General features: G+C 42.1%; 1 protein-coding gene and 1 non-coding gene across 5 annotated transcripts; one reads left to right on the top strand and one right to left on the bottom strand.

Moving 5' to 3' along the window:
• The first annotated feature begins 93041 nt into the window (after nucleotides 1–93041).
• LOC126184856 (pancreatic triacylglycerol lipase-like) lies at nucleotides 93042–545736 on the top strand. 4 transcript variants are annotated; one of them, XM_049927464.1, is made up of 13 exons: nucleotides 93042–93093; nucleotides 223286–223358; nucleotides 431615–431749; nucleotides 434382–434462; nucleotides 448919–449073; nucleotides 450290–450409; nucleotides 474637–474783; nucleotides 486774–486999; nucleotides 488461–488705; nucleotides 490817–490955; nucleotides 503011–503137; nucleotides 532803–533006; nucleotides 544435–545736. In XM_049927464.1, exons 3-13 carry the CDS (start codon nucleotides 431629–431631, stop codon nucleotides 544547–544549), a joined length of 1680 nt encoding a protein of 559 aa, XP_049783421.1. In that variant the 5' UTR covers nucleotides 93042–93093; nucleotides 223286–223358; nucleotides 431615–431628; the 3' UTR covers nucleotides 544550–545736. The 4 variants fall into 4 exon arrangements, with proteins under 4 accessions (XP_049783421.1, XP_049783424.1, XP_049783423.1 ...); XM_049927466.1 differs by lacking the exon at nucleotides 93042–93093 and adding an exon at nucleotides 163292–163565; XM_049927467.1 differs by lacking the exon at nucleotides 434382–434462.
• On the bottom strand, nucleotides 358742–358814 carry Trnak-cuu (transfer RNA lysine (anticodon CUU)). Its single transcript has one exon. It is a non-coding gene; the product is annotated as a tRNA-Lys (tRNA).
• Nucleotides 545737–576716: the final 30980 nt, after the last annotated feature.

Below are 576716 nucleotides of genomic sequence, written 5' to 3'. Positions count from 1 at the left end.
AGAAGTCCTCGGGAACTTAAATCGAAATACTTGGAAGAAATAAGACGTAGTTCTCGAGATACTCTGTTGGATAAATTTAGAGAATCTATATTCGAATAAGACTGTGCGACTATTATGCAGCATCTCACGTAGGGATCATGAGAATAAGTTAAGATAGCGTAAGACGTGTACAGAGGCTTACGGACAGTCATTTTTCTCTCACATAATACGTGAATCGAATAGGACAGAAAATTTGCTATATTGGTACGAAGTACGCTTGGTCATGCACTGTTCAGTGGCTTGCTGAGTAAGTATGCAGATGTAGATGGAGTACTACTCCGTGTAAATGCTGATTTGCTGTTTGATTGTTTTACGCTGTTGTTCACACTTTATAAAGGTGTGGCACGACTCGTTTGTTTATAAATGGTTTCTTAAAATCAACACAGCAACTAAATTACAACTACTACTTCAAATGTGGCACTTTTATCATAAACATAGTGTCATACATTTTCGTATCTTCAGTTCAGCGTGAGCACTAGCTTTTCTGTTATGCATGTTCTGCTTAGATGTGCCACCCGCACTAGATAACAGTTATACGACGTTCTCATATCGCAATTTATTCTGTTATGAGCGAATTCGATCATGGGCATTAACCTAAGAGTGCAACATCCCGCGAGAATCGGTTACTTTGAATGAAAACCTTCAGGATATGAGCGTGAAATGCGTAGTTTAAGGAAACGTGTATTACCCAACATATGTGACTCATAGATGTCATTCCAATACAGTTCATAGCTCCGTCCGGATTTTACAGCAAATATTATCTGAAAACTGTTGGAAGACAATCTGACTAGTTCGACCGAAATAGTTCCGGACAATTTTTTCAGGCAATACCGTATCTACCTCGCACGCTGAAATGTGTTTCACGTATCTCTGATGCGAGAGGAATTATTGTCCAAAAAACCGAATGTTGTTTGTGTTTGTGTTTGTGCGACATAGTTTGTGCGTCACAAACTGAACAGCACGCTGCAGCCATAAAATGCAAGTAATTTTTCACAACCGACTTGTACATTAACCCTTTCGCGGGCAAATATATTGAGCAGTTTTCTTTTAATGAATGGAGAGCAGATAGTAGTTAACAGATAGGTATATTTATCATACAGAATATTAAATTTGCTCCAGTTGTGAAAGTGAGGTCACACAACAACGTGGGAAGCATTCTTCCCACTGCCCTTCCTCGGAGTTAAATGACAAAAACAACTTTTTCAATATATGTCATATTTATTTGATAAATTTACTTCTCTTGTTACAATGATTGTTCACAATTACTTGCCATGAAATTTTCTGAAACATGGGTCTATGCAAAGTGGTATTTGACAATATGTACAAACACAGCGAGTGCTCTTTTCCGCAGCTTTGGTACTACAATGACGGCACGTCCAGTAGGTTTCTTATAAACTGGGTTGATGCTCCCCTACAGTCACATGACGAAAATCTTCAGGTAATTTACCCCTTTTTGCCAGAAAGACAGGTTTTTGTCCACGCCTTTTTTGGGATAAGAAGCCAGCGATCAATTGTCTGGCTAGATGGATCCTGTATGTGAGCTGATCATGCTGTTCACTTTCTCTTTTACTTATTTTCCACAGGATAAAACTGTCCACTGCAGCAACGTCCACCAGGAAATAAAATATTCTGTGCCACCATTTTACAGAACGTCTGCCAATAGCATACCTTTCTCTTCATTAATCAAACTTATCGACACCACCCAGTATTTTGTTGTATTCTGCCACAACTTCAAATGGTTCAAATGGCTCTGAGCACTATGGGACTCAACTGCTGTGGTCATAAGTCCCCTAGAACTTAGAACTACTTAAACCTAACTAACCTAAGGACAGCACACAACACCCAGCCATCACGAGGCAGAGAAAATCCCTGACCCCGCCGGGAATCGAACCCGGGAACCCGGGCGTGGGAAGCGAGAACGCCACCGCACGACCACGAGATGCGGGCGCCACAACTTCAGGACAAGAAATCTCTCTAGTAGTACCATCCTTGTTTTTCCTTTTCACTGTGGTTGTTTCTCATGGGTCATGAATTGAGGACAGGAAAGTGACTGGACGGTTATCCATCTATTTTACTGCAGAAATGGCTCCTTTTGTTTCAAACTGGAATTTCCTTCGTTCGAATTTTACGTTTTCCTTCATAAATTTGGGTAAATCGAAAGTATTTACCTTGTACTATAGCTTTGAGGAAAAAATCACAAAATGTCACGCATGTTTCCCACGGCTCACGAAAGGGTTAAAGCATACACACGACGAGAGAGGTAAATGGGCATCACCATCACCATTAAGTAAAATACTGTTTATCAGTGAAAATTAAAAACAGATACACGAAATGTTACCATACGAAGGCGTTGCACTGATTTGTACCGATCGATTAACTCTGTAATAATTTCCTTGGGATAATAATGTATGCTCGAAATAATTAAATATATACAACAATTGTGGCGATGCCACCGATTGAAATCGTAGATGGCATCATGTTTATACCACAGACTTCACCATGCAGAGTGAATTTCCGTAGTCACAATCTTCACAAGCCGCGTTTTTCTGGTTTGAACGACATACAGCCTTCCAATACACGCTAAACATTCTCTGTCACACAGGCAAGTACGTAAAACACGTGACTGTGGGCAGTTCTTTATCCACACTGAAGAGCCAAAGAAACTGGTACACCTGCCTAATATCATACAGGGCCCCGGCGAGCACGGAGAAGTTTCGCAACACAACGTTGCATGGGCTCGACTAATGTCTGAAGTAGCGCTGGAGGGAGCTGACACCATGAATCCTGCAGGGCTGTCCGTAAATCCGCAAGAGTACGAGGGACTGAAGGTCTCTTCTGAACAGCACTTTGCAAGACATCCCACATATGTTCAATAATGTTCATGTCTGGGGAGTTTGGGGGCCTGCGGAAGTGTTTAAACTCAGAAGAGTGTTCCTGAAGCCACTCTGTAGCAAATCTGGACGAGTGGGTTGTCGCATTGTCCTGCTGGAATTGACCAAATCCGTCGGAAAGCACAATGGATATGCAGGTGATCAAACACGATGCTTACGTAAGTGTCACCTGTCAGAGTCGTATCTAGACGTATCAGGGGTCCCATAAGACTCCAACTGCACACGTCCCACACCATTACAGAGCCTCCACCATCCTGAACAGTCCCCTGCTGACATATCCGTACCCGTACACGTCCATCCGCTCAATACAATTTGAAACGAGACTCATTCGACCAGGCAACATTTTTACAGTGATCAGCAGTCCAATGTTGGTGTTGACGGGCCCAGGCGAGGCGTAAGGCTTTGTGTCGTGCAGTTATCAAGGATACACGAGTGGGCCATCGGCTCCGAAAGCCCATATCGATTATGTTTCATTGAACGGTCCGCACCCTGTCACTTCTTGATGGCCGAGCACTGAAATCTGTAGCAATTTGCGGAAGGGTTGTACTTCTGTCACGTTGCACGATTCTCTTCAGTCGTCGTTGGTCCCGTTCTTGCAGGACCTTTTTCCGGCCGTAGAGATGTCGGAGATTTGATGTTTTATGGGATTCCGGATATTCACGGTTCACTCATGAAATGGTCGTACGGGAAAATTCCCACTACATCGCTAGCTCGGAGATATTGTGTCCCATCGATTGTGCGCTGACTATAACACCACGTTCAGACTCAATTCAATCTTGATAACTTGCCATTGTAGCAGCAGAAACCGATCTAGCAACTGCGCCAGACACTTGTTGTCTTATATAGGCGACGCCGACCGCAGCGCCGTATTCTGCCAGTTTACATTACTCTGTATTTGAATACGAATGTCTATACCAGTTTCTTTGGCGCTTCAATGTAAATCCTTACACTGTTCGTCTAAAAAGCTCCGACACTGGTATTATTCCTGACGTTTAAGCAACGTCAGCGCAGTAGCTACGGTAGCAGCTTGAACTAACAACTGTAAACAACAGACATGCATTCGACCTATCAGTTGTGAGCAGGTGGTGTTCAGCAGTGGACGTGCGAACACAGCGTGTCAATTTTGTTTTGTCACAATTCGTAATGGAACAACATCTATAATCAGTTGTTTAAGACATACTTCTCAACGTTTTGAAGAAGAGAAAAGTTTGTGCATAGTTTGTCCGCACACATCGACTCCCGAACAAAAGTAACGACGTATGAATGCCTTTCGTGAATGCAAAACGCGGATATTTCTTTCTGGAAAAAATCCTCTCACGTGAACAGATTTGTTGTTATCAATACAAACGTAACATAAAACGACATTGTGTAGAAATTTACATGAAGCGTCAACGCTTTGACGACATAACCAACATTCAAGTCAGTGTGACGCCCGAGTTGAACAACATTCCAAAGGAGGACTTTTCTGACATTTTGACATGGTTGTATCAACGTTCTATGCGTTTCACCCAACTGGAGGCAGGCTATGTAAAACACCTGAAGTACTGAAACCATCATGTTAACTTTTTTCTCTGTTTTTCATTAATCCGGCCTCGAAACGTTTGGGACTGACGGGATACGTCTTGTGTTTGCTGCTACTTTTCTTCCTGGATAGAGGACTTACCGAGGCTTCAAAATCCGCTAGCAGTCACCAGTCTGACACCTGGCATCATTAACTTTTATTATACGTACAACACAATGAAACCTCCATTTACCCAGATAACTAGACACAAACTATTCTTCGTAAAGGTAATATCTACTCTGAGCCGAAACGCAGGGAATGATAACAATTGAGAGAGGCGACTACATGCTTGACGCGATGATGCACCCCTAGCACGCTTGTTTACGGGTCGGATGATTAGTTTCTTTGCTACGCAATGCAAAGTTCTAACATTCTGCGTGGTGTCTGTTGTTCTATATCGTGTCTCCCTAAAACTTTCGCGCAACGACGCTCTGAGCGTGTTTTTTAGGGAATTGACTAGTTTGAACCTGGGACCTGTTGCTGGTAAGGAGACGTCAGACCACACATGAGATGTAGAGTTCAGAAGAGTTCAGTGAGACTAGCGATGATATAACCAAATACTTAATGATTTCAGCGTCAGCTCCACTGCACTCCCTGTAAAAGAATCTTAATACTAAGTAAATTTAGTGGAAGGGGTTCAAGGCTTTCCTATTTTTAGTTAGCTGGTAAAATAACGTCGAAAAAGCAGTTAAGTTTACCATTGGAAATTTTATTATACTCACAAAACATTGTTTATAAATTGCACTATTGATAAAAGGAAATGTTTTAATACAGGATGGTAAAAACCAACTGCGTTCAACAAAAATGTGAACGAATATTCCCTGAATGGGTTTCCAAGTTCTACAATGGATCGAAGGATGACCTATGCCATATCACATCTGTAATCTAGGTTTAAAAAAAGTTTCACAAAAGAGAAAACTATCAAAATGGTCTACAGTGACTCTCAATTATCTTTAATTACTTATCTAACTTGTCGTAAATTACAGTCGCTGATGTGGCTTCTCAATAACTATATAACAAAAAAATAATCGCGTTTCAGATTTTTACTTCAAGTGGCAAATGTGAACACCATGAGCTTTAATTGACGATCGACACTAGTATTACGCAAAAAGGGGGTGTAAAAGATGAGGCTTCTGCAGTTCTGAGTGAAGCTTTATGCGCTGTTATGCGGCATCACGTGCGTTCATTACCTTGTCGGTGTTCGTCAGGGGGCCGCGGGCAGCACAGCTCCGCTCACCCCGCCATCTCGGAAGCAACTCTCCTCTAACTTCTCCTTACTACAATTTACCGAAGTTGGTTTAAAAAAACTATCTGGCTGTGTTTTCATCTGACCAATCAGGGTCTCAATGTTAACCTTAAGCTCCGCCTACAAAAATTCTATCTAATGAGAAACGTTATACTTTTCGTGGTGGGGCAATGTTTTTAAAGTTTGCAACGTAACAGAGATGCGAAAAAGTCTCACGCTAAAACTTGCAGCTGGTGTGGTCCTTTTAGTGTTATCGTAAGATCTATACTGTTCTTCTGGAGGGCTCTATCTTTTAACATGGGCTGGGGGTGGTCCTGACGTAACAGAGACGCGAAAAAGTCTCACGCTAATACTTGCGGCTGGGGTAGCCCTTTTTGTGTTATCGTCAGATCTATACGGTTCTTCTGGAGGGCTGTGGCTTTTAACATGGGCTCGGGGTGGTCCTAGCGGTTAGCTGGCGACATGGGTGTCCGTCCCTTATCGTAGGGCCTTCTAACTTAACACGGTTCTGTTCTCGGCTTCTGTTCTCGTTTCTCCCCTCGGAACTGCGTCTGTCTCACGGTGGCATTCTTGTGTTAGTCTGTGGTATTCCATTTGTTCACTCGTTACTCGTATTACTTTGGTTAATTTAATGTCACGATTTATTCGGAGCTATGTGACATACTACTGGATTTGCTTATCATGTCAGGGTTTTCATGGAAGGTGTTGGATTTGCCTGACACCTTACAAAGTTTCCATATTATGCCGTAGTATTACTCCAGGACAATTAAACGAAGCTAAAGGCTGCATAAGCTTACCACCAGTTATTTAGTTGTATATAATCTGGTTACTTCTCTTGTTTGTGCGCACTTATCCACATTTAATTGCCATACTACATAGCAAGTGGATGTACTGTTTTACATCATTCGTCGTTCTGAGGCTTATCGACAAATAGTAAAGTGGAATATTGGACAAAAATAAGCAAACATTAAAAAGTAACCCATATTTATCACAAAACATACAGTAATATGTTTCTTCAAAATATATGTGCAATATATGTACTTCCTATAGAACAGATGGGAAAAGTTTTGTAGCAAATCAGACTTAAAGCTCAAAGTTGTTGTGCATGGTGCCTTCAGGGTACGAGTCTATCCAAGGATCATGAGGCAATGCGTACTGCTTGCCAACAGGGTACCTTTTGGGCTGCTGAAGGAATTATTCTCGTGTGGGAAAGGCTTATTGTTGTTGTGATCTTCATTCAGCAAACTGGTTTGATGCAACTCTCCATGCAAGTCTATCCTCTAAAAATTTCTCTACATAACTTCTGCAACCTCCATCCATTTGAACCTGTTTACTTTACTCACTACTTAGTCTCAATCTACAACTTTTACTGCTCTCATTTGATTTGGATGAAATGGGTCCTCTGAGATGTTCGTCATCGTCTGTGTGTTGTCATCGTCATCGTCAGTGAATGACACCAGAAGCTGTAGGCTGATCGTATGCAGTACTAAGTAGGCGATTTGCAATGTCCTCAAGGCAATGCACCACCCTGTCGCACCAGAACTGTCTAAGCATAGTTTGAATAACATTGAATAACAGTCTAAGGACACGAGAGCGCTTGTGCGGCTCACCAGTTCAGCTGACGACGGGCGTGCGGGGCGCCAACCCGCTACGTGGCCTTTTGTTGGACCAGGTTTCCTTGAGTTGTGGGCGGCTATTGAGGAGTTATGGACCATAATAGCTCTGTAATTGGTTTGGCTTCCCGTGATACTCATTTAATCACACCTCGTCGCCTTAATCAGGTCGAAAGAGGGTGCTATGTACTAGTTCCTAAGGATCTCTAATTCAATTGCTTGGGAGTCTTTTGTCTTTAAGTCCTTCAAAAATGTGTTCTAGAGGCATTTGAGATTCTCTGCAGAGAGGCTCCTTCACCTTTACGAGAGCTTGTTCCACTGCTGAAGTTCAGATGCTAATAAATATACAAAGGTTACGAAAGATCTGTCTAAGCAGATCATTCTGATTAATTTGATATTATTTGTGGGTGACATGGCATTGGAGGCTTGATTTTAAGATCCTGACAAGCAAGTTGGTCCGTTGACTTCTTCGGAAAACCTATATTTAGTCTGTCTATAAGATTCCATCAGGTAGTACGCGAAAACGAAGTTTCATGGAATACGGCTTCTGGCAAATTACTGAAAGTATGTCTGGATAAGTCATTAACTAACCTTACTTCCTTCAAAGTGATCTTTAATGGAAGTACCACGTAGGAGTAACAGTTACTTCCACTTTTACTTGCTTGTCATTTAACCATTGACACTGCAAACAGTGTTAATGTCGTCACTCTTACCACTAGTCACCAGGTATCGTATCCACTGAGCACAGAGGCTCCACGCATTGCAACAGAGTGAGAGGGGTTGTCTGAGCAGCAGGCGTTAGGTGGAGGCACAACTTCGCGGTTCCTGTCGAGCGTACAGAGGCAGCTGCCTTTGACCTACTGTTTTGCAGCGCCTAACACGTGGATAAAATCAGATTGTAGTTGAGTGTCTTTCCGAACGCCGGGTATTAAGGAAGCCTCGTGACCAGACGACAGCAGAGCAAAGTGATGGCTGCGCCCAGCAGATGATCGCTTCGTGAATGGAACTACTTGGAAGTGTAACATGATTAGAACTTTGATACAAAGCGATTACTAGTCGGTGCTCTTCATACAACAGTTAAGCACTGTATATACGCTGAGGTGACGACAGTCATGAGATAATATCGTGCGGGACTTCCTTTTAACCAGCGCAGGGCAACAACCCAACGTGGCATGGACTCAACAAGTCGTTGTAACTTCCCTGCATAAATATTGAGCCATGCTGTCTCTATAGTTGACCATAATAGCGAAAGTGTTGCAGGTGCAGAATTTCGTGCACGAACTGTCCTCTCGATTATGTCACTTAAATGTTCGATAGGATCCATGTCGGACGATTTGGGTGGCCAAATCATTCGCTCGAACTGTCCAGAATGTTCTTGAAACGAATCACGAACAATTGTGGCCCGGTGGCATGGCGCAATGTCATCCATGAAACTTCCATCGTTGGTTGGGGACATGAAATCCATGAAAGGCTGCAAATGTTCTCCACGTAGCCGAATATAAACATTTTCAGTCAATTATAGGTTCAGGTGGACCAGAGAAACCATTCCATGTAAACACGGACTACACCATTATGGAGCCACCACTAGCTTGCATAGTGCCTTGTTGAAAACTTGGGTCCATGGCTTCATGGGGTCTGCACCACATTCGAACCCTCCAGTCAGCTCTTACCAACTGGGATCGGGACTCACGGGACCAGATCATGGTTTTCCTATCGTCTGTGGTCCAACCGACATGAGCACGAGCCAAGGAGAGGCGCCGCAGGCGATATCGTGCTGTTAACAAAGACACTCAAGTCGGTCTATTGTCGCCATAGCTCATTAACGCCGAATTTCCCCGCATAGTTCTGACTGATACGTTCGTCGTAGGTCCTACGTTGACTGCTGCGGTTATTTTATGCAGCGTTGTTCTGTGTTAAGACTGACAAATCAACGCAAACGCCGCTGTTCTCGGTCGTTCAGTGGAGGCCGTCGGCCACTGGTTGTCCGTGGTGAGAGGTAACACTTGAAATCTGGTATTATGGGCACACTCTTGACGCTGTGGGTCTTAGAAAATTGAATTCCCTAACGATTTCCGAAATGGAATGTCGCAAGCGTCTAGCTCCAATTACCATTCTGCGTTCAAAGTCTGTGAATTCCCGTCGTGCTGCCAAAATCAAGTCGGAAACAGTTTCACATGAATCACCTGAGTACAAATGACAGCTCCGCCAGTGCACTGCCCTTTTACACCTTGTGTACGCGATACTACCGCCATCTGTACGTGTGCATATCACTATCCAACGACTTTTGTCACTTCAATGTACTTTATTCAGTAACGTGAAGTTGTACTCAGGACAGTTACTCAGTAGCTATATTAGCCACCTTCATAGAACTCATATTATTCTATGCATGCCTAAGACAGCGAAGAGGATTATTAGAAACAAGTGATATGCATTTGCATAAGTTCTTCGTTACATAGTAAAGTGCATTTTTGTAAACGTATCAACTGCAACAACAACTGGTATCTGCGCAATTTTTATTTAATGTTATAATAGTGAACACTTAACCTTTCATCGAGGAAACTCCGCTGGTGGATGTCTCGACACAACTTGCTGGAAAATATGCAACAGACGCACGAGCTTTTGCTGATAAAGTTGACAAACTCGTAAAAAGGAGCAGCACAGAAATGAAGTTGCTGCGACCTCTGTTCCAGAGTTTCGGTAATAAATTCGAGCCGTGGCTTGACAACATCTCCAGGTTGTAACAGCAATTTGTTGTCTATAGAATAACAGGTGACACGCAGCCAAAAATTATCTAATTGCCCATACTGGCGTAGGCGTTATATGCTTACCCAGAAACTTAATCCAGAAGTACACACTTGTAAATTAGCCTACGTACAGTTAAGTGAGAAGGTGGAGGAACATTAAGACTCGCAAAGTCATGTGGTCGATGCAAGACATAAATTTTCTAATAATTCTGTTTTTCGGGCGTCCGCAGCCGCAGTTATATACCTACAAAAGAACGCCGCTTACAGCTGTATAATACTCTTTAATGGAACACGTCCGGTTTCATGGCCCATAGCCATATCCTTAAGTGTACATCTAAAGAGAAAACAATAAAAAGCTAAGTGACAATTCATATACTCCAAGGGACATAAAAAAGTCGAAAATGGCATTTCTGAAGATGTCAAAAATGTTTAATGTACATTTTTTAAATCTTCGGAAATGTCATTTTCGACTTTGTTATGTTGATTTGAAAATTAGTATCAGCCCTAAACCAGTCATCCAATGAAAAATAGAATATTTGTGGCTTGGATTGGTTTTTCGTCCTATTAATTAACAGAAGTTGCTGACCGAAGCTACTCCAGCATGTGGAGAGTTCGTACTGTGGCGTCGCAACTAGTGGGCGATCGCCCATTTGTCTATTGAAAGCTTTACTTCAGAATGTATGTGGGCTGCAATGTAAGCTGGTAGAGTATTATACGGTCAGTAACGGACGAGTTGTGTCCTGCAGACTGACGTCACGACCACTGTTGCAGCTGCGCGTGTGGAAGCAGTGGAGTAGTGCCGGCAGGCCACTTACATTATACGAAACTAAAAATATTAATAACTAATAAAGGAATAACCTGAGGAACGTCATATTTGATGTACATCCTTCTGTTGTGAAAACAAACAATATGTCAAAGTCTGAGATCAAAAATAGTTGTATTTTGGAAGTTAGAAAAATTCCATAAAAAAACGTAATTTTCCGACAGTCAAGAATTTAAATAGATACAGTGATGTAATAGTTCACCTTCAGTGACTATGTACGATGATCTGATAACACTTTCAGTGTTCATATATAAATCCTTGGGTAACAGAAGAAATATTGAATTTAATTGATGAAAGGAGAAAATATAAAAATGCAGTAAATGAAGCAGGCAAAAAGGAATACAAACGTCTCAAAAATGAGATCGACAGGAAGTGCAAAATGGCTAAGCAGGGATGGCTAGAGGACAAATGTAAGGATGTAGAGGCTTATCTCACTAGGGGTAAGATAGATACTGCCTACAGGAAAATTGAAGAGACCTTTGGAGAAAAGAGAACCACTTGTATGAACATCAAGAGCTCAGATGGAAACCCAGTTCTAAGCAAAGAAGGGAAAGCAGAAAGGTGGAAGGAGTATATAGAGGGTCTATACAAGGGCGATGTACTTGAGGACAGTATTATGGAAATGGAAGAGGATATAGATGAAGATGAAATGGGAGATACGATACTGCGTGAAGAGTTTGACAGAGCACTGAAAGACCTGAGTCGAAACAAGGCCCCCGGAGTAGACAACATTCCATTGGAACTACTGACGGCCTTGGGAGAGCCAGTCCTGACAAAACTCTACCATCTGGTGAGCAAGATGTATGAAACAGGTGAAATACCCTCAGTCTTCAAGAAGAATATAATAATTCCAATCCCAAAGAAAGCAGGTGCTGACAGATGTGAAAATTACCGAACAATCAGTTTAATAAGCCACAGCTGCAAAATACTAACACGAATTCTTTACAGACGAATGGAAAAACTAGTAGAAGCTGACCTCGGGGAAGATCAGTTTGGATTCCGTAGAAATACTGGAACACGTGAGGCAATACTGACCTTACGACTTATCTTAGAAGAAAGATTAAGGAAAGGCAAACCTACGTTTCTAGCATTTGTAGACTTAGAGAAAGCTTTTGACAATGCTGACTGGAATACTCTCTTTCAAATTCTAAAGGTGGCAGGGGTAAAATACAGGGAGCGAAAGGCTATTTACAATTTGTACAGAAACCAGATGGCAGTTATAAGAGTCGAGGGACATGAAAGGGAAGCAGCGGTTGGGAAGGGAGTAAGATAGGGTTGTAGCCTCTCCCCGATGTTATTCAATCTGTATATTGAGCAAGCAGTAAAGGAAACAAAAGAAAAATTTGGAGTAGGTATTAAAATCCATGGAGAAGAAATAAAAACATTGAGGTTCGCCGATGACATTGTAATTCTGTCAGAGACAGCAAAGGACTTGGAAGAGCAGTTGAACGGAATGGATGGTATCTTGAAGGGAGGATATAGGATGAACATCAACAAAAGCAAAACGAGGATAATGTAATGTAGTCGAATTAAGTCGGGTGATGCTGAGGGAATTAGATTAGGAAATGAGACACTTAAAGTAGTAAAGGAGTTTTGCTATTTGGGGAGCAAAATAACTGATGATGGTCGAAGTAGAGAGGATATCAAATGTAGACTGGCAATGGCAAGGAAAGCGTTTCTGAAGAAGAGAAATTTGCTAACATCGACTATAGATTTAAGTGTCAGGAAGTCATTTCTGAAAGTATTTGTATGGAGTGTAGCCATGTATGGAAGTGAAACATGGACGGTAAATAGTTTGGACAAGAAGAGAATAGAAGGTTTTGAAATGTGGTGCTACAGAAGAATGCTGAAGATTAGATGGGTAGATCACATAACTAATGAGGAAGTATTGAATAGGATTGGGGAGAAGAGAAGTTTGTGGCACAACTTGACCAGAAGAAGGGATCGGTTCGTAGGACATGTCCTGAGGTATCAAGGGATCACCAATTTAGTATTGGAGGGCAGCGTGGAGGGTAAAAATCGTAGGGGGAGACCAAGAGATGAATACACTAAGCAGATTCTGAAGGATGTAGGTTGCAGTAGGTACTGGGAGATGAAGAAGCTTGCACAGGATAGAGTAGCATGGAGAGCTGCATCAAACCAGTCTCAGGACTGAAGACTACAACAACAACAACATATAAATTTGGAAAGATTTTAGTTTCAGAAAACCTCTGTGACTTTTCTATAATAATAATTTCAAGAATTCTAAGTAAATATGTGTATTGTGTGTTAGGGTGCATGTGAATGAGAATGCGTGCGTGAGAGTATGTGGGACGTTCGGCATTAATAAAAATCATCTATGTAATTCTCTACAGGAACTGGCAAATGTTCCAACTCTGTAACGTGGGAACGAATCCACTATTGGTTCCCCTACTAGTGAATGTCGGATGTCCAAGAATGTATGCTTTTGTATAAGACAGCCAGAACATTCGCGACTACATAATAAATTTCCAGATGTAGAGTAAAGCTTATAGTTCATTTTGTTTTGTTTATTTAATTAGAGAGTTTTGTGTTACTTAATTTGATGGCGTCAATGAGCCTAGAGAAATGGTTGGTGCTTGCTAGATTTTGGTGCGAGCCGCGCCCTAGAAGTGAGTTCTCATTGGTCATAAGTGCTGACAGCCAATGAGAAGCGAGACGGTTGGCCGCCTAGCGAGTAGATATAGTTTTGAGTGGGGGAGAGTGAGGGGGAGTCGCGAGCTAGCTTTGATTGGAGGCGGTTATGCTGAATGTGACTTTTCGCATTATGTGTAAGATGAAGTCTTGGGATGACTTCCGCGTATGGTCCAGTGTTAATGGTATCTGGTAGTGGCCAGAAACTGTTTATGAAAACTTTAGAGTGTTGTGATAATTCGTTCCGACGAAAATCGCGAGTGAACTTTGAATTATATAGCGTGGCGGTACTGAGTATATTCTTACTAAGTTTTTTATGGCGAGCATAAACTTTTACTAATGACAACCACTGAACATCGTGTGCAGAAGTAATTGGCCGATCACTGACTGTGTTACAAGTAATTGGTTTCGGAATTTGGGAAGGTAAAAGTTCTGGCTGTTTTAGATATGGTGATAACTGTGAGCAGAAACTTTAGTAATTTTTGTAAATATGGGCTGATGATCTTGCTTAACGGCAATAAAGATCTATTGAAGATTTAAATCTGAACTTCATGTTTAAAGTACGAGTGACATCCCATTACCGAATCATTTCTTTAAAGTACATAGAAAATTTTCAGCAAATTTTACTTATAGCGGCCTCCGGCGTGTAGCTATGAAGTTACAGTTTCCTCAACACTGCTTTTCTGTGATCTCATAAGTACCTGCAGTCAGGAGTTTTACGTGCGAAGATCTACCGCTGTAAAGAGGTAGGTGAACAAAAATTATAAGAGAAATTGCATTGCAGCAGCAACGTATAATCCGTCGCAATTGGTGTATCGCATCGCACGCACGTAAAATCCGTCTAATACTAACAATTACTAAGCATATGCTACTTTTAATCATTAAAAACATCAACGTACAACAGAAGGAAGACCAAAGGTTTGCGGGAAATATTCACGAAATGCAGATGATTATTTAAAAAGAGGGAGGGGCGAACAGTGCACACCAACAACCGAAATAAAATATAAGAAAATGGAATAGAGGGACCTTGGAAAATAGCCCGTACCAAACCAACAGTTTTAATGCTCAAAAATTATACGGATCATCTTAGTGGCAACCCTCGCGCACTGTGACAACGCAACATCCACACTGAGCGTGCAGGAGGCATAGGCACTCACTTCACAGCACTTGCGTTGCGGACGACGTTGAGCGTGCCATCGCGAGGCGAGACGAGCCGTACATTAACCATGCCCCGCGTTTGAGAAGCGATTATGATATACAACTCTGTCTGTATACTCTTGACTTTTATTGCGAATCTTTATTCTTTATTATTAGACATTTTTCATCCTCTTACAGTACTATTGGCATGTGCATATATGACACTGTAGATAACGGTTTTTATCGAATATGTATAAGCTTTGACCTTATTATTAGTTGTGGCTGAAGTTTTTTGTGATCTGTAACACGAGACCTAGGTATACGCAAAGTTATTCTTGCCCCTTTGACTTGATTTAAACGTCTGAATTGTTTATTCCTGTCTATGATTATTTTCTTCGCTTTCTTCACATTTCATATAAATATTCAACCACACACGACGTTTTGTTACAGATTGGTTAAGTTTATGTCGTCTGTAACCCAAGGTTTAGGTCATCTGTAGCCCAGGTCTATGTTACATTTATGTCACCTGTAGCCTGAGACATAAATTTGTTGCATTCATGTTTTTTTATTGACCATTAACTGTATGTCAATATTGGATGCAGTAGCTTCATACGTATTTTTATTTTTTATTTTATTTTTTTGCGTGATTAGCTGAAACGGAAAAGGTTTTGATCTAATTCTTATAATCAGTAAACCGGAGGTTGATGTCAACTGTAGCCTGAGGCACAAGTTCTATTACAATCACATTTTACTGTTGACTAGTACTATATGTCGGTATCTTATATAATTCCATGCTATGTTTTCATTGTATTTGTACTTGTATCAAAATTTTTGGTGCATATACCAGGCGTATTCGGGAAATAACGTCCGATTAGGCGCGAAATGGAAACCACTGTGAAAATCCGATGGAACTTTGTACAAATGTGTTGGAGTGTGTTTAGTGTGCCTGTCGATAGCTTCTCGTCGCTCTTTTCAGTTCAGAGCACAAAGTGATCACGTAGAAATGCCAAAGCAACAGTGTATTCCGCCAAGTATGGGGATCTGGTGAGAGATTTCGCCTGAAGCTATGCAGCCCATATAACACAAATGTCATGCGTTTCTTTATTCAAGATAATTTCCAGCCGCATTCTGCTGGGGCAATGAAGACGCTCTGCAGCGTTTTCGATAGGAAGTGTTTGATCACCCACAATACAGCCCTTAATTGGCTCCCTCCATTGTTCATCTCTGTTCACATGAACCGCTGGCTACGAAGACAACATTTTGGGACAAACAATGAAAGGCACACCAGCGTAGAGAATTGGTGGAAAGCACAGGCGGCTGCTTTCTGTGACGAGGGAACTGTAAAGTTTGTACAACGTCACGACAAATGTCTAAGTCGGAGCGACGACTGTTTAGAGAGGTAGCTGGAAGGTGTGGCTAACTGTTACGAATAAAATTTTTTTTATTTTTCACTATGGTTTTCATTTTGCGACCAGTACCTTACATTCCGAACAGCCCCCGTATAAAGTGTTTTACGTCACTGTCTCCTGCATATGTTAAAGAGAGTGGAACGGTAGAGAGACAGCTTGAAGGTGGTTCATTGAACCTTCTGCCAGGCAATTCATTGTGAATAGCAGAATAATCACTTAGATTTGGACGTAGACGTATTATGTATGTCCGTTTATTCTCGACCAATGTATAGGTCTACACCATTTACTTCAGTTTGCTATACAGGTCATTACTGGTCATAATTTTTATTTAATGACTACGTTACATACTGCTATAATAACAAATTTCATTTAGATGTGATTTGACGGCACAACTCATTGTAATTTTTTTTGTGGAAAGAATGGCACTTTATATCTCATCACACATATGGAGTTATGTCATTACGTAACTTGGATGACAAGTTCTTTTATTGTAATTACTAACTACAGATGGGTTTTTATAAACTGTTACTCTTAAGCAAAAAAAAATTTAGTTTAGAAGACATCAATTTTATGACATACGATTTATTGGATTGCCATGTTCTACGAAGTAACGTCATTTAGGTTAGTTCTCCTTATGCTCTACCCTATATAGTTCGATTGCTTATAGTAAAAGCAGCATGTTGCCAACATTGATATAGTCTTGTATTAATTGTACTCGCTGACTTCTTCCATTGACAATAGTAGAGATTGTAATATATTTTAATCTTTGGTATCATACTCTTTGATGATCTTAGATTATCTGTGTCTTTGATGACCTTTACTTATTTACTATCAACAGTCTTTACGCAACCTGTTATATAGTGGATTGTAACCTGCTTCTGTGATTTATGACATTAGCCAAGTAAGGTGTATTTTACATCCACTATTGAACGTCGTCGTATTTGCTACGCTGATGATTCATTTATGGATAGAAGGAACTTTTGATCCAACGGATGTGCTGCTTTTGTAAGTACTGATTATGATTTTGACGGACGTAAGTATAATTCTCAGACTTTTCCTTCTTTTTGTTTGTTTACACCACGTATGTTCGTATGCGGATTGTTGTTTAGTCCCATTGATGATAGTTGTAAGAAAAAAAAGGTTAAGAATAAAGTTGAATGAATGCAATTAATGGCTATAAAAATGTTCTTCTTCAAATATTTAACGGCGATTGGAAGTTACACGTGTAAATTAAATCTGAAAATGCTATAAATGTATGTTTGCTCCCTTTATTACTACATTCCTCTGGAACACAATCTGATCTTCCCCGAGGTCAGGTTCTATCAGTTCTTTCTAGTCTTCTGTGAATAATTCCTATCAATATTTTGCAACCATGACTTATTAAACTGACAGTTCGGTAATATTCACATCTGTCAGCGCTTGCCTTCTTTGGAACTGGAATTATTCCGTTTTCCTTGAAGTCTGACCGTATTTCGCTTGTCTTATAATCTTGCACAGCAGCTGATTACCTCTCACAAGGATCTCATTACCTCTGTGTGATGCAGTGTATTCCAGGGACCTTGATTCCACATTGGTCAGTCGGTGTCTGTCAAATCCTTCTCTCAGTATCATATCTCCCATCTCATCTTCCCTTTCTCTAATATAGTCTTCATGTTCATTTTGATTGTAGAGCTCCTTTATATGTTCCTTTCTCTTCTTTGCTAAGTACTGGCATACCATCCTAGCTCTTGATATTCATACAGCTGCTTCTCTTTTCTCCAAAGGTCTCTTTGATTTTCCTATAGGCGGCACCTATTTTTCCCTAGAAATGTATTTCCTACTGCCTTGCATTTTTTTCTCTGGGCATTCCTGATTAACCAGTTCACATTTTCTATCAGTTTCTTTTTTTAGACACCTGTATTCCCTTTCGGCAGCTTCATTTGCTGAATATCTATATTTTGTCCTTTCGTCAACTAAATTTGATATCTCCTGTACTATACAAAGGTTTCTTATTCATTATCAGACCCACTCCTGCATTACCACTATCTGATTTCGTGTTTCAAACCCTGTGATCGCCATACCATAGGACCTGTTCTTCCTGCCACCGCACTTCACTAATTTCTACCATATCTAACTTCAGCCTATTCATTTCCCTTTTTAAATTCTCTAATCTACTAGCCGATTAAGGGATCTAACATTCCACTCTACAACCAGCAGAATGTCGTTATATTTTTACATGCCATCAATTACTACGAAATATAATGAAAGCATTTCATGTTGATCCAGGAAAGGGTTGGCAACGTTGCGCTGCTGCAGACATGGCTGGGCTTGTAGCATTAAGAAAAATAATTCAATTTTAATGGCACCTATTAATCGATTCTTTATACACGAATAATGGAATTATAAGTTGACAATTCTGTTGGTGTGATTTCATTTTGCGTCTGCTTGCACGAGTGCCTTCTAAAACTGTTGTGACCGCGAGACACGTGATCCCAATTCCACTGCGCGTTAGCCTTCCAGCTAGCAAGATACGTTGCACGGAGTTGCCTATGTACCAGGCGGAGAGAGACCGCTACCAATTCGAGCGGCCTGCCACGGAGGTCCTCCCCCCCATGAAGCATGGACTTTCGGTAGGTAATGAGGCTTGCGTGTCTCAGCGATACATATGGCCGTGCCATAGGTGCAACCACAACGGACGGGTATCTGCTGAGAGGCCAGACAAAAGTGTCGTTCCTAAAGAGAGGCGGCAGACTTTTTCAGTAGTTGGAGGGGCGACAGTCTCGATGATTGACTCATCTAGCTTTGTAACATCAACCAAACCTACCTTGTTGTACTGGTACTGCTAACAACTGAAAGCAAGGGGAATCGACAGTAGTAACTCTTGCCGAGGGCAAGCAGCTCTACTGCGTGGTTAAATGATAGTGGCAGCCTCTTCGGTAAAACATTCCGGAGGTAAAATAGCCATGCATTAGGATCTCAGGGCAGGGTCTAATCAGGAGAACGTCGTTATCAGGAGAAATAAAACTGGCACTCTACGGATCGAAGCGTTGAATGTCAGAGCTCTTAATCGGGCAGGTGGATTACAAAATATAAAAAGGGAAATGTGTAGGTTAAAGTTAGATGTAGTGGGAATTAGTGAAGTTCGGTGGCAGAGAAAGAGGACTTCTGGTCAGACGAAAAAAGAGTTATAAATATAAATCAAATAGGCGTAATGCAGGAGGAGGTTTAATAATGAGTAAAAAAGCAGGGACGCGGATAAACTACTATGAACAGTATAGTGAACGCATAATTGTAGTCAAGAGAGAGACGAAGCCCACACCCACCACAGTAGCACAAGTTAATATGCCAACTAGCTCCGCTGAAGAGGAGGAGATTGAGGAAATGTGTGATGAGATAAAAGAAATTATTCAGATAGATAAGGGAGCCGAAAATTTAATAGTCATGTGGGACTGAAATTCGATAGTAGGAGAAGGAAGAGAAGGAAAAGTAGTAAATGAATATGGACGGGGGAAAGGAATGAAACAGGAAGCCACCTGGTAGAATATTGCACAGAGCATTGTTTAATCATAGATAATACTTGGTTTAAGAATCACGAGAGAAAGCTGTATACGTGGAAGAGGCCTGAGGGCCCGAAGGTTTCAGATTGATTAAATAATGGTTAGACAGAGATTTAGGAACCAGATATTAAATTTTAAGATATTTCAAGGGCAAGATGTGGACTCTGGCCACAATTTATTGGTTATGAACTGCAGATTAAAATCGAAGAAATAACAAAAAGGCAGGACTTTAAAGAGATGAGACCTGGACAAACTGAAAGAACCAGAGGTTGTTGAGAGTTTCAGATGGAGCATTAGGGAACGATTGACAAGAGCGGGGGAAAGGAATACAGTAGAATAAGAATGGGTAGCTTTGATAGATTAAATAGTGAAGGCAGCAGAGGATCAAGTTTGTAAAATAGCTAGGGCTAGTAGAAATCCTTGGGTAACAGGAGAGATATTGAATTTAATCGATGAAAGGAGAAAATATAAAAATGCAATAAATAAAGCAGGTGAAAGAGAATACAAACGTCTAGAATATGAGATGGACGGAAGTGCAAACTGGCTAAGCAGGAATGACTAGAGGACGAATGTAAAGATGCAGAAGCATGTATCACTAAGGATACGACAGATACTACTTATAGGAAAATTAAAGAGACCTTTGGTGGAAAGAGACCCACCTGTATGAATATCAAGAGCTCAGACAGAAAATCAGTCCTAACCAAACAAAGGAAAGCAGAAAGGTGGAAGGAGTGTATAGAGGCTCTATACAAGGCAGATGTACTTTAGGGTAATATTATGGAAATAGAAGAGGACGTGGAGGAAGATGAGAGGGAGATATGATAGTGCGTAAAGAATTTGCCAGAGCACTAAAATACTTGAGTCGAAACAAGGCCCCGGTAGTAGACAACATTCCGTTAGAGCTATTGATAACCTTGGGAGAGAAAGCCATGATAAAATTCTTCCATCTGGTGAGCAAGATGTATGAGACAGGCGAAATAGCCTCAGACTTCAAGAATAATATAATAATTCCAATTCCAAAGAAATCAGGTGCTGATAGCTGTGAAAATTACCAAACTACTAGTTTAATACGTCACGGCTGCAAAAAATTACCACGAATCCTTTACAGAAGAATGGAAAAACTTGCAGAAGGCGACCTCGGGGAAAATCAGTTTGGATTCAGAAGAAATATAGGAATACGCTATTCGTCCACGAGACTCAGGCAGCCATAGACACGGGTTCCCAGGTAGATGCCGTGTTTCTTGACTTCCGCAAAGCGTTCGATACAGTTCCCCACAGTCGTTTAATGAACAAAGTAAGAGCATATGGACTATCAGACCAATTGTGTGATCGGATTGAGGAGTTCCTAGATAACAGGACGCAGCATGTAATTCTCAATGGAGAGAAGTCTTCCGAAGTAAGAGTGATTTCAGGTGTGCCGCGGGGGAGTGTCGTAGGACCGTTGCTATTCACAATATACATAAATGACCTTGTGGATGACATCGGAAGTTCACTCAGACTTTTTGCAGATGATGCTGTGGTGTATAGAGAGAGACGTTGTAACAATGGAAAGTAGTACTGAAATGCAGGAGGATCTGCAGCGAATTGACGCATGGTGCAGGGAATGGCAATTTAATCTCAATGTAGACAAGTGTAAGGTGCTGCGAATACATAGAAAGATAGATCCCTTATCATTTAGCTACAAAATAGCAGGTCAGCAACTGGAAGCAGTTAATTCCATAAATTATCTGGGAGTAGGCATTAGGAGTGATTTAAAATGGAATGATCATTTAAAATTGATCGTCGGTAAAGCAGATACCAGACTGAGATTCATTGGAAGAATCCTAAGGAAATGCAATCCGAAAACAGAGGAAATAGGTTATAGTACGCTTGTTCGCCCACTGCTTGAATACTGCTCAGCAGTGTGGAATCCGTACCAGATGGAGTTGATAGAAGAGATAGAGAAGATCCAACGGAGAGCAGCGCGCTTCGTTACAGGATCATTTAGTAATCGCGAAAGCGTTACGGAGATGACAGATAAACTCCAGTGGAAGACTCTGCAGGAGAGACGCTCACTAGCTCGGTACCGACTTTTGTTAAAGTTTCGAGAACATACCTTCACCGAAGAGTCAAGCAGTATATTGCTCCCTCCTACGTATATCTCCCGAAGAGACCATGAGGATAAAATGAGAGAGATTAGAGCCCACACAGAAGCATACCGACAATCCTTCTTTCCACGAACAATACGAGACTGGAATAGAAGGGAGAACCGATAGAGGTACTCGAGATACCCTCCGGCACACACCGTCAGGTGGCTTGCGGAGTATGGGTGTAGATGTAGATGTAGATGCAATACTTACCCTACGACTTCTCATAGACGATAGGTTAAGGAATGGCAAATCTACATTTATAGAATTTGTGGAATTAGAGAAAGCTTTTGGCAGTATTGACTGGAATACTCTCTTTCAAATTCTAAAGGTGGCAGGAGTAAAATACACGAAGCGAAAGGCTATTTACAATTCATACATAAACCAGATGGTAGTTATAAGAGTCGAGAGGTGCGAAAGGGAAGCAGTGGTTGACAAGGGAGTGAGACAGGATTGTAGCCTATCAGGGATGTTATTCAATCCGTATACTGAGCAAGCAGTAAAGAAACAAAAGAAAAATTTGAAGTTGGAGTTTTAAAGTCGTGGGAGAACAAATAAAAATTTTGAGGTTTTCCCATGACACTGTAATTCTGTCAGAGACAGCAAAGGACTTGGAAGATCTGGAACCGCACGACCGCTACGGTCGCAGGTTCGAATCCTGCCTCGGGCATGGATGTGTGTGATGTCCTTAGGTTAGTTAGGTTTAAGTAGTTCTAAGTTCTAGGGGACTTATGACCACAGCAGTTGAGTCCCATAGTGCTCAGAGCCATTTTTGACTTGGAAGAGCAGTTGAAGGGAATTGACAGTGTCTTGAAAGGAGGATATAAGATGCACATCTACAAAAGCAAAACGAAGGTAATGGAATGAAGTCGAATTACATCAGGTGATGCTGAGGAATTAGGTTATGAAATGAGACACTTATAGTAAATGAGTGTTGTTATTTAGGAAGTAAAATAACTTATTTTGCTCAAGTAGGGAGGATATAAAATGTGGACTAGCAATGGCAAGCAAAGCGTTTCTGAAGAAGAGAAATTTGTTGTCATCGAGTATAGATTTAAGTTTCAGGAAGTCCTTTCTGAATAGTTGTATGGAGTGTAGCCATGTATGGAAGTGAAACATGGACACGATAAACAGTTTATACAAGCAGAAAACAAAAGTTTTTGAAATGTGGTGCAACAGAACAATGTTGAAGATTATATGGGCTGATCACGTAACTAATGTGGAGGTACTGAACAGAATTGGGGAGAAGAGAAATTTGTGGTAGAACCTGACTAAAGGAAGGATTCGGTTGGTAGGACACATTCAGAGGCATTAAGGGAACAGCAGTTTAGTACTGGAGTGAAGTGTGGCGGGTAAAAATCGTAGGGGGAGGCCAAGAGATGAATACAGTAAGCAGATTCAGAGGGATGTAGGTAGCAGTAGTTAATCGGAGATGAAGAGGCTTGCACAGGCTAGATTAGCATGGAAAGCTGCATCAAACCAGTCTTTGGACTGAAGACCACAACAACAACACAACTACGGAGGTCGCCAGCGTAAGAAGAACTATGGTGGATCTCAGCAAAAAAATTAATTTTTCAAATGGCTCTAAGCACTATGGGACTCAACACCTGAGGTCATCAGTCCCCTAGACTTAGAACTACTTAAACCTAACTAACCTAAGGACATGACACACATCCATGCCCGAGGCAGGATTCAAACCTGCGACCGCAGCAGCGGCGCTGTTCCGGACTGAAGCGCCTAGAACCGCTCGCCACAACCACCGGCCGGATCTCAGGACTTGTGTGAAATAATTTGTACCTAGTTTCATATCACTGTGCAAACCATGAAATAACTTAACGGGGCTTAACGGCTTAACGGGGAGCTCTAGTTTCACCGAGCTCAGCACATACATCGCAGCTCACCTGCCGGAGAGCATCGAACTGTTCGCAGAATGAATTACCACGCCCGCAGTGGACGACGAGCCTAACGGGCAGTCAGTAACCCAGCAACAACGCGAGACATCTCTGCGGAGCCGCGTCTGTGCTGGGAGGAAGATAACCCTGCTCAGCAATAGCAATATGGACTTAGTCTCTGAACAGGAAATTGAGAGAGGATAGGATAAGATTATTTGTACAAGGATCACATGAAAGCTGAGTATTTGTATTGCTAAACAAATCAGAGTTATGTACATAGACTTTTTAGTTACTTAAATAATTATAATACACTAGTGTGAAAAACGTAAGGGCGAAAGTCACTGCCAAGTAACATTGCTCGATGGAACTTGGACCATGCATAGAAAGAAATCTTACAGTATACTACAGTAGTAACTAAAATACGAGGGTTGGAACTTTAATAGTGGGAACTATTTATTTACAGATCGTACAAAATACACTCCTGGAAATTGAAATAAGAACACCGTGAATTCATTGTCCCAGGAAGGGGAAACTTTATTGACACATTCCTGGGGTCAGATACATCACATGATCACACTGACAGAACCACAGGCACATAGACACAGGCAACAGAGCATGCACAATGTCGGCACTAGTACAGTGTATATCCACCTTTCGCAGCAATGCAGGCTGCTATTCTCCCATGGAGACGATCGTAGAGATGCTGGATGTAGTCCTGTGGAACGGCTTGCCATGCCATTTCCACCTGGCGCCTCAGTTGGACCAGTGTTCGTGCTGGACGTGCAGACCGCGTGAGACGACGCTTCATCCAGTCCCAAACATGCTCAATGGGGGACAGATCCGGAGATCTTGCTGGCCAGGGTAGTTGACTTACACCTTCTAGAGCACGTTGGGTGGCACGGGATACATGCGGACGTGCATTGTCCTGTTGGAACAGCAAGTTCCCTTGCCGGTCTAGGAATGGTAGAACGATGGGTTCGATGACGGTTTGGATGTACCGTGCACTATTCAGTGTCCCCTCGACGATCACCAGTGGTGTACGGCCAGTGTAGGAGATCGCTCCCGACACCATGATGCCAGGTGTTGGCCCTGTGTGCCTCGGTCGTATGCAGTCCTGATTGTGGCGCTCACCTGCACGGCGCCAAACACGCATACGACCATCATTGGCACCAAGGCAGAAGCGACTCTCATCGCTGAAGACGACACGTCTCCATTCGTCCCTCCATTCACGCCTGTCGCGACACCACTGGAGGCGGGCTGCACGATGTTGGGGCGTGAGCGGAAGACGGCCTAACGGTGTGCAGGACCGTAGCCCAGCTTCATGGAGACGGTTGCGAATGGTCCTCGCCGATACCCCAGGAGCAACAGTGTCCCTAATTTGCTGGGAAGTGGCGGTGTGGTCCCCTACGGCACTGCGTAGGATCCTACGGTCTTGGCGTGCATCCGTGCGTCGCTGCGGTCCGGTCCCAGGTCGACGGGCACGTGCACCTTCCGCCGACCACTGGCGACAACATCGATGTACTGTGGAGACCTCACGCCCCACGTGTTGAGCAATTCGGCGGTACGTCCACCCGGCCTCCCGCATGCCCACTATACGCCCTCGCTCAAAGTCCGTCAACTGCACATACGGTTCACGTCCACGCTGTCGCGGCATGCTACCAGTGTTAAAGACTGCGATGGAGCTCCGTATGCCACGGCAAACTGGCTGACACTGACGGCGGCGGTGCACAAATGCTGCGCAGCTAGCGCCATTCGACGGCCAACACCGCGGTTCCTGGTGTGTCCGCTGTGCCGTGCGTGTGATCATTGCTTGTACTGCCCTCTCGCAGTGTCCGGAGCAAGTATGGTGGGTCTGACACACCGGTGTCAATGTGTTCTTTTTTCCATTTCCAGGAGTGTAGATACGTGTTTCAAAGTTTTACTGACCTTCAAAGTAGTCACCAGCGTTGTGTATAACCCGTTGCCAGCGATGTGGAAGTCATAGGGCACTCTTAGCAGTGCCAGTTGTGTTGACAGTTCGAGCTGCGAGGTCTTTTGCCCGACCAGTTTGTAGCAGTTCTGAAGCGAATGCCGTGAAGTGTTTCCTTCAGTTTAGAAATCGAATTGAACTTACCAGGGCTTAAGTCAGGGGAGTGCAGTAGGTGGTATAGCACTTAGCAGCCCCATCAGTCAAACAAATCAGTAACAGCTTGCACTGTACGCGCTTGAGCATTGTCCTGCAAAATGATGGTCAGGTCCTGCAGAAAGTGTCATCACTTCTGTCTCCATGCTATTCATTTCTGGAACACAACCTACGACCAGCTTAGAGACAGAAGTGATGACACTTTTTGAAGGACCTGATCATCATTTTGCAGGACAATGCTCAAGCACGTACAGTGCAAGCTGTTACTGATTTGATTGACTGATGGGGCTGCTAAGTGCTATACCACCTACTGCACTCCCCTGACTTAAGCCCTGGTGAGTTCAGCTCGATTGCTAAACTGAAGGAAACACTTCACGGCATTCGCTTCAGAACTGCTACAAATTCGGCGGCCAACAGACCGCGCCGCTCGAACTGTCAACACAACAGGCACTGCAAAGAGTATCCTACGACTTCCACATCGCTGGCAACGGATTATATACAATGCTGGCGACTACTCTGAAGGTCAGTAAAACTTCGAAACACGAATCTATTTTGTACGAGCTGTAAGTAAATAGTTGCCACAGTTAAAGTTGCAACCCTCGTAAATACCTAATGAGACGAAGATAAATGATACTTTTATTCGACGGCAATAATAACACAGAAGTCAACGCGATTTATGATGGTCCCCGGTACGTTACAAAAGGCGGGACGTGGTTCTTAATATAGTATATGGTCACCACAGAGAGTATGCATGCCCTGTAGCGTGCTCATATGCTAGCCCCAAGGTTGGTGAGGGCTTCTTGTGGTAGAGCTTCCACTCACACACCAGAGCGTTTGGCAACTGCTGGATGGCCGTTGGTGCATGTAGACGTGCTGCCGTGAATCTCCCGAACGCAACCGACATGAGGTTTAAGTCAGCGGAACGGGCAAACCAGTCCATATCTTGAATATTCTCTCATTCCCACCGGCCTATGAAGGTACGTAATGCACCCAGAAAGATTGTCGAACACGATCGTTTTGTTTGTCCAGGTGGTATCGTGTAGGAAGGCATAATGCATGATCGTACAGACCTGTCCACAGCTCGTGGTCTCGTGGTAGCGTTCTCGCTTCTCGAACACGGGGTCCCGGGTTCGATTCCCGGAGGGGTCAGGGATTTTCATCTGTGTTGTCATCATCATTCATGAAAGTGGACTGTTTAGACTGAGCAAAGGTTGGGAATTTGTCCGGGCGCTGATAACCGCCCAGTTGAGCACCCCAAAAACCAATCATCATCATCATCGTACTGTCCTCCACTTCTTTGAACACGAGAGACTCACCGGTCAGAGTAGGCCTGACAATGTACTCTTTCCACATGTACGTCTTTTCAGGCGAGCATTAGGCTCTGACTTCATTTTTATGGATGAAAAAGCGCGACTACATCGCACTGAGCAGAGGATATTCGGCGAAGCACTGGCCTGCCCGTTTACCTGACTTGAATCTCATCGAGCACGTGTGGGTTGCGTAGGGGATTCGTGTAACAGCTCGTCCACGTGCACCAACAACCATCCAGCGCTGGTGCAGGAATGGGACGACATACCACGAAAACTCCTTACCGAACTTGTGGGCAGGATGGGAGCACGTTGCACAGCATGTACTGCTGTCCTTGATGACCACACACCCTATTAAGAACCATGTCCTGCCCTTTTCAATGTCCAAGGGGCTATCATAAATCACACTGACTTCAGTGTAATTATTGCCGTTCAATAAAAGTGTTATTTCTGTTTGTCCCTATCCGTATTTCTTTTTACTTTCCGTACTACACTGTACCACATATGGTCCTAGTTTCACCGAGATATGTTACTTCGGCATGACACATCATGTGAAAGTAACTTTCGCCCTGAAGTTTCGCACACGACTATATTTATAAGTGTGATACCTGATACCGTTTGATTGAGCATTGCTCCTGTTCGTACAGGCATGTCAGTGACACCTCTTAGTTTATTGTCAACGTATAGAAGTCACACTAGTCACACAGTAGTATTTCTACGGTCACTATGCCGCACTTCGAACTTAACTCACCTTGAAAATTTCAAGAGGGCTACGAACTCCATAGGTCTACTACCCATGACGTCATGAGTCTCCTTATCAATTATGTCATCATCATCACATGACAGCCTCGTATCTGGGAACAATGGCACCGAATTAGGTGATGCAGTGATTAGCACTCTGGACTCGCTTCAGGGACAATAAATGTTCATGCGCATATTGGACCATCCAGTTTTAGGTTTTCTATGATTTTCTTAAATCACTGAAAGGAAATGCTGCCATGATTCCATTGAAAGGGCACGGCAGATTTTCTTCTTCACCCTTAAAAAATCCGAGCTTGTGCTTCTTCTCTAATGACTTTTTTTGTAGACGTGACGTTAAACACTAATCTTCCTTCTTCCTTGCAATGGTAGTGGCCATTAAAACGGAGCAGCCAATCACATCGCCGTACTTCACAGGCCGTTAACATGAAGTGGCCAGTCACAATGTAGTCCCAGGGCAGCTTTGTCTTGTTCAGAAATATCCGAACAATCTGAATTTTTTGCTGCTTATTCAGAAGTATTTGCCTAAAATATTATCTAAATGGTGGAACTTGCAGTGTTTCCGCATGCAAAATGCGTCAGCAAAACACACAAATACACACACACACACACACACACACACACACACACACACACACACACAATGTTGATGCCATGATGATGATGGTGTTGTTGATGATGATTATTAGTGCTTTGGGGCATTGAACGGCGAGGCCACCAATGCCCTTGCATGTACCAAATAGAGAAGAGTGAGGTGAAAATCTATAAGGGAAATAACAGCACATTTTAAAACCACTCTGCATAAACAAACAAGAATTCAAAATACAACGCTGACATCTTGAGAGTCATAAAAGACCAACTATAAAATGAAGATAAAACACGGTAGAACAACAAGATAAGATAGACAATTAAATACCAGTGCGTATATACTAAAAATATCGCAGATTATTTTGGTTGGGTGACTACTTAGAATAATGGGTGACCAAATAACTTAGTGTCACATTTAAATCTCGCACCCAGTATGAGGGAAGGAGTCCTGAAATCACACAGAACCTTAAACCACGAACCACACTCGTCTTATAGAGAGCAGGTCCTGTGTGAATCGCAAGCCTGCCCTTAGGTTGTCATATAAAACACACTCAATTAAAATATGCAACAGTATCGATGGCTATGTTCCTCATTTGGAACACAATGGTGGCATCCCGTGACGTAAGAAAAACCCATGTGTTAACGGGCAATGTCCCATTCTAAGCACTGTAAGGGCTATTTCTTCGGGTCGTCGTAGTCGAAAGGAGGTAAGTTGGTACAACTGAAAGTTTCACTGACCGCAGCTTATTACTCCTCACTTCCAGCCACTTAGACTCCCGCAATACATGGCCTTCCGGGTCACGTATGTGGTAACAGTCTGCAGGGGGACTGAACAGTGGGAATATGGAAAGGAGCAAGCCTCCTTGGCAGCCGCACGAGTTCATTTCCGTGGATCCCTGTGTGTCCTGGAACCCAGCAGAAAGTTATTTCCTTTTCCTGCCTTTGCAAGAGAAGGAGACAGACCCAGGATTTTAATGCAATCCTATCCGCTAGGTACGTTTGACCAATAGCATAAAGTGCACTTTGGGAATGAGTATATGAGAAATTTCTTGCCACGATACCGCCTCATCTGCTCCAGGAACCTCAGAACCTCAGGAAAGCAAACAGTTTCGCATAGTAAACGGGAAAGTGCTCTCTGAGCCATATTCAATGGACATGTTCGGGGAACATGACGGAGCAGCCGATGAAGTTTCCCTGCTTAGATCCATCAGCGTAAACACTAAAAAAAATCCAGATGGCGATTTAAACGCTTATAAATTTTGGTTTTAAAAATATAATATGAGGTGCGATTCCTCCTGTACCCATTTACTTCAAAAATTAGCCTGGGTCTCTCTAGTAGCGAGCGGGACCCCCTAATCCACTCCTGGCTTTGGACCTAAATGTCTTCCACATGTAATAACTCAAGGCTCTCTCTTGCACAAGTTCCGAACTGCCCACGGACGGTTACAGAATAGACGTTCCAGTTGCGGCTGCGCAACGGAGAGGGAGGCTGGCGATTTAGGAACAGACAGTGTGCTTGGCTTACCATGAGGAGAGGGCGTCGACCAGACAGTGGAGGCCCACAATACTCTGCACACAAGTTAGCAACTGTACTCGTGCGATAAGTTCCTGTGGGAAGCCTAATATCCTCGTGGCAAATCGCATCTAGCGCTTTGAGGTAAGAAGGTCTTGCTGTTTTACTTTTTGTTATTTTACCTGGCCTCCGGAATTTTTACTTTGTTTATACAGAAGGCCTTGCTGAACCATAAACCTGGCATCTGTTCAAGCTGTGGTCGCATGAAAGCCTTATAAGATTGAAGCAGACGTACCTCGTCGGCTCCCTAAGTCCTATGACTGACGCATATGATGATGCTATAAGCCTCGAGGTATCGTAATTTCAGTTCTTTAAGGTGTGGCGGCCATGTCAATCGTTCTTCAAAAGCGAGGCTCAGACCTTTCACCTTTTCCTTAAAAGTAAGAACAAGATTCCCTGGTTTTAAAAAAAATGAAAATTAAAAAGCGAGCCGGAGCAATGAAACCTATGATGTTTGTCCATTTCTCTAACCACCTGGTGGTCAGTTGCAATTTTCGTAGCTATTTCAAACTTAGAGAACGTGCAGAAGACGGAGAAGATGTCCGCGAACGAAGAACTCTTCGAGGGACTCATTATCGTGGACGTAACACTGTTTATTGCAATGGCGAACGCAATAATACTTAAAACACTCTCTTAAGAAACGCCATTCTGCTGCTTAAAACGGTCAGACAGGTCGTTCCCACCCCGCATCTAAAATACCTTTCTCCGAGAAAGGACTGCAGGAAAGTGGGTAGACGTCCACAAAAACCCTACTCGTAGAGATTAAAAAAGTATTCCGCCTCAAATTAGTATCGTAGGCATTTTCCAATCACCGACACGCTGTTGCCTACGTAGGAAAACTTGTTGAGTCGCACCTTCTAGCAGAATCAGTCTATCGATTGTCGAGCGATACCTCCTGAACCCACACTGAGAGCAACGAAATAGTGTCAAGGTTCGAGAGACCACACTAGGCACTGGTTTACCATATGCTCCAGTGTCTTATCTATGCAGCTACTACCGAGACTATCGCTGCGATAACAGCTGGGTATGGTACGATTCTTCCTTGGTTTTAAAATCATTATTAAAACAGTTTCCTTCCGTGAGGTAGGAAATACTCCTGTCACCCAAACTTCATTAAAAAGCTGAAGAAGTATTGTGTCCCACGATAACGACGGAAAGCTATAATCGGCAGTAATGGTCTTATAAGATGGAGCTAATGTCCGAGCGATGTCTCCCGGAGACGTTAGGGGGCACCCTTGTTCTCTTATAGCTGCTACTGGCGGTCTATTGGTTTCCCGTACTTTACTTTACGGAGCTACTGATGGACTTCAGGAACTTTTGCCGAGTTATTTTCCTCGCTTGTGGTCTCGCCACCCGTAAGGTTCCAAGATTCTCATCCGTAAGGCACTGATTGAACCTTCGTATAGTCTCCCTCTTTCCCTTGATTATAGGACGACACTCATCATTCCAACAAGGTACAGACTGCCTCTGAGATGTTCCTGATGACATGGGGATGGCTGCATCAGCAGCTTGGTGAATTACGTCTGTAATGTGATCCACTCAGTTCTGGACGAATTCATACTGCTCAGCAACAGCTAACTGGCTCTAAAGCATCTAGTTGTCACCTCTGAACAGTCATCTCGGCGGTCTCGTTTCAGGGTCAGCTCCATCTGACGGTTGGACCAAGATTGGGTTGTGATCTCTACGGTAACGGTCGTTATCCACTTCTCACTGAGCAGTGTCTGCAAGTGCAGGTCTGTAAAAGGAGACGTCTATGGATGTAGAAGAACCAGTAGCAGTGCTAAAATGAGTAGCTTGATCCACGTTAATCAGTACGATGTTTTCAGTTTGTATGATATCCTCAATTACGTCATGAACTTACAGATTAAGCTGCACTTGTGAACTTCCAAAATTCGATCTCTGTACATTGCTTGGTGTGAAGCACAACGGACCCTCAAATTAAATACATTGTTCTGTGTTATTTGCCAAGTGTCACAATCTTCTTTCCAACTCTGAAATGTTTGAAAAAATTCAACAGCAACACAAAAATGCGAAGTTTATGTCAATGTTATTTTCACACACACACACACACACACAGAAACAAACACACACATATCCGTTGGAGTTGGTACAGAAAACATCTCTGTGGACTCTCAAATGAAGAGCCCTAGTGTCATTTTCACTTTTAAATTGTTACAGAGAACATGTGACTAAGAAATAACGTCCTAAGTAGGAAATTTTTAGACCAACACCCGGGCAAACTGCTTTCAAGTGTACGAAAATACTCATAATAGATGTACCAGTACAAATTGTAGACAGATGGATGACGACGTATGAAAGTTTAGGTCTGACGTGGGTCGTCGGCGGATAGCTAAATGACAGTCGGCCTTTGGCAGTGGAACGGTGCGGAAGTCCCGGCCGCTGTGTTTCGCGTTTACGGGTCTGTTGTTTACCGCGCCACCTCGCTGGTATCGAGTGTCATAGCTACGTTCCTGACATCCGATGGCTCTTTCGCATCGAAAATCTACGATAAAGCTGCAGCTTGAAGCAATGTACTCCAGACCCAAGGCCCACGAAGTAGGGAGATTTTTACGAGATGTGATACACATTCATGCGAGAGAGGTGCTGGGAATGCACTTGTCTATCGTCTCCAGTACTGTATCTCTCAAGTTCAGTGACGATGAGTCTGTGATGAACTTCTCAGCCGCTCGATGCAAGGTTACCAAGTCTGCCATTCTGACGGAAACGTGGGTGTGGTAACACTTGGACGTGCTGGACTGGGAATACAAAATGTGCGCGTGTTTGAGCTGCCATTTCATTTGGTCACCCTTACTCTTCGACCCCATGGCACACTCCTCGGTCATACGACGGAAAAATGGAAGACCTTCGAAACTTACGCCGTCCTTAACGGAGTGCGATAGGTCCGTATTGAACTGCGCTGCCATATACCTTCACATCTCACGATGTGCGGGCATAATTAGTTACGACTGTCCACCAAGGTCCTCTCCGGATGTGGACATGTAGGCCATGTACATACGGAATGCTTGCAAAGCCGTCGCGTGCCGAGGCGCTCTGAAGATCGGCTTCGACCGTCGATAGTGACCTCTATGACGGTTATATATGTTTCGGCGGCGAGACGCGAGACGCCAGCTGTCTACGACGACCCTTCTGTATTGGTACAAGCCTTGGAGGCCCCTGCAACAGCTCCTGCGGAGTCCCAGCGTCTTCTCACGCTGATGCCTCTGTTGTCTGGCTCAGGCGGCACGCATGCCCCGCTACAACGACAACACGACGTTGCGGTGGAAGTTGAAGACCAGGATGCCGCATTCACCCCCTGCCCTGTGCCGTGCATGGAGGCAGGACAGCGTAAACTGAAATCGCCGAAGCGACACAAGAAACAGCGCATAACGACCCAGGCAGTAGAACTGCCCGAGGAGTCAACGACGGCTGATGTGCGTCAGCCGATACACCGGTGCGACACGACAGATCCTAACGAACCACTAGATTCCATGTCTTCCCCAACTACCAGCGAGACGTGTGTTGAGGGGATGTGGAAGATCACCAAACCCCAACCCCGGGGATGTAACAGTAGAATAATTTTGTATGTTCTGGCTCACTAACTCAATGTTAAAATAAATTCTATATTTTATAAGTAAAACAACCGATTTTTTTAAAAATTTTAAAAGTTCAGTATATTTACTTAAATAAACCGATTTTAAAACATTAACTAAATAGCTATTTTTAAAATAACAATATTATTTATAATAACCAATTGATTTATTTAATTTAAAACACAATTTGTAGGACAATAACACGTATTAGTGAAAAAAGTAGCTTATTTTTAAACAATTTAAACTGAGAACATAAGTAAATTACTTTAAAATGTATTAGTTAAAAAAGTACATTATTTTTAGAAAATCACATTCTGAAGATAAGAAAATAATTAAATTGTATTAGTTAAAACAAAAATACATTATTTTTAAAAAATCACATTGTGAAGATAAGTAAATTAATTAAAATGTATTAGTTAACAAAAGTACATTATTTTAAACAATCACATTGTGAATGTAAGTAAATTAATAAACTAATTAGATAACAAAAGCAAATTATATTCAAATTTTCAGTTTTTACTTCTTCTATCTCTTTTAAAATGCTTCAGAAATGTATATAAGCATGAAGTTAACACTTTTATAATTTTTTTAAAGTCTTCATTCATTTATATAGACCCAAATATTAATAATTAATAATTAACAATTAAAAATTTTCAGTAAGTAATCTATTTTGTGCATTGTTAATGTGATTTTTCTTTCCATACATAATTATATAAGCAAGCGTATCATTTGGAATTTTATCATTAAAAGTAGCACAAAGTTTCATATTAGTTTTTTGTATAATTAATAACATTTTCTCTACATGTCATATTTATTACATAAATTGGATAATTAGTCACAAAACTAAAAGGATTAATATCAATATCTGATTTTAGTAAAGTAATTCTTTTAAAATCAAGAACGCCATTAGAAAATTATTTGGTGGATAAATATTCCAGATTTCTAGAGGAAAAACTTGATTTTTAATATTTTCTAAATATATATTCTGTAATTTAACATTATCAAATAATGATGAATCAATTAATTGATTATTTTTACGATTTGTCTGAAATACAACAAAAACAAAATATGGCATATCAAATTCTATAGTTATAGTAATTTGTTATATCTATTTCAAAACTGTTTTTACCAGACAATCCAGAAACTTCTTCTGTTTGAAGTTCATAAACAGAAATAGCAATTTTAGGATTTTTAAATATTTACAAGTTGTTCAAGTTCATAATCTGGTTTATATTTAACAACAGGTACATGAATTCTCATAGATTCTATAATAATTTTATCTTTGTTAGGACGAGTATCTTTTATTTCAACACCAGCATCATTTTTATCAATACAACGTTAAATTGCATCTCCAGAACTTGAACTACAAGTAAAAACTACAGTTAAGTTTCCTTCAAACATAATTTCTTTATAATCTTTAAAAAAATCCACCAAGCAATGATAATGGGTAAAGTACTTCATTTTTTCCTGTATTAAGATTATGTCCTTGTAAACTTATTTTAGCAGTAACAGATGAAGTTGGATGTTGTAAAACTGTTGATGAAATAAAAGGATGTTCAATTCTAGATAATATATTATTTCCTTTTCTAATTTGTTTTAAAGTCAAACAATTTAGTTACATAATTAATTTTTTGTTTCATTTTCCATCATAAGTTGGATAATCTATACGATCATTTTAAATAATACTAAAATTAATGTATAATTGTGCATGATTTGTATGAAGCCAACAATCGCAAATATTTATTTCAATTTCTGTAACTTTGTTAGGAACATTTAAATTATTTTTAGTTTTTATTAACAGAAAATAAACAAAACTGATAACTTACAATTTTTCATTATTGTTTTAGCAATAACTTATTTATAAAGGAAAAAATTTATTATGATATTTTTTTAAATAACTGTTACAGTATCACCATATAAGTCAATTAAATTATCATTTTCATCACTTATAGTGACTACTAAACCTTGAATTGTATAAAAAGTACGAACATTTATAGGATAATTTGGTTAATAAATTCTTGCTACACCAAACTCTGCATCATGTTTAAATGAAGCAATAACATTAGTTTCTTTATGCAAATGATCATTATGTTTTACATACATTCCATCGACAAGATTAAAATTTATATTGATTAATTCAAAAGTAATTATTTTAGGAACATTTTTAGCTATAGTTTTTTCATTAGCTTGAACAATTTGATTATTAAAACCAAGTAAACTTCCAATACTATCTTCTATGTCCATATACAATTTTACATCACTTTCAATAACAATTCTGTTTAAAATTTCATCTGTTTTAATGTGTATATTGGATTTTTTCAAATGTATAATTTTTTTTAAGTTCTTAAACTACATTGTTCTACAGGAATTTCTGTTGTTTATCCATCACAATAAAGTATATTATTTTCGTTATAATATTTAGTGTTAAAAAGTTGAATAAAAACCAACTAATGAAACATTAGTATAATTATCATGTATTGGAACAGTTAATTGTTTCCTAAGTAAAAAAGTTTTATCACTAAGTTGAAATAACCTACTCACTCACTACTGAAAAATTATTAATAAATGTAAAATTATTAATAAATGAAATAATTATTAATAATTGAACAAAACAGATTGGGAACCTAAAGTAAGAATTCCAGAAAACAAGTTAAAAAAACAAGCATGGTGAACTTCTACCAAATTCTATAAGATGTGCAATAATTGGACCAAGTGGTTGTAGTAAAGAAACATTAATCATTGATAATGATATTTTAGCTACAGGATGGTTAAACTGGAATAAAACGAAATATTTGAATGTTTATTCAAAAAGCTTTGAACAACCTACAAGAATTTATAAAACAATGTAAAAAATTGAAGATAAAATTATATACAAATTGTTAGTTTTATTGAAAATAATGAAGAAATTATTTCACTAGAGGAATGTGAAGATAATTCGATTATTGTATTCGATGGTTTTATTCTAGAAAATTAAGACATTGTTATAAATTGTTTTACCAGAGGAAGACATAAAGGTATAGATTGCCTTTATTTAGTTCAATCATATTCAAAAACACTTAGTTAAAGACAATTTAAATATTTTAAAAAAATTTATGCAAGATTATACAAATGTAAACTATATTCATCATGAATTTGTTGGTGGAGATTTAAAGTTAGGTAATTTTAAGGAATTGTGTAGTAAATGTTGGAATGATGAATTTGGTTTTTTAAGAACACATTTGTCTAGAAAACCAAATGAAGGTAAGTTTAGAAATGAAATACAACATTCTTAACAACACAAACATAATTTTAAATGTAAAAATAAACATAAACATAAACATAGCCATAAAACATAAATTGAAAACATAAACATTAACATTAAACATAAACATAATTAATGTTTTTTCTTCATTAATAAATGTTTGAGAAGTATGATGAAAAAGCTGATAAAAAAGCTAAGCCAAATATGAAGAAAGCTGAAGAACTAAAAGAAAAATTTAAGCTTCGGATATAGCAACCAAGAACAGAATATGAGAAATATGAAAAGGAAGCTCAGCCTGTTATTGATGCTGTTGAAAAAGTAAAACAAGGTACTGAAGGTTTAAGTGATAAATGCAATAGAAGGCATTAGAGAAGCTCAAAAACAAATGTTTCCATATCATAATATAGAAAATTTTGTAGATTTATCACCAATTAAAAAATTAACAGATTGGTCTGACGATATTCCTGGAAAATATGATTATACATTAAGTGAAACAGAAGTTCAAGATGTATGAAATAAATACCAAGAAGAAAATGAAACTAAAAAGATAAATGTTAGAGAAAGAATGTTTAAGTATATAAATCATAGTGAGGGTAAAGTATTTGGTTTAAAACCTGTTGGTTTGTTTAAATCTGTTGGTAATTTACCTGTAGAATTTAATGGTGATAAATTTACAATTGGTAAAAAAACATATGAAAGTATAGATGGATTATTAGGACTTTTAAGTGAAAAACAAATTTAAATGAAACGTTTAATGGTGAAGATTTATCAAATTATGCAGATATATTATTAAATTCAGGAGCATTTTATTCTGATAATAATCCAAATAAAATGAAATCAAGTAGAGGTAATAATTATAAATATTTAATAAAACCAATTGTTGATTATTATATTTCGAACTTAAGAAGAACTGTAGATGATTCAGATACTAGTTCTCCAGAATAACCAAAAATTGGTGAAGGTTTGCTTAAAAAACTTTCAGATAAAAAAATTAAATATGTTTGGTTAAATGATGTAAGACAATTAATTCACAGATTAGCAGTTATTCATGGAGAAGAATTAGCTGGAAATAAAAATTATCAAGAAACTTCCTGGCAGATTATAACTGTGTGCCCGACCGAGACTCGAACTCGGGACCTTTGCCGTTCGCAGGCAAGTGCTCTACCAACTGAGCTACCGAAGCACGACTCACGCCCGGTACTCACACCTTTACTTCTGCCAGTACCTAGTCTCCTACCTTCCAAACTTTACAGAAGCTCTCCTGCGAACCTCTGGAAAAATTATCATAATGAAAAAGTTAGTATAGCACAAATTTTAAAAATAAATTTAGTGATTTTATAATTGATAATTGTATTATGGCACATTATAATAAAGAAGTATACAACATGAAATATAGTCCCCTTAATGCATTAGTTACAATGGATTCAGTAGAGAGTTACATTCAATCATTATAATCTCAAATTAATAAAAGCTTCAACAAAAATGTAAGTTTAGATTTAGAAGTATTGAAATCATTAGATTGATTTTGATTTTATTAATTATTTAATCCATATAAATTTTTAATCTATACAAATTCTTTATCAATATAATTAATATAAATTTAGTTCTTAAAGTCGATCGTATTTATTGTTTGAATTGTAAAAAATTTTTTCAGAAACACATAATACACATAGAATAACAACTAGAAATGGAAGACAAAGAAATGACAGTAGTTTTACAATTTGCAAATCTAAAAGAAGCAAATACATTAAAAAATTGTAGATGAACGAAGTTCTAAGACTGCTGAAACAGTCGTTGGTGAAAGTTTAAATTATAATATACATTTAAAATATAATTAATGAATTACATAAACCAAATAGAAAGATTTTTAAAAGAAGAAATGTTATTTCATTTGGTATAGATGATTTATCTCAAGCTGATCTAGTTGAAAAGGATTCATGTAATTTAAAAGGAATTCCAAAAATAGATAAAGGTTATAAACATTTATTAACAATAATTGATGTTTTTCAGAATATGCATTTGCTGTTCCTGTTAAAGATAAAAAGCTAAAAATTTAGTTAATGCTTTTCCGAAAAATTTTAAGTTATAAAACCAAACAATTGACAAATAGGTAATAGAAAAGAATAGTATAACAAAGAATTTAAACATTTAATGAAGAAATATTACAATGATCATTATTCACATTTTTCAGAACTAAAAGCATCTGTTGTTGAACGATTTGACAAACACTTAAAGAAAAGAAGTGGAAAAAAATGTTTTACGAGTAAATTATTAATGGTTAAATATTGTTAAAAATCTAATTCATGAATATAATAATACAAAACATTCTACAATAAAAATGAAAGCAATGGAAATAAGAGAAAAAACTTTTAAATAAGTAACATATTAAATAGAGAAAATCCTAAATTTTAAAAAGATAATAAAGTTGGAATTTTAAAAACCTTTTGAAAAAGTTTATACGCTAATTGTTCATCAGAAATATTTGAAATGAAAGATGTTATTTATTCTAATCCTATTACTTATACATTAGAAGTAATAGAACGAAATTTTTATGAACAAGAACTACAGAAAACAAAATATCCAGAGGTATACTTAGTTAAAAAGTTTTAAGAAAGAAAGATAATCAAGTGTATGTTAAATGGTTAGGTTTTCAAAATTAACATAACAGTGGGATAAATAATGATAAAGTAACCGCAGAGTAAAGTCTGATTCAGCAGACGCTAATTTTATAAAGAATTAGTTTACTATTTAGTTTAACAATCAATTCGTTTTAAAATTAATTATGTAAATAAATGGGTACAAAATCAGGTGGTTTTAGTTTTCGATTACTTTTATTGCATAATATATTTTCCATCAAATTTTGATTCATACATTTTGTACTTTAATTTTTTCATCTTTTACTTTAATTCTTTAATCTTTTACTTTAATACTTTAATCTTTCATTTTGATTCTATCATCTTTATTTTTATTATTTAATTGTTTAAATTTATTCAATGTTTGTAGTTTATGAATACAAAATAGTTTGTGTTTTATTAGGTCTTTGTAGTGTTTTATTTGTTCTTTGTAAAAAGTTTTCATTTATATATAAATTTTTTATAATTAAAAAATCATATTAATTTCATAAAGAAAGAAGTTTATTAATTTTATATACAAGTTATTTTATTTATTTTATTAGATTTTTACTAACTTATAATGACCATATAGTGATGTATCTATTTTATTTTCCAATATGTATCTTTTATTATCATTAGGACTTAGTTCCTTTTTGTTTACTTAAATTGTAAATATTTCATGTTTTTCACTTTTAATTAAATTAATTATTCTGTATTATTCTATATTGATAAACAAACACTCTTTATAATCTTTTAAACATACTTTCTTTTTAATTACACATTTCTTAATTCCTTTAGATTTCTTTCCTATTTTACCATCAACTTTATAAGCATACATTTTTGTTCTTAAACCTCAAAATTGTTCAGTTACTTTTTCACTATATTCATCTTTAATTTTTCCCACAACTTTCATTTTATTTGTGGAATATATAATATATTATCCGTTAGATAATCATGTCTATCAAAATAATCAATAATTGATTTTATGTCTTCAGTTATAATAATATAAATATAGCTGTATATATCTGTATCTTGATAGCCTAATTCAATATTTTCTCTATATTTAGGTTTCATAACTCTATAGTGAAAATCATACATTAATTCTTTTGATAGAACACATATACTTCAGCCATCATAAAAAGGTTTATGTAATGAGATTTTAGTTTTATACATATGAATACCAGCAAGATTTTCATTAAGTATAGTTCTACATATGAAGTTAGGTTTAACTACAGGTTTATCACATAATTTATTATTTGAAAGTAATTTTACATCTTGTCTATTTCTTATATTCTCCATTGTTTTTCCAAACACAGAATTATTCATTACTTTGCAGAAATAATTTTCAAAATAATTTGTAGCTTTAGTTCTTAACCGTGTGTTTATATCTATACACTTCTTTAACCAATTAGTTTGTTTAAATTTTTGAATTATGTATTTTTGTAAGTTGCATTCCTAGAGATAAATATTGTTTAAGATTTCTATAATGTACTATATTATTATGTTTTTAATCTAAAGTAATTATTAAGTTTCTTTCATATGTACCTGGAACAATATTTGATTCAGGAGCTAATGGTAAATCTATATACAAATCATGAATTTTAGTTTTTGGATATTCTAAGTTTATTTCAAATATATATCCATCTTCACAAATGTTTGAAATGTCACTTATTTTTGTCCATTGAAAATTATTTGGCTCATCCCATTTAAGTACACCATATGGTAAATATTAATTCATAGCATTATCATATAAGTAAGTTATTTGCATCTAAATATGTTACATATTTGATATTTCTTTATTATTGAAATCATTTAAGTATTTATTATTTTCTTTTACATATATGTTACATTATTGTGAAATTCCTCCACTTATTCGTTTTTCAACCATTAAAAGTATATCATAATCATACAATATTTCAAGTTTTTGTTCCATAATTTTTAACATTGCATCTCAAGATGAACCTGGTCCTGTATAATAACAAGAAGGATCTAGATTATATGCTTCCATACATGTTTGCCTAAAATTTCTCTTACATCAACTAATAATAATACACCAGTTTTATATACAAATCATGATATTCACCAAGATTTTTTATACTGAATTTTTCCCAAACTAATTTTGCATGTTCATAATCTTCATCAGATATATCACAACCATTTAGTTAACTGTGCAGTTTTTCGTTTTTTATTGATTGCGATTATTCCAGGAATCCATATAATCATATGGATAAACACCTTTTCTAATTGCTTAATTAAATACTCTGGACAAAAATACTTTCTAATATTTTTAATTGATTTTTCTTTAAATTTGATGAAAGGTTATCAAGTGAAGAGGCCATAAGTTTAAATGTATCAACAAATCTCATTTTTAAATTTTTTCTACATTTACCAAATCTAATATATTTATTTTCAATATAAGGAATTAGTTCTATTTCATTATTTTCGTAACAAGTTCTTTTACAAAAAGATGAGAATCATAACCAGATAAATTACATAAATAAATAGGTACAAAATCAGGTTGTTTTAGTTTTAAATTACAATTATTGCATAATGGAGCAATATACTTTCCAGTTAGATGATCATGATTAGGAACTTTTTCACTATTTTTTGTAGAAAAACATTCAAAAATGTACAAAATTTAAAATTAGAATTAGAATTATGTATTTTGTTTTCTTCAAATGTACGTGGTTTGATTTCTTCAATTTCAGAATAAATTTTTTCCAATTTCTTCAACTTCTTCTTTTATATGTTCAATACAATTTTTATGACACGTTGACACACTATAAACAACAGGCTCCTTAAAATTTCCATACATGTCCTTTATATATTAACAAAATTCACTTGGTTCATCTTTTTGATAATATGATTTTTCTGGAGTTGCTTCACAAGTATCAATTTTTTTAAAAAAAAACTTTCAAAATCAGTATAAATAATAAATGGAACTTTTTGAATGTATTGATAATTTTTTAAATAAAGATATTCTCTTTCACTTGGCAGTCCAAAATTTAATGGTTTTCTAGTTAAACAAGGGGTGTATGTTTCTCTAATTTTTCTTTTCTATTAAAATGTAGTATGTTTGATCATTCGACTTGATAAAATTCTGGATAAATCTTTTAAGTAACAATATTGTGAATTATTATCTTTCTTGAAATAATGTAGATTTATGTGTTTCCTTTAAAGATTTTTTTAATTTTTAATGGATACACTTCATCTTTTTCATCAACAAATAAATAAACATTAACAGATACATTCTTAGTTTTTCTATTTTAGGAATATGATCAATTAAGACAGGAAATTTCAATATTTTCATGTTTTTTTAACAAGATCAACATCAACATTTTTTTAGTTTGTTATTTTATCAGCATTTTTATCTACAGGAAACCAAGCTGATTTTAAAGCTCACACAAAACATTTTTGATCATCATTTTCTTCATTCATACAAGCTTTCTTGTTTCTTATTTCTTCAGGTCAATCAATATCAGATGATCCTTTTAGTGGAATATATTTATTAATTGGCAGTTGTAAACTAATAGTTCCATTTAGTGTCCATCCTGAGCTTTGTGGTTGAAAATTATTTATTTTTTCTAAAAGATCTCTTTTATGAGGTTTAAATTTTTATTAAAATTTTTTTCTGTCAAAATATAAGTTTCGTTTTTGTTGTCAAATTCTTGAACTTTTCCATTTATTTCGATTGTTTGTAGTTATATTCACATTATAAATTAAAATTTATGTTTAAACCATTATGTACTTTCAAATAGGTTTAATAATTTTAAAAATTTTTGTTTCTATTGCAGATAAAAAATTATTAGGATTAACAACATCTATACTGTTTTCAAAATTTACAATTCGTATTCTGTTTTCAATGCTTTTTCAACTAAGTAATCTTTAATTATTTTTCTATCTGTTAGTTTCAGTTTTATAAATATATTTACAGAAAATGGAATTAGTTTTTAAATGGTTTATCTTCTTTAGTTAGAAAAACTTTTTCCAAAAATTATCACTTACTTCAGATGTATGATTTTCACTTACTTCAGGTATACAAATTTGCTCAATACTTGTCTAATTTTTACTTATATCACTTATACAATTATTAACAATATTTTTAATATTTTCACTTACTTCAGATATATTATTTTTAACATTATTTGTATTATTGTCACTTACTTCAGATGTATTATTTTTGACAATATTTGTATTATTTTCAATTACTTCAGATTTATTATTTTTAACAATATTTGTATTATTTTCACTCACTTCAGCACCAACTGTAGCAGTCTTAGGCCTGCTTTCAGGTGTATTATTTCTAAAAACAATTGGTTGATTTCTAATAATAATTAGACGATTTCTAATAATGAAATTAAATCGGCTTTTCGTAAATTTGAGTATCCTCGTACTTCAGTAGGAATGTATGTTTCTATTTTGCTCTTTTATTTATTACAAAAAATTCATTAGCCATTAAAAAAATTTTTTTAACAAAATAATAATTATTTTACAGATAGATAAAGATTATTATTTAATAGATAATTAATCAAAATAGAGAATTCGTTTATTATTTAGTTTAACAATCAATTAGTTTATTATTTAGTATAACTATCAATTAGTTTTTATAATTTATTTAATTAAACAGAAAGGATTATTATTTAATAAATAATAAATCATAAAGTTAGGGTTTCTGACTCTTCATATAATCGAAAATACACTTCCTACATTTATTATTATGTTTATCATTGTGTGAAGGATTTATATAAAAACAATTTAAATCTTTAATTTCTTGACAACTTTTAGATTTCTTTGTAGATGTAGATGTTTCTTCAGTTACAACATCTTCATTATCCATTGTAGATGTAGAGTTTTCTTCATTATTTATTGTTAATAATATTTTTGAATGTTCTTCTTTCGGTTTTTGCCGTAAATGTTCCTTAATATAAGATTTAGCAACACTTTTTCCACATACACAAGGAATTACCTTATTTTTGCATTTTTTTACATTATATTTATTTATACATGGTCTAGGTACAGTTCTATAACCATCTTTTTTATATTTCTGTAAAGTAAAATTATCAATTGATTTCGCAGTATTACAATATTTTCAAAATTTAGAATTCACAGAAGACTTTTGTTGAACTTGATCCACTTACATATAAAAATTTTTATTAAAATTGTGAAAAAGTAAATTTTTCTAATTTTGATAATTTTTTAATTTAAATATTTAATTAATCAGAATCACAATAATAAAATGCTGATTCACCAAAAAATCATGCTATATCTTGAGCATCAAAGATAGCATTAATATCAGTTATTTCAATTTTTCCTGTATCTTTATTTTTAATAATAGTTCTATAAAAAGGACAATTTTCTTTCTCCTATAACCATTCATCACCACACTTTTTATGAAAAATATGATCGTGACTTGTTTTAATAAATTGATTATTATCTTCATTACTTAAACAAAAAGGACACTCAATATCTTCAGATTGCTCATTTATTTCATAACTGTGTTTTCCTTTAGCTTGCATTTCTTTTTTGTTCTCCATTTATAAGATATAATTCTTATTAGATTTATAAAAAAAATATTTTTCAATAAATCATTTATCTTTAAGTTCAAAATTACAATTTTTTAAAAATATGTTGACTACAAACTATTAATTTATTTTTATAAAACAAAAAAATTTTTTCTACATAAATAGAAACTAATCATGAAGCTCAACAATGTAAGAATTTCCAATGAAATTAAAAAAGTGAATGAGCATGAGATAAATGTTTTATATAATATTATGAACTGTGAATATTTAAATACTAGATATGGAGAACAACTTTGTCTAGAACTCAATAATAATTTTAAAGTTATTTTACCAGATAGATATTCTGAATTAATTGATGATTTCGATTTTGAAATAATTAAAGAAGGACAAATGAAATTGAAATGTAAAAGAATAAAGAGACTTAAAAATAGAAACAATGAATTTCATGACATAGAATTCACAATGTAAAATTTTTGAAGTAATTTACTTTTGTTTTAACTAATACATTTTAGTATCCTAACTCACATTGTAAAATTTTTATAATTTACTTTTGTTAAATAAGACAATTTCATTAATTTACTGATCTTCACAATGTGGTATTTTTAAAATAATGTCGTTTTTTCACTAACACGTTTTAATTAATTTACTTATCTTCACAATGTGATTTTTAAAAAATAATGTACTGTTTTAACTAATATATTTTAATTAATTTACTTATGTTCTCAGTTTAAAATTTTTAAAAATAACTCACTTTTTTTAACTAATACATGTCATTGTTCCACAAATCGTGTTGTAAATTAAATGAATCGATTGGTTATTATAATTAACTGTATTATAAAAAAAGAGGTATTTAGTTAATGTCATTTAATTAAATATACAGATTCTTTTAAAAAATTTAAAAATCGATTCTTTTACTTGTAAAATATAGAAGTTATTTTAACAGTTAGTGAGCCAGAACATAAAAAATTAGTCTACATGTAACCATGACTACGCCTCTCAAGATCCAGTGTTATCGACCTCCCTGGGAGACTGGACGCTGCAGATGGAGATGCAGGATGCGTTTCAGGTCCCTGACGATACACCATTGTCGTTGGTCGAGTCCAAGCTAACGGTGACAGGCGCATACACTGGCATGACCAACACCCGCCACTTCCTATCTCTTCACCCTAAAGACACTCCACACTGCAAAAACACCCATCTGTAATACTGTAACGTCCCCTCAGAAAAATTATAAATTACTGTGCTGTTAAACTTCTATGTTATTTGATACAGAGACAGCTGAGTAACACTGAACATACTCAGACATTTCTCTCTTAATCTATTCTGATCATCAATAAACTGGCACACAATACTTTTAGCGCAACGCAATCTGACTTTCAATTATCCCTACAAAAGAATGGCCCTGACTATCAATAACCTATACCTTTCATGAATCACTCAGGTCAAAAAAATCTTCTTTGCTCAAACTACTGCAATACAGTGAGTGCCAATACTGACAGCTAAATAAAATATTCTTACTACAGAAGGGACTAACTACTGATAGGTATAGTTAGCAAAATGAAAGATTCTGATAGAGAACAAACAATGTATTTACCTTAATAATGTTCAAAAGTCATCATATATATATATCAGTTCATGATATCCAGTCTTACAAATTTCCTCTTTTTGACGGACACAAGTCCATATCGTCCACTCTCAGAACTCTGGCATCCACCACTGCTAGCGGCTCACCTCCAACTGTGCAACGCTATGCGCTGTTCACATCCAACTGCCCAACATTACAATAGAGAATATTCCAAAAATGCCAGTCAGCCACAGGCTGCATACAGCACAGTCAGTGATTTTCATACAGAGCGCTACATGGCGTTACCAACATAAAAACCTAAACAGCCTACTTACGATACCAAGGACAGCCCCAGCGACTTGATGGAACAGGCTTACTGCCTCGCCACAATCAATGTCAACGGCATTACTTCTGCTCTCAGAACCAGTTTGCCTCAGGATACATGATAAGCTGCAGATCTGGATGTGTTCTCTTTCAAGAAGTCCTACCAGGACTCTGTCTCGATACCTACGGATATGATGCCTACGCCCTGCCTTCGGATGTAGGTGGAGGAGGTTGGTTGGTTGGTTGTTTCGGGGAAGGAGACCAGACAGCGAGGTCATCGGTCTCATCGGATTAGGGAAGGTCGGGGAAGGAAGTCGGCCGTGCCCTTTGAAAGGAACCATCCCGGCATTTGCCTCGAGCGATTTAGGGACATCACGTAAAACCTAAATCAGGATGACCGGACGCGGGATTGAACCGTCGTCCTCCCGAATGCGAGTCCAGTGTCTAACCACTGCGCCACCTCGCTCGGTAGGTGGAGGAGGTACGGCTGTTCTGCTCAAGGAAGGGAATATAGCAACTGATGTATCCTACTTACCGTCGGCCCGTGGGGTCGCACCACGGTTGGTACAGTTCGTCTAATGAAACTGTACACTCCTCTCGGAGGCGAGAGACACAGAGAACACCGCAACTTTTATGCCGAAGACATAGCAATACTCTTCCAGGGCAATGCCGACCACTTGGTAGTATGTAGGGATTTCAGTTGCATCCTTCGACCATCCGATCAGATTCCGCACTTTACCAACTGCCCGACACTTCAGGCGCTTGTAATGGACTTGGCTTTGCTGGACACATGGGTCACACAACACGGAATTCAACTACTTTGCCAGCCATCCCGCGAGACGTTTGGATAGTGTGTACGTCATACGCGATCTGCGATCGGCAGTTGTCGACACTGTGATGTAGCCAGCAGCGTTCACGGACCACCTAGCGTATGCATGTACTCTCACCCTCCCCCGTCAACGTGTCCGACGCAATAGGGCTCCGTTGCAGCTCATTATGGCCCTTCTTGATGAGTTAAATTGAAGACCCGAAGTTGAGTATGTGGAGAGGATGCCAACAGCGTTTAACCGCCTACGTTTCCACACTTCAGTGGTGGTTACGGTGTGTCAAATCCGTCTTGTGTCGAACATTAGTCAGCTATGGACGTGATAGAGCGCTCTGGTATACCCGACCAGTGATTTCTACTACAAAGCGCTCTGTAAATTGGTTGTGCAACGGCCGTCGACGGGACAACAATCTGCAGAACAGCACGCCAAGGCACAATTGCTACGTATCATCGCAGTACGACTTGCGGGTGGGTGGGTGCGGGTGAGAACGACTGATGACATCAGTGAAGAACGACCTTCCCTCCACCATATCACTCAAGTCAGGTGACAACGTAAGAGGCAGCTAATTACAAGGGTAGAGACGGATGGTGGGCGACGAGCCGAAACACAAATGGATATCGCCCGAACGTTCACACAGTCATATACACTTCTCTGTGAGCGAGATTACAACATGGATGCTGAAGTCAGGGAAGTTCTATCCGATCTACCACTCTCTTGGAATCCACAAGATGATGCTACGCTCTTGTCGGCGGTGACTCTGGAAGCACTACGAGAGGCTATGTTGCGCGGTGCCACCAACAAGACGCTCAGTCCTGACGGACTCCCTCTTGATTTTTACGAACAGTTTTTTGATCTTACGAGCCCAACGCGGGTCAGGATTTACCGAGAACACCTGCACCGCCTTTCCAAATACGTAAGAATTCACCGCGGGCCTTGATTCCGGTACCCAAACACGGCGGAGGCTGTCGCCCGCCCGGCCGCTGTGGGCGAGCGGTTCTAGGCACTTCAGTCCGGAACCGCGCTGCTGCAGCGGTCGCAGGTTCGAATCCTGCTTCGGGCATGGATATGAGTCATGTCCTTGGGTTAGTTAGGTTCAAGTAGTTCTAAGTCTAGGGGACTCATGACCTCAGATGTTAAGTCCCATAGTGCTTACAGCCATTTGAACCATTTTTGAGCTGTCGCCCGTTTGATTTTCGTCCATTGACAATGCCAAACACAGACTACAAACTGTTGACACGCATCCTCCGAGAGAAGCTCAAACCTACGGTAATGGCGACCATTCCCAATGATCAAACCAGCCTCGGAGGCAACACTAATGTGTTTACGACTTTGATCACCTATAGAGATGTAGTGGCGGTGATGCAAAAAAAGCCGTCCCCACGGCGCTCTTGTTACGCTGGATTTTTGCCATGTTTTCGATCGCGTCGATCATGGATTCTTGGGTGCAGTTATGGAACACATCGGTATCCCCCGCGTGACGACATCTGTTGTGCTTCGTTTGAACCATGATGCGTTCACAAGGATTATGATAAACCGCTATCGGTCAACAGGTCCGTCAGACTAGGCTGTCCTTTTTCTGCCATGTTATTTGCCATTGCCCTCGAACCAGCTCTTCATGGACTGAGGCGACACTTGGAAGGACTTAATCTCCTCTCCGCGACCTTTCGATGTTCTTAGCATGGACTGGTAACGAAATACGTACGGCTCTTTCCTGGCTCGAACAGTATGTGGCGGTGGCAGGCAATGTGATCAACTTACGGAAATCACTCTACATGGAGGTAGGACACGGCATGCCTGTAGAACTGATGTACCCCTGGAAAGGCCCAAGTGCTCAAATGTTTATGGATATCTTTCCATCGACAAATATAACGTACGGCGGTCTTTACGTGTTGTAAGGTCTTACAACGACTCCGAACACAGGCTTACCTAGACAAATTTAGGTCGTTGGACATTATGCAACGAGCTCGGTACGTCAATGTGTAAATGGCTTCTCAACTTAACCATTACACACCCACGTGTTACAGATGACAGACACGATGGCTTCCAGGATACAAGCAGTGATCGGACACGTGGTGAACGCTGGTGCAGTTTTTAACACCTGTTGTTTTACTTTACCCTTCCACAAAGGAGGTGTTGGACTCACTGACGTCACGCACAGAGCACTGGCGCTGTACCTCCGCTCAATGCGGCGACTCTGGCTTTCATCAACAGACAATCTTACTGCCACTCTGATTGCAGAGGTGATCCCACACACGTTGTGCACGCCAGCACTTGTTGGACATTTGTCGCCCACGCTATCTCATATTAGGACAGTTTCCGTGGAACACAGCTGTATGTTGGGAGTTACACCGGAGACACGGAATCCGACAGTAAATATTTATTATAGTGTTCTCCAATGCTGGAATCCGGCTAATGACATTGTACGACGCCACCCCACGGTCGACTGGACGCGGGTTTGACGAGCCATCCATGCGTCCTTCCTGTCCGCGTTAGTGCGGTCAACGTGGTATGTGGTCACTAACGAGAAATTTCCGACCCGACGGAGGCTCCATGCCATTCACCAAACAGACGATCCCATGTACCATCGTTGCGCGACGGTGGACACGGACAAACGCGGATTGAACTGTGGCCCCGCACGCGAGTTCTGGACACTGATCCGCCAGATACTGGCTTTCCTCCTACGCCGCCCCTTTTCTTCGATTGTGCACATGGACTTCTTTCATCCCGACGCCGTCTACTTCCCAATGGTTCAAAATGGTTCAAATGGCTCTGAGCACTATGGGACTTAATATCTATGGTCATCAGTCCCCTAGAACTCAGAACTACTTAAACTTAACTAATCTAAGGACATCACACAACACCCAGTCATCAAGAGGCAGAGAAAATCCCTGACCCCGCCGGGAATCGAACCCGGGAACCCGGGCGCGGGGCCGGCCGAAGTGGCCGTGCGGTTAAAGGCGCTGCAGTCTGGAACCGCAAGACCGCTACGGTCGCATGTTCGAATCCTGCCTCGGGCATGGATGTTTGTGATGTCCTTAGGTTAGTTAGGTTTAACTAGTTCTTCTAGGGGACTAATGACCTCAGCAGTTGAGTCCCATAGTGCTCAGAGCCATTTGAGCCCGGGCGCGGGAAGCGAGAACGCTACCACACGACCAATTCCCAATGACTCGGATGAATGCGGTCAATTACATGTATCGCGATGGTGAAGAGGATGTCCTCGATCTGCTGCAATACATGATGGACGAGTTCATGGTCGTAACGAACAGATCGCAATACCGGAACTTTTTTGCTAACATCTGGGGGTCGTCGTTCATGGACCCACCGCCCAGCTGGGGTTTGCCGTGTGTGACAAAAAGTTGAATTGCAAATCCCCATATGGTAACAGAAACAGTAACAGAAACGGTAAGGTGGTCTCAGCAGGCAGGATGGCTCTTTTTAGTTCACATGATGTCATAATTTTGGGTGTATGGCTCAATTGTACTATTGATTTTTAATTACTAAAATAAAAAAGAAACACTGTAACGGCACCTCGGTGGTGGGAGGAGGGAAGCCATCGTGGCCTGTCCTCGAAATTCGACCCCTGCTCGCCTTACCTACTCCAGCCTGCCACTGAATGCGTTCCGTAGTACGAAAAGATAAATAAATAGAAATGATAGGCTGTGGCGTTCGTGGAGTATCGACACCGCACGTGGCCAGCTCCAGAAGGGTTTCTTTTTCTTTGTGTTTGTTTCTTCTTTCCGCGCTCAGTAAAAGAAAGAATAAGAAAGATCAATAAGAAATGTCTGCATGTCGGAGAAAACAAAGGCCAACATGCACGACTATAGTGCGTGAGGCTAAGGGTTCGAATCGTGCTTGTGGTAGGAGGTATTTTTTTTCATTGGGTTAGACAGTTATGTGTTAACATTGAGGTAATATTTATTATTTCATTTACTGGTCTCGCGGTCCCCGTTGGTTTAATGCAAAGTGCAGTACAACAAAAAAACTGGTATATTGCCTCACAAGTAAATGAGCATAAATTTCCAAATTGCGTCGTTACCAGTAAATGACCTACGTTTTCTTTACCAAATAAAGTCTATAAACATGAAAAAGGAGAGACAAAAGGAAAGAAACACAAAATAAGTATAGCTTTTGCTTTATTACAGTGAGGACCATGATCTATAAAAATAAGGAAAGTGGTAAGACGACCGCTTAGGATAATCAGGAGACCCGGGCTCGAATCCCTATCTGGCACAAATTTTCATTGTCGTCATTCCATTATGCACCTGATGGTTGTCCTTATTCACAACTGTGAATACATTTCATGTATATAAAGACTGTTGCCAGTTCGATCTGGAGCAACATTGTTAGTAGCTCATAGAATGAACTGTCATCATTTGGCACCTTTACAAGTTTTTCGGTTATGTTTCACCTTAGCAAGCACCAGTTTAGAGTGGGAAGATAATGTATCATATTCAACACTAGAAAAGTATAACTGATGATACTGATTGGCAATTACTACTTTTTATTACAAATGATACCTTTTTGAATGTTATGTACAAACACAAAATTTGAGGATGGCTGCAAGATTTAACGACTGAAATTACACTCCTGGAAATGGAAAAAAGAACACATTGACACCGGTGTCTCAGACCCACCATACTTGCTCCGGACACTGCGAGAGGGCTGTACAAGCAATGATCACACGCACGGCACAGCGGACACACCAGGAACCGCGGTGTTGGCCGTCGAATGGCGCTAGCTGCGCAGCATTTGTGCACCGCCGCCGTCAGTGTCAGCCAGTTTGCCGTGGCATACGGAGCTCCATCGCAGTCTTTAACACTGGTAGCATGCCGCGACAGCGTGGACGTGAGCCGTATGTGCAGTTGACGGACTTTGAGCGAGGGCGTATAGTGGGCATGCGGGAGGCCGGGTGGACGTACCGCCGAATTGCTCAACACGTGGGGCGTGAGGTCTCCACAGTACATCGATGTTGTCGCCAGTGGTCGGCGGAAGGTGCACGTGCCCGTCGACCTTGGACCGGACCGCAGCGACGCACGGATGCACGCCAAGACCGTAGGATCCTACACAGTGCCGTAGGGGACCGCACCGCCACTTCCCAGCAAATTAGGGACACTGTTGCTCCTGGGGTATCGGCGAGGACCATTCGCAACCGTCTCCATGAAGCTGGGCTACGGTCCCGCACACCGTTAGGCCGTCTTCCGCTCACGCCCCAACATCGTGCAGCCCGCCTCCAGTGGTGTCGCGACAGGCGTGAATGGAGGGACGAATGGAGACGTGTCGTCTTCAGCGATGAGAGTCGCTTCTGCCTTGGTGCCAATGATGGTCGTATGCGTGTTTGGCGCCGTGCAGGTGAGCGCCACAATCAGGACTGCATACGACCGAGGCACACAGGGCCAACACCCGGCATCATGGTGTGGGGAGCGATCTCCTACACTGGCCGTACACCGCTGGTGATCGTCGAGGGGACACTGAATAGTGCACGGTACATCCAAACCGTCATCGAACCCATCGTTCTACCATTCCTAGACCGGCAAGGGAACTTGCTGTTCCAACAGGACAATGCACGTCCGCATGTATCCCGTGCCACCCAACGTGCTCTAGAAGGTGTAAGTCAACTACCCTGGCCAGCAAGATCTCCGGATCTGTCCCCCATTGAGCATGTTTGGGACTGGATGAAGCGTCGTCTCACGCGGTCTGCACGTCCAGCACGAACGCTGGTCCAACTGAGGCGCCAGGTGGAAATGGCATGGCAAGCCGTTCCACAGGACTACATCCAGCATCTCTACCATCGTCTCCATGGGAAAATAGCAGCCTGCATTGCTGCGAAAGGTGGATATACACTGTACTAGTGCCGACATTGTGCATGCTCTGTTGTCTGTGTCTATGTGCCTGTGGTTCTGTCAGTGTGATCATGTGATGTATCTGACCCCAGGAATGTGTCAATAAAGTTTCCCCTTCCTGGGACAATGAATTCACGGTGTTCTTATTTCAATTTCCAGGAGTGTATGGTGCCAAGGCTCTCTACTACGTTCACAGACTCGATTTCCCGTAATCAGTTACTAATTACTAAAAAAAATTCTATTCGTAACACTAAAATTACGACATGTAAAAACACGCAAAAGAGCCACAGACAAACTAATTAATCAAGGACCATTTCAGGATGGGGAGAAGGTGTTTCAACGAGATCTTTATTGCGATTTATCACTTAAACGCATATTTTCGTAACACGCAAGGAGAATTTCATGAACAGAAATATTTACATATAACACAACATAGACAAAAACAGTTGTGGGGCCCCTGGTACAGAGCCGAGTGGAGGGTCTGAATCAGAGGCTCAGACGGTTCTACGACCGTGTAGGCTGCAGAGTCCTCGACTTCCGCCACAGGGTGGATGGGCTTCGAGCTCCGCTTAATACGTCAGGGGTCCACTACACGCAGGAGGCGGCTACACGGGTAGCAGGGGCTGTGTGGCGTAGACTGGGCGATTTTTTAGGTTAGAAGGCCTCGGTGAAACACAAAAAGACTTAAGTCTCAAAAGGTGCTGGTCGAACACAAGAAGAACGTACATACAGGAACCATAGGTATGACGGTTGTAAATTGTCGTAGCTGTGTTGGTTAAGTGCCAGAGCTCCAAGCGCTAATAGAAAGCACCGCTGCTCAAATCATTATAGGCACTGAAAGCTGGCTAAAGCCAGAGATAAGTTCAACTGAAATATTGCGAAGAACCTAGCGGTGTTCCGAAAGGGTAAGCTAAACACAGATGGCGGCGGCGTGTTTGTAGCTCTTAGATGTAGTTTATCTTGTAGCAAAATTGATAGTTCCTGTGAGTCAGTATTGGCATAGATCGTTCTTGGCAACCGGAATAAGATAATAATTGGATCCTTTTACCGACCTCCAAACTCAGATGATACAATTGCTTAACGTTTCAAAGAAAACTTGAGTTTAATTTCAAACATGTATCCGACTCATACAATTATAGTTGGTGGTGATTTTAATTTACCCTCAATATGTTAGCGAAAATACATGCTTAAATCCGGAGGTACGCATAAAAGATCATCCGAAACTGTGCTAAACGCATTCTCGAGAAATTATTTCGAGCAGTTAGGTCACGAGTCCATGCGAATAGTAAACAGTGTGGAAACACACTTGATCTCTTAGCAATAAATAATCCTGAGCTAATAACGAGCAGCAGAACGGATGCAGGGATTAGTGAACACAGGGCTGTCGTGGTGAAATTGAATACTGTAACCCCCAAATCTTCCAAAAATAGACGAAAAGTATACCTATTCAAAAAATCACATAAAAATTCGCTGGATGTCTAGCGATAATCTCCATTCCTTCCAAATAACAATTTAAGTATCGACCAGACGTGGCTTGAGTTCAAAGAACTAGGATCGATAGCAATTGAGAGATTTATACCAAATAAGTTAACAAGCGATAGAGCTGATCCTCCTTGTTAAACAAACGGTTCAGAACACTGTTACAGAAACAAAAAACACAGCATGCCAAATTTAAACGAAAAGAAAATCCCCAAAAGTGGCGATCGTTCACAGAAGCTCGATATTTAGTGCGGACTTCAGTGCGAGATGCTTATAACAATCTCCACAACGAAACCTGGTAGAAAAATCCAAAGAGAGTCTGGTCTTACGTAAAGTATGCTAGCGGCAAGACACAATCAATACCTTCTCTGCGTGATAGCAATGGAAATACTATCGATGACAGTGCCGCTAAAGGAGTGTCACTAAACACAGCCTTCCGAGATTCCGTCACCGAAGATGGCGAAGTAAACATTCCACATTTCGAATCAAGAACAGCTGTCAACACGACTAACTTACGTAGAAGCAAATATCCTAGCAATAGTGAACCAACTTAAATCACCTAATAAAAGCAAGTCTTCCAGTCCAGACTGTATACCAATTAGGTTCCTTAAGAGTATGCTGATGCAGTACCTCCATACAACCGCTCGCCCGCCGAAAGAACTGGAAAGTTGTCCAGGTCACAGCAGTATTCTAGAAAGTCAGTAGGAGGAATCCACTAAATTACAGGCCCATATCACTAACGTCAAGGGATTTTAAATTGACTCCGTCTTTCTAGGTTTCCGGAGGGCTTTTGACATTGCACCACACAAGCGGCTTGTAGTGACATTGCTTGCTTATGGAACATCGTCTCAGTTATGTGACTGGATTCGTAACTTCGTATCAGGAAAGTCACAGTTAGTAGTAGTTGACGGAAAGTCTTCGAGTAAAACAGGAGTGATTTCTGGAGTTTCTTAAGGTAGTGTTATAGGCCCTCTGCTGTTCCTTTTTATATAAGTGATTTAGGAGACAATCTGAGCAGCCGTCTTAGGTTGTTTGCAGATGATGCTGCCGTTTATCGTCTAGTAAAGTCATTAGAAGATCAAAACAAATTGCAAAAATATTTTGAAAAGATATCTGTATGGCGCGAAAATTGGCAATAACCCTAAATAATGAAAAGTAAGAGGTCATCCGTATGGGTGCTAAAGGGAATCCCTTAAACTTCGGTTACACGATAAACCAGTCAATTCTAAGGGCCGTAAATACAACTAAATACCTGGGAATTAGAATTACGAACAACTTAAATTGGAAAGAACACACAGAAAAGTCGAAGGGAAGGCAAACCAAAGACTGCGTTTTATTTTCAGAACACTTAGAAAATGCAACAGATATACTAAAGACACTGCCTACACTACGTTTGTCCGTCCTCGTTTGGGATCCTTACCAGATAGGATTAACGGAGTACATCGAGAAAGTTGAAAGAAACGCAGCACGTTTTATATTATCGCTATAAAGGGGAGAGAGTGTCACTAACATGATGCAGGAGTTTTTCGTTGCTGTGGAAACTTCTCGCGAAATTTTAATCGCCAGCTTTCTCCTCCGATTTCGCAATTGTTTTGTTGACGCCGACCTACATAGGGAGAAACGATCATCATAATGAAATAAGGGAAATCAGAGCTCGAACGGAAGGATAGGTCTTCGTTTTTTCCGATTGCTGTTCGAAACTGAAATAATAGAGAACTATTGTGATGGTGGTTCGATGAACCCTCTGCCAGGCACTTAAGTGTAATTTTCAGAGTATCCATGTCGATGTAGATGAAGACAAAGATGAAATATGACCAGTTCAACGGTCAGACAAGACAGAGATGAAAGGTCGATAACCGAGCGAGGAGGCGCAATCCACGTCCGACCAGCCAGATTTAGGTTGTGATTCTTCAAGCTACAACGGATATGTTGTAAATAGCCTTCACGGGTTTGCCGTCGGATGGCGTTGTGCAGATTCCACAACATTTCCTCGGAGCAACTGTTTCCGCTGGATGAACCTTGCTGGTGGCTAGGTACGACTGACGGTACCCGCAAGTCAACGCTCCGTATATAGAACACGCGCGCGAAGAACGTGCTGGCGTAGAAATCACGCATGCGCAGTGATTTGCAGATGGATGACGCCGTACTCAAACGCCCTCTGCCGAAAATCGCAGAGCGGCCCACCTGCGCGTGCGCTGTACTCTGTGCTTACTAACAGTGTGGCCAGACGTTACTCACTAAGAAACCGTACTAGACCAATATTATAACATGTCTGTTATCGAAAAATCTTGATTTTCTCGTCGTGATTTAATAGCAGCCAATGCAGGATTCCAGGCTATGCTCAATTGAAATCCAGCATCCCTGCTGATGAGATTATCAGCTGCTTCCTTAATGACGCAGTCCCAGAAAGATGATGCCGAGGATAAAACTTCCGTCTTTTCATAAATAGTGCGATGTGCTGTATACAGACAGTGTTCTGCATTGCCAACTTCTCTGGTTGGCGTAGGTGTGTATAACGCTGATATTCATCGCAGCGCTCTTGTACGGTGCGACATGTCTGGCCTATTTATGCCGCCCGAAATTGACAAGAAATCTTTAAGGATGCTACCGAAGAGATTGGGCGTGCCACATGCCGCACCTTGACTCGAGATCCACCTAAGAGGTCGAACTTCAACATCACCTCAGCCGAAAGAAATGCTCTACGAGAATTGAGAGGAGACCAAGAGATCGTCATCTTACCTGCTGACAAAGGAAATGCTACTGTGCTTCTCTGACGCACAGAATATAATTGCAAGATACACAAACTGTTCGACGATCCTACATACAGTAAATTAAAAAGTAATCCGACAGGCAGCATTGAGAGAAAGACTTTGGAACTCGTCAGGAAGAGCTCGATTCCAGCGCAAGTCACCAAGGGTTTGCGCCAACAGGTTGCAGTTCCTCCTAGACTCTATGACCTACCTAAGATCCATAAGAATGGGGTGCCTCTCCGGCCCATTCTAAGCAACATAGGAACACCTACTATTTTGTTGCTAGGTATCTGCCATCACTATTGGGACTTCTCATAGGCAAGTGCAACCATCATATTCGAAACTCCGAAGATTTCTTAGATCGCCTGAAAACTCTTAGATTGCAATCGTCGGATCTCTTAGTAAGTTTTGATGTTGTGTCTTTATTTACAAAGGCAGGACTTTTTAGAACTCATTAGCAAAACGTCTGAGAAGGACGTAGCGGCATTATTTAAACACTTGCTTACTTCAACATACTTCTTATTTCATGCCCAATATTTTGAACAAGTGGACGGTATCGCCATGGGAAGCCCTCTGTCTCCTGTGGTGGCCAATTATTTTATTGAGGACTTCGAAGACAATGTGGAATGGCCACATTGACTTGATACTCTACCTACGTTTCTTCAGCGTTTAAATTCGCTCCATCCGAAATAAACTTCACAATGGAAGTAGACAAAGATGGTACTTTACTTTTTCTTGATGTTTTGGTACGAAGGAACGCAGATGGAACCTTGGGACACAGCGCGTACCGCAAGGCAGCACATAAAAATCTATATTTTCAGGCTGCAAGCTGCAATCACCCTGCACAATGCGGTAGTGCATTACGTACTTTAGTTCATAGAGCGCGTGTGGTATCTGATCCTGAAAGTCTGTCGGGTAAGATACAACATTTGAAGGCAGTGTTTCGACAAAAGGGTAATTCTGAGAGAGAGATACGTAATGCGGTGCCATGTCGTCAAGAATCGGAAGATTCCTCGGAAGATATGACATTAAGTGTGTTTTTCGACCATCTACAAAACTGAGGAACGTATGGGTCCGGTTAAGGATGATCTTCGCCTGAGAAAACGTGGTGTATATAAGATTGGTTGTCAATATAGTGCGGCATACATAGTCCAGACTTGTCGCACAGTACAAGAAAGCTGCGATAAACATCAGCGTCATACATGCCTACGCCAACTGGAGAAGTCGACAATGCAGAACATTGTCTGAATACAGGACATAGCATGATTTATGCCCCACATCAACTTTCTGGGATTGCGTCATTAAGGAAGCAATACATATCCGTACAACTGATAATCTCATCAGCAGGGATGCTGAATTTCAACTGAGCACAGCCTGAAACCCTGTATTGGCTGCTATTAAACCACGACGAGAAAATCAAGATTTTTCGATGACAGACCCATCATAACATTGGTCTAGTACGGTTTCTTAGCGAGTAGCGTCTGGCCACACTGTTAGTAAACATAGCATACAGCACATGGGCAGGAGGGCCACTGCGATTTTCGGCAGAGGGCGTTTGAGTACAGCACCAACTATCTGCAAATCATTGTGCATGAGTGATTTCCGCGCTTGTGCGTTCTTTGTACGCTTGTTCTATATAGAAGGCGTCGACGTGAGGATACGGTTTCCTTCGTATCAACCCCTCCAAATCCCAAGCAATCATCATAGGCTGCATCACCTGCTCCTTCCGTCTCCACGATTTCTACCTCACCATTTATGGTCGTCCCATCCAGCTCAACCCCACCCTGAGATACCTTGGCCTCACCCTCGACCGTCACCTCACCTGGACACCTCATCTTCTGACCATCCAGCAGAAAACCCATTCCCACCTCTGCCTCCTGAAATTCCTGTCTGGCTGGACATGGGGATTGCATCCTTCCACCATCCTCCACACCTACAAATTCCTCATCCATCCTATCCTCTGTTGTGCCAGCATTGCCTGGATCTCTGCCCTCTCCCTCCCCCTCGCTTTTATAAGGTCCTTCAAATCCTAGAACGCCACGTGCTGTGTCTTGCCTTTTGTATCCACCTTCCTTCCACCACACGAGTCCTGTATGACCTCATTCCCCTCCCCCATCTCCTCCTTTTCCTCCAACATCTCCACATCCTTTACACTGTCGTAGGCTTGATTCCACCCACCCCCTGGTTTCCTCTTTCCTCTCCACCCCCCACCCATTGCCGCACCTCTATAGCTGAATCCCTCCCTCTCACCACCTCCCCACCCTCCATCTCCTTCATCAGGGCAATTTCCAGCACCTCCCCCTCCAGGCTGTTGAACTTCGCCATGACATCTAATCTGCCTTCCAACTGAATCAGTAATTGTAAAAACAACATTAGTCCAAAAAAGTAAATTTTCCAGGAGAAGCAAAAAACTGTATACAGGCTAAATAATGGACAGTAGGATAAATCCATTAATTTTAATATTGACTGTGTATGTTAGGTAAGCTTTAACAGTAAAACAAAGCACTTTAAATGAAATAACTTTGCACGAACGATTTTTTTTAATTTTACGGACTTATGTTGTTATTGCAGGATGAACATTTTGGACAGACGTTTTAACATCAACATTTGTTTATGTTATCAAAAATTACTTTATTGTATAAATTTAATATACAATATTACTTGTACATTGCCTAATATTGTTTTACAGAGAAATAGAAAAATATTGTTAATGTATGCACACACTGTATGGAAAGACTGAAGATATGACGATGTAAATTGTGACATCAAGAATTAAATTTCTTATTTCACCTAACAGGACAATGAAGGATAAACACTACACTATACAGGCTATTTTACACCAAAAATTTATTATGAATCATCTTCAGGAGTGTCCACAGTAGGCCGCTCAGTCAATTCCAGATAAAAGGCATTGTGCTCATCAGGAATATGTTGCATTAATTGTCCCACATCTTTCAATTTTTTGACATTGATTGCAACTTTGTTATTATATGCAATTTCTGCAGGCAACTTTGGTTCTGTCTGTAATGAATGTCGCAATGAAAAGCGGTGTTTTACGAGACCATCAATATGATAGTAACTATCAACTTTACCTGGAAACATTTCACTGTGATGGAAGCTCATAAATGAGGACACTGTGAATTTCACTTTACTGCTTTTGTCCACATTCGTCCTATAACTGTCGGCAGACAAACAGGATCGCTTATAAAATTTGGGCCACCATTTTTTGTAACCCAAAATCTCTTCCATGGTAACAAGCTTTACATTAATATTATGTTTTTTGGATGATGTCACCATACATTGAACATACTCATACAAAGAATACATTCTGTCTTTTCTTCTTATCACCCGCTTTATGGAAGCAACTGTACGATCCCATGATAAAAATGAATGGCCACGCACAGGAAAATGCTGGAGTACATCTTTGAATCTGCCAGAACTTACAAGGCAGTTCATTACCCTAACCACTGTGTTCTTATTTTTCGCAGGGCACCCATCTGAGAACAGGTGTAATTCAGTAACACTATCAAGTATCTCTGTGTTGATGTAATCAACCAAAAACGAGCATACTTTCTTTAGGTCCTTTGTGGGCAGTACCTTCGTGGTACAGATATACCTTGGGTTTGTTGCTCTTTAGGTCTGTAATACAGAATGCATTAACGTTAATTTGCCGTAAATAAAAAGCTTCCTGTACTGGGAGCTTAGGCAACTGCAGATTTTGCATACTACCACATGCTCATTTTCTGCACACTTTTCCTTAACAGCATCCGTCTTTAAACAGAATTTTTTGCTTCTTCTTTCATGTACCATGATTTTCGCTACAGCCACACGCTTTGCAGTATCGTACAATGATGGACTCTTAATCTTCACTGAAAGTGACTCACAAGAGCAGCAAGTATCGATTTGCGGCCGCCCAAAGCGTAAGTTAAAACGCTCATTGAAAACCCTTAAATAAATTCCATGACACTCTGGTATGAGGATATAACTTCATGAACAGTTCGTACATACTTTTTACAGATAATTCAGGATTTGAGTAATACATTTCTTTGCTTGAATAATGTGAGATTTTCGTAGGGAATGTTTTAATGTGCTCCTCAATTATCGATAGGACTTCCTGTGGTGTTGCATTGGTTGAAGCAGTACATCCTCTACTGTCACATGGGCGAACATTATTTTTCACACAGTTACAAATTCGTCACACACGTTCATTTGTAATGCCAAAAAGGCTACAAAATGCCTTTTTGCACACTTCCACCCGGCCAGCATCTCTAGTTACCACGTGATATCGATAATTTAGTGCTCTTGGCTTAGGCTGGCCATCACTTTTCCGGGGTCTTCTGCGTACCATGTCTTCTTTTTCGATCAGCCCTGCAAGGTAACCATCTTGTGTGTTCTTACTCTCAAAATCGTGAAATTTAGTGAATATATCTATCTGTTCATGTTCAGAGATCCCCTTGAAACACAGTTTCTTACATCTGAAACATATTAATACACGAATACCAATGTCAGGAAATGTAAAAGAGTTGCAAAAAAATTATTTGCTAAAAATCAATTATTTTTTATTGATAGAGTAAATTATCCATATGATATTTACGTACCATAAAACATAGAACAGATAGGAACCTCCAAGAAGTAAAAAATACACAGACAAGAGATTAATTCACATAGCCTTTGAACTTACCACAATAAGGTCCTATTTTTACAGCATTAATTTCTCTTCCACTGTGATTCACGTAACCAATTCCCTTCGTTCTGGCAGCTTTTATGACATTTCTTTTATATAGTTCCGGTTGCGCACCTCTCTTCTTCGACATTGTGCATATATAATCCAAAGAAACGAGTTCTATAAACAAAACTAAACAACAATGTATACGCAGCTGCTACAACAATGCACACAGGTAACAAGATCACAGGCGTCAGATGTGCTGCCATCTGGCACGCATTCTATTCACTACATGAAACAAGATTCGAGTATGTTCGTTTGGTGCTGCCATCTGCCATTTCTTGCAATAATAACATAAGGCCTGGACTCATGTTGTTACTGCAAAGAACACGAAAAACTGTATGCCTGTAAAAGCATTAATATGTGTAGGACAAGTGTGATTTTTGCATAGATGCTGCATCTAAGTATCCTGAAGGCTTCTCTGCATATATCTAATTTTTGCCAAAAAGTGGACATGTGTTGTTTTTACAATTACCGATTCAACTGTAACCTGACCTTGTTTCCCCCCTCCGCAGGGCCACCCTTTTCCTCTCCCATCCTTCTCCCAAAGCATATTTTCCTCCCTCCTTCCCTGAGTCCCTGCATCCCCTCTTCAACTGTCTCCCTCAAAAGTCCTTCCCTCCCCGGCCACCTTCGGCGCGCCTCCCCCCCTCTCCCCTCTCCCTTCTTTCTTCCCTACTCCCTCGTCTCCATGCTCCTGGCAGATCCTCTGTTTGCTCATTGTCAGCAGGGTGCTACATCATTCTTGTGTTTGGTGCTGTTCCCCCATGTGTTAAGAGCTGTGATTTTAATTGTGTGCTGGACTTGTACATAGTGTTACTGTCAGTGATTATTATGTGCTACGCCGTCCATCGATCCTTTTATGCTCCGGCCATACTTCGCCTTGCGTTCTTTAATTGTCCCAGTGTGTGGGTTTTTCTTTGTGCGCTACTTTTTTACTGTTTTAACTCCATTTTATAGTCACCCCCCTTTTTGTCTGTTCTATTCCGTACTGTTCCCCCTTTTTGTATCTATGTACGCCATATTTTCTCCTTTCTGTTATTTTAAATGTCTTCTTTTGTATAATTACTGTCTTTCGGCTGAAGAGCAGCGCATATGCTGCTGCCAGCCCGCCCCACATAGGGCATTGAAATACAATAAAGGAAAAAAGAAAAAAGTGGATACCGTCAGTCGTACCTATCCACCAGCAAGGTTCAACCAGCAGAATCACTTGCTCCAAGGAAATATTGTGGAATTTGCACATCATACGGCGTCAAACCTGTGAATACTATTTACAATAGATTTAGGTTTTCTTTGATTTTCATAAATCACTCCATGCAAATCAGGGATAGTTCCTTTCAAAGGGCACAACCAATTTCCTTCCCTATCTTTGAAACCTTCCGGGCTTGCACTCCGTCTCTAATGACCTCGATGTCGATGGGAAGTTAAACTCTTAACGTTTCTCCTTCCATGAAAGGTCGATATCTCGAAAATAGAATCTTTGCATCGGAATAAAATTATTCATCAAATTATGGAACGATGAAGAGCACAAAAACACTCACAGAGGCTGTTCATTGCAATATGCAAGATTCCTGGCCGTAAATCCAAATATATGTACCAAAATGAAATTATTTCTCAAAATATATAAGACTTCGATCACAAAAAAGAGTGGAACTACCTTTGTAACTTATTTCATGTACAAGATTTAAAATAAATAGATATGGCTTGCGTATCGGCACTACGGATAAAACTTATAGGTTAGGCAGCACTTGTTGACTACGCCTGTTCAAAAATGGTTCAAATGGCTCTGAGCACTATGAGACTTAACAGCTGTGGTCATCAGTCCCCTAGAACTTAGAACTACTTAAACCTAACTAACCTAAGGACATCACACACATCCATGCCCGAGGCAGGATTCGAACCTGCGACCGTAGCAGTCGCGCGGTTCCGGACTGCGCGCCTAGAACCGCGAGACCACCGCGGCCGGCGACTACGTCTGTAAAACACTTTACAGGCACAGTAGATCCTCAAGTTAAATATTTCGATATCTAAATTGTCTGTATCACTCGTCGAAATAAACAAGTCTCACTTGCTGATACTACTGAAATATGTTTTAGGTTAGTTTATGTGTATTGTTCAAGCTTTGTACGTTTTATCAAATTCATCAAAGTAAATAATAATTCTTTCTGAAACTTTGCAAAACGCAAGTGGACACTACTACTACTCTAACTTAACTCTTAAAGTGCACTCTCGGTTCAAAAGAGAACACGCGAATGACGGCAGGTGAAAGTTAATAGAAATTCGCGCGTTTGTAAGAAGATCGATGGGCGAAGCTTAAGATAACTACCATCGTCATACCTTAGCAACATATCTTGCTGAGAACCCGAGAAAATTCTGTCCCACGCAAAATCGCTAAGTGGGTCTAAGACTTCTACCCAGTCACTCTTTGACCAATGTGGTGTGGCAGTTGAAAATAGCAAAAGTAAAGCCGAAGTTTTAAATTTCGAATTTAAGAAATCGTTCACGCAGGATGGTTCAAATGGTTCAAATGACTCTGAGCACTATGGGACTTAACTTCTGAGGTCATCAGTCCCCTAGAACTTAGAACTACTTAAATCTAACTAACCTAAGGACGTCACACACATCCATGCCCGAGGCAGGATTCGAACCTACGACCGTAGCGGTCGCGCGGTTCCAGACTGTAGCGCTTAGAACCACTCGGCCACCCCGGCCGGCATTCACGCAGGAGAATCGTACAAACATACTGTCGTTTGACCATCGCACAGACTCGCGTATGGAGGACGTGGTAATAAGCATATCTGGTGTAGAGAAACAGCTGAAAGATTTTAAAGCAATTAAGTCGCCAAAGCATCGCTCGTGTGACACTCAACTTGCACTTTCCTCACATGAGATCCTGCGAACCATGGATGAAAGGCAACAGGTGGATTCCATTTTCCTAGATTTCCTTAAAGCATTTGACACGGTGGCACAATGCCGACGGTTAACGAAGGTACAAGCATACGGAATAGTTGCCCAGGTATGTGAGTGGCTTGAAGACTTCTTAAGGTACAGAACCCAGTATGTTGTTCCCGATGGCGAGTGTTCAGAGACAGGGGTATCATCAGGAGTGCCCCACGGAAGTATGATAGGACACCTGTTTTTTCTACATGCATAAATGACCTGGCGGACAGGGTAAGCATCAGTCTGTGGCTGTTTGCTGACGATGCTGTAATGTATGGGAAGGTGTCGTCGTTGAGTGTCTGTAGGAGGGTGCAAGATGAGTTAGACAAAATTTGTAGTTGTTGTGATGAATGGTATGTGGTGTCACCGCCAGACACCACACTTGCTAGGTGGTAGCCTTTAAATCGGCCGCGGTCCGTTAGTATACCTCGGACCCGCGTGTCGCCACTGTCAGTGATTGCAGACCGAGCGCCGCCACACGGCAGGTCTAGAGCGTCTTCCTAGCACTCGCCCCAGTTGTACAGCCGACTTTGCTAGAGATGGTTCACTGACAAATTACGCTCTCATTTGCCGAGACGATAGTTAGCATAGCCTTCAGCTACGTCATTTGCTACGACCTAGCAAGGCGCCATTATCATTTGCTATTAATCTTGTGATGCAAGTACCGTCAGACCGATGTTCACCAATTATGGATTAAAGTTAAGTATTCCCGAAGCTACGTACTTTTCTTCCTACTATAAACTCCTATAACTGTTCCAGACCTCACGCCAGCCTGCGTGAGCTTAGACGCGTGCCTTTCGGCTACCAAATATAGTGGCTTGGCTGTCTTGCCAAGTCACAACATGCTAGATAGCTCTAAATGTAGAGAAATGTAAGTTAATGCAGCTGAGTAGGAAAAACAAACCCATAACGTTTGAGTACAACTTTAATATCGTGCTGCTAGTTGCAGTCACGTCGTTTAAATATCTAGGCGTAACGTTGCAAAGGAATATGAAGTGAATTGAGCATGTAAAGACTGTATTAGAGAAGGCGAATGGACGCTTCGGTTTCTTGGGAGAACTTTAGGAAGATATGGTTCATCCGTAAAGAAGAACACATTTATGATATTAGTGCGACCCACTGTTGAGAACTGTTCGATTGTTTCGGATCCGCACCAGAAAGAATTAAAGGAAGACATCGAAGCCGCTCAGAGGTGGACTGCTGGATCTAATACCAGTAGGTTCGAACAACACACAAGTAAGTATTATGGAGATCCTTTGGGAACTGAAATGGGAATCACTTGAGCGAAAGCGACGTTGTTTTCTAGGAGCAATATTGAGAAAATTTAGGGAACAGGCATTTGAGGCTGACTGCAGAAAGATAGTACTGTCATCAACGTAAATTTCACGTAAGGACCACAAAGATAAGATTAGAGAGATGATGACTCGTACGGAGGCATAGAGAATCGTTTTTCTCTCGCTCTGTTTGCGAATGGAACAGGAAAGGAAATGACGAGTAGTGGTACAGGGTACCCTCTGCCACGCACCATACGGTATTTTGCAGAGTATGTATGTAGATGTAGATGTAGACAGTTACCAGAGCTATTCCCATGAAACTGGTATTAACATCTTATGCTCGCAATTATCAGTTTCAGCTAGTTTACCATTCATCCATATATATGTTTGGTGTCTGTCCTTTCTGACATGTCCGAAAGGAAAGACACCACGAATTCGGGTTCGAACCTAATCATGCACAAATTTTCATCTGCCACCGTAGCTGTATTTTAACGCTCTGTGACAGCCTGGACGTCTGTCCTTCGATGTTTAAGTGATTAACAAGGCTGTCTGTTTCGATTCGTAATGTCTGTTCTTTCCGACACGTCCGAAAGAACAGACAGCACATACACGCGAGCGCACACACACACACACACACACACACACACACACACACACACACACACACACACACACATTTCTTTCTTAAGTGCTATTCGGAGAATGTTTGGCAACTCAGTGATAGTGATGGACTGGAGCTGCATTAACCTAATCATTTCACCAGATTTAGTTGTAATTTTCTGAACAATTCATGTTTAATAAGTGACAGCGATTTGGAAAATTTACGTTTGAGAGATGGTTACTTCATGCGTTAATTACAGTGTCCCTTATAGTTTACTTTGTGGGAAACCTGCTTCTTTCTGCCCCAGCCTATACTACAGCTATGAGTGAATGCTCGCATTCTTGATACCTAACATACATAATGCGACTTTTGTTTTCTGCCGACATATTTTTCGTTGTTGTGAATACATAATTTTATCTATGAACTGCCATATTTTCATAATACTTGAGTGTGATACAGGGTATGATGTAAAGACAGACCGTTTCGAAGTCAAGAGTCGGTAATATGCTACTAATTCGCGTTAAAACAGGCACAATGGTCTTACAGACACTTCATGCTTTATTAAGTTACACTGCCGTCGTGATGTTTCTGGAATAAGTTGAATTTAACTTGTATTAGTACACTGAATATTTTAGTTGTGTTTTCCATTAGTTTATTGAACACAGCTGTAATCATCAAAGAGAAATTAATCTGCAACAGTATATTCTCTCACAATATCTAAAACAATCTGACAGTGCTAAAGTAATTTACAAATTCTACGCCTGTAGAAACCTACTGGCTCTAACGATGACATTAAAACAGTGTAGTTTCACGAGCATTTTCGTCCAGAAATGAATTGCCTTGACGGTTGGTCGATGAAGAGTGGGAGAGGTAAAATTTTACGAGCATACGCTCAGAGGGACAAGTGCCTGAGAGATGGCTTCCCTATCAATACAAGTGCTAAGAGATGACTTCCCTGTCAATCTCTTGGATAGTTTTGTTTGTCAAATCAACAAAGTGCGTTATCATGCAGTAACACACGTGATGTAGTTTTGTCGGTCAGTTTTCTTACACTGTGCCCGAAAGGTGTCTCAATTGTTGGCAACAAATTCTAGCTGTGATGGACACACCCTTAGGTAAGAATTCGTAGTGCAAAACACACGTTTGGAGCTATCAGATGGAAAATATTATGTTCACACTATTCTTTGCTCGAGTTCACGTCTTTTGGTAGGGCCCAGCCTTTTATTTCTTCTTAGTAAATTAATGATAAAGGCCTCATAACTCGTCACCAGTAACGGTATTGCAAAGGAATGCTCAATGAGCGACCTGATGACATTCAAGCAACACTACAATAATAGTCACTCTGTTGATATTTGTTGTTTCGAATTAGAGCATGCAGTACTTATACACCAGACTTATGAACCTTGCCTGTTGAATGAAAATGCCGCATGATGGTTAAATGGTAATCCATCACTTATATCAGTAGTCGAGACTTCCTTAATGTAGAAAATCAGTCATGCCAGAACAATCTTTGTTGAAACCAGAATATCGTTTTCTGACGTTTTTTCCCAAAAGCACTCCCTCCACATACAGTTCAAATCAATCGAGGTGCCTCCTCGGCATTCACCCATCTATTATATCAAAAATAAGTATTGTATTGCGTATGTGACAACTTTTTCCACTTGCAACCCAATTTTACAACGCTTAACCGTAGTTCATGATTTTACAATGCTTAACTGCAAGATGATAACTAGAACTTCAAATTCGAAAATGACAGTTGATACATACACTGACAGCGTAGCGCCGCGTTCACCTGGGCGGCGCCCGATTTCAGGCGGCGGGTGGCGTCAGGCCGGTGGCCGGTAATCGCTCCAACGCGAGGAAACGCTCGAGCGTACGCTGTTCTGATCGCGACGCCGCCACGAGCTGTTCTGCGGAATTGTTTGTGGAAGTATTTGTTATTACTGGTGGGTAGAATGTGAAGCCATTTATCATCGATGTTCAGTCAGATCCATAACTTTAGACGAGGGCCGAAATGCCGTAAAAAAAAAAGGTGTTTTAAATTCAAACTGTGTTGTTTGAAGGCAATAATGAGGTATGCGTTATCCCTCGCCAATTGTTTTGGGATTCTGGAATATGTCTAGCTGAAATAAAAAACACGTGAACTCTGGTACAAAGACCAAGACAGAAATATCGTAGAGTTTGATCCTGGTTTCCACAACCACGTCATCAAATATGAACACGGTGTTTGGCTTTACTTTTCTGGTGGAGGTATTTCACTGGTTTGACTGAATGCTGTGTAATATCTTCTGCAGCAACTGGCCCTTGCGCTGAAGCAGAGTTTTTGAGAACATGCATACATGCAAATAATCGGTCTCCATCCGGGGACTGTTAGTAGTGACATGAGAACATTTTTCTTGCCGCAGATGGATGGACCCACAGTTATCATCCATGTGTTGTTGGGGAAAGAGTACCACTCTTCTTCTTCTTCTGGTATTCTGTCGCTTCATCACAGGACCAGTCACTTACAACAAAGTTCTGATGCCTCCCTCTCCCTGCTATGATACTGACTACATCAGGTATTGACATGCAATGCGTTTTTATAGAAAATATATTTACACCTGAAAGTGTTGTCTGTCGTTCAGTTTAACAATGATGACATAATTCAGACAGACTGCTGTTACTGCAGTATTCTAGACATTGCATTGAAAGCACTGAGAACAGTAACATTATTATCAGAGATATAGAAAAAAATGAAACACTGTTTGCTGTAGTATACATATTGTTTTTATTCAATAGTCATTTACAGGACGCGTAACATCAACTGATTCAACTGGTTCTTTCTTCACCCAATTACAGAATTTGATAAATAAAGCTTTCTTCTCTGCACAGAATTCAGCGTGTATTTCCCTCAAAGTGATGGGTATTCCTTTAGCTTCCTCTTTCAGCAGGATGTTGATGTAGTGTTCTAAATCATCTGCATGCACACTATATGTGTGGAGGTAGTTCACAATGTCATTATATATAGTTTGAACATACAGCAAGCATCTGTTCTGTCTTTCCAGCATAACAGATAGCACCATCCATAGACCAAAAAAGTTTGTAAAGGTGGACTGCTTTAAACAGATGGACCAACCACCCGATATCAGCATGAGTGCAGCATGCCGTACAGGCCATACAGTGATGTTATAGATATCCCAGAAAACGAATGTCTGAGAAAAAACGGGATGGACTGTACTCTGTGGTCATATGCTGATTGATACAGGGCTCTACATTACACACTTCATCCCTTTCCAACTCCATAAACCGCATTTCAACACCTCTCAGTGCAGTTTCCACCTCTAAGACAACACGCCAGACACTGTTCACTGATGCTTCAATACCAGTATTTAAACGTTTTGAACCGCTATCTGTTGAATTATAACTTGAATTGAATAGCATTGGAGCACTGGGAGGAATTGGCAGCTTCTCACCCACCACATCTACTCCCTGTCCTTAAAGTAACACTGCAATGTTCTGAGGTGGCGTGTAAGTCAGAGACCAGTACTGACCTGCACCATGTCGTGTTGGACCCCTGGCACACTTCTTCAGCGTCCGCAGCTCGTGGTCTCACGGTCGCGTTCTCGCTTCCCGGGCACGGGGTCCCGGGTTCGATTCCCGGCGGGGTCAGGGATTTTCACCTACCTCGAGACGACTGGGTGTTTGTGTTGTCCTCATCATTTCATCATCACTCATGAAAGTGGCGGGATTGGACTGAGCAAAGGTTGGAAATTTGTACGGACGCTGATAACTGCGCAGTTGAGTGCCTGACAAACCAAACATCATCATCATCATCACTTCTTCAGAGATTCAGGGAAAGGGTGGGTGTCTAAATCGATAAGTGGGATGGATAACAGCAATTCGTTGTCCTGCTCCAATACACTGGCCAAGTGCACTACTGGGTCCCACAGTGCTACAGATCCGGACAGGTAGGAGATTGCTGCAGGTCCCGACACACTGGAGGTCGCTGCCAGTTCACGCGCACTGGAGCTCACTGTTTGTCAGGACACACAGGATCCCAGTGAGCAAAGAAGAGCCGGCCGCGGTGGTCTAGCGGTTCTGGTGCTGCAGTCCGGAACCGTGGGACTGCTACGGTCGCAGGTTCGAGTCCTGCCTCGGGCATGGGTGTGTGTGATGTCCTTAGGTTAGTTAGGTTTAAGTAGTTCTAAGTTCTAGGGGACTTATGACCTAAGATGTTGAGTCCCATAGTGCTCAGAGCCATTTTTGAGCAAAGAAGAAGAAGAAACAGTAAGCATACACAGACAAAGACATGGAGTTGAACAAAGAAGTGTTACTTGACAAAGAACCGCTACATGTAGTGAAAGGGTACAGTACCGCCCGACATTGATAATAGGTACAACATACTTCATTATTCTTGTCAGTACAACATATTTTTTTTAATAATAACTCAATTTCAATTAATACAGCGAAGCCGGATACCAGTGTGGGAAAGAATGACAATTTATTTATTTAATTGATCACATGTGCACTCCCACAAAATAAATCCCTACATCCAGTTTGGTGAGATCTGTGAAATGAATGAATGTATGGTCGTCTGCTACCCGCAGATAGTGAATGTGAATATATGATCATCTTTGAGACGTTCTTTCGGTCACCTTTGGTGGAACCAAAGAGATGAAACTTACCGGAGCTTTGAGCGCCTGAAATGTGGCTGACCAATACGGTAGCAAGGTGCTCCCCCACTTCGGCAGAGGTGCGAGAGGACCTGAAGAACGGCCATGTTTCAGCACTCTGCCGCTGGATCTAGTGTTGGTAAAACCTGTCTTAGGTGTGCTCCGTAAAGACAAAAGAGTGGAGACATGGTATGCATGTGAAATACTTAAGAGTAGTTTGGAATAATAATTTATCTATTTCAGGAACTTTTGTGGGGAGAATTAAATGTCAGGCAGGTAATATTAAGGGGATCGTAGTAATCTTCGGAAGTGACCAACGGTCACAATGAAACCACGTGTAGCAATAAGTTGAAATACTTCCGAGTGCTTAAGTTAAGCTGAATTACTAGTGTGTGTACTATAAGTTGGAAATATTTAAGAAATGGCGTGTGCAGGACTTGAAATTAGAGACGAGTACTTCCACGTGGTGAGTACTGTGTGAGTCTCAATCTGTGTATGAGACAAAGGATAAAGAGAAGTACTCGTCCATGGTATCAGTTGAGGACTCCCGTGTGTGATGAATATTTTCTTAATATTACTTTGCTCGTTATGTTTCCGTGTAACGCTTGATTCAAACTATAATACTCTGAGAGAGAAGCAAGGTGAGTCAGCCGTCTATCCAGCAACGCCACTTGGCTTGCATTGCACAGGAAGACGTGCATATATCCTCCAGAGTTCATAGTAGGAAAGAAAAATTACGAAGTGGGGCAGTGTCATGTGAAACTGGGATAAATACTAATTGAAGTGTGAAAGCTGAAAGTGATGTGATTATAATGTTGTCACTATTCCTTGTGTTGTATTCCATGTTGCAGTGTGGTCATGTAATTTAAGTATGTGTAGTTTGCATGGGAGAGTAGCAAGGTAGTTTCAGAGGTAGTGGGTTATGCATGTTCCTTTTGTACCGCTCGGTCTGGAGGAAAGTTTCGTGATGATGGTTGTGAGAGTCGAAATGTGAGATATAGCAAAAGATCCACCATCCTATCCAGAAAGTGTACTGTAGCGTTAAATAATTACGAGACCATAAGATAGAGAATCTCCAATGTAAAGCCATGCCCACTGGGCGGAATTTCTCATGTGTTATTGTTGTAGGTTATAGAATTTGTGTGTTTAGGTTATAGAATTTATCGGAATAAATAAGATAGTGAATGGTGGCCCTTTCTTTCGAATAGTGTGTTGCCATGATACCCATAATTTATAATGTGTGCGCCATTCATATTCAGTGCGATGGCCACGTGTTGATCAAAGCCGTTAAATAAGAAAGAAAATGTGGTATTGCCAGTGCGTAGTGAACAGTCAGAGTTGTGTAAATTACTAATAGTCAGATGTGCGTTTCCGTACCCGTTGCGTAATATTCAAACAGGAGAATAACTTGTAACTTAATTGTGAGTACTAGAGTTCGTGTTACTCGATAAATAAGAATGAGTCCACTCGCTTGGCAGACCACTCATCTTGCAGGCCTGACTCCTTGATGCCACAGTATGAGCAAGGCATGTGGGTGCCTCTCAGTAGTAATAGTGGCAAAGATGTGTAATGAGTACTTACTCTTCCACTTCTTACCGTTCTGCTGCTGGGAGGGGCTGGACGATATGGGCTGTTGCTGCTGCTGTTAATGCTTCATGACTACTACCCCACTGACTGAGACTGGTGGGTTACCACATTTGCCTTATATCACACATATCGTCACGACCCCGTGGCCTGTTGTAGCAATCCTGCATCCCTATTGGTCTCCACCAATTTTAGGGGGGAGGAACGCAGCATTCCTATTGGTTCCTGGGGGAAGGGATTGGGGAGCAAATCCCACTTCGAGCATCCTCTGTGACAGTTTTGTGAACTAGCTCAGTCGATCTGGGATTGATAGTGAAGACCACACATTTGTCTCTTAGATATATTGATGGTGCATTTCGAGAAAGGTAGACAGTTCCAGCACAGGTAGCCATCTGTATGAGTTGCGAAATGCATCTTCAACTCATCATCATGCATCACCATTATCTGCAGAAAAGTATTCTTCTTACGCCCATCCATTACCTTTGCTTCCCAGTCCTCGTGTTGGGAGCTATGGACACAGTCCTCAGCTGTGTGCTTACATGTAGTACACTTATTAAAATACTCCCTGCTCATCATAAGCATCTCCTCAACTGAACACATTCTGAACAAGATAACTACACCGTAGTGGATGAACATCTCTCCTCTTTCGCTTTGGAACATTGAGTGAACTTTTCATGATAGGTCGACTGTTCCAGCACAAGCACCTATCAGCATGAGTTGAGAAATGTAACTTCAGCACATCCCACTGCATCGTCATTACTTGATGAAACGTTCATTCAGTATCTGCATTTTCCAAACATCACGCAGGGAGCCATGGATGAATTCCTCAGCTGCATGATTACAGCTAATATAGCTGTTAAATTCCACCTTGTCTGACACCAACATCTCATCCACTGAACACATCACATGTATAGTAAAGTAAAGACTTACATCTGCCCATACCAGCTGAGCAGCATGGACAGAGTCTTTTGCCTGCCAATTCACAAGTGGGGAAGTGGAAGAAGGGTGGGGGCAGGAAGTGGGAGAGAGGAGAGTCTGACAGCGCCTTCTGGCAGTGGTATTGTGAACTAGGGATGCAAAATTTGAAAGAAATTCCCACCATTTGAATTTCCTGTCATTTTTAAAATTCCCACCATTTTTTGAATTTCCTGCCAGTTTAAAATAAATTAATTTTAATAATTAATTTAATTAATTTGTATAATTGTGAAATTACTTTACCTAATTAATTTGATAAATTTGTATAATTATTTCATTACATAGCCTAATTAATTTAATTAATTTACATATCGATTTAATCGCGATATTGCCTTATCTACATCCCAGGAAGAGGAGGTAGGGGACCAGACAAAAAGAGCCACCATCTTGGATAAATTTGGCAATAATGGAAAGCCGACCGGGTTGAACGTTGTTCCTCTACTAATTGCTGCACTGATGTCCGCATCCCCCCTCCCCCTCCCAACAACGCTTTGTATACCCACAGCTGATAATGCCGCCACCTGCCGTTTGTGATTGGGTATTGCACATTGACGTCAATCATAGGAGATGATCACATTAATATTACTGGGTCATGTAGCAGGTAGTGCTATCAGTTTGTAAGTGTTCTACATCAGCAATCACATGACTACTCTGCAATTCATCGTTAAGTACCTGGAAGAGGAGTCATCATACCACCTTAAGACTATTTCTCTACCTTCGTACTCTCTAAGAACATGCAGGAGAAACTAATGTTTACATCTTCCTGTGCGAGCTCTGATATATATTTTATTGCTCTGATCACTTCTCACTATGTAGGTGGGTGTCAATAAAATATTTTCGCATTCATGGGAGAAAGCTGCTAATTGGACTTTCGTGAAATATCTCCCAGCAACGAAAAACAACCTTGTTTTAATGATTGCCACCCCATCTCGGGTATCATACCCGTGACAGTCTCTCCCCTGTTTCACTATAATGCAAAATGAGTTGCCTTCTCTTAACTTTTTCGATGTGCTCTGTCAATCGTATCTGGTAAGGATCCCATACCACGCAGCAGTACTCCAGAAGAGGACGGACGGACGGACTTGCATTTTATGCTTGTTCTGCCACTAAAACGCAGTATGTAGTTCACCTTCCTCACAACATTATCTATATCCTCCTTCCAACTAAAGTTGTTCGTTTTTGTGAACCTCATGTATTTAGTTGAATTTACAGTCTTTGTACGAGGGTGTACCCAAAAAAACCGGAATTGTTTTTTAACAGCTATTTATTTTCAAATTGTTTACAAAACAACATATCGCCTTCAAAATATTCTCCAACACAACATTTGCTCCACTGGTGCTTCCAGTGTTCGGAACATTTTTTTTATAGTCATCTTTAAAAATGGCTGACAGATCCTCCTCGTTTTTTTCTTGACATCTTCATTGTTGTCAAATTGGCGTCCATTCACGCCACTTTCCATGTGTGGAAATAAGAAAAAGTCGCATGGAGCCAAGTCAGGTGAGTAAGGTGCGTGAGGCAGCAGAACCATGCCATTTTTAGCCAAAAACTATCTAACAGCGATGGCTGTGTGTGTATGTAGGTGCGTTGTCGTGGTGGAAGAACCAGTTTCCTGTCGGCCTTAAATCAGGTCTTTTTTGTTGAACACTGTTGATCAATCTTCTTAAAACTTCTAAATAAAAAGTTTCATTGAAAGGCTGACCTGGTGGTTCAAATGGCTCTGAGCACTATGGGAATCAACTGCTGAGGTCATTAGCCCCTAGAACTTAGAACTAGTTAAACCTAACTAACCTAAGGACATCACAAACATCCATGCCCGAGGCAGGATTCGAACCTGCGACCGTAGCGGTCTTGCGGTTCTAGACTGCAGCGCCTTTAACTGCACGGCCACTTCGACCGGCTGACCTGGTGGAACATACTCTGAATGAACTACGCCCTTGGCATCAAAAAAGCGAATCAGCATTGTTTTGGTGTTTGATTTGACTTGACAACATTTTTTTGGATAGGGTGACGATAATGTCTTCCACTGCCTTGACTGTTGCATTTTTTTATGGACTATGACCATAGCAGCATGACTCATAACCAATAATGACCTTTGACAAAAAATATGGATCAGTTTCAAGGTGTTGTTTCAAAGCGCGACATGTTTCAGGTAGATGTTCCTTTTGATTGTCAGTCAGAATCCGAGGAACAAATTTGACATCAACCCAATTCATTCCTAAAACTTCCATTAAAATTTGCTCAATGGAGCTCCAAGATAACCCTATAATCTCTGACAGTTGGTCAGTTGTCTGTCGACCGTCTGTGGGCAAAAACTCTAGGATTTTTTCAATATTTTTGTCGATTCGGGCAGTTGATGGATATCCAAAACGAAGTTTGTTATCTGTTGACATGTCGCCGTTTTTAAATCAAGCAAACCACTCGTACACTTGGGTTTAACTAATAGCGTCATCTTGGTAAGCTGTTTTCAACAGTAAAACAGTTTCAGCCGCATTTTTACCGAGTATAAAACAAAATTTCACAGCTGCAGGATGCTAACTTAAACTTGCCGTCATAAAGAGAGAAAGAAGAACTAAACAGCGGTGGCAAAAACAATCACTGCAGATGAACAGAACAAGCCATGTCGACAACACAGACGGCACTGAACTGGCAATGAGTTGCGCTATACACGCCTAGCGGCAGGCATGTGTTCTACACCAGCAACGTTATTCTGGTTTCTTTTTTTTTGGGGGGGGGGGAGGGGGAGGAGGTACCCCTCGTATTTGTGTGATTTATCTTGTAAATGAAATATAACACATTCCTTTTAGTACTCGCATGGATGACCCCACAGGTAACTCACTCAAATGGTGCATTCAAGAACATGGCTATACCCGCAACTTGGTAGGGTAACAAAAAAATTTTTATGTTTAATGGCTACATCATTAATGACGTTCATTAACGAAAGGCCCACTGGAATATCCCGGCCTGAAATTTGTGAAAAAATCATCAAGGGCTGTCCAGAGGTCTCAGATTTTGTCGTACAGACTTCTGGGTTGCTGGCATAGAGGCACTACTGAATCAGCTTCACAATATGACATGCACTGAGGCTGTATTGTCTACTTCTAATTACAGTATCTGTCAAAAGGGCTAAATCGCATATAAACTGTAGGGAAGTTATTGAAACACTTATCAATTTATGCGAAGAAAATAATTTAACGATACTAGCACGTAAAACAGTTCATATGTTACTAAAAGGACTATTAACAAGATGGAGAAAGCCCACAAGCAGGATTAATTATCAGCCTATGAAGAGGAAAGAAACGACGACAAACACCGAAACTTTTATGCACACGTGGAAATAGTTCGCTGAAAAAAAGAAACAGTATGCATTTCCCAAAGAAGGTTTCAGCTACCTCTAAGTGCAATAACAACTTACCACAATTCGCTCTTAATTGCTATTGTGGGCTACAGGTCGAGCGTATGAATTCATAGAGCCAGAAATACAAAGACCGCATACGCTCTTCGGCGAGCACAGAAAAGTGTATTCCTGCGACTGACGGGCATATGTAGAACAACACTGCCTGAGGCGCTGCTGGTGATACTGGCCTTACTATCTCTGGACCTAGGTGCACAATATTGACTAAAAAAGGAAGGATAAAACAAGGTGAAGTTAATACTGAGCGCCAGAACCACATTGAAAAACGTAATAAAGGCATGCATTGATAGAAAATGGCAAGAAATTTGGGACAGGACATAAACAGGGAGAAGAACCTACCAGTTCCTTCTTAGCATTTGTAACGGATACTTTGTTACAGGTATGTGTCTCGAAAAAGCTGAACACATGCACTACAAAATTTAGTCGTTACTTTTAATGTTTGTAACGTACCCTTAGAAAAGTTTATGAATTACTGCGTTGATAAACCTCGTACATTATTTGATTTTCAAACAGCTGAGCAGAACTGAACGTACTCAGACATTTCGCTCTTTCCCTATTCTGATCAACACTAAACTGACACACAATATTTTTAGCGCAACGCAATCTGACTTTTAATAATCCCTACAAAAGAATGGCCCTGACTAACAATAACCTATACATTTCACAAATCACTTACCTCACAAAAATCTTCGTTACTCACACTACTGCAATACAGCAAACGCCAATACTGCCAGCTAAATAAAAGATTCAAACTACTGAAGGCACTAAATACTGATAGGCATAGTTAGCAAATGAACGATTTTGATAGAGAACAAACAATGTATTTAGCTTAATAGTGTTCAAAAGTCATAATATCTATATCAGTCCATGATATCCAATATTACAAATTTACTGTCTCTGTCCACATCATCCGCTCTCAAAACTCCACCATCTCACTCCCCACATCCCCCACTGCTGGCGGCTCACCTCCAACTGCGCAACGCTACACGCTGTTAACAGCCAACTGCCCAACACTACAATAGCAAATTCCAACAACAATGCAAACCAGCCACAGACTGCACACAGCACAGCCAGTGATTTTCATACAGAGCGCTAGGTGGCGGTGGCGTTACCAGTATAAGAACCTAAACAGCCTACATACATAGCCCCCATGCTCCCCACAAAAAATTTTACAAATTGTTTTGGGCACTGGCCAATACATATTTGTTAAAATTTTTTCACAATTACAATAACAAAGTAATCAAATGCACGCACGTATTGATACAATGTTGGTCAAAAGCTAAAATTTTCTCACCGTCCATAAAGACAGTCCTGGTCATTCATCACAGTAAAATTTCAGTGTTTTTCTCAAAGTCTGAGCAGTAAAAGAAAATGCACACGGAAGTAGTGGATTTCCATGCAGTCTTGAAGAAGTAGTGTTGTCCTTCCAACGGAAAGACAGTGCTGGCTCTTGGAATGCAGTCAGGTAATGGGCCACAACAGAGCAAACCCACAGCAGAGTCAGTCGAAGTTTTGAAGAATATTGGTAGGTAGGTCATCACAGAGCAGACCCACTGTAGTCCTGGTAGAGATTATGGTATTGGTGGGCCACCAGAGGTGCAGACCCACTGCAGTCCTTGTGTAAATAATGATATTGGTGGGCCATCGAAGGTGCAGACCCACTTCAATCCTTGTAGAGACGGCCAGCATCCATCTGTTGCGACTGTGCAGGTGCACAGTCACCATCGAAGAGTCTTGTACTATATAGCAAGTTCATAAACCACCACTGGTGCACTCACAAAGTTTTTGGAATTGTCCTTAGAACCAGCAATGCTGTTAACCAGTCCCTTGCTGAATTATCAACACACGTGCAAACACCATCAGTCCCAACTTCTCACATATTGTGCATATACTATGACCAACAGAAATGTGTGCTCTGAAATGAATGCTTACAAGTTACTTAATTTGCTGAACTGGTGTCCATTACAATTTTATAACATGAGAATACAATTACAAAGATACAGAAAACATCATTAAAAACATAATAATACAGATAACATTTGTAGTAATACAGGCTTTACAAAAGAATAGAAATAAACATATACATCAGTGTTACAGGAATTATGACATAAGTAAATATATAAAATAATGAGAATAGTTTTCGAAACATTAATTTCACATATGAGCATTGAAACAGAACAGAATAAATAATGTCTAAACATCTCTACAAAGTAAATAAGATATCATTAGAAAAATTCTACAACACAACTCTTATTGGCTAAACACATAAAGACAGGAAAAACACAAATACACAATGGTACACAAACACATAGGGGGATAACACAAAAAGAAAGGACAGGGTTCGTTTTCAGTGGAACATTTGGTACTGCAGTATTTTGCAAACAAAAATTTTTTTCTTGGAGATCTCCCTTCGTTCATCATTATTCCCAAAAAGTCCTATCTATACCTTCTTTCAGTACTTTTTTCGTATAACTTCTCAATGCATTTCTTCCAATTCATCGCAACTCATTCTCTTATATAGTCTACCCCCTCTTAAGCTAACTTAAATCTACTGAGCTCAGATGCATAAACTAAGGGACAAGGCGATGCAGCAACATATAACATATTAACACAAACAGCAATGACAAAAAATGCAAATTGGCAAAGCAAGCAGCAGTATATCTAAATTAGCAAAGCAAATGCAATATTACAACTAATATAAGGCAATGTGCAGCAACAAGAAAAATAAATCAGTAGTAAAACTGGCTTAACAGAGTAATACAAAGTGAAATTTAGTAGCACTATGCCTGGCGAACAGCAGCCGCAAATGCAATAACTTATATCTAAACATGACAAAGCTCAAGCAGAAAAAATATTACAGTAAAAATGGCCATATTTAATACCTATGTCACATCTTAACACTAGAGTGATGCATCACTATAACTTACTCTAGCAGACAAGTTACCAAGTCACTGACAAAAATTATGTATGCAATTCCTGTGAAATGGAAATGTCTTTTTGTGCTCCCTCGTTTTTTTGGAAGTAGATCATAAAATTATTATTTACTGGATCTGTAGGCATAAAATATCTATATTTGTACATCTATTAAATTTTATTTTAACCAATGCTGCAGTGCAGCTAGAAACTAGATATTAAACGAAATGAAAATATATACAAAGCAATGTGTGAAACGCCATTCACTAGGCAAATGGCTTCTCCAAAGACAGTAAAAATCTCTGAACTAGAAAGACCATAGATTTAAAAATGTTTCTCATCATTTCATTAGGCAATTTAGTAAATATCATAAATTAAGAGCTCCACAGTGTAATCATATGTTTTCAAGTTTGGGCGTGTCGTATTTGTGATGCTTTCTACAAAGAAATGTCAATAGCAAGGATAATGGCCTCTTTTTTTTCTCCACCTGTGCCTCTGAAAGGCACACACTAATCACTTTTTTCCAGGCGACTGCCGCGCAGCTGGGTGCTTACAGTGACCTACCTTCCTTACCGAAATATTTACAACATCAGTTTCCGCTACAGTGACAGTTTGATACAAATAAAATTTCACAGGTCGAAATGTTTGCGTTACAAATCTGTAGAAACAAAATCCTATAAATATAACAGTGTCCAAAAAATTTTCGCCGGCATTGTGATACATTCACGCATTTACACACATTTCATAACTCTTAAAGTACTATTCTTGGTTTTCAACATCCTTTTTCACAAGTCAGAGTCCCTAACCACTACTCATTATTCCTTACCTTATAACACATATACATATTCGTCAACACTTCTTCAATATTTCATCATAATAAATACGTAGCATAATCAAATCCCTCATATAGGATCAGCTTATTGATCATAAACATACCTCAACAGCATAATACACATCGTCATTGTAATAATAACACCATAACACCTCAGCCAAATCTCAAAAACGTCGTAGCTTTCTGCAATAATTTCAAAACCTAAAAAAAATTCTCTGCTCATTTCAATAGTGTCATCTACCTCAAACGTACTTTAAAATCATGATCCCACACCAAACACATCATTCAAAGCTCTCATAGTATCACAATGGTTCCGAAAAAATATGAACAGTTCACAAAGTACAGACAAAATACAATTTCATAAGTGTGAAGTTATCCAACTGTGTAATTACGTAAATATCTGTCACTGACGTAGGAAAAAAAAATGTTTGTTTCTCTGTTAAATAATCAGATAGCTGTGTAATTCTGTGTTAGAGAAATATGGTACCGATGTGTAAAGTTGTATAAGCAAATACCATATTAGCTAGGGCTCCTAGCGCTCGCTACATGCTTAGCACACAAAGTAGGCGTGTACCCCCTTGAGGATTAATGTAATTATACCCTCAGGTGTTACAAATTACAGCAATCGAATGAAATGTATCACCAAAAACTTTCTTTGTATCTTTGTGATTCAAAAATCTTTAAAAATAAATGTTTTAAGTACAAAATTAATCACTCAAATGCGTGTCCTGTAACGCTAAATGTGCGTCTCACTGTAAGATAATTCTGTGGAAGTGTCGTAGTTATCGTTCTCTGTAAGCAAAGTTCTGCTGAAGTCAATATACTCACCTCATCATAAACAAAAGTGAAATGCTTTGCGTACAGATATCTTATTTATTAGGCTTATTGCCGTGATGAAGAAAGTACTGTGCTGTAACATATTGTTGTGCTGCGGAAAAAGCTGTCTCATTGTAGCTATACCACAAAGTTATTACTAAAACATGTTTTACTTTCCAGAATAATACAGAAAAACTGTGCAGATATAAAACAGATACACCGCAAAAGCAACCATGTAAATTGTGTCACATATTAGTAGCATCATGATATAACCGTGTAGCTATCAAAGAAACCAAATGCTAAGTCATCTTTAATCTCACAGAAAGTACTTTAAACCCAGAATGTATTCTCAAGTAAACCAAAATGTTGCATTAAAATCTCGTCAGCAGTACTGGTATATGCTCTAAGTATGTGAGCCTTATAGTCGTTACATAATCATAAAACTAACAAGCAAGAATGTACACACACAATAACACTGTGTCATCTGTTCACTATAACAATGCATTCGTAATTACTGTCTGAATATGTTCCCCAGGTTCTAGACTGGATATTTAACTTTAAAACATAGTTGCATGTTAACAGTTTCTAAGTGTGACAAAGAGTACTAGTAACGTGAAGTGAAAAATTTTATGGCAAAGACTAAGTTAAAAAAACAGATTATCTCTCAATAAACGGTTTTACATGTGAAATGTGGTTGAATCGTTTACTCTTCATAGTACTCAGAGTTTCAACTTGAACGCAATTATCATGTGGTATACGTCGGTAAAGAATACTGGAATTTTTTTCAAGGTTAGTGTCTATGTTATTGTTCTCTGAGCCAGCCAGCGCACGTGGCTGCCTGCGGTGTGAGTCATTGTCTGTCTCTTTGTTGGCGCACGTCGTTATTAGGATTAGGAGACCTAACTTCTACAAATTCACCTTGACGAGAAGGCCCTGCCTTGTTTGAATCTCGCCAGTTCTGATGAAATTCAGGTCTGTCGTTATGATTATATCGTCTGTCGTCACGTCGGTAATTTCTGTAATTAATTTCTTGTCGGTCACATGGTGGAGAACTTCTCCCTGAGTCGTAACTGCACGGAGGACCGTTGTGTCTGAAGTTATTCTGTCTCCCTTGATAATAACTGTTTTGGTTCCCATATTGTCTGTTTCTATGGTTGTCTCTGTCACATTCATTACTATTGAACTGTGATCTTTCTCTGTAATTATTACTACTTTGCCATCGGTTGTCATAAGGGTGGTGTCTGTTTTGGTCACGATTTGCGTTGTAAGAATAGCCTTGTCGTGTCCAGTTATTATTTCTGTCATCGCGGAATTGTGACGGATGTGACCTGTAACTGCTGTGCTCCTGTTTTCACGTTCCGCAATTATCAGTATCAATTTCCAATTCTTGTAAGAGTCCCTGAAAAGCTTCAATGTCGTCTTTGCAACGTCCTGCCAAAATAATATGTCGTAAATGTTCAGGCAATTTGATTAAGCAAATGCGGATGAGTTCTGAGGGGCTGTATAGGTTTGAAAGATACTGATTCTTATGTAACATGTCTTCGAAATATTTGACAAGACTGGAAAATTCAGATTGTTCGAAATGTTTCATCATTATGATGCTATGTTTTACTCGGTCTTGTGTAGCTTGAGACCAATATGCTGAGAGGAAAGCATGATAAAATTCTCCTTCGCTGTGGCAATCGTCAATGACCGATCGCATTCTTACAGCTGGTTCATTCTCTAAATAGCCACACATAAATTCTAATCTGTGCTCTAATGACCAGTTGGGAGGAAAACAATGAGAGAATTGATGAAGCCACGCTTGTGGATGAATGTCGTTGCCAGAATTCTTAAATGTTTTGAATTGACGTGTAGTAATAAACAGCTTATAGTCAAAATCATTATGTCGGCGAGTCGCATATCGGTCATTGTTACTTCGTTTCGGCGGTTCCATCTCAAAATTCGGTGTACCTTGCCAATTTCTTTCATAATTTCCGAAGTACCCCGTGTTATTATTTTGTGGCTGTTACGTATTTCTGTGTCCCTCTTCCCGTATTGGAGCATGAGTGTCCTCTGAAATACCTAATTCTTGTATTACCTGTGTCAGCTGATCTTGTACTTCTCAGATTTCTCTTTGGTGTTGCGTATTAATTTGATTCTGATTTTGTTTGAATTTCCTAATTTGTTCGCACTCTTCTGTGTCATTAAAGACTACCGGTTTTGTTTCATTCAGATTATCATCTACCTTCGTAGATAAATTATTTAGCTGATCCGAAAGTTCAACTACTTTCTCTGATAATGAACTAATTTCCACCATGTGTCTTTCTGAACCAATTTTCAGAGTATCTGCTGTGTCCTTTAAGTTTTCCTGAGGTTTTGCAAGTTGCGTAACCGAATCGGTAGATGCAACTGAGTCAATTTTAGCTTGCAAGGTCTCATGATTTTCATGAACAATAGTTTGCAGTTCTTTTATGGCTGCTTCGTGATTCTGTAATGCATTTTCATGCCGCGAAAAAATAGGTTGAAAATGCTCACAAATTTGTGTTTTTACGTCATTACAGACTTTTTGACATTTCGATTCAATGTTATGTAACTCAGTAGTTAAATCTTCACGTGTCTGTTCAAGCGTGGTGTCTAACTTCCAAAAATTTTGTTCGATTGTGTCTAACTTTTGAAGCTTTTGCTGTGTTTGTCTCTGATTTTGTTCCATTGTGTCTAACTTTTGAAGCTTTTGCTGTGTTTGTCTCTGATTTTGTTCCATTGTGTCTAACTTTTGAAGATTTTTTCCCATTTGTTTCTGATTTTGTTCAAGCGTTGTGTCTAACTTTTGTAGCCTTTGTCCCATTTGTTGCATTAATTGTAATAACAATGCACTGATGTCTGAAACATGTTCCTCAGTGCTATTCGGCAGTGCATTTGAACCGGCAATATTCGCATTTTGAAAAGCCAGAAAATGTGTCTTGACTTATTTGAGAAAACGGTGAGGACCCAAAACCTGAATCTACAGTATTTGCGAGATTGTGTCCTGTCATTTCGGACTCCTGAGGCGAGCTGTTGCCTACCGATCGATCGATAACGCTTCCCTGTTCACTAATTGTTTCACTGTCTACACCATAATTTGCAGCCTGCTCCATTTCCCTATGCACAATTGCCAAATTACTACTTTGAACTTTAGTTACTTCATTACACGGTGGCGCTGACGCACTGCTTTCGTCTTTACTGTCATTTCTCAGTTTACTTTGGAGCCTAGTATTACGTTTTTCACACTCCATTATTGTCACAATATTTCACACGATAACACAGAAAAGCACAATTTGAAGAGCAAACTAAGAAAACACATTAATATAGCATTGAAAATAAATCTAGCTGGTTGCAAGCGCAGCTGCGAAATACTTGGTGCAAATCTACATCCATGCCACAACTGTTTTACTGTACAACAATGAAAGACTGCAACTACAAAGGAGATTCTCTCTACAATTACGCGCTAGCAATAAACAAAAGCTACAATAATTACACAAACTACAAGAAAAAATCAGAAGATTCCAGTGAGGTATCCTCGGCTAAGGGTCGACATATGAAACGTCCCCTTAGAAAAGTTTATGAATTACTGTGCTGATAAACCTCTTACATTATTTGATTTTCAAACAGCTGAGCAGAACTGAACGTACTCAGACATTTCGCTCTTTCCCTATTCTGATCAACACTAAACTGACACACAATATTTTTAGCGCAACGCAATCTGACTTTTAATAATCCCTAAAAAAGAATGGCCCTGACTAACAATAACCTATACCTTTCACAAATCACTTACCTCACAAAAATCTTCGTTACTCACACTACTGCAATACAGCAAACGCCAATACTGCCAGCTAAATAAAAGATTCAAACTACTGAAGGCACTAATTACTGATAGGCATAGTTAGCAAATGAACGATTTTGATAGAGAACAAACAATGTATTTAGCTTAATAGTGTTCAAAAGTCATAATATCTATATCAGTCCATGATATCCAATATTACAAATTTACTGTCTCTGTCCACATCATCCGCTCTCAAAACTCCGCCATCTCACTCCCCACATCCCCCACTGCTGGCGGCTCACCTCCAACTGCGCAACGCTACGCGCTGTTAACAGCCAATTACCCAACACTACAATAGCAAATTCCAACAACAACGCAAACCAGCCACAGACTGCACACAGCACAGCCAGTGATTTTCATACATAGCGCTAGGTGGCGGTGGCGTTACCAATATAAAAACCTAAACAGCCTACTTAGAAGTTATTCATCAGGCTTATTCTTTTGTTTGCGGTTTCCTTGAATCTAAGCTCATACACGTTCGAGAATAAGCAGGAAGTGAAATCGTGAAATAAGGAAACTTTTTTTTAATGTTAAACAGTGTTCATTTTCCATATAACCTACATGGAATCTTTGTTTGTTGTTGTTTCAGGTAAATCATCATGGACGATCAACTGGACCCCCGCTACGTTTCTGTGCAGTAGTCAAATTGCTTTACGAACCCAGTTCAGTGACATCGATTCACAGTAATTTTATGTCGGTCTGTAGACAAAAAACAATCAATCAAAGTAATATGTTTCGATGGCTGCAGAGGGATCGACAGAATAAATGCAGACTACAAACGGTGACAAGTGCTAGTAATTTATAAATTCATCCAAAATGTGACGTGCATCGTCAAGAGAAAAGACGTGAAGCATACAGATATGGCAGAAAGATTTACATTATATCCAGTTGAGTGATAAGGACCGAAAAAAGTAAATTCTCGCTTAGTGTCATGGTTTTTGGCATCGTTACATGACGCCACTCAGGAAGAACGTGTGTAATGATGTTTAGAAATTTTTAACACAGATTGTCCACGATGTTTTCACGGAGTCACCAAGTGTGAGCATAATAAAAAAATAATTTTGCATCGTTTAATACGTCTCACCTTCAGTGAATAATTAAATCAACTGTAAATAACGAAAACTGCGAGGTCATTCATACGAGTACTAAAAGGAATCCGTTAAATTTCGGTTGCACGATAAATCACACAAATCTAAATGTTGTCAATTCAACGAAAAGCCTGGGGATTACCACTAAGAACAAATTAAATTGGAACGATCATATAGATTAATGTTGTGAGGAAGGCGAACTCAAGATTGCGTTTTGTTTGGTAGAACACGCAGAAAATGCAACAAGTCTGCTAAAGAGACGGCCTACACTACGCTTATCCCTCCTCTTCTGATATACTGCTGCGTGGTATAGGATCCTTACCACATAGGATTGACGTAGAACATCGAAAAAATTCAGAGAAGGGCAACTCATTTTGTATTATCGCGAAACCGGGGAGAGAGCATCACGGATGTGATACGTGAATCGGAGTGGCCATCGTTAAAACAAGGCGGTTTTTCGTTGCTGCGAGATCTTTTCTCGGAATTTGAGTTGCCAGCTCTCTCTCCCGAATGTGAAACTATTTTGGTGACACACACCTACATAATGAGAAATGATAAACGTAATAAAATAAGAAATTATTAGATGTCGCTCCGAAAGGTTTAAGTACGATCTTTATTGCAATTCTAGCCTTGGATCACAATGTTTGTTTGTAATCAGATTATTAATTTCGGTCGGTAATGACCATATTCAGACCTGAATGAAAACGTGTTGCTTTACTCATGTCACGCCATTACATTTTATTGTGCAGTCAAGCCTTTTCGGCTTCTTCAAACAAGTAAAACTATGGTATGTAAAGAGCACCATTGAGGCACAGATGAAGAAAGACTCAGTATTCGTTTTTCCCGCACGTTGTTAGAGAGTGGAAAGGTAGAGAAACAGTCTGAAGGTGGTACAATGAACCCTCTGCCTGGTACTTAACTGTGAATTGCAGGATAGACATGTAGCTGTAGGTGTAGAACGCTTACAAATCGATAGCACTACCAACTACACAGTTACTTTAATGGGACCATCACCTATGTTCGACGTCAACGTGCAATAACCACTCATAGGAGGCAGGTGCCCACCTGGTTTTCCTCAGCAGGCACGTGGTTCAAGCACCCAAGCTGACTGCTGTTTGCTGGCCTCTGTGACCGAGCGGTTCTAGGCGCTTCGGTCTGGAACCGCGCTACCGCTACGGTCACAGGTTCGAATCCTGCCTCGGGCATGGATGTGTGTGATGTCCTTAGGTTAGTTAGGTTTAAGAGGTTCTAAGTTTTAGGGGACTGATGACCTCAGATGGAAAATGGAAATGAGCGTTTGGCGTCATTGGCCGGGAGGCCCCTCGCGGGGCAGGTCCGGCCGCCTTGGCGCAGGTCTTATTACATTCGGCGCCACATTGGGCGACCTGCACGCCGGATGGGTATGAAATGATGATGAACACAACACAACACCCAGTCCCTGAGCGGAGAAAATCTCCGACCCAGCCGGGAATCGAACCCGGGCCCGGAGGACGGCAATCCGTCACGCTGACCACTCAGCTACTGGGGCGGACACCTCAGATGTTAAGTCCCATAGTGCTCGGAGCCATTTGAACCATTTTTGACTGCTGTTTATCGGCGACGAAGGCTGCAATTGGCATGCCGTTTCCGTAACTAGGCGTCCACTGAGTTGCGACAGGTGACCTTTGCAGATGAAACACGTTTCATGCTGCATCGGATAGATGGCTGTCAGATAGGAAACACTCTGCAACAATCGTCAGAAACTTCCAGCCGGGAGAGGGGAGTGTATGGTCTGGAGAAGGTTTTCGTGGCATTCCCTTGGTGATATCGTCATTTTGGAAGGCATAATAGATCAACATAAGTACGCATCTATCCTCTGGGACCATGTCCACCTCTACATGCAGTTTGTTTTCCCTCGCCACGATGGCGTGTACCAACGTGTCACACAGCTCGCAGTGTAAGTGCGTCCCTTGATGATTACCAGGGTGAATTTGCCGTATTCCCTGCCCACCAAACTCCCTGAATTAAAGCCAATCGAGAATCCTTGGGATCATCTCGATCGGGATGTTCGCGGCATGGATCCTGAACCGAGAAACTTAGCACAGCTAGCCAAGGCTCTAGAGTCGACATGGCTCCACATCCCTACCGGTATACTCCAGAACCTCACTGGCTTTCTTCCTGCACGTCTCGCAGGTGCCCACGTTGCAAAAGGTTGTTATTCAAGCCTTTGACGAGTGGTAACATTAATGTGACTTTATAGTGTATGTTACATGGATTATGATCTTGCGGAACCACGTGTAAACGAAACGTGAAAATGTTCTATACACTTCAAAACAAAAGTCTTACACGAATATTAAGAGCACCCCTTAGTTCATAATAGCAGACATATAATTTATGCTGAAGTAAACACGAAATGCATAATGAGCATATAAAATACCATAAATAAACATATTTACGAAACTAGACAATTAAAAACAGGACAACTAAAAAACATGGGTACAGCCCGCCTAAAGAGATATCATCAGATAAAAGCACGTTGAAGCAGACTGGAAGGACCACAGCAGAATCGCTCCCGTCTGGTTAGGCACAAGGCCATGCTAAACAAACGATTAATGGAGTTCAGCACTCGTGCAAAACGAAAAATAAATGAGATGTAAAATGAAGACAACTGAACAAACAGGAAGATAAAGACGATAAATTTTTGTGGTCGCAACACAGCATGGGGTCCGCTAAAGTTTGTGGCAACGGGTGGGGGAAGGGCAATAGAGGAACAGGAAGAGGACTGTTTTCAATTTTTAATGAGATTATAATACTAAAATAGGCCAGATCCATGTAGACGTGGTAAAGTCTACTTTGAAAATGGTAATATTATGTGACGTGCATGACATTTTACTTCGTGAAAAACACTCGTAAGGTTGGAATTTTGAAGAACTACTATTTTTGTGCATCGATACGGGAGATAAAAATTCTTGCAAAATGGTTCAAATGGCTCTGAGCACTATGGGACTTAACATCTGTGGTCATCAGTCCCCTAGAACTTAGAACTACTTAAACCTAACTAACCTAATGACACCACACACATCCATGCCCGAGGCAGGATTCGAACCTGCGACCGTAGCAAAATTTCTTGCATACCACATAAAAACACGCTCATGAAAATCTAAACATGCTTCTCACACAGTATAAAACAGTGTCATAAACGGTTTTTGGGTCTGTAATCCAGGAAGAAACTGTAAAAAGAGGCCAATGAAAAGAGGAAGTGTCGTCATTATTAGCTGATGAGGCTGCTGACATTTCTCCCTTAGCATAAGATACCTTAAATAAAATCCTGGTGTTGGCTGTACGACGAAAGAAGAATTCATTAGTTCTACTGTGTTTGATGAACTGTTATACTACAGATACCTATTCTGGAATTCACAGAAAAATTATGATAAGAAAATACTAAGATTACTGGCTACGAGTTTTGACAAATGCTCCATGGCTGATGGGACAGTTGATAGTGTTCAACAATAGATGAGAGACAAATTTCGAAAAGCCATGTATTTTCAGTGTGCTACACAGCGGTTGAAACTAGTGGCCATTGATCTCAAGGCTGTGCTATAAGACAGAAACACACTAGGAACGGTACAGTAAGCGATCAAATTTCTTAGGGAGAGCTCTTTTGGAAGGAAGAAAGTTGCAGACATTCCGGATCTGTTTGAAATAAGATGATCTGAAAAATATAAGTCTGTATGATAATTTTCCCATCATTTCATAGCCATCAAGGAAGCACCTAGCAGTATTGCTATTGATCATAAGGCGAATCCAGAAACACGCTCACGAGCCTTCCAGTTAGAAGCTGCGACATTGTCTGTAATGTTTACTGTGAGCCTCAAAATCATATAAAGGAACTGCTCACACCTCTAGCCAGTTGTTAATAAATTACCGTCTGTGAACCTGTACGCCAGTGTCTAAGAAAGGAATGTTTGAAAATTTTTCGGAAGCCCAAAACCGAATCGAAAGATACATTTACTGATATTTGCACTTGAATTTGAGAAAATTGACATGCAAATGCCTACATCTTCTACCAAAAAAAAAAAAAAAAAAAAAAAAAATCATCATGTAAATATTCCTGTGTCCGACCTGCTTTATTACTACAAAGTAGCTCTTAACATTACCTACTTATTCCTTATTACAGAAGAGCATCTTTGAAGTCTGTATGTATTAATTGTTCGCAGATCGTAAACAACCGAGATAAACATGACTCAGCCACAGATAAGTTTTCTAAAAGCAAGTAAAATCTTCACATTACTTTTTGTGGGCGGTAATAGATATCATTATCCATTTATACGACTGTAATGTAGCGGTTGTTGATTAAACCATTTTAGCTTAGTAGCATTCAACGCACTTTACAGCAGTGTTCACATAGTACAATTGTAGTGTTTTTTGTATGCTAATAAGCTGTAAATATTGAAACTAGATGTCTTGGTGTAATTATAGTCTCCCATCGCAAAGTTCTCCAAAACTTGGGTAGCATTCAACGGTTAACACTTAATTTCAATTGCAGTTTTTATTATCAGCTATGCTATTTGTTCTTTGTTGTATTTTAAATGAAGAAATATAACAGTGGGAATTTCAATTTTTGAAGAATATTTCACACTATGAAAAAGGGTTCCATTAAAAAGTTACAAATTACCGAGCATTATCCACTATGTTTTGCAAACTGCAGCATTTTATACATTGTAGCATTGAGCGGATTAAAGAGTTTCCTTAGCCTCATATGAGAGCCCATGCAACACAGCAAAAAAACAAAAACGGAAAAAACCGCTTCTGATGCAGTCTGCCTCTTTCAGTTACACCCTAAGAGTCAAAGGCGTCCGATGGAATGGGATGGATATTTGCGTCGAAGGAAACCGCAACTTGGCGGCCGGTGTCGCCGAGCGGTTCTAGGCGCTAGTCTGGAACCGCGTGACCGCTACGATCGCAGGTTCGAATCCTGCCTCGGCCATGGATGTGTGTGCTGTCCTTAGGTTAGTTAGGTTTAAGTCGTTCTAAGTTCTAGGGGACTGATGACCTCAGTAGTTAAGTCCCATAGTGCTCAGAGCAATTTGAACCATTTTTGAAACCGCAACTTATCAGGTCGCGGAAGAAACTGACAGCGTAATTCTTCGCAGTCAATGAGGAATGGTTTTTATACACTTTCCCATTACGATATCTTTTTTTCTTTGACAAGCTGCAGCGTGTCTTACTGAAGAAGAGGACAGTACTACACGCAAGTGACATCCAATTGCACAACGTTGACGAAAGACCACATAATGCACGGTGGACAGAAGAAACTTTGGCTGCTGCAGTAAACAATAAACATTCATACAGTCCCAACCGAGCGCCATCGGAAACCTTATGCTTGAAGCACTAGAGACTATCCGTGTGCGAAACAGATTCGATCAAATGGTGAGATCCACACAGAGGGTTTACTTGGCACACGCCCGGGAACGCAGCTCCAGCGTGTCGTCAGCGAGGGCACTCGCTCCTAGGAGTGGAATGTAAGCGATGCAGGCCTCCCTCCAGCTAGCGGCCAGGTTGGCGCCGGCTGCCGCGCGCGGCGCTGCCAGCGCGGGACGCAGCTGCTAGCCGCAACAGGTGCGTCGCGGCACCAGTCGACTATCGGCTGCGAGCGAATCCGAGCGCGCTAACGCCGACGCCGGTCAGTCGCCAAGGTAATGTCGCCTGCGCTTTCACCAGCTAGCCAAATCAACATTTGTAAATATGACTGCCCTGTATACCAACGGCTGTCTTAGCAGCGTTGCTCAGAGGTAGATTAATTTCGCAATCAATTCCATTGTCGCAGAAAGCATCGTTTTCATACTTCGATTTTAATACATCGTTACCGAACTCATTGTTCGTTCATCTGTTTCTGGTCGTTGTTGAAGTGATTGTTGTTCACAGTATAATAACTTCATAGGAACATCAGAAGAACTTCTCTTTTTTCCAATTTCGGAAAATGCTTCGTTATTGTACAATAATCTAAATATCCAGAGACATAAAAGATGCATCAGTACACACACACACACACACACACACACACACACACCAAAAGACAGAGTAAGAGAAAAGAACTAATTGTTAAAGTAATTTTTTAAAATAATTCCACAGTTCTATTACGTCATAACCGCATTTATAGAGAATATACAGTGCTGCTGCTGTGGGCAAATAAGATGACTGCACCACCACGAATAACGACAAAACGTTCTTATTGCTACCACCGTGGACGTGGCAGTGTATTCGCTGTCAGCGGGTCGCATCGAACTGCGGTTTCAAAACCAGCGCCTTCTTCCCACACGTGACGTAGATAGCCACTCAGAGGCAAGCAGCTGAGCAATACACGAGCGACATCTTGCCGATCGTCAGCTGATGATAGTATCTGTAGCAGACGACACGAGAACTCGTTACATGTGACATCGATGTGTTCTGAAACTCCTGGAAGTATGAAATGCCAACTCTTTTCTCTGTTCTCATTCGTATAAGCCAAGTGAAAATATGTGACTTCATAGTTGCTACCTGTAAAAGTATAATTAGATGCTTGTTTTTGTAATGCAATATGTGTTTTTCGGTTGAAATGTTTCATAACCTGACGAAGCTGCTATGTTATTTAGCAGTGACGGAAGCACTGTGACGTGCTGTGTTTTGGAGGGAAAAGTGATATTTGTGAAATACAATTTTAACTGTTTCTTTATTTCTTCGTAATTGTTGATACTTTCCATTTGCGCTCGTTACATGGACGAATAGTGAGAGTTGCTGAAATACAGAGTTAGGAACTTTAATTTAGACAACATTCGTAGCACACGTTAAAATAAATTACCTCCGAAAGCATTCAGAAAACGGGTCGGGTTCAAAGTGTGCTCTTTGTTGTCTGTCTGAACCTTCGTGACAGCAGCGTCAGCAAAAGAAAGTCTGCATATAGATAGACGCATACGATAAAAATATTGTCACATGACTCCCAGCTTGTGTGCAATTATTTTGATTTGACGCTGTTTCGGAGACTTGCAAGTCAATTTCGCTACTTATATTAGTAACTTGTACTTCGGCAGCTAGCAAGGCTAACAAGTAGACTATAGAGGTAACCTATTTATTTTAACTAGGAATTAACAACCTTTTTAATATATGCGATTAGCGATTCAGTATTTCCACTTAAAATTATGCAGAGTAGCAATATAAAATTTTCTATGAGAAATGCCACTTGAAGATAAGTCGAGAGTATTATTCCGTGACTTAAAGGAAAATGAAAGGTCGTATTGAGGCGTCAGAGAACAGTGCATTAGCCATTGCCATGAAGATTTGAGATGACTTTCACAGTTTCATGCGATCAGTGTCAGTTATGATGCAAAGCTCATTGTTCTGTGAGTGGTAGCTCTGTAATGACGTATTACTCGGCCAACGTCATCATCTTTCTTGGATAACGCCAAACTGCTACAAATAAAAAATATTCGTCTCTCAGTATCTACAGTTTTTCTACAGAGGTTCGTAAATTGTTTCAGTCTAAAACTGAAAATAATAAGATCAGATATGACTCTATTTTAACCCCGAACATGACCGCACTCGATTATGAAGTCAAATACCTTTCCACTTAACCACCAGTCCTTCATGTTTTGCTATAGCGTGTTAAAGCATTTCATAGATATCCATTTTCAGTAATGATGTGAATAAACTCAGACCAAACAAAAGAATGACTTTTGTTTGGCAACAATATCGTTCGATTACATGCACCCGGTACTTGGGAGCTTCAGATCGTCTCATGTGAGGCAGAACAGCCTCTGATTTCAGAACCTACCCATAGTACGGCTCGGAGGCAGATTGGATACGTGTCAGGTTACAAAACAAAAGGTTTGAATTTCGATCTTAATTTAATAATAAGTCTTTTAGTTATTTATCGCTGCCTGCGTCACTTATGCTGCACAGTAAAACATCGCTAACTAATGGTCGCTAGAACCTGATTTACATTTCACTTAGCGGTGGAGACCGGAAACCTAACAATGCGACTTCTGGCGGGGCCACACTGGCGTATCTGAATGGTTTAAACTTTGCGGAAATGCGTTCGTACGTGTTAGACAAACTAACTGTAAATGCAAACTGGCTGTTGAATTAGTGAATTATTATTAACACGTACTGTTTCACTTAGTAGATTACGTCTTTTGATGCAGGGGTATATCATCAGTTGATTTTCAGACGAGCTTTGGTAACAATATAAAGCAATCACTGTCGACAAATTTGTAATATTTTAAATTAAACTACAGTGCCAATTAAAAATGGTTCAAATGGCTCTGAGCACTATGGGACTTAACATCTGAGGTCACCAGTCCCCTAGAACTTAGAACTACTTAAACCTAACTAACCTAAGGACATCACACACATCCATTCCCGAGGCAGGATTCGAACCTGCGACCGTAGCGGTCGCGCGGTTCCAGACTGAAGCCCCTAGAACCGCTCGGCCACACCGGCCAAAGATAGAAAAACAAGCTGCCGATGTCCTGAAAGCCGATGATGGTAGAACTGGCAATGGAATAAAATAGCCGGCCAGTGTGGCCGAGGGTTCTAGGCGCTTCAGTCTGGAACCGCGCGACCGCTACGGTCGCAGGTTCGAATCCTGCCTCGGGCATGGATGTGTGTGATGTCCTTCGGTTGGTTAGGTTCAAGTAGTTCTAAGTTCTAGGGGACTGATGACCTCAGATGTTAAGTCCAATAGTGCTGAGAGCCATTTGAACCATTTGAATTAAATATGTTGTTGCCTAGGAGAAGGTGTGCTTTTACAAGAATAGAAATTTGTTTCTGTGTTCTCAGGGTAACTGCCATCTAAAGCAGAAGTCCCCCCTCAGGCTGTTAAGCAACTACCATGAAAAAATCTGGGCGCAGATTGTTCATTGTGAAATCTATACTCTGTGGACCGAGTACGCTACTTGCAACTCCACGAAGTGCATTAGTTCGACGTGAATTGGAAGTCGGCAGACCAGAGTCACCTGAAAAATATCCCATTTTACGATAGTAAATCTATGGCACACTTTGTTTGTGAGGCCATCTCTGTTACATCTGTGAATTTTACGTCGGAATTATTAGAGAGAATTTTATCTGCTGTCGCCAATAAAACTCTAACACTTCGTTAACGCGGTTAGGTATTTGGTTCCCTGGCACTACATAAACATATATAATCCGCAAGACACTTTACAGTGTGTGGAGAAGAGAATTTCGTGTACCTGTACCGTTTACCTTCCTCGCCTACTCCAGTCATGACCTTCGGTGACTCAACGTATGAACTCGAATGTGTCTGATTTGTCTGTCATTGTCAATTCTCGATATGCTCGTGGGATAATGTAATATGTTGCTTGACTCTCCTTAGAATACACGCCTCGCAATGCACATTCCTCTTGCAGTGTATACCAGTGGAATTGGAGGACCAGTTTCATGATGCTCGTGCGTTTACTAAATGATTCCATGACTAAACCCACGGTTCTTCTTTTGATATTCTCTATTTTCCCTATTAATGAAATCTATTACGGTCTCTAAACTGAAGAGCAACACTGAAGAATCTGTCGAATAACAGTTTTCCAAACTGTGTTCCTCGCAGATGAATTACATTTCCTGAAGGTTCATCAAATCCATCTCAGTCTATAAGATTCCTTTCCTACAACTATTTTTTATGTGATCGTTCCACTCTGAATCTCTTCTAACGCATACTTACTATATATTTTACGAGTGTGCCTATTTCAAGTGATGGAACGTCAGTCGACGCTAGTAGTGTAATCGGCCGCGTGTTTACGCACAATTTGTTACAAATATTTACAGTTAGGGCCAACTGTCAGTCCTTTCACCAAGCTTCGATCCTCTGCAAATCTTCCTTTCCGCTACAGTTTTCTAGCGTTGTGACATCGCTCTATGCACAATCAGCCTCACACCACACTTCCCCACCAGAGTCTTGTGTAATCTCGCCGCTGCCCTACCATTAGATTTATCAATGATATGATCTGTATGTACACTTTTTGTTTGCTATCCTATCGAAATGAGATTTCGACATTGGCCAGCGGGGTCAACGGTTCTGATGGCGCCAAGAGCTTGAGCTGAAACGTCGCCACCAGTAAACACATCCAATCAATGTTCCAGCATAGCACACTGAATCACGCAAATCCGTCACTAGGGCGCCACGACGCCACACAGTGTGACTGGACCGTTTGATTGGGCAGTCGGCTGAAAGGCTTCCTTCCTCATCAGCTGCCTCTAGATGTTTACTTGTTTTCTTCAACAGTATCGATTCCGACTGTCCCAGTTTCGCCCCCGCATCAACCATACCATCGTCTTGACCCACATCATTTCAACAGGAACTGTTTCATGTATTCTATTTCTAATATTTACCAAAATTTCAAAACTTAAGAGACATGCGCACAAACTACAGTTGAATGCAACTAGAAGAAATGAAGTAATCTTTCAAACAAACAATTCCTATTTTTTTTCCATCCTTGAGGCATCTGCCTTTAGCCAAATAATTACGTGAAATTAGCAGGAAAGGCTACTGGAGCCCAGAGGCATATGACGTGAGCATCGTAGAGGCGGAACTACTCTTATTCTAGATGTGAAGAAACGATAGAATTTGTGGTAATGACTATGGGACCAAACAGCTGTCATCGGTCCCTAGGCTTACAAACTACTTAATCTAACTTAAACTTACGCTAAGGACAACACACACACACACACACACACACACACACACACACACACACACACACCAGATGCCCGAGGGAGTACTCGAACCTCCGACGGGGGGAGCCGCGCGAACCGTGGCAAGGCGCCTGAGACCGCACGGCTACCCCGCGCAGCTCAGAAGCGATCGCCATCAGTTATTTCACAGGTTGACATTTCCACCTTATAGACTTACGGGATATCTGAATAAGAAGGATGTTAAGAATACTAACAACTCCGTAGAATAAACGGGATTCAAAATTGGTTATGGCGAATGAGGCTGCCATAGGAAGCGAAGGAAGAAGAGCGGAATCGTCAAAGACTATAATCTCTGAGAAAGGAACGCCAGGAAATATGGATCCTTGAAACAGTGAAATCTATTCCCCAAATCAACTTTAAAATGTACAGTTGCATAAAATCAATACCTCCAATTGGAAGTCATTATTAGAACGTAAACTTAAGAATATTAAAATTTAGTTTTTTTCAGAATTTTTCTTTTATATGAAATGAAAATGCTCATCAAGAAGCGTTAATGAATATAAGTTCACAATTTGGAGTGATAGAGACTTTTTTCATTTTAAGCTCGGCAAGACTTCTCTGCCGCTAGGGACTTTGCCTGTTACCTCAATCTTTTCACCTCCAGTAAGTACACTACTGCACAAAACTTAAGGACGAAAGTAACTATCGCATTATGTGTCACTGCTAAGAAACGAAACTCGATGAAACTTAACCACACACAGAAAGCAGCAAGGTCTGCTACCAGTATAGCACAGTAAGGAGCTACATGAAATTATCAGTGAGAAGAAGAGAAATGACACTTTTATTCACAGACAATAAATACACAGAAGTCACTGCGATGTAAGATGGTACCCACGACACAGGGGCGTGGTTCGTAACGTACGTGATCACCACGGACGGCACTGCATGCTCTGCAACGAGCTCCCATGCTGGCCACAAGGTTGATACGGAGTTCTCGTGGTAGGGCGTACCATTTCCTCCACCAGTGCGCTTGACAACTGCTGGATGGTCACTGGTGCATGTGAACGTGCTGCAATAACTCTCCCTAACGCATTGCACACTTGCGCGATAGGATTTAACGAGGGAACGGGCAGGCTAGTCCATTCGCCGAATATCCTCTCCTTCCAAGAGCACCTCCACCTGCGCAGTTCGTTGCGGTCGCGCATTGTAACCCATAAGAATGAAGTTAGAGCCGAATGCATCTGTGAAGTATGGGTAAGGAGTACAGCGTCCCAATAACGTTTACTGGTGAGCGCACCGTGTTCAATGATTTGGAGGTCTGTACGCCCATGCAACAATATGCCTCCCCACACCAGAACACCTGGACCCCCGAAACAATCATCTACGATAGTTTTACTGGCTGCATTACGTGTTCACACAATCGCCATCTGAGAGTACGTAAACCCCGCCTTTTGTAAGGTTCATTGGACTATCATAAATCGCGGTGACTTCAGTGTGATTACTGTCTTTGAATAAAAGTGTAATTTCTGTTTGTCTCATTGCGGATTTCTTTCAGTTACCTTCTGTGCAGTACTTTACTTTAGCAGTTAGTTCTTTCTGTGTTTCATCAAGCTATGTTACTTGGCAGTGAGACATTATGCGAAAGTTGCTTTCGTTCTTTAAGTCTCGCACACCAGTGCAGACGGTAACAAGAAATTTACATATACGAGAACGGACGTGGAACATTGCCAGTAACTCTCACTACCTCTCGAACAAATGTCACAGTTTCCCTCGCTTCTGTGACTCATACGGCTCGGATTTGCACGGTTAGCTTGTGATACTGTAGTTGAACTTCGGTCCAGAATAAACTCTTGTAATACAGGAACCAATCTCATAAATTTACTGTGCGCTGAAAGTACATGTAAAGAATTGCACAACTAAGCCCTTCTACAGACGTATGTAACCAATGCTATTGATGCGCTATTACTGCATGATATGGAGTGTCACACAATTTATCATTTGATTCCAGATAATGCAACGTTACGTGTAGAAATTAAACTCTCTGGCCATGTACTTCAGATTCTCGCTCTACATATCATGTGGCGTGACCGAAAGAACAATTTGAGACGAAGAACCAACTTCAAAAACCTCAACCAATGTCCCTACAGTGTTTCCCAAACATTGACTTGAGCACTTAGCTCTCCTGATCCAAACCGACTGGTTTCATTTATCTGAGGGCGTTTGCCTAATGTGGTTTATCGAAATCCTAATAGATTCAGTTGGGAGAATACGTGGGCCGCGTGAACATGTTCGCACTAGCATCGAGCGAAGGCGTCAGGGGCCAGAAGTGCCCCAGTGCTGCAGCACGAAACCTTCATCACTTTCTATGGTTTAGTTCGTTTCCTGTCGCCATTACCTTGAATTATAATGCCTACTTTTTAAATGGTTTTTGTGTTCTTCCGACCACAATCGGTAATTTTTACTTCCTGTTTTATGTTTTCTTTCCATTACATGAGACATTTCTTCAAAACTGCCGTTACGTATGGACCTCAAATGATTTCCGGAATGTCGAGGGCCGAAAATTCCGGTAAGTGTTCCTCGGGTGGTGTTGGTCTCAATATTTTAGACGCTACGAACACGCAGCTTCGTTACAGTACCTCGTAGTTTTACGGCGTTATTTGGTAACACACCGAATATTAGCTGACAAGAAAGGGAGACAATTAACTGTTACATTCGACGTTTTTCTTACTAACTAAATTGTCACAGAGCCTCTCGCCAAACCTTTGCCATTAGCCACATAGCTTCTCTTAAAAGTTGCGGTAGTCCACATCTGACCGAAAGAGGTGGCGCAGACGTTGAGGCACTGGAGTTTCTTCGTGAGGAAGAGCTTTCACATCCCTGCCTGCCCATCCAGATTGAGATTTTTCTATGGTTTCACTAAATCACTCAGTGCTGGTATGGTGCCCGTCGTCAATGGGACGTTAAGTCGTAATCATTATTTAACACTTGAACCAACCCCCACCTTTTTTTCAGTAAACGTGACATTCGCCTCTGACAACGTTTTGTGTATGTGTAAAAATTCAAACTGTACTCTGGTTCTCATTCCTCGTAAACTGTATGTTCCGCTGTAGAAAATTGCTTGGTTTTGTTCCGAATTAGAAGGCAATCAATGACACACAAATTGAAATGCCCAGAAAAATACCTTTTTGTTGAAGCCAACCTTCGGACTGGGGAAATCTCTTCTTCTGACCGCCAATTATATGAACCATCCAGGACTCACAAAGTCCCTCTTAAGGTGTCCCTTCGTGGACCAGAATTACAAGTAATGCCAGTTCTCAGGAAGAAATGTTTACTAAGACCGGCTGTATCACCACCAGCTCCGTTCGCGGCGGTATAAATTAGCTTGTCATGTACTTGTAGTGATTCGCTCTCGCAGGTGACGTCTCTGTGACTGGGAAAAACCACAGAAGGCCTCAGTCATAAGCGTCAGCTGTCACTGCCTGCCACGATGAAAGAGAGCGCAGCAGTTCAGAGTACGTGACACGACAGTTAATATTTATTTGGTCCCGACAATGCTAAAGAAGCAAGCTAACGATCTCTTGTACTTCGTGTAACTTCAGCATTCACACCTCTGTAGCTTAGTAAAACCTGCTTGTCGTTTAGTCATTTGTTTCAATAAATGTAAAATTTCTTCATTGCACTGAAGATTTCTCTCTTAGCAGTGACGTCTCAAGGATAACAGACAATATTCTTTCAGATATTGTAAAGCCATTGCCTCGTTTATGCTATTTGGATAGCGGAACACTGTGAGGGCTACCGATTGATGTCAGCTAAAGGAGATTAAAGTTGCCACATGTGTCTGTGTGAATGTTCGCTGGTTTTTCTCTCTCGGTGCAGGTACTCTCGTTATAAGCACGTAAGGACGATCCCAAGACTATTCGATTAACTAATAGGAGGGCATGCTCTTTGCTGCTTCTTCGTAAACCGAGAACGTGACAGCAGCGTTAGTGCCCCACATATTACGACCTCGATTTATGATTGGGTAACTATATCCACCCCTCCTAATCAAATCTCATCACATATTCGACCAAAAACTGAAAAAAACTGAGATACAAATGTTAGTAGATTATCGAAATATATGGTTGATATTGAGGATACGGAATTGGAAGTTACGGAATTGGAAGTTATGTTCACCTGCTTCAATGTTGCTCCTTGCAAGATGGGCTCCACGTTGTCACCAGTCACGAAAATTTCATTGTCATTGGCCAAAGTAGAGTGCTCATCACATCCTATAGTGTACAGTACCCTTCACGAACAAGCGATTTACTAACTTTCAAGTAAGCAGTAGCGCATCTGTTAAACATCGCAGTTCCATTCCTCATACTAGAAGATGTGTGTTTTGCGATCTCTTGAGCATGTAATCATAGTACGCGTACACAGCGGTTACTTTTAACGTCTAACATCCGTGGTTGACTTCGAGCAGTTCGTATGGTTCAAATGCGTACAGCGTCTGCCAGATTACAAAATAAACATCCCCCGGGCAAATTGGCGGCTAGCCTGAGGGAGTTTCTACGCTGGTTCCCACAGCCGTTTTGCATAATGTCGGCCTGACTTCATTTTCGCATCACATTAACAGTAAGGTGTGAAACCACATGGAACAAAAATTACACAATTCACGGACTTTTGATATGCACAACACATGTCCCTTTATCTTGTCGATATCTGCAACCGTTTTTCCTCAGTTGTTATTTCAGTGTCGTTTACATTGTAGAGAAGAATAACTATTCCTCAAGTTCTGTAACTAAATTTTATTTTTGTTTCAAAACCTAGAATGTTTCACCTCTTTTTTTATCTTCAGTAGTTTTTATAAATCAAATATTTTTGTGTGTCTATTGGCTGATCTGCTAGCATTTCTGGACTCAAACTTCCCAGTATAAAAGTTTAATCTGGAGTCACCAATAAATACATGAAATGTATTCGCAATTGCGAATGCGAACAACCATCACATGTGTAAGGGAATGACAACAGTGAAAATTTGCGACGGACCGGGACCCGAACTCGGATTTCCCGATGTACGCGAGGGATCACGTTAATCGTTTGGCTATCCGTGCACCACTCACGGGCACACCCAAACTTCCATATGTCGTCGTCGCCGTTCCTGAGTGACAACCTGTACCCGTACACGCCGCAATATCATATCGCACCAATAAATAGTTAATTTGATAACAGATGGAAGTGTAGAGGGTAAAGGTCATGTAGAGAGATCGGGGTTTGTCCACAGTAAACAGTTTCAAGTGGATGCAGGCTGCAGATGCTATGTAGGGATAAAGAGACTCCCACTGGATGGACTACATTGGGGAACTGCATCAAATCCATTTCTGGACTGCATGTGTTGTTATTTTCTGACTGCATAACTCCGCATTACTGCAGCCTTCATCCGTTTGAACGTGCTTACTGTTCTCAAGCTTTGATGCCCTCTACAGTTTTATAAGCACGAGGATTAATTGTCGCATCTCCTCGTGCCATCAGTTCTCAATGTTATTGAGGTCTTTATGGTCTAGTTTGGAGGTAAGGATGATCGTTTTCCACCTCCATCATCGCTACCTGATCTTGCCACTGTTTTGCAGAAAGAATAGTGTAAGAATCGCTTGAAAACCTTACAGTATCTGTATTTGTTCCGAGACGATTGGAAACTGTTTTTAAAGCAAACGGTTTTCCTACACTGTACTGGGCATGGTAATGCGTGTATGTGGTGTTTCCATGTTTTTGTCCACCCTGTGTAACTGCTCATGCAGAACTGGCCAGCAAGAGCGATGTGTACGTCTTCAGCAGCTCCAATCCTGCACATTGGAACTGGATCGTCTTCCACTCATCACAAAAGTCACTCCTGCATATCTAGCGTGGGTTGTGTGCGAGGCCTTCCTTAATTCCTTGCCCTCCTTGCGAATGATCTCGTGTTTGCAAGTCGCAGTAAGAAAAAGCTATTTTTTTTTTTCAGTTGGAATGCGGCAGATGTCGTTCGGTATACATGACACATCCCTGTCTATAATTCAGTTGACTAAACCGTAGCAGAATACTTTGCGACTTTCGTGTGGAATAATACGAATCCGTTTTATTGTTTACTTTGTCCACACTCCGCGGAATCACCAACCTTGTTCTGACGCCATCTGGAATTTCTGATATTGGGGGACAGATGTCTGACAGCAGCAGCACAGTCGTAGGACTAAGTACTGACAACCTAGCTAGGGTGGCAGCAATGTAGTGTTTGTTCCCAAGAAACAATGAGGGTAGGTAGTAATAGCGTACACTCCAATATTCTCACAAGAGGAGCGCTGTCACATGCCACACATCTACACGGCAGCGCCCTGTCAATATTTCTCGCACTCTTTGGCAACATTTATTCACAGGACAGCGTGTATGAATCCACGTTCCATGTGAATAAACCACTAGCTGTTTTAATTCTGCTGCTTCATCTTCTCCTAAAAATTTAATTTTTTGCAACTGTCATCTCTTTCGCGTACGTGACGGCTCATTTATTCTGTTACCTTTTAAAACCGAATCCCATAGACAAAATAATTGTTATCAGAGTTTCTTTGCTAGCTTTGATGTCGAGTTCTGAGCGACATTCTGTGAAGTTTTCTCAGATTTGGTGTTTCTTTGTACTGGTGATGATGTCTCAGGAGTTTATGCCTAAATATACATCAATCCAAAACGTCAATGGGATATTTATTGTGCCTACTTCGCTTCTTTTCTTTGGGATAGATAATTTCCTGTGTGCCTCCTGCCATAATTTGCACGCCACAGACTTACTCAACTTTAACACTTTGCTTGCACGTTTCCTCACCTCTCCTTCAACGCTGCCACTTCCTTCTCATCGACAGTGCATTTAATGATGTACGAGCAAGCCATCGTGGCTGATCGCGAAGACACAGCCGCGATTACCAGCCATGCTTGTGCTGCAAGTTAACAACATGCACTACTTTGAAGTCGAACATGACTGTACCTAGTCATATGACCAAGGTGTTTCCCGCTGCAGCTGGGTCTATGATTTGTTTTGGCGAAGACAAACACGACGACAAAGAAAAGAAAAATTAACATTAACAGAAAGTCGACCAACAGAGATTACCGACAGTCCTCAACATCTTCAGCTACGTCTGCGTTTACATCTGCACTCTGAAAGCAGCAATGTGGTGTATGGCAGATGATATTCTAGTGTACTTCTGCCACTTCACCTCCTTCCTAATCAAGTCGCGAATGCTGCGCTGAGGGAGGATTGTTAGTAGACCTCTGTGTGAGCTCTGATCTTTCTAAATCTATCTCCATGTTTTTTTCACGAGATATACGGTACGTAGGAGGAAGCAAAATACTAATTGGTTCTGGTAGAAGCGGAGGTTCTTGGAATTTTAGTAATAAATCACACCGTGATGCTCAATGTCACTCTTGTAACGTCTGCCATTGCTATTTGGATTATCATTTCCGTGACGCTTTCGAATCTGTGTTGAAACGCGCTGCAAGTAAAATGACCCATATCTCAACAAGTATTAGTTTCCAAACATATGCTTGCAGGAATTTTTCTCTGGGTTTGGTCAAGGCCCCACAATCCGGTTACTGGTCTACTGCGGACAGCGGACAATTTAAACTGCTCCTCGGCGGACTCTGTCACAGTAAACTTAGGCGCCTTTGATTATAACGCACCTTCCCTTGAGTTATTTCACAAACATAATGTCTCATGTAACTATGTAACTACAAGATAACAATTTAATTTTTGAAGAAAGGCAACTAGCCACTGGTTACCCTTTTTTTTTTACGTACTGCATGAAATCTGCCATAACTACTTGTTCACCAGCTTATTACGTTAGTATGAGCACGAATTGTAACATTTCGCTCTTTAGTGTTCCAAATTTTTGAAGTGAGATGTATTTAGCATCACATGACTCTTCCGTCATCTGGTGGACTTCATTATTATCCTTTCGTGCCATATGCAGTGTGCTGGTGAATCCTGATAACGAACCGTGTGGTGTTTCAGCAATATCTGAGCTATTTTACAACACCACAAAATGAAACGTTTCGAGTCCTGTGTTTACGAGTACTGTCGAAAATACCTGCTACAGTTAAAAAAGTAAACTCACTGATGTATTACTTCTGAAAATGTAAGCGCTATTACTGAAAGTCCTTAATATAGAACATCTAAACATATCTACGTACCTTTGAAAGGTAATTTGTTTCCTTTCCCAAATTTATTTGTACAGGCGAACGCATCACAACTCTTCACCATTTTTCTTCACGTATAGTGGAGTGTGTAAACAGTACAAATGACAAATGATTCAAATGGCTTTGAGCACTATGGGACTTAACATCTGAGGTCATCAGTCCCCTAGAACTTAGAACTACTTAAACCTAACTAACCTAAGGACATCACACACATCCATGCCCGAGGCAGGATTCGAACCTGCGACCGTAGCGGTCGAGCGGTTCCAGACTGTAGCGCCTAGAACCGCTCGGCCACACCGGCCTGTTAAACAGTACAGTTACGGCTAACAAATACTGTAAGTGTTCATCAGTAAATATATAATGTTCGAGCTGTGTCCTTAACAAGCCACAGTACACTTCAGCTTAAGCGACTCTCACAATGCCATCCAGCCAAAGGTTCAAAATATCATCCGCCTGCAGTGGCTTTGTGGATTCTGCTTACTGTTACAAGATCTTTGGGTTTGACCGGTAATATCTCGTGTGAGAATACGAGAGGCTTCTTTTAACCAACATGTATAGACCAAACGAGAATTTTAATAGAAAAGCAGGTGTATTTCAGTGATTGGTTGCTCGCCAGACCAGATCTGCATTCGACCCTTTCCAATAGTTTGGTACCATTGGCGTGTGCCGTTACGTCACGCTAGCGTGTGTAGCGCTGGCGTGACGCAGCGCATGCCGGCGAGAACCGGCCGTGGCACCTTGGCCGTGGCCGCAGCGCCCGGCGCCCGGGACAGGGAAACCTAGTCCCGCAGCGCCGCTAACCCAATCCTTTCTCCCCTTCAAACCGGACTCGATCTTCCGAACACAAGACATGTTGGCGCACGTGTCGGCGTACAATGCCGCTCTCTCAGTGACTCGTTTCTCTTCGTGGGATTATACTCGCGCATTAGCTTTGATAGAATCAAGTCTGCACTATCCTCGTAAGTGGCCTGCGCTCTGTTGACAGTGCAGTTGGAAGATAGTTTTGTTTTGAAAAGTGGACACTCGTTGTTAAAGTGGCAGCGTTATGTTGAAGTAACGCTTCAACGAGAGCCTGTTGCACGTGATTTCTCATGGCTATTGAGACGCAGTCTCTTCAAGGGTATATCTTCATTGTCTTCTCACGAGCTATACGTACTAGTGGAGGCAGAAGAACCTCATTTGGTGTGGTTGGAGCAATTACGTTAATCTTAACTCCTTCTTCTTCCCAGCGTTGTTCCGTAGTCACGAGTTTCGCTTTGTGGGTCAGCATTCGCCACTTGTTTTGATCAGCTGCTTGTTTTGGAGGTACGTTTCCAATACGTATATCTTATCTAAATTGTGTGTATCTGTCCACCGTCTTCTTTTTTTTGCGTCTTCCTCGTCGTCTTCGTCTATCCACTTTGAGCTTTTAGACAGCAGTATCACTCTGCCTGGTGTTATTTTCTGTACCCGTCTACACCACGGAGGGCGTTCATTCAGTGACAGGCTCAACGCTGACCAGCTGCTTGATAGTGCTGTTTCTTAAGCTTTTTGTCAAAGTCATTCCAGTATCCGCAGCAGCATCCACATTTCCGTGCCATGGAGGCATCGCGCAGCGGTTTTCGGCGTTGGACAACATCTGTGCCATACACGGCAGCAGTTCGTACCATCGTCCTATACACTTGGACTTTAAATTGAAATGAAATTTCTCCATCTCATAGAATTCGTAGCGCTATACACCATTTACGACGTCCATGATGCTTGGTTATGACACGTACGCTATATTTGTGCCATCATCATTACACCGGTACAAACGGCATTCTAAATACCACACCATATCCTAATTCCTCTAGTAACCGAGCGAGGTGGCGCAGTGGTTAGCACACTGGACTCGCATTCGGGAGGACGACGGTTCAAACCCACGTCTGGCCATTCTTATTTAGGTTTTCCGTGTTTTCCCTAAATAGCTTCAGGCAAATGCCTGGATGGTTCCTTTGAAAGAGCACGGCCGATTTCCTTCTCTAATCCGATGAGACCTATGACCTCGCTGTTTGGTCTCCTCCTCCCTCAAATCAATCAACCAACCAACCATCCTCTAGTACAGAGGTTCCCAAACTTTTGTTTGTCACGCCCCCCTTCTGCCGAAAAAAAAACTTCCGTGCCCCCCGCCCCCCGCCCCCCCCCCTAAAAAAATATAGGTTTTTATTAATTATCAAGAAACTATTGAAAAATTTTTGATGGTGACGTCATGTAACATGGTGGGCTGTTAATGTATCGAGTCGCTGTTATTACGTCACCAGTCTAGTCTACTGATTATAAGCCACTCCTAAAGCAAAGAAAGTTCTTGGTAAACAAGGAAAAATGTTTGCGACCTTTGCTGATTAGTGGATGCGGGCCATTATTTTAAGTTGAGTGTAGCTTATTACTTTCACTCATTATCAAAAATAGTCACTCAGCCACGGTGTTAACGAACATCAATAATTTGTACGCCTATAGCGTTCCCCATTGTCATCTCGCATAGGTTGGCATTTATGTCAACGACGACATTTACCGAACAGCGACAAAGACCCAGTTCCCAGAACCAGAAAAAAATAAAAAATAAGTCTTACGAAATAATTTTGCAGACTACACAGAACTTTAAAAAATATGAATAAAACAACTTCCTTACCTTGATTACATTTCCTTTCTGCACACCATTTCTTCACCAGTATACGATTTTAGGACTACACTTCGCTTGCCATATCTAGGATAAACTTTGGCTGTGTCTTCATCCAGAAGAAATACTATTATTAGTTGAAATAACATACCACACCTAACATCAGAATCCATAAGGATCACACGCAGTATTTATATTTAAATCAGATTCACTATGTTTATTTTATATTGTTTCTTCGAAATAGTTTTTTGTAATTTTACAGTATTGCCTACATGTAAGGATAGTTAGGAGGAAAATAACAAGTTCTCTTATAATGTGACGTATTTATTATAAAAATATTATTTCCACACACATATGGCAAGAAACAGACAAATAAATCAATATGAAGAATGAGCTTGCATATTTTTTACAAGATTTTGAATTCTTGGCTGAATAGTAGAAACTGCGCAACGTAAATCATTGGCAATACTGAGTTTGCTTCTAAGCTTATTTTTTATCGCCACTACCGCTGAAAATGCTCTTTCGCACAAATAAGGGCTTGAAAATGGTAAATACAGTTTCAGTGCTTGTTCTGCTGTGCTGGGATACACCGTTAGATGTTTCACCCAAAATAAAGGCTTATCCATCTTCTCAAAGTCATACTTCGCTGCAGAATCATTTTTAATTTCTAAGACTTCCTCTTGTAGTCTGTCTGGCAACACATCCACGTCAACGTGAAATGGATCCGTCGCTAACCTATAATAAATTTTATCATCACGACTGTTGGGGAAGTATCGTTCGAATTCATCAATGAGGTGCTGAAAATGGTTCGATATTTTACTCTTAGTATCAGTATCCTTAAAATCGTTTTGAAATCGGGCTTCTTGCAGGATTACAAACAATCTGGGAAAGCAGGAATAATTGCAGGCTAAAATTTTACGTTTCCATAGTTACAACTTATAAGTAAACGCTTTGATGGCATCCCGATGAAAAATTATGTTTGACTCTCCACCTTGTTATTTCAAATTCAATGTGTTTAAAGATTCGAAAATATCTGACAGATAAGCCAATGCAACATGAACAAGGGGCTTTCTAAATTCCATATACAATTCAGTTTGTTGTTTTCCAAAAACTGCATTACTTTGTCTCGAAGTTCAAATAATCTTCCTAGCATATTTCCTTTTGAGAGCCAGCGTACTTCTGTATGAAATAAGTGTTTTATACTCTGCTCTCAAGTCTTCACAAAGAGCCGTAAATAACCTGGAATTTAATGCACTCTTTTTTAATATATTCATGATTTTGATGCACAGTTTCAAGACATCATTGAGTTCCTTTGGAAGTGTATTAGCTGCTAATGCTTGACGGTGTATTACACAGTGGATAGCAATAACACTAGGGTTTTTTTCTCTGACCATCTGCACGAATCCTGAGCGACATCCAAGCATTGATGGGGCGCCGTCTGTGCATACGCCTATCACTTTCTGCCATGATAACTCATTTTTACAAAAGAATTCAGAGACGGCTGCCATTATATGAATTGCTTTTGAAGTTGACTTTAACTCTGTAGAAAACAGCAACTCTTCTTTAATTGTTTAATTTTCTATATAGCGAACGAAAGCTAGCAGTTGGCAACAATTCGCAACATCGGTACTCTCGTCTAACTGTATTGCGAAAAACTGCGATTGATTGACGACCGTAACTAATTGATTTTGTATGTCTTCGGCCATATCATCAATCCGGCGTTTCACAGTATTGTCAGAAAGCGGTATCTGTGAAAGTTTTTGTTTACTTTCTGACCAAAGAACAATATCAGCAGCTTTCAACAAACAGGGTTTGACTAGTGTCTCTCCGATAATATGACTTTTCTTGGTCCTTGAAATAAGTAGCAATAACTCATGCGAGGCTTCCAGTACCTTTTCCGATGTCTGAGCGAAGGATCCAGCAGTGTCCAACTTCATTCGTTTCAAATTATCACATTTTGCAACAAAAAATTCCTTCAGCTTCTCTTTCAAGCACCATGCTTTGCCCACAAATGGCGTTCCAGACGAGGTGGTCTCATGGTATCATTGCTCAATACCTCGTAGCAACACTTTGCGGCTGGTCAACACCATTTTTTTGTATAGAAGCAAAACCGTATTCGATATAATCATCATTATATTTACGTTTTTTCACGATACTCATGGTGAAGTAAAAAGAAAACAAGAAGTTAACAGTATAATTTCGTACTAACACTGATTTTTACTGAGGCACAACTGTGAAAGATTTCAGCAAAATCCAATACATCAGATGTGTCAACAACTGCAAGCAACCAACTGAAATAAAGGAAAGCTACTGTCGTCTGTCGGCACCTCAGATGACTGCCTGTGAGGAGTGGGGCCAAGAACGGGGAAGCCCAGCCGCAGCGCAGGTAGTCAGTGCACTGTCTTGTCTGCGACCTGTTGGCCGAGCAGGGCTCTTGCTGGTCAGAAACGGGCTTTTCCCGGATTAGGGCGGAAACAGCCTACAGGCACCTTAACAATTTGCTACCTGTAGTGCGGTGCTGTTCTGAGCAGTGCAGCCTGGGGTTTTATGCGAAAATCGTTTTCGTGCCCCCTATCTTTTGTTACTTATAAATGAAAAGTTATAAGTTTTGAGATAACATCAATGAATTGGTTGTCAATTTTCACAGTAATTAAGTAAGGTCATGGATACTCCTCATACATCGCTTGAAACTGAGCGCAGTGCCAAGCAGTTATCTCTGTACTCGTGCCAAAAGACGACATTGTCACAGCAAGGAACATACACTGATTTCAAACGAAATTATGCCGTATTTCAAAATGCCAGAAAAAATTAACTGTTTTATGAGATACGTAATCTGAATGAAAGAGCAGTTGTAAAAAAAAAAAAAAAAAATAGCCTCACTAATGGACTTCATTGTCTACCTAGCTGGGTTATGTTTCATTGTTAGCAGCCACGACAATACAGCGCGAAGTACTCTGCTCAGAACGAACACTTGTATTAGTTTCGCATTCACGTCGTGCACATTTTTCTGGTGACGAAGGGCATAACCCTAGCGTCCAAATTACCAACCCGCCAGTTCATTTGAAGCGTATACAGTCTATTAAAGTCACTGTAATCGCATTACATTGGGATCCGCGGGTTGGCAGGATAATAAAATGGCATTTTTGCAGTTACGCAGTATAAGTGATTATTACACTGATGAACATAGCCTACTACGGCTAAAAGTTATACGATGATTACGTTCAGTTCATGTGTAAAAATGTACGGAATAGTTAATACCCGACTTTTCTGTTTTCCAATTGTCAGAAGTAAGTTGTTTACAAATCTGATATATTAGAATAAAAGCATATCGCCTTCGTAATTTTGAGAGTTTATGTGTGTTACATTCTAAACGTGATCTTCAAAAGCTGTATGTTCTAGCATAGGTTATTGAGATAGGATTGCGGGAACTGGGACGCCAAACGATTGCATTTAGCACCATAATCTATCATTAATACCTGCACATTCATTTTTATTAAAATATCTATATTAAAAAGAAATATTAGGTTTATACTGCTAATTCCACCCGCGCCCCCCTTGCAACATCATCACGCCTCCCCCCTCCCAGGGGGGCGCCCCCCCCCCCCCCCCCCCCCCAGTTTGGGAACCCATGCTCTAGTATGATACCACTTAATGTAATGAAATCTGAGGTCTGCGTTATTTCCAAGTATTTGGACTTGTGGGCGTTTATACAAAGTGATATTGTTGGATTCGATGATGAGGGTTTTTAGTTGATGTAGGTTTTTGGTTATGGCAGCAAGTGTGACATCATCAGGATACACCACAATCAATGGGACTTCCTCCTGCAGGTATACCGAGCGAGGTGCCACAGCTAATTTCCTTTCCTCATCCCTCTCCAACCTCAGCATGTTAGAGCCGAATCTCCATTTCTTCCTTCTGTAGATCTTTTGTGATGGTGTCCACAATAACAAAAAATGGTTCAAATGGCTCTGAGCACTATGGGACTTAACTTCTGAGGTCATCAGTCCCCTAGAACTTAGAACTACTTAAACCTAACTAACCTGAGGACATCACACACATCCATGCCCGAGGCAGGATTCTAACCTGCGACCGTAGCGGTCACGCGGTTCCAGACTGAAGCGCCTAGAACCGCATGGCAACACCGGCCGGCCCACGATAACAATAAACTGCAAAGGTGACAGGGCAGATCCCTTATGTGCGTCCACAGTCACGAGGACGTTTTCCGATAGTCACTTCCTGCTACACTCCTGGAAATGGAAAAAAGAACACATTTACACCGGTGTGTCAGACCCACCATACTTGCTCCGGACACTGCGAGAGGGCTGTACAAGCAATGATCACACGCACGGCACAGCGGACACACCAGGAACCGCGGTGTTGGCCGTCGAATGGCGCTAGCTGCGCAGCATTTGTGCACCGCCGCCGTCAGTGTCAGCCAGTTTGCCGTGGCATACGGAGCTCCATCGCAGTCTTTAACACTGGTAGCATGCCGCGACAGCGTGGACGTGAACCGTATGTGCAGTTGACGGACTTTGAGCGAGGGCGTATAGTGGGCATGCGGGAGGCCGGGTGGACGTACCGCCGAATTGCTCAACACGTGGGGCGTGAGGTCTCCACAGTACATCGATGTTGTCGCCAGTGGTCGGCGGAAGGTGTACGTGCCCGTCGACCTGGGACCGGACCGCAGCGACGCACGGATGCACGCCAAGACCGTAGGATCCTACGCAGTGCCGTAGGGGACCGCACCGCCACTTCCCAGCAAATTAGGGACACTGTTGCTCCTGGGGTATCGGCGAGGACCATTCGCAACCGTCTCCATGAAGCTGGGCTACGGTCCCGCACACCGTTAGGCCGTCTTCCACTCACGCCCCAACATCGTGCAGCCCGCCTCCAGTGGTGTCGCGACAGGCGTGAATGGAGGGACGAATGGAGACGTGTCGTCTTCAGCGATGAGAGTCGCTTCTGCCTTGGTGCCAATGATGGTCGTATGCGTGTTTGGCGCCGTGCAGGTGAGCGCCACAATCAGGACTGCATACGACCGAGGCACACAGGGCCAACACCCGGCATCATGGTGTGGGGAGCGATCTCCTAGACTGGCCGTACACCACTGGTGATCGTCGAGGGGACACTGAATAGTGCACGGTACATCCAAACCGTCATCGAACCCATCGTTCTACCATTCCTAGACCGGCAAGGGAACTTGCTGTTCCAACAGGACAATGCACGTCCGCATGTATCCCGTGCCACCCAACGTGCTCTAGAAGGTGTAAGTCAACTACCCTGGCCAGCAAGATCTCCGGATCTGTCCCCCATTGAGCATGTTTGGGACTGGATGAAGCGTCGTCTCACGCGGTCTGCACGTCCAGCACGAACGCTGGTCCAACTGAGGCGCCAGGTGGAAATGGCATGGCAAGCCGTTCCACAGGACTACATCCAGCATCTCTACGATCGTCTCCATGGGAGAATAGCAGCCTGCATTGCTGCGAAAGGTGGATATACACTGTACTAGTGCCGACATTGTGCATGCTCTGTTGCCTGTGTCTATGTGCCTGTGGTTCAGTCAGTGTGATCATGTGATGTATCTGACCCCAGGAATGTGTCAATAAAGTTTCCCCTTCCTGGGACAATGAATTCACGGTGTTCTTATTTCAATTTCCAGGAGTGTAGTTATCTCACTCGGCAATTAGTCTCTTTTCGTAACATTTTCACACTGCCTCTAGAACACGACGATCGCGGAGGGCATACTATGTCAGTCGGTGGAACACGCGATCGAGGGCCTTTTCAAATCGCAGAAAGCCAATTGCAGAGGATTCTCTTTCTCCCTGTGTTTGCTGTTAGCTATTGAACTGAAAACAGCTAGTACCATACCCTTTGATAAAGACAGACTGATGAACTTGAAGTTAAAGCTTCTTAGGTTTTGGTACCGTATCATTTTTTCCAGACACTTCGGCTCCGATGTTTTGACCTTCATGCTAGACCTTTCTACTGGAGACCGGCAACACACTGAGTGGATTCTGGGGAAAAAATCACCCTGCACGGGAACACGAGATCTCATCGATAAGGGCCGCGAAAGCCAAAGTTCTTACGTGACACATTGATTAACTCACACCTCAACAATGTGTCGGGGTCGACATTGCATAATAAGTGCAATAATCTTAGCCGAATATAGTGATAGCTATAACAGTCATCTGGATAGTCCTTATGTTTGAATAAATTCGCTGCGATTCGTGACGAGCAGTGGGCAGGTACTCTGCAAGGTATCTCAATGGTATTTTGTCAACCATGGGACTGCTTTCTTCTGGAGTTCTTGAACTGCCAGATTTCTGTAAGCTCCTCATTAGGTTCTGGTGCCTTTGTGTTCTTCGTTAAAGGTCACTAAAATCTATTTAATGATAATGCATACAACACTTTTGTGGGTTCATTGTAGGCGGATCATCAAATGGACAAGGATGAGGAAAGGAATTGTCGGTGAATTCGCTGAAGGAGCCATCCTGCCCGCAGTAATCAGATATCAGGAAAATCCTACATCAGTGTGACCGAACGGGGATTCAGTGCTCGTTCCGACGAAGAAAGCTTATGCATTATTATCCCATCGTAGCAATTTGCCGTCATTGACGGCGCACAATCACGGACTGAATAAGGATCAGGAAGCCGATCGTAGTTTTGTTGAAGGAATCATGCCAGCATTTTCCCAAAGTGATACGGCAGTATTAAGAAGAATCTAATTCAGGATGCATAGGAAGAGATCATGGTCCTGCTCCTCTGCAATGAAATCGCACATTCTTAAACTCTAGCACATCCTCTTCGGTATCCACCTGGAACTTGACATGAGATTATAGCTCAAATGGAAGAAGACGTTTCAAGAAATCTGTCGTGCAGCTGTTGGAGCAACCATTTCAAAAATCGCCGGAACTAGTTTGAGAAAACAGTAATCTTCAATCTACGTGGCCAGACAGTTAATACTAGTTTATTCCAAATACCATAGCGCTTCTTTGATTGGTACTCCCGACGAAGCAAGTCAGAAACTAAAACACAGTTTCATGCCAATATGTCATAAAATTTGGGAAGTTAAGACAAATGGAGGGGTTGTTCACATAACATAGAAAAGACTTAATAACTCCGGTTGCAGCGGACTCCTAATAACATTCCAGAGTAGTCCCCTACAGTATCATCAGTACATTCGCATTAATAATCCGTGAATAACTTCAAAACTATTTAAGTATTTTGATAGGTCTTGACATGTACCAAATATATTTCCTCTGATTAACGTAAAAATTGATTAGCCAGATATTGTAACGATTTAAATTCAGCTTCCAATCAGTTTAACAAGAAAGAAAATTCAGTTACGATTCACTTCAGTCCGACGAATTACTAGGGATGGTGTTAGCGTTAGTCGGAAAGCCGATGAAATCTGGCACAGTAATGGTACACAAGCAATGTGAAAATAAATCTTAATACAGTCTCGAGTATTTGCCTGTCGCCTACGGTTCATGAACGATACAGTGTCAGCACTCCGTCAACTGAAAGGTTCCTGATGTGACATCACATTTCCACCATCGAATGATGCTTTTGTCTCTAGTCTCCCACAGCGAATCTGAGTGTGTAAAAATTAGGCCGCTGTATGCTTCCATTAATCGACCAGCGTGTGCACATTTTGTATATCGGACATGTCATCGACTTTATTCTGTTTCCGGCACGCTAATGAACTGCACTGCACATACTAGGCGTTTGCAGAGTTAACTGGAACAATATTAGTCTAACAATAAAAATAAATTAGAGCCTAATGACAGCATTTTTCACCATATTTTTATTAGTGAGACAAGTGGCAGTATTACAAGGCCTGCTCTATACGTTAGCAACTAGGTCTGATTATCCCATCACAGCTTGATATACTCTGAGTGTTAAACAGGGACAAAAATAACAGAAATGAGAAAGAATACTCGAGGGGTCAACGGTATGTCCTTCTGATCACTTCGGATATGGTATGACACTTACAAAGTAAGACCATTCATTAGCGGCAACAGTTGAGATGTTGAGTGAATTCATTCTTTGTAGTAACAAACCACTACCTGAAAGCAACAATTTCTTCTCACTTTTGATCTCAGGAACGTTGGTAGCTTTGGTTCGTGCCAAGTGAAACAGGGCCGCAGACCCGAATTTCTCGCAATATGACTTTACTCTTTTACTTGCCTCTGCTGCTGAGTCACTTGAACGAGGCGTATGCTCGGATGGAAAAAGAAAATAAAAACATTCACCGTGTCCTCGCGTAAGACAAGTGCCAAGTATTTGCGCCCAGGTTCCCAGTAGAAGCTTGGATGGCCTTCAACACACTAGCTGGACCGGCTTTAGCGAGCTGACAGTGTCTCGTCATTAACTCGAACCAGAATGTGGTGATCTATTTCAATCGCTGTTCGAGGGACAAAGTAAAATACTGAGGTATGGTCCAGTTTCTTTCCCCAGCGTAGTTAAAAAAAGTGTATATTTGTGCCATCCGGATAACTATTACGAATGCGGACAATTGAGTGTAGAATTATGTTTTTTACGTATTATTATGAGTAAAATCCAGTGCAGGCGTGCACCCTTCGGAACCCGCCGAGCTCATGACTCATCGGTCAGATGATAGCAATAAACAATCATCATAAACGATGTCCTCATTCCGTGAGAAAATCAGGGGACGTATCGGTCTTAACCCAGAACACCAACTCTATAGCAGGAACCGTTCGCCACTACTTTTCCCCTACTTGTGAGCTGAATACTGGTGATAAGATTTCATCCAACACTAGGATCAAACAGTCTGCCTCTACGTCGAGCGCCACGCAATTTTACAATATTACACGTTGTATAAGCATCCGTCCCCCCCGCCACCCTCTCTCTCTCTCTCTCTCTCTCTCTCTCTCTCTCTCTCTCTCGCCCGCGCGTTTGTTTGCGGGGCAGCGCGCGCGAGATGGCGCAGTGGAAAGGTAATTGAACCCGCATTCTGGAGAACCGGAGATCGATTCTCCGTCCGGCCATCAAGATTTAGGTTTAAAGCACATAGCTGTTTACTAATCCGAGCTCACGCTCCGTCTACTACGACCTTGTCGCTGACGAGAAGTTAACCGTAATCCTCCTTTTCCACTGTGTAGAAAGGCCGGGAAGACTGATTTTCAACGTCCCGTTGGCGAGGAATTCATTGGAGACAGAACACAATCTCGGTTTGGACAAGGCTGGGGAAGGAAATCGACTGTGTCCTTTTCAATGGAACCTTCCGGGCATTCAGCTTAACTGTTTTATGGAAACCGAAGGAAACCTAAATCTGGATGACTAGACGGGGATTGTACGACATTCCCACTGCCTTAACCACTGCACCATCTTACTCTGTAGTCATATATTGCCAGTTTTTTGGCTTACACAATGCTTATCAAATGTCACATATTTGAGCGTCGAATGCATCTTAAAATTGCTGCAAGTTCGTGCACAGGAGATGAATGCTTGTCCTGTAAGTAACAAGGCAACCTTCCTCTTTGACTTGCTCCGTGATCCAGATTAGCAGTGAACAGGATCGGCAGTAATGAGAGCATGACATGAAAGTCATAGCAGCAACACACATACACAGTGCTATCAGTTAGTTTGGATGTTAAAGACAAGGGTGCGGGGGTATTTTATATACACACAGCACAAAATGTATAAAAGAAGAAACTGCCTCTTACTGGACGTATTCTGAGTAGTGATGCGAGTAGTCACATAGTCACGCAACTTGTGTCTCAGGAACACTGTGCAGAAGGGAATGTTACAGTGATTACTGCTGTGTTGTTAGCAGACGCTGCCCCGTGACATACGTCGCTAAGTAACGAGCTCCTTGTTCAGGTCATGGAGGCCAAAGAGATGTCAACTGGCAGCCATGTCATTCTCCATCTTGCGGCGTCATGTGGATGCGGTATGGAGGGCCATATGGTCAACACACCGTTTTCCCGGCTGTTTTGCCGACTTTCCAGACCGTGGAACCAGTACTTCTCATTCATGTAGCTCCCCAGTTGGCATCATGAGCCTGAGTGCACCCCTTACCAATCCACCCGCCAAAGAAAAATCTTCGACAGTATCGGGAATCGAACGCTGGTCCTCCGCATAGGAGAGGAGCGGAGGAGAATATACTGTAGAATGTTAACTAGCTCTGTCAAATTGCATTCCTCTCTGTGATAGCCTCTTCTACTTCTGGTTGACACAAACACCTTTCACCACTAGAATTAGACATGCATGATAGAAGAGGTGGGATAGCACATTTAGTCACCCCTAAGCTATTCTCAAAAATCGTTCAAATGGCTCTAAGCACTTTGGGACTTGACATCTGAGGTCATCATTCCCCTAGACTTAGAACTACTTAAACCTAACTAACCTAAGGACATCACACACATCCATGACCGAGGCAGGATTCGAACCTGCGACTATAGCAGCAGCGCGGTTCCGGACTGAAGCGCCTGCAACCGCTCGGCCACAGCTATTCTCCACTATCATAATTTCATGGGTCTGAACAACGTTGACGAAGATTCGATATCCTTTTATTTTCTTCAGGAGCGTTCTCCATAAGACATTTTACGAGGGCTGTTCAGAAAGTAAGCTCCGATTGATCGCGAAATGGGAACCACAGTGAAAATTAGAAATGTTTTATTTTTAACAGTTAGCTACACCATCCAGCTACTTCTCTACGTAGTTGCCGTTCTGACTAAGACATTTGTCGTAGCGTTGTACCAACTTTCCAATACCCTCACCATAAAAGACAGCCGCCAGTGCTTTCCGCCAATTCTCTACGTTGGCCTACAGCTCGTTTTCTGTGCCAAAATGTTGTATTCATAGCCAGCGGTTCATGTGAGCAGAAATGAAACGCAGGGGGAGTCAATTACGGGCTGTATTGTGGGTAGTCAAACATTTCCAATTGAAAACGATGCAGGAGCATCTTCATTGCCCCTTCAGAATGCGGCTGAGAATATCGCCTTGTAGAAGAAACTGCACGACAGTTATGTAATGTTGGCTGTATAGCTTCAGGCGAAATTTCTCACCAGGTCCTCGTACTTGGCGGGAGACACTATTCTCTAGACAACTTTACGCGATCACTGTGAGCTCAGAAATGAGAGGAGTGACGTGATGCTATCTACGGTCATACTAGAGACACTGCCCAACACATCTGTGCAAAGCTTTATCGGATTATCATAGTCGTTTCCATTTCGCGATCAATCGGAGCTTACTTTCTGAACAGCCCTCGTATTTCAGCCTCGTCTTCTTTTCTCGATACTCGCCTATAATTACGCCGATACAACACAACACGAGATTGAACCCATGAAAGTCATCAACAATCGACCGACACAAAGTTTTGATAGGTACAAACCATGCTACAAAAGCGCCGGAAAGCCAAACACTGCGCCATCTTCTTCGAATACTGGTTCTCTGAATTTACGCAGCAGGTTTCGGCATCAGTAACGGCGTTCTTCCAAATATTCTGCGTTACCTTTTGATCTGGACCATACCTACTTGTTACGATCGTAACATTGCGTATACATCTACATCTGCACTCTGAAAATAAGATTCTTGACAGAGGGTACTTCGTATAGCATTATCATTTCTCTTTCTGTCCTGACAATTTCGTGAACGATGCTAGGGAAGAAAGCCGCCGTATGAGTTCAGATTCCTCTGATTTTGCCGTCTTTATCATTTCGGATGATGATGATGATGTTTGGTTTGTGGGGCGCTCAACTGCGCGGTCATCATTGCCGTACAATGTGCCAATCTTTACACAGTCGAATTTTAGCCACATTCACGAATTATGATGAAATTATTGGGACAGCGCAAACACCGAGTGGTCGGACAGAGAAAATCCACAACCTGGCTGGGAATCGAACCCGGGACCCCGTGATCCAGAGGCAGCAACGCTAGCCACTAGACCACGAGCTGCGGACAGGTCATTTCGGAAGAAGCGCGTTGGAGAGGACAGATCTGCTTGGAAGGTGATACTCAACGCCTCTGTTCTTGCGTCAGCACCTGAGTTTTTTCGATGTCTGTGATTATGCCCTCCTCATACGGGCTCCAAACGCTGAAGCAGTACTCTAAACTGGGTTGCACCAACATCTTGTATGGGAATTTCTTTATATTTGCGCAGAGTTTTCCCAGAATCCTCCCTATCTCTTCCTCCCTATCTCTTCCTTTCTTCTTCCTTGATACCCGGAGCTCAGCGTAACACTTACGGTAGCGCGCTGCTATTGAAACGTGACTGTTAGTTCTGGAGAATTACAGCTACACTCAGTCGTATCAATTATTTATACTCAGCTTGACTCGAGGATTACATTACCGCTAATTCAGTATCACCATGGAATACTACTGCACATCCTGACGTCTCTGGCTGTCGGGATTTAATATAAGTACTTTGTGGCACTGAAAATAAAAATAAATTTGTCAGGCCCGGTACAGCAGCATTTGAGTTGCTATAGTTATAATTTCTTACAAAAACATCAGTTTCTACTTTTTATTCCTCTTTTGGTCTTCTGTACAGCGCTTCTATTCTGCCCACGCTGGGCGTACCTAAATAAAAGATTATACCGCCGTTGCTTCCGGCAGCAGATATGTACGGCGCTTGGCGTAGCGAAGTAAAAGTTTATACCGCAGTTGCTTCCGGCTGCAGATGCCTTATACGTTTACAGTCCCTTTCTCAATGCCGTACTACTAACGTACTTAACTTGAAATCACAGCCCTTCAGTATCATGAAAAAGCACACCTATGTAGCTGTTACGCACCAATGTCGTTACTATTTTCCATTCAGTGTGGGCAGAAGTGCGAATAATTGCTACAAGTATAATTATAGATGGTTCGATTTATTTCAGAATGTTAACATGATAGTCAAAAGTGCATGTTTCGCTTAAATGCGTGTTCGGAAACATCACAGAAAAGCTGAAATGCTGAAAAGTTTGCAAGGAAAGAAACACTTTTGTTTACAAATTATTATATTTGAGAACTTTTTAAACGAAGAGCAAATTAGTGAAATAGTTTGTAAATCCAAATAACACTCTCTATTGGAGAGCTGTGCCGTGCCGCAAACACGTCCTGTGCGGAGACAAAAAGTACGCACGTCACCTCATCAGTTTCAGTATACACCCAGCAGCACTACTATCAGTCTAAGGATTTTATTTCAGTTTCATGGTGGAAACTCTTACTTATCGTAAACATGATTTTTCCTTACTTTGTGCATAGAGCTGATAAGAGTCAATTTGTGACAGGTAATTTTATAGTCTTGAGTAATGTGGGTTGTGTAGCTCAGGTAATAGCTCAAAAATCATCTTGCATAGCTTCTGTTTGTGCTTAAATTAGTGAAATGAAATTCAGTTAGATGCAGTCTCCACATATTATACGTAAGTAAAATAATACGTTTCAAAAATGAGTGAACATTGCCGAATATGATCTGAATAGGAACTGGTGCTACATCATCTAAATGCTTTGTCTTAAGATTGCGAGACTGGACGTCTTGAATCAGCAGAGATTGCTTCCTTCCAGTTACACTCTGCGTTATAATCAATACGCTTAAATTAGAGAAATTATGGTTAACGTGGATGTGTAACATTGGTCTTCCTTCTCACACATCATCTGCAAATAGAACAGGAAAAATTGCGGGGGGCAGGAGGTAGTTGGTCAATGTGTACCCTGTAGCACGTACTGCATGATTGGTTTTGAAATCCAGTTGCACCCGCAATCACATCTTGCATCACATCGTCAGTGAAGGCATTGCCGTAAAAACGGAAGCCGCACGCCACGTGGAGCAGCTGAAGAGTACCAAAGCGGAAGACGCCACAAATCGCAGCATCTCTGTTGTACGTGTGCGCACTCCGGATGTTGTCTGGAGGTACAGAGGCTGTCAAGGTGAGCAGCGTGTTACTTTCTTCCGGACCACTTCCGGGTCCTTTAATCAGCCTAGGCAGACAACGCCAGGGAAACACAGCGGGCTTACACAAGAGGCAGCGCGTCGATTATGTGGGGAGTTACCACGCTCTGGAGGCGACCGTATGGCTGTCGCCGTACTTTCTTTCGCCGGCTGTAGCTGTAGCGCGTGCTGCGTAAGATGAAAGTGGAAGTGCTTACGTAAGCCGAGGGAGGCGGTGCAGCGAGCGCATCGCGGAGAAAGGACGCCTCTGCCCACCTTTTCTCCGTAGGTGTTCCGACCTTCCACGTAATACGGGGTCAAGCCCGGCTCCAACGACAAAATTTTGTAGGTTCTTCATCTACGTCTATACTCAGCAAGCACCTGACAGTTCGTAGCGGAGAGTCTGATCCCCCTTCCCCTGTCCCATTGGTGAATGACACGAGGGAGGAAAGATTGTCGTTTGATCTTCGTATTAGCTCTAATTTCTCAAATGTATGTGGAAGGAATTAATATGTTGTTGGACTCTTCCCGGAAATTACTCTTTCGAAATTTCAATAGTAAACCTCTTCGTAATGCACAGCGCCTCTCTCGTAGCTTCTGCCACTGGAGTTTGTTGAGCATCTCTGTAACGCAACTGCGCCGACTAAACAATCATGTGACGAAACGCGCCGCTCTTCGTTGGATCTTCTCTATCTCTTCTATCAGTCCTATCTGGTAAGCGCCTTGTAAGCCACATCCTTCGTGAACGAGTTACATTTCTTCCAATGAATCCCCGTCTGGCATCTACGTTTCCTTCTATTTGTTTGGTCATTCCACTTAATGTCGATCTGGATAGTTACTCCTACATATTTTACGATAGATACTGTGCCGAGCAATTTTTCATCAATAGTGTAGTTAAAAAGTAGTGCATCTTTTCTCCTATGTATGCGCAATATGTTACATTCATTTACGTTCTGGATCAAGTGCCAGAGCCAATACCATTCAGCAGTCTTCTATAGTTCATTCTGCAAATCGATACTGTTTTCTAGCGTTGCTACTTTATTATACATAACCGGTCGTCTGCGAACATTCCGACGCTTTCTACTAGATCATTTATATACACTGCAAACAGTAATTATCCTATCACACTTCCTTGGTGTACTCCAGAAATTACCTCTGCATCTGTCGGCTTTGTTTCGTTAAGAGCATCGCGTCGAGTTCTAACTACAAGGGAGTTTTGAATCCAATCATAAATCTCATCCGATAATCGATAAGCTCATATTTTTTTCATTGAACGGCAGTGTGGAACGGTGTCAAATGCCTTCCCGAAGTCAAGGAACACGTCAAACCCGAGCGCCTTGTCGACAGCGCTATGGCTCTCATGGAGGAACAGAGCGAGCTTAGTTTCGTAGGATCTCTGTTTCTGGAATACATGTTGATTTTTATAGAGGTAATTTTCTACATCTACATCTACATCTACATTGATACTCCGCAAGCCACCCAACGGTGTGTGGCGGAGGGCACTTTACGTGCCACTGTCATTACCTCCCTTTCCTGTTCCAGTCGCGTATGGTTCGCGGGAAGAACGACTGTCTGAAAGCCTCCGTGCGCGCTCTAATCTCTCTAATTTTACATTCGTGATCTCCTCGGGAAGTATAAGTAGGGGGAAGCAATATATTCGATACCTCATCCAGAAACGCACCCTCTCGAAACCTGGACAGCAAGCTACACCGCGATGCAGAGCGCCTCTCTTGCAGAGTCTGCCACTTGAGCTTATTAAACATCTCCGTAACGCTATCACGGTTACCAAATAACCCAGTGACGAAACGCGCCGCTCTTCTTTGGATCTTCTCTATCTCCTCCGTCAACCCGACCTGGTACGGATCCCACACTGATGAGCAATACTCAAGTATAGGTCGAACGAGTGTTTTGTAAGCCACCTCCTTTGTTGATGGACTACATTTTCTAAGCACTCTCCCAATGAATCTCAACCTGGTACCCGCCTTACCAACGATTAGTTTTATATGATCATTCCACTTCAAATCGTTCCGTACGCATACTCCCAGATATTTTACAGAAGTAACTGCTACCAGTGTTTGTTCCGCTATCATATAATCATACAATAAAGGATCCTTCTTTCTATGTATTCGCAATACATTACATTTGTCTATGTTAAGGGTCAGTTGCCACTCCCTGCACCAAGTGCCTATCCGCTGCAGATCTTCCTGTATTTCGCTACAATTTTCTAAAGCAGCAACTTCTCTGTATACTACAGCATCATCCGCGAAAAGCCGCATGGAACTTCCGACACTATCTACTAAGTCATTTATATATATTGTGAAAAGCAATGGTCCCATAACACTCCCCTGTGGCACGCCAGAGGTTACTTTAACGTCTGTAGACGTCTCTCCATTGATAACAACATGCTGTGTTCTGTTTGCTAAAAACTCTTCAATCCAGCCACACAGCTGGTCTGATATTCCGTAGGCTCTTACTTTGTTTATCAGGCGACAGTGCGGAACTGTATCGAACGCCTTCCGGAAGTCAAGAAAAATAGCATCTACCTGGGAGCCTGTATCTAATATTTTCTGGGTCTCATGAACAAATAAGGCGAGTTGGGTCTCACACGATCGCTGTTTCCGGAATCCATGTTGATTCCTACATAGTAGATTCTGGGTTTCCAGAAATGACATGATACGCGAGCAAAAAACATGTTCTAAAATTCTACAAGAGATCGACGTAAGAGATATAGGTCTATAGTTTTGCGCATCTGCTCGACGACCCTTCTTGAAGACTGGGACTATCTGTGCTCTTTTCCAATCATTTGGAACCCTCCGTTCCTCTAGAGACTTGCGGTACACGGCTGTTAGAAGGGGGGCAAGTTCTTTCGCGTACTCTGTGTAGAATCGAATTGGTATCCCGTCAGGTCCAGTGGACTTTCCTCTATTGAGTGATTCCAGTTGCTTTTCTTTTCGTTATCGAAATACGTCATACTTCTTGAGGATATAACGTGTTCCATAATTCTGCAATAGACTGACATCAACTATATGACATCAACGATTATGTGCATCTGTTCTACGTCCCTTCTTGAAAATGAGAATGGCCTGCACTTTTGTCCAGTCGCTAGGTACCCTCCGTTGCCCCAGTGAGTTACGATAAGCTGCTGCTACAAAGGGAGCAAGTCCTTTCATATAATCTCAGTAGAATCTTACGGGTATCTCATCTGGTCCTGATGCCTTTCCACTACTAAGCTATTCAGGCTGTTTTTCTATCCCGCGTTCAGTTATCTTCAGATCTGCTTTTTCGACGCCTGCACGATGGTTGAAAGGAGGGGCCGTAATACGATCTTCTGCAGTGAATCAATTTCGGAAGACTGAATTCAGAACTTCCACCTTCCCTCTGTTATCTTCCGTTTTTGTGGCTGTGTGGTCACTGAGTAACTGAATAGGTGTTTCTAGTCACTTACTAATTTTACTTAAGACCAAAACCTTTAGGCTTTCTAGTCATATCGCTTGACAAAATTTTACTTTCAGTCATTGAACGCTTCTTCATTGTTCTCCTTACGCTCATTTTCACTTCGTTCAGCTTTTGTTTATATGCTAGATTTTGACTTCTCTAGAATCTGTGATGAAGCTTTCTTTATTTACGTAGAATTTCCTAATGCGGCTATTAAACCACAGTGGGTCTTTCCCACCCCTTAAAACCGTGTCGAAACATACTTGTCTAAGACATATTGAATGGTGCGTTTAAAATATTCCATTCGTGCTCCACATATCCGTACACAGCACTTGATATTTGATATTGAGTAATCATATACTCGGCAATTTGCATCCTGTTACTCTTCCAAAGTAAAAATATTTTCCTATCTTTCTTAACATTCCTTGTAATACCTGTAGTCATAGTTGCTATCTCAGCCGTATGATAACTGACACCTTCCTCTACATCAGTTAATTCTATAAGTTCAGGTCTGTTTGTTGCGAGTTGATTCTCTCGTTATATACTCGAAGTAGGTTTCAGACAAGACATTCAGAATAATCTTACACGAATCTCTGTATCTCGTACCAGTTTTGATAGCTTGACTCTCTGTCTATGCCTGGCAAGTTGAAGGCATCACCTATTACATCGACATGATCCGGAAAATTACGAACAATATTCTGCAGGTTCTCCCTGAAATATTCTACCACTACAGCTCCTGACTCATGCACTCTATAAAAGCATCCGATCACCATTTTTGACTGATTTTTGACGCTTAACTTCATCCAGATTAATTCACATTCGGAAATCGGCCGTCTGGAATTGGTATGAGGTAAGATTAATTTGTTAGTGGGGCTGCGCACTAACCGACGGGATCGGGGTCAAGGGCGCGGCGGGGTCTGCCCAGCTGAATCGATCGATACGGGTCAGCCCAGGTGCAAAGGCGAGGATCACGTGGCCAGAAATGGGTAAATCCCAGAGCAGGGGAATTTTAGCGGCGGTTGCTAGCATGGTGAGTTGGGCACAAGATCCACCAGAAATGATGGAGTTTAAGGCAGTCTGAACATTGTTACTTAATTCTCTTAGAAATTCAATAATAAATCACAGTTCCATAATAAAGCAAATCTGAATACATCTTGATGTCAGGAAAATAAGGGGCATCCAATGAAACAACAATATTTTCAATATCTTAAAAACTACAAAAGTTGATATTTTACAGTGACTAAGTATCTCCACAGTGAACCTTAGAATTAATAACTTTTAAATGATGCATGCGATTTCAGGAAACGATCGTAGATAACAGCAATGCACTATAGCTATCATCCCTGAAAGCTACATATCTGCGTCTATTTTATTTATTGATTTATTACCATTTTGTATATTTTTCATTTTGCAAATGTCTGTCAGAACATCGTATCCTCCACAGTAACACAGCAGCCGAGTGCAGCATGAATACCTCATATCGCGTCATACTTGTGTAGTTATTTAAGGAATATGTTACTATGTTTACCAGTAACTTTATTTAGATTTGGTTATAGTTGATATTAAAGAAAAAACAATGAAACTTAAAAGTGGTCAATTGCATGTGTTAGCTGATACCACCATTGAAAAGAGTGCCAGAAGACACTTCTATCAAGCACAGGTGAGTAACTGTTTATGCAATATTTAACAAAGTTCTGTTGTCATTTAATGTGAGCGCACGTGTGCAAGAATGTTGGTTTTATTATTTATGAACAAACTATTATTTATATTTATTGTAAATAGTGTGAAGGTGACAGAATTTTTATAACATTTCTTTAATAAATATTGTTATAATATGTTAGTTCAGTGTGGAAAGTTGTAGAACATAATAACGGTGTATTTTTGGTGGGGATGGCGTTCAGCCAATGGAGGTCAAGAGGAGACAGACACTTATTGAGTAGAAAACTCAAGGGAGAGATTCAAGACACTTCTATGTTAGATCTGGAAGAAGGCAGACTCGCCTGTTGTAACATGAGATATTCACTTGTGTAGGTGACAAATTCTGAACGGTGAACGGCCGCTACAGTACTTTAACTGAGGTCACTTTATGTCGAGTTATGGAAGAAAGCAGACCCGCCGGAGGTAACGTGTGAGATTCGGTCTGACAGATGATCGATTCTGGGCGGTGAACGGATACTACAATGCTTGTAAATTTCGGTAGGACGCTAACTTTCGAAGGTCCGAATGTGCTCCAGTGCAGAACTTAAACTTTTCCACTTGTTACGGAACTAAGAATAGACAGAGTATGTGTTTCTACTCGTTATCTCTCGTGGGTTAATGTGTACTTAGCTGTGTTGTAGTCTGAACTATTTTGAACTGGCGAATATTTCGCGTAACGCGATCGGGAAATGTACGTAACTTTTCGTACGTCTTTGATGGCTATTTAGCTGAGGGAGTCTGTTACCATTCTTGTAGCGCACTTAACGGAACTTTATTGCATTTTAATAAGGTTTTCTTTATGTCTATTTCATAATTGGTAATAGTAGATGCACTTTCGTTTATTTGAAATGGCTTACTTGAACAAACATTGTTCAACATTATTCTCGTGTCTTTTACATCAGTTTGAGATGATATAATAGAACTTTTTTTTTTAGTTATTCATTTATCTAGTGTTTAATATTTTTGATTATTCTATTAATTGTTAATTCTAGCCACTGCATTTTCTCATGCCTTTTACATCAATTTGAGATGATATAATAGAACTCTTTTTTTAGTCGTTCATTTACCTTTTGTTTAATATTTTTGATTATTTTATTAATTAGACCGCATAGATCATCTGGCTGTAGGATCACGACTACAGGTTATTATTTGTAGCGAATTGGCTACTGAATATGAAAACAGATGGGTGCTGCTCGACCCTACGACTTCATCGATCCATCCTTTTAAAACAGACACACGCATAGCCCAGTTACCATTACCTAAAGTGCAAGTAACCGCAGGTTAAGTCGCACTCGCTAGATATTATCAACTTCTTTACCGATGAAGAACATATAAAAATGTTTGGAAGGAGAGTTTTATTTAGCCTCATTCATTAATGAATTACATTTCCTCGTAATTATTTCCTTTAATAGAAGTTCAGCGTCTACTTTCCCCACGTGCCCATTGAGTCCTTATGGACAGAAATGTTTTATGGACAGATATAGGTATCTATCCACTGTGATTGGCTCTAATGTCTTATCACCTGTGCCGTAATTAAACAATATCTATTCTTTCAGAATAGATATATAAATTTCACCACCTTCCCCTTTATTGTGTGTTTTCTCCATTTTTCGGGATTAGCACGTGATGGTTACTATAAATTTCGTATACTCTATTTGTCTGCGAATTGTGCAAATTTTGTATGCTTGAAATGTTTGTCTGTGGTGTTTCTGGGATAGACGTGACGAACAGTGCCTAACATTTGTCTAGACGTTTGTTAGCAATTGCCTAAAATAACATTTAACCGTGTAACCGTGACCAGCATAATACGTTAATACGGCGATCTGAATCTTTTTTTTTTTTTTTGGGTGGGGGGGGGGGCCCTATGCGAGCTATCTAGGCGTATCACATTATGTTTACTCATACTGAGGGCCAATACGCTATATTTAGATCACGTGTTGCCTTCCAACTCAAGGATCGTCTGTAATTCTCAATAACTTCCTATTAAAGCTATCTATCGTACACAACATCATCGAATAAGAATAATGCAAGAGAACTGCACGATTTTCCTCCTAAACTGTAATGTAGGTAAAGTCTTGTTACACTATTAACGGAAACCAGATGCTGCGTCCCCCTCTGTCCACGTCTCCTCGTTCCTACTGCGAAATGAATTCAGTCGAATCACATATTTCTTTAGTACGTAGTCTGATTATTTAGCGAATATCTGTAATGTAATTTAAGATGTCACGGCATCTTACTTCCTTTAAAGCGGAAGTTTCAGATTCGATGTCCGGTTCGGTCATGGAAGTGGTTTTTGAACTTGTCTTTACTGTGTGCGTCGTATGTAAACATAGAATATGAAATAAAAAATAAGTAATTTAATAAATAAATGCAGTTTGTGTGTGTGTGTGTGTGTGTGTGTGTGTGTGTGTGTGCGCGCGTGCGTGCGTGCGTGTGTGTGTGTGTGTGTGTGTGTGTGTGTGTGTGTGAGTGAGTGAGTGAGTGAGTGCGCGCGTACGTACGTGCATCAAGGAAATGTACGTGAATCTGTTCAGAGATCATATTACAACACTGAGGTAAGAATGGCTCTTGGAAGGAAAGAAGATGAGTGTTTAACCTCCTGTCGACGACGACGTCATTAGAGGCGAAACATGAGCTCGGGCTGCAGAGGGAACCATCTCACATTCTTCTTAACGGATTTAGGAAAATCACGGAAAATCCAAATCTGGATCACTGGACGGTAGTTCGAACCAGCGCCACCTCGCTCGATAATGCCCTTGGATCTAACTTCTGTAATATTTTCTCTCCGATTTTCGTGATTTAATCCTTTGTGAGCTATTACGATAGTCACGACTGGTTTCTTCTTGAACTGATACGATATCTGAAGACTTTCACGTAAAACGTGTGCTCTCCATTTTATACTGTTTCCCTTTCCTGTGGCAGAATTGCGATTGTCCAGTAAATCTGTTTAAGAATAATACGACAGCTCACCAATGCAAAGAAGTGGCACGCTGCGGTCGAGCGCGCGGAAACCGAACTCCAGATTCCGCCTTCCACAAAAGGAAGGCTGAGTTTCGGTGCCTCCAGCTGACTCATCGCTTTTACGTAGGCCGAGAATTCCTTATCGGCATTCGCAAGGCGCGCTGTCGCGACTGCCAGCGGATCGCGTTGTTTGGCCTCGCCACGTCTTTCCCATCGACCCGACCAGCCTGCGCGAAGCCCCTGTCTATTCCCACGACAGTGTGGCGTTCGTTATCGGAGATCAGCAACTGTCAGCTGTCTCCTTCATATTTGACATTCCTTCGGCGTCCGCGTTAGTTGACGCTTTTTCTGTGTAGATGAGACGTCACATTCTGAGACAGGCGTTACACGTTATCCATACACAAACAAGTATGTATGTAAATATGTTCCACATCTCTTCCTAAACTACTGGACCTATTTCAACCAAACGTGGTACACACATCACTTACTGTCTATAAAGAATCGCTGTGGGAGTAAGAAACACCTAGATGTGGAAGAGAGAGGTGGGGTGGGGGTGAAAAACCAGTGTAGCACATGGCGCAAGGATACCCATACTTTATTCATCCAATATTCGAGAATAAGAGCACTTAGAGACTTGAAACAAACTTATCACATAATTTCAAAACTTTACGAAACTTCTTCTCTCTGACAACTCCTACAAAACGACAAAAAGAAAAAAGTTCATCGCTTACTACATTTTCGCTGTTCATGTTGCAAAACTGCAGCATGAAGCATGACGTTTTAATTTATTACTGATTTACTGCTAACTCTATTCACAGCACTTTGCGCAGATAGTAGCCACATAAGCACTAGTACGACACTGTACGACACACAGTTCAGGAGATAAAACGTCATAAACCTTGAGCTGCGTGAAAATGAAACTGCAGGGCGAAACTCGGTAGAGATACAGGTGAGATATGTGTACAAATACGTGTGAATTATCTTAAATATAATTGAAATATATATGACATGTGCGGCTACGGGTAAAGAGCTCATCCTAAACCCGTGGAACGATTTCAGTCAAATGTGGTAGACATATTAGTTACGATCTGGAAGGAAATACTATTGGGGTAAGAACCACAAGTCTTCTATTGGGTTAGGGCGATAACGTGGAGACAGAAGGGGGGAGGAGGAGATTGACAGACAGAGAAGGGAACGATAAGATGGACACAGAGAGGGGACAGGAGGAGATGGACAAAGAAAGGAAATAGGAGATGGGCAGAAAGAGGAGGGAGGAGGAGATGAACGGCAAGAGGGGGAGGAGGAGATAGACATTGAGAGAGAGAGGAGGAGATGGATAGAGAGGGGGATGAGGAGGAGATGGACAGAGGGGGATGAGCAGATGGACAGAGAGAGGAGGGACAAGCAGATGGATAGAGAGGTACGAGGAGGTGGACAGAGAGGGGGTAGGAAGAGATGGAGAGAGGGGTGGGGGATGGGAGGAGGAGATGGACAGCTCCACTATTTTTCACTGTAGTAAGGAAACGATAAACGATGCTCTCGTAAGTCTTGCGAAGGGGACACCATAGTATGAACAGTACTACACGTGAGTCCACATCCACATTTTTTTGTATCAGCAACCACTCTTTGATGTATGGAGGTAGTCTGTCAAGTTTTATTTGACGCTCTCCTTGTGCTCAGATGTTATGCAGAAACAAAAATTGCGTGTTCTCCTCGGCCATCCTAATCAATGCCCATAAGAGATCCACTACTGTATTAAGGCACGTTCAAACACGATATCTTTTTTCTTCTATTCTATTACTTCTCCATGTCGACTTATCTCCGCTGTTTCCATATAACGGACTGGCACAAGGATCACTTCACTGCCATTATTTATATCAGCGGTGGAGAATCATATGACCGAGTGGTACCAGTTTTATGCACACAATCTTCCTCGCTCGTTAGCCGCCTCGAGTACGTGACGTGCCCTGTTGTTCTCCACATTTTTCGTCGTTTTATGAGATGTACTAACGCTTCATCTTTAACACGCTAGTGTACAAAGTGACACGACACCTGCAAAGTTCTTAATTCATGCAGTTGGCACGATTATTAACTTATATTTACGTATATAAGCCGACTTCCTGTATTTCCTTTGTCGTCGAGTAAAATCGCATGTATCAGACAAATTCAACTTGGGTGCAAATTCTTCGCCTAAATTTTGAGCGTATTTTTCGTGTTTATTGTATCAACACTCGTGCGTGTGTCGTGATATATTGGGTATTTTCGTACCTCATATGCCGCGAAAACCGTATTTTGTGCTATAGCATCAGCTGTAATCAACGTTTCTGTTTTATACCGTTGTAGCAGTAGTGTCCTCATATAAATAATCGTTCACACCTCAGACCAGCGTATATTAATGTGAATAAATAAACATTTTTGAAAATTTTTCGAAGTTACGGTTACCATGTGCATAAGCTATTTTGTAGTAAATCGGCGATTGTGATCCATTTACTGTAGCATATATTATACCTAACATATCGTGTTGCATTTAGTTTTTCCTTTCAGAAGGAGTGTATATTATCTACATTTATATTAAATTAACACTATTTTCGAGTTTGTTCGCGACTAGGAAGTCAAAAAGTTTTAGAAAAATAGTAATTTTTTATCAGAGGTTTTTCTATTGCCTTAATAGAACTCTCGTTTTGTATACTAGCTACTTCCGTTCTTAAAGAGAATTAGCAATATTTTTAGCTCAACATGGAAATGGCCCCTTACCTAGCTTGCATTTATCGTGAACATCTCGCCCAACGTGAAGTTATGGTTCAAATGGCTCTGAGCACTAGGGGACTTAACATCTATGGTCATCAGTCCCCTAGAACTTAGAACTACTTAAACCTAACTAACCTAATGACATCACACAACACCCAGTCATCACGAGGCAGAGAAAATCCCTGACCCCGCCGGGAAGCGAACCCGGGAACCCGGGCGCGGTAAGCGAGAACGCTACCGTACGACAACGTGAAGTTCAAATGGCTCTGAGCACTAAGGGACTTAACATCTGAGGTCATCAGTCCCCTAGAACGTAGAACTACTTAAACCTAACTAACCTAAGGGCAGCACACACACCCATGCCCGAGGCAGGATTCGAACTTGTGACCGTAGCAGCAGCGCGGTTCCGGACTGAAGCGCCTAGAACCGCTCGGCCACAACGGCCGGTAACGTGAAGTCCCAAGAGACAGGAAAGAAGCGCAGGTGACTCCTGTGTATAAGAAGGGCCAAAGCAAGGACTCGCAAAATTGCATACCAATATCACTAATATCGGTTTGCTGCAGAATCCTTGAACATATTCTCAGTTCGAATATTATGAATTTTCTTCAGATCGAGAGGCCTGTGTCCACGAATCAGCACGGTTTTAGAAAGCATCGCTCGTGTGTAACTCAGCTTGCCGTTTTCTCACGTGATATACTGCGTACTATGGATGAAGGGCAACAGGCAGATTCCATATTTCTAGATTTCCGTAAAGCATTTGACACGGTGCCCCATTGCAGATTGTTTACGAAGTTACGAGCTTCTGGAAAGGTTCAGAGATATGTGAGTGGTTCGGAGACTTCTTAAGTTATAGAACCCAGTATGTTGTCCTCGATGGCGAGTGTTCATCAGAGACAAGGGTATCGTTAGGAGTGCCCCAGGGAAGTATGAGACGACCGCCGTTATTCTCTATGTACATACATGAATTGGCTGGCACGGTGGGCAGTAATCTGCGGTTGTTTGCTGATGATGCAGTGGTGTATGTTAAGGTGTCGAAGTTGAGCGACTGTAGGAGGATACAAGATGACTTAGATAAAATTTATAGTTGTTTGCAATGAATGGCAGCTAGCTTTAAATGTAGAAAAATGTAATTTAATGCGGATGAGTAGGAAAAACAAACCCTTAATGTCCGGATACAGCATTAGTAGTGTCCTGCTTGGAACACTCACGTCGTAACGTTGCAAAGCGATATTAAACGGAACAAGCATGTGAGCAATGTGGTAGGAAAGGCTTATGGTCACCTTCGGTTTATCGGGAGAATTCTTGGAAAGTGTGGCTCATCCGTGAAGGAGACCGCATAGTGGTCTAGCGGCTCTGGCGCTGCAGTCCGGAACCGCGGGACTGCTACGGTCGTAGGTTCGAATCCTGCCTCGGGCATGGGTGTGTGTGATGTCCTTAGGTTAGTTAGGTTTAAGTAGTTCTAAGTTCTAGGGGACATATGACCTGAGATGTTTAGTCCCATTGTGCTCAGAGCCATTTGAACCATTTTTTGAGACCGCATATAGGACGCTAGTGCGACCTGTTTTTGAGTACTACTCGAGTGTTTGGGATCCGTATCAGGTCAGATTAAAGGAAGACATCGAAGAATTCAGAGGCGAGCCGCTAGATTTGTTACTTGTAGGGTCGAAGAGCACGCAAGTTTTACGCAGATGCTTCGCGTATTCAAATGGAAATCCTGGAGGGAAGCCGACGTTCTTTTCGAGGAACACGAGTGAGGGAAAAAATAGAGAATTAGCGTTTGAAGCTGACTGCACAACCACTGTGCCTCCAACATACATTGCGCATAAGGACCACGAAGATAAGGTACGAGAAATTAGGACTCATACGGAAGCAGACAGACAATCGTTTTCTCCTCATTCTACACTCCTGGAAATGGAACAATACAGGAGGCATAAAAGCTGCAGATTCTATTGCAATCAGTTAAATGGGGTTCAGCAGAAGCAAAATGAATCTGTCAAGAATTTTATACACTCCTGGAAATGGAAAAAAGAACACATTGACACCGGTGTGTCAGACCCACCATACTTGCTCCGGACACTGCGAGAGGGCTGTACAAGCAATGATCACACGCACGGCACAGCGGACACACCAGGAACCGCGGTGTTGGCCGTCGAATGGCGCTAGCTGCGCAGCATTTGTGCACCGCCGCCGTCAGTGTCAGCCAGTTTGCCGTGGCATACGGAGCTCCATCGCAGTCTTTAACACTGGTAGCATGCCGCGACAGCGTGGACGTGAACGGTATGTGCAGTTGACGGACTTTGAGCGAGGGCGTATAGTGGGCATGCGGGAGGCCAGGTGGACGTACCGCCGAATTGCTCAACACGTGGGGCGTGAGGTCTCCACAGTACATCGATGTTGTCGCCAGTGGTCGGCGGAAGATGCACGTGCCCGTCGACCTGGGACCGGACCGCAGCGACGCACGGATGCACGCCAAGACCGTAGGATCCTACGCAGTGCCGTAGGGGACCGCACCGCCACTTCCCAGCAAATTAGGGACACTGTTGCTCCTGGGGTATCGGCGAGGACCATTCGCAACCGTCTCCATGAAGCTGGGCTACGGTCCCGCACACCGTTAGGCCGTCTTCCGCTCACGCCCCAACATCGTGCAGCCCGCCTCCAGTGGTGTCGCGACAGGCGTGAATGGAGGGACGAATGGAGACGTGTCGTCTTCAGCGATGAGAGTCGCTTCTGCCTTGGTGCCAATGATGGTCGTATGCGTGTTTGGCGCCGTGCAGGTGAGCGCCACAATCAGGACTGCATACGACCGAGGCACACAGGGCCAACACCCGGCATCATGGTGTGGGGAGCGATCTCCTACACTGGCCGTACACCACTGGTGATCGTCGAGGGGACACTGAATAGTGCACGGTACATCCAAACCGTCATCGAACCCATCGTTCTACCATTCCTAGACCGGCAAGGGAACTTGCTGTTCCAACAGGACAATGCACGTCCGCATGTATCCCGTGCCACCCAACGTGCTCTAGAAGGTGTAAGTCAACTACCCTGGCCAGCAAGATCTCCGGATCTGTCCCCCATTGAGCATGTTTGGGACTGGATGAAGCGTCGTCTCACGCGGTCTGCACGTCCAGCACGAACGCTGGTCCAACTGAGGCGCCAGGTGGAAATGGCATGGCAAGCCGTTCCACAGGACTACATCCAGCATCTCTACGATCGTCTCCATGGGAGAATAGCAGCCTGCATTGCTGCGAAAGGTGGATATACACTGTACTAGTGCCGACATTGTGCATGCTCTGTTGCCTGTGTCTATGTGCCTGTGGTTCAGTCAGTGTGATCATGTGATGTATCTGACCCCAGGAATGTGTCAATAAAGTTTCCCCTTCCTGGGACAATGAATTCACGGTGTTCTTATTTCAATTTCCAGGAGTGTATTTGTGAGTGCAACAGGGAAGGAAACGACTAGTAGTTGTACGGGATACCCTCCGCCACGCACCGTAAGGCGGATTGCGGAGTATCGATGTAGATATAGATTAAAGAAAATCTGTGGGCTTAGTTTAAAGTTATTTACTGCAGTGCAAAAAATTGCACCAATCCCAATGCAGCCCCTGTGAATGCTGTTCTCGAATACAGGATGAGTTGGTTGACATTCGTAAGCAGCTGCATTCGCCCTGACTACTGACAAACGACTGGAAGCTACTGCGAATGAATGTGGTGGGAGAGCTCCCAAGAGTCGTGTACCAGAGACGCCAAAAGTACAAGCATTATCCCCTCCTGTGGATCCCGTCTCCTCTACGGGAAGTGCGGAGTCTATCAGTACTTGTCCAGCTAAATGAGGCATGTTGGTGGTAGGGCTAGGCGCCCTGTACGGGGGAGACAGGGATCAGAAAGAACACAGGGTGTTATACCCCTCCCCCTAACCAATAAGTTCGAGGTGCTGTCTTCCGCCGGCCGGGGCGGGCGAGCGGTTCTAGGCGCTACAGTCTGGAATCGCGCGACCGCTACGGTCGCAGGTTCGAATCCTGCCTCGGGCATGGATGTGTTTGATGTCCTTAGGTTAGTTAGGTTTAAGTAGTTCTACGTTCTAGGGGACTGATGACCTCAGAAGTTAAGTCCCATAGTGCTCAGAGCCATTTGAACCATTTTGCTGTCTTCCACTGAAACCGAAACTGAGCCAATGACACTCACTTCACTTGCAAAGAAACTTGCGGTGTCCTGTGTCAAGAGAAGGCAAATACAAAAGCGTACGGTCAATTAATCTTCGAAAGTTCTAACGTACGGCGAGTAATGTGACCCCTTAGGAAACAATCTTGATCGTTTTGAGCATCACAGCTGACACCAATATTAATGATTAAAAAAACTACCTCATCTGTATTGTTATGCAATTGTTGTGTTACGACCGGTTTCGTTCGTTGATCATCTTCAAATTGCCGATTTGTGCTGAAGTAATGACATAAATGGTCTGATTGTCTTACGTAATGATAAAAGACCAAACCCCAAAACACTGGTCTTAAACACTCTGCCCACCGCCTGGCGGAAGTATGGCGACAAACGCGAAATGCTGCGTACAGTAAACAGTTTTCTGTAAAGAGAGTTTGTAGATTTGGTTTTGAACATTACATACGACAACCAGACCATTTATGTCATGAATTCAGCACAACTCGACTACCTGACGATGTTCAACGTACGAAGCAGGTCGTAACACAGTGAATGTGTAACAACACAGCTGAGATTGAATTCATTTATCATTAACATTAGGGAAATTGCAACAAGCAGATCTGTTCATGATGGGAGAGATCGTCGATGATATACAGTCACCGTAAAGAAACTTCCAATTTAGCAGAGATTACTGCAAAAGAGGTGTAAACAAAGCACAGGCCTATAGATACGGAGACGCTCGATAAAACGCGTTTCGCCGTCAAGAGGGCAGTGCATGAAGCTTTCAGCGACTAGGAGAATGTTACCGAGATACCTCGTACAAAACCCAAAGAAATTCTGGTCATACGTATGTAATGGCTGTTAGTGGTTACAAAGTTAATGTCCAGACCTTAGTGGACGAAACAGGAACTGAAATTCAGTGTATCAAAGCAAAAGCAGAAACAATGAACTCTGTTTTCAAATGTTTCTCTACAAATGAAAATCCAATATTATTGCACGAATCTAATTCTCCAAACACTACAAAGATGAGGGCTATTTAAATTAGTGTCGTTGGTGTTGAGAATTAACTGATATCGCTAAAACTGTAGTAATTGGAAGAAAGCAAAGGTCATAATCGTCTATAAGAAGGGTAGCAGAATTGATCTATAAAACTACCGCCCAGTATCCTTGACATCCATTTGGCGCATAGTCATAGAACATATTCTGATCTCAAACGTAATGAGGAATCTCAAACAGAAGACCTCCTCCGTACCACCCAGTACGGATTCCGAAAACATCGATCATGTGAAACACAACTTGCGCTTTTCTACATGACATCCTAAAGCCCATGGCTCAAGGCAATTCTCGAATGCCGAAAAGCATTTCACTCAGCACCACACTTACACTATTATCAAAAGTATTATCGTATAGTGGCATCAAACGAAGTCACCGATGATGCAGTTCCCTATAATGAGGCACTATCTTAAAAAGCTGCGCAGATATTCAGTTGGACCTTGATAAGATTTCAAAGTGTTGCAAGGATTGGCAACTTGCTTTAAATTTTCAGAACTGTAAAACTGTAAGCTTCACGAAACGATAAAACGTAGTAGTCTATGGCTAAAGTAGCAACGATTCACAGCTCTTACAAATACTTGGGTGTAACGCTTTGTAGGGATATGGAATGAAACCATCACGTATGTCAGTAGCACATAAAGTAGGCGGCTCATTTCTGTTCGTTGATAGAGTACTATGGAAATGCAGTCAGTTTACAAAGGAGGTTGCTCACAAATCACTCGTAAGACCAATCTTAGAAAAGTCCGCCCCCGGTAGCTGAGTGGTCAGCGCGACAGAATGTCAATCTTAAGGGCCCTGGTTAGATTCCCGGCTGGGTCGGAGATTTTCTCCCTTCGGGGACTGGGTGTTGTGTTGTCCTATTCACCCTCATTTCATCCTCATCGACGTGCAAGTCGCCGAAGTGGCTTCAAATTGAAAGACTTGCAGCCGGCGAACGGTCTACCAGACGGGAGGCCCTCGTCACAGGACAAACGACAATCTTAGAAAATTGCTCAAATACGTGGGATCTGTACCAAATAAATCTAACATAGGGTGTTGAGAATGCGTATAGAAAAGGGCAGCTCGATGGTCGCAGGGTTGTTTGACCTGTGAGAGAGTGTCACACAGGTGCCGAAGAAACTGAGCTGGCACAAGTGTGCTCATTTAAGGAGGTGATATATTTTGTCCACTGAGCTTACGAAGTCGTTTTATTTGAAAATTAAGGCTAGAGATCAATGTCCTCTAGACGTGGAAGTTATTAGAGACAGAACGTTAAGTCGAATGAAAAAAATGTGGCAACAGAAAGTGACCTCGACCTTGTGAAGGAACCATTCTGGAATTCAGTCGAAGTGATTTATGGAGCCACTGAAATCCTAATTCAGGATGGTCGGACTGTAATTTGCCGCCCTAACACGAGTCCAGTCTCTCCAGCACTGAAACGACCCACCCGGCCTCTCACTTGAATAACTGCCCCACAGATTTATCGTTCTGCCTATTAACATAAATCTGGAAGTTGCTCGGGGAGATGAACCTGTCGGCCCATAGCGCAATTGACAGTGGTCAGTAACGGTAGAAAGTTAGGCGCCAGCGACGGTGTGCACGGCCACCGTGTTGGAGGGGCAGCCAGAGAGAGTGGCGCCGCGAAAGCTGGCGCCAGCCATGAGCGCACGCCGCTCGGTTTACGCGGTTCCCCACACTCACCCAGCAACAGCGCCTTCCCCGCTTCTGGCGCCAACAGTTTGGGCCCAACGATCTGGGTCCGGAGTTATCTTGAAGCCTCCCATTATTAAGCTCACCTGACAAAATATACTACCGAACAAAAACGTTAAGCAGCCAGAAGGGGAGGAAGAAACTTCACTAGTTGAGAGGTTGTGTGATGTTATTTCAGTGATTAAAAGATAGAGTTCAAATTTACAAAGAACTTAGCAGTATGAAACCACTCATGAGTATAGCGCTGCAGCGCCTCTAGCCCGGTTCCATGCACTGATTCGGATTTCGGATGGGAAGGATGTCATAAAACCGTTGTATCCTCTCCTGCGGCAACTAGCCCACGACTGTTGTAACAGGTCCTTAATATCGTACATACTGGCAAAGGGACGGAGTTGACGTGCGAAATGGTCCCACACATGCTCAATCGTGAACAGATCTGGGAGTCTCGCTGGCCACGGGAATACGTCAACATGACGCACACTGTTCATCGAGACATGTCATGTGTGGACGACCATTGTCCTATTGAAAAATGTCACCACGATACGGTCACATGAGAGGGAACACACGAAGACACAGGATGTTCGTGACGAATCTTTGTGCCGTCAGAATTTCATCAATCACTGCAAGCGGTAACCAGAAATCGTACACGATAGCTCCCCTCACCATGACGCCAGAAAGAACACTGCTGTACCTGCCCAAAACATCGGAAGAATGGGACGTCTTCCCATGTCGCCGCCACACTCGCCAATGACGGTCATTCGAGAACAGCGAATCATCGTTGAACACAATGCAACGCCATTTGTTAGCAGTCCGGGCTTCCTGATCATAGCAACACTCCAAATGTAGCCATTTGTATCATGGTGGTGACGGCAGCTTACGCACGGGATGGTAATTCCCTAGTCTGGTTGGTGCTATCATCCGACCAGTGGTGCGGAACGACACAGAATTTTGCAGAACGTCCATTAATTGTTATGGAATGGCGGAGGTGAAGGGTTTAAGATGTGCTCAGTGCACAAGTTGTCGATCCTCCTTTGTGGTGGTCAGAGATGGTCACTGGAACCTCGACGACAAGTATGCCTGTGCTCACATTCCCATGCAGTCCAATACTGAGCCAGTGTCAATTCCGAATGCTCCACAAATCTGCCAATTGCACGATTTGATCAGCCAGCCAAATGGAGACCCACTATCAGGCCCCTTTCAAATTCTGTCACGTGCTGATAACACTGTCTCACAGGAGCACGCGGCATATCCGAGTACTTGACAGTGATCACTCTACATCGGACGCTGTTCACACCCTACCAGGCCTAATAACAGCACTAAATGTGAACAACGCTAACGTACTCTGGTGGTTGTACTAACGCCACAGAGAAATGCAACTCTAATCGTTTACATAATCGCCGATGGTGTGAACATGTACGAAGTTACATTGACATCTGACCATGTCTTCTTGGGTGCTTTACTTGTTTGGTCAAGCATTGTGTTAGTAGTGCTTTTAAACCGGCACACTGGTGACTTTGGAGCACTCTAGATGGTGTAGAATTGGTACCAGACGGTCATGTGACCTTCCACCGCTAACCTAAGTCATGGCAGTGAAGTGGTGTGTATGTGCCTCTCAGTTGTCTGTGTTATGCTCGGTAACATGTATCCACATGGAAAAAATGATAGAATGACAGAAAGGAGCTATTGAGTTTCGATGTGCCTATCACCACACATTGACTGAAGTTGCCCGATGTATTGGTGTATTAAAGAGGACTGTCCAACGTATCTACAAGGAATGGTATACTACTCACGGGCATATAACACGTTGTAAAAATAGTGTTCGTACAAAGGTCCTAGTTGACAGGCGCCAGAGACGACAGAGGCAACTTTCAATGGCAGTCGGTTTCAAACCCGACGGTAACAGCTTTTGGAGAAGGTCACTGCTCAAATGGTTCAAATGGCTCTGAGCACTATGGGACTTAACATCTGAGGCCATCAGTCCCCTAGATCTTAGAACTACTTAAACCTAACTAACCTAAGGACATCACACACATCCATACCCGAGGCAGGATTCGAACCTGCGACCGTAGCCTTCGCGCGGTCCCGGACTGAAGCGCCTAGAACCGTTCGGCCACCGCAGCCGGCGTCATTGCTCACAGCGGCTTATAAAGTTGCACGTCTTCAGTGGTTCAAAAAATACAGAAACTGTACAGTAGCTGATGAAGGCCTTTAGTGTAGGCCGAGGAATCGCGATTTCGTCTCGTTCCAAATGGTACATGGCGACGGGTGCATCGACGGCCCAGTGGGGAACGGAAGTCCGAAACGCGTGGTGCTATGAACATACAACCAATAAAAACATTTTATTATAATGTTATGTGAGTGGCTGCAACCTTAAACATATATTTACGGGGCTCCAACTTCGCAATGACAATGGCAGGGCAAGAACTCCTCAGATTCGACCTCAAACGAACTATCGAGGCATTCGCCTTAATCGGTCTAGGAAAACCATTTAAACCCAACTCCACTAAATATCATTCTTCCATTCGTCTTCCCGACTGCTGAATTCAATGTTCATTCCATTATAAATTCCTTTTTGCTAGGTATCTGGACTACACAAAAGCCTCCAGTAATTTACTGGTAATGCTGTAGCTGATACTATCGGGAACTTCCTCTTGTTTATGTGCTCTATGCCACATTTATCCATAGTTAAGTACAATATTTGAAGTATAAACACTGCGCACGTTTGTCAGAGTTCCCTTGCAACATTTCAACGGTGTTAGGTCGTTAGCACAGTATGCAAACCATGCTGTTGACCTGATATAACATCAGTCATATTACGTTCCCATGAAATACATCAGAGCGAGTTGGACCATTGAATTCTTATTCTGACTGACCATTGAGATTTATGTATACTGTGGTATCCCTGCAATATATATATATATATATATATATATATATATATATATATATCTCCCATCTCTTCCCCCCCCCCCCCTCTCTCTCTCTCATACCGGTATCGGTGGAGAATTCTAGTGTAATTTTCGATCCTTATTTCGCTTTCTTGGGGCACAGTCAATGTTTATTTTCCCAGTACAGTTTAGCGGTGCTTTGTGCTATGAATCAAAAATAGTTGTAGACAATAACATACAAATTTAGCTACGTAATGTGATCATACTTTCATAATATATTAGTGTGGTGCAGTGCTGATTGCATTTCGGGAATCTACCTGCTCGGCTACATGTGCTTTTTCTAAATATCGCGCCCGTGTATGAAAAGCTCGAACTGTTCTCGCGCAAGTGGTGTTTCCTAGCCTGTTCATAAGATAATCTTCCTCTAAAAATGTCATTACGTTCGAGCATATACTATCCGCCAGAATCCGGTGATAGAATTAGGGAATATTTGTGCACCATGTGCGATTCTCCGCATCTGGTTTTCTACTCTTCTTATCAACGCGGAGCTGTTCTTTGGTGTAGAACATTCCGACGCGCCCGGAGAAAGCGCAATAGTTTGTAACAATACCAGTTAACGCTCCTCTACAGACTGAAGTGCCAACATTCTACCACTTACTACAATATGAGGACTTTGCTAATAGTGTTGCACATTCGCGCAGGTCACTTCCTACTTACCGTGCCCATTACCCTCGTGACAGAGCGACCATAGTGTAAGTGTGAGCTCTAAAATGAGCTAATTCGGAAGTACATCCATTTTAAAAACTAATAACAATCCCGTCTGGACCTCACGCCTTGTCCGCCTTGAATAGTTACTGTTTCCATCTGTTTTCAATTTTGGTTGGGAGAAAGGGAGAAAGACGAAGGGGCGAACGGATGCATATTTCAATACACGCATTTGCAAGTGAGTCGGACCGCAGTAAATGTGACGCCATTAGTTTTTACGCTACAGAGAGACAGGTGAGTACGCGCATATTAACGTCTCCAGTACATGCGCAGAAGGAGCACGAGAAGAGGGGTTAACGGTATTGGAGGCGGTTCCGTTGCGAGCAGTACGGGAGGAACAATTCAACATCGGAAGTCTACACAGAACTTCTAAACAACAGCTAGCACGTATGCAGTGAGTCGTATTAACAGGTTATGTCCGTAAGACCAGTAACCACTAAAACAAAGACTCAATCAAAACAAAACAAAAGTCTCATTACCTGCTGCCAGAAGGAGAATTCATAAAACAAAGAAGAGATAATTATAGCGCGGCAGACAGTGCGCTTACTGCAATACTGGAAAAGTAAATAAAGAACATGTCATACGTGGAAATTATGTGGCAGTCTCCTAACAACCTGTCATCAATATTACCTATATATATAATGTTGTTCTCCATCTTCCACGTCTTTCCTGAAGCAGAGCTTTGGGAAGTACCTATAGCCACGTTTTCCTCCTCTTTCTTTATACCCTTCATTGTGTTATTGGAAAAGCTATCAGTTCCTGACGCCATCTCATGCAGTTTTTAATGAAACATTTTGTTCTTTCGTTTGCCTCTTAGAAGATAAATTAATTGTGTGTCAAACAATGTACCCTGCACCCACAGTGCTTAGGTACTGCAGTGCTACACTGTGTAATAAAGAGATATGAGTGAGAAAGCTGGAAGTACACAGTTCATTAGATGACAGCCATCTTAGGCGACCGCCCCATCGGAACAAAATGCAACAGCTCACTATGAATATGCGTTTCCTTGCATGGGCCAACTTACCTTGCGCATGTTAATTTCGTGAGATTTGGTTAAGTCATTTCCAGCCTCCAGTATTAAGACGAAACATATTACTGGAACTCGCCATTAGTCATAGGAAACTAAAGACGATTAATCTCCACGATCAAGTCCAGAGGACCGCGCTATCCCGACCGGTCGCGGGGTCATCCGCTGCCATGTGGTATCATTTGGATGCGATGTGGAGAGGCATGATGTCAGCACGCCGCTCTCCCGGCCGTTTTAGGACTTTCCAGACCTTGGTGTTGCTACTCATCATTCAAGTAACTCCTCGGTTGGCGTCACAAAAATGAATACGCCCATTTCCGTCCCGCCACCATGGAAAATCCATGACAGTATCGGAAATCGAACTAGCATCCTCAGCACGTGTGTCAAACACGATGACCACTCACCTACGGAGGTGTACAGCTACAGCTGACTGGCAAGATTAAAAAGGTCTGACCGCCAGTTCTGAGGTGGGAAGCGTTCACGTCCTCTCACGCTTCCAACGCCGGTCTTGGCTTAACGCATCAGATCCTAACTAATGATACATAACGTATCATAGTTTTCCGTGGGAAATCGTAACGTGAGGTGATCATCCACCGATACCCGACACGAGATGAAGTGGGGAAGGGGGTGGTGGTGGTGGTTAGTGTTTAACGTCCCGTCGACAACGAGGTCATTAGAGACGGAGCGCAAGCTCGGGTTAGGGGAGGATTGGGAAGGAAATCGGCCGTGCCCTTTCAAAGGAACCATCCCGGCATTTGCCTGAAACGATTTAGGGAAATCACGGAAAACCTAAATCAGGATGGCCGGAGACGGGATTGAACCGTCGACCTCCCGAATGGGGAAGGGGGGGGGTGGTCTTGTCGACATATCGTTTTATTATTATTTTATTTATTTCATTAGTCGGCCACCTAAGGAAGACGATAAGCTTACAAGGCATTACGACAGTTGTCCTCAGTTTTTATTTTTCCATTTATGCCAAATATTTTTCATCAGTGCACTGTGTTTTAGCACAACGTTCACTTGGCACCACTCGTTCCTTTCTTATCACAGAAAGTCCCGAACAGTAGTTACAGCTGTTGCTAGGACGTCTCGGCTTTGCGCCAGTTCCAGTAGTATAATCATTTCGTCCTGATCTTTTCTGACGTTATTTACCACGACATTCTTTTTTCGATTTTGAACTAAAGATGTTGAAGATGCCCTTTGTCCACTTGGAATCAACCATTTTTCTTACGTGGACATAAATGGTGCTCTCCGTTTGCTCATTGTGTATGGTATCTTTTCTATTCTAGAAACTATTTTTGTTTAGGTTTTTTATGTTGATCCGTTTTTATAGCTAGGACCTAGTGTATCGCTTATGATCTTTATAATAGTGCTAGTAAACATCCCTCAGAGAGGTTACGACAGTCAGATGCATATAAACACACTGGTTTTATGACAGTTGTAATGTTAAATTTTGGTTGAATAATGATGTCCAAATTTCTTTCAATTCTAAGACAGTCACCTTTCCGGCGAGTCTATTGCGAAATGCTATCGTAAGCAAAGTGAAAGCATCAATACTTAATCGTCACGAGCGAAAAGTGATGACCGCACGCAGGAGGAAACTAGTCCGTAATAGGCGAGCGCAGCGAACGTCGCTGAGCATACCAACTACGTATCGGCGACTTTAAAGCGACACCCCGCGTGCAAGTAACAGCACTTTAGAAGTCTCCGTTAGGGCTGGGCTATATTTTCATGCGACGTTACAAGCTACTAATAGACGTAACGACGAAGTAATCATTAACTCGTGCGTCGCAGCTCGTGTTTTAACGAAGGAAGTGCACACTGCTGGGAAGTGCTCTCCAGCATCCAGTCAGCAACTGTCTACTCAGTCATCATTCACAATAGCAGTAGAGCTTCGTGATTTCGAGTGATAGAATGGTGACTGATGACAGGAAGTACCACAGTTTCTTCATTATAACGGTTTGTTTTCCCGGACTTAATTTTTAGAAATTGTCATATTCCACGTAAATAAAGCGTACTTTCTCTAAATTAACGTGGATAACAGTGCACACCGTGGAATACATATTACCTTGCTGTCAACAGGAATTCTTTTAAAATCAACATTTTCACCACTTTCAGCTACGCCGTATACTTTTATTTTCACTACTGAACAAGGAGGAAAACGAATCATTACAGTATTTTGCTTGATAGATTTTAAGGAAACTGAAAACCTAAGTCTGGACGGTCGGATGGAATTTTGAACACCGCTTTCCCGCATGCAAGTTACTACGTTTCGCACCTCGGTTTGTATCAGTCGCCCCAAACAAATAACTTGGGATTAAAATGCGTGGAGATGTGAAATAGAGCGGTAACACAGATATATCTGTGGTAAAGATTGTGCAAGTAGCACAGCAGGTGGCCTGGGACATAATTCGATCGCCTGCAGAGCTGAGTTTCAGGCCATAGATTGACGCTGGGACAGTACCAGTACAATGTTGAAAAATATGAATTACCAGATGTTCGAAGATCAGTACGTATTACGTCGCCAAAATATTAAAATTTAAGGATAAGTTTCCTTTGAAAATTCCAGGAATATTTATCTGTTCCATACGTACGGCGAAAAGATACGCGTAATTTTACAGGGTGGGCAAAATAGAACTGATCCGGAAAATATTTACAAAAAGACTGACGCAAGATTGATGCAGCACAGAAAATGCTGGAAATGGTCACCGTTGACGTCGATGCAGCGCTGTGCTCGATTTATCAAACTGCCATCGCGCAGATCTGCGTTGATGGATAGAAGCAACAGCGTTTTCAGAGTCCTCCTGCAGCCTTTCCAGCGTGTGAGGATTCTTTGAGTACACTTGACCCTTAAATTTTGTTACTCCGTCTTGCTGAAAACATTTATACAGTGCCTCATCTTCGTGTGAGTTAATACACTTATGTACGGTATTAAACAGTTTCTGGACATGCAGATTAGCATTATCACTTTGGTGAAAGAAGCGTGTTACGATGCTGACACTAAACGTTGAGCACCAAACACAAACCTTCAGATTATGCAACGGTTCTTCAAACTACTGATGGTGATTTTCTGACGCAAAATGGCATACGTTCAGTGAGATCTTATACTTTGTCGGTTTGAACCACGTCTTATATGAGGAAATGGAAAACTAATTCCACTTCACTGAGAAACCCTCGGCAGAACTCAGCACTCGAAGGTTCGTCTTGACGCTGTAATTCTAGCGCAACATTAAATTTGTAAGGATACTGATGCAGGTCCTTTTTGATAATGTTTCGACACGCTGATCTCTTAATTCCCACTTGCACAGATAAACGGCGGTGAGATTTCGTAGGACTTTGTTCCAGGCTCTCCTTCACTCGTTCAAAGTTTCCAGGGATTCGATCTCTCTTCGCATAGTTACAGTTTTTATTCGCTACAATGCCTGTTTCGAGCCATTTTGCATTGCATACTTCGCTGTAGGTTTTTCCATTGTAATCTCGTACAAACAGCTCCGCACATATTTTCTGAGAATTGTGCTTCGCATAACACTCGACAATGAATACGCGCACTTCTGTTTTGCATTCAACGGTCATGAAACACATCTGCTCCTCTCACTTAAACGTAATAACACAGCGAAGCACTCGGGACAGAGAATGCGGGATATACGCATGAGCAGACATGTGACAGTAACCGACTGGTACATCGAAATCACGGTTTCAAGCGCTTTGTGTAATAAGCAGTTCCCAGTGAGTCCTATAAATATTTTTCGAATCAGTTTTATTTTTCCCAACGTGTACTTTAGAAATAGCTTGAACATTTTAATTTCCTCGTTCCATCCAGGAGGGGAATAGGACAAGCCGTTCACATGTGATACTTAGAAAGTCACTATCAAGTTATTTGCACAGTACGTCGACAGGACCTAAGGAACTGCGACACGTTAATATGCGTCTGCTTTAGTTTATCGTTTTTCATCGACCTTCAGTTGACTGGTCTCTGAGAGATCCTGTCCTCTCACGAATATATCTGAAACAATATGCAAAATGTTCCATAGTGATAATCATTGCTTGTAAGTAAAGAATATACGAGAAATTATCTAATACCGTCGTTTCATACTGCTGGAAGCCTATGGCGAGTCAGAAGCCTTACGTCATCTCCCTCGACTCACACACACACACACACACACACACACACACACACACATATTTCGCTACGATCGAAAGGCGAGTGTGCAAGCGCCGTAAAGGGACATGTGTAACGGGAACTCTTTCCGCTGCGATCCGCACTTCACCGGACTGTTCGTGGGGCCGTTAGGGCACACAGACGCGTGAATGTATGCTGTTGAGCACTGACCCCGGAAGGCTGCGGTACAATGGGACAGTTAACAGCGGCGGCGTTGTAAAGAACGCTGCAGACTCAACGTGCTTCCGGAGCGCAATCCATTGTTGAAAGTGCGACAATTTTCCCAGCCGCACATCCATGCAGACTTTACTATGCTGTTGTTTCAGCAAGAGGTGTTGGCGTCGCTGTTATTTATATTTCCCACAATGACGATGCTTATGACGTATCAGTCTTTTATAGTATAACGTTTGCGTTCTGCCGCTCGCTGGTGGATGGCGATATAATACTAAAGTGAAAGTGTGATGCTTATCATTTCGAAATTTGTGAATGTAATGGTTTCGCATCAGTTTCAGGAGACTGCTTTTAGTGTCTCGGGAGTTAGTCACATTCTTTTGTCATACGTTATTCCAGTTACTCTATATTCTACATTGAAGTCCAGTCTCTGGCAGCTGATCTTCACACATTCTGCGGTATTTCAGTTTTTACACACGATTTGTTGGCATTGTGGACGCGTAATTTCTTTAGCCTTCATCCAATATTGTTCAGTTTGCAATTCTGATTTATTATAGAGTATTACCTTTGTTGTCGTGTGTCATTCGGTGTACTTTCAACTAAATGTCTTGGTGCACTACATCCAAACGGAGGTCTGACAGAGGTACTTTTGCTCTGAACGCTTTGTTGGACGAAGTGTAGTTCATCCACAAACATTAAGTTTACAGAGAAAGTTCGCAGTTTCAGCATATTATGTTTTAATTTCTCAATTTGATGCGTGGGTTATCGGTTTTTACAATTGTCCAGGGGCGTTTACGTAGCGATGGACGAGCTCTGTCGTCTTGGTCTTAGCCTATAAGACTGCAATTCTAATCTAGACAGATAATATTTGTGACCGTTTTTTTTTTTTTTTTTTTTTCTCCTTGACATCTGCAGCTGTTCTTCGTCACTCATCTCTGAATGCCCTGTCCCTAAGGTAATACGCCACGCTAGCTGGAGTTGGTATGACCTAAGAAGAACACTGATGTCCAAATCTGAGGTGTTTAACTTTAGCTTGTTGATGGTGTTATTACCAACACCCACAGCAACCATTGTGTCCTTGTAGGAAGCTGCGAAAATAAAGCATTATTCCAGGGTACTTGAGTTGCACTGATACAGTGGCTGCACTCCGTAGATTATATTTAGATTTTTTTATCTTCGTCATTAGTCCCGTGATACGCAGAGATCTTTGCAGAGTCGGTTGCGCGATACAGTAGTATTCACACATAGATATATTATTTCGATTGTATCTACGCATAGCACTGCGATCAACTGTTGAAAAATAATGTATCTTAGAATAACCTGCAAGTTTCGTTCCATTGCTTTCAGTCCATACTTCAATGCTTTGTAATTTTTATCAATTTTCCTGTAACTCCAGGATTTGTTGTGGTAACTAAAATGTACCTAACATTGCCAGGTATATATATATATATATATATATATATATATATATATATATATATATATATATATATATATATATCCTGATTCCCTATACATGATTAGCCTGCAACAGCAAGGATCTGTATGCGTGCTTAGAACTATACTGGTATGCAAAACTGAAGGACGAAAGTAGCTTTCGCATGATGTGTCACTACCATGTAGCTCGATGAAACTGCTGCAGTGTAGTACACAAGGTAACTGAACGAAATAAGCAATGAAACGAACAAAATGGTTCAAATGGCTCTGAGCACTATGGGACTTAACGTCTGAGGTCATCAGTCCCCTAGAACGTAGAACTAGTTAAACCTAACTAACCGAAGGACATCACACACATCCATGCCCGAGGCAGGATTCGAACCTGCGACCGTAGCGGTCGCGCGGTTCCAGACTGAGACGAACAGAAATGACACTTTTATTCGATGACAATAATTACACTGGAGTCAACGCGATTCATAATGGTCCCCTGGACATTACAAAAGGTGGGACATGGTTCTTAATAGGCTTTGTGGCCACCATGTCACTACGGACGGGAATGCATGCTATGCAAAGTGCTCCCATGCTGGCCACAAGGTTGGTAAGTAGTTGCATTCCTCCATTAGCGCAATTAACTGCTGGATGGATGTTTGCTACAAAACGTCTCGTCAACGCATCCCAAACATGCTCGATGGGATTTAAGTCTATGGAACGGCCAAGCCAGTCTGTTTATCGAATATCCTCTCGTTCCAAGAGCTCCTCCACCTGCGCTGGTCGATGCGGTCGCACGTTGTCATTTAAGAAAACGAGGCCAGGACCGAGTGCACCCCGAAGAGACGCATATGGAGTAGGAGTACAGTGTCACAATAGCGCTGACCTGTGAGCGTACCGCATTCAAAGATTTGTGATGGTGCCAGTAGCATGGGGTCTGGATCACAGAGGACTGGGTTACCTCGCTCTTCTCGGGAGCGAGCAGACCCAGTCTGCGCTGTGATTCTGGACGTAACCACATACGGCGAGAGGTCACGTAATGCACCCAGTAACATTGTCAAACATTATCGTTTTGTTGGTTCAGGTGTTTTGGAGTAGTACAAAAGGTAACTGAATGAAATAAGCAATGAGACGAACAGAAATGACACTTTTATTCGAAGACAATAATTACACTGAAGTGTCGGCCGGTGTGGCCGAGCGGTTCTAGGCGCTTCAGTCTTGAACCGCGCGACCGCTACGGTCGCAAGTTCGAATCCTGCCTCAGGCATGGATGTGTGTGATGTCCTTAGGTTAGTTAGGTTTAAGTAGTTCTAAGTTCTAGGGGACTGATAACCTCAGATGTTAAGTCCCATAGTGCTCGGAGCCATTTGAACCATTTGAACACTGAAGTCAACGCTATTCGTAATGGTCACCTGGACATTACAAAAGGTGGGACATGGTTCTTTAGTGTAATTACCGTCTTTGAATAAAATTGTCATTTATATCCGTCTCATTGCGTATTTGCTACTGTTACCTTTTTTACTAAACTGCAGCATTTCTTTCTACGTGTGGTTCAAGTTTGATCGCGCTATGATACTTGGCAGTGGCACAACATGTGGAAGTTAATTCCCGAGTATGTAATCCGTGAACAGAAAGTTCATTCAAGACTTTTGAATACACCAATACTGTGCTGTTACGTTTTAATAACAAAATTGTAATTTATTCCCGGTGTACGATTATCTGGGAGCCTCTCATCTTTTTGTGTTGTTTGTATTCTTGTAGATAGCTCTTTCGTTTTATTTCCATTTTGTTCTGACTCCTATGTCTCCATTTTACACACTTTTCAGCCATTTCAGGAGGAGTTTTTACAGCTTTTAGGTTCCTGTATATTGTGTACTCCCAGCACCAACTATTTGGATCCTTGGATCCCTCTCCATGACACTCTACTGCGCAGTCTATCTTTGCCAATGAATCATCGTTTACATGCATTAGGCAACACAGAATTATACTTACTCAGTATTAATACCTGCTCCTACCAAAGCTTGGTTTGACAAAAGCCCGTTTAGTTTCATAGATAACCAGCGCAAGCAATTCAAGGATCTGCCATTATGATTATTCCTAATATTAGCTACGGTTCAGCCCATCAGCTGCCATACCGAAATATTCACAATCTTTCGAGGCAGCTTCTTTCATGACCCACTACACGTGAAATGTGTACGCCGTTAATCGTTAGGGAATTAAACATTCCGTGATCCACCGTGTCAAGAGTGTGCCGAGAATAACAGCACTGCTTGAAACAACCGCAGAAATCAATGTGGGATGTACGACGAACGTATCGGTTAGGGTAGAGCGGCGAAATTTGGCATTAAGCGCTATAGCAGCAGACGACCGACTTGAATGCCTTTGCTAATAGCACGACATCGCCTGCAGCATTTCTCCTGGGCCCGTGACCATATCGGCAGGACCCTAGACGAATGGGAAACAGTGGTCTAGTCACATGAGTCCCGACTTAAGTTGCTAAGACCTGATGGCAGGCGGGAGGGCGACGGTTCAATCCCGCGTCCGGCCATCCTAATTTAGGTTTTCCGTGATTTCCCTAAATCACTCCAGGCAAATGCCGGGATGGTTCCTCTGAAAGGGCACGGCCGACTTCCTTCCCCATCCTTCCGTAATCCGATGAGACCGATGACCTCGCTGTCTGGTCTCCTTCCCCAAAACAACCCCCCCCCCCCTTATGGCAGGATTAGAGTTTGGCGCAGACCCCACGAAGCCATCGGCCCAAGTTTTCAACAAGGCACTGTGCAAGCTGCTGGTGGCTCTACAGTGGTCTGGGCTGTGTTTACATGGTGTGGACTGGGTCATCTGGTCCAACTGAACAGATCATTGACAGATCATTGACTGGATATGGTTATGTTCGGCTACTTAGAGACCATTTGCAGCCATTCGTGGGATTCATGTTCCGAAACAACGATGGCTTTTTTATGAATGACAGTGCACCCTGCCATCGGGCCATAATTGTTGCGATTCATTTGAAGAACATTTTGGACGATTCAGGCGAATGATTTGACCTCCCAGATCGCCCGACATGAATCCCATCGATCATTTTCGGAACATAATCGAGAGGTGAGTTCGTGCACAAAATCCTGCACCGGCAACACCTTCGCACTTATGGACGGCACTAGAGGCATCATGGCTCGATAATTCTGCAGAGGACTTCCAACGGCTTGTCGAGTCCACGCCATTTCGAGTTGCTGCACTACGCCGAGCAAAAGGAGGTCCGACACGATATTAGGAGGCATCCCATATCTCGTCACCTCAGTGTAGACAAGAGTGCAAGCGGTAGCTTTGTTCGTGAAACATTATGGTCTGAAACAGAAAGAGGGAGGAGGTTAATAATACAAGTATTAACTGCAATACGCTTGCAGATTTAAAATACAGAGGTAAATATGCGTAAGCGGAGATAAAAATTGAAATAATGTATCAGTTTAGTTAGCGTGATTATCAATGAAGACAGTTAGCCAGTCTGAAACTCATTGCAGTCGCCTCCAATCTTCAAAAATTACACCCGCTTGTTCGAAAGCTAAAAAAGACGAATCGGATAAAACGTCTCTTCGGCAACGCTTTCATCAGACACGAAACTCATCTTCTTATTGTACGATGATGGAAACGGAAATTCATGGCATACTTTCCAGGGAACGACGGAAAACCTAAATTTGAGTATGTGGACGGGGATTTCAATCTCGCTCTTCCCGAACGCGTGTATTATTTCCGTACAGTCCTGGCATAAATGGGTTCAAAAATGGTTCAAATGGCTCTGAGCACTATGGGACTTAACATCTATGGTCATCAGTCCCCTAGAACTTAGAACTACTTAAACCTAACTAACCTAAGGACAGCACACAACACCCAGCTAAATGGGTTCCTGACGCCCACCAGCCTATTCGGCGCAGACCTGAGTCACAGTAGACTGTCGACGGCTCTGTGGGAGCGACATGACGTCCGTTCGTTGCACTCTTGTGGTCGTCCTGCGGGTCGGTTTTGGAATTTGAGAACGCTGTCTTTGCGATATTGAAAACCCACCCTAGACGCAACTGAGCTATCGAATCAGAGTTCTTGTGTGATCTGCAATACTCTATAACCTAGGTGACTTGCACCGTTTATCACGCCACGTTCGAAGTCCGTTAACTCGCGACGTGCTGCCATGTTCACTGCACCTTTAAAATCTTCAAAAATTACACCCAGCTTGTTCCGAATGCACCGCGCAGACGTCGTGGCTAATCAGGCGCCATACGCCGCCTACACGGCACATCTTCAAATTGGACAACCAGTCCCGTGACTTTTGGCCACGTAGTTTACAGCAAACATTTATTTCGAATGGAAAAACACACAGTAAAAGGCTTCTACGATTCACAGATAGGTGACAGGCATGGCATTCTCCACACAGGTTAAACTGACATGGCAGCAAGGCATTTTACCATGAAAAGAAGCATCTCGTCGTCAAAGGACCTGAGCGCATAGCATGTAAAATAACGCTAAGAATGTCAAAACAATGTATAACCGGTACATTTTGTCTCTAAAGTGCTACCATTACGGAATGAGGTTTTAGTTGGGCCTTAGAGAGGGTAACTATACTTCTTAGTATTTGTATTGTCCGCCAGCACCACTCTAAGAGGTAAACAAATACAGCATTCCCCATTTATCATTGTTTACACTAGTCTTTCTTGTTCCCCGTCAGCATTTGTCTGCTGATTATCGTAGTCCACCCGCAGGCTGGAACGGCAGCCGTTCACCTTGCTCTACTCCACGCCAGCTTTCCCAAGAGCGGCACGGCCTAAATATCTGTTAGATAACCTAGACGTGTAAATATGCAACGATTCATCACAGGGTATAAGAAAATGAAACGGCAGTGTCCTAGCGTAAGTAATGATCCTGTCATTCTCCTAGATTATTCGAAAGACTACAGAAAACACAATGAGGGTATGTGGACTTGAACTCTTTTTCTCCAAATACGTGTGCAGTGGCTTACAACTGGAACATACCCACTAGTACAAGAATGGTTGTAGCAAGAAATGGAAACACAGTTCCTGATCTAAGAATGACAATAATTTATTTCAAGAGATTCACTTATGTTTTCTCTTCCTAAACATTATTTTTTTCGTTACACGTTCGATATTATAATATACGTCACGTAGATCACAGTGAATAGGTCAAATATCACACTAAGGACATGAAAGATAATACATAGTTGAGAAGGTTTGTAGCCTACCCAGATATTATTCAATATGTACATTGAGCAAGCAGTTAAGGAAACTAAAGAAAAATTTGGAGGAGGAACTTAAGTTCATGAAGAATAGGGAAACCTTTGAGGATTGACAATGACACTGATTCTGTCAGTGACAGCAATAGCTTCAGAAGTGCAGCTGAACGGAATTGATACTATCTTGGAAAGACGTTATAACCTGAACACCAGGGTCAGGGTCACTGTGCGGTTCGGCCCCCAGGCCCCCAGTCGACACCCCCCCTCCCCCCCCCTCCCCCCCCCCCTCCCGCTCCCCGGTAACGTCTCACACCAGACGAGTGTAACCTCACTGTTTGCGTGTTAGAGTAATTATGGTGTACACGTACGTGGGGACAGTGTTTCCGCAACAATCGCCGACGTAATACAACTGAAGTGGAATAAGGGGAATCAGCCCGCATTCGCCGGTGTAGATGGAAAACCGCCTTAAAAACCATCCACGGGCTGGCCGGCATACCGGACCTCGACACTAATCCGCCGAGCGGATTCGTGCCGGGAACCGGAACGCCTTCCCGCTCGGGAAGCAGCGCATTAGACACTAGATTTTCTCTAAAATTAGCCGATGCTTACGGAATTAGATCAGGCTATGAGACACTAAAATCAGTAGAAGAGTTTCGCTATTTGGCAGCAAAATAAGTGATGAAGGCCGAAGTAAAAGAGATATAGAAAGCAGACTAGCAGTAGCGAGAAAATAATTTACGACAAAGAGAAATCTTTTAACATCGGATATAAATTTAAGTGTCAGGAAACCGTTTCTGAAGGTATTTGTCTAGAACGTAGCCTTTTATGGAAGTGAAACGTGGACAATAAACTATTCAGACAAGAAGGGAATAGAGCGTTTTGAAGTGTTATGCTACAGAAAATTAGAATGAGATAGTAACCGAATTGAAGAAAAAAGGAAGTTACGGCACAAACTAACTAAAAGAAGGTATCGGTTGACAGGACGCATCATGAAGCGTCAAAGAATCCTCAGTTTGGTAATGGAGGGAAGTGTTGGGAGGGCGAGGGGAAATTGTACAGGGAGACCAATGTTTGAATACAGTAAGTAGGATCACGTACATGCAGGCTGCAGTAGTTATGCAGAGAGGAAGAGGCTTGTACAAGGCAGACTAGCGTGGAGATCTGCATCAAACCAGTCTTCGGTCAGAAGTTCACACAACATGAGACGCTCACAATATGCTATGTAACGGCAATTATTTACAATTGCAGTTCATAGCTTATTACGATCATTATTCTCGGAGCGGCTGTGTTTCGGATACGTTCAAGATGCGTCTAAAAAGTTTGCTGAATTGTACAATGAACATATTAAAACCAATGATATTCGTCTTGTACGTAATCTTCGTTATTCAAAATAGACTGGTGATAACATTTATAAAACTTATAGGCGCTGAAAGCATCAAACCGCAATGACATGTGACGTCAGCAAAGGGTGACAGACATTTTGTTGTGTCCCTATCCTTACACCTCTCGTGGATGTTCGGGTTCCGAAAAACATGCGAAACATTGAGTGCTTGAATTGTCTCAAACCTGCACCTCCCATCTGTCGACACAAGAAATCTTTTAAATGCTGAGTAGACGGCAGACTTTTGCAATGTATGACCGGTTCAAAATCGGTAAGATACATTCACAGGAGCGCCTTCTCATGTTACCATCTCCGGGTACTTGTGAATTCCGATAATTATTAATTTATTCTCCCTCGTACCGCAAATAAAAGCACAACAGGACAACACAGTATGGAAATCAATAGTTTTTGTAATTAGTTGGTATTATTTCGTCATACGCTAATACTGGAAGGGAGAATCGTTTCGCTTTGCATTCTGGTTTGCCATTGGACGGAGTATCTTTTGCGGAAATCTTCCACTTGGCCTTTCCGTCAGTATTATTTTCAGAAGACAATTTTCATCACGTATTTTGCCGTGAGAGTTTGGTGATCTGTCTCTTTCGATTTGAAAAACAAGTTTACTCTTACCAGTCACAATTTGTTTTATTTCCGTTACGTGTTCCAAAGATTTAACCCTTTGAACGGAACATCGGTCTGAGATACCGCCATAGTTGACATTAACAATGCTAACGGCGCTGCATTGTTCGTGAGGGTGGGGAGAAGCCCAGTAATCTTCAGTCGGGTCCCGAACCGCAGCTGGCCAACAACGTATTGTCGGCGCATGCATTGTTTTCAAGTAAGTAGAATTTTTGTTACGTATTGTCGGTCTGTGAGACCGTGTTCCGAAAAAATGCATTCCCCTCCCGGTCTGACAGACCGGGTGTTCCTAAAAGTGTCAAATTTTTGCCGGTCTCCCAGACCGGTGTTCCTAAAGTATCACGCATTTGTCGGTCTGTATGACCGATGTTCCACTCTTTGAACTCTTCTGTTTTCTGTGTAGCAACATTTCATCTATTTGATTGAAATTTTTGCCACCACACGATGCTTAATACTTTTGTGTTCATAGAAGAACGAGAAAAAAGTGTAACAACTCGTATTTAACGTTTTAATTTTTCCTCTTTCCGTTTTTCACACACATTCTCCAATTTACCGCGCAAACTTATTACAGCGATAGAATTATCCCCATTAAATTTCGTTAAAACTCATTTTTCCCTTTTTCCTTGCAGGTTTACAATGGAAGGTCCGAAATATGTTTCAAATCGGTCGAAAAGAATTGTAGCCCTTGCACGCTCTCAAAATTACCTTGAAGAATCAGACTCGGAAGTGGATTCAGATGAATCATGCATTCCAGATGAGGACCTTACTATCCAAGATCTTCGCAATGAAACAGATAATGACGATGACTCTCCCAATGATGATGATCGCGATGATGAAACTATTCGAGAAATATTTGAAGTCGAAAATACCGCAGTTCGCGAAGAAACTGGAGAGCAACCACAGTCTGACATAACTTCTGGTGGAAGCAGACTAATCACTCCACAGAAGCCTGCTGATGTTGCTAGCTCATCTACGCGTTCTGATGACACTCTAGATGAGAGTCGTCTTCCAGTTTCTTACTACGGAAGAAACAAGTGTTTCACATGGTCATCAACTCCTGTTCGCTCTAAGACGCGAACAGCAGCATCCAATATAATAAAGGTACGGCTATCAAAGATACAAGGGCCTGCTCTTACCGTGGGGAAAAACCCACTCCCAGGTGAAGTGTGGCGCCTTTTGTTTACTGACGACATGATTGAGACGATTGTAAAGCATACTAATGAAAAGTTGGCCAAAATTCGTTCTGTTATTGAACTAAAAGAAAGTGTAGCTTACAGAGACACTACTGTGCAGGAAGTGAACGCTGTGATTGGAGTCACAGTTCTTTGCAGCATATTCAAATCTGCGAGGGAGCCTATGACCTCGCTGTTTTCCACTTCGGTCTTGGGGAGGCCAATTTTTCGATCAATAATAACAGAAAAGCGATTAGGAATATTGCTTAGGGCATTTAGATTCGATGACTCGAGCACGAGGGAACAGAGGGAAAAATATGACCCAGCTGCTGCCATTACAGACATATTTAATAAGTTTATTTGGAACTGCCAACAAATTTATAGCCCTGGAGCGCATTTGACAGTTGATGAAACTTTGGTGCCTTTCAGAGGGAGGGTTAAATTTCGTATATATATGCCGAATAAACCGGCTAAATATGGCATTAAGGTCATGGGTCTGGCAGATGCACACAATGCATATATTTACAATGCCTACATCTACTCCGGCAAAGGCTGTGATGGAGCCACACTTTCTACAGCAGAAAAGAAAAAGAGCATTCCCACGCAGTCTGTAATCCGCCTATCTAAAGGGCTGTATGGCACAAACAGAAATATTAGTTGCGACAATTGGTTTTGTTCTGTGGAACTTGCCCAGGAGCTACTAGCTCACAATTTGACATTAGTTGGGACACTAAAAAGAAACAGACCCCAGATACCAGCAGAATTTCAAGCAAGAAGCGATCGTGAAATTGGGTCCAGCCTTTATGGCTTTACGAAAGAAATGACTCTGCTTTCTTATGTCCCAAAAAGGAATAAGGCAGTCCTACTTCTTTCGTCAATGCATCATTCCAATTACACTGACGTTTCAAATGATAAACCTGAAATCATATCTTTTTATAACGCCACAAAAAGTGGAATAGACACGCTAGATATGAAGTGCAGTGTTTATTCTACTAATCGCAAAACAAGAAGGTGGCCGTTGGCTATTTTTTACCACATGGTGGCCATGGCTGGATCAAACGCAAGTATACTTTATGGACTTTTTGGAGAGAAGAAAACCGTATCACGTTTTGATTTCCTGAAAAGAGTTTCTCTATATTTGGTCTACGATTTCGTAAAATCCCGACTGGCAATCTCCAATCTGCCTCAAGAGCTACAAAGTATTATTTCATCTTTAGAAGAAGAGGCAGCAAAAGAAAAGCAAATCGTTAGCCAACGGAATAAATTTGTTGTTCGAGTTGATGAGTGTCCGACGGACACACTTGGTAAAAGAAAAACCTGTCGATTTTGTCCATATCAAAAAAAGAGGAAAACTGCCTACAAGTGTATTTCTTGCGAAGAACCAACGTGCTTGGAGTGTTCACGAAAAGTGTGCAAGACTTGTGCAATTAAAAATAAAAGTTAAATTTTTTCTTTGCATTACATTTTAGTATTCATTTTCTTTGTGTTGTAACTATAATAATGTAAAAAAAAGTATTTCTAAAGGAGTAATGTGTAAACAACAAAACACTGCAAATTAAAGTTTTTCCTAGTAATAAACTTGAATTTACTGGTATTTTAACAAATATTATGGTTCAAAAACCTATTATTATGTTTAATTACACCTTAAAGAGAGAGAGAAGCAACGTAGAAGTGCGGAAAAGTCATAAAAATAGAGAAAAATACACTTTAAATGTCCTAGCGGTCTAGCAGACCGATGTTCCATCTTACCGCCGAGTAAACGATGTTCCGGTTAGAGGGTTAAACTTCCTTCGTCAATTGGATTTATGTGAATTAATACGACATTTATGTGGTTTGTTACGACTTTGGAATAACTTATAAATAACTCGCGGCACCGTCCAGTAGTAGAAGACGAAAATAAAACACTGTTCTTAGTAAACCATCTGTTGATGGTGGGCTTCCTACGGATATGCAGGCAATCCGTTTTTCATTGTAACCGCCTTGCTCATATCTCATCTATGAAATGATCCCTTGAATTCAATTTGGTCGCCTGAACCTATTACCACATCTCAGAAAAGTCTCCAGCGTGACTATATTTACGCGGAATGTACTTCTGGCGTCATGGTGTAGGGCACCATGGAGTCTTGCGTGCGATTTTGGCTTCCACGAATTGCGAGTACTCTCAGCAATTACATGTGCATCTCTGATATTGTAGAACCTGAAATTTTGTCTTTTTTCAATTATTCCCGGTGCTGTATTCCGATAGATCAAATCCTCTACGGAAAATCATTATTTAGGTTGCTCGCGATTTTCCAAATAATTGACTCCAAGCGGAAGATATTTACACCTCGCTTAGCAACGGCGATGATAACATTAAAGAAATTTGGGCTATACAGAAGGTACGATTGGCGATACCTCTTTGTATATCATCCGCGGCAGGAATAAAAAAAAAAGGGGGGGGGGGAGTGATAATTCAAGTGAAAGAGATGCATCCTCTACCACAAAATGTGGGCCGTATGATGACTTACGGATTGCAGATGGTGATATTAATAGTTCTTTCAGAAAGGTCGCCAGCCACATATTTGTCCATTCCGAGCTTGTGTGCAGCCTCTGGGACTATGAACACTGCTATTCGGTTCATCCGCACAGCAGATACCCCTTGGACCTTTGACATGTTGCCCACTGCACAAGTCTGGAATTTCGTAGAGAGCAGAGTAGCTTGTGAGGCTCATCTTGGAATGAGTATCGCTGAATTTGGGGCTCTCATATAAACTGTTTGAATGCTACTTTCCTGGGATACATTAAAAACCTGTTTGTTTCGATGTCATGACATGCTGACATTCTTAAAGCAGCGCGTGTCACTTGGGAGTGGAATAGGAATGTTGATGACTTACGGAGTACAGATGAAGTTATGTAATATTTGATGAATACTCTGTATACTGACTTTAGGACATATATTTATTTTTTTTTAAAAAAGAAGTAAAGTTAGGGTTTAACGTCACTTTAGCGATGACGACACTGAAATCGGAACACAAGCATGGATTGGGGGATGAACGGGGAATGACATCGGCGGTGTCGGTTTGAAAGCCGCCGTTCCTCTGTTTGCCTTAATCTATTTACGGAAAATACTAGAAACTTAAATTTGGACGGCCGTCCGAGAATCTGAATCGCTGTCCTTTCGAATGCAAGTCCATTACTGTTACCGTTATACCACCACTTGCGGTGTAGAATACAAATCACTATGGTGACTCCTTAAGGAGTTGTAGCTTTAACAGACATCGGCATGCGACTGCTTTAGTCCCATCCTATTGTAACAGTTCTGGCTCTGGGAGACATAATATTCAATTCCAAGCTTCTCAACGTAGTTGAGATAGAATGTGTTAGCTGATATATGATGTAAGAAGTGGAGTGAGGTGCAGACAACAGATGATACAACACGTACCAATTCCATGTGAATGAAATTGCTCCAACTAATGGGATAATATGACTGGCTGCAACAACAGGAAAAGTAGGGATTGCCTTTGGACAAGCGCACCAATCCTCTAACTTTCATTTATTAATATTTTTTAAAAATATAATTCAGATTTAACTGATAGTGATACCAGCTATCCTCGCAATAGTAAGCTGTCATACACTCCATTCAGATTTCATTTTTAAAGCCATTTTAATAACATTATAAATACGATATGCAGACGCAGCGCTTCGTGCGTTATCACTCCCACCAAAATTGCGCACCGAGCCAAGTGATTCGGGCTGCTGAGTTCAGTTTAGCTTCACGGGCCGCGCGGTATAGTTCGCAGTCTAGAGGCCGCACGATAAAATCTGAGTTGTGCGATGTTTATAAAATTATCTTAAGAAATCAGCAGCGCAGAGAGGAACAAAGTTTAGAATATGTTATTTAATCCGTGACTGCAGTTTCTACTATGTATATAACTTACCAGGACTATAAGTGTTACATCTGAAATACTTTACGTCTGACTTTGTAGGTGTACGTTTTGTTATACCTCTTGTTAGTAGTTTGACTCTCTGTTGTGTGTGTCATTAGTAAAAAGCCATAGTCATCCCAGTCAACTCTGAATCTTCATTCAGTAGCTTAGTGAGCCGTAGCCGAGTTACTAGTAAACACCACAGCTTCGCCTCAAAGACAACGGATCTGCGACCTGAGTGCTACTTTTGCGTAAGCGCAAGAACATCGTTAGAAGACGCCAGGTAAGTGGACAATTACAGAATTGCAGTGTTCCGCTTCCATGCGGCAGAGTAAAATGAGGCCCTTCACACGTCTAGCATTCCAGTGCAAATGGGGACAGGGACGCCGACTGACATCACATTCAGTTGCGAAATTTTTAAGGCGTTCTGTTAGGATCGTATCGCTGTAATATATACCTATATTCCCATAAAACCTTTTCCTCTGGTTGTACCTCATTGTGAGGAAGACGTATTTATAACTGCACGGAGGAAGTTTTGGGAAGAAGTGATACCCAGTCGCTCTTGTGACGATACTCATAGTACTGAAGCCTAATTTAGCAGTGTGTATAACACTATGATTGTCATCTTCACTTTCAGGCAATAGACGTGACGCTTGTTTCGTCACCGTAGATCAACCTTACTCATGTCATCCCTTTTTGGGTCTTCCAAGACTTCCTTTTCATTTGGTACATATTTGATAGGGTGTAGTGGTAATGGACACGCTCATATTCTTTCTACATGTTCTCGTCATTTATTCATCTATTATACTGTTCACTGGTTCTACTTTTAACTCTTTACTATCATCTTAATTTTTAAATTTTATCTAATCCATCCTTTCGAAGCTGTTAGGAGTCTCATTTTAGACGCTTAACTCTTATTTCCCTGTTGAAATTTAATTCTAGTATCTTTCCTCACCTTATTTTCTAAAGTTCTGTTTACAAGTGCCACACACATGTTCAATTTTAGAATTTTTTTATTCTTTTCTTGATGGTGATTTCCAAGACAGTTCAAACTTTTCTTTCTTGTTATCTTGTCAACAACGCAAGTTTTTGCTCTTGTCTGTTTTGCGTGTATGAAATGTATCTAGATGTTTGGGTCATTGCGCTGGCGGTAATTGAGAGTCTCACCGTTCATTTTTACGAAATTACTGGACCTTGTGACACGTATGCAGCTAAATTAATAACGATCCTTATTTATTTCTTAAATGTGTGTGTTTGACGGATTCCATCTAGATTCATTTCCTCCTCAAGCACACCAACCCCAAGAACTAGTTACACATTGTCTACAAAGTGAAGCTCCTACCAATACTCGTCACCCGGTGATTAGCGTTTGGTAGCTCGAAAGCCAGCTAATGGCACGATGTAAGATTAATTATATCACGTCTGGTTGCCATTCCTTCCTAACGCATACACTGTTCACATAGTCTCAGTGTTCTGCGTTCTACGACTCTCAGGTGTGGCTCATCGCACCATCTCATCTACATTTTCCCGCACTATCGGCCGTGCGCAGTTCCTGCCTGGGAGCACGGGCGAGAACATTGTGCGGCATTCCGGTTACGCGCGCGAGGAAATACTGTATAACTGGACGCGCGCCGACCCCGAGCGCGCCAGGGAAAGTGGGCCAGTGTGCCTGTTTGGAAAGGGATTTGCCATATGACTGCACAGCGGCTGCTGCGCCGCACCGTAGAGGACATCCGGAAACGCACAGACTGCATGCGCCCGTGACACTGTGCGCTGCGTGCCACAAGGCGTTTCCTGTCATTATTGGGTGCTTCTCTTGTTACTGCGTGCCCAAATGGAGTCAAGGAAACTCCAATTAATATGTCTTCGTACTCGTCCTGAACTCCATTACATTACACCTACAGTCCATGCGCAAGATATTCGATTAATATACACTCCTGGAAATTGAAATAAGAACACCGTGAATTCATTGTCCCAGGAAGGGGAAACTTTATTGACACATTCCTGGGGTCAGATACATCACATGATCACACTGACAGAACCACAGGCACATAGACACAGGCAACAGAGCATGCACAATGTCGGCACTAGTACAGTGTATATCCACCTTTCGCAGCAATGCAGGCTGCTATTCTCCCATGGAGACGATCGTAGAGATGCTGGATGTAGTCCTGTGGAACGGCTTGCCATGCCATTTCCACCTGGCGCCTCAGTTGGACCAGCGTTCGTGCTGGACGTGCAGACCGCGTGAGACGATGCTTCATCCAGTCCCAAACATGCTCAATGGGGGACAGATCCGGAGATCTTGCTGGCCAGGGTAGTTGACTTACACCTTCTAGAGCACGTTGGGTGGCACGGGATACATGCGGACGTGCATTGTCCTGTTGGAACAGCAAGTTCCCTTGCCGGTCTAGGAATGGTAGAACGATGGGTTCGGTGATGGTTTGGATGTACCGTGCACTATTCAGTGTCCCCTCGACGATCACCAGTGGTGTACGGCCAGTGTAGGAGATCGCTCCCCACACCATGATGCCGGGTGTTGGCCCTGTGTGCCTCAGTCGTATGCAGTCCTGATTGTGGCGCTCACCTGCACGGCGCCAAACACGCATACGACCATCATTGGCACCAAGGCAGAAGCGACTCTCATCGCTGAAGACGACACGTCTCCATTCGTCCCTCCATTCACGCCTGTCGCGACACCACTGGAGGCGGGCTGCACGATGTTGGGGCGTGAGCGGAAGATGGCCTAACGGTGTGCGGGACCGTAGCCCAGCTTCATGGAGACGGTTGCGAATGGTCCTCGCCGATACCCCAGGAGCAACAGTGTCCCTAATTTGCTGGGAAGTGGCGGTGCGTCCCCTACGGCACTGCGTAGGATCCTACGGTCTTGGCGTGCATCCGTGCGTCGCTGCGGTCCGGTCCCAGGTCGACGGGCACGTGCACCTTCCGCCGACCACTGGCGACAACATCGATGTACTGTGGAGACCTCACGCCCCACGTGTTGAGCAATTCGGCGGTACGTCCACCCGGCCTCCCGCATGCCCACTATACGCCCTCGCTCAAAGTCCGTCAACTGCACATACGGTTCACGTCCACGCTGTCGCGGCATGCTACCAGTGTTAAAGACTGCGATGGAGCTCCGTATGCCACGGCAAACTGGCTGACACTGACGGCGGCGGTGCACAAATGCTGCGCAGCTAGCGCCATTCGACGGCCAACACCACGGTTCCTGGTGTGTCTGCTGTGCCGTGCGTGTGATCATTGCTTGTACAGTCCTCTCGCAGTGTCCGGAGCAAGTATGGTGGGTCTGACACACCGGTGTCAATGTGTTCTTTTTTCCATTTCCAGCAGTGTAGTAGCGGGATAACGAGTCTGCTTGCTTTTGCTCATACACGACATGTTGCAAACAATAGTTGCAGGTGAAGAGGTACATACCGTCTTCCTAGATTTCCGATGACGTTCCACACAGTTCCTCATAAGACAACTGACAAAATACGGAGAATCGTCACAAATATGTGACTGGATCGAGGAATATTTGACTAATATAGCCTAGTACGGTATACTGCACGGCCAATGTTGCACACAAAAGAAAACATCGGGTGCGACCCCAAAGAAGCGTATTAGGACTTCTTATGTTCTCAATATACGTAAATGCTATTTCAGACAGAATCAGCAGCACTATCAAGCTGTTCTGACAATACTGTTGTATACAGGAAAGTATCATAAGGCATTATGTTAAGATTACTAAAAGATGTCCACTTTGGTGTAATGAATAGCAGCTCCATACATGTGGATAAATGTCAGATAATAATCTCTATGACAAAGAGAAAGAACCTCACATTATCTGATAAAAATGTTAGTAATGAGCATAAAAATGGTTCAAATGGCTCTGAGCACTATGGGACTTAACGTCTGAGGTCATCAGTCCCCTAGACTTAGAACTACTTAAACCTAACTAACCTAAGGACATCACACACATCCATGCCCGAGGCAGGATTCGAACCTGAGACCGTAGCAGCTGCGCGGTTCCGGACTGAAGCGCCTAGAACCGCTCGGCCACAACGACCGGCCCATTGTATAACTATTGTATTTAGTAGTAATACAAAGAACCAATATGGAATCGGACGATTACATAAAGTCAATAACAGGGAAGGCGAATGGAAGAGATATCTGGGGAAATACAGTGCATCTGTAAAGGAAATCGCAGAAAGATGCTAATCCGACCAATTCTAGATAATTCTTCCAGTGTTTGGAATCCTCATTAACTAGTCATCACAACACACTTCGAATTTCGCGACGAGCTGCTAGGATCGTAAAAGGTCGGCATAGATCACACGAAAGTGTAGTAGAAATGCTCTGGGAATTTAAATGAGAATGCTTGGAAGGGAGACGATGTAGATATACACTGGTTTAAAATGAACACCTCTAAACCCTTAACAGGGAAACGTGGTGTCTGTATGGGGCGGTGATACAAAGCAGTTAAGCGGTGTGTTGTGTAAAGCTCAGTTAGAGCTTTAGCGCTCTGTATGAATTAAGAACAGCGTAATGATCTCTTAACAATAGTATTTCATATACTGAAAGAGTGCACTGTTGTTGCGATCGTCGTTAGACTTAAGTAAACATTTTAGTTATTCCAGGACAACATCTACGAGCAGGGCTCGTGCAGTTAAGTGAATTCCAGCGAGTCGCATTGTACCTAATTCGTCCGGATTGCCAAACTCTTTGGGCGTGAGGACAGCACCGACCAAGATAGCGACAGCTACCGTAGTGTATGAAGCAGCGAAATACAGGATAAACAGCAGCGACAACCTGTGACGACCGCACATTTGCAGTGTTTGCTGAGCGAACACTAACAGTACAAAACAAACGCACAACGTCATCCATCCAGTTCCGTCTAGAATATTTGTTCTCACAGCAGGTCAGTGCCCCTACACGTAGCCCTTTCGCGTTGTCTCATGTTAGCCAAACACCTGACCAACGATATCACGAAACCTTCTACCCATAAACAAATGTGGAACGTGATGTTGCGGTACCTAGTCCCATCCGCATTACTGGCAACATCGAATGCTAATCGAAGGTAGCATGGATAACAGCTCCTTAGTAGGGACGTTCCAATACCAGATTCTGTACGATATTTGATATCTATATCGTTGTCTGCCAGCAATGAACGATGACCCTTGCCAAAGTGGGCTAGCTCGCGTGCCTCAACGATACATATAATCGTATCGTAAGTGCAACAACGGAGAGATGTCTGTGAAGAGCTGACAAACATGCTGTTGCTAAAGAGGAGCAACAGCTTTTTAGTAGTTGCATGGGGAGCAGTCTGGATGATTGCCTCATATGGCCTGGAGTTCGACAGTAGAGAAGGAGAAGGAAACTAGTAAAAGAATGTAAACTGGAGGAAAGAAATGACAGAGGAACCGATCTGGTATTTTGATCAGAGCATAATTTAATCATTGCTAACACTTGGTTTAAGTGTCATGTAAGATCACTGTATATGTGCAAGAGATCCAGAGTCACTGGAACCCTTCATACTGATTGGTAAAGCACAGATTTTGAAACCAGATTTTAAACTGTAAGACATTTTTAGCGGCAGATATGGATCCTGACTATAATTTATTGAATACAAAATATGAGCTAAAGCTTAAGCAATTACAAAAGATAGGAAATTAAGGAGATGAGATCTGGGTAAGTTTAAGGAAGACTGAAGCTGGGGAAGGGAATACAGTAGAAGACGAGTGGTATCCTTGAGAGATGAAAGAGTGAAGGCAGCATAGGATCAAATAGCAATGAAGGAACTGTACAAGCTGGTGGTGGCTCCATAAAGGTGTGGGCTGTATTTGCATGGAGTGGGCTAGGTCCTCTGGTCCAGCTGAACTCGGAATGGTTATTTTAGGCTGCTTGGAGATAATTTGCAGCCATTCATGGACTTCACTTCCCAATCAATATTCAAGTTTTCAAAGACGACAATGCGCCATTTCGCCGGGCCACAAATTTTCGCGATTGAATTTGGAGATCCTTCTGTACAATTCGAACGAATGATTTTGCCACCCAGATCGCTCGACATGTATCCCATCGAACATTATGGAACATAATCGAGAGTTCAGTTCGTGCACAAAATCCTGCATCGACAGCACTTTCGCAATTATGGACGGCTCTAGAGGCAGCATGGCTAAATATTTCTTCAGGTATTCCAACATCTTTTTGAGTCCATGCCACTTCGAGTTGCTGCACTACACCGGGCACAAGAAGATCTGACACGATATTCGAAGATATCCCATGACGTTTGTCCCCACAGTATAGATTTTGCTTGGGATTAGAATATTTATTTTTCACTGCTTAGAACTCTAGTGGATTTTGCACTCACGTTAGTTCCAGAAGATACTGCATACTTCCATTTATCGTCTTATATTATAAATAAATCCTTTTGCGTGAATGAAATGCTTAAAAATACGCAAGAAGTCAATACCTTGCGATACTTTTGGAATCGATGCTTTTGTGCCAACATTATCGAGTTATCGATGCAATATCGATACGAAATTCGCATTTCATTGGTGCCATAGCATGTGTTCTACCAGTAGATCTCGTCGTTTAATCATGTTAAGCCATACATTTGTTTTCTCCTGAACTGAATTCTGTACTTCTTCGTACGTTACGTGATCTACTCGCCTAATTTTTGGCATTCTTCTATAGCACCGCATTTCAAGAGCATCTATTCTCTTCTTGTCTGTTCTGGATATTTTGCATGTTTCACTTACGTACAAGGGTACACTTCAGACAGACAGCATCAGAAAAGATTTAGTGATACTTACATTTATATTCATTGTTAACAAATTCCTGCTTCTGATGAATGTTTTCCTCGCTGTAGCCAGTCTGCATTTTATGTCCTGAGTTACTTTAATGCCAAAATAGCAAAAATGATCCATTATTTTTAATTCCTCAGTTCTTAATCTGAGTCCCCCTTATTTAATTCGATTAAATTCCTTTACCATTGTTTTACTTTTGTTGATGTTCATCTCATAATCTCTTTTCAGGACACTATTCATTCCGTTCAACTGCTCTTCCAAGACCTTTTGCTGCCTCTGACGAAAGTACACAGTCATCGGCAAACCTCAAAGTTTTTATTCCTTCTCCAAATGTTTCTTTGATTTCTTTAATGCTTCCTCAGTGTACAGATTGAATAACATCGGGGATAAACTACAACGCTATCTCACCCCCTTGTCAACTACTGCTTCTCTTTCACGTCCTTAGATTCTGAGAATTACAGTCTCGTTTCCTGTGCACATTGTGTATAACCTTTCGCTCCCTGTATTTTATCCTTGCCACCTTTAGAATTTCAATGAGTGTATTCAAGTGAACGCTGTCAAAAGCTGCCTCTAAACCTACAAATGCTATAAACGCTGGTTTTTCTATCTTTAACATATCTATTCAATCTGTACACTGAGGAAGCATTAAAGAAATCAAAGAAACATTTGGAGAAGGAATAAAAACTTTGAGGTTTGCCGATGACTGTGTACTTTTGTCAGAGGCAGCAAAAGGTCTTGGAAGAGCAGTTGAACGGAATGAATAGTGTCCTGAAAAGAGATTATGAGATGAACATCAACAAAAGTAAAACAATGGTAAAGGAATTTAATCGAATTAAATAAGGGGGACTCAGATTAAGAACTGAGGAATTAAAAATAATGGATCATTTTTGCTATTTTGGCATTAAAGTAACTCAGGACATAAAATGCAGACTGGCTAAAGCGAGGAAAACATTCATCAGAAGCAGGAATTTGTTAACAATGAATATAAATGTAAGTATCACTAAATCTTTTCTGATGCTGTCTGTCTGAAGTGTACCCTTGTACGTAAGTGAAACATGCAAAATATCCAGAACAGACAAGAAGAGAATAGATGCTCTTGAAATGCGGTGCTATAGAAGAATGCCAAAAATTAGGCGAGTAGATCACGTAACGTACGAAGAAGTACAGAATTCAGTTCAGGAGAAAACAAATGTATGGCTTAACATGATTAAACGACGAGATCTACTGGTAGAACACATGCTATGGCACCAATGAAATGCGAATTTCGTATTGATATTGCATCGATAACTCGATAATGTTGGCACAAAAGCATCGATTCCAAAAGTATCGCAAGGTATTGACTTCTTGCGTATTTTTAAGCATTTCATTCACGCAAAATGATTTATTTGTAATATAAGATGATAAGTGGATGTATGCAGTATCTTCTGGAACTAACGTGAGTGCAAAATCCACGAGTTCTAAGCAGTGAAAAACAAATATTCTAATCCCAAGCAAAATCTATACTGTGGGGACAAACGTCATGGGATATCTTCGAATATCGTGTCAGATCTTCTTGTGCCCGGTGTAGTGCAGCAACTCGAAGTGGCATGGACTCAAAAAGATGTTGGAATACCTGAAGAAATATTTAGCCATGCTGCCTCTAGAGCCGTCCATAATTGCGAAAGTGCTGTCGATGCAGGATTTTGTGCACGAACTGAACTCTCGATTATGTTCCATAATGTTCGATGGGATACATGTCGAGCGATCTGGGTGGCAAAATCATTCGTTCGAATTGTACAGAAGGATCTCCAAATCAATCGCGAAAATTCGTGACCCGGCGAAATGGCGCATTGTCATCTTTGAAAACTCCATTGTTGATTGGGAAGTGAAGTCCATGAATGGCTGCAAATGGTCTCCAAGCAGCCGAAAGTAACCATTCCGAGTCAACTATCTGTTCATCTGGACCAGAGGACCTAGTCCATTCCATGTAAACACAGCCTACACCTTTATGGAGCCACAAGCAGCTTGTACAGTGCCTTGTTGACAACTTGAGTCCGCAGCTTCGTGTGATCTGCGCCAATCTCGAACCCTACCATCAGGTCTTACCAACTGAAGCCGGGACTCCTTTCACTAGACCACACTTTTCCAATTGTCTAGCGTCCAACCGATATGGTCACGGACCCAGAAGAGATGCTGCAGACGATGTTGTGCTGCTAGCAACGGCACTCGCGTTCGTCCTCTGCTTCCATAGCCCATTAACGCCAAATTTCGCTACACTGTCTTAACAGATAGGTTCGCCGTACGCCCGACATTGATTTCTACGGTGGCTTGTGTTTTAGCACTGACTACGCAAACGCTGGTGCTCTCTGTTGTTAAGTAAAGCCCGTCGGCCACTGCGTTGTCCACGGTCAGAGGTAACTCATGAAATCTGGTATTTTCGGCACACTCTTGACACTGTGGATCGCGGAATATTGAATTCCCTAACGATTTCCGAAATGGAATGGCCCACGTGTCTAACTTAAACTACTATTCTGCGTTCAAAGTCTGTTAATTCCCATCGTGCGGCCATAAGCACGCCGGAAATCTGAGAGCAAATGACAGCTCCACCAATGCACTGCCCTTTTATACCTTGTGTACGCAATACTGCCGCCATCTGTATATGTGTATAACATTGTCTCATGACTTTCGTCACCTCCGTATACATCTGTATGTACTTCTACCCTCCATATGCCATCTGTCCGGATGTAGGGGAGAGTACTTAGAGTAACCGTATGATTTACGGCTTTTTATGTTTCGGTCACGGATGTTCGATGGAGAAAAGATTGTCGATAAGCCTCCGTGTGAGCTCGACTTGTTCGTTTCGTGAGGAGAACGTACATCAAATACAGTAACGTGTCGCCGAACCCTTCTTGGAATGTTCGCTCCTGGAATTTTAACAGTAAACCTCTCTGTGATGCACAACGCCTTTCCAGAAGTGTCTGCCACTTGAGTTTGATAACCATCTTCGTGACATACCGGCGCTTACTGAACGAACCTGTGGCGAAACGCGCTGTTGTAAAGGTCTTTTCTAACGCTTCGAATAATTCTCCCTGGTAAGGCTAACGGCCTGATGAGCAACACCCCAAAATCCTTTGGAACAGGATATTGTAAACTACCTCTCTCGTGCGTGAATTACATTTGCTAAGGATTCTCCAATAAGTCTCAGTCTGACATCTGCATTTTCCGCAAGTTGTTTTATAAAGTCGTTCTACTTGACGTAATTGCAGATTGTTGCTTCCAAATGTTTTACGGTTATTGCTGTTCCTTTCTGCCTATTTATTCACAATACCGTCCGCCCCATTACCTGAATGGTCAGCGCGTTGGATTGCCACGCACGGGGGCCCGGGTTTGATTCCCGGCTGGGGAGGGAGATTTTCTCCCCTCAGGGACTGGATGTTGTGCTGTCCTCATCATTTCATCCCTATTGTCGACGCGAAAGTCGCCCAATGTGGCGTCGCACTCAATAAGATCAGCACTTGGCAGCCGAACTTCCCGTCTGGGAACTCCCGGCCACTGACGCCATACGATCATTTCCATTTCCATTCACAATACTTTACATTCATTTAATTTGAGTGTCAGCTGCCAATCTCTGTACCAAGTGTCGATCCTCCACAGGTTTTCACGCATTTTGCTATAATTGTCTGTCGTTACAACTTTCCTGTGTGAAACTGCGTCGTGGAGCTTCCGAAGTTATCATTTTTTTAATCGTGTAGGATAATTTTTTGAGGTTTTTAGTTCTTCTGATGCAAATTTGTGGGCGGCATTTATTTCCCTCTATACATTATTCAACTTCTCACGTAACTATATAGTCACTCTCAGAATCAGACGGAAGACTGCCAGGGCAGACGCATTAATATTGTACCTAAGCACGGAATCGTCATCTTAGACATTCGAAAATGTATATTCTAGCTATTGTATTAGTGTTTCGTAAAAATAACTGAGATGGCAGAAGATGCGCACGCGTATGAAAGGCCACATGGCAAGGCGACATGTATGTCATTGAGATGTGACGTCAACAGGGACACGCCGGAGAATGGAGGAAGAGGGCCATGTTCGGGTCAACACTTTCTCTGCGGCCGCTGCTCGTTGTTGTTCGCCCTCACTACTCTCCTTTTGTATATCCAGGTCCAGCGCTGGACAACAGCTACCGCAGCCTATCAATTCCTTAGCCCTCTATGAAGAAATAATAAATAAAAATAAAAGGCCGATACCACTACCAGATTGAACGGTATAAGTAATTTTATACATAATTTCACTGTAAACTGAACACTCTGTAATTCGAGCCTTAGGGAAAGGGAGGTGATAGGCTATGAAAGTTCTGCTGCTTTCGTTTCATGTGAACATCCTATGTTTTGTTTCTCCTGGCCGTCTTATGAAAAGCCGCACCACTCTGAGCCGTAGTATATTTACTCTTTGCTTCACGTTCTGCGGATGTAATTATGTGTACTGCACGGGCGTGCCCAGCAGTGGGCAGGGAAACCCAGACAACATAGGAGCTTATATTTTGGAAAATATTACTGTACGTACTGAGTATGTTAATGTATATTGTTTGAAGCAAATATTTAGCTTTATGCCAAATAATATCTCATTTATGATAATGCGGCACTTCAGAGTTTTACACATAGATGGTGTTCATGGGTCGGTTGGGTTGTTTGGGGGAAGAGACCAGACAGCGAGGTCATCGGTCTCATCGGATTAGGGAAGGATGGGGAAGGAAGTCGGCCGTGCCCTTTCAAAGGAACCATCCCGGCATTTGCCTCGAGCGATTTAGGTAAATCACGGAAAACCTAAATCGGAATGGCCGGACGCGGGATTGAACGGTCGTCCTGCCGAATGGTGTTATTGGGTGGCAGAACAGGCACATCTCCGTCTCTTGAATTTTTATTCTGTTGCAGCAGTTTGTTTGGGGAACTTTCATTGTATGTATAGGCTTAGGACTTCGAGTTATTATACGTATATTATATGGATTACTATTTTGACACAAAATAAATGGCACTACTCGCATTAATGATTTTTTTTGTAATGGCTTATTAGCGTGAGATTCCATTTCGACTCTTAAATGTGTTTGATCAACTTAGTGCCAGTGGAGGAGCAGTTTTGATAAGTCTGCAATAGACGCTTTAGGAATTCCAGTGCGAATCCCTGAAGGGAAGGCGACGTTCTTTTCGAGGAACACTGTTGAAAAAATTTAGAGAACTGGCATTTGAAGCCGACTGCATTACTATTCTACTGCCGCCAATGTACACTTCGCGTAAAGACCACAGAATAACATTACAGAAATTAGGACTCGTAGGGAGGCATACAGACAGTTGTTTTTCCTTCGCTGTGTTTGCTAAGGAAACAGGAAGAGAAATAACTAGTAGTGGTATAAGGTACCCTACACCACGCACCATACGGTAGCTTGCGGAGTATATTATGCAGATGTACGAAGGCGTACTGAAAAGCAATGCCTTTGATTTTTGTATGTGAGAGCTTTCAAAGCTCTCCAAATAAAATAAATGTTGTTAACATTCTACATATTTATTCTTCACGTCTAACCTGCAGCCATCTGCCGCTGGAGGAATCTGAACTGTAGCGTGTAACATGGCCGTGTGTAATGTGTCGTCCGCAGCTCGTGGTCGTGCGGTAGCGTTCTCGCTTCCCGCGCCCGGGTTCCCGGGTTCAATTCCCGGTGGGGTCAGGGATTTTCTCTGCCTCGTGATGACTGGGTGTTGTGTGATGTCCTTAGGTTAGTTAGGTTTCAGTAGTTTTAAGTTCTAGGGGACTGATGACCATAGATGTTAAGTCCCATAGTGCTCAGAGTCATTTTTGTAATGTGTCGGTGCGTGAGAAACAGCGTGCGGTAATCAAGTTTCGAATTCGAAGAGTTCGTCCACATTTGGAGCACCCTCTCTTTCAGCATGACGGTGCCACACCACACACGAGCGCTGCGGCCTCTGCAACAATCTGTCGTCTTGTGTTCACGGTCGTGATCAAACTCCTTACAGTCCCGGCCTGACCCCATCCGATTTTGATCTGTTTCCGAAACTTAAAGAACACCTTGAAAGACTTCACATGGATAGTGATGAAGTGGTGCAGGCAGAGATGAGGTGCCGGCCGCTGTGGCCGAGCGGTTCTAGGCGCTTCGGTCCGGAACCGCGCTGCTGCTTCGGTTGCAGGTTCGAATCCTACCTCGGGCATCGATGTGTGGTGTGATGTCCTTAGGTTAGTTAGGTTTAAGTAGTTCTTAGTCTAGAGAACTGATGACCTCAGATTTTAAGTCCCATAGTGCTTAGAGCCATTTGAATCATTTGAAGCGATGAGGTTGTGGCTCCGGCAACAAAGCTAAACGTTATGCAGTGAAGGTATCAACAAATTGGTCTCTCGTTGGGAGGACTGTGTTCGTCGCCATGGTCTCTATGCTGAGAAATAAATAGGTAGACATGAAGAATAAAGATGTATAATGTAAATAACGCTTCTGTTATTTAAAAAGCTTTAAGAGTTTTCACATAAAAAATTCAGAGGCATTATTTTTCAGAACACCCTCGTAGATATAGACGTGCTCTTGCTCTCCCCCGAAAGGAAGAAGCGTTGTTTCAAAACTATCCCATAGTGTTTACCAGCTATAGTTTCCCCCGTTGCAAGGTGATCAGTAACAAGAATACCCTTTGCATTTCAAGAAACGCGCTAACCTTTCCGGCAGCTGAAGTCGGCGCCCCTTTTTTGGTGCAGGACTGTTTGCTGCCGCCTCCCGCTATGACTGCTGTTCAGTTTCTGACATCAAGCGACGGGCCAGTCTCTTATACACAATAACATATCGGCTACTGGGCACCGAGAAGTGGTGCATAACCCTAGGTCTAGAAGTTCGGAGATGGAATGTTTCATCTGTCGTACACCAGTTTCTAAGTTCCCTTCGATCCGTTGTTCATCATCATCTTCCTGAAGCAGCGTAGTTTGTTTTCAACAGACGTAAACCAAGCGAGACGATCGCAGCGCAAAGGTAGCGTCGCTTAACAGCCGTTGCCCCGTGACGCTATGTACATGTGACAGTTGACTCATAGAGCGGATTTTATCAGTAACACTCACAAGTACCGCTGCTTCATCATTCCATTAAAGTCGCGTCACCGATATTGCCCTCTTTACGCGGACAATCTTACTGTCCCTATTCTTCTTTAGCATTTACCTGATCGCCACACACTCGGTTCGCCACGTAGTCGACTCTACAAAACCGTGAACATAGATTGACACCAGAAAGCCTGTGTTAGTACAATTTTACTCTTAGGCGAAACACATTCAATCGAGCGCAAAACGCTGGGCGAAGGAATAGACTGAGGAAATATGGAAATAACTCGTGTGTTAACCTACCAAACGAAGTCAGACTGAGGGCTTTTATTTTTCCCCGTAGGCCACATAGCTATAAAACATCTATATTCTATGAGTTAAAATCCACCAAGCATGTTACTTTGGATGACTGAACCGATCTTGCGTGGAAACTACATGAACGTAAGAACAACTTCATAAAGTTAAGAAACGTTGGTAGTCATGCTGAGATACAGGAAGAGATGAATATTTGAAGTATGCTGCATCATGACAGCTGCTTGTATAAACACAGCTACGGCTGAAACGTGACAAGCGCAAATACATAACATCTTCCAAAGCTCTTGACCTTTTTCACGATACTTTTTTTTTGCGGGAATGAGAAAGAATATTATTAATTTTTATCTTGACACGTTATTTGTTACTTTAGCAGTAAATGTCACATAAAGACTATAATTTATCAAGCGCAGAGTTTCTTTTGATTTTGTTGTTGTAATTACATTTGTAGCGTTTGTGGGTTGTTTCTGTAAAGTCACAAATCATTTCAATAAGTTCATTATACTCGACACTAGCTTCCTATACGTCTTCAGAGATTTGTCTTGTTCCATTATTCCTCAATTTCAGGTAAAGAATCGAGCACTATTGACTCGAGGATATTTGACGGTTGGTATTACTGAGAGTATCCGCAACGATTTCGAGTTCTGAAGACAATAAATAAATGGGTTAGTTTTGAAGTCCCGTAAGTCACTTAATACAAACATGTGAGAAAACAGGAAAAAGCTGATTACTGAGAAAACAAGGAACTATTAGTAAACTGTTTTACCACTTACAAGGGAACCTCGCCATCGCACCCTCCTCAGATTTAGTTAGAAGTTGGCACAGTGGATAGGCCTTGAAAAACTGAACACAGATCAGTCGAGAAAACAGGAAGAAGTTGTGTGGAACTATGAAAAAATAAGCAAAATATACAAACTGAGTAGTCCATGCGCAAGATAAGCAACATCAAGGATAGTTTGAGCTCAGGAGCGCTGTGGACGAGTGGTTAGCGTGAGCAGCTGCGGAACGAGAGGTCCTTGGTTCAAGTCTTCCCTCGAGGAAGTAGTTTAATTTTCTACTTTCAGACAATCATCACCACACGTACTGGTTATCAACAAATGTAGGAAATAGTCATACAAATGTTCGACAATCGTTCGATCCCTTAAGGAACTTTCTGATGCCTTACAGTTCGGAAAATATTCATTGACATTGTTATTGAAGTCGCGAGCTATATTTGCTGGATTCATATTGCCCACGGAATGCACCTCACGTATTTAATGCACTCTCGTCCAAAGTAGCGAATAGTCAACTGCTAGCCAGGGAGCCTCGTTAGGAGGAATACTCTCTCTTCCGTGCGCTGTAGTCGACTGACGTCAGGTGTTTCGATGTTTGTTTAGGTGTAGCGTCATCATACTACGACGCAGTTACCTCTCATCGGACGGACGGACGGACGGACGGACAGATAATAATTGTCTGAAAATAAAAAATTAAACTTTTCACTCGAGGGAAGACTTGAACCCAGGACCTCTCGTTCCGCAGACGCTTACGCTAACCACGCGATCACGGCGCTCCTGAGCTCACGCTATCCTTGATGTTGCCTATCTTGCGCATGGACTACTCAATTTGTATATTTTGCTTATTTTTTCATTGTTCCACACAACTTCTTCCTGTTTTCTCGATTGATCTGTGTTCAGTTTTTCAAGGCCTATCCACTGTGCCAGCTTATAACTAAATCTGAGGGGGGTGCGATGGGGATGTTCCCTTGTTAGGATTAATACTTACGTAAAGACAACATGGAAGTATGATGTGAACTTCAATTGTTTATTAAATTTCTATGTAGATAGGATCAAAACTTCGTGACTTACGGAATTTTGAAACTAAAAGAACTGCATTGTATTACTGCCTGAAACAATGAACATAATTCATACTCATAGGATTTACTGATGCGTATATCTACTTTCCTTGAGTATAAAATGTAATAAACATTTACAGCACGAATGAATTGCTCCCAACTTTCACAAGAAATATATTTTAATACACAAGGATATGAGGAATATGCTTCTTAAATGAAAACGACAGTAAAACTTCCTAACTTACTCCTTGTTACTGGTACTCCAGTCATATATAGTACTCCAAAAACTTTTAATTTCCTCATAATTGGGCAGGTATTTCTGTAGCTTTCTACGATCTTCCACTTTCCTATATCAGTTGGAAGATTACCAGAGAATACTATTTTTTCTGGAATCGTAATTGTGCTCGGATCAGAGTCTGGAAGTCTGAATGTGTGCGTACAAGGCCATTAATCTACTGGCTAGTCTTAGCTACACCAAAATGATCGCTCTAGTAAGCAAAATGGTTATATTGTGATACCTGATACTTTCTCACCTCGAGGCATTCAACGGGATAGGGCAGTTTTCTTGACTAAGAGAGGCCACCAGGTTTTATAAGCAACAATATCTTTATCTTCTACATGTTGACTGTGAATCTGTTATTCCTGGATGTATTTGTACTTAGTGACACCTTTCTGCTGATAACCGAAACTTCTCTGTCGTAAAGAAGAAAGGAATGACCCCTCCATGACAAGTACTTGTTTATAGAATGAAACCTATCTTTGACAAGTGCAAGAAGTATTGTCACTATAGTATTGTCCCATTTTTGGGGAGAAAACCCATGTGAGAATGTGTGCGAATGTTTTACGTTTTCAGGAGTACTAGGAAAGTTCGTGTTACCAACAGTTGACGCTGACAACATATTCCAGCAGTAAGCTACTGTTAAGTTAAAAAAAAACTGTGATTGACGGAGTTCCAAAACCAAAGCAAATATTTACGATCCTCTCACAGCCATTTTATGCAGCCCACTTACGGGTTTCCTACACGTAATGATGTATCTACCCATCATCTTTCATTTTGTCACATAAAACTGAGTTGTCAAAAAGAATGACTTACGGTGTTTTAAAACTAACTGATTCAAATGTGGATCCTCGACAATATCGAGCGTCAGTATTTTAGTTTTATCAGTATTATCGCCTTACACAGTGGCACTGTGGTTAAGACACTCAACTTCTATTCGAAGGAGTGGTTTTCAAGTCCTCGATGAGCCATGTTAATTTCATCTTTCAGTGGTTTCCCTAAATTACTTAATATGAGTGCCAGCATGGTTCCTTCGACAAGCTCACGGTCTGTTTCCTCTCCAACTGTGCAACTGCTCACCCTAAAAATGATGTCTATGTCGACTGGTCAGGGCATCCTTTCTTCCTTATTTCACTATTACTAGCACGGCACAGTGCATCGCGCAGTTGATTTGCTTGTGGATGTGGGGTCCAGATGCAACATACCACTTTTTATAATGCGATGTGGTATAAGGCCGGGTCAGTTCTTTTACGTCCGATATGGTGCGACACACTGTGTTACACAAAAAATAACTTGATAGTTAACAACACCAGTCTGCGCCAGGTCAATGTAAACTGTAGAATAAACCAAAAGAGTAATCCAGATAGTCAAGGGTCCAGCAAATCTGTCAATAATCCGTAGAAGCAATCTAAAACTGAGTCCAACTGAAATCCAGTAATCAGCTATTTCATGAAAAACTGTGTAAACGAGTTAGAGACGTTAGCACAGCACAACCGAAGTGTCTTCCGTGGCCCGGCTGCCCGGTTTTATCTCTACATCTACATTTACATCTACATTTATACTCTGGCTTGACGTTGGCAGCCACGTCCACGTGACGGCCTGCTGGAGCCTCTTACCGGCCGCCAGAGAAGTATTTGACAGCAGACATTGCAGAACATGGGCCTCGCTGTCAGATGACATAAATATATAGAAATTCTTACCTGCGAAAGTAGCAGGACACGATTCATTCCTGAGAATGCTGCTACACTGCAGGTGAGTGTAGCGGTTTTCACCCAGTGATTGGTTCGCTGTACAAATCAAGAAATGGAAATGATCGCCACACTATTGCCATAATGCACTGTAGATCCGTAGATGTGCAGAGTAGGGTTTATGTGACAATCCAACTTCACCGTTAGTTCATACGATCCGAAATTTCTACCTATCAGATTAGGCTCCTTCCCATCAGCCGTCGAGAATGCAATGATCATGTTCGCACGGACAAGAGAGGCACTGGTTCTTACACATCTTGTTGGGGAGAGGATTCTTGACAATTTTCAGCGGTCATTTTCTATCAATGGCGCCTTTGAAGAAGGTGGATCAGTACTCTTGTCTCTGTGGGCAAAAGAACGTTGAAAATCTGAACAGCTTTCAGAGTGGAATGTTCTAATTGTCTGGCTTCAACAAACAATACGTCCTGAAATTGCAATAAGTTACGACTTCTCCTTCCAACAGTTGTCCCATTGTCAAAGGATTCGCTTGTGGTAGGGTACGGTGTTCCACGATTTAACAGTTATTTGATTCACTCTGTCACCAAGTGCACTTCCTGCTACCACAGTCAGCTATAAACCTAGGTAAGGATAGTTCTGTGCGCCATTTGTCTTTGAATCGCACGAAATTTGTTCTATGCGTTATCGTATTTTAACTGTTTGTGTGCCGTGTTTTCTGATTTTTAGATTGGGAACCACCTCGGTATTAGCCTAAACGTGCGTGGGAAACCGCTAAAAATCACACGAGGGCTAACCAATCTATCAGTCCATTGGTCGTTAATCGTGTGCATGGTTTTGAGCCAAGGTGGATTCATATTGCTGTCTCGTAGGCTAAAGCCCTGTGCGATAAGCTATATGAGCTGTTTGCCGATAAATCACGTTGTGCAGCCATACACAGAAGAGTCTAACTGAAAGAACTATTTAATTATAATATATCATGCCATGACATGAGTTCCTTAAGTGCATTTAAATTTTCGTTTCGTTTTCTTTTAGAATTACAATAACTGATGTGGTGTATCGCAAAAACCTTTAACTTTCAGAGCAGTTAATGAAACCAAGTACCTTCTCTACATACTTTTTATCTTTCGTAAGCGATTGCCATCCAATCGACGCTAGGACAATTCCCGTATGTGGAATCTAAAATAAATTCACCAAAAAGAAGAAGAAAAGCATTTGAATTTCAGTGGCGACCTCACTGGAGACGTATGGCGACCTCACTAGGGACGTAACGTGTTTTACGCAAGCACGGAGTTGTCATCATTTATAATCATAGTAAGCTGTTTAGAAACGAACAATTAAACCTGATTTGACAAGAATGGGACTGACAAGAGGTATAAAGATTACTCTGGGATTCTCTTGCTTTGATTTCGAAGGCAACTCCCACGAAAGCTCTAGAGCAGAACAGAAAAAGCAACAAGTGCCATCTCTAGCGAATCTGCTGAACTAGGAAAGTAATGTATTTGCCCTAAAAAAATTAATTGTGATATCATGTTGTTAAGGTGGATAATATGACAGCCATAGCTGTCACAAATTGGTATGATAAAATTATGGGACATTTAATCACGAAAAACAAAAAGAGCAGAACAAATGCAGTCATTCAGTGGGAAATACAGCAGTAAAAACACAATAGTAAAAGTGTCGGCTGGCCCACAACTACTGTGTAGAAGTCTAGCAGTCTCATCCCCTCCCCTCCCAATTTTTATTTCTGTATCTGCGCCACCAATGATGATTTGGGCCCGAAATGCTTAATTTTGTCAAGAGTGAATTATAAGTATTTCAAGGTCCTTATATGGGATGTATTCTTATACGACACGACGTGCAGAGTATTTTTTAAAACAGGAAAAAATGCCATGGATTTAAGTGGCAGATGCTCTAACCACCTTTTCTTCTGATAACAATTGTTTTATTCCCTTCATACTATATGGACGGGAAAGGAGACGTTAACTGTTAGCTTTGTAAACATCCCGCTCTCCAGCCGATGTGTGCACAGCACATAAAATCCAAACAATATAATTAAAAAAGTGAGATATTTAAGGTTTTTCAAATTGTTCAATAGATAATCTTGATTGATGATGTAAGAAAAAACTGTTAACTTTTTCCATTTTTTACTTTAGAAACAAATAAAATAAAAATCTGGCACAGACATGTGATTATCTTAAAAACAAGCTTCTGAAAATTCATTGAAAGTTGAAGGAACTGCGCTGGGAAAGAACAGATCGGAAAGAGAAACGTTAGGCGTTGTGTAGGGTCATAGCGCGCAGACACCAACAAAGTGAAGGCAAGGGCGGGGATGGGATATGGGTGGAACAGTTAGAGGTGACAGGGTGGGTAAATATCAGTACCAGTATCATTGCCTGAGAGAAGAAATCAGTTGAGATTATGACGAAAGTCATAGGATACCTCCTGCGTAGTCCAACAAATTCACGTGGCATGCACTCAACAAGTTGTTGGAAACCCCTGCAGAAATAATGAGCCACGCTGTCTCTATAGCCGTCCATAATTGCGAAAGTGTTGCCGTTGTAGGATTTTGTGCTGTTCTCTCGTTTAGGTCCCATAAATGTTCGATGGAATCCATGACGAGCGATCTGAGTAGTCAAACCATTCGCTCGAATTGTCCAAAAAGTTCTGACATGGCGCACTGTCACCCAAAACATTCCATCGTTCGTGGAGGTATGTACCGTCTATGCAACTAACTAAAGGCAGTTTGTTTATTGCCATACGCGTTTCGCTTCTTTTATTTGGGAAGCATCGTCAGTGGCTTGTAATACATGTTTCCTTTTATAAATGAAAGCCGGAGGTTCAAGTCCTCCTTCGGGCATGGGAGTGTGTGGTGTTCTTAGCATAAGTTAGTTTAAGTAGTGTGTAAGTCTAGGGACCGATGACCTCAGCAGTTTGGCCCCTTAGGAATTCACACACATTTGAACGTTTTGAACAATAAATAAGAGGAGCGAAACGTGTATGGCAATAAACGAACTGCCTTCAACTAGTTGCATGGACGGTACATACCTCCACGAGTTTAAATCAGCTAAGGGAAAGACGGAAAATACAAAAAAAAGACGATAATTCCACCGTTGTTTGGGAACATGAAGTCCATGAATGGCTGCAAATGGTCTCCAATTAGCCGAACATAACCGTTTCTAGCCAAAGATCGCTTCAGTTGTAACAGAGAACCCAGTCCATTCCATGTAAACATAGCCCACACCATTCTAGAGCCACCGCCAGCTTGTACGGTATATTGTTGACAAATTAGGTCCATGGCTTCGTGGGTCTGCTCCACACTCGAACCTTACCATCAGCTTTTACCAACTGACGTCGGGACTCAGCTTAACAGGCCACAGTTTTCCACTAGTCTAGTGTCCAACCGATATGGTCACGAGCCCAGGAACGGCGCTGCAGGCGAAGTCGTACTGTTAACAAGGGCAGTCGCTTCGGTCTTCTGCAGCCATACCCCTTAAATGCAGAATTTCGCCGCACTGTCCCAACGGATACGTTCTTCGTACGCCCCACATCAAAATCTACGGTTATTTCACGCAGTGTTGCTTGTTTGTTAGCACTGACAACTCTACGCAAACACCGCTGCTCTCGGCCGTTAAGTGAAGGCCGTCGGCCACTGCGTTGTCCGTGATGAGAGGTAATGTCTGAAAATTGGTATTTTCGGCACAGCTTGACACTGTGGATCTTGGAGTATTGAATTCACTAACGATTTGAGAAATGGAATGTCAAATGTTTTTAGCTTACTAGCATTCCGCGTTCAAAGTCTGTTAATTCCCGTCGGGCGGCTATAAACAAGTCAGAAACATTTTCACATGACTCTGCTGAATACAAATGACAGCTCTGCCAATGCACTGGCCTTTTATACTTTGTGTATGCGGTATTACCGCCATCTGTAAATGTGCATATCGTTAGCTCATGATTTTTGCGACCTCAATGTAAATTAGAGTGAGTGCTTAGGAATTATAAACAATAAAAAGAGCTTTTAACATGTGTACAAATCTTTCAAAATATACATTGTAGCTTTTAACGTCATATATGAAACACTATCGAGTAAGGTCAGGCATATCTAGTACTTGGGTGCTCACAAGAGTAATTTATGTATTAAAAGCTAATCACGAGCCAAAACCAGCAGTATTGCAACCGGAGAAAAAAACCAATTTTTTTTTAATTTTCTCCACTTCCGCCCAAAGTTCGGCGCTTTCCACATTTCTCTGCCGTTCACAAAAATGATAATGAAGAAGAAACAGTTGTCTGCGTCCTATGTGTGTAGCAATAAGCTGCACGACCGTACTTCCTATTCGGCTCACGGATGGAGAGTAGCAAAGCGACTGTCCGCACGTCGCCCTAAGCGGCCTACTTTCTCTCATTTGTGTCTTCAGTCCTTACGTGAAAGGTGGACGCCAGTCGTGGCTCCTGAAAGTTTGACAAGATTAACGACGTCCCTTTGTAAAGCATGATCGGGATTGGGGCGACCCCTCGCTTTGCGCAATACAGCCTCTGCAAATGACTCCGCCTTTTCATGACGGCGCCTACTCTCCACTGCCATTTTGTCTGATGTTACCGTTCCACAAATTAGAAGCGTCGAATCGTAATGTGACGGGAATTTGATAAAATATTCTTCTGAGAAAACGTTCCGACGTTAGCATGTGAAACACTGTTAAAGCCGCATGTAATTTGCCCAAGGAAGTGCGTTGGGCTTTTCATTCATTCGAATTACTGTCTGGTCATACTTCACTGAAGTGGCCGTAGAGGTCTAGCGAGTAGAGCGCTACACTACGGCCCCATAAGACCTGAGTTCAAACCCTAGGGATTTTTCCTTGTCCCAGTCCCTCAAGGACGACCCCAGGCGACTTAATCTGTTACCAAATTGCGTGGTTGGGATCCTTCCCGGGAGTAAAAGACGGCCGGGATGATGGATTCACCAGGCCAGAAACCTGTTCACATGTAGAATGCCATGGACTTTTAACAAACTATATGAGTTGGTTCACAGTCTTACCTTTTCTTATATTCGCTACGGCGGGAAAATATTTCAGACGTTCTTCGGTATAGTTCTTCGCAAAATATCGTTCCATTGAACACACACACACACACACACACACACACACACACACACACACACACACAGCAAAACACTTGCGAGATGTAGTTCACAGCTTTTATGAATGACATTATTACGCATAACCAACATAGAGCAGCCATCTGGGTTACACGATGTCGTGCCACATACTTAACTAAATACATATATAAAATATTTTAAAACTATGGAAGTGCGTACACCAATTTAAAATCCTTAAGTGTGTCAGAAAATGTTATACTGGCGAAATTAATTGCACAACAATAAGATTATAGCAGTTTTATGGTGTTTACACATAAAATGTTTTATTTTTATAGTATATAATAGACGGAGTTCTGATTGCAGAAGATAGGAGCTTTAGTCCGACAGGCGTAATAAACCAGTAGAAAAGCAACTACAAAAGAAAATGCGGATATCAGACGGAACGAATCACATGTTAGAAAAAAAAGCAAACTTCCGCTTCCGCGTTTCACCTCACAACAAAGCAAAGACTTCGAAGCTGCGTGGCCAGTAAGAGTAAAGGACAAGTAGTCGCCAAGTTTTTCTGTCTTCGTTTATCTAAACTTCCTCCTCAAACAAGTAGTTTACAAATGGAAACAAATTACTCATTTTCCACACAGCCTGGTTCCCTTAATTTAGTAAAGACGCGAAAAATACCTGCGTCATTTAAATTGTGGGGCTTCATTTGGAGCAAACGGGTGGCGACCGAATTTGTCATCACCTAGCCTTCTCCATTCAATTATCTTTCGCCGTTAGTAGGGCTTCAGCCAGTTGATTGGACTATTTCGCGTGGTAAACACGAGTGACCTGGTCGGGCAGTAGCCAATACAAGCGGCAGGCTCACCGAGATGACAGAATCTCGCCGTGGTGGAAGCAGTACGGACGCAGAGAAAAACAGGTAGAGTTCTTTCTTTCTCTTTTTGTACACTTCTGCTGGTCCACACTTTGCACCGTCTTCCAGCACTGATTAACAGCGATCAATAATAGTTTATTTTATAGTAATATTCAGTTTTCTAAAGCTTATTGTGACGAAAGTAATCGTATGGAAACAAAGCGTGTATAGCAGCCATTGTGTTAGTGTCGTGTCTCAGTTAAGATATGAGCAATAGAGCAAACGATCTCTAAGAGAAGAGAAATGTAAATTTTAAGTAATATTTGAACATGCAAAATGTTCATTAGCAACTCACTAATATTTTATTCAGTTGAACCTCTTGCTTTTAATATTTACCACCAGAACGTAGCACTAACTTGCGAAGGCAGTCACTGAATCTAAACATGAAACACATGTGCACTTTTCAAATCACCGAATTACGTTCTAGAGGGAAAGACTTTTGTAGTTGGACCACGAAACTGAAGGCAGTGTTTTTATCTTTGAATCACGTCACAGAAAAGTGCTTTCCATTGTGAAATGCCTGCAAAGCGTAAAGACACTTGATCCGTAAGGGTTGTAATATATCCGCTATAAAACGTTCTAGGGGAATGTATATGGCGCAATATTACACGGAGAAATGGCCTTCCTATCTCAGACGCACAAATAAACCTTACATTGCAGAATGTGCAGAAAATAATTGGGACATTGAGGCTTAGTCCGGAGAAGAATAATTTGATTAACGAGATCACAGTCTGGAAATATGAGATATTAAAGTGTTTACTGTTCTTAGGTGAACTGAAGTACGTTAAAAATAGAACTTATAAAATAAAGTAAAATCTGTTTCCTATCTCTGGTGTTCAAATTTATTCGAATCAGCAAAAAAATGGGCGGAAACACGACATCTCAGCTTTGAACAGTGTCTAGGCGCAAATATTTGAGATTATAGTGAGCGAATTATATTTACACACTTACGAAATGTGTTCTGAGGCTCAAAGCAGTTGGATTTGAGGACTGTGAATGAATCAAGTCTGGAGTTTAACGTCGCGTCTACGACAGACGGACCTCCAAGCTAGGATAGGACAACGACCGGGAACTAATAGTCCGTGCCTTTGTCAAAGGAACCATCCTGCTATTCGCATTTCTCGTTTTAGGGCACCACGGCAAACCTAAATCTGGTCGATCCGCTCCTCTCGAATGAGAGAGTAGTTTTAAAACCATTGCTTGGCCTGCGCGGTTCTGCGGACGACATTTCGTAATAACAGAAACGCGCAACGAAAATTTACGCGTCATCACCGATTTCGTCCAAATGTGTGATATACATGACGTGGCCATAAATGAAATCGACAGAAGTGGGATCTCCAGATGGCCAGTCGTTTAGAAAAACTTGTATTAGTGGCGCGGGTCGGGCGGGGCATTAACCAGTTATGGTAGAGTAGCTCCCAGACAGTGGTTGGCGCAGCGGAAAACGAAAAGAGTTCAGAACGGTAAACGGAGAGTCGTCAGGTCCAGTGTGTATGCGGAAAACTTGTACGTCCAAAATTTTCACGTTATTTACGTTGCAAAAAAACCGAAATAATGCTCAATATATTGCATTCACAATATTTTCTCTAAAAGGCATGAAAAGGAGAGGCAAAGGAATATCCGGGATTGCAACTAAATTTACAAGAAAATATTGTACTAACAGCGTCCACGAGGACTCTGCAAGTAATATTCCGAAAAGAATTTAATTAAAGCGTACAGGTAAAAATGCGGTGTGTGTAACGTGTGCAAAATCCCGAAAAAATTGCTGCTTCCCCTGTTTTTACGATGAATACCACTCCAGCACATTCAATCATCAACTGTAAAATAATAAGAGTATCTAATTTTATATACAGAGTTCTCGTGTAGGCCTTACAATCCCTTCCTGGAAATTTATTTGTTTTTATTTACCTTTCCTTTTCATGCCTTTTATGAAAATATTAATAAATACTAGACATTGAACATTATTTCGCTTTATTTGCAGTGTAAACAACGTAAAAATTGAAAATTAAAAAAAAGTTTCTGCTTAGGGACTCGACCCCACGACGCTGCGATTACTGTTCTATACTGATTTCGCTGCGCCGGCCGCTGCCTATAAAGTACGCTTACATAGATCTCTCATGCCTCGCCCTACTGGCGCCCAAAACATTTGGCCATCTGGAGCTTCCACTGCTGTCACTTTCATTTCTGGTCAAGCCCTGCATATGACAAAATATGGACGAAATCTGTGATGACGAGTATGTTGAAGTAGTGCATACCGTAATCACAAAAATTTCATATGCGAGGGTCGCATCTTATGTTTTTACTATTAGATGACATCATCTAGATGTCACATTACTATTTTAAAAAAACGAAAAATCAATAGCAGCTCACAAATGGGCCAACTAGTGCGTTTACATTGAGCATTTTATAAAATATTATTACGAAAAAATGGAAATTTTGCTTTTAGATTTTCGACGGGTGCTTTTTTTTTTACGATTTTCGTAAAGGCCTACTTCAGTATCGATGTCTCGAACCACTTTATTCGAGTGAGACAGCGACAGATCACCGGCTGCAGTAGATTCGCTTTACAAAGAACAGGCAGCTGTGAAAAAGGTTTGTTCCACATGGATTCTGCACGATTTGACCGAAGCCTAGAAGCAGGCTCGTGTCAATTGGCGTAAGCAAATTCCTAAAAAAATTCGACCAAGGAATTACAAAATGCGAATCAATATCGTAACAGAAGACAAAACTTGAATATAATCCTACGTGTTAGAAACTAAGCGATAAATAACTGTTTGGGTGATCTGAAGTGAAGCGAAACTGTACACGAAAGCTGTCCCGATCAAAATCATGGCTTATTCCTTTGGTTTCACTGTACAAGTGGCGAATATTGCTTTACGGGATCGAAGAACAGACTGCTGAATAGCTTACAATATGTTCTTTGCCGCAAGTCATCGACGAAATTGGGAAAAACAGCTGAGAAATTGGCATCATTTTCATGATGCCAATGAACAGCTTCTTTCTGTTCCATTATTTCAAATAAAAAATGCGTATACGGTGCTTTTTCAAACATCACGAAGCTGTTGAAGCCGTCCAAAGCCATGTTTTTGAGGTACCTATACCAGAGTGGACAAAATATTGTCACAGTTGGTTTGAACGCATGCAGAAGTGTATACATTTTAAAGGCGAACAGTTTGAGAAATAATGAAACGATTTTTACAAAAATGTTTTTCTTACATTCTATTGGTATAAATTAAAAGGCGCCCTCGTACGAAAGCTAAGCGCAGAAAATTGTCCCATCACATTCAACTACAAAGTCACAGTTTCTACTACTTAGTGACGTAGTGTGTAGTTAAAAAAATGACTGACGCCATTTAGTAATTAATCGGAGACTTTTAATATCTACGTCTCTGGTCCTTAAACGCCTGTTAAGGGACTTTACAGCTTAAATACTGTAGCATCTGGCACAAAATTCTGAGATACTTTAAAAATAATTCAGACCTGCGTTCAGAGTGTGATACGCCATAAACTGTCTTCACAGCTTTTTGTTAGAACCAAGTCTTAGTTTCCGAAGCTGTGTGTCACACATCATTGTCCTCCCGGAGAACAGTATCATTCTTCAGCAACTGGGTGATGTTAATACATTATTCCTTTAGTGAAAGCGCTTCTCTGTTCCATAGCTTGAAAAGTATCTGAACTGCATCCACGCTTAACACGAATTATGGGCTACAAGACGGTGTTAATTCCGATCCCAACTGTATGTTGTACAAATAATTGTTCTTCGCACAAAGAAAACACACATTTCTTATATTATTTGGCGTAATTTTGCTAACTCATGGATGAACACAAAAATGCCTCTTCATGTTCATCTTAATAATCTTAATACATTACCATTACTTCTAAGTTCCACTTTCATCTCTGCTGTACATGCATCTACCACAGTGTTTACCTTCGGCAGCTAGTTGTGGAGTCCAACATTGGGTACTGTTATGTCAACCACGTCATTCATTTGCCTCTCAAGAATGGCTGCCGTCCTCTTCCTTCATTACTTTTTAGTTTTTTGTGACCGTAAAATAATAGAGGAAGAAGGAATATTGGGGCTTAACGTGTTGTCGACGAGTAGATATATACAACAAAAGCTAATATTGGAGTGATGAGGAATTAAAACAGCCGTGTCCTTCTTTAAAAAATCATGCAGACATTTGCCTTAAGTGATTTATAGAAGCCACAGAAAACTTAAATCTGGATGGTTGGTAGGAGATTCGAGCCCTGGTCCTCCCGAAAGAAGGTCCAGTGTCTCACGTAATCACTACTTCCCCTGTCTCGGTTGGCCTAAATATGAAATGGCACCAAAACGTCGAATCAAAGTACCAGAGAGAGCAAATGAATGATTTAGATTTGTTCCGAAGATTCTGGGAAAGTGCAGTGAATCTCTAAAGGAAGCATCATACGAGACACTAGTGTGACCAGATCTACAGTTATGCTCCAGTGATTGGTGTTATCATGTAAGCATGAAAGCAGACATCGCTAGGTTCACAATAGGTCCGCAGAGCTGGCATGGAACTGTAGCGGAGATTCTCAGGACTTAAATGGTCATCTTTAGAAGAAACACCACGATCTCGCGAAGATCTTAAGGCTAAATTAAGAGAATCTGTATTCGATGGAGATCACACAACGATTCTACTACCGCCATCGTAAACCTCGCGCAGGAATCAAGAGAATAAGATAAGAGAAAATAGGATACGTACTTCTTCTGTAGTCCTGTATCTGTCTTACGATAGTTATCGACCGGACGCTCGCCACTTCCCCCGGTCCTGTGCTTTTTCCTTAATCTGCTGGTAACTTCGTTCTTTTTTTTTTTTTTTTTTTTAAATGGTATCCAGCATTCTAAATGTTCCTCGTTGTCTCTCTTCCTTCGATGCAATGTTTCTTTCAATGACATTTCGTTACAGCCAGTTTTTTCGCGGTGTATGTCTCAACCAAGATATTTTCTTCATTATCATTTTCACTTATTTTCTTTCCTCTCCTATTCGCCGAAGCATTTCTTCATTTGTCATTCTGTCAGTCCATTTCCTTTCAGCTTTTCTCCTTAATCACATTTCAAAACTCTCCGAGTATTTTTCCTCTTTCTCGTTGACTGCGTACGATTTGCTGCCACACAGTACTACACGCCAGGCAAAACACCGGGCTAAATGGTTCAAATGGCTCTAAGCACTATGGGACTTAACATCTGAAGTCATCAGTCCCTTAAACCTAACTAACATCACACATACCGATGCCCCAGGCAGGATTCGAACCTGCGACCGTAGCAGCAGCGCGGTTCCGGACTGAAGCACCTAGAACTGCTCGGCTACAGCGGCCGGCACACCGGGCCAATCACTTTCTTAATTCCGTCGGAACTCTATTTCAACAAATCCTTCACCTTTTCACAAGCTCTTTATCCCACAGATATTCAACCTCGTATTTCCTCTACACAGCTTCTTCCACTTTCTATCACCAAACCGTCTAAGAACTGAAAGCTTTCTAATTGCTTTTGAATATATTGTGGGAGTGAACAGTGATCAATGTTGTTACAAAATATTTACTATCAAAAACAGCCTTGATCACAAATTATTTATTCCAGTGACCGCTTTCGACCACAACTGTGGTCATCTTCAGACCAACGAGTCAGAACCTCCTTCTGGTGGTGATTTAGCACAGTTGTGGTCGAAACCGGTCACTGGAATAAATAATTTGTGATAAAGGCCGTTTTTGATAGTAAATATTTGAAAGCTTTCAAAGTCTGTTCTTACAATGATATTTTGATGGAGCCTTTTCGTTTTGTCTTTCTCATCGATTTGGTCTTTCCTGTATTTTTCCTCATTTCATACTTTTTTCTGTTTTCACCAGCTTCTCCATCATAAACTGAAGTTCTTCCTCTGATTCGCTCGTGCTATACGCAGATTGAATAGGCCAGAGAGTGCCTAATACTGAAAGATAGTGTCTTCCACCACGTGATGTATAGTGTAGCGCGGAATATGTGTGTAAATGTAGGCGTGACATGGATTCACATGTATCAGAAGGCTTCTGGGGAAGTACCGAGCAATGTTAATTGCTGTCTGCCAATCCGTATTGAAAGTAAAGATCTGCTGCAGAAATGGATCTTTCCGCAACGTCTCATAAGTTCGAAATTACGAATAAATAAAACAACAGATCTATCGCTAAAAGTTCGTTTGCCAATTCATGAGCAGGGTCAACGGGAATCCACTTCGCAGTAGTTTTGCTGACTTACGTATCTGCTGACTGTGCACATTCCGTCTATCGATCTGAATCGCAGAGTGAATGTTCTGCAAACCGCAGCAAAAATCTCACTCGGTCACTGGAGAAAGTAAAAGCACTACTGCCAAGTAAAAACTAGAATGAGAGATATTTGTTTTGGATGTTCTTCAGTGGAGTTCAACGATCTTCACGTATATGTTGCATGTCTGTTAGGACAGCACCACTTGCTGGCGAATTTGTTTGCGCATTCGTAGTAAGGCACTCACAAAAATTGCAACCATTTTGGACGCGTTGTTGCTGTTTGACTGTCGTTTTAGTGAGTCGATGCGAGGTTTTTTTTGTGAAAAAGGGCAAAATCGAGTATCGAGCTGTCATTAGAGTTTTGTTTTTGAAAGACAGTACGCCTACGCAAATTAAACACGTGTTGGACACTGTGTACGAGAACTCTGCGCCATCATTAATCACCGTGACATTTTTTGCAGTTTTGTTTAAACGCAGTCGTACCGGCTTGGCTGACGATGAACGTACGGGACAGCCAAAAGCTGCAACCATTGATGATAACATTACTCAGATTCAGCAAATTAGACTAGAGAAAAACGAAAAACTATTACAGGATCATACTATGCGACATTATTTGGCAAGCTGAAAGCGAAAACTGAGAGAAATTAGTCATATCTGCAGAAGAATGTTTCTGCAAGACAGTGCGCCGTCTGACATCTCAGCGGTAACCATGACAAAAATTCACGTACAGCGGTTTCAGCTGCTTGACCACCGTCCTTACTCACCAAATATGGTCCCACGCGAATATATAAAGCGTCTGTTCTTTCGGACATGTCCATAAGACCAGACACCATTTTTGATGCAGCGGCCATTATGAATTAAGATACAAAGGAATTAACAGACATTGCCTGCGAACGGGCATGGGGAAAATTTACAATTTGTGCCAGACTGGGTTACGATCTCTTCAGTGCAGATGCACACCAGGCTGGAACTCTTACGAGACTCAGCGAAATGCCTCGGGGAATGAGTAGACTGGACAAGGAGCACTACATAAGTAATGTGTGGGTATGTTGAGAGTTTGGATCTCACGGGAGGCGTGCTAGGGTACTCCGTGCAGCTGCAATGACCACTGTGTCCCTGTGGTTCAGTGGTCGCGGTGTACACTGAGATGCAAGTGGCCCGCGCCCCGAGTAAGATAGAAAATAAGTTCCCGCATTACAGGCCGCGCAATATATGGCGGCCGGTGAACGCCCTTTTGTTGACACTACTGCACACTCCGCGCGATATGTCGCCGTCAACGGGAAACACCGAGTCGTTCTCGTCTCCACCAAGTTCCCCTCGCCGACTCTCCGCCTTGCGTCGCTTGCGGGCTACGAACACGGACGATCAACGTTTCTTCTGTGGCCTAGCAGTAGCCGTCCGGCACTTGGTCCAGTGAATTATGGCCTTCCACTCACGTGCCACAACTGAACTAATTAAACCGCACATGATGTTGTTCCTGCATGACGTGTATTACCCGCGGATGAAGACTGACTCTACAAATTGGTTCCGTGGCCTTGCAGTTCGATATTTTTTTGCAACTGGCGAGAAAAGTGTTCTCCATTTTTGGACTTACGCGAACGAACGACATTGCACTAATGTCTGCACACGAAATACAGGCAATACTTTTCCAGCTTCCTTTGGAGTGCTTTCTACGACTCGCCACGTAGTTGGAATGTCCCTGCAATGAGTAGTCGATCTAATCTGATGCACTGTTTTTTGATTTTTATTCGATGATCCCCAACGGTATTCCCCTTCATGGATTTCACTCCTCAGGTTAAAAGGAAAGATTATCTGTTACATACATTTGATACCCTTTCCGGCCTTTCTTTCCTCCTTTCTTAGTTTCGGTAAAACTATTGGGGTAGGTGTAGTTACGGGCCAGCGCCTGAAGAGGCACAGATATGATTTTTTTAGGGTCATAGGGTCATAGTGCCGGTGGAAAATAGACCTTTTTTCTATGTAGGTTCCTTTATAGTTAGGAAAGTGAAGGACAAAAAGAAACGAAAGAGAAAAAGTAAAAATAAACATAAAATTAAAATAATTAAAAATGGTAATGTGTCCGAGAAAAAGCGGACAGAGAATCTGCCTGGTAAGCAGGAGACCCAGGTTCGAATCCAGGTCCGACACAATTTTTCAACTTTTCGCATAGATTTAAATCAATGCCCGCTTGCAGCCAATGTCTATAATTCCTTTGCGATTTTTTTTGTTCTTTCAGCTAAAATTTGAGCTCGGAAGACACACATTTTCGTCGAATGAAGAGGTTATCACCATCATAAGCAACTATTTTGCAGAGAGAGACACCATCATTTGGACGGATTAAAGAGATGGGAGTATCGCTGGGAGAAGTGTATAAACTTGCAAGGAGATTATGTTGAAAAATAAAAATAAATTTGAAGAAAAAATGTCTCATTCCTTTGTTGGGCTGGAAACTTTTCAGACTACTCTCGTCTTTTACTAGCTCGTAGGTGTGCGACAAACATGAAAGATTTATTCGGCATGTCAGTGTAAATTAAGAGTAGAATGCTGTGACGAAATGAGTTGCGGACTGGTCATTCAAATAGTTATCCACTGTCACCTCGCAGAGTCCGCTCTCAAGAAGTCAAATTCGAAGTCTGAAGAACACAATCAGGCTAAGCATCTTCATGGTTCTACCAAAACACTTTCATGTGGCTTCTATTGAAGTTGAAAGTGGCTTAAGTATAAACGCAAAGTCAAATACATTCTAAAGAAACATCGTAAAAAGAGCAGTAATTAAAATAAGTAAGGGAGATCGATTTTTGTTGACATTGTTTAGAAAGTTGTCAATCTGTTCTTTCATCACTTCCTGTGGTCTCATCCCTGTTATACGAATTTATGGTTCAAAAATGGCTCTGAGCACTATGGGACTTAACATCTGAGGTCATCAGTCCCCTAGAACTCAGAATTACTGAAACCTAACTAACTTAAGAACATCACATACAGCCATGTCCGAGGCAGGATTCGAACCTCCGACCGTAGCGGTCGCGCGGTTCCAGACTGAAGCGCCTAGAACCGCTCGGCCACACCGGCCGGCATGAATTTATGATTTGTGTTTCATTTAGGCGTATTATTTGTAATAATTTTTGAAATTATAATGGAACGAGAGTATTTAAGAGTATGACAAAAAACTGTCAGTCTTTTACCAGAATAATAAAAAATAATCGTTGCGATGTGCACAGACTGTTTTTGTTATATGTGTCATCTGTGTTCATCACGTACACTTATTTCTACCATTATTTTCTGCTATCCTGAAGGGTATAGACAATAAGGACACATTTAAAAAGCTCGCACCTCCGCTTGAGGCGGGACTGGAACCCGTGACCTCTACTTTACAAGGGAGTGTCGCTACCCCGAGACCGCAGAGGCCGGCTGATAAGGAAGGTAAAGAATTTAAGACCTCACTGATATCTTCGCTTTAAATGCGGAACATCTGTTACGTGGGACAAATATGATGAAAAAGAAATCGTGTACCTGTTGAAGCAACCACCGTGCACTGACTGTTATGGTTATGGTTTAAGGAAAGCAGGAAAATCTAAATCAGATTGTTCAGGTCCCAAAACTGATCCTCCTGAATACGAGCATACCTCAGCCGGCTATAGGAACATAACATTATCGGAGTTGACAGTATTTTATTCCTGGAGGTCCGGAAATGGCGTAACACTGTAATGTGTCTCTATGAAATATTTTGATAACTTGATAAAGCACGAGAATAGGAATTATTAGCACAGAATTCGGAAAATCCATTGTTCAGAGTTATGTATGGTCTTTAAGTTATAATCGAAGTCAAAAAGGACGCACTTCATACGCAAATAATAAATATTACATTCGAAATTACAAGTTGCTGTCTACAATAGTACATTATACACTCCTGGAAATGGAAAAAAGAACACATTGACACCGGTGTGTCAGACCCACCATACTTGCTCCGGACACTGCGAGAGGGCTGTACAAGCAATGATCACACGCACGGCACAGCGGACACACCAGGAACCGCGGTGTTGGCCGTCGAATGGCGCTAGCTGCGCAGCATTTGTGCACCGCCGCCGTCAGTGTCAGCCAGTTTGCCGTGGCATACGGAGCTCCATCGCAGTCTTTAACACTGGTAGCATGCCGCGACAGCGTGGACGTGAACCGTATGTGCAGTTGACGGACTTTGAGCGAGGGCGTATAGTGGACATGCGGGAGGCCGGGTGGACGTACCGCCGAATTGCTCAACACGTGGGGCGTGAGGTCTCCACAGTACATCGATGTTGTCGCCAGTGGTCGGCGGAAGGTGCACGTGCCCGTCGACCTGGGACCGGACCGCAGCGACGCACGGATGCACGCCAAGACCGTAGGATCCTACGCAGTGCCGTAGGGGACCGCACCGCCACTTCCCAGCAAATTAGGGACACTGTTGCTCCTGAGGTATCGGCGAGGACCATTCGCAACCGTCTCCATGAAGCTGGGCTACGGTCCCGCACAGCGTTAGGCCGTCTTCCGCTCACGCCCCAACATCGTGCAGCCCGCCTCCAGTGGTGTCGCGACAGGCGTGAATGGAGGGACGAATGGAGACGTGTCGTCTTCAGCGATGAGAGTCGCTTCTGCCTTGGTGCCAATGATGGTCGTATGCGTGTTTGGCGCCGTGCAGGTGAGCGCCACAATCAGGACTGCATACGACCGAGGCACACAGGGCCAACACCCGGCATCATGGTGTGGGGAGCGATCTCCTACACTGGCCGTAAACCACTGGTGATCGTCGAGGGGACACTGAATAGTGCACGGTACATCCAAACCGTCATCGAACCCATCGTTCTACCATTCCTAGACCGGCAAGGGAACTTGTTGTTCCAACAGGACAATGCACGTCCGCATGTATCCCGTGCCACCCAACGTGCTCTAGAAGGTGTAAGTCAACTACCCTGGCCAGCAAGATCTCCGGATCTGTTCCCCATTGAGCATGTTTGAGACTGGATGAAGCGTCGTCTCACGCGGTCTGCACGTCCAGCACGAACGCTGGTCCAACTGAGGCGCCAGGTGGAAATGGCATGGCAAGCCGTTCCACAGGACTACATCCAGCATCTCTACGATCGTCTCCATGGGAGGATAGCAGCCTGCATTGCTGCGAAAGGTGGATATACACTGTACTAGTGCCGACATTGTGCATGCTCTGTTGCCTGTGTCTATGTGCCTGTGGTTCTGTCAGTGTGATCATGTGATGTATCTGACCCCAGGAATGTGTCAGTAAAGTTTCCCCTTCCTGGGACAATGAATTCACGGTGTTCTTATTTCAATTTCCAGGAGTGTACAAAGACACTTTTTCTGATTGTTTGCTTGCAATCCTTGACATATACCTCTGTAGTACAAAAGATGAGTTTTCACAGGGTTTTCCTCGCACTCTTCACACTATCAGAGTAACTGGTGTCTTACATTTTTCAGATTGTCAGTATAAGACGTTCTGGGATAGATATTCGGATTCTACTCCCATTCAGTTTGATTTTCTGCATTTTAACGCAACCATCTTATACTACTTTACTTCCCGGAAGCACATTCCGTCATCTATTCCATCTGCATTCTCGTTTGTTAGTTGTCGGTTAATTGAATAATTTTAAGAAAAGACCGCTCTACGTGACTCTAGAGGCATTTCTGTGATTGCTTCGCATGCTGGTATTGCGATTATGTCTCGTCAACAGAATTTCTGCAAAAACTGGGTACAGACATGGATTTTCCTGGTAACACGAGGAAGTGAGTTGTGGTTGAATATACATCTCCTGTAGTATTGGGACAGAGTGTGGTCTTCCTCTCTGGCGGAAGACTTGCTTCACTTACTCCACAGGAAAAGACGTGTAATTCAAACCACATTCCGTTCGTGTCACTTCTTCGTACGTCAAGGATGTTTGAACTTCCAGTTTTTAGTTATAGCAGTTCCCCCAGCGATGTCAGAATCGTAACATAATTATATCAAAGTGCGAACGTTTCAAGTTAGGCTTGGCCGTGACGGTTATGAATGTACTACCTGATCAAAAGTATTCGGACATATATTAGTAGCCGTTAATAAAGGGTATCTCCATCCTTCTACTTTATGACTCCTTGAACTCTGCTACGAACACATTCAATCAGGTGTCTGTAAGTGTGTGGAGGAATAGCAATCCTTTCTTCCTCAAGAACAAAAATCAGACAAGGTAGTAATGTTTGACGCTGAGGTCTGCAGAGAAGTGAAGGTAACAACCATCGCCTCCCAGTTGTTCCTCTATATACACCGTACACAGTGTGCAAAATGCATTCATATCCTTCACCATTTAGCATTGTCTTAAGCGTAATAACAGGACCACAGTCTAACCACGAAAAACTTCCCCATTTCGTAACACCAGCTCCTCCATACTTCATTGTTGGCACGATACATAAGGCCAAGTAACGCTCACCAGGCACTCGACAAACCCAAACACTTCCATCCAAGTGCCACAGTGTAAAGCGTGATTCATCACTCCAAATCACTCGTTTTCAGTCAAACACCGTCCAGTGGTGACGCTCTTCAAACCACATCAAGCGTCACTTAGCACTGACTACAACAATATATGGCTTATGAGAAGCCGCTTAAGCAATGCATCCTATTCTTTTTAACTCACGACGCACAGTCATTGTGCTAACTGGACAGTTGGTAGAACTTTGGAGCTCACGAGTAATTCCTTTCCGTTGCTTTCATGAGATTTTTTGCAACCAGCCTCTGCTGTGCTTGCGGTCCCCGTTTGTTAATACATGAGGTCTGCCTCATGTTAGTTTATCTGTGGTTCTTCCTTCGCACTTCCAATTCACAGTCACATCACCAACAGTGGACTTCGAAAATGTCAGAATGGTTGAAACGTCCCTGATGGATTTGTTACTCAGGTGAGGAACAATCAATAGTCCACATTCGAAGTCACTGAGCTCCCCTCACAGAGCAATTCTGCTACTACTGTTTCTGTACTGACAACACAATATTACTCAACTCCTTTTATACTGGTGTGTCTGCCTCTCGTAATATTACATAGGGAAGTCCTAATACTTTTGATCGGACAGTGTAAATTATAAATGTAAATTACCACTACGCTTTTCGGCACAATATCCCCATTATCAGGTTGATTTATTTCAATTAATAAGGCACAAATGATTTGTATTAGACATTTTGTGGGCAACCAGTGGCACTGCTGGCAGCAAAAGACAAACTATTTTTTTTTCAAGTTCTCAGTTTTTGTGAATACCTTAACTGCGTCGGTGAACAGCAATTTAAATGTAAATACATTTCTGTGGTTATAGATTGGTTTGCGAGTCGAATTTACATCGCATAGCTTTCTGTAAGCTGAACTAAGCAAAGGTATCGTATTAGAAGCTAACATGTGCCAAGAACATGTAAAATAATAATGCTGTGTCCGCAGCTCGTGGTCGTGCGGTAGCGTTCTCGCTTCCCACGCCCGGGTTCCCAGGTTCGATTCCCGGCGGGGTCAGGGATTTTCTCTGCCTCGTGATGACTGGATGTTCTGTGCTGTCCTTAGGTTAGTTAGGTTTAAGTCGTTCTAAGTTCTAGGGGACTGATGACCTAAGATGTTAAGTCCCATAGTGCTCAGAGCCATTTGAACCATTTTTAATAATGCTGTAAATACCGCTGATTGTAGACGGACCAGAGGACTGAACACATCTGTTGATGCCAAATGGAGCAGCTAGTATGAAAAACTACTTTTAAATTTCCTTTTCCGTTTGGAACTCTGAGACCGAAATCTATAGATGTAGTTATTTTGTTACATGACCCGACAGGTTTGAGAGACGGGGGTTTATTAGGACAAAAATGTGCACATTATCTACAGTTAAAGAATGAGGAGACATGTACCAAAATAAAACAAAACAACGGTAGGCTCTAAGTTATGCATATCAGCAAGTAGTTAAATTATTGACTTCTATATTTCTTATGACAGATTATGACTCAGAACAGTGCGTGTATTTAATATGCAGTTTGAAGTGCAACGAAGCGAAATACAACAAACGCTGTTCCAGTATGGTAACATCTTACAAGTTCAACGCGAATAATGGTTGCATAATAAATATTTTAACGTAAATAATGGTGTCAAGGGCGTTAGGATAGGCTTAAAAGGATATTCCCTCGTACGCCATGACACAGTGTTTTCGAGAGTTAGTGATACACTGTGGCCTACCGCACATCTCCACGACGTGAGAGTCCATGGATCATTTAAAAACAACTTGTGCGCATAATAAACAATCGTAGAAAAGTACAAAAAGCATGATAATAACGATAAAGAAGGATAATCAGGCTCGGGCAATTACTGAAGGCCAGCCCACGCACAAAATTCATCGAATGGTTCTGTACCAAGTCGATTAACGGAACTGACAGGGTGTACGAAACCTCGGGGACAGGAACGAAGCGTCACAAGATCAGGGATACAGGAACGATCAAGCGACACTCAAGCCGATCTTCCAGACGAAATAGCACACCCTAGTGAGCGAATCCAGCAGAGACTGCCCGTGACAGTGCCGAACACAAGAAGCTCGAAATCGAAGAAAGAAGGAATGCTACGCAGCAGGCATGTCAGTAGTGGCAAGTTTCAAAAGAATTTATGGACAAGGCAATGATTCAAAAAGTTCATCGGTAGTAATGCTACTCGTGCAGATAGACACGGGCAAATATCAAACACTTCATAAACCCCGATGAGGAAGCTAACGGAACAAGAGGTTCGGGCGTTAGAACAGAGTCTTAATCGATCAGGGAAAATTTTTAAATAAGGTAGAAGAGGAAGCAAATATAGATTGTGTAGAGAAAGTAGGTAAATACAAACCAGAAGACACTAAAGTAGCTATGACACTAATCAATGGAAACTACCGATGTACAGGCTCCAGTCAACAGGGTTCTGTGCTCGGAAGACACCGGTGATCAATAAATAAAGTTAGGCTCATACCAAGATTATAAATGTGCGACCATCAAAATAAAGAGTATTCAGTCGCAAATTCAAAATCCAGACGTTACAAGGTTATCTCTTTGCTGCAGCCATCGATATCATTTTACTACGTACAAGAACTCAAGACCAGTGAAACAAACCAAACACATAGGTAGTTCTTCATACTGATGGATATAGCAGCGCTGCAGTTTTTTTTTTTTTTGAAACATGGTATTCAGTACACGACAGAGGCAGTTCTGAAAAACGGAGCCGGCCGGTGTGGCCGTGCGGTTCTAGGCGCTTCAGTTTGGAACCGCGTGACCGCTACGGTCGCAGGTTCGAATCCTGCCTCGGGCATGGATGTGTGTGATGTCCTTAGGTTAGTTAGGTTTAAGTAGTTCTAAGTTATAGGGGACTGATGACCTTAGAAGTTAAGTCCCATAGTGCTCAGAGCCATTTGAACCATTTTGAAAAACGGAAAAGCCTTAGCGATTCAAACACAGCACACGTTATTTGACAATGTTCATGCGCCATTGCCATCAAACAACAGAACGCGCAGAAGGCAATTTTTTAGAAAAGACGTAATAACATTATCTGCTATTTATATCTCGCATTGCTATTATGCGGGGACTGTGTACTATGTAAGCGGGACGAGGTCCCACACTGTAATTATTGTGAGGAATTGAAAACCTTAACTAATAGATTACAGTTGGAAGACACCTGGGCTAATTTGCGACTTATACTTCCGTAGCTAACAACATTGCGAGCAAATTAGGTACAATATACGTACTAAAGGCTTTCGCAAGCAGTGTAGTCGGCACAGAAGCGTGGCCAATAAGTTTTTTCGATTACTGTGTCTATCACACTTGGGTCAAACTTTCTCACTAACAAACTTTTAGAGGACGTGGTGCATGGCATCTGAAAATCTCCCAAGTGTATGAGGTACTGCTAAAACAAGCAAATTTAAAATCATTGAACCAACGTCTGTCAAAGTAGGCAAACCGTGCATACTGTTAGATATAGTACATAAAACCTCAAATAGAACGAACTATTATGCAGTACACCAAAGAAAAAACGAAGTAGAATAAAACAACTATTGAATGTCACTTTATGTGCCTCGGGGATTTATACGCGAAACACGATGAGCTACACCAAAATTTTATCAAAATGAAACGGACTAAAGAGAGATTTCCTTAATTCGACAACTCTTTCATGGCAAAATAATTCGAGCACGTAATAATTATGATGTTCATTTGGAATGTACCTCAATATTTCATGTAATACGGAAAAAAGACCAAAACAGATGTTATTTAAACGTCTGGCGGATAAACAAGGAACGCATTACGATACACAAGCAACCATAACGCAGCACGTAGCAGGTCATATTACAAAACTTGGCGCGATACCGCCAACACATTTTGATCGGGGGAACGAAGCCAGAGCACAATGAGTTAAGCCAATTCGACATATAGTGCCTACTGAATTGTTTTACTTCCCAATAAAATCAATCAAAAATCAACGCAGCACCTAAAAGCAAGGCCCTAGGGATCGATGTGTTTCCCCTAGGATTACACGTCCTGATGTGGGATACTGTTGGCGCAGGAATCACGAGGATGATTAACGAAATACTTATAGAAGTTTGCAAAAGGAAGGAAGATTAGTGTTTGGCGTCCCGTCTACAACGAGGTCATTGAAGACGGAACACAAGTTCAGATTAGTGAAGGCAGGGGAAAGGAAATCGGCCGTGCCCTTTTAAAGGAACCGTCCCGGCGTATGTCTTAAGCTATTTAGGGGAATTACGGTAAACTTAAATGTGGCTGATTGGACGAGGATTTGAGCCGTGGTCCTCCTCATTATTATAGATGGATTTGAATATCAGACTGTGATGTCAGAACAATCATGTGAAAAAAGTAAATCATGTTTATTAAAAGTGCTTATACAGTGATGTCCGTTAGGATATGCCTTTAAATTTAGTTCATGTACCAAATGGCGAGAAGTGAGACGTTTATATCCGTGTCTTCTTCTTGGCGCCAAATGGAGAGGGACACCTTATAATTAAAAATGTCCTCGCCCGCTATAAAGACGTAACATGAATAGGTCAGTGCAACTACCCTGGGGCTGTAATGCGGAATATTTCTCGGCCTACCCACGTCATGAAATTGCTAGAGACACTGCAGTCAGCCTTGCTCAGACGGCTCACATGTTCAGTCCACTCGTTTCATCAGATCTGTCAGATACGTTTCTGGTCAACTTGTAAACTGACGCAGCAGTTTGCCACCATGCTGTGATATATCACCTTCGAGTCAGACTTGCAGATCCAGGCTCACTACTAATTCCGTCCCATAGCGAGACTATAGCATTGACAGACGCCAGAGTAGAGACTACGCACGCTTGGGGTCGAAGCTACGACTTGCTGTCCATCTACGTGCTGTCGATGCTTTGGTAAGAGCTACAGTCTATGTCATCACTTGCAACGAATCCCAAAAACTCTCATTGCTAGTGAAGAACTCTAATTCCCTCTCTGTATAGTTCCCCCCGAGTGCATTTGAAATTCGAACGATTTTATTCGGTAGTAATTGGTAGTTAATTGGTCTGCTACCATTTTTACGTTCCTTTTCTAACGTGGTATGTATCGTCTGGAATAAACGAACTACTCTTTCCGTATGATAATTTTTTCTGTTCTAATAGTTTCCCGTGTGTGACTGGGCTATTTTCACTAATACTCGGGTATTGTGTATTAGTAATTCCCAAAATGGAAACTCTACCTCAACTTCCGTTCGTATTGAAGAACATAATCATACAAAGTTAAAATTGTAGTTAACGTTTCTTGTCTGTAACTGTCCCACCCGCCCCAGTATATTCACACAAAGAGTTTTCTGCAAAACCACCTCCAGTAAGACAAGACGTTCGACGCTGCCAAGGTCATGGCGCCAGAAAAGTTTCTCTTAAGGTAAGAAACTACTTATCTACGAGAAGCGAAGGAAGTAACAGCTAGGGAAAGGCTACAGCCAAGATAGCATTAGATCAGATCAAGTCTTCCGCTAAGACAGAGGCAGATCAGTTCAACGAATGTGTAGTCTGACGTGCCTTATCAGATATAGAAAATGCCGTTAATAACGGAAAATTTGTATTGTGACCCTGACGACTAGTTAATAATCCCCTAAAATAAGAAGTGATAATAAGTTCTCCTTTCGTTAAATCGCCGGGCGGTTCAAACGTGTGTCGGATCAGTGCTCGAATATCTGATGGGTTTGCAATGCTGTCACCAACAGAGTCAGCCGAGAACACCTTGCGAGCTGGCTAAATCTATCATGGTGAACTGCAGTATGGTTCGTTTGAAAAGGACAAGGCCCATTTCCATCCCTACCCTTGCGCTATCCGATCATGTGCCCCGTCTCTAACGAGCTTTTCTTCAGCGAGGACCTTACACCGTAATCCTCTACCTCCAAATCTGCAAGTTTCTGTCTTCTACTCTTCCAAATTCCACAGAAGGTCTCCTGCATATATATTGCTTGAACAAAACACATGGAAGAGAACGGCTTAGCTGCTGCTAGGGGTTGTCCTCGGAGTGATTCTTTAACTCCGCAGGCATAAACTAATGCCTGGCCAAATTTCGAATCTGGATTTCATATTTCGCCGAGAACTTTTTAAGTCTCACCAAAAAATTCCGTTTTTAACGGATCCGATGCTAACAATGCTGAACACCGGAACAGTACACACGAAGCGAGATGTTAAATTCGAGAGGAGAGGGTGAAATGCCCTTACTGTCATCGGGATTTTGCTTTATCTTGTATTCGTCAGGTAAATGCTGGGATGATTCCTGTAACATCATCAGTTTCCTTCTCGGTTCTGTCATGTCCGAAATTTTGTGCTAAGTCACTAATGTCCTCGTCGTTAAGAGGACGTCAAACCCTGAGCTTCCTTCCTTCCTTTCTTCCTTCAAAACAACACTCTTCTTTTTCTTAGTGTAGCCCTGTGAGTCGCCAGACACAAGTTCTTAGGCATACAAAGGGGTACTAGTCACGTAGGCAGCTTTATTTTCCAGCGACGAACTCTGAAGGCGCACGCCAGAGTAATTTGAACATAAGAAAGGGTGGCCACTTTGTGTTACAGAGAAAGCTGTACGTTTGCCTGCAAGGCAGCCGGCGCCATGCCATACAGTTGCCAAACGTTTCTCTCGCGCCCATTGCCGAGTCCTTGATGACGGCCGGAGGCGAAGTACCGGCGTTGCCTTCTCCTCTTACGTCCCTGTCGCTTTCGTAGGCCTTTCTTCTCCTCGGGTTATCGTACTGTGCGCTTGACGCTTGTGCGCTTTGGAACGAGCGAGATAGCGTAGATATAAAACGCTGGGCACATCAAATTTAGGTCCTGGTGTTCCCGTTTACTTTGTCAAAATTATTCCATCCATTTTTTCAACAGTTTTGTGCAAATGAGCTACAAAGCTGGGACTTTTAACTGCAACTAAAATAAGAACAGGTAGGGAGATGTGATTTCACTTGTATGACAACAGAAATACGAGTGCATGCCCACTCGTGACTCGCATAAAAGCTTGAAACCGATAATCGCAAAATATATAGCATATGAAACGTAATTTTAGTGTGAGTGGTCGTTATATTTGTTAACGTCAGTTTTCTGCATTACGAGTGATTGAGCAAATAATACAATTATTTCACCATTTCGACAAATTCACACAGAGTAGCACACTTAAGATTATGAGAAATTTATATTGTGGTGATGGGTGGCACGGTGTTTCGATTAACAGTTTTGCAAGTCGTAGTTCAGTCTCACACTTTATTTATACAAGATGCTAATCCTTTGATGGTTCCTTACAACAGGCCACGACATATCCTTGTTCCAGCACAGTTAATTTAGACACAGCCTTAGTCTCTAAGAACCTCATAGTCGATTCTGCGGTCAATGCTATTTTTCAGAACGAGTAAACGGATTCCCGTTTCGTTGTAAGAACTAAAACTTGCAGTGACAATATATTAATTCAGAGGCATTTGTAAAGTTAGTGGCCTGTGTTATCAGTCGTTGTCCCTTCAAGTGTAACATATTACGAACGTAACACAGAAGCGTGAATGTTGTACCTAACTTTACTTTCTTGTACGCTGCTTCCAGAGCAAAACTCTTTAAATCGAGTAGTGTCTCGTCCCTTATCACAATTGCAATAGGGCCTTCACTTTTTTTTTTAAATATGCATTGTTAGAGCCAAAATTCGACGCAAAAGTCTTCATCTAGTTCTTCTTCTTCTACGCATCAGGTATTCGGCATCTCCCTGTTCTAACTTCCCACTTAGGTCGTGTCCTCTTACGAGGCCACACAACTTCATTAGTTAACCAGTCGTCATCTATTCACTCCTAATAGATTTCGCATTTTTACCTTTACTGTTCTGCGTCTTTCATCGCCTCTTACCTTATATCTCCATTCCTTTGTCTATTGCGATATCATTTTATTTTATTTATTTATTTTTTTTTTTTTTGTATCGTAGCCTCGAACATGGCATAGGTTAATAATTAGTGTGACATCTATACTGTTGGGCGATTGTCCATGCAGATCTTTGTTTTAACTGTATATACTGCTTTGGAAGGTGTGAATTTCGTTCTTTCTTCTGATATTTTAAAATTGTATTTCTCTCATAATCGATTCACCTGGAAAATTGTCATTTGGAGGTAATACTCAGATCGTCACCATATAGCACGGTGTTTATATGTATATCTGATATGATTATATTTAATGCCCTGTCTTTCCTTGTAATTCCCCTTGATAGTGCCGGCCGGGGTGGCCGAGCGGTTCTAGGCGCTACAGTCTGGAACCGCACGATTGCTACGGTCGCAAGTTCGAATCCTGCCTCGGGCATGGATGTGTGTGACGTCCTTAGGTTAGTTAGGTTTAAGTAGTTCTAAGTTCTAGGGGACTGATGACCTCAGAAGTTATGTCCCATAGTGCTCAGAGACATTTGAACCCCTTGATAGGCTCTGAGCACTATGGGACTTAACATCTGAGGTCATCAGTCCGAACCCCTTGATGGTATCATCAGTCTAAATGTTAATTAATGCCAGAGGAAAGCTACAACCTTGCTTCAGATCCTTAAAAATTTTTGCTGTCTGAAACTTGAATGTGTCTCGTGTTATTTTAGTGCTTTTATGGTACCGTACTTCCTTTAATTAAAACGGAACCCTTATAACATCATTTTGTTGTCCGTCGGTCTGTACGTCTGTTTCGAACTCTTTTACTCAAGAACGGGTAGAGGTATCGAGTTGGAATTTACGTCAAATACTAAAGTCTACGGTCACATGTTGGTGTAAAGAATTTGTGTTTCTACGCCAATGAAATCAAAAGATAACAGCCATTTATGCCACATATTTTGATACACGGAAACTCGCGTATCAACACCTGAAGATGAACTATCAATACACATAATTAACTTTGTACAGAACCTTCATACCGCGAGTTCTACTCGTACTTGTCTGGTTTTAGTTATTTCTATAAAGACTTCTTTCAAGACCTATCCTGTGTTCTAATGTTCCAACAAGCCTCTTCCATTCATTATAGTTCCCATATTCTTCTCACATACCCGATGGAACGCCTTTTCGAAATAAATAAATGCAATACGATGGTTCAAATGGTTCTGAGCACTATGCGACTTAACTTCTGAGGTCATCAGTCGCCTAGAACTTACAACTAATTAAACCTAACTAACCTAAGGACATCACACACATCCATGCCCGAGGCAGGATTCGAACCTGCGACCGTAGCGGTCGCTCGGCTCCAGACTGCAGCGCCCAGAACCGCACGGCCACTCCGGCCGGCCTAAATGCAATACGTTTCCGTTAGTTAAACACGCGTAAAGACTAGGAAACACAATCGTTCATCACTATCAATAATTATGCTTTTTATACAGCTAAATAATGTCTGCAAAATTTTTTTGGGTATGTGACCTCGTTGTCAATGTGTAAAATTCTCCGACGTTTCGACGTCTGTCGCAAACGGTCATCCTCAGAGTGTTTTAGCTAACTGTTAGCAGAAACACCTTGAGGAAGGCCATTTGCAACCGTGATCGAAACGCCGAAGATTTTAAAACGTAGAGAATTCTGTTACATACCCACAACAATTTTCAACGAGTTGATTGTGACAACGGCCGCGGAAGCCTGCATTTACATCTAAACAATGTGTTCATGTACTCGTTACAGAGTAGTGCAATGATGTGTGCGAGGAAAAGTTGACGTCAGTGTCTGGGAGCCACAGGTGACTATAGTAAGACCAAACTGATCACTAATGGTGTTTCGAACTAAAGAAAACACAGTTGATCAAAATTATAGCAAAAGACAGCATGGCCAAGATATTATTCATTGAGACTCCCCATGTTTATACAGGGAGTACATTAATAAAACCGACAAATTGTAGGGACGGATTTCTGACTGGAAATGGAGGAGAAAATGTCCTATGAACAAGTGTCCGGAAATTCATCCTTGCCACTGTAGATGGCGCTGACGAATGGAAGTTCCTCTGATCACGTGCAGTGTGTGTGTTGCAGGCTGTGAGATTGACGCAGCGTACTGTAAGCAGCAGGATGATCTGGTATTGATGTCGGGAACAAGCCGAGATGGTGTGTGCGTATGGCCAAGCAGATGGTAACGGTCGAGAGGCAGAATCCGGTCCTCCAGATCTGGTGTACACATAGTCCGTCCAAAAAGGGCTTGAAATATTGTGTGATGTAGTTAGTGTCTGTGAGGGTACTTGTATTGGTATAGCCGTGCTGCCTCTCGACCGTTTCCACTTGCTTCTCCATACCCAAACACCATCTCGGCTTGTTCCCTACATGAATACTGGACCATTCTGTTGTTTACAGTACGCTGCTTCAGTCACACAACCTGCAACACGCAAGTAACACACGGCGCGTGGTCAGAGGAAATTTCATTGGTTAACGCCATCTACTGTAGCAACGAACACATATTCATAGGACGTTTCTTTTTTCTCCATTTTCAGTCAGGAATTCGTCCCTGCAGATTCTCTGTTCTATTAATGTTCACCCTGTATAATGTGGTATAGAATAACATGATCTGTACGCTGCCGCTCTTTTCGAAAACCATTCTGCCCATCAGATAAAATTACGACAGCTATTGTCTGAAGTGTCTTTTCGATAATTTAAGCATAAAATTAATATGCTGCGTTCCACAAGATGAACCTTCTGCAATTTTTTAACTTTTTATCATAGATATAATGGGAATTGATGCCATTTTTCGGGGATTATACCGTTTGCAAACATACATAATGCACATCTAGAAGTCTCGGGTGGAAAAAATTAGTTTGGTATTTTAGAACCTCCATGTTATCAATATCTTGCACTTCACTTCCTACAGTTCATCAGAAATTATTGGGCCTACATAATTATTTTATTGTTACTGTTTTACGTCGTCTACGTCTTCCAGTGGATTTTCCCAAAGATTCCTGTAGTGTTGAAGCAACTTCTGTTCATTCAATACATTTCAGTGCGCTGTAACATTGTGTCTCTGATTAAGCTGCTTTACTATCTTCTGCGGTATCCTACAAACATCAATTGCAAACAGTCGCACTGAAGCAACATTTGCAAATACAACTTTTATTTTCACACTGGGAAAATGTGCTGAGTTTCCCAGATCTACATTTACATCAACACATACACCTATTTTCTGCAAACCACTGTTAAGTGCATGGCAGAAGATGCTTCCCATTGTTTCACTTATTAGGACAGCTTCCCGCTACATTCACGTATTACTCACTGGAAGAATGATTGCTTTAAGGGGAGGAACCGTGCCTAAATTTTAGAAAGTAGAATCGTGTCGGCAGTTGCGGAATTCTGGAACGAATGCCGATACCGTTATGTTTTATTGTTTTAGAAGGTGAAGACTGGTTTTTAGAAGTTCATTTATTTTAATTTAGCTTCCAGATTTTGCACTCTGATTGGCAATCTAAAACACTGGTGTACATGGTATACTTAACTTACAGAGAAAATACATAAATGCTTTCATGTTAACTGAATCTTCCGTCGATTCTGTGCGCCTGCTGAATTGAGTAGCAACGTGCTTGCATATCGTGCAGCGGACCCAGGTTCGATTCCAGGCCGGGTTGGACACTCCCCCACCCCCCACCCCCGCCCCGTGGACTGGGTGTTGCGTTGTCCTCATCATCATATCATCATCACCGACGAGGAAGTCGCCCAATGTGGCGTCACATAGAATAAGGCTTGCACCCGGCGGCTGATCTTCCTTGAACGGGGCCTCCCGGCCAACGATGCCACATGATCATTTCATTTCCTTCGGTTCTTAGTAGAACAACGTTATAATAAATGAAAAGTGCTAGTTTACTTTTGTTCTACAGTATTAATTGTATTGTGTTAGCTGGTTTTGGACTTACAAGGCCATCTTCAGACATTTGCTGACTATTGTCGCCAAAGAAGTTAGAATGTTTGGCGACAATAGTCAGTAAATGTCTGCAGATGGCCTTGTGAGCTGAAAACCGGTAACACAATAAAAGTAATACTGTAGAACAAAAACAAATTAGCGCCTTTCATTTTTTAACATAAATGCCTATTTGCAGATTTAAAAGCTCAATTATCACAATTTTCTTCCAAAGAAAATTTTTAACAAATAGCGCTAGATGTCAATCAGATATTCTTACATTGTGAATTGACACTATCTTTTAAATTTAATTATAAGTGATAGGTAAAAATGAAAATATTATTTCTCTTTACAGATTTTTCCCCATCCTCTTAAGAAATTTAACAATCACTTTATAAGGGCGAATGTCTTTAGTAAACAAAATACGCTGGTGCGCGAAAATTAAGGACGAAAGTAACTTTCGCATGATGTGTCATTGCCAAGTAACATAGCTCGATTAAACCTGAACCATATTTGGAAAGAACTGCTACGTTATAGTACTGGAAGTAACTGAAAGAAATACGTATGAAAAAACAGAAATGACACTTTTATTCAAAGACAATAATTGCACTGAAGTCACCGTGATTTACAGGGCTATTACAAATGATAGAAGCGATTTCATAAATTCACTGTAGCTCCATTCATTGACATATGGTCACGACACACTACAGATACGTAGAAAAACTCGTAAAGTTTTGTTCGGCTGAAGCCGCACTTCAGTTTCCTGCCGCCAGAGCGCTCGAGAGCGCAGTGAGACAAAATGACGACAGGAGCCGAGAAAGCGTATGTCGTGCTTGAAATGCACTCACATCAGTCAGTCATAACAGTGCAACGACACTTCAGGACGAAGTTCAACAAAGATCCACCAACTGCTAACTCCATTCGGCGATGGTATGCGCAGTTTAAAGCTCCTGGATGCCTCTGTAAGGGGAAATCAACGGGTCGGCCTGCAGTGAGCGAAGAAACGGTTGAACGCGTGCGGGCAAGTTTCACGCATAGCCCGCGGAAAATTGGCTCATGCCAGAACTGGAGACCGACAGCGCCGACTTCATCTTTCAACTGGATGGTGCTCCACCGCACTTCCATCATGATGTTCGGCATTTCTTAAACAGGAGATTGGAAAACCGATGGATCGGTCGTGGTGGAGATCATGATCAGCAATTCATGTCATGGCCTCCACGCTCTCTCGACTTAACCCCATGCGATTTCTTTCTGTGGGGTTATGTGAAAGATTCAGTGTTTAAACCTCCTCTACCAAGAAACGTGCCAGAACTGCGAGCTCGCATCAACGATGCTTTCGAACTCATTGATGGGGACATGCTGCGCCGAGTGTGGGAGGAACTTGATTATCGGCTTCATGTCTGCCGAATCACTAAAGGGGCACATATCGAACATTTGTGAATGCCTAAAAAAACTTTTTGAGTTTTTGTATGTGTGTGCAAAGCATTGTGAAAATATCTCAAATAATAAAGTTATTGTAGAGCTGTGAAATCGCTTCAATCATTTGTAATAACCCTGTATAATGATCCCCTGTATATTAAAAGATGCGGGCATTGACCTTAATAGGGTGTGTGATCATCACGGACGGGAATACATGTGCTACTAAGTACTTCAATGCTGGCCACAAAGTTGGTAAGACGTTCTTGTGGTTGGGCGTTGTATTCCTCCACCAGCGCAGTTAACAACTGCTGGATGGTCGTTGGGGCATGTAGACGTGATGAAGTATGTCATTCCAACGCATATCACACGTGCTCGGTAGGATTTAAGTCGGGAGAACAGACATCGCAGCCCATTCGCCGAGTATCTTCTCCTTCCAATAGCTCCTCACACCTGCGTTGTGCAATGCGATCGATTTAGCATCCTTAAAAATAGTCAGGACCAGATGCACCCCTGACAGGCGCACACGGGGAAGGAGTACTGTGTCACACCGGTGAGTCTGAGGGTACCGTGTTCGAAGGTTTGTAGGTCAGTTTGCCGATGCAGCATTGTGCCTCCCCACAAAATAGCACCTGGACCACCAAAACACGTACCATCATACGGCGATAGGTGGGAACACGTTATGCACTCAAGAACACTGTCGAACGGCCACTTTCCTTCCCCACCCAAAACGGCCACTTTCCTTGCCCATCCATTCGTAACCCGAGTTTGTGCTTCGTCTTTACCGACCTTGCTGTAGACGGAACGTTAAACTCTAGTCTTCCTTCCTGTACTTCCGCAGTCAAGGTCGGTGATTGCAGGCTAGAAATGCTGTCTCCCGGTAATGGAACGCATGGCTGGCATAGAGGTAATGTTCGGCGCGTCCCTGAAGCCAGCGTTGTTAAAAGTAGCTAGTTCCTGAGCTCTTTGTCGTCTATGATACTCAGGGCAGCACCGATCCGTGGATGGGAACTGGTCGCCACGTAAGCACAAATAGCAATAGCAATAGCTGAGGCGCAGAATTCTACAGAATGAGGTCCTCTACCATTAGTGCACCTCAGCTCGCACAGACATTGTTTGCTGAAATGCTCGTATGGGAGTAAATTAAAGCACTGCGTGACAGTTGGACACCAGGACCTGCAAAACATGTACTTCCATGAATAGATACAGCGTCCGCTAAAGTTTGAAGGTCAAAGGTTAACAAGCAGGTCTGCAGTTGGGCGCTTTGTTTTTTCCCATCCGTTACACACTGATTAGTTAAAACCTTCTTACAAATATAAGGAGGATTAAAGATTGCACGCCTTCATTATATTCGCTTCTTCAAGTTCCGTACCAGCTTTTCTTATTACTCTCTGTTTGTGGACAACGAGAGAAGGAATGCAAGCTTCAAAATTTTTAGATTTTAATACTGTGCTGTTTACTAGGAAATTGGTCTTTCCTGGAGTATTGAATTCAACCTTCACTTTGGTTTTTCCTACAGAAGATATGTTAATTAGATCATTCTTGAGTTAGGGAAAGATGGAAAATTTTCCCTAGTGCCACACATGGCACATGGCCTACGCTTTTATCCAAACTTCACATATAACTGCTTACGGACGACTATCTGTACGTTCGTAAAAGTTAGCAGACCGCTGAGTAGTGACAGTTCCCACAGGAGCAATGTTTATTACGTTCATGGGTGGAGATTGGGAGCTGAAGCTACATTTACAAGAGTATCAGTTGCATTTGAAACATTTGTAGCAAATGATACTTGGTTAGCTTCTGCAATGAAGGTTTTGAATTCCTTAATTCCAGACTAACCTCATTATGCCGCTTATTTCTCGCGCTGGAGAAGCTGAAGGGCTCCTGTTCTGACAACTCCATCTTCGCCTCTTCTGAGTGTATACCAGATTCACGTTTAACGACCGCTAACTAATGGCTTATAGCATCCATGGCATTGTCCAATATAGTTTCCGGAGAAGCTCGAAAGGAAACTGTATCTTGATATAGCCACTAGGCAACCAGTTGTTGGCCGGCCGGAGTGGCCGTGCGGTTCTAGGCGCTGCAGTCTGGAACCGAGCGACCGCTACGATCGCAGGTTCGAATCCTGCCTCGGGCATGGATGTGTGTGATGTCCTTAGGTTAGTTAGGTTTAATTAGTTCTAAGTTATAAGCGACTGATGACCTCAGAAGTTAAGTCGCATAGTGCTCAGAGCCATTTGAACCCCAACCAGTTGTTGTCGGTGTTTATTGGCAGGGACGTAAAACTCACCTTCCCCTTCCCCCTCTCCTTCTCTCCCCCTACATGGTGGAGCTCGTTTCACCAACAGAAAATTCAAATGATATAGTTTATTACGGGTAACCGAACTAAACGTTAATCTAGTATTCACGCACTATAAGGAAAACGCAGGCGTCATACGGAAGAGCGACATCGGAATTCGTCGAAACACTTCCGCGTCAGTGAGTGAACTAAGGAGTTCAATGTTTAACGCATGCTAAATGCGAAGTAACTTTTCCTTCTATTAATGCGGAGTATCATTTACGACACATGGGAAGAAAGACAGAGTAGAAGACACCACGAACTTCTTTGTACGGAAGGAATTATTCACCACTCGGATAATTACCGGTGATAAAGCCCACTCACAAGTTCTCCTGCCTACCACGACCTTTTTGTGAAGGTGAGGGTTTGTCGTCCCAGCTAGAAGTCTGCTGTCCCTTGACTCACTGCATTGCTTATTACGCAGGCGGGGTTTTGCTGGTCAAGTACTTGGACCCCGTCGGCGCGCTGATAGCTAACGCCCCTTTCACTGGGTGCAATGACTTTCTCTCAGAAGCAGAGTATGCGATCGAGATGTGGCGCAGTGCAGACGCCTGGGCTACACCTCTGGGTCTCCTGTTTACTTTACGCACACCACGGGGTTTAACGAACTAGACCGTTTTCGTGCTAATGTCTACCTGCGATATTCTCATAGGCGAAGACAACATGTAAAACACGAGTCATTCGGTACACAGTTTGCGCGATTGAAAATCAGATGATTAAATATGATAATTCCTTTACTTTACCGTCCCAGTTGCACACAAATTTTGCTGCAGTGGTTACCGGTTGCGGGCTTACACGCCCGTTCTCAAACCGCACATCTTGTTATTAACCGTTGCTAGTCACACAATATGGCGTCAAAAGATGCGAATAACTTCTGTACATAAGGTCAAACTGTGGGCAACAAGTACTCTCATTTACATTAGCCTATGTGTCTATTGTCGCACCTGACTGACACAACCAAACTCAGTCAGTTGCAACAGTAGACACATAGGCTAATGTCGATGAGAGTAATTGTTACCCACAGTTTGACCTTCTGTACGGAAGTTATTAGCACCTTTTGGCACCATACTGTATGACTAGCTACAGTTAATAACAAGGTTTGTGGTTTGAGAATGGGCGTGTCAGCCCGAAACCGATAACCACTGCAGCAAAAATTGTATATTCATGCAACAGGGACGGAGAAAACAAATTATCAAATTTTCTCAGTACTGAACTGCAGCGGACCTACCATCCAGTGGCAGCACGCCTCGAATCAGCTAATCAGATGATGTACGTAGTTTTCCTCCCCATGTAGAAGAAAGACAATGTTTTGGTTTCAGTTAGAGCATGGGAAAAGATCTTGTCATGTAACTTAATGTGCAATGCGCTGATTTGTATGACAGGGCTGTTGGTCTGGTACACTGGACTGCCTGACGTTGTTCTTACGTGTTTTTCCAAACATTTCAAGACAAATGTCTCTCTGGTTCCCATCCTCCATTTCAGAAACAAACTATATAAATCATTAAAACACAAATGCGCACACAGATAGGTTTACGCGATTCACTGTCAGCTGATACACATGACATTCCTCTAGTTGAGTATATGATTTGTGGCGATACGCCAAAGAATGAAACAAAAATAATCGTCAAATCGTAGATGGACAATAGCCTATCGTTGAAAGACCCTACCGTACACCAAACAAAAAGGAGAGCGTCCTACGACGGAAAAAAATTATCTAATGTGTTCATTACTATTAGCAGCCCCTAAAGAAAACTGGAAGAGTACCTCCGCCCCACTGCCGCGGTTACAGTTAGCAAACCATGTGTTTACGGTACAATATGACAGATGTGTCTTGTTTAATACTTGCGTTGTTCACTTCTGAATATCTACGTCATTTTTATTTTGCGTAAACAGACACTTGGTAGTAGCTTAAAGTTACACAGTGTAAAATACGATTTATATAGGTAAAGCGTTATTCATGGCCTAATCATCAATTAATGATGTCGTCATTGTGTATTATCCTATGAACTGTCTGTCTATATTCTAACTTACAGGAAAGCGATTAACAGCAGCAAAAAGTTCTTCATAGAGAGAAGGAAGAGGGGTGGTGCAACATGCCAGAACTGTCACTTGAACAAGTTGCTATAGTTTCTTGGTGGTAAGCTCTCAGATTTTTATACTGTAGTGTTCGAGATTAAAACAGTTTCCTTGCTATATCCGTGACTCTTGCGTTGCAGACTTGCTGCTTTTCTAAGACATCACCAATATTTTCCTAAAGAGTGATGCTTAATGAAACTCTCATACGTCTCAGATGACAAATACCCCCACTGGACAACATGTTGTCAACTAAGTTAACCATAAACAGGCGTTTGACTTCATGGGATGGCTCTGCCACTTCTACTCGGTCAAGCAGCTCATTACTTGGCACCACGATGCTGAGTACACTTCGCACCAGTCCCCGCACCATGGAAAAGTCCTTTGTAGTTCCGGGAATCGAACGCTGATCTTCTCCATGGCTGCCATCGACATTGACCACTCAGCTACGGAGGCGGACGGTGGATGGGTACAGCTGGCGGTAAATGGAGTGTAGTCGATAACTGAAGCAATGCTTCATTATTAACGATTATTCGATAACGAGAAGGCTGCGCGTAAGTTTTAGAACTATTAAACTGTATAAACAGTTAACTGTTGGTTGTGCAAAGAACAGAGTTTGTCTCGTCCGTGACTAGACAAGCTCTAGTTGGAGAATAATGAGGAAGGATATCGAACATGTCCTTCCCAAAGGAATCATTTGCTTTCATCGATTGAGAGAAATCACAGAAACCTCATTCTGGATGTCAGTGTGGATAACTACTTCGCTCGTTCGGAACTCAGCTTACCCTTTTCTCACATGATATAATGCGAACTATGGATGAAGGGCAGCAGGCAGATTCCATATTTCTAGGTATCTCAAAAGCATCTGACACGATGCTCCACTGCAGACAACGAGCATATGCAATCTGTTTCCAGATATGTGAGTGGCTTGAAGACTTCTTAAGTAACAGAACCAAGTTTGTTCTCCTCGACGGCGAGTGTTCATCAGAGACAAGTGTATCATCCGGAGTGCCCCGGCGAAGTGTGATAGGAGCACTATTATTTTCTACATACATAAATTACACCGAGAGAGGTGGCGCAGTGGCTAGCACACTGGACTCGCATTCGGGAGGACGACTGTCCAATCCCGCGTCCGGCCATCCTGATTTAGGTTTTCCGTGATTTCCCTAAATCGCTCCAGGTAAATACTTGGATGGTTCCTTTTAAAGGGCGCGGCCGACTTCCTTCCCCGTCCTTCCCTAATCCGATGAGACCGATGACCTCGCTGTCTGGTCTCCTCCCCAAAACAACCCAACCCAACATAAATTACGTGGCGGAGAGAGTGGGCATCAATCTGCGGTTGTTTGCTGATGATGCTGTGGTGTACGGAAAGGTGTCGAAGTTGACTGACTGTAGGGGTACACAAGAAATGAAATGCCCGTATGGCACTGATGGCCTGGGGAGTTCGGCCGCCGAGTTGCAAATTTTTTCAATCGACGCCACATTGGGCGACTTACGGAATCGACCGAGGGCTCGCTGCATGGGAGTCAGACGCGCTGACCACCCAGTTACGGAGCCGGACTGGAGGATACAAAATGACTTAGAAAAAATTTCTAGCAGGTGTGTTGAATGGCAGCTAGCTTTAAATGTAGAAAAATGTAACTTAATGTGGACGAGTAGGAAAAAAACAAACCGGTAATGTTCGGATACAGCATTAGGAGTGTCCTGCTTGCCACAGTAACGTCCTTTAGGTAGGTATCTGGGCGTAACCTTACAAAGCGATATGAAATAGAACGAGAGTAAGAGGATTATGGTAGGGGAGGCGAATGGTCGACTTATTGGAGGTAATTTTAGGAAATTGTGGTTTATCTGTGAAGGAGTCCGCATATAGGAAGCTAGTACGACCTATTCTTCAATACTGCTTCAGTGTTTGGGATCTACATCAGGTCGAATTAAAGGAAGAATTCAAAGCAATTCAGAGACGAGCTCTTTGATTTGTTACCGGTAGGTTCTAGCAACACCCAAGTATTACGGAGTTGCTTCGGGAACTCAAATGGGAATCCATGGAATGAGGGTGACTTTCTTATCGAGGAACACGACTGAGAAAATTTAGAGCACTGGCATTTAAGCTGACTGCATATCGATTCTACTGCCGCCAATATACATTGCGCTTAAGGACCACGGAGATACGAGAAATTAGGGCTCATATGGAGGCGTATAGACAGTCTTTTTTCCGTCTTTCTGTTTAGGAATGGAACAGAAAAGGAAATAACTAATAGTGGGACAGTGTGGATAGCTTGCGGAGTGTGTATGCAGATGGAGATGTATATGTGCAGGAGTACTATAATTAAGACGTCGGCGTTATTCCAAATAACCCACTTGAACAACCAAATTTCCTCATTAAAATTCTTCTAGGTGAGCTGCTCCGTGATCCGATATAACACTTCAAATATAAAAATCCTCAAACAGTAAAATAACGGACTTTTCGGCCATGTTGCAACGGCCGTCCCCAGGTCATAGACAAGTTTTGTTTGGTTTCTACTGTTGTTTGTTTCCCGAAGACAAGATGAAACATGTGTCAGAGTTAATAAATAACTATCCCAAAATCAACTGAAAAAGACAAATTATTGTTGTGGTGGATTACGAAAAAAAGGAAAACAATTAAAAAAACTGGAATGAAGGAATATCTCGATAGTTAAGATACAGTAACATCAGCAGACGTGTGCGCAGAAGTTAAAAATATATGCTGTTCCGATTGTACCTCGACGAGGAAGGCATCAGTGACATGAGTCTGCCGGGCGGCGAAACGAGTAACTGCGGAGAAATTATAGCCTCACGACAATGCGTGCCAGGCTGACGACAGCTTCGTATCGGCCGAGGTGGCCATAAACCTGCATCCGGAACGGCAAAAGCTGCTTTCCGCAGCCTTTTGCACTGAAGCTTGACTGGCGCACAGTTCTGTTATTCTCATACACGTGTAGTTCATCCTCATTTAAACTATTCCTTTGCTGCACTCTTCAGTTCTTTTTGTTGTTATCTTTTAGTTCTGGCAGGGTATCTTGTCTGAGACCTTGCTATTTAAAAATTATTATGACATTGCCGTTCTTCTTTGTGTTTCAACAGTCTCTTGTTTGTTAAGAGCAAGTGAGGTGGCGTAGTAATTGATGCGGTGAATACTTATGCGGAAGGCGCCTGGTTCAAATCCTCGCCCGGCAAATCGGATAAGGAAGCTTGTGCATCGTCTGTAATGAGGTTGTCGTCAACTGGACGTTAGACCCTTGTCTTTCCTACTTCCTCACCGTGTCAAGGCCACACATACTACGCCGAGAAAGGCTCGGTCATTGATGAAGTTGAATGTTCAAAACTGTATTTGACATAAACTGACGAAATTATTAGGATGAAACTACAAATGTTTGCATTTTCAGTTCAAATGAAGCAGTCCAGCAATGGTAAAGATCAGTTACGTTGTGGTCAGCACGACTATCTCCCACATTTTTAACTCCTCCTTCCTTATATAGTCGACTGAAGTACATCATGAAACAAACCTTGAGTAGCTAGAAAGCCTTTTAGTTGAAATTAGTTGCAAGTACAAATAAAGTTGAAGAGAATGCAGCAACACTTAACTGTGCTGACATAATAACCAATACTGGTCTTTGGAAAATTCTCCACTTACTTTAAAAAACGCCAAATTCACAGTTATCAGACCTCTTGGCTCGAGAGTACGGTTGCCATAAACGCATTTTTTGCGTGTAACAAACTCCCGCCTGCAGTATGATTTGCGCCAACGATTCAAAGAAATGGAGGTTCAAATGGCTCTGAGCACTATGGGACTTAACATCTATGGTCATCAGTCCCCTAGAACTTAGAACTACTTAAACCTAACTAACCTAAGGACAGCACACAACACCGAGCCATCACGAGGCAGAGAAAATCCCTGACCCCGCCGGGAATCGAACCCGGGAACCCGGGCGTGGGAAGCGAGAACGCTACCGCACGACCACGAGATGCGGGCAGAAATGGAGGCACAACGCAAATTGGATCAGTTTGTTTCAGGAAGGAAGCTAGTTCTTGTATGGCGCAGTTCGTTGTTTTATAAAAATTGAAAGAATTTATCACTTTTCCAATAGGATACCATCAGATTCGCTAAGTGATAACCAACAACCCAAAAAACATTCGTAGTGGTAGCACGAAGATTAAAATAGAATTTCTTGGGGACAAAGGTGTCGTCTGAGGAGCACTAGCTCAGTTGAACAAAGACAAGGAAGGAAACGGAAATTGGCACTGACAATTTAAAAGATTCGTCAGATGTGATGCACGAAAGGTAATAAACATTGTAATTAGTTAATTCAAAGTAGGGCAGAGTTTTTGTGTTTAAAGGACATACATCTTTCCCCAATAGGTCTCACTTCCCTTATATCTTTTTCATCCCCCCCCCACCCCCACCCCCCTCCACCCCTCTCCTCACAAACTAGTGAATGTAATGGGCGTTGATCGAAGCACTCTGTGTAAATGTTTTGAGATTCACTCTTCAGTCCTATTATATCTGCATATTTTTCGGAAGATTTTGTACAGTATGGAGCAGAGCAAGAGAAAATAACAATGTTCGGCGACAGAGAGAGCATCGCCACCTCAGTTCTCTCTGAACAGATGCATACATATAGGTCACTAAACAAACTGACATGTATCACTTCGACTCTTTTGTAAATGATTTATTAGTTATTCGAAGTAATGTCGGTCGTGGACTTATTCCTGGTATCCATCGGCATTTTCATCACCGATACATCGTGTGCTTGTAAAATGTGAAATATTATTGTGATTAACTGAATTGTTACTGGTAGTTGACATTCAAATTTCTGTATTTATCGTACAATAAGTCCTTTTACACCAAAATGTGCTATGAAATGTAACTCCCAGTTACAATAACAAGCTATCTCAAAGGATATATGTAAGTTACAATATTTACGAATTATTAATCTTTTGAAATTAAGTTATTAAAGACGCTTTTCGGCCACAAGGAGTGGCCGCGCGGTTTAGGGCGCAATGTCACGGACTGCGTGGCCCCTCCCGCTGGAGGTTCGAGTCCTCCCTCGAGCCTGGGTGTGTGTGTGTGTGTGTGTTGTTCTTAGCATAAGTTAGTTTAAGTTAAAGTAGTGTGTAAGCCTAGGGACCGATGACGTCAGCAGTTTAGTTCTTTAGGAATTCACACACATTTGACGCTTTTGGAGCCGCTGGTGCTGATCATCAGGCATCAAGGCATTCAGTTTACTTTATTATTGTTTGTGCCACTTGTACTATTAATTACATTATTGCTCATTCGTGGTGCCAACTTCAAGTGCAATTTAATATTAAATTAGACTGTTACACTCCATTATTGTTATTCTCTTTGGTTATATTATTATTTTAGAAATTTCTGCTTTTAGTCTATGAATAGTCCACGAAAGTCACAGTGAGTGACAGTAACAGGCTGTCCCTACAGCAATCATCTCGATATACAGTTTCCAGGTTGAGGTGCTGTGCCCACCACTCTACAAACTCAAGTTTTACGACGAGAGTTTTTGCTTTATTTTTGTGTTATTAGTGATCTTCCGTTCACTCACAGAAAATCTGTATTGAAATGGTTCGTTTTGCAGGTCACAAGCCAAACAAGCTGGGATCCAGTTAACGAGTTCGGCGGAACTTGATTTCATCGTTCTGAAGTGACAGGTAAGCAACTATTTTTGATAATCATATAGTATTTTAATGCCTGTGCAAGCAATAAGTTAGGTTCTTATAAATTTGTCATCAGGAAACTAATGTTCTTTTCTGTGTCTCTATCTTTTTGTTAGCCAGCCATATTTTGACCAACTGTTCTGTCTCCTGTAGGTTAGGTTAGTGTTGTTTAACGTCCCGTCGACAACGAGGTCATTAGAGACGGAGCGCAAGCTCGGGTTAGGGAAGGATGGGGAAGGAAATCGGCCGTGCCCTTTCAAAGGAACCATCCCGGCATTTGCCTGAAACGATTTAGGGAAATCACGGAAAACCTAAATCAGGATGGCTGGAGACGGGATTGAACCGTCGTCCTCCCGAATGCGAGTCCAGTGTGCTAACCACTGCGCCACCTCGCTCGGTCTCTCGTCTCCTGTAGGTGTTGCTTTGTTCCCTTGAAAACACACTACATTTTTAAAGGTTTCGAACGTTTGTTATATAAGGACTAAACTATTAAAATTCTTACGGAAAAAATGAGACCCACAGAATACAGATGATAGGTGCCGAAATACGCTTGGATAAGAGAAAAATAATTCTCCTTAGCAGAATGCAAATTTTTTAAAAAGTTTAAATTATGACAGATTTACACTGTATGACAAAAAAAAGTAACGCACCCAGAAGAGGAGGAGGAGGAAGCGTAATGAAACTTCACAGGTTGAGACGATATATGATGTTATTGCAGTGATTACAAAATCGAATGAAGCTTACAAATAACTTGGAATGTATGGGCGCACTTATCAACATGATGTTTCTACGCCTCTAGCGTCGATGAATACATTGATTCTGTTGGAAAGGGTATCATAACGCCTTGTATCCTCTCTTGAGGCAAGCTGGCCCACACATATAGTAATTGTTATTTGATGTCCTGGGAAGAAGATGACGCCGGCCTGTGTGACCGAGCGGTTCTAGGCGCTTCAGTCTGGAACCGCGTGACCACTACGGTCGCAAGTTCGAATCCTGCCTCGGGCATGGATGTGTGTGATGTCCTTAGGTTAGTTAGGTTTAAGTACTTCTAAGTCTAGGGGACTGATGACCTTCGATGTTAAGTCCCATAGTCTCAGAGCCATTTGAGCCAAGAAGCTGACGTCCAAACTGGTCCTACACATGTTCTATCGGGGACAGGTCTGGGGATCTTGCGGGCCACGCTAGTGCTTCAGCATCACACAGACAGTTCATGGAGTCACGTGTCACGTGTGGACGAGGATTGTTCTGTTGAAAAATGGCATCGCGATACCGTCACATGAGAGGTAACACATGAGGACGCAAGATATCCGTCACGTACCGTTGTGCCATCAAAGTTACCGCAGTCACTACCAACCGTGCCCTTAAGTCATATAGGATGACTCCCCACACCATGACGCCTGGAGTAACACCGCTGTACCTCTCCAAAACATTGAAAGAATGGGACCTCTCCCCGCCGGCCACTGTGGCCGAGCGGTTCTAGGCGCTTCAGTCCGGAACCGCGCTGCTGCTACGGTCGCAGGTTCGAGTCCTGCCTCGGGCATGGATGTGTCTGATGTCCTTAGGTTAGTTAGGTTTAAGTAGTTCTAAGTCTAGGGGACTGATGACCTCAGATGTTGAGTCCCATTGTGCTTAGAGCCATTGGAACCATTGGATTTGGGCATCTCCCCAGGTCGCAACTATAATAGCCGGCTATAGTTGTCCGGGGTAGTGCAGAACCGCGATTCATCAGTGCGATGCCATTCATCAGCAGCCCATGATTCCCAGTCTCGACACCACTCCAAACGGAGCCATTTGTATTAACGACAACCTACGCATGGAACTGTAATTCCTTAGTGCGGCTGTTGCTAGTCTCCGACCAATGGTGTGCTACGATACGGAATGTTGCAGAAAGTTCATTACATGTTTTCGCATGGCAGGCGCTGATGTAAAGATGTTCAACGATGTGCTTGCTGCACAGTACGGAGGCACTCCCTTGTGATGGTCTGACGTGATCGACCGGAACTCTGACGACGAAAACACCTACTCTCACGTTCAGTAGCAGACCAACATCGGTGTGAATACGCCACAAATCTGGATACTGCACGATTCGACCAGCCCTCCAAATGGAGACCCACAGTTAGGCCTCTTCCAAATTCTGTCAGATGCTGACAACGCTGTCTCACACGAGTCCGCGGCATCTCCACGTCTTGACAGTGATTAATCAACATCTGACGGCCCGCAACTCGTGGTCGTGCGGTAGCGTTCTCGCTTCCCGCGCCCGGGTTCCCGGGTTCGATTCCCGGCGGGGTCAGGGATTTTCTCTGCCTCGTGATGGCTGGGTGTTGTGTGATGTCCTTAGGTTAGTTAGGTTTAAGTAGTTCTAAGTTCTAGGGGACTGATGACCATAGATGTTAAGTCCCATAGTGCTCGGAGCCATTTTGAACATCTGACGCTGCCCTGGCCCCTCATATACCCTACCAGACCTGGAACAACACTAAACGCTGACTACACTGATGCAGTCTGAGCGCCGTTCTTTAGAGAATTGCATCTGTAAACATTGACATACCAGTCGATGGTGCTTACGCGTACGATGCTACATTTTCATCCGACCATGTCTTCTGGGTGCTTCACTTTTTTTGTCAGGCAGTGTATTTCTCTGGTCTAACAAATCTTCAGTTATGTCTGCATTCTGAAGTTAAATTATTTTGAGCTATATAGGTCTCTAGCGAAGTATACGTTATTTTTTAGGTACGAACGTTACTCTAAGTGAACGGAGAGGCGCTATTGTTGTAATGTCGCCCTCAGTAGTGACATATTAAGAGTCCTCTCAGTGAGTACATCGCCGAAAGCACTTCTGTAATCCGAAGTTACTGACAAAGAGAGCTCTTTTCGAGCCGGCCGATGTGGCCGTGCGGTTTTAGGCGCTTCAGTCTGGAACCGCGCGACCGCTACGGTTGCAGGTTCGAATCCTGCCTTGGGCATGGATGTGCGTGATGTCCTTAGGTTAGTTAGGTTTAAGTAGTTCTAAGTTCTAGGGGACTGATGACCACAGATGTTGAGTCCCATAGTGCTCAGAGCCATTTGAACCATTTTTTAGTTCTTTTCTATTAGTTACGGAAACTAGTAGGGTGAAGGGCAGTCAAGCTTCATCAGCATAACAGAAAGTCCCTTGTAATTCATTAACATGCTTTTCGTAGCAGTCAGTTGCCGCATGCACGATAACTGGGCAAGTTTCCGACAATAAAGTCCAATACGCAACTACTAGGAGTCTTCCAGCAAATGTTAATGGAGATGTACACTACTGGATATTAAAATCGCAACACCATGGAACGGCAAGCAACAAACGTCAAACTGGCATGCTTGGATTTGGAAATCATTAGCAGTACAGAGCAAATGAGAAAAGTACGAAGTTGTAATGCCAACTACATTCAGTATAAAGCCTCCGTCCAAAAGGTTCCAAAACTGATCGTGGAGTATAAGCGACGTCAGTGGAGGAACTACGGTGACAGATCTGCACTAAACCAGTTGACATAACAAGCGCGCGATGTATAGGAAAAATTAACATCTGGAGGCTTCCATATGCACCTTAATATCTCTTATGTAAATTGAGAATGGAGATGTGGGGGAGGGAGGACAGAAAGGAACTATTGGTGTCAGCTGCATCGGGACTTTATGCGGAGTCAGCAGCGACGAGCGAAAATGTGTGCCGAAGTGGGATTTTTTTTTCCGTTGCGTTTGGTGGTAGCGGATGTCGCATGACATCCCTTGAAGTTCGTTGTTGATCCCTTCACTCAGTTTTCTTTAATTACAGATGATTCGAAGCTGAGAGCTGTTGCTTAGTAGGCAATAGCCTTAACCACTGCGCCGCCTGTACACGGGTGTTTACCGTAATTGAATGGTTCAAATGGCTCTGAGCACTATGAGACTTAACATCTATGGTCATCAGTCCCCTAGAACTTAGAACTACTTAAACGTAACTAACCTAAGGACAGCACACAACACCCAGTCATCACGAGGCAGAGAAAATCCCTGCCCCCCCCCCCCCGGGAATCGAACCCGGGAATCCGGGCGTGGGAAGCGAGAACGCTACCGCACGACCACGAGCTGCGGACTTACCGTAATTGAGCGGAGTATCTTGATGCGCCTCCCAGTCGACCTACACTCACACCCAGTGCTACCTATCCACAGTCCCCGTCCATTTCCTACATGCTCGCTACTTTGAGATTCCCCCAGGAAGTCGAACGTATTTCCGGATCCACATTGAAGGTGCTGGATTCATTGCCCATCGAGGCGAATCAATTAAATGAATGAGGACTGTATGTATATTTGGACATGCCACTAAGAACAGATATTACGCATTTATCCAAACTCTCTTGTTATCATGATTCCTACGTGAGTTATAAGATGCTACTCAGGTTACTTCATTCTATGATGGCTCGCATTAGCGTCGCGCATGCAGTCTCCTTTAACAGATTCACTGCACTACCCCAAAGGCATATAAATACGGGATAATGCTCGTTTACTTTGTGCTTATATCCTCCGAAGCAAGAGAGCAACTGCAGAACTTCGTAATATTATATCTGGGTTAAATACAGACAGAATTTACCGGAGCGTCTGAATCGCGATTAGAAACGGCAATTCCATTATGGTATATGCAAAATTAACCAGCACATATAAACAGTGGGAAGTACTGAATAACGCAGTCAGTTGTAATCTTCTGACAGTTTCGCTTTTATTGATCGAATGTTCTTTATGACGCCGGGTATCAAAGCGAGAATGAGAGAGCCAATCCGTTCCTACTCTCTTTACTGTGTGAAACGGTTGCAGTTGGCAACATGTGTGAGACGATTCTGCTGGCAAATGCTCGCTATTGATTCCCCCGGACAATCTCTGACCCCCGCCCCTCCCCATATCTCTCTCTCTCTCTCTCTCTCTCTCTCTCTCTCTCTCTCTCTCTCCCTCCCTCCCTCCCTCCCATCGTGCGAGCTCATAACACGCAACAAGCAACAGGAGCCGTGTACCCATAGTCCACCGGGCTACGACAAAAGTGAAAGATCGTATTGTGGAATCGATGTCGTGCTACTCGCTTCGATGGATGCTGCTCTTCCGGATTTCTCCGACTTGACGCAAATTTTGTACACTACCTGACCCGAACACACTGCGCAAAAAACATTGCGGTTGCTTCTTTTTCTCCCTCTCTCTCTTCGTCTGACTTTGTCTTTCCGCCTCTTCCAATTCTCCTCCCCCACCCCCTCCCCGCTGGTTCCCCCTTTTCGTGTTTCTCTTCTCATCGTAACTGGAACACTGATTTCGACAGAAACCGAACCTCTGACGAAACTCAGTACTTTCTTACCCACTCGTACCATATTATTCGTCTTGCATCGTTCTTTTTACGTACCTCCGTATATCTGCATAGAATCAAAGCAATAAATGTGGCAAAACTTTGTGAACTTTGTGAACTTTTGAAAAAAAATATCCGACGAAAATAACAACAAAGCGAAACGAGACAAAGTACTCTTTTCCAGTAATAGTTTCATTAAAACTTGATCATATTTCTCAGTGAGATTCACGCAGACCAGTACACAGCACGACGATAACTGATTCGCTTACCTCTCTTCGTCAACCATCCTATATTGTCGAAAAACTGTTTTGTTTCGAGATTTTCATTTATTTTCACATGTTAAACTTAGAAACATTTGACAGGACTATAAGGGACAATTTATCCACTAGGGGTGAACATATTAGTTACCCTGAAAGGAAATGAGGCGGTTAGTATTACTAAGTAACTATTTGTCGTGGCTTGTTAGTGCACGACTCTCTTTCGACTTCGGTCGCTATCCCTATGCAACAATGAGTTTCGTCAAAATCTATCGACACAGTGGTAGTGAGAAAGCAGTTTACTACCTACGCGTCCTTACACTTTGCTGGAAGGTGGTGGCAAGTTCCTATGGGACCAAACTGCTAAGGTCATCGGTCCCTAGGCTTACACCCTACTTCATCTAACTTAAAATAACTTACGCTAACGACAACACACACGCCCATGCCCGAAAGAGGACTCGAACCTTCGACGGGGGAAGCCCCGCGAACCGTGGCAAGGTGCCCTGGACCGCGCAGCTACCTCGCGCGGTTTGCTGGAAGAAAAAACCGGCGGTGACACTGCGCGGCATCACGGAAAATGACATGCAGAAACATTTTGGGGTAGTGTAAGGACCAAATGCTGTCCTGTGTGATCTTAGAAGATCCTACTTTGAAGACATATGTTCACTAATTAGCAGCATCAATCTCATTTGTGCATCACAATAAGAAAGGAGAGGCAGCTGTAAGTACTATGCTGAATTTAAACGTGGGAAGCAGTAAAAGGGAAACTTAACTGGGACGCCACGTTATTCGCTTGGATTTCCAAAGTTAAGTTACTTATCAAATACATGAAAGAGAATGTCGCGAGTTAAAGTCCCGCTTTGGGCTGCAGCAGTAATGGAATAGCTTCACATCACTGTTTGTAATGATACTTTCTTATGCCTGTCGTTATCCAAATGCAACTGTAATGGTTTTAACTCAGTTTTATCTTGGAATTAAGCCAGCCTAGATGTTTATGCTCTGTCCTTATTTACCAAGAACATATTCGTTGGATATATTACTTCGTCAAATCTCGGTTAAGCGTCTACGGACAGTAAGCGTGTATGAAATGTAATTCATCTATTCGAAGTTACTTTCAAGGCTGCAGAATCTCTTTTATGCGGAAGTGGCAAAAGCTCTTGATGAAGCATTGGAGGACAAATTCTGTCAGAAGGATTAGTAGTTCGCTATAATTCAGAAGCAATGAATTTTCGTTTCTATGGCAGTCACATATAATGCTCTATATAGCTACGTATTGATTCTGACCGAAATAGATTTCGTAAATTATATAACCTTTTGCAAATATTTATGAAGTAGAATAATTTTCACTGTTCTTTTCTCACTAGTTCACTTTAGACTAGTCTCCTTTCAGCATAAAGTCAGCACCTGTATAAAAAATTAATTTATCATACCTTATGACGTCAGAGATATAATGCTTTGTAATTTTTGTCTTGTGTAGTTTTCCCGGGTTCGATTCCCGGCGGGGTCAGGGATTTTCTGTGCCTCTTGATGACTGGGTGTTGTGTGATATCCTTAGGTTAATTAGGTTTAAGTAGTTCTAAGTTCTAGGGGACTGATGACCATAGATGTTAAGTCCCATGGTGCTCAGAGACATTTTTTTTTCTCGTGTAGTTTTCAGTGAAGTATTTTAAATAGTATTCTTGATAGCACTAAAATAAAGACACTTTCTGTCAAACCAGGTACACTTTTAAACAAAGGCTCAGAACACAAGTGTGTTTGTTGTGAATCAAAATCTGTTGACACTGATTTCTTATCTTCAATGAAGATACGTAACTGCCTGCCCTGTATATCGAATGTATTACGTTATATGAGTTCAAGTTATCTTGGCTAAATATAAACAGTAACTGAATTGAATCTTATTACAAGTTATTGTTTTTCCTTTTCAACAAATTGTGACATAATCAAATAATGAGCAGGGAACATTCTCAATGACGGAGGTTTATTCCTCAGGGGCGCGTCTGTCGGGCGTGCGGTAATGTTGTCCGATCTTTCGACTGGAGGATCCGGGACGAAAATTCTCGTCGCCCTTGTGTCTGCTCACGTTCGTTCGCGAAACAATCGAACATTAACAAAACAAACAGTAGTATTTGACATTGTGCATTAAACGTTAAGTGGTGCATTGTAACTACTATAATATTTTGGCAGACTGTAAAACTTTTTAAAAATCCTTTTTAACCCTAGATTTTTAATCCCTCGTAAAATTTACGACTGCAGCAGGTAACAGCTCTCGGTTCCCGCCAATCTGGGACGGTTTATATACGGTATAAAGCAGGACATTTTGTAGTTACTTTGTATGTGACATAGAATTGGAGACCTTGTAACTGCAATTAACTAGTGCATAAATTATAAATTATTACTTCCTTTGAATAAAAGAGAGGATAATAAAATTCACACTGGTTCAGTAACTACGAAATATGTTCCCTGATTTAGTGTTCTAGCGTTAATATTAGGGTTGCTCGAAGAGACAGGAATTTGAGTGCTTCTAGGAAACTGCTTACAGGAAACGAGGTAGACTGGGCGGACTTCGTTAGCGCGTGCCTATTGCCGAATATGCCAGGCACGCTGCTAGGGCCAGCAGCTTCCCGGTCAAATCCGCCAGCAAACGCTTATGCATTCTCTGCGGCGGCGCACGTTACACGACCAGTTGCGTCAGTCCGATCGCTTCCTCATACATAACGCAGCACTCGGAACGTGCAGACAGGTTCTGCTCAACCGTACTGGCACTCCTGTCAACCGTAACCTCACAGCAACAGCCCATAAAATGAAATAAACTCTACAAACTGGAGAATTTTGTTTTGAGATGTCTAGCAGGCCGGAGTGGCCGTGCGGTTCTAGGCTCTACAGTCTGGAACCGCGCGACCGCTACGGTCGCAGGTTCGAATCCTGCCTCGGGCATGGATGTGTGTGATGTCCTTAGGTTAGTTAGGTTTAGTTAGTTCTGAGTTCTAGGCGACTGATGACCTCAGAAGTTAAGCTGCATAGTGCTCAGAGCCATTTTTTTTTGAGATGTCTAATACTGCAACTCGCTGACACAGTCATTGTCAAACGCTAATCCAGAGATCTGATGTTCAATCCTCAGTCGATGCTAGGATGTTTTTCTGCTGTTTATCGTTTCTTTCATTCTGGCGAGGTATTGCTTACGTGAAAAATGCCAAGATGTACCATTGTTCAGAATCCACGTTAAACTGAAAGTGCTCAATGTTCGACTGGGTAAGTCAATTCAACGGTCAGAGGAAAAGGACAAGGCGTGCTATCTCCAATAATAACGTGTCTATTAAAGCACTGCAATATTGACGAAAGTTGTGCTTTTTTCACTTACACCTAATCCTACCGATAAAGTGGAAGTGACGACTTATAACCGTCAAAAGGATGTCAGTTTCTAGAAAAAACACTAACTCCAGTACTGAGTTGTTGGAATACTTTTTAAATCATTGACGCTAGGTACAGAAATTTCTTATACTGTTCAGTGTTGTACTGAAAGCAACATGGACGACTGATTGTAAGAGCACGGGATAATCCACACATTGTGAGAAGTTAACAGATATGGACAGAACTGGACTGAAGTAGCAGCATTAGAAAACTGCAGCGAAATGCAGGAAGATCTGCAGCGGGTAGGCTCGTGGTGCAAGGAGTTGCAACTGACCCTTAACATAGACAAATGTAATGTATTGCGAATACATAGAAAGAAGGATCCTTTATTGTATGATATATATGATAGCTATATGATATATGATAGCGGAACAAACACTGGTAGCAGTTACTTCTGTAAAATATCTGGGAGTATGCGTGCAGAACGATTTGAAGTGGAATGATCATAAAAAATTAATTGTTGGTAAGGCGGGTACCTGGTTGAGATTCATTGGGAGAGTCGTTAGAAAATGTAGTCCATCAACAAAGGTGGCTTACAAAACACTCGTTCGACCTATACTTCAGTATTGCTCATCAGTGTGGGATCCGTACCAGGTCGGGTTGACGGAGGAGATAGAGAAGATCGAAAGAAGAGCGGCGCGTTTCGTCACAGGGTTATTTGGTAAGCGTGATAGCGTTACGGAGATGTTTAGCAAACTCAAGTGGCAGACTCTGCAAGAGAGGCGCTCTGCATCGCGGTTTAGCTTGCTGTCCAGGTTTCGAGAGGGTGCGTTTCTGGATATTGATTCCCCCTACTTATAACTCCCGAGGAGATCACGAATGTAAAACTAGAGAGATTCGAGCGCGCATGGAGGCTTTCCGGCAGTCGTTCTTCCCGCGAACCATACGCGACTGGAACAGGAAAGGGAGGTAATGACAGTGGCACGTAAAGTGCCCTCCGCCACACACCGTTGGGTGGCTTGCGGAATATAAATGTAGATGTAGATGTAGAACGTGATGCGACTAGAAGAGCAATAATTAGTTCCATTGTATCTATTTCCTTCATAAGGCGTTTAAGGCAATTTGACCTTTGTCGTGGAGACTGCCATTAAAAAAAAGTACCTTCATTTCTCTTGGTAACGTTAGTATAGTTAATACTGAATAAGTGAGCTGTTTTTTTTTTTCAGAACGCCCACAGAAACTTAAATCACCAACATGGTTTGCGTTTGAGGGCTACAATCTACCAGATGAAATCAAGATTCAAATTCTCGCTCTAATCATGACAAACGATTTCACCCTACTCTGTGTCAAGGTAAACTGCTGAGTCCATAAAAATGTTCTGGCTACAGCGTTTGCGTCTCCGCGTGTGACGTAAGACTGGAGAAAAAGTGTGCTCAATCGAGGTCTTTCTTCACAAGGAAAGCATCAGTCGATGCGCGCACCTCCACACACGCATTTCGACTTACATCACTTCATTTCCCGCAAAAGTAATTTTGTCACATGCCTTATACTGTACAATTAAAATATCAAAAGATGTTTCGGAATAAGAAAGAAGGAAAACATAGTGCGTTGTTGCACAGCTTTTATTGTGTATAATCGCAATTGATACAAGATGTTCTGCTCTTGATTGATGTTCTGCTCTTGATTTGATGGTTTGGTCTTGTTCGTGTGTATTCAAAGTATTCTGATCGCTATGTAGTCTTTCGTTTTTTACGTTTCTGTGGGACATGAATCACAATGATTACAAGAACGCACAGTAGACGTTTTAGTTATGCACTGAGATGACAAAAATCATGGGATAGCGATATGCACATATACAGATGGCAGTAGCATCGCGGACACAACGTATAAAAGCGCAGCGCATTGGCAGAACCGTCATTTGTACTCAGATGATTCATTTGACAAGGTTTCCGACGTGATTATGGCCGCATAACTGGAATTGACAGCCCTTGAACGCGGAATGGTAGTTACAGCTAGACGTATAGGACAGTCCATTTCGGAAGTCATTAATGACTTCAAATATTCCGAGATCCACAGCGTCAAGAGTGTGTCGAGAATACCAAATTTCAGGATTATCTCTCACCACGTATAACACAGTGGCCGGCCACTGGTGGCAGAGCGGTTCTAGGCGCTTCAGTCTGGAACTGCGTGACCGCTACGGTCGCAGGTTCGAATCCTGCACGGACATGGATGTGTGTGATGTCCTTAGGTTAGTTAGGTTCAAGTAGTTCTAAGTTCTAGGGGACTGATGACCTGAGATGTTAAGTCCCATAGCGCTCAGAGCCATTTGAACAACGCAGTGGCCGACGGCCTTCACTTAACGACCGAGAGCAGCGGCGTATGAATAGAATTATCAGTGCTAACAGACAAGCAACACTGCATGAAATAACCGCAGAAATTAATGTGCGACGTACGACGAATGCAAGCGTTGGGATAGTATGGCGAAATTTGGCGTAAATGTGCTATGGCAGCAGACGACCGACGCGAGTGCCTTTGCTAACAGCACGACATCGCCTGTAGTGCCTCTCATGGGCTCGTGTGACCATATCGGTTGGACCCTAGGCGACTGGAAAATCATGGCCTGGTCAGATGAATCCCGATTTCAGTTGGAAGTATCTGGCCGGCCGGAGTGGCCGTGCGGTTTTGGGCACTACAGTCTGGAACCGAGCGACCGCTACGGTCGCAGATTCGAATCCTGCCTCGGGCATGGATGTGTGTGATGTCCTTAGGTTAGTTAGGTTTAATTAGTTCTAAGTTCTAGGCGACTGATGATCTCAGAAGTTAAGTCGCTTAGTGCTCAGAGCCATTTGAACCATTTTTGGAAGTATCTGATGGTAGGGTTCGAGTGTGGCGCAGACCCAAGTTTTCAACAACGCACTGTGCAAGCTGGTGCGGGCTATGTGTAAATGGAATGGACTGGGTTCTCTGGTCCAACTGAACCTATCATTGACTGGAAATGATTATGTTCTGCGGCTTGGAGACCATTTGCTGCCAATCATGAACTTCATGTTCCCAAACAACGATGGAATTTTTATAGTTGACAATGCGCCATGTCACCAGGCCACAATTGTTCACGATTGGTTTGAAGAACATTCTGGACGGTTCCAGCCGTTGTTTTGGCCACCCAGATTGCCCGACATGAATCCCATCGAACAATTATGGGACATAATCGAAAGGTCAGTTCGTGCACAAAATCCTGTACTGGCAGTATTTTCGCAATTACATACTGTTATTGAGGCAGCATGGCTCAGTGTTTCAGCAGGGGACTTCCAACGACTTATTGAGTCCATGCCATGCACTGCACCGAGCAAAAGGAGGTCCGACACGATATTAGGCTGTATCTCATGACTTTTGTCTCCTCAGTGTATTTTCCTTTCAACTGAAAACGACATTTTTTTCCTAAGACTACAATACGTCAAATAAAAAACTTGAAGCTGTTGTCCATTTTTAGGCGCATCAAGTATTTGGACACAGTTCTCTCCTTTTCTGGTGCATTTGGACAAATTATTTCTTTTACTCGCACCTACGAATGTTGAAATGACCAGCGTAACAAAATAAGAGACATCAGAGCTCGCACGGTAAGATTTAGGTGTTCTTGAAAAGAACAGCCCTGAACGCAATAAAATATTTATTTGCAATGGTTGCCAGTTTCGGTCAGAACGAGACCATCGTCAGACCACTTTTACCATGATGGTAAGCGGTAGCGGTGAAGCGCCTACCATCGTAGTATAAATGTTCCGAAGATGGTCACATTCTGACTAAAACCGGATACCATGGCAAATAATATTTTATTGCGGTCAAGATGGATTAAAAACAATTTTTAAAGTATTGTACGTAGACCGCTGATTTTCTCTACGAGAAATTGTATCAAAAACTACTGATTTAGGTAGTCATTTTTCCTACGTGCTATTCAAGAGTGAAACTGTCGAGAAAAAGTATGAAAATGGTTGTGTGAACCCTCTGCCAGACATTTAGTTGTGAACTGTCGAGTCGTGCGGTAGCGTTCTCGCTTCCCACGCCCGGGTTCCCGGGTTCGATTCTCGGCGGGGTCAGGGATTTTCTCTGCCTCGTGATGACTGGGTGTTGTGTGATGTCCTTAAGTTAGTTAGGTTTAAGTAGTTCTAAGTTCTAGGGGACTGATGACCATAGATGTTAAGTCCCATAGTGCTCAGAGCCATTTGAACCATTTTTTTGAACTGTCGAGTAGTGATGTAGATGTAGAATTCAGCGAGGAGGAGAGTCCACAAGTTTCTTCAGCTATACCACGTTCAGCAAAAGCCATTCATTTATGATTAGATCACGTGGAATTACCAATCTGCGGACATGTTGATTGCTACGTTTCACTCGGCTTTCGAACCGGCCCAGAAATTGTCTATAGGACTGAAATCGGGTAGAAGTTCAAGATGAATCAAGCCACTGCTGTCTAAAAAGGCGGTCAACATCATATTAGTCTTGGATTTAGTCAGCCGGCTTTATATTGGAAGCGGGGAAGACGATGAACACCATGCCATTGGCTGTCACTAGGTATTTGGTAGTACCAGGTGTCATACCCTGAAATGGTGCGGATATCAAACAAAAATCGCGTGACCATGCTGCTTCGAGTGATTCCACAAGAAGCGTTTGCTGACAGTTTCGTACACCTTTGCAACCAATGTCAGAAGTGTGATGATCATGATGTTTGGTTTGTGGGACGATCAACTGCGCGGTTATCAGCGCCCGTATAGATTCCCAACCTTTACTCAGCCCAATCTCGCCACTTTCATGAATGATGATGAAATGATGAGAACATCAGAAACACCCAGTCCCCGGGCGGAGAAAATCCCCAACCCGGCCGGGAATCGAACCCGGGACCCCGTGATATAGAGGCAGCAACGCTAGCCACTAGACCACGAGCTGCGGACTATCGGAAGTGTGCTGCGTCATATTTTGAAGGCCAGTAAAGGCATTTTATATGTAACTCTTGTTTTATTTATTTTCTGAGACCATTCATGGAACTTTTCAGGTGCACCTTGTAAATTTAAGTGTTCAAAATGGCTCTGAGCACTATGGGACTTAACATCTATGGTCATCAGTCCCCTAGAGCTACTTAAACCTAACTAACCTAAGGACAGCACACAACACCCAGCCATCACGAGGCAGAGAAAATCCCTGACCCCGCCGGGAATCGAACCCGGGAACCCGGGCGTGGGAAGCGAGAACGCTACCGCACGACCACGAGATGCGGGCAAATTTAAGTGTTAGGAAGTTTTTTCTGAAGACATTTGTATTGAGTGTAGCACTGTACTGAAGTGAAACATGCACAACATACAGTGTAGACAAGAAGAGAGTATGAGCTTTTCAGATGTGGTGCTACTGGAGAATACTGAAGATTAGATGAGTATATCGCGTAGTTAAACGAGGAAGTGCAGAATCAAGTTGGGGAGAAAAGGAGTTTGTGGCATGACGACTAAAAGTAGGGATCGTTTCATAAGGACACATTTGAGGCATCAAGGAACTGTCAATTTAATATTGGTGCTAAGTATGTGTATGTGTGTGTGTGGGAGGGGGGAGGGGTAGGAGGGGGGGAGGCCAAGGGATGGATACAGTATGCTGGTAAAAATGGATGTAGGTTGCAGCAGTTATTCGAAGGCGAAAATGGTTGCACGGGGTAGACTATCATGGAAAACGGCAGCTAATCAGTCTTTGAATGGAAGACCACAACAGCAACGACATTGGCTGACAATATTGGACGGTATTCGCTAAGTGGACAGAATCTACCTGCTCCTTTAATGGCCAACTGTAGGCAAATGCATTACCGATATAAATATATTCCTCCTCCTACAAAAATGTATTGCACAGAGTCCTGCTTTCTCACCTTATCGAGACTGGAGTGCAGTTAACGTAAGCGCTACGCGTAGGTAACGGTCGCGGCGTTCGTGGCGCGGTTGTTAGCATAGTGCAGCACACTAAATACCTCCGTTGGCGCACGAGCGCCTTCACGAAAGCGGGCAATGGAATACGGTGGAGTCATTCCCCAGCGGCCGTTGTTTCCAGGCGAATGCGGCCGTTGCAAACGCGCCCAAAGGCCACGGCCGCTTTCTCCCAATCTCTGCTTGCCCCACTCGCTCACTTAACAAGGCGACGCCCAGCGCGCAAAACACGCGGCTTTGTTATTGGACTGACCATCCTTTTGCTGCGGTTCTTCATCTGAAAACGACAAGGGAGGCATTTAAAAGCTTCTTTGTGATTTGTCTTCTCTCGTCTAAGAGAAAGTTGTACTTAACATACCTTAGCGTAGCAGTCGGTCACTGAAGTAGCTGCCAACGTTAATTGTAGTTTCTCAAACCAGACGATCCAGTGCACCTGAATCGAAACATCGGAAGTGACACTAATTTGTCATAGAGGGGAAGAAGATCGTATGTGTGCGTGAATTTCTAAGGGACCAAACTGCTGAGGTCATCGGTCCCTAGACGTATACGCTACTTAAACTAACTTATGCTAAGAACAACACACACATCCATGCCCGACAGAGGACTCTAACCTCCGGCGGGAGGGGCCGCGCAGTCCGTGACATGGCGCCTCAAACCGCTCGGCCACTCCGCGCGAAGAAGACCGTATGCAATATGAGGTGCGCTCAGAAAGTAACCGTATGTTTTTTCAAATAATATCTATTCAACTTGAGGTCTCCACACATTAGAAGCCCATTTGGCCCGAGTATGTATGGAGTGATTCCGTTTAGCCTCGGTCCAAGTTAGGGGTATACTCACGCACGAGCCGCGACGAGCAGCTTCTCTCCGTCACTTCGCAGTGGTTTGTGACTATGAAATGTAAGACGTTTTCAATAAACAGCCGTCATTATGATCTAGGAGGAACTCTGTAATTTAGCTGCCGCTGCTGTTTGCATTTATATAGAGAAAAGAAAACCAAAAAGCTAGAAGACAACTGACAAAGGGAGGGCGCGGATTCGGAGATGGGGATCGGAAAACGTTCTAAATGGTGATGTAGTTTAAGGTGGAAGGTATCTCACTCTAAAGCCGTTCGTCCTCGTGGATCTTCATTCATCAAATATCGTCCTCAGGAAGCGGACAAGATGAAATTACCATCCATTAAAATGGAAACGGATTTAGTAACAGCGCAAGAGCCGAGCTTGGACATTGAGGAAGAGGGACATCGGGATGCGAAAGGAGGAAAAAGAGATACAAGAATACAGTTGTTTAGTCCTTGTCTCAAAGTAATCCCCTCCTCTATTCATAAAGTTATGAAAGCGATGTTTCCCCTTCGCCTTGTAGACCTTGGAAGGTTTTTGAATATCCATCAGTCCTCGTGATGAATTCTCCCCAGTGTCGTCAATGGTTCTGCACTGACATTAACTGTGGCAACAAATAACGTTACATGAGGCAACGTCTGGGGTGGTTACTCCAACACATCCGAAAGAGAAGGAAGTTTAACGTACCGTCGACGAGGAGGTCATTAGAGACGAAGCACAAGCTCGGATTGAGAAAGCCAGAGAAAGGACATCGGCAGTGTCATTTCCAAGGAACCTTACTTCTTTTTGCCTTAAGTTATCTGGGAAGTCACTGAAAACCTACATTTGGATGACCGCACGAGGCTTTGAATCGCTGTTCTCTCAAATACGAGTCTAGTGTCCTACTACGACGCCACCTAGCTCGTTCTTCAACAACTCCTCTTCCTACTCTCGATATCGTCCAATTCAGCAATTGGTCTATCTTTAATTACCTCCTTTAGACTTATCCAGCGATATGGCGCGGTGGAAAATACAGACTCATACTGAAGTGTTCAAACATCTGTTCTATTAAATTTGATGGAAGAGATGGGGACGTCAGCTGATAATTATTTTACTACCGAGAATGAAACTATTCATTCACTTTTTTTAATTGTTATGTTCAGTCAGCAGTATTTATTGTTCTCCAATAATAACAATCAGGCCGGCCGGGGTGGCCGAGCGGTTCTAGGCGCCACAGTCTGGAACCGAGCGACCGCTACGGTCGCAGGTTCGAATCCTGCCTCGGGCATGGATGTGTGTGATGTCCTTAGGTTAGTTAGGTTTAAGTGTTTCTAAGTTCTAGGGGACTGATGACCTCAGAAGTTAAGTCCCATAGTGCTCAGAGCCATTTGAAACAATAACAATCAATTTTAAAACCAAAATGCATCATACACAGACACAAAATGTGGTAATCGATGTATTACATACCCACAAGTGTATCTGGTTAGCACAAAGGCAACATCTGTCCATCACCGGGTATGGCTACACTGCAACATGAATTGTGATGCTCCCATATCCAATTACTTTCTAGCTGTCGTGCGTGTTTTTCCCAGTAGTGGTCCAAGTTCTATGTCGCGAAAGGTTTTAATTGCTTTGTGATTAATTTCTGTGACCCGCCAGTTATATCTTTCCTTGCAGAGTCCTAGCTGACATTTTATACAGCCTTGAGAATAGGACAGCTCACTGCGGTTTATAGAAACGAGATTTCCATGACATACATTTCTCTCGTGGCGTTAACACTGCACAAAGTGTTCGACCACATTATTTCACGTTCTAAATTCACATTAATTGTATCTATGACATAAAGTAAGAAGTTCCGGTATGTACTTGCATACGTGGATGTCCAGTGTAGCAGTAAGCCTGTTTTAAATATAATAACTGAGAAAATAAATTGCGGGCATCATGCATTAAGCTAGTTTCTAACAAGAGAGATCAGAATGCAACGTATTCTATAAATTACATGATTCATTTTCAGGGTGGCCAAAATAGAACTGGTCCAAAAAGTGTCTTAGGCATTTCATGACAACGTATCCTACACAGCTAATATATTCCAAAAAAATATCGGCAACGAGTCTGAACACCAGAAAACATTGCTCAATTGAAAGACAAACCGCAGAAAAGTAAGAAACAATTATCGCAACACCGGTTAGGTGTGCAAGTGGTAATGAAAATTTCGTCGTGCCAGTACATTGTTGAAAAGGTCCCGTACATTTCACCCACGAATTTTCTGTTGTGGGCGTGTTCTGTTCTGCCAGCGGTTTCTGAATGAATTGGTCTTCTCATTTCATCAGATAATGTCTGGTTCACAAATTCACAGAACACGCGGCATTTCGAACGAGAAAAATTCACGTCAGTATGTTGAGTACCGCTTGCAAAATGTTACACTTGTAGTTTGGTGATGAATTTTCGGGCGGTTTCTGTTTTGGCCGCTCTGTATTTAGAGGACATATTGTGTTTGCTCAATCATACACTTATAGAGCGTCTAATTATTTTATTGTGTATTCATGGACACAGTAACAGCATATAAGAAAACCACGCCTTGCCCGAGACAGAACTCGAACCCGCGACCTCTTCTTTACGAGAATACGAATTCTGGTGAGACCTGTTATTTATGAAACAGTAACGTCCGTGCCCGCTAAAGATGCACATCGCAGTGCCTGAAGAAATAATGGGAATCCAATTGTTGCACAATAATAACTGTCGTAGTAATCCACTCATCTGCAGCGTCTCGAGAGGCGTGCGGAGACAGCGGCTGTAGCAGTTCCACGCCGTTCGTCCCCCACTACCGCTAGCGGTGACCCTGGACTGAACTGGTACAAGTGAATGGCACTTTACGGCGGACAGCTAATTGCTGCAGCGACGGTCATCTTTTTGCGCTCCGCTAAGGTAAATGCAGGCAGGTTACAGTCGTTTCTCCACTTGTCCGTGAACCTAGTGTTCTTAATGTTTGCAGCATGGCGTTTGAACGTTCTCGCATTTGTTCATTTTTGGCATGTGAGCGATTGTGATTTAGAAATAGTTATGACGGACGGAAAAGGTAAGATATGCAAGAACAGACGAGACAAGAAGTGTATGGAAAGCCCTTACCAGAAAAGGCGGCAGGTTAGTTGGACGTGTGCTAATGTATCCAGGAACAGTTAACACGGAGCTGGAAGAAGCGACACCGTAGAACAATTGTAGGAGAGGACAGTCATTGTTGGAGAGGACACTTGAGTACAACTGAGAAGGAATATGGAATTTAAGATTTATATGAGACTTTTTAAAACTTAGAAACAATACTCGATATATATCGTTAATAACATCATTATCTATTTTATAGATGTAAAGTGTGTAACAAGAATTTCTCGTACACATCTTTCATAAATAAGACTATATTATTAAGAATGTTGGCTGGAGAGATGAAACCGAAGATACAGAAAGATAGTGGACAATATCATACCACTTAAATCTTAGAACTTGAAAAAATGATAAAGAAACATAAAGAGGAAAGAAAGAAAAACATTGAGAATTCGGCGTGATCTAGTTTTCAGGACTTAATGTCCGACAAAACCACTTTTTTTTCGTGACTGACTAATGTGTAAAAGGGTTTATTCACTTGAGAAGCTGAGCAAATAAAAAATACATAAAGACCTCTCATTTCTTAGCACTTCTTTTGCGTTTGGAAAAATGTAATGTGTAAAGCGCTTGGAGCTGAAATATGGAAATGAGAGGTCAGAACTGAACCCCGTTGGATGTTTTAACGGTCTATGAGACGTCACTTGGTGCAGTTGTTCTCTTACAGGCTGTTTTCGCACTTGTTTAAGCAAATGGTTCCCCTGGTGCATTAGCTGGTGTATGCACGATTTATGGCTGATTTCACCAACACCCGCGAATGTACCGCTGGTTCTGTAAGGATTACTTGTTTTAGCAGATGGCTCCCTTATTTTATTATTTTGTATACGCACGATTTTTCGCTGATTTCATATTTCTTCACAATGAAGATTCTATAAGTTTCATTCGATTACGCCTGGTGATTATTCATAGTTAAGTTGTTCGTCCGTGAGTCCTTGTCGGTGGGAACACCCATAAAAAAAACTGTCAGCAACACATTTAGTTAAGCGAAGCTAGAGGGGTACATTTCCAGACATCCCCGGAAAAATTATAACAATGTTAATAACAAATCACTTAACTACAGCTGTAAAATTATGATCTTATTATTTTTTCAGATAATTTATAAGGTATCAGCGATAAGCCAGCCACTTTGTAAGCTGTCTCATTTTTCTACGTTACTACACACATCAAAAAAGTTTTGCATGGCCCCGGTTCCCAGAACTCCTGAAGTTAGACGTTGACTGTGGATATTGTATCACAGACACAGTCCGTTTGACTGTTCAGAGATGTCACTAAACCCGCTCAAAGATGTAAACAACCATTCACGAGCAGCGCCTATTAGACGGAGGGGGCCCGACAACCGATCAGTTCCAGTCTTGGCACCAGGAAGGAGGTATAAGGCTCGTGTTGTCTGTGGTTCAACCACACCTACACGGTCAATACCGCGGTTCGATCGCTTCCACATTGTTACTTTGTGCCAGGAAGGGCTTTCAACAAGGGAAGTGTCCAGGTGTCTCGGAGTGAACCAAAGTGATGTTGTTCAGACATGGAGGAGATAAAATGGTTCAAATGGCTCTGAGCACTATGGGACTCAACTGCTGTGGTCATAAGTCCCCTAGAACTTAGAACTACTTAAACCTAACTAACCTAAGGACAGCACACAACACCCAGCCATCACGAGGCAGAGAAAATCCCTGACCCCGCCGGGAATCGAACCCGGGAACCCGGGCGTGGGAAGCGAGAACGCTACCGCACGACCATGGAGGAGATAGACAGGAACTGTCGGTGATATGCCTCGCTTAGGCCACCCAAGGGCTACTACTACAGTGGATGACCGCTACTTACGGATTATGGCTCGGAGAAACCCTGACAGCAAAGCCACCATGTTGAATAATGCTTTTCGTGCAGCCACAGGACGCCGTGGTACGACTCAAACTGTGCGCAACAGGCTGCATGATGCGCAACTTCACTACCGACGTCCATGGCGAGGTCCATCTTTGCAACCACAACACCATGCAGCGTGGTACAGATGGGCCCAACAACACGCCGAATCGACCGCTCAGGATTGGCATCACGTTCTCTTCACCGATGAGTGTCGCATATGCCTTCAACCAGACAATCGTCGGAGACGTGTTTGGAGGCAACCCGGTCAGGCTGAACGCCTTAGACACACTGTCCAGCGAGTGCATGAAGGTGAAGGTTGCCTCCTGTTTTAGGGTGGCATTATGTGGGGCCGACTTACGCCGCTGGTAGTCATGGAAGGCGCCGTAACGGCTGTACGATACGTGAATGCCATCCTCCGACCGATAGTGCAACCATATCGGCAGCATAATGGCGAGGCATTCGTCTTCATGGACGACAATTCGCGCCCCCATCGTGCATCTTGTGAAATGACTTCCTTCAGGACAACGACATCGCTCGACTAGAGTGGCCAGCATGTTCTCCAGACATGAACCCTATCGAACATGCCTGGGATAGATTGAAAACGGCTGTTTATGGACGACGTGACCCATCAGCCACGCTGAGGGATCTACGCCGAATCGCCGTTGAGGAGTGGGACAATCTGGACCAACAGTGCCTTGATGAACTTGCGGATAGTATGCCACGACGAATACAGGCATGCATCAATGCAAGAGGACGTGCTACTGGGTATTAGAGGTACAGGTGTGTACATCAATCTGGACCACCACCTCTGAAGGTCTCGCTGTACTGTGGTACAACATGCAATGTGTCGTTTTCATGAGCAAAAAAGAGGGCGGAAATGATGATTATGTTTCTATCCGTTTTTAATGTGTGTGTATACCAACACAAGCGAACGTACTGCTGCTTCTATAACTATTACTTGCAAGCTAGCGTCCGACGCTTAAACGTTGGGCTCCACGTTTTAGCAAAAGGGAGTCGGTGAAAGTGTGTGCTGTGTCGGTGTACACGACCGCATTTCCGCGGAAGTTTCTTGGAACGTGCCTCGGGGCGACGCCAAGCCTGCGGTGTTTGTCTTAGGCACCCCTTCCTCTCCACATTGCCAGCGGCGAGGCCTGCCGCAGTAATCTTGTTCCGGCATCGTGCGCATGGGGAAACATCCACATACCTTCTACATTTGTGCTGCGTAACCATTGTTCCATGAATTTTTAGTATTTGAGAAACACATGTAACGCGCATCAGATGTCAATATTAGGAATCTTTCTCACTGTACGGTGAAATCTGCCTAAAAGTGATCTCCTAGTTAGCAGGTACACTGTCAAGACTAGTGAACTGGTTCTTATTTCTTTTGTAGATGCAAGTATTACCACGTTATATCATCCCACGGGTATATATACTCCACAAACTACTATACAGTGGATGGCAGATGGTACTTCGTACCAATTTCATTGATTTTTCTGTTCGATTGCATTCTGGAACTGAGCGATGGAAAAATGACTTTCTGTATTCCTGTGTCGCGCACTGATCTCTCTTGTCTGATTATTTTGATCCGTACTTAAGGTATGCGATGGTGGCAGCAGTATTGTTGCACAGTCTTCTTCGAAGTCCGCAGCTCGTAGTCGTGCGGTAGCGTTCTCGCTTCCCACGCCCGGGTTCCCGGGTTCGATTCCCGGCGGGGTCAGGGATTTTCTCTGCCTCGTGATGACTGGGTGTTGTGTGCTGTCCTTAGGTTAGTTAGGTTTAAGTAGTGCTAAGTTCTAGGGGACTGATGACCAGAGATGCTAAGTCTCATAGTGCTCAGAGCCATTTGAACCATTTCTTCTTCGAAAGCAAACTTTCTCAGTTCATCCAACAGAGCGATTCGAAAACTAAGTTATATTTCTTCGAAGGCTTTCGCTTTTGTTCCCCGAGAATTTTTCACACAGTTTAGTATCGGCTATCCTGACCACTTACTTTCATAGCAGAGCATCTCAAAATTGCTTCGATGTCTGCTGTCACGGCAGTGTGAGAGGGTTCAAATGGCTCTGAGCACTATGGGCCTTAACATCTGAGGTCATCAGTCCCCTACAACTTAGAACTACTTAAACCTAACTAACCTAAGGACATCACACACATCCATGCCCGAGACAGGATTCGAACCTGCGCCCGTAGTAGTCGCGCGGTTCCGGACTGAAACGCCTAGAACCGCTCGGCCACAGCGGCCAGCAGTGTGAGAAGGATCCCAAACGTTGGAACAATACTCTATAAGTCGTCGGACCAGCTTCTTGTATCCGATTTCCTTTATGGGCGTACTGCACTTCCCTGCAGCCCTTCCAGCAAATCTAAATCTTACATTCACCATTATTTTACGCGACCGTCTCATTTCTTACCATTTGTTAATGTTTATTACCTCTAAATACTTACACACAGTGAAGTGCCCAAGATGTTCACCACTAATCTTGTTGTCAGATACTATACCGTCCTTTCTCTTTGTTACAGGCATTATCTTACATCTGTCCACATTTAAAAAGATCTGCAATTCATTACACTAAGCGTAAATTTTACCGAAGTCCTTCTACAATTCCTTATGATCGTCCGAGGACGATACTTTCCTGTATACAAAACCATCGTCAGCGAACCATCTTGTAGTGTTTCTGACCACATCTGATAAGTCGTTTATGTATGCTGAGAACATTACAGGTCCTATGACGTATCCTTTGGGCATACATGCTATTTTGGTTTCTGTGGAACATTCGCCGTCCAGTATAACGTACTGGGTTCTATTAGTCAAATAAAGATCAAGGCAGTCCGGTAGATGCAGTATTTCTTGATTTCTTAAAAGCATTGGACTCAGTACGAAATCTACGCTTGTTATAAAAAGTACGATCATATGGTGTATCAAGCGAAATTTGTGTCTGGACAGAGGGTTTTTTGGTAGGGAGGACTTACCAACTTATCTTGGATAGAGAGTCATCGACAGATGTAGAAGTAACTTCGTGTGCCCCAGGGAAGTGTGTTGGGACCCTTGCTGTTTATATTTTATATTAATGCCCTCGAAGGCAAGTAGTAACCTCAGACTTTTGACAGATGATGCAGTTTTCTGTAATAAAGTACTGCCTGAAAGAAGCTGCATAAATATTTCGTCAGATCTTGATAAGATTTCAATGTGGTGCAAAAATTGGCAACTTGTTTAACTGTTCAGAAAAGTGTAGCTGTGCACTTCGCAGAACGAAAAAACTGTGAAGGTTTGTTTGATCCGTGGGAGGGTGTCGCAGAGATGCTGAAGAAACTGTTGAAAATAGACGTAAACTATCCCTAGAAATCCTTATATGGTAATAGCTCCAGATTTTGCTTGTGGAGTTTTTATTTGCCTGTAAAGGTCACTAACAAGAGAGTACCACATTCACGACGTATACTTGCGTCAGAAATGAGTAATAGCATCGTGGAGTGTCTAAAGGGTACTCAGGCGAGAAATTGCGCTCGGCTGCTTATTGAAAGCTCTTCTCGGTTCTTTGCTGTTTTGTTCTTAGGCTGAAGAGGCTCTTCGTTCTTCTCTCTTGCTGTTAGTTGCCTTGTCGTAATGTTCAGAATAGTCTTCCGACTGACGTGGGCGATCGTGCCTCGTTTTCATGCCCTCGTTTCTCCATCTCTGATGCCGTTGTTGACAACAGCTACCTTTATTTCTTTTCATCGAGACGGGTTCGGGTTGCTTGATAAGTCTCCCAAGGCCACGAAAGAGTACAGGATCGTTGTGAGTCAGAACTGCGCTGCTGGCTTCAGGCCAACTACATGACCTCCTGTCCTAAAACAGTCACTAATACAAACGTATGATTTCACATTCATTTCCAGCATCTTAAGATAGTATTCTTCTAATGATTGCAGCAGTGAGACACGGAGTACCTGACAGACTACAAGGAAGAAATGAACTTGACGGAATTCAGATACAAAAAATAAGCTAAGAGCTCGTTATGCACCACACTGTTCAATAAGCATGCATGTTTTACTGTTATAACAAACAGAACTCGTTATTGTGCAGCATGATACTGTGTTTGTCTGTCCTTAACTTTGATGTTGATAGTATTAAAACCGTTAATTGTCTTATACAACTGAAATTTGTCGTATTTATTCTATAAGCAACTTTCATCTGGTTAGGTCATGTTCAATGGGAATTGCAACTATCAGCCACCTCACTGAAAATGTCAGTCATGTCTACGTGAAAACATATTTGGGTAATACGGACAGACAACTTCAGCAGGAAAAAACAAAATTAGTCTCACTAAGTGCAGATTTGCTTTTCTGTCGAAAGTGAGGAAAGAAGCACCCATTCCACAAGACTGTGCTTGTCTCGTTATGACTGAGAAGAAAATAAAAACGTGCAATAGCTTGACAATAAATTAAATGCTGTTTCGAAGAGCTTTCTTCGTTTTTAGGCGTTACAACATAGCGCCCGAATGTTGTATTGAAGTAGTGATGACGCCAGCAAAAGTCCACAGGTGTGTAAATGTAACGCTCTGTTGCAAGAGAATGTGGCGAGAAATTATGAAGTCTCATAGCATAGAGAAAGCGAGTCTGATGGTGGACCGTGAATGTACTGAAGAAAAAACCTGAATAATGCGCGTTAATGATTTCTTCACAAGCACATTTCTCCACTTATGCACCGTAGTGAACGAATTTCAATAGCCGGCACATGGGAGAAAGATATTCAGCATAGATTCTAGTATGGTATCTAAAAGAATATGCTATTATTGTCCTGCCGTGTGAATCTGAATTAGAGATCTTGGACGCCTTATCAATCACCCAAAGCGCATATTACATGCTTTTTTCCCACAATCAACATCTAACCCGTTTCGTGGTGTTATCGTTTATCACCAGTGTGTATACATGCCTCATGGCAAATACTTTCGATAAGGGCATCCAACCACATGCAGAGAACTGCGGCTCCATTTTCAATTGCTCCTACAGTTTTTTTTTTCCCTGTTTAGGGTGAATCTCATATCTGGCACTCTTCGAGATTTTGGCTCCTAACTTTTCTTAGCGCTGCTATTTATAACACCAGAAAATGTGACTCAGACTCAGGGATCTAAAGGCTAATTCTTGTAAACCAGGAAGCCGATGCAGCTGCGTTGACACCATTGGTTGGTCAGTGTTAAGCAGCTATCAGACACGAATTTCCGCAATTTCTCTTGGACTCCTTTGGTTGGTTCCTTTCACGTGAACGCAGCCGTTCGCTACGTCTTTCCATTTGCCAATTTATTCTCTTACTATCTGCGCAATATCCACAAGAGATCGAACTACATTCGCGTTCACTCGAGTAGATTTGTATGTGACTTTCTCTCTCTCTCTCTCTCTCTCTCTCTCTCTCTCTCTCTCTCTTGTTTTTTTGGCATTGTAAGAGTTTAAATTTACTCACGAAACAATAACTCAAACTGAGCACCAACGCATCCATTGGCTCACATTCTGGTGTTTTAAGGAACACATCTCACGTTGTTTGGGACCAAGTTAGTTTGCATTGTAATGTAACGCACGCTCACGAGCAGTTGAGTTAGAAACACGTATCTAGTAGCTTGAATCATCTCGTTTCGTTCTCGTGTACGTGGAGTGTTCTTCAAACCATCCGATATATCTCGGTAAGATGGAACAGTGCATTGTGTTGCTGAATGAACAGGGCGACCTTAGGGTATTGAGGGCGTCCCATCATCTCATTGTAGATTTTGGCTTCGTTGCGTGATTGGGGACTTCGATCGACGTATTTGGGCCATAAGTCATTCGACACACAACCTAATCGTAGCTCTGCTGACAAGCGGGATCCACCGCCCCCTTGTGGTTTTTTTTTTTTTACATTTTATTTGATGAACCAAAACATTATGACTACGGGATTCATAGCGTGCTGGTCCCCATCTGGAAAGCAATATGTGAGCTATTCTGCCTGGAATGGTTTCTACAAGTCTTTGGTATGTTTCTGGAGATACACTGATCAGCCCGAACATTATGACTACCTACCTAATAGCCAGTATGACCACCTTTGACACTGACAACAGCAACTACGCGTCGTGGCATGGAAGCAATGAGGCCTTAGCAATTAGCTGGAGGAAGCTAGCATCACATTTGCACACACAAGTCACCTAATTCCCGTAAATTCCGGGATGGGGGAATGAGCTCTGACGTCACGTCCCAGATATGTTCAGATCTGGTGAGTTGGGTGGCAGCACATCAATTAGAACTCTCCACTGTATTCCGCGAACGACTCCACCACACTTCTGGACTTGTGAAATGGCATATTATTTTGGTGAAAAATACCACTGCCGTCGGGAACTATGACCGTAATTGAAGGGGTATACGTGTTCTGCAACCAGCATACGATACTCCTTGGCCGTCATGCTGCCTTGCACGAGCTCCACTGGACCCATAGCATAATGGAGCCGCCGTCAGCTTGTCTCCCTCCCACAGTACAGGTGTCAAAGAGCTGTTCGCTTGGAAGGCGACGGATTCGCACCCTCCCATCGGCATGATGAACAAGGTATCTGGATTCATCAGACCTCGCAACACTCTACCACTGCGCCAACGTTCTACATTTATACTCCGCAAGCCACCCAACGGTGTGTGGCGGAGGGCACTTTACGTGCCACTGTCATTACCTTCCTTTCCTGTTCCAGTCGCGTATGGTTCGCGGGAAGAACGACTGTCTGAAAGCCTCTGTGCGCGCTCTAATCTCTCTAATTTTACATTCGTGATCTCCTCGGGAGGTATAAGTAGGGGGAAGCAATATATTCGATACCTCATCCAGAAACGCACCCTCTCGAAACCTGGCGAGCAAGCTACACCGCGATGCAGAGCGCCTCTCTTGCAGAGTCTGCCACTTGAGTTTGTTAAACATCTCCGTAACGCTATCACGGTTACCAAATAACCCTGTGACGAAACGCACCGCTCTTCTTCGGATCTTCTCTATCTCCTCCGTCAACCCGATCTGGTACGGATCCCACACTGATGAGCAATACTCAAGTATAGGTCGAACGAGTGTTTTGTAAGCCACCTCCTTTGTTGATGGACTACATTTTCTAAGGACTCTCCCAATGAATCTCAACCTGGTACCCGCCTTACCAACAATTAATTTTATATGATCATTCCACTTCAAATCATTCCGCACGCATACTCCCAGATATTTTACAGAAGTAACTGCTACCAGTGTTTGTTCCGCTATCATATAATCATACAATAAAGGATCCTTCTTTCTATGTATTCACAATACATTACATTTGTCTATGTTAAGGGTCAGTTGCCACTCCCTGCACCAAGTGCCTATCCGCTGCAGATCTTCCTGCATTTCGCTACAATTTTCTAATGCTGCAACTTCTCTGTATACTACAGCATCATCCGCGAAAAGCCGCATGGAACTTCCGACACTATCTACTAGGTCATTTATATATATTGTGAAAAGCAATGGTCCCATAACACTCCCCTGTGGCACGCCAGAGGTTACTTTAACGTCTGTAGACGTCTCTCCGTTGATAACAACATGCTGTGTTCTGTTTGCTAAAAACTCTTCAATCCAGCCACACAGCTGGTCTGATATTCCGTAGGCTCTTACTTTGTTTATCAGGCGACAGTGCGGAACTGTATCGAACGCCTTCCGGAAGTCAAGAAAAATAGCATCTACCTGGGAGCCTGTATCTAATATTTTCTGGGTCTCATGAACAAATAGAGCGAGTTGGGTCTCACACGATCGCTGTTTCCGGAATCCATGTTGATTCCTACATAGTAGATTCTGGGTTTCCAAAAACGACATGATACTCGAGCAAAAAACATGTTCTAAAATTCTACAACAGATCGACGTCAGAGATATAGGTCTATAGTTTTGCGCATCTGCTCGACGACCCTTCTTGAAGACTGGGACTACCTGTGCTCTTTTCCAATCATTTGGAACCTTCCGTTCCTCTAGAGACTTGCGGTACACGGCTGTTAGAAGGGGGGCAAGTTCTTTCGCGTACTCTGTGTAGAATCGAATTGGTATCCCGTCAGGTCCAGTGGACTTTCCTCTGTTGAGTGATTCCAGTTGCTTTTCTATTCCTTGGACACTTATTGCCGATGGTCACGTGCTCATTTCAGTCGTAGTTGTCGATGTCGTGGTGTTAACATTGGCACATGCACGGGTCGTCGGCTACGGAGGCCCATCATTAGGAGTGTTCGGTGCACCGTGTGTTCAGACACGCTTGTACTTTAGCCAGCGTTAACGTCTGATGTTAGTTCCGTCACAGCTTGCCGCCTGTCCTGTTTTACCAGTCTGCCCAGCCTACGACGTCCGACATCTGTAATAAGGGGTGGCCGCCCAACCCCACTACATCTGGACGTGATTTCACCCTGGTTTCGCCACTTATTTAAGACACTCACACAGCACTCCTCGAACACCCGACAAGTCGTGCAATTTCAGAAACGCTCCTGGCGAGCCTCTGGCCATCACAATCTGCCCTTGGTGAAAATCAGATAGATTGCGCGCCTTCCCCACTCTACAAAAGGGCTCGTTGATATTACATGCACCGTGCTTGTGTCTGACTACGTGACGCTGCTGTCGCCAGGACGGGTGTATATCGATAGTACATCGGTGGTCATAATGTTCTGACTGATCAGTGGAGGTGACATCATATACCTACCCTCAGATCATGCAGTTCCTCTAATCTATGGACTGGTGGTTTATGGGCGCATTACTGGTGCCCTATAGCTTCCCAGATGTGTTCCATCAAGTTCATATCAAGTGAATTTGACTTAATTATCATTCTACTGAAACAACAGTACTACGATTCACACCCTGTTCTCCTGCGAAAAGGCGCCATAGCCGTCGGGGACGACATCAAGCATAAAGGAATGCTGGTGGTCCGCAATAATGTTCATGAAGTCCACACCTTCGATTGGAACCACAGGTGTCATGGAAGCCGAGGTCAATGTTCGCCACAGCATAATACTGCCCCCACTGTACTGTGTCAGAGACGCGGTGCATGTTTTGGGGCAGCCCTTCCCCTGGATGACGACGTATCTGGGCGTGATCATCAATTTGGTGTAACAAGAAACGTGGTTCATCCGACAGGGCGACACTTTTAAATTGGTCCACGGTCCAGTCTCGATAATCACGTGCCACTGTAAACGTAAATATGACATTTGGTTCACTTGTGGAAATTTTATAAGCCGTCTGCCGCAGAGCCCCATGTTCAACAATGTGCGCTGAGTGGTGTGCTCCAAATCACTTGTGAGTGCACCACATATTAGTCTCAAACCGTCGCCTATCCTACTTTAGAAAGCGGGCAAGCCTCTGACCTCCCCATTCTGTCATCAGGATGTCCAACACTTTACCACCTATTCCCGGTTCCACTGTCCTTTAACTTCTTTCCACAGATGTTCGCGATAGAAGAACGCGAACAGCCGACCAGCTTGGCCTTCACCAAGATGCTCGTTCCCAGGAGCCGGGACATAACAATCTGCCCTTTATCAAAGTCTCTTATGTCAGTGTATTTCCCTATATGAGATCCGCGTCGTCGCTAGAGTGATTCCCCATTCACCTCTGCTTCACTTGTATACTTTCCTCACTGCGCCATGTGCCTGAAATGCCATCAGGCGACTTTTCTCGCTGTGGGCAGTGGTCACAACGTTTTGGCTCTTTAGTGAGAGCTTCTGTAAAGTCTGGAAGGTAGGAGACGAGGTACTGACAGAAGTGAAGCTGTGAAGACGGGGCGTGAGTCGTGCTTGGGTGGCTCAGATGGTAGAGCACTTGCCCGCGAAAGGCAAAGGTCCCGAGTCTCGAGTCGGCACACAGTTTTAATCTGCCAGGAAGTTTATCAGTGCACACTCTGCTGCAGAGTGAAAATCTCATTCTGGATCCATCCAGTCATTGGTAAAATCAGAAATGTCCTGGACCACCTACAACTGTCCACTTCTAGTATCACGAACTGGGATAGGTATTCTGCATAGCTCACCAACGTCGGCCCAACGGTAGACATCTCCACCACTGATAAGACTGATAGACCATCTCAAGTCTAATGAGAAAAATCAACAGAGCATTTCAACAAGAGTCAATTCGCATTACATGCTAATCTTGTCAGTACAAGACCTTTACTGCAAGACCTAAAGACGCCCAAGAACAGGGACCGATGGCAGTGACAAGAGTTCCATAACCCTGCTGACCACCGAGAGGTGAAGAGACAGAAATAGGAACTTCACGTCCATGGTGTCTAACACCGGATAGAACTAGGAGAGAACAAGGTGGTCACTCTCATCTTGCAGAGTAAGAATGAATGGAATCTGGTACCATCCTTTGAACACCTGTGACCTGCAAAACTGTTCGTCCAAGGCCCAGCAGGCTAGAGCTACAATCCATGAAGCAAAGCAGAAATATTCGCCACAACATTCGATACGCAAAATACAGTAGCTCTTAATGGTGGCAATGAAGAAGTGGCACAAATGTGAACTGGTATAGGAGATCAGAGACACAGCTCTTCCGATGCTGCCAGAGCTGACTTAACCTTAGAAATCAAGGCCCTGACCTGTCTGTTAGGAAACCATTCAGCCCCTGGCCCAGGTAGGGTGACTAATATGCAGATCAAACACCTACCAAAAAAGGCATTGCTACTTCTCATCCGGATTTTTAACCAGTGCCTGCTCCTGGGATGTTTCTTGTCTTAGCTGAGGTTCGCCCACGCAGTCCCGTTACCCATGCCTGGCAGAAATCTGATGCAACTGACCAACTACATACCAGTCCACTTAGTATCCACGTTATCAAAACTTCTCGAACGGCTCATCCTTGTCAGACTGAAATAACCTTTTCTGGACAACGACACTATCAGACCCAATCAGTTTGCCTTCCTGCTGAAACTGTCCACCAGACTCATGAAAGCATCGAACTTCATGGCCGTTGTTTTTCTTAATGTGCGGAAGGTCTATGATCATTTCTGGAAGGACAAATTACTGGTAAAACTTCACAACTTGGGAACAATTCCGGCCTACTGCCTCCGTCTCGTCGACAGCTTACCCCAGGATCGACGACTCTTAGTAAATTTCGAAGTGCATCACTCCAGCTTGAAACACCTAATGGATGTCATGTCCCAGGTATCGGTACTGTCACCATTACTTTTCGTCACCTGTGTGAACGATTTCCTAACTCTGCTGCAGGCGGTACTTGGCCAATTCGCCAACGATACCGCCCTACTGACGAGTAGTCGTCGAGTGACTGTAGTTATTTAGTGCCTACAGCAACATTTCATTGCCCCTGAATGTTGGACCACAGACAACGGAATCACCCTTAATTCTGTCAAGACTCGCTCTCTAATGTTTACACTCCGACACCCTGTTCTGGGCCGGCCGGAGTGGCCGAGCGGTTCTAGACGCTGCAGTCTGGAACCGCGCGACAGCTACGGTCGCAGGTTCGAATCCTGCCTCGGGCATGGATGTGTGTGATGTCCTTAGGTTAGTTAGGTTTAACTAGTTCTAAGTTCTAGGGGACTTATGACCTCAGAAGTTAAGTCCCATAGTGCTCAGAGCCATTTGAACCATTTTGAACCCTGTTCTGTGCGACAGGCTCACCCTTCACCATAAAAAACTGGAATGGGCTGATCACATTAAATACTTGGGGTCGTCCTCGACAGCAAACGGGTGCAAATTCTTCACCTTGTCATATAACTTTACTCTGTGCTTGCCAGCGCTGATATGCAAGTTCACACGAAACTTCGCCTCTTCCATGCAACGGTCCTCCCGGCAGTTTTGTACAGCTATTTTTCATGGTATACAAAATGTCCTTCGAACCTCCGACCCATTCAGCGACTTCAAATCCGATGCTTGCGTCTCATGCTGGACGGTCACTGGGGTGGGCACAAGTCTTGGATCTACACGCTGAGCTGAAGCACCTGATTGTCCAAGCGTCGATCGTACACACTACACAGAGGTAGCTGGGTAAGGTTGAGATCCTGCATACAGATCACGCCTCAGCACTGGCACCACATTAGAGTTCCTCGTGCTGTCACTGAAGTCCCTCAATGACCTGATATCCCAGGAACCTACAGCTCATAACGGCTTAAAGACCGTGAGCCTACAGTCCTTAAAAGATATGAATGAAGATATTGTTACCCTTCTACCTGCCACACAGAAGTCCAGCCACTAAGCTGGCAGCACTTCAGCTCCTCCAAACGCACACAGTGTATTTGTCCTGTGACTTGTGGAGTGCACTGTGTGAGACCTCAGTGATGTGGCTGCAAGCTGCTTATTGTTTTCCAGCACTGAATTGGCGAGAGACGCATTGCACTGTTCACGTCGTAGGCTGTTACGATAGGTGGTAGTCGACGGCAACTGCTTTCATCGTGACGTTTATGCCCACTGCAGTTGACCCTGACTGCAGCTGTTTGCCCCGGATAGAGTTACTCATGGTACACCCCTAAATTGGTAGCTTACTATCAGCATGACGTCTGCGATCGAGTGACCATATGTCGGGCACTCGCCAACCGAAAAAGTTGGCATCGCCCCTTTCTTTCCGTGCGCGCTGAACTGTCACCCTCCACGGCTAGTATAAAATCGGGAGACAGCTCACTCTCGTTATCTGTCGAGCTATTTCATTCACCGTTATGACAAGAGTGCTCTGTACTCAGCACGATTATCGCAAATTCACAGTAACGACATACACTCCTGGAAATTGAAATAAGAACACCGTGAATTCATTGTCCCAGGAAGGGGAAACTTTATTGACACATTCCTGGGGTCAGATACATCACATGATCACACTGACAGAACCACAGGCACATAGACACAGGCAACAGAGCATGCACAATGTCGGCACTAGTACAGTGTATATCCACCTTTCGCAGCAATGCAGGCTGCTATTCTCCCATGGAGACGATCGTAGAGATGCTGGATGTAGTCCTGTGGAACGGCTTGCCATGCCATTTCCACCTGGCGCCTCAGTTGGACCAGCGTTCGTGCTGGACGTGCAAACCGCGTGAGACAACGCTTCATCCAGTCCCAAACATGCTCAATGGGGGACAGATCCGGAGATCTTGCTGGCCAGGGTAGTTGACTTCCACCTTCTAGAGCACGTTGGGTGGCACGGGATACATGCGGACGTGCATTGTCCTGTTGGAACAGCAAGTTCCCTTGCCGGTCTAGGAATGGTAGAACGATGGGTTCGATGACGGTTTGGATGTACCGTGCACTATTCAGTGTCCCCTCGACGATCACCAGTGGTGTACGGCCAGTGTAGGAGATCGCTCCCCACACCATGATGCCGGGTGTTGGCCCTGTGTGCCTCGGTCGTATGCAGTCCTGATTGTGGCGCTCACCTGCACGGCGCCAAACACGCATACGACCATCATTGGCACCAAGGCAGAAGCGACTCTCATCGCTGAAGACGACACGTCTCCATTCGTCCCTCCATTCACGCCTGTCGCGACACCACTGGAGGCGGGCTGCACGATGTTGGGGCGTGAGCGGAAGACGGCCTAACGGTGTGCGGGACCGTAGCCCAGCTTCATGGAGACGGTTGCGAATGGTCCTCGCCGATACCCCAGGAGCAACAGTGTCCCTAATTTGCTGGGAAGTGGCGGTGCGGTCCCCTACGGCACTGCGTAGGATCCTACGGTCTTGGCGTGCATCCGTGCGTCGCTGCGGTCCGGTCCCAGGTCGACGGGCACGTGCACCTTCCGCCGACCACTGGCGACAACATCGATGTACTGTGGAGACCTCACGCCCCACGTGTTGAGCAATTCGGCGGTACGTCCACCCGGCCTCCCGCATGCCCACTATACGCCCTCGCTCAAAGTCCGTCAACTGCACATACGGTTCACGTCCACGCTGTCGCGGCATGCTACCAGTGTTAAAGACTGCGATGGAGCTCCGTATGCCACGGCAAACTGGCTGACACTGACGGCGGCGGTGCACAAATGCTGCGCAGCTAGCGCCATTCGACGGCCAACACCGCGGTTCCTGGTGTGTCCGCTGTGCCGTGCGTGTGATCATTGCTTGTACAGCCCTCTCGCAGTGTCCGGAGCAAGTATGGTGGGTCTGACAGACCGGTGTCAATGTGTTCTTTTTTCCATTTCCAGGAGTGTATTTAAAATCCACGTCTACGGTTAGGTAAGTCTCAAACCAGCGATTGTCGTTTTACGAGACCCTTGCTATACTGAGACCACGAAGGCCGGTGTGTGTGTGTGTGTGTGTGTGTGTGTGTGTGTGTGTGTGTGTGTGTGTGCGTGTGTGCGTGTGTGCGTGCGAGCGTGCGTGCGTGCGTGCGTGGGAAAGTGTAGAAACTGTGTGGCATCGCCCACGGTGGCCAAATGAGGAAGAGGCCTCTGAACCTCTAAGGAAGAGCCAGGGACCATTCCTCCACACCTTCTGTTTTACTCCATGTGGTCTTGCAATCGATCTGAGTACCCCTTGAAAGGAGTCGGTGCTCTTGTGATCGTTTCTTACCTTAATCGTAATTTCCTTGGATGATCCCAAGTAGATATTTTTCTTTTTTTACCACACATAAGTTATTACAGACCAACATACAGAAGTAAAAAATAAATGTCAGTCGTCATGTCTTTGAATTAATGGCTGATGGTTGCTAGGTATTTCGATCCCTTTAGCAGCGTCTGGACAAATACGGCGGACTTTTTAAACAACCCACGTTACCTGCGTCAAAAAGAGAAAGAAAACGAGGAGTGTTTACACAAGAATGTATGTATATCATAGTCATCAGCAATTTTGTATAAAATCCTCCTCCAAGCTTTTCGATGCAGACTCATATTCATATATACACATCCATGTTGCTTCTGCGGGCGCGAGAGTTCTGTCTGAATTCTGTTTAAGACTGACGACCTGTACTAGATACACGAAATGACTGAAAGTGTGTCCAGTCCCTCAGTCTGTCTTTACATTCGCTATAGATCCATAATTCATTACTTTTTGTGACAGTGAAAACTTCCTGGCATCATTCATACTGCTTTCGTATCCGCTATTACTCTATCTGTAAAACGTGCATTCTCTTCCGTTCGCACCCATATTCCACGTCTGAATAACACAATAGTTCCAGCTCAATGAGCTGCAGTGCTTTACTAGGCAGGGCGCAAAGACGTTTTCCATGACCTGAAATCTTAACTGGGGTCCGAGTTAATAATTTAAACACAAAGAAAAAATTTTTCCAGAAGCGGAAGCCGTGTTTAGTTTCATAAAAAATATCAACTCTAACGCTGTATGGAGAACTGCAAATTTGATAGCTGTTCTGGTACCAAATCAACTCCCGTACTGAATTACACCACGATTTTCCTGTCACACTGAAGACAGTTAACTCATTTAAGGCACAGCAGTGTTCCGTACTGTTATCAGCTATTCGTTTTTGTTGTTTGTTGTTGATTTTGTCAGACACGTTAATTATCTGCTTAAATTTCGTTACACGTTTACCACCAAATCAACGTATGTAGACGCAATGAAGTAATGATATGGGAGCAACAGAGAAGACTAGGTTTTAGCGTCGCTTCGACGACGACATCATTAGAGACACAGTGCAACCCCGGTTTGGCTAGGTATGAGAAAGGAGTTTGCTGTCGTTTTCACGTGAACGAACCCGGCATTCGCTCGAAAAGATGTAGGAAAACCACGGAAACCCTAAATCTAGATGGTCAGTCAGGAGTTCAACGCCTTTACCACCGCGCCACCTCTTTCGGTTTCGTGGTCTGTAATCTTGTGTACAGTTTTGTTATCTCCGAGAGGGATCACGTTACGGCTTCAGATTTCACTCGGTCGGGGTAGCTGAAAAGTATTACAGCAGACGTTGTTCTTGTCTGTTTTCAGTCACCGAAGCGACACTTTGTGAACGACTGTCTTCACGAAGCTTCTCGGCCTACCTTTACCGACTTGCGTAACCGCGCGTCAGGAGTACATTGAGGCCGGCGCAAGACGTGCAAAAATTTAATGAAATGTCCTTAGATGGCCGCCAGCCAACACACGTGGTGTCGAAACGAGCGCGCCGCTCAGCCGGCGAAGCGGCCACGGGCGCAACGGACTTCCGTGCTCGATTACTGCTCCGTCTTTCAGTTTTCCTCTACATCACCAACCAGGTTTTAATGAAATATTCGAACCCTGCAATACGAGTTACGTAATACCGACAGACGTTGCTGGAGAAACGTCAGTGCCAAACGGAAAGTGAAAGTGAGAACTTCTCGAATAAATACGAGAAAATGTTCATTGTGAAGTTATTTTCCCGCGTAGTTCTTATGAAATATGTCGAGTGCTCTGGCTGCGATCAATTCGATGCACGAAAGTAATAATGTTACCAGCTGTCAAGTGATGACTCAAGACACAAATCGAAATATAGTATGTTAGTTGTTGGGAGACCTGTGGAACTAGTGGAGTAACTGATTGTCAGCATCTCGTAATAAAGCTATATTAGTCGCTAATTTGAGTACTGATTTGAGTTACAAAATATCGTGATGTTTATGGCCCTATCTGCTTTCGCCCAAACTCTCAACAAACACCTCCACATAATATCTGAATGTTTATTGGCAGATTTCAGTGCCAAACTGTTTAATCTGATACACTCACAAGAGAATCAATCAAGATGTGACAGTTATTATAATACCACATTATTTCCCAATAATTCCTTCTCTCAGACATAGCAAAACAATACTGCACAGTCGCAAACGTAGGCGAGGCACATGCAGATGGTGTCAGGTTAGCTCACATACGCATGCATCGGATATGTTCGGGCAAGTCAACGCTGTACAGCTATCAATCAACGACTTTCTGTCAAATGCACAAGTGGACTTTCGTATTAAAAGAAAAACTCTAAGAAAAGAATAGTAGCAAAATGCAGCCCAAGACCATATGGCTAATTTCTAAGTCCTTTCCACAGAGAAAGAGACTAGTGCTTTGTAATCCCAGAAGCGACTGTGATTAGAACTAATATTTAACGGAAGGCTTCCGTATCTAGTTATTCTTGTACCAAAAGCTAACCGGCACCACAGTGACAGTTTTACTTGCACAGAATCACACAGCCTTCCTATTTGAATATTTCTCACCACACTGTAAGTAACTGATCTGAAAGCATAATGAGCTGTGTGGTAAACACATACAAAACTTAGTTCTATGACGTGCTTGAAGAGATCAGGAAAAAATGGTAGCTCATTGAGGAGGGCTGCAGTCTTTCGTTTTACACAGCGTTAGTGCAAATTGAAAAGCGGAAATAAAAATAGTATTTGATTGTGCGTCATAAACACTCTTAGACTTTCGGAGTGTAGTTTCAATCAAACACGCATAGAGGAACGCTGTGAGCTAAGAGCCACAGGTAATTTGTTTCGATGTCCGAAAAGTCATATATTTTGCATCAGACGAGATCAGAACTACCGGTAGTGCTGCTCTAGCAGCGATGAGTAATGGTCTTTCACAAATACCAAAATCTTTTTCGGACTTTTCCGACCAAGAACCGAAGTATCTTGTAGGTTTTACGTAAAAAAAAAATCAGATTACAGACAGAAAAGGTGGAAAGTAAATACATTAAACTGAAAGAAGATATTTAATATTTGGAAAACTCAGGCACTGATGGCTGTTGTCAAAGACTGAACCGCATCTCCTACAGAAACGACAGTGAAATTGAAACACACCCACATTTTTCGTTCTTTCTGTCTGAGGACACATCAGTATTGTTTCGAAAAGATACCAGTGGATTCTGACAAGATGACGAGCAATTTTTGCAACAGGCAGGTCAACATTTTTGCTAGGTATCTATACAATAAAGGTCTTCTAAGCCTATTAACCATCTCAAACCGCAAGTTTTCGGAAAACGTTTTCTCTTATCATTTTTGTCAAAGTGCTGGCGCGCTACAGACGGTTTGCCTATTACGGAGATCGGCAAAAGTGGCAGTTCGAATTCAGAAACAGCCACCCCAGAACAACTTAACGACCGCCTGGGTCGTGGTTATTATGGTATTATTATGTTAAAGCGCCAATGGTCTTGCCTCAGTGATAACACCGGTTACCGACAGATCATAGAAGTTAGGCGCTGTCGGGCCTGGCTAACACTTGGATGCGCGACAGTTCGGGTCTGACGAGCGCTGGTGGCAATGGTGGTGCACTCAGCCCTGTATATGTACCGCGCAAGATTGGAAGACAACGTCATGATTGGCTGATGTATGACTTACCCCTTTCACAACGAGTGTACACCAAAAATGTACACACACACATACTTCTTCTTTCAGTCAACGGTGAAGCTATTTTATTTTTGTAGGCGATCGAGAGAAATACCTGTCTTGGTTCATCCCCACCCCCTCCCCCCTCCCCTCTCTCTCTCTCTCTCTCTCTCTCTCACACATACACACACGCGAGCGCGCGCGCGCACTCACACTCACACACACACACACAAATTACCTCCTACTTTCTTAAGGATTTTCTGTGTTTTTGATTCTCGTTGCTGGCATGGGCCCTACTGTGTTACAGAAAAACGGCGTTGTTATTTAAATGGGAAGAAATATGAGTTGGATAGACATACGCAGTAATAATTTGAATTTGAAACTGAAACAGTAAATAGCCCTGTTAGTGACGTAGGTATGGTTGCTGTTGTCCGGCAGGCCCGCATAGCTTCTCTGTAGGTTCTCTACTGTCGGATGTGTGTAGACCTTGACCTGAATTCCAGACGGAACATCACAGCATGCGGGTATGTGGTCACAAGCGTGGTGCTCCAACAGTCAACCTAAGAACATAAATACGGTTCATTTCTCATAACCGCAACATACAGGAATCAAAACAGTTCGTTCATAACTGTAAAGATTTGACCATGGAAATTGCCGGCCTCTGTGACCGAGCGGTTCTAGGCGCTTCAGTCCGTAACCGCGCTGCTGCTACGGTCGCAGGTTCGAATCCTGCCTCGGGTATGGATGTGTGTGATGTCCTTAGGTTAGTTAGGTTTAAGGACTTCTAAGTCTAGGGGACTGATGACCTCAGATATTAAGTCTTATAGTGCTTATAGCCATTCGAACCATTTGATTATATCCCGCGTCGGGCGATCTGGGCGACCAAATCATTAACTCGAACTGTCCAGAATATTCTTCAAACCAATCGCGAGAAATTGTGGCCCGTTGACATGGCGTATTGTTCATAAATGGCTGCAAACGGTCATCAAGTACTCGAGCATAACAGTTTCCAGTCAATGGTCGACTCAGTTAGACCACAGGACTTCCCACATTAATTTCTGCGATTATTTTATGCAATGTTACTTGCCTGTTAGCACTGACAAATCTAAGTAAAACTTGTCTGTTAGCACTGACAAATCTCCGCAAACGCCGCTGCTCTCGGTCGTTAAGTGAATGGCGTCGGCCACTGCGTTGTCCGTGGTGAGAGGTAATATCCTAAATTTAGTATTTTCGGCACACTCTTGACACTGTGGATCTCGGTATACTGAAGTCCCTAACGATTTCCGGAATGGAATGCCCCATGCGTCTAGCTCCAATTACCATTTCGCTTTCAAAATCTGTTAATTACCATCGTGCTGCCATAATCACGCCGGGCACTTTTTCACATGAATCACCTGAGTACAAATGACAGCTCCGCCAATGCACTACCCTTTTATACCTTGTGTACGCGATTCTTTCGCCATATACACTCATTCCCACACCCGTGCATTTGGCATCAATAAGCGGAACATGATAGTTTACTGCCTCTTTCGAAACTCCACCTTGGGATAGAAACTGAACAGGACAACAGCTGAAAATACTAAGTATTCAAAAATGTTTACGATCGTACTGAAATTTTTGGCTCCTTGCACGTTTCTTTGTTACTGGTTATGTGGTTATGTTGCCTAAATAATCTATGAATATGAGCATCTCATGTTTCGAGAAATACTTTCTAAAAACTACACACAACAAAAAAAAGATGAGTGTCTAGTAGACAGTGATCTACAGTGAGGTGACAAAAGTCATGGGATACTTCCTAATATCATTTCGGACATCCTTTCGCCCGGCCCAGTGCAGCAACTCGACGTGGCATGGACTTAACAAGTCGATGGAAGTCTCCCGCAAATATTGAGCCGTGCTGCATCTATACCCGTCCATAACTGCGAAATTATTGACGGTGCTGGATTTTGTTCACGAACTGACATCTCGATACGTCCTATAAATGTTCGATGGGAGTCATGTCGAGTGATCTGGGTGGACAAATCAATTGCTGAAATTTTTCCAGAATGTTCTTCAAACCAATCGCGAACAATTGTGTCCCAATGAGACTGCGCATTGTCATCCACACAAAGTCCATCGTCGTTTGGGAACATGAAGTCCATGAATGGCTACCAATGGTCTCCAATCAGTCGAATATAATCATTTCCAGTCAGTGATCGGTTGAGTAGCACCAGAGGACCAAGTCCATTCCATGTAAACACAGCCCACCACCAGCTTGCACAGTACCTTGTTGACGACTTGGGTCCATGGGTTCATTGTGTCTGCGCCACACTTGGTCCCTACCATCAGTTATTACCAACTGAAACTGGGACTCATCTGACCAGGCCACGGTCTTCTACACCTCTAGGGTCACGGGCCCAGGAGAAGTGCTACAGGCGGTGTCGTGCTATTAGCAAAGGCACTCGCGTAGGTCACCTGCTGACATAGCTCATTAACGTCAAATTTCGCCCCACTGTCCGAACGGATACGTTCGTCATACGTCCCACGCTGATTTCTGCGGTTATTTACGCAGTGCTGCTTGTCTGTCAGCACTGACTACGTATACGCCGCTGCTCTCGGTCGTTCAGCGAAGGCCATCGGCCACTGCGTTGTCTGTGATGAGAGGTAATGCCTGAAATTTGGTATTTTCGGCACACTCTTGACACTGTAGATCTCTGAATACTGATGTCCCCAACGATTTCCAAAATGGAATGCCCCATGCGTCTAGCTCTAATTACCATTTCGCTTGATTTCTTTCGTGCGGCCATAATCACGTCGGACGTCTTTTCATATGAATCACCTGAGTACAAATGACAGCTTTGCCAATGCACTCCCTTTTTGTACCTTCTATACGCAATACTACTGCCACCCGCATATCTGCACATCGCTTTCCCATGGCTTTTGTCACCTCAGTGTAGTACATGTTGCTAGAAAAGTTCATAGAGTTTTTGACAACGTGAAAACTACCACCACAGACAAATGAATTGCAGATGCACTGTTAAGTGTTATCCAACTGATGATGGCATTACGTCGCCAAAACTCTGGTGGTGAAAGAAAAAATAAGAAATGGTGTTTTGCTCAAGACATAATTCCCAAATGTTTTTATTTAACCACAGTACTGTTTTTCCAAGGAGTCTTTGAGAAATGAAAATTTGGTATGATAATGCGTTTTAAGCTGTAAAAACCAGTTTTACGCGCACTCCTTTTCTGGATAAGTCTTCTATCTCTATCATGGTTCCCTCCAGCAAGCGTACCTCACAAAAACTGCTCATTATCTGTTGGTTCAAAACGAAAAGAGACTCAAATACTGATGGAGTAGCTTGTGTGTTTCTCTCTTATAAATACAGCGCTGGTGACTATATATGACCTCCGAAAGAAAGAATTATCTTCGTCAGCAAGCTGTCGGAGTGGTTAAAACACTGATCTCGTATTCCGGAGTAGCAGACTCACATCATCCAAAAAAATGGCTCTTAGCACTATGGGACTTTACATCTGAGGTCATCAGTCCCCTAGAACTTAGAACTACTTAAACCTAACTAATCTAAGGACATCACACACATCCATGCTCGAGGCAGGATTCGAGCCTGCGACTGTAGCGGTCGCGCGGTTCCAGACTGAAGCGCCTAGAGCCGCTCGGCCACCGCGCCGGCTTTCAAATGATCATCATGGCGTGTAGATTTACGTTTTCCATGGTTCCCCTGTACCACAAAATAAATGCATTTTGGTTCCTTTAGAGACAACGATATCGTTTTCTTGCTTCATCTTTGTCGAATCCGAGTTTGTCCTCGGTCTTTAACGACCTCGTTGTCGGCGGCGCGCTTTACCTCAGTCTTCCTTCCGTTAAGATGTCTGTTACTGTTCTTGCAAAATGTGCACAATTCCTACTCTGGTCTTTATTTAGCAGTTGCTGTACGAGTTTCGTCCAAACCTTTCCATGTTGAGTTCGGCCGAGAAAATTCTATACTCGCCTCTGAAGATGTTGATGGGCCTATCTCACAGATATCGTGTGTTCTACGATTATAACCCTACGCTCGTCCTCAGTGTGTCATCACCAGCTGATGTTAGCTCTCATAGTGATCCTTTTCGTGACAGCTAGTGTTAGCAAGACGTGATGATACCGCGTATCAACTTTACCCCTTTTTCCTTGTGATACCCTTTTGGTGCGATGGTCCGAGGCAGCATTTATTTGTGCGCTAAGTGTCATGAATTCAATAAGAATTTTCTCTATCGCCAAAACATATATAATAGGTATCTTAGTAATAATTAAATTCAAAATTAATTTTAGGCCTTGAAACACGTCAATGTCACCGTCGAAGTCACTGCGATTTTTTCTCAGGCTAGCTGTAAACCATATGCGTTTCCTCCGCTCTAATGATGAGAATCAGAAAATTTTCTCTCCTTTTGCGCCATACGTTTCGGAAGAAAATGAAAAAACGCAGCATTTTTTTTACATTTGTTTTTCATACCATAACTGCGTGCGTAGCGGCTTTTGTTATCCTGAAAGTGACGTTACGCAATTCATTTCTTTGTTACATACCGAAGTGAATTTTTTTCGTCTGTCCTGTTTGGAAGAGTGCTAAGTGGTTCTCTTTCTTGAACCTAATACAGCAACGAAAAAATTTCCTGAAGTATTCAAGAAAACAACCAAAATGGATGCGGAAAACCACTAATCAGCTTCCGTCAACTTGTCCAGCGTACTTGATCCTAGTTAAATGACCAAAGTGTTCTATATGGAAACATATAGATCGGATAATCAGTCTAATCGCTAAATAATTCATACACTAGTGGCTACTAGGGAGTCTACTCGACATCATTATGTAAGTTCGACATGATGTATGAAGGTCCTCTTTTTCTTAGGTGCTTATCAGCTGTGACAGGATCCTCTAAGTATGCACATTATTTAGTAATTATTTGATTTCAATAACTGGTTTTTCTGTTGCCACAGCACGATACTGTAGGGAAGGAAAGTTGAGTTCATCTGCCTGTGAATCGAGCCAACATAGTTCTGTACGCTGTTGTTAAAAGTTCAAATGGCTCTAAGCACTATGGGACTTAACATCTGAGGTCATCAGTCCCCTAGACTTAGAACTATTTAAATCTAACTAACCTAAGGACATCACACACATCCATGCCAGAGGCAGGATTCGAACCTGCGGCCGTAGCAGCAGCGCGGTTCCGGACTGAAGCGCCTAGAACCGCTGTCTTTTGGACGCACCAGCTCAATGTTTCCCAATCCTAGAGTGGAAAACTGCCTAAAATTAAAATTCTGCCTGTCTAGGATACCGGACCAAGACTGGTTTTTAAGCCGCCGTCCAGTTACAAGCGCGCTGCGCGCTAAGATACAATATGCAAGAAAGGGATAGCGGGAAGCTCACCTGAAACAAATTAGTTTCGTTTTTGTGCAACCAAACGTTGTCCTGGTGAGAGAAAAATACATAGTTCTCCCCTATACCATTTATTTGTTTCTAACTACTCTCGGGTTATGTAGGGCGAATATCCCGCACCGAGAAAACTACGAAATCGGGAAGCAAAGAGCCTTCCTGCCGTTTCGTTCATGACGTAATATTTCCTGTTGTTCTTTTCACGAGTAAACGCTTGGTTGAAGTTAAGGAGCTCACACTGCGACAGAAATGTATACTTGCTAATTCGCTCCTTTTTGACGTCAGAGCTGAGTGATTGATAGTAACACTTCTGGCTTCCGCAATTTCCCTCTACCCCGTCCTCTTAACGAGGAAACAGTGTCAAACGCACAGATGCGGCTTCGCTGTTATTCTGAACGGAGTGGTGAACGAAGCCATGGTAGGCGGTGCCCCTGGAAGTGAGGTCGGTCGCAGTACATTCGACTTAGAGCTGTGCAGCTAACCGTCTCTAATCACCCCGGTGTTGAAACAACGTTCGGCGCCAGTATATAAAGGTTAGGCGGACACCGTAGTAGCAGCGACAGAGTATTTTAGTATAATAAATCTGTCGTCTTTTTTACTGCATTCTGTTGTTTTAACATAAGTCGACATACAAAGTTCGCTAGAGTCTGAGAGCTGCCTGTAGGAATCTGACGGTGAAAATACGTCTTTAGCTTCCTTAGCCTTAGGTGTTTGGGGCAGTGTAAATTTCCTGGTTATTTGTTTCTCCATTTATAGATCAGCATTGGTGTTTCACAAGAGGATGATGTATCAGAAGTATGCTCTTGAGCATGTGCCGTCCAATCAACATTATATACTGAGGTGAAAAAAAGTCATAAGACCGGATAGGGATATGCACATCTATACTCTCACGTTCAGAAGAAAAACAGAATACCTTGAACGACTCGAGATAGAACGTTCACATTCACAGGACATGTACATTAATATGTTCTGCAGAAATGATTAGAATTTGTCACCTCGGTTCTGCTTGTGTCCTGTTGCCTAATAGGCACAGGGTCCGCATTGGGCTCTGATAACTTGTCCATTCGTTAAGGTATCGATGCGTATAAGGCGCGAGTGGCGTCCTGTGGTATAGCCATCTATGTTGCATTGACCTGGTTCCAAAGCTCATCTGCGCCTATTGACATTGGGTCACAGCACTCCACCCGTCGTTTCACCATATCCCGCACATTTTCGATTGGTGGCAAGTCAGGTGATGAGGCGGACCAGGGCAAGAGGCTGACATAGTGTGACACCCAGGAGGCAGGTGTTCGTGCACCAACATGTGGCCGTGCATTGTCTTGCTGAAAAATGGCGCCTGGGTTTCTGTGCAAAAAGGGTATAGCTACGGATCGCAGGATGTCATTCACGTAGATCACACTGGTCTCAGTGCCTTGGACACGCACCAACTGTGATTTGTGGTTGTACCCCGCACCCTAAGGTCTTGAATTGGCACTGTACGTCTTGTGTGAATGCATTCACTAAGATGCCACTCCCCTGCCTGAGGCAAACCAAAATCGGGCCATCATTTTGAAACAAGTAGAACATGGATTCGTCCGACAAAAACACTGTCTAATTCCATTCTTGTCCCCAGTGATATCGAACCATACGCCATTGCCATTTAGCATGTTTCTTCACATGCGCCAAAGGGAGGTGGAGAAGTGGACGACGTGCACGTAACTCATGCCTCAATAAACGGCGACGGACTGTAACCCCTGGTAACGTACGATGTGTTACTCCGTTCCACTGTTGCGTCAGAGCCGAGGAGGACGCAGGTCTGTTCTGCCATTCGGATGAGGTATCGATCTTCTAGGGGGGTAGTCTCAGTTGTGCAACGTGATCCTTCCCGTCGTTTTCTACGACTTTCCGTGGACCACGCTGCACACACCCGTTGCATTACCGAAACACTTCGTCCCACACGAGGAGCAATTACACATTCTCTCATACCAATAATGCGCCCTCTTTCAAACTCACTGATTTGACGGTACGGTTCGCGCGTAAGTCTGCGAGAAATGCTGCATGTCTGCCCCAGCCACAGTGATCCATAACCTTCGGTTTATAGCGACAACAAGAGCCGCAGGCACATTTTACCGCTAGGTAATGTTGTGCCACGACATCGATGTTGTTCTTGAACCTGGAGGCCACAACAGTTCAAATGCTAGTCATTTCTTCAAAACATACTATGTACAAGTCCTGTGAATCTGAACGTCCTAGCCCTAGTCGTTCAAGGTATTCTGTTTTTCTCAACATGAGTGTATATGCCGGCCGGTGTGGCCGAGCCGTTCTAGGCGCTTCAGTCTGGAACCGCGCGACCGCTACGGTCGCAGGTTCGAATCCTGCCTCGGGCATGGATGTGTGTGATGTCCTTAGGTTAGTTAGGTTTAAGTAGTTCTGAGTTCTAGGGGACTGATGACCCCAGAAATTAAGTCACATAGTGCTCAGAGCCATTTGAACCATTTTTATTTGTTTCTCCATTTGTAGATCGGCATTGGTGTTGAGCCATTAGAGCCATTTTTGAGTGTATATGGCGAAAGAATGGCGTACACAAGGTGTAAAAGGGCAGTACATGGGCGGAGCTGTCATTTGTACTCAGGTGATTCACGTGAAAAAGTGCCCGGCGTGATTATGACAGCACGATGATAATTTACAGATTTTGAAAGCGAAATGTCAATCGGAGCTAGACGCATTGGGCATTTCATTTCGGAAATCGTTAGGGACTTCAGAATTCCGAGATCCACAGTGTCAAGAATGTGCCGAAAATATTAAATTTCGGATATTACCTCTCACCACGGACAGCGCAGTAGCCGACGCCATTCACTTAACGACCGAGAGCAGCGGCGTTTGTGTAGATTTGTCAGTGCTAACAGAAAAGTTTTGCGTAAATTTGTCAGTGCTAACAGACAAGTAACACTGCATAAAATAACCGCAGAAATTAATCTGGGAAGTCCTGTGGTCCAACTGAACCGACCATTGAGTGGAAACTGTTATGCTCGGCTACTTGGAGACCGTTTGCAGCCATTCGTAAACTTCATGTCCCCAAATAACGACGGAATTCCTATGGTTGACAATGTTCCATGTCACCGGGCCACAATTGCTCGCGATTTGTTTGAAGAATATTCTGGACAATTCAAGTTAATGATTTGGTCGCCCAGATCGCCCGACATGGGTCATAATCAAATGGTTCGAATGGCTCTAAGCACCAAGGGGCTTAACTCTGAGGTCATCAGACCCCTAGACGTAGAACTTCTTAAACTTAACTAACCTAAGGACATCACACACATGCATGCCCGAGGCAGGATTCGAACCTGTGACCGTAGCAGCAGCGCGGTTGCGGACTGAAGCGCCCAGAACCGCTCGGCCACAGCGGTCGGCGGAACATAATCGAGGGGGCAGTTCGTGCACAATATCGTGCACCGGCATCACTTTTGCAGTTATGGACGGCTGTAGAGGCGGCATGTCTCAGTATTTCTGCAGCGGCTTCCAACGACTTGAAGAGTAATGCCACGTGTTGTTGCTGCACTAGGCAGGGCATGAGGAGTTCCGACGCGGTATTAGAAGGTACACCATGACTTTTGTCACCTCAGTTTGTATCACTGTCTACTATACACTCATATTTGTTGTGTTGCATGTAGTTTGTAGGAATCATTTCCCAAAACGTGAGGTGATAATGCTCAAAGACCATTAAACCAACATAACCACATGACAAGTAATATAAAGTTAGTCATTTCAACTGTTGCCCTGTACAGTTTACGTTCCAGTAGCTAAATTAAAGTAACGCAGAATATCTGTGATAATAGGCGGACCTTTTGTTTTGGGGGGGGGGGGCATGGGGGAGGGATTGTAGAGAATCCGCAAACTGTAATATTCCGATTACTGAGGTCAAATGAACAGGTACTAGAATCGTGGCATCTGGATATACACAACAACAACGAGCTGGTGAATATACTTTGCTTTTGGCGGGGTTAGTGACTTTAAAAATGTGGATTGATGGCTCAATGAGAAATTTTTCAGACTAAAAGGTGAGAAATTTGGTTTCAATTTACTGGAAATTTTTCTCATACTTTAAAAGATTTTCGACTTTAAGAGCATTGTGAAATATGCCACCTTGGGCAGATTTTACATTAAGCTGCAAGTAAATTGCATGACTCGCTGGCCAGGTGTTTCACAGACCAGAGAATGACAAGGACGGGCCATGCCGAACGGTGCTAGTGCAATACTACAGTGTTCGGGTTGACGACCGCTGGACATTTAACTAATTTAATTCATCAAGTGGAAATGCAGATGGTGACGATGAAGCTAACGATGTTAAGCGTGTCATCCGAAATTTAATTTAGGAATAACTTCACGAGGGTTCTAAAAAGGACATTTGCAAAAGTTTGGTAGGTAATCACTTTCCCTGCTAGAACATTAGACCGCTATGTTTCACATTCGTGACCTCCGTCTGTATTTATGTTTGTTCGAAGGCTGAATTGCCTGTTGTATGATATACCAACAGACAATGACAACAGATCTTTGTTTGTTTGTTGCAGCAATAGCAGCAACGATTATTCATGGCGGTCCTGGTCGGCCTAAACATGTCGGTCACTAATACGCTGACGTCAGCTGTGAAGTTGCATGTCTGCGACACGTTTCTCTCCGAACCAAAGCATTTTTCTACGTTCACCTTTCAAGGATGTGAGGAGTCGCCAGAACTGTATATGGTTGGGATTCGACGTTCAAGCGTATGTCCCGTTACCCCAGTTGGATAACTGGGGATGATTAGGAACACACAAGTCGTCGAAGTGGCGTCAGACTGAAAGACTTGCACCCGGCCATTCAGCCACGTGACTTTTGTCATCTCAGTGTAATTCCCGTCAGCATTGGAACACGTTTCTTAAGAGCAACTGAGGCGTATTATTGGCGCCATACGTGGCCATACCGGCGCAAGCATCTGCGGGCCGCCTCTACGCTGGCGCGACCGCGAGGGATTACAGCGAATGTCCAATGAAGCTTGTTTGTTACATTTTGGCACCGTTTATCGAGGGCAGTCAGGCGCGTAAAAGTATTTAGATTTCGGCGTTTGTTGTAAGAGTTCTTAGATAGTGTGAGGAAAACAATTGATATTTGTGACTCACGAAGCCGACTCATACTGCGGTATATTTATTGGTGATTTAGAGTGGGGTAATATCTTCGTGTAGACAATCTGAATGTGACTTTCTGGGAGTGCGGTATGCAAAATTGATGCATTATGTGTCGTAAAGAGAGCAGCACTCGCTTTGGCAATAAGAGATTTTTGTTCAGGAGTCTGGGATCGTATAGTCCATTCAGATTTGCCGGTTTCTAATTACAAATAATCCGTCTTCAGATCTTTTTTTACGAAGTAGATCATCAACTTAGAAGATAATCAGTCTTCATGCCAGAGTCCTTTCCAGTACTTATTACTACACACGGACGTTGTGCAGTTGAAAGTGTGCGTGGTTTTATGCGAGTGAGTGAAACAATGAAGAGGCATTTCTGGATGACTTTTGTGTGGTCGACGTACCGATCTTCTTGGTAAAAAGAGATAGTGGGCTATTCTGTCTTACCGACAATAGCCCTCAGCCGTCATTTGGTTCCATCAGGTTTTGACTGGTTTCAGATACCCAATAAGTTCTTTTCATTGAAAATATCGAAGATGCTGGAAAATATGTTTAAATGTATTCTGTGACTATGTGAAGAAGAAATATTATTATGCCTTGTTCATTGTGTATCTTTCACGTTTTGTGAAACGAATGGATTTACGATGTAGTGGTTTCGCACAGGATTCACTTGTGGAATAACCTTATAATTAGTGTTACGAGATGTTGGACAACTTCGTTGTCAACGAGATGAATCTTGTAGTGTTGTATTTCGATTCATGTCAAGATACATGACTAAATTCTTCGCTCATGAGCAACTCAGTGCGTAGGGAAAGTGACAGTGGGCCAACGGGAATTTCGTGTGGCCGTAGAAATAAAACTGAAATATTTTTTACTTTTTAGCGAAGTGTACGATGTGATGAACATTCGCAACAGGTGCCGTACTGAGATTCGAACCCGGCTTTCTAATTTTCACGGACATCATGGGTGTGTGTGTGCATGGTATGAGGGATGGTGATAGGTGTCCTATCAAAACATAGGGTTGCTTGGTGATGCGTGCACGGACTGTACAATTTGTTGCACATTGCTCGCGGAAGACAAGGAACCCAATGCGAACACTGGACTCGCATTCGGGAGGACGACGGTTCAATCCCGTCTCCGGCCATCCTGATTTAGGTTTTCCGTGATTTCCCTAAATCGCTTCAGGCAAATGCCGGGATGGTTCCTTTGAAAGGGCACGGCCGATTTCCTTCCGCATCCTTCCCTCACCCGAGCTTGCGCTCCGTCTCTAATGACCTCGTTGTCGACGGGACGTTAAACAGTAATCTCCTCCTCCCTCCCAATGCGATTCCCAGTCCGACACACAATTTTAACATATCTTAAACGGTCAGAAATTATGTAACTGGCAAATCCTGAATGAGCGAGCGTCCGTCATTGACACCAAGAAAGTGAAAATAAATACAGTGCTCCAAATCAGCTATTTTTAGAAACTAGGAGAGGAGGCGCGTGATTTCTTTGTCATCCCTAAGACGTGTACTGCTACGTCAATGTCCTATCGTTACATTAAAAAAAAAAAAACATTGAAGGTGTCCAGTTTTAAATCCTGCATCACGTGGATAACCTATTTTATACGATGTGGAAGACAGAATGTTACCGAATGTCGATTCTGCTTCCTACCCAAACCCGGGCAGTCAACGCACTGGAGTAAATAAGCAGAAATATAAATCGTGAAACAACCGTTCTGAGTTATTTCGGTTGTCACGTGGGATCAAGTGACCTGGAAACATACTGAGGTTTCTCACAATGGCAATCCGCGAACATGGGTCCCAGGTATTAGAAATTATTATTATTATTAAATTATTTTTCTCTGCCAACGAAGCCCAGAGAAGGTCGGTGCTATGACGATGTGTGTTTTACACCAAAAAAATCATGGACTGACGTAGAATTCAATTTCACTGAAAAATTAGGAGCTTATTAAGAGATTTCGTGAATACAACTAAGTTACATCGGAACGTTCGTGTATTCCAGTTACAGTATTTCGGCGTGCTCAAACGCTACTTAATCTGCACATACGAAAGCTGAAGTGAATAATTCAGCTTCGGAGTTAGTTTTTTTGTATGCTTACTAAACAACTGACTTACTTAAATATTTTATAAATACCTTTGAATTTATGTCAGCAGATCTCAGAAGTATGAAGCAATTGATATTGTCAGTCATACCATGTTATAAGTTTTGTTTCCGTTCATTCGATGGCTAGAGCACGAATGAGTTACTACTTTTAAGCCAAGTACAGATTATAAGCCGGCCGCGGTGGTCTAGCGGTTCTAGGCGCGCAGTCCGGAACCGCGCGACTGCTACGGTCGCAGGTTCGAATCCTGCCTCGGGCATGGATGTGTGTGATGTCCTTAGGTTAGTTAGGTTTAAGTAGTTCTAAGTTCTAGGGGACTGATGACCACGGATGTTAAGTCGCATAGTGCTCAGAGCCATTTGAACAGATTATAATCAGTAATATTCACGAAGGAACGAAGATGAGGGTCCGATCGATGCCAAGGTCATATAGAGATAAACTAGCTTGCAAAACACAGAAGTGGGAAAAGAAGTCAGTGGCATTATTTTCAAATGAATCATTCCAGCAATTGGCTTCAGCAATTTTGGGAAATCACGGACAATTTAAAACTGTATGATCAGACGGGTGTATCAGCTCCTCTCCTCCAGCGTGCAAGTCCAGAACCTCGATTGGTTTCCGGCCCTCTAAACCCCAAACTGTCTCTTTGCGATTCTATTTTCTTCTCGATTCCAGCTCACGCGATACGTATTGGATTTCAGGATACCCCAATCTCCTCACTGAAAACTTGTTCTTGATTTTTTTTAACTTGATTTGTGTGCGCTCCTGTCGTATATTTGCCAAATGTGTGATCACTTGTTCTTGTTCGTCTTCGTATAGAATTGTTATCCCCGGCAACTTCAGCAGCAGATCAGGGATCACGCTAGACACGACAGTTTACGAGCGCTGCCTGCCGTCTTGGTGCTTCTTACGGAGCGTGATGGACGCGTCCGGTGTAAGGCTTTCTTCGACATTCAGCCTCTTACTAGACGTCCAGTGCCACATTCATCAGTATTTAAGTGTTTCCAGTTGGGCCGAATTGACTTTTACCGACGCTCTCTCCTGGGGCCATTTCATCCCACAGATTTCTTACTGGAAATGACTGTCTTTCTTTAACGACCCGCTTTTACTCAGCATAAATGTACAGTAGGTCATGTACGCTTTGCAAAACAATATCGGTCGTACTTCTTATAACTGTAAGCTGGATAGTACTGTTGGTTAATGGCAAGGTTGGTAACAGAATGTCTGTGGTTCGATTCACGCTGTGACATTCACATCATGCAACACCTTGTCTAAATGAAAAATAACAACTGCAATGTGCTTGAGATTCTATGTCTAGCTTTATGTGTAACAGATAAATACTCAATAAAGCACTATGAGATTCAAACTAGCTTTCGTTGCAGCTCCTGAATTACATTTTCTTTAGCACAAATTTTAAAAGTAATGCTCAACACTGTTTTGATTTGCGTATTTCATTACCAGAAAACTGATGTGTGAGTTTTCAACTTTACTTTTAATGTTCACGCAGGAATTCATCAGACAACCACTTTTGGAAATACAAAGGCGACATTGTATCGCAGGAGATAGCAGAGATCTAGTTTTACAGTTTTGTGAACAAAGTAGTGTAGATAATGTTTCTTTACTTAACTGTAATTACTCGTTTTGGTTGAAGTAGGACATCATAAATTAGAATACGGAAAAAACCATAAATTGTTGCCTATCATATATATTCCAGTTTTACATCTGAAGAGGATCTAATTCGGTAATTACAGTTACATAAAAAATTACAGTTAAATAAAATTCATGGTATAGAACTGCTTTATTTATAAAGTTGAGGAAATTATAGATAACAATGTAGAATTAGCTTGAATGACCTCACCGATGATTTAGGGATCATCTGAGGAGTTGTTCCACGTGTAAAAATACTTAACTCTTTCTTTGCGGACAGATGAATTCTTTATGCCAAATAATTAGCTTGTTAATACTTTGTCCCCAATACGCGCCGCTTTGCAGTGCCACAGTGCAGTGTGTGATGTTAACGACGTGGCTGGGAGCTCAGTATGGAGAGAATGTCATTATTCTTGCAGAGCTACTGTGAGTGCAGGACGTTCCTGGCTAGATGGACTGCAAAAAGGCCCTCACCCTAGAATGTTATAAATAAATTCTGCGGAATTCTGATCGCCCACTTCCTGTGCTGAATTGTGCATTATTAATTATATCCAGACTAGTCCCGAGCGGAGGATGGTTGTTGCTCTGTGGGATGAAATTACTCCCCATCAAACCGATATAATGACAAACATAAGCACCAAGTATGTTGTCTCTATGGACCTGCGCAGTCGCTACTCTACTTGGGAAGTCATGGATATCTGTGCATCAGCGATAAGGAATGTTTCATGAAAAGATAGAAAGGTTCTTGCAGCTACCTAAAGATTTACCGGAAAATGTCTCATCCGAAGATACCCTCTTCAGGATTGTTTGATGGGTGATAACAGATCTTGGATCGTCCCGTATCAAAGCTCGACTGCTGTCACTTTGAAAACTAAGCCAGTGGCTTATCCCTGAACATAATGGTCCTCTATTGGTCAGCAATAACGTGTAGATGTTGAAACGCTATTTGAAAACGCTTCTCTCCTACACTTTTCTGGACTGAAGGTTGATCGATACCCATGTGGCTAGATGCCTCGGAGATTTACGACTTAAATGAAGCCTTGTGCCCACAGTCCTTGATAATGTTACTCATCCGGTGGCTGCTAGAGCACAGCTGGGATAAGGTTTCTTCGTGTGCACAATAAAACATGTCGATCATTGGCGTGTGTCATAGACCTCGTTCGTTCTTGTGTAATATTTCTAGATCTCAAACCACTGCTCCGAAACTGTTGCATCAATCGCGGAACAACATAAGTTGAAAATTTAAGCATCTTAGATCACCTCTCACTGAAAATTTAATGTAAGTTATTCCCATACAGCCATAATTATACCATTTATCTGAGGCGTGACTAATTTCAACAGCTCACTTCTCATTCTTAGGCGTCACAAAGCAAATGAAAGATGAAGTGATGAAATCACTTTTGCCTCGAATAAATTATGTAATTTTTTTTACATGGAAACATTTCATATTATAATTTCCGATTTATTCAGCGTTTAATCTAATCCCCAGTTCACCGTGATGATTAATAAGATTCGACATTTATCCTAGTTTTACCTAGCTACAACGTGCCTATGAATCTTCATCAGAGAACATCTCGTAAGTAATACTTCAACTCCAAGTGTCCAAAAACACCTGCAACAGATGTGTTCCCTCAATCTCTGAGCACCATTTGCCCACTTACTCTTAAATATGCAGGTACCTCCTATGTACTGCTGTTGCGACAAGATTTGCGTGTGGTACTTTGTGCAGCATAACTGTAATAACGATATGGACACCTTCCGGAGCAATTTCTCGAGTTATTGCTATTGTTGTGATTTTACTCTAATGTATCGAAACCAAAGAATTTCAGCAATGCTATGTAATTGCATTCGTGAACAATTGAATTAAACACTGATGATCTACTCCAGCCTCGGTCTATCGCCTTCAGTTTCACGACTTTGGCGTGGAACTTAGAATAGTACCTTTGTATACACTGACGGCTCTCGGACTGACCGTGGGGTCGGGTATGCCTTCCTCATTGGCACCCGTGCCTTTCGATATCGGCTTCCGGCACACTCCTCAGTATTTACAGCCGAGCTTTTCGCCTTGTATCAGGCCACGGAGTACATTCGGCGACACAGCCTTCCCAATTGTGTCCTCTGCTCAGACTCACTCAGCGTCCTCCGAAGTCTTCTTGCGCTGTACGCTGCTCATCCCTTAGTGCAGCGGGTCCAGGAAAACTGTCACTTGCTCACTCTTGGTGGAGCCAATATCATCTTTCTGTGGGTCCCTGGTCATGTCGGTCTGCCAGGAAACGAAGCTGCTGACGCTGCTGCCAAGGCTGCAGTCCTCGTACCTCAGCCCGCGAGTACCTATATTCTCTCCGATGGTCTCTGCGTTGCCGTCTGTCAGGAGGTGATGTCCCTTTGGCATTGCCAATAGTCCTCCCTTCACGGGAATAAGCTTCGGCTTATTAAGCCTCTCCCGGCACCATGGACGACCTCCTCTCGGCCCTCCCGCCGGAAGGAGATTATTTGAATTCGGCTGCGTATTGGGCACTGCCTTTTTAGCCATCGTCATTTGCTCGGTGGCGCTACCCCACCACTTTGCACGCATTGCTCGCAAATTTCAACTGTCCGCCACTTCCAGCTGGAATGCCCGTTTTTTTAATTTTACGTTCCAGCTTGGGTTTGCCGTCTGATTTATCAGCCGTTTTAGCGAATGACGCGCGGGCTGTCTACCGCGTTTTACTTTGTATCCGCTGAAGCGATATGGTAAAGGCCATTTAATTTTTAATTTTGGCCCTCCATTTTTGAATGATGTTTTTTTAGCCCTTTTCCCACGTGCCTTTTTTAGCTGTCTCCTATTCTGTCCATTGGGACTGACATATAGTTGTTTCCTTCTTCTCTGTGCTCGTGTTCTATAGTTTTGACTTGGGTGCGTATGAACCCAGTTGCTTTTTGCGCCATAAAACAAAACAAAACAAACACTGATGAGCCAAAACATTATGACCACTGCCCACAGCGAGGTTGAAAGTCGCCTGGTGGTGTTGTGGGCACGTGACGTATTAAGGAAATTATACAAACGGAGCAGAGGCGAATGGAGAATCGTTCTAGGATCGATATGGGGACTGGGGAAATACGCTGATAAAGCGACTCTGATAAAGAGCAGCTTATCATGGCCGGTTGACCCAACGACAGCGTCAGATACGGTTTCAGTGTGCACGGAGTCGACGATATTGGACCTTGTATCAAACGAACATGTCGTCTGGTCGGATGAATCACGTTTCTTGTTACACAATGTCGATTGTCTTGTCCGATACGCCGACAACCAGACGAACAGCGGTTCGAAACATACACCGCGCCATGGACGTAGGCCGGTGGGGGCAGTATTATGCTATGGGGACATTCATCTAGGCTTCCATGGGATTTATAATAGTATTCAAAGACACCATGACAGCTGTAGACTACATGAACAATGTTGCAGACCACCTGCAGGGATAACTGACTTTGTAAAAAGGCCAATCATTGTGATACAGTAGTTTGAAGATTATGATTATGAACTCACGTTGATGACTTCGTCACCAAATTCGTCTGATATGAACCCGACGGAAAACATCTGGAACGCCATCGGGTGCCAGCTATGCACTCACAAACCACGGGCCTATAATTTACGAGAACTGCGTGACCTGTGCGTAGACATCTGGTGTCACTTACCTCCAGAAACCTACCAAGGACTGGTCGACCCATATCTCGCAGAATCGCTGATATATGACTTTCTAAATGTGGACCAACGCGCTATGAAGCAGGTGGTCATAATGTTGTGGGTCGTCTTTGTATATATCTGCTGTATGGGAGAGACTAGGTTCCTGTCACTACGCCTAATGAAATAACTCGACGTGTTAGGAGACTACGACATCTTCAGGTCTTATACTGGCTGTTGGTGTGACATTCGAGCGACGGATAAGTAGGACGACATACATCGGAGCATGTGATTGCGGCCAGATTGTTCGTGCCCAACGCATACGCCATTCCATCTCCGAGTTAGAGCAAAATCGACTTTCCACGTCGTGTCACTGTTTTTAGGGTGTACTAGGAGTACACTGATTAGGGTAAAACCAACGCCACCATAGTCAGCTGCCCATGCTAACAGGTGCTGATGTTCAGCGTCGTAGCTAATTATCCCGAATTGTAACAGCGAATAGATGGATGACAGTGCAGCAAGTTTCAATGCCGAACTAACAGTGCAGCAGACGCTCGGAGCATGCAAAAAGCTCAGCTATACTCCTGAGACGTAGTTCACGTTAGTGTAAACCGATGGCAGAGTACGAGTTCGTTGGAAACCGCGTGGGACGATACATTCAGCTTGTCAACACAACCCCATTCGTGCGAATCTCAAGTTCATGCTCTTTTTCGGGAATTCTTCCAGATAGCCTCGAATACAGATCTACACCGTCGCCTTCGAAACAAAATACGTGAATACGGAATTTAGAGTGTGTTAATTTGGTAGGAGTTAGATTAAAAATCTGAAAGTCCAGGCTTCAATTCCCAACCGGATCTAGGATTTTTTCTATCCCTTAATCATTGCAAGCACTTGGTTTAAGAATCACGAAAGAAGGTAGTATTCGTGGAAGAGACTTGGCGATACCAGAAGGTTTCGTATGGATTACATAGTGGCGCTACAGCCACTTCTAAACCAGATTTTTAAACTGCAAAATATTTCCCAATGTAGATGTCGAATCTGACCATAATTTATTGATAATGAACTACTGATTAAAACTGAAGGAATTGCACAAATTTTGAATAAAATAATTTTCGATATTTGGCCGAGTCATTAAAAACACTAAAGCAACTAGATTGCCGACGTTTTGAACGCCTTACTGTGGTCCTCTTCAGGGCGGTTAGCTACTGGATACTGATGAATGTCTTCCTCTATATACTGTCTGTTTCGGTTATTTGGTGGCTACCGACGTCATATATTTGTGATGCCAATGGACGACTTGAAGGGAGATTGCTATGGAGGAGGATGACTGCACAGTAAGCTATTGCCTGTACTCCTCTGGTGGCTGATTAGAAGGCAACTCTAGTAGGTGATTGGTAGGAAATAGCTTATCGGCAGGTTATTGCCTGTGCCACTGTAGTAAGTGACTGGCAGGCAACTCTCTAAGGTAAATGGTAGGCAGTAACATGTGGATTGATCGCAGCGTTACTTGTTTGTTACCTGTGGAATATCGGAACAGATGCGCTATTGAATTTACGACTTTCTATTAAAAAGAACTGGCGAAGTCTTTCTTAATGTGGAGGCATCTCCAAAAACAAAGGTAACGTCCAGCATACTGTAGGGTAATGTGAGCGGGCCGCTGCAAAGTGACCGATCGGATAATGTTTGTGACTCCGTGAGGGCTTTTACAAATTCGCACCTGGTTACAGGGAGGCGACACTAGTAGAAGCTTGATGCGAAACACAGAAAGACTTCCACATGTTCAACACCTGGCACAGAGAATGGCAGTTGACCCTAAACATAAATAATTGTAATCTGATAGGAGTAAATAGACGAAAAGATCCGATAATGTTTCAGTAATCAATCGGCGATCAGTCACAGCCTTCAGCTGTTTAGCGATTTCCGTCCAGAGCGATTTGATGTACTACGGCCACTTAAACCTATCCATGCTAGTGACATTACCATTTGATGGAAGTTCACATGGGATAAAAGCGAGCACCTGATAACACTTACATTTGAAAGCAAGCTATCCGGAAATAGGACTTGAACACGATGACTGTACTGAGGCGTGCGAGAGAAAAAACTTTCACAGCTTGTAGTTTGTTCTTGATCTGTCGTGCGTCTTCATTCTAATATCGCCTTTCGTCGGACAACCTTATTTAAAATAAGTTTGACTCTGGAGTACTAGTAACAAGTATAATGGTCCTAAGAAGCCTTGTGTGTATTGATTAGAATGATAATTCCGGTTTGTGTATAACTATGCCTTTCCCTTTACTGTTCTTGCTGCCATTCACCAATTGTTTGTCGTATAACTAGCGGACTGCAGTACATCTGTCATCCAACGTGTGCCTTCGTTTCAGATTTATATCAAATAGAAAATCGGTTGGCTTGCCTTTAACAGCCGGCGAGAGGAATGGGCTTGGGAGAACGAGACCTCGTCATTTCAATGCTGGTCACAAATTCAAACACATAAAGTGGATCTAGAGATTCTCCACAAAATGAATTATTCCCATAGATTCAACCGCCTTGAATATTCAGAAATATTTTCTAGTAGTTTACATACCGAGCAAAAAATGCTCTGTGTAAAAATGGAAGGTTATTCAATAAATTTTTCAAAATTTCTCTCTGCGCTAAGAGTATCTTCTCCACATGTCATGACTGTAATATTATAATTAATTATCTCTAACAAAAAAAGATCCACTTCTCAATGTTCTCATTGTGCAATCTTTGATTTCATTGCATGTAGATCATCTTCGACCTGTCGTGCTTCTACATCTAAATATCGACGATTCTTGTTTATTTGTTATATGTGTACATAATCTTACGAGATTTATGTGAATGTCTTGTGCATGTACACCGGCAGGAGTGACTCCTCTGTACATAAAAAAAAGCTGTCGACGTAGTCAGCTATCCGCAGGCATCCAACTTTCATTTATCATCCAAAAGAACATAATAAACGAAAATAAGCAGGAGTGAAATCAGTGAAGTCATGTAATTGCTGGAGTTGGTGCCAACCCACGTTCTTGAGGAATTTCAATGACGTAAGCTCCCCGAAATATCAGCCGAGTGTGAGAGTCGTCTTCAAACAACCTCTCAGTGAGCATCCTGCTCGTCATCTTTGCCTGGAGGGAGCTGCTTTCGTGACGTTGTGTTCCCGTGGCGCTAGTGGAGGTTGAACCGGGCCAGTGCGTTGTTTGCTTCCACAGAAGCGCTTACAGCACGGCCTGTTGAGGTTGCCTTGCGAACACAGTCTGTCCCTATGTTGGTTAGTGGTGGCCGTCAAGACGATGGAAGGTTGATCCATAACGCTGGACCGTCGATTGACTGTCTCGATCGCTTCACGTAGCTTGCTTTTAAAGGTAATTGACAGCCTGGCTAGCACGCTGTGATGTCTGCAAGAGTTCAGGTGACATTTCTCTAGCAGTATTACATACAATGAGGTACACTTGTTATAGTGGCCGAAACGTCGGTTCATTTTAAACTATGACGTTTTCTGCAACCCAGAAGAATATTTTGGAACCTGACTACGGCCACGAAAGCCTACCATGGTATATTGCACTTCAAGTTGAAATGCACTGGCGTAAATTGGCTATTAAACTTGCTACACTCTAAGTATGTTCATAGAAACAATTATTCATCATGATCAACTCTAACAGTTAAAAAAAAAATTAAAAAAAATATGCTGGACGAAACTCGAATCCCGGCCCCTGCAGTTCGAATGCTGTGCTGTTCCAGTTAGACCGGCCAGCAATAACTCAAAGCTTAACTTTGTCGCTGGGTCCTCTACATTTCTTAGTAACTCCACCAGCCGGCCGGGGTGGCCGAGCGGTTCTAGGCGCTACAAGCTGGAACCGCGCGAACGCGACGGTCGCGGCTTCGAATCCTGCCTCGGGCATGGATGTGTGTGATGTCCTTAGGTTAGTTAGGTTTAAGTAGTTCTAAGTTCTAGGGGACTGATGACCACAGCAGTTAAGTCCCATAGTGCTCAGAGCCATTTTTATCTCCACCATCGTGGTAGAGCCTCTGTAGAGAAACAAACGAAGATTTGAGCCGATCATTGAGACGTCCCCGGAAACAACACTGACGCATAAAATGCAGGTATTCGCGTTCGATTCTCCACCCAGGACTCAGTTTTAGATGGTTCAGATGGCTCTGAGCACTATGGGACTTAACATCTTAGGTCATCAGTCCCCTAGAACTTAGATCTACGTAAACCTAACTAACCTAAGGACATCACACACATCCATGCCCGAGGCAGGATTCGAACCTGCGACCGTAGCGGTCGCGCGCTTCCAGACTGAAGCGCCTAGAACCGCTCGGCCACACCGGCCGGCGACTCAATTTTAATTAGTTATAAGTGATAAACTTAGCCTACGTTCTGACAAGACTAAGAGAACTTAATCTCAGTATACAATTATGTTTGCACTCATTTACAGAAGCACAGTGGCAGTTATACTGCATATGATTTTTTCTCAGTTGATTTATTCTACATTTACTTACATTGCTTTTCAATTTCGTACAAACTGTAAGACCACTTTCTTCCTTTATGAGTATGCCAGGATCTGTTGATTGGAATAAACAGGACTAGAGAAAATGATATTAGCGACAAATTTAACATCAAAATTGGATATCACGTTGTCCATCAAGTGAAGGACTTCTGCTACCATGGAAGCAAAATAACGCATGATCGACATAACAAGGAGGAGATAAAATGAAGATTAGTGCGAGCAAAGTAGCAAACATAGGACTCAGTGTAAGAAAGAAATTTCTGCGAATGTGCAGCTGAAGTACAACATTGTACGGAAGTGAATCATGGACTATGGGAAAACTGGAAAAGAAGAGATTGGAAGTGTCCGGGATGTGGCGTTGCGTAAGGCTGTCGCAAATTGATTCTGCCAATATCATAAGGAAAGAGAAAATTTTCCGCACATTCGACACAGAAATGTATTTGTGGATAACGTTGATCAGAAAAAGTACAGGATGGTAAGACAAGTTTTAAGTCATCAGAGAATATCTTCCACAATACTAAAGGGACCTACAGAGGAGAAATATTGCAGGGGAAGAGACAGACTAGACTATGTAGAAAATATAATTGAAGGCGTTGAGTGTAAGTGCTACTCCGCGATGAAGGCACAGGCACAGAATAGGAAATTATGGTGGGCTGCGTCAAACCAGTCAGAAGACTAATGGAAAAAATATACCCCAGATGCACAAATAGCTATACAGTGGGCATTGGTCCAAATCACGCTGCTGAGTGCGCGGTACATGGTCTCGTCGTATTCGTAGTCTGACAAGTAACCGTGTCCTGAAACTGCTCTTAATAGCTGTTGTCCCAGAAAATCCCGTTGCATTCCACTTGGAAGGGTCTCTGAAACGCTGTCGAAATGCAAATATCTAAGCTGACACGTTCCGGTGACGTTATTGGTGATAAGATAATGAAAGTATTCGCATGGCTACAGTCTTGCTGGTTTGGAAGGCTCTCGTATCCTGTTCCTCAAGATAAATGTTGGTAGTGTAGAAGGTGTCCCGCCATCAGAGAGTCGATCTTTCACAGCTTTTTGCTGTGTCACTGAAGCACTATAAACTTCTAAAGTTTGAGAAGTGCATGTCTCATGCACCCGATTTAAGAACTACAATAGCTCAGCATTACCAGTATTCAATTTAGCACTATGATTATGAACAAAGATGTGTAGACCATGACTATGAGAGCAAGTGAATGAGGGGAATGCTGTTTATATCAATCGTTTCCAACCACGTTTCTGTAATTATTTCTCCTCAGTGAAGGGCCTTCCCTTTCCTATGTTGCCTTAATCAACTATCTGTGATTTTCCGATTCTTCCTGTGACTATTTATTTATTTATTTATTAGGGGCGATCAAAAAGTTTCCATTTGAGCGCGTTACTGCAGCGTATTTGCAGCACCGTAGCGCGACTCCGATGCTGGTATATAAGCACCGACGTGTAGGTCAGGGATTATTGCGACATTCGTATCTTTCTGACGTCCACAGGTCCTGGTGGACCCAGCAGTACCGGCTCGCCACCGTGTCATCCACCGTGTCACCGGATGCGTATATGGAGGGGCAAGTGGTCAGCACACCGCTCTCCCGGTCGTATGTCAGTTTTCAGACCGGAGCCGCCACTTCTGAATCAAGTAACTCCTCAGTTTGCCTCACAAGGGAGGAATGCACCCTGCTTGCCAACAGCGCTCGGCAGGCCGGATGGTCACCCATCCAAGTGCTAGCTCAGCCCGACAGCGCTTAACCTCGGTGATCTGACGGGGACCGGTGTTACCTCTGCGGCAAGGCCGTTGGCATCTTTCTGACGTGAGTGCAGTAAATGCAGAAAAATGAACTATGGCACCGTTATTACCAAATTACCAAATGCACCCAAACACGACCAACGTCTTGTTATTCTTCTATTGGCTGCCGAAGGACAAACAAATGGTTCAAATGGCTCTGAGCACTATGGGACTTAACATCAGCGGTCATCAGTCCCCTAGAACTTAGGACCACTTAAACCTAACTAACCTAAGGACAACACACACATCCATGCCCGAGGCAAGATTCGAACCTGCGACCGTAGCAGTCGCGTGGTTCCGGACTGAAGCGCCTAGAAGCGCTTGGCCATCGCTGCCGGCGAAGGACAACACCGGTATACATCAATCGGAGAGTGAAGAATGTTTATGGGGCAGCATGTCTGTCGAGAACCACCGTTTTGAACTGGTGTGCCAGGTTTCGTGTTGGTCGCAATTCGACGTTAGACACCGGTCAGTCTGGGAGGTGAGCCTCATCCATTAGGGTTAACAACAAGCAGGCGTTGATGATGCGATTATGTCCTATAGTTTTGACCTCTCTCCGTGCGATTATCACGCTATCGGTCCCTTAAAAAGGCCTTGAAGGGTCGAAGAATCGTGTCGGACCAAGACTTGCAGCAGGCAGTTACGGACTACTTCACGCAGCAGGACTCGGTGCTTTACCAAACGGGTATTTCAACGGGGCGCGTCGGTGGGACGATTGCCTCAATGCTCGTGGCGATTTTGCCTGATTAGCATACCGGTTCTGGACAGTACGGCCTTCTAGCAGAAACTTTTTGATTGCCCCTTGTACTTGCTATAATGTCTCTGGTTGATACCTAGAAGCAAAATCAAACCGTACAACTGCTACTACAACCACATAAATGAAAAAAAGAGAAGAAAAGTTACATTAATTACATAACGGATAAATTATAGCAATGAATACCGATTAACTTATAAAAAACTCAAAATCACCATATTCTAAATGAAAACTATCATCTGATCCGGACGCCGATCCGCATTATGTTTGTTTTACCAAAGCAAGGTCTCATGCTCTGGTTATCCGTGATATGCGGTGCTGGTTTCCATTACTTCTCATTATACAGTATATTTAAAAGAGAGGCAAGTGAAAACGAGACAAATGGAAGAAAGTAAGTAAGCCATTTATTATTTCAAAAGTAATCTGCATTACTGTTCATACATTTATTCCACTGTGAGAAGAGACGGTCAGCACCTTTATGGAAAAATGCCTACAGAACCCAGGCGTGCACCTCTTCGTCCAAAGTAAATCGACGGACACGAATGTGCTTCTTCGGTGCTTCAAAAATATGGAAATCGCATGGGTAGAAACCGGGACAATATGGAGAATATGTAAGGGCTTCCCAGAGAAACTTCTGCAGCCTAGTCGAAACAACCTTGGCAACATGTGGGTGAGTATTACCTTGTAACAGAATGATGCCTCGAATACGCTGCAGAAGTTACTCTAGAAAGTCCTTAAACATCCTTCACATAGTCCCGATCTCTTCCCATGCCATTTCCCTATTTTGGAGCCCTGAAGAAAGACAGTCGTGGTTTCGGACGAAGAGGTACACTCCTAAGTACAATCATGGGTTCCATGAAGGCATTACCGGTCTTGTCTGACAGTGGGATCAAAATGTTAACAATTATGGCTATTACTTTTGAAATAATAAGCAGTTTAGATACTTTTTTGAGCTTTCTGGTTTTAATGTGACTGTCCTTTACGATCAGTTCCTGTTTCGTAGAACTCGGTCGCCACTGACGGATCCACAACCGCATCCATCCTTGCACTTCCTCGTCCGATTGGAACCGACATCCACGCATGTCTTTCTTCAGGTTGCCAAAGGTGTGAAAATTACACGGTGAAAAAACGAGGCTGTACGGAGGATGTTGCAGTGTTTTTCAACCAAATCCCTAAAACGTAGCCTTCGGTCAATTGACAGAAAGGCTATAATGACACCGCACGAAACTCCCTTGGATTCGCTCGTCGGATCTTTCTGAGGCCTTTGTAATCCCTTCACTACACTTAGGACCTTACATGCCTTGCTACCTATACTTTTTCAATGGGATAATGACAGTCTGGAAGGCGAGTGCCATGCAGCGACCTCGGCCGCAGGCGCAGGGTCCCACGTACGCTCTTCCTTCGGCAATTTCGAGAAAGTTGCTATTACGCGTGGGTTCCGCTGCAGCTGTCGTCGCACTGCAATCTCTTCCGCTATAGAAAACACACTGTATGGGAGGCAGGGAGCGGGCAGCGCCTGTGGAGAAAGTGAAGATCCACATTACACCTGACCCACTAAGACGAATCACCCGTCCCGCGGCGAGGAAAGGCCTGCGACGGAGGAGAGCCGCCGCGCTCGGATGGCTCAGCTGGAAAGGCACTTGTCCGCGACAGAGGGCGCTATGGGAAACGAACCCTCTGCCAGACACGTCATTGTGAATTGCAGAGTAATCACGTAGATGTAGATGAATGCTCGCGTATCATAACTTTCTTGGAGTCCAAAACAATTCCTATTTAGGAACAGCACCGATTCTCTCAAGCATCTACATCTACGTACATACTCCGCAGTCCACCATACGGTGCGTGGTGGAGGGTACCTTGTACCACAACTAGCATCTTCTCTCCCTGTTCCACTCCCAAACAGAACGAGGGAAAAATGACTGCCTATATGCCTCTGTACGAGCCCTAATCTCTCTTATCTTATCTTTGTGGTCTTTCCGCGAAATGTAAGTTGGCGGCAAAAAATTGCAGTCAGCCTCAAATGCTGGTTCTCTAAATGTCTTCATCTAGAGACTCCTACCCGAGTTCCTGAAGTATTTCCGTAACACTCGCGTGATGATCAAACCTACCAGTAACAAATCTAGCAGCCCGCCTATGAATTGCTTCTATGTCCTCCCTCAATCCGACCTGATAGGGATCCCAAACGCTCGATCAGTACTCAAGAATAGGTGGTATTAGTGTTTTATAAACGGTCTCCTTTACAGATGAACCTCATCTTCCCAAAATTCTACCAATGAACCGAAGACGACTATCCGCCTGCCCCACAACTGCCATTACATGCTTGTCCCACTACATATCGCTCTGCAGTGTTACGCCCAAATATTTAATCGACGTGACTGTGTCAAGCGCTACACTACTAATGGAGTATTCAAACATTACAGGATTCTTTTTTCTATTCATCTGCATTAATTTACATTTATCTATATTTAGAGTTAGCTACCATTCTTTACACCAATCGCCGGCTGGTGTGGCCGATCGGTTATAGGCGCTTCAGTCTGGAACCGTGCGCCCGCTACGGTCGCAGGTTCGAATCCTGCCTCGGGCATGGATGTGTGTGATGTCCTTAGGTTAGTTATGTTTAATTAGTTCTAAGTTCTAGGGGACAGATGACCTCAGATGTTAAGTACCATAGTGCTTAGAGCCATTTGAACCATTTTACACCAATCACAAATCCTGTCCAAGTCATCTTGTATCCTCCTACAGTCACTCAACGACGACACCGTCCCGTACACCACAGCATCATCAGTAAACAGCCGCACATTGCTATCCACTCTATCCAAAAGATCATTTATGTAGATAGAAAACAACAGCGGACCTACCACACTTCCCTGGAGCACTCCAGATGATACCCTCACCTCCGATGAACACTCACCATTGTGGAAACCCAGCTTGTACTAGATCTAAGAGGCTGCACGAAGCGGAACTAGCCGCGCGGTTTGAGGCACCATGTCACGGAGCGAGCGGCCCCTCTCGCCGGAGGTTCGAGTCCTCCCTCGGGCATGGGAGTGTGTGTTGTTCTTAGCATAAGTTAGTTTAAGTAGTATGTAAGTCTAGGGACCGATGACCTCAGCAGTTTGGTCCCTTAGGAACTCACACACATTTGAACATTTTTTTGAAGCAGAACTGAGGTTGGCGCAGAGTTCTTTGATTCCGAACAAGCCGATATATTGCTCATTCTATATCAATCCTGACATAAAAAGATCACTCCGTTACCATCGAAACCACCTCAGATGCAAAGGATATATTCTTGTATGCGTTGGTGCAGGGATTAGCATTTGACCCTTACCGCATACTAGTGTAACGTACTACTCATAAATAAACGATAAGGTTCGTTATTGTATGATTATACGATTGCTTAACAGTCGCTGCAAGCAGTCGTATCAATCAGATATCTGGGAGTAGGTGGACAGAGCGATTTAACTTGGAACGATTTACACAAAACTAATAGCTGGGAAGGCATGTGCCAGACTGAGAACGAGATTGTGTACAAACCGATCGATGGACCGATACTTCAATATTTCTCGTCAGTCTTGGACCCGTACCAGATAGGACTGACAGAGGAAACAGAAAAGAACCAAAGAGGAGCAGCGCGTTTCGTTTAGAAATCGCGAAAGCGAACGGAGATGCTCTGCCAGCTCCAGTGGCAGGCATTACAAGAGAATCACTGTGTGGTTTGCTTTTACAATTCCGAGAGTTTCCTTTCCTAGAAGAGTCAACCAGAATATTGATTCCTCCTGCCGGCCGGTGTGGCCGAGCGGTTCTAGGCGCTTCAGTCTAGAAGCGAGCGACCGCTGCGGTCGCAGGTTCGAATCCTGCCTCGGGCATGGATGTGTGTGATGTCCTTAGGTTAGTTAGGTTTAAGTAGTTCTAAGTTCTAGGGGACTGATGACCTCAAAAGTTAAGTCCCATAGTGCTCAGAGCCATTTGAACCATTTGATTCCTTCTATGTATACCTCGCAAGAAGACCCTGAAGGTAAAATTAGAGAGATTCGAGCTCACATCACAGCTTAGCAACAATCGTTCTTCCCGCTTAACGTTCGCGACTGGACCACGGGTAAAGGAGGAAGTAGCAGTGATAAAAAAGTACCCTCCTCCACATACCACAAGGTGGCTTGCGGAGTACAGATGCAGATGTATTCCAACGGCCGGTTTCGGGAATTCATCCCGTTCTCAGGAGCGACGTAAACTATAAAAGCGTCAATAAACAGTTTTCTCAAAAGTCCTGAACGGTGTTATCATGCACGTAATCTTAAGTCCTCGTTTCACAAAGCAGAATGACGTATCAGTAGTCCTAACTTCCGTTACGTATACACATTCAAGTTCACCCTATCACTGCACGTAGTGCTAGTGTGAGGGTGAATGTACTCAGAAGCTGTAGCCTACCACCGCCTTTGATGTGTTATTCCCGAATTATTATTTTGCCGAACACAAAACTTTCTTGATAGAATGCGAGCTGCTGCGTTCAGGTATGCGAGCACGGTAACGTCATGAATCCACGGGACGGAAGTGTGCCAGTCGCATATGAAAGGCGTTTGGCGAAAGCGTCTACTGGCTGCTGCCTTTTTGGATTACGCTGGTACGAACCAGTATCGAAAGTGACAGCGCACAGTTCTCTTACTGGCATACAGACCTCAACAATTTTTTCACCGCTATTTTTGAATTCTGTGTGACAAAATCCAGAATTTTTCCCCAGCTTTGTACGCTTACTGCGTGTTACATCATCCGTTATTAATAAGTTCAGCCCGTTGTAAAGGGCTTGCCTCATTTCCCCGTTGAGTACTACCGAGTGATAATTCTGAAGTGACAGAATTGCTACCGACAATTCAACTACTATAAACATATGACTAAAGTGAATCAAATATATTCTGTTGCGTTCCTTTTGACTTATCGAGCTAGGCAATTTACCGATATTGCACCTGCCGATATAAAGAGATTTAGTATTGAAATCTTAAAAAAAAAATGTTGAACAATTTTCTTATCGTTATATATTTTTATTCTAAATTCTGACTTTTGGCTAGTGGCCTTACCGACGTCTCAACTATCTCGAAAGATAGGCGGCCGAATTTTACGACGAAGGAATTTCCAAGCTCGTCCATCGCTACGATAAGTGACTTAATTTAAATGGAAACTATGTAAGAAAGTAGTATTTAAGTGTGGCTTTCATCTGTATATAATTAAAAAAAATTCCAATACTTTATTTTTAATTCCAAAACGTAATGTACTTTGTGGATAGCCCTCGTAGGACGATCTTTTGACAAACAAATTAATATAAATGTCCACAGGCTACTTTATGTTCTGTGGCGCACCCGAAAGTTCTATTTTGTTTATAACCATCTTCGCTCATTGAGCGCAACTGGTACGCTACGGTTGACTGGCAGCATGCTGTGACCATAAACTGAAAAAAAAAAGAACTTTCGACAGGGGTCATCTTTCTATTAAGCATTTCATGTTCTTTCTGAACGATGATTGCACACTCTCTGTGGAAGGAGACACTACTATCTCGTGCTTTACATTCTGCGATCACGTCGTACACTTATTATAACTTCTAGAACTCCCGAGCCTTTTCTACTCGATTACAAAAATGTTAAGAGCGAAAATTACTGTGTTCCTTTATTTTAACACGAAAATTTATCAGAAGCGTTCGAAGTGACGTCCGTGGGCAATAATTCTTGGCGGTTTAGTGAAAAAATAAACTGAGAAATTGTTTTTAAGAGTCGTCCAGTCACTGCATGCGCAGTCCTGTCTCGTTGTATATGAGCATGTCGGACACTAAACTGCTCCAAAGGTGTGAAGGACTGCCTCTGCTGATGCTGTGTAATTCTACAGTACTTCGCCAGTGCTAAGCCGAAGTTAAATGATAGTCAAGTTGAGTATGTTACCTCTGAGTAGGCTCTTACAAGCAACTGGCTTCTCTGGAGATTGTTTGCAGATAGAGGCCGAGTGTCTCCTTAATACACAGAACATAAACGCAATGGAGAAACTGCGAGCTCTCCTTGCGGACGGCGTGACTGGAATCGCTAAGCTGGCAGCCATATTTGTCTTTTCTTCCATTCTGTCTGATCAAACGCCAGAGTTCTTGTAAATTCAGTTTCATAATGGATGTAACTGATCCAGAGCAGCAACTGCTGGAAGTCGACACCTCTACATGTAATTGTGATACTGAAAACTGATTATTGAGGATCTTTGAGTACATATACGTAGAAATGGAAACAGTGATTTAAATGAGGGAAAAGAGATAAGTATCTCTACAACAGTATATGACGATTTGTTGACAAGTAATATAATAAAAGGCGGTAGGATTTCTACGACAATGGAAATCCCAAACTCCGCCAGGGGCTGTACAGCAGCTTGTGGAGTATATATGTAGATCCACAGTAAGCTCACAGAAGAGATGATTCGAACTAGCGAAAAACATTGAAAGAGACACGTCGAATCAACGGTACGCAATTGTGTGTCGATTAGCCAGAAATCACAGTTTCTTGCCATAGCAGTTGGTCTCTTTCGCGTCGTTTGCATCGTGTACAATTGGAACTTCAACAGTGTCTGGTTTTTCGATTCTTTGTTGGATGCCGTTGGGTTGGTTACCTAAAGAACGACCAAGTGAGACGGCGCGGTGAGAAGGCAATAGACTCGTATTAGGGAGGGCGCCGGTTCAAATCTCCGTCCGGCCGTCCAATTTTGGTTTTCTATTATTCCCCTAAATCGGTTAAGGCGAATGCCGGGACGGGTCCTTTGAAAGGTTACGAAAGACTTCCTTCCAAATCCATCCCCAAACAGAGCTTGTGCTCCGTCTCTAATGACCACGTCCTCGACGTGACGTTAAACCCTAACCTTCTTGTTTCTAAACAGTGACTAGGCTTCAGCAACTAACTCGACCTTTAAACAAGGATGATCGCAAAAACCGGATAGATATGCATTCGGGAGTAGCGAGCGTCAAATCTCCGTCCGGTCATCTAGTTGTACGTATTCTATGTCTTCCGTAGATCGAAATACACGAATGCTGAGATAGTCCTCCTAAAAAGACATGGATTCCCTTTCCCTTCGTTGTCCTATCCACGCTTTTGCTTCGCCCTTAATGACCTCGTCGTCAACGGGACATTGAAGGGTAATCTTCTGAATTAGAAACTTAGCCTGCGGACGCCCTAACCATCGTGCAAACCAGAGGATCGTTGTAGAACGTTGCATGACCTGAACGCACAATTTCCTTGTGCTCAATGCCATTTAATGTGATTTTTGGCTCTTCTAGTTTTCTCTCATAGAATTAACGAAGATGCACTGACACTTCCGTAAAATTCTGAAACCATTCGTTATTTTCTTCCTACGGCTACAGAGATTGTATATTCCAACATCTTTATGCAGCATAGACGTCTTACTGGCTTCAGTCGAGATGTTATCATGCAACGTTGAGTTGCAAGCTTTACAAACCATGAAACGGCGCACGTGTTTACCCTAGTTCGAAGAGGAGGGAAGTAGGAAATTGTTCGTGACATCCCATATACTTTGTGTTATTATCCTCGGTCGCTGTACCCTGTTTCACCTCAGTATGGCAGTTGCTGTTCGTTGTTCGGATGTTTTGTGTTTATCCTAGGTCATACGTACTAACCCGCTGCCGTACGAGGCGGTGCAGTGGGTAGCACGTTGAAATTGCGTTAGGGAAGAGCCGTTTTCAAAACCCCGTCCAGAACTTCTAATGTATGTTCTTCACCATTTTTATAAATCGCTCAGGAGAATGTTGAGAAAGTTTTTTTGAAAAGCGCACAGCCGATTTCCTGCTCCATCCACGTCCTTTCGTGGTTTGTGGCTCAGTTTTTAATGACCTCATCGAGGACGGAACATTAAAAGGGAAATTAACGTGCTTGCTAGCTACCTTTTCTTCCTTCCTTCTCTTCTAATGACCTTGGTGGCAATAGTATCACATTGGTACGTAAGTTCGAAGTGTTTATGTTTTGCATGTCGATATTCCGGTTGCTATGGGTTTATTTATCGATTGTCATTTTTATTCGCAGTTCACTGTTGTTATTTGCATTTACATATTGTCATTTTGTCATTGGGAGAGTATGAGTGTAACTGTGAACGCTAGAAAATAGAGTGCCAAGTGATGAAATCAGAACATTTCCGATATATTCTTATGTTTGAGTCCAGTAGACAGCATCGGAGGCAGCCAGAAAAAATTGCACCGTGTATGGTGATAATGCTGCTGGACATAGCACAGCAAGAAAACGGTGTTCTCGGTTTAAGGAGAATCGTTTTGACATTAGTGACTCTCCATGCTTAGGAAGGTCTTCGGGATTTGGTGAAGATCGCTTAAACGCATTAATCCACAATGATTCACGTCATTGTGCTCGAGAACTGTCAAATCTGGTGAAATGTGATCATTCCACAGTCGTGCGACAACCCAAAATCACAAAAATCAGCTGGTGGCCGTATGTGCATCTCTACTTGCTCATCATCAACTATCTCGTTAACAACACCGACCATTCCTATCTTGTACTGTTACTGGTAACAAGAAATGGTGTCTTTATGCTAACATGAGGGAAAGAAAGGAATAGTTGAGTACAAAAAAAGCAGCTCCCCGTACAAAGACCTACGCGCACCCATAAAAAATGTTATTCATTTGGTGGAACAGCAACAGTGTGGGTGGTGTACTATGAATTGCTTCCTCGAGGTGTATCCATCGCAGCTGACATTCATTGTCGACAACTGAGACGTCTTGCAGACGATCAGGAAGACTGCGTGAAATGGTGCTACTTCACAATAACGCCCACCCGCATTCTCCTATACTGACAAAAAACACTATACAGGAGTTGGGTTAGGAAGTCATTCCTCACCCACCTTATTCAGCTGACCTTGCGCTCTCAGATTTTCACGTTTCCCTTTCCGGACGAAAATGCGCTCCGACCATGGCTCGACGAGTTCTTCGCCTCAAAACCACGTTGATTTCTACAGTCGCGGAATCAAAAACCTACCTTAGCATAACGTTGTAAATAGTGAAGGTGAATATATTATTGATGACTAAAGTCTGTGTTATGTGTATTTGTTGTATTTATTAAACTTACGAAAAAAAGCTACGAACTTATGCACCAACCTAATACATTAGTCTACACGAGAAAGGACTTCGCTGTCTTGTTCTCTGTGTATCTGTAACTCGTCACCTTTGTGGTGTGGGTGTCTGTCGCTTAGGGGCCAGAGATAATCTTTATTTTAGTGCTCTGACGTATCTGAACCTCTTTGGAATATCATGCAAGTGTCTTTCTGTTTTAAACATCTTCGCAAAAGCGTGAGTGATGATGTTTCTACTGATAGGCAACCTATCGGCTGTGAGGGGCAAGTAGGACGAAATAACAGTAAAGTGAAAGAAGATGATGACGATGATGGATATGAAAAGAAAACCGTTGTTCTTGAACATTCTTTGTCACAGCAATTCATCATTTAAATTTCTGTGACAGTTGCGGGCAATTTATAGTGGTGACTAGTTTCGAAAGTAGCCTTTAATTTTCAAAAACCAGACCTGTACTGAAAGTCCTTATCAGAGCAAAAATCCACTCATTATCATAGTGATTCCTGCAAGCAGTTGAACTGCTGCAGAAATAATGTCCAGAATGCAGTTTTTTATTTACCAGTGTTGTAAGAACGAACGTGAAGGTACGTAGCAATTTGCGGAAGCTCTCATTAGCTGCAGCAACATTAGCCCAGCTGTTCAGACCCAGAAGGTATCGTTCCTTGCATGAGTACCTGTTTTTATCACGGGAGCACAATGCTCGTCTACGTGGCAGAAAAGAAATCAACACTTTTTCACTGAATCTTAGATTCGGCTTCTTGCGCAGTCTGTCCACTCATCAGATGTGTTCCCCTTACAAAGATTCAGAAGACTTTACTCTGAAGTGAGGTTGGGAAATCAGTCCGCAGGTGTCCAGGGACTGTGGGAAATCGCTTATGAACCTCATCAAAATTGGCCGTTGCAGCAAACCAACGACCGTCAATTCGCCACGCGGAACTATTACGAGTTGATGCAAATGCTTATATTGCAGGCTAGTTTTCTTCGCTTTGCGTTATGCGAGCAGATATTTGAAGAACACCTGAAAGTTTCTCTTTTTTATACGGTTAGGTTTGTGATCACAGGGAATGTTTTCGCGTCTGATGATAGAACTATATCCTACCGATGGATATAATTCTAGAGGCAACCGCAACGACTGTACATTCAACACGTGTGTATAAAATATAATCGACGTTTCTAGAGGGAACCGTCAGATTATATTATCACACTGTTTGAGGTAACATATACGCGATTTAACGGTCGTGGCACAAGTTTCCTTGAGAGGAAAGCGTTACGTTCACGGTTTGCTGCATCACTGTAAATAAACGAGGCCTGAAATTAGGCATTAGTGGCAAAAGACGCATTCGTGGCATCCAGGCAGTATGCTTTCTTTGGCGGAAGAGACTGCGTGACGGAACTAAGGCAGCGGAACCAGCTTGTAATTATAGCCTCCCCCATATGCATCGCATATTTTACTTCCTCAGTTGATTTTTTTCACTTTTTGCCCTTATTCTTTTCTATTCCGCTAATTCAGACTGACGGACGTGTCTCACCCACGAATTTACACTTCAGTCCCGCCCGATGGCTGAGGATTAATCCTGTCGCTTAGTATGGTGACCCAGGATAATGTAATTTAGGAGCGATGGGATGGTGCAGCTTCTTTACGCATTTCCAGTTAACTTAAGTGTCGTGTGCGTCCTGCAATCATACGGATGCACATGATCGGACAGTAGATTCTTGTATCATTCACCGATGAGAGACTGTGGCAAATGTGTCAGAGGACCCCATTCATTAAATGTGAGCAACCTCCATACAAGAATATCTCTACTACCTGCCAGATCGGTGCTCCTTTACCAATCAGAATCCTTCATGTGATTCTCTACGTGCAGGAATTCTGCCACTGGAGAATACTAACAGGCTCACCAGTCCAGGTGGCCTTTTCTCACGCTTCATATGTCTAATAGTAGTGTTCTTCTACATCTAAATAGATACTCCGCAAGCTACCGTATGGTGCGTGGCGGAGGGTATCCTGTACCACTACTTGTCATCCCCCCCCCCCCCCCACCTGTTCAACTCGTAGATAGAGCGAGGGAAAAACGACTGTCTGCACGCCTCCGTATGATTCCTAATTTCTCTTACCTTACCTTCGTGGTCCTTACGCGAAATGTATGTTGGAGGCAGCAGAATGGTTGTGCAGTCACCTTCAGATGACGGTTCTCTAAATTTTCTTAATAGTGTTTCCCGAAGACTTCCCAAAGCATCTCCGTAACACGTTTTGTTCGAACCTACCGGTAGCAAATCTAGCGGCCCTCCTCTGAACTGCTTCGATTTATGCCTTCAATCCGACTTGGAACGGATCACAAACACTCGAGCAGTACTCAAGAATAGGTCGCACCAGCGTCTTATATGCGGTCTCCTGTACAGATGGGTCAGGGATTTTCTCTGCCTCGTGATGACTGGGTGTTGTGTGATGTCCTTAGGTTAGTTAGGTTTAAGTAGTTCTAAGTTCTAGGGGACTGATGACCATAGATGTTAAGTCCCATAGTGCTCAGAGCCATTTGAACCATTTTCCTTTACAGGTGAACCACTCTTTCCTAAAATTCTCTCAGTAAACCGAAGTCGACTATTTGCCTTCTCTACCATTGTCTTCACATACTCGTTGCACCTCATGTCGCTTTGCAACGTTACGCCCAGATATTTAAACGACTTTACTGTGTCGAGCTGGACACTAGTAATACTGTATCCGAACACTGCAGATTTGTTCTTCCTACTCGTCCCCATTAACTTACATTTTTCCACATTCAGGGCTAGCTGTCATTAATCATACCAACTGGAAATTTTGTATAAGTCGTCTTGTATCTTCCTACAGTCACTCGACTTCGACACCTTACCGTACACCACGGCGTCATCAGCAATCAGCCGCAGACTGGTGCCCACCCTGTCCGTCAAATCATTTATGTATATAGAGAGCAACAGCGGTCCTCTCACACTTCCCTGGGGCACTCCTAACGATACCATTGTCTCTGATGTACACTCTCCGTCGAACACAACGTACTAGATTCTATTATTTAAGAAGTTTTCGAGCCACCCACATATCTGTGAACTTATTCCATATGCTCGTACCTTCGCCTGCAATGGGGCACGTTGTCTTGCTCCCATTTTAATCTCTGACGTGTGACGTGCAGTGACGAAAAATATCTGACGTGCCAGTGGCTTTTCTACCCCATAGTGGGAGAATGGTTTTGTATGGTATGGGCGGAAACCGGATGTTACTGTACGTCATTGATATGGCAGACTCTTGTGCGTCTGTCCGTTTCTGCCGGCCGAGGTGGCCGAGCGGTTCTAGGCGCTTCAGTCTTGAACCGCGCGACCGCTACGGCGCAGGTTCGAATCCTGCCTCGGGCATGGATGTGTGTGATGTCCTTAGGTTAGTTAGGTTTAAGTACTTTTAAGTTCTAGGGGACTGATGACCTCAGAAGTTAAGTCCCATTTAAGAGCCATTTTAACCATCTTTTTGTCCGTTTCTACAGTCCGAGGTAGTCGGCAACGATGCTTGTCATCAGCAGGCTGATGCCCAGGGCAGGTGACTCTGGCAGAGACGATTTTCTCCGAGTCAAGATACTCATGCCACTCAATTGGCACGGTATCATGGTGTGAAAAAAGCAATGCCTGCACGACCTCGGAGATGTGCATGTCCAATTCGTCGGGCACGGGCACCCACGACTTCGCTGATGTCGTGCGTCTTGCTCATCCTGCGCCGAATGTTACGCCGATGGCCCCGATGGCCAGTACGTCAGGCGACATCTCATTTACGTGCGTGGGATGCGTAGTTATTCCACTCGCTGTCTCGGAACGTGAACTCTCTCTCCCTCCCTCCCTCCCTCCCTCCCGCTTTCCCTCCCCCCTCTCCCCTCCCCTCCCCCCACCCAACAAATCAGTTATCTCTTAATTCAACAGCTCGTGATTTCGTGCGAGAATAGTCGAAAAATTCTTGCAAACGGACGTTTCTCAACAGTTTATTAGCAGCCAGTTATTCGTTCTTTGTGTGCAGTAAGTTGTAGGAAATTACCCGACAGCAGACTTAATCACGTGGCAAGTGTCACGAAATGAAGGAAAAAGTAAGGGGCGAGCAAAAATTTCCCATTTGAGGGCGTATGTGCACTGTAGCGCGGCTACGATGCAGGTATATAATCACCGACATGTAGACAAACGAGATGTGCGGTAAATATAGAAACGTGACCTATGGCGGTGTTAGTGCCAGATGCGTCCAAACAGGGACAACGTGCTGTTATTCTGCCAAAGGACAAACACCGGTAGATAGCAATCGGAGAATGAAGAATGTGTATGGGCAGCAGGTCTGCCGAAAACCACCGTTGTAGAACGGACTGCTGCTGCTTCATAGACGCAAGTCCCCAAATAGCAAAGGTCGTAAAGCAGAAGTTACGCCAATTCAAATGGGAGACACTCGAGCACCCGCCCTACAGTCCTGATCTCTCCCTATGCGATTGTCACGCCTTCGGTCCCTTAAAAAGGCCGTGAAGGGTCGACAGTTGCTGTGGGAGGAGGATGTGCAGCAGGCAGTTTCGGACTTCTCCATGCTGCAGGACGCGGTGTTTAACCAAACGGTTATCTTCGCCCTGGTGCGTCGGTAGGATGATTGCTTCAGTACTCAAGACAATTTTGCCTCAGTGGCATGGCGATTCTGGACCGTACGGCCTTCGAGTGGAAACTTTTTAATCGTCCCTCATAGTTTTCACTTTAGAGGCGGAGTAGTGAACGTGTTATAGCTTCTAATAGAGACCAGAAGAGCTGCTTAATGTGTGATTCTATGCTCAGGACAATGCGTGAACCGAGGGGAAAGGACGAGAGAAACAAGCTTTGGCCTCTTACGTCCCATCGAAGTTAGAAACGGAGCACATGGAGGTAGGAAATCGACCGTGCCATTTTTGGAAAGCACCATTTATTCATCTTAACGGCTTTAGGACAACCATGACAAACCAGAATGAAGATTTTCAGACGGAGATTTGAATACGACTCTACTGCCTTTACGTTGGTTCAGGTCGCTCTGTCACAAGATACACTCATGTTCAGCAAAAAACAGAACATCTTGAACGACTAGAGATAGGACGTTCGTATCCACAGGACATGTACATTAGCATGTTCTGCAGAAGTGATTAGCATTTCAGTCACCTCGGTTCGGCACGTGTCCTTTTGCCTAGTAGGCACACGGTCCGCCATGGGCCCTGAAACTTGTTCCATGCGCGATGGCATCGACGTGTATAAGGCGCGAATGGCGTCCTGTGGTATAGCCATCCATGCTGCGTGGTTGTTGCCTCTGAGTCACAGCGCTGCACACGTCTTTTCACCATATCCCACACATTTTCGATTGGCGATCTGGCTGATTTGGCGGGCCAGGTCAAAACACTGACATCCTGTGACACCAAGAAGGCATGTATTCGTGCAACATCATGTGGTCGTGCATTGTCTTGCTGAAAAATGGCGTACGGGGTGTTGTGCAGAAAGGGTATGGCTACGGGTCGCAGGATGTCATTCACGTAGATCACATTGCTCACAGTGTCCTGAACACACACCAACCGTGATATGCAGTTGTATCCCATAGCACCCCACGCCATAAGACCTTGAGTTGGCACTGTATGTCTTGTGCGAATGCAGTCACTGTGATGCCACTCCCCCTGTCTGTGGCGAACCAAAACGTGACCGTCATTTTCAAACAAACAGAACCTTAATTCGTCCCGAAACATTATCTGATGCCATTTCTGCCCCCAGAGACGTAGTTCCGCACTCCATTGCCGTGAGCATGTTTCTGCACATTCGTCACAGGCAGGCGGAGAAGTGGATCACGCGCACGTAACTCATGCCATAATAAACAGCGACGGACTGTTACCCGTGGTAGTGTACGATGTATTGCACTGTTCCACTGTTGCAGCCTAGCAGCCATGGAGGGCCCAGATCTGTCCTGCAATGCAATTAGGATGAGGCGTCGATCTTCTTGGGGGTTGGTCTGGGTGGTACGACGTGAACCATCTCGTCGAATCATTCTGCACACACCCTTTGCACTGCCTAAACACTTCGTTCAGCATGAGGAGCAATTTCCTGCATGGATGCATCACACTCTCTAATGCCAATAATATGCCCCCGTTCAGACTCACTGATTTGACGGTACGTCTGCGAGGCATCCTGCACGTCTGCTCAAGTCACACTGATTCATTATCTTCGATTTATAGTGACAACGAGAGCCGCAGGCACATTTTGCTGGTAGGAGATGTTGCGCCGCGATATCGATGTTGACCTTGAACCTGTTGGCCGACATGTTTCAAATGCTAATTATTTCTGCAGAACATACTAATGTACATGTCTCGTGAATATGAACTTCCTAACTCTAGTCGTTCAAGATGTTCTGTTTTTTTCTGAACTTGCGTGTAATATGGACCACACCTTTTCACCTTTTCTCTCTAAGCCGGCCGGTGTGGCCAAGCGGTTAAAGGCGCTACAGTCTGGAACCGCGTGACCGCTACGGTCGCAGGTTCGAATCCTGCCTCGGGCATGGATGTGTGTGATGTCCATAGGTTAGTTAGGTTTAAGTAGTTCTAAGTTCTAGAGCACTGATGACCTTAGAAGTTAAGTCCCATAGTGCTCAGAGCCTTTTCTCTCTAAGATGAGGGAAAAACTTACTAATAAGCTTTTGGAAGAAGGTGAGAACCTTTTGGATGCTCGTATGAAGAGGCAATTTGTTATACTGGTCTCGAAGTCCGGCAGATCGCCGCGCTTCAGACTTGACAAGGTACTGAAGCTGTGTGACCACGCGTATTATCCTTTTTTATGGAATTTTTTGCAAATGTCTCTCTACGACGACTTTTTTGTGCTATCTTCAGGTATTATCAACGATACTAAATTAGAACAGTACATGAGATTGTTAGAGTTAGCGATGCCTTTATCACCTTTATCTTTCGGAATATGTTTGAGTCGTTTTCACCCTGACAAGTAAAACTAAGGTATGCGTGACAACAAGGAAATGCGATTTAATTTTATTGATGCTAGAGGTTATTACTTCACTATTCGATGTGTGCATTAGTACAGAACACAAAGACAGGGTAGTACTTTGACTCTGTTGAGTGGACGAAACTGTCCCACACACTCTCTTCACACAGTACACAATACAGGTCTAATTTAATTCTCAGTTAAAATGTCCAAGTCAGAGAAGATGGTACTGTCTTCCACTCACTGTTGATGTAGTCCTAAGAGAATATGATCGTGAAATCTAAGAGTACAGGATATGTGTGCAGAAGAAACAAAAATGGTTCAAATGGCTCTGAGCACTATGGGACTTAACATCTGAGGTCATCAGTCCCCTAGAACTTTGAACTACTTAAACCTAACCAACCTAAGGACATCACACACACCCATGCCCGAGGCAGGATTCGAACCTGCGAACGTAGCGGTCGCGCGGTTCCAGACTGAAGCGCCTAGAACCGCTCGGCCAGAAGGCCGGCGCAGAAGAAACAGCCAGTTAGATGTTGTTGCCCCCACAAGGAGGGTAGGTGGGGTAAAGCCACGCAATTTTCAGTTATTCTAATATTGCGGTCATTGAAGGGTGCATTTTCCAGCTATTACTATCTGAAGTTCTAGATTGGGTTGTTACCTATGACTCACCAAATTCCAGCTCTTCCAGCTCTGTCACTTTATTAATTACAGAGAAATATACAATTTAGCAAAAAAAAAAAAAAAAAAAAAAGGAAAAGGAAAAGAAAAGAAATTCGCCATTTTCTGGCAAATGCGCCATTTTTCATTTTGGGGACCAACTAGAAAATTATTTACAAGCGAAAATGAAGTTTAAATGTAGTAGCGTCCACGAGAAACTCGTTGATTCTACTTTTCAAATCCTACATTACAGAATGTTCAAGTACATCAGAAATGGTACACGTAAGTAGTAAGAAACAGTCTTTCATCGGACAATAAGTTCCTATGAAACAAACCTGCCACCTGGTGGTCAACACCTGGCTCGAGGGCAGTCAATTCAAAAACTAGGTTCGGGTTTCTAGCCCATATGGGGCTTTACCTCCACCTACCCTACGTCTCGAGTAGTTTCTATTACGTCGTCTGTGGTTGACTGTACCCCAAAATGTTATGAAATTATGGGCACCATACTGTAGCAAATTATCATACACATATAAGGCTGTGGACGTACCCAACGTTAGCATTAGTCGGAAATGAATATTAGAGGAAATCCAATAGATAAATAAAATAAAGGTAGGATCAATCAAGCTAATAACTCTAGTTCTGTCGATTTACGGTCTTGAATTTGAACTATTCAAGACGTTTGTTCATTGAAGGTCTAATTCAAGCTGGCTTGCAACCCACTGACCTGTCAGAGTAGAGACACACACACATCTGTCAGTAAGTCGCTTAAAAAAAAAAAAAAAAAAAAAAAATCTACCGCTCTGCGGTTTTTGCAGGTTACGCTAGTGACTGAGCTGCGCACGTTACCGGACCTTTGCGTGCTCAGTATGTCAGAATGTAGTCCAGTACTTTCAAATAATATAGCAAATTATCAGTACTCACATAGTACTTTTAATTCCTCAGTTAACGGCCGAGATGTCGAAATCTTGCACTAACAGCTGACAAAGGGACTGAAAGGTTCTTGTCTGATTACGCCGAAATGGAATGAAATAAGTTGCGTATCGGCTATCTAAGTGTTACGCCAGTAACGGTGAATGCCACTCTACGAAGGTATCTTCACCTGAGTCCCATTTTCCAAACAAACCAGAGAAAGCTGTAGCGCGACATTCTTTGTGTCGATAACAGGATCTGTGACATGTGCCTACACGGGCAGCCTTTTAACTCTTAAGTGAAGTCAAGTCTGTGGTACACCTTCTGAGACTAACTGAACTGTAGTTCTGCAACGTCATAACTTATTTTACATCCCATCCGATTTTCTGCATTTCTAGAAATGATTACGTGGTTTGGATTAGCATTCCCATTGAGATTCGTGACTCGAGGAACTGATATATTTATATTTTGCGTCAAACAGCATTTCGCCGCAGACAACAGATAAGTATTTAATAGGAAGTTTTTGCAATTTAGTTAACCACTAACCCACAGAAATTATCATTTTTTAAAGATTGTTGCTGCACATAGGTGAATGCTTGCCTTGGACGTTAATTTTTTATCATTTTACCGGTTCAGTATAATGGAGCCCTGAAGCAGCTGTCCTGCAACACCACCATTGGCCTCGTATTTGTTCCCCTTCTTTTCTTCCGTTGTTAGCAGTGTCTTATTATTTATTCAAATAATAACATCTTTTAGAAGATGTAATTATTGAGGCTGACTTGCCTATCGACTAAGCCGATACTCATAGGACATTTAATCAGGTTTTTGGACGATTCTATAAGATTTTCCCAACGCAAGTCGCCAGTGTTGATAGAAGTAGGGCCGCGCGGGATTAGCCGAGCGGTCTGAGGCGCTGCAGTTATGGACTGTGCGGCTGGTCCCGGCGGAGGTTAGAGTCCTCTCCCGGGCATGGTGTGTGTGTTTGTCCTTAGGATAATTTAGGTTAAGTAGTTGTGTAAGCTTAGGGACTGATGACCTTAGCAGTTAAGTCCCATAAAATTTCACACACATTTGAACATTTGATAGAAGTAGGATCTTAAATGTAACAGAAGCCGACTATTCAAGAACGTTTCTGTTCGCCATAATAGCATCAGTCTGCTAATGAAACGTAGACAGCATTTCATAACCGAGGACAAGAACGGCAGCAAAAGTTATCAAATTTGAGTATCTAAGGCAGCCAAAGGCATGAAAACTAACATTTAGCTTGCGGCCAGCCACATTGAGGTATATCGTGGAGTCGTAAGAACGCAGCCGCACTGCAAAAATTAGGTCACACAGATATTATAATTACCCGGACGAGGTACAGCAGTGGTTGAGACACAAGATTCATATTCCTGAGGAGCTGGGTTCAAATCGGCATCCGGCCATCCCGATTTAAATCGGCCGAAGATTCCCAAAATAACTTCAGGTGAAGTACGGGATTGTTACCACAACAAGACCTCTATCGATTTTGTTCTCCTTCGTTGTCCAACTGAGCTAATGTTCCGTCTGACGGCGTTCATGTCGACTTAACTTTTGACTCATATATTCGTTATTACTGTATTTATAGAAAAGTAATTTCCCTACATTAAGTAAATCATCATCATATAATCACTGTAATCATCATCATCATAAAATCAGCCATTTCATATCCACTGCTGAATAAGGTTCTCTTCCAGGCTTCTTCACGCGCTGTGTTTTTCTCCCATACGAATCTACGCTACCCGTACATATTTTCTAAGGTCATCTACCCAACTTCCTTCCTTATTAGATATTATTAACTATATCTTGAAATTAAGCAGAGTACTTCTTTGTTCCATCTACCGTCCTTGCCTACATGCCCCGTTCGCAGCCATTTCATGTTAATTACAGCCATAGTCATCATTTGTAGTTTCCAAGTCATTTATATAGCTGTCCATCCATTCGTCGTCTTCACTTGCACTTACGACAATAACTCAGCAAGACGTTCTATGAGTTCCCTATTAATCTGTACAATTTTCTGTTCTATGTGTTAACTATACATAATTTTAGACTCATTATAATTGATTTTTAAATCTACTTCTAATCTTTGTCTGTTAAGAGCTTCAATTAGTTAATTAAGATTTTCTGCGCTATAGGCAAACAGTGCCATGCTCATCTGCAACATGTCTTGTATCTCAAGGGTTGTTTTCCAAACTGAAACAAAAGCTTTCTTGATACCGGTGAATCCCCGGCAAAGTGATAATTCAAACTAATTCCTCAGTCCTACAATTTCGTTCACATGTTTTAAGTGACACATTGAGCTACATCCATCTCTAAAACTGACTTATTCCTTTGCTGAACTAAAATACATACCAACTTATAACAATATTTGACCATTCACATATTTTCATCCTGCAATGTTCTTCAACTTTTTATCAGTTATTTGTCATTTCCGGAGCAGATACGCCGCTAAAACCATGCTCAATGTTTCAATAGAATTTGTAAAATTTCACATCATTAATACAGGAAATGCGTGCGGATTAAACCTGAAACTGCTAAGAGCAACATATGCTTCAGTTAAGTAATTAGAAGTTAAAACGTGGTTCAATGCTGGCTGTAAGCTTTTGTAAAATATTGAAATTTATTTATACATCATGACTGGTCATTTTTGATCGTAGGGGCAATCTTCAAGTGAGATATTTGGCAGGGTCGATGCATGCTGGAAACACATAGTGTTTCCTGACTCCCAGAACTGTTACATCTACTGTGTTTCGCTACTTCTTGATATTACTTGACAACTTGCCACGTGTTATGCCGATAAATTTTAACATCTAACAAAAGCATACTATCACGTCGGGAACATGGTTTACATTTGGAAAAAGTTCATAGTGGCTATAGAACCTAAAATAAAGAAGTTGGTGTAATTAATTTCTCAGCTACAGATGGACTAGTTTGTATTTCATTCATTGGTCCACTATACCAATTTCACTATGAAGTACACTACACAGTGGTTCACGAATCCAGTGTTGCTCACAATGAGTCCACATTGTTTCATGAGTGCAGATTATGGGTGATCTTACAAGAACCTTGTGCATGGATAAGTATGTGAGGGAGGCGGGAGTGCACTATTGAAGCCACAGTAACTTCTCGATGTGCTTAGGGGCCTAATATTACGACAAGAAGAAATAACTCTGTGTTAAAAGTTTTGTAATCTAAAGCGACATTCACATTTTGTTGGAAAGTATTGGGACCTAATTCGCATATAAGGTAAAAGTAATGCTTTAACGTTCTATCGACGCCCAGGTCATAAGAGACGAAGAAACAGCTCGGACAGGGGAAAGATGAAAGAAATCGGCTTTGTCCTTTTCAGAGGAACCATTGCCTTAAGCAATTGATGGAAACCACATAAAGCTATATCAAGATGAGCGAATGATGTCTGACTACCGCTCCTCCCACATACGAGGCTATCGTGTTATCTGCACCACCTCACTCATTCGTTCAGAGACATCATTTGTCATGAAATACACAGCATATTCATTTCGGAGAGCTGGGAAAGCAGAAATGCGCGTTGCACTGAGGGCTGACAGGTGTAAAAAAAAAATTGAAATGAGCTTTTGGCACTGTTGGCTTGAAGGCCTCGTCGCGGGAAGTTCGGCCGCCGGGTTTGCAAGTCTTATTTCAGGTGACGCCACATGGGGCGACTTGCGCGTCGGTGATGATGAGGGCAACACCCAGTCCACGAGCGGAGAAAATCTCTAACACGGCCGGGAATCGAACCCGGGCCCGCTGCATCACAGGCAAACACATATCTACTCAGCTATGCAGACAGGTGTGATGGCACTTGAGGCGCGCTACGTGCGTCTGGAGGGATGTGGTTCCAGCACAGCTGGTCAGGATGACAAAGCGTTTCTGCTTCCGCATTCCGCAAGCAACCGGTTTGTAACGCCGACTCTTTTAAAGGCTCTGTCTTCACGGGCGCAGACACTTTCTAAGGCGTTAATGATTCTGTAACAGTTCTTGACCTGTCCTGGGTTTTTGTTCTCTCGCACGTGGTTACTCCCGTCAGCTGTCAGCTGAGCTGCACCAGACCTGAATTCTTGATTGCCACTCTACGAGCCAGCGTCAGACTAACACAGTGAGGACCAGTGGCCCAGTTTATCCAGCGGTATTTTTGAAGATCCACGGGAAACAAATAACAATCAGGCTCACAATTCTGTTGTATATCGATGTTGTCTTCTTCCCTACTTCTCTTGTCTTTAGTTCACCATTAAATACAGTGAACAGGTTCAAACGGATGCCGGTTGAACCAGTTATGCGGAGAGGAAGAGTCTTGCACGGGATAAACTAGCGTGGAGAGATGTATCAAACCAGTCTTCGGAATGAAGAACGACACGAAGCCGCACTTGACTGTACGTTTTTTGTACAGTATTATTTGTTACAACATGGATAATTGATTATACAGGGTGTATCAGTTATATGGGGCAGTCAAATAAAAATAAGACACATGGGAAAAAGTAAGTAAATTATTTATTATATCAGAAGTAAACGCCATACATTTATCCTACAATGAGACGAGACGGCCAATGCCTTCGTGAAAAGTGTTCGCAGTTGCCTACGGAATCATGATATTTGTAGGATCCAGGCATCCACGTCTTCGTCCGAAGCAAATCGACGGCCATGAAAATCTTTCTTCAGTGTTCCAAAAATATGAAAATTGCATGGGAAGAGATCGAGGCTGTATGGAGGATGTGTAAGGGCTTCCCAGAGAAGCTTCTGGAGCGTAGTCGAAACAACAGGCACGCCAGCTCCGGGAAAGTCAAGACGACCTTTTCCAATGACTGCAAGTGCTCGTTGCTGATTAGCTTTCCCGAACACGGTGCCACAATTAACGACAGCGGTATGTGAACAGTTCGCAAAACCTAAAGCGCGCCATCGAGTCCAAACGCACAGGAATGTTGACGGACGGCAGGATAATGCCTGGCCACATGTTGCCAAGGCTGTTTCGACTACACTGCAGAAGTTTCACTGTGTCACTCTTATATACTCCATACAGTCCTGATCTTTCCCCGTGCCATTTTCGTATTTTGGGAGCCCTGAAGAGAGAGATTCGTGGCCGTCGATTTTCTTCCAACGAGGAGGTGGCCGCCTGGATAGTTATGGTTCCGTAGGCAACCGCAGACTGTTTTCCCAGAAGGCACTGACCGTCTTGTCTCACAATAGGATGATAGTATTAACATTGATATCGATTACTTTTAAAACAATAAACAGTTTACTTACTTTTTCGCAGCTACCTTGATTTCATTTGAATGCCTCTGATAACAGCGAAAACGACATGCATGAAAGTATAGATAATAAAAGCAAAAACGTTCCAGTAAACATGCATCCACAAATGAGCGGTTTGCTACATTATTACCAATGTGTGGTTACGAGCCGCCACTGAATTCATTATTAAATATTGTCCCAGTTAGTAGTAATTTATTTATTATGTAAACTTTTCGATTAGTTGCTCATCTGACTGGGCTCAAATTTCACCCACGTTCCATGAATGGAGAATGTTGCTCATGCACAATCGAGCAACAGCATATTTTGCTGCTGATACATGGCGTCATCCAACGTGCCAGTACGGTCTAAGGTGGATAGTCGGGCAGGACCTGTATCTTGGCCTACATCACCTGACCTCAATACACTAGATTTTTCTGTCTGGGGTCATCTCAAATGTGAAATGTACAGTACTGCTGTTAATAAAGCTGGAGAACTGGAGCAACGAATTGTACAGCTTTGTCAAGATTTACGAATTGATCAGGAGGTGTTAAAAAGAATTTGCAGCTCCCTGTAGAAACGAGTGTATTAACGCTTCGAATTCCGAGGGCGAGACATAGAACATCTCCTTTAACAGGTACTAGTTCACAGTATATTGTGACATGCAACGTGCTGAAGTTGTAATTTATTTCTTGTTAAGGTAGCTCATGGGTGAAATTTGAAATCAGTTACATGAGGAAGTAATCGAAAAGTTTACATTTGTACTAACTAGCAGTATACACCATACTAAAGACGCTGGCGTATCAGTAACCAGGCATCTGCAATTATCTCACAGACGACTCGTTTGCGGATCCCTGGTTACTGCAACGGTTTTGCTACTTTTGTCGCATAGTTTCACACGTTCTAGTTTCCTCTGTTAATTACAAAACAACAGTTATACTTCAAGGAAGTTCCAACATGTGTATGTGCACTTTCTACTTATGAATTTAGCTTGTTATTTTTGTTACCAGCTCTTTGACATAAGACAGAATGTCTTGGACTCATCTTAAGAGATTATGCACTGACTTTCTTGGCGCTTTGCACAAAATGCACTTAAATCTGTTAGCGCACCACAGAAATATTATTCCACTGACTCAGACCAGAACGCTTGAAATTGTAAAACGAATAAATTTCAGACCTAATATTTTTCAATAATAGAAACACAAAGGTCACAATAGAAAATAAAAGTAGGATAACTGCATTATGAAATCTGCGTTAAGATAGTTGTGGTTTGTTGTGTACCTAAATTAGTCGCCATACCAACTGTTGGATTCAGAACCACACTGCTGAGAAAGGGACTATTCAGTCTACGTGTGGTGAAAGAAAAACTCATGAGGAAATTACTTCTCACTAAAAAAAACTGAGGAAATATTCCAGTACATTTGATATCGTAACTGAGGCTATTAATTACGTTCCCGGTCGAATCACAAGCTACCGCACGACAATATTTTTTTGTGTAAAATCCTTGTTAAATATTAGCTTACTACTCCAAAACTCTTTAAATTTTAATTCTGTCTTAACAGGGCTTTACTGGACATAGTCATATTGGAGCTTGTTGCTCTTGATTTCTTCCGTCCTGACAACAGGCTCAATCAGCCAATTGTAGAGGGACGCTAAGTTTAAATGGACCGCGAACTACACTCCAACTATATTTTCACATACATAAAGCGTCATCAGAGGTGATGGTAAAGCTAAATCCCCGAAAAACCCTTGGACGTATCGAGGGGTCGAACCCGATTCTCATGACTGGAAGTCTAGCACTTCCCAGCTAAGCCATCAAGTCATGCTCTCCAGTACCAACATGGAAGTTATGTTACGTCTTTTATGGAAGCGATTTTGAGGATAAGTATCAGATGATAGGTATTGTTTTCGACGTACTTGTTCGAGCTGTATACTTTGAGGGGGAATTTCTGTTGTATGCGAATATTTGACACTAAGATGAAATGATACAGTCGCAATAGATGCACTACGTGCATTCCGTGACATTGCCTACTTCTCTATTTTAAGTCGCAATCACTGACTGAGTAGCCGCGCCGAGTGTCCGCGCGGTTAGAGGCGCCATGTCACGGATTGCGCGGCCCCTCAGCCGGAGGTTCGAGTCCTCCCTCGAGCATGGGTGTGTGCGTTGTTCTTAGCATAAGTTAAAGTAGTGTGTAAGTCTAGTGACAGATGACCTCAGTAGTTTGGTCCCTTAGGAATTCACACACACATGAACATTTGAATTGACTCAGTTCTTAACGTTTTCAAGAAGACACTTACGTCAAGGCGAGCTATCGATCGGTGCCCTTATTTCGAAAGCACAGACGTTTCGCAGCAGAATTTCACGCCTAAACTTATTCCCTTATCACACTGACAGCAAATACTCCAGCGCACGTATTTGTCTCGCCCCTACTCATCTGTCTGCCACTTTAGCAAGTGCTTAACTTTTCACACAATCAAAATTGTAGTATCCTGGCAGAGAAACATCGAACGTGCCATCTCACTGGCTGGCAGCGCAGAGGCGACACGACGCAGCGTCTTTCTTGGCACTGACAGTGTGCCGGCTTTCGCTGCACTGCGATGAGACCGCTCTGTAACGTGGGGGTACATCAGTAGCTAATCCGCGGGCCTTCGCACTTTCCCGAATAACACAGCAAGAAAGTTTCTCCGGGCCCTTCTGCGAAACCGGCGGCGGGGAGAGATCGCAGTTTTCCTGGAGTTGCGTAACGCACTTTATTGTTCCGCGCAGCCACCGGCGGCTATGCCAAATACGTAGGGCGTGCTACTCAAAGGCGTTACCGGGCTCACTCGCCAAAGCAATTTTATTTTTCTATTATCGTTTCTCGGACATCTTAGACGCCAGAGGAAGGAAAGAGGTTTACTCTCTCAACAACGACAAGGTAATACAAGTTCAGACTGGCCGGAAATCGGCAGTTAGTTCCAAAAATAAGCTCTATGGTATTCGACCTTAAATGATTTAAGGAAATCACGATAGATTTGAATCTGAATGGCCTGACGCGGATCTGACCGTCGCTCCTCCCTAATCCATTGTCTTAACTGTTCAAATGTGTGTGAATTCTTATGGGACTTAACTGCTAAGGTCATCAGTCCCTAAGCTTACACACTACTTGACCTAAATTATCCTAAGGACAAACACACAGACCCATGCCCGAGGGAGGACTCGAATCTCCGCCGGGACCAGCCGCACAGCCCATGACTGCAGTGCCTTAGACCGCTCGGCTAATCCCGCGCGGCCATTGCGTTAACTACTGCGTCATTCTACTTAGATTTAGAAGCCAAGTACTTATCTGACTTGCAAGGTAATATGCCTTCGTTTTCAATAAGCTTTCTGCAAAATACACTTCACAGGCAGGGTTCAAATGGATCTGAGCACTATGGGACTTAACATCTGTGGTCATCAGTCCCCTAGAACTTAGAACTGCTTAAACCTAACTAACCTAAGGACATCACACACATCCATGCCCGAGCCAGGATTCGAACCTGCGACCGTAGCAGTCGCGCGGCTCCGGACTGAGCGCCTAGAACCGCTAGACCACCGCGACCGGCGCGGATACTCATATAACATTATAAATAGAGCGTAGAACAACAATTCGTTGGCATCATACCTACAATCGAGAGCAGTAAAAGTTCAATAAGAACCCGCTACATGGAGCATCATTGCTCTACACGTACTTCAGTTTGTTGACATCTTACGTATGAACACGTTACGAATGCCCGCTGTATTGCGCATAATGGCTCTAAAATGAAATACCAGGATCAATATCAGAAAACCACGAACACGTTCGCATATTAATGTCGAGCTAGGCTTGCTTTCGGGGAGCCAGTGCAGGCTTCAGTCAGGAGAGCCTGATTAAGGTGAAGATGATACGCTAGAGGATTCGACCTATGCTGGCATTGGAGCTCTGCTGACACTTACACTCCTGGAAATGGAAAAAAGAACACATTGCCACCGGTGTGTCAGACCCACCATACTTGCTCCGGACACTGCGAAGGGCTGTACAAGCAATGATCACACGCACAGCACAGCGGACACACCAGGAACCGCGGTGTTGGCCGTCGAATGGCGCTAGCTGCGCAGCATTTGTGCACCGCCGCCGTCAGTGTCAGCCAGTTTGCCGTGGCATACGGAGCTCCATCGCAGTCTTTAACACTGGTAGCATGCCGCGACAGCGTGGACGTGAACCGTATGTGCAGTTGACGGACTTTGAGCGAGGGCGTATAGTGGGCATGCGGGAGGCCGGGTGGACGTACCGCCGAATTGCTCAACACGTGGGGCGTGAGGTCTCCACAGTACATCGATGTTGTTGCCAGTGGTCGGCGGAAGGTGCACGTGCCCGTCGACCTGGGACCGGACCGCAGCGACGCACGGATGCACGCCAAGACCGTAGGATCCTACGCAGTGCCGTAGGGGACCACACCGCCACTTCCCAGCAAATTAGGGACACTGTTGCTCCTGGGGTATCGGCGAGGACCATTCGCAACCGTCTCCATGAAGCTGGGCTACGGTCCCGCACACCGTTAGGCCGTCTTCCGCTCACGCCCCAACATCGTGCAGCCCGCCTCCAGTGGTGTCGCGACAGGCGTGAATGGAGGGACGAATGGAGACGTGTCGTCTTCAGCGATGAGAGTCGCTTCTGCCTTGGTGCCAATGATGGTCGTATGCGTGTTTGGCGCCGTGCAGGTGAGCGCCACAATCAGGACTGCATACGACCGAGGCACACAGGGCCAACACCCGGCATCATGGTGTGGGGAGCGATCTCCTACACTGGCCGTACACCACTGGTGATCGTCGAGGGGACACTGAATAGTGCACGGTACATCCAAACCGTCATCGAACCCATCGTTCTACCATTCCTAGACCGGCAAGGGAACTTGCTGTTCCAACAGGACAATGCACGTCCGCATGTATTCCGTGCCACCCAACGTGCTCTAGAAGGTGTAAGTCAACTACCCTGGCCAGCAAGATCACCGGATCTGTCACCCATTGAGCATGTTTGGCACTGGATGAAGCGTCGTCTCACGCGGTCTGCACGTCCAGCACGAACGCTGGTCCAACTGAGGCGCCAGGTGGAAATGGCATGGCAAGCCGTTCCACAGGACTAGATCCAGCATCTCTACGATCGTCTCCATGGGAGAATAGCAGCCTGCATTGCTGCGAAAGGTGGATATACACTGTACTAGTGCCGACATTGTGCATGCTCTGTTGCCTGTGTCTATGTGCCTGTGGTTCTGTCAGTGTGATCATGTGATGTATCTGACCCCAGGAATGTGTCAATAAAGTTTCCCCTTCCTGGGACAATGAATTCACGGTGTTCTTATTTCAATTTCCAGGAGTGTATTAACACCGTGAGGTGTACAGGCATAACACGACACATCCCATATTTATACGAAAAGAAAATTTTACATCAGTTAACCCCTTGACTTTTCAAGTAATTCAGTTTGTCTCACGATTTACATAAGAGGTGCATTCCAACGAATAAAACTCATAATTTTTAACAAAAAAGGTAGATTAGAGTTTAATTTCCCGTCGATAGTGAGGTCATTAGAGACTGAAATTTTAACAAAGCGTCGACAAAAACGGGGTTATTATGCGAGTTAACATAAGTTCATCGTAAAGTTCAAGATTTTTTAAAAAATATCTTCCAGTTTCACAAAGCTATGTCTTCTGAAGAGTGAAAATAGAAACCTGCCGATTCATGTGGTTGCCTGGTGCAACTAGAGCGCTCGTTCCCTCGTTCTTTATCCAACATGCGTCGACTCCAGATGGCGATAACACAGAAACAAAAGGCTATTTGCGTTCGCCGTTCCAACAGGTGCAACGCAGTTACAACGGCATTGCGTGATTTGAGTCGAGATTACGGCACTGCAGCTCCTAGAGCGTGAGGGGCGTACCGATCTCTATTGCACCGTTGGTCTCCGGGACTGGCTAATCTCACAGTATGTCATTTAAGTGGGGGGGGGGGGAGAATTTGTGAAAGACTACGTCTAAGTATCTCTCTTTCCAACAATTATGGGTGAACTGCGATGAGCCGACCGTGGTGGACACGCGGTTCTAGGCGCTGCAGTCCGGAACCGCGCGACTGCCACAGTCGCAGGTTCGAATCCTGCATCGGGCATGGATGTGTGTGATGTCCTTAGGTTAGTTAGGTTTAAGTAGTTCTAAGTTCTAGGGGACTGATGACCTCAAAAGTTAAGTCCCATAGTGCTCAGAGCCATTTGAACCATTTTTTTGAACTGCGATGTCGTATAACAACAGTAGTGAATACAGTAGCTGCAGACATGCTCGCAAAAGTGTGAGACCAGTTTCACTGTAGTCTACAGGTTGATCGTGCGTCCGACAGAGAGAATATTGGACAATTCTGAAAGATAAATGAAAGCTTTGATAATAAACGTAACTGTAAATTGTATTGTGCTAAGCAGAAGAAGAGTATTGCTTTGTATAGGTGTGATTTGTTGTACAGTGGTGGTCGAAAAAGTTGTGGACTGGTATAATACGTCCTTTCAATCCTAGAAGGAGCGTACGACACTAAGTTGCCACTCGACAGAGAACGATAAATAGATTGAGTTCGTCCTCGTGGGTGATGAGTTGGGTGTGAAGAGCTTAAATGCTCCTAGTCACTCGACATGCCACTGATTCTGATAAACGACGCTGCTGAGACAATTTATCGCTTTGACTTAAGTCGATGTGATACTACCACTGATCATAGACGAGGCTTAGAGCGCAGTCATTAGATACCACAGGCAACACTAACGTGTCAATCATACGGTAAGAATGTGATCACGGTAAAGCAAAAGGAAGTGTTCTGTGTATTAAATTCACGCAGTATCGTAAATGGAGGTGAACCTCAAAATATTTACGTGTTTATCATCGGCACGCCTGTCCTTGGCTGCTGACAGCTCCACCTGTCAGCCACATGTCGGCAGAGTGATTTATTGTAGTTTTGTGAACTTGCGGTTTAAGCTGTTTATGGCAGAACTCTCCTCGCAACATGTTCTTCTGTTCACGCGCAGCTGGGGTTTTTATCTGTTCCGAATCCCTTGACACGAGGCCTTCTCAGTAGGTCAGAAGAAGGGGGCCACAAATATCTTTCTGTGTGCCAAGTGCTACACAGCCGTGATTCTGGTGCCTGTCAAACAGCAATTCTGTTTAAATATCAGTAGCTTAACGGTGGACACTCAATGGAACGCACGCCAAACCACCTTCACTGGAATGTCGCTGCATGATTATATCACTGCTTCCTTATAATCGGAGAGTTAATGAAACTCGTATATAAGAGGGGAGGCACAGGGGTGGCACTTACCTGAACTGTACTGTTTCTCGCGCATACTCGAAGAATTACGCAGCAAAATATTGCCTATAATTTACATCTGAGATAGTTTTGGGGGTTACTTGACGTAATAGTTCATTAATTACGCAAATGAACTCTTGATCGACTGAATGATCATTAGAACGGATTGCATCAAAGTGTCTTGTTGGTTTGCTGGTCGTTATTCATTAAGCGATCTGGCATGCTGGTAGGCTCTGCAGTGCGTCACCAACTGAATACGTTGTCTAGGAGTCTGAAAATTAAAATAGTATTGTACTCTCAAAGACAGTATTTGTTGAAACCATCAGAAAGGCAGTCCAGTTCAAAGTTAAGCTGCGTTGGTTACCAGAGCAGCGTCTGACGGAAATGACACCCGACGAAATTCGAAACATGTTCCGTAGGTGATGCCAGATGAATGGACAAACTCGGAAAAGCAACGGTTTCTATCATGAAGAAAACAGATCTTCAGCAGTTTCTGTAACGTGTCGACGTGCTTTTTCCTGTGGCAATAAAGTTCCAGGAATATACTGAAGGAAGGATACCACTTTGGGCCCGACAGTTACCATAATACTGCGATCGCTATTGAGAGTACTCAGAAGTCACAGTAGTTGGGATCTTTCATGGTACGAAACACCATTCCAGATCATCAAACCGAGCGTTCGCTCTTGTTGCACTAAACAGAGTGCGCAGGCAGAAGACGTTCACCTCCGCAGCGTCTCAGATGTTCATGGCCAACACTCGTCCAAACTGAAAACTTGGAAAAGACGATCTACTGCCAGCTGACACTCCGCTTTTTGGGTTGACAAGTTCATTGTAGCCGGTGGCATCACTGACTTGACAGCAGTCGAAAGAGTGACCAAGAAACTCTGCTGCAGTAATACTATGCGGTGCAGTTGCATCAGGAATGTTCGTCCGGAAACGGGACAGTAAGGACCACCACTAAAGGCCTGCAGATATATTCCTGTCTCCTAACGAAACGAATTATGACCATGAGTCAGGCCTCCGCCGACTCGTCATGGCCATCTTTCAGCTGGAATACTGATGAGAGTTCTTTGTTGCCACTGATACTAAAACCGACTTCCGTAAACGCCAATACACCTGCCTTCACCGGATGACCTTACATACACCCAAAGAGATTCACACCCTCCCGACATTGTTACCTCGGCCTTCCACTACATGGCAATTTAGACAGGCACTGCGCTATAACTTCCGTAAACATACCAAACTCAGTATCTCACTCCATAAGCACTAAACTAGGAGCCGCGCGGGGTAGCCGTGCGGTCTAGGGCGTCTTGTCACGGTTCGCCGCGGCTCCCCCCCCCCCCCCCCCCCTCGGAGGTTCGAGTCCTCCCTCGGGCATGGGTGTCTGTGTGTGTGTGTGTGTGTGTGTGTGTGTGTGTGTGTGTGTGTGTGTGTGTTGTCCGTCCTTAGCGTAAGTTAGTTTAAGTTAGATTAAGTAGTGTGTAAGCCTAGGGACCGATGACCTCAGCAATTTGGTCCCATAGTCCTTACCACAAATTTCCAAATTTTTCCACTAAACTAGGGTATAACAGCTTGGCAAGCAGCTACATCCTACTCTATCTTGTTCCCCTTAATCTACAGGCGCCTGAATTTAATACAACTTCCACGAATCTGATAATTAATTTTATGGCCTGCATATGCGTATATAATCCTCAAGCCATTGAACGGTGCATGGCTGAGAGTAATTCGTACCAATATGAGCAATTTTATTTTGTATTCCATTATCGTATTTAGCAAGGAAAAAATTACTGTCGGCATGCCTAATCTCCATTGTCAGTATCTTTGGGCGAGATATATAATAGAGCCAGTACAACTGTTACACTTTCGCATTAACTCAATCGACCTATTACGATCGTATGAGCGCCACACTTACTTCCTTCTACGTTTGCTGTCACGCAAACTTGTTAAAGACTGCAACTGCTGCAGCAGTGGTCTACAGGGTGGTCAGAAACAGTCTGAAAAGCTTGTGAGGATGTTGCAGTGTAGGTTGTGCTGAGAAATAATTTTTAAGAAAAAAATCGATACATTGCTCCGTTTCCGAGCTGATTAGCACTGAATTTAGTCAATCAGGCCGAAGCGCGCAAATTCAAATGGTCCGTCTGAGACGGTGTTGCCAAAAATGTTCTTAGTTTGGTTTCCTAAAGCCGAACAAGAGCGCGATACAAAAACTGGACATGGGGCGGTAGTAAGGATCAAACCCGAGTTAAGGGCTGAGCTGTCTCTTGCACTATCATCCACTTTATGAGAACAACTGGCACTAATTGTATCTGGCGGGCCCGCATCTCGTGGTCGTGCGGTAGCGTTCTCGCTTCCCACGCCCGGGTTCCCGGGTTCGCTTCCCGGCGGGGTCAGGGATTTTCTCTGCCTCGTGATGGCTGGGTGTTGTGTGCTGTCCTTAGGTTAGTTAGGTTTAAGTAGTTCTAAGTTCTAGGGGACTTATGACCACAGCAGTTGAGTCCCATAGTGCTCAGAGCCATTTGAACCATTTGTATCTGGCGGGCCTCTCGAATTTACGTGCGCAACGGCCTAATTGGCTAACTTCAATGCTAATTAGCCTGGAAACGGCGCAACGCATCGTATTTTTTTCCTAACTATTATTTCTCAGCACATCCTACCCTGCAACCTCCTTACACGCTTTTCAGACTTATTGTGATCACTGTGAACAATAAGTCGCACTAGCGTCTTGGATGCGCTTATCTTTAAAGATGCATTGTACCGATCAACTTACTGAAAACAAAAGTAGGAACATAGAAAATGTAACATACTCTACTAGCTGCCCAATGTTGACAGGTTTAACAGCAAATTCGGAAAGGTTTGAAAATCCACAGGCGTATCATAATGTTTTTAAATTCCTTTCCGAGTTCCCGGAAGTGACTAAATAATACTTGAATTTTAAAATGTACTTTTAGATAAGTAAGGTAGTAACGTTTTTAACCATACTGACAGCCTTAAGTTTTTCAGTGAGCTGACAAATTGTATATATTTGAATAATGGAAAAAAAATGTTCAGATGTGTGTGAAATCTTATGGGACTTAACTGCTAAGGTCATCAGTCCCTAAGCCTACACACTACTTGACCTAAATTATCCTAAGGACAAACACACACACACACACCAATGCCCGAGAGAGGACTCGAACCTCCGACGCCGACCGCTACGGTCGCAGGTTCGAATCCTGCCTCGGGCATGGATGTGTGTGCTGTCCTTAGGTTAGTTGGGTTTAAGTAGTGCTAAGTTTTAGGGGACTGATGACCACAGAAGTTAAGTCCCATAGTGCTCAGAGCCATTTGAACCATTTTTTTGAACCTCCGCCGGGACCAGCCGCACAGTCTATGACTGCAGCGCCTTAGACCGCGCAGCTGAATAATGGAACTGCAGAAATGTAGGATACATTGAGAACTCGTAATATAAACTGAAGTGCGTAAGAAACTGGTATAGGCATGCGTATTCAAATACAGAGATATGTAAACAGGCAGAATATGACACTGCGGTCGGCAACGTCTACATGAGACAACAAGTGTTTGGCGCAGAGGTTAGATCGGTTACTGCTGCTACAATAGCAGGTTTATTAAGATTTAAGTGAGTTTGAACGTGGTGTTATAGTCGGTGCACGAGCGATGGGACACAGCATCTCCGAGGTAGCGATGAAGTAAGAATTTTCCCATACGACCATTTCACGAGTGTACCGTAAATATAAGGATTTCAGTAAAACATCAAATCTCCGACATCACAGCGGCCGGAAAAATATCCTGCAAGAACGGGACCAAAGACGACTCAAGAGAATCGTTCAACAGGACAGAGGTGCAACCCTTTCGCAAATTGCTGCTGATTTCAATACTGGCGCATCAACAAGCGTCAGCGTGCGAACCATTCAACGAAAGATCATCGATATGGGCTTTCGGAGCCGAAGGCCCACTCGGGTACTCTTGATGACTGCACGACACACCTCACCTGAGCCTGTCAACAGCGACATTGAACAGTTGATGACTGGAAACATGTTGCCTGGCCGGACGAGTCTCGTTTCAAATTGTATCGAGCGGATGGACGTGTACATCTACAGGTAAGGACACAACCTCATGAATGCATGGACCCTGCATGTCAGCAGAGGACTGCTCAATCTTGTTGAGGCTCTGTAATGCTATGGGGCATGTGCAGTTGGAGTGATATGGGACCCCTGATACGTCTAGATATGACTCCGACAGGTAACACATAGGTAAGCACCCTGTTTGATTACCTGCATCCGTTCATGTCCATTGAGCGTTCCGACGGACTTGGGAAATTCCAGCAGAACAATGTGACATACCACACGTCCATAATTGCTATAGAGTGGCCCCAGGAACACCCTTCCGAGTTTAAACACTTCCGCTGGTCACTAAACTCCCCAGATATGAATATTATTGAGCATATCTGGCATACCTTGCAACGGGCTGTTCATAGGAGATCTCCACACCCTCGTACTCCTACGGATGTATAGTCTGCCCTGCAGAATTCATGGTGACAGTTCCGTCCAGCACTACTTCAGAGATTAGTCGAGTCAACAACACGTCGCATTGCGGCACTTCTGCGTGCTCGTGGGAGCCCTACACGATATTGTGCAGGTGTACCAGTTTCTTTGGATCTTGAGGGTATAATGAAAATGACTTTTTGATTGTTTCCTTATACGAGTATGCTTGTTGCAGTTACCTTATTGAAATTAAGTAATGTTCGTGCTCAACGCACAGACAGATATATTAAAATAAATAAAGACTAAATGTATACTACTGCTATAGCGTTTGGCTTCCACTTAAAGTCTGAATGAAGGAATATTTAGAAGAGAAAGAAACCATGTGCTCCTAGGACTGTCACTTGCACTTTCTTTCTAACGATAATGCTGCTAGATACTCTTGGACCTTGCATGACAATTGCTTGGTAAAGATTAAACCGTCACGGCGAAAGGTAGTCAGGCTATTGCTAAAAAACCAGTATTCGTAAAGAAAATAGAAGGGAGATTAGTACTTAACGTCCGTTCGACAACGGTTTAATTAAAGAAGATGCATAAGTTCGTAATGGATAATGATGTGCGAGAAACCATTCCAGCATATGCTATAAACGGATTAGGGAAATCGCGAGAAACCGGTATTTGAATGTTCAGAAAGGGATTTTAATCTGGCCCTTCTCGAACGCGAGAAGGAAGATTTAGAATACATTTTCCATTCGGAATGCGCGTCCAGAGTCAGAACCACTGCGCAATCACGTTCAGTAGCAGAATTTATTTTTTTAAATTTATTTATTGGTTTTTTAATCCTAGCAAGATTAGGGCCTTAAGGCCTCCCTTACATTTAACCTGACATTCTATATATTTTACATGAGTACACACACCGCAAGCCACCATACTATGCACGGCTGTGACGGCCTTGTGCCACTGCTAGACATTTATATTCCACCCGCAAATAGGACGATAAGGCGAGTCCTGGTTCTACGTATAGCATCACGATGGATGTATCTGTGAGAGAAGGCTCCGAGGAGAGCGAAAGTTGGCAGATTGCGTTCGTCATCGTCATACAGGCCCAATATTTGGCCTAATGGTATGGAGTGTCATTGGGTACACAACACGATCTCTGCTGGCTCGCGTAGCAGATAATCTGTAAAACAAGTGTTACATTTATAACGTGTTTAGGCTGGTGTCTGAGGCATAGTTCCGAGGTCTCAGTGAAATTATCTTTTAACAAGGTAACGTAAGACCGCAAGTTACCCGTGATGCCTTGACCTACCTGTCAGCACGTGCTCCAGACCTCTCACCTACTGAAAACATGTGATCATTGGTTGACGAGAGACTGGCAGGCCACCAATCCCCAGCTACTATGATTGATGAACTACGGCACAGCGGTAAAGCAGCATGGCATGATGTACTAGTATCTGTGATCCTTGCTCATTTCGAATCGATACCGGGTTATGGGTATTGTTGCCGTCGGAGGTGGAAGTCTGTGTACTAAATTTCACACGATGTGTACTCCCAAATGTTTCACAAATTTAATAACGTATTTCTCTATTATACTGTATACGCACAAAAAAACGAAAAGTTCTTTACTATCCTTCGTTATGTTGCAATTTTAATGACCAATAGTGTATATACCTCAAAGAAATGCAAGCAAAGTGTAAATATTAAATATCCCATTGCCGATATGGATAAATGTGTGATTAGGAGGCAATTTTGGCTAAATTGGAAACAATACAAAGAAAAACCAAATTTGCAAAACCTTCATAGTTTTTGTTACACGCAAGGAAAAATTATTCTGTCTACAAGATTTGCTTTAAATTATGCTACGTAGTATAAACGAGTTATCGTGTGCGAACGACACAATATACATTAAAAGGACATCCTACACTAAGTTTGTACGAAAAAATGAAGCATCTGAATTAAAGCGGTCTACAGTTTATTGAGACACATGCTCTGTGAATAAATGTTGCCAAAGTGATAGCGTGCGAGGAGTACTGTCGAACAAAACTGCCAGTCATGTTAAACTCATAGAAAACTTAAGTTTTGTAGCACTAATGGCTTTACACACAACTGGTTTCAATCATACTTAACAAACAGAATGAAAAAAACTTGTCCTCAATAAGTCAGACAATGTTGGAAAGGTATAAAAGTTTAGTGACTGGGGATCAGCAACAAAGTGATTTCCACAGGGTTTAGTTTTGGGTCCACTCCTGTTCCTTATACACAGCCGGAAAAAGAAAAAAATCGGTACACTCTTTTTGAGGTTTACCAGTTCACTCAAGATTTATTGTTGCAATAATGCATTTGGAGTACATGAAATTATTACGTTCACAGATTAATACCACAAGCGGTTCTGACGTACCAGGTATCGACCCATCATGAAACACCAATATTAGTACGTGGTTAACGCCCACGGGCGGCAATGAAGGCGATGACTCTGACATCCAGTCGATCGTACAGGTGGCGAATACTGTCCTGGGATACGTTATGCCACGCCAGCTCGACCTGTTCACGAAGTTCTGTAGTTTGATCAGTCAGAACATTATGACCACCGATCTACTATCGATACAAACCCTTCCAGGTGATAGCAGCGTCACCGGGCGAGGAATGACTGCTGGCCATACACAAACATAGTGCATGTAGTGTCAGTGCGCGTGCTGTCCTTATGTAGAATGAGGAAGCCGCGCCATCTATCCGAGTTTGACCGAGGGCAGATTGTGATGACCCAGAGGCTCGGTACGAGCATTTCGGAAATTGCACGACTTGGGTGTTCGAGGAGTGCTGCGGCGAAACCAAGGTGAAACCACGTTCAGACATTGTGGGATTGGGCGGCCACCGCTCATTACAGATGTCGGACGTCGTAGGCTGGGCAGATTGGTAAAACAGCAAAGGTGGCGACCTCTGACGGAATTAACATCAGTCTTTAATGCTGGGCAGAATACAAGTGTGTCTGAACACACAGTGCACCTAGCACTCCTAACGATGGGCCTCCGCAGCCGACGACCCATGCATGCGCCAATGTTAACACCACAACATCTGCAACTACGACTGAAATGGGCACTTGAACGTAGACACTGGACGTTGTCGCAGTGGCAGAGCGTTGCATGGTCTGATGAATCCCGATACCTTATTCATCATGCAATGAGAGGGCGTGAATCCTTCGTCTTCCAAGCGAACAGCTCCATGGTTCCAGTGATCTCGATCAAGGCACAATTACGGCCAAGAAATAGCGTAAACTGGTTGCAGACCACGTACACCTCTTCATGACGATAATGTTTCCGAACGGCAGTAGCATTTTTCAACAACATAATGCGCCTTGTCACTAGCACAGAAATGTGATAGAGTGGCTCGAGGAACACAGTGGCGAGTTCCAATTGATCTGCTGGCTCCCTCATCTCGCAACATTTGAACGTGATCGAACACATTTTGGATGGGGTGAACGTGGCGTCAGAGCTCATCGCTCCTCTCCCCGGAATTTACGGGAATTAGGTGACTTGTGTGAGCAGATATTGTGCCAACTCTCTCCAGCGACCTACCAAGGCTTCATTGCTTCATGATAAGATGCGTCGCAGCTGTTACTTGTGCCAAATGTGGACATACCGGTTATTAGGTAGGTGGTCATAATGTTCTGGGTGATCTGTGTAAGAGCTGGTTAACGCGGCGCACGAGTCACTTCTCGTCCCATCATATACCACATGTTCTCGATTGGAACAAGTATAGAGATTGTGCTGGCAAGGGAAGTTACTACACGTCTTTCAGAGCACACTGAGTTTCACGTTTCACGGGCAGGATGTGGGCGAACAATATCCAGTGGGAACAACACATCACCTTCCTGTTATAAGAACGGCAAAAGGTCGTGTCTAACAACATTCTGCACGTACCGAGCGCTGGTTAATGTCCTCTCCAGAAATATCAACGGTGATTGAGGCTTTTATCTTATCGCACCGCAGATCATAGGGCCTGGGGTGGAACCAGTGTGTCCTGGAAGAATGAACAGTACGAGACAACGCTCACCAGTTCTAAGTCGTATGTGAAAACGACCATCACTTCCATGCAGACAGAATCTTCTTTCAGCGCTGAAGATCATGGCGAGTCATTTCATCTTAAAAGTGGTCCTCTGACGGCACCAGTCCATGCTGTGGAGTGAGTGGAAGACGGGGAAAATGTGCGTGTGCCCGTAGGCCCACTGCCGATAACCGGTTCGCAACAGTTCTTGCTGACATGTCTGGGATCACAAGCCCTCTTATCTGTGCTGTGGTAGCTGCACGATCTGCCACTGCTGCCCTTACAATATGAAGATCCTGGCGTCTGTGCAGCGTGGATGTCCAGAACTTCGTCTATGGGTGTGTGAATGGTCAAGTGACCACTGATACTTGCATCGTTGCAAAACTAACACTACACGTCCAAACTTGCGTGGCAATTCTCCAAAAGGATCATCCTGCCACTCGGAAGACCACAATTTGTCCCCTTCAAACTCGCTCTGGCGGCTGTTGGTAGCACGGGTGTGTCTCCGAGGCACGGTTGCTTGCTTGCATCACACCTTTGCAGCACACTGAGCCCTCTGCCTGTGAGCAGTCCCTATTAAAGGGCAGACGCAAATGGCGCTCTGTTAGCTATGCCACTACGCTATCTGTTGGTGGACGGCGTTGAAAACATTATCATCAACTGTGGCATTCGTCGTCACCGTCTCAAAATTGATGTCGTCTTTCCAGGAGTACTGACTTTTTTCCGACATTGTATATGTGAATGACATTCCACTTACGCAGAATTTGTATTTTTTAGATTATATTAGTTTTATAATAAATCTTATTAGAGAGAAAGCAACAGAAAAGACTGTTAACGTTGTTTTATAAACTATTATTAGTTGGTTCTCTGAAAATGGACTATCTCTAAATTTTCTGAAAACAAGCTATATTCAGTTCTGTTTAACAAATAGTCGTATCAACAGTTGATGTAATACATGAACAGGAGTCAGTAAATGGGACAGAATATCCAGATTTTTAGGTGTACATGTTAATGAAGAGTTGAACTGGAACAATCATATTGCTGAACTTTTCAAACCAGCAAGTTAAGCTACTTTTGTCCTGCAAATAATTGCTAGTCTTGGAAACAAACTAACCAACATCCTGACATACTTGGCATATTTTCACTTAATATAATGTCTCATGAAATAATTTTCTGGGGTAGCTTATCACTTGGAAGGAAAGTATTGATTGCACAAAAGTGAACAGTAAGAACAACACACGGTGTTCATCTACGGTCGTCATGTAGGTACCACTTCTATGAGTTGCGAATTTCAACTGTACCATCACAATATACAGGGTGTCCCAGCTATCTTGTCCACCCAAAGTATCTCTGGAACAATAACAGCTATTGGAAAACGACTTTCACCGGTATCAATGTAGGGCTGGGGCACATGAATGTACATATTTGGAAATATTCTAAAACGAAAGCATATGTGTTTTTTAACACAAACTTATGTTTTTTTAAATGGGCCTCCTATATTTTTTCTTCAGCAATCCATAGCATGACAAAGCATATACACAATGGCGTTGATTGAATCGCAATATTCCCATTACATCGCGAGATATTGAGACGCGAAGTTGACGCTTGAAACACCCGACATGCGCTGCTATCGTACGTCCTGAGGCTCAGGCGTGAACCCCATGCTACCCGTAATCGCGATGTGATTGACATGTGTAATCACACCTCCATACTTATCAAGAGGTCCGAAACGAATAATACGGTCTGCTGCGATTACGGGCAGCTTGGGGTTCACGCCTGAGCCTCAGGACGTGCGCTAGCAGCGCATGTCGGGTGTTTCAAGCGTCAACTTCGCGTCTCAATATCTCGCGATGTAATGGGAATATTGCGATGCAATCAACGCCATTCTGTATGTGCTTTGTCACGCTATGGATTGCTGAAGAAAAAATATGAGGTCCATTTAAAAAAATATAAGTTTGTGTTAAAAAACACATATGCTTTCGTTTTAGAATGTTTCCAAATATGTACATTCATGGGCCCCAGCCCTACATTGATACCGGTGAAAGTCGTTTTCCAATAGCTGTTATTGTTCCAGAGATATTTTGGGTGGACAAGATAGCTGGGACACCCTGTATATATTCGGCAATGGAAGTCGTCATGGATAATCCATCATAATTTGAGAAGAATAGTGACATCCATACCTAAAATACTAGAGGGAAAAAATGACCTTCATTGGCCATCATTAAACCCGTCGGAGGTTCAGAAAGGAGTTCAATATGCAGCAACAAAAACATTTGATCATTTGCCCAAGAAACTCTGACAGGTAGCAAAGCAAGTTTTAAATCTAACCTAAAATCATTTCCCATGGACAACTTCTTCTATTCCATCGACGAATTTTTGTTCAAAAGCTGGTAGCCTGTAACAAAAATAGAAAAAAACAACAGATTTGAAGTGTAGTGGCATGAGTAGGACTAAAAATAATGTGTTCATTAATGTTAACATTAATATTGTATAATGTATACCTGTAAACTAATTATTTTCGCATCATTTCGATAAAAGAGTCGTTCAAATGGTCTACAGAATATTTAACTAGCTAATAACTAACTGCGTGGTATGCAGGTCGTTCGCGTATAGACATGTAGCATGTGGCAGAGGTCCACTTGTCAGAATATTGTAATGTACTCTGATACTAAATTCGGTCCCTCTTCCTCGGGCGTAAACCCGACGTTGCTGGCACCTTTGCCAGGTCTGTAGTTCACTTTGACGAATAACACTTCTATTGTTATTCTGGAACAAAATGACGCCAACTTGCTGTCCTGTTATATCCGTTACATCGGAAATTCGTTTAATAGTACATCCGTTTCGCCTCAAAAATCCTCATAGCAGCTGTGAATCAGTCCTCGAGAGACTGAATTATTAACCTGACGGTTACCAGATGAGCTGCAAGCTAGCAAGTGTCGCGATGAGGGAATGAGGTTTGTATTGCAGCGAGCAATGTTTAGGCCCGCGGTCGGCGGGCGCGGCTAGTGAAAGTGAAAGCAGCTGGGCTTACTTTTGCTGCGCCTCTTCGCAGCAGCCACAACACGGAGACCAACCCTAATGGTACGTGACATCTGTACGTCTACCGCACCATTGCAGTATTACCGCGAGTAAGCCAGGCTCGTGTGTCGTTGGTCAGCCTTGTAACTGGATGGAGTTTAAAAAATGAACAACGTGTCTTCACTTGTGTCCGAAGGCTAAATACAGTCCAGCAATCAGAGCATAATTCCTGACGAGTGTGTTATAAGTGGATGACAGATGGCCCCTAGAAGCTCTACAATCTAAGAAAAAAAAACGACGCCTCACAGAGGAATTATCGGACTGGGATGGAATGACCATGTGCAAACAAACAAATGATTTCAGTTTCGGAAAAATTGGATGATTTATTCAAGAGAAAGAGCTTCACAACTTGAGCAAGTCATAACGTGTGGGTTCACTTCCGGCCCTTATGCAAGCACTTATTCAGCTTGGCATTAATTGACAAAGTACACTACTGGTCATTAAAATTGCTACACCAAGAAGAAATCCAGATGATAAATGGGTATTCATTGGACAAGTATATTATACTAGAACTAACATGTAATTACATTTTCACGCAATTTGGGTGCATAGATCCTGAGAAATCAGTACCCAGAACAACCACCTCTGGCCGTAATAACAGCCTGGGCATTGAGTCAAACAGAGCTTGGATGGCGTGAACAGGTACATCTGCCCATGCAGCTTCAACACGATACCACAGTTCATCAAGAGTAGTGACTGGCGTATTGTGACGAGCCAGTTGCTCGGCCACCATTGACCAGACGTTTTCAATTGGTGAGAGATCTGGAGAATGTGCTGGCCAGGGCAGCAGTCGAACATTTTCTGTATCCAGAAAGGCCCGTACAGGACCTGCAACATGCGATCGTGCATTATCCTGCTGAAATGTAGGGTTTCGCAGGGATCGAATGAAGGGTAGAGCCACGGGTCGTAACATATCTGAAATGTAACGTCCACTGTTCAAAGTGCCGTTAATGCGAACAAGAGGTAACCGAGACGTGTAACCAATGGCACCCCATACCATCACGCCGGGTGATACACCAGTATGGCGATGACGAATACACGCTTCCAATGTGCGTTCACTGCGATGTCACCAAACACGGATGCGACCATCATGATGGTGTAATCAGAACTTGGATTCATCCGAAAAAATGACGAATGCCATTCGTGCACCCAGGTTCGTCGTTGAGTACACCATCGCAGGCGCTCCTGTCTGTGATGCAGCGTCAAGGGTAACCGCAGCCATGGTCTCCGAGCTGATAGTCCATGCTGCTGCAAACGTCGTCGAACTGTTCGTGCAGATGGTCTTTGTCTTGCAAACGTCCCCATCTGTTGACTCAGGGATCGAGACGTGGCTGCACGATCCGTTACAGCCATGCGGATAAGATGCCTGTCATCTCGATTGCTAGTGATACGAGGCCGTTGGGATCCAGCACGGCGTTCCGTATTACCCTCCCGAACCCACCGATTCCATATTCTGCTAACAGTAATTGGATCTCAACCAACGCGAGCAGCAATGTCGCGATGCGATAAACCGCAATCGCGACAGGCTACAATCCGACCTTTATGAAAGTCGGAAACGTGATGGTACGTATTTTTCCTTCTTACACGAGGCATCACAACAACGTTTCACCAGGCAACGCCGGTCAACTGCTGTTTGTGTATGAGAAATCGGTTGGAAACTTTCCTCATGTCAGTACGTTGTAGGTGTCGCCACCGGCGCCAACCTTGTGTGAATGCTCTGAAAAGCTAATCATTTGCATATCACAGCATCTTCTTCCTGTCAGTTACATTTCGCGTTTTCAGCACGTCATCTTCGTGGTGTAGCAATTTTAATGGCCAGTAGTGTAGTTGGACGTCCTCCTGTCGAATACCGTGCCATGCGACATTCTCTCAGTTGGCGCGTTAGATCGTTCTCATTTGGGGGATTCGGCACCCTTGCTGGCCAAGGCAGGGTTTCAAGCACGAAGAGAAGCAGTTCTCGCCGTGTGCGGCGGGCACTATCTTACTGAAATGTAAGCGCAGGATGGCTTGCAATGAAGGGCAACGAAACGCGTCGTAGAATATCGTCGACATACCACTGTGCTGTAAGGGTGCCGCGGATGACAACCAAATGTGTCCTGCTACGAAATGGAATGGCATCCCGGACCCTAACTCCTCGTTATTGGAGCGTAAGGCGGGTGACAAAAAGGGTTGTATCCCACTGCTGTCCAGGGCATCTCCAGACACGTCTTAGGTCTGGAATCACATTGACCGTAGTAGAATTGTCTTCCGAGTACCCCTTCAAATTGAGTCCCAATTACCAGCGAAGACGTATCTGGAGATGCCCCAGATAGCGGTGGGATATCAACCTGACCGTCGCTCGCCATACAGCCTGGCAGCAGGAGTGATGGTCTGGCTGCCATTGCATTACTTTGCAGGACCCATTTGGTTGTCGTCCATGGTATCATTACAGCATGGCGGTACGTCGACGATACTCCACACTCCGTTTTGTTGCCCTTCACGGCAAGCCATCCAGGGCTTACATTTCTGCAAGACAACACCCGACCGCACACGGCGAGAGTCTCTACTGCTTGACTTCGTGCTTCCCAAACGCTACCTGGACCAGCAAGGTCGTCGTATCTCTTCCAAACTGAAAAAAATGGAGCATTATGGCCGTCGCCCTTCAACCAGCTCGGAATTTTGACTATCTAAGTGGGCAGAATTTGGCAGAATATTCCTCAGGAGGACATTGAACAGCTCTGTCAATCAATGGCATGCGGAATTCCATCCCATTCCGATAATTCCTTCGTTGTGCATCGTCGACTTGATGAACAGTTGAGAAGTGGATAGGTAACGTTAGAAAACATGCAGGAGTAACTGAAAGACTATGGCTGAAAACTGTAACGTGTGGAAAAGTTCTAGAGAAGGCCTTCATCCAGCAGCGGATGTCGAATGGCTAGTGATAATGATGGCGTAATAATTACACAACAATGGAAGGCTAATTAAAGAATACCAGAGGAATATACGACGGGAATAATTTTACAGACATGAGCAGCGTTCAGCTTTGAAGAGTACAGTCTATCACTCAATCATAGTCCAGTCTCAGAGTTGCTGATGGCACAAAAAGGAGCAAGTATTGTCTTGAGCTGACATTGCTGGATGTCTTGTTTAAAGAACAATCACGGCTTTTGCCTCAAGTGATATACTGAAACCATGACAAACCTGCTTGGGTATAGCCGTAATGCCTTTATTTTCGTATATGTGTGACGCTCCACGCTGGACACACTAATATTTTGCAGCATTTACAAAGCAAATATTTTAGCTGTAGCGTCAACAGTCTTTGGAGTTGAAATATTTCGAGACATTTAAATGAAAAGATCGTCGTAATTTGCATCTTACATTCAATCAGGGGACCATTAAAAGATTTATTTTTATTTCAAAGAACATACTATATGATGGAAATGAATAACGGGAGTCATTTTATTGCACGTGCCTTTCTTAAGTACGTAGACGAGTTCCAGATACTTCCTTCTACTCTTCCGCGGTCAGTAAAGCGGTCATCTACTTGAAGGTTGGTTTGACCAGCACAGTACTTGACTGGATATGGCACTATTAAAGGTGGTAGACATTTGTAGTAGAGGTGGTAGACATTAGTAGCCATTTCAAATCCTATTTGCGGGAGAAATTTTCATCGCCGATACGTGACCGGCATGGATAGGAAAGATTGTTGGAAAACAGTTTGTGAACGTGAGACTATGTGTCACTGTTCTGGATTCAGGCCCAATCCACTTCGCACTGTCTCATGACTTCAGGACATTGCCACTGTTGATGGGAACTTTAAGGTCGGTTACCCTCACTGCGGCATTAGAGAGGAGTAGGCCATACGTCTGCACAGGAGTTCACCAGCTCCCTATTTCTCTAATCAATCTGAGGTAGTTATAACACACAGATTTCGTAGAGGAAAGCCGCCAAGTATGCCCCGAGTAAGAATTACATTTCGAGCAGGTAGCTGACCTGCCTCTCGGTGTCTTCCAGTCAGTACTGTCTTATGACTTTACTGCCTCCCTACAAATACGAGTGAAGGGACACGCATCCTTATTTCTTCAGATATATTCTATCAGCTAATAAAATCTAAGCCACGACGAGCTGTTGTTACATGACCTTGAACGTGGTATTACGTGCTTTCTTCTTTGCTACTGCCCATACGATGTTCGTACGCGTAAGAAGAGTATAATGTAAAGATGAGCAGCTGGAATGCGTGGGACGAGGCTTATTACTAAGGGATACTGGTCATATAGACTATGAGGAGCGTTGTTGTGTGTTAACATTGCTGTATTGTGTATCATACGCAAAAAATTTGAAAGAAAAATGGTAAAATCTATTTTGAAATGATTTTTCAAAACGTAGGAAATAAAATAGATTAGAGAAACATTTTATGCGCCCTTTAAAGACTTAATGAGCAAGAGAGCTTGGATATACTATGTGACCTAACTTAAGCTAGTGAAATTTGTAACAACCTAACCTCATTTCCTGTGCAAGATTTCGGGTACAATTCAACGGCGCATCAAATGATTCTCCAACTTATTTTATGTCTTATTTTTAGACAAATCACTTCACAAAACATTTCACCATTTTTTAAATTTTTTTCAAGTTTTGTTTAGGAAGCATGAAATGTACAAGGGGCGTTCAGTAAGTAATGGAAACCATTTTTTCTGAAATCAGATTGTTTTATTCAGGATTCCAATACACCAAACTTTTCCCCACTCTTTTGGTTACAAGATCCTATTTTTCAACATAATCTCCATTAAATGTGACGGCCTTACGCCACCTTGAAGTCTCCTCGTACCTAAGGAATCAAATCCCTGAGAATTGCCCTGTATTTTTATATAACATATATACTATCTCATTTCTCGACTAAACTCCTAATTGTTTTGATCAGTGTTGGGTATTAATGCTTTGATGGACCAAACGTCATAGACAAAAGGAACACACAAGCCAAGAACACACAAATGACTGCCCGGATTATGTGTCACATCATTCAGCACATTTCTTCCATGCGTTGAACAAGAACCGTTTGAAAATCTGTGTTGTGAAACATAAGAGTATGTGATACGTGGTGGATATATATTAAAAATAATTTGAGTCCTCCTATGATTTGAATACTTTGCTAAAGCCCTCGTATGTTTTTGTTAAGCCATGGCGCTTGGAGAATGCAAAGTTCGTATGTATTTATCAGCGGTATTGGCCGATTTTGCAAGTACGCACTAATAAGTGTCCTGTACTTCCTGAATTCCTAGTAGATGCTATTCGATCAGTTATGTATCGCTACAGTCAATAGTCAAGATTTCCTAAATTGTAAACAAATTATTGTTATATAAGGAACTGCTGCCATTCAGTAACTTCACACACCGGACAATTTTCAAATGGTTCAAGTGGCCCTGAGCACCATGGGACTTAACGTCTGAGGTAATCAGTCCTCTAGAACTTAGAACTACTTAAACCTAACTAACCTAAGGACATCACATACATTCATGCCCGAGGCAGGATTCGAACCTGCGACCGTGGCAATCGCGCGGTTCCGGACTAAAGCGCCTAGAACCGCTCGCCCACTGCGGCCGGCGGGACGGTTTTCTGGAAGCCAAGTAGCTCTGCTAGAACAGAATGAGGTGATATAAGGAACACTATGACGAGAGGACTTGACATGGTGAAGAAGGAAGGAAGATTAGAGTTGAACGTAGCGTCGACTGCGAAGTCATCACAGACGGACCACAGTTTCGGATTACGAAACCATGGGGAAGGAAGTCGTCCGTGCCCCTTTCAAAGAATCCAACCCGGGATTTGTCTATAGCGATTTAAGAAAATCAAGGAAAACTTAAATCTGAATGGCCGGACTGGGATTTGAGCCATAGTGCTTCCAAATGTGAGTCCAGTATACTTTTCACGTGGTGCCACGCTGGTGTTAGCCGTTCCTGCTTCAGATACCAACTTGAGTCTAAGATACTAACAAACGCAACTGAAATTTTACAATTCACAGACGGAACGTGCATCTGAATTTCTTGCCCCTTTACGGTTAAGGTAACTTTGTAGTGGCGCGATAAAATTGATGAGGAAGAGCAAGTGGCCGTATTAACATAGGAACAACACAGAGTAAATAGGACGCTGGTGGCTGCCTCTGAAATGAAACTTTTATGCTGAAGTTACAGCATGATTGCGTACCAGGCGGCCTGAATAGCGCAGTCGTTTCACGTCAACCACTTCGCAATTGCGGCAGAACAATGAGAGGCGGCGTGATTTTCTATGACCGTGATGGCCCTCGCTAACACGTTCCAGCACACTGAGTCGTTTCGTCATAGAGTGTGCTTTCGCTAAGGCGTTTTGCATGCCAAGTCGATGTTTGCCCATTGGCGACTTGTCACTTCTAGTACGGTTAACGAAATGTTCAGTCGTTTACTCTTTTTCCTTATATGTACAGGTGATTTTTAACAACTGAGGGGGAATGCCTTTGAAAATCAAAGAACAAATAAGGACTAATGAACACCTGTCCAGATATGCATGGTTACAATTTTAGATTTCAGTATACTAATACCCTGCAGTCCCTATACATCACGCCGCCATGTGGCCTAGAAGCGGTGTTGGCAGTGAACCTCACAAAGGTCGCATTGTACATGGGTTGATAAAAAGTAGTGGTAACACTGCCATAAAATGAAGGATGTGAGTCACATGATATGCCCACTGTCTGCAGCTGATAGCAGAAGGTCAGTTGAAGCAACGCAGCGAGCGGTGACAGCTGTGTTTGAGTCAGTCACCGTGTGTACTAGAGGCCAGCTCAAGCGCCCTAACTCTATGTTCAGGAAACACGAACAAAGTGAGTGGATCAGTATTGAAGTGGCACTTGGTCGAAGCGCACAACAATGTTTCCTACTGCACTGCATCCCACCATCCTTCACAAAAGTGCGCGATGCTGCTAGGCAAACCACGTGCAGGAGCTTCTGAGTACATAGGGGTGGGAGATATTATAGCATCCACTGTAGTCACCCGATATGAGTCCATGCGATTACGACCTGTTCGCCAAAATGAGCAGAACCTCTTCGTGACACGCTCTACAACACAAGGCGTACCATAGGGCGCTCCTTGCCAGTCTTCGACAGAGAGAGATACACTGATGGCGTACGACGTCTTCCATCTCTATGGGGTAAGGTGACCGAGATGCAGGACGATTTTCTTGAGGACACGTAATACGGTGAATGTGTGCCAGTAAATTCTAGTATGAATTATAACTGCATTGCCGCTACTTTTTACCCAGCCGTCGTATATTTCCGCACTTCGCCGGACGGTGTGGCCGTGCGGTTAAAGGCGCTTCAGTCTGGAACTGCGTGACCGCTACGGTCGCAGATTCGAATCCTGCCTCGGGCATGGATGTGTGTGATGTCCTTAGGTTAGTTAGGTTTAATTAGTTCTAAGTTCTAGGCGACTGATGACCTCAGAAGTTAAGTCGCATAGTGCTCAGAGCCATTTGAAGCCATTACCGCACTTCATTCAACTCCACGCTATAGATAAAATGAATGTTTTCCTAGTGTTTATTTGTCCCAGAAGGGCTCTATCCATCATGTAGTAAAAAAAATGGTTCAAATGGCTCTGAGCACTATGGGACTTAACATCTGAGGTCATCAGTCCCCTAGACTTAGAACTACTTAAACCTAACTAACCTAAGGACATCACACACATCCATGCCCGAGGCAGGATTCGAACCTGCGACCGTAGCAGTCACGCGGTTCCGGACTGACGTGCCTAGAACCGCACGGCCACTGCGGCCGGCCATCATGTAGTAGCCAGATGCTCCATTGTACCGCCGGAGGCACTTCATCCAGCAGAGGAACCGGTGTCCCGCAGATACGTCCAGCCTGTGTTGGGTATCGGCCCCACGAGGTGTCGCCACTCACCCACTGAAGTTGAACCGGTACGAATGGACCATGGCTACTACGCCGACTCATTCAGGCTGAATCATTACTGATGGTCGGTAACAGTGTTGCCGTGGTTATATACGTGCTTGTTGCTTTGATTATATTATCCCTCGAAAATGTGGGCTCTTCAGTGTACGGGACTGATATAGGAATTTCGAATGGTCTCTACTGTGGAAAACATGCATCTCCAGGCATAAAAGTGCATTAGAGTTTAAGCGTTCGTTGTCCTTCTATGGATCACATTTCGAAAGTTGCGCACATTGTTCAGAATAATGTCGTAGAATGATACATATTGGTGGAATGTACGTTACTTTCTTCCGAGATACTGTAAATACCTGAATGTGACACACGTTGTTTCTCATATTCTTTTCTATGCAATGTCAACTTATAACAATGTTTGCTATGCCACTCTGGAGTTCCGTTTACATTCGCACAAAACCATCACAAAAATAGGAAGGAGCCATCTGCGATCGTTTCTAATATGTCTTGTAATTTTTTTGCCGTGATTCCTTTTTATAATATTCAGTCGGTTCTCTCCGTCATTAAGAGCTGCTATATGGAAAAGAGCGTTTCTCATAACGGTTCGTTGGGGTAAGTTTTGTATGTGAACTTACTGTCAGACGCAGAAGGGGCAAATTTATAGATACCTATACGGATATGGTAGGCACAAGTAGTTCGTACCTCTTTCAGGTTGTATAAGTGTGTCACCGTACGTGGAACACGCAAACAAATTAGTTGAAACGTAAGAAATGGGAATCACTGCTGTGCTAACGTATTCAGTAACCAATCATAGCTGAGGAGTGTCGAAGAATACTGCAGTCGACTAGATGCACACACGTAGGAAGAAGATTAGCGCGGATTAGTTACCGGTGGAAAGGAGTTCTACGAGCTTCCATTACACTGAGGTGACCAAAGTCATGGGATACCTCCTAATATCGAGCCGGTCCTCCTCCTGCCTGGCACACTGCAGCAAAACGACATTTTGGCAGTGGTGTGAGTGATTATTTTGTGAACATTTTTTTGTTTATTTATAGACGCAATCACATTTTTATGACACAGCCATAACCGGTTTCGGCCATACAATGACCATCTTCAGATTCCACAGGCAGCATACACTGAACACAGGTTCATGCGTTGTCAAACTGACAATCTGAAGATGGTCATTGTATGGCCGAAACCGGCTATGACTGTGTCATAAGCATGTGATTGCGTCTATAAATAAACAAAAAAAAATTTATAGTGTAGCAACTCGATACAGCATGGACTCAACAAGTACTTGTAAGTACCCTGGGGAAACATTGTGCCGTGGTGCCTCTACAGCCAGCCATGATTGCGAGTGTTTCTGGTGCAGGATTTTTTGCACAACTTACCTTTCGCTTTTGTCCCATAACTATCCGATAGGATTCATGTCGGGCGATCTTGGTGGCCAGATCAGTCACTCGAATTGTCCAGAATGTTCTTGAAACCAATTGAGAACAATTGTGCCCGGTGATATGGTGCATTGTCTTCCATAAAAGTTCCATTGTTGTTTGGGAGCATGGCGTCCGTGAATGGCTGCATGTGTTTTCCTAGTAGCCGAACATCCAGAGGGCCCAGTCCATTCCATGTAAACACAGGCCATACCATTATGGAGCCACCACCAGCTTGCACAGTGCCTTGTTGACAAATTGGATCCTGCTTTCGTGGGATCTGCGCCACACTCGGACCCTACCATCTGCTCTTAGTAACTGAAATCGGGACTCATCTGACGAGTCCATAGTTTTCTAGTCGTCTAGAGTCCAACTGATATGGTCACGAACGCAGGAGAGGGGCTTGCAGGCGATGTCGTGCTTTTATCAAAAGCACTCGCATCGGTCGTCTTCTGCCATAGCTCATTAACCCCAGATTTCGCCACATTGTCTTAAGGATACATTCGTCGTACGTCACACATTGATTTCTGTGGTTATTTCACGCAGTGTTGCCTGTCTGTTAGCACTAACAACTCTACGCAAACGCCGCTGCTCCCGGTCGTTGAGTGGAGGCCGTCAGCCAGTACGTTGTCCGTGGTAAGAGGTAATGCCTGAAATGTGGTATCCTCGGCACACAGTTAACACTGTGGATCGCGGAATATTGAATCCCCTAACGATTTCCGAAATGGAATGTCCCATGCATCTATCTCCAACAACCATTCTGCATTCAGGGTTTGTTAATTCCCGTCGTGCGGCCATAATCACGTCGGAAACCTTTTTAAAATGGTTCAAATGACTCTGAGCACTATGGGACTTAACATCTGAGGTCATCTGTCTCCTAGACTGAGAACTACTTAAACCTAACTAATCTAAGGACTCGAGGCAGGATTCGAACATGCGACCGTTGCAGCAGCGCGGTTCCGGACTGAAGCGCCTAGAACCGCTCGACCACAGCGGCCGGGGAAACCTTTCTGTATGAATCACCTGAGTACAAATGACAGCTCCTCCAATGTACTGCCCTTTTACACCTTGTGTACGCGATACTATCACCATCTGTATATGTGCATGTCACTATCCCTTGACCTTTGTCACCTCAGTATAGAGCCATTCACCGTATAACAGAATCATAGAAGCCAGCAGTACCTTTACAATGAAAACTGTCTACACGTTGAAGGTCTTGATTATTCTTGGAGGCCACGTGTGGGACTGGCTGTTGGAACCAGTTTATTCCGAAGTTTCCGACAGTGAGTGTACGGAGAATCTGTTATCCAAAGAGTTGACACTTAGTATTCTGCAGAGTTGCGGGTAATCCGGTTGGGCTATAACCGAGGTAAGTTATTCCTTGGTGCAGCTTCTGGTTCGGAATGAGGCTCATTTATTTAAAAGGAGGCCTAGAATAGAACAGGAAATGGAGGGGAGTGCTGGTCACCGATCCTTAAGCGTGAGGCTTTTTCCACGCATAAACAGGTTTGGAAGCGTTTTCTCCCTCATTCCTGGTGCAGTTACACGGCTGTGCGTAATGCGCTAACGCGCCCATCATTCGCCACAACAGTCTGCCTCGGCATTCATGCAACTACACTTCAGACCATCAGCAACAAATCGTCTCCAGATAAATCTCTCTGCGCTTGATCGTAATGCACGCATTGTTAGTGTGGGAAGAAAGGATTTAGTAATTATTCGCCGGCTCACTCAACAAAGCGTTCGAATGCTGGAGGCACTTCCAGTTGCTGCTGCAAAGGCTGAGATATGAATTACGTGATGGTTACACGTGCGAGATTCGGAAATTCTTCCTACAAAGCAAACAGAGGCCAAACAAAATATTAAATTGTTTATTCATGATTAGATCACAGTTGTTAGTCTCGGCAGAGGAAATGCTAATGAAAAAGGAAAAGGTATTTCATACTAATACGCAAAAGGCCACAGAGCAGGCACCGTCAGCTCCACGTGGCATAAACTCATCTCGTGAACAGAAGATCTGCAAAGTCATACCACTTCGACAACAACCTACAACAGTCACAGAAATTTAGGTGAATGATCTTAGGTGGAACATTTTTTTAACTACGACACATAAAGGGTTCATAGAGGCACGCACAGCGACCAGACTATTACCTGCATTTTGCAGTAACGATAATCTAACAACGTTTATGGGTTCCTTGATCCATGAGAGTATGCACTACCCTGCGGCACACACCTCCGTAGTCGAGGTCACTCACTGACGCCTTTGTGGGAGCACTCGACTCAGAAGTAACTGGTTCGAATTCTGGTAGTGGAAGAAATTACCACCACCGGTATTTGGCCGGAAAGAGGAGGAGATATGGTGCCGTAAAGCTCCTTATCAGAAATTCCTCCATGTTCTGGAGTAAGTTCCAAACCTCTCTGCAGCGCCTCGTATAGTAAGGGCAAGTGGCACCGTTTAATAAAGATCTGACCATCGGATGGACACGTTAAGCCGATGGTCACCTTCATACTATTCGAAAGGAGTAGGTTATGTGCTGGCAAAGGGTTTCACAGTCTCTCTTCTCTCATTATCGAACAACACAAATATGACGCCATATTATGCACACAATCGTTACAGTCACTCACACTCAATACGTACAGTTAAGATACAACTCTCATACCCCCCCGTGGAAAGGGGCAATTGTGCGCGGAGGAAGTAAACCCTGTTTGATTAGACGGCTACAAGAATACTAATTTTAAACCACCGAGTGGCAGCACATTGCCTGAATGATAACTAGAGCACGGAATTTTATGTAACTGCCTATTCTCCGCTTCGCTCTAGGCACATGAAAATTGTCAATACTCACAATATATGTATCTTTGGCAGCGTAAATACATTTCCGTTTATTGTTATATATTTTTACATATTTCACTATAGTTACATGTTTTTACGTATTCTAACTGTATGCTACACAAGATTACATACTATTGCTTTTTTACCCTTCTTCATATTTCCCCACGCCCCCAGTAGACCGCTCCCTCAGAAAAATATCCGAATCCGACCTGTTATAAAAGATAAAGACAAGAAGTAAATTTCCTCTAAAAATGACGTCCTCCTTTAATGAAACGTGATTAACTGCGCATTGACCGACCTGTAATGAAAGATGAAGACCAGAAGTAAATTTCCTCTAAAAATAACGTCCTGCTTTAATGAAACGTGATTAATTGCGTGCTTATTGAGTTGGCTTATGAAGGACGTGCTTTTGCGTAATTTTCTAAAATTCGTATTGAATTTCTCAAAGACAAAGTAATTACATTATCAACAATGCATGTAGCATTGTAGCAGCCATTATTCCGTGTAGTAAAGGGTTTCGTAATCTGACTAAAATGACAATGATTCAGACAAAAGACTCGGAACTAGGAAGCGGCGCGTGCGCCAAGAAAAGTTTGCCAAACAGTATTTCTTAAGACTTCACGACTATTTCTGTCCATGGTGCCACGGTGCCACTTGTTGCATCAAAACTACCATCTAAATTAGAATCTTGGATTACGACTGGAGACGATTTCACTACTGATTGAGATATTGTTGTATATCAAGCATGCAATAAGTATGTCGGGTGGTCTATGAAGTCTCAACTTCAGCAACATATACATAGTGATCCGAACACGAAGAACAAAGCAATGCAGTCGTCTAAGAAGCATGTTTTATTGATCCAGATGCAGAAGACTACAAACTGAAAATGAATTATCCTTTACATGTGCACTGCTATGGTTGCTGCGAACATTCGATGGTACAAACTTAAAGTGACCGAATATCGCACGTTTCTGCAAAAGTACTGCGGGGAACTGACTCCATATGAACCATCATTAAGGAAAAACTATTTAGATTTACGTTACCAGGGTCTCTGAAAAGTTTGTGATACTAAGTAACCACCACATATGGATAGTGGGCGAGCGAGTAGATGTACGTGTACGTTTCACTGGTAATCTCATTGTTCAAAAACTCGACGAGAAGAACGGAATGTTCAAATGTGTGTGAAATCTTATGGGACTTAACTGCTAAGGTCATCAGTCCCTAAGCTTACACACTACTTAACCTAAATTATCCTAAGGACGAACACACACAGCCATGCCCGAGGGAGGACTCGAACCTCCGCTGGGATCAGCCGCACAGTCCATGACTGCAGCGCCGAAGACCGCTCGGCTAATCCCGCGCGGCTGAGAAGAACGATCAAAGCCATTATTGATATCCTGAAAAGTGTTGGAACGCCCAAATCATTCAACGGTAGCTCGTTTTGTGAATGACAGTCTTTAAGTACTGCGACCTGAGAGAATTCAAGAAGAAAAAATTCTTGTTATGTAATCGGGTGCAGGGGCCTACATGCTGAAGGTAGCAACCATCCTGTCCGTATTCTATCTACATGTAATCCACTTTGACTGTCTGACGCATGCACTGCAAATTATAGCCGAAGAAGTGCGCCGCAAGTGCCCAGAAGCAAATAAAATAATTTTATATACGAAAGAAGTGTTTCTTAAAAACCCGTATCGTGTGTCGCTATATAGGCAGTAGAACTGCTGAGTAATCTATCGTTGCTTGTTGTGCTAGTCCTAAGAAGGTGGGGTACAGGGATCGAAGCTCTGTTTTTTTAAAGAACATTTTTCAAATCTGTGATTAATTCATTTCCAAGAGAATGAACAGTTTCAGTACGAGAGGCACAAAATGCTTTTAATGAATCTAAAATCGGTAATACTTCGGCATACGTCCACAGCAGCTTGGTTTTCCTTAACAATTAGAATCCATCCAATTCCCTTTGCAGAAATCGTTAGAAATTGTTGAGAATATTAAGTGCAAGCTTACTGACATTAGAGGTGATAATGGGCAGAGTGAAGTGAATAACCTTGACGCTGTTTTGGCAAGAAATCCAGGTTACTCGACTTCCGCTACTATCTGCAGTATCATCGGTGGGGGAGAAAAAGATCCTCTAACGGTCGTCTATCTAGGAATATTTCACCTCTTAAAATTTGCGCCGTCAACGTCCTGTGATTTGATATTGTGTGGATACAGAGAATTTGGAAAACTGCCAGGTTGTTCATTGCGCTTAAAAATGAGAGGTAAAGTTAAGTTACGTAAGTCATTTCGGTGAAGCTGAACATTTTAGTAAACAGATTTGACCGTAATTAATTTTCTTTTATTTGCGCAGTATGGGCTTTTAAAGTAAAAAATTGAGTAATACACTCCTGGAAATGGAAAAAAGAACACATTGACACCGGTGTGTCAGACCCACCATACTTGCTCCGGACACTGCGAGAGGGCTGTACAAGCAATGATCACACGCACGGCACAGCGGACACACCAGGAACCGCGGTGTTGGCCGTCGAATGGCGCTAGCTGCGCAGCATTTGTGCACCGCCGCCGTCAGTGTCAGCCAGTTTGCCGTGGCATACGGAGCTCCATCGCAGTCTTTAACACTGGTAGCATGCCGCGACAGCGTGGACGTGAACCGTATGTGCAGTTGACGGACTTTGAGCGAAGGCGTATAGTGGGCATGCGGGAGGCCGGGTGGACGTACCGCCGAATTGCTCAACACGTGGGGCGTGAGGTCTCCACAGTACATCGATGTTGTCGCCAGTGGTCGGCGGAAGGTGCACGTGCCCGTCGACCTGGGACCGGACCGCAGCGACGCACGGATGCACGCCAAGACCGTAGGATCCTACGCAGTGCCGTAGGGGACCGCACCGCCACTTCCCAGCAAATTAGGGACACTGTTGCTCCTGGGGTATCGGCGAGGACCATTCGCAACCGTCTCCGTGAAGCTGGGCTACGGTCCCACACACCGTTAGGCCGTCTTCCGCTCACGCCCCAACATCGTGCAGCCCGCCTCCAGTGGTGTCGCGACAGGCGTGAATGGGGGGACGAATGGAGACGTGTCGTCTTCAGCGATGAGAGTCGCTTCTGCCTTGGTGCCAATGATGGTCGTATGCGTGTTTGGCGCCGTGCAGGTGAGCGCCACAATCAGGACTGGATACGACCGAGGCACACAGGGCCAACACCCGGCATCGTGGTGTGGGAAGCGATCTCCTACACTGGCCGTACACCACTGGTGATCGTCGAGGGGACACTGAATAGTGCACGGTACATCCAAACCGTCATCGAACCCATCGTTCTACCATTCCTAGACCGGCAAGGGAACTTGCTGTTCCAACAGGATAATGCACGTCCGCATGTATCCCGTGCCACCCAACGTGCTCTAGAAGGTGTAAGTCAACTACCCTGGCCAGCAAGATCTCCGGATCTGTCCCCCATTGAGCATGTTTGGGACTGGATGAAGCGTCGTCTCACGCGGTCTGCACGTCCAGCACGAACGCTGGTCCAACTAGGGCGCCAGGTGGAAATGGCATGGCAAGCCGTTCCACAGGACTACATCCAGCATCTCTACGATCGTCTCCATGGGAGAATAGCAGCCTGCATTGCTGAGAAAGGTGGATATATACTGTACTAGTGCCGACATTGTGCATGCTCTGTTTCCTGTGTCTATGTGCCTGTGGTTCTGTCAGTGTGATCATGTGATGTATCTGACCCCAGGAATGTGTCAATAAAGTTTCCCCTTCCTGGGACAATGAATTCACGGTGTTCTTATTTCAATTTCCAGGAGTGTATAAACTGAACTTTCTTCATGTACTATACTTTTAGTGATTCTGGTACGTTTAAGTGCATAAGATAATCTGTACTGTGGGTAATCAGAAGTTGATTTCAGTTGAAATTATTATGTCATGTTAAATATTTAATAAAATATTTATATGATATTACATATTTACATACATATTTACCCATTTCCATTAAATACATATGTACAGGAAATGGACCAAAATATATAAGCACCAGAAACACAACGCAGTACAATGCGTAGTACGGTATTAGAAAATGTCATTCAAAACAGCCTCCAGTCTTCTCGGAGTGGGGAAATACAGGCCTTGTATGCTTCTCAAGGGAATCTTATACCATTCTTCCTGCAAAATAGTGGCAAGTTCAGGTAAAGATGGTGGAGGTGGATAGGGATCACTCACCGTTCTCTCCAAAGTGGACCACAAAGACTCAATATTATTGAGATATGGTGACAGTAGTGGTCAGGGGAGATGCGACAATTCACCCTCGTCCTGGCAAAACCAGTCCTGGACGATAGGAGCTGTGTAACCAGGGACCCTGTCGTCTTGGATTCCGTTCCTGTAACGGGTATTTGCATCACTGATGGCTTGTTTTGGAATTCCAACTAGACCAACAATTGCCTGCTTATCGTACTCTTCCTGTTGTTTTGATGCTGACAGGGTTCGTCGTAATCCTCTTCAACGACCGTCTGTCACGATCACTCAGCACGCAATTCCGTCCGCGTTTTGACTTAGCGGACGACGTTTTTCGGCTTTCGCTTTATGCTGTATCAATCTTCGACACGGCGCCACTTGGGACACCAAACACTTTGGCTACCTTGGTTATGGAAGTACCCATTATACAAGCGCCAACAATTTGTTCATGTTCGAATACACTTAGCTGCGACATAACGCACTCACAACTACACAGAGCACTGTTCTGATCATGACTGACACTTGCAACATATTGAGGGCATTGTGCAGGTGCCGTTTGTGATAAAATAAAACAGTCCAACCGGAGGTTTCTCTAGCATCTGCGTCTATGTTCCACCATGCATTTCTAGCAGTGTTTCCATATTTTTCTTCAACCCCTGTACATATTGTGCGTGTTGATATTACGTAACCAAAAACGGCGGTCACTTAAACTATAAGACAGAGGAGGGAAAGGAGGAGTGTTAGAATTTTACATTTCTTTAGTATCGACGTATGTAGCTTCGACCAATCTCACTTAGGTAAAGAAGTAGCAGAAAATCGGTCGCCTCTTTCTGAAGGAGCCATCGCAGTATTTGCCAGTCATTATTTACGGAAGCTGTAGAAAAACTAATTCAGGATGGCTGGGCAAGGATATGAGCATCACTTAGCCAGAATCTCTTCTCAGCAGTGTGGTTATGCTCTCCTAGCAACCCAAGTAGTACATATTTATTTATGCGACATCACTGTAGCTCATTTAACCTACCAACTAAGTAGTCTGACTGGTACTGCGGACTACCGTTAATCAATAAATTTTCCCCTTTAATAAAAGATTTTTATTTGTATGAGGCACAAACAATAACCTTCCACAAAGAAAGGTGAGTAATGTTGTCTTTTCAAAACTACAGAATAAAAATCGGATACTCCCTGGTTATTTCTGGGGGAGTGATTCCGCCTTAGAGGTATGGAATTCATTCAGAACGCTAACTACAGTGATGTGAAAGAATGCAGCTCGTTAGTTTACGTGACAGTAGTGAGTTTTGCTAACCAATCAACAGACGTAATTTGGCTCATACGAGGCAGATAGCATCATATCACTTGTTCATCCAGGAGATCTTTAGAAACTGTTGAATTCTTTGCACCTTGATTGAGAGTAGCTTGTAACATAGTTGCTCGCTTCTGCCAAGGTTCCATAATCATTTGTGGGAATTACTTTCTAAAAATTTATGCAGTCTTAAGCAGTTAAATTAGACACTCCTCTCTCGTAACATGTGCTAACTCCTTTCGTAATGATGACGATGGCGAGCGTCGTGGCATGGATTCCACGAAACGCCGAAAACCATGGGGAACTACCCTTTTCAATGGCCGCTGACGCGTCACTAACAACTCCCGGAGACTGGCCAAAGGCGCACACTTCTCTCTCAACGGATCCCAGAAGTGCTCAGTGACCCGGGGACCATACAGGCTTCCTTATTCCCGTGTATTGTTTTACAAAATATTTTGAGACACTTTGGGAGCGATGGAATGTTGCACTACCTTCCTGAAGATACAGGTCGCCTTCAAGGTGCTGTAGGCTAACACACAGATAGACATGACCGGACAGTGGGTTCCCATATTGTTTGCTGGTGACAGACACTACGAAACGTATTGTGAGGCTCATTTCATCCCGTGTGAACATCACACATACACGAGAATGCCTCTACCACTAGCCTGAGCAGTGCCCATTGGCAAGCATCGTCAATGAGGTTCCCATCTGCCATCGGCGTGTACCAACTTATTCCGTGACTCATCAGTCCAGGTAACGTTTTGAAATGCTTCTAGCATCCACTTGTGGTGTTTTGTGCCCATGCTATTCTCTGCGCCCCGGGGCGTGGGTGAGCTGTCCGCACAGTGAAGAAATGGTTCTGGTTTGTATGACTGCCCCCTGGCTGTTGTTGCCAAACATTGAATTGGTGTGTCACTGTCTGCCTTGTGGCTCATCTGTCCGCTATTAAAATTCGTGATACTCGGCAGCGACACCTGTCATCAAAATTTTGTTGCCCGCGGCAGAGATATCGGCAGCAGACGTCTTCACCGAATCTAGGTACTCACGGAATATCTTTACATGGTGGTATGTGAAAAGCCAAGTGCCCGCACGACCTCGCAGATGGAGTCTCCCATGCGTTGATTTCCCACAATCAGACCGAAATCAAATGCTCTGATATTTGGCAATGACCATCTTGCGCTCATATCTAACGCCGACGATCAGTCGATCAGTACAAAATCTATTGGCAGCCCAGTCGCGTGATTCGCGGATCTGGTCAGTTCGCTGTGGTGACAGGTTCTCTCTCTCTCTCTCTGTCTGTCTCTGTCTGTCTGTCTGTCTGTCTCTCTTTCTCTCTTTCTCTCTCTCTCTCTCTCTCTCTCTCTCTCTCTCTCTCTCTCTCTCTCTCTCTCTTGCCTCCTCCCAAAGAAAACAAAATCATATTTCACAGGTCGTCAGAATACGCTTTTGCCAGATCTCCTTCAGTCGTTCAGATCGAGCGAGGTGGCCCAATGGTTAAGACACTGGCTTTGTAGGCCTACTTGGGAGGAGTAGAATTCAAATCCACTTCGGCAATCCAGATTTCCCTCCCCCCACAAATCACTCAAGGCGAATGCTGGGTGTTGTCTTTGAAACGGCCTGTCTCTCCTTTGTCGAATCCGAGTGTTTGCTGTGCCTTTAATGACATCGTCGTCGACGATGCGTTAAACTATAACCTTGTCTCCTTTCCCCTTTCCTTTCACTTGCCCAACTGTGAGCACTTACTGACAGCGTCAATCTAGCTGGACTAGCGGAACATCCTCGTCCCCCACGAGTTGCTGTCATAGATGTAGGGCGACCATTAAGACAGTAGTCAGTCCTATTCTAAACACGATATCATTACTAACTATGTACAAGGAACGACAGTTACATCGCCGATATCTTTTTTTTAACCATGACGTCTCTTAGAAAGATATTTTTATTTAAGAAGAAAACACTGTTCACATCTTGAACCACTACATGTGATATTGGTTTCACGTTTTACGCTACAAAACACGCGAAGTAAATTTTATTATAAAATACGTTTCTTTGAAACTTTAACGCAAAGATTTATTCGTGCATTTCATTGTGTATAAATTGAAAGGTAACAGTGAAGCAGTTAAAAGTGTAAAAGGAACATCGTTTCACAAAAATCGTTGTACACGCAACAACAAGAAGGAAGAACATGATGTGAAAATATGACACTCTACCAGCCGATATGTATGCGATCCGTTCAAGTGCATTGACAAGGACTGGATCCATAGGCCTAGTGGAAATTTTGCTTGAAGTCATCCAGCTTTAGACTGTTCAAATATTCTTTACTGCGGCTGCAGTTTCCACCTACGGTCAATCTCAGCATTGTGGGATACTGGGACCGACTCGACAACATAAATGTAAATCTATCCGCTGTTCCATACACGAAGTGACCACACGTGAAAAAGCTGATAAAATAGCCGCAAACAGCGGACACGACAGCAAAACTAAGACGCACTAGACTGTGGACGCACTATAAACACTAACGTGTCCGCCTCCGTAGCTGAGTGGAAGCCGGAGCGTTAGCTCAGCTTATTCGATCAGGGGGCCGGCCACATTCAATAATAAAAAAAAAACTGAGTGAAGTTTTCACCGATGAGATTTCAGCGGTGTCCAGAGACTTCCGTACAGAAATTATGACGAAAACTGACGAAGAAACAGATAGCTAGAACGAAAATAAAAAATCAGAGGTCAGCGCGCGTGGCGGAGGAGCTAGCTACTTGATTGAGTAGTAGCGGTTCCAAGGTCAAGAAACCCGACAACTACTAAGAGACTGGTTCCGTGACCACATGCCCCTCCATATCGTATTCAATGATGCCATTGACGGAGGATGACACGGAGTACGGCAGGGCCCGATTAGTCCGTCTAGGGTCAGAATCGGTAACTTTTTTTAATAAACACTACAGTGAAAATAATGTGAGACCAACAGAAAATGGCACATTTGAGTAAAAAAAAGTCTGGGTAAACGAAAGACAGAAAAACATATAGTTCCATTAAAATCGTTCTCGAGTGTAGGCCCGTTGCCCTAAAATAACCTGAAATAGTTAAAATTCTAAAATAATCGACATTTAGACCATGTTGCGGCGGCCTTCCCCAGTGCTGCCATACTTTAAAAAAATGGCTCTGATTACTATGGGACTTAACATCTATGGTCATCAGTCCCCCAGAACATAGAACTACTTAAACCTAACTAACCTAAGGACATCACACAACACCCAGTCATCACGAGGCAGAGAAAATCCCTGACCTCGCCGGGAATCGAACCCGGGAACGCCACACTTTCAAAACGTCGCTTATTGTAATATTCCAGTGTATCAAGTATGACGCATCAGTACATTCTGAAGGATTTTAATGGAGTACAAGCGTTTACATAAACATTTTGTGTTGAGTGTTAAAAACCTAATTTGAGACGGCGAGTTTGTATGGGGTGCTACAAGAAGTGGACCAGTATCCTGTTTCAGAGTATGCGAGTAAATTTTGAAAATGCAGTGACAATGTTCCGATCGCCGTCATAATTCGGCGACGAGGAGTATTGGTCGCGGAAGAGAAGGTTCCGGGGTAGTCTCGGCCCGCCACATTGTTTTAATCGGCCAGGAAGTTTCAAAACAGCGCACACTCCGCTGTTGAAAGGAGGATCCGTTCTGGAAACAGTTCCCTACGCTGTGGTTAAGCCAGGTCGCTGCAATATTGTTTCTTCCTGAACTGGCATTCCGGCAAGGTACGCAGGAGAACGTCAGTGAATTTTGCAAGGTAGGAGAGAGGTATTGGTGGAATTGTAGCTGAGAGGTCGGGTCGTGAGACGTGCTAGGATAGCTCTGTTGACCGTATGGAGCGCAAATAAGTTTAAAATCACCATGCCAACTATAGTACTAAGCCGCTATATTAAAGATATTCCACACCAACTTAACACTAAACATCTGTTGCCAACTCACAAGACACCACAGACCAAAGCCTGTGGAAGAAAAACATTCAGAGGCCAACTGAAAAAAAATACTATGGAGAAATATTAACAACCACATTCTTCAGTCGTAAGTAGTACCGACATGGTAGGACACAATAAATAAGGAGGTCCTAAAGGGTGAAAAATTACACAGAATTAAAGTTAAACAGAGTCCGTACTGCAATCAGTGTCATATTGACGACGCTTTGGCACACACCCTAATCTGCAGAGATCAGATCTGAAGTGAAACACAATAGCTACACTTGGATTATCGGCCAGTTCGCACATTTGCGACTTCGAACAAAAATGCCAGTACAGATGAGCATGTACAGTTTATGATGGAAGAGCCCCATATCTTCAAAAGAGTAGTAAATACAAAGCTTTGGTTCAAAACGTTTTACAATAAGGAGGTAATAACTTTTGGTTTGTGCACTACAGTTAAGACAGATGCCAAGAAGTGCGTATTTATTTTACTCAGTTTGGTAAAAATAATTTCTGTTCATGAAAAGCCGTGGTGTCCCAGCTGAAATCTAATTTCGGCAGAAGTTACAAGATGAAAAAATAAAAAAAAATTGATAAAAAATTTCCGAGAAGGGCGTGATTTATTTTGTCTTAAAAATGTTAAGTCTTTTGATCAGAAAAGATGATTTTCTAATTTCAGTTTCAAGAATGAAGAATTTAAACTTCTATTTTACAATTACAGAGGACATTAAAGGCTTCGAAACCAGGCTGAGAAGTAACATAAGGAACAGCTGAAAATGTAGACGGGGGCCAAGGAAAGAAAAAACAAAAACAAAAACAAAAACGTTCTAAGAGCATTTTCCACGAAACGCAAGGTTCCGGGTTCGAGTCCCGTTTCAGCATATGCTTTTAACCTGCCGGGAAGTTGCAATGAAGGTGTATTCGCTCATGTGTTACACAGTGATTTGTTGCCTCCGTGTGAGAGGTTTCGTTGTTAGGAAACAGGGCGTTTACGGCGGTGTTTGGAGCTATGTTGGCAGCAGGATTAGGGCGCGCACAACGCTAGCAGCTTGACGCCTTAACCTTGTTTCCTTCCCATCTTAACGGCGGCCACTCTCACCTCGGGAGAAACGCCCGCGCCCCTGTCCACAGCTCGCTGCCTCGTTGCTGGCTGCCGGCCGGCTTCAACACCACCAGATTAGACAGCCACTGCCGCCCCTTGTCCGGTTCCGGTCTCTGGCTTGCAGTGTCTGTGCTCATACTGGCTTCCGTAGTTCCTCACATGTTCTAACACACATACTAAATCTGTACATTGAGCAAGCACTAAAGGAAACCAAAGAGAAAGAAATGAAAATACTGTTCAGGGAAAAGAAATTAAAACTTCTAGGTTCGCAGATAACATGGTAATTCCTGAAAGGTATACTGACTTCCTGGACTACGTCTGCAAAAGGGCTTATGAGATGAATGTCAACAAAAGGAAAAGAAGGGTAATGGAACACAGACAAATTAAATCAAGCGATTCTGAGGGGATTAAGTTAGGTAATGGAAATGTCGTGTGGCTAGGGCCTCACGTCGGGTAGACCGTTCGCCTGGTGCAGGTCTTTCGATTTGACGCCACTTCGGCGACCTGCGCGTCGATGGGGATGAAATGATGATGATTAGGACAACACAACACCCAGTCCCTGAGCGGAGAAAATCTCCGACCTAGCCGGGAATCGAACCCGGGCCCTTAGGATTGACAGTCTGTCACGCTGACCACTCAGCTGCCGGGGCGGACAGTTAGGTAATTATACGCTAAAATTAGTAAATGAGTGTGGCTACTTGGGCAGCAAAATAACAGACGATGGCCGAAGTAAAAAGAGTAAAAGTGCAGACTGGCTACAGCATGTGTAGCGTTTCTGAACAAGAGAAGTTTGTTAACATGGAATATAAATTTATGTGTTACAAATTGAAGTATTACAAATTTTCTGGAGTGTAGCATTGTAGAGAAGCAAAAAGTGGACGATATACAGTTCAGACATGAAAGAATGGATGCACTTTAAATGTGATGCTACAAAAGACTGCCGGGGGTTACACGGGCAAATCGGATAACTAATGGGGAGATAGTGAATCGAACTGGGAATTGAGGAGAAAAGAAATTTGTCGCACAACTTGACTAAAAGAAGGGATAGATAGGCAAAACAAACTCTGAGGCAGCAAAGATTAGTTGATTTGGTAAAGGAGGGAAGAGGGGGCGGGGGATAAAATTATAGGAGGAGATCAGGGTTTGATTACAGTAAGCAGGTTTAAGTGGGTGTACGACGCAGTGTCTATGTCTGTGTTGATAGACTTGCATTAGAAGGAGTTGTGTGGAGAGATGCATGAAACCTGTCTTGACCGACAACCATGAGGGGTGTTCAGTAAGTAATGCAACACACTTTCTTTCTTGGACAATTTCGGTTGCAAAAAAGCGGAATTTCCTGTGGGAAGTGGTGGAATATTCCCGCTTCAGTCCCTATAGTTTCATGAAGATGCGACAGTTGGTAGCACACTACATAGCCGTCAAAATGGCATCTGTAACGGAGGTGCGTTCCAAACAGAGAGATGTCATTGAGTTTCTTTTGGAGGAAAACAAGCGCATCGCAGGTATTCATAGGCACTTGCTGAATGTCTACGAAGACCTGGCAGTGAACAAAAGCATGGGGAGTCGATGGGCAAGGCGTCTGTCATCATCGCAATAAGATGGCGCAAACATGTCCGAGCTCCCACGTGCCGACCGGTCGCACGCAGCTCTCTCTTGCAATGTTGGAACGTGTGGACACACTCATTCGAGGTGATCGACGGATCACAATCAAACACCTCGCAGCACAACTGGACATCTCTCTTGGAAGTGCTGGCACACTTGTCCACCAGTTGGGGTACTCAAAAGTGTGTGCTAACTGGATTCGCCGCCGCCTAACAGCAATCCATAAGGAGCAACAAAGGACCATCTGCGCGGAATTGCTTGCGCATTATGAGACTGATCGCGACAATTTTTTGTCGAATATCGCCACACGCTGTAAAACATGGGTTCACCACTTCCAACCGCAAACAAAACGGTAATCCATAGAGTAACACCACATCATCTCTCCTCCGAAGAAAAAGTCCAGGGCGCACTCTCGGCCGATAAAGTCATGGTGACGGTCTTCTGAAACTCTGACGGGCTATTCTGATTGATGTCCTCCCTCATGGGGAACGAACTTCTCATTCTCCATGACAAGGCAAGGCCTCACACAAGTCTGCGCACCCGAGAGGAGCGTACAAAACTTCATTGGACTGTTCTTCCTCATCCACCCTATAACCCGGATCTCGTACCTTCCGACTTCCATCCGTTTGGCTCAATAAAGGATGCACTCCGCAGGAAGCAATACATGAATATTGGGGAAGTTATTGATGCAGCAAGACATTGGTCCCGACGTCGACCTGTAGAGTGATACCATGCGGGTATACAAGCCCTCCCAGTAAGGCTGCGTAACGCCGACGCATGGAAGGGAGAGTATGTTGAAAAATACGGTTTTGTAGCCAACAGTGTGGGGAATAATATGACGTATTGGGATCCTGCATAAAACCAACCTACTTTCATAAAAACGTGTGTTGCATTATTTACTGAACGCCCCTCGTATATGTACGCCCCGCAAAACTGGGTCCTTGTTATCGCAGACGTTATTTGGTAACCGTTCCCCGCCCCTTGTTCGAAGGCAGAACCGAAAGCAATGCAAAAGTGATCAAACTCAGTTATTCTCTGACGTGGTTCGTTTAAATTACAAATATAGTGGAAACAACGCTTCCTGCTGCTCAGCATAGCGTCTATAAACAGTTACACATTATAAAATTTTTTGAACCTAAGTCAAAATTCTTCTCTGAAAATTAAAAGAAGATTCAGGTAAGGACTGCCGTTTGCACATCTTCAAAGTCACTTTCACCTCGTCTCCGCCATCAAATTGTTCTCATCGAATACTGTTCTTCAAGAGATCAAACAGGGAAAAGTCTGAAGACACCATATCCGGGATGTATGACTACGGATCAGCACAGTCCAGCGACCGCCTCATTTGTAGCCGAAGAGAAGTATGGTCGCCCATTGTAATGTCGAATTTCGACTGCATTGAGATTGTTATGAGATTTTACTCACATAAATGCTTCTTTGAACAGCTGTTGTGTCTATTTACTACTTGCTGTTGAAGGCACTGCTCCATTCCAGAAATGTAAGGAGGATGACACCCTCGTTATACAAAAAGGTGCTCACTCAGATTTCCTACCTTCAACTTTATATTCAATGGGGAAGAAGTGTGACGCAATTCCACGGACTGGTTTTCTGTTACTAGATCGAGAATAAATATCTTCATTGACCCTGAGCCCTTCAAGCAGACCGTAGCAGACTTCTGCCCTTCTCTGCCTCGAATCAGATGACAACTGTTGGCTCATTAGTCAGTTCTCAAATATTTCCGAATGGGTTTCAAATATCTCATTCACAGGAATGAACGAAGTTGCCAATTAAAAATACACCGTTCCCAACAGTGAATGAAATTCGAGCTCAGTTTTTAGTAACTTCTAAAATCCCGCGCGATCGACAGTTATAGAAGAACTAACAAACGATAGCTGTCGATCTCTGACCTCTGGGGAATAACTGGATAGGATTTCACCTGATGATCTTTTTTATAAGTTTGTTCTGAATATTCATTGTGCCGCGCGGAGCCACATCACGTCACGTTACGTCACGGACTGCGAGGCCCCTCCCGCCGGAGGTTCGAGTCCTCCCCCGGGCATGGGTGTGTGTGTTGTTTCTTAGCATAAGTTAGTTTAAGTAGTGTGTACGTCTAGGGACCGATGACCTAAGCAGTTTGGTCCCTTAGGAATTCACACAAACATTTTGAATATTCATAGCCTCTTTAGTAAACAGAGTTTTGTTGGCAAGCGGGATCCATCGCCTAATGTGGTTTTAGAGATAGTTGTACCCTGCCATCATCGCCATGTATCGACGTGTTCTGCGACTATGCACAAGCGTCCTTGTGACCCTTCTCTCCCCACTGCGTCAACACATTGCTACACACAGCAGTTAACTCAGTCATGGTCTGTAAGCTTGGAATATTTGTTTGGAGGAAAAAACCTATTGGTTTGTTCTGTTGAATGTTAGATATGTAGCTTAAAACTATTTACGGATTTAACATTCAACGTCACGGGGAATCGCCGCTGACCTGGATACCACGCGATGCAGCTATAGACATGTTTCTCTTTAGGTTTACAGGAAGAAACTCGTTTATTTTCTCCTAGTGTGGCGTTGATTTTGATCCGTCACAGAAGTCGAGAGCACAGCGACCCTTGTATGAATCCTTATGAAATACCTCTTCAGTCCAAGAAGTTTCGAGACAGTATTAATAAAAAATACATTAAAAAGTGAAATGTTAAGACAGCCGTTTTAAAGCTTCAGGTGTTCTAGATAGTCTTCCCCCTCCCACTGAAGTACAACCACGTCAAACTGTCAGAAAAATCCTTCTTTGGGAAATTATTCAGCTCGCGCGTCACATTGACTTGAATGTCGGTTATGTCATCAAGGCCTTAACTTTTCATGTGAATTTCTGTATTCGTCGTTTTGTGGCAGCCTCGTATTAATAACATAATGTCTCGTCACTCGTGATGGTGTTTTCCGGAAAGGAAGTGTCCGCGTTTTGCATTTCAGCCGAGTGCGGCAGGCGGCCACACGTCGTTGTTTTTGTTCGGGTTTCTGCGTCTGGAATAAACTCCGCATACGCGTTTCTCTTTTTCAAAACGTTTTGGAGAAAGTATTGAAAAATTTATTTAAATGTCCGTGGAGGTATGTACCGTCTATGCAAGTAATTGAAGGCAGTTTGTTTCTTGCCATACGCATTTCCCTTCTTTTATTTGGGAAGCATCAGCAGTGGCCTGTAATACATGTTTCCTTTTATACATACTATAAACGTATTATGTGGTAGATATAATTTGCTGCTGTGTTACATCTTGTCGTGTTTTTCTCTTCTTTTTTTATTTTTAGGTTAGAATCAACTTTCGTAGCACAAATTTCGTAATGTGCACTTATCGTTCGGTGTTACTTATGATTTCCAGCGTTGTTAACTCATGCGTGTGGTCCTGGATATGTATTCGTTAGGTTGTATGCTCCAGCTGGCCGATTTCTGGCGTTCTTTCATCCACATTTGTCACATCGCGTATATCATTTGCACTTGCTCACACGTATGTTGATCACAAAATGGAAAGTGCAGCAAGATATGGAATTGGCGTTGACGATATAGTGTTTTCCTTCAATACAAGGTCAGCTGGGAGAACGACTCTTTTGAATATAAAAAACTGCCCTTCAGCACTAAAAATTTTTGCTGTCTGGTAGATCTTGTTCATACACATTAAAGTAAATAAAGGTAAGTTATTTCGTTCCAAGAAGGTGATGTGGCACTCTACTACGGAAAAGGTGACAAAATAACTATTCTTTTAATGCCACGGAGAAAACCTACACTTCTCAAGGGCGAGTAGGAATTAAATTTAATAAGACCAGAGTAACAGCAGTGATTTTTCATAAGACATTACTGCTGTCAAAGACATACTAAGAATACCCATTCAAGAATAATTTAAAAATGACAGAACTATTTCCTGTGGGGATGTTTTCATTAACATAAATAGTTTCATCAAAGTACTCGTGTGTTAATATGAGCATACTTATGCGCACTATACTGCAAGGTACGCTGCAGGCTTTTGGCGAGATGGTTCTAACAGGATTTATTGTCTATATTAGTAAATTACTAGCTGAGTACCGGTATTTATTCCACTCTTCTGTTAGGCCATCTCTTCCTTTCCTCTCTCTCTGTCCATCTCATGCTCCACACCCTCCCTGTCCAATTTTTCCTCCCCCTCTCTCTATCTCCTCCTTCCCTTCTCACTGTTCGTCTCCTACTCTTTGCTTTCCCTGTCGCTCAACCCCTCCATCCTTTCTCTGTCAATTTCCTCCTCCCCCGCTCTCTACCCATCTTCTCTTCCCACCTGTCTCTGCCTATCTATTCCTCCTCCTGTCGTTCTCAACCTTTCCCTCTTTCCCTTCTCTGCCCATCTCCTCCCCCCCCCCTTTCCCCCCGTCACCCCCCCCCCCCAATGATATAATTTTACTGGTAAATTCCGAGGTATATGTGAATACTGTCTGCAAACTGCGTCGCGAATACAGGTAGTAGTAAAGAAATAATAAATTAAAACATCGTGCTTCATGCTGCAGTTTTACTGCATGAGCAGCCAAAATGTAGTAAATGATAAAGTTTTTTTTTCTCCTTTCATCAGTTTGTGTGGTCGACAGCTAGAAAAAGTTTCGTAAAGATTTGAAATTACGTGCAGAGTTTTTTGAAAGGCACGAAGTGCTCTCATTCTCAAATACTGAGTGACTTTGTTATGGATATTCGCATGTCGCATATACTGAGTTTTCACCTCGCCCCCCCCCCCCCTCATTTGATAGGGGGGGTTGGTTCTTACCCCCACAGCGATGACTTCCAGACAGTAAGTGATATGCGAACCAAGTTTTGGTAAAATCGGTCCAGTGGTTTAGGAGGAGATATTGAAAACACGCACACACATTTTTATAATATGTATAGATGTATACGTGTTTGTATTTAAATTAAACAGAACGCCTGTCGTAAAACGTAAGTTGTACGGTTGCATTGCCTGATCATCTGGATGCCATGCCTTCAGCATCAATGAAAAAACTATGTAATAATTTGTAGCTTACCTATTATCAGACACGATGCCAGCAAATGCGGCAGAATAACAATTTGCAGCCACGACACACTTAACGGCAGTCCATGTCTGTCGTTGACTGGATGATACCGTACTACGCTGTCTCCAGGGATAAAATTGATTCTAGTGAAGCACACAGTAGCACAAACGCCAGAAATCTTTCGTTCGTTAGTGCATATATGATGTACGTGCATTTTGTATTTCCATGAAATTTTAAATTTTTAAAACGGTTTCCTTACGAAATATCGTTGTATTTACCGAATAGACGATACGCTATAGTGTCATCATGACTTCAAAATGAGACGACAAGAATTAAAAATGTTCGCCCAGCGTGGGGCTCGAACCCACGACCCTGAGATTAAGAGTCTCATGCTCTACCGACTGAGCTAGCCGGGCAGACGAAGTATTTGAAACCAGATACTGTATAACTTGCAGTTCTTCAGTCCAGGTAGAACGTGGACTTTTTTTAAAAAAAGTATTTAATAATAATTGAATAATGAAAATCGTTATCGGATTGTATAATTATGTAAAAATGGTCTCAAGATAGTCTAATTTGTGATCGTATTCTAAGGCACATAGGCAACAATATGAAACTTCATATTTTAACAATTTGTGTTTAATTTCGTATAAAGCAGCAACATGAGCGTAGTATAAAATATCAGATTTTTCTCGCGAGATCATTGAAACTCTCGTCATACCCAAATAAACATTTGAAAATTGCATGTTTTGGTTCACGGGCGGGTCACACTGAGAAGGGTAACTAGTGGGCTCGCTAATTACACTGGCGTCGCACGGCACGCGAGAACGACAGCTTTACTTTCGCTCCGGAGGAAGGCGTATCCGCATTTTTGCGCCGAGCGGAAATATCACCGCCAGCGGTGGGGACTGAAACCGGTACCTAAGCTGCAGCGACCTGCCACGTTTAACACAGAGACTGCACCTAGCCTCAAGCAGGCCAACGCAAAGGCAAAGGCAAATATTTTTGACCCTAATTTTATGTCTTAGTCGAGGAATACTGTGTTAATACGACGTAACTCATCAAATCGCCTTCGTTTAAGTGTCATAATTTGTGACAATATTGAGCTCATTGCAAAGAACAAATCCCAAAAATCAGATTGCTACAATGCCAGGTCGATTCCTGTTCCAAACCGTCTAATAAGAAATTCGCTGCGAAGTCTGCGGGGGAACTGACACCACATTTCCAAGATATTCGTTAGTAGACGTTGTTGTTGTTGTTGTTGTTGTTGTAACCGCTGGTGAGATCAGTTTACTCACAAGATTTGTACTTCGGGAATGGAAACTAGAGGAGAGATTTAATAAATTAGAACCAAGTTAATTGAAGGAAACTTTTCACGATTTTTAATAGCAGGTACTAGTAGATACGGGCCTGGTAGCTTATAATTCATATTTAGATTGTGGAATAGAAATATTGTAGGTTATGTGGTCGAATAATGGCTTCTTTCGCTAACATCTTTGCTGAAAATGGGGGTGCAACATCTGTCGCTATGGAAACAGACAGATGACGCAGCCTTACTCTGGGACAGATGCCGCGATATTTGCGCAGCTAACAGAAGTCTATACGATTTTGTTTTACAGAAAAATGTCGAGAAAACGCATTAGGACGACAGGAGAAAATAGACTGCAGAGTATCTAATACAGACCGTGAGTCTAGTCGAAGAAAATGTTATGTTAAAAGGAAAGCATCTCGAAAGAAAAATATACCAGAACGAATGTTAATGAGAAGACTTGTCACGCGCAATTTCAAGAAAACAGGGTCTGGACCATCATTATACTTGGCTGAGATGCAGAAAGGAAATTAGTTGCCCATGTAAAGAAAATGCAAGCATGTGGCTTTGCTCCCAAACCGTCAGACCTCAGGCAAATAGCTTTCAATTTAGCCGATCAGATGGGACTGAAGCTTCTCTCATTTTTAGAACGCAATGCAGACTTTACATCAGAAAAGCCACAGTGGTTGGAATGAACAGAGACGAAGTCAGTTCTTGCTTTGATCTACTGACAAAAACGTTGACAGAAAACGGTCTTTTGGATAAACCAGGTTGTACCTACGACGAAGACGAAACTTGTCTACAGTTAAACAATGAGCATTAGAAGGTTGTGGCGGTAAAAGGAAGCAGAGATGTCCGTGTTATTACTTCTACTGTAAAAGGAGAGACAATAACAGTTCTTACCACCTTACTGTATTTACAAAGTGCTAAATAAAAATCAAGGCACTGAAGACAACATACCTCCAGGATCAATTGTTATCAGAAGAGAATCCGTTTATGTGAACACTGATATTTTCATGGATTGGTTCAAAAACCACTTGGCCATGCTATGCTTCTGCTAGATGGTCATGCCTCTCATATGAATTCTGTCACCCTTTTGGATCTGTCTGTTGAGAACGAAGTGTCGATAGTTTGTTTGCCTAGTCATACAACACAATTTTTCACAGCCACTAGACCGATCATTTTTCAAGCCGCTAAAATCTTCCTTTAAAGAGGCTTTTCGTTCATGGATTGTAGCTAATGGAAGCAAAGGAAGAAGTATTGCAAGACAGCAGTTTGGAGAGTTGCTCTCCAAAACATGTGCTAGTGCTGCAACTGTCCATATTAATGTACCCGGATTTAGAGCTACTGGAATTATCCTGCTCGATAGAGCAGAAATTCCTAACCATGTCCTTGTTTCAGACATTAATAATACTCAGACTGATCTCCCTACTATTGAAGATGTCTCTAATGATTTGGTTCCACATCAGCCATCAACATCAACGTCAGAAAAATATTCGTTAACAGGACACCCTTCTGATTGCAAACATTGCACAAATTTGGCTACTGTTCGACCAACTGTACACGGCAATTGCCGTTCAAATGAGCAGTGGCTGCTCATGGAAAAACTCCATCAAAATTGCTGGAACAGGTTTCACCTGTTCCTGCACTGCCTCAGAGAAGTAAATCCAAAAGAAAACAGTCAGTAATGAATCTAGCATGATACGAGTTTACAGCAACAAAAAGAAAGAAAAGCAGTGAAGGAAAGAAGAAAGGAGAAGCCTGAGCACAAGAAGTGTAGCAGCTGAAAGAAATCAAATCCCCAAAACTAGAGGAAAGAAACCTCCAAAGAAACGTCTGTTTGAAGACACAATTTCTGAAGAAGATGATAATGATGATGATTCCCTACACAATAGTTCCCGCGATGAATTAAATTTTGAAGAAAACGAATGTGTAGAGTGTCTTGAACTTCATCAAGAAAGTCGTCTACCTCTGACTGGATTCAGTGTGTAAAATGATCTAGATGGCTTCATGAATCATACTCTCACTACGAGAACGTGTGTTTTTGTGTGGACGATTTAAAAATAAACATGAAAACCCAAGAATCAAAAATGTCATGTTCAATGTCTTTTTTAATTGTCCATCTGCCCCTCTCTTCTGCGGCATCTTGCCTGCCATTTAATATTTTCTTAAAATTTATAAGCCAATGTATATCATAAGAATGTTTCTTTGTTATAGAATTTTTTTGTAATACGAACATTTCTGTAACAATAAACAATGTTCAACCACCAAGCTTGTCTAAATCTACAGCGATTTAAGTGTTTATGTATTGGTAAGAATTAATTTGAAAAAATATGCGGCTTTTGTCCCGTCTTTAAGTTTTTGCAATCAGCATGTACCACACACTGCCCTTATCTGAGCTGGAGAACGGTGGCCCATTAGGTAGTGCTTTAAGTGTAACTGCCAGCATCACGCCAGTAGTTATATGTCCTGCCCAGTATTGCTTGTTTGTCGACGACTCCTCTGCCGTTTGTTCCTCCTCAAGCCTTTCTACAACAAGTCATCAGTTGCAAGAACGGACGGAGAAGAGGGATCTGAATTCTCGAATGAGAAGTTTGTGTGCCTTCTTTTTAACCGTTCACATTCTGTCTTAAGCTTACCTGTGTTGAACATGAGGGATGGTATTCTTAATTTTCAGATACGGTAAGGTTTCTGGGCCCCTCGTTTGATTTCTTAACTTACATGGTTGCCACACTTTATGGACGTGGAAAGATGGTTCAAATGGCTCTGAGCACTATGGGACTTAACTGCTGTGGTCATCAGCCCCCAAGAACTTAGAACTACTTAAACCTAACTAACCTAAGGACATCACACACATCCATGCCCAAGGCAGGATTCGAACCTGCGATCGTAGCGGTCGCGCGGTTCCAGACTGTAGCGCCTAGAACCACGCGGCCACCACGGCCGGCCTGGAAAGATGGTCCCTCTAAGCACTCACTATTTTAAGATGTCTTAGTCATAATTCACGGGGAGCAGACTGATATTGTCTTCTCCAGTTTTACAGAACTTCTGTGCGATCTTTGATTGTTTAAAGGTGCATGGTGTATGGGTCTAAAAGACCGTCCCAAACCGATCCTGTGTGATGAGGCTGGTACCACCGCTTCAGATGAGGTGACAACTCTTCATTATACGACAGGTCTATAAACCAATAGCCACGCCATCACACCTGCATTCCCTGTTATTGCTCAGCCACCTGTCGAAAGGCTTTTTCACCACCGACAACAAATTTACAGTTTTACAACAACGTGAATTCGCTGTGAAGTATTGACTTTTGGAGTTGGGTGTGGTTGGTTTTACAGTTTTACAGCAAGGCTGGAACAGATCTCAACCTTGGCTCGTACAGAGGCCCAGAACGTTTTTAGACTTAGCGAATTTTAAGACAGATTGCACTCCAGATTTTACGTTTCAGTCTTTTTAAGATTTTAGATAGGCATCACAGTTTTATAGTTGAGAATACTGAAGATTTCAAACAAGGGAATTCCACTGGTTGGTCATTAGTGTTCTCCGATCGTGTCTTCAGGATTCACCTTCCTCGTGGATATACATTATTTACTGCAGAGCTCCATCCGATCCTATAGGCCCTGCAGCAGAAGAGGCGTCTTCAGGGGAAACAGTTTGTTACACATCTATCTGATTAGTTCTGTTGGTAATAGATTGGTAATTTTTAATTGCGTTAAAGCTAGTAACATTTGTTTTTGTGTCAGTTGTGTAAGTACACTCCTGGAAATTGAAATAAGAACACCGTGAATTCATTGTCCCAGGAAGGGGAAACTTTATTGACACATTCCAGGGGTCAGATACATCACATGATCACACTGACAGAACCACAGGCACATAGACACAGGAAACAGAGCATGCACAATGTCGGCACTAGTACAGTGTATATCCACCTTTCGCAGCAATGCAGGCTGCTATTCTCCCATGGAGACGATCGTAGAGGTGCTGGATGTAGTCTTGTGGAACGGCTTGCCATGTCATTACCACCTGGCGCCTCAGTTGGACCAGCGTTCGTGCTGGACGTGCTGACCGCGTGAGACGACGCTTCATCCAGTCCCAAACATGCTCAATGGGGGACAGATCCAGAGATCTTGCTGGCCAGGGTAGATGACTTACACCTTCTAGAGCACGTTGGGTGGCACGGGATACATGCGGACGTGCATTGTCCTGTTGGAACAGCAAGTTCCCTTGCCGGTCTAGGAATGGTAGAACGATGGGTTCGATGACGGTTTGGATGTACCGTGCACTATTCAGTGTCCCCTCGACGATCACCAGTGGTGTACGGCCAGTGTAGGAGATCGCTCCCCACACCATGATGCCGGGTGTTGGCCCTGTGTGCCTCGGTCGTATGCAGTCCTGATTGTGGCGCTCACCTGCACGGCGCCAAACACGCATACGACCATCATTGGCACCAAGGCAGAAGCGACTCTCATCGCTGAAGACGACACGTCTCCATTCGTCCCTCTATTCACGCCTGTCGCGACACCACTGGAGGCGGGCTGCACGATGTTGGAGCGTGAGCGGAAGACGGCCTAACGGTGTGCGGGACCGTAGCCCAGCTTCATGGAGACGGTTGCGAATGGTCCTCGCCGATACCCCAGGAGCAACAGTGTCCCTAATTTGCTGGGAAGTGGCGGTGCGCTCCCCTACGGCACTGCGTAGGATCCTACGGTCTTGGCGTGCATCCGTGCGTCGCTGCGGTCCGGTCCCAGGTCGACGGGCACGTGCACCTTCCGCCGACCACTGGCGACAACATCGATGTACTGTGGAGACCTCACGCCCCACGTGTTGAGCAATTCGGCGGTACGTCCACCCGGCCTCCCGCATGCCCACTATACGCCCTCGCTCAAAGTCCGTCAACTGCACATACGGGTCACGTCCACGCTGTCGCGGCATGCTACCAGTGTTAAAGACTGCGATGGAGCTCCGTATGCCACGGCAAACTGGCTGACACTGACGGCGGCGGTGCACAAATGCTGCGCAGCTAGCGCCATTCGACGGCCTACACCGCGGTTCCTGGTGTGTCCGCTGTGCCGTGCGTGTGATCATTGCTTGTACAGCCCTCTCGCAGTGTCCGGAGCAAGTATGGTGGGCCTGACACACCGGTGTCAATGTGTTCTTTTTTCCATTTCCAGGAGTGTATTAGCACTCAGTCAACCAATGAGGTTTATCCGAGGTGCGATTATTTCTATAAGGTTCTCGAGCTTGATGTCAAATTTATCTTTCCACGGTTTCGGAAACTTTAATGAGGCTATTCTCCATAAGTGGTGATCGGCGTCGAATGCACAATAGACGATTCGATATCAAACCCAAGAACATTGTAAAGAACTATTACTGTGCTGTTTCTCTATGTAAGACGTACATATTAACCTGAAACCGCACAAACTGTTCTTCCATGTGGTGTATATGTACATCAGATTTTCAGATGGAGCCAAGATGCGATATTTAATGTTTTGCGGAATAGCATAAAACTACCAGTTAGCCTATATTGTCAGTTTTTCAATTTTTGAGTAATAAGATGTTATTCGCCATATATACTGTTACGGCATAATCTGTTCTAGAGGTCGACAGTGCAATTTTATTCCAGTCTATTGCTAACAAGTATGAATACTGGCACTAAGAAGAGCAATTGAAATGACAAGTTCACGAGTAAAATAATTACAAATTAAATCAGACTTCGGCGTAAAATCATTTATCCTATCGGTTGAAAGTGAAAGGCAAGCAATACCATTTCCGCGACAAATGATTTCGTAACTCTTGCAATCAGAGAATATTTTCTTCCTATAATTTGGCATGGATAAGACCAGCGTGGAAAGAGAGACAAAAGACGCTGGCTGGTTTCTTGGTAGTACCTGTGTTACAGTAAAACAAAGTCATCGGTAAACGCAGTGTTGATGCATCGTAACGTAACAGCTACTGTTACTGTGCTTACGTGCACTCTTTGACTACATTTGTAAACACGTTTTCTCTATACTCTGCTGCAAGATACGGCAAGAATCTAGTGCGCGTGCTTTGCTATACTAAAAAGTCCATTATCCCACCAACTCCACCATCACTCTCTTTGAGCGTCGCAGATGTGATTTTCTACAGAAATTTCACGCTGGTGTTCAGCCGCTTTACGTTAGCACAGAAGCGTTTATATCTGGTAAACAGCTGCACTCAATGGTAAGTGATTTTACCAGAGTACAGCCAACACCTATTGATTTCCATCTGTGGTAACCATAAACTTTCAATCTCACAAAGAAAAGGACGCTGGAACAGTGACTAATTGTGAAGTTAAATAACTGTTTCATTCGCAATACTTCATTGCTCACTGTCTTGCAGTTAACTTTTGTTTGGTACTGTTCTTGAAATTGATAATTAAATCAGCGTAGTGACTATCACAATGAAATTTGTTATTATCAAAGATTCTTTTCTGTTTTCACCTAGTATCACAGTAATCCTTTGCAAAAAGATAGTGCCAGGAACATTCAGACTATATATGGTGTTGGGAGTAAAGGTACCAAAATTGTGATAACTGGAACCTTAATATGTCTCCACTCCGGTGTGTTAGTTGTTTTTTCTTTCCATCTAATAGTCTTTCTGTAAACACATCACGTAACTTACTACCTGATGTGTTCTACACGGCCGTAACTGCGCCACGATGTGGTCTACGCCTGTCAGTATACACTGACCAGCCAGAACATCATGACCACCTTCCTAATAACCGGTATGTCCAACTTTGGCACAAAGTTTCATAAGTTCCGGGGAAAGGGGCGATCAGCTCTGACACCACATTCAATCACATCCCAGATGTGTTCGATCGGGTTCAGATCTGGTGAGCTGGGGCAGCCAGTACATCAATTGGATCTCACCACTATGTTCCGCGGACCACTCAACACACCCCTGGCCTTGTGACATGACGCATTATCTTGATAAAAAATGCCACTGCCGTCTGGAAATATGATATTCATGGAGGGGTGTACATGGTCTGCAACCAGTGTACGACACTCCTTGGGCGTCATGGTGCCTTGCACGAGCTCCACTGGACCATGGATGCCCACATGAATGTCCCCCAGAGCCTAATGGAGCAGACGACAGCTTGTTTCCGTCCCGTAGTACAGGTGTCAAGGAGCTGTTCCCTCCAACACGAAGGATTCGTGCCCTACCATCGGCGTGATGAAGGAGGTCTCGGGATTCCTCAGACCATGCAACGCTGTGCCACTACACTAACGTCCAGTGACGATGGTCGCCTGCCCATTTCAGTCGTAGTTGCCGATGTCATTGTGCTAACATTGTCACATGCATGGAACGTTGGCTGCGGAGGCCCATCGTTACGAGTATTCGGTGCACTGTGTGTTCCGACTCACTTGTGCTTTAGCCAGCATTAAAGTCTGATGTTAGTTCCGCCACAGATCGCCACCTGTCCTGTTTTACCAGTCTGCCCAGCCTACGACGTCCAGCATCTGTAATGAAGGGTAGCTGCCCAACCCCACGACGTCTGGACGTGGTGTCGCCCTGGTTTTGCCACTTATTTAAGACACTCACCACAGCACTATTCGAACATCCGACAAGTCGTGCAATTTCAGAAACGCTCGATGTGAGCCTCTGGGCCATCACAATCTGCCCTTGGTAAAACTCAGATCGATTGCGCCCCTTCCCCATTCTACAAACGGACAGCACGCTCACTGATATTACATGCACCGGGCGTGTGTCTGACTGGCAGTCATTCCTCGCCAGGTGACGCTGCTAGGTCGGTGGTCATAATGTTCTGACTGATCAGTGTAGACTGTTAGTTTTGTTTCCACGCGTCGGCGCTTTAGTACCTGACAAGCTGCCCAGGGGTAAATAAACATTAATGGCTTCTTTTGCCACACATATTTTGAGATTCTAACCAACGTAAAAACAGCTATAATTCTTAGTCTGCAAATGAAGTAAATACCGATGTAATGTTGTTTAGTACACTGCCCTCAGTCATCAATAGAAATATCTGCACTTACGCGCCTAATACTCTGTATATCACAAGCGTGTCCCTCTGAGGTTATTTGACACTACTGAATATTTTCCAGGCTTTACTCAAGTGTTGCTTATTATGTTTTGGCACTTTTTTTTGTTGTTAGATTTTGCCCTTGTCTAAAATGTGTTCACTGAAAATAAATTATTTCTTCTTGCTACCCTTGTGAGAAGCAGCCATTCATTGCCAAGTTTTGACCTTCGTAAGTGTCAAGTTAACGTGTTGGTATACCATGGGTTGATAGGTTCACGAGTGGTTCAGACTTCTTGATGCCACAAATCCTTGTAGTCAGGGACGCACGCAGCTCGTACTGGCGGAATATCTAAATTTTACACGCCATCAGTCATCGGAACGTCAAAATGTTGGGATACGGTGTCTCAGAAAGATAATATGCCAACATATAATGCAAGGGATGCGCAGAATCCCATCAATTCGAAACTAGGTGCCTGATATCTCCCTAACGACAGATAAGTAAAACTGTGAGCAGATGTTTTAAGCATCTACATCTACATCTACGTGATTACTCTGCTATTCACAATAAAGTGCTTGGCAGAGGGTTCAATGAACCACCTTCATGCTGTCTCTCTACCGTTCCACTCTCGAACGGCACGCGGGAAACAACGAGCATTTAAATATTTCCTTGTGAGCCCTGATTTCTCTTATTTTATCGTGATCATCATTTCTCCCTATGTAGGTGGGTGCCAACAGAATGTTTCGCAATCGGAGGAGAAAATTGGTGATTGAAATTTCATGAGAAGATCCCGTCGAAACGAAAAACGCCTTTGTTTTAATGATTGCTACTCCAATTCACGTATCATGCCGGTGACACTATCTCCCCTATTTCGCGATAATACAAAACGAGCTGCCTTTTTTTGTACTTTTTCGATGTTATCCGTCAGTCCCACCTGAGGCGGATCCCACACCGCACAGCAGTACTCCAGAATAGGGCGGACAAGCGTAGTGTAAGCAGTCTCTTTGGTAGACCTGTTGCACCTTCTAAGTGTTCTGCCAATGAATCGCAGTCTTTGGTTTGCTCTACCCACAATATTATCTATGTGATCGTTCCATCTTAGGTTATTTGTAATTGTAATCCCTAAGTATTTAGTTGAATTTACACCCCTCAGATTTGTGTGACTTATCGCGTAATCGAAATTTAGCTGATTTCTTTTAGTGCTCATGTGGATAACTTCGCACTTTTCTTTATTCAGGGTCAATTTCCACTTTTCGCACCATACAGAAACACGACTAAGTTTGTTTCCAGGGGGCCGGCCGCGGTGGTCTCGCGGTTAAGGCGCTCAGTTCGGAACCGCGCGACTGCTACGGTCGCAGGTTCGAATCCTGCCTCGGGCATGGATGTGTGTGATGTCCTTAGGTTAGTTAGGCTTAAGTAGTTCTAAGTTCTAGGGGACTGAGGACCACAGTAGTTAAGTCCCATAGTGCTCAGAGCCATTTTTTTGTTTCCAGGGGCCTTCTATCCCATCTCAAGCCGACTGCTTGCACATTGCGACCTAGCATTATTCCGGGCATCTATCTCAGCACTACAGTGTTGTCAGTGGATAGCGCTAGGGTTATTCTTGTCCGGAACACGCAAATTGAAATCTCGTAATGTGCTTTCCAGAGTGTATTCAGTCTAGTGTTGTGGATCGCGAGGGTCAGTGACCGACAGATGTAGCAGGGCTGAACTCCTTTTTCCGTCCACTGTGAGCGGGCCACTGCAGATGCGTATCTGCAGTGATTCGTTATGCGCGAGGGAAGCTTTCTGCAGCCGCTAGGTACGGAGACTTCCTGTTTTCTACGACGTTAGCCGCCAAACCTGTTCACCTTTCATCCCGTCGCTAGCGCGCGGACGAGCTGGAAAATCCGCAAGGGCGCGGACCCTCTTCTTTGCCAAACACAACCTCTCACATGCCTGTGCGTTTCCGCAAACTCTAGACCTAAGCGTTTCGTAATCGTGTAGTTCCGCCACTTTCGGTCTGCGAGTCCTCAGTGGCGAAACTGCAGTCATTATTGGATATACAGACTGAACCAGAACTCCAACGACAAATTTTCAGTGGCTGTTCAGAGATAACTTCTGAGAATATTGGTATGAGGGACTCACAATCTCCGGCGTATTATTACACATTTATTGTACTTCATGTGATTTCGTGTCCCAATTAGTTTTGCATCTGTGTCGAACTGAAAATAGTGCACAACAGTGCAAATGTCGACGGTATACTATGTGTCTCTCGTTTCCATTCTTTCACGCTATCTACATCTACATGGATACTCTGCAAATCACATTTAAGTGCCTGGCAGAGGGTTTATCGAACCACCTTCGCAATTCTCTATTATTCCAATCTCTTATAGTGCGCGTAAAGAACGAACACCTATATCTTTCCGTGCGAGCTCTTATTTCCCTTATTTTATCGTGGTAATTGTTTTTCCCTATGTAGGTCGGTGTCAACAAAATATTTTTGCATTCGGAGGAGAAAGTTGGTGATTGGAATTTCGTGAGAAGATTCCGTCGCAACGAAAAACACCTTTCTTTTAATGATGTTCAGCCCAAATCCTGTATCATTTCTGTGACACTCTCTCCCATATTTCGCCATAATAGAAAACGTGCTGCCCTTCTTTGAACGGTACCTTATGTTGACAACAGGCAAGATCTATATGGTGAGGAAAGTGGAAACTGACAATGATTTAAGGAAAAGTGTGAGTTTATTCACATGAATGCTACCAGAAATTCGTGAAATTTCGGTTTCACGATAAATCACACAAATCTGAAAGCCGTCAGTTCAACTAAAATGTAAATGTAAATGTCGTGTGACTAGGGCCTCCCGTCGGGTAGACCGTTCGCCGGGTGCAAGTCTTTCGATTTGACGCCACTTCGGCGACTTGCGCGTCGATGGGTATGAAATGCTGATGATTAGGACAAAACACAACACCCAGTCCCTGAGCGGAGAAAATCTTCGACCCAGCCGGGAATCGAACCCGGGCCCTTAGGATTGACATTCTGTCGCACTGACCACTTTTTTTTTATTTTGTTCGATAATGTTGTTGCGTTTGGTATGGGCGGACGACATAGGACATCCGTTCAAGTTGATCGTTGAATCCTTTACTCAGTTTTTTTATTACAGAGGGCCAGCGCCTCTCTTGAGCTACCGTGCCGGCTTATCACTCAGCTACCGGAAGCGGACAGTTCAACAAAATACCTAGGAATTACAATTACGAACAGCTTAAATTGGAGCGATCACATACGTAATGTTGTGAGGGAGGCAAACCAAAGGCTACGTTTTACTGGCAGAACAGTCAGAAGATGCAATAGGTCTGCTAAAGAGATTGCCTACACTGCGCTTGTCCGTCGTGCACTAGATAATTGCTATGCATTATGGGAGCCTCGCCAGATATGATTGATGGAGGACATCGAAGAAGTCCAAAGAAATGCAGCTCGTTTTGTATTATCGCGAAATAGAGTAGAGATTGTCACGGATATAATAAGCTGGTTGGGGTGGCAATCATTAAAACGAAGGCGTGTTTCGTTGGGATGAGATCTCTTCACAAAAAATTAATCACGAACTTTCTCCTGAGTACGAGGAAATATTTTATTGTTGCCAACTTACATAGGGGGAAATTATCATCGTAATAAAATAAGACATCCGAGCTCGTACGGTGAGATTTAAGTGTCCATTTTTCCCACGCGCTGCTAGATGGTGGAACAGTAGACGAAAGGTCTGAAGGCGGTTCGAAGAACCCTCTGCCAGGCACTCTACCGTGAACTGCAGAGTAGTCGTGTAGATGTAGATGTAGATGTAGATGTCGTAATGCCCTTTTTAATACGTTGCCCTGAAGTTTGGATTCGGTACTGGGAGCAGTGTTGAGTTGTACGTTAACAGTGATATGCAGCAGTAATATGGATAGGTTTACTGACGAACAGTTAGCCAATACGCACCTCCTGTATGGGTTCACTAAATGCAATGGACGAGTGACACTACGACGCTATGCCGAGCTGTTCTCGCACCGACGATAACCACATCAGTGTACTTTTCCTGTCGGGGGCCGTTATATTGTATTGCACATTTTCGTTGTAGCATATTGCAGGCTTCTTCAGTGTTGTCAGGGTGTTTTCAGAGAAACAATGGTGATTGCGGTAACAAATCGACCACGTCATAATTACGTTATTACTCTGTAACGAGCCTCCAGAGACCGTTGGTTAGGGATGGAGGTTATTGCTGAAACAACAGGTTTTCAGTTACATCACTTTTTTTTCAAAGCCAGTTTAAGCGGAGCGTTAAACCGCTCAAAATAACCGGTTTTTGAAATAACCGACTTTCGGTGTTTTATTCTTATTATTTCCTGTAATAAATGTAGAACTCTAACAAAAGCTGAAAAATTTTGACTCTCTCAGTTTCAAGACATACAGAATCGTAATACTAAATTAAATAGGCAAATAAAAGAAAACTTAGTCCACCCATCGTTCGCGGTTTTTAATCGGGAAGGTATAAGTGGTTGAATACTACAAAAAAATAACTAGCACTCTCATGATAATTCTAATTTTTTAAAACTCTGTTCAAAAATCATGTTGCAATCGAGAATCTTACTACCATTTTGGCCTTAGGAATAATTTGTGGTAAAGGGTGTAAACTGAGGTTGAAGAACTTTATTTTTCGTGTTAATTTGTCCATTTTCAAGGGCTACAGGCAGATAAAGGCATATTGCTTGTTCACAGGCAAGAGATCAGCTACTTTCAATTTTCATTGTAAACTATGAATGAATTGCAAAGTTATAAGTTTTCTTCTTATATGTCACAAGTTTGACTCCTCCCTTTCTTAATCTTTTAAAGTAAATGAAGCATTATAGGCGTGTTTCATTGGTACCGCACTTCGTAAAAATACTTGCAGACTAGGGATGGTGCCATTCTGTAATAAGACTAATGTCCGACTAAGACAGCGTGAAACTACCATACAGGCCAGATGAGGCAAGTCTCCCACACTGCATGGACTCGCGTACTATCCAGTGATTCAAAGTGGCTCTGAGCACTATGGGACTTAACATCTATGGTCATCAGTCCCCTAGAACTTAGAACTACTTAAACCTAACTAACCTAAGGACATCACACACATCCATGCCCGAGGCAGGATTCGAACCTGCGACCGTAGCGGTCACGCGGTTCCAGACTGAAGCGCCTAGAACCGCACGGCCACACCGGCCGGCGTACTATCCAGTGGACTACGCCACATGGTAACAGTACATTATTGTCTCAGCAATGCTATACCAGTTCTTATGCCATGTGTTGATTTTTCGTTTTTGTCGAAATCGCTATTAAAATAGCACTGATCACTTTCCCATTTTCTATAATAACGCAATATTTCAAAGTAATCGAAATTTTACGAATAAAAATTACTCGTTTTTTTAAAAAAAGGTTTATTTAAAAACAAAAACATTTAGAATTGTTGCTATGGATAATTGATATTTCGATGTTTTTACCCGGTTATAAGTAAAAAATAAAAAAAGATCTATTATAACCGAGACCAGACAAACACCGAAAAATACGTTATTTAGAACGAAAATAATGGTATGGGTTTTAACGGATCGGTTTTTTCCCATTCCTGCTGTTCGTCTCTTGCACCAAAATACTCAGAAGGCAACTTGAACAGCCTCTGAAAGTTTTTCGCTAGAGTGCTGATTGGCTCTGTACGCGTATATATTTAATTTAATCCATTACAGTTAGCACCCTCCCGAGCAACTGAAAGAGAGGAAGGTACTGTGCCCGCGCCAGGAGAAGTAGGGACAGATCGTAGGGATGTCAGCTGGCGACGACATTACAGCACAACTGCCAACAATGGCCCACTTACCATACTAACAATGAGGCAGCTGATGCTCGTCGCTGGGACCTGGCTGCTCGTGCTTGCATATGCGCACGGGACACTTCCATCTTACCGCGCCCTCGTCCCTCTCACACAAAACATCTCACGGTACGACCACAGAAGTAAGTACACGCGACAGAACGTAAGTAACCCCTTCCAGACATCACACTAAGTCGTTGCAAACCCGCCTCTAGCTTCGATAATGGTCTCGATTCAGCGAGGAAGAAGTCACTTTACCATACTCAGCTGAAGCCACTCACTGATGATTAGATGCCGTAGATCTATCAGTTTACTAAGATGTTGACTGCTACGTATAACCTGCTGTTTCAAATAGTCTTACATCTTTTTTATGAAATGTCCGCTCCCGGTAGCTGAGTGGTCAGCACGACAGAATGTCAATCCTAAGGGCCCGGGTTCGATTCCCGGCTGGGTCGGAGATTTTCTCCGCTCAGGGACTGGGTGTTGTGTTGTCCTAATCATCATCATTTCATCCCCATCGACGCGCAAGTCGCCCAAGTAGCGTCAAATCGAAAGACTTGCACCCGATGAACGGTCTACCCGACGGGAGGCCCTAGTCACACGATATTTACATTTGAAAAATTAATGGAATTAAAATCGAAAGAACAGGCATGGCATTCTAGGTACGAAAGGGTGCCCAGTGTTTGGCAAACCAGGAACATATGTGTGCTGTCCTCTGAACATGCCTTTGTCTTATTGGAAGACAGAAGTATCCACAGCACACTCATCATGAAGATTTATAGCACAGGGCAATAACTGATCCCGAGAGTGTTGAAATAAACATTTTGGTTTATATTCACAATAACCAAAATGAATGGGTCCAAGTGCGGACATTACCGAAGGAACAGACACTGTTTTGATCCTGCCGGCCGCGGTGGTCTAGCGGTTCTAGGCGCGCAGTCCGGAACCGCGCGACTGCTACGGTCGCAGGTTCGAATCCTGCCTCGGGCATGGATGTGTGTGATGGCCTTAGGTTAGTTAGGTTTAAGTAGTTCTAAGTTCTAGGGGACTGATGACCACAGATGTTAAGTCCCATAGTACTCAGAGCCATTCGAACCATTTTGTTTTGATCCTGCAGCCACCATGAATCAAGACACAAAGGAATTAAAGACATTAGTTGCCAATAGGCTTTGATTCGTGTCAGTGGCGCAAGTTGAAAATTTGTGCTAGACTGGGATTCGAACTTGGATCTCCTGCTTACTAGGCAGATGCACTGACCACTACGCCATCCGGACACAGTGGCCACCCCAACTTCTGAGGTCATCAGTCGCCTAGAACTTAGAATTAATTAAACCTCACTAACCTAAGGACATCACACACATCCATGGCCGAGGCAGGATTCGAACCTGCGACCGTAGCGCCTAGAACCGCACGGTCACTCCGGCCGGCTGTAATTGTGGAGATGACGACCAGTGATCCATAGGGTGCAGATGCATACCAATCTCGAACTGTCACGGGAACCTGCGGAATGCCGCGAGTAACGAGGCTAATGAACAGGGGCACTTCATCAGCAGTGTGGGGTATAAGATGAGAATTTGTGTCTGCCCGGAGGCGTGCTAGAGTAGTTCGTGCAGATGTGGTGGCCACACCGGATGGCGCAGTTCTGCCTTGTCCGCCGAGCGAGCATGTCATTGTTTACGTATTCGCTCCCCTGCAGCGTCGCAAGTGTAGGGGAGTTTGCTTCAGTAGTGTTTGTGCCTTTGTGTGTGTGACATCGTCGTTGTCTCGTTTCGTCCTTCGATCGGTGTGTATGTGTGACAGTGGACTAGTCCGGTCCTGTTTGTTTGTCATGGCGTCCAAGAGTGTTCCACAGAAAGGTACTGTAAGTTTCTGGTTTGAAAAGACGAGACGTAACGTGCAGTCCCATTCTGTAGAAATCCATGATACTTGATACTTGTCATGTTGCTTCGAACCAAGTGCATGCTGCCTATTTTGATACTAAGATTTATGTTTTTATGTTTTCTTTGTGAAGTTCGTAGATCACCTAAAAGTAGACAAGTTCCAGTTCAAGCATGGTACACAGATTCCCTTCCGGCAAAGAGACAGTTCGATCAATGTGGTGCTGCTTGAGAATGCCGACGTTGAATATACGAACGTTAGAATATTCAGTATTCCTCTGGAAGTAGATGATATTTATCTTAAGCAAGTTTTGGCCCAATACGGTGACGAGAGAGGCATTCACCATGAGCGTTGGTCAAGTCAACTCAAGCTACAATGTTATAGCGCCATACGTTCTGTGGAACTGCAAATCAAAAGGATATTCCGCCTGATTTGCAAGTTTTTGGCTATTGCAATCATGTTGCGTACAGCGGACACCTGGGGGCCTGTTTTCTGTGCAACGAAAGTGGCCATCTCGGAATTACCTATCCGTGGAGAGTTTGTTTTACGGTCTTGCTTGGAACAGCGCCGCAAGTTAATGGTTGCTAACCTTGTCCCCTCTAGTAACAAACATGTGGCTCTATATCTTCCTTCGTTTCCTGAGATCATCCGACAGTTCCCATTATCACTGGGGTGATTTTCCGCTGTTGAAAACAAAGCCCCACACCATTCCTGCTCATGATTGGACGGCGGCGCGCGCGATTCATAATAAGCGGCGTCGCACTCAAGATGGTGATGAATTAGCTGTGCCTTCCCTTTTCCCACATTCTCCCGAGCCATGTTTATCTATCACTCCTACAGGTAGTGTGGCACCACTTGGCCCTGGCGAGGTGGAGATCGGGGGAGGCAGTATCACGTATTCCTGCTGCTGCAGCGGTGGTTCCTGTGGCGGCGCCCCGGAGCAAGTGTGTGGCGGAGTTGTCTCGTTCGCAGCCTTCACCACAGGTGCAACCAACAATACAGCAATGCCCTCCGTTCCTCTGTTTGCTCTCGACGATGGTGATCGCGATTTGCCGCTTATTGCGACTCCCGTTGAGGAAGCTGTTATTCCAGAGTTGCCTCTTGCTGTCTCTGAAATTCACTCTGATTGCCCTCCATCAGGGAGGCGGCATGCCTTGCAGCGTGATCCTTCTGTAGGGCAGGCCTCGGACCATGGGCAGTCACAGATTGATAAGGATGTGGTCCAAGATCCGCCTACGCCGCCTACTGCAGAGGCTATTACGCCTCGCAGCCGGCTTAAACAACGTGCACAGCCGAAGGTGTAGCGGCGCGAAAAACAACCAAGGGTAAAGATTCAAGATCCGCTCTCGGATTAGTTATTGGCCTCCGTGATGAGCTGAACCAGGCGACTGGTGGAATAGTCATGCTGCTCTGTTGTTCTTTGGTTTTCCCTTTGACTCATGGGTCAGGGGTATACATTTGTCACAGTAAATGTTAACAGAGTGGTTTGAGAGCGGCGCCTAGCTTCGCTGCGTCAGTTTATGTATGACTTCTGTACAGATATAGTGTTCTTGCTAAAGGTTTTATTTACCAGTTTCCCTCTTCCTGGATTTCGCACTGTTTTTATTGTGGCGCCTGAATTTTCTACAGGAACTACCTTACTCTTTCGAGAAGACATTCCGACTGATGAGGAAGAGGTTCTTGTATCTGGCAGAGGAATAGACTGTAGACTTTTTGACTTCGCCATGGTTGTCTGATATGCTCCGTCTGGTGCTGGTCACACAGTGGAACATTCGCTCTTTTATAAAGAGGAGATCATTTATCTTTTACGTAGGATTCCTCAGAATCTGCTGTAGGGTGGTGATTTTAACTGTGTCCTGGTGTTCTGTTGATGTCTCTCCATTTTAATTATTGTCGAGATGTAATCGAGATGATACTCTCTGTTCAATTGAAGGATATTTGGGAGCGTAAATATCCGACGTTGGTTAAATTTTACGCATTTTAGTGTGAATTGTAGTAGCAGTGTTGGCCGATTCTATTTATCGGATTGGATGAGCGATCGCATTCTTGCAGTCGACGTTATCCCTGCTAGCTTTTCTGATCACTGTGCTTTGGCTACCACTCTCCAAATTGATCGGCAACCGGTGAAACTATTCCATCCCCCGTGGATGTTAAATGTCGCCACTCGGCAGATCCTTCTCTCGGTAATGTGATACACAATGTATGGGAGCGTAGTCTTCGATCCGCTGTGAGGTATTACACAATTCTGGAACGATGGACTGCCCTGGCTAAACCGAAGCTCCGTCAAACTTTGATTACATATTGTGCTGCTAGGGCGAGGGATTTTTGGTGCAATCGAGAATTTTATTATTCTCCCTTGCGTGATTTGTATGGATTGTAGATGTACATTGTATAAAAGTAAAGTTGTTGCAGTTGAAGCTGCGGCATATGCAAGAGCTGCAGGTACGATCGAAACCACGATCACTAGTAGCGGAGGAATTGTCTTCGTTATACCATTTGCTTCGACATCAAGCTTCACATCGCCTTTCTTGCATTTCTTCTCTTACAGCAGTTAACGGCAGTCAGCTAATAGCGCAAGCTGACGTACTTTACGCCTTATATCAGTGTTATGTGAATCCTTAAGGCGTAGGTACACCTAGCGACTTTCCCTTCGACCCAGCTGTTGAGACCCTAGGTTCGCCAGTCACGCCTGAACAGAAAACCGAATTCTTGGCCATCTTTCTCCCAGTTCTTATTGTTACTTCTTCTCACAAGTCACCATGTATGGGTGGGCTCGCCAAGGACTTTTATGTGCGTTTTGGCACCTCTTGTGCGTCAAATTTACGTCCATATTGAACGAGGTGATCAGGGGGCAGTTGTGGCCGCTCCATTCAAGGTGAGGAAAACTTTGTTGGTACCTAAACATCCTGGTGGTAATACTGTTAATAATTTTCGTCCTCTCACGTTACTGAATTTCGATTATAAGACAGTGGCGAGGGTGGTAAATCGCAGGCTTTCTGTCTTGACGGCAGTTGTTGTCGGCGAATATCAGAGATGTCTCCTTGGTCGCTCTATTCTTACCCCTGTGGCCAAATACCGTGACTTGGTTTCGATTTCTGCCGTTACTTCTGTCCATTGTGCTTTCGATCGTGTAAATCATGACTTTCTGCTTCCGATTTCGGAGATGATCGGGTTTACTGTTGGGTATCGTAGAGTGTTATCGAACATGTTCACAGGCATTGCAGCTTCGGTAGTTGTGAATGGGCAACTGACGCTCCCGACTCCCATCCGTCGGGGAGTGCCACGGGGGAGTCCGCTATCGATGTCTTTGTCTTATCTCTGGAGCCACTGCTTCGAAAGGTAGCGTCCCAGATTCAGGGTTGGATGCTTTCTGGAAGGATCCTTGCTGTTCGCGTGTACGCTGATGATGTGATGGTTTTACTCCGTCGACGTGCAGAGATACGTCTGCTGAAGGTGATCATCGGTGATAATTGCCGTGTCTCGGAAGCGCGACTTAGAGGGCAAAAGTAAACTCCTTAATTTGCGGGGTTTCAATGGAGCAGTAATAACGTGGGCCTCTGCTGTGGAACGTCACACGACACTAGGAGTTATTGGTCGTTGCCCTCTCCAAATATCGACTCTCAGTTGGAAATCGGTTACTGATACGATTCAGGGGCACTACTGGAACATGAATGTCGCTCTCTTACCCTTCTTCAGAAGGTACGAATTTTGAATTGGTATGTGTTGTGCAAGGTCTATTACAACGCACAACTTTGCCCGCTTCCCTCTATGATGGCTAAGAAAGTGAAGCAGTTGCCTCGTCGCTTTTTACGAGAGCGTCATATCTTCAAGTTGCGATACGAGATTGTGATGAAGCCACGTTCCCTCGGGGACTGGGCCTTTCTGAGAAGGCGGCTGTCTAATATGTTCGGCGCACCATTTTGACGATTACTCAGGATTTACATACTTTTACGTCTCGGCTGCTCACATTAATGCGTCCAGCGAGTCTTGATCCCCCTGTTGATGTTGGTCGTCTGCATTTTAAGCTGAGACCCATTCGAGAGTCCAACCTAGCCGTGAGCCATTTGGGGGCTGACGTGTTGCAGCGGCTGTTGCTCGCGACCAAGGTTTTGTTCACCTGCTGAGAAAAGACTCCACGCCCCAATCCAGTTGAACGATTATCACCGCATATTTTCTGGAAAACCGTATGGGCCAACATCAGCCTCCCGGTTCTATCAATGGCAGCGGCCTCCTCCTGGTACAGGTGGTCAACAATTTGATTTCCGCCAACGAGCGTCTATATCGTATCGGGATTTGTGACACGGATAAATGCAGTAGGTGTGCGTCCCTAGATAAGATGCAGTATCGGTTTACTTGTCGTGGTCACCTAGCAAACTGGTCCTGGTTCCGGAAGAAATTGGCTTTCCACACTCGTTCTGTTGAAGCTGCATATTCCACTGATATCATTTTGCGGCCGGCTACTTCTTTTTTTCCGAAGACAAAGACTAATTCTGTAATTTGGCTGGTTGATCATTTTGTACATTTTGTCGTTACTGGTGGAGGTTATGATGCCCATTTGGCTTTTCTACAGTTTATGTCTATGGCTTAGTGGCCCTTCATGCAACTGTCCCGATTTCGAGAACTCTTTGCTAATATACTGAATCTTGCTTTTCAAAGACAGAGCGTCGGATAGTTCCAGCAGCAGCTGCTGCCCTCAATGTGCTTTTGTATTCTCGACTCTGTTTTTCCTGTGTATTCCTTCCTTTCGCCTATTGGTATTATTTTTGGTAACTTACACAACAGCAGATGAAAAAGGGAAATATGAAACTATGTGGGGGAACAGTTCAGGCCTCGGGATTCGACCTGCGCCCACCTTGCCTCCACTAGCTTGAAGCTGTCTGTGACCATTATTGCTACCGTTTTGTAAAGTGTATTTCCTGTTTGCACTAATATTCATGTACGTTTGTTGAGCATTTTCTAATTAATTCTGATTTCCTACATTTACTCTGTGTCATACTCATGTTTATGAACATTATTTCGGTGTAGGTTAATATTACATGTCACCTACTCATTAAATTCCTGTTATTTTTTTTTAATGTCTTAGTTGTCAGCCCATATGCCTAGTAAATAGGAGACCCAGGCTCGAATCCCAGTCTGGCACTAATTTTCATTTTGTCAAAAATGGCTCTGAACACTATGGGACTCAACATCTGAAGTCATCAGTCCCCTAGACTTAGAACTACTTAAACCTAACTAACCTAAGGACATCAAACACATCCATGCCCGAAGGAGGATTCGAACTTGCGACCGTAGCAGCAGTGCGGTTCCGTACTGAAGCGCCTAGAACCGCTCGGCCACAACGGCCGGCTTCATTTTCTCCCACTGATATAAATCAACGCCCACTGGCAGGTGCTGTCTATAATTCCTTTGTGCTAATCTCTATGCCTGTATCGTTTGGAAACGGGCAAAACTTCGACTCGCTGGATTACACTACACACCTGCAATCAGACACTGTCCATTTTCTATGTTGTTTGACCCAGTGAAGACGAGGAGCTTTATGTGTCACTGTGGGAAGAGCCCTTTTTCGAGGTAACAGATTTCAAATATCCGTTACATCCAGTAACCTTCGCAGCGTTCTCTCGGAAACTGGAGCAGCAGTTCAAGTCGGGTTTGAAACCGTTTGTCATTGCCGAAGTGTAACACTCCTCACCGATTCCTGTCGGTTAGGATCTTTTATGATCACTGTACTTACGCCGTGTTACGTGACGGCGAGAGGTGCTCCATTCCTTATAGACACGATGGACAGTCTGCACTGATACACAAACAAATTGGTTAGATTCATGCTTGACATGATTATGGGCACGTCCAGACACGATAGCTCCTTACTGTCATTTCGTCATGTCTCCTCACCTTACTGCATCTGGATAGCTTAAGTGTTCAAATGTATTATGGTCCTTCGCGATGAGCTAGTTAAAGTTTGTATTACTCAACAACTTGGATTCTTTGAATGAAAATTTAATGCATATTAAATTCTGTTTAATGAAAAAGTTCATACAAAATATCAACCGTTTACGTTTTTTGTATTATTGTTATTCTGAGGGCTGTGTCTTACTGCAATCTTCCACACTAAGCCCAACTGCAAAAAATTGTCACCGAAAAAATAAGAATCATGGTACTGTAACGCAGAGTCGTGTGTCTGTGCGTACAATTCAGTGACTTGTTACTGTACTGATTTCACCATGCGTAAGCGTTTCCATTCTCGCTCGTCGGAGACCTACAGCTTGCAGCTCTAAGTGCAAGAAGGTTCCATACGACTCCTGAAGTTATCTGATGAGTATTTTCGTTCATTACCGAAAGGTATGATCTATGGACTGGAGAGGGGGTTATATTCTACCTCATGAGGTTTTTTTGTACCAGGGTATTTTAGTAACAGTAAATCTCCCAAAGAGTGCTTGCATTATTGTCACAGTCAACACAGTTGCTCTTGTAAAGTGGTCTGTTGACTCGTCCAGCTGACACCATCCTCTTGGATTTTTTATACATTTACCAACGAGAAGAAGTTTCTCATGGGATAGAGGGTCCGGGTGCGGTGTTCTTGTTACCGATGCAGTAGTAGCGCGAGTAGCTTGGGAAAAACTTCAGGTTTTATTGTAGTACAGATGTTCTAGAGCCGCGCGTTACAAAAAAGTGAAAGACAAAACTGCATGTAAACGAATGTGGTTCTTTCGAACCATATTTTGTATATACAGGGTGAGTCACCTAACGTTACCGCTGGATATATTTCGTAAACCACATCAAATACTGACGAACCGAATCCACAGACCGAACGTGAGGAGAGGGGCTAGTGTAATTGTTTAATACAAACCATACAAAAATGCACGGAAGTATGTTTTTTAACACAAACCTACGTTTTTTAAATGGAACCACGTTAGTTTTGTTAGCACATCTGAAAATATAAACAAATACGTAATCAGTGCCGTTTGTTGCATTGTAAAATGTTAATTACATCTGGAGATATTGTAACCTAAAGTTGACGCTTGAAACCTCCGACGTTCAGTTGCGTGTTGTAACAAACACGGGCCACGGTCGACGAGCTGCATCTGCAGGGACATGTTTACGATGACGACCGTGTTTACGAGTGTGGCTGTAGTGCACTGTTGTGATTTGGTCTAGCTGTCGCAGTGTCCGCATGTAGCGATTGCTGCTATTGTTATTCTGCATTCGTCTCCGCACGCAGACCAACTGTGACCATGGTGTATTCGAACCCTGAAAAGGCGGAGATGATACTCATCTATGGCGAGTGTCGACGAAATGCAGCTGAAGCCTGCAGAATGTATGCAGAACGGTACCTGGACTGAGAGCATCTACGTGCCGCACATTGCAAAACATCTACCGCCAACTGTATGCAACAGGTATGGTCGTAGCACGCAAACGGGTCCGTAACAGGCCCGTCACAGGAGAAGCGGGTGCAGTTGGTGTGTTAGCTGCTGTGCCATGAACCCACACTGAGTACACGGGACATTGCGAGAGCCGGTGGACTGAGTCAAAGTAGTGTCATGCGCATACTGCATGGTCACCGCTTTCACCCGTTTCATGTGTCGCTACATCATCAATTACATGGTGATTACTTTAATCATCGAGTGCAATTCTGTCAATGGGCATTAACAGAGAATGCGTTGCAGTTCTACCTGTTTACCGATGAAGCGGGTTTCACAAACCACGGGGCAGTGAATCTACGGAACATGCATTACTGGTCCGTGGACAATCCTCGCTGGCTCAGACAGGTAGAGCGCCAGCGACCGTGGACTGTAAATTTATGATGCGGAATCATTGGTGACCACCTCATTGGTCCTCACTTCATTGCAGGGGCCCAAACAGCTGCAACATACATCGCGTTTCTACAGAATGATCTGCCAACATTGCTCGAAAATGTCCCACTGGAAACGCGTCGACGTATGTGGTATCAGCATGATGGAGCACCTGCACATTCCGCAATTAACACTAGGCTGACCCTTGACAGGATGTTCGACGGGCGTTTCATAGGACGTGGAGGACGCATAAATTGGCCAGCCCGTTCTCCTGATCTTACACCTCTGGACTTCTTTCTGTCGGGTACGTTAAAGGAGAATGTGTACCGTGATGTGCCTACAACCCCAGAGGATATGAACAACGTATTGTGGCAGTCTGCGACGACATTACACCAGATGTACTGCGGCGTGTACGACATTCATTACGCCAGAGATTGCAGTTGTGTGCAGCAAATGATGGCCACCACATTGAACATCTATTGGCCTGACATGTCGGGACACACTCTATTCCAGTCCGTAATTGAAAACGGAAACCACGTGTGTACGTGTACCTCACCCCTCATGGTAATGTACATGTGCGTCAGTGAAAAAGACCAATAAAAAGTTGTTAGCATGTAGACGTAATGTGCTGTTCCAGTCTCTTCTGTACCTAAGGTCCATCACCGTTCCCTTTGGATCCCTACGTAATTCGGTGCTCTCCGATACACACGATCGAACAGCGGAGGATTGGTACTCAAGCGTCAACTTTAGGTTACAATATCTCCAGATGTAATTAACATTTTACAATGCAACAAACGGCACTGATTACGTATTTGTTTATATGTTCAGATGTGCTAACAAAACTAACGGAGTTCCATTTAAAAAAACCTAGGTTTGTGTTAAAAAACATACTTTCGTGCATTTTTTTATGGTTTGTATTAACCAATTACACTAGCCCCTCTCCTCACGTTCGGTCTGTGGAATCGATTCGTCAGTATTTGATGTGGTTTACGAAATATATCCAGCGGTAATGTTAGGCGACTCACCCTGTATATGCATCTACTGCTGTAGTAGTGTCTGTTAAACGACAGTAATATATGCTGTAACATGTCAACATGACTGTTGCATCAGGTAATAAGTGTAGTTTAGATAGAAAATTCAGTTCCACTCTCGTCAGTGGGCGTCGGTGAAAAAGCAGGAATCCAACATTGTTATCCTGGACAGGATGCTATTCGAGGTGGTTTACCGTTGACTTCCTCTGACCTCCTGTGAAGCTGCTAGTGTGCACCTCCTTCGTGTGTTTGACTGTGACGAGTACGTATGCACTGTAGTACTCGGTTTTGTTATGGATGAGCATGGAAGGGAAGGTAGCGAGAGGGTGAAACAGAGTGCTGGCATATAATCTACATCTCACAAAGAGCACCAAGAAGACTCTGGGCTTAACCTCAGCATATGACGCATGGACTAGCACCAGCTCATGTTATCACTCTATGAAACACCGTTCATAGGTTCTAGATGCAGCACAGGACGTTGGTGCAAATACCTACTCTTACCGGACAGATTAGGCTGACGAAAATTTCTTCTCCCACAGTAATTCGATCTTGCCATCTCTGGATAGAGTAGCGCCGTGCTATTATACTTCGTACACCAAAAGAAGAGCCGTAACAGCTGGCAGTGCTAAAGCTGCCACAACACTGAGGCGTTGCAATAGAGGTGTATAAGTAATCACGTCACGTGATTGCTTTTGAGTGACTCGCGAAGTAGCCCCGCCAAGCTCACTTTCTAAAGTCTCTTCTTTCACTATAGTGTGGTGTGTAGCGCACAGACAAGTTTTTTGTTGCACTCTCGCCCAGAAGTCATGCGCGCCGCCCAGCTCATACAGCATTGTGCAGGGAAGTACAGATTAGCTTGTGCACCTGCCGTCACAACTACGAACAAAGGAGATTGTGTGAAATAAGCTCTCGTTGGGTGACAGAAACAGTGCAATGCTCAGACCACGTTTTCTCCAATGTCATTTAAACTCGTGCTCTGTTGACTGTCCTTAATATCACATCTCTGTTTCTGGTTTGTATATGTTTGCTTTTCTTGCGCGTGAAAGTTAAATTTGTGAATGATGACAAGATATAAGTTCCTACGTAACAGGAAACTCAAAATTTTTGCGTTTCCCAGTATCTATAGAATATGAAAGAAACGTCAGCAATGACCAATTTTCGCGTGTTTGTATTACAGTAAAGTGTTTGGGTCGATGCAGCAACTCACATACAGTCAAACATAACAGAATTTAACAAAAACACGCTTGAAAATGACAGTTATTTCCCAAAACGCGTCATGCGTAAGTCGTGACTGGTTGCGGAAAATAAGTTGATACTAAAACCGTAACCATTTTTAAAAGTATGTCTACATGAATTTCACGGTGAAAAGAAGTTCATCCCTAACCGGCTAGTAGGAAACAGTATTATTTCTCCGCTCAGAACAGTCCCTTTCCTCGCGGGTTGTGAGAGTGGTGTCTAATTGTATTCGTTCGATTAAGGTGACTGTAATGGGTGTGTGTATAGCGTAGAGTCATGTTTCTGTTATATGATGACGAAAGAAGGAAGGAGAGATTAAAACTCGGTGCCGACACACAGCCTACTCCTCCAGCATAGAAGCGAGAGGGGCGCCGAGCTTAACGACCCATCCGACGGGCGGATCACCATCAGCAGTGCCACACGTCCTCACTCTGAGACACTGCGAGTTGGTTTGGAATCCAATCCAGGGCATTCGCACAAAGTCTGGCGATCAGGAACTTCAGGCCACCATCTCTCCTCCCCTTGCCGGCTAAATACCGGCGGTGAAAATTTCTTCCACCATCAGGTTTCGAACCGGCTACCTTCGAATCGGTCGCGCCGGTGCTAGGGTGGGGCGGTTCATTAGCGACCTCTGCTACGGAGGAGGCAGTTAACAAAGTGTGCAGCTCCTTTCGGAACGTCTCCAGTATCTGCTTTTGCACTTACACTTTGGCCATGACTGCAGACTGTTGAGGGCTCCTCTAGATGTACAGCAAGGGTTTCCTACAAGATACTTCTCTCGTATAGACGTTGCACTTATCCAGAATGCAAGAGGCATTCTACCACTGACCCACCGAGCGAGGTGGCGCAGTGGTTAGCACACTGAATTCGCATTCGCGTCCGGCCATACTTATTTAGGTTTTCCGTGATTTCCCTAAATCGCTTCAGGCAAATGCCGGAATGGTTCCTTTGAAAGGGCACGGCCGACTTCCATCCCTATCCTTCCCAAATCCTATGGGACCGAGGACGTCGCTGCTTGGTCGCCTCCCCCAAATCGACCAACCAGTGACCTCCCTATTGCAAGATCCACATCGTAATTCCGTCTCCGAACGCTCATGCCAAGGAACTCGAACGAGAACTCTGACTTAACCTTGATGCAATTGGTTAGACAGCCCACCCTGAATGGGAAAGTTTTCGAATATGCTAGGAACAAAAAGGCGTGACCACAAAGCTATCATTTCATCACTGATTACTTGTGCGGAACGAAAACCTAACAAAGGTAGAAATATATTTTTGCTTTCCAAGTACAACAGAGAAACTATTAGAAACTACATGAGCAGTGAGTGATGAACATTCCGTGCTGGGAAGGTGAATATGGAAGATCTCTGGCAGCAGTTCAGTCGTATTGCAAACTATACGTAAAATTCGTTGGTGCCAAGTATGGTTGTGAGGGCTGGTAAGGACCCCGTCAGTTTTATTTTACTAATAGGAAGCTGCTTCGAAACCAGAGAGATTACATAGCAGACCCAAATTAAGCTGAATCCTTGCAGAAAAACAAAAGCTGAACGAAGTCAAAAGAGGCCTAAAAAGAGCTATGCGATATGCGTTCTACGAATTCTAGAGGTCAAAAAACCCTAAAAAGGTTTGGTCGTAAATAAAATCGTCATTGGTAAAAGTCGTCTGCCTAACTGTTTGTTGACCTCTAGGCGCCTAGAGAGAAGATCATAAAATGATGGCCGAAATGTTAAATTCAGTTTTCCGATACTAGTTCACCGAAGAAGAGCATAACGCGGTCCCTACGTTCGACCGTCACAAGGATACGAAAATGACAGATGGGGAAATAAATTAAGTGCGGAATTGAAGAAAAAAAAGCAGCTCATCACTTCGGAAGCCTTTTCAGATCAATCACATGAGTACAAATGACAGTTCCGCTAATGCACTGCCCTTTTATACCTTGTGTGAGCGATAGCACCATTATCTGTATATGTGTATATCGCTGCCCCGTGACTTTTGTCACCCCAATGTACATAACAGATTTCCTCAAGAATTGTGAAATGCAGACTGATGGCCATCTACTTAATAGCGTACTGGTACAAGTGGCTCTGGCTGGCTCTGAGCACTATGGGACTTAACATCTATGGTCATCAGTCCCCTAGAACTTAGAACGACTTAAACCTAACTAACCTAAGGACAGCACACAACACCCAGCCATCACGAGGCAGAGAAAATCCCTGACCCCGCCGGGAATCGAACCCGGGAACCCGGGCGTGGGAAGCGAGAACGCTACCGCACTACCACGAGATGCGGGCTACTGGTACAAGTCTGGAGCGCAATACAACAATAATTTTGCGTGGCATGGATTCTAAAAGTCCTTGTTAGGTTTCTGACAGTATGTGGCACCAGATGTCTACGCAAATCCCATGAATGACGGGCCGCTGGTTTGTAGGCGTGGAATTGTCTAGCGATAGTGTACCCAGATGTATTCCACTAGATTCAGATCAAGAGTATGTGGTTGCCAACACATCAGTGTGAGTTCGCTGTAATGTCCTGAAACCACTGCAACACAATTCTGGCCTTGTGACGCGGACGGATATCCCGCTGGAAGACACTATCCCAGTCGAGGAAGATATCAAGCATGAAGGAGTGCAGGTGGTTCGCAATAACGTTCTCGTAGTGCACAGGTATCATGGCGCCTTCGATTACTACCACAGATCCCATGGATGTCCAAGTGAATGTCTCCACCCACCAGATCGAAATAAGTGTCCAAGGAATAGAAAAGCAACTGGAATCACTCAACAGAGGAAAGTCCACTGGACCTGACGGGATACCAATTCGATTCTACACAGAGTACGCGAAAGAACTTGCCCCCCTTCTAACAGCCGTGTACCGCAAGTCTCTAGAGGAACGGAAGGTTCCAAATGATTGGAAAAGAGCACAGGTAGTCCCAGTCTTCAAGAAGGGTCGTCGAGCAGATGCGCAAAACTATAGACCTATATCTCTGACGTCGATCTGTTGTAGAATTTTAGAACATGTTTTTTGCTCGAGTATCATGTCGTTTTTGGAAACCCAGAATCTACTATGTAGGAATCAACATGGATTCCGGAAACAGCGATCGTGTGAGACCCAACTCGCTTTATTTGTTCATGAGACCCAGAAAATATTAGATACAGGCTCCCAGGTAGATGCTATTTTTCTTGACTTCCGGAAGGCGTTCGATACAGTTCCGCACTGTCGCCTGATGAACAAAGTAAGAGCCTACGGAATATCAGACCAGCTGTGTGGCTGGATTGAAGAGTTTTTAGCAAACAGAACACAGCATGTTGTTATCAATGGAGGGACGTCTGCAGACGTTAAAGTAACCTCTGGCGTGCCACAGGGGAGTGTTATGGGACCATTGCTTTTCACAATATATATAAATGACCTAGTAGATAGTGTCGGAAGTTCCATGCGGCTTTTCGCGGATGATGCTGTAATATACAGAGAAGTTGCAGCATTAGAATATTGTAGCGAAATGCAGGAAGATCTGCAGCGGATAGGCACTTGGTGCAGGGAGTGGCAACTGACCCTTAACATAGACAAATGTAATGTATTGCGAATACATAGAAAGAAGGCTCCTTTATTGTATGATTATATGATAGCGGAATAAACACTGGTAGCAGTTACTTCTGTAAAATATCTGGGAGTATGCGTGCAGAACGATTTGAAGTGGAATGATCATATAAAATTAATTGTTGGTAAGGCGGGTACCAGGTTGAGATTCATTGGGAGAGTCGTTAGAAAATGTAGTCCATCAACAAAGGAGGTGGCTTACAAAACACTCGTTCGACCTATACTTGAGTATTGCTCATCAGTGTGGAATCCGTACCAGATCGGGTTGACGGAGGAGATAGAGAAGATCCAAAGAAGAGCGGCGCGTTTCGTCACAGGGTTATTTGGTAACCGTGATAGCGTTACGGAGATGTTTAACAAACTCAAGTGGCAGACTCTGCAAGAGAGGCGCTCTGCATCGCAGTGTAGCTTGCTCGCCAGGTTTCGAGAGGGTGCGTTTCTGGATGAGGTATCGAATATATTGCTTCCCCCTACTTATATCTCCCGAGGAGATCACGAATGTAAAATTAGAGAGATTCGAGCGCGCACGGAGGCTTTCAGACAGTCGTTTTTTCCCGCGAACCATACGCGACTGGAACAGGAAAGGGAGGTAATGACTGGCACGTAAAGTGCCCTCCGCCACACACCGTTGGGTGGCTTGCGGAGTATAAATGTAGATGTAGATGTAGAATACTGCCTCCATTGACCTGCGTCGTTGACGTGGTGCATGTTTCGAGTAGCTGTTCGGCTGAGTGACGGCGTATCTGGAGAAGATCTTTGACCTGGTGTGACAAGAGACGAAATTCAATCGATCGGGTGACCCGTTTCCATTCATCCACGGCCCAAACTCGATGACCTCGTGCCAACTGCAGTAATAATTGACGATGACGTTTCGTCGGTTTGGGAACATGTGGGTGTCGTCTGGTGTGGAGCCCCATGTACGAAGATGTACGCTGAACGGTGTGGCCTGAAACACTTGTGCCTGCACCAGCGTCTCTCCGTAACACTCTGCCCTTTTTCAGAGCCACCTAAATCAGTTAATTTCCCCATTTGCGGCTCGTATCATTGCTAGAATGATTCCCCATTCGTCTCTGCATCTCTTATATATTTTCCTTCCCGCGTCACGTAACCGCAACGCCATCGGGCGACATTCAGTCTCGCGGTAGACAGTGGTCATAACGTTTTGGCGCCGGCCGGGATGGCCGAGCGGTTCTAGACGCTACAGTCTGGAATCGCGCTACCGCTACGGTCGCAGGTTCGAATCCTGCCTTGGGCATGGATGTGTGTATGTGTGTGATGTCCTTAGGTTAGTTAGGTTTAAGTAGTCCTAAGTTCTAGGGGACTGATGACCTCAGAAGTTAAGTCCCATAGTGCTCAGAGCCATTTGAACCATTTTTTTTAACGTTTTGGCTCATTAGTGTATGTTATGCTTGAGTATGACTGAATGGAAACGAACATCTCCTGTGTAGGAATAAACGTTATTTCAGCAAGCACCGGTCATGTGAAAACCAAAGTGCTGTGTTCGTTCATGAGGTTCTGAACGCAGTAGATAGCGGTACTCAGGCTGACGCTGTGTCTTGACTTGCAGAAGCCTTCAACACAGTTCTGTACCGTCGTCTATTAAAAGAATATGGAATACCGAAAGAGACATGTGATTGGTTTCCAGACATACCACCAACAGTACAGAATATGAAGAGGCATCATCAGAAGCAGAAGTAACATCCGGTGGTATGACAGGGTCGCTGCTGTTCACGATGCATGTAAATTACCAGGCGGATGACCTATAGAGCTCTACGGAGGCTCTTCGCAGTCCACTAAGTTGCTTATAGCGAGGTGCTAACTTCAGAAACGTATTACAAAATCCGGAGTTATTTCCAGATGATCACCCCCTGGTGCAAAGATGATTAGCTGACTCTAAACATAACGCATGTAACGTAACGCCCGTAAGTAAACCAGAATTTCCGATTTCGTTTGGTTAAGCGATCGGCGATCAGTCACTGGAATCAGTCGCAATTTTGGAGTGTGTAGGAGTTTCTGTTCGAAGAGATTTCAGCTGGAACGGCCACATAAAACTAGTCGTGGGGAAGACAGATGCCAGTCTCAGATTTCTTGAAAGAATCCTAAACAAAGTAATTCACTCAAGATAGACCTGGCTTACGATCTGAGACCTTCATCAAGTTGTATTAACGGTAGGAAGATTCAAAGAAGAGCTGCACGATTCGTCACGAGTTTGTTTAGTCAGTATGGTAGTGTCGCGCAAACGTTCAACTAACAGCAATGGAAGACGTTACAAGAGAGCCTTGTGCATTGCAGAGTGCCTTGCTCACAAAATTCCGAGAGCCCAAGTTCCCAAATGAGTCTCTCGTAATGGCCACGAAGCTAAAATTAAAGAAATTCTCGTCCATGCAGAGCTGTACAAACAGCCTTCCTTCCCGTACACAATCTGCTAATAGTATAGGAAAGGGAGGGAGGGGGAGGGGGGGGGGGACAGGGGATGAAATTGAAGCACTATATACCCTCCGCCACGCCACACATCGTGCGTAGAGTTGTGGAATACAGATGTAGATGCGATACTCTGACAATTCAGGGACTTATGTACACCCACGCCAATTACTTTGTACTGGCGTTCGTTTAAAGTCAACTGCCAGTTAGAGCACAAATCGCTAATTCCGTCAAATAATTGAGTGTCCCAAGAGTTCTTGTGGGATATCACATTCGGCAAGGGGCGGCCTATCATTGTGAACAAACTTGGAGCATCGCTGGTATTGTACATTGCTCATTTCTTATGACGGAGGTTGTGAGGGAACGTCATGCTTTGTTCCACCTAAAAAGAAATTCTCATGCCACTCAGTTATCTAACTCGGTGTGCGTCAATGGTTTTCTGCATTTGTTTGCTAAACAATTATCTGAGAAACCCGGTGTTGCCCGGTATTTATTTATTCCAATCTTCTATTTGTCCATCTCCTCCTCCTCCTCCTCCTCCTCCTCCCCCCCCCCTTCCTATCTGCCCACTTTCTTCTCCGCCCTCTCTCCGCTTATTACCCCTGTCCTTTGTCTGTCCATCTCCTCATCCCCCATCTTTCTGTTCATCTCCTCACCCCCTTCTCTGTACGTCAGTCCTTAATCACTCCCACACCCACGCGAATGGGTTGTTGGTTGTTTTCACCCGCACAGTATTTTTTTCAAGATAGTAAATAATATGCACCAAATTTGGTTGACATGGATTCGGGGGCTTTGGGCTAGATGTTGAACATCTGCGTATGTGACACATATTGCGCAAATAATTATATGACTGATTCTCTGTTGTTCTACACAATACGACTTCAGAGAGGATGTTAAATTTAATTGTGATATTTGCCCTTGTGACTTGATCTTAGGTCCCAAAACATGTTGACAAAAGTATTGGCTCGCTGCAGTGCCCGTTCTCGTGAACTGCGTGACCTGATAGACACGCTAAACAGCACCAATGAGAGATAAACTGCACTTCGTAACTTTAAAAGTATTCCAAGTCAACTAAAGACGGAAAATAAATACCAACAGGTCGGTTTCGAACATTTTTACGTCACCCCTTCTAATCCATACCACCAACTATAGTGGTAGTAGGGCATCTTACTCCCATTGTATTTCTATACATGTAACAAGTTGTGCACCGAAGAAATTTGGTCCAAATTGCGCCAGATGCCTTTGAGTTATTTTACAGTGTCAGCTCCTTTTAATTCCCAGCTCCTGCTCTTCAGGTAGCATGTAACCAGTAAATCCCATATTCTTTAAAGAATCGAACTCGCATATCTAAAACAGCTTCAAACTTCTGATTACTTTACAACCGAGTTCAATATATGACGTTAAGCATGTAACCGAGAAAAAAATTTTGATAAGGTTTAAAATTCGTTTAAATTTTGTTGGAAGTCGCTAAGCGCTGTCGTTATCAAACACTGGATGAATATAGTCTGGGTAATACGCGCTCCGTTTTAAGAAAACCTAGTTTTTAATGCTAATTAATGTTTGACGCCGTATCTCCAGAACTATGTATCGTACATTGATATAATTTTGCTGGTACATTTAATGGTAGATGTGGATACTGTCTGGAAAATGTGTTACGAATAGAGTTAGTAGTAAAGAAGCAATAAATTAAAACGTCCTGCCTGACGCGATAGTTTTACTGCATAAGTATCGAAAATGTAGTAAGCGATACATTTTTTGGCGTTAATCATTTTGTGGGGGTGTCAGCGACAAAAATTTCTTAAAGGTGTAAAATTATGTGTCAAGTTTGTTGCAAGTCGATAAATGCTTTCATTCTGAAATACTAAATGAGTATAGCATGGGTATTTTGGCGCGATTCATTTGGCTTTATTTTTACCTCCACTCCCACCTCTTTGAGAACAGTGATTCTTTCCAGGTAGCAAGTGATTTGCGTACCAAGTTCGGTTGAGATCGATCCCGTAGTTTAGAAGGAGGTGTAGAACATACATACATGCATTTTTTTGAGATACTGAAAACCTGGAAACCTTATAAAATACAAAATTCATCTTACCACATGCACCTGTATCCTTCTTTATTCCTGTCTGATAATGTTAATTTATGGTTAACATGTCTGTAACGACGAGATCATTACTGCAGCATATGCTGGACGAGAATGGAGCATGAAATTTCATTGTGGCTTTTTCGAAGAAGCACCTTAGCATTCCACTATTTTGAATCGTCGGAAAACCCAAATAAGAATGCTCGTACAGAGGTTTGAGCCATGTTCCCCTCGAAAGTGAATCCAGTGCCTCCATCTCGCTGTTTGTCCTGATTCATTAGAGCCAACTACGGTTCACTCAAATCTAACTTCTGAAGTCTACACTGCTTTCGATACAAGTTACTTAGTTTCTAGGCGCTACATTTAAGCACAGAATGATGATACTGAATTCTAAAGCGACAAACTGACTGCAACAACATAGCTCTGTGGCACTCCAGACCGATGGTACTCTTGAGCGTAACCAATATAGCCCATAACAACAATTCCATATTGTTTGGTTATCTTTGTTTTTTTCTAAATAACGTATGTAATTTTCAATTATTCGGTAAGAAACCACTTGCTCAAACGGTTTAAGATTGTACTACATTAGTGCCAGCCCGTAATATTTGAGGGATTTCTCACTAAATGCCACTGTTGACTTCATAGACAAAAAGTATCGAAACGAGGTGATGTAAACCACAACATCCATCATCGAAAGAAAAGGACTGTGGGTTCCGGCGGCAAACGAGACACTGAATGCAGAAATCGTGTGTAGGTATTCCCTGTCTTCGTCGTGGCTTTTTCTGTCACATGCCTGCTCGAAGAGTTCTGTTTGTGTTGCTGCTTCCAGTTCTTGGCGCTCCTATGAAGTGAGAAGAGAGGACGTAAACGGCATAGCCACTTGCTACGCCGAACTGCCCGCAACGCCACTGTAGCTCAACTGGCGGCGCTCAGCTGATTCTGAGTGACGTCGGTGGAGGGGGAAGAGGGGGGCAGGTGGGGGCCGCCCCACCCCAGCGGCAGCGCGCTGCACTCGGTTTCGTTTCGTGCTCGTAATCACGGGGAAAGGAGAAAGGCTGCCCGACGACCTTCTCGTGTTGTTCTAGGTCAAGACGCTGCGGCCCTCATTGTTCCCTTTCCCCGCACTTCCGGCCGCGCGTTTGTTCGGCGCTCGCTTTCTGCCTGCACAGGACACGTGCGTTGGGCAGCTATCACATACCTTCACCATTTATAATTCCTCTTTGAGTCACTGTCACTGACGTACCGTGGAGAAAATTCTATACAGGTTTTTCTCTACTGGATAGTTACAGATCACCTTCAGTAAATGTAGCGTCTACTGTTGTTTCCGTGGTTACATATGAGAGTATTAGATGCGATGATTTGCTGTATAGAAACAGGATTTTGCTTTTATTTAATCTATTACGTTGATTTTCAAAACATGAAGGTGTCAGACAACTCGATTGGGATCTGTGCTCGTATTTATTACTTCGTATCTCGAAAACCAACAGCCTCATATTGTATCGTATTTCATGGATTTACTTCCGTGGTTTTGTATGATCGCTTATGCAAGACATAACAATATCGTTATGATAATTTACAGCATTTTTCAAGAGTCTTCGAAAATATTTTGGGAAAACAACTATCAGTTTGACAGCTGTGCCTTAGAAAAACAATATAGAGCGCACAAATAACATTTATTAGTGACAGATTTCAGTCCAAAGGCGGACCATCTTCACACCGTACGCTATAATATAGAGTACTGTAAATACAGAGGGACATACTAATGAAATGGTCGCATAGCATTGATGGCTGGGAGTCCCCACCTGGGGAAGTTGTAGTGGCAAATCTTTCAGTTGACGCCACACTGAGCGTCATGCATGTCAGTGATGATGAAATGATGACGAGGACAACACAAAACTCAATCCTACAGTGGAGAAAATGTCCGACCCGGCCGGGAATCGACCCCGGGCCTGACCACTCAGCTAAGGAGGCCGGCAGTGACATACACATAAAACATAAACAATGTATTAAAAATAAAGCGCAGTCATACCCAAAGTTGTGTAGAGACGGATTGCACGGAGAAGGAACTCCGGAAGTCTCCACATGCTGTCAACTGCTGGAGAAGCAACGATCTGGTGTTAAATAGTGGAATCTCCACCCCCTAGTCGCTTGCACATGTCATTCGTAACCAACAGAATAAATGCTTATTGAATACACGAAGAAAAACTTTAGTTAATAACTTAAAGATGATATCTACACTCCTGGAAATGGAAAAAAGAACACATTGACACCGGTGTGTCAGACCCACCATACTTGCTCCGGACACTGCGAGAGGGCTGTACAAGCAATGATCACACGCACGGCACAGCGGACACACCAGGAACCGCGGTGTTGGCCGTCGAATGGCGCTAGCTGCGCAGCATTTGTGCACCGCCGCCGTCAGTGTCAGCCAGTTTGCCGTGGCATACGGAGCTCCATCGCAGTCTTTAACACTGGTAGCATGCCGCGACAGCGTGGACGTGAGCCGTATGTGCAGTTGACGGACTTTGAGCGAGGGCGTATAGTGGGCATGCGGGAGGCCGGGTGGACGTACCGCCGAATTGCTCAACACGTGGGGCGTGAGGTCTCCACAGTACATCGATGTTGTCGCCAGTGGTCGGCGGAAGGTGCACGTGCCCGTCGACCTGGGACCGGACCGCAGCGACGCACGGATGCACGCCAAGACCGTAGGATCCTACGCAGTGCCGTAGGGGACCGCACCGCCACTTCCCAGCAAATTAGGGACACTGTTGCTCCTGGGGTATCGGCGAGGACCATTCGCAACCGTCTCCATGAAGCTGGGCTACGGTCCCGCACACCGTTAGGCCGTCTTCCGCTCACGCCCCAACATCGTGCAGCCCGCCTCCAGTGGTGTCGCGACAGGCGTGAATGGAGGGACGAATGGAGACGTGTCGTCTTCAGCGATGAGAGTCGCTTCTGCCTTGGTGCCAATGATGGTCGTATGCGTGTTTGGCGCCGTGCAGGTGAGCGCCACAATCAGGACTGCATACGACCGAGGCACACAGGGCCAACACCCGGCATCATGGTGTGGGGAGCGATCTCCTACACTGGCCGTACACCACTGGTGATCGTCGAGGGGACACTGAATAGTGCACGGTACATCCAAACCGTCATCTAACCCATCGTTCTACCATTCCTAGACCGGCAAGGGAACTTGCTGTTCCAACAGGACAATGCACGTCCGCATGTATCCCGTGCCACCCAACGTGCTCTAGAAGGTGTAAGTCAACTACCCTGGCCAGCAAGATCTCCGGATCTGTCCCCCATTGAGCATGTTTGGGACTGGATGAAGCGTCGTCTCACGCGGTCTGCACGTCCAGCACGAACGCTGGTCCAACTGAGGCGCCAGGTGGAAATGGCATGGCAAGCCGTTCCACAGGACTACATCCAGCATCTCTACGATCGTCTCCATGGAAGAATAGCAGCCTGCATTGCTGCGAAAGGTGGATATACACTGTACTAGTGCCGACATTGTGCATGCTCTGTTGCCTGTGTCTATGTGCCTGTGGTTCTGTCAGTGTGATCATGTGATGTATCTGACCCCAGGAATGTGTCAATAAAGTTTCCCCTTCCTGGGACAATGAATTCACGGTGTTCTTATTTCAATTTCCAGGAGTGTATTTATAGCATTGATTGTAAGATGACCACTATTGTGTTTGTGATGCAAAGAATGAAAACATAAAATAGCACACAGTAAAAAAGTCGATAATACACACTGACACAGTACGTATGTATAAAGTGTCACTGGTTACTTAGCCACATGTATAAGGTGACTACGAAATTTGTGTTACCAGCTTGCTTATGGTATCTAAATATGGCATCTTACGATGCTCATTTTAAGTTTACACTGTAAAATATGACACACTAAAACGAAAATTAACATAATGGAAGAAGCCAATAACATAGCTATTCCACTGTCCTCTACAAGACCATCAGCATATACAGGACGCAGCCGGTTACGTAGCAATGTGTAGCTTACCGGTAACTGTTCTGCACATTGCTATGTAACCAGCTGCATCCTGTACATGCAGATGGTTCTGTAGAGGGCAATGGAACAGCGATGTTATTGGCTTCTTACTTTATGTTAACTTTAGTTTTAATATGTTATTTTTACAGTGTAAACTTAAAATAAGCAACTTAAGCCGATATTATATTTAGATAGCATAAGCAAGCTGGTAACAAAAATTTCGTAGACTCGCTATACACGTTGCTGAGAAACTAGGGACTGTCCTGTAGAGGGCAGGGTACGTTATCGGCTTTTTACTGTATGACATTTTATTTTACCATGATCTGTGTAACAAATATAATAATACTTAATCTTAAAACTAATTCAATAAATAGATATCATTTTTAAATTAGTAACTAAAGTTTTCCGTCTTGTGTTCAATAAGCATTTATTCTACTGGTTACGAATGCCGTGTAGACAGAAGTAGGACACACTGTTGCTTCTCCAGCAGCTGACAAAATCTGGAGACTTCTCCAGTTCCTGCACAGTGCATCCATCTACAGACATCAACTTTGCGTATAACTTCGTTTTATTTTTATTACATTGTTTATATTTCATTTGCATGTCTCTCTACATTTTAATACTCTATACTGCAGCGTACAGTATGAGATGGCCCGCCTTTGGACTGAAACCCGTCACCAATAAATGCCATTTGTGTGCACTAAACGGTTTCTCTAGAAACAATTTTTCAAGTGATTGTGGAACATTGCGTCTAAGAAATGTCAACATTGTTAGATTACACTAAATCCTTGATGACCATAGACAGACAAAATGCAGAGGTTATGGAATACAACATTACAGTCTTCAATATTAGTTAATGTTTTTAGTCTAAGCAACAAAAGCTATTGGTGATGCCGTAACTACGAAGAAACGCTTTTGCATAAGGCTGAACATAGTCACTAAGAAACATGAGCCGCCTGAAACATCAGTTACCGTCCTGTCATTTTACTGCTAGCATTAAGACATTCAACCTACAGTGAGAAAAAGAAATCCACCGACAAACTTACAGAGGTTGTTCAGGGATACCTTCCGAGTACTTTGATATTAGGAGCCCGCAGTCTCCGGTGGCTCGTTACAGAGTGACAATATAATTTTGATTCACTCGTTTGTTACCCTAATCACATTTGTTTCTGTGAGAATACCTTCACAACAGTCAAGAAGTCCGTATATTCAATAAACTAAAAGTACAACACACAACACAAAGTACGCAGGAGTGCTTCTGTGAAGTTTGGAAAGGAGGAGAGAGGTACTGGCGGACATAAAGCTGTGATGGTGGGTCGCGAGTCGTTAATGGAACATTTTCCCACCAAAGGCAAAATTTCTGAGTTAGCGTCCTGGCCCTGAGTACAGTTTCATTATACCAGGAAGTTTCAAATCAGCGTCTACTTCGCTGCAGTGCTCGAATGATTTTAATATTGGAATCAGATTTATTATGGTTGTACACTAATTATTAAGCTACTGCAACTAAGAACCTGTCTAATATGAGTCGTCTTGATACATTTCCTTCAGATACAATACGTATCTAGGCAGTCCTATGAGGCAACTCGAAAGCCAAATATAATTTAAAAGAAGACTCTACACATTCCAGGCTGTTATTTCATCTCTCTACATTTAGATGCTGTATGGGTACTTCTTACACACACTGCCTCTGGCTGACTTGACTGTGATAACTCTCACTTTTTACGGAACCGGGAGGCACGTCTGTAAAGAAAAAAAACGGTGGCCGTGTTCATCGTACCATTGACTCGGGTCATTCCTCCGTCGGTGTGCCGTGGAACGGTAGGAAACTAGACATACGCTCCGAATGAGGCGACGCTTTGGTTAATACCAACAACTCGTATTCGGGAGTGACAAAAAGTAATGAAAGTATAAAGGAGGTGGTAAAATTTCCAAAGTAAACGCATTCTTTTCAGAATCTTTGTTTGGGCAATGCGTATGACGCTTTTAATGCGCAAAATATTTTTATTTGTAACAATTTTAACTGTCGAACAATGCCAACATATAAAATGAGGGTGCAATTACAGCTATTTTCCTTCTTTTCCATCTTAAGAGCGAGGTGTAAATGCTTACTTGTCTCAGTATAGCGGGGGCATTTTTCTAAGGCATTGAACTGTAAAATAATATAATAATAATGTATGTATCAACTATACTCTGTCATAAATAGCCTGCTATAGTCAAGATAATCTACCGAGGAAGAAATTGTGACACCTTTTCACAATTTATGTTATCAGTTTTATTTCATTACTCTTATCGTTTTGAAGTGTTTCTAACAAGCACCCTCCCGCCGGAGGTTCGAGTCCTCCCTCGGGCATGGGTGTGTGTGTTGTTCTTAGCATAGGTTAGTTTAAGTTAGTTTAAGTAGTGTGTAAGTCTAGGGACCGATGACCTAAGAAGTTAAGCCCCCAGAGCCATTTGAACCATTTAACAAATAATAGGCCCAATATTTTCACTACATTTTATTGTAAACAGTATGCAAAATATTTTCAACGCATTGTGTTTATTAAAGAGAAAATCCTCTAGGATGTTAGGCCGCGTAATGATTCTCTTCACCATCTTCTTACACTATTGAAGTTGCGACCCATCTGCTTGGGTCTTCTTCAGGCTCTTCTGATGATGTGTGCGGTTAGCTGAACACTGCCAAAGACCAATGGCCGGCCGCGGTGGCCGTGCATTTCTGGCGCTGCAGTCCGGAACCGCGAGGCTGCTACGGTCGCAGGTTCGAATCCTGCCTCGGGCATGGGTGTGTGTGATGTCCTTAGGTTAGTTAGGTTTAAGTAGTTCTAAGTTCTAGGGGACTTATGACCTAAGATGTTGAGTCCCATAGTGCTCAGAGCCATTTGAACCATTTTGAAAGACCAATGTCACGTTTGCTTATAAATGTAAGTTTTCCAGCGCTTGTTGTGAACAGGTGGTATTATAGGGTGATATTCTTCCGGATTCTACTGGTGGGCCAACGTAATTCGACGGATAGCGAAACAGGCAGAGAAAAAGAGAATGTTTATCGAAATACTACTGTCGTGCCTTTGAGGCGGCTGCTTCCTGGTCGTTGTTGGCACTCCTCGAGCACCGCGACTGCGTATTTACTTTGATGGAGGGAAGCCAGGAAACTGGAAGCCTATATACGTCTTCTATATTGAAGTTACTACATTCGTTCTCAACCGCTTCCGGACTTTTCTTCTATAAAAGTTCCTTTCCTCGGCTCGCACCCGTACGTTCTTTCACTTTTTCTTTCGCGTTTACCCGGCATTGATGTGGTTTAGTATTTGGCATGGTTTATTTGAGGGGTAGCCAGATGCCATTCCTCTCGCCACTCCGTTACCTCACGGAACAGAATATGTATACACCAACTGTGCATGTGAAAGTGTGCGGACGTTTTCTGAATGTTTGCGAATCGTGTAACTGACGTGGGAACTGCCTGTTATTCATTTAGTTGAGTGTGGGAAACCGCCTAAAAAACCACATCTATGCTGGCCGGCCCACCGGCCCTCATCGTTAATCCGCTCCGGCGGCTATGGGGCGGGTGGCTAGCTCGTTACGTTGTTGAAACCTATGTATTGGCCGCAGTTCGCCTGATGTTTCTAACCAAATTGCGTGCCTACGGAGTATCGCCTCAGCTGTGCGACCGGATTCGTCATTTCCCGTCAGAAAGGATATCTGTATGGCGCGAAGAGTGGCAATTGACCCTGAATACTAAAAGAAATCAGCTGAATTTCGATTACGCGATAAGTCACGCAAATCTGAAGGCTGTAAATTCAACTAAATACTTAGGTATTACAATTACAAATAACCTAAATTGGAATGATCACATAGATAACATTGTGGGTAGAGCAAACCAAAGACTGCGATTCACTGGCAAACCAAAGACTGCGATTGATTGGCAGAACACTTAGAAGGTGCAACAGGTCTACTAAAGAGACTGCTTACACCGCGCTTGTCCACCCTATTCTGGAGTGTTGCTGTGCGGTGTGGGATCCGCATCAGGCGGGACTGACGGATAACATCGAAAAAGTACAAAGAAGGGCAGCTCGTTTTGTATTATGGCGAAATAGGGGAGATATTGTCACAGACATGATACGTGAATTGGAGTGGCAATCATTAAAACAAAGGCGTTTTTCGTTGCGACGGGATGTTCTCATAAAATTTCAATCACCAGGTTTCTCCTCCGATTGCGAAAACATTCTGTTGGCACCCACCTACATAGGGATAAATGATCATAACGATAAAATAAGAGAAATTTAAGTTCTCGTTTTTCCCGCGTGCCGTTCGAGAGTGGAATGGTAGAGAGACAGCTTGAAGTTGGTTCATTGAACGCTCTGCCAGGCACTTTATTGTGAATAGCAGAGTAATCACGTAGATGTAGATGAACCGCAGATTTCACGCTTCGTTTTCACGGCATGCGGTGTTCGTAGCCATTAATACGTTCTTGCCACAACCACACGTCACTTCATAGATTCCCGCAGTGTGGAGGTCATCAGAAGCGTCCGTTTCCCATGTAAAAAGTTTTTTATTTTGTTCTGACTGAAAAATGAGCTTTTTTATATACTTATTCCGAAGAAATCTGCTTTTCGGTGAGTAACTTTAGAAATGAACGGTAAACTGAGTGCGAGACGGTTCCTCGTTCTTCTTATTAGCTTCGTTAGTAATATTTCACTTGAAAACCCCGTCTATGGACGAGTCATAACAGACGTTTGTCTTCAGTGTCTCATGTAAGAAGTTCAGTTCCGATTCGAAGTCGATGGTGTTACTGATACGGAAAGCAAGAGCACAGTGTTGAGCACTGCTCGCTTCTAGGCCGGCTGGTGATGCGAAGTTGCTTCTGAATAACTATTTGTGTTTGTAGGCTTTTGTTGAACCTCATTTACGAGTCCATGAAGTACTTCTTTCGTGTGTGGCCATATAACGAATGCACTAAATGTTCTCGTAATTGCGAATATGGACAACCATCAGCTGTAAAATGGATTGACGACAATGAAAATTTGTGCCAGACTAGGACTCGAACCCTATTTCCCGCTTATCGCGAGCGGTCGCCTTACCATTTGGCTACCCGTGCACGACCCATGGCCAGAACCGAACTTCCATATGTCGTCAACCATCAACCATGCATCTACGACATGTACTCGCACATCCATTATGTATATTCCCTTACAGGTGTAATATTTTATTTGAAAGTCGCTCGCCCGGTGTCGACAGATAAATAGGATATTGCGGTGGCAGGCACTGTAATATCCTATTTATCCACTTACACAGGGTGAGCGACTTGCAAATAAAATGTCTCACCTGTACGGGAATGTACATAATGTATGTACTAGTACATGTCGTAGACGCGTGGTTTACAACGTACTGAAGCTTGGTTCTGGTCCTGTGTCGTGCACGGGTAGGCAAATGGTAAGGCGACCGCTCGCGATAAGCGGGGAATTCGGGTTCGAGTCCCCGTCCAGCACAAATTTTCATTGTTCTCATTCCGTTCTACAGCTGATGGTTGTCCATATACGCAACTGTGAATAAATTTCATGTATCTAATTACGCCTGTAGTCGCTGCAGCGCCTGTTCCTTTGGACATGCATGCATATCCAAAGGAACTTCAAAATGGCTCAAATGGCTCTAAGCGCTATGGGACTTAACATCTGAGGTCATCAGCCCCCTAGACTTAGAACTACTTAAACCTAACTAACCTAAGGACATCAAACACATCCATGCTCGAAGCAGAATTCGAACCTGCGATCGTAGCAGCCGCGTGGTTCCAGACTGAAGCGCCTAGAACCGTTCGGTCACAACGGACGGCAACCCCGATTGTAATGCTGCGTTCCAAGACGACAGAACACCTGCTCACGTAGCTCGCGTGGTTTTGTGAGCACGAGAATGAATTGTCGCATTACCCCTGGACACCACAGTCACCAGATCGCAATATTATTGACCCACTGGATCTACTTTGGAGACAACAGTGAGTGATCGCTATCCACATCTATCATCGTTACGTGATCTTGTCACCGTTTTGTAGGGGTATTGGTATAAGATTCCCTTGAAAACCACACGAGAGCTGTAGTTATACATTCCAAGACTACTGATAGTTGTTTTGAATGCCAGCGGTTTTCCAGCTCTTGTTAGGCATAGTAACGTGATGTGTTTTCGGTATTTCCATATTTTGCTCCATCTCGTGTATGTCACTTCTCGGTCGTGTAAGATAAAACTGGAGAGGACCATGACGCGGTCTAACATCCTAGAACATTTTACCTTCAATGACGACGGCCACTCAAGCCTGCTGACTGACATTGTCTTTGTCTGTGTTTAGGTTGCCACACTTACGAAAATTAATTAGGGAATGCGAATGTTGAAAGCAAATATTGGACTTATTATGTGTGTTACCTAATACGTCAAAAGTTCACCTTCCATAGATGAGTGTGAAAATACTCGAAACTGGTAAAGGATATTACAATAAATTCCTCAGTAATATAAGACGCAGTCACAGTTTCCTTCTATCCGTAATGGAATACATCATGTAAGGCTCAATTCCATAACGCAAATTTTTCGAACATGCATGCCTAGGCGTGAGCGTAGTCACGTCATAAAGTGAGGTTAGTGCGGAGAGCCTAGAAGTGTTTTCGTTCCGCTGTGGCGAGATTGGCTGGTGGGTGTGACAGCGTGACCAGCCGCCACGCAACGTAAGTCTCATCTCTCGTTTCGCAACCACGGGCAGTGGCCCAGGTCACCACAGCGCTCGCAACCGGATTGTGTAACTAGCTTATTTCTTCTTTCGCGCTCGTGGCAGTCGCGATAAGAAGAACAGAGAAAATTATGAAGGATCGGAGGCCGAAACAAAAATTAAAGTAACCCCCGTGACAACCTAAAGCTGCAATTATTCGGGTCATAATTTATGGCAATGTGTGGCAGTCAACACTGCTTGCAGTATGAGTGCTATAGTGCCAGAAAACGTAATGTGAGCGGTGTTATCTTCTTCTTTTTTTCTTTTTCTTGTGCCTTTGTACCGCAATGGCGCAGGATCGGTATGGTTACTAACGGATTTGTCGTAGTTAATTGAATTGGTGGCCGGATGCCCTTCGTGTCGCCACTCCGTTACCCCTTGGCATGGAAAATGTGTACCACAACTGTCTGCATGTAGTGTTACTCATGCGAAAACGAGTGAAAATTTTCCAAATGTTTGCAAATCGTGTAACTGCAGAGGGACTACTGTACCAGTCGAATAATCACGTAGTGGGATGTGGGAACCTGCCTAAAAGCAAAATTCAGGCTGCCCGGAACACCGACCTCCATCGTTAATCTGCCAGGTCTCGCTCACCTCCCTGTCGCGCATTTGCTAAATCTATTATTTCGTTTGACTTAGATAGGTACCAGGTGTACGTGGGGAACTCGATGTGTTTGTTGTCTATAGGATTATCAGGATTATGGTAGCGGGCAAATTAGATAATGTACTCTACTGGTCATTAAAATTGCTACACCAAGAAGAAAAGCAGATAATAAACGGGTATTCATTGGACAAATATATTATGCTAGAACTGACTTGTGATTACATTTTCACTCTATTTGGGTGCACAGATCCTGAGAAATCAGTACCCAGAACAACCACCTCTGGCCGAAATAACGGCCTTGATACGCCTGGGCATTGAGTCAAACAGAGCTTGGATGGCGTGTACAGGTACAGCTGCCCGTGCAGCTTCAACACGATACCACAGTTCGTCAAGAGTAGTGACTGGCGTATTGCGACGAGCCAGTTGCTCGGCCACCATTGACCAGACGTTTTCAATTGGTGAGAGATCTGGAGAATGTGCTGGCCAGGGCAGCAGTCGAACATTTTCTGTATCCACAAAGGACCGTACAGGACTTGCAACATGCGGTCGTGCATTATCCTGCTGAAATGTAGGGTTTCGCAGGGATCGAATGAAGGGTAGAGCCACGGGTCGTAACACGTCTGAAATGTAACGTCCACTGTTCAAATTGCCGTCAATGTGAACAAGAGGTGACCGAGACGTGTAACCAATGGCACCCCATACCATCACGCCGAGTGATACGCCAGTATGGCGATGACGAATACACGCTTCCAATGTGCGATCACCGCGATGTCGCCAAACACGGATGCGGCCATCATGATGCTGTAAACAGAACCTGGATTCATCCGAAAAAATGACGTTTTCCTATTCGTTCACCCAGGTTCGTCGTTGAGTACACCATCGCAGGCGCTCGTGTCTGTGATGCAGCGTCAAGGAGCCGGCCGGGGTGGCCGAGCAGTTCTAGGCGCTTCAGTCTGGAACCGCGTGACCGCTACGGTCGTAGGTTCGAAACCTGCCTCGGGCATGGGTATGTGTGAAGTCCTTAGGTTAGTTAGGTTTAAGTAGTTCTAAGTTCTAGGGGACTGATGACCACAGATGTTAAGTCCCATAGTGCTCAGAGCGATTTGAACCATTTTTGCAGCGTCAAGGGTAACCGCAGCCATGGTCTCCGAGCTGATAGTCCATGCTGCTGCAAACGGCGTCGAACTGTTCGTGCAGACGGTTGTTGTCTTGTAAACGTCCCCATCTGTTGACTCAGGGATCGAGACGTGGCTGCACGATCCGATACAGCCATACGGATAAGATGCCTGTCATCTCGACTGCTAGTGATACGAGGCCATTGGGATCCAGCACGGCGTTCCGTATTATCCTCCTGAAACCACCGATTCCATATTCTACTAACAGTCATTGGATCTCGACCAACGCGAGCAGCAGTGTCGCGATACGATAAACCGCAATCGCGATGGGCTACACTCCGACCTTTATCAAAGTGGGAAACGTGATGGTACGCATTTCTCCTCGTTACACGAGGCATCTCAACAACGTTTCACCAGGCAACACCGGTCAACTGCTGTTTGTGTATGAGAAACCGGTTGGGTTCCTCATGTCAGCACGTTGTAGGTTTCCCCACCGGCGCCAACATTATGTGAATGCTCTGGAAAGCTATCATCTGCAAGTCACAGCATCTTCTTCCTGTCGGTTAAATTTCGCGTCTGTAGCACGTCATCTTCGTGGTGTAGCAATTTTAATGGCCAGTAGTGTATATATCTACAGCTAGAGCTATGGAATACAGAAAGTAATATACACAAAGAGTATAATCTGTAAAAAAGCATTCTAGCGGTTACTGTCGCAGTAGATCTTCAGTAGTGTACGATAATTTCATTCGACGTAAGTTATAAAGGCTTCTAAACTTTTTTTTTAGAACAACAGCACGTCTGTTTACGTGTTCATGGGCAGGGCAACTTTTTATTGTTATTTAAAACTACTGAACGAGATCCTTGAGCCTTTCCATCAAATCGTTATAAACTTCTTGTACCAAGAGGCATATCGGTGGGAAGTGCACTTTAAAGATAAACATCAAACTTCTGTATAATCACCAGTAGTCAAGAATTGAAGGGTGTTCGTCTGGTTAAAACTGATATACACTTTCGTATTGGTATTGGTATTAGCAGTTCTCGGACAACCTATATTTGCTATGTATTCAAAAGCGCGTTTCATCATTGTGCATCAATTCACTAGTTAAAGTTTCGGAAGCAGTTCGCTTGCTTAAATAATAACACATTTACGAAGCCCGATATCTCTCTACAAAGTCCGATACCACTTTACGAACCTCAAGATCTCTTTCCGTGCTAATGTTTTTTCTTGTGGAATGCAAATGCGGAAGAGCCTCACTCACCGCCATAAGCTCGTTTTCCCCGATTTACTGGACATACTGTGGCCCATGTGAACACTTCTGGCCTGAAAATCTTTTCTTGCAAACCATGCCGGACAGTAGCTGTCGGTATTGTTGCCGAACGTATGGCTGATATTAGCGTGAACGACAATGTTTTAGACCATATTGCCGGTCTGTATTGTCGGCAATATGCAGCTTCCATGGCCCGTGAAAATGTGCCCTATCCTATGAAATGTACCTCGCTACGTACTTGGAAAATGCATCATACTCACACTTTAGCAGGTACATGCCCTATCCTATGAAATGTACCTCGCTACGTACTTGGAAAATGCATCATACTCACACTTTAGCAGGTACATATGTGAAGTGACGCGACAGAAATTCGTCAGACGAATTCTTAGCCATCCAATACACATTCGTCAAAATACTACAGAGGTTGAGTTATGAGATACGAAGTCTGCGTTTTTCAGTGACTAAGTTGCCACCATATGGGACGCATTTTGACCGTCTGCAAAAAATGCTGCTGAGAAAGGCAATATTCAACCAGCCATGCGTCGCGCTCCTTGTGAACGTGGCACATTATACAGCAGTGTGTCCCTTGAGGAATTGTCACTATTCAGGGATATGACATAAACAATCATTCGAAGCAAAAAGTCTAGTAAATATGATATGCATAATGCATACCTTAAGAGCAATGAGCACATCCTCATCTTCGGAAATGAGAAACATATCTCTTCTACTACAAGCTCTTTGCTTTGCTTATTTTGTGAGAGGATATTATGGACGAAAAGAAGAGAAAATTGTCTAGTAACCGTCGCCTCTAAAATGTATACGTTAAGAGCTATCAGCACTTGTTCATAGTTCTTACGGTATGCACTTTAAGTCCATGTTTATTGGACATTTTTATGTTGTTTTGGTCCATACTTCCACCTCTCAAAATACGGAAAGCAAAAGTCTTTCAGTAGAAGTTTATTTCATAGCATCGAAGATGAAGAGCTCACAGCTCTTAAGGTATGCATTATAAATCCGATGTCTACGAGACTTTTTTGATTCGAATGATCGTTACTGCCATATCACTGAATACTGACCGTTCCTCCTGGGACACCCTGTATATTGTCTGGATCTGATACATTTCCCGGCCTTGCGTAGAACGTACACACAACGAAATTATCTGACAGATAAATAAATCTTTTCTTGATTAATACAGCATAGCAGAAAACCACACCAATTTTGGAACGATGTCAGTTATGTGATCGACTGCTGTTACTGGAATAGCATAGTTAAGTGAGAAACTAATATAAGAGGGTCGTTAATCGGGGTCAAGTGTTTCCCTCGGCGCAGCCTGGCGATTTGCAATGGAAGCGGAGCATCGTCACGGGACAGGCGGTTAGAGCTGCCGTAAATATGGTCAAACGGGTGTTATCTATTATAAGGTGGCCGTTACGGAATTACGTGCACATCTCCTTCGCATACCTATGCAGCGAACGAACCGTTGGCGCAACTGCGTATTTTGTGACTGACAGTGTCTATAAAGTCGTGAACTGCTTGTAAAGGGCTGCTGTGAAATGTATACGCTCTGGAACGCGAGTATCTTTCCAATACATTTAAATATAATTTCAGTTTAACACGAGAGTGTAGTGTCATGTTGGATACGGACAGTAAAAAGTCTGTAGCGGCTGGGACCTCGCATTTTATAAGCAACAACTCAGTTCCGTATCAATAAATATTTCCGTTTCATGCATCATGTGATTCGCTACATCTGAGGCGGCGCAGTGGTAAGGTGCAAGCAGTGGCGTACTGTGACACCCTATTCGTAGGGGCGCAGATTTGTGACGCGCAAAAAAAAACTGAGGGAGGACGGAAGGAAGAGAAGAGGGAAGGCGAGGTAGGAGAAGGAAAAACGAGAAACAGAAGAAGAAAAACGGAAAGTATTGGAGAGAACTGTAGTAAGAATGGGGCCGAGATGTATGAAAGTAAATCATGAGAACATTAGGGTTAGAATGGGTTGAGCAACCGTTACTTAACCCTCCCAATACCAAATGGGAAAGGGGGGGGAGGGGTTCTTTATGCCCACACTTTGAAAATATTGTAATCTGGTCAGTTTCGTTATATTCTAAAATTTTGAAAACACATTTATCGGTTTTAATAAATTCTTCTACCGGATTCCACATATACAGTGTGGGGCAAATAAAAGTAGCCCGGAGAGCAGAGTTCCCGGGTACAAAGAAACACAACAGAGGAAAGGAAATACAGCACTAACCTGACTGCAGCAGAAGGTGACCATCGTTCATCTCTTGGCACTTTTGGGCCTTGGTCAGCAGGTTGCTGAAGGCGGATCGACGCTGGACTACTTGAATTGCTGCACTCATCCAAAATGTTTCATTGCACTTCTTGAAGACTGTCGACATAATGGCACGCGCCTCTCCAGTCCAATCCGCAGCATGTGCTGTCGACTGTAGACGCAGACAGGTTGACGCCCGTTGCCGTTCTCTAACGTACAGCAACAACTGTGCCCCGAGCTCTATAGCCAAGAGGAAAAGGTGGTTATACTCCTGTAGTGAGGTCCTCGACTGTCCACGTTGGTTCCGCACATGCGTCACCGAAGTAACAGCATCTCCAGTACGAACTGAAATCTCACGGTATGACAAAAACATTTCCTGGAGACAAACCATCTTGCCCTGTTCGAACTGGCGTACGTGTTGATCTTGCGCCCTTTGTCGTCGACGAAGCATACTGAATCTTTGTTTCAGGTTTTCATTTCCCTTAACAGTTCTTCACTGACAGAGACTGACTCAGCCCGACTGACTGCGGACTCAAAAAAATTCTACAGACGTTACTGGAATTCAGCATACATATCGGAATGTGAATGACGAGAGTGTTCGACAAACTGCCATTCTTGCATTACCGCAGGCTCTGATAAATTTGATATTCTACTTAAGTAGACAGCAGCTGCTAATTTACTGTATCCAGAAAACTACCGCCAGTCCTGTTGTGCTGGTTACTAAGTCTCTGTTAAAGATAGCCAAGACGCTGTCACTCTCGTGAAATTGTGATTATTTCTGGTCGCGGTATAGTGCTTGAGAAATAAGTGTGTCTGTCTGGAGCGAAAACAGGAAATCGGGCCAGCACTGACTGGACGAGCGCGTAAGAAGCCACGCCCTAACGGGCCAGCGTGCCAGTTTTCGGCGGCCCAGGCAGTGACTGGCCGGTCCCGCCTCTGTCCAGGAAGCGGAGGCTGTCATAGCAAGTTTAACTGCAGTAGAACTCTTGTCGCGAAAGCAAATGGGCCCAGTATATCAGTCAGAATCAGCAAATTCTGGTTGGCTGAATGGACATTACGGATATTCAAGGTACTGATGAAACCATGAAATCAACCATCAGAGAAAAAATATTACCGGCTAGAAACTTAATAACAGCGTGAGATAGTTAGACTGAAATCAACAAACATTATTTATTTGTATCATCACGGATTCTTTCAGTGAACCGGGAGCGTGGGGAGTCCAACGTATAGGGTGAAGGCCCAGAATTTTCTGACCGTGTTCTTTTCGGTTTTTAAAACAGACAAATTTGACTCTATGCTTACCAACTTCCACTTATTTTCCACAAGGTACGCTACAGTGCATGGCGGACGATGATTCTTTTCGTTATTTCGCCCTTCGTTTCTTTTCCTATTGGCGAATGGACAGTGGAAAAAACAGGGAAAACGACTTGCAGCAGGCACGGTTGAGCCTACCAAAAAGAAAATAGTGACGGTCCTGCTCATCTCACGTACCTGAATTACTCCAGAAGCCATGCAGCTTGGAGCAGAGTCCGTCCGACGGTCGCGCGAAGATCTACGAAATAAGGATTACCCAAAGTTTTCCAAACTCTGATGGAGGAAAATAGACGTGGTATTGTTTGACGAGAACCATTCCAGAATTCGGCTGAAGGAATTTAACAAAACTACGGGAAACATAAATCAGGATATCTGAATGAGGGACTGAATACTTTCTCCCCTCATCAAGAATAAAATTCTAGCGTCATAATCGCTATACCGTCTCGTAGAAAACACCTTGCACTATTACTAGAGCAGCCTTTGCATCAACTTAAACACTACTGACACTTGACAGTAAGAACGATTACTTATTCGAGTGCCAGCCAGAGTGGCCGAGCGGTTCTAGGCGCTTTAGTCTGGAACCGCGCGACCGCTACGGTCGCAGGTTCGAATTCTGCCTCGGGCATGGATGTGTGTGATGATCTTAGGTTAGTTAGATTTAAGTAGTTCTAAGTTCTAGGGGACTGATGACCTCAGATGTTAAGTCCCATAGTGCTCAGAGCCATTTGAACCATTTGAACTTATTCGAGTCTGTGCGTACCCCAGTCCTTTTCTTATATTTCGACCTCAAGTCGATGCATACATACAGTGGAATAGTTTGGTTTTACAGTATCCCATGAAGTCAATATCGAAGTTATAGCCGCGCGGGGTAGCCGAGCGGTCTAGGGCTCCTTGTCACGGTCCGCGCGGCTCACTTGGGCATGGGTGTATGTGTGTTGTCCTTAGCGTAAGTTAGTTTAAGTTAGTTTCAGTTAGATTAAGTAGTGTGTAAGCTTAGGGACCGATGACCTCAGCAGTTTGGTCCCATAAGTCCTTACCAGAAATTTCCAAATTTCGAAGTTATAAACGCCTCAGTTCGTTTGATGCGTGATACATTTCTTTCATATTACATTACAAACGTTTGTCGAGCGTTCATGTAAAGCACTGATATCGATGTAATAATACTGTCACGAATAGTGCAACTCTTATTTGTTCTTTTATTCCAGTTTCTGCAATCTAATGAAAATATCAAAGCCTGTGAGCACTGAAAGGGACTCACATTTACATTACGGTTCACCTCTGTGATGAAAACATCCGCATAACTTTAAGCTTTGAACTAAAATACTTTGTAACCTACTGTGCCATAGATTACCCTAAAGTCGTTCACGTAATGTATCCATGCCTTACTGACTATCAAAATCCACCTGATGAACGACCTATAATGCTCTGAACTGCGAAGTGGAAAGTATAATATAATAAATGTCACTGGTTAAAGCGATTAGTCGTTATTTTAAACTGATATGCATTACATTCATTACAGTCACTGTCAAGCCTAACATAAAAGTTCACATTTAACATTCTTCAGTGTAACTGGCATGATAGGGCTCCCACACAGAGGAACATTGTAACGAATAGATTGGACGAGTGTCTTGTAATCTACGTCCATACTTACACGTCACTGTACAGTGCATGGTGAAGGTACTTCGTAACGTTACTTATCACTCCCTGTCCTGTTTCAGCGTTGTATGTAGTGCGGAAAAAACTGTTGTCTATATGTCTGTATTGGCGTACTAAACCCTTTTATAATGTTTCTCGGATCATTACCCGAGGGAAAATGGATACAGTAAAATAATTTTACAATCTGCTTCGGATATTGGTGCTCTAATCTTTTCCGACAGCTTTTCGTATATCTTTATCGCTTTAAATTTCTACGTAGGTACCCTTAGCATCTCCCTAACATTTGTACGAACCGAATAGGAAAGTTAGAACTTAAGCAATACGTCTCTGAATTTCGCCCTCACTAACACGCGAGTAATAGGCCTACTTAAGATGGTTCAAATGGCTCTGAGCACTATGCGACTTAACTTCTTAGGTCATCAGCCGCCTAGAACTTAGAACTAATTAAACCTAACTAACCTAAGGACATCACACACATCCATGCCCGAGGCAGGATTCGAACCTGCGACCGTAGCAGTCCCGCGGTTCCGGACTGAGCGCCTAGAACCGCTAGACCACCGCGGCCGGCGGCCTACTTAAGAATTAGTCGTGCTGCATGGCCACCAATGGAGATGCACAGCTGTTTCCCATAATCTGTACCAACATCTCCTCAAATACGCTACAAAGCACCGCAAAGTGCGTGACAAATGTTACTGTACCATCTATATAAGTGTTTCTTCCCATTCTATTCACAACTGGGACACAAGAATGCTAAGTTCTTGTATGGACCTTTGCATGTTGCTAGCAGTCTGATTTTATCTTTACTGTCTACATCTACAACTGCATTTACAGGTTATTTCCGTAAGAGCGTGCAAAAATTTAACAGGACATAGAGGAAGCTCCACTGAACAATTTGAGGTAGCTAACATAGAACCGGAAAAGCCAGCTTAAGGAGATAACAGGAATAAAAATCCATTATTGTGTACTTTTTATTTACATTAGTTACTGTTAACTGCAAATACCCTCAGTGCAGAATGAACGTACCATTTGTACTGTACCCTACAAAAGGTGCTTAAACTGACGGCCATCAACCTCAATCCAAGAATGACATCGGCGAACAAGATTCTGCCGCACCATGACAAATCTCCCTGGTGTGTTTAGAATCACATCATAGGCAGCTACAATTCTGGCAACTAATTCCATCTCCACATCCACTGGGGTCTCATACACAAATGACTTTAGATATCCCCATAGGAAATACTCAAGGGGATTCAGGTCATGTGACCTCGCATGCCATGGAATAGGATCTCCCCTTCCAGTCCAGCGACAAGGAAATACGGCGTTCAGATGGTTGCGGACATCCACACTGAAGTGAGGTGGTGTACCATCATGTTGTATCCACATCCTCTCACGAACAGCCAGGGGTACATTCTCCAACACCCCAGGTAGAACTCTTTACTTGAACCTCAAGCTGACCATTCAGACGGTCTACTGCATCATGACTTCCTAGTAATCAGGCTCGTCCTCCTTGTTTCCGTGCAGGAAATAAAGAATGTACACGTAAATAAACAGCACAGGTAAACTACGCATGTTAGTTGTAAATAAGCTGGAAAACAGTAATGTTAGACAAAGCAGTAGACAAGTTTACTTCTGCATCTCCTTAAACTGGCTTCTCCGACCCCAGGTTCCCTACCTCAAATTGCTAAGTGGAGCATTCTCTAAGTCCTGTTGCATTTTCGCACGCTCTTACGGGAACACCCTGTATAATCCGTTTCGGTATGCGGCAGCAGGTGATCCTGATATCTTATCATTTCCTTTCTTCCCGCTTTCGATCGAGAATGGTGCATAGGAAGAATTAGCGTCGTTAAACCTCTGTATGAGCTCTAATTTCTTTCGTTTTCTCGTCGTGGTCATTTCGCGAGATGTATATAGGAGAAAGAAAATTGTTACCCGACACTGTTTGTAAAGCACGCTCTTGAAATTTCAGCATTAAACCTCTTCATGATACACATTGCTTCCCTTGTAACGCTTGCCACTGGAGTTTGAGCACCTCCGCAACGGCCTCGTACTTACTAAACGATCCCCCGACGAAACGTGCCGCTCATCGTTGGCTCTTCACTATTAACTCACCTCGCAAGGGTCCCAAAGTGCTAAGCAGTACCTGAGAATCGACCGAACAATTTTCTTGTACACAGTTTCTTTTGTGGCTGAATTACATGTCCTTAAGACTTTTCCCATTAATGTCGGCGTGGCATCTGCTTTTCTTACAGTTAGTTTAAGATGGTCATTCCACTTTAGGCCGCTCCTGACGTTTCCTTAGGTAGGTATTTTACAGCTGCTACTTTTGGTTGGTTGGTTGATCTGAGGGGAGGGATCAGACAGCGAGGTCATCGGTCCTATCGGACTAGGGAAGAATGGGGAAGGAAGTCGGCCGTGCCCTTTCAAAGGAAGCAGCCAGGCATATGCCTGAAGCGATTTAGGGAAATCACGGAAAACATAAATCAGAATGGCCGGAAACGAGTTTGAACCGCCGTCATCCCGAAAACGAGTCCATCGGGCTAACCACTGCACCACCTCGCTCGGTACCGTTAATGTACCCAGTGATACATCGCCAACAATGTAATCGAACAGCAAAGTCTCTTTTCGTATATGCGCAATACGTTACAGTTATCTATGTTCAGGGTCAACTTCCGGTTCCTACACCAGTTATCGATCGTTGCAGGTCTTCCTGTATTTCGCTGCAGCCCTCAGGCGTTGCATGCAACCTTGCTATAGACATCATCATCGTCCGTGAATAGGCTCATGGAGCTTCCGACTGTATCCACTACATCGTTTACGTATGTTGTAAGCAGTAACGTCCCTATAATATTCTCTTCGGATATGAAATTATTTTTACATGTGTCAATTACACCCTGTTAATAACAACGTGCTGAGTTATATCTATTAGGAAATTCTGAAACCAATAACAAATCTGGTCCGATACTTGGTAAGCTCGGATTTTCTTCAAGAAACGCCAATGCAGAAATGCATAAAAGTGCTTCCGGAAGTCGAGGAGCAAGGCAACAATTTGGGCGCCCTTACCTACGGCACTCAAGCTCCCATGCACAAACAGAGCGAACTTAGTTTAGCAGCAACTCTGTTTGTGGATTACATGTTGATTTTTATAGAGGATATTTTCGTTCTCCGAAAACGTCATAACGCCTAAGCACGTCAAAGAAATGGGCCTATAATTATGTGCGTATTTCCGCCGACCCTTACTGAAAACGAGAATGACTTGAGCTTTTTCGTATCGCCTGCTATCTTTCGCTGCTCCAGCTACCTACGATAAACAGCTGCTAGGAGGAGAAGAAGTTCTCCCACATAATTTCTGCAGAGTCTCGTAGGAATTTCATCCGGTGCAAACGCCTGTATTTTGTTGAGTGATTTTTGTTGACTTTTCATTCTGGGATCACTTAACTCAATATCTACCATATCGACATTCGTGTAATGATTGAAAGGAGGAACTATACTACGATCTTTCTCAGTGAAACGGTTTCGAAAGGTCGAACTTAGTATTTCAGCCTGCTCCCCATCATCTTCCATTTCGGTGTCAAATGTGCTCTTCGAGAACTGATTAGAAGATTTCTGTCCGCTCACTGACTTCACATAAGGCCAGAACTTCCTAGGATTTTTGGTCATATAGAGTGGCCAAATTTTACTTTCGAATTCATTGAACGCTTGTAGCATTGCTTTCCGTGTGGTCATTTTGGTTTCTTTCAGGTTTTGTTTGTCAGCTTTGCTTTGACTTGGCCTAAATCTGTGATGGAGCTCCCTTTTCTTTCGTAGCATCTAACATGGCTATTGAACCACGATGAGTCTTTCGTTCACAACGTCGTTTGGTATATAGTGGTGGAAGGCGTCTTACACAAGGCTTTTTAATTTTTTGGGTTTGTGACCCACATCTTTGTCGTAGAGGTGAGAATCTGATGTTGACTACTCAAAAGTTCTTCAGTTTGTTCCTGTCACCCTTGCTAAGCAAAAATATTTTTCTAACTTAACGTTTTATGTAATACCTGATGCTACAACAACCTTAGAGATGAATAATGCCTACTTTTACATTAACTGATTATGTAAGTCCAGGTCTGTTAGTTACTAGGTCTTCGGCGTTGCTCCCACAAGTCGATTCTCTAGCTACCTCGCCTGAGTTTCTGATCTACGTTTTCTACTAGGTTCCAAACCAGGTTACCACCATCGTCTCTGGATACGATGCTCCAGATAGTGATCTGTGCTTTCACTCTGCTTGCGGGAGTAGATGTGTTCACCTATTCAGCCAGCCTTCTAAAGGAACCGAAGATGGCTTTAGAACTCAGGAGGCAAGCGTCATTCCGGCCGACAAGGACTACTATCTGCAGCCGATTGCGCCCAGAGCGTTCAGTAGCTGCCGGCAAAGTTTCGTCCACATCTCAGAGCAGACCTGTCGGTAAGCAGAACGATTGCACTCTGCCCTTATCCGCCTAACGTTAGAGCTTCCAATGATGGACATATCCTCTCGCTGTAGTTGGCCGAACTTGGCGGAAAAATCTGCCGCTGGCCCAACAGTCGAGGCGTCCCGTGCTGGCTCTGAAGTGTTACCAACACAGGCCAGCAGCTCGTAACTGTTGCGAAGGCGAAAGAGGGTCAGCAGTGCTGCCATTTCCCTCATTATCTATCTGCACAGAGATATGTGATCCCACAGCTATCTCTATGGGAGCAATACATATGAGACTATAGACTGTAGGATGTCGTAGATACTGTTCGGAAATTCGAATCTTAGAATTTATTGAGTAGGTATGCGCGAAATACGCTGCCGGAAAAAAATAGTACACCTGGAAAGAAGACGTAGATTTTGATTTTATGACGACATGTGCCACCTGGGTGATAGCAGATGTACTGATAATGGTTTCAGCGTCTTCCGCCAACAGATAGCGTAGTGGCATAGATACCAGAGCGCCATCTGTATCTATCCTTTAATTGGGAATGTTCACAGCCAGAAGGCTCAAATGGTTCAAATGGCTCTAAGCACTATGGGACTTAACATCTGAGGTCATCAGTCCCCTAGACTTAGAACTACTTAAACCTAACTAACCTAAGGACATCACACACATCCATGCCCGAGGCACGATACGAACCTGCAACCGTAGCAGCAGCGCGGTTCCAGACTGAAGCTCCTAGAACCGCTTGGTCACAGCGGCCGGCTCCAGAAGCCTCAGTCTGGTGCAAACTTGTGATGCAAGCAGGCAATCATACCACGGAGACGCACTCGTTCTTCCTGGGTGTGTTTGAAAAGGGTCAAATAGTGGCCTTCCGAGTGGCGGGACGGTCGTTTCGGAGAATTGCCACACAATTTGGACGTGCTGCGTCAGTTTCGCAACGATGCTGGTATCAGTGGTCACGAACATTTTCACATCCCTAGACGAAGTTCTAGACGTCCGCGCATCACAGGCGCCCCCTGGATCGTCATATTGTAAGGGCAGCTGTGGCAGGTTGTACAGCTACCACAGCACAGGTAAGGGGGCTTGTGAGCCCAGACGTGTCACACCGAACTGTTGCGAACTGGTTATTAGCAGTGGGACTACATGCACGCACAGCTCTTGCCCGTCTTCCACTCACGCCACAGCAATGACGTGGATGGCTTGACTGGTGCCGTCAGAGGATCATTTGGAAGATAGATGACGCACTGTAGTCTTCAGTGACGAAAGCAGATTCGTCCTCTAAGCAAGTGAAGGTTGTCTGAGCATAAGACGTAGACCTGGTAATCGCTGTCTGGTAGAGCGCACTTTTCCAAGACACACTGGCCACATCCCAGACCTTATGGTCTGCGGTATAAGCTACAACTCTCGTTCACCTTTGGTGTTTCTGGAGGGGACGGTAACCATCGCTCAGTACGTGCAGATTGCTGTATGACCCGTTCTTGCAACAGGAAGGTGATGTGTTGCTCCAACAGGATAATGCACGCCCACACACTGCCGATGGAATTCAGTGTTCTTTGCAACATGTGCAGCAACTTCCAGTAAGTGTAGGATATCATTCGACGACAAGTGACTCTTGCGACTCGTCATCCAAAAACTCTTACAGAATTGCATGAACATGTCGAGCAGCAGTGGCATAACGTATCTCAGGACAGTATTCACCATCTGTACGATCGACTGGATGGCAGAGTCAGCGCATGTATTTCCGCCTGTGTAGGTTACACCACATACTATTATGGGTGCTTCAGCATGGGTCGATACCTGGTACCTCAGAACCACTTGTGCTATTGATCTGTATATCAAATCATTTCATGTGCACCATATGTACTGTTACAACAATAAATTTTGTGTGAATTGGAAGCTTCTATAAGGGTGGACTAATTTTTTTCCGGCTGTGTACTTCTTAAGTTTTCATAGCGTCTCCGCTACACTCATAACATATACCATATTCATTTCTTGGCGTTTTCTCGCGAGGAGAACAGTTTGGTCGCTCCTCTTTCTGTGTACTTTGTGTTCCGCGTTAGTCAGACCAGATACTTGAGTAGCACTCCATTGTGGGCTATAAAATGATTTTGAGAGCAATTTATTTCGTAGACACAGTATAACGCTCGAGCGTAGACCAGCAAATCAATATTTGGTATTTCCTTCATATACTACTGATCCAACATAATCGTTCCACTTCTCTCTTTCAGTTTGTTTCCCTAGAACTGTCTTTCTGTGTTCTTCCCGCTACGTATACGTTGTAACGCTACACATACTTAATTAACCACGCTGATTGAGTCCAGCGGTATATCGCTAATGCGGGGAATATCGAATTTCTTCTCCCACTTACGTTCATTATCTCATTTTCATCCTCATTTAGCCGACTTGAGTGGCCGAGCGGTTCTGGACGCTACAGTCTGGAGCCGCGCGACCGCTACGGTCGCAGGTTCGAATCCTGCCTCGGGCATGGATGTGTGTGATGTCCTTAGGTTAGTTAGGTTTAAGTAGTTGTAAGTTCTAGGGGACTGATGACCTCAGAAATTAAGTCCCATAGTCCTCAGAGCCATTTGAACCATCCTCATTTAAGGCAAGTTATATTCATTAAAGCAGTGTATGTACATGCTTAACTATTTCCTCCCTGCTATTATGTGAATCGTTTAACATCATACTTCCGTGTGCCATCTACGTTGCTGCGCCCACCGTTCTTCGACAAGGCTTGGAAGCGTAGCGATTGATAACCGTCGTCATGGCAAGACTGTCTAGCACAGACAAACTATCCGTACATGAAAAATAAGCTACAAAAGACTGCTGTTCAATGTAATGAGAAGTGCAAACGTTCAACATGAATTTTTTAAGTGGCTGAACAATTGTAATAATCATAAATGAAGGTGGTAAAGACACCAGTAGCCAAATAACTTCTTAAATCATCACTCAAGGACGACCCCGTTTGGTGGTAACAGTAATATTTAAAAAGTCATTACAGGTTAAAATAAATGCACAGTATCGTCGGAAGACGGAATTTACGTGTAGCTGATACTTGTAAATGATGTGTGCAGCCAGGTTGCCACGTAATTGGACATTTGAGCTGCCTAGGACAGACTCACCTATCGTGCATGCGAAATCGACAGAGTGGTGTTGCTGCCTGACACATTACCGCCAGAATTAACTAGAAGAAACTGTTGCGGACATTAGTCTACAGCTACTGAGCTTCCATGGGACTCCGGGAAGAGAGGTCTGCGTTTGACGTCGCACCGACCCTCCACGGGTTCCCCTAACTGTTGCATTTGTCGCATCGGCGGGTCCATAAAAGCTGGAACGTTGGTAATGACTTGAAGTAAAGTGACCATAGAGTTAGAGAGACACAGACAAGTGCCAGTAGTGTGCCCACGCATCAGTGACTGGCTGGCTGGTAACGTATCACTGTCTTCAGAAAATCGGGACTCGCCCATTGAGGAGAACGTTTGTGCATCCGGAACCAATTTTCACGTATCTGAACCCGTTATTAATGCTCTCCTAAAAGACACAAGGTAGGTAGAGTGCCTTATAGATGTCCAGCAACAAGACACCTGCCAATGGCAGACCAGGTATACACAGTTCATGGAAGTTACTCATCTGTTTCCTCTATAATTCACGCTAGAATATCAGCTGTCTATCGTAGATGGGGTAGATTTCACAGCTGAAGGTCACGTTACGAGGACACAGCCGCACTGCAATCCAAATGTCTTTACCTTGCTTACAATCTTACAATAAATCTTTCTCTCCAGTCTCTATATCCACTTCACTGAAAAATGCTCTACACCACTCAACCCGGCCTGCGGCCGAAATTCATGGGAGAGCGACGCACTCACGTTGTACGAGTACTCCGCGAGGGACGCCTTTTCGGATATTTCCACCGACGCTCGACTCGCCTCTGGTTTGCAGCTTATGACGCTGATCAGTTAATGTTTAGTTGGTATTACAGAAACAATCCACGGCTATTCGATCAGTCATCAAAACTACTTTTGAGCAAATATTTAAAAACTGATTGCTAATAGTGTTTGTGGGTATTAACACACTACATTTCAAACCCTAGAATGACTTACCTCTGTCCACAAGTCGCGAAGTTACTCAAAATTGCTTTTTTGGCTGGTATTGCCTACCTCATTGCCTTATGTTTTCCTTTTCTTTCTCGTATTAACATTAGTAAACAGTTCTTGTACGTTGTGGACGTCTAAAACTGCTAAAATTGAAGGTAATTTATTATTGATTAGCTGCAACCATATGCTTTTGCAGGCTTTTATTTTTCCTTGATTATACAGGGTGATTCAAAAAGAATACCACAACTTTAAAAATGTGTATTTAATGAAAGAAACATAATATAACCTTCTGTTATACATCATTACAAAGAGTATTTAAAAAGGTTTTTTTCACTCAAAAACAAGTTCAGAGATGTTCAATATGGCCCCCTCCAAACACTCGAGCAATATCAACCCGATACTCCAACTCGTTCCACACTCTCTGTAGCATATCAGGCGTAACAGTTTGGATAGCTGCTGTTATTTCTCGTTTCAAATCATCAATGGTGGCTGGGATAGGTGGCCGAAACACCATATCCTTAACATACCCCCATAAGAAAAAATCGCAGGGGGTAAGATCAGGGCTTCTTGGAGGCCAGTGATGAAGTGCTCTGTCACGGGCTGCCTGGCGGCCGATCCATCGCCTCGGGTAGTTGACGTTCAGGTAGTTACGGACAGATAAGTGCCAATGTGGTGGCGCTCCATCCTGCTGAAATATGAATTGTTGTGCTTCTTGTTCGAGCTGAGGGAACAGCCAATTATCTAACATCTCCAGATACTGTAGTCCAGTTACAGTAGCACCTTCGGTCGCCATCTTAGCATCAACTGACGCTGACGCCTAGTCAACAGGGCATCAAGCGAACAAATGTACAACTAAATGAAACTTTATAGCTCCCTTAATTCCCCGACAGATAGTGCTTAGCTCTGCCGTTTGTCGTTGCAGAGTTTTAAATTCCTAAAGTTGTGGTATTCTTTTTGAATCACCCTGTATTTCAAGGTTCCTGTCTTCAGATATCGTGGCCATTGTTTCTTTACTAACGACGCTGTAGAATGCTGCAACGGAAATTTTTAAAACAGTAGTTGTGAAACGTCGTAACTAAAGAAACAATGTTCGTGACCCGTAACTAAATGTAAATTTCTGAAGATGGGGTGAACTTGAAATGAGTGTACTCTAAAAGACGTGTGCTTTGAGACATAAATTGTTGTCGTGGCGTGTCGGGAAAGCACTGCCATTCATATCGGTGCGTTACCCCTTAAATATTAACGTCACGGACGCTATAGTTTGACTTGATGCACTAGGAGCACTTTTCTAACGTGACGTGGTGAGGCGGCTAGCAGGTTAAGTAAGTATGTGAATGAGGCCCGCTTGTCACCAAAGGGTGCCCATGCCTGCTCTACACCATACTGGTCAATAACTCACGATAGAAAATTTACGGAACCTAATATTGTTATATGTAGAGCGGGATTGATCTGTTGCAGCTGTTACGTTACAGATACTCGGAATGCAGTCAGCGCCTGATATTTTAACTCTTTTTTATCTCAGATTCTGCAAACAGTTTTTTCTCCGTTTGGTTTTCAGTTTATAGCGCGCGATGTATTGACGTTGTCTTTCCAGTCTGTGAGCAATATGTCCGAGAGATGGCGCAGTCGACCGATGTACTACAGGACCGAAGTTCAACTACCCTTGCCCCCGTCCAGGTTTAGGTTTTCTGTGATTGCCCTAAATCTATTTAGGCGGATTTCCTTCACCATAATTGTCCTGTCCGAGGTAGTTCTCCGTCTATAATGAGCTCCTCGTCGACGGGACGTTAAGCCCTAATCGTTTTTCCATCTGTGGCTCAAATGGCTCTGAGCACTATGCGACTTAACTTCTGAGGTCATCAGTCGCCTAGAACTTAGAACTAATTGAACCTAACTAACCTAAGGACATCACACACAGCCATGCCCGAGGCAGGATTCGAACCTGCGACCGTAGCGGTCGCTCGGCTCCAGGCTGTAGCGCCTAGAACCGCACGGCCACTCCGGCCGGCTTTCCGTCTGATTCGGATGCAGTATTTGAGAAGTACAAACTTCAACAAAGAAATTATAGCTCATCAACATTAAGTTCACTCATTACCAGCCGCTGCCAAATGAGAACTGCAACTGAATGTTCCGAGCGTAGTGCCAAGATGAAGCTTCGTGGATTCCCAGATTTGCGTGACGTATTTTGTCAGCTATACAAATGTAATTAACCCAGTGAGTCAGTTTATTGCGTAATTTGAAGTGTGAAGTGTTATCGGCTTGCTCTAGTTCGTCCACGAAATCAGTGAATGACCCAACAACTAAGGCTGTTTCTTTTAGTCCTGTGATATCATCAGGCTGGGCGTATGATTCATGTGTTACGCTATGAGTGCGTCTTATGATTCAGTAAAGCTAGCGGTGATTCCAGGAATACAAATAAATATGACTCTCTTGCGCTTTAAGCTTTCAGCGTTATGACAGCTGCTGATTAATGTAATCTAGCTCCTTTATCGCACCACGCCTCTAGTAACCTTAGAGAAAAGCTATATATCACAGAGAACTAGGAACTAATTCAGTTAGTATGCGACAAGTTCATTGTTTTCCCCTCGCCACATAAGAACTAATCGTGCACTGATATTCGTAGCGTGTCATAATTTTAATGACGTATCCAAAGAGTTACTACAATTATTCTTGGGCTAAGCTAAAAGTAAGTGAAATTGTAATTTTTTGTTTTGTTTAATTTGTTATAAGCGACATAAGTATGATGTAAAAACGTCTGGTCCAGTGCATTATCGAGGCAGTTCAACATAATCTGCTTTTTCTTTTTCTTTTGTTTTCTGGAATCAAACCTGGCCAACGAACTGACGATTTTTTGAACCAAAGACACTACCGATCCCTTTGCCACTATTTTTATCCTTCTGAACTAAATCCTAGTCTTTAAATATCTGTCTATCTATAATACATCTATACTCGACCCACATTTAAAAGAAAAAGTATGTACACGCTATTTAGAGAGTTTTTAATCGAGCTAACCGGTTAGTTGCTCAGGTGTGTGGAAAATTGGTCCATCGCTTTCCATTCTACGTGACATCGTATGATTTTAAGATGAAGCAGTCTTTATACCTCCAGACGTTTTGTATGCATTGACCAGTTAGATCTGTGGAATAATTCGGTATTACGTAAATGGGCGACGATTGTACAAAGCAGAAATTTAAAATGAAATGACTTCGTAGGCTTTCATTTTTAGAGATCATCTGAAATTATATTTTACGATATATTAGTTCAAACTGTAAGAACATTTTCATCTCAAAAGAGAGTCATCCATACCCCATGTGTTATTGACTCACCAAGCTGAAGGCCTCTGATTGACGAACTGAGCGTTCTTACACTGATATAGCATTACGTTAACTCGATTATGAGAACTTTATCTTTATTTCAAGCTGTAGAAATGATCTTTACGTTGCGAGCACTGAAGTACTGTTCAAAAGAAGCCTGCGCCACTCTCTAACACGTGTTTCTAATATGTTTTCGCAGGAGTTTCTTTCTAATTGAAGTTGATAGCTTGTGACAAGTAGGAATGCTTTAATTTTCTATTGTGTTATGGAACTGTAATTCACTGAAATGAGGTGAAAATTGTTCATATATGCTTACTTGCTTGTTTTATGACAGTTGTAAGCCAGGACAAAGCAGCGGGAAGGAATAAATTTGCGCGTATGAAGAGACATCCCAGTTTTGGTTTTTCATGGTGTTCCCAAAATCATTCCTACCAATCGGTCATGAGAGAATCCTTTCACTCTTCTTATACATTATTAAGAGTTTTAAAATAAACTTAATTCTTATATTGTCAGTTTATCACTATTGTCGTTTTCAGTGTTATTTGCACCCTGGTCGTTCTTAGTTCCATATTTTATTCTTCTGTTTGATTTCTTTCGGTAAGTCCTCTATGACACAGGGTCACTGAAACAGATGTGCAGTTGAAAAAAAAATAATAAAAAAGAGAGGATAATTCATTGAATAAGTTGTCGCTGGGTGTTGCATCAAGTGTTATTAAAATTAAGTGCGTAATACAGTCACTGCGCTCGTGATATACCCATTATTCTGTGAATATGGAGGAAGTTACCTGTAAGTGTACATATTTACGCAATTTTTGTGGTAACTTATGTTAAACACTTTCTCTTAGCTGTTAGCCAGTCCTGGTGTTATAAGCGGGAAATACCAGTTTCCAGTTCTGCAACTTTGTTAGAGAATGGGTCATCAATAACCAAAATGTAACGTAGTATGGTTCTGTTGGCTAGGAGATCCCAAAAGTCAGGTTCAGCTGCCGAACTGCAAAGGTTTTTCCGTCTGTAGAGCACAATGGCCTGTTTCCTTCGTGAATTGTGTATTTAAGTGCATCTGACAAGTGTAGGTGACTGTAAAGGGTGTGTGTAGTGTGATGTTTGTGTTGAATAATGATGAGGGAAGTAAGAGGGAGTCAATGAAAGATAAATTGGCAGACATCATGGCGCCTCCGAGGCATCTACGTGGCGTCCAACTAAACGCCGCGCGACGTATTGACGTCGGCCTTCGTAGTGTGTGGGTAACTTTGCTGCCGCTTACGTAGGGATGCACGTAAAACTTGTCCAAAATATTGAAATTTTTAACATCGGATAGCTCTGTAGCCTGTTAGAGATACTGTCTCCAATTTTCAGAGACTAATTCATGCTACGAATAATGTGAGCAGGAGTATCATGCCCCTTTTTCTTCACAACTCTGTCCGTGTTTGCGAATTTTATTATTTCCTGCCATCAGAGAGGATATTTGTTGAATTTAGAAGGTTGTGAGCCCATTTACGATGCGATTAGTTCTGATTTTTTTAAAGTAATGCACATATGATGGACTCGTTCCACATCATTACGAAATATCGTATTCATGATCCATGGAACTAGTATTAAAAAAAAAAAAAAAACACAAAACCCGAACTAAGGTTTTTATAACCTCATTTAGAAGGGGCACCCAAAGATGACATTTTGCTCATCTACTGTTATTAAAATTTTCTCATATGATGCTTGTCTGATGTTGAATGATGGTAACACTGAAACAATCAGGACCCTCATGAGACTAGGACTTGATGCACATTACTTCACTGAAAAACATTGAAGAAGGTTGACGATCTGCGTATTGGCAGTTCTGAAATGTCAGTGAAGGATATTGGCAAAAGCGCACGCCAGAAAGACCAGACTAGAAGAGCCACACGAAGACCAAAAACACAAAATGTGCGTTGTGGCTAACATTAAGGTACATGTTTCTAGCATAAATGATGATAAAATCTTATTTGGACATTCCCCGCAACTTCTATTTTGCATAACTGCGTAGGCTTCCGCGACCAGAGTCAGTCGACATAAAAGTTTTCTGGGTGTGGTACCGCGTCATAATGTATAGCCTACCATATTTTGAAAGGGCTAAGTAACCTTTCAGAAAATGTTCCTCATGTCATAGTATGTCTTCTAAAGGTATACACCAACGTCAAGATCAAATTATTTGACAAAAAATGATAAAGCTTCAGATTGTAGCCAATAGTACAACAACGACATGTGCAAAATTTGGTTCAATAATCTCTCAAAGAGTAAAACATACATGAGTTTTTATGTGCCCGTGTATTTTCTCATACGTCCCCCCTCAAAGCTGCGCCCGCCTCTGGCACGGGTGTGTGCTATAAACATATCATCACCGTGTTCGCGTTTCTGTACGCATCAGGATGAAAGTCAGGGAAAACATTAGAACGTAACTTATTGTGAAGTCTGCTCTCTGAATACATCGTGTGCTTAGAATAGACGAAAAACTTTATGAAAATAGTGGGTACGTCAATAATTTAGTTCAACAGCAAGTGATTTAGTAGCTAATCGTGTTCGGAGAAAAGTACTGTAGCCGAGAAGTGTTATCAAGTTTAAAACAAACTATCGAATTGCACCCCCGTATCAATTGGCCAATTCTAAGCACCATCTGCTTAGTGGAGTTAATTAATAGTCCACCTTCTCTCCGCTCTCTCATCTTAGTCTTCTCTATTCCTTGTGGACAGGCAGCTGCGCTCGTTAGCACAATTATATTTACTAGTCGTATGCCATGGATTCCACGGAGAATTGCCTCGTCGATGTGGAAGTAAGTCAAAGATGTTCATTTAATTTAGGTACAGTACAGTAAAATGACTTTATGTTACGAAAGACTCTTGTATTACTGCACTAATTACGAGTATAAAACAATCTGACATTAAATTTAAGAGTTTCTGTGAAAATATTCTAAATGAAGTGGAAGTAGTTGCCCAAAAGAAAGCTCTTTAATTCCGTCTAAAGCTCCACCATGTTATTCACACGACATTCAGTACGCTCTGGTAAGTAGTTGAATGCAAGTACCCATGTGACTGACTCTTTGGTGTACTAATTTTAACTCGCTGAAGTATTAGTAATAATGGTATTGCCAAAGGACATTAATTAATACGTATACTATAAAATAGTAGTCAAAATAGCACTTTTTCGAAGAAATGTATTCATAATGTTCTAGTATTACCTCTATAAATAATTCTTATAATGCACTTCTGTGTTCTGAAAATACCGAGCGTATAAGTGGAGTTAAGTGGAATTTCACAACAAAAACATATTTCATAACTCATTAATGAATAGGAACATGCAAAATAAATCACTTCTTTCTATTTTTAAAACACTTATAGCAAAAAATGTGCTAATTGCAAACGCTGATCTAGGGCGCTTCACTAATCTCAGGCAGCAGATTTTCCAATTAAGATTGTGATTTATCTATAGTTCCACTAAATTAACACTTACTACTTCCTGTGCGTTTTCGTTTGGGAATCGTGTTTTTTTTAATTATTTTATTTTAATAGCTTGTGGAGTTCTGTGAGAAATATTGCACTCTACACAGTACTGCGTCATGTCAAAATTCAGAGATAATTCATTCGCCTTGAAATATATTTTAATGTTTCCGAATATTTCATTAGCTGCCTTTTCAGTAAGAGGACTGCTACTACATTTTATTTCTACACTTTCATCATGTGCAAAAAGAACAAAATTTACATCTTCGGGAGATGAAAGTGGAAGATCGTATATGAGTATCAGTTACTGCTTACATGAAAAGTGATACCTGTGCAATGTAAAATGTCCCCTCTGCAAAACTAAACACCCAAGTTAGCTGTAATCACTTAGTTGAAACAGACGATTGCAATATCGGACGTTTAAGAGTAGAATATGAAACAGCAAATTATAAATATCAGTTTTATGTACATCATTTGACTCGGTTGTCAAATGTGGTATTTCATTTTTTCAGATATGTACGAGTAGTTTCTTAGACGAGTATTGGTTCGCTGAAGTTCAGCCCTTACTTTTGTGACTGAAAACTGAAGTAATTTATTGACATTCTCACTGTGGACAGTTTTACATTTAAGGACATCAGCTGCGTGTTACTCCATAAGCACACTGAAGATTCGATGCATTTTTTTCTTTCAATCCAACTTTGTGACAGTTTTCTCTTCTTTTCGTTTTAAATCTCATGTTCCAGCTCTTTCACTATGTTAGGGAGTAGGGATGCATAGATAACAATCAAATTTTGTGTTTTGTTATGTTGGTAGGTGTTGCGCAAAAGCGAACGTCAGGTATCAACTTGGTCTTCGGAAGACTTTTATTTGGTTGGTGGGTTGATTTGGGGGGAGGGGATGAAACAGCGAGGTCATCGGTGGCATCGGACTAGGGAAGAATGGGGAAGGAAGTCGGCCATGCCCTTTCAAAGGAACCATCCCGGCATTTGCCTGAAGCAATTTAGGGAAATCGCGGAAAACGTAAATCAGGATGGCCGGACGCGGGTGTGAACCATCGTCCTGCCGAATACGAGTCCAGTGTGCTAACCACTGCGCCACCTCCTTAGGTAATAGTTTTATTTATACAGCTTTTTGATGTGTGGGTTTCGTTCAAATAGGTAAACTGGAGTTATTTATCATCATAAAATTCTTTATTTCGAATTGTTTACCTCCAATAAATGAAGGGTTACAAGAATCATTGCCTAAATTTTCAATATTTGATTAATGCTGCTCAACTTAAGCGTGGATGTACTTTCCTTAAAGAGAAATGTCATCAAAGTGACTGCCTATCGACACCTATGTCGTTAGCGCTTAAAGCTGTATGCGGCAGGTTGAATGCAGTATCTACTAATGACGGCTGCTATCTTTTTGCCTCCAAATAACACATTGATATGCCGATGCACACTTTGATTTTGGATTAGATTCGAAACTTGTCCTTTACGTCCTTTATTTGGCTGGTGGATTGATTTGGGGGAGTGGATCAAACAGCGAGGTCATCGGTCACATCGGATTAGAGAAGGATGGGGAAGGAAGTCGGCCCGTATAGTTTCTTGTGAGACAACGGCATTAATAACATTGACGTTCGGAGAATTTCGCCCGTGTTCAGTAATGTTATGCGGGTTTCGCCAAATACTACAATTGTGGCTGTTTACTTTCCCATTTGTATGCAGTGTTGCCTCGTCAGAAAAATTATCGAATTCGCAAAACCATAATCTTTGACCTGCGATGCGCAGCAAAATTCGAATCGCTGATCTTTGTTTTGGGATATAACTTTCACACGAACTGTAGTCTGTATGGTTTCAATTTTTTTTTTCGCAAACCACGCCACCCGCTCGTTGTTGTCACTTCCAGCTCACGCCAAGCTCTACGTAGAGATTTTGCTGTACTCCTTGTGAAAGCTTCTCTCGCTCGTTCAGTGTCATTTGCATTCACACCTGGCCGACCATCTCTCTTCGTGTCACTCAAACATCCAGCTTCAACAAACTTCACAACCCGACTGTAGATTGACTTTCTGGGTGGTGCTGCTTTCCCATACTTCGTCCTAACTTTTCGTTGGAAATCCGTTGCACTCTTTGTTTTGTCAAATTCTAGCACGCATAAACTCTTCTACACTCCAGAAATCGCCATCTCGATTTTGACACCATCTAGCGATGGTACAAGGAACTACACATAAAAACTGCCACGAAAAAAAATTTTACAAGGTTACTCTTTCAGATTATATATATTGTTACTTTGTAATGCTACTCACTCGGTTACAATAAATTTTTCAAAGTGTTCCCGGACTTTTGAAACACACTGGTAGTTTCTATTCCATAGTTCCGTGGGGAGGAGATCCTTCAGGTCGTAGAACATGTCATTAAACACGAATACATAATATAAATTTACAAGAGAAGTTATACTAGAATTGCTTCTACAGAGTCTACGTAAAATTGTCCTCATGGATTTGGAATAATTCAAAAAAATCTTTAACATATCTTCATTTAAGAGGTAATAACAAGCTTTTCACAAAATACGTCAATTTACGCTAAGATGCGTATTATAATCCTGAGGCTACTGCAGCCACACATCATCAAATTCAAAAGTCAGTTTAGAACACTTATTTGCATTGATCACGTTACTACACTGAAGATGTGCGGAAGCCACATTTGATATAGCATTCACGTTATTTGGTATTATTAGTAATATCTCCATGAATCGATTTTGCTAAGCAATTCGTCAGTGGGATACTATTAAATCCTATTCTCTACTCTTAAACTGAACTTTGATATTTGTTAAATTTTAAATTGCTGCTGGCAAGTTAGTGAAAATATGTGTTTCTGAATAGTGGACACCTTTCTGGACCAAAAGGAAGTGACTTTAAATAATTCTGTAGATTATTCTATTTCTAGTATTGATTCCATGAACTCAGGTGTTGGTTTAAAAAAAAGAGTTACACTATTTACGATAAATTTCGTTGAGGAATAAATATATTGGGAAGTAGAAAGTATCCCTAGTTCAGGACATCGTTGAGTTCACACAACAGACAATTCCAATTCCATGCTTTAGGGCGCAGAAAATTTTAGCTTTACTTTATGAGTTATGCCAAAGAATGATCCTGTGTGATGTTAACGCTTGAAAGTGAACGAAGTGTGCTAGCTCTTCTGTTTTTGTATCATCCGTGTTTTATCGCAACGCATTGCAAATAAAAATTTGTTTAGGCACTTCAGCAGTTTTTTTGGTGTACTTCTCCTGATTGAATTTATTGTCTATCTGGAATCCCTAGTACTTAGTACTGTCAACTTGTTCTAATCATTTGCCATGTTTTAGATATATACTGGGAGGAAATCTTTTAAAAGTTCTGAACTGCATATAGTGTGTCTTTTCAAAATTTAGTAACAATGATTTAGCTAGGAAACATTTATTAACGTCTTTGAAAATTTCATTAAACGATCTTTCTAAAACTAAAATTAATTTGCTATTTATTGCAGTGTTTGTATCATATGCAGACAGAATGAACTGGGCATTTGGTGATGTTTCTAATGAAAGGTCATTAATATACACAAGAAAAAGTAAGGGCCCTAAGATGGAGCCTTGTGGGACCCATTACCAGTTGGTCCTCTGACGTTGTCATTCGGAACTAAGCAGACAACTGAAGTACGACGTGTCTTTTGTAGTCGAGATATCAGCTACGGGTACCCTCGCACAAAACCAGAGTTAAGAAAGCAGACGTGTTGTCGGTTGTCGCAGGGCGGAGCAGCGCGATGCGAGCGGTGCTGCTGGCGGCCTTGGCTGTGGGCGCGCTGCCCTTCGCTGTGGCCGGCATCCTCGACTGGGCCCGCGCCGATCGCCTGCAGACGCTCGTCAACATCCCCTGGCTGCCATGTGAGTACACACACCTGTTTGGGAACAACACTGCCCGACTGACATTAATGGACAAAGTGAACCGTAGCCCCGGTCGTCCTGTATTTCGCATGACCTTTGTTTACTCCTATATATCTTTATAGCTGTATTGCACTGAAAATATATGCACTATAGTGCAAATGTCGGTGGTATGCGCTGACAAGGGGGGCGGTACGAACTTCTGCTCACCGAGCTCATTCATACTGATAGCGTTTGTAGGACTCGACAAAGACTTCCACATCCGTAAACAGGAGGACGCAACTCTTAAGCCGTTTCCAGAAAATCGAGTTTGAAAATGTTACGCGTGCTTATATACTTTGCATGGTCGCTAGTATTAAGAGTCCGCATCCGAGAGAGCAAGCGATCATAGAAAGTATATAAGAACGTCTAAAATTTTCAAACTTGACTTTCTCGTAAACGGTTGAGTTGCGTCTTCCTGCCGGCCGCGGTTGCCGAGGGGTTCTAGGCGCTACAAAAAAATGGTTCAAATGGCTCTGAGCACTATGGGACTTAACTTCTGAGGTCATCAGTCCCCCAGAACTAAGAACTCCTTAAACCTAACTAACCTAAGGACATCACACACATCCATGCCCGAGGCAGGATTCGAACCTGCGACCGTAGCGGTCGCGCGGTTCCAGACTGTAGCGCTCGAAAGCGTTCAGCATGACAATGCATTACTGTTCGTGGCGGATGCTGTGTCTTATATGGTGAAAGCATTATGAGGTAAAATTGTACATGTGACTTGTTTAGCTGAGCTTTACACAGAGTTACAGAGTTCGTAATAAATTCAGTGATGTTGACAAATTTATTGCGTGTGTCAAAAACGCAGCATTTAAGTGGTTAGTTCCAGACATTTCTTTATCACCATCTCCCATCTTGACAAATGGAGTTCCTGGATTGATGCCTACAACGATTACTGCCAGAACTTCAACGTTGTAAAAAACGTCATTGATTCTTCGATAGCAGTGAAGCCTCTTCAAATGAACTAGCTCAAGAATTAATTTCTAATGCTGAAATTTCAGGCAAACTTTCGTGCAGAAAATAAAATTTTGTATTTATATCTGGTGTCATAACTGCTTTGGAGCAATCAGAAATGCCAATAGTGACGCAGCTAGAACAAGTGAAAAAAAGTGAATAAATTAGAAACTGTTTGTGATAAAATGAGAAAAGAAATGTCAAAGAAAATCGGGAAGGTGTTAGAAAAAAGAAGGGAATGTCAGCACACTGTTCCATTTCAACAATTTTGTTAGGTAAAAAGTTCTCAGTTAGTCATTTAAACTTAGTAAAATGTACAATAGAATTTGAATCTATGTTCCTCTTGTGTCAGCTGAAGTAGAAAAATGTTTTTTTCAAAATGTAGGGCTTTGTCGAATGACAATAGTAAACCTTTTCTATTTCAGACTTTGCGTAAGTTCGCAACTCAGAACTCATAAATTGAAATAAAAATGAGGATTTACAAAAAAATCATAGGTTCACTATGTTTTGATAACGTTAGTAAAATGCATGGCACAGTATCAAATTCCATAGTTTAGCTTGCTTCTCACGTGCATTTTATTCTTAAATAAATAGTTCACTGTCATAAACAGACTTACTAATTTACTTTGCAATTGAAATTTTACCTTATTTTAATACTGTTAGGTCAAATTTTTATGTTGTTATATATATTTTTGTAAATCTTTAGTTATAAGAGTATATTTTTGTGCATATTATGATTATTTTTATGTCACAAAAATCCATGCCCTAATAATTACTAATATTCTCGCGCAAACCAATCCGACACTCGGAGCGGTGGCTGATGGGAGCGACCGTAAAGGCATTTCCAATTTACAGTCGTTCTCATGAGCCGCAGCACTGAGTGTCAACTTGGTTTGCGCGAATGAGACTCTGTAGTGATACTCTTGAACAGCGGATAGAATCCTAAATAAGAAAACGAATTTCGTAGTTAAGCTTTTGAACTCGCTTTTCGATAACACCCACACAGTTCTACAGTAACAGCAGAAAAATGTGGTCCTAATGTGCTTTTCGCTTAAGATCGCAAGTTTTGAAAATAAAACTACAGTGTTCAACATCTTTTGTAGCTCTACATGCCAAAACTTTGTTCAATGCTTCCTCTGTGAATGATGTCATATTCTCATGATACTACAGTTACATTATTTTACTCTGAGCTTCATCTCCAATGTTAAGAATTTAATGTTTTTATTTCAACTATAATTTAATTTATATTTCCTAATGATATAAACTGTGGTTCTATTGCTAGCACTAAGATAACACTGGGAATTGAAATTAGCGCTTGCAGAATCACAAATTATATTTATGGGGTGGTCAAAGATACAGAATTGGAGGATGAAAAATGTGCAGAATAAATTATTCCAGATCAAGCACACAAGATTTATCAGTAAACATGGAGCAATAGAAACATATATATTACAGGAGAGGAATCATATTACAATATCAAAATATGGCGTTTTTCACAAAGCAATGTCATAAGCAGACAAGGGTAATATCACACTTACGCATTTCAGCGCTCTCAAAGACAGCTGGTTTTTATTACCTTGTTTAGCTACTGTTTAGTTACACATTGTTTTTATATTTTATGCTGCTCTCTTAATGGAAGATCGTAGTTCCTCTCTGGAAAACACATCAGAGGCAACAGAATATGGAACAGAAAGTCAAGCTGAACTTCTCGACATATCCCGTAAGTTCTGACCATTGTACAATCTGCATAGTTACTGTATTAAAAATTTGCTTAAAAATTTATTGCTAGATATCATCTATAGATTTTTATTACTACGATTATCAAACTCTACTCAATTTATTTTCCAATGCTCTGTATTTTCAAGACAACCACAAATACATTAACAGAAGATTTTCAGAATTTAGACTAAATCAATTTCTTGAATTGTGTAATAGTATTCTGATAATCAAGAATAGTAAATAAGTCAGAAAAATACTGACAAGGAAGTAACATTATCCATACATTTGTTTGTCATTCTCAAGAAATATTCAACAGAAGTTGGAACATATATGATGCATGAACCGTTAAAAGCTAACATCTGTTACAGCATTTTTGTGGTTCAGGAATTTATGTGAAATGCTCATAAGCTCTGAGCATGTCGTTGTTTACAACTTGAATTTCGCGAATAAATATAATGAACAACCACATATAGGTAGGGGTGTAAATATCGAGACGTGTGGGTACTGTGGAAACGTCGAGTGTCTGGCCTGTAAAGTGCTGCACGCTAGCAAGGGTAACAGGAAACTGTTGCAGTAGTTTCCATTTGTTACGATATAGTCAGCTGAGCAACAGACACGGTAACAATGATTTAGTTTAAGTTCGCGTATTTTCTAAACCTTTTTTAGAGATAAGTTTTTGGTGTCAAATTTGTTTACCTATCTTGTTGTTACCTTTATTTACGTCAGAAATACATATAAAGTAAGGTAAAAGGGAGATTCTGACAGGCTTCAGTCAGATTTTAATAAATGCAGTAATTTCTTAATGTAACATACCGAGGTTTAACATGGCAAATGTGTGGATAAAGCGAAAGTTTGCGTAACTTAGTATTGTGGAAACGTTTCCACAATACCCACATCACATAAATTACTTCTAATTCGTTTTGTGTCTGTTTTTAGATGCCACGGAAGCAAACTGATCGGTAGCCAGGTGCTATTTTGAAGAAGTTGGATGCTGAAAACGTGGTTAAGGCCAGGTTTTTTTTTTCTTTTTAAGGAAAAAAAAGATGCCGGTACTCACAAAGAAAATGTTTTTCCAGTAACTTCCACGATTATAACATATCCTCCTATGTACACTCATGGTTTCTAGACCTCTTCTTGCTGTTGCTATCCAACTGCAGAATAATGATTTGGACGCAGCCGTGAATCTACCAGTTTGTTAGGTTTGAACTGAATGAGAGGATACCATACCATCTTGATGAACATCAGCGCAGATTATTGTCTGTACACGTAGATGATTTATAAGTAGTAACTATAACAATCATTTGAGGAAAACCCCTTTCACATTCGGTGAAAGATATTGCAGTTGTGCCCAAAGTGTGCTTCGGAGGAAGTAGTACACCTGGCAATTTATTTCCTTGAAGATATACACAGAAACCACGAACTGCTCTTTCATTTAAGCGAAATTTGCAGGCTAACTCCCTAATTTTGGCTTCACCAAATGCCAGATGCTTCCCATGATTTTCTGGCCAATACTTGCAATCTAAAGTCTCGGCGCATTCAGGCAAAACAGCGTCATCTCCTTGAAGCAGACGCTTTTCAACCACTTCTTTCAGACTTCTATAAAAACTAGATAACCTAACTGCTGACTTGAATCCTTTTGAATTGCATTGTCTCCTTACCTTCAAGACAGATACAGTAGTATGGACCGGGATTTTCAATTCTTCCATCAAAATTTGGACTATACTCATTATCCTCCTATGTCCTTTGTACAAGTCACTATTTCTCTCTTTTAGAACTAGACTTACTTCGCTAAGTTCTTGGAGAGCAGCACACGTGAGGTCGAAAAGAAGACCAAATTCGCATTACGTTATTTTTCTCAAAAGACCATCATAAACAAACCAATCCGTTCTGCTTATTTTACTGTCATCTTTTGCCTCCAGAAAGTGATGGACAAGGGCTTAAGAGTCTTGCCACACTGCAGAAACGGTGCGAAAGTGAGATTCAACCCAGTGAGTGCTTAAAACTGTGCCAACTTTAAGAATTTGAGGTTCTAGAGTCACTGCAAAAGCCTGCAGTTCCCTAGGATTATTAGGTGAAGAATGATACGTTACGTTAAATTTGTTCATAAAACTCTTGAACTCCTGCCACATTGTTCACTGTGTCAGTAACAGACAATTCAAGGCGATGGTTAGCATAATGCCAGAAAATAAAACCGGATGATTATACACTACTGGCCATTAAAATTGCTCCACCACGAAGATGACGTGCTAAAGACGCGAAATTTAACCGACAGAAAGAAGATGCTGTGATATGCAAATGATTAGCTTTTCAGAGCATTCACACAAGGTTGGCGCCGGTGGCGACACCTACAACGTGCCGACATGAGGAAAGTTTCCAACCGATTTCTCATACACAAACAGCAGTTGACTAGCGTTGCCTGGTGAAACGTTGTTGTGATGCCTCGTGTAAGGAGGAGAAATGCGTACCATCACGTTTCCGACTTTGATAATGGTCGGTTTGTGGCCTATCGCGATTGCGGTTTATCGTATCGCGACTTGCTGCTCGCGTGGGTCGAGATCCAGTGACTGTTAGCAGAATATGGAATCGGTGGGTTATACGGATAATGTGGAATGCCGTGTTGGATCCCAACGGCCTTGTATCACTAGCAGTCAAGATGACAGGCATCTTATCCGCATGGCTGTAACGGATCGTGCAGCCACGTCTCGATCCCTGAGTCAACAGATGGGGACGTTTGCAAGACAACAACCATCTGCACGAACAGTTCGACGCCGTTTGCAGCAGCATGGACTATCAGCTCGGAGACCATGGCTGCGGTTACCCTTGACGCTGCATCAGTCAGGAGCGCCTGCGATGGTGTACGCAACGACGAACCTGGGTGCACGAATGGCAAAACGTCATTTTTTCGGATGAATCCAGGTTCTGTTTTGCATCATGATGGTCGCATAAGTGTTTGGCGACATCGCGGTGAATGCACATTGGAAGCGTGTATTCGTCATCGCCGTACTGGCGTATCACTCGGCGTGATGGTGTGGGGTACCATTGGTTACACGTCTCGGTCACCTCTTGTTCGCATTGACGGCACTTTGAACAGTGGACGTTACATTTCAGATATGTTACGACCCATGGCTCTACCCTTCATTCGATCACTGCAAAACCCTACATTTCAGCAGGATAATGCACGACCGTATGTTGTAGGTCCTGTACGGGTCTTTCTGGATACAGAAAATGTTCGACTGCAATGCTGGCCGAGCAACTGGCTCGTCACAATACGCCAGTCACTACTCTTGATGAACTGTGGTATCGTGTTGAAGCTGCATGGGCAGCTGTACCTGTACACGCTATCCAAGCTCTGTTTGACTAAATGCCCAGACGTATCAAGGCCGTTATTACGGCCGCAATTCTTCTTGGTGTAGCAGTTTTAATGGCCAGTAGTGTAATAAAAGTGCAGCTACTCGCGAAGGTATAGGGTGGGGTGTAATTATAGTACGGCAGCGAAACTTGATAGATATGCCAGTGCGTTAATGCGAAACCGATTAGTTTCACTTGTGGCCACCAGGTGCAAATCTGACGTCGTGCGCAGTTTGTATTACGTTATGACATCCTAGCTGTCATTTGACAAGCCATAATGTGAGCGAACGATACGGCTGTCTAGAAGAGAGACCGTCTGCTGTTAGTGAAACAGTTTTATGTGAACGGCAGCAATTACAGTGATGGATAGAGAGAGTATCGCCGACTGAAAGGTCTGAGGAGAGGTCTTACTTCGTAAACGGTTTAAAGATGATGATGATAATGAAATTCAAAAACACGAGTGAGCTTGGTGTGGCACTTGGAAGAGGAAAGCGTCCTATCGCGATGGAAATAATTGACAAAGTTTCTGTTGCTGTAACTGACCATTCAGCACGTGCTCTGGGTAGTGGTAATGTTAGAGCAGTGTCACGATAATTGTCCATCCCATGGTCAACAGTACGGAAAGTTTTTCGGTCTATTTTACACTGATACTCGTACAAGGCGCAGACGGTGCAGCAACTGAAACCTCATGATCCACGGCAATGTTCTGAATTTACTCTTCGGTTTCTGACGTGGATAGAAGTTGATGGCATGTGGCCGAACAATATTCTGTGGAGTGACGAGGCGCATTTTACACTACAGGGTGTAGTGAATACACAGAACTGCTGAATTTGGGGTGCTGTGAAACCTCGTGTTGTGCACGAAGAGCCATTGTACTCGGTGTATGTGGCTATGTGGTGTGGATTCACAAGCATCTTTATCCTCGGTCCGCTCTTTTTTGAAGAGAATACACCCAGATGATCTGTCAGGGGTACTGTGATGTCTGAACGTTACCGAGACTTTCTTGTACAGCATGTGGTTCCTGCTTGGAAAGAGCACAACTGCATGGAAACCACTGTTTCGTACAAGATGGGGCAACGCTTCTCATCCAGTGAAAGATCTGCGAATGCCACTTTCCATGAACGTGTTATCTCCAGAGGTTTTCAAGATGTATGTCCTGCAAGATCAACTAATCTGGATCCATGTGACTTTTGGCTCTTGAGATATCTTAAAGAACATGTTTACCAGGGGCACTTTAAATCTCTACCTGATCTGGGGGCCAGTATACAGGAACGTGTTACTCAGATTCCATTGGAACTGCTGCGAGCAACTATTGATCACATTGCTTTACAGTTGCAGCATCCTGACGACGCCACCGGTGCTCATAATGAGCAAATTGTGTAAGTGGCACTTAATAATAAAATCAACATGATGTCTTTCTCACTTGCTTGTCTATTTATGTCCACTTCCTATTCCCAGTCCGTTACGTATGGAAACTTTTCTATAAGCCGTTCTTGCATTCACAGTGCCAGATTTGCACCTGGTGGCCAAAATTAGAACTAATTTTTTTCCAGTGTAAATCGGTTCCGCATTGACCCACCAGAATATTTACCAAGTTTCGCTGCCATGCAATAATTACAGCCCACATTGTACCTCTGTGAGTGGCTGACCTTTAATTATTACTACCTGCTCCTAGAAAGTACCTCCTTACACCATTAAGCACACCAAACAGCCCAGCTGGAACATCACAAGTTATAGACAATAAATACTCCTTTAAGTAATCTTTAGAGGGTCATAAATCCTCAAGATGAATAATTAAAGAATTTAGAATTCCATTTGCAGTTACATTTAATAATTCTATTAAATCAAAGAAAAGAGTCACTGGAGCTGAAAGTTCGAGTAAACTAAATGAATAACAGCTAAGAAAGTGGATCTGTTACTTAGTTGCTGAGTCATCAATAAGTAATGACACTTTGTTTCTGGACTGCACTATATTGTGTACTAACGGTTTTCCTATTTCTTTTGCGATGTGGCTCACAGTATTAGTGCATGCATTTGTAGAACAAAGAATATATCCATCCCACCACTGTTAAGTGCCTGTAAACTTATTTAGTCTTATTGGTTGTTAAATGATTGATTTTTCTTCACAACTTTATAAGTGGTTCGAAAAATAATTTCTGTTATTTCTTTATCATTAGGCAAAGTATTTGAGAAAAAGTTCTCCAATGTTTATTTGTCTCTCATATGTTAAGTTTTTTGGCATTCTTTGTGCCCCACACACCCATTGTGATTGTGTGTTTGCTTCTCAGTGACGTTACTTGTTGTTTCCAGCATTCTCCAAAATTACTGATTTTACCATTTGGCCACTCCACTGAAATTTTCAAGGCTATTCGTTTATCGACGGCTGGACTTCAGATATCGGAGCACAGTTTACAGCCTAACATTTTATTCTTGACGTACGCCCACTTGTTTCTCTAACAAAAGTCATTTTTCTCCAAGTGTCCAATATTTGGGCGATTCTTAATCTGAATCTTTCATGTGCAGATTCGGCAACTTCTGCTTCTTAAGCCTTCCTCTTTTTACTAATGAGCATAAAGAAAAAGTACTTGATTTTACTCATTTTTAAGAATGACCGCACTGGTTTAAGCTAGACTGACTCAAAACTGATGCAAATTGCCCCCAAAAACATGCATGTAGCAGTAAAAACACCAGAGAACAAGAAACCATGATTTAGCAAGTGAACTGAATGCAACTTCCTTTTCCCACTACCAACATATTAGACACAAGTGTGGTGCCAACTTACAAAGAATAGAACTGACAATTTCATTCGGGAAGACAGTGCCATCTACTGGGATATTTATAACATATTTTGCTCTAAATGAATCAAACACTTTTTAAAGTGTAGGAGAAAAAGTGATAATATTGCATACCGTTGCACACTGCAAGAAGCAAAGTGCTAGTTAAGGTATAATTACCTTAAAGAAAAAGCAGACAGGGTTAAGAAAAGCAGTAAATGCGTTCACTGTACCTCAGACGACACTTCAGCGATTTGTACATAGTGATATGTCACCTGAAGAATGAGTTTTCTTAGAAGTTGGGCATAAGCCTGAACTTTCTGATACTATTGAGAAACAGCTGGCAGAGTATCTTGTTGAAACCGAAGGCGCTTCTGTGGATGCGAGTTTAGTCGAAAATGTGTTCTGATGCATTCGTCCGAAGAAACAAATGGCTGTTTTCCAATGAGAGTGTTTACACTGGCAGCGACGAACACGCCAGGAGATGCACTACGTCGTCAGAATCAGTTGAGCGTTCTAAAAAGTTTGATTTTTTCGTGCGACCTGCGTCTGTTTTGGGTGTTTTCGTGATTTGAATTCAGAGTGATTTGGTTATTTCACCATGGATAACGATAAATTGATCATTTTTGTGTACGAGAACATGTACTTGTGGGATATGTGAAACAAACATTGTCATAACAAGGGTAGTTCACTACAAAAGTCGGAGAAAGTTGCTACAGAACTCGATACTAGTAATTAGTACAATTTTTTTTATTTGGATGTGGGGTTTACATTAATTAGGTACATAAACACTTAGAATTAATTTTTACATTTTATCCATCAAGAACATGACTTCTACAGCTAAAGATTATTACAGTAGCTTGTACTGAAACAGAACTTCACCTGCTGGACTAACAAAATAATTTTTCAAGATTTCTCTTGCCTCATTCGTGCTTCTTCCGTAATATTATACCTCTGTGAAACAAGCACATTGTGTAGGGGCTCAAAGTCCACCTCAGGAATATGAAAGGAGGTAGGACTTTTCTTACCGCTGATTAAGTTATGCAAAAGACAAACCATTTAGCTACGATGTCTACTTTATCTGGATCGATTTGCAGCTCAGTTTGTAAACACCTCTACTTGGCTATCAAAATACCAAAGACACATTAACTAGCTCTTGATAGTCTATAATGGAAAATCCTTTCTTCAATGGTAAGTCTTTGTCTTGTATGTGGTTTCAATAAATAAGTTTTTACAGGATAAGCATCATCACTCAACAGAACGAACGGTGCTGAAATGTCGGTTGACGGAATATTTTCGTTCTCTGGTATGTTTGAAGTGTTTGCTTCAAACCATTGATACACATTTGAATCTGAAAAAGTTGCCCCATCACTTTGCTTACCGTCAGCCCCAACTTCATTAGCAATGAACTTTTAATATGCACCAGATAGTCCCTACAACACAACGGAAAAATAGCCCTTGTATTTGAAATATATCGACCTTGTTTGTTTGGGGCATTTCATGCGAATCTATTTCCCGTCTATGCAACAGATGCAGTTGGGGCAATACCATTTGTTGTGAAGTCACTCGCGACAGTTTTCCATTCGTCTGTAGTAGGCAAAGACATGTGTATACCGCAGAAGCGCTTCAGTATAGCTTGGCATGTTTCGTAAACTATGGTTCGAACTGCACAGTGTGAAATTTTGTTGGTGAAGCTTAGTGCTCGGAATGTCATCCCAGTTGATAGAAATCTGCAATAAGAAACAACTACTATACAATAAATCAACATGGACATTAAAACAATAATTCAAAACACCAATATAACACTAGGTCACAATTGAAAACATTGATCAGTTTTTTTTATTTTTTTTATTTTTTGCTAATTGCAGGCGATGCAGCCAAAACTAAGTGGCGAGGTTTGAGGGACATGTTTCGCAAGGAAATGAGCAAGAATCCTAAAAAAACGGAGCGCAGACGAAGGAAGAATCATCGACGAGTCTAAATGGGGCCCATTTCAAAAGCATGAAATTTTTAAGGACCAATTTCAAAAAAGACAAGTGCAGGGTAATGTCCCGAGCGAGACAACAATCGATGCAGATACTCAGAATTCAACTACTACATTTTCCCCTAATTCCCCTGAAGATGAACAAGAATTACAAAAACAAACTGTCGAATCAGCCCAGAACACAACGAATGAAACTACGCCACCACAAAACTTCGCTAATCCTCAGAAAAAAAAAAAATTGGCAAGATGAATAATGCCACTGCGGTTAAAAAATTCATTACGTTTGAAGAACAAAAAATACAAATGTTCAAGGAAAGGAATTCAACTTCTCGAAAAGAAGATACGGAATATCATTTTCTAATGAATACATTGTCATATTTGAGGAAAGTACCAGAATAGAGAGAGAAATGTTTGAGAGTACTAATCTGCAACGAGTATTTTTCGAAGAGGATCTTTGGATGGGGTTCAGAGATCAACATGAACTACGGCTAATCCACCATTCAAAATAAGTTTAAAACCATGTGGTTCATTCTTGAGTGATAGTTGGGCTTCACAATTGGAACTCCACTGAGTACTCAACACCTTGCTTTGTTCTTTTCAAGTGTAACGTCTAACGATATAAATTGAAAAATGCAAGTGCCATTTTTTCAATTTTTCTGCATATTTTGTTTCACTTGATTGTATTTTCATTTATATTTCGAATATTTAAAAAATAATAAAAGTTAAATTTTGACTATTTCGAATTTCCATTGAAGTAAAGAACTGAATACGTTGTTAAACTTTTTTTCCCTTAAAGCTACAGCCAGTGGGGTTTGTTTTGCCTAAAACCACTCACGAAAATTGGAGAATTTTTTGATGCTTTTTTTCTGTACCCTCCAGTATGTATTAAAATGTTGTTGGTCTCATCCTGAAATATTCGAAAAATTATTTCGGTTGGTCCCACAATTCTTGAAACAACATTTGAAACTTTCCATTGTCGTCTCTTCTAGAACGTAACTGTTTGACATGTTCTGTTTTTCCGCCATTTAATATCAATAACATCATTAACAGACTTTCAAGATTAAAATACATAAAGTTCGTCCATCTTCACTGAGCAGCAGAAACGTACAGTACTATCAGAAAATGCGCACAGTGTAGCCGCCTTGTTCTGGCAAGGATTTCGGACGTTCTCGTCAGAATTCGCATCCGTAGTAACCGTAGCATTAGACGTCAGGTGGCTAGCTTGTCAACCAGCGGCAAAAATAACATCCATCATCCTTTTATTTTAAACGATGCAGGTAGAGCTTGGCTTGGCCTTTTTCTTAGTCGACACAAAAATAAACTCACAGCGCACAAGTATATGGGGACCTCATTTTCGACAGCAAAAGGGTTCAACATAGAAGCCACAAACTGTATGACACTTTGTAAGCTGAGTACAGTAAACACTCATATAGTGTTGAGTGTGTGTACAATGTAGACGATACGGGGCTAACTGTCGTTCAGGGCAAGATATCACGTGTAATTGGACTGAAAGGTAAACGTGAAGTAGGTGCCATCACATCAGCAGAGCGAGGATCCTCATTTTTTGTGGAGGTGCACTTTCCAAAGACGTGAGGGGAGAATTGTGGATTGAGTGTGTAGTATGTGAAAAGTGGAATCCCTCTTTATGTGCTTAGTTTCTAACAGTTTTATTTAAAATACTTAGTTTTCCATAATTTTAAGGCGTTTCCACATTACCCCACTATTTGAAAAGCTAAGGAATTTTATTACAAGCAGAAAATAGTTTTAACTTTTTACACATGCAGTTTTTGTAATTAATAATATTGTATTCATTTTTAAAGCGCTGTTCATTAGCTTTGGGTAATTTTTGAAACACTCCATTTTAGAAATCATTAGGGAATTTAGTAGTCTGAGATCGACAGTGTCAAAGAGTGTGCTGAAAATACCAAATTTAAGACATTACCTCTCACCACAGACAATGCAGTGCCTGCTGGCCTCCACTTAATGACTGAGAGCTGCAGCATTTGTGCAGATTTGTCAGTGCTAACAGATAAGTAACATTGTGTGAAGTAACCACAGAAATCGATGTGGGACATACCACGAACATTTCCATTAGGACACTATGGTGAAATTTGGCATTAATGGGCTATGGAGCAGACGACCAATGCTAATGCCTTTGCCAACAGCATGACAGCACCTCTCCTAGGCTCGTGATTATATCAGTTGGACCCTAGACGACTGGAAAGCCGTGACTTGGTCAGATGAATCCAGATTTCACTTTGTAGGAGTTGACGGTAGGTTTCAGGTGTGGCGCAGATCCCACGAAGCCATGGATCCAAGTTGTCAAGAAGGCACTGTACAAGCTGGTGGTGGCTCCGTAATGGTATGGACTGTGTTTACGTGGAATGGACTGGGTTCTCTGGTCCAACTGAACTGATCATTGACTGGAAATGGTTATGTTTAGCTACCTGAAGACCATTTGTAGCCATTCATGGACTCTTTGTTCTCAAACAATGATGGAATTTTTTATGGATGACAGTGTGCCTGTCACTGGGCCACAGTTGTTTGCAACTGGTTTCAACAGCACTCTGGACAATTAGAGAAAATGATTTGGCCACTTAGGTCACCTGATATAAATCCCATTGAACATCATTGGGATATAACTGAGACGTCAGTTTGTGCACAAAATCCTGCACCAGCAACACTTTCACAATTATGGATGGGTATACATGCAGCATGGCTGTAGGGGATTTCAAAAGCCTGTTGACTCCATGCCACATAGAGTTGCTGCACTATGTAGGGCTAAAGGAGTTCCAAAACAATATTAGGAGGTATCCTATTACTTTGTCACCTCAGTGTGTTATATGTATTTTGAATCGGCAGCTTGTCATATGTCTGTTTTGTTCTTAATTATTTTATGGGTTTCCATTATTGTTTTATAAAGGAAAAATAGTTATACAGAGGAATTTATCTACAAGGTATCTCAAAATAATGTATATACACTCTTTGAAACTGCCTTCTCTTTAATTAAAGCAGATAGAATTCAAAAAATTTTAGCGTCATATACTTATGGTGGAGTATGCTCAAAATGACCACCTTCTATGCTCAAAATGACCACCTTCCACCACAATGAATTGTCAACATAACATTGCTGGATTGCCCAGTTTGCTCTTTTAGATCATCCAGTGTTTGTTGCTTTTCTGTATACACTGTGTTCTTGAGTACCGTACCATACAGATAGAAGTCTAAAGAGGTTAAATCAGTTGGCAAGCTAGTGACTCCACAGCACTTCCTCTTAATCATTTCTCAAAGGAAACGTGTTACTGAGAAATTACCTCACATGTGAAAGTGAGGTGGTGCTCCATTCTGATGAAAATAATAATCTTCATTGTCCAAGATGTTATTAAGACATGGAGTTATTGTCTGCAACATTTGTAGGTAAGTCACCTGTAGCAGTCCCCAAAGATGTGTAGCACAATGAACCCTTAACCCATTACCCCCTGCTTTGCCATATGGCAACGTTTGTTAACGCTTTTTAAAAATCTTTGATTCCACGACATCAACAAAGCGAGAGTGTTGGCAGCACTGGATTCTGTTCTGCAAGACTGTAAAGATCACTACAATGCAATAGTTTTTACAATACATTTAAGTTCTGCTGCGTAAGCAGTGTTGGAACTCGTTGTTTGCTGAATGACGAAGAAAAATGGAGTATAAGTTCGAGTAAGTATGTTTTACACAGTAACTTACGATATATAATTTGGTTTTTTAGAATGGTTACGATATATAATTTGGTTTTTTAATATGGTTGTGCTTTAAATACTCATATATATATATATATATATATTCTTTGGAGGTTACTGCTTGCTGTGAAATAAATTGCGTTCATTTAGGCCGTTTGAACGTCCGTGTTGCCATATGGCAACGCTAGGCGCTTGTACTCAGTAAAAGGACGAATTTTCTCTTTTTTGATTTAGAAGAGGTTTTTCGCTTGCTGAGGCGCTGGAGATTCTTTATAATGACGATATTGAAGGTGATGTATTCGTTGAGCCCCCAGATCCGTATGTAGACACAGATGAAGATTGTGTATGTGCTGTGGCTGGACAACTCAGTTGTCACAATGATCTCTTCTTCATGTGGTGCACAAGAAGTTGGCCAAGTCAAGAGATTCTCGCAACTAAAAAAGCGAAATATAATGATTCCCAGACCAACACTGGTAGCCAAATATAATACATATACGGGAGGTACTGATCAGATGGATCAGAATCTAGCATGCTATCGCATTGCAATAAGAAGCAAGAAATGGTACTGGTGTCTCTTTACATGGATGTTAGATGTCGCCATACAAAACAGTAGAATTTTGTTTAATAAAGCAAGAAACCAAAGTATTTCTCAGCTTGATTTCAAGAGAGAAGTAGCAACAGTGTACTTGCAAAGACACCAAGCTTTACCAAAAGGAGCCGGAAGACCATCTGCAACGAGGGTATGTTCCGACAGCCGCATATCAGATTCAATTAGGTTTGATGAGATTGACCACCTCATCCAGCACACAGAAAAAAGAAGAAGAAAAGGTGTGCACACAAGGACTGTAAATCTGTTGTGAGAACAATATGTTCAATGTGTAATGTGGGACTGTGTATTGACTGTTTTATTCCACTTCATGTAAAATAATGCTGAGTTCGAGGTTTGATTTTTGATTATTAATTGAACTGTGTTATAAGGTATCAATTGTATGATGAAGACTGAATAATAAATTTGCGCAAAACTTGTATATGTACTAAGAAATTTCAATAACCTACTTACTTTAGTTGAAGTTGTAATCCATATAAATTTAGGTAGTGTAAGTGGCTAGCGTTGCCATATGGCAACGTCAAATATCTCGATAATGGCGGTAATGACTTCCGTCAAAACAACTCTGTTGTGTAATTTATGCCTTTTACAGACATAATTATGCATTTTTTTAAAAAAAATCACGAACAAATGGGTTAGGATGACAGACCACACTAGACTGCTACTCCTCGTAGATTATCATGCCTTTTTTTCAGCAACAGGTGGATTTTCATAAACAAAGTACACACATTTATGGTGGCTAAAAGTTCCACTGAGTTTAATGGTTGCTTCATCCAATCAATGAATTTAGATCTTGGAAACACTGGTCCTCTTCAAACCATTTGAGTCATGACTCACAACATTCTGTTTCCCCTTGAGATCATCCTCATTCGGAGCACTCACCTTCTTCACACATGCTGATGCACAACTCACAAAATTCAGTTTGCCTCTTGAGTTTATCCTCATTCAGAGCATGGAGAAGTGTTGGAATTTGAGCGTTTCATCTAGGAGTCCACAAAATTCTGTTAACACTGATTTTACTTATCTCAGTCTGATGACAACATTGCCTGACAGACTGTTTCAGAGATTGTATGCATGCCTGAGTCACTACATCAACACTCTTATTGTCTGTTGAACATTTCTTTATTTTACAGTGTCCCTTCTTCACATGATATACCATTCCATCAGTTTCAGACTTGTCTCAGGTTCTTGTAGTTGGTAACTGTGAAGGTGGTGATATTGCAAATTCAACGGTCCATTGTTGTCAAATCTCACAGTGTCTATTTTGCAATAACACTTTAGTACCCACTTCCATTCTTCAAATGATAATGCCATATTTATTTCCAAACCTTCATCAAATGGAAACATTGCTATGTTTTCACCTACTTCTGAATTCTCACCCAAAAAAAGTTATTTCTGTCCACTTTAATTAAAGAGTAATTCAGTTTCAAAGAGTGTATACATTAGTTTGGAACACTCTGTATAAATTCAAAAGCAGGAAATTCAAGGACAAATGAAAAATGCTTCTATAACTGTACATATTTAATGATATGTTACAAAGTCACTTGCTGTTTTATGTTATACAGTTGCACTCAAAAAGAATGCATGTTGAACACAACAATTGTATCCACCAATGAAGCAGGTTCCTAGATTTGCACTGTCATTTCTTCTTATTTTTCATTAAAGTACCATTGTTGCCATTGTAAGTACATGAAGTTCAAAATAGATTTTTGATGCTTAACTGCTACAATATGGCATTATAAATATGTTTGATTTTTCGGCAAGGACCTAATGGGCTGTTACTGACAATGAGTACTAAATGTAGTGCTTGAATCAGTGAACACTAATTAGTCTGTGTAAAGTTCCTACTTAAATAATTGTTTTAATATAATATATTTTTTTGTTACAATCGCTCAAATGTTTACAGAACAAAGCTGATGTTTAATAGTTTGTAAGCAACTCTGCCAGTTAATTCTGTCACCAGTTTTATATTTGAGTCAATATTCTTTTATTATGTGCCTTTGATGTCTTTTTTTTTTCCCCCAGTTGAAAATGAAACCCGCTGTTATGATGAACTTGGATGTCTAAATGTAACACGTGAATGGTACCATCTCATATATCGACCTTTCAATGTATTTCCACTTCCTCGCTCTGTCATTGGCACTCGCTTCATTTTATACACTCGCAAGAATCCTACAGAGGTAAGACAAGTACTGTTGCTCATAATTATCTAGAAAAAAAATTATTTGTGTATGCAGTGAAATGAGGTGTGTGTATACTTGCTATGTGGTGCAATTTTTATGTGAAATTATGTAATGTATACAAACTTCAATATTTGTTAGTTGACAGACAAATGGTTACTTTCTCAAAGAAGTAAGTAACTGTTTGTTACACATAAATGCAACAGCAGCAGCTCAAATGTGGAATATTATAAGCCCATACTTCAAGTAGGAAGGAGGGTCAGATCTTAACTGAGTCTGTGCATTTGAGTAGTGTAACTTGACATAGTATAGCAGGCAGCCTAAATGTACTTAAAGTGTTATTGCACACCAATTGAAGTGAACAGTGGACAGTTGCTCTACTTCTGTCTATTAGAAAACACAAATAGCTAAAATATGGAAACGCACAAAACACAGATTACTTCATTTATAGGGAAAAATTTTCTCTCCGCTGGAGACTAAGGTGATATAATATCATCAAGTGTCTCATATTGTAAGAATAAAAGTTTCTCTCATTTCTTTCTACCAAGTGTTCATGGGAAACAGAGACCCCCAAAAAAAGGGAAAGTTAGTAGAAGATTACACTTATCATCACAACACACATTTTTCAATGCCTGGAAGTTATTTCATGCTAAGATGTGTCAGAGTTATTAATGTCTAAAATCTCAAGATAACAAGAGATAATCTCTGTTGTATCATGTTAACCAGGGCTTTTTTTTTTATGGGAACGTTCCCTGTGCCCAAAAACAAGCACCTCATAAATATGTATTTGGCTTTTTTATGTAACTATGAACATAGTTTTCATCGCAAGATCACATTCTAACCTTTTAACCATGAATGGTTCATGTTCTTAGAAGAAAAATTTTGCTCTATCTCCCTAAATCAGATGGGAATATATGATACTGATCATGCAGCTGTCAGAACTACAGGCCTTTCTAATGCTTCACACATAATATAATTTACAGAGTTTTACTTCAATTCTTACAAATGCTAACATGTATATCCCAGAACTAAATGTTTCTCTTTTGGTTTGATATCATTATTTCGTTTTTCTTTTGGTTTGATATCATTATTTCAAACCAGATTCACACACAAAGAGCTAACCTGAATGAAGCTATAATACATTTTTAGTTGTTCTAATCAGTTATTTTCCCATACAGTGATTATATTGTTTAGAATTCTGTTTTCACATTTTCAGGGACAAGTTTTGAGGGTTCAAAATGACTACACAATACGCAAGTCAAATTTTGATCCAAAGAAACCTACAAAAATGATAATTCATGGATTTATTGATACACCACTTAGTAACTGGGTTAAAGTAAGTTTTAAAGAACAATATATTTATCATTTAATACTTTGTTGTTACTTTCATAAATTATTGTTGAAGTAATGTGTTACTGTTCTTAAATGAAGGTGATGACAATTTTTTCCTTAATTTTGTCTAGTTATGATATTTTACATATTTATTAGTTAAGGTTTTGCTCAGTTTGGGAATGATTAACTGCCTTAAGATGTGCAGCAATCTGTGAACTTTTTTTAATTTTTTATTTTTTTAATGAAATACTTGTGATGAAAATCTTAACAGCGAAATATTACCACAAAAGCCTCCATGCATTTACACAAAACCCAACAACTTGATACAAGTGCCAGAATAACAGATTATGAGGTAGTCTTCTTTCAGCATGGAAGTTGTACTCAATAAACACTGCCACTAATACTGTAACACAGTACTTCTGGTCAGACTACCTGAATGATGTGGGTAGGTAATTGCAGGAAGCATAATGAGTAGGACACCTAGTCTCTATTGGGAGTTGGTCTTTAATAAAATGTGGTATATGTTCTGTAAGAGAAGTAGAGTAAAATACCTTAAAGGTGCAAACAACCCTGTGTGCTGTTCTCACTAAGGAGAATCAGCTAGAAGAAAAAGTGATACAGAAGTAGTGGTAGTACACACAAGAAAAATAACCAATGCCTGAGCATATCTATGGTCACTAGCAGAGGTGGGGAACTGCTTGCTAAGAAGTCTGAACACTTAAAGAGAAACATCTTCAGACACTGTGTCAGTATATGATCAGCAGTATCATCAGGTGATCATGTAACTTGCTAGTTGGCTGCTGCATAATAAAAATTTCAAATCCAGTAATTTGACTATTACACAAGTAAGGCTAACTATCATGGCTACAGAATCCAACAAATTAATACACTATCTGGAAAATTTCACTTTTAACTGTATTTTATATTCTTCTTGGGTTTTCACAAAGTAGTAGTTTGCTTAAAGAAATGGTAGGATTTGAATTGACCAGAGCCTGATAAACAAAGGCAACAAATTCCAACTTACCAAGAGGGTGGACCCTGTACTGGCTACTGAGGGTACAATAAAGCACAATGTGAATCCAGTGATGACATAGCAACAACTGACTTTCCAGTGCTCAGCCTCATTCTTCCATCACTGCGCTCTGCCACCCATGAGTACGTGTGTCAATAAAACCATAATAGGTCACACCACAGAGGACTAGCCCATTAATCCTCAACATTCACCTGGACGTGACACCAATTGTTGCTGCTGAAAATTTATGCAGAACCAATTGTGCAATCTGGCAAAACATCTGAGAAGATTAATCATATGTTTTACACACACACACGCACACGCACACACACACACACACACACACACACACACACACACACACACGTGCACACACACACACACACACTAATGGAAAGCTCCACAGCTGCAGCACTGTGCATTTGGGTGGCTTCATGTGTATATGTGTATGTGAGAGCATATATCTCTAGTACAATACAATTTTCTGAATTGTGATGTGTATCTGTGCACCATGCATCATGTTACCAGAAAGTCATAAATGTGAGATGCACGTTATTATTCTCAATGTCTGATAATGCTTCCTCTATAGTCATACTAAGGTTGATATCAGTGGGCTGTAAAGCTTAAACAATTTTAGTGTCATATAGATGAGACAGTAAATGGTTGTAGATATCAAGTACACAACTTATTGTATCTGCAATTCATGTGAACTCCTATGAACTGATTTAATGGGACTTTACACAAAGGGTTACCTTCCTGCTTCTATCCTATTTGTTGATTTGGGGTCTCCATAAATGTGACATTTTCATGGTTGGTGGGAAACAGATCAGCCCTAACCCAGTGTTGGAACTGACTGCTGCACTGCTTGCTAAAGAGGCCAACAATTATTGTAAATATATTGAAGTATAGGAGGGACAGTTCATGTCAAATAAATCAAAGGTTTGGAGCTCATAGTACCAGATATTAACATGTGTTTACAAACAATAGTTTGCACTGCATAGTAGAGGAATAATGTAGAAGAATTTAGAGATTTTAATTACAAACAGTTAAAAAAACCAAGCTGAGGTATTACTAAAAATTGAATCTCATGTTTATTAGTTCTATAGTATTAACCTCAAAATACGTTTAAGTAATAAAATGTTAACAAAAGTAGAAACAACTGCATAAGAATGCGTGTAATGATATAATGTAAATTTTTGTTAGAAGAGTCTAAGCAATCTTTTTCAGATACAGAGAATAAAAATAAATAAAATAAATAAGCTCCACAGAGCAGTCGGGGCCGCCTCAACACCCCCCCCCCCCCCCTCCACCATCCTCCTTGTGTATGGATTTTTCCTGTAGGGATCACGGGCGTAACCTTAGTTTCAGTGCAGTCGGCTAGCACATCTTAAGATTTCAGTGTTTCTATAAAAATAAAGAATTAAGTAGCATGTACCTTTTAACAAAGTACACTAACCTTGAATTTCTTAGATTGATGGTTCTTTTCAGGAATGTGTGTAGTGTGCCACAAACTTTGGTTTGATAACTTGCTCTATCGGTTAATCCAGCTTCAATGACCCACGTATCTTATGAGGAAATATGATGCTTATAAATGGCTTGCATATTCAGTTTACCATTCAAGAAGTGTGGTTTACTAATAGCTTGAAATTCAAACACTGGAATGAGAGAGGATAGTTTGAGTGCCTTGTATGATTTTTAAATTAATGAACTGCAACAGTAACCTTATTTCATTTTGTGAATATTCCTCCGTTGTACATAATCCAAAGTGGATGCCAGGAATGGTTTCTTGTGCAAAATCATTCAACTGCCTTTGTGTCAGGATTTTATTTTCAAATGGACTTCATAAACTTGGTTTAGCAACATGTCTTTTGACAGTGCTCACTTCCCCTACAGGCACTTTTGCCAAATGTTGTTGTAAAACAGAGCCATTCTGCATCACGTTCGCAGTCAGTCTTGTTTGTGACGGCAAGTGTCGAAATTTTGTATATACACTCCTGGAAATGGAAAAAAGAACACATTGACACCGGTGTGTCAGACCCACCATACTTTCTCCGGACACTGCGAGAGGGCTGTACAAGCAATGATCACACGCACGGCACAGCGGACGCACCAGGAACCGCGGTGTTGGCCATCGAATGGCGCTAGCTGCGCAGCATTTGTGCACCGCCGCCGTCAGTGTCAGCCAGTTTGCCGTGGCATACGGAGCTCCATCGCAGTCTTGAACACTGGTAGCATGCCGCGACAGCGTGGACGTGAACCGTATGTGCAGTTGACGGACTTTGAGCGAGGGCATATAGTGGGCATGCGGGAGGCCGGGTGGACGTACCGCTGAATTGCTCAACACGTGGGGCGTGAGGTCTCCACAGTACATCGATGTTGTCGCCAGTGGTCGGCGGAAGGTGCACGTGCCCGTCGACCTGGGACCGGACCGCAGCGACGCACGGATGCACGCCAAGACCGTAGGATCCTACGCAGTGCCGTAGGGGACCGCACCGCCACTTCCCAGCAAATTAGGGACACTGTTGCTCCTGGGGTATCGGCGAGGACCATTCGCAACCGTCTCCATGAAGCTGGGCTACGGTCCCGCACACCGTTAGGCCGTCTTCCGCTCACGCCCCAACATCGTGCAGCCCGCCTCCAGTGGTGTCGCGACAGGCGTGAATGGAGGGACGAATGGAGACGTGTCGTCTTCAGCGATGAGAGTCGCTTCTGCCTTGGTGCCAATGATGGTCGTATGCGTGTTTGGCGCCGTGCAGGTGAGCGCCACAATCAGGACTGCATACGACCGAGGCACACAGGGCCAACACCCGGCATCATGGTGTGGGGAGCGATCTCCTACACTGGCCGTACACCACTGGTGATCGTCGAGGGGACACTGAATAGTGCACGGTACATCCAAACCGTCATCGAACCCATCGTTCTACCATTCCTAGACTGGCAAGGGAACTTGCTGTTCCAACAGGACAATGCACGTCCGCATGTATCCCGTGCCACCCAACGTGCTCTAGAAGGTGTAAGTCAACTACCCTGGCCAGCAAGATCTCCGGATCTGTCCCCCATTGAGCATGTTTGGGACTGGATGAAGCATCGTCTCACGCGGTCTGCACGTCCAGCACGAACGCTGGTCCAACTGAGGCGCCAGGTGGAAATGGCATGGCAAGCCGTTCCACAGGACTACATCCAGCATGTCTACGATCGTCTCCATGGGAGAATAGCAGCCTGCATTGCTGCGAAAGGTGGATATACACTGTACTAGTGCCGACATTGTGCATGCTCTGTTGCCTGTGTCTATGTGCCTGTGGTTCTGTCAGTGTGATCATGTGATGTATCTGACCCCAGGAATGTGTCAATAAAGTTTCCCTTTCCTGGGACAATGAATTCACGGTGTTCTTATTTCAATTTCCAGGAGTGTACACTCCAAGACAAAAAAGAAAATGTTGCACAGTAACGGAATTATGCAGATGGGATAGAAATCAGTAGATGTGCTGTACATGTACAGACAAAAGAATGTTTAATATTTGAGAAAAATTGGATAGTTTATTCAAGAGAAAGAGCTTCAGAAATTGAGCATATCAGTAATGTTTTGTCCTTATGCAAGCAGTTATTCAGCTTGGCATTGAATGATGGAGTTGTAGGATATCCTCCTGAGAGGTAGTGTGCCAAATTCTATGCAATTGGTGTGTTAGATCATCAAAATACCAAGCTGATTGGAGTGTCCTGACCATAATACTTCAGAAGTTCTCAATTTCATGAGAGATCCAGCGACTGTGCTGGCAAATGTAGGGTATAGCAAGCACGGAGACAAAGAGTAGAAACTCTCACTATGTATGAGCGGGTATTATCTTGCTGAAATGTAAACCCAGGATTTGAGGGTGCTGTGGATGACAATCGAAGGGGCCCTGCTATGAAATGAAATGGTACCCCAGCCTATGACTCCTGGTTGTTGGGCTGTATGGCAGGTGACATTCGGGTTGGTATCCCAAAACTGTCCAGGGCATCTCCAAACATGTCATTGGCTGGAATCTCATCGACTGGAGTATAACTGTCTTTGGTGGTGAGTCCTGCTTTGAATTGGGCCCTGATTACCAGCAAAGACATGTCTGGGGATGCCCCAGACACTGGTGGAATATCAACCTATTGCCTGCCATACAACCTAACAACCAAGACCAATTTCTTTTCATAGCAGGACCCTTTTGGTTGCCATTCATGACACCCTTATAGCACAACAGTATATTAATGATAATCTACCCCTTGTCTTGTTGCTATTAATGGCAAACCATCCTGGACTTACATTTCAGCAAGATAATGCCCACTCGCACAAGGCAAGAGTTTCTGTGTGACTTCATGCTTGCCAAACCTTACTATGGCCAGCAAGGTTGGCAGATCTCTCCCCAGTTGAGAACATTTGGAGCATTATGGACATTGCCCACTAACCGTCTCAGGATTTTGACAGTTTAACACATCAATTGTACAAAATCTGGCATAGTATCCCTCAGGAGGACATCCAACAACTTTTTCAGTCAATGCCACATTGAATAACTGCCTGCATAAGAGCCAGAGGTGGACCAACACATTATTTACTTGCTCAATTTATGGGGCTCTTCCTCTTAAATAAATCATCCAGTTTTTCCGAAATTGTAATCATTTGTTTATCTGTACATCTCTACGTCACATCTACCAATCTGCATCCCGTTCAGATGATTGCTTTCCGGTGCATCATATTTTTGCATATTTTTGTCTGTGTGTGTGTGTGTGTGTGTGTGTGTGTGTGTGTGTGTGTGTGTGTTACATGAAGAATATGATTAAAATGTTTCAGTTAAATATTATCCTGATTACAGAATGCAAAAAAAAAAAAAAAAAAAAAAAAAAAAAAAATGAGGCAGTATGGCTTGGCTGATGGTAGGACTGACCTTCAGAACTGTATTTATAAATTAACTTCCTTTGCAGTCCATTCTTTCTCCATCCTCAGATTTTATTAAAGGCAAACAGAGATAGGTAAGAAACACACATATTTCTCTGAGAAAAAAATAAAAGGGTTGTTTTTAAGGACTTAAAAACCTCAAATCTCTTTTTGCAATGTTAAATTAATCTCACAGTAGTGCTATGTTGCGTACCAGACTTTAAAATTATGCTGGAGGCAACTCTATAGCTTGGATAGTTTTTTGGGAAATTATTAAGTTTTTCATGTTTTGAAACCCCAAAACATAAAACCGGTATGGTCAAAAGCTGTTAGAATTTGCAGAACAACAAGCTTCTGATTATCTGGGTGCAGTATATCAATGCATATTTCATTGTTTTTTGAAAATCTGAAAAATGCATTATATAGTGTTTAGTCCTAATTAGAACAAATATTATCATTTAGAATCCAAATTTCTGGTTGTAAACAGCCACCTGATGAAAACATCTGTGAAATTTTAAATACTGATATCTGTGTAATGGAATTTGAGCAGCAAAGTGATGTAAATCCCGTGAACAAAGTTTGTTCCCTAGAGGAAGAGAGCAAATACATTGTGATCAAGGAAACCATTATCACACATAATGGGGCACTGAAATGAGTTAATATTTTATTAAAGTCTGCATAACAAACTCATTTGACAATAACAATATTTTGAAAATGAAAAAATGAGGAAATAAGCAAATGAAAATTGGGAAAGAAAGAAATTGAAACTTCCTGGCAGATTAAAACTGTGTGCTGGACCGAGACTTGAACTCGGGAGAGCTTCTGTGAAGTTTGGAAAGTAGGAGACAAGGTACTGCCAGAAGTAAAGCTGTGAGGACAGAGTGTGAGTCATGCTTGGGTGCTTAGATGGTAGAGTACTTGCCCGCAAAAGGCAAAGGTCTCGAGTTCGAGACTCGGTCCGGCACACAGTTTTAATCTGCCAGGAAGTTTCATACCAGCGCACACTCTGCTGCAAAGTGAAATTCTCATTCTGGAAGAAAGAAATTGATGATTATTTCCAGAAAGTAAACTGAAAGCAAGTGATATGAAAGAAATTGTATTTTAAATGAAATTTTGTAAATATATTATCAGTTTCTTCAAAAACAATGGCATGGAAAATGCAAACATAAAACTCAAACAGAAACAGAAAAAAAGTGAAAAAAGGCTTCATTCAAGGATTTGCATAGGTCGCACAATACATAGCAAACAAACAATAAAAACATGTGCATAAGAATTTTATATATCTCTGTTAAAAATCCATCTAGTGAATAAAAAGTTTTAACAAGTAAATACATTTTTATTGTATTTTTAAATAAAGCACTATTACTATGTACACCTTGGATGTTATTTGACAATGAATTAAATATTTTAATCCTGAAATTCTGTACACCTTTCTGTAACCATGTTAGGTTTTTCAAATCACATTGGCTGTCAGCTTTTCTTTTTGTTTTGTGAACATGGTTAATTTCATTGGTTTCATAGCACACAGGATTGTCAGCCAAGAAAGTCTTAATTGGATGAATATAATGTTAAATAGTGGTAAGTATCCCAAGTTTCTTAAAAAGATTAAGACAATATGTTCTCAGGGAAACTCCACACATAATTCAGAAAACTTTTTTCTTCAGAAATAAATGTCAAGATATGGACTGACCCAGGAGGTACTGCAATCCTGGATATGTTTTAAACTTTACCTTCTATGCAGTTTTAGATTGCAGCTATAATTTGATTAAAGTCACTTATGATTTCTGATGATTAGTTTATGGGAGAGTAGATGACACTCTCGTTCGTGTAATGCCAATGGTGAGCCATCATCTGCTATGCCTTGTTCCCACACAATCAGTAAGAGGTAGCACACTGTGTCCAATATTAAATTTATGGAAGGTTCAGATAAAAAAGGCAGACTGAATAGGTTACTTACAAGCAAAACTCCCATCAAAACCCCCTCAGATTTAGTGGTAAGTTGGTCCATTACAAATATGAAGGCAGGAAGAAGGTGTACTGAACTGTGGAAAAAAAGATGAAAAATAGAAACAGTGAAAATTACAAATTTAATATGTACAATATTGTGCAACATTGACGAGACGCAGACTGTGGTCATGTGGTCATGGTGCTAGGCTGTGTTGGGTTAGATCCAGGTTCAAATCTCCCTTGTGCCCAACATTTTTTTTTTTTCACAGAATTACGAACTGTCCATCTGGTCATTGACGTGTCTGTTCACTGTATTCAAATTTGTGTATTTGTCATGGCGAATGTCTGTTTCCAACAGCAGCACATAGTGAAGGGACTTCCAGACATATGTAACTCCTATTTCTTCTACACAGGTACCACATGTTATGGCTCTTGCGTTCCGTTTTAGAAGTTTTTTCCACCACTGTAACATAGTTCACACCTGTTTATTTGTTGTTTTCATTTCTGTGAGAGGTCTATGCTTCATCTCACCTGCTCGCACTATTCATCACAGAATATGAGTCATGTGGTAAGAATATATTATCATCACAAGTAAATGTTATCATGACACACACAAATTTGAATGCAGGTATCAGACATGTCAACGACCAGAAGAACAGTTCATAATTTTATGCAAAAAAAAAAAAAAAAAAAAAAAAACGTGACCACATAACTATGAACCAAGTCTCGTTAATGACACTCAATATTGCACATATTAAATTTGTAATATTCACTGTTTTTATTTTTATTCTCTTCAGTTCAGTACACCTTCTTCCTGTTTTCATATCTGATTCATGTTCAGTTTTTGATGGGCTATCCAATGGGCGGTTCTAGGTGCTTCAGTCTGGAACCGCGTGACCGCTACAGTCGCAGGTTCGAATCCTGCCTCGGGCATGGATGTGTGTAATGTCCTTAGGTTAGTTAGGTTTAAGTAGTTCTAAGTTCTAGGGGACTGATGACCACAGATGTTAAGTCCCATAGTGCTCAGAGCCATTTGAACCATATCCAATGGGCCAACTTACCACTAAATCTGAGGGGGGCTGCGATGGGTTGCTTCCCTTGTTAGTACAAGTATACAGAAAAGCTATACAATAATATATAACATATTTTTTTAGGTGAACACACAATCACTGATAGAAAAGATTATCCAGCAGTGAAGGAAACACCTGAATAATAAATGAAGGCAGCCAGATAGCCACCATATTTAATAATCAATTCATGGAAGTAACTCAGAAGTTACACATAGGCAGTTTAAGGGACAAAACAATAGAGTCCATGCAATAAGAAATGACAATGCCACAAAGATACAGCCAACTCATGTCTTCTCCATGCTCTACCAAATAAATTAAGCCTGTAATTTACTTCCTCAAAAGGAAAAACTCTTATGGAGTTCATAATATCTCGTGTAAATTACTACTATCTTGTTCTTCATTTGTTAACAGTGTGTTATGTCACATATGCCACATATCTTTCACAGGGTATATTTCCAGACAGGCTGAAATATGCCATTGGCCCAAAACTTTCCAAAAAAAGTAGTAAGATAGATATTAACAAATTATTTAGGAATAAAGGAGACGCCTCAAAAGATGGCCTTAAGATGATTCATCTACTTTATTCCTAAATAATTTGTTATTCTCAACCAGAACTTTCCATACATCATTATAAGATAGATATTAATAATTGCCAACAAGCCCCACTGCTTACCTCCTCATTGAAGGTACTGGGAAAGCTTGTGTACATAAGAACAGTAACCCACCTATTCCTAAATGAAATATTTAGAAGTATCGGTTTGGATTTGAAAAAGATCTTTCCACAGAACATGCCACTTTTCATTTCATGACTCAGATTATTAAAAAATTGAAATAACAAAATACTGACAAAATATAATTTCTTGTCAAAAGCATTTATGCAGTTTACAGCATTCTATAGAAATCTGAATGATACGGTAACAGAGATCTTGCTGTTAACTATTTTCCATCCCATCTTCCATCTCATTAAAAGGAGGGGAGAGGTCTTTTTTTCAGAATGGGGCATAATTACTACAGGTATACCACATAGTTAAATATTGGATCTGTCCTTCAAGTTGTACTTAAATGATGTGCTATCTTACATCAAGAAGCAGAAATAGGTTTCTTTATGCAAGTATAAGAATCAAGCCTGATGGAGAAACTTCAAAAGTTGAAAATAAAGTAAAAATTTTCCAAAAATTAACAACCAGTTCTCTGCAGATGGACTGTCCTAATCTCAGGTCAATACAATATATGGAATTCTGTAGTGCTCAAAGAATGATGACACCATTAGAAATAATGAATAAGGGTAATTCAGTATATGAAACAGAATAGTGTACATTCTGAGATGCAACTCACATGTTAAAGATATTTTATAAATGTCTAAGCTCTGCAACTTTTGCATTACAGATAAAGCTGAGTTTAGAACTGAAAGTGCCACAAAACTGATTTACTTTTCCAATTTGATTCACTATTAACTAATGGTATCATATTCTGAGGCAACTTCAGGAGGAAAGTGTTCGTTGTGTAGAAAGATGTAAGGATAATATATGGCATGCACTCTAGAATCTCTTTCAGAAAGTTCTTTAAACTGTTGGGCATACTGGAAACTGTCTCACAGTATATTTTCACTCTTACAGCATTCATTCTCAACAAAATCAGAAAGCAACAACCACCTTCATAAATATAATACTGAAAGTAGAAATGACTTGCAAGTCCCTTACTTGGCAGTAGTGTGGCACACAAAGCCATTAAAATTTCTGACTTCATACCCAGTGATGTAAAGAATGTAATAGACAATAAAATCAATTTTCAACTTAAAATTGAAATCACATCTATTTGTTAACTCCTAACACTGATTTGTACCAATCATAGTGAGACACCCCAATTATGACTCATGAAATATGCAGATAACTATAATTTAGCTCACAAGCATGTGTTTGCAATAGCCCTATCCTCCATTTGCAACTTACTTTAATCACATTGTTCGTAGCAGTAGTTGCTGATGGGCTCTTCTTGCTGCTCATTGGCTTTTCATGAATTTACTGTGCTTGTTGCAGAAATACATGTAGACCTAAATGTGAGAGTGCTGGAGACATATTTGTGCTGTGGAATTTCTCATGTACACTGGCTGCTTATGCATCCTTCAGTCCATACAGGAAATATACCCTGCAGATAAACATACCCAGAATTCCCTAATCCATTTACAAAAGTCAGGGTAGAGATGTCATTATGCTGGGTACCATGGCTTATGGTAATTCACAGAAAAGAATTATTAGTCAAGAAAGCATTTATAGGATATTCTGCATCACAATGTAGTAACACCCTACATGCCATTTCCATGCTTTTGAGCCCCCCCCCCCCCCCACACACACACACACACTTCCCTCCAATACTAAACTGGCAATCCCTAGATTCTCAGAATGTGTCCTATCAAATCGTCCATTCTTCTAGTCAGGCTATGTCACAAATCTGTTCTCTCCCCAATTTTATTGAATACCTCCTAGTTACTTACATGATCTACACATCTAATCTTCACCATTCTTCTGTAGCACCACATTTCAAAATCTTCTGGTCTAAACTGTTTATTGTCAATTTTTCACTTCCATACATGGCTACACTTCATGCAAATACTTTCAGAAAATACTTGCTAACACTAAAATCTATACTCTATATTAACAAACCTCTCTCCTTCAGAAACACTTTTCTTCCCATAGTCAGTCTGCATTTTATATTACTTTGGTCATCATCAGATATTTTGCTTTCTTAATAACAAATCTCACATATTACTTTAAGTGTCCCATTTCTTAACCAAATTCCTCAGCATCACTTGATTTAATTTGAATACGTTCCATTATCCCTGTTTTGCTTTTGTTGATGATTCCTTTCAAGGCACAGTCCATTCCATTCAAGTGTTCTTCCAGGTCCTGTGCTGTCTCTGACAGAATTGCAATGTCATTAGCAAACTTCCAAATTTTTATTTCTTCTCCCTGGACTTTAATTCATTCTCCAAATTTTTCTTTTGTTTCTTGTACTGTTGCTGTTACATAGCTATTTGTTTTGAGTAGTGTCATGTGAGCTCCTAAGCTTGACAGACTTGTTTCAAAGATGGACACCATGAAGAATGTGATCTGTCCTCAGTTAATGTGACACTGTGGAGAGGTTTAAAATTTAATCCAGTGCATTGCCTCCAAAGTTTGCTGATCAAGTACTTACATCACCACCTCCCCTCCCATTGCCCACAAAATATTGGTAATGGAAATATTTCTCACCACCAGTATATCATTTGGCTTCTCCAAGTTGAGTGCCACACATTAGGATGCATTAATGACCTCAGTTCTGAAGGAGGATTAGTTTACCAGCTGACCTGTTCTTTGTTTAAAATGATGATGATGTAAGTATGGTATGACCTTTAAGGTTTTGTGAAATGCTTAATGTACTTCCTGTATTATTATAAGGAGATTTTAATGTGTTCTCAGGGTGACTGGTTGATCCAGGCTTTTGCAAATGATCTGTCAGCCACCTTATTCTGATTTGTTAGTTTACCATTTATTCTTTTATTCTCTAATTGACTTCTGCAAGTTTGAAAACAAAGATAATTTTCAGTTTTTCTTCCTATATAATATAAAATGACTGTGTAGGTAAATGAGTGTGATTTTAAAAACAGAGTTTTGTTTTGTATTTTATTCAGCTTTAAATGTCTAATTCCATTTCACTCATACTATTTTCGTAAGGGTGCTAATGACCTCATCAGGGTATGCTAAAATTAAAAGAAAAGTGAATGTATTACAGTCTATTGTGTTGCTGGTCATGAGTCAAGGCTCACAAACCTATTTCATTTCTTACTGAGTCATGCCATGGTGAGTTGCTGTCATCATCTGATCTGAACTGGACATAAAATGGTACTAAGATGTTGCCTGTCTCAGTTGCATGTCACTTTTTTTTAAATTTGCAGATAAGACTCAGGTGAGAATGAAGTATAATTGTAATTTTCTAAATAAATATAGGTTCCACATTTTTGCCTCTTGTAGGACATTTATATAAAATGAGACTACTTTCTTTTCATGTTTCTTGAAGAGTATCTGGATCTTGTTGTATCGGATGTTGATAAATGAAATTCAGTATACAACACACAAACTTTGCTCTTGTTTATGCAGGAAATAAATGTAATAATTACTTTAGGCTGACTGTTGTGATGCTAAGTTTTTTAACAGTGTCCAAGAAAATGATTATGACATCTGCTATTATTACTTCTGTTTGTGAGTGTTTAATGTTGTCTTGCTAATGAAGCCACAAGAAGAGCAGCACTAGCTGCATGTTGACAAGTATTGGGGAGGAATTAGCCATGACACTAAACACACCTTGCTACCATTTTCCTGAAAGACAAGATAAAATAAGATAATTTTATCATTATTAGGCCTTTACAGCAATAGACAATTTTTTTATATACATAATGTAATCATTAAATTAACAAATAGAACTGTTTGGCCATGTCGGTTTTTAGCTTACAATTCCATGTTACAGTCAAAACATTATTTTAATTCATAGAAGGGGTTGACAACAAGTCATTTATTTAATGTTTTCCTAAATTCACACTGTGGAAGATTTTGTACCACCTGCAGAAGCTAAGTAAATAGTTTGTAGTCCAGTAGCTCATAGCTACTGATTGACTTTGGTAACCTATGGTATGACATAAGTATGGAATTATTATTTCTTGTAGTGTGCCCATCAGTATTATGTCTATGTTTTACTTCATGTAGATTCTTTTTTGTATATGTTAACACTTGGTATATATACAGGTTTATAACAGTCATTATTTTATATTCAGGGAACAAGGGCGTACAATGTGCTTTATGCTGCGAACATGTAATAACTTTTGTGGTAGTTGGGTCATATAGAGGTTGTAGAACTGAAACATACCACTTAACCGATTGAATACTTCTATTGTTGCTAGAAATAGGTACACGAAGTGACACATTGAAAATCCATAGTCGCTTGATTCGACAACATGGCGAACATTTCTCTAAACAATTTTTCAATGAAGTTAGTTCAAAGATGAGTCAGTCGATTGCTTGCGGTCGATAACTGCCACAGAGACCCCCCCCCCCCTCCCCCTGATGGTAGTGCGGAGCACGGCGCAATCGGTGAGGTATCCAGATCCGCAAGTGGGGGACAGATAGGCGAGGAAAAGGTATAGTCCCTATGCCAGAGAGGAGGCTGAGGCTGACGACCTGCAATGGACATGGGGAGGAGGGAGGGAGACAGTGCTGTTGAGGAAGAGGGACGCATGGGGATGGTGACGGTGAGGGTACCGGCAGTGTTGATGAACGAGGTAATGCTATCGACATCAGCTTTGGGAGGAAGGGAGAGATGCCTGAGCAGTGTAACCGAGGGATGTGAATCGTCAAGAGAGCGGGAGGAGCGTGGATGATGAAAAGGGAACCCTCACGGACCTGGACTGCTAGATCGTCGACTGTATACATGGAGATGTCGAACATGACATAGATGCTCGAGGGAGGAGCTGGCAAAAGGTGAGTTGCTGGCAACGGTGCGGGTGAGACACAATCACTCAACCTAAAGGGGGGCGTAACTGTTTCGCACTGAGTGGGAGAAACGTCACACAGGACACTATGACCTGAGTCCGAACACTCGCTCAGAGTGTGGGCGTCACACAGCACATCACTTAGAACACAGTTATCACACGGGTGAGTACACTCAACTGGAGTGGTGAAGTCACATGGAATAACGGATGCTGCTTCAGAGATGGTCCATGCCGGCTTTAAACGGTTCACGGACACATTGTGTGGTTGTCCGTTGATGGAGATTTGGAACATGTTTTGGGAGCATGACAGTACCTTGTAAGGTTCTGTGTAGGGAGGTTGTAAAGTGGCTCACACAGTGTCGCCCCAGAGCATTACATGCTCACATTGAGCCAAGTCTTTGTGTACGAAAATGCGTGGAACCGTGTGTGCACGCGGAGGGGGTACATGGATGGGTGAAATACACATGCGAATACGCTCGACCATGTGGGGAGCTCGTCTGATGAAAGGGGATGTGAGTCCTCGACTAACTTGCAAGGAAGAACAAGGGGCTCACCGTAGAGCACTTCCGCTAATGATGCTTGCAGGTCCTCTTTGAAGGCTGATGACACACCTAAAAGCACCCAGGGAAGGGCCTCCGACAACTGTTCCGCATGCCACATGAGGGCTGCTTTTAGAGTTCTGCTCCAGCGTTCAACTAAACCGTTAGCTTGTGGATGATAAGGGGTTGTATGGAATTTATTGACACTGTGTAGTTGGCAAAGACTGGCAAAAAGGACAGACTCAAAGTGCCAACCCTGGTCTGTAGTAATCGTGGATGGACAGCTGAAGTGGTCAAGCCACATTTTGACAAAGGCGCAAGCCGCCGAGGTAGCTGAAATGTCAATAAGCAGTACAGCTTCCACCCATCTGCTGGTACAGTCGATCATAAACAAAATGTATCTGTAACCCTCAGAAGGGGGGAGGGGACCGACGATGTTGAGGTGGACATGGCAGAAGCGACCCTTAGGAACATCGAACTGTCCGAGTGGCGGTTGGGCGTGATGTCCGACTTTACTGCACTGACAGGGTATGCACGCACGGACCCAGTCATGGCAGTCACGCTTGACATTAGGCCATACAAAACGTTCGGTTACAAGGTATGTTGTAGCCTGAAGGCCAGGGTGGGCTAGGTCATGGAGAGTATCAAAAACTGCTTGACGGAGCGAGGCAGGTACGATCGGGCGCAGTGTACCAGTGGAAGTGTCACATATGACTGGGAAGTCAGACCCCGGTAGGTGGCGGTTCTCCAAGGTAAGAGATGTGTTGGTATCTTGTAATAAGTCCTGTATGCTGGGGTCTTGTTGTTGAAGGTGCGCCAGATTAGCCATGTCAAACGGTGAAGTAATGGCGTTTATGCGCGACATATAGTCTGCAACGACATTGCCTGCACCTTTTATATAGCGGATGTCCATCGTGTACTGACATATGAGATCCATATGTCAGATCCTATGCGGTAGGAGGTTGGTAGCAGGATTACAAATGGCATCTGTGAGCAGACGGTGATCGGTGAAAATAGCGACCTTGCTATCTTCGATATCTCGGCGAAAGTGTCTGACAGCTTTGTAAACGGCCAGTAACTCTCTATCAAACGCGGATCACTTGCGTTGAGAAGCAGACAGTTTTTTAGAGAAGAATTGGAGTGATTGAGAGGTATCACCGATGTGTTGCTGAAGCACGGTGCTGATACAGGCGTCGCTTGCGTCCATAGTAATAGAGATGCGCGAGTCAGAAAGTGGGTGCGCGAGTGTAACCATGTTGGTCAGGGCGGACTTGAGATTGTCGAACGCGCGTGTCATATCCTCGGACCAAACTACTTTGAGTGCGCCAGAAATGTGCTTGCCTGCCAACGCATCTGTGAGCGGTGCCTGGAGTGAAGCTGCGAGCAGGATGTGTCGGTGGAAAAAGTTCACCATTTGTAAGAAACGGTGGAGGTCACGGTACGTTTCCAGAAGTGGCAGTCCGTTAATAATGGCAACACGCTAAACAGATTCAGAAGGATGTAGGTTGCAGTAGGTACTGTGAGATGAAGAAGCTTACATAGGATAGAGTAGCATGGAGAGCTGCATCAAACCAGTCTCAGGACTGAAGGCCACAACAACAACGCTCGGATGTAGGCCGTATGCTGTCGGGGGTGACCTCATGACCCAGAAACGTCACACGATAGCGGCGGAGCTGGTTTTTATCCTCGTTAATCGCAGCGCCATTGTCTGAGAGAATTTGTAGCACACGTGTCAAATGTTCTTCATGTTCTGTTTCGCACGCTGAGAAAACAAGGACGTCATCAAATATGCGTAGCAAGAAGGGAGTGGGAAAAGGAGTTGTTGTGCAAAGTCCTGGATATGCGGAATCAGATAGTTGTCAATGATGGTGCGTGTATTTAATTTGCGGTAGTCTTCACATAAGAAGTATGAACCGTCTTTCTTGGAAGCCAAGTGAATTGCAAAAGACCAGTTGCTGGAGGACGGACAGACAATACCGGTGTCTAATAGGTCCTGTATCATAGCTTTTGCCTGGTGAAGTTTGTGAGCCGACAGGCACTTGGCTTTGTGACGAACTGGCGGCCTTCGGTAGTATTCAGTCTGTGGCACGTGCCGTTCGAAATCACTGCGACATGTGGGCGATAGGAGGATGTCGAATCAACTGCGGCCCTGACAGTTGAAGAGTCACTGACCTGTGGTAGAGGCTGTGGGAGCCGTGTAGTCGGCATCATAACAGGAGCTGTGTGGGTGTGGTCGGTGGAGGCCTTTGTGCGAAGTGCTGTCGCAGGAAGAGATCTGCAGTCCATGGCTGTGATCTGTGATGAGGTGGGGTCGTGTGTCGGCTCGACGTGAGCAGGTCGATCGACATGAGAGCAAGGGAATAACACAAGCTGGAATTCATCAGTAGAGTCCGCGATAGGTGGGGAAACGTGCGTGAGGTTGGCAGTGTGAGTGATCAGATGACGGGAGAGCATTCGTAGATGAGAGGTTGGCAATGATGCTGCGTGCATGCACCAGCTCACGTTATGCATCTGCAATCAATTGTCATAGTCTGTTGTTGTCATTATGAATAGCATCTATTTCACAATGTTGGCGGTTGATTTCGGTGATGGAGGCGACGAGTTGAGCCAACAGGTTGGAGCAGTTGGCCGAAGCGTTGATGAGTGAATCATAACTAAGAGGCAGAGTTGTAGCATGTGGCGCGAAGGAGCCAGGGATGCGTGTGCCGGAAGCGTGGTGCACCTGTGCTGCAGACTGTAGGTCTGGAGAAAGTCCATAATGTCGGAGGAAATCAATACCTAGCAGCGGCTCGTCGATATCCATGACGTGAAACATCCACAGGAACAGCGTTCGGGTGCGAGCTGAAGCTGAATCTCGACTGTTCCGTGAACGATGATATTGGAATTATTCGCCGCACGGAGCATGGAAACAGTAGGTAGCAAGCTCGACGGAGCAAGTGTCCATGGCATAACACTGGACTCCGTGCCTGTATCCACGAGAAAGTGGAGTTTGGAGCATTCGTCGAGAATGTACAGATGGCCGGGTGTGCAGCTGACATTGTGTGTAGAATGTTTTGTGCGTTGGAGACGCCCTGAAGAGGTGGCGCGAGACGAGGCACCTTAAGCGGCTAGCGCCTGTAGTTTTCCGCCACACATGGTGGTCGGCATTTGCGGGCGGCGTCACCGTGTGTTGCATGGAACCAACACAGCTGATGAGTGGGAGGAGAAGCCGGGCAAGGAGTTCCCGCCTCCATTGTGGGGCTGTGCAGGGTATCAGGGGTGGGAGTGCTAGCCGTGGTGGGGACAGGCAGTGCTAGTAGTTTTCCCATGTGGCTCCCATGTGGCTCCCAGGTGGGGATGCCGTCGGCTCGCGTGATGCATTGGAGTTCGCGAGGCCACTCCTAGGCGGCACTGGTGAGGCACTGACACTTGCAGGTGTGCCACCCCTTGGCACCGTGCGAACATGGCTTGCAGGGACAAGGTGTCTGTACGAATGTAGCCGATGCATGCTGTCAGTGATCTGTAGGCGCTGGTCCAAAGGTGCCGTCCAGAGGGCGAGCAGTTGCATTTGAATGTCATATGGTAACTTGACTAACCAAATGGCCCACAGGGCAGTGTCCAACAGGGTTTGCTGGTGGACCATCGAGTGTAGTCGGCGCCACAGCTGAGATGGCGATCTGTCTTGAATTTACTCGACATGGATGATTTACTGCAGTGTCTCCTCCGCAGTGCATGCTAAATGTTCCACAATAATTTTCTTCACCGAAATATAGCATGGCGGAGGTAATGGTGAATTAATTATATCACTCACCAGCTTGAGCTCGTTGTATATATGAGTAATCAAACTGGAGTAATGTGCGTCATCCGAGATAACATCATTAAGTTCAAACACATGCTCGACTAGAGCAAACCAAGTGGCAGGATTGTCACAATTGAATGGTGGCAGTTTTGGGGCTTCAATGGCTGTACTCTTGTACAAAAAGGTGTGCATTATTCAGGAACACACATTTTCAGTAACTTGCCATCAGCCATAAAAAGCTTAACAACCAATGAAATTCAGTTTAAGAAAAGCCTAAAGGATTTATTGGTGGCCAAATGACTTCCGCACCATTTCAGTGCAGTAATGTGTTCATTCTAAATAAGTATTGTAGTAGTTCTATTACATGTTTATTACTTCATAAATAAAAAACTTTTTATTTTAAATTCAGTGCATTAGTGTTTGTAAAATGATTCTTTCATATAGTGTTCATTTTTTAAAAAATGACGATCATTCCACATGGGGCCTGTGGAAGGTACATTAGCTTATTTGTTTCAGTTGTAAATATTTGTCATGTATTATTGTTTTTCTGACATGTTCCACATCCTGGAGGACCTCCTCACTATGGATCAATTGGAATGAAAGTAAATCTAATCCAATGTAGTCTTGACAGTTTGCTACTTACATTCAAATGGCTTACTGTATATGAAGTTGTGCTGAATATTGTACCAGAAAAGATCTGTTGCACCATTTGAAAGCATCAATTTAAATCTTTTGACATGGGATTGCTAGATATTTAGAACCAATTAAAAAATACACAATTTGACAATACTCAGGTTTGGTCTCTCATACACACCCAGTCCACATTATTTTGTGGACAGTTCATATTACGAATAGTGATAAAACCCTTTGATAGGTGAATGTCTGTTTCATTAGATTTTCTGACTTCAGGCATTTACACCACAAATATTTTTGGCTGTAAAATATCTGCTTCTGAAGTCGTAGTTTGTATACAGGGTGATTATAATTAAAGTCAAACTTTCAAACCACTGTAGAAATAGCACCACTGGTGAGAATGACGTCAAATTGCAATGGAATATTATTGGTGAAGTGGGAAACCGTATGGCAGAAGAAAAATAAATAAAGAATTACAAAATGTAGCAATAGATGGCGCTGTAAGCATCCTAATTTAATAGTGATTGATTACAAATGGCAAATGAATCCTACAACAATGCCTAATGTGTACATTTGACTTTAAACAAATTGTACTACTCAGTGTGCATGGGTGTACAGGTGTGATACTGTGAGTTACTTAAGCCCATCCACCACAGCAAGATCATGTCACATCAGATGGGAAAATCGGTTTTTAATTGTCCTGAGGCCAAAAACCACATAAAAAGCATCACTCACATTGTTTTTTAATTGTACTGATGCCAAAACCTGCATAAAAAGCATCAGTCAAATGCAGATCAGACTATTAATTTCCCTGTGACTGGCACAAAACATGTTCAGTATGCTGTCCACCATTACCAGCAACAAGTTGAAATTGAGAAACAGCATGTTCCACAACTGATCGAAGTGTTTCCGGAGTCACATTCAGAATGTGTTGCACAATGCATGCCTTCAACGCAGCTAAGTTTGCAGTTGGAACACTGAACACAGCATCTTTCAGACAGCTCCACAGCCAGAAGTTACACGCATTAAGATCAGGCCAGGCTGTAGGGAAATGGCAGCTGATAATTTTAGTATTTCCAAAATGGCGCTCCAGCAGCTGCTTAACTGAATTTTCAAAGTGTGGAAGTGTGCCATCTTGCATTAAAATGATCCCATCCACACATCCGCGCTGTTGGAGAGCTGGAATGATGTGGTTGCACAAAAGACACTCATAGCGCTTACCAGTGATGGTACAGGTAACAGAACTTGTCTCTTCGAAAAAATATGGTCGTAGGATAAATGATGCTATAAACCTGAACCACACAGTGACCTTTTCAGGATGAAGTGGTACTGGTTGATTTGTGTGTTGATTTTCCGTTGCCCATATTTGACAATTCTGTGTATTGACATATCTTGTCAGCTGGAAATGGGCTTCATCTGCCCACAAAATCTTCCATGGCCAATCATTGTCCACTTCCATGCGAACAAGAAATTCTGAAGCAAAGGTCTCTATTGCTGGCTGGTCAGCTGGAAGCAACTCATACATATGGGTAATTTTGAATCGATACCAAAGAAGGATGTTTTGTAGGATTTTATGCACCGTGCTCATGGATATGTCCAATGCCTGGGCAATTCTCCGTGCACTACACATTTGCACTCCACCACTTGTCTCCTCCAGCACTGTCATGGCCACTGCTTCCACTGACATCAAATCAATTCATTCCACCCCTCTGCCAGGTTGTGCACCAAAAGTACCCGTCTTTTTGAATTTCTGAATCATTTTCTCCAGACCCACAGCAGTCATCTGACCAACACCTCTTTTAAAACCCTTCAGTGTCTGGAACTTCAGCAGAGCAATGTGTGCACAGTCATCATTTTTGTAATACAGCTCTACAAGCAGAGTGCGATCGTGCATTGAGACAGTCATGGCAAACATCGCTGACACAAAAGGAAGGAAAGCCATGTAACCAGCTTGCTTATCCCAACTTCAGTGGGTCGTGTGCATGACAGGTGTTTTCATTTACGTATTCTGACACATATAGCACCATCTATTGATCATTTTGCACACTATTTGTTTTCTTCTCCCCTATGTTTTTCACCTTCTCCAAAAATATTCCATTGCAATTTTACATCATTCTGACCAGTGGTGTTATTTCTACAGTGTTCTGAAAGTTTAACCTTAATTATAAACAACCTGTAATCTGGTGGAATATTGTGGAAGTCAACAGAATGGTGTCCCATTAAAGTGAAATACTTGAATACAAATGTTGAATGGGCTTAATTGTGGGTAGAAGTTGAGTGTTCCTTTAAGTTGCGATCATCACATTAAACAAATACGGAATAGTTATATACATTCCAATTGGAAATGGAAAATCTGGTATCTTCAAGGCCCAGTGCTGATTTCCAGGGCTTTTTAATGGCTATATGACCACATTTATAGCTTTTTTATACAAGCACTGACTTTATAAGTTATTATGTTGGTTTTATACATAGATAAAGTAGGTAGCTTTCAGTTGGCTTATTAAAGCCAAATGTATATTTGTTAAAAAAGTTGTAGAAGGAAAACTACTGCAAGGAAAAGTTTTGGTATATAAAACTCAGATATTTTGTTTCTGCATCTTAGGTGGCTATCTTCTTTATTCTCTCTTTTAAAAATGTTAGGAAAAGAGTAGATTCCTACTTACTTTAAAGATGACCCATTGAGTTGCAGGCAGGCAAAATGGAAAGACAGTTATATTTTATCTTGCACATGCCATTGTGATTATGCCTCCTTGTTTTACACACAACTGTTTCATAGCCCTTACATATCTGTAGAACTGACCTCCTGCATGTTTATTTAATCACCAGCCATTAAACCATTGTCTCAGTCTTCTCATATCTTTCGAAAATCAACAAAGAACTTCATTTGGCCATATGCTATACTTCCAGCAAGCTGCATGTCTCATCCACAATATAATTTCATTGTAACAATCATAATTGTATCGTCAACTCAATTGTGTACCTGATTCATTTGTTTCCCAGTCCATCCTCATAATTTCCAACATGGAACTCTCCATTGATCACTAAGAAACCCCCAGTATTTAATTATTTTCATATTAAAAGTCCATGTTTCATACCCATAAGTCAGTGTAAATAATACACACTGATTGTAGACTTTCCTTTTCAGTCACATCTGAAGGTTTGTTCAGGAAATCTTATGTAGTTTACCAAAGCACTGCTAACCATTTTTACTCTTCTATTAATTTATGTTCCTCAAAATCCCTAATTATAAAAAATCTTCAATTGATTCTATGACTTAACTGATACTGTACACTATTTTCTTTTCAGTCGATTGGTTATACATTATTATTGTCTTCTTATAATTGCTTTTTGGGCCTAATTGCAAAATTTCTGTAGTAACATGAGTGAAAGAAATTCAGCAATTTTTTTGTGTAAGTAGTATCCATTTACAAGGCTAAGTCAACTATTATCCACAAAGTAGTTACAAAATTTTATTGTAATCAAATAGGAAACTTACAAGAACATCATTTTTTGACAGTCTCCTTGCATTTCAACGCACTTGGTCCATCATTGTACAAGCTTCCTGATGCCCTCATAAAACAAGGTTCTCAGTTGAGCTGCAAGCCAGGAATGCACCACTTCTTTTACTGCTTTGTCCGAGGCAAATTGACAGCCCCTTAACCCTTATTTCAGTGGAGTAAACAAGTGATAGTCAGAAGGGGCAAGATTGGGACTATATGGAGAATGATCCAGTACTTCAAATTTGAGTTTCTGAAGCGTTTCAGCAGTGTGGCCAGCAGTATATGGACGGGCATTGTCGTGCAACAACACAACACATTTGACAGCAATCCTTGGTATTTGCTTCAAATTGCAGGTTTTAGCCTGGCAGTAAACATCTCATTGTAACATACACTGTTTATTGTTGTGCCACTTTCCCCATAATGTTCCAGTTCTGGGCCTTGTGTGTCCCAAAAAACCGTAAGCATCAGGTTTCCTGTGGGCGGTTGGGTCTTGAATTTTTTCTTGCACAGCGAATTTGGATGTTTCCATTCCATACGCTGCCGTTTACTCTCAGGCTCGTAATGATGGACCCATGTTTCATAATCAATAATGATCCTGTCTAGGAAGGTGTCCCCTTTGTTACCATAGCAATCCAAATGTTTTTTGCCGACGTCCAAGCGTGTATGTTTATGCAGCTGTGTGAGCTGTTTTGGGACCCATCTTGCACAAACTTTATGAAACCCAAGTCTGTTGTGGATGATTTTGTAGGCAGAATTGTGACTAATTTGCAGATAGTTTGTCAATAGTTAATTGTCTATCTAAGAGAATCATTTCACATAAACGCTCAATGGTTTCTTCACTAGTGGTGGTAAACAGTCATCTGGCTCCTTCATTATGGATAACACTTGTGCGACCATTTCATAATTTTTTAATCCATTCATAGTCACTCCATTGTGGCAAAACACTGTTCCCATACTGTACAGAAAGTCTTCAATGAATTTCGGCCTCGACACACCTTCCGACCACAAAAAACGGATTACTGAAAGTTGCTCTTCTTTGGTCCAAATAGACAGAGGAGCAGCCATGATTAACAGCACGGCAGTGATAACGGAACTAACCTAGCAGCTTGAAAATTGCAAAGATATGACAACAAATAAACAAAGCATGTGTTATCAATGTAAAACAACAGTACTTCCAATATTAACAAAAATATAACTAAATTGCTGGTAATAATTGACTTACCCTCATATTTGGCTGTGAGGATGCTATATTTTAAGTATTCAATTTGAACTGAATGATTTTGTGTACTTTTAAAGTTTGATTGAAATGAATAAACTAACAAAAATTGTTGCAGGAGATGAGACGGGAACTTATAAAGCATAGTGACTGGAATGTCATTGTTGTAGACTGGGCTGGTGGTTCTTTACCACTTTACACACAAGCAACTGCAAATACAAGACTAGTTGGCCTGGAACTAGCTTATTTTGTCAACTACTTGGAGGTAATTATCCCACTATTGCTCTACTTTAGTCAATCTTGATGGAAAATAGTTCTTGAGCTTTGTATTGAAATCATTATTTCTTTGATATGACAGAACAAGCATTTAACCAGACAAATATGCAGTACCAGTGATCATACATAAATTATTTTACTGAATTAAACTAATTATTTTGCACACTACGTGGTGCAAGTGAAGTGAAATAGTTTTCTGTAACAGATTGGATTAATTCTATTCATCTGTAGCTCACCAATCACTGATGTCATTTGATGTCATCATGTGGAATATTATTTTTGTGCTGTTCTTACACTTTATTTTTTTATTATCTGTTTTTATGTGACATAAAATTGCAGTTTCTCATGTAAACACCCTTTTGTCTGCAGCTCCTCAGAATGATTCAGTCAATTTTCTGATTGAAGACTCTTAGCTCTAAGATTTACTATCTTTCCCAAATAAATGTCAAGTACTTAGGTAAGCGACTTGTAAATTGACTAGAATTATAGAGTGGCTGTTGTACACTGAGTATGGCTGAGACAAGTAATTTCTGTTGTTGTTTAATAATGTCTGTGTGAAAAATCATTGATGACATAGTCGGTATTAGCTCTTAATAAAACAGACACCTATAACAATATTTTTGAATATGCATATGAGCGATTTGTGATTTCTATAACTTAGGATGGCTGTTTAAATATCTGCTCTCCACTGAACATTATATCATCATCTAATTTCACATCACTCCTTCCAAATATCTGATTCAAATTGTTAATTTCATGTGATTTCATGCTATAAATAAAAAATAATAAATAAGTGTGGAAATTTGAGGACAAATAATGCACATAACCTCACAGCTGTTCATAATTATGACCTTTGCAAATCGACTGAATATTTCGTTCTTATGGTCATTTGGCAGCTTGCAATACAATTTATACACTATATTAACAATTTATTATACAATACATAATGTTTATTGTTTATTTTCCTTTCAAAATGCTAAACTGTCCTGCATGAATTCTTCAATTGAATAATAACATTTTTCCACTAGTGTATTAAATAACAATCTTTTTAGTGGGTCAAACTACATATTTAACAGTTTTGTGTTATTTAATTTATTGTAAATTTTTAATCCCTTGTACAATGGTGTTTGAATGTAAAGTCTTAAATTATGAGAGTGAAGTTTGAAATTTTGTCTGTGACAAGTACTGTAATTGTGGTTGAAATGAAAATTATCAAGTGAGTTTTGATTTTATGTCATCGTCTCAGCCTTTTCCCACCTCATGTGGGGTTGGCGTTGCTTTGCTGGATCCTTCTCTTCCATAAATGCCTATCCAGTGCTTCTTCTCTGAGCCATCCTTTCTCCCGTAAGTCCCCTGCTGCCTTGTCTTTTCATCTCACTTTCGGTCTTCCTCTTCTCCTTAATCCTTCAATTTCCAGGTCTTCAACTCTTCTCCCCACGTAATACTCCCCTCTTCTCTGCATGTGTCCATACCATCTTAGCCTGCTTTCTTGGATCTTCTTCCCTATGGGCCCCACTTTCACTGTTCCCCTGATGTACTCATTCCTTAGTCTATCCTTTCGTGTCACCCCACTCATCCACCTTGACATTCTCATTTCTGCCACTTCCATCTTTTTCTCTTGAACATTGGTAATTGGCCAAGTTTCTGCACTACACAGCATCGCAGGCCTCACCACATACTTGTAAAGCTTTCCTTTCATTCTGCAGCTAAGCTTCTTATCACACAGTACTCTGCCCAGTTCCCTCCAGTTCATCCATCCACTATTTACCCTGTAATGAATGTATTTCAGCCTCCAGTCCTCCATCACTTTGCATGTAAGAGCCTAGGTATTTAAATTTCTTGACCAGCATCAGTTGTTCTCCTTGCAGGTTAATATACAGATCTTTGGCATCCTTTGTACACACATACTCTGTTTTCACCCTGCTAATTCTCATTCCTCTTTTCTCTAGAGCTTTTTTGATTTTTATATACGAAAATAAAAATTTCGTAGATATACAGAGAAGGAATGGTTAATATTTTTAATTTTTTAAATAATGGGTGACATGATGATCTTTTTTGGACTAAACACATTTCTTATGATTCTCTTTTGAAGAGTGAGTAGTCTCAGGCTGTTCATTGAGTTTCCCCAGCAAATTATTCCATATCGAATTATAGTCTCAAAGTAGCTGTGGTAAACTATCTTCTTTGTGTCCATAAGGCTGGAACAAGATAAGACAGTCATTGCATGAGCTAGGCTGTTTAGTTTGTTTTTGCTAAGTAGTCTACATGTGCCTTCCAATTTAAATTTTTGTCAAGATTTAGACCTAAAAATTTTACATAACCTGCTTCACTCATTTCCTGATCACCATGCACTTTTTTTATGGAAGATGCTGATGTTGTTTTAGCACTGGACTATGCTGAAACCATAATTCTAGGTTTCCCATTATATTTTCCACAGTACCATGAATTTGTTCCAAATTTTCATTTTAAATTAAAACTGAGGTGTCATCTCTGAATAAAATGGAGTGAACATCAATGTCTGCTTAAAGATAATTCATTTATGTACAGCAGAAGATAAGGCCCTAAAATTGAGCCATGTGGGACCACTGTACAAATCTGTTCCCAGTGCGAGAATGATTTTTTTTTTCAATTTTAATTTAGAATAACTCTGTTTTCTTTCTGACAAATAAGATTTGGACCACTGTAATGCCCTGTCCACAATCCCATATCTCTCTAACTTGTGTAGAAGTCAAAAGCTTTGGTCAAATCACAAAAAATACCTGTGACCTTTTTACCCTTATCTAAAGCAGAGCTTATCTTTTCACCGAATTCCCTGATAGCATTGATTGTATTTTTCCCCTTGAAATCCAAATTGATTTTTTTACTGTAATGTCATTTTCTATAAGAAAGTTTTCAATATGTTTTGCAACAATCCTTTCTATCACCTAATCAAAACTGTCAACAGGGAAATAGGACGGTAATTTCCCATGTCATCTGGTGAGCCTTTCTTGAACAATGGTCTTATTTCAGTGTATTTTAATACATCTGGGAGATATCCTTCCTCGAATGACTGATTTGTAATTTTAGCCAATGGATGAGAAATGATGTTATAAACAGCCTTGACTACAGTGGTTGGAATTTCATCCCACCCAGCTGATTTATTGTTTTTTAAAGCCACTATACCATCTTCTACATCTGTTGGATTAATTCTTTTGAATGTTTTAAGGTTTGCATTTTGTTTTATATTTACAAAGTTGACATCTACCTTGTCCTGGTGGGCTGTGATGTCTACTTCTGATTTTGCCACATTTATTAAGAAATCATTGAAACAGTTTGATATTTGAAAAGGATTTATAATTACATCATTTTTAATTTTTATTTGGAGAATTTCTTGGCACTTGTTCTTTACTCTCAACTCTGATTTGACAATACCCCAAATTGCCTTTGATTTACTTTCATCTTTACTAATATACTGTTTGTTAGCCAATTTTTGCTGCCTGTACAATTTTTAAAATATATTCTTATATCTCTTCACATACCCCACAAAGTCAGCATTTTTGTTATGTTTTAACTCATTGTGAAGCTCCAGTTTGTAGTTCTTAGTTTGTTAAAAGCTGTATTTACATTCTCTTTGCTAAAGCTCCTTTTAAAACATGTTTTCACATATTTTGGTTTACCTGTTTTTGGAAGCTCTATGAGCAGTGCTGAATGATCCGATATGTCTAAATCTAAACAGAATTACTTCCATCCTCAAACTGATAATTTGTCAGAATATTGTCAATACATGTTTCAGAGTGGCTATTTCTTCTAGTACATTCAGTGAAATTCATTCAAGAGCATTATAAATTGTCCAAGTGAAATGTGTTTCCAGTGATGACGTCAGCACTGTGATACCGTGGGTAAGAGAGGGAACCATTTTTATACTAACTGCACATACAAGCTAGTTGGTGTAGGTGGCCACTACATAGAAGAAATATAAATGTATGAGTGATGTTCAAAACTTTTCTGTCTTCAGAAAGAAATTGATATTCAGGAGATATCTGTTAAGTTTTTCATATTTTTTTTTAATTTCTCATCACAGTCAGCTTCTAAATTAATATGCTTAGTGCAATGACTTTTCAACTTTCAATACTTTATATAAAATTAGATTTTCCCAACTGGCCAGAATATGCAGCTGTCTCACCTTCAGTTTATTTATTTCAAAGCTAAGGTCACACAGTTTTGCTGCAACAATATGAGACATGTGATGACATGTTATTGTGATGAAAGAGAACATTAGAATGAAATATTCACTCTACAGTGGAGTGTGCGCTGCAAGTTTCGCAGGAGAGCTTCTGTGAAGTTTGGAAGGTAGGAGACGAGGTACTGGTGGAATTAAAGCTGCGAGGAAGGGGCGTGAGTCATGCTTGGGTAGCTCAGTTGGTACAGCACTTGCCCACGAAAGGCAAAGGTCCCGAGTTTGAGTCTCGGTCCGGCACACAGTTTTAATCTGCCAGGAAGTTTAGAAGAGATAATTGTTTATCAAAAAATTCATAAATATATTGCGTGATTTTTTCCACCATGTACAAATTCTAGGAATTAGAGAATATGGAACAAAAAAGGTCTAGTGAACTTACGTATGGTAATACATAGTTTCCATGCTAGAGACCATTTATTCAATCATAAATTGTTACTGATAGTGTGGTCTAATATGTGCTGTACCATGCATCTACAGTAACAGTATGTGCTGAAAATGGTTTCCATGTGTCTCGACATATGCGTGTAGGTGCTGTAGTGTGTTCTGTCTCACATGTTCACATTGGTCAGGCTGCATCTGAATAGTATCAAAGGCAGCATGAATATGCTGCTCCATTGTTTCCACATCTGGAATGTGATCTGCATACATGATACTTTTGAGATGGCCCCAAATGCAGAAATCACACAGGTCCAGTGAATGCGCAGACCATGCAACTAGATCTACTCATCTGACCCATCAACCAGGGAAGACATGATTGAAATGCATCTGGATGTTAATGGTGAAGCGGGCTGGATCACCATCATGTAGCAGCCACATAACCCTTCAAATCATCAATAGCACTTCTTCCAGCAGGGCAGGCAAAGTCACCCACAAGAAACACCGATAGTTCCAGCCTGTTAGGCAAAATGGAAGGAAGACTGATCCCAAAATACGGTCGCCAATTATCCCGGCCAACGCATTCCGACTGCACTGATGCTTATGGGGGTTCTGCATACTATCCCACAGATGACTGTTACGAAAGTTGAGGATACCACTCCGCATAAGGGTGGCCTCATCAGTGATTTGTGTGGATGACACAAATCCTGGAACCACAGTTGCCTGGTGAAGAAACCAGTGACAAAACTGCTCCCAATGTAGAAAGTCTGTTGCTAGTAAGCCCTGCACACTGTAAGTGATAAGGGTAGTAACAATTATCATGGAGAATGTTCCCCACAGTGATCTGACTTACCCTGCCCTAGTGGGCCGACTGCCTGGTACTGACATTTTGGTTGTCTTCCACAGTGTTAATCACATTTTCCTCCAAGTGTGGTGTCTGAACATTTCGGGTACATCTTTCATGGTTTCCTGCTTCCTAAAATGATCCTATGTCAGATAAATGGCAGAACACTGTTGCAAAAATTAAATGCTGTGATTGTTTTCCGTGGGGTTAGGTCTCCTGATACAACCTTGCTGCCTGGTCCCTGTTACCATTGGCCTTCCCATAAGTAAGCACCATGTCGTCAAGCTGTCAGTTCAAATACACAACCATTGTTTACAATGCTGTATCACATCCACTTCAAGATGAGTCAGCAAGAGAAGTGAATCAGACACCACATTACCAATTACTAGGGCAGGAGAGTGTGCTAGGGCATGACGTATGAGGAACAGTGCCACGCTCTAGGAGGAAACCATGCATACTGCAACTGTGGCTGCATCGCACAGCCTGTATTGGGATGCCATCTCTGTAACAAAGTATGATGCAATAATGGCCTCTAGCATGGAAACCATGCATTTCTGGACGTAAGTTCATTAGACCTTTTTTGTTCTGTATCCTCTCATCAATCAATCCCTAGAGTTTGTACGTGGTGGAGAAAAACACACTGTATATCTTACATAATATCATTTAGTTTACCCACTAGTGAAGCATAATGTTCTCCTGTGATGCTTTTGCCCTTGTGGATGTAATCTATGATAATCACACCATGAAATTTCCAAAAATTGTAGGCAGTAGTAGCCGACCGAGACAGCTGCAGCAACAGGGAAGTAACTGCTTTTGTGACATTTACAAGTTCATAACCAGGAGCGAATTTTATTATATCATCTTTGTGCTTTAATAGTTTAGTTTCTTGAGTTTCTGCATGTAAATTTAATATCCAATAGCCACAGTACTCGTGTTTTCGTTTGCGTCGGAAAGTAAACCAATTTTGTGACATATTAAAAGTTCCTAATCAGGGGCAAATTATTTAGTTTCACCTGAGTGCTTCGGTAGTTAGGTTTTTGAATATCTGCATATTACTAGATACAGTTCACGCATTTTCATCAGGGTCTACAGTAGAGTTGTGCAGCACATGCTGATAGTCCATTTATCTGCATAGTTTAGTTTTTCACGGTCTTTAGTATGGACAGGGACTGCGATTGTTGTGTGTGGATGCGAGCCAAATTGGTGACACTTTGCTCTCAGCTTCAGGCTGTGATGACTTTGGTTATGCAGCTTGAGGCTGCAGTGGATTGGCACCACTGTTGGGGGCCAGCTGTGGGGATCCAACGGACGTCCGGCACGTCAGAGTTCTCCGATTGGTCCTCACCGGTGGCGAACCCAGTTACTGCTCACACTGTGGCTGACCCCTCACCTGTGGTCAAGTGGGAGGTCGCCCCAGGGCAAAGCAGGCAGCGAAAGACTTCCCAGGTGGCCGCACATAAGGCCTCCCCGGTTTATCTGACAAACAAGTTCTAGGTGCTGTCTATGGCTGACACTATCGCTGAGCCAGATGCTGTCACCTGTCCTGTTTCAGAGGAAACCACTCAGCCTGCAAGATCCGGGCAATCACAGAGGGTGGGATTATTGGTAGTTCAGAACTCCAACGTTAGACGCGTTATGGGTCCCCTTAGGGACTTGGCTGACAAGAAGGATAAGAAAACCAATGTGCACTCCATGTGCATACCTGGTGGAGTCATTCCAGATGTGGAAAGGGTCCTCCCGGATGCCATGAAGAGCACAGGGTGCACCCAACTGCAGTTGATTGCTCACGTCGCTACCAATGACGTGTGTCTGCGTAGGCAACTGCATTCTTGGCGTGTGGCTGTGGCCATTCATTCTGGTGGACAACTGGTTGGTTGCCATAAATAAAAAAGTGTGCAGTGATTGCAGCGGGGTTGGTATATGACATGGCTGCTTTCACAGTTGGCCCTGCCTCTGATGGGCCTGAAACAAGACTGGCGTAGGAAGGATTGGGTGGGTGGATTGGGCATGTCTTGCACCTTGATCTCCCATAGGGATATGATCCCTGTACGGGGGATGGAAGTAGGAGCAGCTTAAGGGTGGACCGGGATGTGTAGGTTGGGTGGGTGATGGAATATCACTTGAGGTGGTGTGGGAAGGATCTAGGGTAGGATTTCCATCATTTCTGGGCCTTCTGATAGATAATCAAAGCCCTGATGAAGGATATGGATCATTTCTTCCTATAGGGAGTGATACTGAGTGACAAGGATGGCACTCTTTTATAGCTGATTTTTGAAGTGATAGGGGGATTATGGGTGTGTTAGGATATGACATGGGAAATCTGTTTGCGGACTAGGTTTTGGGGTTTTTGCATACCTGTGAAGACCCTCATGAGACTTTCAGCACATTGGGCAAGGGACTTCTTGTTACTGCAGATACTCCATCCTGTACAGTTGTTTGTTTGTAAGTTAATATGGACAGAGTTGTGGATGGAGCCCTCAGAAAAGTGGAGGTCAGCATCCAGGAAAGTGACATTTTGGCCTGAGGAAAGATGTTTAGGTTGTGAAGGAATAAGGCTAGGGCATTTTGGCCCTTATTTGATATCATGAAAATATCATTAATGATCTTGAAACAGACAAGGGATTTGGAAGGCTAGGAAGGTTTCCTCTAGGTGGCCCATAAAATGGTTGGCATAGAAGGATGCCATGTGGATGGCTATGGCTGCAATGTTGATTTGTTTATATATATATTCCTGTAAAAGGAGAAGTAGCTGTATGTCAGGATCTAATTGGTTAGGTGTATGAGAAATGAGGTTGTGGGTTTGTAGTCTGAAGTATGCTGCGAGAGGTAGTGCATGATAGTGGCAAGGCCATGGGCATGAGGTGTGTTGGTGTATAGTATCAGCAGTGATGAGTGGGGATTCAGGAGGTAAAGTGGCAAGGATGATGGAGTATTTTTGATGTGAGGGGCTAGGTTCTGGGCAATTGGTTGAAGGTATTGTTCACCAAGAGTGAAAATTCTTTCAGTTGGAGCCTTATGACCTGCTACAATGGGATGTCTAGGATAGTTGAGATTGTGGCACAAGGAAGAAAGACTTTAAAGTATTATTAGCTGCATCTCTCTCTCTCTCTCTCTCTCTCTCTCTCTCTCTCTCACACACACACACACACACACACACACACACAGCTACTTTCATGTCAGGCACTCAATATGCTTGCCTGCCACTCAGTGTCCCTGTATGTGGTGAGCAGCAATCTATCCTTTTCATATTGTTATTATTACATTCTGGATTTTCCAATGTTTAAAGTGTAGAAGGTTTCACATTTGTTCTCAACAAGTATTTTGGACTCTCTAATTAAGTTACTCAATTAAAAAAATAGGGTAGTAAAAACATAATGCTGAAACTGGCAAGTGATGTGGTAGAGTACGTTCAAAAATTTCAAGTTCTCACATGGGAATATTAAAAAGTTCAAATTTATTCATATACCATTATAATGAGAGAAATATTAAGATTGCACTACTGAATCACACTAGCTATGTTTCAGCATGTTCCCACATAATTTGAAGTTCACATAATGGTCCACATATGAGGGGGTTTCAATAAGTAATGCATCACATTTTTTCTTTGCCAATTTCTGTTGAAATAATGCAGAATTTGTCATGGGACATCATGAACTATACCATCTTCAGCCCCTGTAGTTTTATGATGTATCATTGTGTTTACTTTTGGAGAAACAAGAGTATCACAGGTATTAATAGGCACTTGCAGAATGCCTACAGGGATCTGGAAGTGAACAAAAGCATGGAGAATCATTAGGTGAAGCATCTGTCATAATTGCAACAAGGTTGTGCAAATGTGCTGGCTGTGATTCCTGCAGTGTTGGAACGTGTGGACACTCTCATTTGAGGTGATCAAGAGACCACAGTGAAACACATTGCTGCACAACTGGACATCTCTGTTGGCAGTACTGACATACTCGTCCACTGGCTGGGGTACTCAAAAGGGTTGACCATTAAGACCAACAAAGGACCATATGTGCAGAACTACTCGTGCATTACAAGGTTGACTGTGACAAGTTTTTGTTGAACATTGTCACATATTGAAATATTACTATCACAGGGTGGGTCACTTTGCAATCTCTATAGCTATGTTACTGATCAGAAGCTTAAAGACTCAACTGGCTGACCATATGTTATGTAGCTCGTAGGCCAAGTTAGTTCTACTATCTTTTTCACAGAGATTGCACATAACCACACCTCTGTATATCCAAAGATGAGTAAAATTATTATTTAGACAGTTTCACTATACGCTAGTGGTCAGCTTGTGAGCAATGTATAGTATAAAGGCGTCAGAAAAAATATCTTTCGGCATAATTCTGTAAGTTGAAACCAAAGATCTTCTTCTGTTCTTTTATCCATTCAAACAAAGAATGACTGTTCATACTGAGACCCATAAAGTGTGTTGCTTTACTTATTGAATGCTGTTCATATATCACAACCAATGTAATCTACGGATGATGTGTTCAGAATATGTGATAGATGTGGCATTGTAGACAAGAGAACTTGCACGGTGAGTAAGAATATCATGGTGTGGAATTGTTGTAGTTGATATTACTGATCTGAAGGACCATTAACTTTTAAGGCTCCAGACCTCATGTAGTGTATTGTTGGCAACATACCCTAAACACTTTAATTAAAATTGTTTCCATTTATTCTATCTTGAACTGGAGAATTTTGTTATAAGAAGACAAGTATCCTGCTAAATTGTATACCCATAGGTTCTGTAAGTAAATACAATCTTGTCTATGACACTACCACTTTGACACAGTGAAAGAGAACTCATTAGGAAATAGTTTTGCATATTGCAACTACACATTAATGTCAGCTGTTTGTGACACATAAAAATTTGTGCCAGACCAGAAGTCAAATCCAGATTTCTCAATTATTGGGAGCAGTCACCTTAACCACTTTAGCTATCTGAGCACACCTCTAGGACCAATCCAGAGTGCCATATTTCACATAGTCACAACACTTAGTCTCACACAGTTTGTGTGGGAGACCAATATTGTATTGTCATTTTATTGTGTTGAGGCATGGATACATCATTGATGGTTACAAGGTCTGTGTTTATACAGTGTCTGTATCTTCATAATAAAAAATTTTCAGACATTGTAACTGTCAATAATTAATCCATGCCTTGATGGGCTAAAGTGATGATATAATATTTGTATCCCTGTATGGGAATCAAGAATTGTGTGAGAATTAGCATTGTGGCTAAGTAAGTAATAGAAGTTTGGATTGATCCAGGAGACGAACTTGGATAGCTGAAGTGGTTAAGGTGAGAAATACAAGTTCTGCTTCTGGTTAATCACAAATTTTCATGTGTCACAAAAAGCTGACACCAATGTATAATTGCAATATGCAATTCTATTTCATAATATTTACCACAACTGTAATTGTTGGTGACAGTGTCTTTTGCTTCAGATATGCATGAATGTCTGAAGGACATTGTGAAGATACAGACACTGTTAAATGCAGATATCATAACCATCAGAGAGTCCTAGCCTGTCACAAATTTTCAGCCTTCACAATCAATTTATTTTAGTGGTTGTAGGCACCTGAAGTCTTGATTACTCATAATATAGTTTCTTTATGGCCACTGTACCACCAGTGGTGTCTGTTCTATTCGGCATCTCTGACATATCTGACAAAATGGACACCACATATCTGTATAAATACGAGTGAGGATGGCTTTAGGTACTTTCTGTGCCAGTGAACTGTGTCTCTTGAACCCTTGCAGCACTTAGCGAATGCTGCAAGCAATGGGGCTAATGGATGGGGGCACTACTTGCAAATGACAGACTGAGAATTTGGGTTGGTTGGGAAGTGTGTCCAGATGGCTTTTGCAGTTAAGACGATCATTCTAGAGAAACAGAGCATCCTCTCTCCCTCTTTCTCACTCTCTCTCCACACACACACACACACACACACACACACACACACACACACACACACACACCTGATGCAATGGCAGCTGAATGCCCCATTTGGTTGGCAAGAGATGTCAGAAAGGGCATGGTGGCTGTCTTCTGTTTAGCAACAGAGGCAGGTCATTGGTAAGACACTTGACTCATATTTGGAAGGAAAAAGGTTCAAATCCCCATCCAGCAGTCAAGGTTTAGTTTTTCTATAATTTCCATAAATCATTAAAGCAGCAGCTTGTATGGCTCTCCTGTTCCTCCCAAATCTTACTTTGTGTCCCCTCTCAGGTAACCTAGTCACTGACAGGATGCCAAACCTTTTTGAAGATCTAATGTGTGGTCCACACCCTGTATTTGAAAAGTACCATTAATCACGTGCAATTAAGTTACCCCACTTGCAAATATTACTGTAAGCTTGGCAGGAAACTGATAGCCAGTCTGCCAATTTCCAATGTACTACACCTTTTTGTGAATTCTCCAGTATCTCCACTTTCTGTTCCATAGATTTTATACACTCCCAATATTTTTGTAAGTCTGCTGGAATTGTGTTGTACCTAAAATATTATTATTTCTTTATTTTTTAGGCAAACTTTGGCCTTGATCCTGGAGATGTGCATATGATTGGACACAGCTTGGGTGCACACACAGCTGGTTATGCAGGAGAGAGGATTAATGGCCTAGGTCGCATCACTGGCCTTGACCCTGCAGAGCCTTATTTCCAGGGATTGCCTACATTTGTACGCCTTGATCCAAGTGATGCAAAATTTGTTGATGTTATACACACTGATGGAAAATCTATATTCTTGTTAGGTGTGTTGATTTTTATTTAATATTATAAATTTTGTCTTTAATACTGAATGCATGCAAAATATTGTAAGAACTTCTATGGGACCAGAGGTGTCTTGAGGAAACTATCCTGCCTACTGACAGAAAATAACCATTGTATGCACTTGTGAAGTACTAAAAATGTTAGTTTCTTTTGGACTTCAAAACTTCTCATTCCCAGTAATCGGTGGCAGGAGTAGGAGATAATGTTGTACCACAGTTTCTGATAGCCAGAATGTGTGTGTCATTGCACTGAGTAGTCCTGCCCTGCTCTGCAATCCTCCACTGGAGTACTGGAGTTACTAGAATGGAGTATGCTGTGTGCTGGCACCTGGTCTCTCTCTCTCTCTCTCTCTCTCTCTCTCTCTCTCGCTCTCTCTCTGTCTGTGACACTACATTTGAAACACACTTATCACTCACAAATAATGTAGTCATCAACAGGTACATAGACAAGCACAAGAATGTTGCTGGTTTCGGATGAACCCTTTGTCAGAGCTAACAGGCCCTACCACACACATACACACACACACACACACACACACACACGGCTATACTGTCATGAGTGATTATATTGGGCCTGCTCTGCAGTTTGAAGCTTGACTGGATCCAGTCAAACTATTGTGACCATACTACCAAACTTTGGATTGATATTTAGAAGTGATGTCATAACTGTATCATTATCTTAGAGGTGTTTTCCTTTGGATACAGTGGGCAAGCTGTGCCACATAAACAGAAGTTATCATGAAACTAAATGACTGGTGCTGACTGGAGTGATGTGGAACAGATTGCCTGTGAACCATAGATTAGTGGAAAAACATTGTAATGAGAGGTGAAGCATTGTTGTGTTCTTAGTTTATGTATATAGTCCAGGTAAATTTCAATTGAACATTACTTACTTTGTACATTGTTCCCACTATGAAAGATGAGAGATGAGCATTATGATTTGTGCCTGATTTTTATAGTTTAGTCCTGGATTCAGTTCTTGGAAGTCTGAGTGCCAAAATATATCAGACAGTTCTCTGCTAAGGAAACAACTTGAGATGTGATAAAACAGTTTTGACAGTGCAGCGCTGCTAATAGCAAAGAGCAGGAGACACCAATTTTCAACGTTGAATGAAGTAAGACATTTGGCCCTGTACTCTGATAATAAATCAACTGAGCACCTTGAGGGCAAGTAACAACACCAGGTAACAGCCAGAGCAGACCACCCCAAAATGGTTGCAAGTACCTTGACTTGTACTGGAGGTTACTAGAATGTCTTACTAAAAGTGTTGAAGTTGTACAAATTGTGAAGGGTTTACCTCTGTCATTTTGACAATACAACAGACAAATATATGTAATTTCTAATTGATTAGCACTCATTAATGGCAGTATATGTACTTATAGATTAGTTTTTTTTTTAATGTAAGACTGAGAGTGTGATTCATCTCAAAAATTGTTTTTCAGGCTACGGCATGAGCCAACCATGTGGCCATATTGATTTCTACCCAAATAATGGAAAGGAGCAACCTGGCTGTGACCTTACAGAAACTCCTTTGCCCCTTACACTAATTAAGGAAGGTCTGGAGGAAGCAAGCCGGGTATTAGTTGCCTGTAATCACATACGAGCGATAAAACTCTTCACAGATTCTATCAATGGTGAATGTCCATATATTGCCCACAGGTGTGACTCATACCAAAAGTTTTTACAGGTATGTGTCAATCATTTTCCGACAAATCCTTGATGATGTATGTTAGACTATTGCTAAAAATGGTACTTTTGTGAGAAAGTCATTTTTTTCTTCTCTAACCATATAAAGAATTGTATGGCATTTTGGTAATTTCTCTGTGTGATAGTAAAATTCATGTAAATGTGACTGCAGTGCATAGTGAATGTGACAGCTCAGCTGGCCAATGGTAAGTAGGAAAGGGAATGGGATAAAATCTTACCCGTAGCAGAATGATGCATGAATGGGGCTTTACAAACACTTAAGAATGAAACTTTTAATATTTAACTTCCTGGATTCACTTTAGTTTTTCCACTCATTTACTGGGCTTTATCTTCTATTAAGGTTACATAGTTCTTACATAATTATTTTGTTAGGGTCTGTTTAGGGCAGTGCTGTTTGTATTCATGTGATATCTGACTCAGTCATGTTTAGTTTAAATATAGAATTTCCATTTTCTTTAACTTTTATTGACATGTTTTGTTGCTCTATGACTTTGATTTCCCTATGCACCCTGTTTCCACAGTGATTCATTGTTTTGTTTCAATATAATATGCATGTATTTCCGAGTGACTAAATTAAATCAACAGGTAAAAAAGGTAATAAAGAAATGCATACATCCAGTATTCTTATAATTAGAAAGCATTCTATGACATAAAAATAATTGCTTTTTAAGTTCCCAACCCAACCTCTCATACAACAGATATTAAAATTTTATATGCACTTTGGTACTTCTGACTTATTGTTATTTACTTATTTTTGTTTGAGAAAACAGTAAAAAGTTTATAGTTTGTGATTGTTACCCATATGTGATCAAAAGTACCTGCACACCTGGCTGAAAATGATTTACAAGTTTGTGGTGCACTCCATCGGTAATGCTGGAATTCAGGTTCACCCTTAGCCTTGATGACAGCTTCCACTCTCACAGGCATGTGTTCAATCAGGTGCTGGAAGGCTTCTTGGGGAATGGCAGCCCATTCTTCACAGAGTGCTGCACTGAGGAGAGGTATCGATGTTGGTTGGTGAGGCCTGGCATGAAGTTGGTGTTCCAAAACACCCAAAGGTGTTCTATAGGGTTCAGGTTAGGACTCTGTGCAGGCCAGTCCATTACAGGGATGTTATTGTTGCATAACCACTCTGCCACAGACCGTGCATTATGAACAAGTGCTCAATCACGTTGAAAGATGTTGGCACTACACATGCTGGCAATGATGCTCACTTGGCATTTTTCATACCCACACCCTGCCATTGGATCACCACATTGTGTACCGTGATTTGTCACTCCACACAATGTTTTTCCACAATTCAGTCGTCCAATGTTTATGCTCTTTACACCAAGCAAGGCGTTGTTTGGTATTTACCGGCATGATGTGTGGCTTATGATCAGCCGCTCAACCATGAAATCCAAGTTTTCTCCTGACGCAGTTTGGAATTCGTGTGTGATGATCTGGATAGATGTTTGCCTATTACACATTACAACCCTCTTCAACTGTCAGCAGTCTCTGTAAGTCAACCTGTCGACCTCTATGCTTTTGTGCTGTACATATCTCTTCACATTTCCACTTCACTGTCGCATCGGAAACAGTGGACCTAGGGATGTTTAGGAGTGTGGAAATCTCACGTACTGATTTATGACACAAGTGACACCCAATCACCTGACCATGTTCAAAGTCTGAGACTTCCATGGAGCTCCCCATTCTGCTCTGACGTAGTCTAATGACTACTGAGGTCGCTGATATGGAGTACATGGCAATAGGTGGCAGCACAATGCACCTAATATGAAAAATGAATGTTTTTGAAGGTGCCCAGATACTTTTGATCACACAGTGTACATATGAAAACTCAATTTTTCAGTGTTACTGCATGTACCCTACATTTTCGTTACAAATGTTTTACTACATGAAGTTCTGAGGAGATCCCTACAGATATTTCCCCTGAGACATGTTTGAGTTTTCTCCTGACTTAATGGCTAGCCACTTGTAACATAATGAAAAAGCACTGCATACTATCTGTCCTGTCAGAAAAAGGTAGACTGCAATAGATACATCTAGTTTTTGCTAGTGAGTTCTATGAGACATTATTGTCAATGTTTTCAGGGGCAGTGTTTCTCATGCCATGACAATTCAAGCAGCTGTGCCATAATGGGCCTTCGAGCTGATGAGCAGTTACCAAATGCAGTTATTTCACCAGGAAGCAAATACTTTGTCACCACTGGAAAGGAGTATCCATACTGTCGTAAGTAAAGAGTTTTCACAGTGATTTTTTTACTGCACCTGACTTCCAGACTGTTGTTTTGTGATTCATTATGTACCTCTATTTATTTCTTATTCAGAATTTAACACTAGTGTTGATTATCATTTTGTTTTTGAAGGTAAGCTCCAAAATTTTTGTGCCCAATTATTTAATGGATTGTCACAGTTCATATGTAGTGTTTCAATGTGTGAATCTTCAGCCTAAGTGCATATATGACTTGTATGGAGTCAAAATAAATGAAGGTTTACTCAAAGAATTGACTGACTGTTTCCTTTAACAAAGCACTCTCAGTAATCTGACTCATATACAAGTTGTCTAAAAACAAAGATGATGAGACTTACCAAACAAAAGCACTGGCAGGTCGATAGACACGCAAACAAACACAAACATACACACAAAATTCAAGCTTTTGCAACAAACAGTTGCTTCGTCAGGAAAGAGGGAAGGAGAGGAAAAGACGAAAGGATGTGGGTTTTAAGGGAGAGGGTAAGGAGTCATTCCAATCCCGGGAGTGGAAAGACTTACCTTAGGGGGAAAAAAGGACAGGTATACACTTGCGCACACACACACACACACACACACACACACATCCATCCGCACATACACAGACACAAGCAGACATTTGTAAAGGCAAAGACTTTGCCTTTACAAATATCTGCTTGTGTCTGTGTATGTGTGGATGGATATGTGTGTGTGTGCGAGTGTATACCTGTCCTTTTTTCCCCCTAAGGTAAGTCTTTCCGCTCCCGGGATTGGAATGACTCCTTACCCTCTCCCTTAAAACCCACATCCTTTCGTCTTTCCCTCTCCTTCCCTCTTTCCTGACGAAGCAACCATTTGTTGCGAAAGCTTGAATTTTGTGTGTATGTTTGTGTTTGTTTGTGTGTCTATCGACCTGCCAGCGCTTTTGTTTGGTAAGTCTCATCATCTTTGTTTTTAGATATATTTTTCCCACGTGGAATGTTTCCCTCTATTATATTCATATACAAGTTGAACGTCTATGTAGTATTGCAACAGTGAAGTCATGAGCATAGTCTATAATCAGTATCTTCTATAATCTGTACATATTGTGTGATTGGCCTGAAACATACATCCATCATTAAAACTTGGTAAGTGAATGAAAGGGTTAATTATAGATCCAGTTATGGAAAAAAATCCTTTAGGGATAAGATACTAGTCAATATGTGTGTTAACAGAGAGACATAGCTGTCTGGCACAAACTCTGTAGACTGCTTTAAAATTAGCTGTCATTAAAATTCTATATTCTATTTGTAATTGGAAGACAATTAAAGAACTTAGTAAAACTGTCGGCAATGCCACTATGCCAAAAAAATTTCAAATGCCTCAGTTATATTGTGTAGCCACTGTTTTCCACTACTGTGTGTTTAATATTTAAATGACTACAAAATATCATGTTGGAGACCTCAGTGGTACCTTTCTTTCTTGTTTAATCTCAACATGTTTTTATTTGGTGTATGGGGTAATTTGAAACAGTCATGCTACCACATGAGTTACCTGTTTATAGTGTGAAACCAAATGCTGTGGGTACACATTCTTCAATCACAATGTTAGTCTATGCATTAACTTATCAGATGGCAGTAATCAAATTCAGTTAGTCAACTAAACCTTGGCAGATGTGCTGAGCTTGTTGTTAATCCCTGAACAGATTGCTGGACTGGAATTACATCATATCTTTTTGTTTGAGGATATAGGTTTCACTACCAGTAAGTTAATAATAATAATAATAATAATAATAATAATTATAATAATAATTATTAACCTATTATTAACCTATCTGAAACCTAAAGATCAAGCAGACACAGCAAACCCAGCTAAATATCGCCCCATAACATGCCTACCAACAATATACAAAATATTAACTTCAGTCATCACACAGAAATTAATGACACATACAACACAGAACAAAATTATAAATGAAGAACAAAAAGGCTGCTGCAAAGGAGCACGAGGATGTAAAGAGCAACTGATAATAGATACAGAGGTGACATATCAAGCTAAAACTAAACAAAGGTCCCTACACTACGCATACATTGATTACCAAAAAGCCTTTGATAGTGTACCCCACTCATGGTTACTACAGATATTGGAAATATACAAAGTAGATCCTAAATTGATACAGTTTCTAAACATAGTAATGAAAAACTGGAAAACCACACTTAATATCCAAACAAATTCAGATAACATCACATCACAGCCAATACAGATTAAGTGTGGAATATACCAAGGAGACTCATTAAGTCCTTTCTGGTTCTGTCTTGCTCTGAACCCACTATCCAACATGCTAAATAATACAAATTATGGATACAATATTACTGGAACATACCCACACAAAATCACACATTTGCTATACATGGATGATCTAAAACTACTGGCAGCAACAAATCAACAACTCAACCAATTACTAAAGATAACAGAAGTATTCAGCAATGATATAAATATGGCTTTTGGAACAGACAAATGTAAGAAAAATAGCATAGTCAAGGGAAAACACACTAAACAAGAAGATAACATATTGGATAACCACAGCTACTGCATAGAAGCGATGGAAAAAACAGATGCCTATAAATATCTAGGATACAGACAAAAACTAGGAATAGATAATACAAATATTAAAGAAGAACTAAAAGAAAAATATAGACAAAGACTAACAAAAATACTGAAAACAGAATTGACAGCAAGAAACAAGACAAAAGCTATAAATACTTACGCTATACCAGTATTGACCTACTCATTTGGAGTAGTGAAATGGAGTGACACAGACCTAGAAGCACTCGATACACTTACATGATCACAATGCCACAAATATAGAATACATCACATACATTCAGCAACAGAAAGATTCACATTAAGCAGAAAGGAAGGTGGAAGGGGATTTATAGATATAAAAAACCTACATTATGGACAGGTAGACAATTTAAGAAAATTCTTTCTAGAACGAGCAGAAACTAGCAAAATACACAAAGCAATCACTCATATAAATACATCAGCTACACCATTGCAATTTCATAACCACTTCTACAACCCTTTAGATCACATAACATCAACAGATACAAAGAAAGTAAATTGGAAAAAGAAAACACTACATGGCAAGCACCCGTATCATCTAACACAGCCACACATAGATCAAGACGCATCCAACACATGGCTAAGAAAAGGCAATATATACAGTGAGACGGAAGGATTCATGATTGCAATACAGGATCAAACAATAAACACCAGATATTACAGCAAGCATATTATTAAAGATCCCAATACCACAACAGATAAATGCAGACTTTGCAAACAACAAATAGAAACAGTAGATCACATCACAAGCGGATGTACAATACTAGCAAATACAGAATACCCCAGAAGACATGACAATGTAGCAAAAATAATACATCAACAACTTGCCATAAAACATAAACTAATAAAACAACACGTTCCCACATACAAGTACACACCACAAAATGTACTGGAGAATGATGAATACAAATTATACTGGAACAGAACCATTATAACAGATAAAACAACACCACATAACAAACCTGACATCATACTCACCAATAAAAAGAAGAAATTAACACAACTAATTGAAATATCCATACCCAACACAACAAATATACAGAAGAAAACAGGAGAAAAAATTGAAAAATACATCCAACTGGCTGAGGAAGTCAAGGACATGTGGCATCATGATAAAGTCGACATTATACCAATTATACTATCAACTACAGGAGTCATACCTCACTATATCCACCAGTACATCAATACAATACAGCTACATCCAAACATATATATACAACTACAAAAATCTGTAATTATTGATACATGTTCAATGACCCGAAAGTTCCTAAATGCAATATAACATATACCGTACAGTTAAAAGGAAGTCACGCTTGATGAAGGTCCGCGTCACTGTCCATTTTTGACCAGACATAACGTCTGAGAATAGAAAGAAATAATAATAATAATAATCCTTGGATCATTTGTTCAATGATGTAGAAAAGCCATTTTCTACATTGTAAAACTATTCACACCAGTTTACATCATGTGCAATTGCTCTATGACCTCATGTTACTTTTACTAAAATGTGTGCATCCACATGTGGAATGTAATAAACATTATGGATCATCTCATCCATATAGCATGTGGCATCCATATCACTCAATCCTAGTGGGTCATTTTCACTTAGGAAGCTGCATTAGACAGGTGGCTCAGTGGACATACTAGTGAAGGCTTTTTTATGGGGTTCACTGGAAGATGGACTTCTAGGTTACAAGTACGTAATGTGAAATGGCTGTAACTTAAACATAAAAGAAATTCTTGCTACTCTAATCCAGATTATTATTATTATTATTATTATTATTATCATCCTTGGATCATTTGTTCAAAGATGTAGAAAAGTCAATTTCTACAGTTCGGCAGAAAGAAAGAGCTAATAGTATGTGGAAGCAGATATGTGTATCATAAATTCAATGAAAATCTATTCTCAGAGGCAATTCACTCACGTACCACATACTGCAGGCCCCACAAATGCTTAGTCCATTTTTAAGAGGAAAATAAGCAATTTTGAATTGAAAATAATAATACTGTTTAGTATTGCATGTGTATGAGTGTTGTATATTTTTAAAACACTGGAAGTAATAGTTCATTGTTGTAAAATCATTTGTAGTTTCAAATGTTTGAATACATTCATCATAATTTTAATTTACTAAATCACAGATTACATATTCAGAATTGTAAAAGAAGTGTTTTATTTACATGTTCTGTTCCACTCTGGTCTGCTCTGCATTATTATGAACTTATGCCAAATAATTCTCAGTGGGGATTGTTTACTTTATATTTTTTGTTAATAAATCTTTCGTCACACTTAAAAACATAGGCTGCTAAGCAAACCAAATGGACAAGACAAATACTCCTAAAATCTGAAAGCAATTCATTTGAATTAAGTATGCACTTAGTGATGTTATTGCAACCCTGTTTTTTGTTTCTTCACTAACTTTACGTTCAGTCTGAATGCACTTACAACTTGTTTGCCTTCCATGTTTCATTACATTTTTAAAAAAATTTCATCCTTTTTTTTTTTTTAAGTTTAACACATTTAGATACATCACTGTGCTAAGTGCTAAGTTCAACATAGATCGGGGTTTTATAACCAATGGTTTGGGATAGTTAACTGTGTGGCAAAGTCCTATGGAGGGCTTTACAATATACAAGGTGCATTCAAGTTCTAAGGCCTCCAATTTTTTTTCTCCGGACTGGAAAGAGATAGAAACATGCGCATTGTTTTAAAATGAGGCCGGGTTCATTGTCAATATGTCCCAGAAATGGCAGCACCATACGGAAGATGGAATTTTACCGCCAGCGGCGAGAATGAGAACTGTTTTAAATACTTAAAATGGCGACGTTTTCCTTACTTGAACAGCGTGCAATCATTCATTTTCTGAATTTGCGTGGTGTGAAACCAATTGAAATTCATCGACAGTTGAAGGAGACGTGGTGATGGAGTTATGGATGTGTCGAAAGTGCGTTCGTAGGTGTGACAGTTTAATGAAGGCAGAACATCGTGTGGCAACAAACCGAAACAACCTCGGGCTCGCACAAGCCGGTCTGATGACATGATCGAGAAAGTGGAGAGAATTGTTTTGGGGGATCGCCGAATGACTGTTGAACAGATCACCTCCAGAGTTAGCATTTCTGTGGGTTCTGTGCACACAATCCTGCATGACGACCTGAAAATGTGAAAAGTGTCATCCAGGTGGGTGCCACGAATGCTGACGGACGACCACATGGCTGCCCGTGTGGCATGTTGCCAAGCAATGTTGACGCGCAACAACAGCAAGAATGGGACTTACTTTTCGTCGGTTGTGACAATGGATGAGACGTGGATGCCATTTTTCAATCCAGAAACAAAGCGGCAGTCTGCTCAATGGAAGCACACAGATTCACCACCACCAAAAAAATTTCGGGTAACCGCCAGTGCTGAAAAAATGATGGTGTCCATGTTCTGGGACAGCGAGGGCGTAATCCTTACCCATTGCGTTCCAAAGGGCACTATGGTAACAGGTGCATTCTACGAAAATGTTTTGAAGAAAAAATTCCTTCCTGCACTGCAACAAGAACGTCCGGGAAGGGCTGCACGTGTGCTGTTTCACCAAGACAATGCACCCGCACATCGAGCTAACGTTACACAACAGTTTCTTCGTGATAACAACTTTGAAGTGATTCCTCATGCTCCCTACTCACCTGACCTGGCTCCTAGTGACTTTTGGCTTTTTCCAACAATGAAAGACACTCTCCGTGGCTGCACATTCACCAGCCATGCTGCTATTGCCTCAGCGATTTTCCAGTGGTCAAAACAGACTCCTAAAGAAGCCTTCGCCGCTGCCATGGAATCATGGTATCAGCGTTGTGAAAAATGTGTACGTCTGCAGGGCGATTACGTCAAGAAGTAACGCCAGTTTCATCGATTTTGGGTGAGTAGTTAATTAGAAAAAAAATCGGAGGCCTTAGAACTTGAATGCACCTCGTATTGTTCCATCCAGAGGTCTAAAATTTTTAAGGCAGTGGGTGGCTAAATCTTTATAAGGCCACTGAGACACTTGATACAAACTGCAGTGATGGATAATCCACAATATTCCTTTCTTTTTTCTCCTATTAATGTCCTTCTCTGTGCTGTTTTGTCTAAACAGGATGACCAATGGTAATATCTATAAGTGGATGTACAATTGTTTAAATGTGTGCACAAACAGTATTCTATCTTAAATTTGTTTTTCCATATTGTTTTAATACTGTTTGTGAAAAGCATGAGGTGGAAATACGTATTCAGGCCTCAATGCCTAGATAAGCAGGAGTAAGTGCCTGAAAATCAATTGAGGCTGACCAGGAGAACCTACTCTGAATGACCTGGGACTGAACTGAGACAGTACTTATCATGATGGTCTGATAGTCATAACACTTTAGTGCAGAGCCATCTCATCGGGTTAACAATTTTCTTATTGGGAAGGAACACCCAACATTTAACAAATTACCTATCTAAAAACTGGTTTTGCTTCATTATGTGTATGAAACTAATAAAAGTTGCTTTTGATTGGTGGTGATATTGTCTTGATTATTGTAGGTTATGCTAATCAGGCAAAGGTTCAGAAACCAAAGTGCTTAGCATCTCGGAAAAAAACAAAATACCATTTAGCATCTGTTAGTGATTAAATTAGTAAAATAAAATTTTATTATATGTTGTCTGCGCATATTATGGAAATAAACTGACACATTTAAAAAATGTGAATAAATATTTCTGAATTAGTGTCATTAGTTGGTCAGTGTTGCAGTTCCTGTATGGCCTTGAACTGACTCTGACCATCTCATACACCCAACTTCACTTACAAAATCATTATTCTTCTTTGCCATGCTTATTTTGACAGGTTTCTGATTGCCTAACGTCACTGAAACAATGAAATCAATGAAGGAGTAGTAGAAATTTTTTCATATGAAAGATGTAGTAAACACAGCATACAGATCCTTTAAGAAAGTGGCAGACCTTAGTCAGTGTGAATAATTTATTTTGGTCCACAATACTGTAGAAACTATTTGATGATAGAAACTCTTTCTTAAATTAACCTCATGTTTTATGATTGTATTTCTGCAGTCAATGCAGTGAATGTTACCTTAGGTTGATATATCACACTTTTCTGACATAGAAACTTGCTGTCTTAGAAAATCATTCCTACTTCATGTTTCATAATTATGAACTTGGTTGTTTAATGTTTTTACCACCATACAACTGACACTAAATGACATATCTTCTTCTTGTCATCATAGAGATCATTGTTGTAAATCAGCTTCATCAAATCATTTAATAAATGGTTAATACCATTTTCAATCAAACCACTGACAAGTGCTGTGGTAAATCTTATATAAAACTCAAGAACAACAATGGGCCTAACCCAGAGCTTTGAAGTACTTCATAGCTAAATTTACTATACCCTGAAAATTAATTTCTATTTTTGTAACATTATTCTACCACCTTGTGCGTGACAGAAAGACAGAGATGAAACCAGTTCTAGGTTATTCCACAGATGTCATATCTGTATAGTTCTTAAGCAGCAGGTAATTAGTGATGAGGTCAGAGGCTCTAGATGAGTTGAGAAAGAGCTCTTGGCTATAACATTTAAGACTTGCCTTAAAAGTCATAAACTGCTGTTTCAGTTGGTTTGTTCTTCCTGAAACCCTTTCAAGGATTCACAAGGACAGTAATGTTATTAAAAATTTTAGATAACCTTTCATACTTGGAATATGTTGAACACTGTCATATTGGGTTGAAATCTGCTCCAAATTACTCGGTTGTACATTTCTGTCACTGAAACTTCCACCGACCTCGACTTTCACAGTTATATGATTGGTTTTTAAGGTCTCTATTTTAATCAAACTTGATCAACTTTAACTGCTATATTGTCATTATATATCACACATATTGCCAACTGCAAGACTACACATCAGCACTTTGGGTCTCTGTGATACATCCTTTTCCTAATACTGCTGAATTTTGTTCCTCTACCATCCTTGAATAGCTGCTCTCTTGTTGTGGACCACAAAGCTACAATTTAAATGACTTATTGAATTTAGTTATCTATGTCAAGTGGGAATGATGTGGTCTGTGAGACCCCCATTTTTCATTGGATAAATCAATAATAGTGTTCTTCATTGAAACAACTGTTTAGAAGATATCACACTAGCTACACGGTGTCTGTAGAGTGTAAGTGCAAATTTGTGACTATATCTTTATTGTAAAATATTTAAGCAACTTTTAATTATTAGTTTATAGCTATCACAAATGCTGTGTAGTCAGTGAGTTGTGACAGGGTATAATATCAGTGTGCACAGTAGATATTTGCTGGTTCTGTATCATGCCCAGATGGTGGGGGGTGGGGTGGGGGGTAAATTTCAGGGGGGTAAATTCATATACCTGAAAAAGACCTTGTTTCACAAAGCAACTAGCCACCAGTGCATGTTGATCTATCGATTGCTCATATGATTTTGAAAGGAATCCTTGTTGGTTTTTGAACAGTTTTGAACATGTTCTAAGTTGATATCTGAATGGATAAGTTGATTTTTGAATTTGTACATAGTGTACATGATGTCTCTGCCAGAGGGGAATCCCTGTCGCATCTAGAAATAAAAACTTTTCTGCAGACAAAAGGGGACGGGGCTATAAGAGCTGAGCTGAATAAGCCCAAACGGATGAATGCCAATTGCTGTTTGTTTATGTGGTAGATTAGATGTGTGAATGATAAGCATTGCTATAATTATTAGCAAAATCCATAGATTCTGACTACCAGTGTGGAAGTGTGGAAATAAATGACTGACAGGAATAACAGGTAAGTAAGGTAACATATTATCTTCTTGGTGTATCCAAGAAAATGAAATTTTGACAGAAAATTTTTGTCAGATTGCTACACTACTAAGAGCCAGTTGTAAAGTCCCTGGTTAACAGACAGTTGTTCTATTCTTGAAATACCATAGAAAACACGTTGTACGAACACATAATAACACCTAACTGTAGAATAAAAGTGGGATAACTAAAGTGGTGATTCTGAAAGGGTTAGTGAAGTTAACAGGAGAATAAGTTTTGACAATGGCAGGAATAGTTGTGGAGTTAGTGGTGACAAGATTGATTGTTAGAATGAGGAAGCAGAAGAAATGGTGACATCACACAAATTATATTGAAGAATATGATGATTCCAAATTTATATAAAAATTTAATACTACTACTATTCGATCTCATGGTTGAGAAACTGGAGCATATGAATGAAATATGAAACTATTTCCTAACCTAAGACTTTTTGCGTCTCTTAGGTCCAATAGGCATTTGATATTGGTACTACGTGAATTATGTTCTATGGTGGTACTTATGTAAATGAGGTAGATAAAAATGACCATTTGTGTCAAAACAGTCTTGCCTATTTAGAATGTGTTACAGTTGCTGCAATATTAAAAATACCTATTTTGTTTTACCTAGCAGCCAGTGACAAAACAGATGTAATCAAATAGAGAAACCACACCAGCCTTGGGTACTATTCATATGAAAAGTTTTTTCAGTATTAAACAATGACATTTTGATTTTTCATGTAGCAAAATGGTTGATGTACTTTGATGAGGTAATAGATTCTTTTGCAGAAAGGAAAGCATGCTATGTAAAGCTGTAGCAAGATTGGAGAGGAAAAAATGCTGAGACCTAAGGGTTGAAGAAATGTGCACTGTATTGCTTGTTTCTTCCTTTTTTAATGCTTTTATGTTTCATGTATTCAGTTTTATTTCACATAAAAGAGAAAGTTATTAGTTAATAGGCAATAAGGAGAGCAAATTTTCTGAAGAATTCTTATTCTTCCAGTCACAAATAACCCCACATAACATTAATTGTGAGGATTTTTTAAGGACATTTTAATTTCCAATGTCCTGAATATAGGTTTGATGCCTTCCATTGCAAAATATACACATTTAAATTTCTCAGAGCAAAACACAGTGATGTGTGATAGAAGAAAGCTGTGAGAAGAGGTGTGGAACTGGATGTTGGCACACTGAAGACCAACAAACATACATTTCTTGTATATCAAACTCTTCAGGAAGATGCGCACTATGGAGTGAACAGATTTTTGAAAAATTGATTTTTTTTTTTTAATTTTTGATGTCCTGTCCTAAACTCTCATGGGTGGGGGGAGGTGGGGGAGGGGGATTCCACTAGCTAATTTTAGCCTTGGTTCAGAAATATCATAGATCTGGGGCTGTTCCGTATTGTAGGGAAATGAGCAGGCTCAGACCTGAAGTGCCCACATATGTATTCACTTAACTTGTTTGATTCCATCTGGAAAAGTAAAGTAGAGTGCATTGTGAGTGCTTTATTCTGTTATGACAGAGGAAGGTGCTACAAAAATTCTGCAGAATCAGAGCCATGAAATTGTTAACAATGTTTATAATATTATGAACAATATCACTGATTTAAGCCAGCTAATTACCTGAAAAACCTTCAAGTATATGTTACTGATGTTACATTTGTAGCCATGAAATTGACTGAAAATGAAGACCATTGAGTTAACATAGTTCCATTACATACATAATGAGTAAGAAATGTCAGTGGAAAGAGCTAACCCAAGTCATCCAGTCAACAATAGCTAATTTAAATCAAATGAACAATGAATGCCCAATATTGTGAATATTGTTTTCTATTAAAAAAAAAAGCATTTGTTCAGTCATACATAGCATTCCTATTATGGTAAATAATCTTCAGTAGTGTGGAATGAGAAAAGTTAAGCAGTTATCATAGATAATGGCTTGCCAATACTTACCATCTGAAGGCAAAGTTCTTATTACTGCCAACAGTCACATTTAAAAGTAGTTCCTTCCTCAGAGAGGAAGTAAGGATGGCCTGGGGAAGCTTAGAAAGGAGGATGGCTCTCTCAAACCAAATTATGAGGGGAACCATCTGTTGCGAGGACAAAGGGCGACATAAATGAAAGGGGAGGTGTCACAGAGGGTATGAGATCAAAGATAATACATTGTTTACTACTGTGGCAGCTTCAGTTCAGAGGTGATGAGGACAGTATGGATTAAGAGGAAGAGAAATAAAATGAATAGTACAGTTAAGGACTAGAAGAAAAAGAATATGAGGAACAACCTTTTGGTAATTGTTTGTATTTCAGACACATCAAGACCATAATAATATTTCTAAACAAACAAGAAAAATATATTTTATTTGTCCATAAGACACAATAGTTTAACATTCTTTTCAAACCTGACTGTTTTAGAAACAGTATAGACATTTCCAAAATAAGTAGATGTGTGTCTGAGAAAAGTATCATTACTGCAGTCCAGTAGATAGGAGCTTGTGTAAATACCTACATTATAAACACAGAAGAAAAACTTATTGCCTTAGAAATTTTCCTTATGTAAAGTCGAGATTGCAGATAAATATGTTGTGCCTGTTGATTGCAATTAATTTTAAATTCTTAATAAGTGCTTAATACCTTTATTTCCATTTCAGATCGTCATTACAAGGTAACAGTGGAACTGGCTCAACCTCAACATGCAGAATCTTGGGTTCAAGGTTTTATGCGGATCTCATTACACAGTGACACTAATGTAATTAAAAATTTGGACCTCACACCAAGGTATTAATTATGTTAAAATATTGTAAAGCATGTGCTAGACTTAATTTAGTTAATGCGGCTCAAAGTATGTAACAAAATAAATTGAGTTTACTCTGAGTAGTAAAATGCAGTTCTCGCTCATATTGTGTTGTTGCACAATATATACCACTTTTTAAATAACTGAGATGAGTAACTTTTCTAAAAATAGTCATTATAATGTATCACTCTTAACACATATAGTTACACAAATGAAATTAATAAATCAGTAATGGTTAATGGAAAATTAATACAAGTGGGATGGATAAGAATCTGTAGAATTTCTGGCATACAAACATATAAATAGATGTTGCACCTTTCTGGTTTAATTAACTGAGATATTCTTTTAGAAATCATGTTAGACTACTGGCCATTAAAATTGCTACACCACGAAGATGACGTGCTACAGATATGAAATTTAATCGAAAGGAAGAAGATTCTGTGATATCCAAATTATTAGCTTCTCAGAGCATCCACACAAGAATGGCGCCGGCGGCAACACCTACAACGTCCTGACATGAGGAAAGTTTCCAACTGATTTCTCATACACAAACAGCAGTTGACTAGCGTTGCCTGGTGAAACGTTGTTGTGATGCCTCGTGTAAGGAGGAGAAATGTGTACCATCATGTTTCCGACTTTGATAAAGGTCAGATTGTAGCCTATCATGATTTTGGTTTATCGTATCGCGACATTGCTGCTCGCTTTGTGGTCAAGATCCGATGACTGTTAGCAGAAATTGGAATCGGTGGGTTCAGGAGGGTAATACGGAATGCTGTGCTGGATCCCAACTGCCTCATATCATTAGAAGTCGAGATGACAGGCATCTTATCCGCATGGCTGTAACGGATCGTGCAGCCACATCTTGATCCCTGAGTCAACAGATGGGGACGTTTGCAAGACAACAATCATCTGCATGAACAGTTCAATGATGTTTGCAGCAGCATGGACTATCAGCTCGGAGACCATGGCTGCAGTTATCCTTGACACTGCATCACAGAGAGGAGCGCCTGCGATAGTGTACTCAACGACGAACCTGGGTGCACGAATGGCAAAACGTCATGTTTTTGGATGAATCCAGGTTCTGTTTACAGCATCAAGATGGTCGCATCCATGTTTGCAACATCACAGTGAACGCACATTGGAAGCATGTATTCGTCATCGCCATACTGGCATATCATCCGGTGTGATGGTATAGGGTGCCATTGGTTACACGTCTCGGTCACCTCTTGTTCGCACTGATGGCACATAGAACAGTGGACGTTACATTTCAGATGTGTTACAACCCATGGCTCTACCCTTCATTTGATGCCTGCGAAACCCTACATTTCAGCAGGATAATGCATGATCGCATGTTGCAGGTTATGTACGGACCTTTCTGGATACAGAAAATGTTCGACTGCTGCCCCGGCCAGCACATTCTCCAGATCCCTCACCAATTGAAAATGTCTGATCAATGGTGGCCGAGCAACTGGCTCGTCACAATATGCCAGTCACTACTCTTGATGAACTTTGGTATCGTGTTGAAGCTGCATGGGCAGCTGCACCTGTACATGCCGTCCAAGCTCTGTTTGACTCAATGCCCAAGTGTATTAAGGCTGTTATTACGGCCAGAGGTGGTTGTTCTGGGTACTGATTTCTCAAGATCTATGCACCCAAATTGTGTGAAAATGTAATCACATGTCAGTTCTAGTATGATATATTTTTCCAATGAATACCCATTTATCATCTGCATTTCTTCTTGGTGTAACAATTTTAATGGTCATTAGTGTACGCAGATCACAGCATGAAGAAGAGTTTTCAGTGATGTGAAATAGGTCCAGATACACACATTATAAATTGCTTCTGGACAGAGCACCTATTACCACCTATCACTTATTATTATGTATGTGGTAGCTATGAAGGGGATTTGCATTACTTCATTTGTTCAGAAAATGGCTGGAAATTAACATGTCACTGGGTACACAGAAAATCTACTACACTGGAAAAAAACTGCCTCTTTTCTAGTTACCATGTTGTACAGGCTATTTGCTATTTTCACTGCTGGTCAGTTGTAGTTCCAAGAGCAAGACAAATGAAATAGGGTGCTTTAGATCACAATATAAATGTATTTCTTTTAATCTAGTTTTGTTAAATTTCTTGTGTGTGTGCTCTTCCACTGCTAAACAGTTATTCTTAAAATGGTTCAAATGGCTCTGAGCACTATGGGACTCAACTGCTGAGGTCATTAGTCCCCTAGAACTTAGAACTAGTTAAACCTAACTAACCTAAGGACATCACAAACAACCATGCCCGAGGCAGGATTCGAACCTGCGACCGTAGCGGTCTCGCGGTTCCAGACTGCAGCGCCAGAACCGCGCGGCCACTTCGGCCGGCAGTTATTCTTACTGTATATTGTTATGCATTACTCTGTGTATTCTTCATCTCTGATTTTACATTATTATATTAATTGTTTCGTAGAGAATACTTTATACAAGCAATGCCTCACAACATCAAGGTACCATAATAACCTCATTGTGCAATCCACCGTAAGCAGCTTAATGATTGAAGAATCTATTAGACAGCTAATTTCAGTGACCAAACTATAGTTTTTTTGGGGGGAGCTGGGGGCTGGACTTAGGAGTATGGAGTATTTTTGATCCTGTGGAAGACAAATGACAACTTGTAAGTAGCCATAAAAATGTTTCAGTTCCAGTCCTGTTAAGAACCTGTGTAATACAGACATGTAAACTGTTTTCTAGGAAGAAAACCCCTGGACTTCACTGTATTTTTTGCTTTCCCTGAGAGCTAGAGGAGGGCAGTGCCACTGCCCTCCTCCCCTCCTTGCTTCTGGGTATGGGCACCCTCAATTGCTAACTATGCATTCCACATAATAATCCCATTTGTAAATATCTTCTCATTCATAAGATTGTGATAATCACTAGTACCATGTAGGCTAGCCAAAGTCACACTTGCTTCAATGTTCCCCCTTCTTGTAACACCACTCTGGTGTAAAATTTCAGAAACTTCTTGTAGTGTCTTATGTAAACAGAGCTGGTTTCTTAAAAATAACCTTTTTATTTAATTATGTCTCCAATTTTTATGTCTTCATTTATCAAGCTTTCTAATATGATTCTGGGATGCTAGTGACAGGATCAATAATATTTTCTACAGAAATTTCCCAATTTTCATATTTAGGAGGATGGAAGACCAGATTATAATATCCTATTGATGATGTCATTACAGGTGGTCATATTGTAGAGCATATCATATCATTTTGTAATTCTGCTGATATTTGTAACTGTTGCCATTCTTTTATTCTTATGTTGGAATTTACTTGAAGTACCTTTTTTAAGAGATTTGTCATTTCCGAACTTCCCTTTCACTTCCAGCAGTTTTGGTATGAAAATGGTAGATTGTGAATGGTGTGAAAAAAAGAAAAAAAAACTCAAAAGTACTATCACACTTCCTCCTGCAAACACCACTAGAATCTTTTGCTGCACAATTAATGTTAATGACATAATATTGCAGGCAGACAACTTACTTTATGACATAAAACTCAGCTTCTGACATGTTTTTTCTATGGTGTGTGTTTGTTTTGTATAATATGTTAACTAGTTCAAAATAGCGAAAACTTTTGGCCCCAGGGAAATATTTGCCATGTTCTATATCCATTATCTGAAAAAAAACTGACACTATTTTACCACTATTTTATCATAGATCTCAGGAGAAATAGTGCATTTCATGTTGTTGTTGTTGTGGTCTTCAGTCCCGAGACTGGTTTGATGGAGCTCTCCATGCTACTCTATCCTGTGCAAGCTTCTTCATCTCCCAGTACCTACTGCAACCTACATCCTTCAGAATCTGCTTAGTGTATTCATCTCTTGGTCTCCCCCTACGATTTTTACCCTCCATGCTGCCCTCCAATTGGTGATCCCTTGATGCCTCAGAACATGTCCTACCAACCGATCCCTTCTTCTGGTCAAGTTGTGCCACAAACTTCTCTTCTCCCCAATCCTATTCAATACTTCCTCATTAGTTATGTGATCTACCCATCTAATCTTCAGCATTCTTCTGTAGCACCACATTTCGAAAGCTTCTATTCTCTTCTTGTCCAAACTATTAACCATCCATGTTTCACTTCCACACATGGCTACACTCCATACAAATACTTTCAAAAATGACTTCCTGACACTTAAATCTATACTCGATGTTAACAAATTTCTCTTCTTCATAAATGCTTTCCTTGCCATTGCCAGTCTACATTTTATATCCTCTCTACTTCGACCATCATCAGTTATTTTGCTCCCCAAATAGCAAAACTCCTTTACTACTTTAAGTGTCTCATTTCCTAATCTAATACCCTCAACATCACCCGACTTAATTCGACTACATTCCATTATCCTCGTTTTGCTTTTGTTGATGTTCATCTTATATCCTCCCTTCAAGACACCATCCATTCCGTTCAACTGCTCTTCCAAGTCCTTTGCTGTCTCTGACAGAATTACAATGTCATCGGTGAACCTCAAAGTTTTTATTTCTTCTCCATGGATTTTAATACCTACTCCGAATTTTTCTTTTGTTTCCTTTACTGCTTGCCCAATATACAGATCGAATAACATCGAGGAGAGGCTACAACCCTGTCTTACTCCCTTCCCAACCACTGCTTCCCTTTCATGTCCCTCGACTCTTACAACTGCCATCTGGTTTCTGTACAAATTGTAAATAGCCTTTCGCTCCCTGTATTTTACCCATGCCACCTTTAGAATTTGAAAGAGAGTATTCCAGTCAACATTGTCAAAAGCTTTCTCTAAGTCTACAAATGCTAGAAACGTAGGTTTGCCTTTCCTTAATCTTTCTTCTAAGATAAGTCATAAGGTCAGTATTACCTCACGTGTTCCAGTATTTCTACGGAATCCAAACTGATCTTCCCCAAGGTTGGCTTCTACTAGTTTTTCCATTCGTCTGTAAAGAATTCGTGTTAGTATTTTGCAGCTGTGGCCTATTAAACTGATTGTTCGGTAATTTTCACATCTGTCAACACCTGCTTTCTTTGGGATTGGAATTATTATATTCTTCTTGAAGTCTGAGGGTATTTCGCCTGTTTCATACATCTTGCTCACCAGATGGTAGAGTTTTGTCAGGACTGGCTCTCCAAAGGCCGTCAGTAGTTCCAATGGAATGTTGTCTACTCCGGGGGTCTTGTTTCGACTCAGGTCTTTCAGTGCTCTGTCACACTCTTCACGCAGTATCGTATCTCCCATTTCATCTTCATCTACATCCTCTTCCATTACCATAATATTGTCCTCAAGTACATCGCCCTTGTATAGACCCTCTATATACTCCCTACACCTTTCTGCTTTCCCTTCTTTGCTTAGAACTGGGTTTCCATCTGAGCTCTTGATGTTCATACAAGTGTTTCTCTTATCTCCAAAGGTCTTTTTAATTTTCCTGTAGGCAATATCTATCTTACCCCTAGTGAGATAAGCCTCTACATCCTTACATTTGTCCTCTAGCCATCCCTGCTTAGCCATTTTGCACTTCCTGTCGATCTCATTTTTGAGACGTTTGTATTCCTTTTTGCCTGCTTCATTTACTGCATTTTTATATTTTCTCCTTGTAAGTAGAAAAAAAAACCACAGGTTCTTCCAGTTTATAAATTGACTCCAGGACAGTTGCAACAAAACTACATACTATATATTTGATGCCAACTGTTCTTAAATAATTAACACAGATTTTGCAGGCATGGGTCATGTGAAACCTAGGGTTCATCTTTTTCATTCATGAAATCCAGAAAGCTGTATGGAACAGTTTCCAAGTAGCTGTCACGTGTTTTGACTTCTGGAAAGCCTTCAATACAGTTCTGTACTGTTGTTCATCAAATAAAGTATACGCTTAAGGAATACTGTCAATTTGGGTCTGAGCACATGGACTATGTTCTCAGATATGTGCGTGGCTTGAAAACTTATTAAGTGATAAAACAGTGTCCTCAATGGCAAGTGTTAGTAATAGAATGTTGTCCTGAATGGTGAGCATTCATTGGAGACAAAGAAATCCTCAGTAGTGCCTCAGGAAAGTGTGATAGAACCACTCCAATTTTCTACATACATAAAATATCTTATTCACAGTGTGAGCAGCAGTCTGCAGTTTTTCATTGATGGTGCTGTAGTGTACAGGAAATTGTTGTCTTCAAGTGACTGTAGGAAGGCAGCATGCTCCAAATTTGGAAAAATGTAAGTTAATGCAGGTGGATTGGAAAAACAATCCTGTAATGTTTGAGTATAATATTAGTGATGTGCTGCTTCACACAGTCACATTGATTAAATATTTTGGCATAACACAAGGTGTATACGACCCGGGACAACCGGGAAAAACCCGGGAATTTTTTCATCCGGGAGAAAAACGGGAAAAACCCGGGAATTTTTTAGAATTCCAGGAATTTTTCATTGTTTTAGTTTTCTGTTAAATTTTTGTAATTTTGACTGGTAAGAACTGATACTCTAACAAATATATTTCTGTATCCCGCTACTGCAGAAAAGAACTTCAACAAGTAAAAATAATGAGAGAAAACAACGAAAATAACTTAAATTTCAAAGGAAATGCGCCATATACAGCGACACACACAGTGCTCGTGCAAGCATGTGCCAACAGCAAAATGTGTCAAAGCCTTTAGGAAGACTGTGCACTGCTTCATAACAACAAATTACCTCCGATGAGCATGAAGTCAAAACTGTTTACATTAGATTCATTTTAGCAGTTACGAGCGGGCTCATTTGCATGCGCAGTTGAGTCGCCTTTGAGTATTAGAGTCTCCTGCTTCTGGCTACAGGAATGTGACTGTTGGCTGTGCAAGCAGTCACAGAAAGCAGCTAGATGCTACCGGGAAAAGGGGATACCAAATTCATATTCTTGAGGGAAAATAAACTTGTTTCACAAAGCACTTAGCATCCAGTGCACATTGGTCTATCAATTATTCATATGATTTTGAAACACATCCCTGTTGGTTTTTGAACATTTTTGAACACATTTTAAGTTTATTTCTGAATGAATCATAAGTTGATTTTTGAATGCGTGCATAGTGTACGTGATATCTCCGTCAGGAGAATCCTCGTCGCATCTAGAAATAAACTTTCCTCAGACAAAAGGGGATGGGGCAATACAAGCTCAGCAGGGTAAAGCCGAACGGATGAATGCCAATCTCTGTCTGATTATGTGGTAGGTTGGGTTTGCAAATGATCATTGTTGTTATAATTACTAGCAAAATCCATAGATTCAGACTACCAGAATGGAAATAAATGAGTAACAGGAATAACAGATGAGAAAGATTACGTATTATCTTCTCGGTGTATCCAAGAAAATGAAATTTTGACAGAAAATTTTTGGCCAGATCGCTACACTAGTAAGGACCAGTTGTCAGCCGCTTGAGTTATATTCTGGAAGTAATGCGGAAAACGTGTTGTACGAACATGTAACAACGCCTAACCGGAGAATAATCGCGGGATAACTGAACCTGTGATTCTGTCAGGGTTAGTGAGTTAATCGGCGAACAAATTTTGACAATGGCAGGAATAGCTACAGAACTGGTGATGACAAGATTGTTTGTTAGAATGAGGAAGAAACAGGGACATCACACAAATTATGGGAGAATAAGACAATTCCAAATTTATATAAAAATTTCGTAATACTACTTTTCAATCTCGTGCTTGAGGCACTGGTGCATATAATGAAGTGTGAAACTATTTCCTAACATAAAGCATTTTGCTTGTAGTAGGCCTAATAGGCATTTGATATTGGTACTTCATGAATTATATTCTGTCGTGTTATAAAAATGACCATTTGTGCCAAAACAGTCTCGTTTATTAGATGTGTATTACAAAATTGCTGCAATATTAGAAAGGCCTATTTTGTTTTATCTAGCAGACAGTGACAAAATAGATGTAATCAGATCGAGAAACCACACCAGTCTTGGGTATTATTTGTATTGAGAGATTTTTCAGTATTAGATAACGAGATTTCGACTTTTCATGTAGCAAAATGTTTGATGAACTTTGTTGAGGTAATAGATCCTTTCGCAAAAAGGAAATCATGCCATGTAAAGGTTTAGCAAGATTAGAGAGAAAATAATGCTAGGTGTTAAGAATTGAAGAAATGTGTACTTTCTTGCTTAGCTCTTGTCTTTATTGGTTTTATGTATCCTATATTTAATTCTGTGTCACACAAAACAGCAAGTTGTTAGCTAATAGGCAATAAAGAGTACAAATTTTCTGAAGAGTTCTTGTTCTCCTGATTACAAATAATCCCATTTGCTATTAATTACAAAAGTATACACGCTTCAATACCACAGAGCGAAATACAGTGACGTGAGAGGGAAGAATGATGTCTGAAGAGACGTGGTACGGCACTTTGGCACACTTGTGACCAGAATACACGTCTTACATTTCCTCGAACACATATGTTTTATGTTTCAGACTTTTCAGAAAGATGTGCGCTACAAGATAAACATAGTTTTGAAAATTCAATTTTTTTTTAGTATTGACCCAGTTAGCAAATATTGTAGATCTGGGGCTGATGCGCAGAACAGTCTGAGTTATAGTGGGTAGTCTCCACGTGACCTGTGTTTACATTTAGTGATTTTGCTGTTACTCCTTCGTTTACTCTCACGTCAAATGAAAACAAAATAGATATCTGTTATCGGGAGCTATTAAGTGAATTAAAATACATTCACATAATTACAGAAGGCTAAAATATGTTATTAGTTTCAGATTTTATTTTATTTCCAACTTTACCGACAGTGAAGTTATTTTTGTCTGCTTGCTAAAGAAATTTGTCTTTTATTAACCTTTTTCGCAGAGGCAGTCCATGTATTTGAAACAAAATGTTTAATTCCACAGTACCGGCTAGTTTAAACTGTTCACTGCATTTAAAGTGCATGTTTTCATCTTCTAGCAGGTATGGCATTATGCCGTAACAAAGAACCAAACATGATGTAGTACAGTACTGGTGCTCCAAGAAAATTTAAATTCTCAAAACCACACTGAAAAACTTAATATCAGGTCGAGGTCTGCTTCATTGGGAATCTGGACATACGAATGTGCACTTTAAGTAGGCTACGCATTTTAAATGTGCACATTTGAGCATGGTTCACGAAATTCTGATGCTCTTGGAGTATCTTGTGATGATGTCTTGTTTCTACATAATGTATGATCTTTCAATGTCTTACACGTACATACATACGAGCTTCCTGCGTCATGGTAGCTGCGCAAGCACTGTGTCCCCTGTTATCTGCGCTCTCTGGCAACTTCTGAAACGAACCTATTTCTAACAGGTCGTTGGAAAATATTGCGAATGGTGGTTTGAAAGGCGCTACTTTCAAAGTAAATATCCTTTTACGTAAGTTGAACTATGTGCGAGAATCTACCATGAATTTTTTAAATCACAGAGCGTTTGACTGTCATTTAAAAGTCAACTCTTTGATGATGAGCCATTTAGAAGAATTTCTAACCCCAAAGATCAGACATTTATGTCACTATTAAAAATTGTACTGGCACATTTGTGTGATATATCTTAAAGTGTAACACGCGCAAAAAAGATCAACATCATATGCAAAAGCTTAGCTTCTCTTGCCGCTTAGAGACCAATATTATATGTGAACACTTTGCTTTTCTTGTAGCAACACTATGTATACTAATTTAAACTATTAACTTTTCCTCTTTGTGTGTTTGTGCTACTTATCAGCAATGTTGCTGTCAGCTGACTATATCACATGTCCTATGCTTTGAATATCCGTTGTCATCGGCTGGTGAGATCACGTGATATGAGCTATAACTGGCTTACACAAGTGCATCACAATCTCGATTTCAATGATTCAGAAAGCAACATGCAGTGTTTGATGGAATTCCAATGTATACTTTCGTAATACGAAAATATGCAGTGTACATGTTGTTGCACATCAAAGATATTTCCAAAATGTGTCTTCTTTCCTGAGTTTTGATTGATAAGTTCTGCAGGGAAAATATAATGTCACTTAACACAGAAAAAGTGTGTTTTCACCTGGGAGAAAGTGTATTTTTAACCGGGAAATCCGGGAAAAATCCGCGCACACACACTCACACTCACACTCTCTCTCTCTCTCTCTCTCTCACTCTCACTCTCACTCTCACTCTCACTCTCACTCTCACTCTCACTCTCTCTCTCTCTCTCTCTCTCTCTCTCTCTCTCTCTCTCTCTCTCTCTCTCCCTCCCTCCCCCCTCTCCCCCTCTCCCTCCCCCCCCCTCTCCCTCTCCACCCTTCTCCCCTCCTCCCACCCCACCTACCCGCTTCCTTCACTATTCCTTGATGCCTGAATTCTTCTTTTAATCAAATTATGACATTAATTTCTTTTATTAGTTATTCAATCTACTCATCTAATCTGCAGAATTCTGGAGCACCACATTTCAAAAGCTTCTATTCTCTTCTTAACTGACTTGCTTATTGTCCATATTTCACTTACATACATGTATGCATGCTCTTGATATGTTTTGATATTACTTTTAACCAGCTTTATCTGTGTCTTACTCCCTACATTGTGTATTTGAACATTTGTGAAAAGCTGTCTCACAAATTTCTCTGATATTAAGATCTGCAAGGGCCTAAAGAACAAATTTTCATTGCTGTAGAAATGCTCACTGGCTACACTGATGCCCATTCTTCATAAAAGCTGGAGGCTCTTGAATGAACTTCCCACAAAACCATGTTCCACTGGCCACGGGTTCTTCAATTTTCTGCAGATAAATATGTGTTTGTGTGTTCTAAATATTCTCATCATATTTTTAATTTACCTGACTTGCATAAGAGGGACATCATTCTACATTTTAAAGTCTCAGTGAGGTTTCTGGGCCTCATTTTTTTCTCCAAATTACCATGGTTACCACACCTGAGGCACTCTTGCATATGCTTTTAGTACATTGCTTTATGACACCTTAACTGAGCACCAGAACTCAGTAGCTGTATTTATGGATGGGTCTAAACAGGGGGACTCCATTGCTTGCTCTCTTGCTTTCCCTGATCGTATTCTCAAGATCCGACTGCCTCAAGACTTTACTGCCTTCTATGTGGAATTATATGCCACCTCAAAGGCACTGGGGCAGATAAGACACGTTTTGAATGTGAAATTCCTTGTTTGTTCTGATTCCCTGAGTGCCCTTAACTCTCTACAACACTTTTACCCAGCAGATAAAGTAGTCCAGAATATCAAGGATGCCCTCCTCTTACTACAAATGTTGGGGAAAGAGGTTTCCTTCTGCTGGATGCCAAAGCATATGGGTGTTGCGGGGAATGAAATGGCAGATGTAGCAGCCAAGGAGGCGTCTCAGTATGCTCAATTAGTTCAATGCACCATCCACCTGCATGCTCTCACCCTGCTGTTGAGGTATAGATTCATGCATCAGTGGGAAGAAGAACGGCTGGAAGTGGTAGATAATATGCTGCACCTCATTAAGTCCACAACACAACTGTTCTACATCTACAGCTACATAGATACTCCACAAGCCACCGTATGGTGCATGGTGTAGGGTACCCTGTACCAGTACTAGTCATTTCTTTTCCTGCTCTACTCACAAATAGAGCAAGGGAAAAATGACTGTCTATATGCCTCTGTATGAGCCCTAATTTGTTGTATCTTATCTTTTTGGTACCTACGCGCAGTGTATGTTGGCGGCAGTAGAATCATTTGGCAATCAGCTTCAAATGCAAATTTTATAAATTTTCTCAATAGTGCTTCTCAAAAAGAAAGCTGCCTTCCTACCAGGGATTCCCATTTGAGTTCTCGAAACACCTTCATAACATTTACATATTGTTTGAACCTGCTGGTAACAAATCTAGCAGCCTGTCTCTGAATTGCTTCAATATCTTCCTTCAATCTGACATGGTACGTATCCCAAACACTGACCTTCCCTAGCACAGTTCTCACATGCTTGTTCCATCTCATATCACTTTGCAGTGTTACACCCAGATATTTAAACAGTGTGGCTGTGTCAAGCAGGACGCTAATAATGCTGCATCCAAACATTACAGGTTTGATCTTCCTACTCATCTGCATCAACTTACATTTTTCCACATTTGGGGCTAGCTGCCTTTCATCACACTAACTGGAAATTCTGTCTTAGTCATGTTGTATCTTCCTACAGTCACTCAACTTTGACACCTTACTGTACACCATGGCTTCATCAGCAAACAATTGCAGATTGCTGCTCACCCTGTCAGCCAAATTATTTATGTATAAAGAGAACAACAGCGGTCCTATCACACTTTTCGGGGGCACTCCTGACAATACTCTTGTCTCTGATGAGCCTTTGCCATCGAGGACAACATACTGGATTCCATTATTTAAGAAATATTCAAGCTACTCACATATCGTGAACTTATTACATATGCTCGTAACAACTTGCAGTGGGGCACTATGTCAGATATAGAAATAAGGAATCTGCATGTTGCCCTTCATCCATAGTTTGCAGTACATCGTGTGAGAAAAGAACAAGCTGAGTTTCACATGAGTGATGCTTTCATGAACATAAGCTTTTCAGTCTCAAGAAAGTTTGTTTGCTATATTCAGAATGCGAATGTGTTCAAGGATTCTGCGGCAAACACAAGTTAAGGATATTGGTCTGTAACTTTGCAGGTCTGTTGTTTTACCCTCTTATATACTGTAATCATTACACTTTCTTCCAGTCGCTTGGGACTGGGTGAGGGATTCACAATAAATGCAAGCTAGGTAAGGGACCAATGCTGTAGAGTATTCTTTGTAAAATTGAACTGGGATTCCATCTGGACCTGGTGATTTAATTGCTTTCAAATCTTTCGGTTGGTTCTTTATGCCAGGATACTTATTATTATGTCGTTCATACGGTAGTCTGTCTGATGGTCAGATGATGGTATTTTTGTAAGATTCTCATGTCTGAACAATGTCTTGAATCTGAAATTTAAAACTTTACTTTCGTTTTTCTATCTTCAGCTGACACACCATACTGGTCAACAAGGGACTGAATAGAAGCCTTAGACCTGCTGAGTGATGTTATGTAAGACCAGAATTTTCTCAGGTTCTCCGCCAGATCTTTTGCTCAGGTGTGACAGAGGTAGTTGTTGTATGCTGTGTGCATAGATATTTTCACAGATGCATGAATCTCGACTAACCTTCACTTGTCGTCATTTGTGTGTTCCCTTTTGAACTGAGAGTGTAACAGCCTTTGCTTCCTCAGCATCCTCTGAATTTCATTATTGAATCATAGTGGGTCTTTTCCATCCTTTATCCACTTACTAGGCACATAACTCTCCAGACCATGATGTACAATCTGCTTAAACTTTGGTCATAATTCCTCAACATCCATCTTACTGGAACTAAGTGATGCCAATTCATGGTCTAAGTCTGGTGCTAATAGCAGTTTATCTGCTATGTCTAGCAGGAACACTCTCTTAGCCTTCTTGACTGGTTTATTAAATTTTGTAATCATAGTAATCGCTAATCCCCATTTATATACTCACGTTGTTGATAAGGTCATTCTATACTCACATTGTCAATAAGGTCTGGCCTGTTTGTATCTAAAAGGTCTAAACTATTTCCATTGTGTTTGTCTGCTGCCAAGCTAGCTGTTCAAGACATTTTCCAGAAAACATGTTCAGAAGCATTTCTCATGACTGTCTGTTTGTACCACACACTATGAATCCACAGGCATCCCAGTCTATACTCGGTACGTTAAAGTCGCCTCCAACTAGTATTGCATGATCTGAATATTTACACACTACTGACCATAAACTTTCTTTGAATGACTCTAGAACTGTCACAGCAGAATTGGGTGTCCAGTAAAAATATCCAACAATTAACTTTGTTTCAATTACACGTGTTATATATGACCTGATAATTTCAGTGTCCACTCAACTTCAAACTCAAAAGAGAAAAATTTTTGTCAATTGCAATAAACACTCCCCCTCCTATGACCTCTAATCTGTCTTTTCGATTTATGTTCCATGACTCGCTAAATATCTCAGAGCTTTCCACTTTGAGTATCAGCCATCTCTGGGTCCCAAGAATAATTTCAGGGTGAGAACTTTTGTGGAGGGCAGTAAATTTGGGAACACTATGAGGATTACTCTGACAGTTTACTGATAAAATTATGACAGGTGAAGTGTCTTTATTCTGAACACCGTTTGACTTCTATTCTGAACACAGTTTGACTTCCCTTGCTGCATATCAACTGGAAAGTGATTACCAGGGCACCTCAAACTACTGCCTAGCCTCAAAAACCCTCATGTGCAGACCACAAGCACTCTGCTTCCCAAGTAGCAGCTTCCTTTGTGTAGTGCACCCCTGACCTATCAAGGGGAGTCCTAAAAATCCCCAAAAGATAATGAAGGTCGAGAAATCTGCAGCCAAGACCATCACAGAGTCGACAAAGCCTTTGATTGAGACCCTCCACTTGGCCCTAAACCAAAGGACACTGATCAACTCTGGAAATGATGCAGCAAATTGTGAGCTCTGCTTGCAGCCCATGTGCGAGGCCAGCAGTCTTCACCACCTCTGCCAGCTGCTTGTATGAACTGAGGGTTGCCACAGAACCCATGCGACGGGCATAATGGGTGCCGATGTGAGCCACAACTTGCAGACAACTGCACCCTGCATGCTCAGTAGCCTCAAGTGAGGCCACCTCCACATCTCAGATGAGGCCCCCTGGCAGACATACCAAGTGAACACTGGCTTTTCTTCCAGCCCTGAACACTATCTGCCTGAGGGTTTCTGCAAGTGCATAAGCACCTAATATAGGAGCTCCCAATAACTAGTAACCCCCCCCCCCAATCGCCCTATGTGCCTGCTCGGATCCTGCCGAAGGAGCAGCCACCTGTCAACTCACAGGGTGAATGGGTGAGGCCAGGTGGCCAGTCTTCACATTGGCCCTCCACCTTGAGTGATGCAAACGCATTACTATCCGCCACTCACCCTTTTGTGAGTGCAGATCCACCATGATGGGTGCACTAGGAGGTGCCTCAGAAGCAGAGCCCATAGCCAAAACAAGCAACATCTGAGGTGTCCCATGTGACACACCAGATTCTCTGCCACCGCTGTACCTCGAGGCATCAACCTGAAGGTGACTGACCATAGTCAAACCATAGAATGTGAGAGTTGTACACCTCCTTCGAGCCACACAAGTGGGATGAGGTTCTCCTTACTCATTTTCTCATAAGTCATAGCCCTCTGATGCACGGCTTCTTGCTCCAATGAGAGGACCCTCCAGTGTGTGGTCTTATGGCATACAGATCACAGTGCACCACATTTTACTAGACTGTGTTTTATTTTCAGACCAAAGGGTGGAAGCTCATTGCTGACAGATTTGCTGTCTATATTATCTGACAATCAGATAATCCCACTTGTTCCCTGAAATTTTAGAGTGCCATTTTTTTGTGTGTTATCAGGTTGGCTGGTTGATCGCTGTTTTTGGTGAGTGATCAGATAGGTGCATAGTGCTGAGAATCTCTTTTAGTTTTCCTCTATTCTTTGTTATGTTTTGATAGTTTTTGTACATCTCCTGATAGGTGGCATTGTTTTTCATGTCGTGAGAGAGTGTGACTGAGCAGGTGATAGAGCGAGTGAGTTAGTTAGTTACGTGTTCCATTGATCAATAGCATGTAAAAACTGTTATGATATGTGGAACGTGTCAAATGCACAAGAAATGCGCACAGGAAACAAGGTTTTTTTCTTTTTTTTACATTATAGTGTTATACCTAAATATTTCTATTATCTATCCCATTCCCTTAAATGGCACAAAATGCATATATTATATCTCCAGATTTATTTACTCATATTCAAGAGTTCATCTATGGTATAGGAGGAGTTGTAAAGGAGGCATGATTTCAATTTGTTTTTGAAACTATTACTGCTGTCTGTCAGACACTTTATTTCATCTGGTAATTTATCAAAAAGTTTTATAGCAGCATATTTTACCCCTTTCTGTGCCAAAGATAGGTTAAGTAAAGGATAGTGTAGGTCTTTCTTTTTTCTGGTATTGTAATCATGAATGTCGCTGTTGATTTTAAACTGGTCCAAGTTGTTGGGAAAAAATTTCATTACTGAGTAAATGTACTGTGAAGCAGTTGTAAGAATTCCTAACCTTTTAAACAGATGCCTACAAGATGTGAGACTACAAACCCCACACATTATTCTAACTACTTTCTTTTCAGCAGTGAATACCTTTTGCCTAAGTGTTGAGTTGCCCCAGAATGTTATTCCGTATGACATCAGAGAGTGGAAGTATGCAAAGTATGTTAGCTTACTAGTTTCTATATCCTCAAAATTGGCAGTTACTCTGATTGCAAAAGTTGCTGAACCTGTTCTTGTGCTTTCGGAGATCCAAAATATGACTTTTCCAATTAAGATTCTCACCTATATGTACACCCAAAAACATAGTATGCTCTACCCTGGCTACTGACTTCTTTTGATGTGTTATGTTTATTGAAGAAATTATACTTTTTGCAGCAGTAAATTGGATGTGCTGTGTTTTTTCAAAGTTCAGAGCAAGCCCATTCACAGAAAACAAATTAATAACTTTTCCAAATACCTTATTTGTATCATTTTCTATTGGACTTTCTTTTACTGGTTTAATAATTATGCTTGTATCATCAACAAACAATGTCAGTTCGGCATCTTGTTTCACATAAGAAGGGATGGCATTCACATATATCAAGAACAAGAGGGGACCCATGATCGAACCTTGTGGAATACCTAATGTAATTTCACCCCAGTTAGATGAAGTGGCAAACTGCTTTGAATCACTTGAAGCATATAAAGAGACTTTTTGCTTCCTGTTCTGTAGATATGACTTAAACCACTCATATGCTGTTCCATTTATACTATAGAATTGTAATTTCTCTAACATAATGTCATGGTTCACACAATCAAATGCTTTGGATAAGTCACAGAATAATCCTACTGGTGACATTTTACTATTTAAAGACACTATTATGTGGACAGTGAAATTGTATATTGCTGTCTCAGTGGAACAACATTTCTGAAATCTGAACTGTGATTTACTAAGTATCCCGTAACTGTTGAGATGGCTAATCACTCTTGAGTACATTACTTTCTCAAAAATTTTTGAAAATGCTGTAAGCAAGGATACTGGCTGGTAATTATTGACATCTGTGGTGTCCCCCGTTTTGTAGAGAGGCCTGACAATGGCATATTTTAACCTGTCTGGGAGAATACCTTGAGTTAGTGATGCATTATATATATGAATCAGAACATCAGCTGTAATTGCTCCACATTGTTTTAATATCTTACTAGAGATGTCATCTACTCCAACAGAACATTTATTTTTCAAACATTTAATAATTTTACTTATTTCACAAGAGGTTGATAGGTGAAAGACACTATTATGTGGACAGTGAAATTGTATATTGCTGTCTCAGTGGAAAAACATTTCTGAAATCTGAACTGTGATTTACTAAGTATCCCATAACTGTTGAGATGGCTAATCACTCTTGAGTACATTACTTTCTCAAAAATTTTTGAAAATGCTGTAAGCAAGGATACTGGCCAGTAATGATTGACATCTGTGGTTTCCCCCTTTTTGTAGAGAGGCCTGACAATGGCATATTTTAATCTGTCTGGAAAAATACCCTGAGTCAGTGATGCATTACATATGTGATTCAAAACATCAGATGTAATTCCTCTACATTGTTTTAACAACTTGTTGGAGTGAGTGTGATTTTATCTCAGTTTGTCTTTTAGCTCTCTGATTGCATTTTCTAAGTTTTAAGAACATTTGTTTCAACTGATCTACATATTGGCACTGATAACCTTGAGTGGTTGATTGCCCCTAAACACTTGCCCCCCCCCCCCCCCCCCCCCCTCCCGCCGTCACCCTCCTCACACACACACACACACACACACACACACACACACACACACACACACACACACACACACACACACACAAAACACCCCCCCACTCCCCCCCCCCCACACACACACAAAACACCCCCCCCACTCCCCCCCCACACACACACACACACAGTCACTCTGGGATGATAATGGTATTGAAACAGAGGATGACACAAGTAAAGCTGAAGTACTAAACACCTTTTTCCAAAGGTGTTTAGGAAGACCGCACTGCAGTTCCTTCTCTAAATCACCACATGAACGAAAAAAATGGCTGACATTGAAATAAGTGTCCAAGGGATAGAAAAGCAACTGAAATCACTCAACAGAGGAAAGTCCACTGGACCTGATGGGATACCAATTCGATTCTACACAGAGTACGCGAAAGAACTTGCCCCCCTTCTAACAGCCATTTACCACAAGTCTCTAGAGGAACAGAAGGTTCCAAATGATTGGAAAAGAGCACAGGTAGTCCCAGTTTTCAAGAAGGGTCGTCGAGCAGATGCGCAAAATTGTAGACCTATATCTCTGACATCGATCTGTTGTAGAATTTTAGAACATGTTTTTTGCTCACGTATCATGTCATTTCTGGAAACCCAGAATCTACTCTGTAGGAATCAACATGGATTCCGGAAACAGCGGTCGTGTGAGACCCAACTCACTTTATTTGTTCATGAGACCCAGAAAATATTAGATAAAGGCTCCCAGGTAGATGCCATTTTCCTAGTAGACCTAGTAGATAGTGTCGGAAGTTCCATGTGGCTTTCGGATGATGCTGTAGTATACAGAGAAGTTGCAGCATTAGAAAACTGTAGCAAAATGCTGGAAGATCTGCAGCGGATAGGCACTTGTTGCATGGAGTGGCAACTGACCCTTAACATAGACAAATGTAATGTATTGCAAATACATAGAAAGAAGGATCCTTTATTGTATGATTATATGATAGCAGAAAAACACTGGTAGCAGTTACTTCTGTAAAATATTTGGGAGTATTTATATGGAATGATTTGAAGTGGAATGATCATATAAAATTAATGTTGGTAAGGCGGGTGCCAGGTTGAGATTCATTGGGAGAGACCTTAGAAAATGTAGTCCATCAACAAAGGAGGTGGCTTATAAACCACTCGTTAGACATATACTAGAGTATTGCTCATGAGTGTGGGACCCGTACCAGGTCGGGTTGACAGCGGAGATAGAGAAGATCCAAAGAAGAGCGGCGTGTTTCATCACAGGGTTATTTGGTAAGTGTGATAGCGTTGCAGAGATGTTTAGCAAACTCGAGTGGCAGAGTCTGCAAGAGAGGCGCTCTGCATCACGGTGTTGCTTGCTGTCCAGGTTTCGAGAGGGTGCGTTTCTGGATGAGGTATCAAATATATTGCTTCCCCCTACTTATACCTCCCGAGGAGATCACGAATGTAAAATTAGAGAGATTCGAGCGTGCACAGAGGCTTTCCGGCAGTCATTCTTCCCGCAAACCATACGCGAGTGGAACAAGAAAGGGAGGTAATGACAGTGGCACGTAAAGTGCCCTCCACCACACACTGTTGGGTGGCTTGCAGAGTATAAATGTAGATGTAGATGTAGAACCTCATCATCAAACCAAAAGTTGACGCTCAAGGTAACAATGTACATTTCAGAAATTTTACAGTGATGAAGTTTTTGAGAGGTTGCCATGAAATGTTGCTGAAAGTTACACATTCTTCATTTGAGGTCTGGGAGACCATCATTTTCTGCAAGACACATCAAGGGAGACCACAGTTTGTGAGTTTTTTTACAATTTTTAGAAACATTGCCAAATCTGGTGCCAAAATATGTAGACAGAAGGCAAATATCAACTATGAAACACAAAACTGTTAGATAAAACTTGAAATATATAGACGTAACCAAACAAGCCAGAGAATGTGCTTAATGAAAATGATGATAATGAGGACTTTGAAGTATGGGATAGGCCATAACACACACACACACTCATTCTCTCTCTCTCTCTCTCTCTCTCTGTGTGTGTGTGTGTGTGTGTGTGTGTGTGTGTGTGTTCTTTATGTACTGATTCTAGTTTCACATTAATTACAAACTATACAACAGTAAGAAAGACACTATTGCGACTAGCCTATATGTGAAAATTTTGGGAATTAACATTAATAATAACAATCCTTGATATGAATTAAAATTTCATAACATAAAGTGGGTTCATAATTTTTTATAGGAACTGGTGATTTGCATACAAATTTGTTTTACACGAATGTCTATTGTCTTCATAACTATGTGTCAGTGCTTTGGGCTCTCATCATTCTCAGTGCTGCAGTTCTATTAGATATTAACAAATTCCTCTTTTTCAGAAATGTTTTTCCAGTCTCTGTTTTATATCCTCTGTACTTCAACCATCATCACTTATTTCACTGCTCAAACAGTGAAACTCATCTGGTCGATTTAATGTCTCTTTTCCTAATCTCATTCCCTTAGCATTGCCTGATTTAGTTAAGCTACATTCCATTGTCCTTGTTTTATATTTTTTTTATGTTTATCTTATAATCTCTTTTGAAGATGTTACACATTGTTTTCAATGGCTCTTCCATGTTCTTTGATGTGTCTGAAAGAATTACAATGTCATCAGCAAAGCTTAAAGTTTTATATTTCCTCTCTGGACATTAATTATGCTGCATCATCCCAACAAGACACAGCAAGGGCAAAGGCACCACAGGCAGAAAGATGCGAGTTGGTGCCATTGCCAAAGAGACTCCCCACCCGTACGAGTTCCACCAGCGCCATGGGTGGCACTGAGGGCCAATTTCCAGCCAAGTACAATCTACCAGTGACCGAAAAATAGACAGAAACCTACTTGGAAGAAGACAGAAGAGCAGCTCTCACCCACTTTGTTATAGATCATCGCCCAGGGCTGACTTAGACAGGGAATGTCATTTAGTGAACTCTTAGAAGTGAACAGACACTTGTAAATTGTGTTTGCTATGTACTGAAAAGTTTACCTATGATTTTTTGCACTTAGCTATTGAGGGGCTTTTTCATGTTATATTACATGCAGCATTGCAGACTTCATTATTTAACAAACCACAAAGATAAAGAGACCTTTTTAACTCATTTTTGTGACTATGTTACTAATTTGTTGGAGTGTTGTAGAACCTTCGTTCGCCTCCCCTGTTACCTGACCCTGGGGCATAACTGTGTAATAGTGGTAGGGAGACAGCAGTGGCAACAAGGCCTTTACAAAATTAACAAAGAGGTGGCAGCTTCCCAAGCCAGAAGCAGTGGCAACAGCGGCTGGCATGACTTTTGCTTCAAATTTAAAGTGTTCTTATTTACCTTATTTCTTCTGCACAATTGTGACCTTTTTTTTTATATAGTTGTGGTAGCATGTCATATACATCACACCTTTTGCTTTTATGTTATTGGTAATAAACTAGTTAAGATGTCAACCCCACCCAATACCCACCCACAATTTATAATTCATTATTGCCTGATGCAACTCTCATCTATGCTACTTTTGTAAACCCTTGCTGCCAGTTTTGTAAAGGCCTTGTTGCTACTTCTGTGGAGGCCGAGTTGCCACTGTTGTTACAGCAGGCTGGGTTTGTGAGTTTGTGAAATGGCTTCTGGTGTAGTACACCACTAAGACAATTTCTCCCGCCCACTATTACACAGTTATGTCCCACAGTCAAGTAACAGGATAGGAGAATGGAGGTTATACAACACTCCAACAAATTTGTAACAAAGTCACACAAATGAGTTAAAAAGGTTTACTTGTCTTTGTGACTTGTTGAATAATGAAGTCTGCAACACTGCATGTAATATAACACAAAAAAGGCCCTCAATGGCTAAGTGCAAATAATCATCGGTAAACTTCTCAGTACGTAACAGATGTAATTCACAACAACTGTCTGTTCACTTCTAAGACTTCACTAAATGATGTTCCCTGTCTAAGTCAACCCTGGATGATGATCTACAATGAAGTGGGCAAGAGCTCGCTCTTCGTCTACTGAGTAGGCTTCTGTCCATTGACGTCTGGTCATTGGCAGCTTGTACTTGGCCGGCAATTGGCCAAGGCGAAGTCAATGTCTCCATCCTCAGCACTGCCCGTGGCACTGGTGGAACTCGCGCAAGTGGGAAGACGTTGGAACCAGCTCACATCTTTGTGCCTGTGGTGCTTTTGCCCTGGCTGTGTCTTGTTTCGATGACACAGAAAATTTCATTTCCAAATGTCTCCTTGGCTCCCTTCACAGCTTGCTCAGTGCACATACTGAATAACATCAGGACAGGCTACAACACTGCCTGACTCTCTTCTCAACTATGTTTTCCCTTTTTTGTCCTACAACTTTAATAATTGCTGTCTGGTTCCTGCACAAGTTGTAAATAACCTTTCAGCCCATGTATTTTATCCCTGTTACCTTCAAAATTTCAAAGTGTGTGTTCAGTCAACATTGTCAAAATCAATCTGTAAATTTACAAATGCTATAAATGTAGATTTCCTTTTCTTCAACCTGTTTTCTAAGATCAGCCATAGGGCTAGTACTGCCCCTGTGTTCCTGTATTTCTCTGGAACCCAAGCTGATCTTTGGCAGTGATGACCTCTACAAGTGTTTCTGTGCTTCTGTAAAAAATATGTGTCATATTTTGCAACAATGATATACTAAACTAATAGTTTGGTAATATTCAGACTTGTCAATAGCTGACTTCTCTGAAACTGAAATCATTACATTCTTCTTAAAGTTTGAGGATATTTGAACACTCTCATATATATTGCCCACTGTGTGGAATAGTTTTGTCAAGACTGGCCCTCACAAAGATCTTGATAATTACTAGGCAATGCTCGCCATTCCACGGGCCTTGTTTTAACTGAGATTTTTCAGTATTCTCTCAAATTCTTCTCACGGTATTATATCTAATTTTCAATTAATTTCTTCTTGATTTGCATAATTTTATCTTGTTGTACATTTCTATTTACAGCAGTTTTATATAATACTTCCAACTTGCAGCTTTTCATTCTTTGCTTCGTGCTGGCTTGCCATTTTGACTCTTGATGTTCATAGAGTTGCTTGCCTTTTTCTCCAAAAGGTGCTTTAATTTCTTAGTAGGTAACATTTACCTTCACACTAGTCACACATGCTTCTACAGCCTTGCATTTGTCCTCTAGCCATACCTAATTAGCCATTTTGCTCTTTGTGTCAGTCTCATTTTTTTTTTTCTTTTCAAACATCTATATTCCTTTTGCTGCATATTCCTTTAGCTGCATTTTTATATTTTTTCCTTTAGAGAATTAAATTCAATATTTTCTTTGTTATTCAAGGACTTCTATTAGGCCCTGTGTTAATCCTCTGCTGCCTTCACTGTTTTATATCTCAAAGCTGCCCCCTTCATCTTCAATTGCATTTCAGTCCCCTGCTTCCATCAAGCACTGCCTAATGCTCATTCTGAAACTGTTAACAAGCTCCATCCAGGGTCCCTTCTCTGTAAATTCCTATCTTTTTTTAAATTTTTTCAGTTTTAATCTGCAGTTTATAACCAATGAATTATGGTCAGAGTCCACATTTGCCCCGGGAAAAGACTTACAGGTTAAAATCTGGTTTCAAAATCTTTGTTTCACCACTATATAATCAGTCTAAATATTTCCATCGTCCCCACGTCTCTACCACATATACAACCATCTTTCACGATTATTAAACCAAGTGTTAACAATGATTAAATTATGCTGTGTGCAAAATTCTATAAGACAGCTTACTCTTTCAGTCTTGTCCTCAGTCCATGTTCTCATATCATTTTTCCTACCATAGGATTTTAGTCATCCATTACAATTAAAGTTTCATCTCCCTCATACTATCTCAAGAATTTCTTGTACGTCATCACACATTCTTTCAACCTCTTTGCCGTCTAAGGAGGTAGCTGGTATATAAACTTGTACTATTGTGGTGGGCGTGGGTTTCATCTCTGTCTTGGCTGTGATAATGTGTTCACTATGCTGTTAACAGTAACATACCTATAATCCTATTTTCTGACTCATTCTTGGCCTACCCCTGTCTCATCCCTGTCTGATTTCATGTAGATAATCCTGTCCTGACCTGACCAAATCAATTTCTTTTTTTTAAATTCTCTATCCTAACTACCTGATTAAGGGATCTAACTCCCACTCTGGGAGCAGTAGTATGCCAGTTTTGTTTTCCCTAATGACAACATCCTCTTGAGTATTGCCTGCCCATGGATACAAATGAGAGACTATTTTACTTCTGGAATATTTTACTGAAGTGGATGCCATCATCATTAAGCCATCATTAAGGTGCATGCCTTTAGGTAAAAGAATGATGACTGTAGTTTTCCCTTGCTTTCAGCCACTCACAGTACCAGTGCAATAAAGTCATATTGACTAATGTTACAAGGCCGGTTAGTCTGGTCTCTCAGGTACTCCTCCATTGTGGTTGCCTCTACAGCATGACTATTGATACTGTTGAGGCATGCAACCCACCCACCTCTACAAGGTCCATAGTTCAAGGAGGGGTTGCCATTAATAGCTGAGATTAATTACAGACATTACCATGGTGTTCTACCAGTTAACTAATATCATATTAATGTATTCTCTTTTTCACCTGCAGGAATGGATGTAGCCTTTTGTAACTGAGCTACCAGATATATGATTCATAACTGAGCATATTCAGCTTTTCATGATGTATCTAATAATCTAATTAAATTTTAGGCATGCAGCCATGCTGCTTTTATCTCTTCCACCAATATTTCAGCTGTTTATTTTCCAGCTGTCGTCTAAGTGAGACAAGAGACTGACAGTACAGCTCCAAGAGCAGTATTACATGCTCCACTGTGTAGTTACTGGACACTGTGTATGCAAGTCCACACCTCAGAAGCCAGTCAGCAGCAAAAACTAAACATTGTATCCACATGCCTCATATGGCAGGCAGAGAAAGTGTTCAAATGGTCAAGTTCTTTATCTATGTATCTTCAGTGGTGACAACACTGGTGACATCTATGTGATTTACGTATTGAAAGTGCTGTATTCCATAACTTGTCCAAGTTAAAATGACTATTGCAATTTATTAAATGTTCTGTAATTCAAATATCCTTAACTTCGTAAGCATTGGGTCCCAAAATGATGAGGTGGGAGCTAAAATCTTCATCTCATGAGGTCTATAGAGTGGCACATATCTATGAAACATTCTATCAGTGATGATTTGTCTGGCTGAACCATGTGGGTGTACTGTTGAAGTTTAGTGCCTCTTTCATGAACAGTTCATGTTGTTTGGCCAATATATCAGCTGACACAAGTGCAAAATGAATCTGGTACCTGTCAATCTTTTAAAGCAACAAGGTATCCTTTAGAGATGCAAGTAGGGCTGTAGACTTCATAGGATGGCAGAAGATCACTTTGACATGGTGTTCTCAAGGATCTAGCACAAATCTGAAGAAAGTTGATGGTACATTAGAACATGCTGTATATTGCAAACCCATGCACACAAATCTATATTTAAATACCAGCACTTGGAATCACCCTTCACAAAGTGCTGGTGTTCTTAAGACGTTGGAACCTGGCTATTGGTATAGCTGAACTGTAGAGAGGTTACCACAGCGTTACTGCCACTAAAGATGAATTGTAGAGAGGTTGCCACAGTGTTGTTGCCACTGAAGATACTTAGAAAATGGATTCAATAATTTAAGCACACCCTCCCCCTCCCACAGTGGTACACAATCTGCAAGATATACCATTGTGTTACTGTCCAGCATTGGTAATGCCACCATAATGGAGTATATAAAACCACTCTTAACACTGTGTCATCAGTGTCTTTGCTCATTTCAAAAATGGCCAGAAAGTAGATGACCAAAATAACAGTGAAAGATCTGAAATTAGCATAGCTGCATGTGTGAAACTTAAGGGCTGGATCATAATTGACCATAAGGTATCAGGAGAAGTTTCTCTAGTATGAAAAGAAAGCCATATATGTATACCACATATCATCCCCTCTATGTTAAAACAGTGAATATGCATTATACTAGTTATGAGATACACAGGATTGAATGTTTCACAAAGTCTTCAAACTATACTATGGTAATTAAAGAAATTGATTTGTGTGATTTATTGTTACCATATGTACAAATGTTAAGATATGAGATTCATAATCATACCTCTCACCTCTTGGAGGGGGGAGGGTTATAACTGTGCATTCATCGTTCTGAATTACCAAGGCATACCGAATTTTCATATACATACTGTAAGTAAATCAGACATATCAGTTACTAATTCCAGTTTTTATTGCTTCAAAGTAAGCAAGAGAAACTACTAACTATAGACTGAATCAACAATAAAACTGTAAACAAAAATCAAATTCACAAAAACATTTCATCTCCATCAGTATCTAGTTCAGGCAATGTGTCACACACAGTTTGAGTGCTCAAGAAATGGCAGTAATATTCATGGTATTCCCATGTAATTATCTGCTTCTCACACATTGAAAGCAGAACCTTGAGCTTTGCTGCTATTATCAGTTTTTTCATGTATTCCTTTTGATGAGTCATTTGCTGAAGGTTCTTTCTTTCTTGTTAAGGTTACTTCTCTAAAGATGTCTTCAAATTATATCTTACAAAACACTGTAGGAGGTTTCCTTCTTTTGCAGTTGAAGAGGCAAAATTTGTGCATTAGAATTTTAGGGTCATTATCTGATCGTTTTTAAAATTTAGGAACTCATCATACAACATACTGCAGATGATGAAAGGATGAGAGTTCCTCCCTCAATTTTGAATGGTTTGTTTCAATCCTTCAGAGTGGTACATCAGCTAGTACTTACTTTTTTTCTCTGTCGTGAAATGAATAAAGTTACACTCCATTTCTGTGTCACCTGTTTCAAAAAAGTGTGTAGTCAGTTGACTGTAAGTTTGGATGATTCTTGCACAGTGACAGACATAAACACAAAGGCAGACTTCTTCAGCTGAACCCCTCAGACAACTGGTATTATTCTTACTTTTGTAATTTCTATTAGCACCATGATGTAGTCATAGACACATGTTGCAGTTTCCATTTATCCTCTCATTCCACAAGTTACTAGTGCCATCTTGATTTCTCAGATTGTGTGTGGTCAAATTATACACTGCCAGGTTTCCTCATATTGACTATTTGTTAGCAAGGAGTATTTGAGGTATTCAACACAGCTTGTTGATAAAAATTTATGGCCACATCAATTGGGTTGTTCTGTGGTGTCGTTTTTCTCAGCAAATACTTGTCATGATTGTCTTGCTTCAACAGCTTCCCATTTTTGGGCAGTGAATTAAATGTGGTACATTTGCAATACAGATCATCCTTCAGTCTAAAGAATCCTAAATATTGTACTCATGGAATATTTTATGGGGTTTTGGAAGATATGCTGGCTTTCAGTTGCCTTCATTTTCAGTTTTATAGTCATTATACATTAATGTGATATTTAGGCTTGAATTGAAATACCTTCTTGCAGCTGAATGGAAAGATAACTCAGAATATTCCACCTTACGTGTACAATCATCATCATTCTTCAACAGTTTGTTATATTGTTTATGTCTGCCAGGTTCATCTTGATCAGCAGTACCATCACAGATTTTTGTACATCTTTTGTGCAGTCTTATTGCAGCTATGATGTAGAAATGCATTTTTGCCCAATAATAATGTGGTGTATAATGAACTGAGCTCTTAAACGAACAGCTGAAATGTTATCAACACATTGTTACATGTGAAGTGACATAAATAATGATGAGATACATGATTGTAATCACATGTAAAAAAAATTGGAAGCATATCTGATTAATGTATGCAGCACATTCATGTTTGAAAAATGCTATGGGAGCTTGTAACAGAGTACCACAATCTAGGATGTGGTTTATTCACTGTTGTGGCATTGAAATATTATATATATATTTTACTAAAGCAACTCATTCAAGGTTTTTCTATGATAGAGGACTCAAAGAATGCAACTTGCCAATACATATAAATCAAAATTGCCTTTTTCACACATTTGTGGTTTTTTCATGAGAGACAATATACCCTACTATCCAAGTGTCTACCTCCTGTGTATAGTCCGCACTTGACGTACTAGGGAGGTCCTCCACTTGATAGGGGAGGCCAAGAAATCTGTGTATGTGATTGTTGCAGAATGATCTGAGGCCTCTGGTTTCATCTCTCCACCTAATTACAAACTAGAGAACCACTGTCAGTTGTGGAAGAATCATAATTCCCACAACACATGTGAAGTTATTCGTCCTCACTACTACAGCCAGCCATATGAAGTAACTAAGAGTGGCCTCTGAACCCAGTCAGCAGTGATGTGGTTATGAGCCATAAATTGCAGCGAACTGCACAGATTGTAGGCAGTAGCTGCCAGCAGGGCCTTCCTTATAACTTGAAGGTCCAGTATTAAACTTGCTGATTGTTTGTCTACCCACCTTTCTCTGATCATCACCATTCTCTGGCTGATGTTAGCTCTCTCTGTGACCAGCTCGTCCAGACTTTTAGGGAAGAATGCCCTCAATCCTAATAGCTCTCCTTCTGACGCACATCTTTCATGATGGCAATGATGGTACAATGAGAGAAGTTAAGGCATAAACAGGGGCATATCAACTGCTGTTTTTCCTGTTAGTAATCCACAGATGAACAAAGATGCCAGTAATACATGCTGGTGTACCAGGTAGCTAGATGTTAGGCAGTATTAATTTATTTTAATTCACTGCTAACCCTTATTAGCAAACAGTTGTGTTCGTAATAACATTGTATAGTAGTGTTTTGTAGTTTGTAGCAATAATCTCAGCTTTGACTATATAAAATCACATTTTCAATTGTTTCCTCCATCTGTCACCTCTGCTTTCAAAGAAACATGGGTGCATTTTTGTTTTGTATGCTATCTAGCATGAGACAGTAGTCCATGTGCAAGGCCATTACTGCTCATATCCATTCATAACACATACATGAAGTGCCAAATTATAATGCATACATACTATATACCCCCCATAACATACAGTGCATTTGCTTGTGGAGTACACGAGTAGTTCAATAGACATTTGGTTGAAGAGCTAACAGAACTGTAATCCTATCAGTCTATTTCATTAATGTTATGACTGTTGTGCTGTGTTGCAATTGTCATATCCAGTTAACTTTTGTAACAGAATTTTTTAAGAACCAAAGAGGTAAAGAGTTACTGTCTTACCACAATTTAGCCTATAGTACTCACTGCCTTTTAATTTTAACAGTGAGTATTTCGTTAAATGACATAATGTTTTTATGATGACACAAGAATTATGTGAGATTCAGACTGCATACTTCAGAGTTCACCAATTCCAACAAAGTTGGACTAAACAATTTAGCTCATAGTTGTAGAATGTCCATTTTCATTTAATTGGTTTAAATTTCCACAAGTTAGTGCTGTTTTAGCACTAATAATTTCAGCTTAAAACACTAATTTCTTAAGTTTGTAAATATAAATTATTTAAGATGTGTAGTTTAACATGCATACAAAATAGAACTACTGTGACCTGCTTTGGCATTCATCCAGAATATTAATTTTTGCTACTTCCTTTTTTCATTATTTAATAACATAATTTTCTGTAACTGCATTAACTCAGACAAAGCATTTTCTGTGGAAAAATAAATGGTTAGAACAATCTGCTCTATTAGAGACTGGACATTCTTTAGACACGTTCAAAAGAGCAGTGGAATTATTACTAATCTCTGTCTACAATAATTTCTCTTCATGGTGTTGTATTTTAAGAATATAAGCTGCAGTTTAACACACTTACTTTGTTGCAGTGGCTATGTGAAATTACAACATGGGCAGTCCCGAACTTTTGTTGTAACACATCCAATGGATGTTGGACCCATTCGCAAAGTGGAGTTTTACTGGCAGTATGATATGGATGTTCTGCAGCCACGATCTCTCTGTTTCTTTTGGTGTAATGATCATCTATATGTGTCAAAAATAGAGGTTGCAGAAGTGGATATCAATAACAGGAAGTAAGTATGAGCCAATCTAAAAGTATCCTTACATATGGACATACACATATTTGGCTTGTAGAGGTATGCGGTACCCATGTAATGACTGTTTCCATTGTAGTTTTTGTTATGACAGTAATCATATTCTATGTTCGTGATCTCTACAGATCAGATGTAATTGTGTCTGCATGATCACTAAAGACAAGACACTGCTCTACATAGTATATGTCAATAATTGTATCTGTGTCTTTATGATGAAAAGCATTGTAAGGTGCTTGCTGAGGGTACATTTTGCTATGCCACATATTAATATTTCATTCTATTCCAGTCACAGTTGCAATATTTTGTGAAATGTTACTAGTCAAATTTTATATTAATGCTCCGATAGGAATGCTATGTAGCTGGTGAGGGCTACTTGCTGATTCCACCCAGATAGACTGTAACTGGAATTTTCTAGAGAGATTTCTGTGAGATATTATCCACCTTTGTTTGAGAGACCTCAAATTAGGACATTTCAGAAATGCTGTGACCCTCACCTGAGGGTTAAAAATACTCTTTTGTTTACATTCAGTGTCCCTTCCTAGGCATATCTGCTGTGGGTCATACACAATAAAGTAGTGCTCCACTGTAGGTCATACAAGCACTCCATGACCAATATCACTCATTGAGCAATTGCAGTTACCCAGTAATTATCAAATATAACAGTAATGCTCCTATCTCCTCGCCCTTGAGAGCTCCTCATCTAAGCCGTGAAGGTTCAAGGCATGTTGACCAGCTATTGTGTTGTCCTCTGCCTTGTCAGCAACATATGGATGCAGTATGGAGGGGCATGTGGTTGGCGTATTGCCCTTCTGACTGTTTTGCCCTTTCCAGACTGTAGACACTATTTCTCTTTCAAATAGCTTCTCAGCTGGTACCAGGGGGTTGAGTGCATCATATACCAGTGCCCCCACCAAAATATTTGGCAGCACCAGAACTCGAAACCAGGTCCTCTGCATGGCAGCCATATACACTAACCATTCAGCTATGGAGACAGACACCCTTCCCTTAGTATCATGCAAAATTCTATATGTGTCAGCCTAGGGCTCTGCATCCAGTATAATGTGCCTCATGCTCTGTAATAAATACTGTAGGTGCCCCGGTGGTCCCGGTTGCCTACAGTGGACTGGAAGCCGAGCGGTGACCTCTCCAGTTGTCAGGATGCTAGGAAATGACTGTGGACGCGTCAGAAATGCCAAAGAAACATTATTAATTCATGACACCTTTATTCCTGCTGAGTAAAATGTGGCCCACGTAACACAGGCCGGCTGAGCTTGGTGATATCAACACCCTTTCCCCAGTCCTCGCTGACTCGGAGCGATGACACCAGCTTCGGCCTGCACCAGTCTTGCTAGCGCAGTGCCGTGTGCTGTGACGTAGCGGTGGAATGCCCTTACTTTGGCCGCGCGTGGCTCGGCGGGGGACAGCAGGCTGCTGCGCGTAGGAGGCTCCGGGTTGGAGTCCCGTTGCTGTCGGCATGAGAAGCGTTCTCGTAGTGTGGAGTGTACTCTATCCCACCCCATCTTCTTCCCTGCTCCTCCTGGTGGCTCATCCACGGTGGACGGGTGGAACGGGCTGCAGTGCCCCAGCGTCATCGACTCACCCGGTTGTGACGATGGATGCACAGGGCCTAGGTCCCGCACGATCTCGATGACGGCTCACTGACATGGTCAGCATTGGTGGCGAGCGAGTCTACCGTGATGTCTGCTAATCCTGGGTTGATGATTGACAGCAGCAGCAGAGAGGACCAGAGCTGGTACTGTCCCCTCACGTCTGCTGCTGGATGGGCCGCCATTACTGCAACATCTCCTTACTAAAGATTAACATGTCGATCACCGAGTTGAGTGCTAAGCAGCGACCCAGTACACATCTAACTGCAAGTCTAACTGCGAGAGCCTTGTTGCTATCAAAGCTGGCATATTTAGAGGAAGCACGAGCGACGTCCTCTCGTCATGCTCGTTTGTAATGAATGCATTCGTTCCACTTATACTGCTGATTTATCTGTCGTACTCGCCCCTTAGGTGTTCTTGTGACAGAGTTACATGTTGTTACGACAGACTTACGCAAAGTTATGAAATTCAGTACAGCTGATGCTATACCTCTGTCTTACACTCTACGAAAGTCTCCGTCTAACACAAACCCGTGTGCTAAGCAATTCTCTGTCGCCTGTTGTGTGTATCCAGGCCACTGCCCCTTTGTGATGACACATTCCGATACATATGCAATCCTCTTACCTCTTGGCTAACCTACTGCCTCTGGCTCTCGGTATAGGCCACGAAACTTTGACAATATTCCACGTTTCCAATTCTTTACTATTCTGCGACACTACAATAGTCTCTGTATCTTAATGTACACTGATGGGAAAAAATCTCAACATCAAGAAATAATTAATGCAGAGTAATGAAATTTTGGGACTATAATTATCTGGTAACATATTTTGATTAATGTTGCAAGATCACAGGTTAATGCAGGCACAAGAAAAACAATTGCAAATGTGAAACACTGGTGCATGAATAACTGCTGTATCTGGCAGAATGTTGAATGCAAGCATGCAAACGTGTATGCTTTGTGTTGTTCATGTGCTGGATGTCAGTTTTTGAACTGGAGTTCAGTGCATGTTGTACTTGGTTGATCAATACATGGATGGTTAATGCTGGTTGTGGATAACACTGGAGTTGTCATCTGGTGGTGTCCCATACGTGCTTGATGGGAGACAGATTTGGTGATTGACCAGGCAATGGCAACGTGTCGACACTCTGTAGGGCATGTTGGGTTACAACAGTGGTATTTGGTTGGAAAACAATCCTTGGAATGCTTTTCATGAATTGCAGCACAACAGGTTAAATTACTAGACTGAAAAACAAATTTGCAGTCAGGGTGTATGGGATAACCATGAGATCCTGCTGTCATACAAAATCACACCCCAGACCGTAACTCCAGATGTGGCTGCAGGCACTCACCTGACCTTCTACTAACCAACACATGGCCATCAGTGACACTGAGGCAGAACCAGCTATCATCAGAGAACACAACAGACCTCCAATCTACCCTCCATTGAGATCTCGCCTGACACTACTGCAGTCACAAACAGCAGTGGTTTGGGGTCAGTAGAACGCATGCTGCAGGGCATCTGTCTTGGAGCTGTCCTTGAAGTACCTGATTGTGAACAGTTTTCTGTGTCACTGTGGTGCCAACAGCTGCTTGAATTGCTGCTACAGATGTGGTATAGTGCGCCACAGCCATACAATGATCTCAATGGGCTTCCCTCTCTGTAATGCTATGTAGCATTCCAGAGCCCAGTTTTCTTGCAATCGTACCTTTCCATGACAACTGCTGCCAGCAATCCAGTACAGTGGCTACATTCTAGCCAGGTATTTCTGCAATATCATGGAAGGAACATCCAGCTTCTTGTAGCCCTATTACATGACCTTGTTCAAACTCTTTGAGCTGATGATAATCGTGTCTTCACTGTCACAAAAGCATCCGTGGCTAACATGAGCTCACTATGTCAAGTCTCAAAGGTAAGTAATGCTTATGACCATTACAGCACATATTTAAAGTAAACCTGGTTTTCATCCTCATAATCGTACTACTAGTGCCACTCTTATGTGACTGGCATGAAATTTGAATAAAGTCATCTTCCAGATGTAGAAACACACCTACTAACTTTTGTTTATCTTGCACAACTCCTTTTTTGGTGCCAGGAGTTTTTTCTGTCAGTGTACAGTCCCTGGCCAATTTATTAGATGCACTACAATTTTTAAGCAAACTTTGATTTATGCCTAATGAAATTTGTTTTTTTAATACATAAATTGTGAGAAAATTATTATGTGTAGTCTACTTTATACTAAGATGCTATAACAAGTAAATAAAATGTAGTATTTGTTGAAAATGTTTTATTTCAGTAATTACAACAAAAATTAAAATATTGTAAAAGTGAAAACATTAGTTTTAATATCTTGTTGAGCCACCTTTTGCAGCTATGAGAGCCTTAATACGACATGGCATGCTGTCGATGCAGGACTGTACTGTGTCTCACATTTGTGGATGATGATACCAGACATGGGTGATCTTCTCTAAGAGCTGTGTTTTTGGTGTGATAACATATTCTGCCATGGCCCTCTTCAGTAGTTCCCATACATTTTCTATGGGGTTCATGTTGGGACTTATTACCTGGCTGGTCTAACAGAGGGATACTTTCTTCCTTCAGAAAGGATTTAACTGACCTGTCTGTTTGACAGGGAAATAAAAATAAATCATTCCCCATTTGGGAACCATTCTCTGAGCTGTGATATTGACTGATTTTGCAGGACTTTCTTGTACTGGTCTTCCCTCATTATGCCTTTAACCACATAAAGACATCCTGTACCCTTGCCACAGGTGACAGACCAAATCATCACCTTAGTTGCATATTTTATGGTCTGAATATTGTAGTCGCAATGAAATTTTTCTCCTGTTCAATGGCACACATACTGAGATTTGTTAGTCAAAATTTCAAACATGCTTTCATCGCTGAAGCATACCCGCAAAAATCAAGAAACATAATTAATGTACTATGAATAAATGAACATAGGTTATATCATATTGTAAATAATAATTCAGACGCTTTGCTTTCATTGTGGCTGTTAACTTTGGTTTTCTAGTGGGTTGACAGGCCTTGAAATCAATATCCATCAACTTTCTGCAAGCAGTGCATTCAGATGCAGTCACATTAGCCTGTTCCAGTTGAAATTTTATCTGTTTTGTTGTTGCAAATCTGTTTTCTATGCAAATTCTTTTGAGAAATCTTTCTATCCTTGAGGTGAAAATTAGTTTTCTTCCACATTTACTCTTCCGTCTGGGGCTCAGTTCTTCACCTGCATCAATTTTCTTCTTTATGCACCTCACACTAGCTTCTGACATTTCCAACCTTTGTGAAATTTCCCGATTGGAATACATTTTCGTATTAACAAGGGCTTTGACCTCAGAATTTTTATGTGGTGAAATGACCCCTCTTTTACCCATTGTTAAAATTCACAATTAATAATACCTGGCTGTTAAACAATCAATTGTGATGTCAATATTATGAAATTGATAATCAAAGCAAACATAGTATTACACCAGTTACATGCAAGAACGCCACTGAACAGGTCCTTTCCACTACGCTGTACTCTGCACATTGATAACTGCAATAAGTCAACAATCCAATGTCACTTAGCAACAATAGATACAAAATTCAACAATGTAATAAGTGCCCTGAATAACTGTCATAAATTTTCCGATTAATTGCATTAAATATATTACTCAACATGTAATTATTACAAATAACATTAAAAATGTGCAGTGCATCTAATAATTTGGCCAGGGACTATAGTTGAAGATACAACTACCCCACAGATTTTATTTAAAAGAAAATTTCCTGGGCAGTATCCTCCTCCTCACATTCTGACTAATTCACTTCCTTCTTCCAGCAACCAAGGTTTGGATGGAACGAGTTGACGAGAACAGTGCTTCTGAAGTTTTTGGCAGTGGGAAGTGTAGTAGTCAGAGGCTGAGAAGAGGATACTGCGCAGGAGATTTATTTGTGAGTGAGATCTGTGGGGTGGCTGTGAGAGACGAGAGCCTGGAAGAGATAGTTGGTGTAGTTGTTGAGAGAATTAGTGTGGAGCAGAGGCATTTGCTGCAAATGCCTCAGCTGTAGGAAAGGGAGGTTTTGATGTGAAAGAGGTGGCAGCTGTTAAAATGTAGATGTTGCAGCTATTGGATAATTTTATATAGATTGAATTTGGAATGTTAGTCAGTGAGGTGGGAGTTAACATCAAGGAAAATAGCTTTGAATCTGGAAAATGGCTAGATGAATTCGAGTTGAGGACTCAGATTTGTCTACCTTCATCCTCAATGCAAATGAGTTCCTCTCATCCTGTGGTCTGAGTGACCTGCCCTTGCTTTTAACATACTTTTACATGCGTGAGACTTATACTGAGGAAATTGGTGAAAAGATTGCTCATTACACAAATATACATAACAATTAAATTTACACGTCTATTTACAACATATGTGATAGTTAGAATGTATATGTAGGTCAAATACTCCTCTTAGCACTAGAATAAAGTATAACAGTCTAGATTGCAGCGCACGTTTGTTAAAAAGTGCAGTTGACTATCATCATTCTACAGTTCCTGCTCCACACACAGCCACTGTCCATCAATATGGCTGTAGGTATGAAACCAGTCACCTTTTAGTAAATGTGCCTTGTGATCTAGAGAGTTATAATTTATTGCAAAGATTACATGTTGGTCACTGATTTCTCCAATAACATTTTCAAAAATAACTCCTCTTAGCAGCTGATTTTGTGTATGTCCTCTGTGACACATGTAAATATTCCTGAACCTTTTCGGTTTCAAGGAGCTTTCTCTCGACATCCATTGGAAACTAAATATATGTTTGTTTGCGTCTGTTAATTCCAATTTATATATAAAGTCCAGCTATAAAATATTTATCATTCACTTTGCAACACCCTATTAAAACAAAAGAGTACTTACAGTGCTAGGACTGAAACAATTTATAGAGTGATTAGCAGTGTGTGTGAATGTATGTTGGAGGTGAGAAAGGTGAGGGGGGCAGAGAGGGTTGCAGGAAAGTAAATTAAGTGCATAACAAATATTTTAAAAATGCTAAGTAAATGTTGAACATCCAGTTCCTTTGTCTTGTATTCATAATTGCTGATTTTGAGAAGGAGAATTTAAATGTGGTGTTATAAGTACCTGATTCTATACAGCTGTGCAGGAATTTGTGTGCGTCATTTCATCCTCAGTGAGTTTAGCTTTTGTGTACTTAAACTGATTGGTCTACCTGGATTATGTGTGCTTCTCAAGTGACTGGACTGGGTTATCGTTGAAGCAGTTATAACTGGTACATGGGTAACCCTGAAAAAGTTGTGTGCTGGAGACCCATCACTTCCTTAAAACTGTCCATTAACAGCATCTAGTGAACAGCATATACTCCCTCACCCTTTCAGAGACCTCTAGAGAACCCTTATTGCTGACTTATTTTGAATCTCTTTGCTTAACCCACTTGTGTACAATGACGGGCATACCCGTCATCATACTCACTTGCACTTACATACAATGATGGGTACAGCTGTCACCCTGCATTCACCTTGTTGTGTGGTGCTTTGGCATGTAGTGGATCACTGTTGGTTCTAACTTTAGTCCACGCAGCATGTTAATAGATGGCATGAAAATGCTCAATTGCAGCTAAATATTACAATGCAAATTAGCACATTTTCTTAGATTCAGTAATGCAACATGGCCGATCCATACGAAATCCAAGCCATGAGAATACTTCAGTTTCCTGAAGAAAAGATTTGAGTGATACTGATGGTGGACTAGACTTTGAAAACAGTGAAAACACAAAATCAGAAGTGAGTGACAGCAGTCGTTGTGTTGACAAAGAAGATTTTTCCCTCAACAGTTGAGATGATGTAGTGGAAGTACGTCAACAATTACTGATGAGTGGAACTAGGAAAATGTTTGGATACTCCTTACATTAACAAGAGCAGCAGTGAAGGGGAGGTAGATGTACTATTCACAGATCCATGGGCTAAAACTCATCAGAATTGCATGGAACTGATCAAATTTTGACACCACAATTCTTGGAGTTGGTGGTCAAGGAAACAAATTTCTTTGCAGAAATGACTGTACATGCAGAACAGTGAAGAATGGTTGACAAAGCACACTGGTTTCCTGTGGCAGCAGATGAGATGAAGGCCCAATTTGTACTAGGTGTACTTAAGTCCCAAACAGAGAAATCTTCTGTACAAGATAATTGATAGAGAAGGAAAATAATACAGACTCCTATTTTTCCTAAAACCATGCCTTTTAGGAGATGCAAAGCCCTCTCAAGGTATCTTCAGTTTGCTACTGATTCTGCAGGTATGCATCATGACAAACTGAGGAAGATCAGGCCAGTTGTTACTCTTCTACTTGACAGATTTCGAAGGGTCTACAAGCCTGCAGTATTTTTTTGTGTTGATGAGAGTCTGATATTCAGGGGCAGATTGCCATATGTATAATACAGACTTTCAAAGAGGGCAAGATTTGGTTTGAAAATATATAAAGTATGCTCATCTGACAACGGATACTGTTACAATTTTAAAATTTATTCAGCTCTTGAGGCAAAAGAAAGTAGTCAGCACCCCATCAAGTGAGACAGTTGTTTTGGATTTGTGTGACACTTTACTGGACGAATGGAGAACAATATACATGGATAATCGTATTCTCCCCCACTTTGTTTCTAAAGCTATTGGAGAGGAAGACCTATGTAGTTGGAAGTGTAAGACCAGACAGGAAGAACATGCCACCACAGTTCAAGAACTTGGTCTGAAAAGAGACGAAGCGACTTTTGCATCAGCGAATGAAGTTCTTGCTGCTAGATGGATTGACAAAAAACCAGTGCACATCCTGTCAACCATTCATGATTGACCTGAGTATGAGGAACAGCAAAAAAATGGGAAGACTAAGTTGAAACCTAATTGCATCAGCGATTATAACAAAGGAATGGATGGAGTTGATGCATGCAACAAATGCCTAGCATTATATTCTCCTATGAGGAGATATGTGAAGGGATATAAAATATATATTTTTATATGTTGGACATGGCAATTATCAGTGCAAGTATAGGACACAATATGATTAATGACAGTAAAAGAAGAATGAGGTTCACAGGTTATCATCTCAACCTGGCTGAACAAATTCTGAAAAATATTAGACTTCCTGATTATGGGATTTGCGGACACCCAAGCATAGGAACAAATCCATTAAGACTACAGAGCAGGTACTGGGGATATTTTCCAACAAAAATGCTCAAACTGACAAAAAAGCAGCACTGTCCAGAAGGTGTAAGATCTGTTACAACTGAGGACAGCATGGAGAATCCTGTTTTGAGTGTGTAGAGTGCAAGATCTGCCTACACGTGGATAAGTATTTTAAGCTTTATCACACTGAGACAAACTGTATATTATTATATTTCAAAGTATAATAGAGAAATACAATAAATAGAATGCTCTAATACAGCTTATAGTATGTTGCTGTAAAAATGAGAAAAATCACTGAAAAATAATTGTACTGCTGTGTCACAACATCAATTTAAAAAAATATTGTGTGCCAGTGGGTTAAAGTGACTACTGTGTTGTGATTCTTCATTTAGGAAAGTATTCTGCTGTTGTAGTGACTGGGCATATGAAGAATGTTGTAATGCCCTTTGTGAACTCACTGATAGTGATATGTACTGTTCCTGGAATATGATAGCTGAGGTTGGACTGAAAGAATTTTAAACCTGCTTTGTTCTGACAGTCTTACATTTACTTACTCCCCCAATCCTTCTTACTTCTGCAGAAGTTTGTATTGCAATTCATACTTTCTATCTTCAGAGACACCAATCTAATCACACTGGTCACCTTGTTAGGAGGTTTAATTGTGCTACTAAATGTATATCTGCTTTAATTGACCAAAACTGTTTACCTCTACCTGTTATTTTCATTTCTAGCATATAGAGCACTGAGAACTGCCTTAACTGCCTGAAATCGGTCTTCTCTTTCCCCCATCAGATCCTGTATGTGTTTACATCAATATCTCTATCCACTGCTCTTAATGTCCATCTCATTTTTGCTTGAAAACCTTGTTCCTTATTATTCTTACTAGTTTTATTTCAGTCGTGTATAGCACATAGTTTGTGATTCATATTGGTAAGGACTTCTTGTGTTAATGTTCACTGGTTAGTACCATGACAAAGAAATTGTCTTTCTGGAGGATATGGTGCTTTGGCTTACAAGGGGCATGATTATCTTTATGATGAAAGTGAGAATTTAGTTTTCCTGTGAGTCATGTCTATCAAATTACCATGATAAATCTCTACAGTCTTTACGTCTAACCTCTGTAAATGTTATTCTGAAGTGATACCTGACAATAAGACAGCTTCAGACTTCCATTGTGTAAAAAGTCAATAAAAAAGCTGTATGTCAGTAACACACTAGTAATGGTTCAGCTCTATTTTTAAATATTTTATAAAAGGACTCCACTGGGAGTTATTCCAGGAAACAGGTTTTTTGCAAAAGTGTCTTTCAAAATGTAATGCTAAGCAGAGTTTTAAGTACTGGAAAATATCAAGGAGGTGGGTTACCACCTAGCAACACAGCAATGTTGAGGCTGCTAAGGACAGAGAACTAGCACGTAACAGGGTTATGTAATTAATTTGAGGAGCATTCGGAAATGATTTACAGTAGTAGCTTTTTTGTACCTTATTTATTAATGAACATGAGTCGATGTACATGGGACCTCTCAATATCCTTCCCACCATCAATGCACTGCTGCCACTTTCCTGGCAACTTCATTGATGTGTCACAGACCTGCTGTTTGGGGATACTATCCACCCACTCATGAACAGCTGCCTGCAGTTCTTTGTTGTCACAAACCTCTCAGCACGTCCTTTATGTTACCAAATAAAGAATAATCAGATGGAGTTAGATGCAGTGAATATTGTGTGCAGCACAGAAAGGGACTCTAATAATGTCAACTTTGCAGTTGTGCCATTGCTGGTGTGGGGTCACACATTGTTATCCTGAAGGAGTGCTCCTTTTGACCACCTTTCCTGTCACCTTCGTTGCATCCTGCATCTAAGTCATGCAAGGGTGTCACAGTACGTCCTGCTGTTGACAGTTGTTCCTTGTGGAAGTTAGTGCATTAATAGTATGTGACAGAGACTATCTACTTCCCTGCAGATGGAGCAGCATGAAATTTCTAGGGCCAGGGACACCCAGGATGTTCCCATTGAATGGACTAGACTTTGTTCGTTGGTGAATGGTAGTGACACCATGATTCTTCCTGTCACCAGTTCTTCCCCTAGGCCTGTGTCAAGTCCTTTGGAACCCAATATGCACACATGTTTTTCATACCAAACTCATCATGAATAATGAAGTGCAGGGTTGCACAGCCTATACCTGTCTGCAACTTCAGTTCATCAAAGATTATGTACCTATCAGCGATAATCAATTCACACACAACCTCAGTGTTCCCCAGAGTCTGCAATGTTGACAGGTGACCAGCACTCATATTCTTGCATGTGGATTCCCTTTCGCTAGTGAACTCGATGATCAAGTTCTAAACAGTCCTTTGTGCAGGAGTTGCTTGATAATACACTACAGTTAAATATTTATAAATAGCAACAAACAAGTGCTGCCCTATTACTAGACATACTGTTCACAACTGCCATCTAGTGTCTATGTGATGTACTGGAATCAGTTCATCATCCTACAAGAGGATGTGCCTACAGTCTGAGTAGTGCTTATGAAACAGAACAATTGGAAATCATTTCTGAACACCCCTTGTAATAAAATGTAACATTTTATGATGATGCAATTGTCACCCTGTTACAGCAAACGGGAACTGGAAGTGACGAGTGAACTGTGCACACCAGACAACAGGGACTATGCTGACATAGCATCACGCTCAACAGCCATTTTCTATGACAATTGTAATCATCCCAGTTGAGATCCAGACTGGCTGTGTCTGTGTAATACTACCTCCATGCAGAACACAGCCACCATTACCTGTTTATACACATATATTGTGTATCTGAATCCCTTGCATGCACTCACTGTCATGTGTGTGATTTTGCCATCATCCTTTGAATGAGAAAGTAAGAGCTGTATAAATTGTAGCAGCGTTTGTTGTTTACTATTGTTTTCTGTAATGTTATATGAATGTTGATTGTAAACACTGGACTGATATCACAGTTTTAGAATGAATGGTAAATGTGCTTATATTGAACCTTGCTGAAAAACATCAGTAGTATACAAATATGGCCTACCATCACTGTAGACATGTAAAATATATGGTTTAGATCTGCTGAAACATTATCAGTACTGCAGTGTTCATTGTCCAGCCAAGTTTTATTTAGGAAATATTGTGAAATTTCAATAGTTTTTATCTGCAGGGTGCTGCAGTACTTTTCACTTTGTTTTGTAAAAACTGTAAAAAATTACAGGGTGAAATGCATCTGTAGAGTCCAGTTGCCATCAGGATACTGTGTAATTTTTGTATTGATTTTGTTGCCTGTGAAGAAATATTATTGTGTTTATTTGAAAGTGGCACAATACCTGACTAACTTTTGTATGTTTACTATTTTTTGTAGCTAATTTCTACCACTTCAGTATTTACAGTAATGTAAACGAGAGTTTAACAGAGCTGCTAATGTTGGTGTGTTAGTTAGAGATGAAGATAAACTGTATTTCATGTATTTAAGTATGTTATAGTACAAAACATTGTAGTTACCATATCATTGCCATTTTTAGCCAGTAAATACACTTCATGTGATTTATTAATCAAATTGATATTGAATCAGTCATGATGGTCATTTCCTTACATACATTTTACAAAAGAAAGAGATACAGATTCAGTGATGTTTTCACTGTGACTGAACTGTGTTACTATTAACAATGTGCAGTTCTGAGCACTGCAATGATCTTGTAGTTGTTAAAAATAGCTTTACAGTATTGTATTGATGAAGCATGTGTATTTTATTCTTGGTAACAGATTTGTTACAATTTTGTGTGTTATTTTATTGTTTTGTTGAAATATGTACTGAAATTGTTATTTTTTAATTTAAATTTTAAATAGTTTAATTTTATACTCAGTCACATCATTAATGATGTAAGGCCTGTGATTTTTATCCTGTTGTTGAACAATATATGATAAACTAATTGTGATATTGTGTAATGAATATACATATATTCAGTCATAGTCTGTCTCTTGAACTACTTATATCTCCTCCAGTCACTGCTCAATACATTTTATATTTCCTGTTGTTTTCTTCATGTGGTTTTCAGACAATGACAGCATTTATCTAATAATTAGCACATTAGACTAATTTGATCCCAATTACAAGTACAGAAAGTAACTGAAAATACCTTTGCTGTGTATGTATGGTTTGCCTAATACTGCCATCAGCCGGTGAAAATTCTGATGACTAGGTTAGTTTGCATTAGCTACACGTATGAATGACCACTTTTCATTATTTAGCATCAACTGCCACCTGCTACACCATACAGCAATCTTTTCTAAATCGCTTTGCAACTGATACTGGTCTTCGGATGACCTTACTAGATGGTAAATTACAGCATCATCTGCAAACAACCTAAGAGAACTGCTCAGATTGTCACCCAGGTCATTTATATAGATCAGAGGTCCCAGGACACTTCCCTGGGGAACACCTGATATCACTTTAGTTTTACTCGATGATTTGCCATCTATTACTACGAACTGCGACCTTCCTGACAGGAAATCATGAATCAAGTCGCACAACTGAGACGATACCCCATAGGCCTGCCCACAGCTTGATTAGAAGTCGCTTGTGAGTAACGGTGTCAAAAGCTTTCCGGAAATCTATAAATACGGAATCAACTTGAGATCCCCTGTCGATAGCGGCCATTACTTCATGCGAATAAAGAGCTAGCTGCGTTGCACAAGAACGATGTTTTCTGAAACCATGCTGATTACGTATCAATAGATCGTTCCCTTCGAGGTGATTCATAATGTTTGAATACAGTATATGCTCCAAAACCCTACTGCAAACTGACGTCAATGATATAGGTCTGTAGTTCGATGGATTACTCCTACTACCCTTCTTAAACACTGGTGCGACCTGCGCAATTTTCCAATCTGTAGGTACAGATCTATCGGTGAGCAAGCAGTTGTATATGATTGCTAACTAGGGAGCTATTGTATCAGCGTAATCTGAAAGGAACCTAATCGGTATACAATCTGGACCTGAAGACTTGCCCGTATCAAGTGATTTGAGTTGCTTCGCAAACCCTAAGGTATCTACTTCTAAGAAACTCATGCTAGCAGCTGTTCGTGTTTCAAATTTTGGAATATTCCATTCGTCTTCCCTGGTGAAGGAATTTTGGAAAACTGTGTTCAATAACGCTGCTTTAGCGGAGGTATTGACTGCGAAGGTATTGACTGCGTCTTGCCGCTTGTGTACTTTACATACAACCAGAATTTCTTTGGATTTTCTACCAAATTTCAAGTCAATTTTTCGTTGTGGAACCTATTAAAGGCATCTCGCATTGAAGTCCATGCCAAATATCGCGCGTCTGTAAATTTTAGCCAATCTTCGGGATTTAGCGTTCTTCTGAACTTTGCATGCTTTTTCCGTTGCCTCTGCAACAGTGTTCAGTGTGCTCTCTTGAAATATCCATATCATTGAATCTCTCTCTCTCTCTCTCTCTCTCTCTCATTTCGTTACATATCCTCACTACTTCTTTTTGGTCCTTGTCCTGCCCTCTCATAAATGACTGGTATGCAATCCACAGGCATAACTCGGTCTCCTCTTAAATACGTATATCAGTGGTAGCTCTTTGTAGATTTCTTTTGATACATTTCTGTGTTTCTGGTTACCCTCAGAACCTTCTGTACGTAATATGTCACCTTCCTTACATGATTTACCACAAATAATATTTTTATTCTCAGACCTTATAGTCACTGCAAATCCCTCCATATGCCATAGTTTTTGTTTTTTCTGATAAACAATAAATATTGATCTTCTGGAAATTATATCCTCATCACCAATATTTGGTAATTGTAGTTATATAAAATTTACTATACAAACCCTGGAAGATGCAACTGTGTCAAAAGTTCTGTAAAATAGTTTGCCTTATGATATTTTATGTCAAGGCAACACTTTAATATGAGCGTAATGTTGAAGTCTTTTGAAAACATGAGAGTTTCTTTTCCATTTTATCTCATTAGATGTTGTCAATTGGAACAGTGCAAGATTCATTTTCCCTCTGTCACAAGTTTGTTTTGAGATTTTTATGTTTGCTGCATTACACAGAGATAAGTAGCTTTTCAACAAATAAGTTTATTGTAGTCAACAATCACATAAATATTTCTGTGGTGGGACCAAATTGGACTGTATAATCATTTTCAATAGATTGTGGGATAAGCCTTTGCCAAAGGCGCTGTTAAAATGTGTCAAGCATTTTCACACGCAAGAGGCTCCTACTTGTCTGCTGGAAGCAGCCTTGCTCATATGATTAAACATTCACCAACCAGTATAGACTTCTGGGTTCTGTATCAATAAATTATTCTTCAGGTTTTTCATATGTTTCACTGTACCCTCATAATTTGTGACTATCTGTTCCCAACTGCACACTTTCTTTTTTTTTCAAATTGACTCCAAATAACCACAGCCTACACCAAAATTTCAGCAAAGATGGTTTCTGTGTTGTGGAAAGACAGCAAATTTGAGTGGTCTGTCAAACATTTTGTAAACTCACAGATCTGGCAAAGATTACATCAGAAAATAATTAGTGTAGAGTAAAGAAAAACTGAGAATATATTTGTCCAGGTAACATACTTAAGTGATTAACATTGCAAGATCACAGCATAATGAAAGTGGAGATAAGTCATTGCAAATGAGAAATGCTGGTACATTAACAACTGGTGTAACTACCCGAATGTTGAATGCAAGCAAGCAGATGTGCACACATTGTGTTGTGCAGGTGCTATATGGCAGTTTGTGGGATGGAGTTCCATGCCCGTTGCACTTGGTCAGTCAGCACAGGAATGTTTAATGCTGCTTGTGGATGACACTGGAGTTGTCATCCAATGATGTCCAATATGTGCTCAACTGGAGACATATACGTTGGTCAAGCAGGCCAAGTCCACATGTCGATACTCTTTAGAGCATGTTGGATTACAACAGTTGTATGTGGGTGAGCATTATCCTATTGGAAAACACCCCCTGTAATGCTGTTCATGAATGGCAGCACAACAGGTCAAATCACCAGATTATCATACAGTTTTGCATGGGATAACAATGAGAGTGCTCCCACTTTTACACAAAATCATACTCCAGAGCATAACTGCAGGTATATGTCCAGTGTGTGTAGCACATAGACGGGTTGGGTACAAGTTCTCTAATAGCTTCCTTCTAACCAATACACAGCCACCACTGGCACCAAAGCAGAACCAGATTTTATCACGAAACACAACAGACTTCTGCCCTGTTGTCCAATGAGCTCTCACTTGACACCACTAAAGTCACAGATGTTTTGGCATCAGTGGAATGCATGCTACAGGGTCTCTGGCTTGGATTTGCAACAGTTTGTTGTGTCACTGTGGTGTCAACTGCTGCTCAAATTGCTGCTGCAGATGCAGTACGATGCATCTGAGCCATATGCCACACATGCTGGTCTTTCCACTCAGTAGCACCCCGTGGCTGACTGGACACTGGTCTTCTTGCAACCGTACATTCTTGTGGCCCCTACTATTAGCAGTAATGTAGAGTGGCTATGTTCTATATAAGTCTTTTTACAGTATCACAGAAGTAACATCCAACTTCTGATATTCCTATTACACAACCATGTTCAAACTCAGTGAGGTGTTGATAACGGTGCGTTTTTTGCCCTAAAGGCATTCTCGACTAGCATCAACTCACCATGTCCAGTATCAAAGATAAGTAATGCTCATGACTGTTATAAAGTGTATTTAAAGCAAATCTGATTTGAATCCTCATAGTAGTCCTACTAATGCCATTCGTATGTGACTCACATGAAATTCAAATACATATCATCTTTGAGATGTAGAATCACATCTATGAACTTTTGTTTATGTTGCACAACTCCTTCTTGGTGTTGATGCTTTTTCCATCAGTGTATTTGATGGTCTACACATAAACAAGCAACTTAAAAATAGTAAAAATTTACTTTTCTTACCTCTGAGCACTAATACACTGACAATGAAATCACAAGAACACTATCAAGCCTGAAACATAGAAATCGAGAGAGTAAATGATAAACCACAGTAAGTACCAACATCTGAAACCAAGATTTCAGAGATAAACCTAATACCTTGCTGTCTCAATGTTTCCATTGCACCTCTACTGAGGAAGATTTCCTCCATGTGGCTCCAAATGCTCTTGTGAATTCTACTTTTGCTCATACATGATGTAATCATCCATGCACCTGTTCCCAGCTGTGAGTACTTTATGTGCCTTGTTCTGAACTGTGCTCCATTTTACATATTATTATCAACCATAACATACTTTATACAATATGCAAACATCTATAGCCAGCTTGTTACAAATCCTTGGTAGGTATACTGGAAACACATGTTCTTAGAGAGACATTCCATAGATGATGGCTAGTACAGTCATTTCACATCTTAATAACAATAAATTGCTGTAATTCATTTTTTAGTTATACAGGTACATTAATCACACTCACATAAAATTGTTTTGCCACAATTATAGTCAACATTAACAGAAAAAATAGCATTTATTCTAGACAGTTTCAGAAACCCTCCTTTGGAAGGAAAAAGAGAGAAGCAGGCTATGAAAATTACATAAAAACAGCATACAAGTTAACTACATCAGTTGGAGGTGGATGTAAAATGGGAACAAGTAAACCTGACACATGCACATCACCTTCAACAGCTTTTAATCCTTCCTCACTTCTCTCCCCCTCTCCTATCTCTCTTTTCCTTCTACACTTCTTTTGATACTCACCTCCTTCCTTGTTTTCTCAAATCTCCTCTGCAAATCCCCCTCATTGTAAAATGTAAACTTCCACAGCCAGAAATGTCAAAATTAATAAAAAGTTCCAGGCTATCATGCCGTGGCCAAATGGATTTCATTTTAAAACTCAATGTTTCCTCCCCATCTGCGGAGGACATTTTCAAGGGGGATCATAGCATTGTTGAATGTCCAATTCACACCCTGGCTTGATACTTACTACAGCAAGATTCCGCTTCTGCGAGCTTTCGCGCAGTGGTGTGATGTCACATGTTTTGAATACATGAGCGCAATGGGATGATAGCAACAGTGGATGATGGCAGTTGACAACAGCCAATTGTGCTCACATATTCTAAACCTGTGATGTCACACCACTGTGCGGAAGCTTGTGGAAACAGAATTTTGCTGTAGTCAGTAGTGAGCCAGGGTGTGAATCAGACATTCACCAAAGCTATGCTCCCCCTTGAGAATGTCCTCTGCAGATGGGGATGAAATGTTGAGTTTTAAAGTGAAATCCATTTGACCACGGCGTAATAGCTCAGAACATTTTATTAATTGTAATACGCTTCATACATCAGAGAACTGCTAAAAGCTAATTTCTCATCCCTAGCCTGAACTACTCCCATCATATCTTCTTCTTCCTCCACTTCCCTTGTGATAGCCCCCTGTGGCATTCAAAACATCACTCCCTGTGTTATTGGAAACCCCACTTCATATGGTACTGACCATGACATGATTACCCTTTGTCAATTGCACAAAGACAAATGACATGGACACTTACATATAATACCGGGTGATCAAAAAGTCAGTGACTGCGCATGACAATCGTGTACAAAAGGAGCTGAAGAAGCTGTAATGAGAGAGAGGATCCGATGCGCCAGCAGTCGCAGCATGTTGACGTTGCCTGAAAAGGCACTTTTAGTGAAACTGTATTATCAGAATGGGGAATGTGCGAGTTCAGCATTACGATCCTATCACCATAGGAAGGGGATTCGAAAGGGTAAAGGTACGTTGACAAATGCAGTTGTGGTGAGAATGATTTCAAAGTTTGAAGCCATGGGTTGTTTAGACGACAGACCCCGTAGTGGCCAACCGAGCAAAAGGTGTAATGCTGCTGAGACAGTTCAAGAAGAAATGGAGGCTGTAGCAGGTTCATCTATGCACGGGGAAGTCTGCGCTCATGCAGTTGCACGTCGCACCGGCATTCCATACACTACTGTTTGGTTGGCACTGAGGCGTAACCTCCAATGCTATCCGTACAAAATCCATCGGCGTCGTGAACTGTTACCTGGCGATTTAGTGTTGGTTGAGTAACGTGTTGTGGACCAACGAAGCTCATTTCACGCTCCGAGGGTCTGTCAACGCCCACAACTGCAGAATTTGGACTACCGAAAATCCTAGAACTGTCGTGGAAAATCCATTGCACGACGAGAAAGTCATGGTATGAATAGGATTTACCACATCTACCATTATCAGGCCTTTTTTCTTCGAGGAAATGCGTGATTCTGGTTTTGTAGCTGCTACCATGATGGGTAAGAGGTACGCCGATATGTTACAGAATCGCATCATCCCCAGCCTGGTTGATAAATACCTGCTGGATGGCGCTCCACCCCATATTGCTAGACGCGTGAAAGATCTCTTGCACGCGTCCTTTGGTGATGATTGTGTGCTCAGCTGCCACTTTGATCATGCTTGACCTCCCAGGTCCCCAGACCTCAGTCCGTGCAATTATTGGCTTTGGGATTACCTGAAGTCTCAAGTGTACCGTGATCGACCGACATCTCTAGGGATGCTGAAAGACAACATCCGATGCCAATGCCTCACCTTAACTCCAGATATGCTTTACAGTGATGTTCACAACATTATTCCTCGACTACAGCTATTGTTGAGGAATGATGGTGGACATATTGAGCATTTCCTGTATGTTGTTGTTGTTGTTGTTGTTGTGGTCCTCAGTCCTGAGACTGGTTTGATGCAGCTCTCCATGCTACTCTATCCTGTGCAAGCTTCTTCATCTCCCAGTATCTACTGCAGCCTACATCCTTCTGAATCTGCTTAGTGTATTCATCTCTTGGTCTCCCTCTACGATTTTTACCCTCCACACTGCCCTCCAATGCTAAATTTGTGATCCCTTGATGCCTCAAAACATGTCCTACCAACCGATCCCTTCTTCTAGTCAAGTTGTGCCACAAACTTCTCTTCTCCCCAATCCTATTCAATACCTCCTCATTAGTTACGTGATCTACCCACCTTATCTTCAGCATTCTTCTGTAGCACCACATTTCGAAAGCTTCTATTCTCTTCTTGTCCAAACTAGTTATCGTCCATGTTTCACTTCCATACATGGCTACACTCCATACAAATACTTTCAGAAACGACTTCCTGACACTTAAATCTATACTCGATGTTAACAAATTCCTCTTCTTGAGAAACGCTTTCCTTGCCATTGCCAGTCTACATTTTATATCCTCTCTACTTCGACCATCATCGGTTATTTTACTCCCTAAATAGCAAAACTCCGTTACTACTTTAAGTGTCTCATTTCCTAATCTAATTCCCTCAGCATCACCCGACTTAATTTGACTACATTCCATTATCCTCGTTTTGCTTTTGTTGATGTTCATCTTATATCCTCCTTTCAAGACACTGTCCATTCCGTTCAACTGCTCTTCCAAGTCCTTTGCTGTCTCTGACAGAATTACAATGTCATCGGCGAACCTCAAAGTTTTTACTTCTTCTCCATGAATTTTAATACCTACTCCCGAATTTTTCTTTTGTTTCCTTTACTGCTTGCTCAATATACAGATTGAATAACATCGGGGAGAGGCTACAACCCTGTCTTACTCCTTTCCCAACCACTGCTTCCCTTTCATGCCCCTCGATTCTTATAACTGCTATCTGGTTTCTGTACAAACTGTAAATAGCCTTTCGCTCCCTGTATTTTACCCCTGCCACCTTCAGAATTTGAAAGAGAGTATTCCAGTTAACATTGTCAAAAGCTTTCTCTAAGTCTACAAATGCTAGAAACGTAGGTTTGCCTTTTCTTAATCTTTCTTCTAAGATAAGTCCTAAGGTCAGTATTGCCTCACGTGTTCCAACATTTCTACGGAATCCAAACTGATCTTCCCCGAGGTCGGCTTCTACCAGTTTTTCCATTCGTCTATAAAGAATTCGCGTTAGTATTTTGCAGCTGTGACTTATTAAACTGATAGTTCGGTAATTTTCACATCTGTCAACACCTGCTTTCTTTGGGATTGGAATTATTATATTCTTCTTGAAGTCTGAGGGTATTTTGCCTGTCTCATACATTGTGCTCACCAGATGGTAGAGTTTTGTCATGACTGGCTCTCCCGAGGCCATCAGTAGTTCAAATGGAATGTTGTCTACTCCCGGGGCCTTGTTTCGACTCAGGTCTTTCAGTGCTCTGTCAAACTCTTCACGCAGTATCTTATCTCCCATTTCGTCTTCATCTACATCCTCTTCCATTTCCATAATATTGTCCTCAAGTACATCGCCCTTGTATAAACCCTCTATATACTCCTTCCACCTTTCTGCCTTCCCTTCTTTGCTTAGAATTGGGTTGCCATCTGAGCTCTTGATATTCATACAAGTGGTTCTCTTCTCTCCAAAGGTCTCTTTAATTTTCCTGTAGGCAGTATCTATCTTACCCCTAGTGAGACAAGCCTCTATATCCTTACATTTGTCCTTACATTTGTCATTTCCTGTAAAGAACATCATTTTTGCTTTGTCTTACTTTGTTATGCTAATTATTGCTATTCTGATAAGATGAAGTGCCATCTGTCAGACATTTTTTGAACTTTTTTTTTTGTTCTAATAAAGCCTTATGTCATTCAAAGCATGTGTGTCAATTTGTACCTCTCTATCTACATTATTCCTTGATTTATTCAGTTTTCAAATTTATACTGACTTTTTGATCACTCGGTACTATAATAATATGAGAGCTGTTCAAAGGTACCTGACCCTATTTTTTGTTGTTGAAAGCAACAATGGTATCAGGATGTGCACATGCACTATGTTTGTGGGCATACATAGTCCACAATCAGATTTTTTGTTCATGACTGGAGGAACAACCAGTTGCTGGCTAGCCATTGATAAATGAACATGTGTAAGTGGTAGTTGTCAGGTTTTATGTTGTGTGCAAAATGACAGAAAGACTGGAAAATATTATTGAACCAAATTTTGTTTTGAGCTATGCAATTCTCAAGTTTAAACAGTCCACAAGATTTGGCAAGTGTTTTTCGATGAAATAACAGGTACCACACAGATAAAGGAGTGGTACAACTGCTTCAAAGATGGCTACTCATCAATGAAGAGTGAAGAACATTCAGGTAGGCACTCAAAATCTGCAAATGACATTTTCATTGATCATATAAGGATCCTGTTGATGCAGGATAGATGAATCATGATCAGGGAACTTGCAGGCAAGGTTAAAATTAATACTGGATCCATTAATTCCATTTTAACAGAATATCTGGTCCTCAAGAGGATCTCAGGAGAATCTGAGACAAAGTTTCTAACAACTAAACAGAAGAAACTTTGTTTGGACATTGTACAGAACATACTGGGTACTGTGAACAGTAACCCCATATTTCTTAACACAGTGATCACTAGTTATGAGTCCTGAGTTTATGGCTATGCCTCAGAAACAAAGTTTCAGTCATTGGAATAGAGGTATCCATCATTCTCAAGACCCAAAAATGCAACGCAGGTCCACAGCAATGTGAAAGTCATGCTGACCATCTTTTACAACTCCAGTGGCATCGTCCATCACGAGTACACCCCAGAATGTATTAATGTCAATAAGGAGTACAACCAAGAGGTTTTGCATCCCCTTCCTGAAGCAGAGAGATGCAAACAGCTGGACTTGTGGGCAGTGGGCAGTTGAGACCTTTACTATGATAATGCATCTGCTCATCATTTGCAATTAATTCAGCACATTCTGACCAAACAAAATATGGCTGTGATTTGGAAGCCTCCCTATTCCCATGACCGAGCATTGAGTGACTTCTGGCTTTTCCCTAAATTGAAAAATATACTGAGAGGAACCAGATTTCAGAACAGGGAAGAAATATGCAGGATTCAACAGGGTAGCTGGGTATCATACGAAAAGAGGCTTTCCAATGATGCTGCCAACAACCCCAGCAGTGTTCAGAGACGTGAGTAGAAGCTGAAGCAGACTAATTTGAAGGTGAATGGTGTCAAACAATTATATACAAATAAAGATTGAATCAAAAAATGGAAAATCCAGGATGGAATAATAATAATACTATAAAAAGGATAGATTGCTACCCACCGTATAGAGGAGGTACTGAGCTGCAGACAGGCACATCAAACAGACTGCCTGTGTATGATGAGTAGCAATATACCTTTTCATATAATTGTAATTACTGAATAAAGATTGAGTTTAAAAATAAAAATTGGATACTTTTTGAACAACAATCATACTTCTTACTGTAACTTAACTACTCCGCCTGAGTTGCTGCTCATAATTATTACTTTATGTGCTGAAAACAATTAATACTCCTTGACAGCACTCAGTATTAACTCCTGAATCTCTACACATGGTTAACACCTTATTTACTCATGGACAATGAGCCACACCCCTTGATAATGATAACACATGTTGCAAAAGTTACATTTCTGTTTACACACCCATAGAACACTGCTTGTAACTACCTACCACATACTGAACTCACCAATTCTTTTCCACATTTGGCAAAAGACCCATTTACTCTTCATTATACTCACTGTCATACTATCATCTATCAGCCACATAGTAACCCAGGGTGAAGAGCCACTTCTGTGTAGGGTCGGCATAGAGGTGGTGGGACATGGCGAGTGTACAGGTCATTAGTAGTCCAGGAAAACAGTATCAGAAGGTCAGACACTTTATTGACATTTGTGCTAGTACACGTATAGTGCAGTGGCCACACCTCTGCTTAGCATGGGGTGTAGATGACTCATGGTGTGCTCTCAGACGTGGGATCTGCTGTGCCTACAATCACCATCTGAGGATGAAGAAGATGACTTAACTACTGCAGGATTGCAGTTTTGTCAGTATGTGATCGAGTGAGTGCAGTCTTTTTATGACTATGGCAGGCAGTTCTCACACAGGAAGCCAGCAGCCAGGACAGGAGTCTTAGTGCTGCTCATGTCAGTATGGAGACAGACAATGTAAATATGTATTAAAAATTTGGAAGTGGCTCACCAGTAAGAAGATGTCAAATCCAGGGAGGAGGACTCAGTACCCAAAGATAGTCCAAGACTATGACACACTGTTCAAGACTGATTTTAGTGTGATGTTTGCTCAGAAAATCTAGTCTAAGTATGACACTATAACTGCTGCCAACTTGAGGAGGCACTTCCATGTGAGACTGGAAGTAACTGTTGCCAAATTAAGTGGATGAATATTGTCCTCATAATGCCACTCACTGTAGAATGAGGTAGGTACAAATTTTTTACTCCAAGTGCATCTTGAGTCGACAAAGACATCTGCAACCATGTATCCAGCAAAAGAAAACATATTCTCCCTCTTACAAAGCTGGTAATACAATAATCTATCACTGATTTTGCACATGAGTTTCCTGTGTTTACATTCACTGAGAATGTCACACAGTTTCTGCAATGTTCCTGCTTCTGTTTCATACTGGAGTTCAAATTCCACATTACATCCATCTACCTCATGCATGTCAAAACCTACATTGTCATCCATAGCTGAATGTCCAAACTATTTACACTTCCCACATTGAGATTTCCAGCTGTTGCACAAAATGTGACCAGAGTGACCACACTGATGACATTTGACTTCTGTATTAAACACCATCCTTCACTCTGTAAGCTTGATCACTGCATTTATTTCTGCCAGAGCCATTGCAATTGCCACAGCTTCATTTAATGCCCTCAAAAAACTGCTTGTACCTTATGGTAAACTTCAACTGGCAAATGAAACAGGAATGCATCTGCTAGCCCTAGTTATGCTTCCTGTAGAATGGTTTTATTAGTGCTGTCATTGTCTGTAAGCTCATAGATATTAATATTTAGTTTTTTAATTCTCTATAAAAAACTTTTTGTGGTCTGCCCATGTCTCTGAGATACACTATTTAGAGTTTCCTGGTAGTATCTAGAAATATTCTCCTCTAATAGCTCTCCATTAACCCTACCCACAAATTCTGAAAGTGATATGCTTCCCATAACTTTTCATGCCACATAACATAACATACACCACTGCAACCTCTGTTATCTTCTCACTCTCAGTACCTGGTGCCATCTTGCTAAAAATCTATTACTACAAGAAACCAAACCAAATACACTTTAAATGTCACCAAGTTAATACAGGGAAAAGAAAAAAAAACAAATAACTCTACAAGCTGATACAACATTTATAATTGACTCTTACTTGCATCCTTCTGCCAAATATTGTACTAGAACTGCTGCTGCTGGATCTACCATTGTTGATCTGTATTCTTGATTATGTTGATGCCCCACTTAGTCAGAAGAGCTCCTTTGACAATAATTGTGTTGTATTCTCATTTTGTACATGCAGTTCAACACAAAGAACAGTCAATTGATTAAAAAACACACACACACACACACACACACTGGTAGCTCTACCATGACTAAGGTTTACAAGTGTAGGATTATATGTATAGTTCTTGGCTGCCATTAGAACACAAATAAGCAGCTAAGAACACTGGGCTGTGAGATATAGCAAATCTGTAGTTTTCAAACTCTGAATGTTCTAAGTGCCACTACTACCAACTCTTGTCCACAGGACACAACTCAACACTCAGTATACTCTAGTCTGATGTAAGCTTGGCACAGCAAGGACTTGAGGACTCCATCCACTGGAAACAGAAACAGAAATTCTTTGATTGTCTCAGGCATCCATATTTCATAACCACTGTTCAGAAGTTGCAACTCACAACTTCAGGTGGCTTGGCTCAAACCTCATTGGGTGACCTGCAGCATCTTCGCAGTGGTCGAGTGCTGGAAAGAAGTTATTGATGACTGATGACACAGCACTCCTTTCCTCCAAACAACCACACCTGCTTCATGTATGGCAGTGGAGCATGACGATGGGTAGGATGACAGTATGCTGACACTATTCCAAGGACAAGATTCGAGGCTGTAGTCAGCGCCAAGCACTCACCGATACCCCAGAATGAGCATGGCCACAAATGCCAAATAGAAAACCAGCCATAAGGGCTGCTGAAGATGGGGACAATAACTTCTGGGGCACCCAGTCAGGTGACCAGACACTACTCCTCCACAGGCTATGGTGCAGACTGCCAGCACATAAGTGATGCTGTAGGTGGCTCCAAGTAAATGTCAATCAGTGTTCCTGATGGAGAAGATGACTGCCATGCAGGAGGAGGTGACTACACCTGAAATGGCAGCTGCTACAGGCCCTGTTGATTAAATAGGTCTGCAAACAAAAAGGGAGCAGCAGTATCACAAGAAGAAACAGGCCAAAGTTGGTTTTGGTGCAGCCAGAGCAGCTGGGTCAGACTCTGGATGCTGTAGGTCAACAGTTAAACCACACCAAAAACTACACTGTGTTCCCATCTGTGACCCTTGCCAAAGACCCTACACAAAACTAGCTGCTGAAGCTGAAACTTGAGATTTGAGTGGTGGATGGTGAGACATAGAACCTCTGAGGCAGATGCTTAAGGTGCAGCAATGTCCTATGGCTAGAAACACGAAGGAGTTCCACTGGCAACTTTCCATCTCTCATCAAAGTGCAGTAACATGATAAAAACCCTTTGAGGGCCTGGTCCAATGAGTGGGTGGCCTGTAACTTGTCCATCTGAGCCTTGAAGCTTCCAACAAAACATTCAATCTCTCCATTGGAGTGAGGATGGAAAGGTACTCTAAGGATATGATGTATTCCATTGTCATTGCAAAACTGTTCAAACTATTGCAACATGAACTGTGGCCTGATATCAAACAATATGAGTTCCAGCAACTCTTCAATACAAAAAAATTAAAGTCAGGGCCAACACATTACTCACACACACAGTGTATGTTGTGAGGATGATGAAGAAGAACTTGCTGTAAGCATCCACCATCAATAACTGACTGGAATTTCAAAATGAACCAGTGAAGTCAAAGTGTAAGCACTGCCATGGTTCATCAGGATGCTGCCAATCAAAGTGCTGCTGAGGGAGAGTGACCTGATGCTCTGCAAACAAGCCAAACTTTGATGTCATCACTTCCATTTGAGGGTCCATCCTCAGTCATGTACAGCAGTCCCAGGCTAAGTAACGGATGCCACCCTTTTGACCTGGTGTAACAGTTTGAGTACTTCCTGCTGGAGGGCCTGCAGATCCATTATGTGGGTGTCACCACTTTCGGTACAAAGCAGGAGGACACCTAGCTGCACTTAGTTGGACCAATGGTGTGCAAAGCAGCAGTGTACCACAGAGTGGCAGATTTCTTTAATGGTATGAGGTCATATGTGGCAAAAAAAGTCCAGCACCACACACAAAGCTGACTACAATACCACTTCACTTGCCACCCAGTGGAGAGACACAGGAAATTCCTTCACTAAATCAAACTTGACATTGGAATCCATTGGTAACCATGACAGTAGGTCAGCACTGGGATGCATAGTCGTGGGCTGATGTGTCAGTTCATATTGGTAACAACAGAAGGCCCACCAATGTAGCTTCTATGCCATCCAAGCTGGAACAGGCTGAGATAACACAAACAAAGCCATCAACAGTCTGTGGTCCATAATGAAGTAAAAACATCGTCCATCAAAATACTGATGGGACAGAGTAACCCCATAAATAATAACTAGAGCCTCTTTTTCCAGTTGCCTGTAACTGCATTATGGCTTTTCAACATCCATATCTGTGGAGCCCTCATGGTGTGACAACACCACACCGATACCAAAAAAAGAGGCCTCCACCACAAGAAAGGCTGGTTTGGGGGGTGGGGGGGGGGGGGGGTGAAAGTGTATGGGACACTGATCACTTAACAGTGAATCCCTTAAGCGCTGAAAAACAGCCTGACAATCAGTGGGTATGAAACAAATTTAATATGTCAATTCACCATGACTGCTTCCAGTTCAGTTACATTTGTGGGGACAGGCAAGTCTTGGATGGTACACAAATTGACGGAGAAGGACGAATGCTGTGCACATTAATAACTTAACCTGGATACTCTTTTTCTCTATTAAAAAAAGAACACTTGGAATGATTACTGTTTAAATCTCCCTCTGATAACACTTTGAACAAGGCTTCCAGATTCTACAAATGTACAGCTGATAGAAAGCCAGAGACAACTATGACATCCAAGTAATTAGCACAGCCTGGCACTTGTGACTTAATTTGCTCTAAGTATCTCTGAAAAATTGCTGGAGATGGTGGACTATTGAATGGTAACTTCTGAAATTGAAACAGACTCTGATGATTACTGATCACAAAAATCTTGATTGTCCCACCCAGAAGAAAAAGACCTTGACCCAGTTTGTCCATAAAATCTTCTGGGCAGACTAAAGAGAAGGAATCAACAACAGTCAGTGGATTGACAGTGGCTTTGAAATTTGCACAGAGTCATAACCCACCAGATGGCATGAACAGAAGTGCTAAAGGGGGCACCCAACGACTTGCAGACACAGTTTTAAGCACATTACAACCCTACCAATGCTGCAATTCCACTGCTGTCCAGTCCCATAGAGAACATGGAATGGGCTGACCCCAAAAAATTTTGGTTGTGCATTGTCTTTCAAAGTAGTATAGGCTTCAGACCTAATGATTTTCCTAAACCACCATCAAACAAGGAACTGTTCTTGCCACATAACGCATTGGCACTAGCTAGCAGCACAGCTGAATTTATCTGCAACACATTATCTTGAATTGACAACCCAAATAGATCACAACTATCTACTCCACAAATATATGAACTGTCCTGTGAATATAGGACATGGAAGAGTTTTTTTAGTAGCAAAAATAGTTGCAGGCACACTGCTCACACTTAAAACAGGAATTTTCTGTACATTGAATGCTGATAGTGAGGCACTTGGTTGCTGGAGCTGGGGGCTACCTAAATGTTCATATATGGTATGGTTAAGCAATGTAAGAGTCATCCCTGTACCCCATTGATACTTCACATTCCGATTTGCCACATGCAGTTGTGCAAACATTTTGTTAGATTGCTGGTTGATCATTGAAGACTGTTTGTTCCGACAATCAAGTTGAGCTATTAACTTGTCCATGCACACAGGCATGGTGGGAACAACACATTCACACACTGTGGGACAGAGTTTGACATCAATTCTGAGAACTGCCTGGCACTAGAGTGTTGAAGACATACTGCTTGGATGTGGCCCTACTTGCTGCAAGTTGAACACTTTGCCTGCTGACTTGGACACTGTGCTCCTTTATGTGCTCTAAAAAACCATGGGCAAGACTTTGTTGTTTGTGTGTGCTGTGCTGTGTGCTGATAGTGGAACTTATCTGCATGAAACTGAGACTGTGGGCTATGCCCAGTTTGTGTGGGTGGCAGTGGGGGATAACCCCTAAAGTTGCTTGATCTTCACCACAAAAATAGCCAGTGATTGCATGTTGAGTTCAGTAATGTCTACTATGTCCTGAGATTCAATGATCAACAACACAGTTTTCAATTCTGGACTTTGAAGCTTCAGAACAGAGGCCTGAATATGAGCATGTGACACATAATGGGTGACAGCATACCTAAGTGTAATGTCACTATAATTTAAGCCACAGGAACACTTGAACTGACACTGTCTTCTTAACCCATGCAGTTCTACAATCCACTGTTTATAGGATTGCCCATTTTGTTGTTTGAGCCAAAAAACTTTATACCTAGCAGTTGTCACATGTACTTGTGATTCAAAATGATGAGACTGTTTGGACATCAGTTGAGGACAAATGTCCAGAAATAGTTTCACGACCAAGTGATAAACATCCGCACCTACCATGGACAGGAAATAATAAATGCACTGGTTACCTGTATGCTGTAGATGTGGAAATGTGATGTAAGCTGGGCTACATGTTCTTCCCAGTCCTCAAGTTGCTCCAAAAACTCTCAAAAGTTAGGTACTTGAGCCACCTGATGCACTGGTTGAACTTGAACTGCTGGCACCGCTGGTTGTAGCAGTGCTGCTACTTGTAACATGCCTTGAAATATTTGTAATAGTTGGTCAATAAGCTGCCCCATTAACTGTACAACTTGAGTTAATGACAAGTCGGGCACTCGATCAGGGACAAGTACAACATGCACTCCTATTTAACTAACACACAAAAACAATGTGGCAAAAGGTGACAAAAGTGACTGTGCCACATAGAGTGAAGAGTGCACTCATTCTCATTGCCACTGTTTTGTCCTTATTTTGTACAGAGATTATATGTACAATGCTTGGTTGTCACTAGAACACAAAGAAGTAGCCAAAAACACTGAGCTGCTAGAGATAGAAAATCTATAGTTCTGAAACTCTGAATGTTGTAAGTGCAGCTTCTACTAACGCTTGTACACAGGACACAACTCAATAGTCTGTGTACCCTTGCCTGACACAAGCTTGTAGAGCAAGGCCTTGATGACTTAATGCACCGGAGGCAGAAGTAGAACTTCCTTGCTTGTCACATGCAGCCATATTTCATAAAAGCTGCATGGCAGTGGCACCTCATGTTTGTGGCTCTGCTCACTCACTGGTCCAGAATCACTTTTGTTGCTATGAACCAGTAAGAATATCCAAACCAAGCATTTAAAATGGTTTTGTCCCTTCTGGCAACCTATGTAATGGCACACACCAGTGACTAAGCTCTGTCCAGTGTGCACATGGCACACAGTCTTTTATGTACTGTTCAACATCTTGCTCTTGGGTTCTCCACCAAAACTTTTTGGCTAAGCATCTGTCTGTTGTTTTACTTCCCCTTGACCAGCAAATAGGTAATCATTTGCCTGTTGCAACCCATCATTTCTAAATGATAAGGGAACCACCATTTGCAGTCCACACTTCATACTTCTGCACAGGAAACCATCATGTGTCACAAACTGTGGCTGTGATCTAAAAGCCTGACAGTCTATGTCAGCTGCTTGTGGCTTTTGCCACTTTAACAAGTTTTTGCCTAGTGCTTGCAGAGCTCCAATTTTCCTACTAAGCGTGTACGCATTACTGTGCAATTCATAATTAAGCTTGCTTAGCTTCAGTGCCCACTGTGTTAATCTACTTGAAGAGTCTTTCAAATCCCAACAGCCACTTAAGGGAGCATTATCAGAAACTACCTTAAATTCTTGTCTGTGCAATTAACCATGAAAGTAAGTAATACCACAAATAATGGCTAGCATTTCTTTTTCTATTTCTGAATAGACAAATTCCACCTTGTTCAATTGTCTCAGTGTGTAAGCCACTGGATATCCCCTATTATCCACAATTTGGCTCAAAACACAACTGACTGCCATACTGCTCACGTTACAGGACAGGATGAACTCTTGTTCAAAGTTAGGAAATACCAACACAGGACTCGGCACCATAGCATGTTTCAGTTTATCAAATGTGACCACTGGAATTTCACTCCTTTTCTTAACAGATGATTGAAGAATTCAGCAATTTGCGCAACATCTCTAAAAATGACTGTAACTGGTTTCTAGTTTTCAGCAGTCCAAAATCACGAACCATTGATATCGGTCATTCATCTGTTTTACTTCTTCCTGGCTAATTACATGCCAAGGATAGTTTACTTCTGTATGAGCAAAATGACACTTCCTGGCAGGGAGTGTTAGGTGTGTTGCATGTAGGTTTTTCAAGACTTCTTCTAACTGTTCCACACATTCTTCCATATCCTCTGAAAATACAAGTATGGCATGAATATATACCACTTTTAGGTTTCAATACCTGAAGCACTCCATCCAAGAGTCTCTGAAATGCATCCAGTGCATTTTTTAGTCTCAAAAGCATCATATGATACTGATAATATCCACGTGGTGTAGAAAAACTTGTTCTCAGCTGGTCTTCTGGAACAACTTCAAGCTGGTGGTAGCTACTCTTCAAATCCATGGTCAAGAAGTATTTACATTGATCCAGGTTGTTGAGTGTCTCTGTCCATAATTTTCAGTATAGGATACACATTGGTGATGGTATTCGCATTTAAGGAATGTTAATTGTAACTGAACATGTGTTTCTTTGTACCATCCGATGACTTTTTGGGCACAGTGAAAACATCTGCACTCCATGGGGCTATCACTCTCCTCAATGGTTCCATCAGCCAACTACAGGTCAATGAATTCCTCCATCAAACATTGAAAATGCTTCAGGACCCTGTATGGTATCTTATGTACCAGAGCTCGGCTTCCTGTTGGTATCCTATGCTGTGTTATAGGCATTGCTGGTAATGGACCCACTGGATTGATCAAATCTGAGAATGTTATTGATAAAGCTTCCATGTCTTCCCTATCTTTTCCTTGGTGTTGCTTGACTGTATCACATATTGCAGAATTGCTAATGGTATGCTTGTGGCTGCAGTCATCACTCGACCTTGTTCCCAATGAGTTCACCTAATTGTTACCCACTTCACATAACCTGTACTACGGAGGCTAAAGTCTCTTCAAACCCAAGAGATCCAGACAACGACTGACACCTGTGCGCACATGCCTACCAATAATTTATATTCATTATCATTCACTGAACTGATCATGCAACAGTCTTTCTCTCTGCACACATGCTTGCAATGTAGTGTTTTATCGGAAATGACCCCCATTGGCATTTAATGCACGCTTCTTTTTATTGCACCTATCCTGCTTTCCACATTTGCAGTACATGCCTTATGCCCAACCTCACCACATTCAAAGCACTAAGGATGGTGGCACTGCCTCTGCACATGGTCTGTTTATTGACATCTGTGGCATTATCCCTCAGAGGAGAAGACACCGCGGCCACTCCATTTCTGAGTGGCAATATCTATCTCCCTCCAGCTGTGTGGCAATTCTGATAACTGAGAACAAGTCATTAGGATTTTCTGTCCTCACCTGTCGTGAAATATTCACTGAAATAATCCTTACAAATTTCTCCCAGGCCCTATTTTCTTCTTCCCATAAGAGAACTCTATCTGTCTCTGCATTGTGTGTCAATTTGTAAGTCTGTCACTTTAATGTAAGAATTCTGTCAGTGAATGTCTCTACTGACTCATTGTATTCCTATGAGCTTTACCCTGAAAAACTGGGCTCTATTTTGCTTGCAATATCATTTGGTAATCCCTTCAGTGAGCTGGTCAAATGTCTGTGTTTCACCAAGGATTTAACAGTATGTGGCAGATGTTTTAGCATCCCTGTCAACTGTAATTTAACTATAGACAGACATGTTGCATCAAACCAATTCCCTAACCATGCTGCTTCCCTCACATCATCCAGAAAGGCTCATGCATCTTCAGACACTTTCCGAGAGAAAGGGATAATGAGACTAGCTGCCACAGGATCAGTTTATCAGACAGGTACATTTTCTATAGTTATAGTGGAGAACACATAACATCTTTTGTTTCTGTCACCATCTTGACACAACATGACACATATTGAGTAAAGAATAAATGAGGGAGTGAGTTAGCTCCACTAAGGCAACCCCTACTGGCAAACACATAAACTGGCAACTTGCAACTGAAGCCAAGATAAACTTTTAGTTCTGATGCGAAAGTTAAAATGAGCACAAGTTTCTGTCTTCATTCTTGTTCAAGACATATAGGCTTGTAAAATGTGGCAAATGTTCTTGGCAACATCCTGTATAATGGTCATACATTATGTTGCTGTAATATGTTGTCAGTTCTTTCTTGATCCTGTTTTGGTACTATCCATTATGTGAACAGTAATTTAATTCTCATGTATTTATTCACTGTTGTAATATACTGTTATGCTATGATGCGTACACTGAAGCGCCAAAGAAACTGGTACACCTGCCTAACATCATGTAGGGCCCCCGTGAGCATGCAGAAATGCCACAACACATTGTGGCATGGACTCAACTAATGTCTCAAGTAGGCCTGGACAGAACTGGCACCACGAATCCTGCAGGGGTGTCCATAAATTGGTAAAGGTATGAGGGGGTGAAGATCTCTTCTGAACAGTATGTTTGAAGGCATCCCAGATATGCTCAATAATGTTCATGTCTGGGGAGTTTGGTGGCCAGAGGAAGTGTTTAAACTCAGAAGAGTGTTCTTGGAACCACTCTGTAGCATTTCTGGACATGTGGGGTCTCGCATTGTCCTTCTAGAATTGCTCAAGTCTGTCGAAATGCACAATGGACATGAATGGATGCAGGTGATCAGACAGGATGCTTACATGTATGTCACCTGCCAGAGTCATATCTATACGTATCAGGGCTCCCATATTACTCTAACTGCACATGCCCCATACCATTACAGAGCCTCCACCAGCTTGAACAGTCCCATGCTGACATGCAGGGTTCATGGATTCATGAAGTTTTCTCCATACCTGTATACGTTCATCCGCTCGATACAATTTGAAACAAGACTCATCTCACCAGGTAACATGTTTCCAGTCACCAACAGTCCAATGCCAGTGTTGAGGGGCCCAGGTGAGCCATAAAGGTTTGTGTCATGCAGTCTCATGCAGTCATCAATGATACACGAGTGAGCCTTCAGCTCCAAAAGCCCATGTCGATGATATTTTGTTGAATGGTTGGTATGCTGACACTTGTTGATGGCCCAGCATTGAAATCTGCAGCAGTGTGAGGAAGGGTTGCACTCCTATCACACTGAATGATTCCCTTCAGTTACTGTTGGTCCTATTCTTGCAGGATCTCTTTCTGGCCACAGCGATGTCAGAGGTTTGATGTTTTACAGGATTCCTGATATTCATGGTACACTCGTCAAATGGTTGTATGGGAAAATCCCCGCTTCAGTGCTATCTCGGAGATGCTGTGTCCCATCACTCATGTACTGACTCTAACACCACATTCAAACTCATTTAAATCTTGATAACCTGCTATTGTAGCAGCAGTAACCGATCTAACAATTGTGCCTGACACTTGTCGTCTTATATGGGCAATGCTGACCGCAGCACCATTTTCTGCCTGTTTACATATCTCTGTATTTGAATACACATGCCTATACCAGTTTCTTTAGTGCTTCAGTGTATGTGTGTTATTTTGTGTCCCTTGTATCAATATTTTGTGCCCATGTATTCCTTGTTCTGAGATCATTAATTATATTGTAATTTAATATCCGTCCTAGGATTAGATTAGATTTGATGCCTTGCCTGTGCTGCAGATTCATAGTGAGGAGATTCTTGAAGATACAGAAGATGTTAGAAAACAAAAGATAATACATTCTTACAAAAGAAATGACTTGGCAATGTATCCTATGCAGATCCTGACTGAAATATGACGTAAGTCCAAATTTTTAAATAGGTTATTTTCCTTTACAAATTAATACAAAACTTAATGCAAACATGTGTATGCATACACACAAAAGCATATAAGACAATTTTTAGGCTACTGTTATGAAGGGTAGTAAAAAACTTATAATGCTCAAGTACACAGACTGTATTACTCCACCGAAATGATGCTGAAATAGAATATTACATAAAACTCCTGTCATCAGACACTGTTAACAATATATGAATCAGTTGGTCTCAGTAAGAAATTCAACAGTGATGTAGGAGCCACTCACTACAACATTCTTTAGGCTTCTGTTAAAGTTTGCTTTATTAGTAACTAACCTTTTCATGGTCACCCATAAATTAAGTAAATATATGTCCCTGAATAATGAACGCCTTTAGGGACCAAAGGCATTTGTGAACACTATTAATATCTTTAAAGTATTGTTTCCATCAGCTGAGCTGATAGTTTAAAAGAGATAAATAATATTGATAACATATTCCTTAAGGAACAAATATACTGAGACGCATTAGTTGACATATCCAGGAATTTGAAAAGGTGACTGTAGCTCATTCTTGAATACACAATGCAAATAATTCAAATGAAATTCTTGAGATGAGAGACTTTAGCTTTGACAGACAAAATTTTGTATCATACTGCACTGTGGACTGAAATTAAGTGAAGTGTGTCAGCTTTTATATTTTTGCATTAAGCATATTTGAGACCTTTGTTCTTTTACTCACTCCAGCAATTCTGAGATGTGCTTCTCCCAACAGAATTAATTACCATGTTGTAATACCAAGAATTTAATACTCTCAGCCTCTTTTATCTTCATGTTTTCACATTTTATGTATATTAATAAATGATCAATGAAAATTTCATCAAAAATACTTCGTAAAACTAAACTGTATTTGTCATTTATCACATGTGCATATCATGTTTTACATTTACATCCACATAATACATAGTACAATATGTTAGGGTTTTTACACATTCCAATAACGTATGAGTTGCAGGAAGTGTGAGTGCTCAAAAGCCCCTGTGAGTGCTATAAGTAGTCTAACCTTGTTTTCACAATCCATACACAAATGATACATAAGTGGCTGAAGAATATTTCCAGATTATTCACTTAATACAGGCTCCTGAAACTTTTGAAGTAGATTTTCACAGGATAATATGCATCTATCTTTAATATCTGCCACTCCAGTTTTCTCAACATTTTTAGGGTGTTATCCTGTGAATCAAACAAACCTGTGGACATTTGTGCACTCCCTCCTTTCTTTATGTTCAAACAAACCTATCAGTCTTATTTGATATGAGTCCCACACACTAGAGCAGCTTTCCAAGACTGGATTTAAAAAAAAAAAAAAAAAAAAAACTACAGCCTGTCACCAGCTTTACCTATGGCTGACTCTATGTGGGTATTCCATTTCATACATCCATAAATTGTTACATCCAGGTATTTGTATGGGTTGACTGATTCTGATAGTGAATAATTGATTAGCAATCAGAGGACAATACATATTTTGATTTTGTGAAGTGCTTGATTTTAAACTTCTGAATATTTAATGCTACTGTTTTGTCTTCCAAATGTTTATAATTATTATAGAATATGTTTTTGTTTATAAATCTACAACAGAATTAAAGTTACGAAACAATTACTAATTTCACCCTATAAAAAATACTAACTAGGTGTAATTGAAATAAATTAGAAAATCAATTGCATACATAAAACCAAGCACGAAATTAGATCTGGTGTTATATTCTTTAAAACCGAGGGCCAACCTTTCTCTTTGATGAAAATGCAGGTTATGCTCACGTATGTTAATGGAAATTAATTCAAAAAATGCAAAAAATTAATTTTAAGGAGTCAGCTGGCAAAACAAGAGTGGAAGTAAAAATATCCCAGCTTGCTTCGTCACAAGCCTTTAGATAAGAATAGAAGTTCTTTGGGTTTTGAGAGAAATTTTTGATAAGATGCTGCAACAGCAGTCACTGAATGTTTCACAGGTTGCTGTCTTGACAGCAAATGAATTTCATTCAGCATATCTGTGTCTATAGATGATGACAGTGTGAATGGGGAACATATGAAGGACTTATTTCAATAGTGGTACAAGCCCATTTTTGTTCATTCTGAGATACAGAGTCCTAAAGTTAAAAGAGTGCTGAAAAATCTGCAGTTGAGATACCAGAAATATTCAAGTATATATTTCTGCAGTTGAGATACCAGAAATAATCAAGTGTATATTTCTGGTATCTCAACTGTAGATTTTTCAGTGCTCTTTTAACTTTAGAACTCTGTATCTCAGAATGAACAAAAATGGACTTGTACCACTATTGAAATAAGCCCTGGTGGGATGAGTCTTGTGGTCAACAGAACGATATTATTAGAAGTTTCTACTCATGCTTGATTCGGAGTCTTGCCCAAATAATCTCACATTTACTTTTAATTTCAATCTCGGTGGATTTGAGTTTGTTTTCTACTGAGGTAAATATCCCAACACAGTTTCTCACTAGCTTGTCCTTTTGATATACACTTATATACATTCCAAAACATCTCATTGCTGTCAATTTTCAGTTTTAGCCAATTTTTCTGTGCCTAGTATTATGTGAGGTTCACTGCTTTTTAGGACTGTTCTGAACTCTCTGACTACATGTACTTGAAAATGCAACTCATGAAACTTAAAACTTGGAAACATCCAGTGTGGAAAAAGGAAGTGGTAGATGTAGTAGTAGTAGTTTATTTATCCAGTGACAATGTTCATTGTATGGATTCTGTCAAAGAACATAGTATAAGAGAAATAAGATAAGGGTGTACTGTTTCCTACATAATTCAATGGTTCATTGTACCCATCACAATATTTTTGGGCAATACAACTTTGATTACTGTAGTACTTGAAATACATTACACGTAAATAATGATTTAACATTTTCGTTTGGGGCCTTTTACATGAAATACATTACAAGTAAAGAATTGATTTAACACTTGTGTTCAGAAAAATTGAGCATTTGATTTATGGTACTATTAACATATAGTAAATGAATGTAGTTACTTGCTACAAGGTTAACTACAGATATTTATTTATACTATAATAGCAGTTTGACATTAAGAATTTAAATATTGCTCCCTCGAATATAGACAATGTTTTTATTTCTTTTAGCTGAGTTGGAAGATGGTTGTACAAAATAGTACTCTCAATGTTGGTTTGTTTTTGTGTTAGCCTTGCTTACTCTTTTTTTGTGGATGTCATTGCACATTCTTGTATTGTAGGAATGAAGATCTGAGTTGTTTTTATAATTATGAATGTGCATTTTTGTATTAACAACACTTTTTTATATAGATGCATGGTAAGGGTAGAATATTTAGGTGCTGAAATAACTGTTTGGAAGGTGTTAGCCTTGTACTGTTTGAAATTATTCTAACAGCTCGTTTTTGGAAGGTGAAGATGGTTTTTATGTTTTCCTTATTATGACCCCAGAGGGTTTGGCCAGGGTGATAGTAGAATTGATGTAAGTAAAGTAGCCAGTTCTGCTACACTTTCTACAAAACACAGTACTAATTATGCGTAATGCAAAGCAAGCAGAGCTTAACTTGTTAGTGAGGTAGAGAATGTGGGCTTTCCAGTCTAAATTTTCATCAATTAGCACACCTAAGAATATTGTGGTAGCTACCCTTTCAATTTGTTTATTTTGAATTTTGAGGTTCACATCATGATGAGACTGTTTTTTCCTGTAGTGTATATAATAGTTTTTTAGATATTTAAGGTTATAGTCTTGTATATATTCCAAAACTCTGCTTGCAGATGTTGGTAATACCCTATTTATGTCTGTTACAACAATATTTGTGTCATCAGCAAACAAAGTTATGTGTGTACCACTGATTGGGATCTTGATATCAAATGGTTCAAATGATTCTGAGCACTGTGCAACTTAACTTCTGAGGTCATCAGTCGCCTAGAACTTAGAACTAATTAAACCTAACTAACCTAAGGACATCACACACATCCCTGCCTCAGGCAGGATTCGAACCTGCGACCATAGCCATTGCTCGGTTCCAGACTGTAGCGCCTAGAACCGCACGGCCACTCCGGCCGACGATCTCGATATCATTAATATATATAAGAAATAAGAGAGGTCCTAGAACGCTGCCCTGAGGTACTGTGATTGGTACAGTCTGCATGTCTGATCTGTACACAATGCTTTGGATTTTATTGTTTGGGTTGGGTTGTACTGGGGAAGAGACCAAACAGATAAGTCATCGGTCTCATTGGATTAGGGAAGGACGGGGAAGGAAGTCGGCCATGCCCTTTCAACGGAACCATCCCGGCATTTGCCTGGAGCGATTTAGGGAAATCACGGAAAACCTAAATCAGGAGGACAGGATGCGGGATTGAACCATCGTCCTCCCGAATGCGAGTCCAGTGTGTTAACCACTGCGCCACCCCACTCGGTCTTTTATTGTTTGCTGAGGTAATTTCTACTACCTGTTTCATTTTGTGGAGATATGACTGAAACCATTTCAATGCAACTCCTCATAGCTATGGCTTCTAGCTTGTCTAAGAAGATATTATGATCAACAGTATCGAATGCCTTCGATAAGTCCAAGTTTATCCCTACTGTACTGTTAGTTCTGTCAAGTCCTATTACAATGTTTTCGATGACTTGGATAATTGCTGCTTCTGTACTCATGCCTTTGCGAAAACCATGTTGATTTACAGACAAGAGATTGAATTTTTCGAGGTAATTTGTAATTATATTTTTCATGACAGTCTCTATTATTTTTGAAAATACAGATAACAAAGCTATTGGTCTATAGTTTCCCACTTCATATAAATTACCCTTTTTATACAATGGTTTTATTTTTGAAATTTTTAATCTCTGTGGGAACGCCCCTTCTTTTAATGATATGTTTATGATATGTGAGAGTGGTTCTGCTATGACACTAGCACATTTAATTATGACTGAACCTGGTACCTCGTCAGAGGCTTGGAACTACTAATTTATTTGCAGGACATAGCAATATTGAATTACCAATTTGCTCTCTGTGAATTGTGGTACTACTATTACTAGCAAAATTTTTACTCAGATTGATTGGAGTGTTTATGAAATAGTCATTTATGTAATTTGCCAGAGTACCATTTCTGAGTAACACACCACAATCATCGTTTAATATGATGTTATCTTGCTTTTTAGCACTTTTGTTTGTTTCCTTTTTTTACTATATTCCTTATTGCTTTCGACTTGTTTGCTGTACCTAAGATTACTTTGTCATTGTGCATTGTCTTGGCTGTTTTAATGACTTTCTTATAAATTTTCTTAATTGTCTTAACATATTCTGCAAAGTGTTCATCTTGGATGTCTTTTCTCAGTTGACTGAGAAGTTTTAGCTTTTGACTGGATACTTTGATAGCAGGTGTTATCCACTGGCTACTGTTTCTTGGCATAACATTAATTCTTGTCAGTTTTTTTGTAAAACACATCATAAATATGGACACGAAAGCATTATAAAATGCATTGAATGATTCATCAGTTGATGATTTTGAGTATACATCTTCCCAGGCTGCTTTTGCTAATGAATGATTAAAAAATATTAACCTTTTCTGTTTTAGATCTAACTTTATACTGCAGCCCAGCCCTAGTGTACATGCGTACTCCACCATTTTTACAAACACTGCGGCAATAATGAGATGCTAATTCAAAATTGCTTATACTTATAAGATTTAATTCAATGACCCTGCACCAATGTTGTGATGGACAAATACAAGAGGTATCTACAGAGTTGTTTATGGTGACTTCTAATTCTAACACTTTATTCTTGAGACATTGAATTTTTTGACTCATTATCTTGAAAAATTGCAAGGATTTGTTATTTTGTCAATACCTGGTGAAGTTCTGCTTTGTTGCTGATTTTTGAAACTAATCACCAATTTTTCAGGCTGATTTGTAACAATCTCTTCCTTTTCTTCATTTGGTGCCATAAAAAATCATCACTAAGTGAAGCAGCTATACCTAGCCTTTGGCTCCTTCTCAGGCAGTGTTGATCAGCTGCTACTGTTGTTGGAAGTTCAGTGGCTGCTGCTGTTGGTGACATGGTTTCTCGTTTAGTGACTGTGTTTGCTTTTTTACTGACACTGTTTCTGCTGGATGTGGGGCTGCTGCTGTAACTGTAGTTGGTTTTTCCTCAGATACTGATGATTCTTTTGCTGTTGATGTAGGTTTAGTTGTTATTGCTGTTTCTTCTGTTGTTGTCATTGTTTTTGTTGATGTTGTCATCATTGGTGGTGGTGGTGGTGGTGGTGGTGGTAGGGGTGGTACTGCTGCTGGTGTCATTTGTGTTGTACTTGCTACAACTGGCTTTGGTGATTTTACTGATATTGCTGTTTGTTTTGCAGATATTTGCAGGTGCCTCTTGATTTTTTCTGGTTCACAATTTCCTTTACTAGATTGTTCAAGTGAATGCCATGTGATGTGTGAAACCTGTGCCCAATGTTGCTAATATCAACAACATCAATGTTTTTGAATTGCTTGCATATATCAGTAAGAAGGTCGTTGGCAGCTCTGATCTCCTTGCTTACACAAGACTAATGTGGCAAATTGTAGCAGTGGCGAATGGTCACTAAGAGAACGTCTGTGTGCGACATATGAACCAGTTGTTTCCTTAATTTTGAGCAAGCTGTGGATGTTTCGTTTCTGCATATATCGTTTGAGCCACCAAACAGGGCTATAAAGTCGCCTGAAGATAACTCCATAATTTCTTTATAATGGATAGCATTCATTATTTCTGAGAGGGGCGCTCCTCATGGAACAAAGCCCATGGCTTTCACATCTTCTGTCTCATTAACACGTGAGGTGATTCCACGTCCATGGCTGTCAGCTAAAATATAAAGATTCATCAAGCGATCATTAATTTTTTGCTGCAACATAGGCACATGTTGCCACAGTTTGTGAGTTTTCAGGGGTGCAGGAACAGTTGGTTTAGGTATCTGAATGTTTGCAGTAGCATTTTCTGATGCAGATCTTTTCTTGCAACCATCTGCTCTAAATTGCAACCTTGGGCCCTATGTGCCTAGTGATGAGAAACTGGAGGCTTTCCATGGGTGCTGCAGTTTCATACAATATATTCCCAATAAGACTTCAAAATATCAAGATCTGTGCTATGAACAACTTAAAAACATTTTTTACTAGTTACTTGGAAGTACATTGTGGAAAACTAGAGGATGGCCCATATCAGACCTCATACAAGCCAAGTTACATAGTGATGCACCTTATTCCTGACATCAAAGGTAGCAGTAGGAATATCACTTTTGATAACTGGTGCACCAGTTACCCATTGGTGATATCTCTCCTGAAGAAGCAGATCACTTGTATTGGTACATTGAAGAAGGGCAAAAGAGAACTATTTGTTTAATTTCGGGCAAGCAAAAATCGAAAAGTTGAGTCTTCAGCTTATGGATTTCAAAAAGATGTCATATGCCCCAAAGAGAAACAGATCAGTGATATTATTATCAATGATGTATGAACTACCAAAACTTGATGATTGCATGAATTTCTTCCATTTAGAACACATGGCTCCAAGTAAAGATGAGTGGCAGCTAGTTTGTCTGTTTTTCTTCTTTCAGCTCATGTGTCCTCATCATCAAATCTCATATGTCAGAGTAAAAACAAAAATCTCTTGTAACTTACACATGCTCTTAGAAATTGCAGTCACATTCTGTCTGAGTTCCATAGCTTGAGTGCACTGGTCTGATGTCCATTCTTTATAACAAACCTGAAATAATAATGGACTACAACATGACAAAATAGGGAGTTGACAGCATGGATCAATTATGTAATGCATACAACATCTCGTACATACCAAGGCGATGGCCAATGTGTCTTTTACTCTCTCATGAATGTAGTGGATTTTCTATTCTTCAAATAAAAAAAAAAACATATATCAGTGATGAAGAACTTTTTTAAAGAATTTATCAAAAGCATTGCTGAAGCCCGATTTACTGGAAGATCCAAAATAATGTGTCTGCCTGGTGACCATTCAGCAGTTTTGATTAAATATTGAGAACCCTTGGAAAAGAAAGACATATGTCAATCTACTTCTCAAGAATCAGCAAGCAAGAAGTGTAGGAGGTGTGTAATTTGTGGCTGAGCAAGAAATGTGTTGACACCATTATATGTGATATATGCAAAAAGTTTGTTTGTAAGAAACATGTGACAGTTGCTTGCACTTGCAACAACTGTTACAACAAAGTCCTTCTTTCAACTGTGACATATGTTCAGCAGGCTTAAATTATAGGGAGCATGTACAAGACTGAAAAGCAAAGTAAGTAAACCTCAAGTGAAACACTTTGTATTAACTTTTCTTGAAATATTTTAATTTTTCCCTGAAAAAGTTCAAATAATCAATCAGGTTCACAAAAAAAAAAAAATAGAATTAAAATGACCAGTAACGTATTCACAAAATAAACATCATTTTCCCTAAATTTGGGACTGAGCTATGTAAATTATGTACTGGGGTATAAAATATCTGCACACCTGCTCAAGGGTTAATAGAAAGACTACTAATGTTGAACCAGTTTACAATACCCATATGAAACTTATTAAATGACAGTTAATGAGCTATCAATAAGTACCATAGTATCATTAGCAAAGATGATAAATTCACAATATTCTATACAAAGTGGGTGATCACAATAAAAAACTATAAAAAGTAGGAAACCCTGAACTGAGCCCTGAGGCACTCCACATGTGATGATGCTCTATTATGATGATGC

The sequence above is a fragment of the Schistocerca cancellata genome, chromosome 4 (assembly GCF_023864275.1).
Source record: "Schistocerca cancellata isolate TAMUIC-IGC-003103 chromosome 4, iqSchCanc2.1, whole genome shotgun sequence".
Lineage (NCBI taxonomy): Eukaryota > Metazoa > Arthropoda > Insecta > Orthoptera > Acrididae > Schistocerca > Schistocerca cancellata.
The sequence above is the reverse complement of the archived record's forward strand: the minus strand, read 5'-3'. Positions and strand labels throughout refer to the sequence as shown.

Coding starts and splice junctions, on each gene's coding strand:
- LOC126184856 (XM_049927464.1), top strand. CDS start 431,629: ATGCGAGCGGTGCTGCTGGCGGCCTTGGCTGTGGGCGCGCTGCCCTTC. Junction 488,706..490,816: donor CATACCAAAAGTTTTTACAG/GTATGTGTCAAT, acceptor CAATGTTTTCAG/GGGCAGTGTTTCTCATGCCA. Junction 503,138..532,802: donor AATTTGGACCTCACACCAAG/GTATTAATTATG, acceptor ACTTTGTTGCAG/TGGCTATGTGAAATTACAAC.